Raw genomic sequence first — 576,716 nt, forward strand, 5'->3', positions numbered from 1 at the left:
CCAGACCAATCTCCATACTCCTAGACAAATCTCCATACGCCCAGGCCAATCTCCAAAACCCCAGAACAATCTCCATACCTCCAGACATATCTCCATACCCCTCGACCAATCTCCATACCCCCAGACCAAACTCCATACTCCCAGACCAATCTCCATACACCCAGAACAAATTCTATACCCCCAGACCAATGTCATTACCCCCAGGCCAATGACCATACCCCCAGACCAATCTCCATACCCCCAGACATATCTCCATACCCCCAACTGATCTCCCAACCCCCAGAACAATCTCTATACCCCCAAACCAATCTCCGTACCCCCAGACCAATCTCCTTACCCCAGACCAATCTCCATACCATCAGGCCAATCTCCATACACCCAGACCAATCTCCTTACCCCCAGACCATTCTCCATAACCCCAGACAAATCTCCATACCCCCAGAACAATCTCCATACCCCCAGACCAATCTCCATACCCCCAGACCAATGTCCATACCCCAGACCAACCTCCATACCCCCAGACAAATCTCCATAACCCCAGACGAATCACCATACTCCCAGACCAATCTCCATACCCCCAGACCAATCTCCATAACCCCAGACCAAATCCATACTCCCAGACCAATCTCCATACCCCCAGACCAAACTCCATAACCCCAGACCAACCTCCATATCCCAGACCAATCTCCATACCCTAGAACAATCTCCATACCCCCAGACCAATCTCCATACCTCCAGACCTATCTCCTTACCCCAGACCAATCTCCATACCCTCAGACCAATCTCCACACCCCCAGACCAATCTCCATACCCCCAGAAAATTCTCCATAACCCCAGACAAATCTCCATACCCGCAGACCAATGTCCATACCCCCAGACAAACCTGCATGCCCCCAGACAAATCTCCATAACCCCTGACCAATCTCCATACTCCCAGACCAATCTCCATACCCCTAGACCAATCTCCATACCCCCAGACCAATCTCCATACCCCCGACTGATCTCCATACCCCCAGAACAATCTCTATACCCTCAGACCAATCTCCGTACCCCCAGAACAATCTCCTTACCCCAGACCAATCTCCATACCCTCAGACCAATCTCCACACCCCCAGACCAATCTCCATACCCCCAGAAAATTCTCCATAACCCCAGACAAATCTCCATACCCCCAGAACAATCTCCATACCCCCAGACCAATCTCAATACCACCAGACCAATCTCCATACCCCCAGACCAGTCTCCATACCCCCAGACAAAACTCCTACACCCAGACCAATCTCCATACTCCCAGAGCAATCTCCATACCCCTAGACCAATCTCCATACCCCAGACCAATGTCCATACCCCAGACCAACCTCCATACCCCCAGACAAATCTCCACAACCCCAGACCAATCTCCATACTCCCAGACCAATCTCCATACCCCCAGACCAATCTCCATAACCCCAGACCAATGTCCATACCCGCGGACCAATGTCCATACCCCCAGAACAATCTCCATACCCCCAGACCAATCTACATACCCCCGGCCAATCTCCATACCCAGGACCAATCTCCATACCCTCAGACCAATCTCCATACCCCACACCAATCTCCATACACCCAGACCAATCTCCATACCTCCAGACCAATTGTCAAAACCCCTGACCTTTCTCCATAACCCCAGACAAATCTCCATACCCCAGAACAATCTCCATACACCCAGACCAATCTCCATACCCCCAGACCAATGTCCATGCTCGCAGACTAATGTTCATACCCCCAGACCAATGTCCGTATCCCCAGTCCAATCTCCATACTCCCAGACCAATCTCCATACCCCCAGACCAATCTCCATACCCCAGACCAATCTCCATACCACCAGACCAATCTCCATACCCCTAGACCAATCTCCATACCCGCAGACAAATCTCCATATCCCCAGACCAATCTCCATACTCCCAGACCAATCTCCATACTCCCAGACCAATCTCCACACTCCCAGACCAATCTCCATACCCCACACCAATCTCCATACACTCAGACCAATCTCCATACCTCCAGACCAATTTTCAAAACCCCTGACCTTTCTCCATACCCCCAGAACAATCTCCATACCCCCAGACCAATCTCCATACCCCCAGACCAATGTCCATACCCCAGACCAACCTCCATACCCCCAGACAAATCTCCATAACCCCAGACGAATCACCATACTCCCAGACCAATCTCCATACCCCCAGACCAATCTCCATAACCCCAGACCAAATCCATACTCCCAGACCAATCTCCATACCCCCAGACCAAACTCCATAAACCCAGACCAACCTCCATATCCCAGACCAATCTCCATACCCTAGAACAATCTCCATACCCCCAGACCAATCTCCATACCTCCAGACCTATCTCCTTACCCCAGACCAATCTCCATACCCTCAGACCAATCTCCACACCACCAGACCAATCTCCATACCCCCAGAAAATTCTCCATAACCCCAGACAAATCTCCATACCCGCAGACCAATGTCCATACCCCCAGACCAATCTCCAAACCCCCAGACCAATCTCCATACCCCCAGACCAATGTCCATGCTCGCAGACTAATGTTCATACCCCCAGACCAATGTCCATATCCCCAGTCCAATCTCCATACTCCCAGACCAATCTCCATACCCCCAGACCAATCTCCATACCCCAGACCAATCTCCATACCACCAGACCAATCTCCATACCCCTAGACCAATCTCCATACCCCCAGACAAATCTCCATATCCCCAGACCAATCTCCATACTCCCAGACCAATGTCCATACCCCCAGACAAACCTGCATGCCCCCAGACAAATCTCCATAACCCCTGACCAATCTCCATACTCCCAGACCAATCTCCATACCCCTAGACCAATCTCCATACCCCCAGACCAATCTCCATACCCCCGACTGATCTCCATACCCCCAGAACAATCTCTATACCCTCAGACCAATCTCCGTACCCCCAGAACAATCTCCTTACCCCAGACCAATCTCCATACCCTCAGACCAATCTCCACACCCCCAGACCAATCTCCATACCCCCAGAAAATTCTCCATAACCCCAGACAAATCTCCATACCCCCAGAACAATCTCCATACCCCCAGACCAATCTCAATACCACCAGACCAATCTCCATACCCCCAGACCAGTCTCCATACCCCCAGACAAAACTCCTACACCCAGACCAATCTCCATACTCCCAGAGCAATCTCCATACCCCTAGACCAATCTCCATACCCCAGACCAATGTCCATACCCCAGACCAACCTCCATACCCCCAGACAAATCTCCACAACCCCAGACCAATCTCCATACTCCCAGACCAATCTCCATACCCCCAGACCAATCTCCATAACCCCAGACCAATGTCCATACCCGCGGACCAATGTCCATACCCCCAGAACAATCTCCATACCCCCAGACCAATCTACATACCCCCGGCCAATCTCCATACCCAGGACCAATCTCCATACCCTCAGACCAATCTCCATACCCCACACCAATCTCCATACACCCAGACCAATCTCCATACCTCCAGACCAATTGTCAAAACCCCTGACCTTTCTCCATAACCCCAGACAAATCTCCATACCCCAGAACAATCTCCATACACCCAGACCAATCTCCATACCCCCAGACCAATGTCCATGCTCGCAGACTAATGTTCATACCCCCAGACCAATGTCCGTATCCCCAGTCCAATCTCCATACTCCCAGACCAATCTCCATACCCCCAGACCAATCTCCATACCCCAGACCAATCTCCATACCACCAGACCAATCTCCATACCCCTAGACCAATCTCCATACCCGCAGACAAATCTCCATATCCCCAGACCAATCGCCATACTCCCAGACCAATCTCCATACTCCCAGACCAATCTCCACACTCCCAGACCAATCTCCATACCCCACACCAATCTCCATACACTCAGACCAATCTCCATACCTCCAGACCAATTTTCAAAACCCCTGACCTTTCTCCATAACCCCAGACAAATCTCCATACCCCAGAACAATCTCCATACACCTAGATCAATCTCCATACCCCCAGACCAATGTCCATATCCCCAGCCAATCTCCATACTCCCAGATCAATCTCCATACTCCCAGACCAATCTCCATACCCCAGACCAATCTCCATACCCCCAGACCAACCTCCATACCCCTAGACCAATCTCCATACCCCCAGACAAATCTCCATATCCCCAGACCAATCTCCATATTCCCAGACCAATCTCCATACCCCCAGACCAATGTCCATACCCCCAGACCAACCTCCATACTCCCAGACCAATCTCCATACCCCCAGAAAAATCTCCATACTCCCACACCAATCTCCATACCCCCGACAATTCTCCATACTCCCAGACCAATCTCCATACCCCCAGACCAATCTCCATAAACCCAGACCAATCTCCATACCCCAGACCAATCTCCATACCCTAGACAAATCTCCATACCCCCAGACCAATCTCCATAACCCCAGACCAATCTCCATACCTCCAGACCTTTCTCCATACCCCCAGACCAATCTCCTTACCCCCAGAGATATCTCAATACTCCCAGATCAATCTCCATACACCCAGACCAATTTCAATACCCCCAGACCAATGTCCATACCCGTGGACCAATGTCCATACCCCCAGACCAATCTCCATACCCCCAGACCAATCTCCATACCCCCAGTCCTTTCTCCATAACCCCAGACAAATCTCCATACCCCAGAACAATCTCCATACCCCCAGACCAATCTCCATACTCCTAGACAAATCTCCATACGCCCAGGCCAATCTCCAAAACCCCAGAACAATCTCCATACCTCCAGACATATCTCCATACCCCTCGACCAATCTCCATACCCCCAGACCAAACTCCATACTCCCAGACCAATCTCCATACACCCAGAACAAATTCTATACCCCCAGACCAATGTCATTACCCCCAGGCCAATGACCATACCCCCAGACCAATCTCCATACCCCCAGACATATCTCCATACCCCCAACTGATCTCCCAACCCCCAGAACAATCTCTATACCCCCAAACCAATCTCCGTACCCCCAGACCAATCTCCTTACCCCAGACCAATCTCCATACTCCCAGACCAATCTCCATACCCCCAGACCAATCTCCATACCCCAGACCAATCTCCATACCACCAGACCAATCTCCATACCCCTAGACCAATCTCCATACCCCCAGACAAATCTCCATATCCCCAGACCAATCTCCATACTCCCAGACCAATGTCCATACCCTCAGACAAACCTGCATGCCCCCAGACAAATCTCCATAACCCCTGACCAATCTCCATACTCCCAGACCAATCTCCATACCCCTAGACCAATCTCCATACCCCCAGACCAATCTCCATACCCCCGACTGATCTCCATACCCCCAGAACAATCTCTATACCCTCAGACCAATCTCCGTACCCCCAGAACAATCTCCTTACCCCAGACCAATCTCCATACCCTCAGACCAATCTCCACACCCCCAGACCAATCTCCATACCCCCAGAAAATTCTCCATAACCCCAGACAAATCTCCATACCCCCAGAACAATCTCCATACCCCCAGACCAATCTCAATACCACCAGACCAATCTCCATACCCCCAGACCAGTCTCCATACCCCCAGACAAAACTCCTACACCCAGACCAATCTCCATACTCCCAGAGCAATCTCCATACCCCTAGACCAATCTCCATACCCCAGACCAATGTCCATACCCCAGACCAACCTCCATACCCCCAGACAAATCTCCACAACCCCAGACCAATCTCCATACTCCCAGACCAATCTCCATACCCCCAGACCAATCTCCATAACCCCAGACCAATGTCCATACCCGCGGACCAATGTCCATACCCCCAGAACAATCTCCATACCCCCAGACCAATCTACATACCCCCGGCCAATCTCCATACCCAGGACCAATCTCCATACCCTCAGACCAATCTCCATACCCCACACCAATCTCCATACACCCAGACCAATCTCCATACCTCCAGACCAATTGTCAAAACCCCTGACCTTTCTCCATAACCCCAGACAAATCTCCATACCCCAGAACAATCTCCATACACCCAGACCAATCTCCATACCCCCAGACCAATGTCCATGCTCGCAGACTAATGTTCATACCCCCAGACCAATGTCCGTATCCCCAGTCCAATCTCCATACTCCCAGACCAATCTCCATACCCCCAGACCAATCTCCATACCCCAGACCAATCTCCATACCACCAGACCAATCTCCATACCCCTAGACCAATCTCCATACCCGCAGACAAATCTCCATATCCCCAGACCAATCTCCATACTCCCAGACCAATCTCCATACTCCCAGACCAATCTCCACACTCCCAGACCAATCTCCATACCCCACACCAATCTCCATACACTCAGACCAATCTCCATACCTCCAGACCAATTTTCAAAACCCCTGACCTTTCTCCATAACCCCAGACAAATCTCCATACCCCAGAACAATCTCCATACACCTAGATCAATCTCCATACCCCCAGACCAATGTCCATATCCCCAGCCAATCTCCATACTCCCAGATCAATCTCCATACTCCCAGACCAATCTCCATACACCAGACCAATCTCCATACCCCCAGACCAACCTCCATACCCCTAGACCAATCTCCATACCCCCAGACAAATCTCCATATCCCCAGACCAATCTCCATACTCCCAGACCAATCTCCATACCCCCAGACCAATGTCCATACCCCCAGACCAACCTCCATACTCCCAGACCAATCTCCATACCCCCAGAAAAATCTCCATACTCCCACACCAATCTCCATAAACCCAGACCAATCTCCATACCCAAGACCAATCTCCATACCCTAGACAAATCTCCATACCCCCAGACCAATCTCCATAACCCCAGACCAATCTCCTTACCCCCAGAGATATCTCAATACTCCCAGATCAATCTCCATACACCCAGACCAATTTCAATACCCCCAGACCAATGTCCATACCCGTGGACCAATGTCCATACCCCCAGACCAATCTCCATACCCCCAGACCAATCTCCATACCTCCAGACCAATCTCCATACCCCCAGTCCTTTCTCCATAACCCCAGACAAATCTCCATACCCCAGAACAATCTCCATACCCCCAGACCAATCTCCATACTCCTAGACAAATCTCCATACGCCCAGGCCAATCTCCAAAACCCCAGAACAATCTCCATACCTCCAGACATATCTCCATACCCCTCGACCAATCTCCATACCCCCAGACCAAACTCCATACTCCCAGACCAATCTCCATACACCCAGAACAAATTCTATACCCCCAGACCAATGTCATTACCCCCAGGCCAATGACCATACCCCCAGACCAATCTCCATACCCCCAGACATATCTCCATACCCCCAACTGATCTCCCAACCCCCAGAACAATCTCTATACCCCCAAACCAATCTCCGTACCCCCAGACCAATCTCCTTACCCCAGACCAATCTCCATACCCTCAGGCCAATCTCCATACACCCAGACCAATCTCCTTACCCCCAGACCATTCTCCATAACCCCAGACAAATCTCCATACCCCCAGAACAATCTCCATACCCCCAGACCAATCTCCATACCCCCAGACCAATGTCCATACCCCAGACCAACCTCCATACCCCCAGACAAATCTCCATAACGCCAGACGAATCACCATACTCCCAGACCAATCTCCATACCCCCAGTCCAATCTCCATAACCCCAGACCAAATCCATACTCCCAGACCAATCTCCATACCCCCAGACCAAACTCCATAACCCCAGACCAACCTCCATATCCCAGACCAATCTCCATACCCTAGAACAATCTCCATACCCCCAGACCAATCTCCATACCTCCAGACCTATCTCCTTACCCCAGACCAATCTCCATACGCTCAGACCAATCTCCACACCCCCAGACCAATCTCCATACCCCCAGAAAATTCTCCATAACCCCAGACAAATCTCCATACCCGCAGACCAATGTCCATACCCCCAGACCAATCTCCAAACCCCCAGACCAATCTCCATACCCCCAGACCAATGTCCATGCTCGCAGACTAATGTTCATACCCCCAGACCAATCTCCATACCCCCAGACCAATCTCCATACCCCAGACCAATCTCCATACCACCAGACCAATCTCCATACCCCTAGACCAATCTCCATACCCCCAGACAAATCTCCATATCCCCAGACCAATCTCCATACTCCCAGACCAATCTCCATACCCCAGACCAATCTCCATACTCCCAGACCAATCTCCATACCCCACACCAATCTCCATACACCCAGACCAATCTCCATACCTCCAGACCAATTTTCAAAACCCCTGACCTTTCTCCATAACCCCAGACAAATCTCCACACCCCAGAACAATCTCCATACACCTAGATCAATCTCCATACCCCCAGACCAATGTCCATATCCCCAGCCAATCTCCATACTCCCAGATCAATCTCCATACTCCCAGAACAATCTCCATACCCCAGACCAATCTCCATACCCCCAGACCAATCTCCATACCCCCAGACCAATCTCCAAACCCCTAGACCAATCTCCATACCCCCAGACGAATCTCCACAACCCCAGACCAATCTCCATACTCCCAGACCAATCTCCATAACCCCAGACCAATGTCCATACCCGCGGACCAATGTCCATACCCCCAGAACAATCTCCATACCCCCAGACCAATCTACATACCCCCGGCCAATCTCCATACCCAGGACCAATCTCCATACCCTCAGACCAATCTCCATACCCCACACCAATCTCCATACACCCAGACCAATCTCCATACCTCCAGACCAATTTTCAAAACCCCTGACCTTTCTCCATAACCCCAGACAAATCTCCATACCCCAGAACAATCTCCATACACCCAGACCAATCTCCATACCCAAGACCAATCTCCATACCCCCAGACCAATCTCCATAACCCCAGACCTATTTCCATACTCCCAGACCAATCTCCATACCCCCAGACCAATTTCCATACCCCCAGACAAATGTCATTTCACCCAGACCAATGTCCATACCCCCAGACCAATCTCCATACCCCCAGACCAATCTCCATACCCCCGACTGATCTCCATACCCCTAGAAAAATCTCTATACCCCCAGACCAATCTCCATACCCCCAGAACAATCTCCTTACCCCAGACCAATCTCCATACGCTCAGACCAATCTCCATACCCTCAGACCAATCTCCATACCCCCAGACAATTCTCCATAACCCCAGACAAACATCCATACCCCCAGAACAATCTCCATACCCCCAGACCAATCTCCATACCCCCAGACCAATCTCCATACCCCCAGACAAAACTCCATACACCCAGACCAATCTCCATACTCCCAGAGCAATCTCCATACCCCTAGACTAATCTCCATACCCCAGACCAATGTCCATACCCCAGACCAACCTCCATACCCCCAGACAAATCTCCATAACCCCAGACCAATCTCCATACTCCCAGACCAATCTCCATACCCCCAGACCAATCTCCATACCCCAGACCAAATCCATACTCCCAGACCAATCTCCATATCCCCAGACCAATCTCCATAACCCCAGACCAACCTCCATGCCCCAGACCAATCTCCATACCCCCAGACCAACGTTCATACCCCCAGACCAATCTCCACACTGCCAGACCAATCTCCATACCCCCGGACCAATGTCCATGCCCGCAGGCCAATGTCCATACCCCCAGAACAATCTCTATACCCCCAGAACAATCTGCATACCCGCAGACTAATCTCCATACCCCCAGACCAATCTCCATACCCCCAGACTAACCTCCATACCCCCAGACCAATCTCCATACCCCCAGACCAACGTTCATACCCCCAGACCAATCTCCACACTGCCAGACCAATCTCCATACCCCCGGACCAATCTCCATACGCCCAGAGCAATCTTCATACACCCAGACAAATCTCCATACTCCCAGATCAATCTCCATAACCCCAGACAAATCTCGATACCCCCAGAACAATCTCCATACGCCCAGACCATTCTCCATACCCCCAGACCAAACTTCATACCCCCAGCCCAATCTCCTACCCCCAGACCAATCTCCATACCCCCAGACAAATCTCCATACACCCAGACCTTTTCCATACCCCCAGACAAACCTCCATACCCCAGACCAATCTCCATAACCCCAGACCAATCTCCATATACCTAGACCAATCTCCATACCCCCAGACCAATCTCCATATCCCCAGACCAATCTGCATACTCCCAGACCAATCTCCATACCCCCAGACCAATCTCCATACCCCAGACCAATCTCCATACCCCCAGACCAATCTCCATACCCCTAGAACAATCTCCATACCACCAGACAAATCTCCATATCCCCAGACCAATCTCCATACTCCCAGACCAATCTCCATACTCCCAGACCAATCTCCATACCCCCAGACCATTCGCCATAACCCCAGACAAATCTCCATACCCCCAGACCAATCTCCATACCCCCAGACCAATGTCCATAACACCATAGCAACCTCTATACCCCCAGACAAATCTCCATACTCCCAGACCAATCTCCATACCCCCAGACCAAATCCATACTCTCAGACCAATCTCCATACCCCCAGACCAAACTCCATAAACCCAGACCAATCTCCATACACCCAGACCAATCTCCATACCTCCAGACCAATTTTCAAACCCCCTGACATTTCTCCATAACCCCAGACAAAACTCCATACCCCAGAACAATCTCCATACACCCAGAACAATCTCCATACCCCCAGACCAATCTCCATACCCCCAGACCAATCTCCATGACCCCAGACCAATTTCCATACTCCCAGACCAATCTCCATACCCCCAGACCAATTTCCATACCCCCAGACAAATGTCATTACCCCCAGACCAATGTCCATACCCCCAGACCAATCTCCATACCCCCAGACCAATCTCCATAACCCTGACTGATCTCCATACCCCCAGAACAATCTCTATACCCCCAGGCCAATCTCCGTACCCCCAGAACAATCTCCTTACCCCAGACCAATCTCCATACCCTCAGACCAATCTCCATACCCTCAGACCAATCTCCATACCCCCAGACAATTCTCCATAACCCCAGACAAATCTCCATACCCCCAGAACAATCTCCATACCCCCAGAACAATCTCCATACCCCAGAATAATCCCCATACCCCCAGACAAAACTCCTACACCCAGACCAATCTCCATACTCCCAGAGCAATCTCCATACCCCTAGACCAATCTCCATACCCGAGACCAATGTCCATACCCCAGACCAACCTCCATACCCCCAGACAAATCTCCATAACCCCAGACCAATCTCCATACTCCCAGACCAATCTCCATACCCCAGACCAATCTCCATACCCCCAGACCAAATCCATACTCCCAGACCAATCTCCATACCCCCAGACCAATCTCCATAACCCCAGACCAATATCCATACCCGCGGACAAATGTCCATACCCCCAGAACAATCTCCTTACCCCCAGACCAATCTACATACCCCCGACCAATCTCCATACCCCAGACCAATCTCCATACCCTCAGACCAATCTCCATACCCCAGACCAATCTCCATACACCCAGACCAATCTCCATACCTCCAGACCAATTTTCAAAACCCCTGACCTTTCTCCATAACCCCAGACAAATCTCCATACCCTAGAACAATCTCCATACCCCCAGACCAATCTCCATACCCCAGACCAATCTCCATACCCCCAGACCAATCTCCATAACCCCAGAACAATTTCCATACTCCCAGACCAATCTCCATACCCCCAGACCAATTTCCATACCCCCAGACAAATGTCATTACCCCCAGACCAATGTCCATACCCCCAGACCAATCTCCATACCCCCAGACCAATCTCCATACCCGCGACTGATCTCCATACCCCTAGAACAATCTTGTGGTAAACCACGTTCACTATCGTATCACTGTTAGTAGTTAGCACTGTTCACCACTGTTCGTTATAACTGTATCACTGACCACTATTGTATCACGGTACGAGGTCGCCTCTTGCCACACTGCTATACCTGGGATGACCACTTCCGACTCCGCCTTGGCTCCACCCACCAGGCCAGGTATAAAGGTGAGCGACTGGCTGGTATTCCTCCTGCTTGGATCGGATCACCCACGAGAGTGGGCTCTGTTATTTAGTCAATAAAAACCTTTAGTCACCTTCGTAACTCTTCGCCTTTTATTGGAGGAATTGATAGGTATATCAATTTTATTGACTAAATTTAATGATGTCCGACAACGAGTCACAACCGGCGGAGGAGCCACCAGCGCAGCTCCCAGGAGCACAGCCACACCAGCCAGCTTGGCTGCGAGCCCTCAGACCGCCGTACCTGGACCTGAACCCACGAGCAGCAAACTCAGCCGCAGACTTTAAACACTGGCTGGTCTGCTTCGAATCATACCTGAGAGAATCCAGCGTCCCTCAGGCATCCAAACTAAGTGTCCTGCAGGCACAACTGAGCCCGAGAGTATACACTCTCATCGAGGACATGACTACCTACGAGACCGCCATCAACCTGCTGAAACAGAAGTACCGGACCCCGGTAAACTACATGTACGCTAGGCACCTCCTAAGATCACGGCCGCAACAGCCAGGAGAATCAGTAGCCGAATTCTCACAGGCGCTATATGCACTCGCCAGGAACTGTGACTTTAAATCGGTGTCGGCAGCCGAAAATACTGAAGATAATATCCGCGACGCATTCCTGAAAGGCCTACGGTCCGAGTACTCACGGCAAAGACTGCTGGAAGCTAAAGACCTCAGCATGGAAAAAGCTGAAGCCCTCGCTATCTCCCTGGAAGTGGCCCACCAAGATCAGGAAGCATTCACCAGGTACTGCTCGCGACCCTGGGACTCGGGCCCGACCCCTACCACAGCACCCTTCCCAGCGCCGCCCCCGGGACCTACCTCTGCGTCGGCGTCCCGGACCCGACCGGCCCCGCCACCCCCGGCACCGGCCCCGACATCGGGCATCCGCGATCGGGCCGCCGGCTGTTTTTTTTGTGGCCAGGAGAAGCACCCGAGGTCGCGCTGCCCAGCCAAGAACTTCATATGCAAAACCTGCCTGAAGAAAGGCCACTTCTCCAAGGCCTGCAGGAGCGGATCCTCAGAGGCCAGCAGTGCCGCATGCGAACTATGGGGGCGGCCATCTTCGTTTAGGGCAACTGAGGCCAGCATCCCCACACATGAGTCATGGGGGCGGCCATCTTTGTTCAGGGCAACTGAAGCCAGCATCCCCACACATGAGTCATGGGGGTGGCCATCTTTGATTAAGGCAACCGACCCCAATAGTGCCTCATGTGAGCTACGGGGGCAGCCATCTTCTCCGTCATTTTGCCCTACCTCGTGGGAGACGCCATTTTACTCACCACGCCCGACCGCCTCGCCCGCAGATGACAACGACTCGCTCAGCTACACACTAGCTTCCGTCACCCTGGACCAAGCCCGCCCGCACCATCTGTCCAAGTCAATGATGGACATCAAAGTGAACGGCCACGCCACGACCTGCCTGTTCGACAGCGGAAGCACGGAGAGCTTCATCCACCCAGACACGGTGAGCCACTACTCCCTCTCTGTCCTACCAACGCGCAGCCAAATCTCGATGGCATCGAGGTCCCACGCCACGGACATCAGCGGCTACTGTGTCGTGACCCTGTCGGTTAAGGGCACGGAGTATAAAAACTTTAAACTCCTCGTCCTCCCCCATCTCTGCGCTGCCGTCCTACTAGGGCTGGACTTCCAATCCCACCTCCAAAGCGTAACCCTAGCATACGGTGGACCCCTCCCCCCACTCACAGTCAACAACCAGCAAACGTTAAACCGCCCACCGCGTAACACCTGCAGCCTCTCCACCCTCAAGGTCCCGCCACCCTCTCTGTTTGCTAACCTTACCCCTGACTGCAAACCCGTCGCTACCAAGAGCAGGCGGTATAGCGCCGGGGACAGAGCCTTCATTAGCTCTGAGGTGCGGCGCCTCCTGAAAGAGGGCATTATCGAGGGGAGCAGCAGCCCCTGGCGTGCCCAGGTCGTAGTCGTAAAGACCGGCGATAAAAACCGCCTGGTCATCGACTACAGCCAGACCATAAACAGATATACCCAGCTGGACGCATACCCCCTCCCCCGCATATCTGACATGGTCAATCAGATTGCACAGTATAAAGTATTCTCGACCATCGACCTGAAGTCGGCCTACCACCAACTCCCTATCCACCCTGAGGACCGCCAGTATACCGCCTTCGAGGCGAATGGGCGCCTATATCACTTCCTTAGGGTCCCCTTCGGTGTCACTAATGGGGTCTCGGTCTTCCAAAGGGAGATGGACCAGATGGTTGACCAGAACGAACTGCAGGCTACATTCCCCTACCTAGATAACGTCACTATCTGCGGCCGCGACCGGCAGGAACATGACGCGAATCTGGAGAAATTCCTCCGTACGGCCCAACGGCTGAACCTCACCTACAATAAGGAGAAATGCGTGCTCGGCTGCGTAGTGGAGAACGGAATCATCGGCCCCGACCCAGAAAGAATGCGCCCCCTCATGGAGCTACCCCTCCCCCACTGCCCTAAAGCACTTAGGAGAACCCTGGGGCTTTTCGCCTACTATGCCCAATGGGTACCCAATTACGCGGACAAAGCCAGACCCCTCCTGAAAGCCACTTCCTTCCCCCTCACGGAGGAGGCGTGCGCGGCCTTCTCCCTCATTAAGGGAGACATAGCCAAGGCCACGATGCACGCAGTGGACGAGTCCATCCCCTTCCAGGTGGAGAGCGACGCATCCGACTTCGCCTTAGCCGCCACCCTAAACCAGGAGGGGAGGCCAGTGGCCTTCTTCTCAAGGACCCTACAGGGCCCCGAGATCCGACATTCGTCGGTCGAGAAAGAGGCCCAGGCGATCGTGGAGGCAGTACGGCACTGGAGGCACTACCTGGCAGGCAAACGATTTACCCTCCTCACCGACCAGCGTTCGGTGGCTTTCATGTTTAATAACAAGCTGAAGGGCAAAATCAAGAATGACAAGATTTTGAGATGGAGAATCGAGCTCTCCACCTACGATTATGAGATCTTGTACCGGCCAGGCAAGCTGAACGAATCCCCTGATGCCCTTTCACGAATGACATGCGCCAGCGCGCATATCGATAGGCTTCAGACCCTCCACGACCAGCTCTGCCACACCGGAGTCACCAGGCTCTACCATTTCATTAAGGCCCGCAACCTGACCTACTCCATCGAGGAGGTCAGGACCATGACCAGGAACTGCCAGACCTGTGCGGAGTGCAAACTGCACTTCTATAGGCCGGACCGAGCAAGCTTGATCAAGGCCACCTGCCCCTTCGAGCGCCTGAGCATCGACTTTAAGGGGCCCCTCCCGTCCTCTGACCGTAATGTGTACTCCCTCAACATCGTTGATGAGTACTCCTGTTTCTCCTTTGCCTTCCCCTGCCCCGACATGACCAGTAGCACGGTCATTAAGTGCCTGAATGCCCTCTTCGCCTTGTTCGGGTTCCCGAACTATATACACAGCGACCGGGGCTCCTCCTTCATGAGCGAGGAACTCCGGCAATACCTCCTAGAGAGAGGTATTGCAGCAAGCAGGACCACCAGCTACAACCCCAGAGGTAACGGTCAGGTGGAAAGAGAGAACGCGACGGTATGGAAGGCCGTCCTCTTAGCCTTAAAGTCTAAGGGCCTCCCAACCTCCCGCTGGCAAGAAGTCCTCCCGACAGCGCTGCACTCCATCCGGTCACTACTTTGCACGGCCACTAACACCACCCCCCATGAACGAATGTTCGTTTTCCCCAGGAAGTCGACTACGGGAACCACTCTACCAACCTGGCTGACCGCCCCGGGGCCGGTCTGGCTGCGGAAACACGTGAGGGCCCATAAAACGGACCCCCTGGTCGAGAGGGTGAACCTCCTGCACGCCAACCCCCAGTGCGCCTACGTGGTGTACCCAGACGGGCGGGAGGACACTGTCTCCCTACGAGACCTCGCACCCTCAGCCGATCCGGAAACACCGCCACCACCCCCCCCAACCCCAGCCCAGGTAGACGGCATGCCGGAACCCCACGAGCCCTCGCCGACCACGCAAACACCAGCATCAACACCGGATAAGGCACCAGCACCGGATAAGGCAACACCACCGCTGCGGCGATCGGAGAGGCTTACGAAGCCTCCGGACAGACTGACCTACCAGAATTGGTAGTACACTTCACCCCGCCGGACTTAATTCTAAACAAGGGGTGAATGTGGTAAACCACGTTCACTATCGTATCACTGTTAGTAGTTAGCACTGTTCACCACTGTTCGTTATAACTGTATCACTGACCACTATTGTATCACGGTACGAGGTCGCCTCTTGCCACACTGCTATACCTGGGATGACCACTTCCGACTCCGCCTTGGCTCCACCCACCAGGCCAGGTATAAAGGTGAGCGACTGGCTGGTATTCCTCCTGCTTGGATCGGATCACCCACGAGAGTGGGCTCTGTTATTTAGTCAATAAAAACCTTTAGTCACCTTCGTAACTCTTCGCCTTTTATTGGAGGAATTGATAGGTATATCAAATCTCTATACCCCCAGACCAATCTCCGTACCCCCAGAACAATCTCCTTACCCCAGACCAATCTCCATACACTCAGACCAATCTCCATACCCCCAGACCAATCTCCTTACCCCCAGACAATTCTCCATAACCCCAGACAAATATCCATACCCCCATATCAATCTCCATACCCCCAGACTATTCTCCATACCCCCAGACCAATCTCCATACCCCCAGACAAAACTCCATACACATCAGACCAATCTCCATACTCCCAGAGCAATCTCCATACCCCTAGACTAATCTCCATACCCCAGACCAATGTCCATACACCAGACCAACCTCCATACCCCCAGACAAATCTCCATAACCCCAGACCAAGCTCCATACTCCCAGACCAATCTCCATACCCCCAGACCAATCTCCATACCCCCAGACCAAATCCATACTCCCAGACCAATCTCCATACCCCCAGACCAAACTCCATAAGCCCAGACCAACATCCATACCCCAGACCAATCTCAATACCCTACACCAATCTCCATACCCCCAGATGAATCTCCATAACCCCAGACCAATCTCCATACCTCCAGATGTATCTCCATACGCCCAGACCAACCTCCATACCCACAGACCAATCTTCATACTTTCAGACCAATCTCCATACCCCCAGACCAATCTCCATACCCCCAGACCAATGACCATGCCTGCAGAGCAATGTCCATACCCCCAGACCAATGTCCATACCCCCAGACCAATCTCCATACCCCCAGACCAATGTCCATGCCCGCAGACCAATGTCCATACCCTCATAACAATCTCTATGCCCCCAGAACAATCTCCATACCCGCAGACTAACCTCCATACCCCCAGACCAATCTCCATACCGCCAGACTAATCTCCATACCCCCAGACCAATCTCCATACCCCCAGACCAACGTTCACACCCCCAGACCAATCTCCACACCGCCAGACCAATCTCCGTACCCCCGGACCAATCTCCATAACCCCAGACAAATCTCGATACCCCCAGAACAATCTCCAAACGCCCAGACCATTCTCCATACTCCCAGACCAAACTCCATTCCCCTAGACCAATCTCCTACCCCCAGACCAATCTCCATACCCCCAGACAAATCTCCATACCCCCAGACCTATTTCCATACCCCCAGACAAACCTCCATATACCTAGACCAATCTCCATACCCCCAGACCAATCTCCATACCCCCAGACCAATCTCCATACCCCCAGACCAAATCCATACTCCCAGACCAATCTCCATACCCCCAGACCAATCTACATAACCCCAGACCAACCTTCATACCCCAGACCAATCTCCATACCCTAGACCAATCTCCATACCCCCAGACCAATCTCCAAAGCCCCAGACCAATCTCCATACCTCCAGACCGATCTCCATACCCACAGACCAATCTCCATACCCACAGACCAATCTCCATACTCACAGACCAATCTCCATACCCCCAGACAAATCTCCTTACCCCCAGACCAATGTCCATGCCCGCAGACCAATGTCCATAACCCCAGACCAATCTCCATACCCCCAGACCAATCTCCATACCCCCGACTGATCTCCATACCCCTAGAACAATCTCTATAGCCCCAGAACAATCTCCTTACCCCAGACCAATCTCCATATGCTCAGACCAATCTCCATACCCCCAGACCAATCTCCATACCCCCAGACAATTCTCCATAACCCCAGACAAACATCCATACCCCCAGAACAATCTCCATACCCCCAGACCAATCTCCATACCCCCAGACCAATCTCCATACCCCCAGACCAAATCCATACTCCCAGACCAATCTCCATACCCCCAGACCAATCTCCATAACCCCAGACCAATCTCCATAACCCCAGACCAATCTCCATACCTCCAGACCTCTCTCCATACCCCCAGACCAATGACCATGCCCGCAGACCAATGTCCATACCCCCAGACCAATGTCCATACCCCCAGACCAATCTCCATACCCCCAGACCAATGTCCATGCCCGCAGGCCAATGTCCATACCCCCAGAACAATCTCTATACCCCCAGAACAATCTGCATACCCGCAGACTAATCTCCATACCCCCAGACCAATCTCCATACCCCCAGACTAATCTCCATACCCCCAGACCAATCTCCATACCCCCAGACCAATGTTCATACCCCCAGACCAATCTCCACACTGCCAGACCAATCTCCATACCCCCGGACCAATCTCCATACGCCCAGAGCAATCTTCATCCACCCAGACAAATCTCCATACTTCCAGATCAATCTCCATAACCCCAGACCAATCTCCATATAACTAGACCAATCTCCATACCCCCAGACCAATCTCCATATTCCCAGACCAATCTGCATACTCCCAGACCAATCTCCATGCCCCCAGACCAATCTCCATACCCCAGACCAATCTCCATACTCCCAGACCAATCTCCATACTCCCAGACCAATCTCCATACCCCCAGACCATTCACCATAACCCCAGACAAATCTCCATACCCCCAGACCAATCTCCATACCCCCAGACCAAATCCATACTCTCAGTCCAATCTCCATACCCCCAGACCAAACTCCATAAACCCAGACCAATCTCCATACACCCAGACCAATCTCCATACCTCCAGACCAATTTTCAAAACCCCTGACATTTCTCCATAACCCCAGACAAATCTCCATACCCCAGAACAATCTCCATACACCCAGACCAATCTCCATACCCCCAGACCAATCTCCATAACCCCAGACCAATTTCCATACTCCCAGACCAATCTCCATACCCCCAGACCAATTTCCATACCCCCAGACAAATGTCATTACCCCCAGACCAATGTCCATACCCCCAGACCAATCTCCATACCCCCAGGCCAATCTCCATAACCCTGACTGATCTCCATACCCCCAGAACAATCTCTATACCCCCAGGCCAATCTCCGTACCCCCAGAACAATCTCCTTACCCCAGACCAACCTCCACACCCTCAGACCAATCTCCATACCCTCAGACCATTCTCCATACCCCCAGACAATTCTCCATAACCCCAGACAAATCTCCATACCCCCAGAACAATCTCCATACCCCCAGAACAATCTCCATACCCCAGAATAATCCCCATACCCCCAGACAAAACTCCTACACCCAGACCAATCTCCATAGTCCCAGAGCAATCTCCATACCCCTAGACCAATCTCCATACCCGAGACCAATGTCCATACCCCAGACCAACATCCATACCCCCAGACAAATATCCATAACCCCAGACCAATCTCCATACTCCCAGACCAATCTCCATACCCCAGACCAATCTCCATACCCCCGACCAATCTCCATACCCCAGACCAATCTCCATACCCTCAGACCAAATCCATACTCCCAGACCAATCTCCATACACCCAGACCAATCTACATACCCCCGACCAATCTCCATACCCCAGACCAATCTCCATACCCTCAGACCAATCTCCATACCCCCAGACCAATCTCCATACACCCAGACCAATCTCCATACCCTCAGACCAATCTCCATACCCCCAGACCAATCTCCATACCCTCAGACCAATCTCCATACCCCAGACCAATCTCCATACACCCAGACCAATCTCCATACCCCAGACCAATCTCCATACCCCCAGACCAATCTCAATAACCCCAGACCAATTTCCATACTCCCAGACCAATCTCCATACCCCCAGACCAATTTCCATACCCCCAGACAAATGTCATTACCCCCAGACCAATGTCCATACTCCCAGACCAATCTACATACCCCCAGACCAATCTCCATACCATCGACTGATCTCCATACCCCTAGAACAATCTCTATACCCCCAGACCAATCTCCGTAACCCCAGAACAATCTCCTTACCCCAGACCAATCTCCATACACTCAGACCAATCTCCATACCCCCAGACCAATCTCCTTACCCCCAGACAATTCTCCATAAGCCCAGACAAATATCCATACCCCCATATCAATCTCCATACACCCAGACAAATCTCCATAACCCCAGACCAAGCTCCATACTCCCAGACCAATCTCCATACCCCCAGACCAATCTCCATACCCCCAGACCAATCTCCATACCCCCAGACCAAAATCCATAAGCCCAGACCAACATCCATACCCCAGGCCAATCTCCATACTCCCAGACCAATCTCCATACCCCCAGACCAATCTACATAACCCCAGACCAACCTCCATACCCCAGACCAATCTCCATACCCAAGACCAATCTCCATACCCCCAGACCAATCTCCAAAGCCCCAGACCAATCTCCATACCTCCAGACCGATCTCCATACCCACAGACCAATCTCCATACCCACAGACCAATCTCCATACTCACAGACCAATCTCCATACCCCCAGACAAATCTCCTTACCCCCAGACCAATGTCCATGCCCGCAGACCAATGTCCATAACCCCAGACCAATCTCCATACCCCCAGACCAATCTCCTACCCCCAGACCAATGTCCTTGCTCGCAGACTAATGTCCATACCCCCAGAACAATCTCTATACCCCCAGACCAATCTCCATACCCGTAGACTAATCTCCATATCCCCAGACCAAGCTCCATACCCCCGGACCAATCTCCATATGCCCAGAACAATCTTCATACACCCAGGCAATTCTCCATACTCCCAGACAAATCTCCTTAACCCCAGACAAATCTCGATACCCCAGAACAATCTCCATATGCCCAGGCCATTCTCCTTACCCCCAGACCAAACTCCATACCCCCAGACCAATCTCCTAACTCCAGACAAATCTCCATACCCCCAGACAAATCTCCATACCCCCAGTCCTATTTCCATACCCCCAGACAAATCTCCATACCCCAGATCAATCTCCATACCCCCAGACCAATCTCCATACACCTAGACCAACCTCCATACCCCCAGACCAATCTCCATACCACAGACCAATCTCCATACCCCCAGACCAATCTCCATACACCTAGACCAATCTCCATACCCCCAGACAAATCTCCATATCCCCAGACCAATCTCCATACTCCCAGACCAATGTCCATATCCCCAGTCCAATCTCCATACTCCCAGACCAATCTCCATACCCCCAGACCAATCTCCATACCCCAGACCAATCTCCATACCCACAGAAAAATCTCCATACCCCTAGACCAATCTCCATACCCCCAGACAAATCTCCATATCCCCAGACCAATCTCCATACTCCCAGACCAATCTCCATACTCCAGACCAATCTCCATACCCCCAGACCATTCTCCATAACCCCAGACAAATCTCCATACCCCCAGACCAATCTCCATACCCCCAGACCAATCTCCATACCTCCAGACCAATCTCCATACCACCAGACCAATGTCCATATCCCCAGTCCAATCTCCATACTCCCAGACCAATCTCCATACTCCCACACCAATCTCCATACCCCCAGACCAATCTCCATACCCCCAACAAATCTCCATACTCCCAGACCAATCTCCATACCCCCAGACCAAATCCATACTCGCAGACCAATCTCCATATCCCCAGACCAATCTCCATAAACCCAGACCAATCTCCATACCCCAGACCAATCTCCATACCCTAGACAAATCTCCATACCCCCAGACCAATCTCCATACCCCCAGACCAATCTCCATACCTCCAGACCAATCTCCATACCACCAGACCTTCCTCCATAACCCCAGACAAATCACCATACCCCAGAAATTCTCCATACCCCCAGACCAATCTCCATACCCCCAGACCAATCTCCATACCCACAGACCAATCTCCATACCTCCAGACATATCTCCATACCCCTAGACCAATCTCCATACCCCCAGACCAATCTCCATACTCCCAGACCAATCTCCATACCCCCAGACCAATTTCCATACCCCCAGACCAATGTCCTTATCCCCAGACCAATCTGCATACCCCCAGACCAATCTCCATACCCCCGACTGATCTCCATACCCCCAGACCAATCTCCTTACCCCAGACCAATCTACATACCCTCAGACCAATCTCCATACACCCAGACCAATCTCCATACCCCCAGACCATTCTCTATAACCCCAGAGAAACCTCCATACAATACTATACAATACAATACAAATCGCTTTATTGGCATGATAAGGTACATCTTATGTTGCCAAAGCATCAAAATACGTTTATGGTTGAACACATAAACGCGGTTCCATTCATACAGTGTATAAACAGGTATATCCCTGAGTTTATAAATATACATTCGCCTTGTTTATATATACTCTTGTCTTAGTTTACTGGTTGTCCCTCTGTTCATGGCAAGCTGTAACATAATGTGCCGCCAGTGTTGCACAGCTTCTCTCCTCCCCCAGTAGGAATGGGAGTTTTTGGTTGTCAGTCAGATTTCTGAATTCAGGGCATATTTGTGAGAATTTTTGGTAGAAATTCTCTCTGATGCCCTGGTATTTTCCACAGGCTGTGAGGAAGTGCATCTCTGTCTCAACTACTCCCTGACTGCAGTGAGAGCATATCCTGTCTTCTCTTGGCAGCCTGGTCTGCCTGTGTCTGCCTTTTTCGATCGCTAGGCTATGTTCGCTAAGTCTGTACCTTGTCAAGGTTCTTCTCAGTTTGTTATCCTTTACCATGGTCAGGTAATCAGCTATGTTGTATTGTCTGTTTAGGGCCAAGTAGCAATTGAGTTTGCTTTGGGTTTTTGTTGTTTCTGCCCAATATGACAGATATTTTTCCTTTTGCTTAGCGACGATTGTGTTGGGTCGAATTCTTTGTGTTACCCTGTCACTGTCCTGGGACTGGTTATTGTTAGTATTGTTATTAGTTACTTTATTGAGTCCCAGGACTAGTTGACTGAGGGTATTCTTCTTTATGGTCAGCTCTTGGCATTTCAGGGCATCGTAGTGATAGCATTGGGGGTTGCTCATTTGTAGGTCATTCCAAAATTTGGTGGCTCTTTTTTGGATAGTGATTATTAATGGGTATTGGCCTAGTTCCGCCCTGCATGCGTTGTTTACTGTTTTCCTTTGAGTCCGGAGGATACTTTTACAGAATTCCGCATGTAGGATCTCAATTGGGTGTTTGTCCCATTTTGCAAAATCTTGTTGTGTTAGTGGTCCCCAGACCTCACTGCCATAGAGTGCAATTGGTTCAATTACTGATTTGAAAATTTTGAGCCAAATGCTAATTGGGATTTCTATTTGGATTGATTTTTTGATGGCATAGAAAGCCCTTCTTGCTTTCTCTTTCAGTTCATTCACAGCCAGTTTGAAGTTCCCCGTAGAACTGATTTTTAAGCCCAAGTATGTGTAGTGAGTGGTTTGTTCAATTTTGGTTGTTCCTACTGTGAAATTTATTGTGGGTCCATGTTGTTTGGATCTTTGCTGGAACACAAGGACTTTGATTTTTTGGGGATTTATTGTCAGGGCCCAAGTCTGGCAGTACAACTCCAGCAGGTCCAGGTTCTGCTGTAGACCCTCCTTAGTTGGTGACAGCAGAACCAGGTCGTCGGCATAGAGGAGGAATTTAACCTTGGATTCATATAGGGTGAGGCCGGGTGCTGTAGATTGTTCAAGTAGTTTTGCCAATCCATTAATGTAAATATTAAAGAGTGTCGGTGAGATTGGCGAGCCCTGCGTCACCCCCCGCCCCTGTGGGAAGTATTTTGTTTGTTTGTCTCCAATTTTAACTGCACATTTATTGTTTGTATACATTGATTTAATTACATCATATGTTTTCCCTCCTACCCCGCTTTCGATAAGTTTCAGGAATAAACCGTCATGCCAGATGGAGTCGAAAGCCTTCTGGAAATCTACAAAGCATGCGTAGATTTTGCTTTTGTTATGGTGAACGTGTTTGTCAATTAGGGTCTGTAGGGTGAAGATATGATCGAATGTTCTATAGTTTGGCAGGAATCCAATTTGGCTTTTACTCAAGACATTGTGCTCTTCAAGGAAGTTTATAAGTCTTTTGTTTATGATGCTACAGAATACCTTCCCCAGGTTACTGTTTACACAGATGCCTCGATAGTTGTTTGGGTCGATTTTGTCCCCACTTTTGTATATGGGTGTTATGAGTCCTTTGTTCCAGATGTCAGGGAAATAACCGACACTCAGAACCAAGTTGAAGAGTTTTAGGATAGCCAGTTTCAGTTTGTCGTCTGCGTGTTTTATCATCTCGTTTAGTATGCCGTCTGTCCCGCAGGCTTTTCCTGGTCGCAGGTCCTTGAGTTTTTCAAGAAGTTCTTTTTCTGTTATTATGGCGTCTAGCGGGTTTTGGTTATCTCTTATGGCCATTTCAAGCTTTTCTAGTTTTTTGCATATTTGGTGTTGCTCTGGTCTTAGTGTGTTTTTCTGGTATAATTTTTCAAAGTGGTTTACCCATGTGTCCCCATTTTGAATGGACAAATCGTCGTGTTGTTTTTTGTGTAGTGTTTTCAAGTTGTCCCAGACCAATCTCCATACCCCCAGTCCAAACTCCATACCCCGAGACAAAACTCCATACACCCAGACCAATGTCCATATGCCCAGAGCAATCTCCATACCCCTAGACCAATCTCCATACCCCCAGACCAATCTCCATACCCCAGACCAGTCTCCATACCCTAGACCAATCACCATACCCTCAGACCAATCTCCATAACCCCAGTCCAAACTCTAACCTCCAGACCTATCTCCATACCCGCAGACTAATCTCCAAACCCAGACCAATCTCCATACCCCCAGACTAATCTCCATACCCCCAGACCAATCTCCATACCCCCAGACCAATCTCCACACTCCCAGACCAATCTCCATGCCTCTGGACCAATGTCCATATGCCCAGAACAATCTTCATACCCCCAGACAAATCTACATACTCCCAGACCAATCTCCATAAAACCAGACAAATCTCGATACCCCCAGAACAATCTCCATACTCCCAGACAAATCTCCATACACACAGAACAATCTCCATACACCCAGACCAATCTCCATACCCCCAGAACAATCTCCATACACCCAAACAATTCTCCTTACCCCCAGACCAAACTCCATACCCCCAGACCTATTTCCATACACCCAGAAAAATCTCCATACCACAGATCAATCTCCATACCCCCAGACCAATCTCCATACACCTAGACCAATCTCCATACCCCCAGACCAATGACCATATCCCCAGTCCAATCTCCATACTCCGAGACCAATCTCCATACCCCCAGACCAATCTCCATACCCCTAGACCAATCTCCATACCACCAGACAAATCACCATATCCACAGACCAATCTCCATACTCCCATACCAATCTCCGTACCCCAGACCAATCTCCATGCCCCCAGACCAAATCCATACTCCCAGACCAATCTCCATACCCCCAGACCAATCTCCATAAACCCAGATCAATCTCCATACCCCAGACCAATCTCCATACCCTAGACAAATCTCCATACCCCCAGACCAATCTACATAACCCCAGACCAATCTCCATACCTACAGACCTTTCTCCATACCCCCAGACCAATCTCCATACCAGCAGAGATATCGCAATACTCCCAGATCAATCTCCATACCCCCAGACTAATTTCAATACCCCCAGACGAATGTCCATACGCGCGGACCAATGTCCATACCCCCAGACCAATCTCCATAGCCCCAGACCAATCTCCATACCCCCGACCAATCTCCATACCCCAGACCAATCTCCATACCCTCAGACGAATCTCCATACCCCAGACGAATCTCCATACCCCCAGACAAATTTTCAAAACCCCTGAACTTTCTCCATAGCCCCAGACAAATCTCCATACCCCAGAACAATCTCCATACACCCAGACCAATCTCCATACCCCCAGACCAATCTTCATACCCCCAGACCAATCTCCACACTCCCAGACCAATCTCCATGCCCCTGGACGAATCTCCATACGCCCAGAACAATCTTCATACCCCCAGACAAATCTCCATACTCCCAGACCAATCTCCATAAAACCAGACAAATCTCGATACCCCCAGAACAATCTCCATACACCCAGAACAATCTCCATACCCCCAGACCAATCTCCATACCCCCAGACCAACCTCCATACCCCCAGACCAACCTGCATATCCCCAGACAAATCTCCATAACCCCAGACCAATCTCCATACTCCCAGACCAATCTCCATACCCCCAGATGAATCTCCATAACCCCAGACCAATCTCCATACCCCCGACAAATCTCCATACTCCCAGACCAATCTCCATACCCACAGACCAAATCCATACCCCTAGACCAATCTCCATAAACCCAGACCAATCTCCATACCCCAGACCAATCTCCATACCCTAGACCAATCTCCATACCCACAAACCAATCTCCATAACCCCAGACCAATCTCCATACCTCCAGACCCATCTCCATACCCCCAGACCAATGTCCATGCCCGCAGACCAATGTCCATACCCCCAGACCAATCTCCATACCCCGAGACCAATCTCCATACACCCAGACCAATATCCATGCTCGCAGAACAATGGCCATACCCCCAGAACAATCTCTATATCCCCAGACCAATCTCCATACCCGTAGACTAATCTCCATACCCCCAGACCAATCTCCATACCCCCAGACTAATCTCCATACCCCCAGACCAATCACCATACCCCCAGACCAACCTTCATACCCCCAGACCAAACTCCACACCCCCAGACCAATCTCCATACCCCCAGACCAATCTCCTTACGCCCAGGCCAATCTTCATACTCCCAGACAAATCTCCATACTCCCAGACCAATCTCCATAACCCCAGACAAATCTCGATACCCCCAGAACAATCTCCATACACCCAGACAATTCCCCTTACCCCCAGACCAAACTCCATACCCCCAGACCAATCTCCATACCCCCAGACAAATCTCCATACCCCCAGACCTATGTCCATACCCCCAGACAAATCTCCATACCCCAGATCAATCTCCATACCCCCAGACCAATCTCCATACACCTAGACCAATCTCCATACCCCCAGACCAATTTCCATATCCCCAGTCCAATCTCCATACTCCCAGACAAATCTCCATACCCCCAGAACAATCTCCATAACCCCAGACCAATCTCCATACACCCAGACCAATCTCCATATCCCTAGAACAATCTCCATACCCCCAGACAAATCTCCACATCCCCAGACCAATCTCCATACTCCCAGACCAATCTCCATACCCCCAGACCAATCTCCATACCCCCAGACCATTCACCATAACCCCAGACAAATCTCCATACCCCCAGACCAATGTCCATACACCCAGACCAACCTCCATACACCCAGACAAATCTCCATAACCCCAGACCAATCTCCATACTTCCAGACCAATCTCCATACCCCCAGACCAATCTCCATACCCCCAGTCCAATCTCTATACCCTGACAAATCTCCATACTCCCAAACCAATCTCCATACCCCCAGTCCAATCTCTATACCCCGACAAATCTCCATACTCCCAGACCAATCTCCATACCCCCAGACCAATTTCCATACCCCCAGACCAATGTCATTACACCCAGACCAATGTCCATACCCCCAGACCAATCTCCATAAACCCAGACAAATCCCCATACCCCCGACTGATCTCCATACCTCCAGAACAATCTCTATACCCCCAGACCAATCTCCATACCCCCAGGCCAATCTCCTTACCCCAGGCCAATCTCCATACCCTCAAACCAATCTCCGTACCCCAGACCAATCTCCATACCCCCAGACCATTCTCCATAACCCCAGACAAATCTCCATACCCCCAGAACAATCTCCATACCCCCAGACCAATCTCCATACCACCAGACAAATCTCCATACCCCCAGACAATACTCCATACACCCAGTCCAATCTGCATACTCCCAGAGCAATCTCCATACCCCTAGACCAATCTCCATACCCCCCGACCAATTTCCATACCCCCAGACCAATCTCCGTACCCCCAGACCAATCTCCATACCCCCAGTCCAATCTCTATACCCTGACAAATCTCCATACTCCCAAACCAATCTCCATACCCCCAGTCCAATCTCTATACCCCGACAAATCTCCATACTCCCAGACCAATCTCCATACCCACAGACCAATTTCCATACCCCCAGACCAATGTCATTACACCCAGACCAATGTCCATACCCCCAGACCAATCTCCATAAACCCAGACAAATCCCCATACCCCCGACTGATCTCCATACCTCCAGAACAATCTCTATACCCCCAGACCAATCTCCGTACCCCCAGGCCAATCTCCTTACCCCAGGCCAATCTCCATACCCTCAAACCAATCTCCATACCCCAGACCAATCTCCATACCCCCAGACCATTCTCCATAACCCCAGACAAATCTCCATACCCCCAGAACAATCTCCATACCCCCAGACCAATCTCCATACCACCAGACAAATCTCCATACCCCCAGACAATACTCCATACACCCAGTCCAATCTGCATACTCCCAGAGCAATCTCCATACCCCTAGACCAATCTCCATACCCCCCGACCAATTTCCATACCGCAGACCAACCTCCATACCCACAGACAAATCTCCATAACCCCAGACCAATCTCCATACTCCCAGACTAATCTCCATACCCCCAGACCAATCTCCGTACCCCCAGACCAATCTCCATACCCCCAGACCAAATCCATACTCCCAGACCAATCTCCATATCCTAGACCAATCTCCATACCTCCAGACCTATCTCCATAACCCCAGACCAATTTCCATACACACAGACCAATCTCCATACTCCCAGACCAATCTCCATACCCCCAGACCAATCTCCATACCCCCAGACCAATGTCCATGCCCGCAGACCAATGTCCATACGCCCAGAACAATCTCTATACCCCCAGACCAATCTCCATACCCCAGACTAATCTCCATAGCCCCAGACCAATCTCCATGCCCCCAGACCAACCTTCATACCCCCAGACCAATCTCCACACCCCTGACAAATCTCCATACGCCCAGACCAATCTCCATACCCCCAAACCAAATCCATGCCCCAAGACCAATCTCCATAAACCCAGACCAATCTCCATACCCCAGACCAATCTCCATACCCTAGACCAATCTCCATACCCCCAAACCAATCTCCATAACCCCAGACCAATCTCCATACCTCCAGACCTATCTCCATACCCCCAGACCAATGTACATGCCCGCAGACCAATATCCCTACCCCCAGACCAATCTCCATACCCCCAGACCAATCTCCATACCCCCAGACCAATGTCCATGCTTGCAGACCAATGTCCATTCCCCCAGAACAATCTCTACACCCACAGTCCAATCCCCAAACCCGTAGACTAATCTCCATACCCCCAGACCAGTCTACATACCCCCAGATTAATCTCCATACCCCGAGACCAATCTCCATACCACGAGACCAACCTTCATAACCCCAGACCAATCTCCACACCCCCAGACCAATCTCCATACCCCCGGACCAATCTCCATACGCCCAGACGAATCTTCATACCCCCAGACAAATGTCCATACTCCCAGACCAATTTCCATAACCCCAGACAAATCTCGATACCCCAGAACAATCTCCATACGCCCAGACAATTCTCCTTACCCCCAGACCAAACTCCATACCCCCAGACCAATCTCCTACCCCCAGACCAACCTCCATACACCCAGACAAATCTCCATACCCCCAGACCTATTTCCATACCCCCAGAAAAATCTCCAAACCCCAGATCAATCTCCATACCCCCAGACCAATCTCCATACACCTAGACCAATCTCCATACCCCCAGACCAATGACCACATCCCCAGTCCAATCTCCATACTCCCAGACCAATCTCCATACACCCAGACCAATCTCCATACCCCTAGACCAATCTCCATACCACCAGACAAATCTCCATATCCCCAGACCAATCTCCATACTCCCAGACCAATCTCCATTCCCCAGACCAATCTCGTTACCCCCAGACCAATCTCCATAACCCCAGACCAATCTCCTTACCTCCAGACATATCTCCATACCCCCAGACCAATCTCCATACCCCCAGACCAATCTCCATACTCCCAGAACAATCTCCATTCCCTCAGATGAATTTCCATACCCCCAGACCAATGTCATTAACCCCAGATCAATGTCAATACACCCAGAACAATCTCTATACCCTCAGACCAATCTCCATAGCCCCAGACCAAACTCCATACTCCCAGACCAATGTCCCTACCCCCAGACCAATCTCCATACCCCCGACAAATCTCCATACTCCCAGACCAATCTCCATACAATTCACAATTCACAATTCAAATCGCTTTATTGGCATGATAAGTTACATCTTATGTTGCCAAAGCATCAAAATACATTTATGGTTTAGCACATAAACGCAGTTCTATTCATACAGTGTATAAACAGGTATATCCCTGAGTGCATAAATATACATTCGCATTGTTTATATATATTCTTTTCTTAGTTTACTGGTTGTCCCTCTGTTCATGGCAAGCTGTAACATAGTGTGCCGCCAGTGTTATACAGTTTCTCTCCTCTCCCAGTAGGAATGGGAGTTTTTGGTTGTCACTCAGATTTCTGAAATCAGGGCATATTTGTGAGAATTTTTGGTAGAAATTCTCCCTGATGCCCTGATATTTTCCACAAGCTGTGAGGAAGTGCATCTCTGTCTCCACCACTCCCTGACTGCAGTGAGAGCATATCCTGTCCTCTCTTGGCAGCCCCATACCCCCAGACCAAATCCATACCCCCAGACCAATCTCCATAAACTCAGACCAATCTCCATACCCCAGACCAATCTCCATACCCCAGACCAATCTCCATACCCACAAACCAATCTCCATAACCCCAGAGCAATCTCCATACCCCCAGACCTATCTCCATACCCCAGACCAATGTCCATGACCGCAGACCAATGTCCATACCCCCAGAACAATCTCCATACCCCCAGACCAATCTCCATACCCCCAGACCAATGTCCATGCTCGCAGACCAATGTCCATACCCGCAGAACAATCTCTATACCCCCAGACTAATCTCCATACCCGTAGACTAATCCCGATACCCCCAGACCAATCTCCATACCCCCAGACTAATCTCCATACCCCCAGACCAAACTCCATACCCCCAGACCAACCTTCATGCCTCCAGACCAATCTCCATACACCCAGACAAATCTCCATAACCCCAGACAAATCTCGATACCCCCAGAAGAATCTCCATACGCCCAGACAATTCTCCTTACCCCCAGATGAAACTCCATACCCCCAGACCAATCTCATACCCCCAGGCCAATCTCCTTACCCACAGACAAATCTCCATACCCCCAGACATATTTCCATACACCCAGACAAATCTCCATACCCCAGATCAATCTCCATACCCCCAGACCAACCTCCGTACACCTAGAGCAATCTCCATACCCCCAGACCAATCTCCATATCCCCAGTCCAATCTCCATACTTCCAGACAGATCTCCATACCCCCAGACCAATCTCCATACCCCTAAACCAATCTCCACACCCCCAGACCAATCTCCATACCCCCGGACCAATCTCCATACTCCCAGACCAATCTCCATATCCCCAGATCAATCTCCATAACCCCAGAAAAATCTCCATACCCCAGATCAATCTCCATACCCCCAGACCAATCTCCATACACCTAGACCAATCTCCATACCCCCAGACCAATGACCATATCCCCAGTCCAATCTCCATACTCCCAGACCAAGCTCCGTACCCCAGAACAATCTCCATACCCCCAGACCATTCTCCATAACCCCAGACAAATCTCCATACCCTCAGACCAATCTCCATACCCCCAGACCAAATCCATACCCCCAGACCAATCTCCATACCCCCAGACCAATCTCCATAACCACAGACCAATCTCCATACCTCCAGACCTTTCTCCATACCCCCAGACCAATCGCCATACCCCCAGAGATATCTCAATACTCCCAGATCAATCTCCATACCCCCAGACCAATTTCAATACACCCAGACCAATGCCAATACCCGCCAACCAATGTCCATACCCCCAGACCAATCTCCATAGCCCCAGACCAATCTCCATACCCCCGACCAATCTCCATACCCCAGACCAATCTCCATACCCTCAGACGAATCTCCATACCCCAGACCAATCTCCATACCCCCAGACAAATTTTCAAAACCCCTGAACTTTCTCCATAACCCCAGAAAAACCTTAATACCCCAGAACAATCTCCATACACCCAGACCAATCTCAATACCCCCAGAACAATCTCCATACGCCCAGACAATTCTCCTTACCCCCAGACCAAACTCCATACCCCCAGACCAATCTCCTACCCCCAGACCAATCTCCATACCCCCAGACCATTCACCATAACCCCAGACAAATCTCCATACCCCCAGACAAATCTCCATACCACCACACCAATGTCCATACCCCCAGACCAACCTCCATACACGCAGACAAATCTCCATAACCCCAGACCAATCTCCATGCTCCCAGACCAATCTCCATACCCCCAGACAAATCTCCATACCCCCAGACCAATCTCCATACTCCCCACAAATCTCCATACCCCCAGACCATTCACCATAACCCCAGACAAATCACCATACCCCCAGACCAATCTCCATACCCCCAGACCAATGTCCATACACCCAGACCAACCTCCATACACCCAGACAAATCTCCATAACCCCAGACCAATCTACATACTTCCAGACCAATCTCCATACCCCCAGACCAATCTCCATACCCCCAGTCCAATCTCCATATCCCCGACAAATCTCCATACTCCCAGACCAATCGCCATACCCCCAGGCCAAATCCATACTCCCAGACCAATCTCCATACACCCAGACCAACCTCCATAAACCCAGACCAATCTCCATACACCAGACCAATCTCCATACCCTAGACAAATCTCCATATCCCCAGACCAATCTCCATAACCCCAGACCAATCTCCATACCCCCAGACCAATGACCACATCCCCAGTCCAATCTCCATACTCCCAGACCAATCTCCATACACCCAGACCAATCTCCATACCCCTAGACCAATCTCCATACCACCAGACAAATCTCCATATCCCCAGACCAATCTCCATACTCCCAGACCAATCTCCATTCCCCAGACCAATCTCGTTACCCCCAGACCAATCTCCATAACCCCAGACCAATCTCCATACCTCCAGACATATCTCCATACCCCCAGACCAATCTCCATACCCCCAGACCAATCTCCATACTCCCAGAACAATCTCCATTCCCTCAGATGAATTTCCATACCCCCAGACCAATGTCATTAACCCCAGATCAATGTCAATACACCCAGAACAATCTCTATACCCTCAGACCAATCTCCATAGCCCCAGACCAAACTCCATACTCCCAGACCAATGTCCCTACCCCCAGACCAATCTCCATACCCCCGACAAATCTCCATACTCCCAGACCAATCTCCATACCCCCAGACCAAATCCATACCCCCAGACCAATCTCCATAAACTCAGACCAATCTCCATACCCCAGACCAATCTCCATACCCCAGACCAATCTCCATACCCACAAACCAATCTCCATAACCCCAGAGCAATCTCCATACCCCCAGACCTATCTTCATACCCCAGACCAATGTCCATGACCGCAGACCAATGTCCATACCCCCAGAACAATCTCCATACCCCCAGACCAATCTCCATACCCCCAGACCAATGTCCATGCTCGCAGACCAATGTCCATACCCGCAGAACAATCTCTATACCCCCAGACTAATCTCCATACCCGTAGACTAATCCCGATACCCCCAGACCAATCTCCATACCCCCAGACTAATCTCCATACCCCCAGACCAAACTCCATACCCCCAGACCAACCTTCATGCCTCCAGACCAATCTCCATACACCCAGACAAATCTCCATAACCCCAGACAAATCTCGATACCCCCAGAAGAATCTCCATACGCCCAGACAATTCTCCTTACCCCCAGATGAAACTCCATACCCCCAGACCAATCTCATACCCCCAGGCCAATCTCCTTACCCACAGACAAATCTCCATACCCCCAGACATATTTCCATACACCCAGACAAATCTCCATACCCCAGATCAATCTCCATACCCCCAGACCAACCTCCGTACACCTAGAGCAATCTCCATACCCCCAGACCAATCTCCATATCCCCAGTCCAATCTCCATACTTCCAGACAGATCTCCATACCCCCAGACCAATCTCCATACCCCTAAACCAATCTCCACACCCCCAGACCAATCTCCATACCCCCGGACCAATCTCCATACTCCCAGACCAATCTCCATATCCCCAGATCAATCTCCATAACCCCAGAAAAATCTCCATACCCCAGATCAATCTCCATACCCCCAGACCAATCTCCATACACCTAGACCAATCTCCATACCCCCAGACCAATGACCATATCCCCAGTCCAATCTCCATACTCCCAGACCAAGCTCCGTACCCCAGAACAATCTCCATACCCCCAGACCATTCTCCATAACCCCAGACAAATCTCCATACCCTCAGACCAATCTCCATACCCCCAGACCAAATCCATACCCCCAGACCAATCTCCACACCCCCAGACCAATCTCCATAACCACAGACCAATCTCCATACCTCCAGACCTTTCTCCATACCCCCAGACCAATCGCCATACCCCCAGAGATATCTCAATACTCCCAGATCAATCTCCATACCCCCAGACCAATTTCAATACACCCAGACCAATGCCAATACCCGCCAACCAATGTCCATACCCCCAGACCAATCTCCATAGCCCCAGACCAATCTCCATACCCCCGACCAATCTCCATACCCCAGACCAATCTCCATACCCTCAGACGAATCTCCATACCCCAGACCAATCTCCATACCCCCAGACAAATTTTCAAAACCCCTGAACTTTCTCCATAACCCCAGAAAAACCTTAATACCCCAGAACAATCTCCATACACCCAGACCAATCTCAATACCCCCAGAACAATCTCCATACGCCCAGACAATTCTCCTTACCCCCAGACCAAACTCCATACCCCCAGACCAATCTCCTACCCCCAGACCAATCTCCATACCCCCAGACCATTCACCATAACCCCAGACAAATCTCCATACCCCCAGACAAATCTCCATACCACCACACCAATGTCCATACCCCCAGACCAACCTCCATACACGCAGACAAATCTCCATAACCCCAGACCAATCTCCATGCTCCCAGACCAATCTCCATACCCCCAGACAAATCTCCATACCCCCAGACCAATCTCCATACTCCCCACAAATCTCCATACCCCCAGACCATTCACCATAACCCCAGACAAATCACCATACCCCCAGACCAATCTCCATACCCCCAGACCAATGTCCATACACCCAGACCAACCTCCATACACCCAGACAAATCTCCATAACCCCAGACCAATCTACATACTTCCAGACCAATCTCCATACCCCCAGACCAATCTCCATACCCCCAGTCCAATCTCCATATCCCCGACAAATCTCCATACTCCCAGACCAATCGCCATACCCCCAGGCCAAATCCATACTCCCAGACCAATCTCCATACACCCAGACCAACCTCCATAAACCCAGACCAATCTCCATACACCAGACCAATCTCCATACCCTAGACAAATCTCCATATCCCCAGACCAATCTCCATAACCCCAGACCAATGTCCATACCCCCAGACCAATCTCCATACCCCCAGACCAATCTCCATAACCACAGACCAATCTCCATACCTCCAGACCTTTCTCCATACCCCCAGACCAATCGCCATACCCCCAGAGATATCTCAATACTCCCAGATCAATCTCCATAACCCAGACCAAATTCAATACCCCCAGACCAATGTCCATAGCCGCGGACCAATGTCCATACCCCCAGACCAATCTCCATACCCCCAGACCAATCTCCATACCCTCAGACCAATCTCCATACCCCAGACCAATCTCCATACCCCCAGAACAATCTCCATACCTCCAGACCAATCTCCATACCCCCAGACCTTTCTCCATTACCACAGACAAATCTCCATACCCCAGAACAATCTCCATACCCCCAGACCAATCTCCATACCCCCAGACCAATCTCCATAACCCCAGACCAATCTCCATAACCCCAGACCAATTTCCATACCTCCAGACATATCTCCATACCCCTAGACCAATCTCCATACCCACAGACCAATCTCCATACCCGCAGACCAATCTCCATACCCCCAGACCAATCTCCATAACCCCAGACCAATCTCCATACCTCCAGAAATATCTCCATACCCCTAGACCAATCTCCATACCCCCAGACCAATCTCCATACTCCCAGACCAATCTCCATATCCTAGACCAATCTCCATACCTCCAGACCTATCTCCATAACCCCAGACCAATCTCCATACCCACAGACCAATCTCCATACTCCCAGACCAATCTCCATACCCCCAGACCAATCTCCATACCCCCAGACCAATGTCCATGCCCGCAGACCAATGTCCATACGCCCAGAACAATCTCTATACCCCCAGACCAATCTCCATACCCGCAGACTAATCTCCATACCCCCAGAGCAATCTCCATACCCCAGACTAATCTCCATAGCCCCAGACCAATCTCCATACCCCCAGACCAACCTTCATACCCCCAGACCAATCTCCACACCCCCAGACCAATCTCCATACCCCCGGAGCAATCTCCATACGCCCAGAACAATTTTCATACCCACAGACAAATGTCCATACTCCCAGGCCAATCTCCATAACCCCAGACAAATCTCGATACCCCTAGAACAATCTCCATACGCCCAGACCATTCTCCTTACCCCCAGACCATATTCCATACCCTCAGACCAATCTCCTACCCCAGACAAATCTCCATACCCCCAGACAAATCTCCATACCCCCAGACAAATCTCCATACCCCAGAACAATCTCCATACCCCAGACCAATCTCCATACCTCCAGACCAATCTCCATACCCCCAGAACAATCTCCATACCCCAGACCAATCTCCATACCTCCAGACCAATCTCCATACCCCCAGAACAATCTCCATACCTCCAGACCAATCTCCATACCCCCAGACCTTTCTCCATTACCACAGACAAATCTCCATACCCCAGAACAATCTCCATACCCCCAGACCAATCTCCATACCCCCAGACCAATCTCCATAACCCCAGACCAATCTCCATAACCCCAGACCAATTTCCATACCTCCAGACATATCTCCATACCCCTAGACCAATCTCCATACCCACAGACCAATCTCCATACTCCCAGACAAATCTCCATAACCCCAGACCAATTTCCATACCCCCAGACCAATGTCATTACACCCAGACATATCTCCATACCCCCGACTGATCTCCATACCCCCAGAACAATCTCTAAAGCCCCAGACCAATCTCCGTACCCCCAGAGCAATCTCCTTACCCCAGACCAATCTCCATACCCTCAGACCAATCTCCATACCCCTAGACCAATCTCCATACCCCCAGACCATTCTCCATAACCCCAGACATATCTCAATACCCCCAGAACAATCTCCATACTCCCAGACCAATCTCCATACCCCCAGACCAATGTCCATACCCCAGACCAACCTCCATACCCCCAGACAAATCTCCATACCCACAGACCAATCTCCATACTCCCAGACCAATCTCCATACCCCAGACCAACCTCCATACCCCCAGACAAATCTCCATACCCACAGACCAATCTCCATACTCCCAGACCAATCTCCATACCCCCAGAACAATCTCCATACCCCCAGACCAATGTCCATGCCCGCAGACCAATGTCCATACCCCCAGAACAATCTCTATACCCCCAGACCTATCTCCATACCCGTAGACTAATCTCCATACCCCCAGACCAATGTCCATGCCCCCAGACTAATCTCCATACCCCAGACCAATCTCCATACCCCCAGACCAACCTTCATAACCCCACACCAATCTCCGCACACCCAGACCAATCTCCATACCCCCGGACGAATCTCCATACACCCAGAACAATCTTCATTCCCCCAGACAAATCTCCTTACTCCCAGACCAATCTCCATAACCCCAGAGAAATCTCAATACCCCCAGAACAATCTCCATATGCCCAGACCATTCTCCTTACCCCCAGACCAATACTCCATACCCACAGACCAATCTCCTACCACGAGACCAATCTCCATACCCCCAGACAAATCTCCATACCCCCAGACCTATTTCCATACCCCTAGACAAATCTCCATACCCCAGATCAATCTCCATACCCCCAGACCAATCTCCATACACCTAGACCAATCTCCATACCCCCAGACCAATGTCCATTTCCCTAGACCAATCTCCATACTCCCAGACCAATCTCCATAAGCCCAGACCAATCTCGATACCCCAGACCAATCTCCATACCCCCAGACCAACCTCCATATCCCCAGACCAATCTCCATACCCCCGACCAATCTCCATACCCCAGACCAATCTCCATACCCCCAGACCAATCTCCATACCCCCGACCAATCTCCATACCCCCGACCAATCTCCATACCCCAGACCAATCTCCATACCTCCAGAAATATCTCCATTCCCCTAGACCAATCTCCATACCCCCAGACCAATCTCCATACTCCCAGACCAATCTCCATACCCCCAGACCAATTTCCATACCCCCAGACCAATGTCATTACCCCCAGACCAATGTCCATACCCCAGACCAATCTCCATACCACCAGACCAATCTCCATACAATACAATACAATACAAATCGCTTTATTGGCATGATAAGGTACATCTTATGTTGCCAAAGCATCAAAATACATTTATGGTTGAACACATAAACGCAGTTCCATTCATACAGTGTATAAACAGGTATATCCCTGACTTTATAAATATACATTCGCCTTGTTTATATATACTCTTGTCTTAGTTTACTGGTTGTCCCTCTGTTACCAATCTCCGCACCCCCAGAACAATCTCGTTACCCAGAACAATCTCCATACCTTCAGACCAATCTCCATACCCCCAGGCCAATCTCCATACACCCAGACAAATCTCCATAACCCCAGACCAATCTCCATACGCCCAGACCAATCTCCATACCCCCAGACCAATCTCCATACCCCAGACCAATCTCCATACCCTAGACCAATCTCCACACCCCCAGACCAATCTCCTTAACCCCAGACCAACCTCCATACCCCAGACCAATCTCCATACCCTAGACCAATCTCCATACCCCCGCACCAAATCCATACTCCCAGACCAATCTCCTCACCCCCAGACCAATCTCCTTAACCCCAGACCAACCTCCATACCCCAGACCAATCTCCATACCCCCAGACCAATCTCCATAACCCCAGACCAATCTCCATACCTCCAGACCTGTCTCCATACCCCCAGACCAATCTCCATACCCAGAGACCAATCTCCATACATTCAGACCAATCTCCATACCTGCAGACCAATCTCCATACCCCCAGACCAATGTCCATGCCCGCAGACCAATGTCCATACCCCCAGACCAATCTCCATACCCGCAGACCGATCTCCACACCCCAGACCAATGTCCATACCCGCAGACTAATCTCCATACCCCCAGAACAATCTCCATACCCCAGACTAATCTCCATACCCCCAGACCAATCTCCATACCCCCAGACCAACCTTCATACCCCCAGACCAATCTCCACACCCCCAGACCAATCTCCATACCCCCGGACCAATCTCCATACGCCCAGAACAATCTTCATACCCACAGACAAATGTCCATACTCCCAGACCAATCTCCATAACCCCAGACAAATCTCGATACCCCTAGAACAATCTCCATACGTCCAGACCATTCTCCTTACCCCCAGACCATACTCCATACCCTCAGACCAATCTCCTACCCCAGACCAATCTCCATACCCCCAGACAAATCTCCATACCCCCAGACCTATTTCCATACCCTCAGACAAATCTCCATACCCCAGACCAATCTCCATATCCCCAGACCAATCTCCATACTCCCAGACAAATCTCCACATCCCCAGACAAATCTCCATACTCCCAGACCAATCTCCATACCCCCAGACAAATCTCCATACCCCCAGACCAATCTCCATACCCCCAGACCAATGCCCATACACCCAGACCAACCTCCATACACCCAGACAAATCTCCATAACCCCAGACCAATCTCCATACTTCCAGAGCAATCTCCATACCCCCAGACCAATCTCCATACCCCCAGTCCAATCTCTATACCCCAACAAATCTCCATACCCCCAGACCAAATCCATACTCACAGACCAATCTCCATACACCCAGACCAATCTCCATAAACCCAGACCAATCTCCATACCCCAGACCAATCTCCATACCCTAGACAAATCTCCATACGCCCAGACCAATCTCCATAACCCCAGACCAATCTCCATACCTCCAGACATTTCTCCATACCCCCAGACCAATCTCCATACCCCCAGAGATATCTCAATACTCCCAGATCAATCTCCATACCCCCAGACCAATTTCAATACCCCCAGACCAATGTCCATACCCGCGGACCAATCTCCATACCCCCAGACCAATCTCCATAACCCGGACCAATCTCCATACCCCCGAACAATCTCCATACCCCAGACCAATCTCCATACCCTCAGACCATTTTCCATACCCCCAGACCAATCTCCATACCTCCAGACGAATCTCCATACCCCCAGACTTTTCTCCATAATCCCAGACAAATCTCCATACCCCAGAACAATCTCCATACCCCCAGACCAAGCTCCATACCCCCAGACCAATCTCCATAACCCCAGACCAATCTCCATACCTCCAGACATATCTCCATACCCCTAGACCAATCTCCATTCTCCCAGACCAATTTCCATACCCCCAGACCAATTTCCATACCCCCAGACCAATGTCATTACACCCAGACCAATGTCCATACCCCCAGACCAATCTCCATAAACCCAGACCAATCACCATACCCCCGACTGATCTCCATACCTCCAGAACAATCTCTATACCCCCAGACCAATCTCCGTACCCCCAGGCCAATCTCCTTACCCCAGGCCAATCTCCATACCCTCAGACCAATCTCCATACCCCAGACCAATCTCCATACCCCCAGACCATTCTCCATAACCCCAGACAAATCTCCATACCCCCAGAACAATCTCCATACCCCCAGACCAATCTCCATACCCCCAGACAAATCTCCATACCTCCAGACAAAACTCCATACACCCAGTCCAATCTCCATACTCCCAGAGCAATCTCCACACCCCTAGACCAATCTCCATACCCCCAGACCAATTTCCATACCCCAGACCAACCTTCATACCCCCAGACCAATCTCCACACCCCCGGACCAAATTCCATACCCCCGAACCAATCTCCATACGCCCAGAACAATCTTCATACCCACAGACAAATGTCCATAATCCCAGACCAATCTCCACAACCCCAGACAAATCTCGATACCCCTAGAACAATCTCCATACGCCCAGACCATTCTCCTTACCCCCAGACCATACTCCATACCCTCAGACCAATCTCCTACCCCAGACCAATCTCCATACCCCCAGACAAATCTCCATACCCCCAGACCTATTTCCATACCCTCAGACAAATCTCCATACCCCAGACCAATCTCCATATCCCCAGACCAATCTCCATAATCCCAGACCAATCCCCATACCCCCAGACCAATCTTCATACCCCAGACCAATCTCCATACACCCAGACCAATCTCCATATCCCTAGAACAATCTCCATACCCCCAGACAAATCTCCACATCCCCAGACAAATCTCCATACTCCCAGACCAATCTCCATACCCCCAGACCAATCTCCATACCCCCAGACCATTCACCATAACCCCAGACAAATCTCCATACCCCCAGACCAATGTCCATACACCCAGACCAACCTCCATACACCCAGACAAATCTCCATAACCCCAGACCAATCTCCATACTTCCAGACCAATCTCCATACCCCGACAAATCTCCATACTCCCAGACCAATCTCCATACCCCCAGTCCAATCTCTATACACTGACAAATCTCCATACTCCCAAACCAATCTCCATACCCCCAGTCCAATCTCTATACCCCGACAAATCTCCATACTCCCAGACCAATCTCCATACCCCCAGACCAATTTCCATACCCCCAGACCAATGTCATTACACCCAGACCAAAGTCCATACCCCCAGACCAATCTCCATAAACCCAGACAAATCCCCATACCCCCGACTGATCTCCATACCTCCAGAACAATCTCTATACCCCCAGACCAATCTCCGTACCCCCAGGCCAATCTCCTTACCCCAGGCCAATCTCCATACCCTCAAACCAATCTCCATACCCCAGACCAATCTCCATACCCCCAGACCATTCTCCATAACCCCAGACAAATCTCCATACCCCCAGAACAATCTCCATACCCCCAGACCAATCTCCATACCACCAGACAAATCTCCATACCCCCAGACAATACTCCATACACCCAGTCCAATCTGCATACTCCCAGAGCAATCTCCATACCCCTAGACCAATCTCCATACCCCCAGACCAATTTCCATACCGCAGACCAACCTCCATACCCACAGACAAATCTCCATAACCCCAGACCAATCTCCATACTCCCAGACTAATCTCCATACCCCCAGACCAATCTCCATACCACCAGACCAATGTCCATACACCCAGACCAATCTCCATACTTCCAGACCAATCTCCATACCCCCAGACCAATCTCCATACCCCCAGACCTTTCTCCATACCCCCAGACAAATCTCCATAAACCCAGACCCATCTCCATACCCCAGACCAATCTCCATACCCTAGACAAATCTCCATATGCCCAGACCAATCTCCATAACCCCAGACCAATCTGAATACCTCCAGACCTTTCTCCATACCCCCAGACAAATCTCCATACCCCCAGAGATATCTCAATACTCCCAGATCAATCTCCATACCCCCAGACCAATTTCATTACCCCCAGACCAATGTCCATACCCGCGGACCAATGTCCATACCCCCAGACCAATCTCCATATGACAGACCAATCTCCATACCCCCGAACAATCTCCATACCCCAGACCAATCTCCATACCCTCAGACCAATCTCCATACCCCCAGACCAATCTCCATACCTCCAGACAAATCTCCATACCCCCAGACCTACTCCATAACCCCAGACAAATCTCCATACCCCAGAACAATCTCCATACCCCCAGACCAATCTCCATACCCCCAGACCAATCTCCATAACCCCAGACCAATCTCCATACCTCCAGACATATCTCCATACCCCTAGACCAATCTCTATACCCCCAGACCAACCTCCATTCTCCCAGACCAATCTCCATACCCCCAGACCAATTTCCATATCCCCAGACCAATGTCATTACACCCAGACCAATGTCCATAACCCCAGACCAATCTCCATAAACCCAGACCAATCTCCATACCCCCGACTGATCTCCATACCCCCAGAACAATCTCTATACCCCCAGCCCAATCTCCGTACCCCCAGGCCAATCTCCTTACCCCAGGCCAATTTCCATACCCTCAGACCAATCTCCATACCCCCAGACCAATCTCCATACCCCCAGACCATTCTCCATAACCCCAGACAAATCTCCATACCCCTAGAACAATCTCCATACCCCCAGACCAATCTCCATACCCCCAGACGAATCTCCATACCCCCAGACAAAACTCCATACACCCAGTCCAATCTCCATACTCCCAGAGCAATCTCCATACCCCTAGACCAATCTCCATACCCCCAGACCAATCTCCATACCCCCTGACCAATCTCCATACCCCCAGACCAAATCCATACTCCCAGACCAATCTCCATACCCCCAGACCAATCTCTATACCCCCAGACCAATCTCCATACCCGCAGACTAATCTCCATACCCCCAGAACAATCTCCATACCCCAGACTAATCTCCATACCCCCAGACCAATCTCCATACCCCCAGACCAACCTTCATACCCCCAGACCAATCTCCACACCCCCAGACCAATCTCCATACCCCCGGACCAATCTCCATACGCCCAGAACAATTTTCATACCCACAGACAAATGTCCATACTCCCAGACCAATCTCCATAACCCCAGACAAATCTTGATACCCCTAGAACAATCTCCATACGCCCAGACCATTCTCCTTACCCCCAGGCCATATTCCATACCCTCAGACCAATCTCCATGCTCCCAGACCAATCCCCATACCCCCAGACCAATCTCCATACCCCAGATCAATCTCCATACACCCAGACCAATCTCCATATCCCTAGAACAATCTCCATACCCGCAGACAAATCTCCACATCCCCAGACCAATCTCCATACTCCCAGACCAATCTCCATACCCACAGACCAATCTCCATACCCCCAGACCATTCACCATAACCCCAGACAAATCTCCATACCCCCAGACCAATCTCCATACCCCCAGACCAATGTCCATACACCCAGACAAATCTCCATACACCCAGACAAATCTCCATAACCCCAGACCAATCTCCATACTTCCAGACCAACCTCCATTCCCCCAGACCAATCTCCATACCCCCAGTCCAATCTCTATACCCCGACAAATCTCCATACTCCCAGACCAATCTCCATACCCCCAGACCAAATCCATACTCCCAGACCAATCTCCATACCCCCGGACCAATCTCCATAAACCCAGGCCAATCTCCATACCCCAGACCAATCTCCATACCCTAGACAAATCTCCATACCCCCAGACCAATCTCCATAACCCCAGACCAATCTCCATACCTTTCTCCATACCCCCAGACCAATCTCCATACCCCCAGAGATATCTCAATACTCCCAGATCAATCTCCATACCCCCAGACCAATTTCAATACCCCCAGACCAATGTCCATACCCGCGGACCAATGTCCATACCCCCAGACCAATCTCCATACCCCGGACCAATCTCCATACCCCCGAACAATCTCCATACCCCAGACCAATCTCCATACCCTCAGACCAATCTCCATACCCCCAGACCAATCTCCATACCTCCAGACCAATCTCCATACCCCCAGACCTTTCTCCATAACCCCAGACAAATCTCCATACCCCAGAACAATCTCCATACCCCCAGACCAATCTCCATACCCCCAGACCAATCTCCATACCCCCAGAACAATCTCCATACCCCCAGACCAATCTCCATAACCCCAGACCAATCTCCATACCTCCAGACATATCTCCATACCCCTAGACCAATCTCTATACCCCCAGACCAATCTCCATTCTCCCAGACCAATCTCCATACCCCCAGACCACTTTCCATACCCCCAGACCAATGTCATTACACCCAGACCAATGTCCATACCCCCAGACCAATCTCCATAACCCCAGACCAATCTCCATACCCCCGACTGATCTCCATACCCCCAGAACAATCTCTATACCCCTAGACCAATCTCCGTACCCCCAGACCATTCTCCATAACCCCAGACAAATCTCCATACCCCCAGAACAATCTCCATACCCCCAGACCAATCTCCATACCCCCAGACAAATCTCCATACCCCCAGACAAAACTCCATACACCCATTCCAATCTCCATACTCCCAGAGCAATCTCCATACCCCTAGACCAATCTCCATACCCCCAGACCAATTTCCATACCCCAGACCAACCTCCATACCCCCAGACAAATCTCCATAACCCCAGACCAATCTCCATACTCCCAGACCAATCTCCATACCCCCAGACCAATCTCCATACCCCCAGACCAAATCCACACTCCCAGACCAATCTCCATATCCCCAGACCAATCTCCATAAACCCAGACCAATCTCCATACCCCCGACTGATCTCCATACCCCCAGAACAATCTCTATACCCCCAGCCCAATCTCCGTACCCCCAGGCCAATCTCCTTACCCCAGGCCAATTTCCATACCCTCAGACCAATCTCCATACCCCCAGACCAATCTCCATACCCCCAGACCATTCTCCATAACCCCAGACAAATCTCCATACCCCTAGAACAATCTCCATACCCCCAGACCAATCTCCATACCCCCAGACGAATCTCCATACCCCCAGACAAAACTCCATACACCCAGTCCAATCTCCATACTCCCAGAGCAATCTCCATACCCCTAGACCAATCTCCATACCCCCAGACCAATCTCCATACCCCCTGACCAATCTCCATACCCCCAGACCAAATCCATACTCCCAGACCAATCTCCATACCCCCAGACCAATCTCTATACCCCCAGACCAATCTCCATACCCGCAGACTAATCTCCATACCCCCAGAACAATCTCCATACCCCAGACTAATCTCCATACCCCCAGACCAATCTCCATACCCCCAGACCAACCTTCATACCCCCAGACCAATCTCCACACCCCCAGACCAATCTCCATACCCCCGGACCAATCTCCATACGCCCAGAACAATTTTCATACCCACAGACAAATGTCCATACTCCCAGACCAATCTCCATAACCCCAGACAAATCTTGATACCCCTAGAACAATCTCCATACGCCCAGACCATTCTCCTTACCCCCAGGCCATATTCCATACCCTCAGACCAATCTCCATGCTCCCAGACCAATCCCCATACCCCCAGACCAATCTCCATACCCCAGATCAATCTCCATACACCCAGACCAATCTCCATATCCCTAGAACAATCTCCATACCCGCAGACAAATCTCCACATCCCCAGACCAATCTCCATACTCCCAGACCAATCTCCATACCCACAGACCAATCTCCATACCCCCAGACCATTCACCATAACCCCAGACAAATCTCCATACCCCCAGACCAATCTCCATACCCCCAGACCAATGTCCATACACCCAGACAAATCTCCATACACCCAGACAAATCTCCATAACCCCAGACCAATCTCCATACTTCCAGACCAACCTCCATTCCCCCAGACCAATCTCCATACCCCCAGTCCAATCTCTATACCCCGACAAATCTCCATACTCCCAGACCAATCTCCATACCCCCAGACCAAATCCATACTCCCAGACCAATCTCCATACCCCCGGACCAATCTCCATAAACCCAGGCCAATCTCCATACCCCAGACCAATCTCCATACCCTAGACAAATCTCCATACCCCCAGACCAATCTCCATAACCCCAGACCAATCTCCATACCTTTCTCCATACCCCCAGACCAATCTCCATACCCCCAGAGATATCTCAATACTCCCAGATCAATCTCCATACCCCCAGACCAATTTCAATACCCCCAGACCAATGTCCATACCCGCGGACCAATGTCCATACCCCCAGACCAATCTCCATACCCCGGACCAATCTCCATACCCCCGAACAATCTCCATACCCCAGACCAATCTCCATACCCTCAGACCAATCTCCATACCCCCAGACCAATCTCCATACCTCCAGACCAATCTCCATACCCCCAGACCTTTCTCCATAACCCCAGACAAATCTCCATACCCCAGAACAATCTCCATACCCCCAGACCAATCTCCATACCCCCAGACCAATCTCCATACCCCCAGAACAATCTCCATACCCCCAGACCAATCTCCATAACCCCAGACCAATCTCCATACCTCCAGACATATCTCCATACCCCTAGACCAATCTCTATACCCCCAGACCAATCTCCATTCTCCCAGACCAATCTCCATACCCCCAGACCACTTTCCATACCCCCAGACCAATGTCATTACACCCAGACCAATGTCCATACCCCCAGACCAATCTCCATAACCCCAGACCAATCTCCATACCCCCGACTGATCTCCATACCCCCAGAACAATCTCTATACCCCTAGACCAATCTCCGTACCCCCAGACCATTCTCCATAACCCCAGACAAATCTCCATACCCCCAGAACAATCTCCATACCCCCAGACCAATCTCCATACCCCCAGACAAATCTCCATACCCCCAGACAAAACTCCATACACCCATTCCAATCTCCATACTCCCAGAGCAATCTCCATACCCCTAGACCAATCTCCATACCCCCAGACCAATTTCCATACCCCAGACCAACCTCCATACCCCCAGACAAATCTCCATAACCCCAGACCAATCTCCATACTCCCAGACCAATCTCCATACCCCCAGACCAATCTCCATACCCCCAGACCAAATCCACACTCCCAGACCAATCTCCATATCCCCAGACCAATCTCCATAACCCCAGACCAACCTCCATACCCCAGACCAATCTGCATACCCTAGACCAATCTCCATACCTCCAGACCTATCTCCATAACCCCAGACCAATCTCCATACCCACAGACCAATCTCCATACTCCCAGACCAATCTCCATACCCCCAGACCAATCTCCATACCCCCAGACCAATGTCCATGCCCGCAGACCAATGTCCATACCCTCAGACCAATCTCCATACCCCCAGACCAATCTCCATACCCCCAGACCAATCTCCATACCCGTAGACTAATCTCCATACCCCCAGACCAATATCCATACCCCCAGACTAATCTCCATACCCCATACCAATCTCCATACCCCCAGACCAACCTTCATACCCGCAGACCATTCTCCTTACCCCAGACCAATCACCATACCCCCAGACCAATCTCCATACCCCAGACCAATCTCCATACCCCCAGACCAATCTCCATACTCCCAGACCAATCTCCATACCCCTAGACCAATCTCCACACCCCCAGACCAATCTCCATACCCCCGGACCAATCTCCATACTCCCAGACCAATCTCCATACCCCTAGACCAATCTCCACACCCCCAGACCAATCTCCATACCCCCGGACAATCTCCATACTCCCAGACCAATCTCCATACCCCTAGACGAATCTCCACACCCCCAGACAAATCTCCATACTCCCAGACCAATCTCCATAACCCCAGACAAATCTCGATACCCCCAGAACAATCTCCGTATGCCCAGACCAATCTCCTTAACCCCAGACCAAACTCCATACCCCCAGACCAGCTCCTACCCCCAGACCAATCTCCATACCCCCAGACAAATCTCCATACCCCCAGACCTATTTCCATACCCCCAGACAAATCACCATACCCAGACCAATCTCCATACCCCCAGACCAATCTCCATACCCCTAGACCAATCTCCATACCCCCAGACCAATCTCCATACCCCAGACCAATCTCCGTTCCCCCAGACCAATCTCCATACCCCTAGACCAATCTCCATACCCCCAGACAAATCTCCATATCCCCAGACCAATCTCCATACTCCCAGAGCAACCTCCATACACCCAGACCAATCTCCATACCCCTAGACCAATCTCCATACCCCCAGACCGATCTCCATATCCCTAGACCAATCTCCATACTCCCAGACCAATCTCCATTCCCCCAGACCAATCTCCATACCCCAGACCAATCTCCATACCCCCAGACCAATCTCCACACCCCTAGACCAATCTCCACACCCCCAGACAAATCTCCATATCCCCAGACCAATTTCCATACTCCCAGACCAATCTCCATACTCCCAGACCAATCTCCATACCCCCAGACCAATCTCCATACCCCCAGACAAATCTCCATACCCCCAAACCAATCTCCATACCCCCAGACCAATCTCCATACCCCCAGACCAATCTCCATACCCCCAGACCAATCTCCATACCCCCAGACCCATCTCCGTACTCCAGACCAATTTCACTGCTTAGCATTGCAGCCATTTCCAGCTGCCCTTAACTGCAGTTGCCGGTTGACACTTGCAATTTTGCTGGTGATCGTCAATTTTTCCCCGTCTGTTTTCTACCCCTCAGCCAATTTTGGATCCATGCTGCTACTGCTCCTTTTATCGGATGGGCTTTGATTTTGCGAACAAGCCTATGATATGGTACCTTATCAAACGTCTTTTGAAAGTCCATATACGCAACATCAACTGTACTGTCCTCATCCACCCTCTCTGTTACCTCATCAAAAAACTCAGTCAAGTTAGTCAAATACAATTTGCCCTTAACAAATCCAAGCTGGCTCTCCTTTATTAATCCATACTTGTGCAAGTGGCTGTTAATTTTCTCCCGAATTAATGGGCCAGAAATTAGGATCGGGGGCTTGCCGCGCGTGCAAGCCCCCGATGTGCACTCACCCTGCGCGCCGGCATCTGAAGCCCGGGCCTGCTTGCATTTCCTGTGACTGGCCCAGTTCAGATGTCGGCGCGATGTGCTTGCCTGATCTAGCGGCGTAGTTAGTGCGTTGTGCCGGCTGGGATCAGGTGAGCACTCTGCAGCCAATCAGGGGAGGGGAAACTCATTCATGAGTTTGATAGTAAAGACTGTCAAACTCATGAAAAGTACGGGCGCCCAAAAGACTAGTTTAACTTTAATTAAAATTTTAAAAAACATCCCAATAATTAAATAAACTATAAATAACTTTAAAAAAAACTATTTAAAACAATTAATAAAATTTTTGAAAAAAATAATTTTTTATGAAATCGGGTCTAAAAATAAACTTACCTTACTGTAAAGTCCTTAAAAACAATGAAGCTGTGGAAAAAATGTAATAATTTTAAATAATAGACCACTTACCTGCAAGAATCCACTCCTTACGCCTCCTTTTTTCATTTCTAAAAAGTTCAGTCCCTTGCAAACGCGCAAACCTGTAAAAAAGAAGGAAGTTCAACGCGTGCGCGCAGAGTCCTGCGCGCACGCGTTGGACCTCTTAACCCCTTGGTTCAGAGGAGAGGAAATGCCGGTTTCCCGCGCATGCGCTGTGCATGCTGAAATCCGACGCTTCCAACGGGCCCACGCGTGAGTACACCGTCCGTACTCACACGTTCGGACCGGAATTACTGGCCCATTGTTTCTAAAAACTTCCCCACCACTGACGTTAAACTGATTGGCCTGTAATTGCCAGGTTTATCCTTCTCCCCTTTCTAAACATTGTAATGCCCTCTTCTGCTATCACTAGTTGTCCAAACGGATGAAGATAAATTGATTGCTCTTGCAAATAATTCACCTGTGATTTGCTTGATGCATTTGAGCACAGTTGATTAATGTTAGTGATGCCTCCAGGGCAACCTCTAATGAGCTTGTTGAATAAAAGTTAAGCCGTTTGTGACCTTCACTGCTATTGGTAGTGCACTGCCTATGTTGAAGGATTGCTGTAGGTCTGTAATGTCCGTGTTGTAATTTCTGTGTGTCAGTGTATGAGTAGAGGGTAAATCTTGAGAAAGACAGGATGTTACCAGCCCTGAGCTTGGATGAAGCTTCCAGTTTCACCTTCCTCTACTCCCTTGATGCCCAACTATGTCTAGGGTGGCCGCCAAAGGAATTTAAGTGACATATAACCGCCCAACCCGTGTAACGGTAAATGAACATGCATCGTGCAGCTAGGCTGTCTCCCAAGGATTTACTGCATCAAGTCCCTTTAAGATGTCAGTGTGACAACAGTTGCAGTTCTAAGTTGCTGCTTGTATTTGTGCCAAGCTGCAGTACGGCCATGCATGGCGATCACTCGACAGGTTGGTTTTCACCTGGCAGACTCCATGAGATAAGATTGTATGAATGTTTTCAATGGGGGAAACAGTAAATGAATTACGGGTAAAGCAGAGACACTTTGCCCGGCATAGAAAGCTTTTATGTAGCCTTAACATGGAAGCTGTCTTCAAGTCCACCATCTTCTTTCATGATTTGGATCACACAGAAGCATTGATCCTGTATTACATCTCCTGTGTGAGTTATTTTTGTGAAGGGTGCCTTTTTGTCCCAAACCAGACAGTCCTCCTTTCCAGTATTTCCTGGTGCACAGACAAGATGCCACTGTTTTCAGCCCATTTCAAAGTGCAAACCCCTGCCCTGCGCTCCCAGGCAAAAATGCAGCTGTTTGAATGACAGTTGAAGCTTAACAAGTGTGACCAATCCACTGGCCAGTCAGCTCTGCATGAATGACATATTCCTGATTTGGAAATATCTGCAGTCAATAGCCAGACAACAGTTAGCCCTCGATCTACAAAGCTACATCAATTTCCACTCTTACATTGCTATCAATTCGAGCTCTTTTAATGAGAAAACATTTTGGTGAATACTAAATAAAACAAATATGGTAGATTTTCTGAGTCCTCGCCCGCTCACAGTGTGAATTGTAAAATCACAGCAGCACATACGTGGATTTTCACTATGAGCTGGCTACAAATGAGGACTTGAAAAGTCTCCTCGTACCTGAAGAGAGAGCTTTCTATTTTTTACCATTTAAAGTAATTCAGCAGGTTGCTCTGGCTCCCTAAACTTTCACATCAATTAGATCTAAGGCAACATCCTGGCTCGTACTAAATAAAGATAAAGGAACATGTTATTACCTTGTGCAGAGTTAGGATCAGTAATATATTTTTCTCTCTAACCATTACCTAAAAAGTGAGAGAAAATTAATTCCCTTTCATGTTGTTAAGATTAAAATTCTATCCAATATCATGCAGAGCAGCAAGAAACGCATATTGTTTCTATTCCTGTGTAGATTATAGTGAGCTGGGAAATTATAGAAACCAATAAGATTCATAAAACTCAATTGTCAATTAAACATAATTATCATTAAATGCTTTTGATATTTCATTACCAGTTTATATATAATCATAAAATATGCTTTTGTAATAGAGCAATTAAATTACATATTTGTAAAATCCCTTACAAATAAATCTAAAACTTTAGCTGAAGAACACATATTATAATCTTCTGCTGGTAACACACAAATAGTAACACCTCATTGAAAGCAGTTTCATCAACCCGATCCAGCTACTGACCACTATTAAAATAAAATGCCAACTCACTGGCATTTCCCATTTCACAATAGGTCAACAATGAAAAGCGAGACTTGCTCAGGAGAGTACTGCAGGGCTCCTCCTGAGTGGTCCATGTAGTGTATGTACCTTTAAGGGGAGAACTACTTTTTACAGCTCCTGTATACTGTAGTACCGGCAGTGACCACACCTGTATATAAACCCTGAGTAGGGATCTGTACGTTTAGTTTCAGAGAAACCCTCATCCAGTAAATACCTGTTGATTGTTCCCTGCAGTCTCGTGTCTAGTTATTGAAGGACACACAACATCAAAATACACGGATCTAACAGTCCAGACACCAGAACCATTGTTTCAAGACACCGATCATCTGCTCTATGAGGTTCCTGGTGGCGCTATGGCTCTCATTGTATAACAGCTCAGCAGGAGTGTTGGGGTTATGGAGCGGTGTCATCAGCCAGGTGCAGAGTGGATAACCCTTGTCCCCGAGGAGCCAGCCACGAGCTTGAGGCGGTGGTTGGAAGAGGTCTGCGACACCAGTCTGGCGCAGGATAAAAGCATCGTGGCTGCTGCCAGGATAGCAGGCATTGACGTTGTGGATGAGCTGTCTGTGGTCACAGACCAACTGTACATTCAGAGAGTGGAAATCCTTGCGGTTTTGGTACACCTCTGCATTCTCATGAAGTGCCCGCAATGCCACATGCACGCAGTTAATGGCGCCCTGAACCCATGGGGAAGCCCGCTATCCTAGCAAAGCCACATGCGTGTTCGCACTGTTTGTCCCGGGTCATGGGGAAAGAGATGTACTGGCGTCTCCTTTTATACAAAGCATTTGTCACCTTCCGGATGCAACAATGAACAGCAAACTAGGAGATATTCGCTATGTCACTAGTAGAAGCCTGAAAGGAGCTGCTGGCATAGAAATTCAGAGCCACAGTCATCTTCATTGCCACCGACAGAGACATCCTGGTCCTGAGCTGAGGCTGCAGATCTGGTTGCAGGAGATGGCAGAGCTCAGTGACCACCCCCTTGCTGAAGCGCAGCCTTCGGAAACACTGCTCCACAGACATATGGATATATGAGAATTGCTCCGGGAATACACTGGGAGGGTAAGGTCTCCTGTGCAGAGCCCTGTTGGCCCTCCTCCCTCTGGCCACATTTGCCACTCTCTCTCTGCGCCTCTGCTGCCTCCAAAGGTGAAGCTGGAGGATGACACCCAGAGTTAGTGCAGCCCCCATACAAGCTTCTAAATATGGTAAATATGAAGGTCAAATAAATATGAACCTCAAAACTAGTGCTCACAACCCAAAACTCCTTAGGACAGCGTTAAATCGCTCCAGACGTCTCTCTCCCTCTCAACCTGTGTGTACCAAAAATTCTGCCAACAAGAAAAGGCAGGAAGCGCCCGCCATTAAATAGCACTCCCTCAGCCCCTTCCCGACTTGAAAACGTTCCGCTCTACCTGTCGTTCCTAACGGCAGGTGCGAAGGCAGGGGGCGTGACTCAATTTCCGGTCCGGGGCGCGACCAGGGCATTGCACGCTCACATGACGTCACAATCTGCGGGCGCAGGAGATCGTGGCAGTAGTGTTTAGCATCAGTGCAAAATGACTGGTCAATTTCGTGGGCGGTGCTAAAATCACCGCGCTCGGGTGCTAAGTTCCTAACGCCCCGTTAGCGCCCGGAGGTGCAAACAGGAGGCGCTAGCCAACCGAATGTTTCCCCCTTCGCATCTTTGAAAGTAGATAAATCGCCAGGCTTGGATGAACTGTATCCCAGGCTGTTAAGAGAGGCAAGGGAGGAAATATCTAAGGCTCTGACCATCATTTTCCAATCCTCTCTGGCTACAGGTGTGGCGCCAGAGGACTGGAGGACTGCTAACTTTGTGCCGTTGTTTAAAAAGGGAGAAAGGGATAGACCAAATAATTACAGGCCAGTCAGCCTAACCTCGATGGTGGGAAAATTATTGGAAACAATTCTGAGGGACAGTAAAAATCGTCATTTAGAAAGTCATGGATTAATCAAAAACAGTCAGCATGGATTTAGAAGGGAACATCGTGTCTGACTAACTTGATTGAATTTTTTGAGGAGGTAACAAGGAGGATCAATGAAGGCAGTGTATTTGATGTAGTTTACATCGATTTTAGCAAGACCTTTGACAAGGTTCCACATGGCAGGTTGGTCAGAAAAGTAAAAGCCCATGGGCAAGTTGGATCCAAAATTGGCTCAGTGGCTGGAAGCAAAGGGTAATGGTCGACAGGTGTTTTTGTGACTGGAAGGCTGTTTCCAGTGGGGTTCCACAGGGCTCAGTACTAGGTCCCTGCTTTTTGTGGTATATATCATTTAGACTTTAATGTAGGTGACATGAATAAGAAGTTTGCAGATGATACAAAAATTGGCCGTGTGGTTGACAGTGAGGAAGAAAGCTGTAGACTGCAGGAAGATATCAATGGACTGGTCAGGTGGGCAGAAAAGTGACAAATGGAATTTAATCCGGAGAAGTGTGAGTTAATGAATTTGTGGAGGGCTAACAAGGCAAGGGAATACACAATAAATGGTAGGGGCCTGAGAAATGTACTGGAACAGAGAGACCTTGGAATGCATGTCCACAGATCTCTGAAGGTAACAGGACAGGTAGATAAGGTGGTTAAGAAGACATATGGGATACTTTACTTTATTAGCTGAGGCATAGAATATAAGAGCAGGGAGGTTATGCTAGAACTGTATAAAACACTAGTTAGGCCACAGTTGGAGTACTGTGTACAGTTCTGGTCAGTACATTACAGGAAAGATGTGATTGCACTAGAGAGGGTAGAGGAGATTTACGAGGGTGTTGCCAGGACTAGAGGATTTTAGCTATGAGGAATGATTGGATAGGCTGTGTTTATTTTCTTTAGAACGGAGGAGGCTGAGGGAAGACTTAATTGAGGTTTATAAAATAATGAGGGGCCTAGATAGAGTGGATAGGAAGTACCTATTTCCCTTAGCAGAGAGGTCAATAACCAGGGGGCATAGATTTGAAATAATTGGTAGAAGGATTAGAGGGGAGTTGAGAAGAACTTTTTCACCCAGAGGGTGGTGGGGTCTGGAATGCACTACCTGAAAGGGTGGTAGAGGCAGAAACCCTCATCACATTTTAAAAGTAGCTGGATATGCAGTTGAAGTGCCGTAACCTGCAAGGCTACGGGCCAAGAGCTGGGGTGTGGGATTAGACGGGATAGCTCTTTTTCGACCGGCGCAGACATGATGGGCCGAATGCTCTTCTTCTGTGCCTAAATTTTTATGATTCTATGATTCCATGATATCTCATTTCACCTGGATTTGTGGAATTAAAGTCTTTCCTATAATGCAAACATGTAACATTGGTAATAATAGATAGGTGAGTATGTGTGTAAAGAAGGGAAAGATGATAAATAATGTAAATGTTAAAATATGCATAATCACAATTAGCAATCCCAGATTGTCATTTAGATTAACTTAAAAAGAATTTTGCCCTGTTATTTGAGAAATGAATATATTAGTATCTGTAAAGGAAGATAAATAGGAAGATGCTGGGAACTAGAAGCTTAGAACTAGATTATGAAAGATCTCAGAGATAATATTCTTAGCTTCGACTCATGTCAATGATGTGAAATTTATATATGCAAGTTACTTCCGGAGTGCTTTATCTGTTGCAGAATCTGTATCCAGAATACCAACATTCCCATGACATAAAGGGGGAGAAATTGGGTATAGCCCCGCTTGGGGCGCTAGAATTGGCGATGCGCAAATTTTATCGCCAGGCGCAACTTATCGCCACCTCGAGCGATATTGGGTTGCTGCGCTCCTGAAGGTGATTGCGGCGTTGATTCAGGCGCTGCACAGGAGTCGTAAGGCGCTAACCCGGCGGCACTACTCAATATGGCGGTGTCCGGGCGCAGCGCAGGTGCTGTCAATATCGATTACCCCGAGACATGCTGGCGCTGGCCAGCTCTTAAAGGGGTGGGTCAATTAGGATCAGCAGACACACTCTGCGCCTTGTAGACCTCAAAATCGACGCTGTGCTTTCTGTGGCATTCCAAACTTTGAGGGTATGGAGAGGGTGAGGCAGAGAGTGGAGCGCTTTACCGATGGGGCATTGGATGCTTTGGTTGGCGAAGTGGAGCACTGGCGAGCTGTGCTGTACCCCGACAATGGCAGGAGGCCTCATCAGAGTGAGTACCACAGGGCTTGGAGGGAAGTTTGTCAAAGAGTCACCTCAAGCAGCGTGGTGGCCAGGACTCCTGTTATGGATAGTCTCCCGGGTGTGCGAGTCACCTGATCTGAATGTTAGCCCTGTTATGGATAGTCTCCCGGGTGTGCGAGTCATCTGGTCTGAATGTTAGTTCTGTTTTGGATAGTCTCCCAGGTGTGCAAGGTACTTATGTGTTAGTGTGTTACTTTTGCTTTCTGTAGCCATTGCTTTGTCATGTTGGAAGGAAGCACATTTTGCCAAATAAACAACTTTTTTTATTTACATTGCCCATGTCTGCTGTTTACATTCATACCACCCTTCATAGGCTTTGGGTTATCCGACCTATTCCATTCGTGCTCCTCAAATGGCACCAAGCATTCCGTCAGAGGGGCCTAGAAGCGGCCTGTTATCAGCCTCTGACGGATGGCCCTTCCAGTTTGTCCCTCCCTCCCGTCTTGCTCCTCCTCCTCCTCCTCCTCCTCCTCCTCCTCCTCCGCCTTCTCCTCCTCCTCCTCTGCTGGTGCTTCCAAGTCTGGTGGCATTGGCTGTGTGCGTAGGATGGCGAGGTTATGCAACATGCAGGAGACAACGACGAAGTGGGAGACTCACTCTGGTGAGTACTGCAAGGTGCCTCCGGAATGGTCCAGACAGCGGAACCGCTGCTTCAACACACCGAATGTGTGCTCCACAATGTTCCTCGTCGCCTGATGGCTCGCATTGAAGCGCTCTTCAGCAGGAGTGCTGGGCGAACGGAGCGGGGTCATCAGCCATGGGTACAGAGGATAGCCCTTGTCACCGAGAAGCCAGCCTGCTGGGTGAGCCGGGGCCTCGAAGAGGTCTGCAACTGAAGTCTGGCGCAGGATGAAGGCGTCGTGGCTGCTGCCAGGGAATTGTGCATTAACTGTGAGGATCAGCTGTCAGTGGTCACAGACCAGCTGAACATTCAAGGAATGGAACCCCTTGCGGTTGCGGAACTCCTCCGGATTCAAAACAGGCGCCCACAAAGCCACGTGCATGCAGTCAATGGTGCCCTGCACCATGGGGAAGTCCGCTATTGCTGTGAAGCCCTCTGCGTGCTCCCACTGCTTCTCCAGTGTCACAGGGAAGGAGATGTACTGCCACCTCCTTTTAAATAGGGCATCTGTTACTTGACGGATGCAGCAATGCACCGCAAACTGCGATATGTTCGCGATGTCCCCAGTTGAGGCCTGAAAGGAGCCGGTCGCATAGAAATTCAGGGCAACAGTCATCTTGACAGCCACCGACAGAGAGGTCCTGCACCTTATCTGAGGCTGCAGATCTGGCTGAAGCAGGTGGCACAGCTCAGTCACCACCTCCTTTCTGAAGCGCAGCCTTCAAAGACACTGCTCCTCTGACATGTTCAGGTAAGAGAACTGCTGTCTGAAAACCCTGGCAGCGTAAGGTCTGGTGTGGCGACATCTGTTGGCCCTCCTCCATCTGGCCATTCCTGCCCCTCTCTCCCTGCGTCTCTGTGCCCTTTCCAAATGGTTCAGCAGCAGGACGTTTCCCTCCAATGCAGCCCCCAAAATAGCGCACAAGGAATTGAAAGCATAGTAAATGCTCACCAGCAGCAAGGTGAAGGTCAGTGTGGTGTATGTAACCTGTTCCACCTTAAGAGAACTACCTTAAGAGATGTACTACTTTCGCTTGGCTGCTGTATACTGTAATACTGTAATACCGGTGGTGACCACACCGGTATCTAAGTGTTGTGCAAGGATCTGCTGGGCAGTTCAGCCCTGACCTTCGAATAGTAAAGACCTGTTAAAAGTTATTCTTGTTGTCTGTGTCCAGTGATTGATCCTAAACCTAACTGGGACATACAGACTCAACAGTGGCGACGAGTCCGATCTTACCCTGTGGCAAATTTACATCCAAGGCAGCTTCGTCCTCAAAACGGGCGTCGAGAAGAGGCATCCGCCCTCATCATCCTGCTGAGCACCATCGCACAGGAGGCATCGAGAACCCGGGTAAAAAAGACAAAGAATTCTGACCACGAAGCCCTCCATCAGCGACAGGCAGTGTTCATCCCTTCTACCACGGTGGTGGGTAAGCCGATCAGCGACACGAGCAGAAAGTCGGCCACGTTGACTGTGGAGTAGGGGAGGGAAAACGGAGGAATAAGGGCGGAGAGCTCGACCACGGCCGGTAGAAAGGGCCGGGCTGCAATCGAGGCCGAGAGGCGCAGCGACTGGGGCAGCTTAAGGCTCGAGAGCCGCGGAGAACTCAAACGCAGCCGGTGTACAGGACCGGGCTGCGAGCGGGGCTGCGAGGCAAAACAGCATCGGGGAGTTGAGAAGCTTAAGGCACGAGAGCCGCGGAGAATTCAAACGCAGCCGGTGTAAAGGACCGGGCTGCAAGCGGGGCTGCAAGGCAAAGCAGCGTCGGGGAGTGAGAACCGCTGGGGAGGCGAGAACGGCAGCAGCAAGGCAATTGCCATTGCAGCCAGCGGGGGAAGAAGGCAAATGCGGGAATCCGCCATTGTAGTCATGGGGGAAGAAGACGAGCGCGGGAAAGACCGCCAAGCGCGGGAAGCCGCCATTTTAGTAGGCGGGGGAAGAAGACAAGCGCGGGAAGCTGCCATTTAAAAAAAAAAAATTTTAAACTTGCAAGGATGCCTAAACATGGGAGCATTAATACCTTTGATAGTGATGTCGAAGATTGGACCACGTATGTAGAATGCATGGAAGTTTATTGTAAAGCAAATAAGGTACCAGATGATGAGAAAGCATTAACCTTATTAAGCTCAATGGGGGCGAAGACATATGGGCTATTGAAGCACCTTCTATCACCAATTAAACCGGCGGACCAGACCTTCGCGAATATTGTTACTGTCCTGAAAAATCATTTAAACCCCACGCCACTGATGATAGCGGAACGATTTAAATTTTACAGAAGAACGCAGTTGAAAGACGAAAGCAACGCTGAATTTTTAATTGAACTACGTAAGCTATCGAAGTACTGTCAGTTTGGGACAGGGCTAGCAGATGCGCTGAGAGATAAATTTGTGTGTAGATTGTTAAAAGAAGGAACACAAAAGCGACTGCTTGAAGAGAATGATCTTACGCTTGATAAAGCTGTCACTATTGCAGCATCGCAAGAAGCCGCAGCAAGAGGCACTGCGGAAATGCAGCTACGGTCACCGGAACTCTGTACCAATCAAATGGTCTTGAGTACAGTAAAATGTTATTATTGTGGAAAGACAACACACGATCAGAACCAGTGCTGGTTCAAAAATCAGGAATGCAGAAAATGTGGCAGGCTTGGTCACATAGCTAAAGTATGCCGGTCAGGAAAGAAGACCAGCAACAAAAAGTCACCGCAGGAAAAGTACAAAAAGGTACACAAGGTGACAGAGAACAGTTCGAACGAACAGAAGTCAGATTCAGACGCCAGCAGTAATGAACTGGGTAGTCTAAGAGTACACAATGTTGGTAAGGAAGCAGACCTCCAAACAATTTGGGTCACACTTCAGATAGCAGGAGTCCAAGTGAAAATGGAATTGGACACTGGATCGGCATTGACGGCCATGAATAAGAAAGATTACAAAAGGTTATTCCCACATATTCCCCTACGGGATACGGAGTTTGTATTGAAAACATACACGGGGCAAAGAGTATATCCCATCGGGAAGATAGAGGTAAAGGTGGTCCACAAGGGCAAAGAAAGCCGAGGAATGGACTTATATGTGCTACCTGAGGGAGGTCCACCACTACTGGGACGGGAGTGGATTAGGAAAATAAATATGGACTGGCATTCCTTAAAAGCACTAACGGTAGATTCCGGTACAAAAGATGTCAAACCTAAACGATTGTCCAGAATATTGGACGATGCTAAAGAGGTGTTCCAACAAGGACTGGGAACACTGAGAGGAATTACGGCAAACATCAAGATTGAAGAACATGCAAACCCGAAATTTTTCAAAGCCAGACCGGTACCTTATGCAATACGACCTGCTGTGGAAGCTGAGCTGGAAGGGCTAGAACATTCAGGAGTACTGTCTAAGGTAGACTGGAGTGAGTGGGCCACGCCCATTGTCCCAGTCATGAAGCGTTCATCGAGCAACAAGTCGGGGGAACCGGGGAAGGTTCGCATCTGTGGTGATTTCAAGATCACTGTTAATCCGGTGCTTCACACGGTGCAGTATCCGCTTCCACGGATTGAGGATATCTTCGCTTCATTGTCTGGCGGGAAACACTTCACCAAGATAGACCTGGCGCAGGCGTATTTACAGATGGAAGTTGAGGAAGAGTCACGCCAGTATCTCACGATCAACACGCATAGAGGCTTGTACCGGTATAATAGACTGGTTTTTGGAATGGCATCGGCTCCAGCAATTTGGCAGAGGGCCATGGAGCAGGTATTACAGGGAATTCCAGGTACACAATGTTACCTGGACAATATTCTGATTACAGGAGATGATGACGAGGAACACCTTGTAAACTTGGAACTGGTGCTCACCAGATTGAAAGAATATGGTCTTCGAGTTAATCGCCAGAAATGTGAATTCTTTCAGAAGCGGATCTCGTACTGTGGTCATGTCATTGACCAGGAGGGGCTTCATAAGTCTCCTGACAAGATCGAAGCTGTTGTGAAGGCTCCCGCTCCGGATAATGTATCCCAATTGAGGTCGTTTCTAGGGTTGATTAACTATTACCATAAGTTTCTGCCAAATTTATCCACGGTGCTGCACCCACTAAACGCTCTTTTGCAGAAGGGAGTACCATGGAAGTGGAGCGAGGACTGTAAGAGGGCCTTTCGCGAAAGCAAGGCATTGATCACCTTAGAGGAAGTGTTGGCTCACTTCAACCCAACGCTGCCTATTCGTTTGGCTTGTGATGCTTCTCCATATGGTATTGGGGCAGTACTTTCACACAAGTTGCCAAATGGCCAGGAGAGGCCAGTTGCGTTCGCATCCAGATCATTGACCTCCGCTGAGCGCAATTATGCTCAGATAGATAGGGAGGCTCTCAGCCTTGTGTGGGGAGTAAAGAAGTTTAATCATTACCTGCAGGGCCAAAAGTTTACGCTTCTGACAGACCACCAGCCGTTGGTATCCATTTTTAGCCCTAAGAAGGGTGTTTCAGTGATGACAGCACAGAGACTCCAGAGATGGTCCCTTTTCCTAGGGGCACATCAATATCAGATAGAATTCAAAAGTACAAAGCAGCATGGTAATGCTGATGGGCTGTCGCGCCTGCCACTACCTACAGAGGAGGAGGCACCGACGGTTGACCCTGTTGAGTTATTTCACTCGACCATCATCGAATGTTTACCAGTCACCAATGCAAGTATTGAAAGAGAAACCAGGAACGACCCGACACTGTCCAGGGTCTACGAAGTGACAGTGAAGGGATGGCCAGCACATGGTGATCCACTGTTACCGGCATTCTCAGCAAGACGAGAACAGCTGTCCGTCTGTCAAGGAACATTGATGTATGGAACAAGGGTGATTATTCCTCCTAAGTTAAGAGAGAGAGTTCTAAAGGAACTGCATGAAGGTCATCTGGGGGGAGTCAAGATGAAAAGCCTTGCTAGGGTTTATGTGTGGTGGCCGGGTATCGACCAACAGATAGAGGAGCTGACGAAAAGCTGCTCAGGGTGCCAAAAAGTGCAAAATGCACCTCCGATTGCACCGCTGCATCCATGGGAATGGCCTTCAACCCCATGGCAACGTGTACATATTGACTTTGCTGGTCCTTTCATGGACTCCATGTTTTTAATTGCGGTGGACGCACATTCTAAATGGCCAGAAGTGATGAAGATGACTACCACTACCTCGGAAAAGACGATTGCGGTGTTAAGAACGATATTTGCGAGAAATGGATTGCCAGAACAAATATGTTCAGACAACGGACCGCAGTTCGTGTCAGAAGAATTCCAGGGATTCATGAAGAAGAATGGGGTGAAACATTATACCTCTGCCCCATATCATCCGGCTACAAACGGGTTGGCCGAGAGATTTGTACAAACGTTTAAAAAAGCAATAAAGGCCATGAGCGAAGATCAGATTCCACTACAACACAAGGTGGACAAATTCCTACTGGCATATCGAAACGCCACTCATGCAGTGACAAACCAAAGTCCTGCCATGATGTTCTACAACAGGAGGTTGCGGTCCAGGTTGGACTTGTTAAAACCAAATGTGCGGAGGGAAGTTGAAAACAAACAGTTCCAGCATATAAATAACAAGACCACTCGGAGTTTTGAAATAGGACAACCAGTGTTAGCCCGGGACTATAAAAACGAGAAATGGAAATCTGGAACAATTCGGGCCAGACAAGGACCCCTGATGTACACGGTAGATATTGGTGAAAATGTAATACGGCGTCATGCTGACCAACTGGTAGAATCGAGAACAAGGGTCGAACCCATGGTTACGGCAGAGACAACCGTGAAAGAAGTTAGTGAACCTGAAGCATCTACCTCAGAAGTGAATGTACCTGATGATGATGTCCAATCCATAAGAGACCAACTAGATGAGTCACCCCAGCAACGAGAATCAGAGACCCCTGAAAGGCGTTATCCAACTCGAATCAGGAGGCCTCCTCAGAGACTGAATCTTTGAACTGTTTTGCATGAAGTTGTATATATATATGTTATTATGTTATGTTAAATGGGGATATAACTGTTAAGCTAAAAAGGGAGGATTGTGGTGTATGTAACCTGTTCCACCTTAAGAGAACTACCTTAAGAGATGTACTACTTTCTCTTGGCTGCTGTATACTGTAATACTGTAATACCGGTGGTGACCACACCGGTATCTAAGTGTTGTGCAAGGATCTGCTGGGCAGTTCAGCCCTGACCTTCGAATAGTAAAGACCTGTTAAAAGTTATTCTTGTTGTCTGTGTCCAGTGATTGATCCTAAACCTAACTGGGACATACAGACTCAACAGTCAGAAGGCTGAAGTTCCTCTGGCCAGCGCTGGCTCACTGGTGCAATGGCTCTCAGAGTGCAGCTCAGCAACTCTGTGAAAGTCTCGAGGAAGTTGTGCTCCCAAAATGGCTGCCGCTTTTATACCAGTGCAGTCCCCTTTAAAGAGCACCCCCCCAGCCCGAGAGCGACTGGGGAACGTTCCAGGTAAGCAGTTCTTATTAGCGCCAGGCGGAACGAAGGGGCGCACCACTGAATTTCCGGTCCGGGGCGCCAAAAAGGCGTTGCACACTGAAATGACGTTATGATCTGCCTGCGCCCGCGAGCGGGTGCTAAGATTTAGCGCCGGCGCTAAAACCCACTCAATATAGCAAGAGGCGCTGGGTTCACTGTGCCCGGGTGAAAATTGGCTAACGCCCCACTTCTCGGCCTCTTTAGGCGCTAATCGCTAGCGCAACCAACCGAATTTCTCCCCCAAATAGTTTTATTTAGAAAAATAATTATCATTGGCTTGTTTTTCCAAATTTGTGGACTCTTGTCTCAGCATGGATAGGAATTCCAAGATTCTAAAACCCAAACTTCTAAAATCAGTTCCCAGAGTAAAATCTGGCTTCCAACTGCCAGCACCAAAGGAAAAACACAAAATGAGTCATTAGACCTGCCAACCTGCCCTATTGTGCATTGGAGTGAGCAGTAACTGCCAGTAACTCACAGGCACTGGTGAAGTATTTGTTACAATACCAGCGTGTGCCATTGTGCCATGTGGAAAATGGGTGGAATCATTTTAGTCCTGAGTCAGATCTCCTGCAGTGATAAATTGATAAACAATGCAAAAATACAAAAAATGTCAAAAGCTGGGCATAATCACTAAGAACATTTTAGAGGCTTGAATGGGTACAGTTTGGATTATATTAATAATATACAAAAATACCTTGTGGGTAACCTTTATTTCAAACAAGTTATGTTAAACCTTTACAAAACACTAGTTGGGCCCCAGCTGGAGTCTTGTGGCCAATTCTGGGCACCGCACTTTAGGAAGGATATAAAGGCCTTTGAGAAGGTGTAGAGATTTACTAGAATGGTACCAGGGATGAAAGACTTCAGTTATATGGAGAGAGTAGAGAAACTGGGGTTATTCTCCTTAGAGTAGAGGTTTGATAGAGGTACTCAAAATCTTGAAGGGTTTTGATAGAGTAAATAAGGAGAAACTGTTTCCAGTGGTAGAAGGGTCAGTATCCAGGGGACACAGATTTAAGGTTTTCGCAAAAGAATCCAAGGCGACATGCGGAAATATTATTTATGCAGCAAGTTTTTAATCTGGAATGCACTACCTGAAAGGGTGGTCGACGCAGAGTCAATAATAACTTTCAAAAGGGAATTAAATAAATCCTTGAAAAGGAAAAAAAATGCAGGGTAATGGGGAAAGAGCTGGGGAGTGGGACTAATTGGATAGTGCTTTCAAAGAGCCGGCGCAGGCATGATGGGCCGAATGGCCTCTTTCTGTGCTGTATTATTCTATGAAAATAATCTTCTAAAATGCATAACAGAACCTTTCCTTTTATTATTGCTTGACTAGTTAAAGGACTATGCCTTGAAAACCTTCAGACAGCTAGAGAGAGAAGGTTACTCACTGGTTTTCTAGCTTCTTTAGATTAGGCTGGTATGTCACAAAGACTGACAGGTAATGGTGTCTTGGATCTCATTTCTGCCTGCCCTAATTACACTTTTTGTCAAAGACACTACAGCCTGTTTCTAAATGAAGAGTAGGAAGTTTAATGCACTGCCACTATCCCAAAACATGCCTCTGAAGTTCAGACAGGCTCGAATACATGACTAGTAAGGAAAACAATTCACCTGCAGATCTCACAAGCATGAAAGCTGTTTATCAATCAGGTCAGTTAACCATCCCAGTACATTACATGTGGCAATGAAGGTCAACACTGCTCTCACCTTTAATGCCATAGGGACCTTCCCATTGCCCACAGGGGACATCTCAGACACTTTATCATGTGCCACTCCATAGTCTTCTATTGCCACACAGCCTGCTAATTACAGCTCAGCAAGAAGCAGCAGTAAACCAGCCACTACAGTAGAGAGACTGGTGAATGAGGGTCTCAATGCCCAAAGCTTCCAGTAAATCCACATGTGTGATTATAGCTCTGAAGAGCTCAAAAATTACTTTAAATGAAGTATCATCTTTATCAGAGTAGGCTTTCAAAGAACTGCATTTCACTTAATAAGGATATTTTCTTCAATGGACAATTTTGTCTTTGATAAAGGGATAAGGGTAGCTGACCAGAAAATTCACGAAACATTTATTATGTTCTTCCACTGTGAAGTCCGTTGCTACGTCAATTCTGACCTATTGCTTTAATAACGTCATCTGTGATCTTGCTGGAGCAGCGACTAAACTGTGAATACCAAACTAAATGAGATAAATCATGACGTGGATACGATATAGAAATGGTTATAAAACTGCCCAAAGCACACAGTTCTCAAATTTGTGCCTGCTGATGTACTGTAAAGTGACAAAAGAAGAATATTGAAAGGGAAAGTATGATGGTACGGTAGTCCTGATCCTCAGTTGAACTGACACAATGTGCAGGCTCACTTGTACCTGCAGTGTAGATTGCTGGCCTAACCCAATTTACCAACAGGCATCTCTCTTCGTAATTTGGATAGACTGCAGATGTAGGGAGAGCTTGCCCGGAGAGCTTGGCTGTAGCACACTTGGTTGGGGAATGCAAAATCCAACAAGGGAGCAGTTCTCAAAGGGCTTCAGCTAACCATTAAAGGGCACATTGTGTGGTGGCAGAAAAATGAATCAATTGATTACAATGGCACAGTGAAGGCCTGGGACATTTGGGAAACCTTTTGACGCTGAAGAATTGGAGGTCCTGGTACAGAATATGCACCAAAGAAAGGTGAATCTATTTGGGGCTAAAGATCATCTTTCAGTAAATGTACAGGAAAAAGCTGCATGGAGAGAGGCTGCTGACCTGGTCCATGAAGTCGCCAGGGCTCCTTGCATTTGTTTCAAATAAAGAAAACTTTTGCTGGATTGTTACGAAGACGATGGTGAGTGTGTTACACACTGTTGTGCATGTTTTTGTGGGGCCCACAAGCATGGCACAAATTTAAGAAGTGAACTCCCACACTCTCCTTGGAGGCATTATTTAAAGCGTTGTACTGGATGGGCAGAAATATCCACCAACTAAATATTGGGAAGACCGAAGCCATTGTCTTCGGTCCACCCCACAGACATTTTTCCCTAGCCATCGACTCCATCCCTCTGCCTGGCAACTGTATGAGGCTGAACCAAACTGTTTGCGACCTTGGTGTCATATTTGACCCCGAGCTTCCAACATATCCACTCCCACAGTGATCATCCACTTGGCACTTCTGGCTGAAGATGGTTGCAAACGCTTCAGCCTTGTCTTTTGCACTTGCGTGCTGGGCTCCGCCATCATTGAGGATGGGGATATTCATGGAGCCTCCTCCTCCCATTTTTGCTGCATTCCTCAGAGAACCAGGGTTGGTCCCCTGGCTTGATGGTAATGGTAGACTGAGGGATATGCTGGGACATGAGGTTACAGATTGTGGTAGAATACAATTCTGCTGCTGCTGATGGCCCTCAGCGCTTCATGGATGCCCAGTTTTGAGCTGCTAGATCTGTTCTGAATCTATCCCATTTAACACGGTGGTAGTGCCACACAACACGATTGAGGGTGTCCTCAGTGTGAAGACGGGTCTTCATCTCCACAAGGACTGTACGGTGCTCACTGCTACCAATACTGTCATGGACAGATGCATCTGCGACAGGTAGATTGGTGAGGACAAGGTCAAGTAGGTTTTTCCCTCGTGTTGGTTCTCTCACCACCTGCCGCAGGCCCAGTCTGGCAGCTATGTCCTTCAGGACTCGGCCAGCTCGGTCAGTAGTGGTGCTACCGAGCTGCTCTTGGTGATGGGCATTGAAGTCCCCCACCCAGAGTACATTCTGTGCCCTTACTACCCTCAGTGCTTCTTTCAAGTGGTGTTCAACATGGAGGAGTACTGATTCATCAGCTGAGGGAGGGAGGTAGGTGGTAATCAGCAGGAGGTTTCCTTGCCTATGCTTGACCTGAAGCCATGATACTTCATGGGGTCCGGAGTCAATGTTGAGGACTCCCAGGGCCACTCCCTCCTGACTGTATACCACTGTACTGCCACCTCTGGTGGGTCTGTCCTGCCGGTGGGACAGAACATACCCAGGGATGGTGATAGTGCAGTCTGGGACATTGGCTGAAAGGTATGATTCTGTGAGTATGATTATATCAGGCCGTTGCTTGACTAGTCTGTGTGACAGCTCTCCCAATTTTGACAGATGTTAGTAAGGAGGACCTTGCAGGGTTGACTGGGCTGGGTGTGCTGCTGTCATGTCCGAACTCGGTGCTGAGGTTGATGCTGGGTTGTTTGTCCGGTTTTATTCTTGTTATTGTTTTCTGTAGCGGTTTGTTACAACTGAGTGGATTGCCAGGCCATTTCAGAGGGCAGTTAAGAGTCAACCACATTGCTGTGGGTCTGGAGTCATATATAGGCCAGACCAGGTAAGGACAGCAGATTTCCTTCCCTAAAGGACATTAGATGGTAAACCGAGGCTCTATCTGCCCTCTCAGGTGAATTGGAAAGATCCCATGGCGCTATTTCGAAGATGAGCAGAGGAGTTCTGGCCAATTATCCCTCAACCAACATCTGTAAAACAGATTTCAGGTCATTGTCACCATTGCTGTTTGTGGGACCCTGTTGTGTGCAAATTGGCTGCCCCGTTTCCTACATTACAACAATGACTACACTTCATAAGTATTTAATTGGCTGTAAGGTGCTTTGGGATGTCCCGAGGTCATAAAAGGTGCAATATAACATCATATGTAATGCCACAGTATCTAATTGCCTATTGAATGATTCCAGAGTATTTCCCTTCGCCACCCTACCTGAAAGACCATTCAGGGGTTGATCACTTTCTTTGAAGAAACGCTTCCCCACATCAGTCCTGAATGTGTCATTTACCAATTTATACCAATGTACATGTTACATTTTTGAGTTTTTATGCTATATATGCTTCTTGGGTTCAGTATCAGTGGCCACTCCAGTAAGCAGACCTTACATCCGCTCTGAACCCAAGTGTGTCTTTATCTGCTCATTATGTAGCTAAATATAGCAAAACCAGAGGCCAATGAAGGAACCCTTTATCACTGTATTCAAGCTTACTGGAATATATCACATGACCTTATCTTCAAAAAGCAGTAGAAATATATTCTATCAAACTGAGGCTCGGGCTATAAACCAAAAGACAGATTTACCATCTCATTGAAACATATAAGATTCTGAGGGGGATTGACAGGATAGATGCTGAGAGGTTGTTTCCCCTGGCTGGAGTGTCCAGAACTAGGGGGAATAGTCTCAGGATAAGGGGTTGGCCATTTAGGAAGAAAGAAACAATTACATTTATATAGCGCCTTTCACAACTTCAGGATGTCTCAAAGCGCTTTACAGCCAATGAAATACTTTTGAAGTGTCGTCACTGTAGTAATGTAGGAAATGCAACAGCCAATTGTGCACAGCAAGCTCCCACAAACAGCAATGTAATAATGACTAGATAATCTGTTTTTGTTATGTATATAGCATCATGTATAATGCCACAGCATCTAACTGCCTATTGAATGATTCCAGAGTCTTTCCTTTCGCCACCCTACCTGAAAAGACTGAGATGAGGAGAAATGTCTTCACTTAGAGGGTTGTGAATCTTTGGAATTCTCTACCACAGAGGGCTGTGGATGCTCAATCATATATTCAAGGCTGAGAGCAAAGGACTCTAAGGGAATCAAGGAATATGGGAATTGGGCAGGAAAGTGGAGTTGAGGTCAAAGATCAGCCATGATTTTATTGAATGGCGGAGCAGGCTCGAGGGGCTGTATGGTCTACTGCTGCTCCTAATTCTTATGTTCTTAAGTTCTTAAACAAATAAATGAATGCCACTCAGTACAAACAATATATTAGTAATAATTCACGAGTTTTACTATCTTCCTTGAAATAGCAAAGGAACTTCTCGTCACTATCTCTTAACACAAAATCGAACCTTGAAACGCACTCACTCATTTCTTTCATCTTGAAATGCTACTACTGAGCCAGCTCTGGATCAGTCTCCCTGACTGGCCTCCGAAGTAAAGTCAGCTGCAGATACATCATGCAACATCCTTTGAAGATAAGCTGAAACAAGAGCATTTGGCCAACTGTAGTCGGATGAGATCAACAGCCATTCAAAGGTATCAATTGCATTGAATGTTTGACCACACAATACATCTGTTATGACAGTAAAGCTCAAAAGACATCTCTCAGCCTATCTGCTTATACCTGAGCAAAGTGTCACATTGCCCATATCAAATGGAATGACATCCAAGCATCGAGGTGTCATAAAGTGGTTCTTTGGAACGAGACATCTGAAGTGACCCATTTTGTATTGCAGACTATAACATGCAGAAAGAACCAGCAGAAACCAATATTAATTTTGTGTATGTTTTGGTCAGAAATAAAGAAGCCAATAGACAATGGCCCGTATTTTCCGATCGGAGGCTTCCTGCGTGCGGAGGCCTCCGATCTGGAAAAAATCTACACCCTTACCTGAGGGCTCTGGAGGTCTGGACTCTTCCGCTCCTGGGCCTCTGCTCTATGAAATGCGCAGGGCCCACGTATCCCAGGGGCACATGAGTTTCGCAAGCATCCCTGGGATCACGTGGGCCATGGGGAACCAATGAAAGAAGGGAATCCCCCTTCATACTTTTGACAGCTTAGACCTGTCAAATGTATGAATGAGGATCACTCAAAAAGCACATCAAAACATGAAATACATTTTTTTAAATCACATTTTTTAAATTAGTTAAAATTACATTAAATTAAATATTTTAAACAAAAATTTAATTTTTTGAAAAAAATTAAAGTTTTTTATGGGGCTAAAATAAACTTACCTTTAAAAGTATTTTTAAATAATAAATGAGTGAAAACATTTTTTTTTAACTTTTTTAAACTCTTATGCTGGTAAACTCTTATGCTTTTACCAGGCGTAAGATTTTTAAGGGTTTTCAGCGGGCGGAGGTTCTGCAGAAAGCGGAACACTCCACCCACAGAGGCCCTTCTCCAGGGCAGGTGGAGGATCTGTCAAGAGGATTCTTGACAGATCGGAAGTGCCGGTTTTCAGCGCAAGCGCTGTGTATGCCTGAAACCAGCACTTGCGAGGTTCCTAAGGGTATGTACACAGCTTGTACACACCCGTAGGCATCGGAAAATACGGGCCAAAGTAACACAAACAAAAATGCTTAATTTATGTCACAATCCCTTGTTCTGCAGTTTTGATTTAGCTTAAATTAACATTCTGGTTCTATGTTTCCTATTCTATTGAGCAATATATAAGGTCCCCTATCATTCAACTCTGTTTAAGGCTGAAGTGAGTAAGTTTTTCTGGCTTATCCGCATTACTCTGACACCACAGAGCAGCCTTGGGTTCTTTCTCTGCATGGCCTACAGAGCTCGGATAGTTCCCTTCTGTCTTGGATAACAGAACTTTATTTAAGGCTATTAGAAGCATCCTAGTCGGAAAGACTAAAGAAATACTGAATATTGATAGAAATTACTGTAAGCGCTACCATAAGGCCCCAATCCACAGCTGTTCTGGTGGACTCCTGCCATAACTTTAGCAGGAACATCAGAGTTCCCTTGCCCCAGAACTTCTATGGGTCATGGCATATGGTTGGCTCAGGTATGCCTATTAACTAGCTGAACAAGGGGTGGATTTGGGGTCCAAGCTGCGATCATGGCCAGGACTTGCAAAGACCTGAGCAGCCGAAAATGACCCGCTTTGTAAGGGGGGTCCTGGGATCACTTGCATGTTTCTTTTAGGTGGGTGGAGGGGTGGGGTAGAGAGTGTTGCAGGTCCATACAAAAGTAGGGAGGTTATGCTTCAGTTATACAGGGCATTGGTGAGACCACATCTGGAGTGCTGTGTACAGTTTTACATAGAAACATAGAAACATAGAAGATAGGAGCAGGAGTAGGCCATTCGGCCCTTCGAGCCTGCTCCGCCATTCAATGTGATCATGGCTGATCATCCAAACTCAGTACCCTGTCCCCGCCTTTTCCCCATATCCCTTGATCCCTTCAGCCTCAAGAAACATATCCAACTCTTTCTTGAATATATTTAATGCACTGGCCTCCACCGCCCTCTGTGGCAGAGAATTCCACAGGTTCACCACTCTCTGGGTGAAGAAATTCCTCGTCATTTCAGTCCTAAATGGCTTACCCCTTATCCTTAGACTATGACCCCTGGTTCTGGACTCCCCGGCCATCAGAAATATCCTTCCTGCATCTAGTCTGTCCAGACCTGACAGAATTTTATAGGTTTCGATGAGATCCCCTCTCAATCTTCTAAACTCCAGTGAGTATAAGCCCAATCGACACAATCTCTCCTCATACGTCATTCCTGCCATCCCAGGTATCAGCCTGGTGAATCTTCGCTGCACTCCCTCCATGGCAAGAACGTCCTTCCTCAGGTATGGTGACCAAAACTGCACACAATACTCAAGGTGCGGTCTCACCAAGGCCCTGTACAACTGTAGCAAGACATCCTTGTTCCTGTACTCGAACCCTCTTGCTACGAAGGCCAACATACCATTTGCCTTCTTAACCGCCTGCTGCACCTGCATGCTTACCTTCAGCGACTGGTGCACAAGGACACCCAGGTCTCTTTGCACTTCCCCTTCTCCCAATCTATTGCCATTCAAATAATAATCTGCCTTCCTGTTTTTGCCACCAAAGTGGATAACCTCACATTTATCCACATTATAGTGCATTTGCCATGTTTCTGCCCAATTACCCAATCTGTCCAAATCGTACTGGAGTTTCCCGACATCCTCCTCGCAGCTTACCCTCCCGCCCAGCTTTGTGTCGTCTGCAAATTTGGAGATATTACATCCAATTCCCTCGTCCAGATCATTAATATATATTGTGAACAGCTGGGGTCCTAGGACCGATCCTTGCGGTACCCCACTAGTCACTGCCTGCCACTCAGAAAACGACCCGTTTATTCCAACTCTTTGCTTTCTGTCCGCCAACCAGTTCTCTATCCAAGTCAATACCTTGCCCCCAATCCCATGTGCCTTAATTTTGCACGCTAATCTCTTATGCGGGACCTTATCAAAAGCCTTCTGAAAGTCCAAATACACCACATCCACTGGTTCTCCCTTATCTATTTTACCAGTTACATCCTCAAAAAATTCCAGTAGATTAGTCAAGCTGACTTACCTTTTGTAAATCCATGTTGACTTTGTCCGATCCTGTCACTGCTTTCCAAGTGCTCTGCTATTACATCTTTTATAATAGACTCTAGCATTTTCCCCACTACCGATGTCAGGCTTACCGGTCTATAACCGGTTTTGTTCTCCTTATTTAAGGAAGGATGTAAATGCATTGGAAGCAGTTCAGAGACGGTTTACTAGGCTAATACCTTGAATGGGTGGGTTTTCTAGGCTTGCATCCGCTGGAGTTTTGAAGAATAAGAGGTGACTTGATTGTTGAAACATATAAGATCCTGAGGGGTCTGGACAGGGTGGATGTGGAGAGGATGTTTCCTCTTGTGGGAGAATCTAGAACTAGGGGTCACTGTTTAAGAATAAGGGGTCACCCATTTAAGACGGAGATGAGGAGAAATTTTTTCTCACAGAGGGTCGTGAGTCTTTGGAACTCTCTTCCTCAGAGGGTGGTGGAAGCAGAGTCTATGAATATTTTTAAGGCAGAGGTAGATAGATTCTTGATAAGCAAGGGGGTGAAAGGTTATCGGGGGTAGGCGGGAATGTGGAGTAATCAGATCAGCCATGATCTTATTGAATGGCGGAGCAGGCTGGAGGGGCTGAGTGGCCTACTCCTGCTCCTAATTCGTATGTTCGTATGTATGTCCACAAACCCCCCCCCGAGCCTGGGAAACTGGAACTTCTGGTCTCTTCGGCAGGTTGGGGGATGCGCCTTTATTCCACCAAATATGTGAAATCGCAGGACCCCTCCCTGATCCTGCGAACCTTGGTGTGGTCAATGGTATAGGTCCAGGGCAGGCGTATCTCAGCACTTACACCAAGATGCGCCATCTGTGCATTTTTGTGGCCCAAATGTTTAATGCACTTGCACCAAATTCCTCTGTCTGGTACTTTCAGCAGGCTCGTTTATTTTAAATAGCTTAACTGTTCTTTTTAAAATAGTGACCACAAGCCTGTTAAACATTCATACAGTAATGTAGCTGATGGTAATTTCTACCCTGATATGCAATGATTGCAGGGTTTCTTTTTCATATAAAATTAGAATTAAAAGTAAAAAGGTTACATCTGCAGGTTCTTGTGAACAATCTGAGAATTTTGTAATAATATCCCTGTGTTTTATTGCTAGCATACAGCTCGATTCTAAAGTTCAACTGGACAATGCCTCGAGGAAGCTCTGTACTGAAACAGTCTGCAATAAAGGACTTACGTCCAAGCTGATGCTGAATGTTCAAGGTATCCTGTAAGGGTCAAATCTGCTCCACTGAAATGTATAGAATATTAGGTGGTAATTCTCATATTCTCCCATTGGTTTATAAAAGTTTAATTTTACATAATACATTTTATAATTGCCTCATCAGTCTCTGAGTAGCGTTAATATATATATTTATGCAACAAAATGTATATGCACTTGTATTAAAATATATATGTTTGCATATATTAACATTCCAATCATACCGTTCTATGTAAAATTAGAGATTCTCTTCTTCACTGAGTATTTTGCTTTGTTTTTATTTCATAATAAAATCTTATTTCAAAGAGAGTTGATTAATCTTCAAGTTCAACCAATCACTCAGTTGCTACAATATTATTTAAGCCTATAATAAAATGGCAGCTAAGTTCAGTATTGCTAACTGTGGATATTTATTAATGCTCATTTTATGGAAGTTTATGTTATTTTCATGGCACAGGCATATAATGATAAACAATAATAAGTGCTAACGGACTACAGTTAGATATCACTGAATGGCCTGATCTCTGGATATGTTTCACTGAACACGCATGGAAGAAACTGATCATCGCACCACTGATGATGCATTGCATGTGCCAAGAACTATCATAAATCACTCATGCTTCAGTTGCCCATGACTTGTGGGTCATTCAGATTCATAAATGGAATAAGTTTTTTTTTAAAGACAATTGGGTTGATTTTATCTCCCCGAAATTGGTGTTATTGGGGCGGTAATGGCCTGAAAATGAGGTCGGTAGCCTTACCGTCCCTTAAGCTCGATGATGTCAACATTTTGAAAGGGGCCGACTGCCAGATGCCCAAAGCACCTGCCTATTTCAGGCGATGGGCCTTTTTTAATATGTAAATTGGGATCCTATGACCCCGATTGGCATTTTAGGATTGAACTGGTCGAACCTGCTCTGATTAGTTCCAAGGCCAATAGTGCCAAATAGGCTCTGAAAAGGTATGTCCGGGCCCCACACAAACAATGCGTGCAATATCCTAGCCGGCCGACATTCCCGTGGTCCAAAGCCGGCAAGCTGCCTTAGGATACCTGTTTGGCGTCCGGCAACTCGTCAGCCCAATTGAAATAAAGCCTGGGCCTCAGAATAGCAGGGGCGTCTTCGCTGTGTGTGAAAGCGTGGATTAAATAAGCTGACTCAGCGACAACGATACACATAAGAAGAGACATGAGTTGTGCAAAGTTTAGACCAGTTACCGATGCATTCTGATCTTAATAATTAAAGTCAACACATGAAATTGTTACTATTATCTTAATTAAGTAGAACTCTTTATTATCATGTCCTCCTCCCTCCACAAAGACAAGGTGACAATAAGTAAGAAGTGAAAATGCTGGAAATACTCAGCAGGTCAGGCAGCAACTGTAGAGAGAGGAACAGCGTTAACGTTTCAGGCCGATGACCCTTCGTTCTGATGAAAGGTCATCGACCTGAAACGTTAACTCTGTTTCTCTCTCCACAGATACTGCCTGACCTGCTGAGTACTTCCAGCATTTTCTGTTTTAATTTCAGATTTCCAGCACCTGCAATATTTTGCTTTTGAATAAGTAAGAAGTGTTGTCCTTCAGGGAAATATTCTAGATCAACCACTTTGTGGATTGCTGTTAATCATGCACTTTCGCTGTGACTGCTATTAAATGCCTGTAGAGGTTTTGAGAATAATATGGGGATGGGGGGGGGGTGTAAATTATGCTTTTATGAACTGGAGGTATTTAATGGCATTTTGTTCAATTGTGAAATAAGAGTGAAGAGTGCCAAATTTGATATCATTCTCAGCAAAATTAGATAGAAATTCTCTTCTTCCCCCCAATATCTTGCTTTACTTTAATTTCATGCATTGTCTTTTAAAAATCTATCTCAGTGTAAACAGTAAGGCTGCATTTAGAACATGACAGTCATTAGCTGAATGAAGGGCAGTGTGCTCCCTGACCTGTGATGCATTTGGGACCATCAATCAGCAGCAGCACTACAGATGTGACAAACAGGCTTTTGTTACCTTGACTTAAACAATCAACTTCAGTTGCAAAGCTGTATGGGGAAATCAAGTGCTTGAGACAGCTTGACAATGGCATTTCCACCTGGCTGGACCTACAGCCAGGTCTCTGCTCCACAATCTGTATGTGTAGGCCAGAAAGCATATGCACTTTACATAACTCAGGAACTGAAAAATCACAAAAGAGCTAGTTCCAGTACATTCCTAAATCACATCGATCAGTTCTGTATTCCCGACTTTAATATAACTATATTATCTCTCTGGTTGAAACTTTAAACCTTAGAGCAAGCTATTTTCAAAATTTGTCCATAATATATTTGTTTTTCTTTCTTAAGATTCCAGGGAAGTTATTAGATTGCTCTAGAACTAAACAACTACTGGTTTGGAGATGGAAAAAGCTTGAGAGCTGCAAAGTTACTGAAGTTGAAGAATGATATAAAAAATTGGATGTCAATAAAGCTTTATTTGTAGGTTTAGCTGCAAACCGTTTTTGCTGATAATAGTATTTCAAAGAGAGCATATTTGATTAACCGTGAAGTTCAACCAATCACTCAGTTGCTAAAATATTCATTAAACCTGTAGTTATGTTCAGTATTGCTAATTGTGGCTATTTATTAAAAGCGATAGCTAACTATAGTTAGATATTACTGAAAGGCCTGATCTCTGGAGTGTGTTCCAGGATATGTTTCAAAGAACACTCAGGGAAGAAACTGATCATCGCACCACTGATGATGCATTGCAAGTGTTCTCTAACATGCGCCAAGAACTGTCATAAATCACTCACGCTGCAGGTGCCTGTGACTTGTGGGTCATTCAGATTCCTAAATGGGGTAAAATTCTTTATTATTTTGGCTCAGAATTTTCTGGGAAAATAAGAGCGAGTTTAATGCACACGTCATTATTATCAGTGTGTAAGCAACTCAGTAATTTGTGCTGCTCCACCGTCAGCCTCGCGAAGGCAGGAGCTCACCGTCATCCTCCCCAAGAGTTTCAAGGAATTGCTTCATTTGCGCTGTTAAAACAAATTAAACTCTCCGCAGAAATTTAGCGATGGTACTTAACAATGTAAGGACACTTTTAATGAGGAGATTTATATTCCTGCCATGCCATTCAACCTCTCCAGCCCAGAAAGGGAACAATTGAAATTGTGGAGACTCATTCCTGCAGCTAGTAAATTGTTCCTAGAGGTTTTTAAAATGTAAAATATAATTTTTTAGATGTTTGTCTTACTTTTCCATTCTGTCCCTTTTTCTCTCTCTGAATCCAACCTTACTTTCCCTCTCTTTACTTTTCTTTCTGTACCTGATTTGACTCTAAGTCACCCTATTTCCTTTTCTGTCATTCCTCTTGCTCTATCCTTAAATCTTGTTCACCATGACCCGTCGTTCACCAAGGTCCCAGATGCTCCGTTGTCCCTTTGTGTGCTTTGTCACAATTAAAATCCCAGTGTTTTGCACCAACAATGCAAAATGACTCATTGTGCACCAGTTAGAATAGGTGCATAGCACCTCTCAGCAGCAACAGAGCATGGATTTTCATGATGTGTAGTGTTATATAATCTACTAGATATTTAAAATGTTGCATGGGACACAACGTTTGACCTCAAATTACATTGAAAACTCCTATGTCAGGCTTTTTCAATGGGGAACACATTTTATAAGAGAAAGCCATTTTAAAAGTATCAAAAATGATCTGCAGTACTCATTATTCCTGTAGGTGGCATGTGATAGGGCACATCAGTGTGAAATGTCACATAACATTGGCTGCTAAAGCAATAGCTGTTATAATATGCTGATAATTTATGGTTAAAAAAAACTGGTTGAGTCTGCTTGCAGTTGCAGGGTGTGGCCACTAAATGTCACTGTGGAGCATAACAACAGAAAATGCTGGAAAAACTCAGCAGGCCAGGCAACATCCGTGGAGAGAAATTGGAGTCGACGTTTCGGGTCTAACCCTTTTTCAAAACTGGAAAGGAAATGAAATAAATCGAAAGGCAGTCTGCGCCTCCCTGGAGTTCTCCAGCAGCAATGTTGGAGAAGGTAAGTGAAAGGCCCACTCATTATTTATTTAATTTCCCAATAGAGGCCCTTTCTATTTAGTTTCCTGATAAAGGCCTGCTCTTTTATTTATTCCATTTTGCCCATGGAAGCCTACTGTTTCATTATTTAGTTTCCCCAATGGAAGTCTCCCTTTTTTATGCAAAAATGAAATACTGCAGATGCTGGAATCTGAAATAAAAACAGAAAATGCTGGAAATTTTCCTTAGTGTTAGGGGGGATTAAATACGTGGGGTTACAGGGTTACGGGGATAGGGCTTGGGTGGGATGGATGTCGGTGTAGGGACCGGGTGCTAGGGTTTGGATGATCAGCCATGATCTCGTTGAATGGCGGAGCAGGCTCAGAGGGCCGAATGGCCTACTCCTGCTCCTATCTTCTATGTTTCTATGTTTCTATGTAAATACTCAGCAGGTCAGGCAGTATCTGTGGAGAGAGGAATAGAGTTAATGTTTCAGGTCAATGACCTTTCATCAGAACAGTTCTGCGAAAGGTCATCGATCTGAAACGTTAACCCGTTAGGTAGAGTATGGTAGCTTGGTATTTATGATACTAGACTAGTAACCCACAGGTTGTGACTTTGAATTGCGGCGTATCAAGTTATAAAATTTATTTCAATAAATGTAGTAGATTGTGGCCTGGTCCCAAAAAATGAGAGCTGTTTTGGTGACTTTCGATTCTCTCCCTCAACATTTTCCCACCCCAAAGGCCTATACCACTCCCCTTGCCTTTCACCTTCCTCCTCTCCTCACCTATCACTCTGCTCACTTTGCTCCTTGCCCATCCTGCTAGCCTCTTGCCCCCGTCAACCCCCTTATACCTTTTCCCCTATTCTAACCCAATCCTACCACAGCCTTGTTCAAATTTTCCACCATCTTCTAACCCCACTTGGCTTGAGATAGTGCGTCCCTGAGCGCACTGACACAGAGACCAACTAGCGTTTAAATATAATCTGTGGTAGATAAAGATACACATTAAAGTGGTAAAAGAAATTATGAATTTAATAATGCACTGCATTTCTTTATATTTTGGATACAGTTCAGCTGGAGGCTGTGTGAATGGTAATGAACCTATTGCTGGAAAATACATTTATTTGAGTGAATTTTCAAGGAAAAAATACTTCCGGCAATTAGAACACAATCTGATAATTTCACCTCCATAAATGCGAAAGTGACTTCATGGAATGGCATCATGCCACTTGGCATCTTATTGATGACATGGTTTTTCTAGTGTGACATTGCATGGACCTGAACATTTCTGAGGGATCAGTGGCCTTGGCGTTACATGTGGGGTAATAACGGAGAAAGGTTAATCAACAATCAAACTATCGCATTGAAACAGTCGGTAATTATTTCTTTATTTAGGGAGGAGAAATATTTAGATTTTAGACTCCATCCCTTTTCTCCAGGCTGCGGAGCCACATTTTATTTCTCACCTTGGAAAGCAGACAGCCTGGTGCCAATGCTCTTGAGTCAATGTTAATAGGAAATATGCCAGAGCAAGTTGGAATGATTTTCCCTCCCTTCCTATCAGGAAGGTCCTGGATTGCACTCACAGTGTAGCGTTCCAACCTGTGACCTCCTATTCTGTGGCACAGCAGATACTACCACGTCATAGTGCCAGTGTGCCACCATATCAGCCTTGTAGTCTATCTTTTAACACTTACATGAATGCAAAGTAACAATAATTTTTTCAGTTCAGCTTTAATGTTGCACTTTATTTACATATATTTTAAATAACTGCTACTTCAGAAGCCAGAACTTTTTTTTAGTTAGTAATGTACTTAACACAAAGTCGCCAACATGATGAGGTGACATCTGAATAACTTCTCAAACATGAACTGTAAGCAAACTATATTGGAGATAAACATTGATAAAATTGTGTAAGCTAAAAATTAAACATCAATAACAAATCTATGGATTTATAGATGTTCACAGGGTGTCTCATTGGTGAAATATTTACAGTAAGTTCTTTGTAACATTATCTACAGTGCACAGTGTAACAGAACACTACACATTACATTAAGCAACAAACAGTACATTAACTCCTTATATATAAAACTGTTTAAATGCCTTTTAGTACTAAAAGACACTGATAGTGATGAATGGAATATAAGAATATACTCATGCTCATGAAGGTATTATGATAATACAAATTTGGTTGCCTTTATTGGTTTTTGCGTATTATGGGTAAGAATTAGCTACTTCTTCCACCTGTAAACCTCAGGAACCAACTCAATCTGCCTAGCATGGAATCCAGATAACCCTCATTAATTATTTTGGAGCGTTTTGGTGGTTAAATGTTACGCAAATGAGAGATGGTGGGGTGGGGAATAGTCTGTTCCCAGCGAAGCCACCACTCTTTTCCCCGCTCTGGCTTCAGATTAAAATGGCAGATCAGGCCCCAGTGACGCAATTGGAACCTGATCTGCATATTTAAAGAGTACCCCGATGGCTTAGGGCAGGTGTCCTTGCTGCTTGCAATTTAAAATGACAGTCGATGAGATCGGGGTTGGAAAGAAGTGGGTGAGCCTGCTGCTCCATTTTAACTACACCCCCGTCTAGTTTCCGCCAAGGGGGGGAGGGGAGGGGGTGGAGTTAAAATTAAGCCAGTATGCTTGCATCAACGTTAAACTGTATTTGTGGCATATACAACAATGGAAATGCAATTCAACAGTGTTGCAAATAAAATTGGTGGGATCGATTTTAGCTGTGGCTGCCTGGCGCAAACAAAGCAGTAGTAGTCTGAAAATGGCGTCTGGTCATTTACAGCCTCTTTTACGCTGGCGCTGCAGCCGCCATTATCTTAGACGGCTGGCCAGAGTGCCTGCCTGTTTCAGGTGGAAGGGCCACTTTTAATATGCAAATCAGGGTGCTGTGACATACACAGGACTCCAGTTGCAACTTTGAGGTACAACCCTAACCCTAACCCTAACCCTAAGTGCATCCCTGTTGTACCAGATGTTCAGCGGCCTAACCTAAAGGGAACACTGGAGGCCAATGAAAAAGTGGCTCAAAACCTTTATCACCTTTTATGTTTGAAGTGTCAGAAGGAGCGGGCTGATTAACCGCCCTCCCCAACTGGCAAGCCTCATCAGAGCGCCGGTTCGGTGAAAATGAGGCCTGGGCTATAGGATGGCTTGGGCCTCACGGCAGCAACATAAAGCAGGAGGGGGGGGCACACATCAGCCGCCAACCGCCCACTTTGCAGCAAAAGTTAAAATTGACCACAGTGTCTTTTAAATAGATTTGTTGCTTATGGTCAAACATTTAAATGTGGGCCAGGTGGAGGGGCGTGTGCCAATGTTCCCTCTAATTATTTTTCATGTGCAGTCCGTTTAAATTTGCTGTGTGGTATCTCTTCCAGCCACAACAGCTTGTGAGTGGCCTGCGCGGGACACCCAGATTGATGTATGGCCATACAGCCACACGGTCGAGCACCTTAGGGGGAACGTTGGTGTGGGCCCATTTAATTGCAACACAAAAGTGATAATTAGATGTATCAGTGCTTTTGTCCAGTGAAGCTTTCTAGACCACAGTTTGGGTCTCATCACTGTACAATAACGCCAAGATACTTTTGTTAGTTAAAAAAGCCCTTCAGAAAAATAACTCTTTTATCGACGGGGTCTGGAGTCTGGGAAACCATCATGCTTGTTATATATCTCTGCTCATTTTCACAGGGAAGTGGGTTAAAACACTTTTTTAGCCTGGGAGGGCTGACTCCTTTGGCTGGGCCTGTGAAGTTTACAGCGATTAATATTCAGTAAAAATCATGGGCAAAGTTTTGAGTACAGTTATTAGCCTAGATAAGATTGCTCAATACTCACTGAGTTCGTTTTGGTTCTGAATAAACTAGTGGTCAACTGACATTTTCACTTACCTGTGCCTAGTCCAGTATACAGTATAATCCATAAGATTTTTAGTCATCAAATACCTCTTAAGTAACATGGGAGCAAGAATTCCTCTGATGGTTATATGCAACTGTATTGTAAATATGTGTGTAAAAGATCTTCTTTTTCAATATTTCTAGTCAGACTGTAAAAACATTCTGCAAGAATATGTTTATAATCTCAGTAAAAATATTGAACAGGGGAAACCTTCACAGATGTACTAATGGTGTAGCTATACATAGGCACCAGAGGAATTCTTAACCCGTGTTTTCTACTTTACCGTTGCCTTAGCATGGAGAAGCTTGGCATTATCTATTAATCAAGTGTTAGAAAGTTATATTAAAAAAAACAAATACAGTAATTAGAAAATACAGGATTTTAAATAGCTTGACGATATGTACACTAAAATTAATTTCATCCATCCCAAACTACTTTTGTGAAATAAGTATCTCATTCACATCTCATTACTAAAGATGCCATTTGGCATCACAACATGGAATGGCATCTTGCTACTTCAGACTTGGCGTCATGGTTTGTAGATTACATATACAAAAAGAAACCTAATTAAATTAAATTCACATGCAGGGACCGACGAAAGCTGCAAATGTCATGTGGACAAGTCACTGTGAAACAACCTATCAGTTTAAGAGAGCACAATCTATGAGCATTCAGCAATATGGCTCATCCTGTGCTAGCCTTAATATATTCTATGCATGGCAGAGGTAGACCATCTTCAAAACCCTGACTCTTGAGTACACACTGCTTGCCAACCCTTTGTTAAATGACCAACATAGAAGGAATTTCCCAGCCCTGCCAGTTTGTCTGGTTTGGCCTCTTCACCCCGCAATGCGAGGCCCAGTGTCGGGAGAAGCCGGTGAGTACTTATATTCAGTTTCGTGGGCTTTCTTTCAGAGGCCCAGTGTCGGGAGAAGCCGGTGAGTACTTATACTCACTTTCGTGGGCTTTTTGTCAGAGGCCCAGTGTCGGGAGAAGCCGGTGAGTAATTATACTCACTTTCGTGGGCTTTTTTCAGAGGCCCAGTGTCGGGAGAAGCCGGGAAGTAATTATACTCAGTTTCGTGGGCTTTTTGTCAGAGGCCCAGTGTCGGGAGAAGCCGGGGAGTAATTATACTCACTTTCGTGGGCTTTCTTTCAGAGGCCCAGTGTCGGGAGAAGCCGGTGAGTAATTATATTCACTTTCGTGGGTTTTTGTCAGAGGCCCAGTGTCGGGAGAAGCCGGTGAGTAATTATACTCAGTTTCGTGGGCTTTTTGTCAGAGGCCCAGTGTCGGGAGAAGCCGGTGAGTAATTATACTCACTTTCGTGGGCTTTTTGTCAGAAGCCCAGTGTTGGGAGAAGCCGGTGAGTAATTATACTCACTTTCGTGGGCTTTTTGTCAGAGGCCCAGTGTCGGGAGAAGCCGGGGAATAATTATACTCAGTTTCGCGGGCTTTTGTCAGAGGCCCAGTGTCGGGAGAAGCCGGGGAGTAATTATACTCAGTTTTGTGGGCTTTTTGTCAGAGGCCCAGTGTCGGGAGAAGCCGGTGAGTATTTAAACTCACTTACACGGGCTTTTTTCAGAGGCTTACCAATCTCACAGACCGGCGGCGGCATTCTAGGGCCAAGTCACGATTCAAAAAGTGACACGGGCAAGAGGAAGCAGCTGATTGGGTGAGTACGGCCAGGTGAGTATTTATACTGCTCTATAGTGTGACAGTTAAGGTTAATAGTTTATAAAGTTTAGCAGGTCTTAATTTTTGTGGTTATAGTTTGTAAGGTCTCTTGTGTAGTGGGGAGTGCTATTAAACAAGGGCCCTTGAGTATATCTTTTAATTGTAGTGTAATTGGTGGTATTGATTTGATTTAATTTAATTTGAATTAATTAAAGGGTAAGTCATGACAGCACAGCTTGGCCCCATGGCATGCTCCTCCTGCACTATGTGGGAAAGCAGGGACACTTCCTGTGTCCCTGACGACCATGTGTGCGGGAAGTGTATCCAGCTGCAGCTACTGGCAGATCACATTGCGGCGCTGGAGCTGCGAATGGATACATACTGGAGCATTTGCAATGCTGAGGACATCATGGATAGCACGTTTAATGAGTTGGTCACATCGCAGGTAAAGGCTGCACAGGCAGGAAGGGAATGGGTGACCGCCAGGCAGAGTAGTAGGCACAGGCAGGTAGTGCAGGGGTCCCCTGTGGCCATCCCCCTCTCAAACAGATATACCACTTTGGATATTGTTGAGGGAGATGGCTTATCGGGGGAAGGCAGCAGCAGCCAACTTCCTGGCACCATAGGTGGTCCTGCTGCACAGGACAGGAGGTAAAAGATGGGAGAGCTATAGTGATAGGGGATTCTATTGTAAGGGGAATAGATAGGTGTTTCTGCGGCCACAAACGAGACTCCAGGATGGTATGTTGTCTCCCTGGTGCAAGGGTCAAGGATGTCTCGGGGCGGCTGCAGGGCATTCTGGAGGGGGAGGGTGAACAGCCAGTTGTCGTGGTGCATATAGGTACCAACGATATAGGTATAAAATGGGATGAGGTCCTAAAAGCTGAATATAGGGAGTTAGGAAGTAAATTATAATATAGGACCTCAAAGGTAGTAATCTCAGGATTGCTACCAGTACCACGTGTTAGTCAGTGTAGAAATAGAAGGATATTTCAGATGAATATGTGGCTAGAGGAATGGTGCAAGGGGGAGGGATTCAAATTCCTGGGACATTGGAACTGGTTCTGGGGGAGATGGGACCAGTACAAACTGGACGGTTTGCACCTGGGCGGGACCGGGACCGATGTCCTAGGGGAAGTGTTTGCTAGTGCTGTTGGGGAGGGTTTAAACTAAAATGGCAAGGGGTTAAGAACCTGTGCAGGGAGACAGAGGAAAGGGAAGCAAGGATAGAAACAAAAGACAGGAAGGAGAAAAGCAAAGGTGGAAGGCAGAGAAATCAAGGGTGTAAATCAAACAGGGCTACAGTAAATAATAATTCTAAAAGGACTAAGGGGGAAAAATTCAGTTGTTTGCGCCTCCCGTTAGTGCCTTAAGAGGGTGCTAATGGGGCGCAAAGCAACTAGCGCCCGGACGCGGCAATGTTTGCACCGCTTGCAAAATTAACTAGACATTTTTCGGTGGCGCTAAACACTACCACCACAATGTCCTGCGCCGGCAGATCGTGACATCAGTCGAGTGCGCAACGCCCCGGTAGCGCCCCGGACCAGATATTGATTGGCGCCGCCTGCCGCTAGCAACGACAGGTTGAGGGGAGCATTTTGCAGTCAGGAAGGGACTGGGGAGCGCTATTTAAAGGCGACCGCTTTCTGCCTTTTTTTGTTGGTGACATTTTTGCACCACGCATTCTGAGAGAGAGAGAGAGAGAGACTTCTGAAGAGATTCAACGCCGTGTGAAAGAGTTTTGGGTACTGAGCAGCACTTTGCATGTTCATTTTGATTTGCCCTTGTATCGATTTAGAAGAGACTGTGGGGGCTGCACTCTGAGCTCTTTCCCTGGGCCTCTCCATTGTTCTTTCCAGCAGATTTGATGTACAGGTCTATCCAGGCCGAGATTCAAGGCTGCAATGAGCAGGATGTGGATGGAGAGCAAAATCAACCCTCCCCTTTAAGATAAAAACAGAAAATGCTGGAGAAACTCAGCAGGTCAAGCAGCATCTGTGAAGAGAGAAACAGAGTTAACATTTCAGGTCGATGACCTTTCATCAGAACTCCCCTTTAAGAACTGGCCGGCGCCAGTGTGTCTGTGTTCCATTGCTGACTGACATCACATGAGCTTCGCCAGTGCTCTGAGGTAGCGCCTCGCTCCTTGGCCTTTGCACCTTAAGACAGGGATTTAGCGCTCCAATCACCTCCAGGGGTGATAAAAGCCAAGTTTGCCGTCGGAGGCGATAATTAGCGCCAGGCGCTAAACTTTGTGCACAGCCGATAATGGCGCCCCAAATGGGGCGATACTGAATTTTTCCCCCTAAGAGTCTTAAAAAATCAAGCCTGAAGACTTGTGTCTTAATGCGAGGAGCATTTGTAATAAGGTGGATGTATTAGCTGCGCAAATAGATGTAAACAGATATGATATAATTGGGATTATGGAGACATGGCTCCAGGGTGACCAAGGCTGGGAATTCAACATCCAGGGGTATTCAATATTCAGGAAGGACAGGAAAAAAGGAAAAGGAGGTGGGGTAGCATTGCTGGTTAAAGAGGAGGTTAACACTATAGTAAGGAAAGATATTAGCTCTGATGATGTGAAATCTGTATGGGCAGAGCTGAGAAATACCAAGGGGCAGAAAATGTTAGTGGGAGTTGTATATAGACCCCCAAACAGTAATGCTGAGGTTGGGGATGGCATTAAATGGGAAATTAGAGATGCGTGCAATAAGGGCACAGCAGTTATCATGGGTGACTTTAATCTACATATAGATTGGGCTAACCAAATTAGTAATAATACTGTGGAGGAGGATTTCCTAGAGTGTAAACGGGATGGTTTCCTGGACAAATATGTCGAGGAACCAACTGGAGATCAGGCCATCTTAGACTGGGTATTATGTAATGAGAAAGGATTAATTAGCAATCTTGTTGTGCAAGGCCCCTTGGGGAGGAGCGATCATAATATGGTAGAATTATTCATTAAGATGGAGAGTGAAGTAGTTGACTCAGAGACTAGGGTCCTGAATTTAAATAAAGGAAACTATGATGGTATGAGGCACGAGTTGGCTAGGATGGATTGGGGAACGTTACTTAAAGGGTTGATGGTGGATAGGCAATGGCAAACATTTAAAGATCGCATGGATGAACTACAGAATTTGTTCATCCCTGTTTGGCATAAAAATAAAACAAAAAAGGTGACTCAATAGTGGCTAACAAGGGAAATTAGATCCAAGGAGAGGACATAAAGGGGGAGAAATTGGGTGAGTAGCGCCACCTGTTAGCGCCTAAAGAGGCAGTCAGTGGCTGTAGCGCCACTGGCTGCGCCTCCCACGATATTCAGCAGGGGCGCTAATGGTGGCATTAGGCATTTGCGCTGCGCCGCCACCGATGACATCATCGGTGTGCACAGTGCCCCATTCGCGCCCCGTTCGCGATATTTGGTAGCGAACGGCGCAGTTGCGCCGTTCGCTACCCGCGCCCGGATCACGGGGCCTTACTGTGCCGGCAGCGGCGCAAGTTAAGGTGGAGGTGCGGGGCGGCCGCCTGCCAGCACCTCCGTCCCCGGTCTCCTAACCCCACCCCCCGCGGCATTGCCGGCTGTTTCCCGAGAGCCCGGCACTTCTCCTTGGTGCCGGGCTCATTTGCCGGCACTCGTGAGCGGGGATCGCGCTGTTGCAGGCACCTCCCCCTTAACAGTGGGAGGAAGGCCTGCAGTACCGCAGCATGCCGTGCCGCAGCGTGTGGCGCTGTGGCACGTTGCGCTGCGATATTCAGTTTCAGCGCCCTAAGAGGGACGCGGAGCGCCTCGAACCTCGCCCTGTGTCCCTCGAGGGGCAATGAAACTGAATATCTGACGATCGCTAAAGCCTCGAACGCTGCACTAAATCCTGCGCTCAGGCGACTTTTGCGCCACTTTGGCGCCCCAACCCAATTTCTAGGCCATAATTTGGCCAGAAAAAGCAGCAAACCTGAGGATTGGGAGCAGTTTAAGATTCAGCAAAGGAGGACAAAAGGATTAATTAAGAGGGGGAAAATAGATTATGAGAGTAAGCGTGCAAGGAACATAAAAACTGACTGTAAAAGCTTCTATAGATATGTGAAGAGAAAAAGATTGGTAAAGTCAACTGTAGGTCCCTTGCAGTCAGAATCAGGGGAACAAAGAAATGGCAGACCAATTAAATACATACTTTGGTTCTGTCTTCAAAAAGGAGGACACAAATAACCTCCCAGAGATGTCGAGGAACATAGGGTCTAATGAAAGGGAGGAATTGAATGAAATCAGTATTCGTAGGGAAATGGTGTTAGGGAAATTGACGGGATTGAAGGCCAAAATAATCCCCAGGGTCTGATAATCTATATCCTAGGGTACTTAAGGAAGTGGCCCTAGAAATAGTAGATGCATTGCTGGTCATCTTCCAAAATTCTACAGACTCTGGAACAGTTCCCATGGATTGGAGGGTAGCTAATGTAACCCCACTATATAAAAAAGGTGGTAGAGAGAAAACAGGGAATTATAGACTGGTAAGCCTGACATTGGTAGTGGGGAAAATGCTAGAGTCCATTATAAAAGATGTAATAGCAGAGCACTTGGAAAACAGTGACAGGATCGGACAAAGTCAACATGGATTTACAAAAGGTAAATCATGCTTGACTAATCTACTGGAATTTTTTGAGGATGTAACTGGTAGAATAGATAAGGGAGAAGCAGTGGATGTGGTATATTTGGACTTTCAGAAGGCTTTCGATAAAGTCCCACATAAGAGATTAGTGTGCAAAGTTAAAGCACATGGGATTGGGGGTAAGGTACTGACTCGGATAGAGAACTGGTTGGCAGACAGGAAGCAAAGAGTTGGAATAAACGGGTCTTTTTCCGAGTGACAGGCAGTGACTAGTGGGGTACCGCAGGGATCGGTGCTAGGACCCCAGCTATTCACAATGTATATTAATGATCTAGACAAGGGAACTAGATGTAATATCTCCAAGTTTGCAGACGACACAAAACTGGGTGGGCGTGTGTGCTGTGAGGAGGATGCAGAGAAACTCCAGTATGATTTGGACATGTTGGATGATTGGACAGATGCATGGCAGATGCAGTATAATGTGAGGTTATCCACTTCGGTGGCAAAAACAGGAAGACAGATTATTATCTGAACGGCAATAGATTGGGAAAAGGGGAAGTGCAACGAGACCTGGGTGTCCTTGTGCACCAGTCACTGAAGGTAAGCATGCAGGTGCAGCAGGCGGTTAAGAAAGCAAATGGTATGTTGGCCTTCATAGCGAGAGGATTCGAGTACAGGAGCAAGGATGTCTTGCTGCAGTTGTACAGGGCCTTGGTGAGACCACACCTTGAGTATTGTGTGCAGTTTTGGTTGCCTAATCTGAGGAAGGATGTTCTTGCCATGGAGAGAGTGCAGTGAAGATTCACCAGACTGATACCTGGGATGGCAGGAATGACGTATGAGGAGAGATTGGGTCGATTAGGCTTATCTTCGCTAGAGTTTAGAAGAATGAGAGGGGATCTCATTGAAACTTATAAAATTCTAACAGGACTAGACAGACTAGATGCAGGAAGGATGTCCCCGATGGCGGGGGAGTCCAGAACCAGGGGTCACAGTATAAGAATAAGGGGTAAGCCATTTAGGACTGAGATGAGGAGGAATTTCTTCACCCAGAGAGTGGTGAACCTGTGGAATTCTCTACCACAGAAGGCAGTTGAGGCCAATTCATTAAATACATTCAGGAAGGAGTTCGATATATTTCTTAAGGCTAAAGGGATCAAGGGATATGGGGAGAAAGCAGGGACAGGGTACTGAGTTTGGATGATCAGCCATGATCTCATTAAATGGCGGAACAAGCTCGAGGGGCAATAGTGATGCTATTTTTTTATCTTGCTGGGATTGGAAACTGCAGTGCGATTGAAGTCAAATTACATCTTTATTAATGAACGAACAAGACATGACTGGCGAGTCTTGTGTGATACATTTTGAGAATATTACTTTTAGGCTGGCTATGGTTTTATTTCACAACATACGGCCATGCTTATCCCAGTAGGCTGTGTGTGACCCTGTCTTGTACATGCAGTTGGATTTCACAGTAAAAAGCCACAATATGAAGAAATAAGATATACCTTGTGAACTAAAAGCACCTGTAAACTTGGGAAGTAATAACGACTTGCTCTAATTCCAAACTAGCAGTAAAGCAAGAAATGGCTTTGGGGCCAAAAACTAAACCTTCAAGGCCTCTTAATTTTTATGAGGAGCATAACAAAGCCAACTAATAAAATTCAAAGCTATAAATCAACTGCTTGAGATCAGTAACGTGCTTGGCTCAGACTTACTACACACTGCCCCAGCGTGGTAAGTTGCACACCGCCTTGGCATTTGTTTGCAGTCCGTGATCCTGGTGCAAGCTCTTTGAATTATTCTCAACTAGACTTTTGTAGTGGCCCTTGTTTTTTAAAAGACTCGGAGCCATGGAAATGCCACACGTGTCAACCAACAGCTCCATTTTCCAGTCAGGTTTTTGAAAGCAGTACTGTATGAAATATTGAAACATCTGTCTCGACTGGCCCCATTCTTGACTGCCGCTGCCAGAAAAGGGTTTACTTTTTTTCCCTGCTGGGTTCAGTTGCTTATTTTAGAGACCGAAAGTTGATACTGGGGTCTATGTTTTAATGGGTAAAATGTTAATGACTTGGTTTTTTTTGTTGTTGATTATTTTCGATCAAGTCAGGCGTACGTCTCTTTTGATTTCAGGGCAGTAATTTCAGAATCCTCCACGTATTTGTCGTTTAAACGTTCACTATTGCTGTCCTGATGATACAGGTAAACAGGAACCTCTGTGATGGATGTCGCGGTGTACGAGGTCGAACGCATGGAGCAGTGCTCCCGGCGCCGCTGGCCCAGCTGTATTTTATATTGCATCCACTGCCTCTTCAGAGCTGCCTGCATCTAAAGGTTGACATAAACCATGGAAATTCATCATCAGTTTGACACTATTAGCTCCGTTTTATGTACGTTGTTGGGAACAGTATTAGTTTGGTGCTATTTCAAAAATATCCTGTCCCTGATATTCATCAGCCTAACACCTCAGGCAGAGGAAGTAACGGTGAAGACTCATTGGGCGGAATTTTTCGGGGGGTCAGCAGGCACAATCGGTGGCGGGTCGGGTGGCAATTTTCTTTTGACAGAGGGTAAGGAACCCGACACCAAGCGGCGGGGGAGGCAATTTACATCATTAAGAGATTGTTAAGTGGCACTTAAATACTATTTTAAGCTTACCTTTCAATTTTACAAGTTCCCCCACGGATTATACGCTGCTCAGGGATCATGTCAGCCCAGCAGGTCGTGAGTGGATTCAGCATTGAATTATCTGATTACTTGACAGCTGCAAAAGTGGTATAAAAGCCCGCATCTCACAGCTGTTCACTTGCCAAGCTCAGAAACTGTTGCATACTGCATTTGGAAGACAGAACGAGCTTTATGCAGCTTGCAAGTGTTTGGAGCAAACTCTCTATCCAGTGTCACCTCATTGGAACAACTTCTCTGACCACTGACAGATTTGCTTCTGCCATCTATTACATCAGCATCGGTGCCCTTGAAACTACCTCACCTTGGTCCTCAGAATCCCACCACGATCAGCCCCAATACCAGCAGCACCAGGCACACCAGTAGCACCAACAACAACACCAACCTTCTCCACAACCATTATGTCTGACCATTCACTGCAACTTAATAAGTCACTTCCAAAGGTGCACACAAATCTGCCCGAACACAAAGTGTTGAAAATAAAGGTTTCAATGTTTGACAGCACATTAACAGAAACTTCACGTGAATATTGGCTAAAACACCCAATGCCTACCCTTGTGTGCTGTTAGTTGGTATGATTGGACTAGGATGAGGGTGAGTGTGAGGGGTGGCTAGTGAGATGGGAACGTGATAATGTAGGTAGAGAGGGGTGGGTGGAAGTGCAAGGTAAATTGGTGTGAGTAATGATGTGCAGGAGTAGGGTAGGGAAGGCAGAGTGATGGGGATGTGATGAGTGGCACAGCAGGATGAGGTTGAGTGTGGCTTTGCAGTAACATTTCGTGATCTACTGAGATCATTGAAAGGTTTGCGCCACTGCAGCCTGGTCCTCCTGACGACATCACTGCTTGTGTCCTCCTGTGCAATGTGCAACCAGGCTGCGTTGACCTCCTGGGGAGGTCTCTTCTGTGATGTGACTCCCTCCATAAGCATATGGAGGGAGTCATGGGAGAGCCTGGGTGTAGCTGTGCACCTTTGTGCAGTGCTCGTCAGTGTTTGCAGCACCTCAATGCTGTGGAACATTGAGAGCACAACTGTAAAAATCCATTTGCGCATGGTCCCTTTAATGTAACTGGCTGATGACCTGTTATCAAATGACGTCATCAGACCCGCTTCCTTCAATTGGCCGGGAAACGCGCTGGGCGGGCTTAGCAAGCCCAATCAATGTAAGATCACTCTACAGAGCGGGCTGGAGCCAGCAGCAGGATCGCACCCCGCCACCGGCCCCGGCCGCACCAGACCCGCCTCGGTAGGCGAAATCGTGGCCGTTATGTCAGGTGTCAGCCCCCCTATGGTGTTTGTTTGCTTGACCTGCATTTCCTGGGTAACCTCTGGTATGGACAGGAAGCTCCCGCCCTGAAACAGGCAGCAGCATTTAGATTTGATGTAAGGGCACAGATGTGCCATCGTAATGTCGTGCACATCATTTTCCTGGGTTTCTGCCAGGCTTCCCCCAGCATAGAAAACTGCCCAGAGGAAGTGGGTGTTACAGGTTGCAGGGCTACCCCGTCAAATCAGATGAGTTTGGTATTTTCTTTACAGGATACAGCAGGGCTCCTCTATGAGATTTAAGGCTTATGTTTTTTGGCAGCAGCCAGCAAGGGTCCAAGAACCGCCAGTACTTTGTGTTTCTACAGGCCTGTGTGGGGGCAGAGGGGGCAGACAAAGGGTGGAAAATTGTACGTCACTATTTTATATATATATTTGTTTTGTTCTTTTTCTCCTCATTTGTTATATTGTTAAATTGCTTTACAGTGTTTTCAATTCTTCCTAAATCACCCATCATTTTCTTGCATTTGACTCAGCTGACATATTTCCCTCCAGCCCTTTAAACCAGGAGTTATTTACCTTCAAAAATGTTCAGAGAAGAGTAACAAAGATTTTCTGTGATTTTGGACAATAATTTATGAGCAGAGATGCAGAGCTGGATATCAGACCAGCTTTTTTAACTGCTGAGAGGCAGAGATGATATGAGCAGACTGTTTGACTTATACTGTGAATGCAGATTTAGAGGACATGGGTTTAAAATGAATAGACTGCAAGTGAGACTAGAGATGAAGAGAATTCTTTTGCCCAGAGTTTGGCTTTATGAAACAGACACTGGGCAAAAACTGTTTATAATGTCAATCAACTCCTTCCAAAAGAAGTTCGTTAAGTACCTGACTGAAACAGGGTTTTACATTATAGACATAGGGGCAGCCTGAAAGCATTAGATAATCCATGGGACATGGCGGTTGATCTAGTGCTGGGGTCGGGTGGCTGTGGAGAAAGGTATTCTCTGTGGAGTGTAGCAGGCCAGAGCTGAATAGTGGAGAAGATGAATTAATATTTTGGAGTTTTGCCTGATTATCAGGGACCATTTCGTAAAATATTTCCTCAGGAAATGAAATGGGAAGGGAGGATTCAGATAAGGTAGATTGTACATAGTTTCTGGAAAGAAGTTGGGCTGAATATCTTCTCCTTGAGGCATGGGGCCCAACATTTCTATTTTCACTAATTTTACAGAAAAAGCCGATGTGAAATACCATTTTCCACTTACTAGACTTTTTTTTGATTAAATTTGCAAAGACACAAATTTTGGACGACTGATTTATTTTTTCATTTGGTTGGGTAACATGCGAGATGAAAATACCACACTGGTGCCGAAGGATTGCCCGTGTAAGGCTGGGTTTATGTAAAAGTGACATTCCTTTTGTTGACAATTTTAGTGAATAAGTTCGTTGGAACCTCATTTTGAACTCACCTCTACCATTTTTTGGCTAAAATTATCAATAGGAGGATTTTCATCCCCACAGTTGGCACATCCCCTGCATATATGCTGTGCCACAACAGACAGGATAATGCTTGATGCTGACTGCCAATGTGTTCCATTCTCTATTAATGACATTCCCCAGTTTGATGAACATAAAACTTCACAATAAAGTGTTTTATCATTTAAGATGTGCGGGTTAGGTTGATTGGCTATGATAAATTGACCCTTAGTGTTAGGGGTTACGGGGATAGGGTGGGATATGTGTTGGTGTAGGGGTTACGGGGATCGGGTGGGATATGTGTCGGTGCAGGCTCGATGGGCCGAAATGGCATCTATCTGCACTGTGGGGTTTCTGTGATTCTGTGAAGTGCTCCTTATACATTATCAACTGCTTCTTTTTGATTTTTCCATCTGTTCCTCATTTTATGTTTTACAACTAGGCCACTTCAGAAGGTCTTAAGAATCAATCACATATTGTGGGACTGGAGTCATATGCAGGGGTGAGGGCTACCCATTAATGAACCAGTTGGATTTAATGATAATTCAGCAGCTTTTGTAGTCAATTTTTAGTGTTTGTCCACAGGTTACCAGATTTGTTGAAGTCAATTATCATAAATTACCATGGTGGGGTTTATACTCACATCTATCTAGCTTATTAGTCCAGTACTATAACCACAAGGCTATCATTCCCAAGTACACCTCATTTATTCTCCAAATGCTTTCCTCTTATTCTTTAAGTACTCCTCATTCATTTCCAAGTGCAACTCATTCATTCCTCAGACACTCATTTATTTTCCATAATATGCACATTAATGCATGCCCCAGTGCTCCTTATACATTCTCCTAGAGCCCCTCATTTATTCTTCAAGTTTATCTATGTATCTATTTTCCAAGTGCTGCTAATTCATTCTCCAAGCAGCCCCATAATGATTCTCTGTGAACCACTTATCTTTTATACACCTTGGCATCAATTGTCAATCAATGTCATATTGAACATGCATATAATTTTAAGCTCGCTGAATTTTTGGCGATTCGTTTGGTGTGAGAAAATAAATAATTTTGCATTTAAATGCCACTTTTAGGTCAAAACATTTTTGTGCTTCACACAATGAATTGCATTTTGATGCACAAGATATGTGCATTGTGCCTGGTTTAAAAGTAACACCCTTCATTATCATTTGGATATACCAAAATATATTTGTGAGACATCTATTTTTTACTCAGGGCCATTAACAAATGGGAAGCTACTTTTGGGAGAAAGGATAGTTTAATCACATGCAATGGTGTATTCCAAGCATCAGAAGCCAACAACACTTTTTTCCCTGTTTTTTTCAAGAGATTTCATTCCTATTCCTGCTCTGAATACGTGATGTGGAGATGCCGGTGTTGGACTGGGGTGGACAAATGTGAGAAGTCACACAACACCAGGTTATAGTCCAACAGCTTTATTTGAAAGCTTGTGATTTCAAATAAAGCTGTTGGACTATAACCTGGTGTTGTGTGACTTCTCACATTTGCTCTGAATACAATCTCCCACAATGATAACATGTTACGGTCCATTAATAGGCAGATCATTACAAGAAAATGATCAGATTTGTCAAGCAACAGAGCATTAATGTGGAATAAAGAAAGACAGAAAGAAAGAAAAGGAAAGAAAGACTTGCATTTTATATAGCACCTTTCACGACCTCAGAATGCCACAAAGCACTTTACAGCCAATGAAGTACTTTTTGAAGTGTAGTCACTGTTGTAATTTGAAAATGCGGCAGCCAATCTGCGCACAGCAAGGTCCCACAAACAGCAATGTGGTAATGACCAGATAATCTGTTTTTGTTATGTTAGTTGAGGGATAAATATTTGCCAGGACACCGGGGATAACTCCCCTGTTCTTCTTCGAAATACAGGAAACTTTCTGGTATCCGGCACTGACGGGACCGAGTTGGTGCCGTCCCATCAAAACTGCCGTATAAACCAGCGCTAATGTTAAATCATACGGAGCTTTTCAGCTCCGTGTGAATCAAAAAACCCTGTAACAGCTTCAAAACAGTCGGCCGCAGCTTAAAAGCATCTCAGTAGCTAAGCAACAGCTTCATCTAAACCTTGCAGAGCCTGACTGGGAAAAAAAAAGCAACGAGAAGTAAAAAAACTTATAGGAAATGGCTCCTGAATTTTGCCGGTAGATAGAGCTTTCCGGACTTTTAACCTCCGGTTAAACGAAAGTTTCCTGTAGTGCCATGGGATCTTTTACATACACCTGAGCGAGCAGACGGGACCTCGGTTTAACGTCTCATCCGAAAGACGAAGTACAGGAGGACAGAAGAAGTACCACAAAACTTTGTAAGTCTCCATTAATAGTTTAATCTTCTGTTTGTCTCACACATCTATAAGATGGAGATTACCATTGGTACTACTGGTCCAAAATTTGCGATCAGAGGCATCCCGCAGGCGGATGCCTCCAACCTGTAAAAAATCTACGCATTTACCTGGTGGCCCGGGAGGTATGGAGACTTGCGATCCTGGGCCTCTCCAGGTCTGCGCGGGCACAGCCCCATGTATCCCAGGGGTGCATGCGGCTCATAGGCACTCCTGGGATCATGTGGGCTGACCCAGCCAATAAAAGAAGGGAATCCCCATTCATATTTATGGGAGTTCTGTACGTATGGAACTGTCATAAGTATGAATGGGGATTACTTAAAAAATACACAAACACATGAAATAAAAAAAATTACACATTTAAAATTAATTAATATGCCATTTAATTAATATTTTAAACAAAATTTAATTTTTTGAAAAAAAAAATTATATGTTTTAATGGGGCTAAAAATAAACTTATCTTATTGGACAGGGTTTTTAAAGTATAAATGAGTGATAACATTTTATTTTTCTATTTTTTAATTCTCTTATGCTGATAAAAGCAGGCCTTATGCCTGCTTTTACCAGGTTTAAGAATTTCACAGGCATTCAGCGGGCGGAAGTTGGGCAAATAGCGTAACTCTCCACCCGCAGAGGCCCTTCTCCTGGGGATGTGGAGGATCTGTCAAGAGGATTCTTGACAGATCCCAAGTTCCAGGTTTTAGCGCGTGTACTTCGCATTCCAAAACTTGCGCGGCTCCTATAGGCACGTGCGCACCTCACACACACCCATAGAGGTCGCAAAATACGGCCCATTATTGGACGATGCATAACATGTTCATATAACATTCCCCTGGCTACTATTTTAAAGTTTAAATAGGTGACGGGGTATATCATACAATTGGCTGCTAATGTTATTGACAATAATTTCTAGCCTATAAATTGTTATTTATAAGGGCTAAAAGGTTTAAATTATGAGGACAGGTTGCATAGACTTGTATTCCCACAAATATAGAAGATTAAGGGGTGACCTAATTGAGGTGTTCTGATGATTAAAGGATTTGATAGGGTAGAGAGAGAGAAACTGTTTCTTCTAGTAGGTGAGTCCAAAACAAAGGGGCATAACCTTAAAATTAGAGCTAGGCTGTTCAGAGGTGATGTCAGAAAGCACTTCTTCACACAGAAGGTAGTGGAAATCTTCTGGAACTCTCTCAGCCAAAAAGTTGTTGAGGCTAGGCCAATTGAAAATGTCAAAACTGAGATTGATAAGATTTTTGTTAGGCAAGGGTATTAAGGGTTATGGAACCAAGGCGTGTAGATGGAGTTAAGATACAGATCAGCCGTGATCTAATTGAATGGTGGAACAGGCTGAAGGGGTCTACTCTTGTTCCTATTTTATGAGCATTTTACAACAACAACTTGTGTTTCTTTATCAACCCTCGTGCCGAGACACATCTCAATCCATTTTACAGAGCAATGGATACTGAACAGCAGGGAGAAAGAGATAAAGAGGAGTTTGGGTGGGGGTAGCATTGTTGACTTCTGAAGATGAGAGTGCAGTCACTAGGTAAAAAGTGTTGGGGACAGGGTGTGAAAGGATGTGGGGGCATAGTACCTGAAGTCATGGTCACCAATAGTGGAACAGATGGTTCAGGGAACAGAGAGTAAGTTGGTTTCAAAGGAGCACACGATTAATGTAGGGAAATACTTTATTATATTTTATGTTAGAATATATATGTGTGCATCTAAATATTTAACCAGCCGAATTAATTCTATTATCTAGTTTTGTCCCTTTATCTGTCACGTTACCATCGTTTGCCCAATATTATAATTTTCATTGTGAACTGACTTCAGTTGTGGTGCTCTAGCTTTTGTGCAGACTGAACAATATTTCATTTGTACTTCTTGGTATTGCTTGCAGATTTTCAGTTTATATTGTGGAATTGTGCTTTCTGTTTTAGGTCCCTGTTTCTCAGTTGTGCAACACTGTGTTTCTTTTGCCAACTCTCCTAATGGAGTTGATTTATGCTGATGTTCAGTCTCACGGGTGTCTTTGCTTCTGCTACCTTGCTGGAGAGGCAATTTTCACTTCGGAGCCTAGACTGTGTATTGGCAAGATATCCAACTGCGGGAACACCAGAGCTGAATACAATCCTGTCCTCTTATGATTTGCACTTTAAAACAGCAGTCACTGGATGACGATCAAGAGCGAAAACCATTAATGATTTTCTCCTCCTCAGCGTCAGAACATTGAGGCAATTTTTAGCATCCCTACTGCTACCCAGCTGAGATCAATTAACTCAGCACAGAGTGGAAAGTGAACTTGGAACCTTCTAGTTTGAATAACTTCGCTGCTTGTTTTTTTAACCTACAGCATTATGTTTAATGTAGTTTGTTTTTCTGCTTCAGATGTCATCTCCAACTGTGTCCAGAGGTGCGGAACCTTGAACTGCCTCACTACAAAGGCCACTTTCTTCTACCTCTGCATGACTACCTGCCTAAACTTCAGCTCTCCTGCTCTGTTGCTGAAACCCTTGACTTCTCCAATGCCCTTTTAGCTGGCCTCCTTGCTTAAGCCCTCCATCATGTTTGTCTTTCATAGAATCATAGAATAGTACAGCTCGGAAGGAGGCCAGTCAGCCCATCGAATCTGTGTCGGCTCTTTCGAAGAGCAATCCAGTTAGTCTCACTCCTCCGCTCTTTCCCCATATCCCTGCAATTTTTTCTCCTTCAAGTATTTATCCAATTCCCTTTTGAAGGCTACTATTGAATCTGTATCCTCCACCCTGTCAGGTAATGCATTCCAAATCCTAACCACTTGTTGCATAAAATTTTTTTCCTTACGTCGCCTCTGGTTCTTTTGCCAATCACCTTAAACCGGTGCCCTCTGGTTATCGATCCTTCAGCCATTGGAAACAGTTTCTCTTTATTTACTCTATCTAAACCCTTCATGATTTTGAACACCTCTATTAAATCTCCTCTTACCCTTCTCTGCTCCAAGGAGAACAACCCCAACTTCTCTAGTCTATCCACGTAACTGTAATCCCTCATCCCTGGAACCATCCTAGTAAATCTCTTCTGTACCCTCTCCAAAGCTTTAACATCCTTCCTAAAGTGTGGTGCCCAGAATTGGAATTATAAACACTTATTTTTATTTGCAGTTAAAATCCTTAGGGCAGAAGTGTGCTTCCCCTGTCCAGGCCTAGGAATGCTGGAATTTTCTGCCATTGCCCAGGGCATCCCCAGTGTAGATCTGCTCTGGCAGGGCCTTGCAACAGTGATAGGGGAGGGAAAGTCAGGTGCAGCTGCAGGTGTCTGACTTCTCTGATCAGAACCTTCTGGCTGCTGATTAAAATTGGAAGGCAGCCAGAAAGTCCCAATTAGGCTGAAACATCTGGGGTGGGATGGGGTGGGGTGGGGGAAATTGTAATGAAGAACTAAGACGGCCTACCTGAAATTGTTTGGTTTACCACCATGACTCCCACAAACCCTCCAGTCAGTGGGGGCCCAATGCCAGACTACAATGCCATATTTTCTGGGCATTGTCGTGATTCTTACAATGGCCCTTGCTTCACAGAAAAGCTCATAGTTCATCTTTAGTGTTTGGATGAACACATTACAGCCACCAAAAGCTTCAAATTGTATGAAATTCTACATATTTATAATATGTAAAATGTTGTAGCCTGCATGCTCAACTGAACAAAGTCCCACACTCTCATCACCTCCACACTCTCCAAGTTTCACTGTCACCCCAGGCTCCAGTGTGTTGATATCAAAATTCTCATCTTTGCATTCCAATCTCTCCCTGTCCTTGTCCTATGTTATCATTGTATTCCCCTCCTGCCTAAAGTTCCCACACACACCTTTGCTCCTCTAACACCAGGCTTCTACTCTACCCCGTGCTCCCTTAGCCCAGCATTGGCAACTGCTAATTCAGTCCCTTCAGTCCTCTGGAATTCTCTATTCAACCCCCTTCATCTTGACACCTCCGTCACTGCTTTCAAAACCTTCCTCTTCGACTGTGCCTTTGGTTCCCCATCCCTGTCTCTATTTGGTTTGCATTCCCCAGGCTCGGTGCTCACAACATTCTTTTCCTCTTTATTGGAAGTGCTCTGAGATGTCTTCTTGTATGCAAGGCGTGCTATATAAATGTAACTAATTGTTGTTGTTTGTCTCTTTTACTTGTATTTTAGTTATGATTTTTGTTTTTGTGTTCCACTTCCAGGTCACCATGACTAGAAGGCCAACACAAAGCACAACATATACCAGAGTACTGTACTGGGTACATCTGCCTGGGTGGGGTAAAATATTCAGGTTCTCCTGGTTATCCTGACCTACTCTATCTTTACATTAGCATACCTTCAATTTATTGCAGGAAGGCACTATTATAAATTAACCACATAATAACTGCACACTGAAATGGATGTGATTCCTGCTATCTAGTCTTTAGTTCCTCTTTTTGTACTTACCTCTCCATTAAAGTAGCAAAATATGGTGGCCACTAGCAAACCCTGTGGAGGAAAAAACTTGCATAAATTAAAATGCACAAGAAGATATTAGGATTAGAAGCAATGGAAATTAAAGTATCAACAACAACAACTTGAATTTATATAGCACCTTTAACGTAGTAAAACATCCCAAGGCGCTTCACAGGAGTATTATAAGACAAAAGAATTGACACCGATCCACATAAGGAAAAATTAGGACAGATGACCAAAAGCTTGGTCAAAGAGGTAGGTTTTAAGGAGCATCTTAAAGGAGGAAAGAGAGGGAGAGAGGCTGAGAGGTTTAGGGAGGGAATTCCAGAGCTTAGGGCCTCGGCACCAGAAGGCACGGCCACCAATGATTGAGCGAATATAATCAGGGATGCTCAAGAGGGCAGAATTAGAGGAGTGCAGATATCTCGAGGGGTTGTGGGGCTGAAGGAGATTACAGAGACAGGGAGGGGTGAGGCCATGGAGGGATTTGAAGGATAAGAATTTTGAAATCGAGACATTGCTTAACTGGGAGCCAATGTAGGTCAGCGAGCACAGGGGTGCTAGGTGAATGGAACTCGGTGCGAGTTAGGACATGGGCAGCTGAGTTTTGGATGACCTCAAGTTTACATAGGGTAGAACGTGGGAGGCTGGCCAGGAGTGCATTGGAATTGTCAAGTCTAGAGGTAACAAAGGCATGGATGAGGGTTGCAGCAGTGGATGAGCTGAGGCAAGGGTGGAGACGGGTGATGTTACGGAGGTGGAAATAGGCGGTCTTAGTTATGCCGTGGATATGTGGTCAGAAGCTCATTTCAGGGTCAAATATGACACCAAGGTGGCAAACTGTCTGGTTCAGCCTCAGACAGATGTTGGGGAGAGGGATGGAGTCAGTGGCGAGGGAACGGAGAATTGGAGAAAATTTCTGCTCATCCAGAACTGGATGTCGGACAAGCAGTCTGACAATTTAGAGACAGTGGAGGGGTCGAGAGAAGTGGTGGTGAGGTAGAGCTGGGTGTCGTTAGCGTACATGTGGAAACTAATGCTGTGTTTTTGAATTATGTCGCCAAGGGGCAGCATGTAGATGAGAAATAGGAGGGGGCCAAGGCTAGGTCCTTGAGGGACATCAGAGGTAACGATGCAGGAGCGGGAAAAGAAGCCATTGCAGATGGCTACGATTAGATAGATAAGAATGGAACCAGGCGAGTGCAGTCTTGCCAAGCTGGATGATGGTGGAGAGGCTTTGGAGAAGGATGGAGTGGTCAACCATGTCAAAGGCTGCAGACAAGTCAAGAAGGATGAGGAGGGATAATTTACCTTTATCACAGTCACAAAGGATGTCATTTGTGACTTTGATGAGAGCCATTTCGGTACTGTGACAAGGGCAGAAACCTGATTGGAGGGATTCAAACATGGAGTTGCAGGAAAGATGGGCACGGATTTGGAAGGCGACAACACATTCAAGGACTTTGGAGAGGAAAGGGAGGTTGGAGATGGGCCAGTAGTTTGCAAGGACGGAGGGGTCAAAAGTTGTTTTTTTTTTAGGAGAGGGACGATGATGGCAGATTTGAGGGAGAGGGGGATAGTACCTAAGGAGAGAGAACCATTAACAATGTCAGCTAACATGGGAGCCAGTAAAGGAAGTTGGGTGCTCAGCAGTTTGGTGGGGATAGGGTTGAGGGAGCAGGAAGTGGGTCTCATGGACAAGATGAGCACAGAGAGGTCATGAGGAGAGATTGGAGAGAAACTGGAGAAAGATGCGAGTTCAGGGCTAAGGCAGGGGGAACCTTAGAGAAAGTTTCGCCCGGTGGGCATGGGGAATGAAGGGAAGTGGCAGAGGCAGCTGAACGGATGATTTCAATCTTAGAAACAAAGAAGTCCCTGAGCTCCTCACGCTTGTTATCGGAGGTGAGGGTGGAGGAGGCAGGGGAGTGGGGTTTAAGAAGGTGGTTAGCAGTAGAGAATAGAAGCCGGAGGGTATCTTTGCATTCCAGAATGATTCTGCAATGTTGGCAGATGCTACGTTTCCAGCCTAAATACTGCCAACAAAACACTGAATATGTTAATCTGCTAGTCATTACCTGCAGTGGAAAGTAATCCCAGATGTTACTGGACAAATATACCATTGCCAATAATGTATTGCCTACCCAGTGCAAATTCTAGGCCAAGATGCTTTATTTCTCAATAGGAAAGACTTGTTAGAAAAAAAATGACCTCTACTAAGGGTCAAACCATATGTAGGGCCACTGGAAAATCATGGCCGCATTTTGTCAAAGAATCCATGAAAATCGTGCTACTCTGCAAAAAACACAGCCCTTCCCTTGTGAAAATCATCCATGCTAAGTTATTCAACTAACTCCTTAGTGCTGCTTCCAGTTCCTCCTTTCCCTGCAGATCTCGGTTCCTACTGCTGCTCTGGGGAATGGAGCTTTGCTGCATATTACAGGCAGGAATTCTTGTGATAGTTTTGCAAAATCAAGAATTTCTGCCGACAACATGCAGCAACATCATAAGGTAGGAGACTGGAGCAGCGGTGAAGGGCAAATTGGGAAAGACTGGCTCTGCAAACTGGGATGGGAACAGGGGAGGAGAGACAAGAAAGGGGAAAGAGTGGCATTATGAAGTTGGGTAGGGGCAAAAGTAGCAGTGTGGCCCAAACACACTGCAGGATTGTAATGAGGGGCTAACTTAACATAAATTACAAATTACTAAGGGTAACGAAATCGCATTCAACAAACTGAAAACATACATAGAGAAAACAGTCCACTGGCATACCTGGTAATGCACAAATATGTGCATAATATAGTCATAGATTTCTCCAGCAAGTCGGTTTTCTGGTCTCCAAGGAATAATGACAAACTGAATTCCCAGCAGTGGCACAAGTATTAAAGTTGCTCTGACAGCCTTCATGTACATATTGGATTCAGTGCGGTGAGTATCTCTCAGCTTAGTAACCAGGACACGCACAATGTTGAGCAAGAAGAACAAGTTCACCTGTGAATGACCCGGAAGCAATTCTCTATCAGTAAGACAATGTTGAGACATAAGACAATTCTAGATAGCATGCTTAGGTTTCAATTGAAAGAGTTTTACCGTTTGCAAGAAATAAACAGATCTGTTTTTATTAGGATGAGATTTTACAGAAGTATTGGGATCAGTGATATTGAACACATTGGGACAAATTTTGATGTTGCAGATGTGTGAAGCAAACTCCTGCGAACATAAGTACGATAATATGAAGAAGGGCAAGAAAAGACCACCAGACCCATCCATGCTCACCCTATCTGTTAGTACAATCTCATGTGCCACCCACCCTAAGCGCCCATAATGCCAGCTCCTGGGAAAAGGCAAAAGAAAAGAAGAAAAAAATATTTTTTTCCCCAACTCCCTAAGGCAATCAAGCAAGCTCTGGGGGACTATGATTATCTATAATGCACCTGTAGACATGCTCAACTAAATCACATATACACCCTTATCTAACCATACCACAGAAGGACATAAATTGCCCGTGGCTATTATTATTACAGCACTTTGTTTTTTTGCACAAGAAAGTAAAAATATTACTTGCTTTTTATGATAGAATAGAGATGCTAAGATTGTAAGAAAGGGTGTTGTTCAGAATGAAACCTTTACTGTGACAATTACAGTAGATAATATTGCACCTTTCTCAACGATATTTGGAGATGATGGAGAAATTTTGCAGAACTTTTCCTCAAGTGATTCAGTAAGTGGGGTGGAATCCATGATATCCACAATCTATGGTAGATTGTGGATAATCTGTTGAAGGAGTGAGCTTGATGGACTGAATGTACTTACCTTTTATTTATAGGAATGATTTCCAATTGAATAAGATCAACATCCTCGCCAAACATGTATTAATTGTTTCAAAGTTAATAATTAGCTGCTGCATTCAACTCGGACACGTGAGTAAAATTATAATTTTGTTCTAAGCACTTTATTACTTGGCAAATATGTGAAGCAAACTCATGTGAACATAATTATGAAAATATGAAAAGAAAGGCAAGAAAGGGCCACCAGGAGTCCCCACTTTCCCGCCAGGTCCTGATTGAGCTAGGAAAGTGGGATCTCCTGGCACAGGGAGTGCCGCTTGATGTGCCTCAATAAATCCGAGACTCGATGTTAGCGAAACAAAACAAGGCTTTTATTGACTTAGAAGGTAACACACAGAGGAGAATGTATCTTCCATCCAGAGGTCTGCCGTACTGGATGTGCTGCAGGCTGGGCCAGCTTACATAGGAGCCAGGTATGGGCGGAGCCCTACACACAGTACAATACAATGGAAATGAAACTGAAACCAACCATAGTCGCAGGCAGAGAAATACTGATGAGTGATGAATGGAATATTTCCCACAGTCACAGGCAGAGAAATACTGATGAGTGATGAATGGAATATTTCCCACAGTCACAGGCAGAGAAATACTGATGAGTGATGAATGGAATATTTCATCACATTCACCCCTTCTATAGATTTAGTCTGTTCGGGGGTTTGATAGTCCTCTGCGACCGACGTGGCTGTTGTGGTGCTGCGGGTGTCGGCTGGGTGTCCCCGGTGGCCTCCTGGGTCTCTGCCGGGGGTGCCGCCAGGGTTGTTGAAGGGGTAGTTGGTGGGGGTACCGTTGGTCGATGTTCTTCCGGGGGTGATGAAAGAGTAGTGGGTGGGTAAGAGTTGCTGTGGTCGTTGTTGCTGTTGTTGTCGTGGTTGTTGTCGTTACCAGCTGGGGCGATGTCTTTTATGGACATGGTGTCCTCCCTTCCGTCGGCGTGCCGGACATACGCGTATTGGGGGTTGGCGTGGAGTAGGTGCACTGACTCCACGAGAGGGTCCGTCTTGTGGCCCCTCACATGCCTTCGCACGAATACCGGACCTGGGGTGGAGAGCCATGACGGCATGGATATGCCTGAGGTGGATTTCCGCGGAAAGACAAACATTCACTCGTCAGGCGTGGCATTAGTGGCAGTACACAATAGCGACCGTATCGAATGGAGCACATCTGGGAGGACTTCCTGCCAGCGGGAGATAGGGAGGCCTTTGGTCCTTAGAGCTAGAGTGACTGCTTTCCATACTGTCCCGTTCTCTCGCTCCACTTGACCGTTACCCCGGGGGTTGTAGCTGGTGGTACAGCTCGTGGCGATCCCCCTGGACAGCATGTACTGGCGTAGCTCTTCACTCATGAAGGACGCCCCCCTATCCGTATGGATGTAGCTCGGCATACCGAACAGGCAGAACAGGCTGTTGAGGCATTTAATGACCGTGGCGCTGGTCATGCCTGGGCAGGGGAAGGCGAATGGGAAACGAGAGTATTCGTCCACAATGTTCAGGAAGTAAACATTGCGGTCGACGGACGGGAGGGGGCCCTTGAAATCTAAGCTGAGCCGCTCAAAGGGCCGTGTAGCTTTGATTAAGTGGGCTCTATCTGGGCGGTAGAACCGAGGCTTGCACTCAGCGCAAGTGCGACAGTTCCTGGTCAGGGACCGAACTTCCTCAATCGAGTAGGGTAAGTTGCGAGACTTTATGAAGTGGAACAGCCGCGTGACCCCTGGGTGGCAGAGGTCATTGTGGAGGGTCTGTAGCCGATTCCCAGTGGCGCTGGCACACATCCCTCGTGAGAGGGCGTCGGGGGATTCGTTAAGGGCCCCTGGCCGGTAAATGATGTCATAATCGAAGGTGGAGAGCTCGATCCGCCACCTAAGAATCTTATCATTTTTAATCTTCCCCCTCTGTTTATTATTGAACATAAACGCTACCGACCGCTGGTCAGTAAGTAGGGTGAAGCGTTTGCCGGCTAGGTAGTGGCGCCAGTGGCGCACTGCCTCCACGATGGCTTGGGCCTCCTTTTCTACGGAGGAGTGTCTGATCTCGGGCCCTTGGAGGGTCCTCGAGAAGAAAGCTACGGGCCGCCCCGCCTGGTTGAGGGTGGCCGCCAAGGCAAAGTCAGACGCATCACTTTCCACTTGAAAGGGGGGTGTTCTCGTCCACTGCCTGTAGCGTGGCCCGCTCAATATCCTGCTTAATGCTTTTGAAGGCGGCATGGGCCTCAGCAGAGAGCGGAAAAGAGGATGCTTTCAAGAGGGGGCGGGCTTTGTCGGAGTAGTTGGGGACCCATTGGGAATAATAAGAAAATAACCCCAGGCACCTTTTCAGGGCTTTGGGAGTGTTGGGCAGGGGCAGCTCCCGTAGGGGGCGCAATCGGTCGGGGTCTGGTCCGATTTTCCCATTCTCCACCACGCTGCCTAGTATGCAGAGGCGCGTGGTGTTGTAAACGCACTTGTCCTCGTTGTAGGTGAGGTTGAGTTTTTGTGCGGTTTTCAGGAACCTCTCGAGGTTCGAGTCGTGATCCTGCTGGTTGTGACCGCAGATGGTGACGTTGTCGAGGTAGGGGAAGGTTGCCTGCAAGTGGTGGTCATCGACCATGCGGTCCATCTCCCTCTGGAAGACCGAGACCCCATTCGTCACCCCAAAGGGGACTCTGAGGAATTGGTAGAGGCGTCCGTTCGCCTCGAAGGCGGTGTACGGGCGGTCCTCTGGTCTGATAGGGAGCTGGTGGTACGCTGACTTGAGGTCGATGGTGGAGAACACCCGGTATTGGGCGATTTGGTTCACCATTTCTGATATGCGGGGTAGCGGGTAGGTGTCTAGTTGGGTGTACCTGTTGATCGTTTGGCTATAGTCGATCACCATCCGTTTCTTCTCGCTACCCCTTACCACCACCACTTGGGCGTGCCACGGGCTATTGCTGCGTTCAATAATGCGCTCTTTCAGGAGCCTGTCTACCTCGGTCGCGATAAACCGCCTGTCCTCCCAGCTGTACCTCCTGCTTTTGGTCGCTATTGGCCGGCAGTTAGGGGTAAGGTTCGCGAATAGCGAAGGCGGCTTTACCTTCAGGGTAGCCAGACCGCACACTGTGAGGGGCGGCTGGGACCCACCGTAATTGAGCGTGATGCTTTGGTGGTAGCACTGGAAATCCAGGCCCAAGATCATGCTCGCACATAGATTCTTCATGATTAATACTTTAAAATTATCGTATACAGTTCTGTTAACGGACAATTGTACCGTGCAGTAACCCATAATGGTCGATGTCTGGGTTTTATCAGCCATAGAGATGGTACCCCGAGTAGGGACCACCTTTAGGGAGAGTTGTTGTACCAGTTCAGGGTGGATAAAACTCTCCGTGCTTCCACTGTCAATTAAACATTTAACCCTGCACCCGTTTATCTCGATGTCCACCATTGATTTGGATAGCGGGTGTGGCCTGGTCTGGTCCACTGTGACCGATGCCACTGTAGGGCCCTGATCGAGACAAGATGGCATCCACGCTGTCTGCTCACAAGATGGCGGACCCCACGAGGTCGGGCAAGATGGCGTCCAAGATGGCCGCTCCCACGGCGCACACGCGGCGGTGGCGGGTTTTCCGGCGGGGTTCCCTCTGCACACCTTCCCGAAGTGCCCCTTCTTACCGCACTTAAAGCAGGTGGTGCCTTTCGCCGGGCACAGGTTTCTGGTGTGCTTCGGCTGCCCGCAGAAGTAGCAGTTGGGTCCCCGACGCGTCGCGGCTGTCGTAGGGCTTCTGGGGGGAGAGCGGGGCCCCGACGGTGTCGGGCTGCCGGGCGGGGAAGATGCCTTCCAAGATGGCGGCGCCCTTGGTGCACACGTGGCGGCGTGGACGGCGCGGGCTGAAGAGTAGGCGTCCGAGTTTCTCTGGGCCACATCCAGGGATCGTGCTGTGTCCGCAGCCTGTTTCAGGTCCAATCCTGTTTTTTCCAGCAGTCTCTGCCGGATGTAAGTGGAGCTGAGGCCTGTGATAAAGGCATCGTGAACAAGCTCGTCAGTGTACACTGCGGCTTTTACATCTTGGCACTTGCAGTCTTTGCCAAGCGTTTTCAGGGTGCCTAGGAACTCCTCCACCGATTCCCCAGGTCGCTGTGCGCGAGTAGTGAGCAGATGCCTAGCATGCACCTCATTCATAGGCTGCTGGTAATGCGCCTTTAAGATGTCACAGGCGGCCGGGTACGTGTCGGCGTCTTGGATGAGGGGGTAAACCCGGTGGCTTACCCAATTCCGCAGAATTCCGAGTTTCATACTCGCAGCGTCCGTAGCGTCTTTGACGGCTGCGGAATTGTCCAGGAAGAATTGCATACACATAAACCAGTGTCCGAAGCGTGCTGATGCGTCCGAAGCATGCTGGTCCAAATCCAAACGTTCGGGTTTCAAGAGTTGATCCATTGTGTTGAAAATTAAGTCAATAAAATTGATGTGCCTCAATAAATCCGAGACTCGATGTTAGCGAAACAAAACAAGGCTTTTATTGACTTAGAAGGTAACACACAGAGGAGAATGTATCTTCCATCCAGAGGTCTGCCGTACTGGATGTGCTGCAGGCTGGACCAGCTTACATAGGAGCCAGGTGTGGGCGGAGCCCTACACACAGTACAATACAATGGAAATGAAACTGAAACCAACCACAGTCGCAGGCAGAGAAATACTGATGAGTGATGAATGGAATATTTCCCACAGTCACAGGCAGAGAAATACTGATGAGTGATGAATGGAATATTTCCCACAGTCACAGGCAGAGAAATACTGATGAGTGATGAATGGAATATTTCATCACACCGCTCACCCAACATCACCCCTCAGGCTGCCCTCTGACGTCACTCCCAATTTTGATTTCCTGATCCATACCTAATAACTGAATACAAAATCTTGACTCAAACATAACAGCTCCCAAATAATCTAATTTCTGATGGTCAGCAAACTAAATACACTCACTGCAAGCTTCATCAGGAGACAGCAGCCCATTTTAATAAATTGGGCAGTCCAGCAAGACTCATCTGAAAATAGCAGGGACCCAGTTGTGCAGAATTTCCACCAATTCTGGGATTTTTTTGGTCGAACTTGTAATGCCTCTACCCACCCTTTACAAGGCCAACAGTATCGGGTCCAGCCCCAGGGTTGTAGCTAGGGGTGGGCAGGCACATCCTACACTGGGAATTCCCACTTACTCAGCTCAGTTGGACCTAGTGTAGGACTGGAGGATGGTACAATGAGTGGGATGAGTTGTACCGACCTATAGATGGGTGTAAGGGGGCCACACCGGGGAAGGGAGTGGCCCAAACCCCTGATGTACCAACATTTTTTAATTAAAAATTTGGATTGCTCCCTTACAGGAGACCTGATGGGAAGATGGCTGGTGTTGGGTGGGCTTCCCGCTCACATTAGCCTCACTAGCCCCAGCAAGCGTTGATTCTGGCAAAAACCTCCAAAATAAGCCAGTTTCATCGGCATTGTATAGCTGTGCTGGCGACAAATCATGTTGCTGCACAATCCGATTGAAATAATCGCAGTATTCTTCTGCGGCGTCGTGATCAGCTGATTCCTTCTCCCCGGAAATATTGAGTCGTCCTATCCCGTGCCGTAACTTGAAGCACGTTAGCCATCCCTCAGAGAAAGCACACTTGTCAGTGAGCTCCATCTTTACGTAGAAATCCTTTGCTTTCTCGATTAGCATGGGTCCGGAAAGTGGAACACCCTCTGAACGCTTAAGAGAAAACCACTCATAAAGCAGGGTATCCAGCTCTTCAAGCTTAGGCTTACGAAGTGTACGCCATTTCTCTACACCCTTAGATGTCTCCGAGCTTGAATAAAACTTGAGCAGCTTATCCTTCTGTGATTTGATGTTGTAGATTGTTGACAAACCGATTTTGAATTCATTCATAATGTTGATACGCTTCTCTCCCCTTTCTAGTCATTGGCAAATGTCGATTTTCTGTTTTAAAGTTAACACCACTCTCTTCCTTTTGCTTGGACCAACTTTTGGGATTTCCATAATGCAATGCAATGACTACCAGCAGCGTGGGAGACACACAGTACCCCTGTAAAATGGCAGATCAGAAGAGACTACCGGCAGCGCGGGAGAGTCAGACTCCTAGGGGTTTTGAGGTGTTCCGACTCCCGACAGCGCCAAGAAGCCGAGTAGTGGCAGTTTGGAGAACTACCCCTACTGACTAACTCAGCCACCGCGGGAGACTCGGACTTGGACTTGGCAACATTGCCGGTTATTGAGGTGTTGCTTTCGGAGCGAGAATTTTGCCAGTTAGTAGAGAATTCCGGATATTTAGGTGCCGTTTAAACAAGAGTTTTCTGTATTGAGTAGCATCTATACATTCACTAGGTGGAACCTCTGAACACCTTTATAAATCATCATTTCATTCCTGACTAATTTTTAACAATGCCAGAAAATGGTCTAAAATAACCAAACTATTAGATATGAGATGAAGCTGCACTGCCAGCAGTAAAGGGAACAGAATTCTATTAAAGCAACAGCACAGTCTGTTGTAAAGGCACCGACAAACACAATCAGGCTGAAGCTTAGTAACAAGAGTGTATAACAGGATTGGAACATAATCCGGTGAATTATATTGATGGCCCTGTAATGAGTTGGAGCTGGCAGCAGATCCTCTTTTGAAACATTTGCAAAGATTACTGGGGTTGTTCAACAGTGTACAAAATGTCACATTTTATACTAAATGAGGATTAGCTGAGTTACAATACCACAAAGATGAGATTCTGGTTTTATTTTTATTTCTTCCCATTGTAGATTAATTGAGGAAAATTCTGGCTCCACCCAAAGTGGATTATGAACCAGAGAATGCGTGTATGTTGTCATTTGGAAATTAAACAGTACCAGAAAATGGGAAGCAGTGAGGGTAAAATTCCTTGACTGAAAACTGTAGAATAGCTGTTTTTCTCCGTAATTAAATTATAGGAATATGTGGTTTTGAAACACGCAATTCCTAATCATTTGATTTCACTAGTGAATCATTAATTGCGGGAAAAAAACAGCCATTCTCCTACATTTCATCAAAAAAGGAATTTTGCCCCTTGCCTAATGAAACTATAAAGATAAGTTCCCATGGAGCCTAAATCAGTTAAGCTGTTAAAAGTGCACTAACCAGAATTATCCATTAGTTCATTCCATTTGGTGTGTAAAAGTAATAGATTGTTACTGTGGCATCACCATTTCCTCCTATGTGACTTTACATTTCAATTTCTATTTTAAAATTAGAACACTTGACATCTATTATGTACTTTTTTTATCATCAAACTAAGAACACATTTCTTTAACCTCAATGAAATTTAAAAGCGGTATTTCTGTGAGACGCCACTATCAGTGCAGAACCCCACTAGAATAAAACAGGAGTTGGAAAATTGGGGTTGTGGTGGTGTAGCCCGATCGCTGACTCACATTTGTGTGTAGTGAGGTTCTGCACTGGCTGCGGAGCCTCACAAAATTACCTTTAAACTATACGACAAAAACCACGGGGATGCAGATTCTAGTCAGTGACAGTTCTGGTCACCATTATTTTAAAGACCGGTTTGTTTGTTTCCTTCTTTTTTAATGATAATTTTTTAAATATTGCTTTCTCAGCACAGTGCCATAAAAGTGCTCAGCATTGTTCTTTCCTCCCCTCCCCCCTCTCCCTGCCCCTACACTTGCTTAAAAACCTGTTACATCTCCAACTTTTTCCAGTTCTGACGAAGGGTCATCGACCTGAAACGTTAACTCTGTTTCTCTCTCTACAGATGCTGCCTGACCTGCTGAGTATTTCCAGCATTTTCTGTTTTTATTTCAGATTTCCAGCATCCGCAGTATTTTGCTTTTGCCATAAAATGTACTTCCTTCAAAATGTGCAAATTAGTAATGACTGGCTGTTTTGTACTGGGAAAGTAGAAATAGACAGCCTGCTTGAAGGTGAATTGGTGCCATTTTTCATTGAGCTACCTATCTCCAATTCTCTAGTGTATTATAGAAGGTGATTCTTTATCACTTAATAGCATAATGTTGGAATTAGCTCTATGTTGGGGGCGTATATTTGGCACCTATAATGAATGATCTTGGTAGATAGCTCTCAGTCCTATTGCATTCAAGAGATTGCATTCTTCACACAGAGAAAACTCCCTAGTGCTTAAGTGATAATTAATCACATGTACTGTACCAAAGAGTTGAGGATAGGGAAGCGTTTCTATCTCTTGCTCCCTGATACAGTATATGCATTCCCTTGTATAATTTGAATGACTTTATCTTCTCCATTTTAATCTGCTGTTAGTCATGTGCCCTAATTTTGCAAGGCTTCACACCATTAGTGAAGCTTCTTTCCCCATGCAGGTGGGTCATAAAATTGGGCCCACGAACTCATGAGACAGAATTTAAAGCAATTCTTGGGGGTTGGGGTTCAGGGGGGTAGATGAAATGAGGCCGTGCTACAAACACGCATGACCCTCATTAACACTGAATGATAATTCAGATGAGGGCCCACATCGTATTTCACAATTCTGGGTGAGGCTCTTTCCCCAGCATGCAGTTCACCCACATAAACTGGGTGCACAACGGCTAAACAGGGCTAACTTGCTTTGGATGATCTCCTCAAGCAGGTTTTACTGAATGGTGCATTTCTTAGTGCATTGAACATCTCGTACACTTTTGTTTCCTTGCCTAGTTTTGCCATTTTTCAAAAGTATTTACAACAACAAAAACAACAACAGCTTGCATTTTTATAGCACCTTTGCCATAGAAAAATGTCCCAAGGAGCTTTGCAGAAACGCAATCAGATAAAAATTGATGCCGAGCCAAAGAAGGAGACATTAGGAGGTAACTAAAAGCTTGAGGTTTTAAGTAGGTTCTTACAGGAGAGGGTGGTGGAGAGGTTTAGGGAGGGAGTACGAGAAGGTTGAAGGCACAACTGCCAATAGTGTAGCAAAACGAGTGGGGGATGCACAAGAGGTCATATTTGAAGGAATGCAGAGTTCTCGGAAGGTTGTAGGGCTGGAGAAGATTACAGAGATATAGAGGTGACAGCCATGAAGGGATTTAGACACAAGGATCTGAATTTTAAATTTCAGGCACTTGGGGACTGGGAGCCAATGTAGAACTATGAGAAAGGGGTGATGGGTGAGCGGGACCTGGTGCAGGTTAGGATATGGACAGCAGAATGTTTGATGAGCTGAAATTTACAGAGGGTGAAGAATGGGAGGCTGGCCAGGAGAAAATTGGAATGTTCAAGTCTGGAGGTGACAAAGGCATGGTTGAGGGTTTCGGCATCATATGGGTTGAGGGGCTGGAGACAGGCAATGTTGGGGAGGTGGAAGTATGTGGTCTTTGTGATGCTGAGGTAGTAATTAGTCTGGTTCAACTTGCGACAGTGCCCGGGGAGGGGGATGGAATCGATGGCGAGGGTACAAACTTTGTTGCAGGGCCCAAAGACAATTGGGCTGGGTTTTATCAATAGAGGCGAGTAGGAGGCGGGACTCCCACTTTTGGGGTTGCAGTCCCGCCTCCATCAAGTTGTGGCCAACCCACTCGATTTTCCCTTGATTGACCTTGTTGAGCCCACCCAGCAGGCTCAGCAGGCCAATTAAGGGCCACCCGGCAACAGGTGATGTCACAGATTGACATTTCATCTGTCAAGAGCTTTTGACAGATGAAATATCAGTGTTTGACAGCGCTTTGAAGCTGTCAAACACCGACAATCTGTACTCTTAGTTAATTCCTTCCTCTCAGGCTGATTTAGAGATCTCTCCAGAACAGAAAGCAGAATGCTGCAAATTTTGACAGCTCGCGGCCATTCTGCTTTCTGTGCCGGTGAGATGAGGGACTCCCGAGACCTGAAGGAAGGAAGCCTGTAAAGGTAAGTAAAGCTTATTTAAACACTTTACACACACCAAACACACTTACCTCTGCACTCATGCACCCATCACTCACCTGAACACCGGACATTTCGAACCCTCCAAGTCCTTCAGCCCGACGGTCCGCCTCGCTAACTTGGCGTGGTTTGGAGCCGTCAGGCAGCCCACACTTCAGGGATAAAAATAGGGATTAGGCTAAAAACTGCCTGTTAACAGGCAGTTAATTGGCACTAATCCCCTTCCCGCCTCGGGGAGTCGGCTCCCAGCACAGGTCGGGTCCCCGCCTCCTGGGAAACGGGCATGAAGGCAGGTTGAGGGCAGGATGGGTTCGTGCCCCCCGATTTCACGATTTTAACCCCCCACACGCCTCCAATCCCGCCTCAACGGACCGATGAAATTCGAGCCCAATGGCTTCAGTCTTCCCAAAGTTTAACTGGAGGAAATTGTGGCTCATCTAGGATTGGATGTTTGGACAAGCAGGCTGACAACTCAGGTAGTGGAGGGGTCAAAAGCGGTGGTGGAGAGATGCTGCTGGGCATAATTAGTGCACGTGTGGAATCTGACCTCATCTCAGCAGATGATGTCGTCACCGGGAAGATGAGTGGCCAAGGATAAATCTTTGGGGGATTCCAGTAATGGTGCGTGGGTGGGAAGAGAAGCCATTGTTGAAGCTGCTCTGGCTATGATTGGATAGGTAAGAGTGGAACCAGGCGAGGACAGACCCACTCAGCTGGACAATGGAGAAGAGGCATTGGAGTAGGATGAAATAAAAACAGAAAATGCTGGAGAAACGAAGGATCATCGACTTGAAATGTTAACCCTGTTTCTCTCTTCACAGATGCTGCCTGACCTGCTGAGTTTCTCCAGCATTTTCTGTTTTTATTTCAGATTTCCAGCATCTGCAGTATTTTCTTTTTGTATTGGAGTAGGATGGTCTGGCTGACCATGTCAAATGGTAAAGAGAGGTTGAGAAGGATGAGGAGGGATAGTACACCATTGTCACAGTCACAGAGGATGCTAGTGGTGACTTTCCTGAAGTCTGGGCAATTGCTGCAGCACAACAGTTTGCAGCTAACAAAGTTGGGAGAATGGGAATCTGACTGTTTCCACAGTGCTGCATAAATTGGATGAAGAGGAATAATTTATAAGGGGACAGCTGTAGGATTGATTCCTCCCCCCATCCCCCACGGTAAAAATACTGGACTATGAAATGTAAAAACCCAGAACTACAGAGCCCACAAAAAGGGCTCGGCAATAAAGGGTTAATTCAAACATTGCAGCCGAAACTACGACTGGATCACAGACAATCTAAAATCTGAACAAGAACATTTGCATATTCATATACCTTAAGGGGTTACATTGTTCACCTTAGACCATGGCTCCTGAATAACTAGTTTCAGTGCAGGCCTAGACAATGGGCCGGGCTTCGAACTTTTGAATACGAATGCTAACAGAAACCAACAACTTCGCATATGCAGTCACTTTGGGAAGGTTGCATTGTCAGAAAGGTATCGCTAATCAATGGACAATACCAGGGACAATTCACACATTTTGAAACAAATCGTATGCTCAGGAGGGGGCCAGGAAATGTGTGTCAAGATACTGCAAGTTGGTTTTGGTTTAAAGTAAGAGCACTTCGAAGACAGCGGTGTGGGAAGCCGATGGCAGAACAGCGAACAGAAAGATTCGGGCCTACAATCAACTCCAAGAGACAGCCGATCGGGAGTGGTGATTGTATGTTTCAGTCAAATCATAGAGGGGCTTTTATGATTGAGTCTGAGTAAGTTTGTGAGTTTCAGTCAGATCTCAATAAGGGCTTTGTGATTGAGTCTGGGTAACTTTATATGTAACAGTCAAATCGCAGATGGGTTTAACTGTGTCATATTGTGTCAATGCAAATGGCCCTTGCATTTTGGGGTTGTTAGCCTGATATAAATTGTAAGGATTTATACTGGGGAAGTAATTGTGTGTGTGTGTGTGTGTGTGCAAGAAACAAACGAATCAAAGATTGAGCCAAAACCCTGTGCCGTGTGTATTTTGTTCTTATAAATCCTGACGTCCAAGAACTGTGTGTAACAGGGGACCAGTATCGGAGAAAACCCCTTACACAACATTTTCAGTCTCAGTAACACTTCAGGCAGTATATCAAAAATGAAATCTCATGTTTACAGATCATGCTACTCCTACTTGGTTATATCAGAGGCATCTGTATTTGTTGCTTACACTACACTGCACAGGTAGTGGCCAAATTACGGGATCTGCTGCACCAGGATTATAGTCAACATGAAGGACTAGGATGAATCTTCCTCACAGTTGTCAAGGTCACATTGCTATTGAGCTTCTATGCCACAGGATCCTTGTCGGGGACATCTGAGGATAGGCTAGTTTGCAATGCATACCTATATAAAGCTAGTGACTGATGCCATATTTGCCAGAGGAAACACCTTTCTCACTTTCCCAGACCCCAACTGGCAGGCTTCCAAAGAGTCCCGGAAGTTATAGATTGAACACATGTGGCCATCGGGATTCCAACATCAACTTGAATGCATAAATGAATAGGAAAGGATACCACTGCATAAATGTACAGATGGTTTATGACCACAGAAATGTGATCCAGCACACTAATGCTCATTATCCAGGAAGCAGCCATGGTACTTCTATTATGCAGTAGCCTACAATGGCTGTATTATTTGTAAGTGCAGACAGAATGAACAGATGGCTGTTGGGAAATCAGAGGCAATCGTTTTAGCCATTGCAAATGAGTTTGATTTAAAAAAAACATACATTAGAACAAAAGTACAATGAAGCCCATGCAAGTTATTGCACCATGGGATGTTTATGCAACAGTTGTATTGTTTGGACTGCTGCTCTACAGCTGAACCACAATCTCCAGAGTCACTATCCGATGCATGCTATACATTTTGCCATCCAACGAGCAGTAGGCATGCAGCAGGACAATCAGGAGACCTATGGGTCCTCACGTTCATAGTAAGAAGATAAGGAAAAAGAGGAGACATGGAGGGATTTGTTGGAGCATGGAATGCTTTGTCACAGGAAGTAGTTGAGCTAGAGATCTTTGCATCTTTTAAGTAGTGGAAGGTACTGGTCTATCGGGAGAAAGCAGGCCACAGGGTTCGTTTTGGATTGCTTGAGCAAAAAGCCTGCACTGATATGATGGGCCAAATGGCCTCCTTCCATACTGTAAAGGTCTGTGGTTGTATGGCACTCTACATACCCACTTTCACCTTCCTCTGTAAAAACTGAGTTGAAACTTATAGGCCTAGAAATTCAGTATAGCCACGTTTGGGGCACTACAGCCGGGCATTCGCTAAATTGTGCGCCCGATGCAACTTAGCGCCACCTTCGCCGATATTCAGTTGCATTGCCCCAAGAGGTTGCTGCTGCGCTAAAGCAGGCGATGCACGACTATCATAAGGCGCTAAGCCGGCGAGCCGGGGCGCTACCACCAAGGGCGGGCGCAGCGCAGGAGCGGTGAGTTGCTGATTGAAGGCAGACACGCTGGCGCCAGTCAGCTCTTAAAGGGGGAGGGTGGATTTGTTTGGCTGCCACGCCCTGCACACTGCAGCCCTGAAGCAAGGCCTGCCCATTGCTGCTTGGACAGTTCAACGCCCAGGACAATGGAGAAGGCCAGGGAGAGAGCGCAGCGCTTCAGCGAGGGTGACCTGAAGGTACTGGTTGGCGCAGTGGAGCGCAGGCGCCTTGTCCTCTTCCCTGAAGGTGGCAGGAGGCCGCTGCCCAATGAGTATCGAAAAGCCTGGAGGGAGGTGGCAAACAGGGTGACCTCCAACAGCGTGGTTGGCAGGACTCCTGTGCAATGCAGAAAAAAGTTCAACGACCTCACTCGGGTTGTCAGGGTGAGTACCCTTTCCAGTATCCTCCTCATCCCTGCATGTGCACCTCACTTTATGGCCAAAGGGACCTGAAAGCCCTAGTGCCCAGCCCTCATCCAGCAGCTATGCGACTGTCATGAAAATCACTTGAACATTCAGGACTTTACACACTGTCAGGGCTATTCCACCATGGGAGGCAGTGCAGGCAAGATCAGGGCTTCAAACTGTCAGGGCTATTCCACCATGGGAGGCAGTGCAGACAAGATCAGGGCTTCACACTGTACTTAGAGGCTGTCCTTTCTCTTGCAGGGCAAGCTGGCCCACAACCGAAGGCAGCAGCGACAGACCGGGGGAGGCCGTCCTGACCTCAAACAGCTCAGCGACCTGGAGCAGCGTGTGGAGCGCATTATGTCAGGCCGGCTGATTGGCCCCGTCGCCAGTGGAGATGCCGACCCTGCTCTGGGCCCCAATGGTAAGGGCATCACCTTTTTGACCTCTCTCTTTCCATTTGCGCCTCACACCAGCATCCTTTGCCACTATCGAACCAATGCAGTGCATAGCAGCACTCATGCCTCCCTCGCTGCCGCCCTGTCCTCACTCTAAAGCAACTCTTGTGCCTGTCTGCTTTCAGATGGTGAATTGCCAGGTGAGGAGGCGGGCCCTCAAGCTGGCACTGTGTCTGAATCGGAAATGGAGGAGGAGGAAGAGGAAGCCGGCCCATCAGTGGCACCCTCAGCCGAGGCAGCCCATGGCCATGATGGGGACACGTCTTCCCTGGAGGGGAGCAGGGGGGAAGGGTCTGAGGAGAGTGAAGCTCCGGAGCCCAGCAGGCTGCAGCAACGCGGGAGGGGTGGGAAAGCTCAGCGGCCTTCTCCCCGGAGGGTGAGTCGGCCTCCAGTCCTGCTATGGCGAGCGCAGAGGAGGTGCGGCTCCTTGCTGAAATGGGCGCCCAGGCTGAGCACAGGCACACTGAGCTCATGGCTGCAGTGGCAAGGATGCCTGACTCCATAGAGTCACTGGCAAGGAGTGTACAGGAATTCGGGGCAACACAGGCCAGGAGTCTGCAAGAATTCAGTGCAGCACAGGCCAGGAGTTTGCAGGACTTCGCGGCAGTACAGGCTAGGAGTCAGCAGGACTTTGCTGCATCACAGGCGGCTTCCAGCCAAGTGCTCAGTCCTGCCGTGCATTCACTGGCTGGTGTGATGCAGACACAGACCAGGGCCACACGGGCACTAACTGCTGCCACCCTCACTGGATCGGCCAGGCATTGCCGGGGCACTCGCCGCGCTGCAGCAGCCCAGCAGTCTGTGCTTCAGCAGATTGCTGCGCATGCTGCAGTGCTGGCCCGTGCGAGTGCCAGTGTATCAGCCGACCAGGGAGTGCCTGTGCTCTGTCAGGTTGGCAGCATTCCTGCAGCCAACACTGTCACTCCTCCACTGCAGCTGCCACCACCCGTAGGACAGACTGCTGCCGCCCAAGCAGAGTTGGAGCAGTCAGCAGCCGGCCCCTCCAGGCCCAGAGCTGGTCCAGGCCGACCCCCAAGGGCATCTGCCGTCTCACCATCTGACCCTCAGCAGCCTTCCCCCAGCCTTGCTGCAGCCACTGGGGTCCCATTGAGGAGGAGCTGCAGGGCGGGAAGGGGCCACTCGCGGAAGCGAGATGGATCACCCTCGCAGGGGCAAAAGTAGAAGGTGTGGCCAAATGATTTTTTTATATATGAGGCCGAGAGGGTTTTTTTATATATGAAGGCCGAGACTGTTGTGTTCTTTATATATGAAGGCCGAGACTGTTGTGTTCTTTTATATATGAAGGCCAAGACTGTTGTGTTCTTTTATATATGAAGGCCGAGACTGTTGTGTTCTTTTATATATGAAGGCCGAGATTGTTGTGTTCTTTTATATATGAAGGCCGAGACTGTTGTGTTTGTTTTTTATAAAGGCCGAGGATCATGGTCATTTTTGTTTAACTGCTTTTTGCATTTTCTGAAGGTTGTGAGAGCCAGTTATGTCTCTGACTGTTTTTTGGTGGGTTTCTCTGAATTAGTTTGTCATGCGGGAAGGGCACAGAGTTTGCACAGTAAAAAAATTTCTTTAATTGCATTGTCCATGTTTGCTTTTGGAAGTATTTGTTGCCTTGACCAGCTGAGGGCTTGCGGAGCGGCTATATTCATCTTCTTTCATTGGCACAAGCCATTCCCTGAGAGGGGGCCTAGAACCGAGTTGCAATAAGCTGCCGACGGACGGCCCTTGCACTTTGTGCCTCCCTCCCGTGCTGGTGCGCCTCCTCCTCCTCCTCCTCTGGTGATCCTCCAATGTCTGCTGGCAGTGGCTGAGTCCTGCGGATAGCCAGGTTGTGCAGCATGCAGCACACTACAACGAAATGGGTGACTCGCTCAGGCGAGTACTGTAGGGCTTCCCCAGAATGATCCAGACAGCGGAACCATTGCTTGAGCACGCCGATTATGTGCTCAATGATGTTCCTGGTTGCTTGATGGCTGTCAGTGTATTGATCTTCAGCAGGTGTGCTGAGCCAGGTGCACAAAGGATAGCCTTTGTCCCCGAGAAGCCATCCTCGTGGGTGAAGCTGGGCTTCGAAAATGTCTGCCACAGAAGTCTGGCGCAGGATGAAGGCACCGTGGCTGCTGCCTGGAAAGCGGGCATTGACAGCTAGTATGAGCTGCCTGTGGTCACACACCAACTGGACATTGAGCGAATGGTAGCCCTTCTGGTTGCGGTAATCCTCGGCATTCTGTAGAGGTGCACGCAAAGCCACATGCGTGCAGCCAATGGCGCCCTGCACCATGGGGAAGCCCGCTAATGCTGCAAATCCCATTGCACGCTCTTGCTGCTTGTCCAGGGTCATGGGGAAGGAGATGAACTGACGTCTCCTTCTGAAAAGGGCATTGGTCACCTGGCGGATGCAGCAATGTACCGCGAACTGGGAGATGTTGGCAATGTCCCCAGTAGTGGATTTGAAGGTGCCGGTGGCATAGAAGTTGAGTGCCACCGTCACCTTCACTGCCACCGACAGAGACGTCCTGCTCCTTAGCTGTGGCTGCAGATCTCCGCGAAGCAGGTGGCAGATCTCAGTGACCACCTCCCTTCTGAATCGCAGCCTCCGAACACACTGCTCCTCAGACATGTTCAGATATGAGAACTGCTGGCGGTATACCCTGGGTGGGTAAGGCCTCCTGTGCCGACGCCTGTTGGCCCTTCTCCGTCTGGCCATGACTGGCACTCTCTCACGGCGTCTCTGAGCCCTTTGAATGCAATGCAGTAAGCCAACGTTTCCACCCATTGCAGCCCCCATTATATGTTTCCAATCAAGGCTATGGCACTGAAAGTTAAATCCAAGTGCATAGCTCTGGCCTGAAGCCAGAAGTACCTGTGCGAGCGTTGAGTCAAACCAGAAAGCTCTCTCCCTTTGTCTCTCTCCAAATATCCGTCTCTCACAAAGAAGGAGTGGAACAAAATGGCTGCCACTTATACTGCAGGAGGAGTCCCCTTTAAATAGCGCCCCTGCACCCCGCAGCGACTGGGAACCGTTCCCCTCTACCAGTCGCTGGGGGCGCCAGGCGCACGTAAGGGCGGCGCCACTGAAGTTCCGGTTCGGGGCGCACCAAGCGCGTTGCACCATGAAATGATGTCAGGATCTGCGCGCGCAGCTGAGCGGGCGCTGCGGTTTTGCGCCGCCGCTAAATCTTAAGTGAAGTTCGCGAGAGGCGCAGATTGCGCCGCGCCCGGGCTCTAGCCGCTTAGCGCCCCACTTCTCCTCCTCCTAAGGCACTAGCGGCTGGCGCTAACAACTGAATTTCTAGGCCATAACCTTTTCTGCCATTTCTTCACTCTCAAGTACAAGATTGGCTCTTTCTCTAAGTGGTTCAACCCCTTCTTTGATGATCCTTTCATTTCATATATGTTTATAAAAGCCCTTGCTATTTCCCTTTATGTAGACCACTGATATTTTTTCATACTCCCTCTTAACCTTCCTAGTTTTCTTCTTTTCTTTCCTTTACCGCATTGAATAAGCTGAAGGGTGCTAAGCACCATAGTCGAAACACACACTCGACACACGGTGACAGACTTATTCATCAATTGAATCTAGCAGACTATCTCTAGCAGTCTACTGGGGTTTAGAGACTGTGCATGAAGTCAAATGTTCTAGATGGATAGAACTATTTCACAGCTGCTCATTCTAGAATCCTCCATTTAATGCTACGACTGAGAGATTAAGGTAGGTATTCCAAAATATTCATGCTGTTTTTAAAATATTCATGTTATCCACTAGGAATTGGTTGTGACCATCCAAATTCATTTCACACAGAATCCCTGTAGTCAGCACAGCGATGCAAGGCTCTTGTAAGTTTAGGTTGAACTCCAACACATATTCCAAAGGGGAAAACGCAGTAGTAGTAATGTTACAAGTCTCAGCTTCTGGCAGGGAGCTTCATCTGCTGGCAGCTCACATTGCGTAATTCATGTGCACAATGTTCATGATTTTCCAAGTAAAGGTTGGAAAATCATAGGAAACAAATGCCTGAATTTCTGACAGGCGCTGCCGGTGAGCAAGGCTTCCTACTGGTAACATGAACTTGTAAATGATCCTTGGTATACAAACATGAACTAGGTGTACTTGCAGAAACTAGGCCGGGACCCGATAATCTGGGTCCCAACTTTGTCCCTAAGTACCCTGCATGACCCGTTGTGGGCGGAGCCTTTGCCCCTTCCAAACATGGCCACTGTCATAAGGGGGAGGTGGGGCAAGGGGTAGGGTCTCCCTAAATCAACAAAGGAGACCCCTGGCTAGGCCACCTTTGCCAGACTTTCTGGCCTAATGCCAATGGTAGGCACCGGAGATGCATTGCTTGTGGCACAGGCACCTGACATTGGCAGTTAAATGAAGAGAGATCTCCCTGACAATGGTAGAGTCAGCACCGGAGTATCTTGGCTGTACCACCCCATCGATTTTCAGGGCCAAAAACAATTTTAAAAATAAGTAACTCTGACTCAAGATCTATTTGTAGCTACTCTGGTGCTATTAGTACAGTCATTATTAAAGTGATTCTATAGCAATGGTCAATAACATATTAACGTGTTAGAAGATGAAGTGCTTCCTGTAAATTGTTCATAATAGTAGCTCACGACAGAACCAGTAATGTGGCCACACAACTGTATATTAGCTGTTAAGCTGAAATCCTTACCAACAGAGCTGCAACAATTGGAGCGTGTACTATGTAAAGCAGGTGTGTTTCAACACTTATCCAGCAACTGCAAGAAATGTAAATATACATATGAAACACATAAAAAAGTTATACAATTACATTCATATCTAAATATGTAGTGAAATTAGAAATAATATACTTTTGCAAAATTCTGACTGAAGTGATCTTGTGTAAGAGACAGTACCGATACAACACAGGAATATATGTTACATAAGAATATAAGAATTAGGAGCAGGAGTAGGCCATATGGCCCCTCGAGCCTGCTCCGCCATTCAATAAGATTATGGCTGATCTTCGACCTCAACTCCTTTCCCGCCCGATCTCCATATCCCTTGATTCCCCCTAGAGATCAAAAATCTATCTATCTCAGCTTTGAATATACTCAATGACTCAGCATTCACAACCCTCTGGGGCAGAGAATTCCAAAGATTCACAACCCTTTGAGTGAAGAAATTCCTCCTCATCTCAGTCTTAAATGGCCTACCCTTATCCTGAGTATAGGCCCAATCTACTCAATCTCTCCTCATAGGACAACCCTCTCGTCCCAGGGATCAATCTTGTGAACCTTTGTTGCACTGTCTCTAAGGCAAGTACGGGAAACTTTTTTTTATCCGGCACCGATGGGACCGGCGTGGTGCCGGTTGATCAAAAAGTCCGGATTACAGAGAGGTATACTTACTAAGGTACGAGAGCCCTGTACACGGCTACAGATCCACGCGTCCCTGTTGCATGGCAACAGGTGCAGGAACCCCAGTTACACGGCCACAGATCCAGGAACCCCGGTTACACGGCCACTAATATGAAGTAAAACTTACCTGAACCTACTCCTGAATTTTGCCGGTTAAGAGAGATTTCCGGTTATTTAGGTGCCGGTAAAAAGAAAGTTTCCTGTATGTCCTTCCTCAGATAAGGAGATCAAAACTGTGCACAGTACTGCAGGTGTGGTCTCACCAAAGCCCCATACAACTGTAACAAGATTTCCATACTCTTGTACTCCAACACCCCTTGCAATAAAGACCAACATGCCATTTGCCTTCCTAATTGCTTGCTGTACCTGCATGCTAACTTTCTGTGTTTCCTGTACAAGGACACCTAAAATTCTCTGAACACCAAAATATAATCGTTTCTCACCATTTAAAAAAGTTCTGTTTTTCTATTCTTCCTACCAAAGTGAATAACCTCACATTTCCTCACATTATACTCCACCTGCCAACTTATTGCCCATGCACTTAACCTGTCTATATCCCTTTGCAGGCTCTTTGTGTCCTCCTCACAGCTTACTTTCCCACCTAGCTTTGTATCGTCAGTCAACTTGGATACATTGCTCTCAGGTCCAGCAAAAAATTCACGACCGAAAGAACAGATGGTGGGTGGAGAAAGCGCAGGAGATCCAGCAGCTAGCTGACAACCATGACGTGCGTGGATTCTTTAGCACAGTCAAGGCCATCTATGGCCCAAGCACCCAAGGTCGTACCCCACTGCGGGCCAAGACCGGAGAGGTACTCATCAAGGACAGAAAAGCAGTCAGTGCCAACTGGAAGGAGCACATTGAAGATCTCCTTAACCGAGACTCTGGGCTCAAATTTCACAGGGCCGTGGAGGTGGGAATGGAGGCGTGTGGGGTGTTAAAATTGCAAAAAAAACCTGCCTCCATCCCGTCTCCAAGCAATTTTCAATAAATCGTGTTTACTGCTCCCGTCTCCGTCCCGCCTCCAAGAGGCAGGATAGGCCCTTACGGCCCTTAACAAGCACTAAATTGCCTCTATTATCCCATTTTGAAAGGCCTTTGTGATTTTAACCCTTTTCTGATGTGAAGCACTCCTGCTCTGAAACACGACGGTGAAACCTGGTGGGAGCACAATTGGATTGCTGACTATTAGCTGCAGCTCCAACAGTAGGATATTTGATCAGCCATCATTTGCAGGTGGCAGGACTTTGTTGTCTCAGGTCTGGGGGAACTTTTAGAAGGCATAACCACAGCTGTGGAAGTTTGAAGCCTGACACCCATCTCCAGTGTGACCTCCTGGGAAACCCCTCTTGCCACCTTGACTGAGCGCTTCCTCAACTGAGGCAAATACCAGAAGCATGGGAGCCATTTATTTCCTTCCCTTCTGGACATCAGATGAGGATGAAGACCAGCCGCGGCACCAGCAGAACCATGAACAACAGCAGCACCAACATCAGCAGCAACAACAGGAGCGCCAGGGTCTCCAGAATTGTCGTGGTTTGCTGTGCACTTCACAACATGGCACAGCGTCGTGGCTTGCAGATTCCTGAGGACCAAGTGGCTCCTCACATATCCTCCTCAGATGAGGAGGAGGAGGAGGAGGAGGAGGTGGAGGAGGAGGAGGAGGAGGAGGAGAGCGAAAATGAACATCTTGCAGAGGCCCATCAACCAGCGGCAGCAGTACGCGAGAACATTGCTGCCCGGGATGCAAGGAACGCACTCATCTTGGCGAGATTTGCTTAGCCTAGCCAATCAAGCACTTTTGCCTCGCCGCTTCTTACCAGAGCTTCGACAATGGTCAAAAACCAGCAGATTCCTAACAATTTGACCACCATACTGACAATTGCAAGTACTCCTAAGCCCTCAATGTGGAAGTCCCATTTGCGAAATGACACACGCCACAACTGTAGCAGTAGCCATCAGATTTTTTATTTACAGTAACCATCTGATGGCTTTTTAACATTAAACATCAAATTTCACCCAACTGCCTACCCTTGTGACTATTTGTGCAGTATCTTTCTCTTACGCATGCTCCTACGTGGTGCTTCCCCTGTGGCTTCAGCAGATGTGGAGGCCCCTTGCTCAGTTTCTTGCTGCTCCTGTCTCGACACCTTTGGCGGGAGTCCTCTGGGGTTGCGAACCTGTGAGGGCTCGCCAACAGTCTGCTGCTCCTGCGGTTGTGCAGGGATTGAGATGCCGATCTCAGATGGGTGTGGACTCTGGTGGGGCTCTGACCGAGAGCTCTGCAGTGGCATGGAAGTGTGAGCGCTTGGAGAGGAGCCCCCACTTCCTTGATGTCTGCCACCAACTTCCCTCTCATGGGTCAGGTCCCCCTCAGCGCTTGCAAGTGGCTTGAGAGCACCTTGCTGCACATCAGGGGGGCCATGGGGACCCGTATCTGCACTGGAAGTCCTACTCAGAAGGACTTCCATGAAGGTTTGGTTTCTCTGTTCAATAGATGACCATCGCTCCTTCAGAGATGTCATTCTATTCAGAACACTCACCATGTTTTCTGCACTCTGGCCACTTATCACCTCCATGGAGGTTGCCATCCTTTCCATGGTGATGCGTTCATGCGCCAATGACTCCATAAAGGCTCTGCTCATGTTCGCAATGGACTCCTCCATTAGCCCCACACTCGCAGCGACCCTGGAGACAACACCTGCCAGAGACTCCTGCATCTGCTCCTGGAGTTCCAGCACCGCTGATCTTGTGGATGGACCCAGAGGCAGAGGGTCCTGCGCCCTCCAACTAGGACTCTCCACTGCTGTCCCTGTCTGCACAATCTGCTGATGCTCACTTGTGAGCTATGATACACCAGGTGACAACACTGCACTATCTCGCGAAGGTACCACCGAGGTGTGAGTGTCTGTGCTGGTGCTGGGTGCGCTGAATTCTGCTGACGCTGCGCCCTCAGAGGTTGCAGCTTCCTCTGAGGTGTCTGGATGCTCAGGCTCTTCCTCCTGGCTAGTGGGGACAGGTGCTTGCGGTGGTCCTGTGGGGGAGTAAAGGAAAGAGTCAGAGATGTGATGCCAAGGTTACGTGCACATTGCATATTGCAGATGATCATAAGTCCATCTGTTAGAGCTTCAGAATCATTATCAGCAACTCATGCAGTGTCAATGAGAGAGATGGAAAACTATTCTGTCACCAGCTTGCTGTGATGCACCCATCTGTCCATCCCCCACTTGCGCATCATCCTCCACTCCCACGATCTCCAGGACCGCATCCTCCCAGGGGGTGAGCTGGGCTACTGAGGGTGGCCCTCCTCCTGTCCTCGCTCTTTCCCTCTTATTGTGAGCTCTCTTTTCCTGCAATGAGGGAGACAAGTGGAGTTTGAGTGAGAATGAAGGAGTGAGTGTAGAGAATCCATAGCATAGATGCTTAGAAGGAGACAAAGATGGAGTGAGGTGGCAAGACTAAGGGCCCTCCCTGTGTATTGTAAGTTGTTTTCATAGCATCACAGTGATAGGGAGTGTGAGGGCTGCATAGTCGAATAGTTTGGTGAATGTGACCATAGAGAGGGAATGGGTAAGGGTGCATGGATGTCAGTGTCAAGTGGGATGTGGAGGAAGAGATTGCTAAAGCAGAGTGCTGGTGAGGAGAGGCAATGGGAATCAGATTGAGGGTGATGGGAAAGTCATACTCTTCCAGTGCTCAGAAGGTCATGAAACCTCTTCCTGCGCTGAAGCCAGGTTCTGCGGGTTATCAACAAAGAGTTGACCTCCTGGGCCACCTGGACCCACACAGCCTTGATCTGCTGGGGAGGTTTCTTCCTCCCTGAAGAAGGGAAGAGCACCTCTTTATTGGCTCTTGCTCCCTCCACTAAAGCTTGCAGGGCAACGTCATCAAACCTGGGAGCAGACCTAGGTCTCTCGCTGGTCTTTCTGTCTCCAGGTCCCTCTAACATGAAAGGCCAAAAGGTTGGCAGTCTGCAGAAGAAGCAAGGCTTGTTGCAGATGTTAAATGCAGCAGCAATGATGACGTCATCGGAGGCGAGTTTCAGACTGAAAAAACTAATTGGGCCATGGGTTCCCACACGCAGGAACTCAATTGCCCACTTAAGTTAAAATCGCATAATTCTCCCACATCGATTTAGAATCGGTTGGCTAACACAAAAAGCGGATTACACGATCCCAGCCCGCCCCAGTAACAAAATCGAGCCCTCTGTCTTCGACGCGAGTGTCTTCAACTCCATCCCGCAGCATGCTACCCGCCACCATCTCAGCACAACCCCAGCCCGGCATGAGGTTGAAAAGGCCATCCGACAACTGAAGAACAACAAGGCCTCAGGAGCAGATGGAATCCTGCCGAGGAACTAAAGCATGGCGGAGAAGCACTACTGGCGCAAATTCATGAACTCATTTCTCTTATCTGGAAGGAGGGGAGCATGCCAGGGGATCTCAGAGACGCCGTAATTGTGACCATCTTCAAGAAAGGTGACAAGTCCGATTGCGATAATTACAGATGAGTTTCCCTGCTGTCTGTCACAGGGAAAGTCATCGCAAGAATCCTCCTCAATCGCCTTCTCCCAGTAGCCGAAGAGCTCCTCCCAGAGTCGCAATGCGGATTCCGCCCACTAAGGGGCACAATGGACATGATCTTCACCGCGCATCAATTACAAGAGAAATGCAGGGAACAGCACCAACCGCTGTACATGGCCTTCTTTGATCTCACAAAGACCTTCAACACTGTCAACCGTGAGGGATTATGGAGTGTCCTCCTCAAATTTGGCTGCCCTCAAAAGTTTGTCACTATCCTCCGCCTGCTTCACGACAACATGCAAGCCGTGATCCTGACCAACAGTTCCACCACAGACCCAATTCACGTACGGACCGGGGTCAAGCAATGTTGTATCATCGCACCAACACTCTTCTTGATCTTCCTTGCTGCACTGCTCCATCTCACCCTCAATAAGCTCCCTGCTGGAGTGGAGCTAATTTGCAGAACAAACAGGAAACTATTCCACCTCTGTCGCCTCCAGCCCAGATCCAAGTCGTCCCATCCTCTGTCGTCAAATTACAGTATGCGCTCACTCGGAGGTTGAACTCTAAACCATCGTCAACACCTTCACCGAAGCATACGAGAGCATGGGCCTTATACTAAACATCCGTAAGACAAAGGTCCTCTACCAACCTGCCCCTGCCACACAGTACTGCCCCCCGATTATCACGACAAGGCCTTGGACAACGTGGACCACTTTCCATACCTCGGGAGCCTACTGTCAACAAGGGCAGACGTTGACGACGAAGTCCAACGCTGCCTTCAGTGTGCCAGTGCAGCCTTCGGTCGCCTGAGGAAGAGAGTGTTTGAAGACCAGGACCTCAAACCCGGCACTAAGCTCATGGTCTACAGAGCAGCAGTGATACCCGCCCTGCTGTATGCCTCAGAGACATGGACCATGTACAGCAGGCACCTCAAAGCTAGAGAGGTACCACCAACGCTGCCTCTGCAAGATCCTGCAAATCCATTGGCAGGATAGGCGCACCAACGTCAGTGTTCTCGCTCAGGCCAATATCCCCAGCATTGAAGCTTTGACCACGCTTGATCAGCTTTGATGGACGGGTCACATCATCCGCATGCCCGATATGAGACTCCCAAAGCAAGTGCTGTACTCGGAGCTCCGACACGGCAAGAGAGCCCCAGGTGGGCAGAGGAAACGCTTCAAGGACACCCTCAAAGCCTCCTTGAAAAAGTGCAACATCCCCACCAACACCTGGGAATCCCTGGCCCAAGACCGCACAAAGTAGAAGAGAAGCATTCGGGAAGGTGCCGAACACCTCGAGTCACTTCGCCGGGAGCAAGCGGAAGCCAAGCACAAGCAGCACAAGGAGCGCACGTCAACCCAAGCACCCCACCCACCCGCCCCTTCAACCACCGTCTGCCCCACCTGTGACAGAGACTGTAGGTCCCGCATTGGACTTATCAGCCACCTGAGAACTCATTTTTAATGTGGAAGCAAGTCATCCTCAGTTCTGAGGGACTGCTTAAGAAGAAGAAGAAGAAGATTGCTCTCAGTCCCTTCATCTACGTCATTAATATAGATTGTAAATAGCTGAGGCCCAAGCACTGATCCTTGCAGTGGCCCGCTAGTTACAGCTTGCCAACTGGGAAATGATCTGTTTATCTCTACTCTCTGTTTCCTTTCCATTAACCAATCCTCTACCCATGCTAATATATTACCCCCAACCCCATGAGCCCTTGCGTAACAACCTTTTATGTGGCACCTTATCAAATGCCTTTTGGAAATCCAAGTATACTGTCCTATGAGGAGAGATTGAGTAGATTGAGCCTATTCTCTCCGGAGTTTAGAAGAACGAGAGGTGATTTCATTGAAACATGTAAGATTCTGAGGGGAATTTACAGGGTAGATGCTGAGAGGTTGTTTCCCCTGGCTGGAGTGTCTAGAACTGGGGGGCATAGTCTCAGGATAAAGAGTCGACCATTTAAGACTGAGATGAGGAGGAATTTCTTCACTCAGAGGGTTGTGAATCTTTGGAATTCTCTACCCCAAAGGGCTGTGAATGCTGAGTCATTGAATATATTCAAGGCTGAGATAGATAGATTTTTGGGCTTTAGGGGAATCAAGGGATATGGGGATCGGGCAAGAAAGTGGAGTTGAGGTCGAAGATCAGCCATGATCTTATTGAATGGCAGAGCAGGCTCGAAGGGCCGTATGACCTACTCCTGCTCCTAATTCTTATGTTCTTATGTACTACATCCACTGGTTCCTCTTTACCTACCCGGCTAGTTACATCCTTAAAAAAACTCTAATAAATTTGTTAAACACGATTTCCCTTTCACAAAACCACACCGGAAGCTTCCGATCGGAAAATCTGGCCTAATATCATATCATGATTACTCTGCCTGAGAGGATCCTTTCTTATGAGAGTACTAATTAACCATATCTCATTACACAATACAAGATCTAAAATAGCCTGTTCCCTGGTTGGTTCCATGATGTATTGTTCTTGGAAACTGTCTCGAATGCATTCCATTAACTCATCCTCCAGGTTACTTTTGCCAATTTTAGTTGCCCAGTTTATACGATGATTAAAGTCGCCCATGATTATTGTATTACCTTTGTTACAAGCTCCTATTACTTCTTGATTAATACTTTGTCCAACGGTATAGCTACTGTTAGGAGGCCTATAAACTACTCCCACCAAAGTTTTCTGCCCCTTGCTATTTCTTATCCCCACACATACTGATTCTACTTCCTGATCTTTTGAGCTAAGATCCTTTCTCACTACTGTTCTTATGTCATCCTTTATTATCAGGGCTAAGCCCCCTCTTCCATTCTGCCTGCCTTTTTGAAACGTCAAGTATCCTGGAATATTTAGTTCCCAACCTTGGTCACCTTGCAATCACGTCTCTATAATGGATATTAGATCAAAGCCATTTATCTCTATTTGTGCCATTAATTCATCTATCTTGTTACGAATGCTTCATGCATTCAGATAAAGAGCCTTTGGGGGAAAAATTCGGTTGATTAGCACCTCCTGTAACGGGGCGCAAAGCAACTAATGCCCGGGAGCGGCGATGTTTGCACCGCTCGCGAAATTTTGCGGTGGCGCTAAACACTACCACTACAATCTCCTGCACCCGCAGATCATGACGTCAGTCGAGCATGCAACTCCCCGGTAGCGCCCCGACCGGATATTGAGTCACGCCCCCTGCCTTTCTGCCTGCCGCTAGCAATGACAGGTAGAGGGTAACGTTTTGCAGTCGGGAAGGGACTGGTGGAGCGCTATTTAAAGGCGGCCACTTCCTGCCTTTTTTTGTCAGCAAAATTTTAGCACCACGCATACTGAGAGAGAGAGACTTCTGGAGAGATTCAATGCTGTGTGAAGGAGTTTTGGGTACTGAGCAACACTTTGCAGGTTCATTTTGATTTGACCTTCCTTGCATCGATTTAGAAGAGACTTTGGGCGTTGCACTCTGAGCTCTTCTCGTGTTTGATCAGGTATCTGCCAAGACTCGGTTTCACAGCCACATCATTTTCCTCAGCAACTGTCTCCGGTTCCGACTTATTCCACGTGGATTCCAACTAAACTTCCACCCTTCGTGCTTCGGATCCACCCAGGATTAGAAATATCTCCAAGATATCGTTCCTCGAACTACTGCTCTCGCCGCATCCTGAGATCCACGCTCAACGCCATGCGGCGCCACATGAACACTCTCGACTTCTCTCTTCAGCAACACCAGTGCACTCTATCTCAAAGCTGTCCGGGTCCACAGTTCCATTTCATCCTCCGACTCATCCGACGCTTCAACAAAAAACTTTTTTTCTTCCTTTCCGATGTCAAGGATCGCAAGCTTCATCAACTCTTGGACACCAACGCCCCTCCGGAACCTTCTTCCCCTTCACTTTCCTCTGACTCCCCTTCTCCCAATCTCACCCCCTGCCGCGTTTTCACTATCCCCTCTGACCTTCCACTCTCTGACCCTGAACGATCAGTCCTCAGCAAAAGCCTGAGCTTCATCCCCTTACGCCCCCACCTCAATGAATTTCGAGCTCGGCACGATGTTGCGCTCTTTTTCCGCCGCCTTCGTCTCTGTGCCCACTTCTCTGGCCAGGAGTCTTCCCCCCGCACAACTGACCCTTTCTCCCGCTTTCAGAATTCCCGTTCTACCTGGACCCCTCCCCCTGGCCTCTTACCCTCTCTAGATCTTTTCATCGCTAACTGCTGCCGTGACATCGGCCGTCTCCATTTCTCTGCTCCCCTCACTCACTCCAACCTACCTCCCTCTGAACTTGCAGCACTCCATTCTCTTAGATCCAACCCTGACATTGTCATTAAACCCGCTGACAAGGTTGGCGCTGTTGTTGTTTGGCGTACTGACCTCTACCTAGCGGAAGCTGAACGGCAACTCTCCGACACCGCCTCCTACCTCCACCTGGACCATGACCCCACTACCGAACATCAAACCACCGTTTCCAAGACTGTCACTGACCTCATCTCCTCTGGAGATCTTCCCCCTGCTGCCACCAACCTCATAGTTCCCCAACCCCGCACAGCCCGCTTCTACCTCCTTCCCAAGATCCATAAACAGGACTGCCCTGGTAGACGCATCGTTTCAGTCTGTTCTTGCCCCACGGAACTTATCTCTTCCTATCTTGACTCTATCTTTTCTCCCCTTGTCCAGTCTCTTCCCACCTACATCCGCGACTCTTCGGACGCCCTCCGCCACTTTAACAGTTTCCAGTTTCCTGGCCCCAACCGCTTCCTTTTCACCATGGACGTACAATCCCTCTACACCTCCATCACCCACCCGGATGGCCTGAGGGCACTCTGCTTCTTCCTCGAACAGAGGCCCGACCAGTCCCCATCCACCACGACCCTCCTCCACCTGGCTGAACTTGTTCTCACATTGAACAACTTCTCCTTTAACTCCACTCATTTCCTCCAAATCAAAGGTGTTGCCATGGGTACCCGCATGGGTCCTAGCTATGCCTGCCTTTTTGTGGGCTATGTGGAACAATCTTTGTTCCAGTCCTACTCGGGTCCCCTCCCTCACCTCTTTTTCCGATACATTGATGACTGTATCGGTGCCGTTTCCTGCTCTCGCCCCGAACTTGACAATTTCATTCACTTTGCCTCCAATTTCCACCCTTCCCTCACCTTCACATGGTCCATCTCTGACTCTTCCCTTCCCTTCCTCGACTTCTCCGTCTCCATCTCTGGGGATAGGTTATCGACCAATAGTCACTACAAGCCCACTGACTCCCACAGCTACCTGGACTACACTTCGTCCCACCCCGCTTCCTGTAAGGACTCTATTCCATTCTCCCAGTTTCTCCGTCTCCACCGTATCTGCTCCGACGATGCCACCTTCCACACCAGTGCTTCAGACATGTCTTCCTTTTTCTGCAACCGAGGATTCCCCTCTACCGTGGTTGACACTGCCCTCGACCGTGTCAGTTCTATCTCCCGCACTTCTGCCCTCACCCCTGCCCCTCCCTCCTGGAACCACGATAGAGTTCCCCTTGTGCTCACCTTTCACCCCACCAGCCTCCACATTCAACGGATTATCCTCCGGCATTTCCGCTACCTCCAAAGTGATCCCACCACCAAACGTATCTTCCTCTCCCCTCCCCTTTCAGCATTCCGCAGGGACCGCTCCCTCCGAGACACCCCAAACAGCCCTTCCCCTTCGCCTGGCACCTTCCCGTGCAAGCGGAGGAGATGTAACACCTGCCCCTATACCTCCCCCCTTCCCACTGTCCAGGGCCCCAAACACCCCTTCCAGGTGAAACAGCGATTTACTTGCACTACTTGCAATCTAGTATACTGTATTCACTGCTCACGATGCGGTCTCCTCTACATTGGGGAGACCAAACGCAGATTGGGTGACCACTTTGCGGAACACCTCCGTTCAGTCCGTAAGGGTGACCCCGAGCTTCTGGTCGCCTGTCATTTTAATTCACCGCTCCATTCCCACTCGGACCTCACCGTCCTTGGCCTCTTGTATTGTTCCACGGAAGCTCAACGTAAACTCGAGGAACAGCACCTCATCTTCCGATTAGGCACTCTGCAGCCTTCCGGACTCAATATCGAGTTCAACAATTTCAGATCATAACCTCGGCCCCTATTACACATTTTTTCTTGTAATTTTTCCACTCCTTTCCCCCCCCCCTTTCCTTTTGTTTCTCTCTCACACCTGGCAGCTATCTCTTGCCCTGCCAGTACACTTTACACCTAATCTCAGCCTATTACCATCTCGTCTAGCTCTTTTGTTTCTTTCACTTCTTTTGTCCGATCGCAGCCCTGCCTTCGATCCATTTTCTTTTCTTTCCAGTTTTGAAGAAGGGTTCGACCAAAACGTCAACTCAAATTTCTCTCCACGGATATTGCCTGACCTGCTGAGTTTTTCCAGCATTTTCTGTTGTTACTCTGAGCTCTTTCCCTGGGCCTATCCATTGTTCTTTCCAGCAGAATTGATGTGCAGGTCTCTCCAGGCCGAGATTCAAGGCTGCAATGAGCAGGATGTGGCTGGAGAGCAAGATCGACCCTCCCCTTTAAGAACTGGCCGGCGCCAGTCTGTCTGTGTTCTATTGCTGACTGACATCACATGAGCTTCGCCAGCGCTCTGAGGTAACACCTCGCTCCTCGGCGTTAGCGCCTTAAGAGAGGTGTGTAGCGTCTGATTTAGTGCTCAAATCACCTCCGGGGCGATAGAGGCCACATTTGCAGTTGGAGGTGATAATTAGCGGCAGGCGCTAAACTTTGCGCCCGGCCGATAATTGCGCCCCAAACGGGGCGATACCGAGTTTCTCCCCCTTTATTTTTAATGTTTTACCATTATTCCCTGCTTTCACTTTATTTGCTGATGCACTATTACCGTTAAACTGTCTGGGGGAAAAATTCAGTTGGTTTGTGCCTCCCGTTAGCGCCTTAAGAGGGCGCGAATGAGGCGCAAAGCAGCTAGCGCCCAGGCGAGGCGATATCTACGCCTATCGCAGAATTGACCGGACATTTTGCGGCGGCGCTAAACAATACCGCCTGATCTCCTGCGCACCCAGATCTTGACGGCATTCGAGCATGCAACACCCATGGGGCGCCCCGGAACAGAAATTGAGTGGCGCCCCCCTCCTTTCTGCCTGGCGCTACCAACGACAGGTAGACTGGAATGCTACCCAGTCGCTGTGGGGCTGGGGGGGGCGCTATTTAAAGGGGGCCTCTTCCTGGCTTTTTCTATGGTAGACATTTTTGCACCACTCGTTCTGAGAGAGAGAGAGAGAGATTCTGAGAGAGAGAAAGTGAGACTTCTGCATTGAGTCAACGCTGTCTGAAATAGTTTTGGCTTCTGACCATAACTTTGCAGGTACTTTGGCCTAGAAATTCACTTGGGCGCGGGCAGCTCGCTCGTGCCCAAAAGTTAGCGCCGGGCGGGGAGGCATTAGCGCACGCCGTATATTCGTCTTCTGCGCCCCAATTTGGAAGCGGGCGCTATACCAGGGTGTGCCCGCCTCCGTTTGGGGCGCTGCAACTGAATATCGGCGCGCTGGTTGCCGCAGTGCCACCCGATGCGGTGCGGCAGGCTGCGGTATTGCAGGCCTCCTCCTTCTCTTAAGGGGGAGGTGCCTGCAACGGACGGAGCCCCGATCGCGAGTGCCGGCAAAAGAGCCCGGCACAACGGAGAAGTGCCGGGCTCCACGGAAACCAGCCGGCAATGCCGCGGGGGGGGGGGTGGAGGAGGCCGGGGAAGGAGGTGCGGGCAGGCGGCCGCCGAAAAAGCGGCCGGCCGCACCTTCCGCTTTAAAGCGCCCCACTATGGCAGCAGGACGGCCCCGTTTTCTGGTCGCTGTTTGCGCCCGCTTCAGAGGAGGCGGCCGCAAATAAATATGGGGATCGGCGCGGTTTTGGGGCGTTACGGGCCACCGCGCACACCGATGACGTCACCGGTCCCGGCGCATCGCTAACGGCTACCGCCGCCAATACCGCTGCACTCAATTTCGGCGCTACCACCCCGCCGGCGCAAAAGACCTCTTTAGGCGCTAAGTGGGCGCAAGGCCCACTGAATTTCTAGGCCTTTGGTTTTTGACCTTCATTACTTTGATTGCCAAGATACTATGGGGGCTGCAATGAGTGGGGGCGTCGTCCTGCGCCATCAGATTCGGAGGGCACAGAGACACAGAGAGAGAGAGTGGCAAGCATGGCCAGACGGAGGAGGGCCAACAGGCCTCTGTACAGGAGACCTTACTCTCCCAGGGTATTTCGCCAACAATTCTCCTACATTAATATGTCTGAGGCGCAGTGTTTGCGAAGGCTGCACTTCAGCAAGGAGGTGGTCACTGAGCTCTGCCATCTGCTGCAGCCAGATCTGCAGCCTCAACTGAGGAGCAGGACATCTCTGTTGGCGGCAGTGAAGATAACAGTGGCTCTGAACTTTTATGCCACCAGCTCATTTCAATCAGCTACTGGGGACATCGCCAATATCTCCCAGTTCACGGTGTATTGCTGCATCCGTCAGGTCACAAATGCCCTCTATAAAAGGAGACAAGAGTACATCTCTTTCCCCATGACCCCGGACAAGCAGCAAGAATGCACAATGGGCTTTGCTAGGATAGTGGGCTTCCCCATGGTGCAGGGCATGCACACATGTGGCTTTCCGTGCTCCGCATGAGAGTGCCGAGGATTTCCGCAACCGAAAGGGGTTCCATTCCTTAAACGTTCAGATGGTCTGTGACCACAGACAGCTGATACTCGCTGTCAATGCCCACTATCCTGGCAGCAGCCACGATGCATTCATCCTGCGACAGACTACTGTGGCAGAACTTTTCCAGGCACCGCATCACCCAGGTGGTTGGCTTCTCGGGGACAAGGGATATCCACTGTACACCATGCTGATGACACCGCTCCGTACGCCCAACACCCCTGCCGAGCTGCGGTACAATGAGAGCCATCAAGCTACCAGGAACATCGTTGAGCACACAATCGGTGTGCTCAAGCAATGGTTCCACTGTCTGGACCATTCTGGAGGAGCCCTGCAGTACTCGCCTGAGTGAATCTCCCACTTCGTTGTTGTGTGCTGCATGCTGCATAACCTGGCAATACTCAGGACCCAGCCAATGCCACCAGGCCTTGGAGCACCACCAGAGGAGGAGGAGGAAGAGGAGGAGGATGATGATCAGCAGCACCAAGGCGGGTGAGAGGCCCACAATGTCGAAACTGGAAGGGCCGTCCGTCAACGGCTGATGGCAAGCTGCTCCTAGGCCCCTGCTGAGGAAATGGCTTCTGCCATTGAGAACAACATGAATTGTTGCTGGCCAAGGCAACAATGATTGCAAAGACCAAACATGTGCATTTTGAATACAAAAACTTTTTTATTTTACAAACTCTATGTGTGTCATTTCCGCATGACAAACTAATAGAAAGTAACACAGCGATAATGTCCAAAACACTAAAAAATATTTGACGAGCCTTGGCCTTTAATAAAAAAATGAACAACATTTTGTCACACCTCCTACTTTTTGCCCTTCGAGAGTGATCTCCTTCCCTTACGCACTTCCCCCCTTCCCACCCTACAGCTCCTCCGTAATGGGACCCCAGTGGCTGCAACAAGGCTGGAGGGCCCGGATGCAGACTGCACCAACTCTGCACGGGCGGCAGCAGTCTGTCCTACAGGCGGTGGCAAATGCAGTGGAGAAGTGATAGTGGTGGCAGCAGGAATGCTGTCATCTTGAGAGAGGACAGCAACTCCCTGCTCGACCGACACACTGGCACTCCCACGGGGCAGCACTTCAGCATCCGGAGCAATCTGCTGGAGCACAGATTGCTGGCCTGCTGCGGCGCAGTGAGAGCCCCGGGGAAATGTGTCCGAACCAGCGAGGATGGCAGCAGTCAGTGCTCGCGTGGCCTCAATCTGAGTCTGCATGGGAATAGTCAGAGATGGGCTCATGGCAGCCAGTGACTGAATTGCAGCACTAAGCATTTGAGTGGCATCCGCCTGTGCTACTGCGAAGTGCTCCACACTCCTTGCCTGTGATTCAATGGATTCGGGCACCCTTCCCACTGCACCCATGAGCTCAGTGTGCCTCTGCACTGCCTGGGTGTTCATTTCAGCGAGGAGCTGCTCCTCCTCTGCATCCATTGCAGTAGGACTCACTGGCATACTCTCCCTCCAGGGAGAAGGCCCCCGAACTTCCCTACCCCCATTGCTTTGCTGCAGCCCGCTGGGTCCTGGAGCTTCACCCTCATCAGACCCTTCCCCCCTGCTCCCCTCCAGGGAAGGTGTGTTCCCAGTGTGGGCATGGGCTTCCTCGGGTGAGGGTGGCGCTGATGCTCCGGCTTCCTCTTCCTCCTCGCCTGCAGCTTCACTCCCACTGGCAGATTGAGGGCCCGTCTCCTCAACTAGTGAATCACCATCTGAAAGCAGGGAGGTACAAGAGTGGCTTTAGCGTGAGGACAGGGTGGCAGCAAGGGAGGAATGAGTGCAGCAATTCAGTAAGTTGGATTGAAAGTGTCAAAGGCTGGTGTTGTGAGGAACAAGTGGAAGGAGAGAGGACAAAAAGGTGATGACCTCACCGTTGCTGTCCAGAACGGGGTCGGCGTCTCCAGTGGCGACGGGACCGATCACCCGGCTTGCCACAATCCTGTGGATGCGCACCTCAAGATCGCTGAGGGGTTGCAGCTGAGGCCGCCCTCCACCCGTCCATTGCTGCTGTCTCCTATTATGAGGTAGCTTGGCCTGCAAGAAAAAGGACGGCGTCTGAGTAAATATACAGCCATGGTCTTGCCTGATGTGCCTCCCATAGTTGAATAGCCCTTACTATATGCAGCCATGGTCTTGCCTGATGTGCATCCCATAGTTGAATAGCCCTTACTGTATGCAGCCATGGTCTTGCCTGATGTGCATCCCTTAGTTGAATAGCCCTTACTGTATGCAAAGTGTGGAATGTGTGTGTGTGTTTGATGAAAGGGCCATAGGTCTTGGATGAGTGTTGGGCATTGGGGCTTTTAAGACCCTCTGGCCATAGAGTGAGGTTGAGATGGAGAGATGGAGAGGTTTTGAAAAGAAGCCACTCACCCTGATGACCCGAGTGAGGTCGTTGAACTTTTTCCTACATTGGATATGGGTCCTGGTCACCATGCTCCTGGAGGAGATGCTCTGAGCCACCTCCCTCCACACTCTTCTGTACTCGCATGGCAAAGGCCTCCTGCCACTCTCTGGGTACAGTATAGATCTTCTGCGCTCCACCGCGCCAACCAGAGCCTCCAGGGCCTGCTCGCTGAAGCAATGTGCTCGCTCCCTGGTCCTCTCCATAGTCCTTGCCTGCAAGATTTAGCCACAGGTCTGTCTAGGCCGAGATTCAAGGCTCCAATGAGCAGGGTGTGGCTGGAGAGCAAGATCGACCCTCCCTTTTAAGAACTGACCGGCGCCAGTGTGTCTGTGTTCAATCGGTAACTGACAGCACCTGCACTGCGCCCGCGCTCTGAGGTAGCGCCTCGCACCTCGGCCTTAGCGCCTTAAGAGAGGTGTGTTGCGCCTGATTTAGCGCTCCAATCACCTCCAGGGGTGATAAAAGCCAAGTTTGCCGTCGGAGGCGATAATTAGCGCCAGGCGCTAAATTTTGTGCACGGCCGATAACGGCGCCCCAAACAGGGCGATACTGAATTTCTCCCCCTCTGTCCCTTCCTGTCACACTCTACTTATCTTTACCCAAATCGTTACACTGCTCGATTGCCTTGACTTTTCTCTTTAGATTTCTAAATTTCCCTTCACCTGACCCCTCCCCCCCCACCCCCCCATTTTTAGTTTAAAGCCCTATCTGCAGCCCTATTTATTCCATTTGCCAGGACACTGGTCCCAGCCCGATTTAAGTGGAGCCCATTCCAACAAAACAGCTCCCTCTTTCCCCAGTACTGGTGGCAGTGCCCCATGAATCGAAACCCCTTCCTCCCACACCACTCTTTGAGTCACGCATTTAACTCTCTGATCTGCTTGCCCCTATGACAATTTGCACGTGGCTCAGGTAACAAGCCAGAGATTATTACCTTTGAGGTTCTGCGTTTTAATTTGGACCCTAGCTCCTCAAACTCACTCAGCAGAACCTCATTCCTAGTTCTACCTATGTCGTTGGTTCCTATGTGGACTATGACAGCTGGATCCTCCCCCTCCCACTCCAAGTTCTTTTCCAGCCGTGAGGAGATATCCTCAACCCTGGCACTGGGCAGGCAACAAAGCCTTCAGAACCCCAGGCTGTGACTGCAGAGAACAGTATCTATCCCCCTGTCTATACTGTCCCTTACTAGTACAACATTCATCTTCATTCCCCCCACTTGAATGGCCATGGTCAGTTTACTCATCCTCCCTGCAGACTGTGCCCTCATCCACACAGGCAGCAAGAACCTCATACCTGTTGGATAAGGGCAAAGGCTGAGGCTCCTCCAGCACTACACCTGGACTCCCCTTACCTGCCTGAGTTGCAGTCACACCCTCCTGTCCCTGACCACTAACCAGACCTGTACCACGACCTAACCTAAGGGGTGTGACTGCCTCCTGGATCAAAGTGTCCAGATAACTCCCTCCCTGATGTCCTGCAATTCCCGCACCTTGGACTCCAACTCAACAACTCTGAGTTGAAGTTCTTCGAGATGCAGACACTTACTACAGATGTGGTCCTCCGGGGTCGTGATGCTCTCCACAAACTCCCACATGTTGCAGTTGCGGCACACCACCTGCACCGCCATCCCTATATAACCTTGTTTTAGTTATTTAATTAATTAGAGTTTATGGCCTAGAAATTGGGTATAGCCCCGCTTGAGGCGTTAGAACTGGTGCTGCGCAAAGTTTATAGCCAGACGAAACTTATCGCCGCCTGGTGCGATATTGGGTTGCATCGCCCCCAAAGGGGATTGAGGCGCGAATTCAGACATTGCACGGGCCTCCTAAGGTGCAAAACTTCCGGCGCTACCCAATATCGGTGCGGACGGGCGCAGTGCAGGTGATCTCAATTGCCGATAACCACGAGACTTCCAGGCGCTGGCCGGCTCTTAAAGGGGTGGGTCAGTCAGCCTCAGCTTCCACACTCAACGCCCTGTAGGCCTCAGAATTGGCGCTCGCCCTTCTCTGGCGCAAAAAACTTGCTCAGGTTGGAGAAGGTGAGAGAGAGAGCAGAGCGCTTCAGCACTGAGGCTCTGGACCAGTTGGTGTCCGCAGTGGAGCGCCGTCAAGATGTTCTGTATCCTGACAATGGCAGGAGGCCGAATCAAAAGGGGTACCACCGAGCTTGGAGGGATGTTTCTCAGAGGGTCAACTCCAGCAGCATGGCGACCAGGAGCCCTGTTCAGTGCAGGAAGAAATTCAACGACCTCACTCGGGTCGTTAGGGTGAGTGTTGTTTATGCAAACTTCTGATTCCCTCCATCTGCACCTGACTTTGCGCACCCTGTTGCCATGATGCCCCAATGGCCATCTGTCAGCAAGCACCCATGGCCCTTTTTGGGCACACACATGGACATTTGACTCAAGACATCATGTAAGGGCTTTTGCACCATGGGGGGCATGAGATGATCTCTCAAGGCATCATGTAAGGGCTCTTGCACCATGGGGGGCATGAGATGATCTCTCAAGGCATCATGTAAGGGCTCTTGCACCATGGGGGGCATGAGATGATCTCTCAAGGCATCATGTAAGGGCTCTTGCACCAGGGGGGCATGAGATGATCTCTCAAGGCATCATGTAAGGGCTCTTGCACCATGGGGGGCATGAGATGATCTCTCAAGGCATCATGTAACAGAACTTTCCCTTCTTTCCCCTGCAGTCCAAGCTGGTGACGATCCGCAAGGACCAGCGTCGAACCGGTGGCGGACCTCCACAAGTGGTCACTCTCACGGATCTCGAGGAGAGAGTGCACCAGATTCTTGGAGGACGTCTGAGTGGTCCTGTTACCACTGCAGCTGCCGACCCCATTGTCGACAGCGGGGGTAAGGCTCTCACCTTTTTCAGCTGTCTCCTTCCACTTGGTCCCCCCGCCAGCATGCTTTCTCAGTGTGCAGCCATGTCAGAGCCTTGCCGCAATCTGGCATGCCTTGCCGCCAACCTGTCCTTTTGCTAAAGCCACTCTTCCACCTCCCTGCTTTCAGATGCTGCATCACCAACTCGGGATCTGCGCCCTGAAGCTGCCAGTGCCAGTGCCTCCGGAGGCGAGGATCAGGAGGAAGCCGGAGCATCTGTTCCAACCTCAGGGGAGCCTACACATCTGCAGACTGGGGATAGTAGTTCCCTGGAGGGGAGGTGGGGGGGGGCTCTGATGATGAGCCAGTTGCCAGAACAAGCAGCCTGCAGCAACACGAGGGGGGTAGGCAAGTTCGGCCACCGGCTCCCCGGAGGGCAAGGCAGGGAGTGATGACTGCTGCACAGAGTGCAGAGGAGGTGTGTAGCCTGGCTGAAATGAGCACCCAGGCCTGGCTCAGGCACACTGAGCTGATGGCTGCAGTGGGTAGGATGCCTCAGTCGATAGAAACACTGGCAAAGAGTGTGTTGGACTTTGGAGCAGCAATGGAGAGGACTCTCCAGGGCTTCGGGGCAACAATGGAGAGGACTGTCCAGGGCTTCGGGGCAGCAATGGAGAGGACTGTCCAGGGCTTCGAGGCTGCTATGGAAAGGACTGTTCAGAGCTTCGGACAATCCCTGGAAAGGTCTGTCCAGGGCTTGTCTGAGGCAGTGGAACGGACTGCTCCGGCCTTGTCCGAAGCAATGGAAAGAACTGTCCAGGGCTTCTCCGAAGCACTGGCACCTGCCACACAGGTCCTCACTGCTGCCACGCAGTCACTTGCTGGCCTCGTCCACACCCAGATTGAGGCAACGCGAACTCTCACTGCAGCCACCCTATCTGCATCAGCTAGGATCACCCCGGGACCTTCCAGTACCATACAAGGCCAGGAATCAGTGGAGCAGTCGCTTGTGGCGGATGAGCCGAGCCGGTCCCCTCAGAGAGCCAGTGTGTCGTCCGACCATGGTGCAGGTGTCCTCTCTCGGCAGGTGACCATTGCTCATGCCACCGCTGGTACGTCTGCAGTGCAGCTGCCACCACCTGCAGGGCACACTGCTTCCAGCCATGCTCAAATCAAGCAGCCTGTGTCTGCACCCTCCAAGACCAGAGGTCGTCCAGGCCGTCCCTCAGGGGCTTCTGCGCTTCCACACAGTCAGCAGGCATCCCCCAGCCTTGACCCCGCCACTGGGGTTCAATTACGTAGGAGCAGCAGGGAGGGAAGGGGCCGACCGTGAAAGAGAAGTCGTTCTCCATCAAGGGGCCAGCAGTAGAGGGAGGTGCTGAGACGTTTCTTTGGCCAAATTCAAGGACTCCCTCACCTGTTGTGATTGTTGGAAATGGTTTGTTTAGTTTTGCGGCTTTGCAGAAGAGTTAACTGTTATTTTGTTAGTTATGGTTTCTGTTGACATGATGTTGTTATGCTGGAAGGAAGGGCTTGTTTGACAATAAAGAAAAGTTTTAATTTGCAATGTTACACGTTACTATTTACAGTCATGCTGGCCTTCAGAGGCATTGAAAGATTCGAAGTGCGCAGGATGAATGACACCCATCATTCCGCCAGAGGGGCCTCGAACCAAGTCCTGATGAGCCTCTGACGGATGGCCCTTCCACTTTCAGGAGCCCTCCCATCTTCCTCCTCCTCCTCCTCCTTCTCCTCGTCCGCATGCTCCTCCTCCTCCTTCTCGGCCGCCTGCTCGTCCTCCTCCTCCTTCTCCTCGTCCGCCTGCTCTGCTGGACCTTGAGGGACAGCTGGCATTAGCTGGGTGTGTCGAATCGTCAAGTTATGGAGCATGCAGCAGACGACGACGATGTGACCCACTTGCTCTGGCGAGGACTGCAGGGCTCCCCCCGAATGGTCTAGACAGCGGAAGCGCTGTTTGAGCACACCAATAATGTGCTCGACAATGTTCCTGGTCGCCTGATGGCTGCTGTTGTACAGCTCTTCTGCTGGGGTGGCGGCCAAACAGAGTGGTATCATGAGCCATGGGCAGAGAGGATAGCCCTTGTCCCCAAGAAGCCAGCCTCGTGGGCGAGCCAGCCCCTCAAAAAGGTCACAAACTGAGGTCTGCCGCAGGATGAAGGCATCGTGGCTGCTCCCTAGGAATTGGGCGTTGACTGCCATGATCATTTGGCGGTGGTCACAGACCAGCTGCACATTGAGGGAGTGGAACCCCTTGCGGTTGCGGAAGTCCTCAGCATTCAGTAATGGCGTCTGCAAAGCCACGTGTGTGCAATCAATCGCCCCCTGCACCATGGGGAAGTCCGCAATGGCAGAGAAGCCCTGCGTGTGCTCCGCCTGCTTCTCCAGGGTCAGAGGGAAGGTGATGAATTGACGCCTTCTTCTATAAAGGGCAACTGTCACTTGCCGGATGCAACAATGGACTGCAAACTGAGAGATATTCGCAATGTCCCTAGTGGCTGACTGAAAGGATCCGCTGGCATAGAAATTGAGGGCAACAGTCACTTTAACGGCCACCGACAGAGAGGTCCTGCACCGTAGACGATCCTCAGCAAGCAGGTGGCACAGCTCAGATACAACCTCCTTACTGAATCGGAGCCTTCGAACACACTGCTCCTCCAACATGTCAAGGTACCCTCGGATTGGCCGATCTCCATTGCCCCTCCTACTTCTGGCCAATCCCGGCCCTCTCTCCCGCCATCTCTCTGCCCCTTCACAGTGTCCGGCCATGAGGATGTGGCCCTCCAAAGCAGCTCCCATTCCGATGCCAGTCGGTCAAAAGGCTGTTAGGTGTAGCGCTCCAACTGCTCCAGACAGGTTTGAAGGTCCCAAGTATTCTAAGGCTAAATTCAAAAAAATCTGCTCCACAGTAGCTCACCAACTCTCTCCAGCAACGATCACAATGAACAGTCCAAGTGGCTGCAGCTTTTATACTAGAGCTGTCCCCTTTAAATAGCGCCCCCCAACTCCGAGAAGGGCCTGGTAACATTCCATCGAACTGTCACTAATAGCGCTAGGCGCAAAGGTTCCGGGCGCCACCGAATATCCGGTCAGGGGCACCTAAAAGGCGTTGCACACTGAAATGACGTCATGATCTGCCTGCGCACGCGGGCGCGCGCTAACACTTAGCGCAGGCGTTAAATGTATAGTCAATATGGGAGGTGTCGCTATCTTCATTGCGCCCGCCCGAACATTGGGTGACGCCCCAATTCTCGGGCTCTTTAGGTGCTAATCGCTGGCGCTACCAACCGAATTTCTAGGCCCATGTATTTAATTAACATAGCTTATGGTTTTGTTTTTTAACTAGTTTCTTGATCTAGTTTAATTTATAGGTAGATTAAATTAAATCATTTTCTGTAACACAAAGCGTTACAGGTATTGGAGGCAAAAAGCAGCACCTCCTTCCCCCTCTGTTCTGAATTCCCACTCTCTCCAAATTCCCAACTTTAATACTCTGTTTAGAAGCACTCCATTTAAGACCACTTTGTGCATCAGCAGATAGAATTTACTTGTATACCCTTGGAACCAAACCCAAGTTACAAGTGCTGACTCAGCTCCCTGCTCACTGTAATTAGCTCCTATTCAAGACAGACACTTACAACTGATTGACAGTTAACTGCCACTGACAGGGACTTTCTGCTAACTACAGTTTTTAAAGCTCTAATTTAAATGGTAAACTAAATTTCACTTTTTACAGCTAGTACTCACCCAGTACTTACCAGAGACTTCCACTCTCTCCAAATTCCCAACTTTAACACTCTGTATAGAAGCACTCTGTTTAAGATCACATTACGTTCAATGCTGTCGCTTTATATTAGTTCATCAGAAAATTTCATTTTTAAATAGGCCGATTCAAGCTTGGATACATTAATCCTCATTTTGATTTCATAAAACAACCAGATGTGTCAGCCTTGGCTCAGTGGTAATACTTATGCCTCTGAGTCAGAATATCATGGGATCAAGTCCTGCTCCAGGACTTGTGCACATTGGTTGTAACTTTCAACTTTGGCAGGAGTGTAAAATGGGTGATATTGAATCGGCCACCCATTAATACCCCACCCTATTTTGTTTTCCATTGAATTCACTGTTCAGTATTGCCTTTGCCCCTCCAGCACCAAAATAATAGTCCATGTTTTCATGTCAGGCAATGTGGCTTGAATGGTAGGGGCAGAGAAGTTAAGTTGAGAAAAAAAAGGCTCCATTCTAAACATAACAAAAAGAAAAAATGAAAGGTACAATCCCAAAAAATCAAACAAATAATCAATGCCAAAATGGGGAAAAAATTTTCACTGCAAACTCTCACCAGAAGGCCTGAGTGCACCTTTAAGACTACTTCCAGGGCTGTGCGTAGGCAGGACTAATCTTTAATCCAACTTTTAACCATGCACTGCATTGATATCATTTGGCACTGCAATTTGTGGGGCAGCAAGGACATGCTCCCAAATGCATGTGATAATGAGACTCATGCCGTTGAGCAGCTCAAGTTTCATGCGTCCCCAGCAAATCCCCATCGGAAAAACTGGAGCAAGCATAAATCTAATGCAATGACTGTGCCCAGTAAGAGTTTAATCCCAGCCCCTGAATAAAGAATTAAAATATGCCAGTTTGCTGATGTTAAATAGCATCAATGCTGTACAATTCCGTGCTAATGTTATTCACCAGTGCCACAGTTTGTGCCTTAAGACAGGTGTGAAGCGCCTGATTTAGCGCTCCAATCGCCTCCGACTGCAAACTTGGCTTTTATCGCCCCTGGAGGTGATTGGAGCGCTAAATCAGGCGCTTCACACCTGTCTTAAGGCACAAAGGCCGAGGAGTGAGGCGCTACCTCAGAGCGCTGGCGAAGCTCATGTGATGCCAGTCAGCATTGGAACACAGACACAATGGCGCCGGCCAGTTCTTAAAGGGGAGGATTGGTCTTGCTCTCCATCCACATCCTACTCATTGCAGCCTTGAATCCTGGCCTGGAGAGACCTGTACATCAAATCTGCTGGAAAGAACAATGGCGAGAACCAGGGAAAGAGCTCAGAGTGCAGCCCCCACAGTCTCTTCTAAATCGATACAAGGAAGGGCAAATCAAAATGAACCTGTAAAGTGCTGCTCAGTACCCAAAACTCCTTCACACAGCGTTGAACCTCTCCAGAAGTCTCTCTCTGTCTCTCTCTCTCTCTCAGAATGCGTGGTGCAAAAATGTCACCAACAAAAAAAGGCAGGAAGCGGTCACCTTTAACTAGCGCTCCCCTAGTCCTTTCCTGACTGCAAAACGCTCCCCTCAACCTGTCGTTGCTAGCAGCAGGCGGTAAGGCAGGGGGCGCCACTCAATATCCGGTCCGGGGCGCTATCGGGGCATTGCATACTCGACTGACGTCACGATCTGCCGGCGCAGGAGATCGTGGCGGTAGTGTTTAGCGTTGCCGCAATGTCTAGTTAATTTCGTGAGCAGCGCAAACATCGCCTCGCCTGGGCACTAGTTGCTTTGCGTCCCATTAGCACCCTCTTAAGGCGCTAACGGGAGGCACAAACCAACTGAATTTTTCCCCCCTTGTTTCCCATATGATAATGTGTCTCCAACTGTGTACAAAAGTATGCAACATAACTACTGTAATTAATAAGGCTTGTTACAGCAGGTTTGTGGATTGTCATTCCTGGGAATGTTCCTGACACATTCTAGAATGTGTAAGTTTATTTTCTCTGGAAGCAGCAGTTAGGGGTGTAAGTATTACGATGAAACTAGTAATGTTTGGTTAGGGAGGAAAGGCAATTAGTTCAATAATTCTATGGTTTAGTAAAAAAGCTGAAGTTATTTAATAAGCTGAGTATGTGAACAAATGAACATTTCTAAAAAAAATCGATGTTAATTGCACAGAAAACAGCCCAGAAATTGCTGGAGTTCCAGGAGTGCCATTTGGTTGAGTTGGGAGGGGGAGCGTAATTCGAGACGGAACTTGATCAACCGGGTTTCTGCCTCATTGATAAACCTAAAGGGAATTGTGTTCCAATGAGCTGCCGCTTCTTTTTCCTGCCCTTGTTACATCGCACCAACATGTTGCAGGTTTCATGGGGCATTCCCAATCTTCCCCAGGAAATCTGCCTGAACCATCCCTATTAATTCCAGAAAGACATGCACTTGCTGAGAGCAGTACCTGCTGAGAGCAGGTAAATGTCCAATGGTGGGCCTATAGTGGGACTTGAAGTTCCAAAGGTGAATGGTAATTTGATCCCAGGAGGATTAATTTCTAATTCCGAGTATTCCCTGTGTTACCTGGAGGCAAATGGAAAATAATTTTACCAACTTTAGCCAAATCTGGGCCCCAGACTTCCCCTCTCCCCATACTCTGAATTCCACAACCACTGTGGCCATCCCAATTATTTAAATGACCCTGTTCCTGGGATTTGGGACGGGGTCAGTAATAGGTCAAAGCAGTGGGCTGAAGTTCCACCTCACTGTACTTCAACAAACACAAAGAGACCATGGAATTTCTATATTGGTATATATTTATATAAGTAGGGTGATACGGTAATTCAGTGTTGTACAAATTAAGTGTAATATAATCCTGGGTTATAACAAACCATCTTAAATTCTAGAGGTATCTTTACTGGTTCTTATTGTACCAGATAAGAAATCAGGTAAACTCCCTGGTGAGTAACTACACTATAATTAAAATGCTCCTAAAGGATAACCCTCTATACCACAAGTGTAGCTAAACAAACTGTGGATTAAATTAATGTTTATTCACACTCCAGTGATCATTTACATACTACAGGGACTGCTTTCCTAACAGTCCCTTAGTCCCCAAAATACTATGTTTTAATAATTTGTCACAGTGCTCATTTCAACTTCTAATTCTGTGACTCATTGGGATCCTAAACAGATATATATTTTAATCAGTATATTTTATTAATGACATTAGAATCCATTTAGGTTCTGCATTCATCAGGTCAGAGGAGACCACTGTGCACCAGTACATTGCGCCAGAGAAACTGCTATAATTAGCAACAATGCATCATTGTGACTAGCACTTAACTGTAGCTGTGAGTTCATTAAAAAAAATATATTTAATGTCCTATATATTAATATTAACATTTACAGTACCAATAAGTCATGGTGTTACAAATGTAAACTATATTCATGACAAATTACTTAATATAAAGATCAAAATTACGGAAGGCCTGTTCTGCCACCAGAGGTGCAATGGGGCAGAACTCTCTGACTATCCATTTGATCTCGCCTTGACCCCAACCCAAATCTCAGGGGCAAGTCTATTTGAATATTAGGGGGAGGCATCGCTCTACTAATGGCGCAACTGAGGCTCTGGTCCTGTACTACCAAAGGGATTTTGAAGCAGCACCATGCCATTCCATCATGGAGCGGTGCTGCCCTAAGATTATAACGTCCAAATGTTCTTGCGTGCTGCTCCCTCGCTGGTCTGCCGAGAGCTGAACAACAAACAGTCTCTTTTAAATGGATTGCCATTTAAAATTGGAATATTTCATGTAGCACTATAATATAAACAGAACACAGAGGCCATAATTGCTCAACCGTTCCAACAGACTCCCGCTGTAACTCCAGGGGAGTACACTGGAGTGGCTGCAAATTCTGCTGGGAACCAGAGATGTATATAGTCAGATACAAAAAATATAATTATTTCTCTATTTGGAGCATTACATAAAATTTACAGCACAGAAACATGCCATTCAGCCCAACTAGTCCATGCTGCTGTTTATGCTCCACACGAGCCTTCTCCCACCCCTCTTCATCTCACCCTATCAACATCATCTTCTATTCCGTTCTCCTTCATGTGTTTATCTCGCTTCCCCTTAAATGCATCTATGTTATTTGCCTCAACTACTCCTTATGGTAGCGAGTTCCACATTCTAACCACGCTCAGGGTAAAGAAGTTTCTCACAAATTCCTTATTGGATTTATTAGTGACTAGCAAAATACAGTAGTGCTGTCTGAAGGCATCATACCAAAGGCATTCTGTGGTGAGGGTATGCTATAGAAAGGATGCTTTATATGATTTTGCTAATGGTAAGTGACCTATAAAATGTATATTATATTACACTTTGTAATATATTAGCGAGCAGTATAGTGAAGGCCAGTGTATTTGCAGCTATTTAACAATGGGTCCGATCAGTATGTAGGGATGTAGCTAATCTTCCTGTTCCATGTCAGTACTGTGGTGGACACATGTCTTGTGCATAACATAGCACATGACAGCAGGGGGAGTTTAGAAGATGTATAAAGTGTGGTTGATTGTTGAACCCTGCTAAACTCTATCCATCTTTGGGCTTGATCCATTGAGAGCTACAGTAGCACTTATACTGGGTTTCAAATGTTGGCAATTATTCAAAGAAAATAATAGCAAATAATATTTTCCTTTTATGTTATTCAGCAATTTTAGCAAAGAACAATTTTTCTTTTTTTATTCGCATATGTTTGATTTTATGATGCAATTCAGTCAAAGCACATTATCCACAAAATGAATCAAAGAGGAATTGACTCATAGCTGGACAGATGGTGAATTATATAATATTCACAACAACTAGGAGCTCTACAACTGGTGAATGCAACTAAGACATGAATGGAAACCTTTTCCTCTTAGGAATCTGAGTGTAAGTAATGGCTTGAGTGCAGCCCATAAAGAACAATTGAGTGTGAAGAGCTGCCCACCCTGATTTTCTGTCTGTTTAAATTAATGGCCCTAAAATTGGATGTGCTCCATTATGGGCTTGAGAGCCTCCTGCCCGATTTTCCTCTATGAGCTCCACACAGGCAATTATTTACGCCCAAGTGCAAAAGAGATTAAATTTGCACTGAACAATTTGTTTTCTGTAATTAACTTGCATATATTGGTCTATCATTTGCTCAATTCAATCCACTGCAGTCAAATTGCTTCTTCTTGCGGTATCTCCTTTGCAATGCATGATTAACCCGTGCCCGTTGATTGCAATGCAGGCAGGAGGTCAAATTTGTGCTGCCTGCTCATTTTCACGATTGCTGCATGCAGCCAGCACTAACCGCGCTGTTCGTTAGCTGCATGCATCAGCAGGGGGCGCAATATCATGAGAGTCTAGCATTACTTAAAGGCAGCCTGCACCTTTTAAAGGGGAAGTCAATGCCAGGAGTATAACTGCAAGAACCTGGATGCAGTGCAGAAAGAAGTTTAATGATCTCACATGAGTTGTCATGGTCAGTGAGTTTATCTTCAAATGGCACATCCTACCAACTGCACCACTAGCCTCATCCATGGCTCAATTCACCACACTCCCATCACCACCTACCAACAATCTCTATCAATCAAGACTCAACCTTACCATTCTTATACTTTACCTCATCCTCACACATTTAGCACTGTTGCAAGCCTCACACCTACATCTCACAGTTCACACACAATGGCAGCAATTCCGCCATGACAGCCACATCACCCAAACTTATTGCACGATACTCACTGATACACTTCCCTCTTTCTTGCAGGAGAAGGTGGTGCATAAGAGGAGGCAGTAGGAAAGAACAGGAGGGTGAGAGGCACGTCTGCATGTTTTAACCCCCATGGAGGAGACAATGCTGGCCATCATGGGAAGGGCCATCCCTAAGGCTGTGCCCACCGGCAGGGCTGAAGTAATTGATGAAGAGGGTATCTGCATACCTAATCCTCATTCTCTCATCCCACTTCTCCCTCATCCCTCAATCTCTTCTGACTGAGAAGCTGCAGAGGGTGTAAGCACGCACTTCTTACTTTCTCCTCTCCCCTCACCACAACCCAACCCTTGTCCCTTTTTAATTTCAGATACCCAAGAACTGAAACCTGCCAAGGCAGTAGAGGAAGTGAAGATGAAGATGAAAAGACACCGTCACTCGATCTCACAGTCGGAGCCACCAGCTCAGAGACTGACACAACTCATTTTTTAGAGGCTAGGATAGAGGAAGAATATGCACATGGTGAGACACCAGGCACAAGTGCGCAGGATCCAGGGCTGGGGGAAAAGATAGGGCAGGTGCCAGCTTGCCAGTGGGTGAGGTCGCACACTAGTTCTGCTGCAGAGGACTCAGATGAGGACTTCAATGGGCCAGGCTACAGAAGAAGGCTATGGGTGTACACACCCAATTCCTTGGTGCACTGGGAACGCTGCCGGAAAGCCTGCGCTCAATGTCAAGGAGCATGGAGAAGTCCAGCACCTACTTGGCACAGGGCTTTGCGCAAAGCTTGGAGCCCAATCTTTCCAACATGGACCGGGTAGGCACCTCCATCAGCACACCTGTGGAACCAACAACGATGTAAAATTTCATAGCTGATGTCTCAGCTTCCATTGCAACACAAGCAGCTTCCACCAAATGTCTGAGTGCTACAGTCATGCAAGGTCAGCTTGTTGTGGTTGAGGTTACTGGTATCGCTCATGAATTATTTGATCACGTAGAGCCCCGGCAGAAAGGGTTGCCTTTGTTGCAGCCTCCTTTCCTCTTGCTGTTCCTCCTCTTCCTGTTCCTTCACTTCCTCCTCCTCCTCCTCATGCTGCAGCTCCTCAGCTTCTCGCCTGAGAGGTGGTGGCAAGGACTGTTCCCTCTTAATGGCAAGGTTGTGCAGCATGCAGCATACTACCACAAATCTCGATACCTGCCCAGCTGAGTACTGCAGGGCTCCTCCAGAGCAGTCCAGGCAGCAGAAGCATTGCTTGAGGATGCTGATGGCGTGCTCCACAATATTCCTTGTGGCAGCATGGCTCTCGTTGAATGCCTGCTCTGCACGTGTGTGTGTGTTCCAGAGCCATGTCATGAGTGGAGAATGCTTGTCGCCCAGTAGCGCCCTTTTGCCTTGGTGGTTCAAATACAACTGGCTCAGTGAACTGCTGCAGAATGAATGAATTGTGACTACCTCCAGGATAACAGGCATTGACCTGCATGATGCGCTGCCTGTGATTGCACACTAGCTGCACATTCAGGGAGTGGAATCCCTATCGGTTCAGGACAATGGCAGAGTTGCCATGAAAAAAAAGAAAGACTTGCATTTATATAGCGCCTTTGACGTTTCAAAGCGCTTTACAGTCAATTAAGTACTTTTGGAGTGTAGTCACTGTTGTAATGTAGGAAATGCGGTAGCCAATTGGTACACAGCAAGGTCCCACAAAACAGCAATGTGATAATGACCAGATAATCTGTTTTGTTATGTTGATTGAGGGATAAATATTGGCCAGGACACCAGGGATAACGCCCCTGCTCTTCTTCGAAATAGTGCCATGGGATCTTTTACGTCTGTTTTGATTTCTTTTTGGGTTCAATAAAGACTTATTTCTGAAAGAGAATGTTGTTTAATCTAAAGTCTTGTTCAAGACTTTCTACAGCTTTTTACAGAACACACTATGCTGTGATGCATCTAGAATGAAACTGAAAGTAAAACTCCTCTGGACTGCTTGTGTCTCACATGACCTCTGCTGGTCAGGCACAAGTAATCAAAAACACAGACAAATATGCTGTAAGGCATAAGTAATCAAACACAGACAAATATCATCACTATTTGCTGATATCATTACATCTCCCTTTCTTAAAACAAAAGTATTTTACTTTTAACTAACAACATTTAATGAACTTACATTATCATTATCATGATCAAGGTTTTTTACGCTTGCTTTGCGTGTTCACATGAAATATGTCAATACACTAGAACTTGAAGAAAGAATAAGATAACATTACTTCCTTCTTTAACAATAGTCCTTAAATTTGCTCAATGAGTCTCTCAGGAGGCTTCACATGTCTTGAGGATTTTCTGATTGATTGTCCTTGAATCTGAGTTGTTGCCTCAGATGATTGGTTCTCAGCTGTGTGATCAGGTTGTTCACCAGTATCAGTCTCTTGACCTGCTGTGGCTGGTCCCATGAGAAGATCTCGACGATTTCTTCTCAGAACAGCACCCTCATCTGTCTGAATGGTGTATGATCTTGGTTGAACTTCACTCAGGACAGTTCCCTTCTGAGTCCATGTGTTTGTTTTGTCTTTCAACCTTACTTGGTCACCAGTGTGGAGTTCAGGTAGGTTTTGTGTTCCTCTGTCATAGTAGTACTTTTGCTTTTCTTTCTGTTGCTCTTTGAACTTCCTCACTTTCTCCCCCTCTTTTGTTTTCAGGAGGTTCTCCGGGATGGGTAGGTTTGACCTTAGCCGACGTCCCATCAGGAGTTGGGCTGGTGACATACCACACTCGAGCGGCGTTGTGCGGTATACAAGCATGCTTTGGTAGAAGTCAGTTCCACTGTCTTTTGCCTTGTACATCAGTCTTTTCACTGTCTGGACCGATTTTTCCACTAGTCCATTGGACTGTGGATAGTGAGGACTTGACGTTGTGTGGACAAAGTCCCACTCTTTGGCAAAGTGTCGGAAATTTGCATTGTTAAACTGGGGTCCGTTGTCTGTGAAGACCTCGCTTGCCACGCCATGTCTGGAGAATATGGCTTTCATACTTCTTATCACAGCTTCTGCAGTGGTGGTGTACAGTCTACAAACCTCTGGATACAGGGAGTAATAGTCTGTGATGACAAGATAGTCCTTCCCTTGACATACGAATAGGTCAGCGCCTACCTTCTGGTAAGGTCTGTCTGGTGCTGGGTGTGGCTTTAGTGGTTCTACCGGATTGCTTGCTCGATATTTCAGGCATATTGTGCAGTTTGACACCTCATTTGTCACATCTTGGTTGATTCGTGGCCAGTACATCACCTCTCGTGCTCTTTTCTTACACTTTTCGATTCCCAGATGTCCTCCATGGATCTTTTTTAGCATCTCTCTTCTCAGACTCTTTGGGATAACTATTTTACTTCCTTTGTAGATGATGTCTTCGACCACTGATAGTTCCGCCCTGCAGTTCCAGTACTCTGCTATATCAGGTGAGCAGTCTTGCTTCATGTTGGGCCATCCATCCAAGATGCTTTTTCTCAGTCGTCTCATTGTTTCATCTTTGTTTGTCTCAGTCTTTATGAGCTCCATTTTTGCATCTGCTATGGGCAGTGCACTTGTGATCATGTCCACGTAGGCGTTCACTTTTTCATCCATTGTGGTGTTTGCGGGCTCACTTGGGTCAACAGCTCTGGACAACGTGTCTGCTGTATACATCAGCTTACCCGGTGTGTACGCAACATTCAGTGTATAGCGTTGCAGCCTGATCATCATTCTTTGTATTCTAAGCGGACAGCTATTCAGTGGCTTTTGGAACAATGCAATCAAGGGCTTATGGTCAGTTTCTACACTGATTGCTTGTCCTGCCACAAACTGGTGAAATCTTTCACAGGCGTATGTGATGCTGAGCAGCTCCTTTTCTATTTGAGCATATCGCGTCTCCGCGTCTGTCATTGAGCGCGATGCATATGCAATAGGTTGCCAGTAGTCATATTGTTGCAGAAGAACGGCACCGAGCCCACTCTGTGATGCATCTGATGATATCTTGATGGGTCTCGCTGGGTCATAAAACCTCAGAACTGGTTCCTCTGTAAGCAGTTTCTTTAGATCGCTCCATGACTTCTCATGCTCATGATTCCATTCCCATTCTATGTTCTTTTCAGTTAGTCTTCTCAGTGGCGCTGTTTTTTCTGAGAGTTTGGATATGAATTTACCCATGTAGTTGATCATTCCATTAAACCTCTGCACGTCCTTTTTGCATTGTGGCCTTGGCATATTCTCAATGGCGGACACCTTTCTGGGATCTGGTCTGATGCCCTCACTGCTAAGGATATCTCCCACGAATGTCAGTTCTGTCACCCCGAGCTGGCATTTCTCTCTATTCAGCTTCAGGTTTGTTTTCCTTGTTGCTTCCAGCACTTTTTTCAGTCTCTCGTCATGCTCAGTTCTCGTGGTTCCCCATACTATGATGTCATCCATTGATGTATCAACTCCCTCCAGGTGCTCATAGATCATATGGATAGTCTTGTGATACACTTCAGGAGCTGAGGCAATGCCAAATGGTAACCTTAGGAATCTGTATCTGCCAAATGGAGTGTTGAACGTGCACAGTCTTGAACTTGCTTCGTCCAGCTTCATCTGCCAAAATCCTGAGGACGCATCTAACTTGCTGAAATATTTTGCATTTGCAAACTGTGCCATGATTTCCTCACGTGTAGGAAGCTTGAAGTGCTCTCTCTTTATTGCTCTGTTTAGATCTCTTGGATCCAGGCAAATTCTGAGCTTTCCATTCTTTTTGTCCACTACGACGAGGGAACTCACCCACTCAGTTGGCTCATCTATCTTCTGAATCACGGTCAGGCTTTCCATCCTGTCCAACTCTGCCTTCAGTTGCTTTTGAAGAGCAAACGGAACTTTTCTGCATGGGTGTATGACCGGTGTCATACTTTTATCTACTCTGATCGTGTGTTCTCCTGGAATGCAGCCTAGACCCTTAAATAGGTCTTTGTACTCTTTCATGAGTTCATCATAGACTGTCTCTCCTTCGCTTTCCACAACGAGGACTCTCTTTACCAGGTTCAGTCTCTCACAGGCTTTTAACCCGAGTATGGCTTGCACATCCTTTGGCACCACGATTAATGCTAGCGTGTGCTCTCTGTCCTTGTGTGTTACTTTGACAATGCATTTTCCTTTCACTGGTATATCAGTACCTGAGTATCCGGTCACTTTCACTTGTATTCCATGTAACTTTGGTCTGGGTCTAATTCTCTTAAAATCGGTCTCTGATATCACATTAACTTGTGCTCCAGTATCCAATTTAAATGGAATGTGTATGTCATTCACTTTTAGTGTCAACATCCAGTCTCTTTCTTTTTTGTTTTCAGACACAACATCTACATTGAATTCCTCTATCTCGCTTTCATCTACTGTATGGACCTTGCTTTGTTGCGCTTGGTTCTTACAGCAACGGGCATAATGGTTGTTTTTGTTGCATCTATTGCATGTTTTACCATATGCTGGACACTTTCTTGGTGGATGCTGTGTACCGCACCGACTACATGACTTCCGATTGTCTCTTTCATTTTCGTTTGCTGGCCACGTCTCTTTTTTCACATTGGCGCTCTCTTTGTTAAACGGTTTGTATCCGTTCTTTCTCACTGCATCCACGTTGCAGCTACTGTCACTGAACAGCTCCTTTGCCTGCAACTTCACAGTCTCTGTAACCCTACACAGTGCTATGGCTTTTCCCAGGTCTAGATCTTGCTCTCTTAGCAGTCTTTCCCTTAGACCATTATCTCGAATACCACACACCAGTCTGTCTTTTATCAGCGAGTCTGTGAGTCCCCCAAATTCACACGATTTGCTCCGGTTTCTCAGTTCAGTCACATACTGATCAATAGTCTCACCGATTTTCTGTACACGTGAAAAATTTGTGCCTCTCAAAGGTCACGTTGCGTTTAGGTATGCAGTAGGCCTCAAACTGTTCCATTATTTTATCTAGCTTCATTTTGTCTCCATCAGCAGCGAATGTGAAGTTATTATACACCTCCAGCGCTTCATCACCCACGACATGCAAGAACAGTGACGATTTCTGTTTATTACTTTTCTTGTCAGCTCCGATTGCCGCTAAATACAACTCTAAACGTTGTTTGAACCTTCTCCAATTTTCAGCCACATTACCTGTTAATTGAAGTGTCGCCGGTGGGAGGAAACCTTCCATTTTTTCACTTCGTTAGCTATTCTCTAATGGTAAGCAACGATGTTCTCTTCTGGCTTGCTAATATGTGGAGAGCTGATTTCGCTTACTTGCCACAACTGCTTTCACTGTCCCATCAAGTTGCTAACTTCAGATTTTTTCTCTTTCAGCCACTTCTGACATCATGTTTTGATTTCTTTTTGGGTTCAATAAAGACTCATTTCTGAAAGAGAATGTTGTTTAATCTAAAGTCTTGTTCAAGACTTTCTACAGTTTTTTACAGAACACACTATGCTGTGATGCATCTAGAATGAAACTGAAAGTAAAACTCCTTTGGACTGCTTGTCTCTCACATGACCTCTGCTGGTCAGGCACAAGTAATCAAAAACACAGACAAATATGCTGTAAGGCATAAGTAATCAAACACAGACAAATATCATCACTATTTGCTGATATCATTACAACGTCCACCTGAGAGAGCAGACGGGGCCTCGGTTTAACGTCTATCCGAAAGACATTACATCTGACAGTGTAGCACTCCCTCAGCACTGCACTAGAGTGTCAGCCTAGATTTATGTGCTCAAGTCCCTGAAGTGGGGCTTGAATCCACAACCTTCTGACTCAGAGGCGAATGTGCTACCCACTTTTTTTAAAATTATATTATTTATTGAACATTAAGAACATTTACAACATCGTGATCATTCCATTGTATCATTCAAATCCATTCCGCCGCTCTGCACAGCCATTCCTCCGCCACATATTAACATCAAAACCTAAAGTTTAATTTGTCTCCCGTAACATATATTAATCGATTGTACTTTAAAAATTGATTGTAAAATACTATCTTTAAATTGCATTCTGAATAAAACATCCACAGAGCTTTATAATGATCTTTTAGCTTATATTTGAAATACTCTTTTAGATTTATTCCCCTCCCCTTAAAAAACAGATCATTCCTTCTTTGCACAATCATGAATCTAGCCAAACTGAACATTAAATTAATTGCTGCTCCGCTAGACTCGGGCAGACTCCCCTGCAATCCCCATCTCAAAATTGAGTCCCACGGGATTCCCATTCTCTCTCTTCGGTCCCCACCCAGCAAAAAACCTCACACAACTGTCGAACATAGTACTTAAAATCATTTAACTGCAGACATAACACCAGTAAATGGGACAGAGTCTCATCCCGTGTCCCACACACTGGGCCAGTTGCTCCCTCCACTCGCCCAATCTTACACAAGACCGTCATAGTAAAAATCCGGTTATGAGCCAATTTGAAATCCAGTTCAATCGACTCTGGATATTTAAAATTCGCCCACACTCCCTTCCAAATCCTGTTGAAGTCCAGCTGTGGGTATATACTCTGCCAAAACTCCTGACCAGCAGGTGTCTTGAATCTCCATTCTCTAAATACCTCATAGAAATCTCGAGTATTACAGTTGCCAAATTGGACCAACTCTTCTCCTTTCTACAGCAGAAAGCTTGGAAAAGCAGGACGCATTTTTCTTCCTTTGAAGATTTCCGCATTTATTTCTTCCATCCAATCATGTGGCATTGCCCTCACAATCTTCTCATGCATGATCATAATTGCTTTTTCTCTACCACCTGATCCTCTTCCCACACCATGTCCCTCACTATCGCTTCTGGCAACCAACCTGGAATTACCTCGTATAATACATCTTTCGCACATTTAATACCAGCTTTTATAAAAGCTTGATTAAATAATACCTTTCCTTCAATGTTGACCCACCTGTTCAAAAATAAGGGCTGTTCTAAAAATCCCTCAGCACCCTTGGGCATAAACTGCACACTTTTTAAAAATTGGGCCCAAGTCTCTACAACCCCCTTATAAAATCTAGGGAGAGGTTTAATCAATTTCAATAAAATATTATTGTATTCCATATAAAATATCCCCTGCCCTCCTATCCCACTTTGTTTTATAAAATGCTCAAAGCAACTCTTCCAAAAACTTGTATTTGACTTCTGAAGAAATCTCTTCACGCATTTGATTCTAAAGGATTTTTTCTTCAAATCAATATCTGGGAAATTGAGTCCTCCCTGATTTCTGTCCAATGATGGTATTATAAGCAGCCAAGGTTCCCTTCCCATAAAAACCTCACACAAGCCTCTCGGATGGACTTTTGCGCCCACTCTGAAATATCCTCCACCGTCAATAAGTACCATAGCTTAGAGATAGCAGGAGAGCGGACAGCACTGTCGCTCTTCCTTACACTTTCAACCACCTTCTTTCCCATCTTCCCAAAATCTTTTTAATTTTCATAATCTTCGGTTCCCAATTTCATTGATCCACTTCATCCCTGTCTTTCTTGCACCTCATATGCACCCCCAGAACTTCCAAAACCTCCACCAACTTAAAGGGACTTTCCTCCAACCATTCCCCCCTACCCCTTCCTGCAATCAGGCATTGGGACTTAGTATAATTCACTCTGGTTCCTGAAGCTCTACAATACTCCTCCACTGCATCCATAGCTTTCCTCACTGACTCCCCATTTCTCAATGTTAAGGTTCTGTCATCTGCATATTGGTGTATCACCGACACCAGCCCGAAACTGGGAATTGCAATCCCAACTACACCTTGTTCCTTTTGCATCATGTAACCTAATGGTTCTGCTACCAATGTGTACAACAATGGGGACAGGGGACAACCCTGTCTCACTGACCTCTATATCAGAAAATATTTGGATAAAAAAAACATTCAATTTATGTTTGAATAAAAAATCCTTATCCACTCAATGAAATTTTCCCCGAAACCAAATGCTTCCAAAACCATCAATAAAAACTCATGAGAGACCCTATCAAAGGCTTTCTCTTGATTTATCTTTAATACATAAGCCTCCCTTCCCACTCTCTTCCATGAGCTCTATCGCATCTTGGATTGAGACCACAGAGTCTGCAATGTCCTGGCCTATGACTCCATAGGATTGAGAAGGCAAAACTATCTACGGTATCACCTCCTTCATACGATTTGCCATAACCCTCGCCAAGATCTTATAATCTACATTTAATAACGTGATGAGCCTGCAATTCTTTAGATCCTTTCTATCCCCTTTATTATTTTTATAAGCTAAGCTTATGACACCTCTCCTCATAGATGGGGCCAGGCTTCCCTCAATTTTAATCTCCTTAAAAACCTCTAAGAACAATGGACTTAAAGGGGAAGAAATTCAGTATAGCCCCGTTTGGGGCGCTAACTTCGCCGGGGCGCTAAAAGTAGCGCCCCCACGCCGGAAATTGGTTGGTTGCACCTCACAGGGAAGCGGGGCACTACTGGAGGCGCCCAGCCTCCCTCTTGAGGCGCTGCGAGTGAATATCGTGGCGCTATGTGCCGCAGCGCCACATGCTGCGGCACATCACGCTGCAGTATTGCAGGCCTTCCACCCCTTCTTAAAGGGGAGGGGCCTTTGCAGCGCAATCTGGGGCCCAGCTGGGCCCCCGGGGATCGGGAGTGCAGGCAAAAGAGCCTGGCACCCAAGAGAAGTGCCGGGCACTTGGAGCGCAGCTGGCACTCCGTAGGGGGGGTTCCGGAGGCCGGGGACGGGAGCGCAGGCAGGTGCTGGCAGGCGGCCAACAACAAAAATGGCCGCCCCGCTCCTCGCCTTTAATTTGCGCCTCCCCGGCCGCAGGTACGCCACCCTGACCCTGTCGGACATAGTGTCCAGCGGTAAATCAGGGGGCGCACCCGATGACATCATCGCCAGCAGCGCAGCGCTAATGGTTAGCACCACCACTAACCTCCCGCTGAATTTTGCGGGAGGCGTGGGCAGTGCCGCGCCCGAGCGCCAGTTGGTTTGCGCCCCACTTAGCGCCCTCTTAAGGCGCTAACGGGTGGTGCAACCAACTGAATTTTTCCCCCCAAATCTCTAAAAATTCTTTATAAAATTCTGCACTTAGTTCATCGGACCCTGGGCTTCCCCCCCCACCCTTTTGCTACTTTTATTTCCGCTAATCCTACTTCATTGTCTCACATGCTTCTCTCATCCTCCTTTAAACCCGCCTCAATAAAAGCACTAACCTTCTCCATCGCCAATTTGGAAATGTCTTCTTTTGTATATAACTCCTGATAAAAGCTGCTAGCCGCCTCCAAAATCTCTCCACTTTCATTAATGATCTTCTCCCCAACCTTCAACTCTCCAATTAATGATAATCTCTGTCGCAGTTTCTCATGCTCTAGAAAATACCTAGTGCATCTTTTGCCCTCCAATGCATCTTTAGCCTTTGCACGGAGAATGGCCCCCTTGCATTTTTCAGCTTGCAATAACTCCCATTCTTCCTTTAAAACCAGGAAATTAGTCTCAGCTCCCTTATCCCCTCCCTCAACTGCTTTACAGACATTCGTAAACCTTCTGTTTATATTCTCTTCTCGACGCCGGTTAGCTGCCGCTTTCTCTTTCCCATAACATACCGAAAAAACCTTTACCTCATATTTGAAATTGTCCCACCAAACTCTTCTTTCTTTCAAGAGCAAAGGTTCCTTCTGAGCATTCTTTATTATATTTAAAATCCCTTCTTTATAAGCAATTTATTTCAGGTATTGATTGTTTAAAATCCACACCCCTGGACTGATCTTAACTCTGCTGTTTCTAATTCTAAGAACCAAAGCCGAGTGGTCACTAAAAAATACTTTTTTGTAATAAATCTCCATCACCTCAGAACTTAACCCTTCCTGTATTAACACAAAATCTATTTGGCTCTGTTTTAAAACATCACCCACCCAACCCATTCTGGAGAACTCCCTTTTTATGGGGTTCCCATCCCTCCATAAGTCTCTCAAATTTAAATTTGCCATCATTTTTACAATCATCCCTCTGGAGTTATCATCCTTAAAGGTCATCTGGGCTGAAATGTCCATCCGAGATAAAAATACATTAAAATCCCCCACTATACAAGGGTTTTCCGCCTCTGTCACTTCAGTGAATAACCACCAAAAAAACTCGCGACGCTTGCAATGGTCGTTCGGTGCATAGATATTAAAGAGATCGCAATTAAATTCCTCCATTTTTACCTTTAGCCATAAAAATCTCCCCTCAGTGTCCTTGTCCACCAAGGCAATGTTCTCTTTTATGGATGGACTCACCAAAATCTTGTTTTGGTCCCTTTATGATTATTGTTTGCCCAACTTGCAAACACCTCTCCCTTCCAAACCTTCCGAACTCTTTCTAGGATATCCTCATCCCAAAATGTTTCTTGCAGACACAAGTCAGTGACCTAGAAATTGGGTATAGCCTCGCTTGGGGCGTTAGAATTGGCGGAGCGCAAATTTTATAGCCAGACGCAATTTATCGACACCTCGTGCGATATTGGGTTGCAGCACCCCAAAGGTGATTGAGGCGCGAGTTCAGGCGTTACACGGGGCACCTAAGGTGCTAACATGCCAGCGCAACCCAATATCAGGGCGTCCAGCCGCAGCGCAGGTGCTCTCAATTACCCATGACCACGAGACTTCCAGGCGCCGGCCAGCTCTTAAAGGGGTGGGTCAGGCAGCTCCAGCATCCACAGTCTGCGCCTTGTAGGCCTGCAAATCGGCGCAGGCCCTTCTCTGGCGCAAAAAACTTGGAGCATATGGAGAGGGTGAGGCAGAGAGCAGAGCGCTTCACCAATGAGTCTCTGGAGGAATTGGTGGCCGCAGTGGAGCACCGGCGAGATGTCCTCTACCCCGACAATGGCAGGAGGCCTAATCATAAGGACTACCGACGAGCTTGGAGGGATGTTTCTCAGAGGGTCAACTCCAGCAGCACGGCGACCAGGAGCCCTGTGCAGCGCAGGAAGAAATTCAACGACCTCACTCGGGTCGTGAGGGTGAGTGGAGTTAATGTAAACTTATGCATCCCTCCATTAGCACCTGACTTTATGGCTACAGGGTGCGCTATGCCCCACTGGCCATCTGTCAGCAAGCACCCATGGCCCTTTCTGGTCACACACATGCACATTTGACTCAGGGCATCATGTAAGGGCTGTTCCACCATGGGGGGCATGAGATGATAACCCAGGGCATCATGTAAGGGCTGTTCCACCATGGGGGGCATGAGATCATAATTCAGGGCATCATGTAACATCACTTCCCGTCCTTTGCCCTGCAGGCCAAGCTGGCGAGAAACCACAAGGAGCAGCTTCGCACCGGAGGAGGCTGTCCTCAACTGGAGCCTCTGACGGATCTCGAGGAGAGAGTCCACCAGATTGTGGGAGGAAGCCTGAGTGGTCCTGTCACCACTGCAGCTGCCGACCCCATTGTCCACAGCGATGGTAAGGTTCTCTACTATTACAGCTGTCATCTTCCAGTTGTTTCCCCCGCCAGCATACTTTCTCAATGTGGAGCCATGTCATAGCATTGCCGCACTGTTGCATCCCTTGCTGCCAAACTGTCCTTTTGCTAAAGCCGCTCTTCAACCTCCCTGCTTTCAGATGCTGCATCACCAGCTCAGGAGCCGGCCCCTCAAGCTGCCAGTGCCAGTGCCTCCGGAGGCGACGACCAGGAGGAAGCCGGACCATCCGTGCCAGCCTCAGGGGAGCCACCGCATCTGGAGACTGGGGATAGTAGTTCCCTTGAGGGGAGGGGGGGAGCTCTGATGAGGAGCCAGTTGCAAGAACCAGCAGCCTGCAGCAACGCGCGGGGGGTAGGGATGCTCGGGGGCCGTCTCCCCGGAGGGCGAGACAGGCCACCATGACTGCTGCACAGAGTGCAGAGGAGGTGCGTAGCCTTGCCGAGATGAGCGCCCAGGCCCGGCTCAGTCACACTGAGCTGATGGCTGCAGTGGGGAGGATGCCTGAGTCGATCGACACACTGGCAAAGAGTGTGCTGGACTTTGGGGCAGCAATGGAAAGGACTGTCCAGGGCTTCGGCCCAGCAATGGAAAGGTCTGTCCAGGGCTTCGGCCCAGCAATGGAAAGGTCTGTCCAGGGCTTGTCCGAGGCAGTGGAAAGGTCTGTCCAGGGCTTGTCCGAGGCAGTGGAAAGGTCTGTCCAGGCCTTGTCCGAAGCAGTGGAAAGGACTGTCCATGGCTTTTCCCAATCACTGGCACCTGCCACGCAGGTCCTCACTGCTGCCACGCAGTCACTTGCTGGCCTCGTCCACACGCAAATTGAGGCCACGTGAACACTCTCTGCTGCCACCCTAGCTGCATCAGGCAGGATCACCGCAGGCCCTTGCAGCACCACAGCAGGCCATGAACCTGTGGAGCAGTTGATTGTGGCGAATGATCCTGTGCGGCCCCGTCAGAGTGCTAGTGTTTCAGCCGACCACGGTGCAGGTGTCCTCTCTCTGCATGTGAGCAGTCCTGATGCCACCGCTGGCACGTCAGCAGAGCAGCTGCCACCACCTGCGCGGCAGACTGCTAGCAGACATGCCCAGTTGGAGCAGCCTGCTTGCGGGACCTCCAAGCCCAGAGGTCGTCCAGGCCGTCCCTCAGGGGCTTCAGCGCTTCCAGACACTCAGCAGGCATCCCCCAGCCTTGACGCAGCCACTGGGGTCCAATTACGGAGGAGCTGCAGGGAGGGAAGGGGCCGACCTCGTAAGAGGAGTCGGTCTCCATCAAGGGGTCACCAGTAGAGGGAGGTGCTCAAACGTCTCTTTTTCCGGATTTAAGGCCGTCCACACTGATACGCTTATCAATTACTTCATAAAAGGTGATGAGTCGAAGAAGAGATGATGAGTCGAAAGAAGAGATGAATAAGGCTTTTATTAGCTAAGAAGAGACCATGCTTCTTCGTGAGTGACTGAACAAGTCTGAACGAAACCCACACAGTGGTGGGTGGAGTCAGCTGAGGCATGCCTCCATACACAGCGCCACCCAGAGGTGGCAATATACAATACAGTGGTTTACCACATTCACCCCTTGTTTAATGTGAAGTCCGGCGGGGTGAAGGGTACTACAAGTTAAGTCTATCAGGAGGCCTTGTCTGACGTCCTGATCGTCGTGGTGGCGGCGGTGGTGTTGCAGCATCCGACGTCGGGTCTGGTGTCTGGGTGGTTGGCGAAGATTCCTGGGGCTTTGGCATGCCGTCTGCAGGGGTTGGGTTGGGAGGGGTGGTGGGGGATAACAGTGGTAAGGGGGATAACGGTGGTAAGGGGGATAACGGTGGTAATTCAGGGGTACCCGAGGGTGCGAGATCTCGTATGGAGACCGTGTCCTCCCGCCCGTCTGGGTATGTCACCCAGGCATACTGGGGGTTGGCGTGTAGGAGGTGCACCCGCTCGACCAGGGGGTCCGTTTTATGCGTCCTCACGTGCCTCCGCAGTAGGACGGGCCCAGGAGAAGTCAACCATGCCGGTAGCGAGGTTCCCGATGTAGACTTCCGGGGGAAAACGAACATTTTCTCATGAGGGGTCGCATTAGTGGCAGTACAAAGCAGTGACCGAATGGAGTGAAGCGCTGCAGGGAGGACCTCCTGCCAGCGGGAGGTCGGAAGGCCCTTAGATTTTAGTGCTAAGAGGACTGCCTTCCAAACCGTCGCGTTCTCCCTTTCCACCTGGCCGTTCCCCCGGGGGTTGTAACTGGTGGTCCTGCTCGTGGCGATACCTCTTGTTAGCAGGTACTGCCGAAGTTCGTCGCTCATGAACGATGAGCCCCTGTCGCTATGTATATAGCTGGGGAACCCGAACAGAGCGAAGATGTTATTCAGACACTTGATGACCGTGGTACTGGTCATGTCTGGGCAAGGGATGGCAAAGGGGAAACGGGAGTACTCATCAACTATGTTGAGGAAGTACACATTGCGGTCAGCGGAGGGGAGGGGCCCTTTAAAATCGACGCTCAGGCGTTCGAAGGGGCGGGTGGCCTTGATCAGGCTTGCTCTGTCCGGCCTATAGAAGTGCGGTTTGCACTTGGCGCAGATTTGGCAGCTCTTGGTCATGGTCCTGACCTCCTCGATGGAGTAGGGCAGGTTACGGGATTTGATAAAATGGAAAAACCTGGTGACCCCCGGGTGGCAGAGGTCATTGTGGAGGGACTGCAGCCTATCACTCTGCGCGTTGGCGCATGTACCACGTGATAGGGCATCTGGGGGCTCATTGAGTTTCCCTGGCTGATACAAGATATCATAATTGTAGGTGGAGAGTTCGATTCTCCACCTCAAGATCTTGTCGTTCTTGATTTTACCCCTCTGCTTATTATTAAACATAAAAGCTACTGAACGCTGGTCAGTGAGCAGGGTAAATCGTTTCCCGGCCAGGTAATGCCTCCAGTGACGCACCGCTTCTACAATAGCCTGGGCCTCCTTTTCGACGGAGGAGTGTCTCGTCTCGGGGCCCTGGAGGGTCCTTGAGAAAAAGGCCACGGGTCTGCCCGCCTGGTTAAGGGTCGCGGCTAGGGCGAAGTCGGAGGCATCGCTCTCCACTTGGAAGGGGATGGACTCATCCACCGCGTGCATTGCGGCCTTCGTGATATCGTTCTTGATAAGAGTGAAGGCTGCACACGCCTCTGGTGTCAGGGGGAAGGAGGTGGCTTTGATGAGGGGCCTGGCTTTGTCTGCATAGAGGGGCACCCACTGGGCGTAGTAGGAGAAAAACCCCAGGCATCTCTTCAGTGCTTTTTGGCAGTGGGGAAGGGGTAGCTCCATTAGGGGGCGCATTCTGTCGGGGTCGGGCCCGATGACTCCGTTCTCCACCACGCAGCCGAGGATGGCCAGGCGCTTGGTGTGAAACATACATTTTTCCTTATTGTACGTTAGGTTCAGCCGTTGGGCCGTACGGAGGAAATTTGCTAGATTAACGTCGTGGTCCTGCTGGTCGTGGCCGCAGATGGTGACGTTATCCAAATAGGGGAAGGTTGCCCGCAGCGCGTTCTGGTCAACCATTCGGTCCATCTCCCTTTGGAAGACCGAAACCCCGTTGGTGACGCCGAAGGGGACCCTAAGGAAGTGGTAGAGGCGGCCGTTTGCCTCAAAGGCAGTATACTGGCGGTCCTCATGGCGGATGGGCAGCTGGTGGTACGCTGACTTAAGGTCGATGGTGGAGAATACTTTGTATTGCGCAATCTGATTGACCATATCAGATATGCGAGGGAGGGGGTACGCGTCCAGCTGGGTGTACCGGTTTATGGTTTGGCTGTAGTCGATTACCATGCGGCGTTTTGCAGTGGTTTTAACGACTACAACCTGGGCTCGCCAGGGGCTAGTGCTACCTTCGATAATGCCCTCCTTCAAGAGCCGCTCCACCTCAGAGCTGATAAAAGCTCTGTCCCCGGCACTGTACCGCCTGCTTTTGGTAGCGATGGGTTTACAGTCGCGGGTGAGGTTAGCGAACAGGGGAGGGGGGGGACTTTTAATGTGGAAAGGCTGCAGGTGGTTTGCAGCGGGCGATTTAAAAGTTGTTGGTTGCAGACTGTGAGTGGGGGGAGGGGTCCACCGTATGCTAGTGTGACACTCTTAAGGTGGCACTGAAAATCCAACCCTAGCAGGACGGCAGCGCAAAGACGGGGCAGGACTAGCAGTTTAAATTTTTGATATTCAGTGCCCCCTACTGACAGGGTCACCACACAGTAGCCGCTGATGTCCATTGACTGGGACTTGGACGCCATAGAAATGCGATGGTGCGTTGGCAGAATCGTGAGGGAGTGGCTACGTACCGTGTCGGGGTGGACGAAACTCTCTGTGCTCCCGCTGTCGATCAGGCAACTGGTGGCGCGGCCGTTTACCGCGATATCCATCATGGAGCTGGATAGATGGTGAGGGTGGCCTTGATCCAGCGTCACGGAGGCCAGTATGTGGCTTAGTGAGTCACTATAGTCATCCGCCGAGACGGTGGTCGGTTCCGGTGACGAAATGGCGGTTGAGTGCGTTGGATACGATGGCGGCGGATGCCATGCGGCCGGGGGTACACAAAATGGCGGATAAGATGGCTGCTCCCACGGCCCGCACGCTGCGCTGCTGGCTGGCTTCCCCTTGCAGGCGTTAGCGTAATGGCCTTTCTTCCCGCAGCCCGAGCAGGTAGCTGTCTTAGCTGGGCAGTGTGCTCTGGGATGTTTTAACTGGCCACAGAAATAGCATTTTTGGGCCTGGTTACTGGGCATCGAAGCAGTTCTTACCGGAGGCTGCTGTCTCGGTTGGGTCGCTGCAGCGGTTGGTGCCGGGGGCGGCGGTCCCGTGTCCCACGGTTTCGATTGCCATGTCTCGGCGCCGTTACGGGGGTATGCCTCGAGGTTTCGGTGGGCCTCCTCTAACGAGAGCGCAAGGGCAATGGCCGTCTTCAGGTCGGGTTCCTTGCTTTCTAGCAGTCTCTGCCGGGTGTGGTCTGACTGGAGGCCCCTGACGAAGGCATCACAGGCGAGTCCCTGCGCGTGCTCCACAGCCGTTACCGCTTTACAATCGCAGTCTCTGCAGAGTGCCAGTAGCGCCCGTGCAAATGCCCCTACCGATTCTCCCGGTTGCTGCCTGCGGGATCCCAAGAGGTGTCGGGCGTAAATTGTGTTCACTGGGCGCGTATATTGCCCTTTTAGTAGCTCGAGGGCCGCCACGTACGTATTAGAGTCCCGGATTAGCATATATACTTGATGGCTCACCTGGGCGGTCAAAATTTTCAGTTTGTGATCCTCCTCTGTAACCTGTGAGATTGCGAGGAAGGATTCAAAGCAGCTCAGCCAGTGTTCAAACTTGGCTGATGCACCCACATCTTGAGGGTCGAGGTCCAGGCGTGGTGGTCTGAGGGCTCTCAGCAATGTCTGCTGTATCCGTTGCTGTTGTTGCTCCTCAGGTGTCGCCATTTAACTTTTAGCTAATAAAATTGATACGCTTATCAATTACTTCATAAAAGGTGATGAGTCGAAGAAGAGATGATGAGTCGAAAGAAGAGATGAATAAGGCTTTTATTAGCTAAGAAGAGACCATGCTTCTTCGTGAGTGACTGAACAAGTCTGAACGAAACCCACACAGTGGTGGGTGGAGTCAGCTGAGGCATGCCTCCATACACAGCGCCACCCAGAGGTGGCAATATACAATACAGTGGTTTACCACACACACCTGCTGTGTTTGTTACGGTTTGGTTAGTTTCGCCGGGTTGCCAGACAGTTATCTGTTAGTTTGTTAGTTATGATTTCTGTTACCATTACGTTGGAATGCTGGAAGGAAGCACTTGTTTGAAAATAAAGAAAACTTTTTATTTACAATCGAGCTGTACACTATTTACAATCATCGAGGCCTTCATAGGCTTACAGCGAACCGAAGGGCGCTGTTCGAATCACAGCCACCATTCCGTCCGAGGGGCTTAGAACTGAGTCCTTATGAGCCTCTGACGAATGGCCCTTCCAGTTTCTGGAGCCCTCCCATCTTCCTCCTCCTCCTCCTCCTCCTGATCCTCCTCGCCCGTAAGCTCCACCTCCTCCTCCTCCTCCTCCTCCTCGTCTGCCTGCTCTGCTGGACCTTGAGGGTCGGCTGGCATTGGCTGGGTGCGTCGAATGGCCAGTTTGTGCAGCATGCAGCAGACAACAACGATGCGCGCCACATGCTCCGGCGAGTACTGTAGGGCGCCCCCCGAATGGTCTAGACAACGGAAACGCTGCTTCAGCACACCAATTGTGTGCTCCACAATGTTCCTGGATGGCTGTTGTTGTAATGCTTTTCTGCCAGGGTGCTAGGCAAACGGAGCGGGGTCCTGAGCCATGGGCAGAGAGGATAGCCCTTGTCGCCCAGAAGCCAGCCTCGTGGGTGAGCCGTGGCCTCAAAAAGGTCAGCCACTGAGGTCTGCCACAGGATGAACGCTTCATGGCTGCTGCCAGGGAATTGTGCGTTCACCGCCATGATCATCTGCCGGTGATCACAGACCAACTGCACATTAAGGGAGTGGAACCCCTTTCGGTTACGGAACTCCTCCGGATTCTGTAATGGCGCCCGCAAAGCCACGTGTGTGCAATCAATGGCCCACTGCACCATGGGGAAGTCCGCAATAGCCGCGAAGCCCTGTGCGCACTCCCCCTGCTTCTCCAGGGTCACAGGGAAGGTGATTAATTCGCGCCTCCTTTTGTAGAGGGCAGCTGTCACTTGCCGGATGCAGCAATGCACCGCAAATTGAGAGATATTTGATATGTCCCCAGCTGCTGCCTGAAATGATCCGCTGGCGTAAAAGTTGAGCGCAACAGTGACTTTCACGGCCACCGACAGAGAGGTCCTGCACCGTATCCGCGGCTGCAGATCCCCAGCAAGCAGGTGGCACAGCTCAGTGACAACATCCTTACCAAATCTGAGCCTTCGCAGACACTGCTCCTCCGACATGGTAAGGTAGGAGACCTGCTGCCTGAAAACCCTGGCAGTGTATGGTCGGATTTGGTGACGTCCATTGGCCCTCCTCCCTCTGACCAATCCCAGCCCTCTCTCCCTCCGTCTCTGTGCCCTTGCCAGTTGTTCAGCCAGGATGACGTTTCCCTCCAAAGCAGCTCCCATTATTCTGGCCGACGAGTAAGACGCAGTCAGCTTTCTGGATCCAACTGTTCTGGACAGGGCTGAAGGTCCCAAGGCTCCTCTGGCTCAATAAGAACAAGTCTGTGTAACTGAAGGTCTGCAACTCTCTCCAACAGTGAGCAGTATGGCCAGGCCAAATGGCTGCCAGTTTTATACTAGTGCTGTCCCCTTTAAAGAGCGCCCCCCGAGTCCGAGAAGGACCTGGTAACGTTCCATCCAACTGTCACTAATAGCGCCAGGCGGAACGGAGGGGGGGCGCCACTGAATTTCCGGTACGGGGCGCCAAAAAGGCGTTGCACAATGAAATGACGTCATTATCTGGCTGCGCCCGCGAGCGGGCGCAAAGACTTAGCACCGGCGCTAACAGGCTACTCAATATGGCAGGATGCGCTAGGATCACTGCGCACGTCCAAAAATTGGGTAACGCCCCAAATCTCGGGCTCTTTAGGCGCTAATCACTGGCGCAACCAACCGAATTTCTAGGCCAGTGCCTTTAAAACCCTGCAACAACTGCTGCAATTTCTTCTCACCCCTCAGTCTGTTCACATTAATTGAGACCAATGTAATCATGGTTCCGATTAAGGGAAGTATGCCTGATAATTTCCCATCATTTAATCTCTGGCCCTTCCCTCCTCTCATGTTCCTTCCCAACTTTTCAGGCAGCTGTTGCTTTTTCCTGCAGCCTCCGGCTCTTTTTCACCTCCTGTTTGAACCTTCCCCGCTGTTTCAGCCTCTTCCTTGCATTAGGTTTGGGCCGAGGAGCTGCCCATTTTCCCTCCTTCTGCCCCTCACTAACCTTTCGCTTTCCACACGATGCCACCCCACACCCCACTTCCATGTCTCTGTCCCCCTCTGATTCCTCACTCTCACGCTCTTCTGTAACCTCCCGTTCCTGCTCCCCGTCAGATACATAATCTCCCTTAGAGAGTCTTCCTGCTATTGCGGTTTCTCCAACATTGCCACTCCCGTCGGCCACATCTCCACCGCTGACCCTTGCTCCCCGTTTCTTCTCTCTCTGGGACAATGGCAATAGATTGGGAGAAGGGGAAGTGCAAAGAGACCTGGGTGTTCTTGTGCACCAGTCGCTGAAGGTAAGCATGCAGGTGCAGCAGGCGGTTAAGAAGACAAATGGTATGTTGGCCTTCGTAGCAAGAGGGTTCGAGTACAAGAACAAGGATGTCTTGCTGCAGTTGTACAGGGCCTTGGTGAGACCGCACCTTGAGTATTGTGTGCAGTTTTGGTCACCTTACCTGAGGAAGGACGTTCTTGCCATGGAGGGAGTGCAGCGAAGATTCACCAGGCTGATACCTGGGATGGCAGGAATGACGTACGAGGAGAGATTGTGTCAATTGGGCTTATACTCACTGGAGTTTAGAAGATTGAGAGGGGATCTCATCGAAACCTATAAAATTCTGTCAGGTCTGGACAGACTAGATGCAGAAAGGATGTTTCTGATGGCAGGGGAGTCCAGAACCAGGGGTCATAGTCTAAGGATAAGGGGTAAGCCATTTAGGACTGAAATGAGGAGGAATTTCTTCACCCAGAGAGTGGTGAACCTGTGGAATTCTCTGCCACAGAGGGCGGTGGAGGCCAGTTCATTAAATATATTCAAGAAAGAGTTGGATATATTTCTTGAGGCTAAAGGGATCAAGGGATATGGGGAGAAGGCAGGGACAGGGTACTGAATTTGGATGATCAGCCATGATCTCATTGAATGGCGGAGCAGGCTCGAAGGGCCGAATGGCCTACTCCTGCTCCTATCTTCTATGTTTCTATGTTTCTATGTTTCTATGCATCTGCGCCTATATTGCTCCCTTCTGGTGTCTTTATCTCCCCGCTCCCGTCCTGCTGCCCCTTTATGGCTCCTGCCTCTTGCACCCTCTCCTTGTCTTGCCTCCTCCTGCTCTCCGGGATGTCCGACTCCTCGTCTTTCTTTGGAGTACTTACATTTACCACGCATCCCACTCCTGCCTCCTCCCCCCCCCCCGCAGACACCAGATTCTTTAGGGAGAGCTGAACCGTATTATGGCTCAACTCTGCCCTCGACCAGTGCTGCCCGCTGCTGTCTTTGTCCTTTTCCACTGTACTTGGTGTGTTTTCCACCATCTCCATCCTGTTCTCTGCTCCGCAATTGTCTGACTCTTCCTGTGCTCTTTTCTCCTTCCATTCACCAGCTGTGTCCTCCGCCTGCTCCGCTCCTCCGGCCGTTCCACTCACACCTCCTGCTCCTTCTCCCATCTCCTCATCACTCAAGGGGCTTCCTTCTGCCTCACACTCACAGTGGGTGGGGCCTTTGTGACACACCCCACAGCTCGCCGCCTTGCAGCTCTGAGCAATGTGTCCAGACTCACTGCAATTATAACAGTACAATTCTGGACAGCTTCTTACAAGATGGTTGTGTCCAAGACAATAATAACAAACCTTCACCTGGTTATCATGCAGTACCCAGAAGTACTGCACTCTTTCCATTGTCTCAAATTTCATGATGTACGGCAATGACTTCGCCCTCTCTGGGAATCGCACCTTTAAGTAATGGGTTCCATCTGCTACCCGTGTTCCTGGATAGTATCTCCTCTTTATTACCAAGCAAATTTTAATACCCCCCGACTCCAACTTTTTGGTTAGCACATCGTCCTCAATATAAACCGGCAAGTTTAAGAATGAGACCGCCACCTCTTCAGAATATAGCTGAGATACCTCCAAGAACTTATCACCAACCTTCAAACTGAGTAAAAGTCTTTCCACCTCCTCTCGGCCACTGACCATCACCTTGAACTCAACATTTGGCTTTGGTCGGCAGGCAGCAGTGTACTGCAATGTACTGCAAACTGCGAGATGTTGCTAATATCTCCAGTAGCAGCCTGGAAGGAGCCAGACGCATCAAAGTTCAGAGCCACAGTCACCTTGACAGCTACTGGCAATGCAGTTCTTGCCCTGCTCTGAGGTTGCAGTTGTGGCTGCAGCAGTTGGCAGATTTCAGTCACAACCTCTTTATAGTGAAATTCAGATTTCTCACGCATTCGTCGTTGCTGAAATTCAGGTAAGAGAATTGCTCCCTAAACACCCTCTGTGGATATGGCTTCCTGCTGAAAGCCCTTCTCCCCCTCCTCATCCTCCCTCTTCTAGCAGCTTGTCCTGTTCTGCATGGCCCCTGCTCATTTTCCCAGTCAGGCTCAAGGCCAGGAGGAAGCCCTACTAGACCACCCATGTCTGGAAGCAACTGGTTTCACCACAAGCATTTACGTCACCAAAAAAGTATTCAGCACCAGCCAGACCCCTCCCTGTAGACTACTGAAACTTTAAACAAGTATAGAAAAACATCAAAACGTGTAGAATTGCACCAACAACCAGAAGAAATAATCCAGCAACTAACCTGTAAGAAGTTCATGTTCCCTTTAAAAAGCAATGGTGGGGGGTCCTTCAGGTTGCTTAAAGTCGTGTTCAGCTATGCAATGTTAAGACAGGGCGTAGGCTGCAGTGTGAAGCTCAAAAATGGCAGCGCTGGGGCCAAATTAGCATTGCACACTGATAGGCATCATGATCTGCCGACAGCCATTAGGTTCGCACGCGCAAACCCCCTTACAAATATGGCGTCCGGCGCACTCCCATCAGAAAAGTATGCGCGCATCGCAGATGCCATTTTCAAACTTTAAGAGGCCTGCTGGTAGCACCGAAAAAATAGGCGCTACAGAGCCCAATTTCTCCCCCGTTATGTTTTATTTTTATATTTTTAAGCCCACAGTTTATTGTGGCTTTACCATGTAACATGTCATCCTTGGCAATAAATTTAAGAAAAATAATCAAAACCTTTTACAAATGGTTAAGACCACCATAAACTCACAGCCCCTCTCTACCAAAGAGCACTGCTGGATCTGAAGAAAGTACCTCTCGCCCTTCACTATCCTTTCTATGTCTCTCTCCCTTTACTTCATGCTCGCCTCCTCTTCTTACTCTGTGCTCTCTTTCCCTTCATTCCCTTCTCTTGCTCTCTCTTTCTCTTTCTTACCTCTCTCCTTCCCTTGTTTCTGTCTTCATTCACTTCTTTACTTCTCTTTCTTCATCTTCCTTTCACTCTCTTCTCCTCCCCTTTCTCACTCTCTCATCTTCCTCTTTAGCTCTCTCTCTTCCTTACCTCGGATCTTTCCTCTTCTCAAGACTGATTTTCCCCTTTCCCTTCTCTCTCCCCTTCCCCTCTTTTATTTTTTCTCTCACCTTACCTTTCGACTCTCCCTCCCTCCCTTCCTTCCTTTCTATCTCCTTTTTACCCTATCTTTTACTCCTCCTTCCTTTCTCTCCCTCCTCCTTCCTCTTTCTTCCCTTCCTCCTTCCTTCCCTTCAACCTCCCATCTGTTCTCTATCCTTCTCCCCTTCTCTTCCTTCCCTTCTGACTCTCACTGCTCTTCCCCTTCTCTCCATGGGTAATTCACAGAGTCCTGTGTTTGTAGAACCAAATATCATTGACATTTATCTCTGAGGTTTAAATTTACCTTCATCTGTGACTAGTTTATAAGTTTGCATGAATTTTTTTATTTCATTTTTTAAAGCGTTAATGTTATATGCACCCTAGGCTGTTGAAAGAAGTCACAGAGAAGATAACAGAGGTTTTCAGTCCTCTTCAGGTATGAAAATTGTGCAGGGATGCTGGTGGGTAGCCAATGTAACAATTTTGCTCAAGAAGGGAGTGAAAGGTAAACAAGATAACTATAGATCAGTTAGTCTAAGATCAATTGTAGATACATTCCGAGAATTCATTATTAAAGATCGAATTAGTGAGCATTTATGCTCGTATGTTCCAAGTATATATAATATATGTATACACATACAGATAATTTGGACTTGTACATAGGAATCACAATATCAAAATATATTAATTACATAAGGGTAGGGAGCTTGGAATACAATGTGGAGGACTGTAAAAGATTTCAGGAGGACATAAACCAGTTAGCAAATTGGACAGACAGGTGGCAGATACAGTTTAATCCTGAGAAATGTGAGAATGCCTTTTGGGAGGAAAAACAAGGAATGTGAGATACACTTAGTGGAAAGATGCTGAAGAGAATGGATGAATAGAGACATCTAAGGATTGAAATGAATAATTGCTTGAAAGTGCACATGTAGGTAGATAAAACCATAACAAATGGCCCAAGATAAGGCCTCAGTTGTTTTGGGTGCATTATTTTACAACAACAACAACTTGTATTTATATAGCACCTTTAACGTAGCAAAACATCCCAAGGTGCTTCACAGGAGTATTATAAGACAAAAAATTTGATGCCGAACCACATAAGGAGAAATTAGGGCAGATGACCAAAAGCTTGGTCAAAGAGATAGGTTTTAAGGAGCATCTTAATAATAAAATTATAGAGAACATACATTGTGGAAAGACCTGGGAGCAGAAAAAGCCAAAAGGAGATTTTATAGAGCTTTTTGAAATTATAAAGTGTTTTGATAGGACAGATGCTTGGGGACTCAGTGACAAGGTACCATTACTTTTAAATTTCTACTGAAATTAAGGGTAGAGTGCAGCAGACATTTCTTTATACAGAGCTGGTGGAGCATGGAATGCTTTGCTACTAGGGATGGTTGAGGCAGAGACCATGGGCCTGAAATTGTGGTCGGAGGCTTCTCGCGGGCGGATGCCTTCGACCTGCAAAATATCTACGAACCTACCTGATGGTCCTTGAGTTTCGAACACTTGTGCTCCTGGGCCTCTACATGTAGGCCTGCACGGAGGCCCACGTATCCCATGGGCGCATGCAGTTCGCAAGCACCCCTGGGATCACGTGGGACAGCCCAACCAATGTACAAAGCCTCCAAAAGTATGAATGGAAATACCCCCAAAAATGCACGTACACTTAAAATAATTTTTTTTTAAAACACATACTTAAAATTAATCAAAATTGCATTTAATTATTTAAAACAAAAATTTAATTATTTGAAAAATAAATTTACTTATTTTAAATGGTCTAAAAATAAACTTACCTTATTTTACATGTGTTATAATGTTTAAATGAATGAAAAAATTTATTTTTATGTCATTTAAAAATCTTACGCTGGTAAAAGCAGGCCTTACGCCAGCTTTTACCAGGCGTAAGAATTTCACGGGCATTCGCTGGGCAGAAGTTGAGCAAATAGCCCAAATCTCCGCCCGCGGATGCTCTTTTCCTGGGGATGCATGTGATCTGTCAAGATGATTCTTGACAGATCGCAAGTTCCGGGTTTTAGTGCATGCGCTTCGCATACCTAAACCCGAACTTGCGCGGCTCCTACGGGCGCATATGCACCAATAGGGGCCGCAAAATACGGCCCCATTGCATATTTTAAGGGAAACATGGATCAATATTTGAAGCAGAGGAGGCTACAGGGCCAGGGAAGAGAGCGGAGCAGTACCATTAGTTTTGGATTGCTTTAGTAAGGAGACAGCACAGATACAATGGGTTGAATTATCTCCATCTGTGCTGTAAATTTCTGTAGTTCCTCTCTTCTATTTCACACACACTCTCTCTTCCCTTTTCTGTTCATATTTCCTCTTTCCCCTTTTCTGCTTCTCTCTCCTATGTTCTTTTCACACTTTCCCAAACTTTCCTGTATGTCTTCTCTCTCTTTTCTTCCTCCCTTCCTTTGTTTTTGTACACATCTCAATCCTATTTAGCACTGCATGGAGAGACTGTGGGATACGAATATAGGCAGGTCACAAAGTCAACAGGGCACCTGACCAAGAAAGCCAAGAAGCAGCCTAGAGAGCCAATGAGAGCAGTCCAGTGAAGCAAGGTGGAGAAAGGGAAAGAGTGAAGAAAGTTACTACAACAATGGAAGCGGGAACGATCTGGCCAAAAGCAGTACAGCAGCATGGGGAGTACAGCCTCAGCTCACATTGGTGAGCTTGGAATTAGTGGGCAAAATTTAGAAGAAAAATCTCAAACGACCATGGCTGTGCTGCGAGGAATGACTGACACAAACTGCTCCAATCATAAAGAACCCAAACAGTCCCATCCCCATCACCATCAGCATATTTCAAGTTCAGTTGTTTATTTGTAGAGCACTTGCAACTTTGCAATAAGTGACAACTTGCAATAGGATTGTGGGTGTTTGTGGAGCTGAACATTAGCATCAATCAGCACCTTCAAGAGAGGAGAGAGAAAACTGGACGAAAAGAGTTTAAAAAACCTTACTTGTCATTAAAGTATTTTGTTCTGGCGACTGCATGAATGGCGGCTGGTATTAACGGAAATCCTGAAAGAGAACAATTTCTAGATGTTAGAGTCTGCACTCATTGCATTTCAGAAGGCTTAAGTTTATACAGAATACACCTTCAAGTGATGAACCTTGCAACAACCCCGCACCACACCCCTCCTCCCCGCCAAGGCGCTTTGGAAAATGACAGGTGCGTTCCTTGCCATCTGCGAGTACTTGCAAAATTCAGGCTATAAGGCCATGTCATAATTTTAGCAGAACTTCACCTTCTAAGTAAATGATTTGATTTGAATGGATAATTTTTAATCAAACATCACAGCAGATCATAATACATATAGAATACCCACACACTAAGGACAACAGTCACTGCACTTTGCGACATTTCAACATGCTAAAGGCAAGTATGGTTTATTATGAAGAACAGTATAAAAAACATTAAACCTTAGGAAAATTTTGATCCAAGTTATGTGTATGAAATTCAAACAAAATGCAAGAATACGTAACATGAATGAAAACTAAATTGTAATATATAATCAGTTTAGGTTTTGCTTTTCTTTCTTTCATGGAGTATTTTTTCTTTTTGTGCTTGTTTTTATGGAATTTGTTTTGTTTTTCCTTTCCTGGTGTGTTGGCTGGTTGTACACTGGATTTTAACTGTTTTCATTTTCTGTCTTTTGGCTGTTTTCTCTCTCTGCAGCCTTTTCTTTAACTTTTTTCTGTTCTCTCTGTTGCTTTCTTGCTCTTTGTCCTGTATATTTCTCTATTTCCTGCTGTAATGCTGGATACCTCAGAGGATTCTACCTTTGCTGCCATTAATAGTTGAGCAAGAAAAACAGCCCAGCAACCCCCTGATCTCACTGTCTGCCCAATAGCCATCTATATATTAGGGTTGCCATAAAAATATGAGAATCCCAGTGTGGATGGTATCACTGCTTTCATTCAAACTGGTCTCCCCCAAATTTTACATATTGGGTCAGACATCTGGGAACATAGGCATGGTGGGACCAATAATTTATCTCCTTTACCTATGAGATTTAAGAATTGAGAAAGAAACAGAGTAATGATAGAGAAGTAGGGTGAATTAGAGTTAAATCAGATACAGAAAAGGAAATAGAGAGGGAAAGAAAGATTGGACTAAGAGAGAGAAAAAAGAGACAGAAAGGAAAAGTAATAAAACTTTTAAAACTGACATTTTTTAAATATCTAACAACAATTGACTACATGCAGGAATGAGATTGAACAGCTTAAATTGTTCCCTTTTTGGGCCACAAAGGTTGATGAGCATTGCATTAACAATTATCACATTGTTAAAAGGGTATTATGCTGTTAAATTCCAGCCCTAACTTTCTGCGGCAAGTTTAATGGGCAATTAATGTGCAAATCTAGCAAGTTCTTAAAAATAATAGGGAGGCTAAGGGTAAGATGTCATTTGTGCAAAGCAACCAGCGGAGCAGCATAAATTGACCAGCAAGTTCTGGAAATTTGCAACAATTAATCCCCTGAACCCGCTGGCCCATTTGCGCATTAGTAATGGTGTGCATTGTTAACACACAGTTATTATTCCATTATGTTGCCTTGTGTTTCAAAAAGTCAAACCATAACTTCGCCATGACTTTTCAAGCCAATACTATTCTTTAAATCATTTCCTAGGTCAGTACTGTTTCCCAAGTCTACCAGAGCTGAAGGACTTCTTCCATATTTAAACACAGGCACAATTCTAACCTGCCCCACTCAGGATCCCTCAGTGGTCTCCGCGGTTGCCAACAAGAGGTGAATTTTTTTTAATTGAATTTTCTGCAGAGCCAGGAGGAGTAGGAGTGCTGTCCTCAGCGCCACTCTCCCAACTATTGGTCCCCACGTTGCCTGATTAAACTATCCTCCCTGGCACATACCTGAGGGTTGCTGTCAGAAACCCAAATTCATGTTTCTCGTGGGGCGAACTGCCTGTGGAGGTGTAGCAGGCACAGCAGCTCGCCCTGAATATGTAGATGAGGCCCAAGGCCCAATTTCGGGCTGGTCTTGGGCCTCCCTGTTTGGGCACTCGCTGCATGCATATCACCGAGTCTCAGCCCAAAAACAGGCCCTGACTAATTTCTACCTCTAGGGGGGATCTCATTATCTTTGCAATGAATCCTAGACACAGAAAGTAAGTGATTTAAAGAGATGGGGGGTGGGGGGAGAAATTCCCCGTTTGGGGCGCTAACTTTTGAAAGCTGGAAAAATTAGTGCCAGGCACTAATGATTCTCAGCTTCCTCTAAATTCAGTGTTAGCACTGTAGGAAGGAAGTGGAGTGCTAAATCAAGCGCTCCACTTCCTTCCTGGAGCGCTAAAGTACGCAGGAGGGGCGGTAATGGTGCAGCGCTGCCGAGGTCCGAGGCTCCTTCCCTCCCTTAAAGGGAAAGGCCATCGTTGCAGGCTCTGCATTGGGACCAGTTAGCTGGTCCCCGGCGGCAGCCGCAATCCAGCCCGATCAGCCCCTTGCACTCCAGCAGAGTGCCGGACTGATCAATCGCGGCCGAAGAAAAATGGAAAAAATTGAAATAATGTATTTCAACAATTTTTATACTTACCGTGCCAACATCCCCTTTAACTTGCACCCCCGAAGCGCCCGGCCTCCTGAACAACGCCTCCTGTAGCTGTGGGTGTTGTCGCCTGGCAATGCTGCAGGGGGCGGAACTGAAGTTCGGGTCCGGGGCAATGCACAGGACAATGACGTCACGATCTCCGGGTGCAGGAGATCATGATACAATGTGTTACCGCTGCCGCAAACCTCTCGGCCAATTTAGCGGGATTCGTTCATTTCACCGCAGCCGGTCGATAAGCCGTTAGGCCTCATTATCGCCTCCTGGAGGTGATAACGGGAGGCGCTAAGGAGACCAATTTCTAGGCCACACTCTTTTCATGTTTACGAACATAGATGGCATAAGGCACATCAAAATCTCTCCGTGCATCACTTGCTAATGATGTCATCTTCATGAAAGTAGTGGTTCTGCTGCCTCTTTGATCTCCAAAATAAGAAAAATGAAGTTCCCTGAACACTTTTCTTTGAAGAGTGGTCCAAATTCTTTTTTGTCTGATGTAATACATACCCCAGCCCAGAAGATAATACCAGTGCAGGTGTTGTTCCTCAGCAAATACTGCCACCACGATGAGTGTGTGTAGGTAGATCCCTTCACAAAGCATCCAAAAGTAATTGCAACCCAGCATGTACTGGAGGAAGAAGTGCAGCACTTTACATCCCACCTGTGAAGACAGTCACAACCTTGTCTTTAACATCAGTCCATTCGAACACATGACATTTTCCATTTAGTGCACAGAGTAAGACTAAGAATGAATCTGTGAGGGCCATTTATTGCAGCAATTATCTGGAAAAGAATTGAAAAAAAAACATTTTTTATAACTTAAAAATTATTTCTAAGGGAAGGTATATTATAGACATCTAATCATATTAATTGCGCAAAGAAAATTCAGCGCTCACAATGTTGCAAATCCATAAGCAAAATATTACTTCAGTGTTATTAATTATTATGTTTATGTAGAATAAATGTTGATGTATCTTCACTTCATAATGAAACCATTAGTAAAAAGGCCCAACTCAGGACACAGTTAAGTCAGCTGACATCAACAGATCCTCCAGCCTGGTGCTTGTACATAAGAACATAAGAACATAAGAAGTAGGAGCAGGAGTAGGCCATACGGCCCCTCGGGCCTGCTTCGCCATTCAATAGGATCATGGCTGATCCGAACCTAGACTCACGTCCACTTCCCTGCTCTCTCCCCGTAACCCCTAATTCCCTTATCTGCTAGGAAACTGTCTATCTCTGTTTTAAATCTATTTAATGTTGCAGCTTCCACAGCTCTCTGGGGAAGCAAATTCCATAGATTTACTACCCTCTGAGTAAAGAAGTTTCTCCTCATCTCAGTTTTGAAAGGGCAGCCCCTTATTCTAAGATTATGCCCCCTAGTTCTAGTCTCACCCATCAGTGGAAACATCCTCACCGCATCCACCCGATCAATCCCCCTCACAATCTTATATGTTTCGATAAGATCGCCTCTCATTCTTCTGAACTCCAATGAGTATGCAAACAACAGTTGTAACAGTCCACCAAAACATTCACATCTGCTAAAAATGAAGTGAATTATTGCTTGTCAACTTGTATTATGAACTCACCAAAAAAAGCTTAAGTGCAGCATGAGAAAGGTATTGATGGTGGAACAAATCATTTTTTTAAAGACAGCAGTAAAATAGCCTGTTTTTCTTTTTAAAAAAACCAGAACAGATTAGAGCTCAAGCAATGTGGAACAGATGGTGGTAACATTACTCATGTTACATAGCAGGAGCCAGAGTTTGAAGTGTAAATGAAAAGTGCCCATATATGTGCGTTCTGACTGCGGGTCCATCTTCACTTAGGATTCAATTCATAATGGCCCAGAAATTCGGGTCCCAACGCGTGAGTACGCACGGGGTACTCACGTGTAGGCCCAACGAAAGTGGCGGTTTCATGCATGCACTGTGCATATGCGGGAAACCGGCACTTCCGTTCCCCTGAAAGAAAGGGTTCAGAAGTCGAACGCGTGCACCGGAGAGGCAGCGCGTGCGCATTGAACTTACGTTTTTTTTGCAGGTTTCTCCGGGAGGGTAAGTCTCCAGCAGTTACACTTTTAAAAAGCAGGTGTAAGGCCTGCTTTTAACAAGGTAAGTGGTGAATTAATTAAAATTAAAACATTTTTTCCACAGGTTTATTATTTTTAAATACTTTAAAGAAAGGTAAGTTTATTTTTAGCCCCGTTAGAGAATGTAATTAATTTTTTCAAAAATTAAAATTATTGTTTAAAATAGTTATTTCATGTAATTTATAGTTTATTTTAAAAATGTGATTTAAAAAAAAAATGTATATGAAGTTTTAGTGATGTTTTGGGGCTTATAGTATTTATAGGTTTGACAGCTCTTCCTGTCAAACTTATGAATGAAGCACTCCCTGCTACCATTGGTTCTCCATGGCCCACGTGATCCCAGGGGACACATCGAACTAACTGCGCCCCTGGGATACGCAAGCACTGCGCGCCGGCAGTTGGAGGAGGCCCAGGATTGGAATCCCACGCAGGCCCACAGCTCAACGGCCGGCGCGCTAGGTAAGTGCAGGTTGGGGTCTTGCACCCGCGCTTGCACCTGCACTTACCTTGCGTGCTGGCCGTTGAGCTGTGGGCCCCTGTGGAATTGCGATCCTGGGTCTCCTCCAACTGCCGGCGCGCAGTGCTTGTGTATCCCAGGGGCGCAGTTAGTTCGATGGGATCACATGGGCCATGGAGAGCCAATGGTAGCAGGGAATGCTTCATTCATAAGTTTAACAGGAAGCCCCAAAACATCACTAAATCTTCAAATAAATTTTTTTTTAAATCACATTTTTTAAATAAAGTATAAATTACATGAAATAACTATTTTAAACAATAATTTAAATTTTTGAAAAGAAGAATTTTATTTTCTAATGGGGCTAAAAATAAACTTACCTTTCTTTAAAGTATTTAAAAATAATAAACCTGTGGAAAAAATGTTTTAATTTTAATTAATTCACCACTTACCTTGTAAAAAGCAGGCCTTGCGACTGCTTTTTACATGTCTAACTTCTGCAGACTTACCCTCCCGGGAAAACCTGCACGCGTTCGACCTCTGAACCCCTTCTTTCAGGGGAACGGAAGTGCCGGTTTCCCGCGCATGCGCAGTGCATGCAGGAAACCAGCACTTCCATTGGGCTTACGGGTGAGTACCCCGTGCGTACTCACCCGTGGAGACCTGAATATCTGGGCCAATAATGTACTTCCACATATATAGAAAACACGAGTTGATCGTCTGTGGCATCGCTCTTGGGGAATCGTGATCAAGTGTAGTCTTCGGGTGAGTTGGGGTTGGACAGCGGGGGCATAACTGGACCAGGCCATGCAGACATAATTAACTTCCCATTTTAAAGTCATACATTCTGTCCTTATTTTATATAAAGCTGATTTGATATTATTTATTGTTAAGTAGCAAAAGTTGAGAAGCTGAGAAGTAGAGTTGTTTGAAGCGGACAAGTTCCCCTGTAGTACAGGCTAATGAACTGGGAGATGTTAAACCAAGTTGCTACAGCACTACCACTGGGGGGAGAGTGTAATTACAGTGTGACAAGTTTACATATGAGGTTTTCAAATTTATTAAGGAAAAGTCGAGAAGAAATGTATGCAGACATAAGATTGTTAATATACTATATAAACAATCTATATTTAAAAGAGCATTACCCACTAAGAAATGATATTGAAGATCATATCCAGTAGGATTTTTGTTCTGGCATAACACTATTAGGTTCAAAAGCCAAGTGCTTAGGCAATCAATACAACTTTATTGATGAACACAGAATCTTTGGAAAAATGTTAGTTGCTAGTTCAAGTTCCCAGATTGTATTTCTAATCATTTCAGGCTTCAAACAAATCTTCATTTTGCAGGAGTTCATCAGTCTTGGTTGGCCTTCTAATGTTTTTTTCTGTTTCAGAATACGTGTGTTCCTATGAGTCAAACTGTTATCACGTATCAGATAATTATATTATAATTACATTGCACTTTAATCAGATTCAGTACTGAATTAAGTTATTATATCAGTATCTTACTCAATTATTATATAATCATGTTCCTTTAACTGCTACCAATTAAAGTAAAAGCTTTGAATTAGTGAGTTAATACGATTTAATACATTTCCAAACTGAATTACCTGAAAGCAGTAAAATTTTACAGTTCAAAATTACTGACAGCAGTATTTGTGAAAAGAAATGATACAGCAAACAAGCATAAAGGCAACATGACTCCAGGCCACCAACCCTGTTGTCGAATCTTATCCTCCTGACAATATACAATTTAGTTTCAATAGATTGTTTTTGGACTGCTGCATCCTGCCTGACTTTGCTTTTTTTAACAATAGATTAATGACAATAATTGAGATTAAAGACCCTGGAATTTTAATTTTAAGTGATGCAGTTACGTTCTGTTTTGTACCAATTTTCTCAGCTTCTCCTCGGATGAAGCTGTTGATTACTCGGCGTGGACTTGTTTCATGGGCATTAGTTGCCTGCAGTACGTTGGGTGCCAGGCAATCTCTGTTGTCTTGCTTAAGTGCACATTTTGTATGTCTGAGCCTGACTAGTGAGTGGCAGCAGGGTCTGATTCTGGTGTCTTCTGATATCTGCATGCAGACACCTCCAACAAGGGTCACTAAATAGAGTAGAACAATGGTCGCCCTGGGTTGATTCTTGCCTCTAGAACAGAGGTGCTGAGATCAATTTTGGTGCTCAACCACCAAGCTGACAGAGACCAGTTAAAGAAGAAACAACCAGGAATTAAATCTCCTATCTTCCCAGCCTATATGGCTGAGCTATTCATGACTTAACTATTAAGATAGACCAAAGATCTGAAATACATCATCTTTCCCATTTTTTTTCAATGTTAAACAAAATAAAATTAAGAAAACAGGCTAATTATTTTTCCCTATTCATATATATGTTTCTGCATAATAAGCCCATAATGCATGATTTTAACCAGAGTGAAATGCTAACCTGATCTAGAGGGAGAAGCAATCACAAGATAATTCCTTTTATTCAGAAATACTGCAAAAAACTCCAAAGAAGTAGCAGTCTCGACATAATCACAGAAGCAAACTCCAGTACCGTACCATGGGGACATACATCAAGGGGAAAATGCCTGTTCAGGTCAACAAAGTAGTGCTGCCAATTTATGCACAGTGCAAAATATTTGAAAGCTGTCTGCCCCAGCACAGAATAAAGTGTCTGTTTACAGAACACATGATAGAACAGGCAGATTTTCAAAGCATAACCAAATAAACTGTGTACTCAGTGTGTGTAAAGCTCTGTGTTCAGTCTGCATAAAACCCTGTGATCAGTGTGAACAAATTTAGAGTTTTACAAATTACACCATCACCCTATTTCCTGGCATTTTTAATGCTGATGGTAACAATACAAGATTAAAATTTTAAATAACAAACTATTCCTGAAGGACAGTGAGCCTTATGTTAATGGTTAATGGAACAGTTTTAGGGGGCAAATTTCGGTTGATTTGCCCCTCTAAGAGGGCGCTAACTGGGTAAATCAACTAGTGCCTTGGCGCGGTGCTGCTAATGCCTCCCACAAAATTCAGCGGGAGGTTAGTGACGGTGCTAATCATTAGCGCCGTGCGGTGCTGCGCAGCATGCCGATGACATCATCGCCGTGCGCATCGCCCCGCTCACGCCCCGGCTGTAACATTGAGTGGCGCCCCCCAACTTACCGCCGGACACTATGTCCGCCGGGGTTGGGGGGCCTACCTGCGGCCTGGGCAGCGCTAGTTAAAGGGGAGGTGGTGGGTGGCCATTTTTGTTGCTGGCCGCCTGCCAGCACCTGCCCCCGTTGCTGACCCCGGCCCCCGTGAAGACCCCCCCGCGGGTGCTGGCTGCTCTCCGTGAGCCCGGCACTTTTCTTGAGTTTATTTGAAGATTTAGTGATGTTTTGGGGCCGTAGTATTTATAAGTTTTGACAGCTCTTCCTGTCAATCTTATGAATGGAGCATTCCCTGCTCCGATTGGCTCCCCATGGCCCATGTGATCCCAGGGGCTGCATCAAACTAACTGCGCCCCTGTGATACGCAAGCACTGCGCGCCGGCAGCTGGAGCAGGCCCAGGATCGGAATTCCACGGGGGCCCACAGCACAATGGCCGGCGCGCTAGGTAAGTGCAGGTCGGGAGCTTACACCCGCAGGATGCCTCCAACCCGAATTTCTGGGCCAATGTATGTCTATTATTATGTGGGAAATTAAGAAAGGAACATGTGGCCCAGAGTTGTTGGCATTTTACATAAGGAATAGAGGCACAGAACTCACAGAACAAACTATATCAGTGACACAGCTCTTTGAAGGATGGATGGCTTGTTCCTGGGAGATATAGGCAAACTGTGGCTGATGACATCTCTGCATAATTGTTGTACACCAGCGGAGAACAGACATTAAGGCCGTGATTTCACCTTCCGAGGCGGGTTCAGCACGCCCGGGGCCGGTGGCGTGTCCCGATCCCGCTGCTGGCTCTATTGGCTCTGTGAAATTATTTTACGCTGATTGGGCTTGTTAAACTCGCCCAGTGCATTTGCCGGCCAATTGAAGGAAGCAGGTCTGATGACGTCTCTTGATGATGCGCCATCAGCTGGTTTCCTTAAAGGGACCATGCGCAAATTGTTTTTGACAGTTGTGCTGTCAGTGTTCTACAGCATTGAGGTGCTGCAAACACTGCACAGAGGTGCATAGCTGCACCCAGGCTCTCCCATGACTCCTCCCATATGCTTATGGAGGGAGTCACAGCATGCAGGGTGGTTCTCTTCCCATCCCATGGGCGAAAGAGACCTCCCCAGGAGAACAATGCAGCCTGGTTGCACATTGCACAGGAGGGCACAAGCAGGGATGTCATCAGGAGGGCCAGGCTGCAGTGGCGCAAACCTTTTAACGATCTCAGTAGATCATGAAATGTTGCTGCAAAGCCACACTCAACCTCATCCTGCTGTGCCGCTCATCACATCCACATCACTCTACTCCTGCACACCTTTACTTACACCAACTTACCTTGCACCTCCACCCACCCCTCTCTATCTACACTATCACTTCCCCATCTCACTAGCCACCCCTCACACTCACCCTCATCCTACTGCAAGGGTAGGCACTTGTGTGTTTTAGTCAATGTTCATGTGAAGTTTCTGTTAATGTGCTGTCAAACATTGAAATCTTTATTTTCAACACTTTGCATTCTTGGACAGATTTGTGTGTACCTTTGGAAGTGGCTTAATGAGTTGCAGTGAATGGTGAGACATAACAGTACCCCCCGCAATGCTGATGCATGTGAAAGGAATGGCTTGGGCATCGTAGGGATGCTTTATGGTGTTGGTGTGGGGTGGTGCCAACCTGGCACATCATGTGGCAGCCAGGGTGTACAGGGACAAGTGAAGTAAATCTGGCCATGGTCAGGCCATCCCTGGCATACCAGGCAGCAATGTGCATGGGTGATGATGCCCTATGTCCTATGCAGTGCCAGTTGATTGCAGAGAAGTTTGGTGTTGTTGTTCGTGCTGCTGGTGTGCCCCCCGGTGCTGCTGGTGTGGGGGCTGATCGTGGTGGGATTCTGAGGACCAAGGTGAAATTTTTTCAAGGGCAATGATGCTGATGGAATAGATGGCAGGTGAGGTTGAGATGACAGAAGCGATCTGTCAATGGTGAGAAAGGTTGTTCCAATGAAATGATACTGGATAGAGAGTTTGCTCCAAACACTTGCAAGCTGCATAAAGCTCAATCTGTCTTCCAAATGCAGTAAGCTACAGCTTCTAACCTTGGAAAGTGAACACCTATGAAATGGGAGTTTTTATAGACCATTTGCAGCATGTTGACACAACACCCAACCTCCTTACCAGACGTGATCCCCGAGCAGCGGGGAAGCCGTTGGCGAACTCTAAAAATCTAAAGGTGAGCTTAAAATACTAGTTCATTGCCTCTTAACAATCTCTCTAATGATGTAAATTGCCTCTACCGCAGTTTGGTGTCGGGTCTGTTCAATGATGACAGACCCGACATCTGGAAGACTAGTGTGGAGGCGGGTTGACAGCGGGTTCCCTACCCACTGTCAAAAAAATCTTTTCCCAGCCAACCCACCTCCAAATGCCCCCGCTGATGCCCTGAAAAATTCTCCCCTAACAATGCAGAAGGGAAAGCCAGGGCCCTCACTGAGCAGTTATTTGGAGTGCTGAAGATTCTTGAACTGGTCAGGAAGGACTTACAATATGCCTCAGAGTAGGTTTGGCTCTCTGAGCTCATTTTTCACAATAGTTTGGTAGGTTTAATTGATTCTTCAGTGGATTTGTAGTAGTTTCTGACCGGTTTTGATGAAGGGCAACACCTGAAACATTAACCTGTTCTTTCTTTTACACCTACTGATGAATCTCCAACATTTTATATTATATTGCAGATTTCCAGCATTTGCAGTTTTTTCTTTTTATTTGCACTGTTTGACTCACTTCCACTTCTCTTCCAGGAATATCAGCTTGAAGAAGTTCTGTTCTTCTCATCACTGTGATTTTCATTTGTCTCTTTTACCCTAGCCATCATCATCGTTGTCCCTTTCCCTTCTTTGGGACTGTGTATTTGCCCAAGTGTGATGAAGAACCTACATCTGAAACATTCATCTCTCTTTTCCCTTTCCAGCTGCCGACTACTTCCAGCACTTTCTGATTGTGTTGGTTCACAGTAGACTGCAAGGTTGAGTAAGTCAATGTTGTGTTTTAGTCTGTTGAGTATTGTTTGTAAGCCAGATTAAGCCTGAGGTGTCTTCTTCTCAAAATGGTTTAATTCCACTTTCCCTTGGCTTGCATCAACTTTCCCTTGTATTCCAGTAGTGATTTGTATCTGATCCTGGCAGTCCAATGTGTTTCAAGGGGATATATTTGTTCTCTGATGATTATAATGCTAGTTGTGTATTGAATCCAAACTAGTTGTGTGTGCATGTGTGTGTGTGTTGGGGTGGAGGAATACATCCAATCTGAAGTGACTCATATGCCATGCAGCCTCTGGCGGTTTTGTGCCAGTTTGCATCCCTGATCCAAATATTTCAGGCAAATCTCATTTCACGTAAATCAAATACATCTGTTTCCAAAACCAATATAAAAGTTTCTTAAAATAAATGTTCCTTTACATTGTTTATTCTTTTTTAGGCACTTGCAACTTTTGTTATTCAAAAAGCAATAAGTCTAATTATACTCAAAATCTGAGGTGAGATTTTATTGCTTCATTAAAGTAAATATCAGGAAGAAGTATGTTTTGTTGGAACGTTTATAATCAAAAACAAAAACATTTCTATTTGTAGCTGGTGAAATGTCATCCTCTGAAAAAACTGTCTTGGTTCCAGATCTGATCCATTGGGTTTGTCTGCAAGGTTAGTTTTGGGCTGGATTTAATTAGTAGCTGACATTTAAGACAAATGATTTCAATTGAACTGACAGATAACTATGCTGTGAATGTCCTTCTATCATTAACAGTATGGCAAGGATTGTATGCTTCCAAAGTTAATTTAACTTGCAGCCAGAGTTCAAGAAAGTGTCGTAAATTTTCAATGCACATATTTAGAAGCTCGGAGAATATCACTGGGAGCACAACATAATTATTTCAGTTGAGGGCAATTTGAACCCTATTGCATAATTTTCCAATCTGGTAGCGAAGTTATGAATTCTGAAATTGGAGTTACCTAGTCCAAGTTGTCAGATTGATATGTGCTTTAAAATGTAAATTCTGCATGTTAACACTAGCAGATTGAAATGATGATGAGCAATATAATATGTTAATGCATTCATTACTAATACTGCAGAATGCCGTTCCAGCCAACATAAGACTAATTTGCTTTTTAAGTAAATGTTTTTAAAAAAGATTTCTAGAAGAGTAATTTATATTGTATTTTTCCCAAGTTCCTGCTCTCCCACCCAGATTTACTGTTTTCCTTTATCCACCTATTTGGTTTGAGAAGCAGCCAACGGGCCTGTCCGACATGTGGCATGCTCCATGACCAATGTTGCTTCATGATCAGCCAACAGGAGACACCTGTTGTGGAACAAAGTGCTCTCAGTTTTTCTTCTCTAAGTTAGAACACTGTCAGAAAACATTAAATCCAATGTTCTAGATGACAACTCAATGATTTGTTGAGGTGTATAGAGAACACGTTGACCTGTAACTCTAAGAGGATAACTTGTTGAACAAAATATACTTCATTTTGCAGCACTTTTAAGGAATGTATACTTTCTCCTCACTTTCCCATCCAATTTTCAGTCCTGCCTTATGTTGGAGCACCTGGCCTCAGTTCAGCATCGCTTATACCACAACTGAGAACAGGAAGTCACCAGGTGCCAGGAGCTCCAATATATGTTTCCATTCTTCTGCCCTTAAATCTATGGGGTATTCATTATTGAATGTTATTTACTGGAGATTTTTACTCATGTTGAAATGAATGGAACATTTTCTATTTTGAGAAACCGAGTTCAGCATAAAGTACTCTTAGGTTGGTCACAGGCATGAAAAAAATGCAAAATGAAAACCCTCTCTACTTAGTCTTAATGGGAAACTAGGCAAGTACTGTACTGAAAAAGACTCTGCAGTCCACCTAGCCTGTCCCAGAAACTAGTAGGTGCCAATTGCCTACTAGTAAAGGTAGGCAAGGTCGTGGTCGGGGGCGCCAAGGTCACGATGGGGGGGGGAGTCAGGTTTACGATCAGGAGGGGAGTCGAGGTCGTGACCTGCGTAGTTTGAGTGTGGAGCCAAGAGGATCACTCCTGCTCCTCCTGACTCCACATTCAGTTTAAGTATTTTGAACAAACTTACCTTTTTGTTGGTGGCCTGCAATGGTCACTTTAAGGAACGTTTGTTAGGCCTCATCTAGTCCATGTTTTCCTGAATGCAGTCAGCCCAGTGCTGACTGCCTCAGGACAAACCAATATTGCAAAGGGGGCCTCAAACAGGCATTAGGCCTCTTATTTGCATATGGGCTTCTATTTGTTTGCCGATACCAATATGGCAAGTGGTGCAGTTTCAGCTTGTAATGAGCTATTGGAGGCATAGGTGCCCATTTAATGCCAGAAAATCAGGCGTGACTCCATTGAATTTCTAAACCCATCTTCCCTGTTCTGGGCTTGATCTGTGTCCCCTGTTTCTAGAGTTTGTGACAATCTCGAACTTATTATTGGCTTGAATTTATCTATTCCCTTAAGAATTTTGAATAATATCTCTCCATAGTCTTTCTTCTCCAGGTAAACAATCCTAGGCTCTTCAACCAGTCATCATAGCTCAGATGTTTTAAGTTAGATATTAGTTTGGTTGCCCTTTTCTGTACTGCCATCAATGCCTGGGTACCCTTGCTATAGTAGGTAATCAGAACTGTACACAGGGTTTGAGCTCCGGCTCAATCATTATCACCTCCTGGGATTTGTGCTTAATCCCTCTGGTTGTACATCCCAAAGCAAGTCAGTTTTTCTGACTGCTGCTGCAAATGGCCCTATTATTCACTCCCATATAATACTAAGGGAATAGATAAATTCAAGCCCAATAATAAGTTCACACTATTCTGGATATTTTGAGTGAAGTTTGATCATTTAACCCCCTCTTTCCTAGGACTGAATAATGATATTTCACTATATGGCAGCAGCAATCGGAAACAGGAGAGGGTTAATTGTGCAGTCACTTCCTACAGACGACAGTATATCATGTGAAGTCAGCACGGGAAGATCTGTGATATTCAGACTATTTGAGCTGACAGCTAGTTTGGTGCGTTGCAAGAGGAGATAGAGGACCAAATTTGGAACAGTGAATGGTGGGATAATTGGAAGTTGACCATGCTGTAATACTGTCGCCAGTGATTATCTTACTGCTTGTAGACATGTCACTTATATAAAAATTACTTTGCTCTGTGATGTTTAGTTTGCATCTTTTCTCTACCTGGTATATATTTGCATTTGAATGGTACAGAAGCTTGTTATAACTGCTTTAGAAAAGAAGGATTTGTGTCTTTAGCACATTTTATTATTTTTTCAAGCCTGTATTGATAATTATATCACTTGACTTAAAGCACAGTGCAATAAAACTATGTTATTCTGCATTGAATTATTTAAAAGTGATGGCAATACCTAAGATAAATAAAAATGAGATGCTGAACCAAGTATATTGTACAATAACATGCCCTTTCAACTTTTTTTGATCTAGCAAATTCTACTATAGTCAACTTTGACCTTTCAGAGTTGCAGCTGCCAAATTTGCCATTCGTTAAGATTCTTGTTCCTAAAAACAAAGGTTAATAATGTATTTCATATGCCCACAATAATCAAAACAATTTGGTCAGTTATCACCAGAAATATAACTTCCTTCCAATAAAATCTAATTTATTTTCTAACGTGAAAAAGATGGCAGTAAAATCCAAAATAGTTGACACCAGAGTATAGTCATACCCTGACATCTGGTTTGGAAAATTCCAATATTATATTCAAGAATCAAAGTTGAGAAAAGGTTAGTGCAGCAATAATTGTTTTTAGCGTTTTCTGAAGTGAAAGCTGGTGCAATATTTACCAAGCAGCTGGTAAAAACCAGCAGTGCACATGAATACTGCCCCAATCTTCATTTCTATCACATTAGCAAGCTATCCAATTTGTGCAGCTTGGATGTTTTGTTACTCGTTTTCTGGATTAGGGCAACACTGACAAGGCTACATTTATTGAACCATCCCTAGTTGCCCTAAGAAAGTGCTGGTAGGCTGTTTACTTGTTGGGCCACTTCAGATGCATTAAGACTCAGCCACGATTTTGCCGGTGCTCAGTATATGGGTTCGGAGGCGGGTCTGCTGTCAAAATCAAAATGATTGGCAGCGGGCTGGGAACCCGCTCCGAACCCATCTTCATGTAAGTTTATGAAAAGAAAATACTGCAGATGCTGGAAATCTGAAATAAAAACAGAAAATGCTAGAGATACGCAGCAGGTCAGGCAGCATCTGTGAAGAGAGAAACAGAGTTAACGTTTCAGGTCATTGACCCTTTGTCAAAACTGGAAAAAAGCAGAAAATGGAACAGATTTTTAAGTAAGTGTAGGAGCTGGGAAAGGGGGGAGGGGATAAAGGAACAACAGGGGATAGGATAGAAGGCAGGAGAGGTTAAGAGACATTAAGAGATATTCATAGCAAAAGGAGATGGTAATGGGACAGGTTAAGAAACAAAAGACGGCTCTAGATGAAGTGTAAATTGCACTGGCAGAATGAAAGACAGTGCCATGTAAGTTTCCTAAGTGTCGTGTTCGCGATTTCAGAACAGATCCGACACCAAGCAGTGGGGGAGGCATTTAAGACAGTTAAATACTTGTTAAACACTTATTAACTACTATTTTGCCAGCCTGTTTCTATTTCCCACTTTTTTTAACGGGGTTCATGTCGTTCGGCGAACACATCAGGTAAGTAGGTCAGGATCTCTGTGTATCCCCATTGCTGTGAATAGGTGACAGCTGCAAAAGTGGTGTGAAAGCTACCATTTCACAGCTGTTCACTTTCCAATGTCAGAAGTTTGAGCCTTCAGGACTTGAGCTTTATGCAGTTTGGAAGTGTTTGGAATAAACTCTCTATCCACTGCCACGTCCTTGGAGAAAGCTCTCTCACCATTGGCTTCTGTCATCTCAACTTTAGCTGCCATCTATTCCAGCAAATTCGGTGCCCTTGAAAAAATCTCACCTTGGTCCTCTGAATCCCTCCACAATCAGCCCCAACACCGACATCACCAGGCACACCAACATCACTGATAACGATTTCAACCTTCTCCGCAATCGCCTGATGCTGCTCAGGACAAATGGGATCAGCACCCGACAACATTGCTGCCCAGGAGGCCAGCAATTACATCACCATGGCCAGATTTACTTCACTTGATGCTTGTCACCCTGGCTGGCACATGATGCACCAGGTTGACACCACCCCACACCAGCACCATAAAGCATCCCTACAATGTCCAAACCATTCCTTTCACACTCATCACAATTGGGGGGCGGGGGGGGGGGAAGTTATGTCTCAACATTCACTGGAACTCACTAAGGGGGAAAAATTCGTTTGATTTGAGCCTCCTGTTAGAGAGGACGCCAATGGGGCGCAAAGCAACTAGCGCCCAGGCGTGGCGTCCCTAACGCCTCCCGCGAAATTCAGCAGGAAGTTAGCAGTGGCGGTAACTGTTAGCGCCCCATGGTGCGGCGTCTCCGACCACGACATCATCGCCATGCACAGTGCCCCGGCCGCGATCTTCGGTAACGCCCCCTGACTTACCGCCGGACGTTATGTCTGACAGGGTCAAGGGGACCTACCTGTGGCTGGGGCGGGGCAAATTAAAGGGAAGGTGCCGGCAGCCATTTTTGTTGCTGGCCACCTGCCAGCACCTGCCCCCGTTGCTGTCCCCGGCCTCTTGTGAAGCCCCCCGCGGGGTGCTGGCTGCGGGCCGTGAGCCTGGCACTCCTCTTGAGTGCCGGGCTCTTATGCTGGCACTCCGATTCCTGGTGGCCCAGCTGGGCCCTGGGTCGCGCTGCGCTAGGCCCCTCCCCTTTAATGAGAGGAGGAAGGCCTGCAGCACCGCGGCGCGACGTCGCGCCACGATATTCACACGCAGCACCCCAAGAGGGAGGCGGGTGCTTCCAGTAGCACCCCGCCTCCCTCTTGCGGCACTACCAGTGAATTTCAGGTGTGGGGGTGCTAATTTTTTTGGGGCGCTAAAAGTGGGGGTGACCCAATTTTTCCCCCTAAGACTCTTACAAAGATAAATGTAAGAAGTCACACAACACCAGGTTATAGTCCAACAGCTTTATTTGAAATCACAAGCTTTCGGAGCGCTGCTCCTTCTTCAGGTGAAGTGGAGAAATGCATAAAGACACAGCTTATATAGTCAGAGAATCGTGTCAGATGTTTACAGGTAACCTTTCCAACTGCCATTTATCACACCTCAGCAGAGAGATAATCACAGCAGTCAAAGGTATGAATGGTGTCCAAACAGGTCAGTCAGGGAAACATTACATCAAAGAACAATGAGGTGGGGTCACAAGGGGTCAAATATTGCAGATGCTGGGGTCTGTATGAAAAACAAAAAAACAGACAAAAAACATTTTTTTTGGCTGGAAATCACAGCAGGTCCGGCCGCATCTGTGTAGAGGGAACAAGCCAATGTCGACTCGAGTCAGATGACCCTGCATCAGGCGGGGTTACATGTAGCGTGACATGAACCCAAGATCTCGGTTGAGGCCGTCCTCATGGGTGCGGAACTTGGCTATCAGTTTCTGCTCGACGATTTTGCGTTGTCGTGTGTCTCGAAGGCCACCTTGGAGAATGCTTACCCGAAGATCGGAGGCTGAATGTCCTTGACTGCTGAAGTGTTCCCCGACTGGGAGGGAACACTCCTGCCTGGTGATTGTTGCGTGGTGTCCGTTCATCCGTTGTCGCAGTGTCTGCATGGTCTCGCCGATGTACCATGCTCCGGGGCATCCTTTCCTGCAACGTATGAGGTAGACAACGTTGGCCGAGTCACATGAGTATGTACCATGTACCTGGTGGGTGGTGTCCTCACGTGTGATGATGGTATCTGTGTTGATGATCTGGCATGTCTTGCAGAGGTTGCTGTGGCAGGGTTGTGTGGTGTCGTGGTCGCTGTTCTCCTGAAAGCTGGGTAATTTGCTGCGAACGATGGTCTGTTTGAGGTTAGGCGGCTGTTTGAAAGCGAGTAGTGGAGGCGTGGGGATGGCCTTAGCGAGGTGTCCGTCGTCATCGATGACATGTTGAAGGCTGCGAAGAACATGGCGTAGTTTCTCCGCTCCAGGGAAGTACTGGACGATGAAGGGTACTCTGTTGGTTGTGTCCCGTGTTTGTCTTCTGAGGAGGTCTATGCGATTTTTCGCTGTGGCCCGTCGGAACTGTCGATCGACGAGTCGAGCGTCATATCCCGTTCTTACAAGGGCGTCTTTCAGTGTCTGTAGGTGTCCATCGCGTTCCTCCTCGTCTGAGCAGATCCTGTGTATTCGCAGGGCTTGTCCATAGGGGATGGCTTCTTTAACGTGGTTAAGGTGGAAGCTGGAGAAGTGAAGCATCGTGAGGTTGTCCGTGGGCTTGCGGTAGAGTGAAGTGCTGAGGTGTCCGTCTTTGATGGAGATTCGTGTGTCCAGGAATGAGACTGATTCTGAGGAGTAGTCCATGGTGAGTTTGATGGTGGGATGGAGCTTGTTGATGTTATCGTGTAGTCTTTTCAGTGATTCTTCGCCGTGGGTCCATAGGAAGAAAATGTCGTCGATGTATCTGGTGTATAGCGTTGGTTGGAGATCCTGTGCAGCGAAGAAGTCTTGCTCGAACTTGTGCATGAAGATGTTTGCATATTGGGGTGCGAATTTGGTCCCCATGGCTGTTCCGTGTGTTTGGGTAAAGAACTGGTTGTCGAAGGTGAAGACATTGTGGTCAAGGATGAAGCGGATGAGTTGTAGGATGGCGTCTGGAGATTGGCTGTTGTTGGTGTTGAGTACTGAGGCTGTCGCAGCGATGCCGTCATCGTGGGGGATACTGGTGTAGAGTGCCGAGGCGTCCATCGTGGCGAGGAGTGTTCCTGGTTCAACTGGTCCGTGGGTGCTGAGCTTCTGTAAGAAGCCTGTAGTGTCGCGACAGAAGCTGGGGGTTCCCTGTACGATGGGTTTCAGGATGCCCTCGACATATCCAGAGAGGTTCTCACACAGGGTTCCGTTGCCTGATGCGATAGGACGTCCAGGTGTGTTGGCTTTGTGTATCTTTGGGAGGCAGTAGAAGTCTCCCACGCGGGGAGTACGTGGGATGAGAGCATGTAGGATGCTTTGAAGGTCTGGATCGAAGGTTTTGATCAGTCTGTTGAGTTGGCGGGTGTGTTCTTTGGTCGGATCTGCGGGTAACTGTCTGTAGTGTTCCTGGTTGTCCAGTTGTCGGTATACTTCTTTGCAATAGTCCGTTCTGTTCTGTATGACAATGGCACCTCCTTTGTCTGCTGGTTTGATGACGATGTTGCGGTTGGTCTTGAGAGCGTGGATGGCGTTGCGTTGTGCTCGGGTGACATTCTGGACTGTCTTGTGAGTGCGGCTGATGAATCTGGCGTTGATGCATCTCCTGACAGCTTGAGCATACATGTCAAGCTTAGGGCAGCGACCTTCCGGAGGGGTCCAATTTGACTCTTTCTTCTTCGGTTGCTGCACTGCGGATCCCTCTGTCTGCTGTTCTGGATCATTGATTGTCTCATTGGGTTCGCTGCTGACATCTTGGGATTTGTGGAAGAATTCCCGGAGCCTCATTCTCCTGATGAATTCCTCTGTGTCTGCCGCGAGACCGATGGGGTCCATTTTGGTGGTGGGGCAGAAATTGAGCCCTTGGCGCAAAGATAGGCACATATCTGTCCAATAAGATAAAGTGTTGAAAATATAGATTTCAATGTTTGACAACACATTAACAGAAACTTCACATGAACATTGGCCAAACCACCCAGGTGCCTACCCTTGTGTGTTGTTAGTTGGTATGCTTGCAGTAGGTTGAGGGTGAGTGTGAGGGTTGGCTAGTGAAATGGGGAAGTGGTAATGTAGATAGAGAGGGGTGGGTGGAGGTGCAAGGCAAGTTGGTGTGAGTAAAGATGTGGAGGAATAGGGTAGGGAAAGCAGAGTGATGTGGATGTGATGAGTGGCACAGCAGGATGAGGTCTAGTGTGGCTTGGCAGTAATGTTTAGTCATCTGCCCAGATCATTGAAAGGCTCACGCCATAGCAGCCTAGTCCTCCTGACGACATCCCGGCCAATTTTCTGACGTCGGAGGAGGCGGGTTTGGAGGCGGGAAAGGCGGGAAAATCAGATTCAAAGAGGTCGGGTTCGGAACCCGCCTCCAACCCGCTTCCGCGGGATTTTGCAGGTGCCGGTTTTGGAGGTCGGGAAACGCTCCCGCCTCCAGCTGTCCATTGCGCTGTTTAACATTCTTAAATGCTCATTAAGGGCCTCTCTAAGCCTATTTTGAGAGGCCCTCATGAATTTCCCAGCATTTCGGCGTCATCCACGTACCTCCTGAACCATGCCAGGTAAACCTGATGGGTTGACTCGTGGATGGCCTCCTCACTGCTGCAGGTCTAACAAGACATCGTTTATTGCAGCAAGGATTACTTGCAGGTGCCAGACCTTGGCTTTAAAAGGTCTCTGAGCACTTTTAGAAGGCCTTCCGAAGTCGGAGGTGCTACAGCTTGACTCCATCCACTGTCAGACCTCCTTGGAAGACCCTCTCCCCACTTGCAATGAGCGCTTCCCCAAAGGAGGCATCTACAAGCAGAATGGGAACCATTCGTTTTCTTTCTGCATGGACCTCAGATGAGGATATTGATGAGGAGGAGGAGGATCTGGAGGAGGAGGAGGAGGAGGAGGTCAGAGCGCTGGTGTATGCACCAGCGGCAGCAGCAGCACATGAGCACATGGCTGCCCAGGATGCAAGGGATGAACTTATCATGGCCAGATTTGCATAGGTTGCCCATGTTGGCGCATGTCCTCCATCCTAGGACATCATTATAGACCAGTAAGCCTGACATTGGTAGTGGGGAAAATGCTAGAGTCCATTATAAAAGATGTAACAGCAGAGCACTTGGAAAACAGTGACAGGATCCGACAAAGTCAACTTGGATTTACAAAAGGTAAGTCGTGCTTGACTAACCTACTGGAATTTTTTGAGGATGTAACTGGTAGAATAGATAAGGGAGAACCAGTGGATGTGGTGTATTTGGACTTTCAGAAGGCTTTCGATAAGGTCCCGCATAAGAGATTAGTGTGTAAAGTTAAGACACATGGGATTGGGGGCAAGGTACTGACTTGGATAGAGAACTGGTTGGCAGTCAGGAAGCAAAGAGTTGGAATAAACGGGTCTTTTTCCGAGTGGCAGGCAGTGACTAGTGGGGTACCGCAGGGATCGGTCCTAGGACCCCAGCTATTCACAATATATATTAATGATCTAGGCGAGGGAACTAGATGTAATATCTCCAAGTTTGCAGATGACACAAAGCTGGGTGGGCGTGTGTGCTGTGAGGAGGATGCCGAAAAACTCCAGTATGATTTGGACAGGTTGGGTGATTGGGCAGATACATGGCAGGTTCAGTATTATGTGGATAAATGCGAGGTTATCCACTTTGGTGGCAAAAACAGGAAGGCAGATTATTATCTGAACGGCAATAGATTGGGAGAAGAGGAAGTGCAACGAGACCTGGGTGTCCTTGTGCACCAGTCGCTGAAGGTAAGCATGCAGGTGCAGCAGGCGGTTACGAAGGCAAATGGTATGTTGGCCTTCGTAGCGAGAGGGTTTGAGTACAGGAACAAGGTTGTCTTGCTGCAGTTGTACAGGGCCTTGGTAAGACCACACCTTGAGTATTGTGTGCAGTTTTGGTCACCTTATCTGAGGAAGGATGTTCTTGCCATGGAGGGAGTGCAGCGAAGATTCACCAGACTGATACCTGGGATGGAAGGAATGACCAATGAGGAGAGATTGGGTCGATTGGGCTTATACTCGCTGGAGTCTAGAAGAATGAGAGGGGATCTCATTGAAACTTATAAAATTCTAACAGGACTAGACAGGCTAGATGCAGGAAGGATGTTCCCGATGGCGGGGTGTCCAGAACCAGGGGTCACAGTCTAAAGATAAGGGGTAAGCCATTTAGGACAGAGATGAGGAGGAATTTCTTCACCCAGCGAGTGGTGAACCTGTGGAATTATCTACCACAGAAGGCAGTTGAGGCCAATTCATTAAATATATTCAAGAAGGAGTTTGATATATTTCTTTATGCTAAAGGGATCAAGGGATATGGGGAGAAGGCAGGGACAGGGTACTGAGTTTGGATGATCAGCCATGATCTCATTGAATGGCGGAGCAGGCTCGAGGTACCGAATGGCCTACTCCTGCTCGATCTTCACTTGTTTCTATGTTTCTGTAGTAACCTGGGAGGTTATGAGTAACCTGATCCACCAGGTGGTGCTGTGGCAATTGGTCTCCTGAGTTAAGTCTGGTCTGTACTGGTTGTACTCTTTGTTTTTGCTGCCTCATGGCAGAAGCTTTTATGTGCAAGTATTGATTAAACCATGTTACGGAGTTAACCTGTGTCCGTCTCCATCTATGGCCACCTCAAGATACCACATATGGCGACGAGAATAAAGGACGGAAAAGTTTTGGTGGATCAGTCATAGTTATGGAGTATTCAGAAGAGGTGCTCGGGTTGGTTAGCAAACTAGTCGGAAAAGCACGAGGCTAGGCCGCGGGAGTCGAAACGGAGTTTGATTTTTTGGCTGAAGTGACTGGACTCCAAGGATGGCAGGAACGGTAGGCTCCATGGCACCTTTTGACAGCAAGTCGCAGTCTTGGGAGGAGTATTGTGAAATACTGAGCCATTTCTTTATGGTAAACGAGGTGGACAGTGCTGAAAAGAAAAGGGCCATTTTCCCGAGTTGTGTGGGAGCGCAAACCTATACATGGATGAGGAATCTGCTGAGCCCGGAGCGGCCAGGAGAAAAATCTTTTGACGAGTTGGTGAGTCTACTAAAGTGAAATAGTACAGAGATGGAAATTCAATTCGAGGATTAGGAGGCCGGAAGAAAGCATTACTGAGTATGTGGAGGAGCTTCGGAAGCTCGCACAGGACTGTAATTTTGGAAATATGCTCACAGTCATGATAAGGGACAGACTAGTATGCGGAGTTCACGACGACAGTATACAGCAAAGGTTGCTGTCAGAAGAAGGCTTAACGTTTGAGACGGCACTTAAAAAAGCACAAGCCATGGAGACGGCTAACAAGGACATTAAGGACTTAAACAGTATGAGCAAGGAGGAATGGAGTAAACCAGTGTGAGGAGCTGTTTTCAAGATGGAAGCTGGCGCGAAAAGTCCACCAGTCGGGGTTGGGGATTGCTACCGATGTGGCGGGACGAGCCATTATGCAAAGTACTGCAGGTTTGCAAATGCAAAGTGCCACAACTGTGGAAAAATAGGGCACTTAAAGAAAGTCTGTAAAAGAATAGTGAGTGAGAGAAGCAGTGCTAAAGGGGCAAAGCATGCTAAAGGGGGGAGGGAGAAGTACACAAAGCGAGCAAATTACATACAAGAGGAGGAAGAGTCTAGTGAGGAGGTTTTCACTATATACAGTATAGACACTTCAAGGCCCAACGTACCCCCTCTCACTCAGTATTTGATAGTGAACGGAGATCAAGTAAAGTTTGAGATTGACACCGGATGTAGTGTAACCATAATGTCGCACACTGAGTATGCCAAGCTATGGGGGGAAGCAAAAGTACCAGAGCTAGGTACATGCCCCATTAGTCTCAAAACCTACACAGGACAGGTGGACATTTTGGGGGCGGCCGAAGTACAAGTGGAACACAAAGGAGTCACCAAAGAGCTTACGGTGGTAGTGGTAGCAGGGTCAGGGCCAAACCTGTTAGGGCGAGGGTGGATCAGTGAGTTGAGTGTGGACTGGCAGGCAATGAATAAAATGGAGGACAGTACAGAGGCACTGCAAGAAGTGCTGATGAAGCATGAGTTAGAGTTCAAGGACGAACTGGGCACCTTAAGGGGAGCCACAGCCAAGATTCATGTAACCAATGATGCCACGCCTCGTTTCTTTAAACCAAGGTCGGTACCTTTTGCAATGAAAACCAAGGTTGAGGCGGAACTAGATCGCCTGCTAAAGGACAAAGTAATAGAACCAGTGAAATTTTCAGACTGGGCGGCACCAATAGTCCCGGTATTGAAGCCCGACGGTGTGTGGTGACTATAAGTTAACAGTGAACAGAGTATCATCACTGGAACAGTACCCCATTCCGAGAATGGAGGACATGTTAACATCGCTCGCTGGGGGAGAAAGATTCAGCAAACTGGACATGAGTCATGCGTATCAGCAGATATTGCTAGATGAAGAATCAAAAAAGTTTGTCACGGTGAACACGCACAAGGGGCTGTTCACATATGCCAGGTTACCATTTGGTGTCAGTTCTAGCCCAGCAATATTCCAATGGACTATGGAGGGCATTCTGCAGGGCATGCCAAAGGTGGCCGTGTACTTAGATGATATTCTGCTAACAGGAAGTGACGATCAGGATCACGTAAAAACACTGGACAAAGTGCTACAGCGGCTGGAAGAGGCGGGGCTATGCCTGAAATGGAGTAAGTGTCGTTTCATGGAGAAGGAAGTTACATTCCTGGGACATCGGGTGGATGCCACAGGCCTCCATCCATTACCAGGGAAAGTGCGGGCAGTGCAGGATGCACCTGCACCCACCTCAGTGACTGAACTGAAAGCCTATCTAGGGCTCCTGAATTATTATAACCGGTTTCTTCCAAACTTATCGATGCTGCTGGCACCCCTGCACAAACTGCTGAGAAAGGAGGAGCCATGGCGTTGGGGGCCAGAGCAAGCGAAAGCGTTTCAGCAGTCAAAGGAGCTACTTCAGTCCAGCAGGGTGTTAGTGCATTACGATGAGAAGAAGGAGCTGATAATGTCCTGCGACGCATCACCCTATGGAGTGGGGGCAGTGTTGGCCCACCGCATGCCAGATGGAGCGGAAAGGCCCATCGGGTTTGTTTCATGCATGCTCACAGCTGCGGAAAAGAACTATTCACAGCTTGATAAAGAGGGGTTAGCCATTATATTTGGAGTAAAGAAATTCCATAAGTACATATATGGGAGGAAGTTTGTAATCAGTACTGACCACAAGCCTCTTATTAGCTTACTGAATGAGATGAAAGCGGTGCCTCAAATGGCATCACAGAGAATAATGAGATGGGCAGTAATGCTAAGAGCCTATGAATATGTGATCACGTACAGAGCCGGCAAGGAAAACGGGAACGCTGATGCTCTCAGCCGCCTGCCCCTCTCAAAATCTCCTCGCAGTACTTCCCCTGAGGAGCATGTCCTGATGCTGGATCAGGAGATCAGTCCCCTGATGACTTCAGCACAAATCCAGGGCTGGACAGCCAAGGACCCCGTTCTGTCAAGGGTCCGTGAGTATGTGTTGAAAGGCTGGCCAGATCACTGTGAGGGACTGGAGTTCGCGCCGTACAGATAGAGACAGCACGAGCTCAGTGTCCAAGATGGATGTGTGCTATGGGGAGCACGCACCATAGTCCCAGAGCGGGGACGCTCTACTTTGATGGAACAGTTGCATCAATCGCACCCAGGAATGACTAGAATGAAAGGACTGGCTAGGAGCTACCTGTAGTGGCCTAACTTGGATGCTGAAATTGAGTCAAAGGTAAAGTCATGCACTGTATGTCAGGAACAGAGGAAAGCACCTGCCGGGGCACCACTCCATCCCTGGGAGTGGCCCAGCAAACCCTGGAGGAGAATTATCATAGACTATGCGGGACCTTTTATGGGCAAAATGTTTTTGGTGCTGGTAGACGCTCACTCAAAGTGGATCGACGTTTATCCAGTGAGCTCTGCAACGACTGATGCCACACTGGATTGTCTCAGGAACAGCTTCAGCACGCATGGTATTCCAGAAATGATTGTATCCGACAATGCACAGTGTTTTGTTAGTGAAGGGAGCAAAGAATTCATGGTAAGGAATGGAATCACACATGTCACCTCGGCTCCATATCACCCAGCCTCAAATGGGTTAGCCGAGCGAGCCATGCAGACTTTTAAGGAGCTCATGAGGAAGAGCTCAGGTGACAGCCTGGAGACCAAGCTCAATAGAGCCTTGTTTAGTTATCGTATAACACCCCAAGCTACCACAGGGCTTTCTCCGGCTGAGTTGATGATGGGGAGAAAGTTGCGGTGCACGTTAGACCTGATACACCCAGATCTCAAAAGCAAGGTTGAGACAAACAAACAAACCAAAAAGTGTACCATGACAAACATACTAAAGCTCACCATTTCGCCATAGGGGACTCTGTGTACACCCGGAACTTCGGCTATGGACCTAAATGGATACCAGGACTAATCCAGAACATTACAGGACCTGTGTCGTACTCCGTGTTACTAGGGGATGGTCGAGGGGTTTGTCGGCATGTGGATCAGCTTTTCAGCCGGCAGCAGGGGGAACTACCTCAGATGGAACAAAGGGCAGTAGAGGAGGCTGTTCCAGGACCCAGCACGGCTTATAAGGTGCCAGTGGACACTGGTACTGCCAGGCCACAGCGGGACAGAGTAAAACCAACATCAGAGACTACTCCAATCTCAAGTGCGAGTGAATTTGAGAATCCACCACAAGTGGAATTAAGACGTTCACAAAGGATTTGCAAGCAACCAGAAAGACTTATACAAACCTGTTAAATTAGTCAGGGGTTAACCATAGTTAGAGCATACGGGTTAATTAAAACGTAGTACCTAGTAAGGGTTATTGTTTAAGAATTGCATACGGCAATCTTAAGGGGGGAGGAGTGTAGTAACCTGGGAGGTTATGAGTAACTTGATCCACCAGGTGGTGCTGTGGCAATTGGTCTCCTGAGTTAAGTCTGGTCTGTACTGGTTGTACTCTTTGTTTTTGCTGCCTCATGGCAGAAGCTTTTATGTGCAAGTGTTGATTAAACCATGTTATGAGTTAACCTGTGTCCGTCTCCATCTATGGCCACCTCAAGATACCACAGTTTCTATGTATTATTGACAATGGACATGACTCTCTGGCCTCCTTTCACTCAGGCCACCAACCTGACAATGCAAGTGTGGCAGTGCCCGCAATGTGGAGCTGCCTAAGGCGAAAAATCAGATGGCATAACGTCAACATTTTGGCTTCAAATCATTTTAATGCTTTCCAGCAGGGATGGCATTTCATCAATACACAGAAACAGTCTCCCAATCTGCATACAGATCTGGAGGTTATATCCCTTGCCAGCTGTACCCACACAGCCTTGGTTTCTTTGGCAGGTCTCTTCCTCTGAGATGAGTGGAAGAGCACCTCCATGCTAGCTGTCACCCCCTCAAACAACATTTGTAGCGCCTCATCTGAGAGCCTCGGGTAGGCCCTTGCCTTGGAATTGGACATAGTGGTTTCTCAAAAGATGTTGGAGGTGGTGCAGGAGACGCAGAAATGCTGTGGAATGAGCCAAGGGAACAAGAAGCCATAAAATCAGACTGGAAAAGTGCTGTCAACAGAGGCGAGTTTCAGTCCCAAAACACTAATTGAGCAAGGACATCTCACACCTTTGAAATCAAGTGGCCAATCATGGGAAAGTCACAAATTTTTGAAACCTGTCAGTGGAGGCGAGTTTCAAACCCACCCAAATTGAAACCCACCTCCATCTCACCCCCAGTGGGAAAATCGTCCCCGTAGAACATAGAAAAATAGGAGCAGGAGTAGGCCATTCGGCCCTTTGAGCCTGCTCCGCCATTCAATATGATCATGGCTGATCCTCTATCTCAATACCATATTCCTGCTCTCTCCCCATACCCCTTGATGCCTTTTGTGTCTAGAAATCTAGCTATCTCCTTCTTAAATATATTCAGTGACTTGGCCTCCACAGCCTTCTGTGGTAGAGAATTCCACAGGTTCACCACCCTCTGAGTGAAGAAATTTCTCCTTATCTCAGTCCTAAATGTCCTACCCCGTATCCTGAGACTGTGACCCCTCGTTCTAGAACCCCCAGCCAGGGGAAACCTCCACCCTGCATCCAGTCTGTCTAGCCCTGTCAGAATTTTATACGTTTCAATGAGATCCCCTCTCATTCTTCTAAACTCTAGTGAATACAGGCCTAGTCGACCCAATCTCTCCTCATACGACAGTCCTGCCATCCCAGGAATCAGTCTGGTGAACCTTCGCTGCACTCCCTCTATGGCAAGTATATCCTTTCTTAGGTAAGGAGACCAAAACTGCACACAGTACTCCAGGTGTGGTCTCACCAAGGCCCTGTATAACAGTAGTAAGACATCCTTGTTCCGGTACTCAAATCCTCTTGCAATGAAGGCCATCATACCATTTGCCTTCCCAACTGCTTGCTGCACCTGCATGTTTGCTTTCAGTGACTGGTGTAGAAGGACACCCAGGTCCCTCTGGACCTCCCTGCGTGCTGTGACTCCCCCATAAGCATATGGAGGGAGTCATGGGAGGGCCTGGATGCAGCCGTGCACCTCTGTGTAGTGATTGTCAGTGTTTGCAGCACCTCAATGCTGCAGAACACTGACAGCACAACTGTCAAAATCAATTTGGACATGGGCTCTTTAAGGAAACCGGCTGATGACGCGTCATCAAATGACGTCACCAGACCTGCTTCCAATTAATTGGCCGGGAACCTCGCAGGGCGGGCTTAACAAGCCCAATCAACGGAAAATCGCTTGGAGAGTGTGGGCTGGAGCAGGCAGTGGGTTGGGATTGTGACACCGACCCCGGCCGCCCCGGACCCACCTCGGTCAGCAAAATTGCGGCTGTAGTGTGGGCTTGGAGTCACGTGTAAGCCAGACGAGACAGGTGTGGCAAATTCCCTTTCCTGAAGGATAATAGTGAGCCAAATGGGTTGCTACAACAAGTTTTCATTTTTTCTGGTGCCAGCCCACAAACTACCAGATTTATTGAATTCAGTTCCACAGTTTGCTGTGGTCGGATTTGAACTCATGACCTCTGGGTTGCTAGTCAATTATCATAACCATTAAATGACTGCACATAACATGGGCGCTCGTCGGGCAGAGCTCACGCAAAGTATTCTGCGCCTGCTCTGATTTGAACCTACCCGGATTAGGTTTGGATATTGAAAAAGCTCTAACACTTCTCCAGCCTATACCCTGGCAGGGGACTGTGCCCGGAACTAGGGGAAGAAAGCCTGAAAGGCCTGCAGCAGCTCCCGCTCCAGCACAACATTGCGATCATTCATCAAACTTTAAACTACTTTTAAAATAGGACATAAACTGGTCAATGTTGTGATGTTTTATAAAATAAAACTGACTAATATACAAATTTGTTTGGGGAGAATTTCTGCGATATTAAAATTATTAGTCTAGTAAAATCTAAAACTAAAGACTGATCTCAAGAATTCAGCCTCTTTTTGTTGCCTGGCACACAGATGCTCCCCGCAAATAGACGACCAGGAAATATGGATATGTACTCGCCATTAGACTGGCAGAGCTCAAAACAGATTCCTTCACAAAACCACCAAAGATAAAAAAAATAAATAAGTCATCAGATACACAAGTTTGCTTTCAGCCAGCAAGGACTTAGAAGCTCTCTCTGGACTGGACTGGCAGGAGTCCAACAACCTTCTGGACTGCCACAAATCAAAGCCCCAACTAGGCTGTCAGGAGTTGGATGCCTCCACTAGACCTTAGCGCACCTCATCCCTGCATTACTAGCTAAAATATTTTGTAACAACAAATACCCTTTGTTGCTGTAGCTCCAGCCGAGGACAATATGCCTTCACAGAGAAAAGACATCTGAAGTGGTCTGAATTGAGTAACATGTTGGTATTCGTGAATGAACTCAAACAATCTTATTCAGATCATAAATTCAGATCTCTGCTTTATATATTAATAAAAATGTTCCGCATAGCATTCTTGTAAATACATCAGCCCCGAGTCTGTGCGGAGCCAGCAGCCTGCTCCAAGTATAAGGCAGCCAGCAGCTCTGTCTGCCCCAAACACAGCCAATGATGTTGGAGTGGGCGGGACGAGGGGGGACAGAATTCCCATGCCAGAATTCCTACTGCCCCAGCCTCCCTTCTGCTGAGCAACCTGGAAATGGGCTTAATCCATTTATCTAAGGGGTGGAAGTGTGCACACCCACCGCCCCACCCCCCCTCCCCACCCCGTCTGTCCACAGGGTTTCAAAGCCAGAGTCCTGGTCTGGAGGACCAGAGAAACTGTTCTCTGCACTTTCCTTGATCAGCCCTTTTATTGCATCTTGACCGAACAGTAATGAATAGAGGAGACGGAATGTACCTTTTACTATTTACTGAGTAAATGGGTGGACATTACAGCACATTGTCTGCATGGCAGAACCCGAAACCAAAAGTGAAAGACAAAGTAAAACCGAGCCCCCCAGCACCCCCTTCAGGTAACACCCGGGAACTGGGACAAACTTAATTGAAGCAAAACTCAAAACACAACACTCCTTTCCCCCAGGTAAAACCCCTTAGTCCTCCAGGCGTCTGGGACAGAATCTAACCCGACTTGAGCGCCGCTGGACAGGCATAGTCGGGGTGCCACTGCTAGCCGCAGGAAAACCTTCCTCCGTGGCTGATGACTCCGTGACACCTTCTGTCGATGTGGCTTCCGTCGTTGTTGCAGGAAGCAGGCCGTCACTGCCTGGCAGAGGTGGCGGAGACAATGGCCTAGCCTGTGACGTCTCTGTTACTCTCACCGGAGTACGACCCCGTAGCTGGTCTACGTGGCGTCTGTGTAGCTGGCCATCAGGTGTACGGACGCTGTACGACAGGGGGCCCGTGGCCTGCTCCACCACGGCAGGCATCCATTTGTCTCCTCCTGCATAGCAACGGGCAAACACAGTCTCTGACGGCTCGAACTGCCTGGCGGTGCCCTGGTGCTTCTTAGCCAGCTCTTCTTGCTTTGTGTGCATCTCATCCCTGTAGTCCGGGTGTAGCCGGTCCAGTGCAGTTGCCAGCCGGCGACCCATCAGCATCTCGGCAGGACTCTTCCCCGTTGCTGAGTTTGGTGTGGTATGCTGTGATAACAGGAACCTGGCCAATCTGGTTTGCCAGTCCCCCACCGATATCCTCACCAGTGCCTCTTTTGTGGTTTGCACCATCCTCTCTGCCTGCCCGTTAGAGGAGGGGTGATAGGGCGCTGTGGTCGCGTGGCGGATCCAATTTCTGCCTGCAAAAGCCTTGAACTGCGCTGACGTGAAGGCTGCTCCATTGTCCGAAACCAGCACGTCGGGGACCCCATGTGTGGCAAACGGCAAACGCAACGCGTTGATCACTGCACTGGATGTCATGGAGCTCATGATAGCCACCTCCAGCCATTTCGAATGAGAATCCACCACTATCAAAAAGACCTTCCCCTGAAATGGCCCTGCAAAGTCAATGTGGAGTCTTGACCATTTACGAGTGGTCCACTCCCAGGGGTGAAGGGGAGCCTTGGATGGGCTATGGCGAGTCAGCTGACATGTCCCACAGCTCTTTACCACCTCCTCCACGTCTCGGTCCAACCCCGGCCACCAGACGTAGCTTCTCGCCAACGCTTTCATGTGCACAATCCCAGGGTGTGAGTCATGCAGCATTTTCAGCACCTCCTCTCTTGCGGTGGCAGGAACCACCACACGGCTTCCCCAGAGCACGCAGTTCTTGTGTGCAGACATTTCATGGCGCCTCTGAACGAAGGGCTTGAAATGCTCCTCCTGGACCTCGGAGGGCCAGCCATGCAGCAGCCAGTGTAGCACCCATGATAAGACTGGATCTTTCTGTGTGAGGCTGCCAATCTGCTGGGCATGGAGTGGGGCCTCCGGAACCTCCTCCAGTAGCAGCACCTCCAGGGGTGGTGGCGTCTTAGCCATCGGCCGGTTCAAAGGCAAGTGACTCAGAGCATCAGCATTAGCCAGCATCTTCCCAGGCCTGTAGCAAAGTTCATAACTGTAGGCCCCCAACATCAGACTCCACCGAAGCATACGCGGTGATATGATCTGGGGCATAGGCTTGGAGTGATGCAGGAGCCCCAAGAGTGGCTTGTGGTCTGTGTAGATGACGAACTGTCTCCCTAACAGGTACTGGCTGAACTTCTTTACCCCAAATATGATGGCTAGGGCCTCCTTGTCAATCTGGGCGTAATTACGTTCTGTTGTTGAGAGTGTTCTTGAGGCAAAACTGATAGGCGCTTCCCGGCCATCTGGTTCTATGTGACCCAACAGTGCTCCCAGCCCGTATGGTGAGGCATCACACACCAACACCAATGGCTTGTTTTCATCATAGTGTGTCAGAACCTTATCTGCTTGTAGCAGTTCCTTTGCCTGTCTGTAGGCTGTTTCATGAGCTGAGGTCCAGTTCCACACTGTTGCTTGGTCTAACAACCTGTGCAGTGGCTCTAAGATTGTGGCTTTGCCCTTGAGAAAACAACTGTAGAAGTTTAACAGTCCGAGGAATGCCTGCAGTTCGGTCTTGTTCTTGGGGGTGGGAGCGCTCCTGATAGCCTCCACCTTCTCCGTAGTCGGATGCACACCGTCTTTGTCCACTCGGAATCCCAAGAACTCCACCCCATTGGCAGCGAACACACATTTCTCCTTCTGAAGGCGTAGTCCTACCTCAGCCAGCCGGCGTAGTACTTCCTGCAGCCGCTCATCATGGGCTTCCTGTGTCTTGCCTGTAATCAGTATGTCATCCAAGTAAGGCTGAACTCCCGGAACACCAGCCAACAGGGTGTCCATGAACCTCTGAAAGATTGCCACAGCCGTAGACACCCCAAACTGCAGCCTTGTGGCTCGGAAAAGTCCTCTGTGGGTGTTGATTGTCAACAGTTCGGCTGACTCTTCATCCAGGACCAGTTGCTGGTATGCTTGCTTGAGATCCAGCTTGGTGAACAGAGTGCCTCCAGCCAGTGTTGAAAACAGCTCTGTAACTGTTGGTAAGGGATACACATCTGGTAACACAGCAGTATTAACCGTACATCTGTAATCTCCACAGATTCGCAGGCCCCCATCCTTCTTTGCAATGGGCACGATAGGGGTGGCTCAACGGGAGTTCTTCACTGGCAAGAGAACCCCTTGGTTCACCAGCTTATCCAGGGCCTCATCCACCTTCTTGCGCAATGCAAAAGGAACTGGTCGCGCCTTGAAGAACTTAGGCGCTACCCCTGGGTCCACTTCGATTGAGACTGGCGGTCCCCGACAGGCCCCAAACTCACTAAAAACCTCTTCATAGTTCTCCAACATAGGCATTATGGGCTGTCGCTGTACCGTGTGTACTTCTGTCACTTCAATACCGAGGGGCTCAAACCAATCTCTGCCCAGCAGGCTTGTGCCCTGCCCCGCCATCACATAAAGTGGAAGTGTGTCTTTGACTGTCTGATACTTAACTTCCACATGAATCATACCCAGCACCTGGAGTTGAGCTTGGGACCATTGCCGTAGCACGCCACTGACCTGAGCCATCGCCGGGGGTTCACTTGGCCACAGCCTATTGTAAGTCTCTTCACTTATCAACGAACACGCTGAGCCTGAATCCACCTCCATGCAGAGTGGTGCCCCATTCATGATCACATTTGCCGTGTATCCCCACCGTCTGTGGGGTAACTGCTCAGCTTCCGTGGTATGCACTGTGTACTCATCGTTGTCCTCCAGTGTCAGGGTGTGTGTCTGCGATGCTTGTGTTGGCTCTGCTGCAGCAGCCTGAGCTTTTTTCATGCAGACACGAGCTATGTGTCCTCTTTTCTTACAGAAATGACATACCGCTGACACAAATTTGCATGTAGTGGAATCATGGAGGGCCCCACAGCGGAAACATTTTCTTCCTGTCTCTTTAGTTGCCTCCATGTCTCTCGCAGCAGCAGCTGCGTGTGTGGTCTTGTGCACCTCCTCAGCGGCCTGAGATGGTGCTGCCTTTGTACGGAGCATACGTGTGTTCATCGATGCAGCCTCTGCTGCTAAAGCCTTCTCCTCGGCCAGTCGGAACGTCAGGGCCTTCTCCGCTAACAGCTGTCTCTGCAATGCCGAGTCCAGCACTCCACACACAATCCGATCACGGAGCATATTGTTTAACTGGTCACCAAAATTACAATGTAATGAGCGTTTCCTCAACTCAGCAATGTAACTTGAAATAGATTGTCCAGGCTGTTGTTTACAATTGTGAAAATGGAAACGCTGCACAATCTCTGAGGGTTTTGGGTTAAAATGTTTCTGCAGCTTCTCAATCAAATCAGCATAATCCACCTCACTAGGTTTACGAGGAGCCACCAATGAACGCAGGACGGAGTAAGTAGCAGCTCCGCATACACTTAGCAACACTGAGCGCTTCTTCTCTTCTTTGTCAATATTATTGGCCTCAAAGAAACACCCCAGTCTTTCTGCGTATTCCTCCCATGAACTGTCCTTATCCCCAGAGAACTCTTCAATACGTCCCAAGGTCGTCATAGTTTTAATGTGCACTGTCCCTTTAAGATCCACGGACTTTTTTCTTTTAAAAAAAAAAAATATTTTTCTCCTCCGGCCAGAGTTACGGTAGCTACACTCACGGTAGTTGCCTGGCCCACACAATACTCTGTCCGCCGTCTACGTCGCAGCTAGCCAACTATCAAAATGCTGTTGATGTTGCTAGCTGAGTGGCCTGCTCGTCGCAATTTCCAACATCACGGCTGTAGGTTCGCATGTCTATCTCCGTCCTTCTAGAGAGTTCAACAGCCGCATCTTGACCGAACAGTAATGAATAGAGGAGACGGAATGTACCTTTTACTATTTACTGAGTAAATGGGTGGACATTGCAGCACATTGTCTGCATGGCAGAACCCAAAACTGAAAGTGAAAGACAAAGTAAAACCGAGCCCCCCAGCACCCCCTTCAGGTAACACCCGGGAATTGGAACAAACTTAATTGAAGCAAAACTCAAAACACAACGGCCTAGAAATTGAGTTTGCGCTGCGCCAGGGCTTTAGCGCCGGAAGTTAGCACCAGCGCTAAGTCCCTTTGCGCGCGCCAAAAATTCAGTAGCGCCGCGCCCAAACGGCTGCCGGCGCTACTGAAGGGTTTTAGCGCCTGAAAACTGGCGCAACGCGCCGCATTGCGGCGCTATTCCGGCGCTGCGGCACCCGCTGCGGTGCGGCAGGCTCGGGAAGTGCAGGCCTCCTCCTTCCGTTAAGGAGGAGCTGCCTGCACCCGGCCGCGGCCCGCGCAAATCTCCTCAAAAATGAGCCCGGCACCTCGGACAAGTGCCGGGCTTGCATCTGCTCGGGGGGGGGGGGGGGAGAAGTCCGGGGAGGGAGCTGCGGGCAGGCGGCCGGCGGGAAAGCGGCCGGCCGCCGCGCCTCCTTAAAGCGCCGGCGCAGACTCCGGCAACACTCGTTTGCCGGAGTCTTAGTTGCGGCTGCCACTGGCGAGGCGGCCGCAACTGAATTTCGGCTTGGGGCCGGGTTACCACGGCAACCGGGACGCTGCGCACACCGATGACGTCATCGGTGCCGGCGCAGCGCTACCGGTCTACCGCCGCGGAAGGGCCCCAGGCAATTTAGGAACTGACGCCAATTGCAGCGCTAGGCCCTCTAGCGCCGCAAAATCGGTGCTAAGGGCACTGAATTTCTAGGCCAACACCTTTAATAACAGGGGAAATCATTTTTGCTGTAACAGCTTCTGGGGGGGGGCCTACCAGCAAACCTGCACCCCTCCCCCAAATGGCCATCCTGCACCACTTACCCCAATTTTCCTCCCCTGGTGGGTAAACAAGATGCATGCATTGTGGCACAGGAAGCAGCCCATGCCATGAAGTGATCTCCCCCTGACCCTGGCTACTCGGCAGGGTTAGGAGCGAAGGTCACCAGCATCCAATCCACCAGACTTCCACCAGTAACATTCGTGCCACACAAGTGCCAGGTAATGACTATCTCCAACAGGAGAGCATCTAACCTTGACATTCAATGGCATTACCATCATCGAGTCCCCCACCATCAACATCCTGGGGGGTCACCAGTGACCAGAAACGTAACTGGACCAGCCATATAAATACTGTGGCTACAAGACCAGGCCAGAGGCTGGGTATTTTGCAGCGAGTGTCTCACCTCCTAACTCCCCAAAGCCTTTCCACCATCTACAAGGCACAAGTCAGGAGTGTGATGGAATACACGCCACTTGCCTGGATGAGTGCAGCTCCAACAACACTCAAGAAGCTTGGCCCCATCCAGGACAAAGCAGCCCGCTTGATTGGCACCCCATCCACCACCTTGAACATTCACTCCCTCCACCACTGGCGCACCATGGCTGCAGTGTGTACCATCTACAAGATGCACTGCAGCAACTCACCAAGGCTTCTTCGACAGCACCTCCCAAACCCGTGACCTCTACCACATAGAAGGACAAAGGCAGCAGGCACAGGGGAACACCATCACCTCCCAGTACCCCTCCAAGTCACACACCATCCTGACTTGGAAATATATCGCTGTTCCTTCATTGTCGCTGGATCAAAATCCTGGAATTCCCTCCCTAACAGTACTATGGGAGCACTTTCACCACATGGATTGAAGCGGTTCATGAAGGCGGCTCACCACCATCTTCTCAAGGGCAATTAGGGATGGGCAATAAATGCTGGTCTTGACAACGACAACCACATCCCATGAACAAATAAATAAAAAGTTCAGTGGGCCCGTGAATCATGGAAAACAAATGTCTCCCCATCCACCAGGATATCAATAACGTCCCACACCATTGCTTGAAGTCGTGCAAGCCCTTTTGGGCCCACGCACTTAACCTTCGACGATGCGAGTTCAGCCGTGATGTTGCTTGGCAAGCCGAATGGAGGTCACAAGAGCTCACAAACAAACACCTTGTGAAAGACCTGACACCGAAGATCCTTGGCTTCGATCTTCTGTGAAGCTTATGGGCAACCCTAAACTACATCCGCACAAACCACGGCAGATGCAGATACTTGATGCACAAATGGAGAATTCAAAACTCTCCAGTGTGCAACTGTGGTCACCCAGAACAGACCATGGTACAAATAATGACTCAATGCCTGATTCACAAATACAAAGGAGGCATCACGGCAATACACTCCGCTACTCCTGACATAATTATCTGGTTTAAGCAGCTAAATGTAAAATTATAGCTGTTGCTCTACATCTACATCAACCATATGAAGTAGTAGTGGTGAGCCCTCATATTTCCAGAGTCATAGATCTCAGTCCATCTTGTGATACCCTCTGACACAGCAAATGAAAACACAGCTTATTCGGTACTGAACATCCTTAATTGCAAAATTTTTAATTTTTCCTTTTTTTAATATGGCTACGTGTAAAAATGCTGTACTTACAGATTTGTTTAATAGAGAATCTCTAATTTACATTTTATTCTTCTGAAAATCTTTTTATACAAAAACGAGGACTTTCAGCTCTTTATGAATTTGACTGTTAAGAACATAAAAACATAAGAAATAGGAGCAGGAGTAGGCCATTTGGCACTTCGAGCCTGCTCCGCCATTCAACAAGATCATGGCTGATCTTCTACCTCAACTCCATCTTCCCGCATTATCCCCATATCCTTAATTCCAGTAGTTCCCAAAGATTTATTGAACTCTGTCTTGAATATACTCAACGACTGAACACCCACAGCTCTCTGGGTTAGAGAATTCCAAAGATTCACAACCCTTTGATTGAAGAAATTTCTCCTCATCTCAGTCCTAAATGGCCGGCCCCTTATTCTGAGACTGTGACCCCATGTTCTAGATTCCCCAGCCAGGGGAAACAATTTCTCAGCATTAACCCTGTCAAGCCCCTTAAAAAAAATTTTCTCTTCCTCCTTTCTTAAATAGCAGGGTTATGTTTGCTACCTTCCAAGCCTTGGGGACCGTTCTAGAATCTAGGGAATTCTGGAAGATTAATACCAGTGTATCCACTATCTCTGCAGCTACCTCTTTTAAAACCCTAGGATGCAGGTCATCAGGTTCAGGGGATTTGTCATCACTTAGTCCCATTAATTTCTCCAGCACTACATCTTTACTTATCCTGATTTCTTTAAGTTCCTTATTCTCTCTAGACCCTTGGTTCCCCATTATTTCCCGAATGTTTTGTGTCTTCTACCATAAAAACAGATACAAAGGGCTAGAAATTAGGTATAGCCCCGCCAGCTCGCTTGCGCCCAGAATTTACCGCTGGGCGCGGAGCCACTCGCGCCCATCGGATATTCAGTTTCATCGCCCCAAGTCGAGGACAGCCGCTGTTCAAGGGTGTGGCCGCCCCCGCTTGGGGTGCTGAAACTGAATATCGGCGCGCTAGTTGCCGCAGCACCACCCGCAGCGGAGCGGCAGACTGCGGTACTGCAGGCCTTCCTCCCTCTCTTAAGGGGGAGGTGCCTGCAACAGCCGGAGCCCCGATCGCGAGTGCCGGCAAAAGAGCCCGGCACAACGGAGAAGTGGGGGTGGAGGAAGCCGGGAAGGAGGTGCGGGCAGGCGGCCACCGAAAAAGCGGCCGGCCGCACCTCCACCTTAAAGCGCCCCACTAAGGCTGCAGTACGGACCCGGTCTCTGAATGTTATTAGCGGCCGCCACGGAAGAGGCGGCCACTACTGAAGATGGGGGTCGGGCCGGTGTCGGGGCGGAACCGGGGCACTGCGCACACCGATGACGTCATCGGTGGCGGCGCAGCGCTACCGGCTACTGCTGCAATTAGCACGTCACTGAATTTAGCCCGAAGTTTCCAGACTGGCACAGAAGCCCTCTTTGGGCGGTAACCGGGCGCAAAGCCCACTGAATTTCTCGGCCAAAGTATTTGTTTAATGTCTCTGCTATTTCCTTATTGCCCATTATAATTTCTCCTGTCTCTGCCTTTAATGGCCCGTGTTTACTTTCACTAATCTCTTCCTATTTACATAAATATAGAAACATTTACAATCTGTTTTTACGTCTCTTGCTAATTTACCCACATTCTTTTTTCTCATTCCTTATCAATTTCTTGGTCCTCCTTTGCTGAATTCTAAAATCTTCACAATCCTCAGGCTTACTACTCTTTTTGGCAGCATTATAAGCCTCTTCCTTTGATCTAATACTATCTTTAACTTCTCTTGATAGCCACGGTTGGACCACTTTTCCTGAGGGGTTTTTGTGCCTTAAAGGAATTTGTTGTAAATTATGTATTAATTCTTTAAATGCTAGCCATTGCTTGTCTATCATCATACCTTTTAATGTAGTTTCCCAATCTACCTTAGCCAACTTGCCCCACATACCTACATAGTTTGCGTTGTTTAGATTTAAGACCCTAGTTCCAGCAATCTGTCCTCCAACAGATGGCTAGGAATGCTGAGCCACTGTCCTGGGGGAGTGGCAGTTGCTCCATGGAGCAAGAACCTGCTGTCCTCTCTCAGGATGACAGCATTGTACTTCCACCACTGCCACTCCTCCAGTGCCATTGCATTTGCCTGTCAGCCAGCCAGCCCAGTCTGCTGCCGCCCATGCCAAGGCTACAGCTGATGCAGTCTACAGCCGGGCCTTCTAGGCCCAGAGCTGCTCAAGGTTGTCCTGCAAGACCATCTGCAGTGTCCCCCCTGGAAAGTCAGCAGCCTTCCACCAGCCATGCTGCAACCACTAAGGGAGCACTTGAGAGGAGCGCTAGAGTAGGAAAAAGAACACGAAAAACAGACACTAAGGGAATGCACAAGGGTGGTTAGTTGACTTTGTTATGTAATAGTAGATTGTATAATTTATAAATTATGTTTTTAATGCTTGTTTTGTGGTGTCTTTCATTACAGCATGTGCCCAAGAAGACGCTTGATGTTCTGTGACAGAGGGATGGTAAGGTGGAGATGTTTGGAGCAACGGGGATCTGGGGAACAAGGGTCTGATGATAAGCTCATGGACATCCCATCTGGAATGGGGATTTGCAGGGTTCCTCCTCCTCCTTTTCTTCCTCTTCCTATTCTTCTTCTTCCTCTTCCTCCTCCTCCTCCTGAGGTGGTCATGGAACCCGTGGTTGCAAGGGCTGCATGATGGCCAATTTGTGGAGGATGCAGCAGACCACCACGAATTGGGACACCCGCTCCGGTGACTATTGGAGAGCTCCTTCCGAGCGGTTAAGGCAATGGAACCGTTGCTTTAGCACCCTGATGGTCTGCTCGATGAGGTTCCTCGTGGCAGCATGGCTCTCATTATATGAGTGCTGGCCACAAGTGGTGGTGTTGTGGAGGAGAGTCATCAGTCAGGTGTAGTGCAGATAGCCCCTGTCTCCGAGTAGCCACCCTCGGGTTCGACGTGTTAGCTGGAAGATTGCTGGCACAGCGGACTGGTGCAGGATGAAGGCATCATGACTGCTGCCAGGATAGTGGGCGTTCACCATCATGAAGTGCTGGGCGTAGATGCACATTAACTGCTCATTAAGTGCCTTTGCGGTTATGGTACATCTCAGCATTGATATGCGGCGCCCACAAAGCCACATGTGTGCAGTTGATGGTGCCCTGCACCTTGGGGAAGCCTGATATCCTGGCAAAGTCACATGTGCACGCCTCCTGCTTCTCTCTGTTTAGAGAGAAGACAATGACGTCCCCTCTCCTAGTGTACAGAGCCTCTGTGACCTCCCAGATGCAGCGATGGACGGCAAACTGCGAGATGTTTGCTATAAGAACATAAGAACATAAGAAATAGGAGCAGCAGTAGGCCATTCGGCCCATTGAGTCTGCTCCGCCATTCAATGAGATCATGGCTGATCTTCTGCCTCAACTCCATTCACCAGCCCTATCGCCATATCCCTTGATGCCCTTACTAGTCAGAAATCTATCGACTTCTGTTTTGAATATACCCAATGACTGAGCCTCCACAGCCCTCTGGGGTAGAGAATTACAAAGATTCACCACCCTCTGTGTGAAGAAATTTCTTCTCATCTCAGTCCTGAATGGCCTACCCTTTATCTTGAGGCTGTGGCCCCTGGTTCTAGACTCCCCAGCCAAGGGAAACATTCTCCCAGCATCCATCCTATCAAGCCCTATAATAATTTTGTATGCTTCAATGAGATCCCTTCTCATTCTTCTGAATTTAAGAGAATACAGGCCTAGTTTACCTAATCTCTTCTCATATGACAGTCCCGCCATCCCAGGAATCAATCTCATTAACCTTTGTTGCACTCCCTCTATGGCAAGTATATCCTTCATTAGGTAAGGAGACCAAAATTGTACACAGTACTCCAGGTGTGGTCTCAGCAAGGCCCTATATAATTGGAGTAAGACTTCTTTACTCCTGTACTCAAATCCACTTGTAATGTAGGCCAGCATACCATTTGTCTTCCTAATGGCTTGCTGCACCTGCACATTCACTTTCAGCGACTCATGTACAAGGACACCCAGGTCCCTTTGAGCATGTACATTCCCCAATCTTTCACCATTTAGGAAATACTCTGCCTTTCTGTTTTTTCTACCAAAGTGGATAACTTCACATTTACCCACATTATATTCCATCTGCCATGTTCTCGCCCACTCAGTGAGGCTGTCGAGATCCCCTTGAAGCCTCTTTACATCCTCTTCGCAACTGACACTGCCACCTAGCTTTGTATCATCAGCAAATTTGGAAATGTTACATTTAGTTCCCTCATCCAAATCATTGATATAGATTGTGAATAGCTGGGGCCCAAGCACTGATCCTTGCGGTACCCCACTAGTCACAGCCTGCCATCCTGAAAAAGACCCGTTTATCCTTACTTTTTGTTTTCTGTCTGTTAACCAAATCTCAATCCATGCTAGTATATTACTCCCAATTCCATGTGCCCTTATTTTGTTCAGCAACCTCTTGTGTGGGACCTTATCGAAGGCCTTCTGAAAATCCAGATACACCACATCTACTGGTTCCCCTTTATCTACTCCACTAGTTACATCCTCAAAGAACTCCAATAGGTTTGTCAAACAGGATTTCCCTTTCATAAATCCATGTTAACTGCCCAATCTTACTATTAGTTTCTAAGTGCCCAGTTATTGCATCCTTTATAATAGATTCCAGCATTTTCCCAACTACTGATGTGAGGCTAACAGGTCTGTAGTTCCCCGTTTTCTCTCTCCCTCCTTTCTTAAATAGCAGGGTTACATTTGCTATCCTCCAATCTGCAGGAACCATTCCAGAATCTATAGAATTTTGGAAGATGACAACTAATGCGGCAACTATTCCAATGGCCACCTCTTTCAAAACCCTACAAGGTAGGTCATCCGGTCCTTGGGATTTATCGACTTTTAGTCCCATTAATTTTGCTAGTACTGTTTTTTTACTAATAATAATTTCTTTATGTTCCTCATTCTCACCACACCCTTGGTTTTCTCGTATTTCTGGGAGGTTTTTTGTGTCTTCCTCCGTGAAGACAGAAACAAAGTATTTATTTAATTTGATAGCAAAATACTGCGGATGCTGGAAATCTGAAATAACAACAGAAGACGCTGGAAAAACTCAGTAGGCCAGGCAACATCCATGGGGAGAGAAATAGAGTCAACGTTTTAGGTCGAAACCCTTTTAATTTAATGTCTCTGCCATTTCCTCTTTCCCCATTATAAATTCTCCCGTCTCTGACTGTAAAGGACCTACATTTACCTTCGCCAGTCTTTTCCTTTTCACATACCTATAGAAGTGTAATACCCACTGGAAATGTTATGTACGCTAAGTATGGTTATCAATCTTTAACTTAGACACTGTATTATCATTGTTATAAATCCCTGGGTTAAAGTTGCCCATGTGAAGGTACGGCAAGAACTTTTAAGGACACAATGTGACTAAGAGCAGACTTTCCATAATTCTGCACCAGTATCAACTGTTGCAGACAGTGAGGCTGCGCAGTCTCCAGGCAGAAACCCCAGGAGGAAGGGGTGGAGTCGGGTTTTTTCGAGCGGGAAACAGGAGCGACTGGAAGAAAAGAGGGCAGGAGCTATGAAAAGAGGGCTCAGGAGGCAAATGGCTGCCGCATCCCGTCCCGGGCTTCCAAACTCGGCCGCCGCCCTTCGTATTAGTAGCTCTGCATCCAGAACTCAAAGTGGGATTCAGTGATCATGAAGAGAATTCAACGAAGGGGTTCAGAGTCGTAAGTCTTGCAGACATTATACATACCATGAGCTCCAACTTAAGTGCGCCAACGAAAGAGTGCACTCGAATTTGGACACAGGGACAGATTCTCCATTGAATCCATATAAATGGAGAATGTATGTTTATTATGTCTAGATTCATTCTAATGTATGCAAATGTCTAATTTAGGTCATTGACCCGTAATCTTCTTATACTGTCTGACGTTAAAACTATAAAGTAAGATAATTAGAATTAAGCCATTGTAGTAGTGATCTCTTTACTGGACTATAGAGTACTGTCTACAACAGAAACCACATCTCACATATATCTAGAGAACCGTGAAGGGGTTACAGAAGCTTTTACAATCCGTTTTTATATTTTTCGCTAGTTTGTGCTCATATTCCATTTTCCCTTTCTTTATCAATTTCTTTGTCCCCCTTTGCTGATTTCTAAAAAGATCCCAATCCTCAGGCTGACTGCTTTTTCTGGCAATTTTATAAACTTCCTCCTTTGACTTAATACTAGCTTTAATTTCTTTTGTTAACCATGGTTGGATCACTTTTCCTTTTGGGTTTTTATGCCCTAGAGAAATATATGTTTGTTGCAAATTATGCATTATTTCCTTGAATGTTAGCCATTGTATGTCCACCTTCATACCTTTTAGTGTAGTCTCCCAATCTACCATGGCCAACTTGTCCCTCATACCCTTGTAGTTTCCTCTGTTTAGATTGAAGACCTTAGTTTCAGATTGGACTACATCACTCACAAACTTAATGTAAATTTCAATCATATTATGGTCACTTGTCCCTAAAAGCCCCTTTACCACAAGATTATTGATTAGCCCTTTCTCATTACACAGTACCAGATCCAGAATAGCCTGTTCCCTGGTTGGTTCCTCCACATGCTGATCCAGGAAACCATCTCACATTCTAAGAATTCATCCTCCGTACCATTAGTGGTCATTTGATTTGCCCAGTCAATATGTAGATTAAAGTCCCCCATGATTACCGTATTGCCCTTGTTACATGCACTTCTAATCTCTTGATTGATACTGTGCCCTACATTACCATTACTGTTTGGTGGCCTATACACAAATTCCACCAATGTTTTCCGCCCTTTGCTGTTTCTTAGCTCCACCCAAACTGATTCCAGTTCTACATCACGATCTGCCAAGCCAAGATCTTTAATCTCTACCGTACCAATCTCGTCCCTATTAACAGCACTACGCCACCTCCTTTTCCTTTTTGTCTGTCCTTCCTAAATGTTGAGTACCCTGGAACATTCAGTTCCCAGCTTTGGTTACCCTGCAACCATGTCTCTGTAATGGCAATTACATCATACCCATTTACTTCTATTCGTGCCATTAATTCATCCACCTTGTTGCAAACGCTACGTGCATTTAGATAAAGTGCCTTCAACTTGCCTGTTTAATATTTTTCTGCACTTTGACCCTCTTTACTGTTGGCCTTTGTTTCTTACTAGTTTTGCTGACTACTTTTCTAACTTGCACTTCCAGCTTTGTTTCTCTCCATTCTGGGCCCACACTTAGGTTCCCAGCCCCCTGACAAACTAGTTTAAATCCTTCCCAACAGCACTAGCAAACCGCCCTGCAAGGATGTTGGTCCCGTTTCTGCCGAGGTGTAAACCGTCCAACTTGTACAGGTCCCACCTTCCCCAGAATTGGTCCCAATGCCTCAGGAATTTAAATCCCTCCCTCCTACACCATCTCTCCAGCCACGCATTCATCTGGTCTATTCTCCTATTTCTGCTCTCACTAGCATGTGGCCCTGGGAGTAATCATGAGATTACTACATTTGAGGTCCTGCATTTTAATTTATTTTCTAGCTCCCTATATTCTGCTTGCAGGAACTCGTCCCTCTTTCTACCTATGTCGTTGGTACCAATATGGACCACAACCTCTGGCTGTTCACCCTCCCCCTTCAGAATGTCCTGCAGCCGCTCAGTGACATCCTTGACCCTGGCACCAGGGAGGCAACATGCCATCCTGGAATCACGTCTGCGGCCACAGAAACGTCTATCTGTTCCCCTTATGATAGAATCCCCTGTCACTATTGCTCTCCCACTCTTTTTCCTCCTCTCCTGTGTAGCTGAGCCACTCGTAGTGCCACGGACTTGGCTCTTGCTGCATTCCCCTGAGAAACCATCTCCCCCAGCAGTATCCAAAACGGAAAATCTATTGGAGAGGGAGATGGACCAGGGGACTCCTGCACTACCTTCCTATTTCTTTTACTCTGTCTGGCGGAAGTGGCCCTAGAAATAGTAGATGCATTGCTGGTCATCTTCCAGAACTCGATAGACTCTGGAATAGTACCCATGGATTGGAGGGTAGCTAATGTTACCCCACTATTCAAAAAAGGTGGTAGAGAAAAAGCGGGGAATTATAGACCGGTAAGCCTGACATCGGTAGTGGGGAAAATGCTAGAGTCCATTATAAAAGATGTAATAGCAGAGCACTTGGAAAGCAGTGACAGGATCGGACAAAGTCAACATGGATTTACAAAAGGTAAATCATGCTTGACTAATCTACTGGAATTTTTTGAGGATGTAACTGGTAAAATAGATAAGGGAGAACCAGTGTATGTGGTGTATTTGGACTTTCAGAAGGCTTTCGATAAGGTCCCACATAAGAGATTAGCGTGCAAAATTAAGGCACATGGGATTGGGGGCAAGGTATTGACTTGGATAGAGAACTGGTTGGCGGACAGAAAGCAAAGAGTTGGAATAAACGGGTCGTTTTCCAAGTGGCAGGCAGTGACTAGTGGGGTACCGCAAGGATCGGTCCTACGGCCCCAGCTGTTCACAATATATATTAATGATCTGGACGAGGGAATTGGATGTAATATCTCCAAATTTGCAGACAACACAAAGCTGGGTGGGAGGGTATGCTGTGAGGAGGATGTCGTGAAACTCCAGTACGATTTGGACAGGTTGGGTGATTGGGCAGAAACATGGCAAATGCACTATAATGTGGATAAATGTGAGGTTATCCACTTTGGTGGCAAAAACAGGAAGGCAGATTATTATTTGAATGGGAATAGATTGGGAGAAGGGGAAGTGCAAAGAGACCTGGGTGTTCTTGTGCACCAGTCGCTGAAGGTAAGCATGCAGGTGCAGCAGGCGGTTAAGAAGACAAATGGTATGTTGGCCTTTGTAGCAAGAGGGTTCGAGTACAGGAACAAGGATGTCTTGCTACAGTTGTACAAGGCCTTGGTGAGACCGCACCTTGAGTATTGTGTGCCATTTTGGTCGCCTTACCTGAGGAAGGACGTTCTTGCCATGGAAGGAGTGCAGCGATGATTCACCAGGCTGATACTTGGGATGGCAGGAATGACGTATGAGGAGAGATTGTGTCGATTGGGCTTATGCTCACTGGAGTTTAGAAGATTGAGAGGGGATCTCATCGAAACCTATAAAATTCTGTCAGGCCTGGACAGACTAGATGCAGGAAGGATGTTTCTGATGGCCGGTGAGTCCAGAACCAGGGGTCATAGTCTAAGGATAAGGGGTAAGCCATTTAGGACTGAAATGAGGAGGAATTTCTTCACCCAGAGAGTGGTGAACCTGTGGAATTCTCTGCCACAGAGGGCGGTGGAAGCCAGTTCATTAAATATATTCAAGAAAGAGTTGGATATATTTCTTAAGGCTAAAAGGATCAAGGGATATGGAGAGAAGGCGGGGACAGGGTACTGAATTTGGATGATCAGCCATGATCTCATTGAATGGCGGAGCAGGCTCGAAGGGCCGAATGGCCTACTCCTGCTCCTATCTTCTATGTTTCTATGTTTCACCCATTCCCTGTCTGCCTGTGCACTCTTTACCTGCGGTGTGACCACCTCATTAAACGTGCTATCCACGAAGACCTCAGCCTCTCGGATGCTCCACAGTGACTCCAGCCGCAGCTTCAGCTCTGAAACGCAGATTTTGAGTAGCTGCAGCTGGAGGCACTTCCTGCACACATATTCGCCCTGGACACCGAAAGTGTCCCTGACTTCCCACATAGCATAGGAGGTGCACTCCACACTACCGAGCTGCCCTGCCATGTCCTACCCTTAATTTACTCCCTTTACTTCCTTTAAATTAAAGAATATTAAATATACTCGGGACCTTACTTCACTTTAAACACTGCTTACTCTAAACTAGAGACCTTACTTTTACTTTAATGATTGGACTGTAGAAATACTCACCAGGTCCTACTCACCAATCAGCTCCTTCCCTTGTGCCGACGTCACTTTTAATCTCTGACGTCACGTTCGAATGTTGCCTGTTGAGGTCTGCTCTCGCTGCTGCTCCCAATAGCTCGGTCTGGGCCTCGACCCTCGGGCTTTATTTCCTCGCTCCTCCTTCACCTGTTCCCTCACAGGTCGGTCCACTCTCACTGCTGCTCCCAATAGCTCGATCTGGGCCTCGAGCCTCGGGCTTTATTTCCTCGCTCCTCCTTTGCTTGTTCCCTCACAGGTCGGTCCGCTCTCGCTGCTGCTCCCAATAGCTCGGTCTGGGCCTCGAGCCTCGGGCTTTATTTCCTCGCTCCTCCTTCGCCTGTTCCCTCACAGATCGGTCCGCTCTCGCTGCTGCTATATCGCCTGTTCCAGCCTGGAAGAATCTGTTGGTGAAAATATTCAGGGCCACGGTCACTTGAGGGCCACTGGCAGAGCTGTCATTGCCCTGCTCTGAGGTTGCAGGTCTGGTGCCAAGAGGTGGCAGAGTTCTGTGACCACTTCCTTGGTGAAGCGGAGCCAATGAATAAACTGCTCATGGCTTAGGTGCAGGTAGGACTATTGCTCCCTGAAGACCCTAGGTGGGTAAAGCCTCCTGCTCAGAGCCCTCCCCCTCCTCCCTTTGTGAGCAGCTTGTCTTGTCTTTGCTGCCTCTGTTCCATCTCCCTGTATATGGAGTTAGGTCGTAGATCAGCCATGATCTCATTGAATGGTGGAACAGGTTCGAGGGGCTAAATGGCCTACTCCTGTTCCTATGTTCCTGTCATGCTGCAGCATAAGGGGGACTGCAAGTAAAGCCCCCATGACTGGGAGCAAGTGGTGTAGTCGGAGGCCTTCTAGTTGCAGCCAATGCCTTCCCAACATCCAGCAGCACTCCCTGCCCACTTTAACAGCGTTATAAATGTCTTCTAGCAAGCCAGTATAGATATAAACTCTGCAAGAGCCAGTACAAGAAAAATAATCAACTTACCTGCAAGTTGGATGTATCCCTTTAAAAAGTGCTGGTGAGGGGTTCCTCATGCAGTTGAACGCATGTTCAGCTGTGCGTGTTCAGGAGAGGGCGTTGTTTGGCATGGCGACGTTGAAAATGGCAGGTCGTGCTTCAAATCAGTGTTACATGCTGACTAATGTCACAATCTCCCTACTCTGCATACTTCCAGCACACCCACGTCCCACCCACGCTATTGCCCTCACCAAGATGGTGACCAGTGCAGGCCGTGCCGGAAGTGGCCGGAAGCGAGGCGGCCATCATTTTGTTCCCGAAACATGTCTTAACTGCTGGCACTTAGATGCCAAATTTCGCAGCCCTGCTCTTTCATTTTGAATGAGTTTTTGGCTCATTGACTACAGAAGGATTTCTGACTCATCTCTGCTTCAGACTGACTGTGAAATTGTCTGGCTTGCCCACCTATAACCATGCCTTCCCATTCCTTTGGAAATACATCTGACATTCAATGCTAGTCGCTAATGTTTACAGTCTACAAACACAAGACAAAGTGCAATTCATGTGCTGTAACATTCCAGGGTGCAATGATACGTTTTTGATTCAAACACTTATTGGCATATATATTTAATATAAGATTGAAAATTCCCTGAGGTTTTGCTCCACCGCTATATTAAAAGAACTTAAATACATCCCCTCCCTTTCCCATGACACCTTCCTTCACTGCACACATTTCTTTCTACCTCCTTCTGCTCCAAGACATGGCTGCAATGCAGGCTGTCACCACTGGAAGAGCGGGTGATGGACTTCGACGACAGGGGCGTATCAGGAGACTATGGGCTCGATTTTGTCAATGGGGAGCTTCTGGAGGTGGGACTCCCACTTTTTGGATTGTAGTCCCACCTCCATCGACTTGTGGCCAACCCACGCTACTTTCCCTTGATTGACCTTGTTAAGCTTGCCCAGCAGGCTCAACAGGCCAATTAAGGGACACCTGGTTACTGGTGATGTCAGCGATTGACATTTCATCTGTCAAGAGCTTTTGACAGATGAAAAATCAGTGTTTGACAGCTCTGTGAAGCTGTCAAACACTGACAATCTGTCTTCTAACTTGAGTCCTTCTACTCAGACTCAGTTAGAGAACTCTCCAGACCAGAAAGCAGAAGCTGCAGCTTTTGACAGTTCAGCGGCCATTCTGCTTTCTGTGCCGATGAGCTGAGGGACTCCCGAGACCTGAAGGAAGGAAGCCTGCAGGAAGAAGTAAAGGTAAGTGAAACTTATTGGCCCTGAAATTAGGATCGGAAGCTTGCCGCGCGTGCAAGCCCCCAATGTGCACTTACCCGGTGCGCTGACATTTGAATCGTGGCCCGCATTGCATTTCCTCTCACTGGCTCGCTTGAGGTCCTGCCGCGCTGTGCGTGCGTGACCCAGTGGCGTAACCCAGTGGCGTACTTAGTGCGATGAGCCGGCTGGGATCACGTGAGCACAGGGCAACCAATGGGAGGTTGCAAAAGTTCATTCATGAGTTTGACTGTAAGAGCTGTCAAACTCATGAAAATTCCTGGCCCCAAAACACTACTTAAACTTGAAAGAAAATTTAAAAAAACATTGCACTACTTAAATGAACCATAAATAACTGTAAAAAACTATTTTAAACAATAATTTTAAAATTTGAAAAAAATTATTATATAAAAAATCAGGGCTAAAATTAAACTTACCTTACTGTAAATTCTTTAAAAATAATAAACCTGTGGAAAAGAAATTTATAAATTGTATTAATAGACCACTTACCTGTAAAACTAAGTACTTACGTGTGGTTTTTCAATACGTAAAAGCCGGAGGCCTTTACACATGCGCAACTCTCTAAAAATAAAGGAAATCCAAGTCGCACGCGCAGACTCCTGCGCGCACGCGTTCAGCCTCTTAACCCCTTGGGTCAGAGGAGAGGAAATGCCAGTTTTCCCCGCATGCGCTGTGCATGCTGAAAACCGGCAATTCCTCTGGGCACACGCGTGAGTACCCCATCCGTACTCACGCATTGGGAGAGGAATTACTGGCCCAATAAAACACTTTACACTTACCTCACACACTTACCTCTGCATACATGCACCCATCACTCACCTGCACAATGGACATCTTGACCCCTCCAACCCCTGCAGATCGACGGTCCGCCTTGCTAACTTGGCATGGTTCAGAGCCGTCGGACAGCCCACACTTCAGGGCTAAAAATAGGGATTTGGCAAAAAACTGCCTGTTAACTACCTGTTAACAGACAGTTAATTGGCACTAATCCTCTTCCCACCTTGGGGAGGCGGCTCCCAGCACAGGTCGGGTACCCGCCTCCTGGGACATTGGCACGGAGGCGGGTTGGGGGCAGGATGGGTTCCTGCCCCCCGATTCTGCAATTTTCCCACCACTCCCGCCTCCAAACCCATCTCCTCGGGGCTTGGAAAATTGAGCCCATGTGTCTGGTGAGCCTGGAGGACAAGTCCTGTAGAGTTTTAAACCATCTGTTCCCTCATTCCCTTCTCATTTAAATGTCATCCTTACTCATGGTGCATGACAAATTGCTGCTGCTTTCAGAAGCCACTCATCTGTCTCTGATTACCCATTCCACTAAATGCTAACTCCTGTCCCTTTCTCCCAATTCAGGTCCAGAGGTCAAAACAGCCCTCAGGGAGCAGAAGAAGAATTGTCACTCAACCTAACATTTGCAGACACCAGCTCAGAGACTGGCACCCCGCATAGTTCAGAGACTAGGCTAGAGGAGATGCACCCAACACCAGTGCGCAGGAGCAAGGGCAGGGGGAGCGGATGGCCCAGGAAGCAGCTTGCCAGATGGAGAGCTCACATCTGAACTCTGCTGCAAAGGGTACAGATGAAGACATTGAGGGCCCACCATACATAAGACTGATGGCAATCCATACAGAGCCTCTAAGTGTATTAGTCAACCTGCCAGCGAGCATGTGCACAATGTCAGAGGGCATAGAGGAGTCCAGATCCACGTTGTATGCTGTCTTTGTGTGTGGCATTGAGACCCTGCAGTGAACCATGAAGCAACTGGTCAGCTCTATGAGCACTGCACAGGGCGCCAGAGTGATGGAGCATCTGAAGACTGTGTTGCTGAAAGCTCAGACTTCTGTCATCGTGGCTCTGGGGTAAAGCATCTCCTCTGACTTACAAAGCCTGAAGGAAAGTGTGGACAAGGGCATCGAGAGCTTCCCAATTCATCTGCACTCTGTTCTTGCGCAGAGTAGTGAGAGTTCTGAAGCTCAGCCCTGAGAGTAGCATTGGCTCCATGGGAGAGGCACCTGTTGCCCTGTCTCAGGATGACAGCATGCCTGCTCCCTCGCCAGTCTCTCAGCCAGTGCCCTTGGTGGTGCCAGATAGCCAGCTGGCTAGACTGCCTCAGCCAACACCGAATTCCAGCAATGTGCAGTCAGGTCCTTAACAGCCAGAGCTGTTTGAGGTCAACTACCATGGTCATCTCAAGTGCCCTCCAGCTGTTGGTCTTCATAATCTTAGTGATGTAACAGGGCATTGATATGGTGGGTGTCAGGACTGGATCAAATGGAAGGAGGGAGTGTTGGTGCTCAGGGGAGGGGAGGGACAATTCAGGAGAATCTCTCCTCAATAATTTGCTGCCTTACAACTCTGGCGCTGTACTCTTCCTCTGCATTCTCTGGTAACTCATCCCCTTGTTCAACTTCTTCCTCTACCTCTTCCTGCTCTGGATGCTCCTAGGCACCTCCTCTTTGTATTGCACGACTGCGGAGCATGCAGCAAAGGATTATGAATATTGACACACGCTCCTCCCGAGCCGTACAGACAGCAGACTGTTATTTCAGGATGGCAATAGTTTTCACAATCAGAACACTTGATGCTGCGTGGCTCTCGTATATATTGATGCTGGTTCCTGATGGGGAGCACGCAGGGCTATGTGCATGCAGTCTATGGTGCCCTTGTACCCGTAGAAGCAATGCGGGCAAATCCCAGTGCTCTCTCTTCCTGCTTGTCAGCCTCCATAGGTAAGGCAATGAGCTGTTGAAACCTCGCAAACAGAGCATCGGTAACCTGATGGATGGTTGTGTGCACAAAAACTAACTGATGCTGCTGATGCCACCAGAAGCATTTGGAAAAAGCCAGAGGCATAAAAATTTAGAGCAACAGAGATCTTCACTGCCACAGGCAGTGCAGTGCATGCCCTGGTGTTGGGCCCTAATTCTAGCCGCAACAGGTGGCACAAGAGTTAAATAGACAAACAGTCGCCAAAACAGCAAAAATCATGGCTAAAAAGCACCCTAGACTAAAATGACTAACCTTGATGGAAGTGAGGATCCCTTTAAATATTGCTTGTGAAAGCTGCTTACCACCTGTTCCCGCCATGATTTGCTGAGCAGGTCAAGGAAGTGACATTTCAGGTGTGTATGGACACCAATTTAACAAAGGGCCTGATTCAGGCATAGGACCCTTACTATCATATTTAAATCATATTTACTATCATTTGTATCAGGTGGCCGCCAGGGATGCCCATTAAAAGCCCGAACCAATGTGCCAGTCCGGGACAACGAGCTGCAAAATTCCACCTCTTGGAATTCAATTTGGACCCAGATAAAGTTCAAAACACAGAACAATTTTTACCCCCACTAGTCCGATACAGCCGCTGTTTATGGGAAAGATATATTTCTGTTTATTTATTCCAGGGTTATCTGTTAATCCTCAATATTAAAGTGTTTCATATCAAGAAAGATTGTTGTTTATATTTTAATAGAATAAGTTTCAAACAATGCTCGAACCTTGTGTATTATTGTACACTAGCTGAAGTGCCCGGCGGTGCCGAGGCTTTTTCGAGGGCATGTTGTTGTTGGAAGAGAGAGAGAGAGCGACTGGGGGGAAGAGAGAGAGCGACTGGGGGGAAGAGAGAGAGCGACTGGGGGGAAGAGAGAGAGCGACTGGGGGAAGAGAGGGAGGGGGGAGGGAGGGGAGGGGGAGGGGGAGGGGAAGGGAGGGCGGGGGGGGAGGGGAGGGAGGGGGAGGGGGAGGGGGAGGGCGGGGAAGGGAGGGAGGGGGAGGGGGAGGGCGGGGAAGGGAGGGCGGGGGGAGGGGAGGGGGGAAGGAAGGGAGGGAGGGGGGAAGGGAGGGCAGGGGAGGGGAAGGGAGGGCAGGGGAGGGGAAGGGAGGGCGGGGGGGAGGGGAGGGAGGGGAAGGGAGGGCGGGGGGAGGGGAGGGAGGGGAAGGGAGGGCGGGGGGGAGGGGGAGGGCGGGGAAGGGAGGGCGGGGGGGAGGAAGGGAGGGAGGAAGGGAGGGCGGGGGGGGGAAGGGCGGGGGGAGGGGAGGGGGGATGGAGGGCGGGGGGCGCCCCCCCCGAGGGTCGCGGCCCCCCCCCCGAGGGTCGCGCCCCCCCCCCCTCGAGGTGAAGACCGCCGATTGCGCGCGCAGCAGGAGCTGAGACGCGGCGTCTCTCTCGGCCGGCGGGCCCGGTTGCCAGGGCAACCGTGACGCTGACCAAGCCAGAGAGAGAGACGCCGCGTCTCAGCTGCTCCTGCTGCGCGTGCGGCCCCCCCCGAGGGTCGCAGCCCCCCCCGAGGGTCGCGCCCCCCCCCGAGGGTCGCGGCCGCCTCCCCCTCCCCCCGAGGTGAAGACCGCCGATTGCGGCTGTGCGAGACGTCCGGCGGGCCCGTTTGCCAGGGTAACGCTGGACGCTCAGCAAGCCCCGGCAGAGAGAGACGTCTCAGCTCCTGCTGCGCGCGCACCCTAGCGGCGCTGGGCTGAGGCTCGGCCCTCCAGCCTTCGAGTGGGGCCGGGAGGTGCCTAGCTCGGGCGTGGGTGCGGAGGAGACGCCGAGGCTTCTAGGCCTACCTGGAAAAATGGGGAAAGGTAGGAAAATTAATGAGATTAGATAAGTTAATTACTTTCTAAATCATTTTTTAAAAAAACAATATGTGTTTTAAAAGCAACGTTTTTTTTTTAAGACGCAGAAAGCGGGACAAAGAAAGGAAAAGTTTGGAATCAAGATGGCGGCAACTCACCTCGGTTCAGAACGATAAAGCCCGGCCACACGCGCACCGATTGGCCCGGCGGCACACGCCAGCAACCCGGCGTACGATTGGTCGAGCTCGAGGTCACTCTGTCGCTAATGAGCGGATAATGAGATGCTAATGAGCGGAATGTTGAAGGTTTTTGGGATACCGCGGGCGCAATTTTAGCCCGGCCGAAACGTAAATACGCTTAAAACCGTCTCGGAAGCGTAAGCTTTCTTTGGAGGTAATGCGCGCATAGGTACGCCCTGTAACTTTCGAGTGCATACCCACAACGCACACGCGATGACAGACAGATAGACAGATAGACAGATAGAATGACAGAAGTACCGATTTATATATATAGATATAGGGGTGTTTGAGTTTTATTTGTACATAATTTATGACCAAACAGTACAGTTCTTAAGGTTTTTTCCCCAAAGGGGAGATAACTGACATTATAGGCTGAATTTATTCCCCAACAGGGAGTTGAATGCTTCAGCCTTTATAAAAATGTCATAACAGTAGAAAGCAAAGATTAACAACGAGCAACAGAGCCTGAAACAATCCAGTTCTGCTGAAGTGAATCACTATTTGTCAGCAGGCAGTGTGAGAGAACATCAGCCATAGCAGCCCATGAAATTCCAGCACAGTGAGATGGTTCCACATTAGCTTTCATTTCCCAAACAGATCGCTCACTTCCAAGCTCATCTGTTTCAGTCTCGATGACCGAGGCGTGGGCGCCGTTCTTGATCAGCGTGGCTGCAAGTGACCAGGAAACTAGAGCGAATCAAGGAAATTTGCCACCGCTGCTGCTTTGCAAGGGAACGGGTCTATTATAATTAACTTTTATCTGTTTCGGCAAACGTCTCGGCGGAGCGACACAAATGGCCAAGAAAATTTGGCTTTTAATAATAACCTGAAACTCCTGCATTAGAAAAATGCTGTCGCCATAGAAGGATTATTACTGTGGCGCACGTTTTCAGGAATTCCGGGCGATCTTGTCATCCATTTTACAATCCCAGGTTTAACAGATGTAGCCAAAAAAAACTTATGGCACTGATGACATGATAAATTTACGAATTCACTTTCAGGAGCTTTTGTTGGATCGGGGTGTTATTTTTAGTAAACTAGTTAATGCATTCATTTTAAATTCCTGTCTTTGCTATTTTAATTCAACACAAATCATAGAATCATAGAAAGTTACAGCACAGAAGGAGGCCATTTCGGCCCATCATGTCCGCATTGGCCAACAAAGGGCTATCCAGCCTAATCCCACTTCCCAGCTCTTGGTCCGTAGCCCTGCAGGTTACAGCTTCCCAAGTGCACATCCAAGTACTTTTTAAATGTGGTTAGGGTTTCTGCCTCTACCACCCTTTCAGGCAGTGAGTTCCAGACCCCCACAACCCTCTGGGTGAAGAAATTTCCCCTCAAATCCCCTCTAAACCTTCCACCAATTACTTTAAATCTGTGCCCCCTGGTTTTTGATCCCTCTGCTAAGGGAAATAGGTCCTTTCTATCCATTTTATCTAGGCCCCTCATAATTTTATACACCTCAATAAGGTCTCCCCTCAGCCTCCTCTGTTCCAAGGAAAACAAACCCAGCCTATCCAGTCTTTCCTCATAGCTAAGATTCTGTACTCCCGGCAACATCTTTGTAAATCTGCTCTGTACCCTCTCTAGTGCAATCACATCTTTCCTGTAATGTGGTGACCAGAACTGCACGCAGCACTCTAGCTGAGGCCTAACTAGTGTTTTATAATATACACTACATCAAATGCACTACCCTCATCTACCCATATAACAACAGAAAATGCTGGAAAAACTCAGCAGGCCAGGCAACATCCGTGGAGAGAGAAATAGAGTCAACGTTTCAGATTGAAACCCTTCGTCAGGGCTGAGAAAACACAGGAAATGAAACAGATTAAAAGGCCAGTTTGGGGGCTGGGAAATGGGGATGAAAGAACAAAAGAGAAGTGAAGAGACATTAAGAGGTATTCAAAACGAGACGAGATGGTGATGGGACTAGTAAAGAGACAAAAGACGGCTCTAGAGGAGGTGTGAAATGCACTGGCAGAATGAGAGACAGCTGCCATGTGGGAGAGAAAAAAAAGGGGGAAGGGCACATCTCAGATCCATCCAGGATTACAAATATCTCCAAGATATTCATCGTTCCTCGAACTACTGCTCTCGCCGCATCTTGAGATGACTGTATCGGTGCCGTTTCCTGCTCTCACCCCGAACTAGACAATTTCATTTGCTTTGCCTCCAATTTCCACCCATCCCTCACCTTCACATGGTCCATCTCCGACTCTTCCCTTCACTTCCTCGACTTCTCTGTCTCCATCTCTGGGGATAGGTTATTGTCCAACATTCACTACAAGCCCACTGACTCCCACAGCTACCTGGACTACACTTCCTCCCACCCTGCCTCCTGTAAGGACTCTATTCCATTCTCCCAGTTTCTCCATCTCCGCCGCATCTGCTCCGACGATGCCACCTTCCACACCAGTGCTTCCGACATGCCTTCCTTTTTCCTCAACCGCGGATTCCCCTCTACCGTGGTTGACACGGCCCTCGACCATGTCCGTTCTATCTCCCGCACTTCTGCCCTCACCCCTGCCCCTCCCTCCCGGAACCACGATAGGGCTCTCCTTGTCCTCACCTTTCACCCCACCAGCCTCCACATTCAACGGATCATCCTCCGCTATTTCCGCCACCTCCAACGTGATCCCACCACCAAATGCATCTTCCCCTCCCCTCCCCTTTCAGCATTCTATAGGGACCGCTCCCTCCGAGACACCCTAGTCCACTCCTCTATCACCCCCAGCACCCCTTCCCCTTCGCTCGGCACCTTCCCGTGCAAGCGCAGGAGATGCAACACCTGCCCTTATACCTCCCGCCTTCCCACTGTCCAGGGCCCCAAACACCCCTTCCAGGTGAATCAGTGATTTAGTTGTACTTCTTGCAATCTAGTATGCTGTATTCGCTGCTCACGATGTGGTTTCCTCTACATTGGGAGACCAAACGCAGATTGGGTGACCGCTTTGCGGAACACCTCCATTCAGTCCGTAAGGGTGACCCTGAGCTTCCAGTCGTCTGTCATTTTAATTCACTGCCCCATTCCCACTCAGACCTTGTTGTATCCGTGTGTTAATGGGGACATGGAATGCAGGAGTTGGTTTAACAGGTGTTTACTGAACAAAGTCTGGAGGCGAACTAAAAGATACAAGACACTATACAGGCTTATATAGCCCGAGTGGCCACTACCGGCATTACAGTACACAGTGGCTCTTAAAGGCCCATACACCACAATTCCTCCCCTTTTAGACAACCAGTACATAACATTTTAAGTGATCATTAATAAGCATGTTTACAAGAACAATAATCTGCACGTTTGCTGCAGTTAATCAATTATAAGTCAGTCTCTCTGGAGGCTTCCTGACTCGGTCCGGATAACGCCTCGGTGGTGTAGTAGTTTTCGGTGGTGTAGTAGGTTCTTTTGGCAAGGTCGCTTCGGCTTGAATGCCAGTGTCGGGTTCATCTGGTTCCAGTATCACCGGATCGGAGGTAGATACTACGGGTATCTCTGCTTCATCATTAGGCGTATAGAGTTGTGGTGTAGGTTGTCCCTTTTCGGATGACTCTATGATCTGGTCAGCATGGCGCCTTATTATGCTTGCTCCAATGTCCACGGTATACATCAGCGGTCCTAGTCGTGTGCAAATAGTTCCAGGCTGCCATTTCTCGGTACGGTAGTCCCGGGCCAAAACTTGTTGACCTATCTGGAAGGTTCTAGTTGGCCTTTCATTCATGCCTTGAAATTGCCGGTTCTCTACGTCCCTTCTGATGTTTGGCTTGATCAAATCCAGCCGGCATCTTAGTCTTCTATTGAAAAACATCATGGCGGGAGTTTGGTTTGTAACCACATGTGTTGCATTCCTGTATGCAAACAAGAAGTTATCTATCTTATGCTGTAGATTTATGTCTTCATTACCCATGGCCTTTATGGCCTTCTTGAAGGTCTGGACAAACCTTTCAGCCAATCCATTGGTGGCGGGATGGTATGGGGCGGACGTGTAGTGCTTAACCCCATTGTTTTTGAAGAACTTCCTGAATTCTTCGGACACAAATTGCGGTCCATTATCAGAACAGATCTGTTCAGGCAGCCCATTCCTGGCAAATATGGTCCTTAATACTGTGATGGTTTTTTCCGTGGTGGTGGAGGACATCTTTATTACCTCCGGCCACTTGGAGTGTGCATCAACCACAATTAAGAACATTGAGTCCATAAATGGACCAGCAAAGTCGATGTGTACCCTTTGCCATGGAGATGAGGGCCACTCCCATGGATGTAGAGGGGCTTGTGGTGGGGCGTTTTGGACCTTCTGGCATCCTAGACAGCCCTTGGTCATTTCTTCGATGTCTCCATCGATACCTGGCCACCACACAAACGCTCTGGCTAGGTTCTTCATTTTCACTCCACCCAGATGCCCCTCGTGAAGCTCCTTTAGCACTTTATCCTGGAGTTTGGGTGGAATCACCACTCTGGATCCACACATCAAGGTTCCTCGGCACACTGACAGCTGTTCTCTTCTTTGCGAGAATGCTGGCAACAGTGGTTCACCATGTGCTGGCCATCCCTTCACCGTTAAATCGTAGACTCGTGAGAGAGTCGGGTCATTTCTCGTTTCCTTTTCAATGGTAGAATTTGTTACTGGTAGACATTCCACTGTGGTTGAGTGGAACATCTCCACTGGGTCCACTGTAGGTGCCTCTTCTACCATTGGCAACGGTAGGCGTGATAAACCGTCAGCATTTCCATGCTGTTTTGATCCTTTGTATTCTATGTCATATTGGTGTGCCCCTAGAAAAAGGAACCACCTCTGTAGCCTTTGCGCTGTCATAATGGGAACACCCTTTTTAGGGTTGAATATGGAGACGAGGGGTTGATGGTCAGTCAACAAGGTAAATTTTTGTCCGTGTAGGTAATGGTTGAATTTCTTCACTCCCCATACCAGGCTGAGTGCTTCCCTGTCGATCTGGGCATAGTTACGCTTAGCTGAGTTCAATGAGCGTGACACAAAAGCTATCGGCCGCTCCGAGCCATCAGGGAATCTATGCGATAATACCGCTCCTACGCCGTAAGGGGATGCATCGCACGCCAGTCTGATTGGTAGTGATGGGTTGTAATGAGCCAAAACTTCCTTGGACGTGATCAAGCCTTTGCATTTATGGAAGGCACGTTTACAGTCTTCGCTCCATTTCCAAATTACTCCTGTTTGTGGCAGTTCATTAAGAGGGTGTAGAAGAGTTGATAAGTTCGGTAAAAATTTCTGATAGTAATTTATCAATCCCAGGAACGACCTTAATTGTGAGACATTTTCAGGTGCTGGGGCTTTTATGACCGCTTCAATTTTTTCAGGTGACTTATGCAACCCTTCCTGGTTAATTATATGGCCACAATATGATATTTGTTTCTGGAAAAATTCGCACTTGGGGCGGTTTGCTCGTAGGCCCCATTCTCTCAGCCTAGTGAGCACCTGCTCCAAATTGGCAAGGTGCTCGTTGTCGTTTTCTCCTATTACAAGGATGTCGTCTAGGTAGCATTGAGTCCTCAGAATCCCTTGCAGGACTTGCTCCATAGCTCTTTGCCAGATAGCTGGAGCTGATGCTACTCCGAAAACCAGTTGATTGTACTGGTACAGGCCTTTGTGTGTGTTTATCGTGAGATACTTTTTAGAGGCCTCCTCAACCTCCATCTGTAGATATGCCTGTGCCAAGTCAATTTTGGTGAAACGTTTCCCTCCGGATAGTGAGGCGAAAATATCTTCTATCCTCGGAAGAGGATACTGTACCGTGTGAAGGACCGGGTTTACAGTCACCTTGAAGTCCCCACAGATGCGAATTTTTCTCTGTTCTTCAGATTTATCATTATTCAACGTTTTCTTCATGACCGGGACGATGGGTGTTGCCCACTCGCTCCAATCTATCTTGGATAACACGTCTGCCTTTTCCAAATTCGCCAGCTCTGCCTCGACTGCTGGACGAATTGCGTATGGCACCGGCCTCGCCTTAAAAAACTTGGGAATTGCCGCATCTTCCACTTTTATTGAGGCGGTGACGCCTTTCAAGGTTCCTAGTTCCTGTTGAAACACTTCTTTGGCGTTGTCCAAGATGTCTTTTAATCATTCAGGTATGACGTCATCATCATTTTTTTTCTTACTGGTCACCGTCAGTGCCTGAATGGAGTGCCAGTCTAAACGTATCTTCCTGATCCATTCACGTCCCAACAGCGGTGGACCACCATCTTGCAGAATGTATAAATACAACTTCTGTATTTCCTTGCCGTTGTATACAACAGGCACCCTTATTTTCCCTCTGGGGTATACTTTCTGCCCCGTATATGTTTTCAAGATAATGGATGTGTCTTTCAAAGGTATATGCGGAAATAGCCGCTCGTAATCCCGTCGACTTATGACGGTCAGAGCTGATCCTGTATCCAGCTCAATTTTAACTGGGGACCCCGCTATCGTGAGGGTAACCCAAATGGTCTGGTAATCTTCTTTGGCAATTACATTATGTAATTTGAGACAGCTTAGTCTCTTGTTTCTGGAGTTGCTATCGCTCTTCTGGTCTTCGGAGCTACTGTCCGTCATCATTTGTACCTTTTTGTACTGTTCTTTATTGATTTTTTTTTCTGTCAGTGGATTTTTTGTTTCCAGATCGGCATACACGTGCAATGAGTCCCATCTTTTCGCATTGTCTGCATGCTTTGTCCTTGAATCAGCAGTCCCTCTGGTCATGGGTGGATCTGCCGCAGCGCTAACATCTCTCGAAACCCTGTGTCATTTCATGGGTGCCGAAGTCCTGTGGCTTTTGCTGTATCTCTGCAGCTCCTCTTGCTGCTGCTTCGTATGATACAGTCACACTGAAAGCCTTGTCCAGTGTTAAATCTTTCTCAGAAAGTAGCCTTTTCTGTGTTCCTTCACTTAGGAGACCGCAGACGAATTTGTCTCGAAGAGAATCTGCCAGTCCTGCCCCGAATTGGCAGTGCTTTAACAGTTTCCTTAATTCGGTGAGGTAATCAGCGTTACTTTCATTCTTGTGCTGATTCCTCCTGAAGAATTTGAATCGTTCTGCTATCAGCAGCGGTGTTGGGTTTAAGTGCTCCTGTAGGGTATCAACAATCTCCTTAAAATTCTTGTCCATCGGTTTGGCTGGAGTGATTAAGTTTCATAACAGCCCGTTTGTCCTTGCGCCCATTAGATTTAGAAGTACCGATGCCTTTTTATCATCCTCTATTTCATTCGCTGTGCAATATACCTCCACTCTTTCCACATATGTGGTCCAATCCTCTCTATCACTATCGAAAGCAGTAATATTGCCAGTCTTAGGCATCCTGGAAAAAAAATGGCACCTCCCACGCTTTCCTTTCTTCCCTGCCGAGAAAAAACGGCGCCTCCCGCGCTTTCCCGCCGCTGCCGCTGCTGACAACGCTATTCTCCGTGGTTTTTATTTATACAGCTATTTTTAATAGTTGGAGACTCGTTCCCGCCGGACTCTCTGGGAGTTTTCCCTCCCTCTGCTTGGTCCGAGCACCGACCTGCTTTGCAGCGCCGGCCGTCTCCCGAGTGCTCCACCCTCCGCCTCTGTTTGCCTCTGCCTTCACTGCTCGGCCCTGCTGCAGAGCCAGCCGATCGAGCCCCAGCCCGCCGCCCAGGAAGGATTATTGCAGTACCTGCCACCAGCCCGGCTAGCTGGTGAAACCACAGTTTTTTCTTTTTTTTTTTCTTCGACCTTCGCCTGAGGAATCGATCTCCTTGAGGTGCTGCCGAATTGCAGGTAAGTCCGTTTCCAACTCGTCGCCACTGTTGTATCCGTGTGTTAATGGAGACACGGAATGCAGGAGTTGGTTTAACAGGTGTTTACTGAACAAAGTCTGGAGGTGAACTAAAAGGTACAAGACACTATACAGGCTTATATAGCCCGAGTGGCCACTACCGGCATTACAGTACACAGGGGCTCTTAAAGGCACATACACCACAGACCTCACCGTCCTCGGGCTCTTGCATTGTTCCACGGAAACCCAGCATAAGCTCAAGGAACAGCACCTCATCTTCCGTTTAGGTACTTTACAGCCTTCCGGACTCAATATCGAGTTCAACAATTTCAGATCATAACCTCGGCCCCTATTACATTTTTATATATATTTTTTCTCCACACCCTTTGTTTTGTGCCCTTCCCCCTTTTTTTTCTCTCCCACATGGCAGCTGCCTCTCATTCTGCCAGCGCATTTCACACCTCATCTAAAGCCGTCTTTTGTCTCTTTACTAGTCCTATCACCATCTCGTCTCATTTTGAATACCTCTTAATGTCTCTTCACTTCTCTTTTGTTCTTTCACCCCCATTTCCCAGCCCCCAAACTGGCCTTTTAATCTGTTTCATTTCCTGTGTTTTCTCAGCCCTGACGAAGGGTTTCGACCTGAAACGTTGACTCTATTTCTCTCTCCATGGCCTGCTGAGTTTTTCCAGCATTTTCTGTTGCTATTTCAGATTTCCAGCATCCGCAGTATTTTGCTATCACCCTCATCTACCCTCCTTGTTACCTCCTCAAAAAATTAAATCAAGTTTATCAGACACGACCTTCCCTTAACAAATCCATGCTGACTATCCTTGATTAATCCGTGTCTTTCTAAATGAAGATTTATCCTGTCCTTCAGAATTCTTTCCAATAATTTTCCCACCACCGAGGTTAGGCTGACTGGCCTGTAATTACTTGGTCTATCCTTTTCTCCCTTTTTAAATAAGTGTACCACATTAGCAGTCCTCCGGCACCACACCTGAAGCCAGAGAGGATTGAAAAATGATTGTCAGGGCCTCTGCTATTTCATCTTTTGCTTCGCTTAACAGCCTGGGATATATTTCATCCGGGTCTGGGGATTTATCCACTTTCAAAGCTGCTAAACCCTTTAATACTTCCTCTCTCACTATGTTTATTTCATCTAATATTTCACACTCCTCCTCCCTGATAGCAATGTCTGCTTCGCCCCTCTCCTTTGTGAAAACAGATGCACAAGAACCCTACTGACGTCTCCCACCTCCACACAAAGATCACCCTCATGATCTCAAATAGGCCCTACCCTTTCTTTAGTTATCCTCTTAATCTTAATATATTTATAAAACATTTTTGGGTTTTCCTTGATTTTACTTGCCAAGAATTTTTCATGCTCTCTCTTTGCTTTCCAAATATAATTTTTAATTGCACCCCTGCACTTTCTGTACTCATAGAAACATAGAAACATAGAAGATAGGAGCAGGAGTAGGCCATTCGGCCCCTCGAGCCTGCTCCGCCATTTAATGCAATCATGGCTGATCATCCAAATTCAGTACCCTGTCCCTGCTTTCTCCCCATACCCCTTGATCCCTTTAGCCTTAAGAAATATATCCAACTCCTTCTTGAATATATTTAATGTATTGGCCTCTACTGCCTTCTGTGGTAGAGAATTCCACAGGTTCACCACTCTCTGGGTGAAGAAATTCCTCCTCATTTCTGTCCTAAATGGCCTACCCCTTATCCTTAGACTGTGACCCCTGGTTCTGGACTCCCCAACCATCAGGAACATCCTTCCTGCATCTAGTCTGTCCAGTCCTGTCAGAATTTTATAAGGTTCAATGAGATCCTGTCTCATTCTTCTAAACTCCAGCGAGTACAAGCCCAATCGACCCAATCTCTCCTCATACGTCATTCCTGCCATCCCAGGTATCAGCCTGGTGAATCTTCGCTGAACTCCTTCCATGGCAAGAACATCCTTCCTCAGATAAGGCAACCAAAACTGCACACAATACTCAAGATGTGGTCTCACCAAGGCCCTGTATAACTGCAGCAAGACATCCTTGTTCCTGTACTCAAACCCTCTCGCTATGAAGGCCAACATGCCATTTGCCTTCTTAACCGCCTGCTGCACCTGCATGCTTACCTTCAGTGACTGGTGCACAAGGACACCCAGGTCTCGTTGCACTTCCCCTTCTCCCAATCTATTGCCATTCAGATAATAATCTGCCTTCCTGTTTTTGCCAGCAAAGTGGATAACCTCACATTTATCCACATTATATTGCATCTGCCATGCTTCTACCCAATCACCCAACCTGTCCAAATCATCCTGGAGTTTCTCGGCATCCTCCTCACAGCACACACGCCTACTCAGCTTTGTGTCATCTGCAAATTTGGAGATATTACATCTAGTTCCCTTGTCTAGATCATTAATATACATTGTCAATAGCTGGAGTCCAAGGACCGATCTCTGCGGCACCCCACTAGTCACTGCCTGCCACTCGGAAAAAGACCCTTTTATTCCAACTCTTTGCTTTCTGTCTGCCAACCAGTTCTCTATCCAAGCCAATACCTTGCACCCAATCCCATATGCCTTAACCTTACACGCTAATCTCTTATGCGGGACCTTATCGAAAGCCTTCTGAAAGTCCAAATACACCACATACACTGGTTCTCCCTTATCTATTTTACCAGTTACATCCTCAAAAAATTCCAGTAGATTAGTCAAGCACAATTTACCTTTTGTAAATCCATGTTGACTTTGTCCGATCCTGTCACTGTTTTCCAAGTGCTCTGCTATTACATCTTTTATAATGGACTCTAGCATTTTCCCCACTACCGATGTCAGGCTTGCCGCTCTGTAATTCCCCGTTTTCTCTCTACCACCTTTTTTGAATAGTGGGGTAACATTAGCTACACTCCAATCCATTGGTACTCTTCCAGATTCCATCGAATGCTGGAAGATGATCAGCAAAGCATCAACTATTTCTAGGGACACTTCCTTAAGTACCCTAGGATGTAGATTATCAGGCCCTAGGGATTTATCGGCCTTCAATCCCATCAATTTCCCTAACACTATTTCCCTACAAATACTGATTTCATTCAGTTCCTCCCTTTCATCAGACCCTATGTTCCCCGACATCTCTGGGAGGTTATTTGTGCCCTCCTTTGTGAAGACAGAACCAAAATATGTATTTAATTGGTCTGCCATTTCTTTGTTCCCCATTATAAATACCCCTGCTTCTGACTGCAAGGGACCTACGCTTGACTTCACCAATCTTTTTCTCTTCACATATTTATAAAAGCTCTTACAGTCAGTTTTTATGTTCGCTGCAAGCTTACTCTTATATTCTATTTCCCCTTTCTTAATTAATCCCTTTGTCCTCCTTTGTTGAATCCTAAACTGCTCCCAATCGTCAGGTTTACTGCTTTTTCTGGCCAATTTATATGTCCTCTCCTTGGATCTTATGCTATCCCTAATTTGCCTTGTTAGCCACGGTGGAGTCACCTTTTTTGTTTTATTTTTATGCCAAACTGGGATGAACAAATTCTGTAGCTCATCCATGCGGTCTTTGAATGTTTGCCATTACCTATCCACCGTCAACCCTTTGAGTGACACCCTCGCGCCTCAGACCATCGTAGTTTCCTTTATTTAAATTTAGGAGCCTAGTCTCTGAGTCGACTACTTCATTCTCCATCTTAATGTAGAATTCGATCATATTATGATCGCTCCGACCCAAGGGGCCTCGTACAACAAGATTGCTACTTAATCCTTTCTCGTTACATATTACCCAGTCTAAGATGGCCTGATCTCTGGTTGGTTCCTCGACATATTGGTCTAGGAAACCATCCCTTAAACACTCCAGGAATTCCTTCTCCACAGTATTGTTACTAATTTGGTTAGCCCAATCTATATGTAGATTAAAGTCACCCATGGTGACTGCTGTGCCCTTATTGCACGCTTCTCTAATTTCCCTTTTAATGCCATCCCCAACCTCCGCATTACTGTTTGGAGGTCTATATACCACTCCCACTAATGTTTTCTGCCCCTTGGTATTTCTCAGTTCTACCCATACAGATTCCACATCATCAAAGCTAATATCCTTCATTACAATTGTGTTAATCCCTTCTTTAACCAGCAATGCCACCCCACCTCTCTTTCATTTTTGCCTATCTTTCCTGAATATTGAATACCCCTGGATGTTGAGTTCCCAGCCTTGGCCACCCTGGAGCCATGTTTCCATAATCCCAATCAAATCATATCCGTTTACCTCTATTTGCGCAGCTAATTCATCCACCTTATTATGAATGCTCCTCGCATTAAGACACAAAGCCTTCAGGCTTGTTTTTTTAACGCTCTTAGACCTATTAGAATTATTATTTACTGTGGCCATGTTTGATTTAAACCCTTGATTTCTCTGACTGCCACTTTTGTTTTTCTCCTTCCTATCTTTTGCTTTTATCCTTGTTTCCCTTTCCTCTGTCCCCCTGCTCAGGTTCCCAACCCCCTGCCATTTTAGTTTAAACCCTCCCCCAGAGCACTAGCAAACACTCCCCCTAGGACATCGGTCCTGGCCCTGCCCAGGTGCAAACCATCCGGTTTGAACTGGTCCCACCTCCCCCAGAACCAGTTCCAATGTCCCAGTAATTTGAATCCCTCCCCCTTGCACCATTCCTCTAGCCACGTATTCATCTGAAGTATCCTTCTATTTCTACTCTGACTAGCACGTGGCACTGGTAGCAATCCTGAGATTATGACCTTTGAGGTCCTATTTTTTAATTTACCTCCTAACTCCCTATATTCCACTTTTAGGACCTCATCCCGCTTTTTACCTATATCGTTGGTACCTATATGCACCATGACAACTGGCTGTTCACCCTCCCCTTCCAAGACATTCTGCAGCCACTCTGAGACATCCTTGACCCTTGCATCAGGGAGGCAACACACCATCCTGGAGTCTCGCTTGCGGCCGCAGAAATGCCTATCTATTCCCCTTACAATAGAATCCCCTATTACTATAGCTCTACCCCTCTTTTTCCTCCCGTCCTGTGCAGCAGAACCACCCCTGGTGCCAGGAAGTTGGCTGCTGTTGCCTTCCACTGATAAGCCATCCCCCCCAACAGTACTCAAAGTGGTGTATATGTTTGAGAGGGGGATGTCCACAGGGGACCCCTACACTACCTGCCTATGCCTAGTACTCTGTCTGTTGGTCACCCATTCCCTTTCTGCCTGTCCAACCTTTGCCTGCGGTGTGACCAACTGATTAAATGTGCTATTCACGACATCCTCAGCTTCGCGAATGGTCCATTATGAATCCAATTGCAGCTCCAGCGCCGCAATGTGGCCTGCCAGTAGCTGCAACTGGACACACTTCCCGCACACATAGTTGTCAGGGACACAGGAAGTGTCCCTGAGTTCCCACATAGCGCAAGAGGAGCATACGATGGCACTGGGCTGTCCTGCCATGACTTACCCTTTAATTAATTGCAATTAAATTAAATCAAATCAATCCCACCAATTACACTACCGTTAAATAGTATATTTAAGGGCCCTGGTTTATAAACAGTCCCCGCTACACCACAGAGACTTTAGAAACTATAAACCACAGAGTTAAAGTTTATAAAGAGAGAAATACTCACCAACCAATCACTTACCTGCTTTCTGGCGACATCACACTTCGATTACTTTTTACTTCTCTCCCTCTGAGATTGGAGATTAGTAAACCTACCTGAGCCTCTGGGGCCTTTTTATAGTCGCTGCGATTCCCGCCGAGATTTCTCCCGCCGCCGCTGCTGACGCACTAAAGATTCTGGAGTATTTAGCCCTCAGTATCTGTCATACGCCTCCCTTTTTTTCTTTATCCTACCCTGTATGTCCCTAGACATCCAGGGGGCTCTAGATTTGTTAGTCCCACCTTTTTTCTTTAAGGGCACATATTTGGTCTGAACCCTCCGGATTTCCTCCTTGAATATCTCCTACTGCTCTGACACTGATTTACCTTCAAGTAGCTGTTTCCAGTCCACTATGGCTAAATCCCCTCTGAGCTTAGCAAAATTTGCTTTTCCCCAATTTAGAATTTTTATTCCTGGTCTATCCTTGTCCTTTTCCATAACTACCTTAAATCTAACTGAATTAGGGTTACTAGCACCAAAATGCTCCCCCACTGATATGCCTTTTATCTGCCCAGCTTCATTCCCTAAAACTAAGTCCAGAGCCGCCCCCTCCCTTGTTGGGCTTGCTACATACTGGCTAAAAAAGTTCTTCTGGATGCATTTTAGGAATTCCGTACCCTTTATACCATTCTCACAAATGTGTTCATCAGTTTACAAAAAAAAAGTGCCCAGAGCAAAATCAACATTTGGCTGAAAAAATGGATTTGAATCAAAGACAGAATTTAGATAAGGTGATTTCTGCTCAAAAAGGAATTCTGGGTCCAGGGAAAGACAGATCAGTAAGTATGAACCAGATGAGAAGTAATACAGTAAAAAGTAATGGAAATAAAATCTGAAAAAGGGATTAGAGAAGAAGAGAAAACAGACAGAGCAGTAGTGATCATTTCAGAACTATCACATTTTATTTAGGATTCTGTAAAATATATTTTATTGATAAATGGTAATGCTCCAGTAATAAAGTAAATCCTAACTGTTCAATAGGGTGTAAGGTGAAATATTTTTTTTAAATGGCCATCCCAGGAGTAGATACCTTGGAGCTGTTGATAATGTAATTTTAAATAATGTTGGGAGGAAGATTTCCTTTGTTTGCTATTTGTGGTGAAATTGTAAGCACTTTCAGGGTAGTTCTTGACTTTGTGCAATGGTGTAAAACAGGTAATAGTGAGTCAGCAGCCCGTTTTACATCACTCCCCATTTGTAATTCTGTTGATGTAAATCAGACTGCCGACTTGTGATCACCCATTTTACACTATTGCGCAAAGTCAAAATCTACCCCTTACTTTGTAAACACATTTATGATTTTATTAAAGAGAGGAAATCTTTCTCTATTTTTCTTTAATTTAGTTTATCTTCTGACACAGTGTAAGTAAGGATGAATAGAAAATAATAAAACAGGTGGAGGTAGCCCACAAACATGCTTATATACAAAGATGGATTATTACTTTCAATCGTAACCTTTAAAGGTTATTAGATCCCTTAAGCTCCAAAATCAGAATTTTTTTCTGAGACTGTCCATAAATAAATAAGCAGTACTAACCAGGAATAATACAGAGCACAGCTTCTTCTCTTAAGGGCTCCCAACCATACCTTTTCGATTAGTACTTTACATCTCTTCCTTGGAATGATGAATTTAACAAGTCCTCCTGCAGCCAGGTTGGTGGGACAATCTACCACAGACTTTTACACATCATCCTCTAACCAGGAGGGTTGGATGGTCCAGGTGGGATGGTCCGATACTGATTTTTCTACAGATAATTGTATGAAACTGATAAAACTCAACCAACTGAAGTGGGTGCAAATGAATGACAAGCTGCCCCGGGCTTGAATTTGATCTATTGGTTGCACTACCATGCCTGTCACTGTGATTATGAAAGGTGGAACCTATTTTGAAGGCAAGGGGTTTTATCCTATAGCCCACCTATATTGTGACCTGCAACGCACTGAATCCTGGCCAACATTTATCCCTTAAATAACACCAAAAACAGATGATTTGTTGCCATGGGACCTTGCTGTGCACAAATTGCTTGCCATGTTTCCTACATTACAACAGTGACTACATTTCAAAAAGTACCATCGGCTGTAAAGCACTTTGGGACATCCTGTGGTCGTGAAAGGTGCTATATAAATGCAACTCTTTCTGTCTTTTATTACTGCAGCTATAAGTAGGAATAACTATAACCCAATTGAATGCAAAAGCACAAAACAGTTGATTACACTGAAGTACATCAACACTTGTGAGTGGTCAATATGACACACACTCTTCTGGATTTTTTCTCCACTCTAAGCAAACAAAAAGAAAGGTTTTCCAAACAATTTTTATGATACTTTAATACACTCCATTTAGACTTCAATATGTTAACAAGATGGCTAGCAAAGTAATTCCTGATCATAGTTCATTTAGAAACATTGTAAAAATGAGCCTTATGGCATTAAGTATAAATACTGTAATGATATAAAACATGCTAATGCACTGTGGGGTATTTATACTGTCCCAGGCCACTTGTTGATTTACATGAGGGTGACTTTTTAATATAACATTTGCATCAGTATAATTTAAACACTTGTAAAAGTTGGATTTATACCAGTGTAATTTCCAGCGTTAAACAAAACACTCTCATTCAGGAACTAGTGTGTTGTGGGTTATAAAACCACTAATTTACCATAAAGGAGTGGATTGAACAGCCTGATAATGGGCAACCTCCACATGAACCTTTCCAAGTTAAACACTAAGTTGAAGGATAGGCCACGTTGTTCTTTTGGCTGCCACGCAACGCTCTCAGATTTTATCAATACTTACAGGATTTTTGGAGACTACTTCCTTGTCACTGGCCACCACCATAAGCTGGATAAGTGTAAAAACTGAGTTAAACACGTAGGAGAAAAATAAATTCTTATGGAGTGTTATCCTCTGACAGCTGAGGCTCCTAGAAAAAATCAGAGCAGAAGGTTAAAGTTAGTAGCGCACAGTCAGTTCAGGCTCTGTGAGAGGATTTCAGTTATTCACAAAGTGAGTATAGCTTATAAAAATGACAAACACAGTGCTCTGTATTATTCATGGTTTATAATAGTACTCACAATTAAACCCTTAACCACTCCAGACACAGAATAGCCCCTTTTATCTTTGTCCAGACAATAGGTTTGTTCCATTGCCACTAAGGAAATGATAAAGCACATCACACACTGATTATGACGGGTAGACTTTCATCATTGTCACCTGGGTGGAGCAGAGAGGAAAATCGGGCAGGAGTTTCCTCCCTGTGCTCAACACCCAAGACAATAAAGATGAAAGTCACACCTGAGGGACCTCGCTGAGGCTGACTGCCATATGCCAGTGAGTGCCAGAGACTATGACTGCATATGCTGGGTTAGCAGGCCAGCTTCGCAGCTGATTTACATTGTGTACTAATATAGTATTACAGGAGACTCAGTAATTTATGACCGTCTCCCAGTTCTCATCATGCCATAAAGTACTCCCAATCATTTACCAACTGTTTTATGCACCCAAAAACATCAGCCCACAGTTGTAATGTAGAGCTTCTGCACCCCTGGCTCTACATTCAGTTAAGTATAACATTTTTCACTTACTTTTTTGGTAGCAGTTATTAACAGAAGTGATCCCTTTAAAGACCATTGGTTTGGCTACTGTGAGCTTCAGAAAGCTGATGGCAGTTCGCAAGGTGCATGCTGCAATCAGTCGTGAAACAATTTCAGAAAGAGGCCTGAAAACAGGTGTTAGAGCTGCAATTTATGTAGGCAATGGGATGAATGTCAGTTAACGCTGAGGGCCCTGGATGACTATAGAGTGCCCTGACCAGTATAGCGTGTGGCACACTTCTGGCATGGAATGAGCGCGTGCACGTTGCATGCCATATTGGACCCGCAATATCTGTTATTTGCCTGAAAAATCGGCGCTCCATAAAAGAATTTGTAGGCCATTCTTTCTTCCACCCAGGTTATGCTCTTCACCATTTCCCCGTTGTTTTTCGCTGTTTGAGCAAGTAATGAGTCTCCTTCTTGGTGCTTCGATCATCAGTTTCCTCAATGGCATCTTTCTCAGAGGCCAAAATATAGTGGTATAGCTTTAGCCCTAATCCAGCTGTCTTTTCCTCCCCTCACACCTTCATCCCTTACCTCAGCTGGGTGACCCCCTACCCTTGTCTTTTCAACCCTCTTCATCCTTTGTGTTGATGGTTATCATGAAGTTGTTCTCCTCAACCTTGAATTTAATAAGAATTCAGCAACCCAATTGTCCCACCGTGGAGGAATATATAACAACCTTGTTGTTTTGGACTCTTCCTGACATGCAACCTCATCACCCGGTTAATTTGGGGTGATAAATTTCCCACAAGAATAGAATGTAGAGATAGTAATCTGTGCTTACGGCAGTCTACCAAATGAACTTGTGCTTTAAATCTCTTTTTACATAGCATTCTTACATAAATACTTTGAACTAATATTAATCCATGCTTACAGCAGTCTACAAAGTTAACTTGCACCAAATCTCTTTTAATAGCAACTCCCATTGTGGCAAGAGTTGGAGTGTAAACCCCTCACACAGCACATTTACTGACTAATTAAAGGGCTTGAACTGGACCATGGTGTTTAGAGCCATTATAGAGCATGAGGTGGCCACTACTAGGCCACCTCCCTCCACCAAACGGAATATTGGGCCTTTCACTGCTGCCTCAGGCCATATCGCCATCCCTCTCCTGATGGGGTTGGCAGCAGTTCCCAGACGCTACCTCCCTGCTGCCGTTACATGCAGGGGGGCAGTCAAGGGGTGGCTGGCTGCCTTTTGTGCTTCAGTGGAGGAAAGAAAACCCATGGCAGTGTTGGTAGGGGTTGGGATGTGGCAGCAAGCAACCCCACACAACTTGCGATCCTTGATTGGGTGACCGCTTTGCGGAACACCTCTGTACAGTCCGTAATGGTGATCCCGAGCTTCCGGTCGCCTGTCACTTTAATTCTCCGCTCCACTCCCACTCTGACCTCTCTGTCCTCGGTCTCTTATACTGTTCCAATGAAGCTCAACGTAAGCTCGAGGAACAGCACTTCATCTTTCAATTAGGCACTTTACAGCCTTCTGGGCTCAACACTGAGTTCAACTATTTCAGACCATAAACTCTGTCCCTATTTTTTCACATGGCAGCTGTTGATGATTCTACCATTCTTCTAGACTTATCTTTTGTTTCTTTACTTGTCCCATTACCATGCCCTTTTGCTTTGTACTATCATGCCTTTTGTAATTTAATTACTCTTGCCTTCTACCCTATCACAGACCTTCCTTTTTGTTCTCTCTTCCCCCTCCCCCCTTTCCCTGCCCCTGCACTTGCTTAAAATCTGTTATATCTCTTAACTTTTCTCAGTTCTGATGAAGGGTGTAGATTTTTTTAAAAACCTGTAAAACGCTGAAAGCCTGTTTGGCCCAGTGGTAAGGGCATGAAACGGTTAAACTTCGAGGCACAGAAAAGGTGCCAGTCATCAAAGTCTGCAGTTCTTGGAGAACACATTGATACTGGACAATGAAAGCTTTGACTCATGATTAACTCTGAAAAGGACATTGACATTGAACTGTGAGGCCTTGAATCATGATTGGTTTCGATGGGAAAAATGAACATCTAGACAATGCTCTGAGTTTAACTGAAACAATGGGGTCACGATCGACTTCCTGACACGAATGGAAGATACACAAGTCCCGAACGGACAATCAGCCAACCGCCCATCAACAGTAATAGAAATCACATTGAATATGCATTACAGAAAGCGGGAAAGGAAATAAGGAGTTATCTTCGATCTCACAACTCTGTATACCTCCGGTGATTGATGAGGTGTGAATGTTGGACAGTTCAGCAAACCGACAACCGAAACTGGTTGGGGGAGGCCCAGCATGGGGCCAGGTGACTAAAAGAGCTGTAAAAACGAACCACACCACAGCTCTCTCTCTCTTTTGCTTGGAAGCTCTCTCGGAAGCTCTCTCTCTCTCGGAAGCTAGCTCTGACTACAGCAACTGTCAGGTGTAAGAAGGATGGGAAGACGATCATCTCCAGCTCCCAGCCTGCAATCGACGTTGGCCACGACCAGCTGGACGGGTGATTGTAAGTATCAGTTGACTCTACAGGGGGTTTGCGCTGTGTAGGCAGCTGCAGTCAGATAAAGGAGGACGGGGACAGGTCATCTCCAATCCAGTAACGACCGGCCATATGGGTGATTGTAACTTTCAGCCAAATCTCAACCGGGTTTTGTCTGTGTTTTGTTGGTTTTAATAAACTAACAGTTTTGGGTTGAACCTAAACCTTTGTGTCGTCTACCATTTTGTTCCTGTAAAACCCAGAGTCAAAGAACCCTTGTAAGGAGGAGGAAACCAAACACCTTACAAGGGTCATCAACCTGAAACGTTAACTCTGTTTCTGTCTCTCCACAGATGCTGCCTGACCTGCTGAGTATTTCCAGCATTTTCTGTTTTTATCCCACACAACTTGCTTTGATTTTCCGTTGATTTCAGGTGGTAAAGTGGAGGAAAATCTAATAACCTTCTGTGTGGCAAGCATTCTTCTAACTCCCACCTTTGTTGCCTGAGTGATAATTCTGAATTCATGGCCTCTTACTGATTTTCCAATTTGCAGAAATAATCTTGCAGTATTCCCACTCTCAAAACCTTTCATAATTTTGGAAATTGCTATTAGATCCCCTTAATCATGTCTGTTTCACTGAAAAAAACATGCAATTTTTAAACTGTAATCTCTTATCTCTGGTATTGTTCTAGCGAATCTTTATCTACCTTTCCATAGCTCTGATATCCTTCCTATAATGAGGTGCTCAGATCTGCATGAAACATTTCGACTGTGGCTGAACCAATGTCTGGTATAACTTGAGTGAATTGCAAAATGGATGCAATTCATGCTTTAACAGCAGTGTTTCAGAAGCACAGGAACTTTACAAGTGTCTGATCTCTTGTATCATAACAATACACATTTTAAAGCTTGCTGCTGATCATCAGCTGGCAGAAATAAGCTCAATTCTCTTCTGACTAACATTTTACTGAAAATCTTTTGAAAATCTTAACATCAATTTAAAAGAATTGTGACTTTTATACTCTGAGAACATGAACAAAGACCAAGATAATGCACTTGTGACGGTTGACTTGTACTTTCAATAAATTGTGTTTATTTTCTTTGTTTACTATACCGGTCTGTTTTTAACACAGGGGCATCTCCATAAAGTTGTCCTTAAACACAGTCAGGTTGTTTGGAGCATTGTAACCTTATGTAAATAATTTAAAAATAAATAGACCATTCGCTGGGTTTGTATGCTTATCTAATTCCAAATTAGACTAATCCTGTCTTTCAAGTGAGACGTAAAACCAAGTTCCCACCTGTCCTCTCAGGTGGACATAAAAGATCCCATTGCATTATTTGAAGAAGAGCAGGGGAGTTCTCCCCGGTGTCCTGGCCAATATTTATCCCTCAACTAACATCACTGCAACAGATTATCTGGTCATTATCTCATTGCTGTTTGTGGCACCTTGCTGTGCACAAATTGGCTACCGTGTTTCCTACATTGCAGCAGTGACTACAATTCAAAAAATACTTTATTGGCTGTAAAGCGCTTTAGGACGTCCTGAGGTCATGAAAGGCACTACAGAATTGCAAGTCCTTTCTTTTTCTTTCTTTAATTGAAAAGCATTTTTTGCTGTAAAGTGTTTTGGAAGATGTAGTTACTAAATTTTTATTCACTTGTTAATGCTGGTAAAGAAAACTTAGGCTATTTCACTGCTTAGCAGGTAGTTTTCTTTAGACACTGTTATCACTCTTGGTATCCCATGGCTGACTGAGAACTGGTCCACTCCTGCACACCGACTAGTTTTCAGCTCAAGAGAGCTATTAGCAGAGTCAAGCCATCCATTTCCTGTTGTGGCACTTCACCTGCCCTAGCCCTGAACCCTGAGAATCTCTCTCCAGTTTTGATCTTACCACCCCCATACCCTCTCCAAGCTCACCTTGTCCCTGTGATCCATCTCCTACTCCCTTGACCCCAAACCACTAAGTGCTGACCATTCACTCTCCCTTCCTAGCCCCCAATCTAGCTGACATTATAAATGGTTCCTTCTCCTCAAGACTATTCCCCTTTCAAAACCATCGCCATCAGCCCCTCCTAACAAATAAACACCACTAAATTACCACCCTACTTTCAACCTCTTTTTCCTCTTCAAAGACCTTGAACGTGTTGTCACCTCCCAAATCTGTGTCCATCTTTTCCAAAACTCCATGTTTGAATCTCTCCAATCAAGTTTCTGCCCTGTGGCTATTAGAGAACGTCAGAGTCTGAGTATTTGGCAGCGAGTGGCTCACCTCCTGACTCCCCAAAGCCTCTCCACCACCTATAAGTCAGGAGTGTTATGGCATTCTAATCGAACCCGAGCTAAGCTTTTGATCCCATATACACTCTATCACAGAGACTAATTTCTTCCAACTTGGGTATATCACTCACTTCCAGCCCATCTGCTGCTAAAACCCTCATCCATGCCTTTGTTACCTTCAGACTCAAATATTTCAATGCTGTCATGGACAGCTTCACAATCTCCAACCTCTGTAAGACTCAGCTCATCTAATGCTCTGTAATCCACACCAAGTCCCACTCACCCAGCACCCTTATTGTCACAGACCGACACTGGCTCCTGGTTGCCCAACATTCCAATTAATAATACTCATCCTTGTGTTTAAATCCCTTCATGGCCTCATCTCTTCCTATCTTTTTTTAAAGTTTATTCATTCATGGGATGTGAGTGCCACTGGCAAGGCCAGCATTTATTGTCCATACCTAATTGCCCTTGAATCTGTGTGATGAAGGTACTCCGACTTTTCTGTTAGGGAGGGGTTTTGACCCAACAATGATGAAGGAGCAGTGATATATTTCCAAGTCAGGGTGGTGTGTGATTTGGAGGGGAACTTGGAAGTGTTGGTGTTCCCATGTACCTGCTGCCTTTGTCCTTCTAGGTAGTAGAGGTCGCAGATTTGGGAGGTGCTGTCGAAGAAGTCTTGGCGAGTTGCTGCAGTGCATCTTGCAGATAGTACACACTGCAACCACATTGTACCAGTAGAGGAGGGAGTGAATGTTTTAGATGGTTGATGGCATGCCAATCAAGAGAGCTGAATTGTTCTAGATGGAGTCGAGCTTCTTGAGTGTTGATGGAGCTGCACTCATCCAGGCAAGAGGAGATTATTCCATCATACTCCTGACTTATGCCTTGTAGGTGGTGGAAAGGCTTTCGGGAGGCAGGAGGTCAGTCATTCTCCACACTATACCCAGCCTCTGACCTGTTTTTGTAGCAACAGTATTTATGTGGCTGGTCCAGTTAAGTTTCTGGCCAATGGTGACCCACAGCATGTTGATGGTGCAGAATTTGCTGATGGTTATACCATTGAATGTCAAGGGGAGGTGGTTAGACTCTCTTTTGTTGGAGATAGTCATTGCCTGGCACTTGTGTTTGTTTTTTGTTCACTCCGGGATGTGGGCATCGCTGGCAAGGCCAGCATTTACTGCTCATCCCTAAAGCCCTTGAGAAGGTGGTGGTGTGCTGCCTTCTTGAACCGCTACAGTCCGTGCGGTGAAGGTACTCCCACAGTGCTGTTAGGGAGGGAGTTCCAGGATTTTGACCCAGCGACGATGAAGGAATGGCGATATATTTCCAAGTCAGGATGGTGTGTAACTTGGAGGGGAACTTGCAGGTGATGGTGTTCCCATGCACCTGCTGCCCTTGTCCTTCTAGGTGGTAGAAGTCGCAGTTTTGGGAGGTGCTGCCAAAGAAGCCTTAGCAAGCTGCTGCAGTGCATCTTGTAGACGGTACGCTGGTGGTGGAGGGAGTGAATGTTTAAGGTGGGGCAAATGTTACTTGCCACTTATCAGCCCAAGCCTGGATGTTGTCCAGGTCTTGCTGTATGCGGGCATTGTCTGCTGCATTATCGGAGGAATTGCAAATGGAACTAAACACTGTGCAATCATCAACGAACACCCCCACTTCTGACCTTATGATGGAGGGAAGGTCATTGATAAAGCAACTGAAGATGGTTGGGCCTAGGACACTGCCCTGAGGAACTCTTACAGCGATGTCATGGGGCTGAGATTATTGGCCTCCAAAAACCACAAATATTTTCCTTTGTGCTAGGCATGACTCCAGCCAGTGGAGAGTTGTCTCCCTGATCCCCATTGACTTCAATTTTACTAGGGCTCCTTGGTGCCAGACTCGGTCAAATGCTGCCTTGGTATCAAGGGCAGTCACTCTCACCTCACCTCTGGAATTCAGCTCTTTTGTCCATGTTTGGACCAAGGCCTGGAGCCAAGTGGTCCTCGTACAACCCAAACTGAGCATCGGTGAGCAGATTATCGGTGAGTAAGTGCCTCTTGATAGCACTGTCAATGACACCTTCCATCACTTTGTTGATGATTGAGTGTAGGCTGATAGGGTAGTAGCTGACTGGATTTGATTTGCCCTGCTTTTTATGGACAGGATATACCTGGAAAATTTTCACAGTGGGCCAAAGGCTAGATAGTTGGCACTTCTGGCTGAAGATGGTTGCGAATGCTTCAGCCTTATCTCTTGCACTCACGTGCTGGGCTCCGCCATCATTGAGGATGGGGACGTTCATGGAGCCTCCTTCTTCTGTTAGTTATTAAATTGTCCACCACCATTCATGACTAGATGTGGGAAGACTGCAGAGCTTTGATCTGAACCGTTGGTTGTGAGATGGCTTAGCTTTGTCTATAACATGCTGCTTCCGCTGCTTAGCATGTATGTTGTCCTGTCTTTTAGCTCCACCAGATTGGCACCTCATTTTCAGGTATGCCTGGTGCTGCTCCTAGCATGCTCTTCTACACTCCTCATTGAACCAGCCTGGCTTGATGGGAGAGTGAGGTATATGCCGGGTCATGAGGTTATAGGTTGTGGTGGATTACAATTCTGCAATTGCTGATGGCCCACAGCACCACAGCTGCTAGATCTGTTCTGAATCTATTCCACTTAGCATGGTGGTAGTGCTACACAACATGATGGAGGGTGTCCTCAGTGTGAAGACGGGACATTGTCTCCACAAGGACAGTGCGGTAGTCACTCCTACCAACACTGTCATGGGCAGATGCATCTGCGACAGGTAGATTGGTGAGGACGAGTTTAAGTAGGTTTTTCCCTCATATTTGTTCTCTCACCACCTGCCGCAGGCCCAGTCTGGCAGCTATGTCCTTTAGGAGCCTGCCAGCTTGGTCAGTAGTGGTGCTACCAAGTCACTCTTGGTGATGGACACTGAAATCCCCCACCCAGAGTACATTCTGTGCCCTTGCTACCCTCAGTGCTTCTTCTAAGTGGTGTTCAACATGGAAGAGAACTGATTCATCCGTTGAGTTAGGGTGTGTAGTGTATGTACCTTTAAGGGGAGAACTACTTTTTACACCTCCTGTATACTGTAGTACCGGCAGTGACCACACCTGTATATAAACCCTGAGTAGGGATCTGTACGTTAGTTTTAGAGTAACCCTCATCCAGTAAATACCTGTTGATTGTTCCTGCAGTCTCGTGTCTAGTTATTGAAGGACACACTACATCAAAAATACATGGATCTAACAGTGGCGATGAGGCAGATTCGAACCTACCTGCAACTCTGCATTACCTCCCAGGGATTCGCTCCTGGAGAACAGTGGAAGAAAGTTGAGGCCAGAAGCATGGGCGTCGACCACGAGCAACCGCCCAGTCATCCAGCAGAGATTGAGCATCGCAGGGGAGGCTGTTGAGAGCTGGGCTTGGTTCTCCAGTCACGGTGGTCCAGCGAAACGGGCTGGCAACAGGTACGGCGCAGACCCTTCCCGGACAGCGGTGGCTAGAGCCGACCGACAGCACAGAAAAGGCCGAGCAGCGTCGACGGGAGAAGAGAGAGGGTAGAGCACACAGGGCGCAGCCGGTGTTCAGGACCGAACGGCGTCGACGGGAGAAGAGAGAGGGTAGAGCGCACAGGGTGCTGCCAATGTTCAGGACCGAACGGCGTCGACGGGAGAAGAGAGAGGGTAGAGCGCACAGGGTGCTGCCAATGTTCAGGACCGAACGGCGTCGACGGGAGAAGAGAGAGGCGCGAAAGAAAATGCGCAGAGCGCAGCTGGTGTTCAAGGGACGAGCAGCGTCAGCGGGGAAGAAAGGGAAATGCGCAGAGCGCAGCCGGTGTTCAAGGGCCGAGCAGCCGCCGCAGAGAAGAAGGGAGAGCACGGGAAACGCCATTTTGAGCCGCAGCGGAGAAGAAGGGAGAGCGTGGGAAAACGCCATTTTGAGCCGCAGTGGAGAAGAAGGGAACCGCGGGAAAACGCCATTTTGAGCCAGTCTAACCACACACAGGGATGCCGAAGAGTGGCAGTATCACAGCGTTCGACAACGAAGTCGAAGATTGGACGACATATGTCGAACGCATAGAAGTGTACTGCAAGGCGAATGAAGTGCCAGATGAGAGGAAAGCGCTGGTATTGTTGAATTCCATGGGTGCAAAAACGTATGGCTTACTGCGAAACCTAGTAACCCCAGAGAAGCCAGTGGACAAGGATTTTGGAAACAAAGTGTCAACCCTACAGAACCACTTAAACCCCACACCGCTGCTGATAGCAGAATGATTTAAGTTTCACAAAAGGAACCAGCATAAAGATGAAAGTAATGCTGAGTATTTAACGGAACTGCATAAGCTATCGAAACACTGCCAGTTTGGAGCGGGACTGGCAGATACCTTAAGGGACAAGTTTGTGTATGGGCTTCAAAGTGAAGGAACCCAGAAACGGCTTTTATCTGAAAAGGACCTTAAGCTGGAAAAGGCTTTCAGCATGGCAGTATCACACGAAGCAGCCGCACGGGGCGCTGCAGAGATACAATGGAGACCACAAGAATATGGCACAAATGAAATGTCATACGGAACAGTGAAGTGTTATCGCTGCGGCAGAACAACACACGACCATAATGATTGCTGGTTTAAGGACAAAGTGTGCAGACAGTGTGGAAAAGTAGGACACATAGCAAGAGTCTGCAGGTCGGGAAAGAAAACCAGCAGCAAGAAATCTCCACAGGAGAAGTACAAGAAGGTACAGAAGGTGACGGAGAGTAGTTCAGACGAACAGAAAAGTAATACAGATTCCGGAAGCAAGGAGCTGGGTTGTCTGAAACTACATAAGGTGATCCAAACGGAGGATCATCAAACTATCTGGGCCACGCTCAAGATAGCTGGAGTCCAAGTGAAAATGGAATTGGACACAGGATCAGCCCTAACAGTCATAAACTGAAGGGACTACAAGCGGCTATTCTTGAGAGATACAGAGATTGTCTTGAAGACGTACACGGGGCAAAAAGTCTACCCCAAAGGAAAAATAAGGGTGAACGTTGTATATAACGGTAAGGAAACACCAAAAATGGACCTATATGTATTGCCAGATGGAGGGCCACCACTACTAGGACGTGAATGGATCCGGAAGATACAGCTAGATTGGCATTCCATACAAGCACTGACTGTAGATGCCAAAAAGGATGACGACGCCACACCTGGACAACTGTCAAAAATGCTAACTGATGCACAAGAAGTGTTCCAGGAGGGACTTGGAACACTAAAAGGCATAACAGCGACGATCAAAATAGAAGAAAATGCAAGCCCAAAGTTTTTTAAGGCCAGACCGGTGCCTTATGCGATCCGCCCAGCCGTCGAAGCAGAGCTGGAAGGTTTGGAACGTTCAGGAGTACTGTCCAAAGTGGACTGGAGTGAGTGGGCCACACCCATCGTTCCTGTAATGAAGAGGTCGTTGAGTAATACGCCTGGGGAACCAAAGAAAGTTCGCATCTGTGGGGACTTTAAGGTGACAGTGAACCCAGTCCTTCACATGGTACAATATCCGCTTCCGCGGATTGAAGATATTTTCGCCTCGCTATCTGGAGGGAAACGCTTCACTAAGATTGATCTGGCCCAGGCGTACCTGCAAGTGGAGGTAGAAGAAGCCTCGAAACAGTATCTCACGATCAACACTCATAAAGGTCTCTACCAATACAACCGGCTTGTGTTCGGGGTAGCATCAGCTCCGGCTATTTGGCAAAGGGCAATGGATCAAGTCCTGCAAGGGATTCCAGGGACCCAGTGTTATTTGGACGACATCCTGGTCACGGGCGAAAATGACAGTGCTCACCTTGCCAACCTGGAGCAGGTGCTCACGAGATTGAAGGAATATGGGCTCCGAGCAAATCGCCACAAATGTGAGTTTTTCCAGAAGCAGATCTCGTATTGTGGCCACGTTATTGATGAAGAGGGGTTACATAAGTCCCCTGAAAAGATTGAGGCAGTAGTCAAGGCTCCAGCACCGGAAAATGTGTCACAACTGAGGTCGTTCCTCGGGCTGGTGAACTACTACCATAAGTTCTTGCCGAATTTGTCTACAGTACTACACCCACTGAACACCCTACTGCAAACGGGGGTACCATGGAAGTGGAATGACGAATGTAAACGAGCTTTCCAGAAGTGCAAAGAATTGATCACATCAAAAGAGGTGTTGGCTCATTTCAACCCAGCACTACCAATTCGGTTGGCGTGTGATGCATCACCCTATGGCATTGGAGCGGTGCTGTCGCACAAGTTCCCGGACGGCTCGGAGAGGCCGGTAGCCTTTGCATCTCGGTCACTAACCTCAGCCGAGTGTAACTACGCCCAGATTGACAGGGAGGCCCTCAGCCTAGTGTGGGGAGTGAAAAAGTTCAACCACTATCTGCACGGGCAGAAGTTCACCTTGCTGATGGACCACCAACCACTTGTCTCCATTAAAAATCCAAAGAAGGGCGTGCCGGTAATGACTGCGCAACGGCTACAAAGATGGTCGCTTTTTCTAGGGGCGAACCAATATGAAATCGAGTATAAGGGCATGAAACAGCATGGAAACGCTGATGGGCTATCACGCCTGCCACTGCCTACTGCGGAGGAAGCACCAGCAGTGGACCCTGTCGAAATATTTCATTCGACTATAATTGAACGCTTGCCAGTAACTAACGCTGATATAGAGAAGGAGATCCGAAATGACCCGACACTGTCTCGGGTATATGACTTGACGGTGAAGGGATGGCCAACACATGGCGACTCATTGTTGCCAGCATTCTCATCCAGAAGAGAACTGCTGTCAGTATGCCAGGGGACATTGATGTGTGGATCCCAAGTGGTAATTCCACCCAAGTTAAGGGAGAGAGTGCTCAATGAGCTTCACGAAGGCCATCTGGGAGGGGTGAAAATGAAAAGCCTTGCTAGGGCTTATGTGTGGTGGCCGGGGATCGATCAGCAAATCGAGGACCTGACAAAGAGCTGCTCAGGATGCCAGAAGGTCCAAAATGCACCACCACATGCCCCTCTACACCCATGGGAGTGGCCCTCATCTACATGGCAATGGGTGCATATTGATTTTGCTGGTCCATTCATGGACTCAATGTTTCTAATAGCCGTGGATGCGCACTCGAAATGGCCTGAGGTGATCAAAATGTCGTCCACCACCACGGAGAAAACTATTGCAGTCCTACGGACCATATTTGCCAGGAACGGCTTGCCAGAGCAGATTTGCTCTGATAACGGACCACAGTTTGTGTCCGAAGAGTTTCGAAGATTCATGAAAAGGAATGGGGTAAGGCATTATACATCCGCCCCGTATCATCCAGCCACAAATGGATTGGCTGAGAGGTTCGTACAAACCTTTAAGAAAGCAGTAAGGGCCATGTGTGATGACGACATTCCACTGCAGCATAAGGTGGACAATTTCCTGTTAGCCTACAGAAATGTGACACATGCAGTCACCAACCAGCCCCCGGCCATGATGTTCTTTAACCGAAGGTTGAGATCTCGTCTGGATTTGCTCAGACCAAATGTACGAAGAGATGTTGAGAATAAGCAATTCCAGCACATCAATGAGAAGCTGACAAGGAGCTTCAATGTAGGGCAACCAGTCTTGGCCCGCGACTACCGAACAGGGAAATGGCAACCAGGAACGATATGCACACGGCAGGGGCCACTAATGTACACAGTGGATGTTGGGGAGAACATTGTGAGACGCCATGTCGACCAGATCCTAGAGTCACAGGAACGAGTCAACCCCATGGCTCGCGCACCTGGTGATGAACCCGACATACCGGTAGCATCTACCCCAGAAACAGTAGCATCGGAAGCTGATGAACCAACTGACGACAGGGGGCCTCCGCACCAAGAACAAGACACTCAGGAAAGGCGCTATCCAGAAAGGATTAGGAAGCCGCCCCAAAGACTGAATTTATAAATGGACTATTTTCAGTTAATGTGCATGTTAAAAGTGTTAATTGTTAAATGAATGTTATGGTACTGTCAATCTAAAAGGGGAGGAATTGTAGTGTATGTACCTTTAAGGGGCGAACTACTTTTTACAGCTCCTGTATACTGTAAGTACCGGCAGTGACCACACCTGTATATAAACCCTGAGTAGGGATCTGTACGTTAGTTTTAGAGTAACCCTCATCCAGTAAATACCTGTTGATTGTTCCTGCAGTCTCGTGTCTAGTTATTGAAGGACACACTACATCAAAAATACACGGATCTAACAGGGTGGTAGGTGGTAATCAGCAGGAGCTTTCTTGCCCATGCTTGACCTGAAGCCATGAGATTTCATGGGGTCCGGAGTCAATGTTGAAGACTCCCAGGGCCACTCCCTCCCGACTGTATACCACTGTGCCACCACCTCTGGTGGGCCTGGCCTGCCGGTGGGATAGGAGGAACAGGACAGGACAATGTGGGACATTGGCTTAAACTTACAATTCTGTGCGTATTGCTAATCTGTGGGATAGCTCTCCCAACTTTGGCACAAGTCCTCAGATGTTAGTGAGGAGGACTTTGCAGGGTCAACTGGGCTGGGTGTGCCTGTCATGTCCGAATACAATGCCGGGTGTTCCATCCAGTTTTATTCTTATTATTCTTTTTTGTAGTGGTTTGATACAACTGAGTGGCGTGCTAGGCCATTTCAGAGGGCTGTTAAGAATCACATATTGGCCAGACCGGGTAAAGATGGCAGGTCTCCTTCCCGAAAGGCCCAGTTGGGTTTAGCTTTTTATTCCCAATTTATTTAATTAACTGACTTCAAATTCACAAACTGCCATGGTGGGATTTGAACTCGTGGGCTGGAATTTTTCCACTGCAGTGCATGTGGGATTGGAGGTGGGTCGGCAGTAAAAGTCGGAAAAAATGGAGCGCGTCGGGAACCCGCCATCTTCCCGCCTCCTCGGCCTTTACCTCAGGCACATTTGCCAGTGCAGCATGGACTGGACTGGCACAGGCGGGCAACCTAATTTAGCTTATTAAATCCTTGTTGTCATACCCTTAACAGTGCTTTTTACCAGACCTTTTGAATTTCACAGGATGACCATGGCAATCATGCAGCTCGGAACCATGTCTGTCAACTTGAGGTGGAAGTTCAGTGGCCATTGTGCGAGGTGATTAATGCAGAGCATGGAAATCCCAATAAGTACTCCCAATGACACCTGCTTACTTGCCTATGGGAAAGGCTCTTGCTGAATACATTTTGAGCACAGATTTAGGTGTGTAGAGTGTAATGATCAATAACATGTCATTCTATAGTGGACACTAGGTGGAGCCGTAGAGCTGTATATAGCTGTATGTATAAGACTACACTACCCAGCTGTATGTATATTAAGACTACCTTACCCATGAGGCACTAGGCTATCCACAAGGCAGCAGTCAAGATGGAAGCCTCTACAGATAATGTACCTAGTCCACATGTGCTCAATAAAAGTGTCTAGCAAAAGCTAGCTGTGTTCATAATAAGAATGTCTATTTATTAATGAACATAAGATGGTACCAGGATGGTGAAGATCTGCTGAAAATTGTGAAAAGCGACATGGAGAATTTGAAGCCACCAGAACGTTTGAAACTCACAGGAAACATCGACTACAATTGGCAGACTCTTAAACAACAATTCGAACTCTACATTGCAGCCATCAGAATCGGTACGAAGCCAGACGCAAGGAAGATAGCGTTGCTGCTTACGGTTGCAGGCCCACAGGCGATAGAGGTATTTAATACATTTGTATTTAATCCAGAGGAGAACAGAGAAAAATTAGAAAATGTGCTAAAAAAATTTGATGCACATTGCTCTCCCAAAAAGAATGAGACCTATGAAAGATATATCTTCTGTTCTCGGACACAGCAGCAAAATGAGACTTTTGATAGCTTTATAACTGATCTGAAACTGAAAGCACAGACATGTAATTTCTCTGAGCTCAAAGCATCCATGATTCGTGACCAGATTGTGTTTGGTATTCATGATAAAAAAGTCAGGGAACGTCTGTTGAGAGAAACCGAACTAAATTTGGAAAATGCGGTGAAAATATGCCAAGCCAGCGAGCTAGCTCGAAAGCACGCGAAGACTTTCAGTGAAATCAATAATGATGCAATTGTAATGAGTGATAATGCTGCTGTCGGTGCTGTGTCCTACAAGGGGAAGAAACGTGGGCAGAACAGAAATGAAAAGCAATCGGAGGATGAAATTTTTAATTGTAAACGCTGTGGTTACAAACACCAGTTAAGACAATGCCCAGCGCTTGGAAAAATGTGCACAAAGTGTAATGGAAAGAATCACTTTGCCAAACAATGCTTTTCAAAAGTAAAAACTAAGAAAGGGCAACGAGTCAATGTAATTGAAGGCACTGATTTAAGTGAGACATTTTTTGTATGAATGGTGTCATGTGACAATATCAAAAAGGATACAGAAAATGTGCAGCCCTCAGAAATGGACAATGCTGAACATAAAGTTAATGCAGTAAAAGAGGACAAATGGATGATCCCACTGCAGGCAAATGGAGCATTAGTTACCTTGAAACTAGACACTGGGGCAAAAGCAAACTTAATCAGTATGAGTGACATTAACAATATGAAAGAAAACACCAAAATACAGAAAAAGTCAATACTACTGAAGGACTATAATGGACAGAAAATAGATAGCTTAGGTGTATGCAGACTCAAAGTGACAGTCAAAGACAAAGTGCATCATCTCATGTTTTCTGTTGTGGCTGAAAGACTTGATTCACTACTGGGTGACAAAGCTTGTGAGGACTTAGAACTGGTCAAGAGAGTCTACCGTATAAACTGTGCCATAAGCAGACCAGATGACTCGGTGGATTCTGTAGTGAATAATTTCCAGGATGTGTTCAAAGGATTTGGAGTTCTACCATTCACTTACAAGATCCAGCTAAAGGAGGATGCTCAGTCAGTGGTACATGCTCCATGAAGGTTTCCAGCACCCCTGCTTGACCGGCTCAAGAATGAACTGGACAGAATGACCACACTAGGAGTCATCAGGAAAGTCGAAGAGCCAACAGACTGGGTTAACTCCATGGTATGTGTAAAGAAAAAGAACAATGATCTAAGAATATGCATGGATCCAAAGGACTTAAATGCAAACATAAAACGTGAACACTACCAGATTCCCAAGCGAGAAGAAATCACCAGTGAAATGTCAGGTGCCAGATACTTTACAAAGCTCGATGCCTCACAAGGATTTTGGCAACTAAAACTGGATGAAGAGAGCACAAAATACTGTACCTTCAACACACCATTTGGCAGGCATTGTTTCCTCAGAATGCCTTTCGGGATAATATCTGCATCTGAAATCTTTCATAGAGCGATGGAACACATAATTGAAGGTCTGGAAGGAGTTCGGGTCTATGTTGATGGCATCATCATCTGGGGCTCCACACTGAAAGAACACAATGAGAGGCTGACTAAAGTGCTACAGAGCATACGCCGGAATGGACTGAAGCTCAACAAAGCCAAGTGTCAGTTTGGCGTCCAGGAAGCCACTTTCCTAGGAGATAATCTATCTGGTAAAGAAATAGAGCTAGATATGGAAAAAGTAAACGCCATACTCAAAATGCCCTGACCCACTGACAAAAAAGGAGTGCTACGCATCATGGGGATGATAAACTTCATTGGAAAGTTCATTCCTAACTTGTCAGCCAAGACAGCCTGTCTGCGAGACCTGCTACATAAAACAAATGAGTTCGCATGGACAGAAAGACATGAACAAGAGTGGATAAACCTCAAAACAGTGCTGACAACCACACCTGTACTCACCTTCTTTGACCCAACAAAAAGAATCAAAGTGTCAACGGATGCATCAAAAGATGGCCTAGGTGCGGTCTTGCTACAAGCAGAGGGTGAAGATTGGAAGCCTGTTGCCTATGCCTCCAGGTCTATGACTGATACTGAGTGTCGATACGCCCAGATTGAAAAGGAGTGTCTAGGCTTGGTAGTTGGACTAGAAAAGTTTCATGGCTACATATATGGACTTCCCACCTTCACAGTTGAGACAGACCACAGCCCTCTGGTTGCCATCATAAAAAAAAACCTGAATGAGATGTCTCCAAGGATTCAACGACTCATGATGAAGCTGCAAAGACATGACTTTGAACTGATCTACACACCAGGCAAATACATAGTGTTAGCAGATGCACTATCCCGAGCACCCACAATGAGTCATGTGAGCTCTACTGAAGAAGACGTGGATGTTCATGTGAGTATGGTCACTGCTGCGCTGCCCGTGTCAGACACAAAATCAAAGCAAATAGCAGAAGAAACAGTAAAAGATACAGTATTACAAACAGTAATAGAGAACATTCATCATGGTTGGCCAAAAGGCTCCTGTCCAAAATATTTTCACATAAGGTCAGAATTGAGTGTCGCAAGTGGACTATTACTAAAACAGAACAGAATAGTCATTCCACAGGCTCTACGTCAAGACATGCTCAAAAGGATTCATGAGGGACACCTCGGAATTGAAAAATGCAAAAGGAGAGCAAGAGACACTGTTTATTGGCCTGGCATAAATAAGGACATTGAGAACATGATAGGCAAATGTGAGACATGTCAGAAACACCAAAACAAACAAACAAAGGAACCAATGATAGTAGCTGACATACCAACAGCACCATGGCAAAAGGTTGGTATGGACCTTTTTCATTTAAATGGTAAAGACTATCTAATAGTGATTGACTACTATTCTAACTATCCTGAGATGGTGCTGCTCTCAAGCACCACAGCAAGCAGTGTCATAATACATGTGAAATCCATCTTCGCCAGACATGGAATTCCCAGGATTACCGTTAGCGACAATGGTCCGTGCTTCAACTGTAAGGAGTGGCAACAGTTTGCAGCACATTATGACTTTCAGCACATCACATCCAGTCCTTTGTATGCTCAGTCAAATGGTAAGGCAGAGAAAAGTGTTCAAGTTCTCAAGCAGCTACTGAAGAAAGCGACAGAAAGCAAGTCTGATCCTTATCTCGCCCTGCTGAGCTACCGAGCCTCACCTTTAGACTGTGGTTCTTCACCTGCTGAACTACTAATGGGTCACAAGTTGCGCACCACGCTACCCTGCTGTGCAAAAGAACAGCAAAGTGAGGAACTGAGACAGAGACTTCAACTGTTAAAGCTGAAACAGAAATCATACTATGACAAGTCATCCAAAACTCTAAAACCATTGACAAGGGATGATGTTGTCAGGATTGAGGATCCAGATGCATGGAGCAGGAAAGCTACAGTTCTTGAGGAAGTAGGACCAAGGTCATACACTGTTAGAACTGAGGAAGGACAGATTCTCAGGAGGAACCGCCGTTCCCTCCTAAAAACACAAGAGACTATTCAAGAGCAGATTGATGACAATGCCGCAACTGCATCTTGTCATTCACCGCCAGAACAATCTCATGAAGACACATCAGACTTACCCGTGTTGAGAAGATCCACACATGAAGTAAAAAAGCTGATAGACTTAATCTTTGAGTACAAGGTAAAGCTTTGAAAATGTGTTGACTGTTTTGAAAATGTTTATGTTTATAGAGCACTAACAAAAGTGTTACTGATATTATCTTTATTGTTTTCTTGAAAGTTGATTGATATTGATTTCGTTAAACCTCAAAGAAAGGGGGATGTAATGATCAATAACATGTCATTCTATAGTGGACACTAGGTGGAGTCGTAGAGCTGTATATAGCTGTATGTATAAGACTACACTACCCAGCTGTATGTATATTAAGACTACATTACCCATGAGGCACTGGGCTACCCACAAGGCAGCAGTCAAGATGGAAGCCTCTACAGATACTGTACCTAGTCCACATGTGCCCAATAAAAGTATCTAGCAAAAGCTAGCTGTGTTCATAATAAGAATGTCTATTTATTAATGAACATAAGAAGTTTGCAAGTATTTCTGCAACTTCGGAAGCCACTTTCATCTCATTGTTACTAACTATCACACCATTGACAGATTGCTTCTCTGATCTCTACTTGGCCTGCCATCTATTACATCAGCATGGGTGCCGTTTATACTGTCTCTTGGTCCTCAGGATCGGACAGGGATGAGCCCCAACACCAGCACCAACAACAACGCCACAAACAACCTTCTCCTCAATGACCTGATACTCCACAGGACAGAGGGCATCAGCGCAGGGCTGCACCGCACCACAGGCGATACCCCCAACACAGGGTATAGAGGCAGAGGATGAGCTTCCTCAACATGACTGAGCAGCAGTGCCAAAGGAGGCTCAGGCTATCGTGCCAGGTCATTGCAGACATTTGCAGCTTGCTGGAGCAAGACATGCAGCCCAGACGGTCTGCTGGACACTCCTTTCCAGTGACTGTCAAAATCACCAGTGCCCTGAACTTCTTCACCTCAAACTCCTTCCAGCAGATATTTGCGGCATCTTGCAGTCGGCCCCCCGCAGATGCATCACACAGGTCACCGATGCCATGTTTGAGAAGTCAGCCAATTATACCAACTTTACCACTGATGATGCCAGTGTTACTGAGCAGGCGCTCAGCTTTCCCACTCTGGCTGGCTTTCCACGGGTGCATGGCATCATCGACTGTACACATGAGGCCATCAGGGCACCCCCACATCACCCAGGAATGTTTGTGAACCATAAGGGCTTCCACTCCCTCAATGTGCAGCTCATCTGCAACCATAAAAAGATCATCATGCACGTGTATACCTGATTCCCTGACAGCTGTCATGACTCTTTTGTCCTGCACCAGTCCACCCTCCCTCAGCTAGAGGGTGACTATGAGGGAGTGTGGTGCCATTAGCCAAAGTGCCAATGCTAAATGGCCTCCCTGTGTGGTGTTAGTTGGTATGATTGCATTAGGATGAGGGTGAGTATGAGGGGTGGTTAGTCAGAGGGGGATGTGAGTATGTACATAGAGAGAGATGGAGGGTGGACGGCTAGGTATGTTGGTGTGAGTAATGATGTGCAGGAGCAGCCTTGGGAAGGCAGAGTGATGGGGATGTGGTGACAGGCACAGCAGGATGAAGGTGAGTGTGGCTTTGCACTCACCTTTCCTGATCTCATGAGATCACTGAAGCGCTTCCGGCACTGCACCCAGGTCCTCTTCACCACATCCCTGCTGTTCACCTCCTCTGCAATTTGGAGTCAGGCTCTTTTAGTCTCCTGGGGAGGTCTCTTCCGCCCATCAGCAGAGAAGAGGACCACCCTGTGTGCTCTGACTCCCTCCACAAAAATATGTAGGGAGTCATCGGAAAACCTGGGTGCAGCCCTCAGTCTTTCTGAAGCCACCTTTGCAAGTCTTTGCAAATAACCAGATCGTAATATATCCTCACTGCACACTCCTACATGAACCCTCAAATGCGATGTGGCCAAGACTGCTTTAAATATCCCCGCTGGAAATTAGTCATCGATGACGTCATCAGATGCGCACCATTTAATAGGGCCAGGAAAGACGCAGGCCTGCCTTAATAGGCTCCATTAACTGAAAGTCGCTCTGAGGAGTGGGATGATAAGAACAATGGGGTTCTGACCCATCACGTGGCCCATACACACCCAATCTGCCTAGGTAAGGAAAATTCTAGCCACTATCTCTGGATTACTAGTCCAGGCTTCGAGATTATTAGTCCAGTAACATAACCACTGTGCTACCGTACCATAAGGGTATCTCTATAACCTTTTTGAACTTTGATTTCTTGTGTACCCCCCTCCCTTTGCCCCACCTTTGGTGGTCATGCCTTCAGCAGTCTAGCCCCATGCCATGGAATTCCCTCCTTAAACCACTTAGGGGGAAAAATTGAGTCGCGATGGGATGGCAGGAATGACGTATGAGGAGAGATTGTGTCGATTGGTCTTATACTCACTGGAGTTTAGAAGGTTGAGAGGGGATCTCATCGAAACCTATAAAATTCTGTCAGGCCTGGACAGACTGGATGCAGGAAGGATGTTTCTGATGGCCGGGGAGTCCAGAACCAGGGGTCATAGTCGAAGGATAAGGGGTAAGCCATTTAGGACTGAAATGAGGAGGAATTTCTTCACCCAGAGAGTGGTGATCCTGTGGAATTCTCTAACACAGAGGGCGGTGGAGGCCAGTTCATTAAATATATTCAAGAAAGAGTTGGATATATTTCTTAAGGCTAAAGGGATCAAGGGATATGGGGAGAAAGCAGGGATCGGGTACTGAATTTGGATGATCAGCCATGATCTCATTGAATGGCGGAGCAGGCTCGAAGGGCTGAATGGCCTACTCCTGCTCCTATCTTCTATGTTTCTATGCTTTGGGGCACTAACTTTGCCGGGGCGCTACTTTTAGCGCCCCAAAAAAATTAGCACCCCCGTGGCCAAAATTCATCGGTAGCGCCCCAAGAGGGAAGCAGGGCGCTACAGGAAGCACCCCGCCTCCCTCTTGGGGCGCTGCGAGGGAATATATGTTCTTAAAGGGGAGGGGCCTTGCTCAGCACGACCCGGGGCCCAGCTGGGCCATCGGGGTCGGAGTGCCGGCAAAAGAGCCCAGCACTCAAGAGAAGTGCCGTGCTCATGGAGAGCAGCCGGCACTCCACGGGGGGTGGGGGGTTGTTGCTCAGGGGGCCAGGGATGGCAATGGAGGCAGGTGCTGGCAGGCGGCTGGCAACAAAAATGGCTGCCCGGCGCCTTTCCTTTAATTAGCACCGTCCAGGCCGCAGGTAGGCCCCCCTGACCCCATCGGACATAGTGTCCAGTGGTAAGTCAGGGGGTACTACCAAAGATCGCGCCGGGGTGCGAGCGGGGCGCTGTGCACGGCGATGACATCATCTCCGGCGGCGCAGCGCTGCGGGATGCTAACGGTTACCGCCGCCACTAACCTCCCATTGAATCTCGTGGGAGGTACTGGCGGCGCCACACTCGGGCGCTAGTTGCTTTGCGCCCCGTTAGCGCCCTAAGAGGGAGGCGCAAAGCAACTGAATTTCTCTCCCTTAGTTTCTTCATCTCACTCTCCCCGCTTAAAGCCCACCTCTTTGACCACGCTTTTTGTGTCCTCTCCTAATATATCCTTCTTTGACTCGGTGTTCATGACTTTGATTACACCTCTGTGAAGCGCCTTAGGACAATTTTCTACATTAAAGGTGCTATATAATGCAAGTTGTTGTACCTTGGCTGTCAAGAAAGTAACATGCCAAGAAGCAGCTACCAGGTCAGTCTCGCTGTTAGATTCTCTTTTTGTGCCTTGTTCAGAATTATGATTACTAAATTGATGTAAATCATTCACTCATATTTACAGTATTGAAGCAGTGGATTGACATAGATGTGAACAGCTTTAAATATAGGCTCCAGGGCCTCCATAATAAACTGGATATGCCCCTAAGTATTCAACTTCAATATTTCAGTTTCCCTATTCCAAGCAATGTGACACCAGAGTGATTAATCTCATTACACAGTAAGACACATTTCTAAGATATACCATGCTTCCCTATATAGTGCATTTATCACTGGATAGATTATATACATTGCCATATCTTGTTGGAACATGTAAGATAGCCTTTTCCCTCTGAGAATTTACCAGCATGAGGAAGATTGTTCACTTTCTTTACATTGCTTTCCAATCCAACATAACTGATTTCAGACACTTGAATTTGAAAGCTTCTTTGAGGTGACTTGCTTGAAGTATTCAAGATTATGAAGGGAATTTATATGGCCAAATGATTTTTTTAATCCATTTTGATAACATCATTCTATTTTTGATGCCTTGCACACTGCATCTCTTGCATCTGCATTTAGCTGCTGCCAATTTTATAAGTGTTTAAAACATTTTTAAAAAATCATTCTGCCCAAAGCTAATCACCAGTCATTCCTGCAAATGTTCTCCTGATATTCCACCATCATTTCAGCAGAAACCCTGGTAGAAACAGTGTAATTGGTCATTTACACTGTTTCTCCAAGGATTCCCCAATCTTGGGCTGACTTTATGGCAGGAGATCGAGGAATTCTCCCCCACAGAAATTCTACACCAATAACTTCTGTTAACTGCTGTAGAAGCAGGAAACACAGCAGAAACCCATGGATACATCCACCAATCTCATTCCCGTCAATATTTATCCAGCTCTTTTTTGAAGGAGGTAATCGGTATAGGAGCAATTGCTTTTGCATATATCCACAACTCTGAGAGGACAGATATTCTTCTGATCACTGGTCTCATTTGAGGCTTGGAATTTATGGGCCTCTGTCCTCTAGTCCTACACTCAGTCACATTCAGATGACGAGCTAGCATACTTATCATCTATGTTGCTCTGCTCTGAACTCTCTCCAACACATTAACAACAACAGAAATGTGCATTTATATAGCACCTTTAACATAGAGAAACATTCCAAATGTTTCACAGAAGCATAATCAGACAAAAAAAATTAGCACCGAGCCACAGAAAGGGGGGTGGGGGGAGGAGGGGGGGTGGTGGTGGGGGTGCATCCAAAAGCTTGGTCAAAGAGGTAGGTTTTAAGGAGGGTTTTATAGAAGGAGAGGTAGGTGGAGAGGCAGAGATGTTTAGGGATGGAATTCCCGAGCTTGCGGCCTAGACAGCACAGCTGCCAGTCGTGGGGCAAAGTGAGTGGAGGATGCACAAGACGCCAGATTTGGAGAAAAGCTGAATTGTTTGAGGGTTGTAGGGACTTATGGAGGCTGCAGAGACAAGGAGAGGGAGGCCATGGAGGGATTTGAACACAAGGATGAGAATTTTAATTTTGATGCACTGGGGGACCGGGAGCCAATATGTGGGTGAATGGGACTTCGTGTAGCGTTTTGTCTGAGCTGAAGTTTGTGGAGGATGGGAGGTCGGCCAGGAGAGCATTGGAATAGTCGAGTCTGGAGGTAACAAAAGCTTGGATAAGGGTTTCAGCAGCAGGTGGACTGAGTTAGGCTTAGAGACAAATGATGTTACAGAAGTGATGGAGAGCATATAGGGGGAAAAATTCGGTATCACCCCATATGGGGCGCCATTATTGGAGGAGCGCAAAGTTTAGCGCCTGGCGTTACTTATCGCCTCCGACAGCAAACTTGGCTGTTATCGCCCCTGGAGGTGATTGGAGCGCTAAATCAGGTGCTACACACCTCTCTTAAGGCGCTAAGGCCGAGGAGCGAGGCGCTACCTCAGAGGGCGGGCCCAGCGCAGGTGCTGTCAGTTAGCGATTGAACACAGACACACTGGCGCCAGTCAGTTCTTAAAGGGGAGTGTCGATCTTGCTCTGCGGCCACACCCTGCTCATTGGAGCCTTGAATCTCGGCCTGGGCAGATCTGTGGCTAAATCTAGCAGCCAAACACTATGGAGAGGGCCAGGGAGCGAGCACAGCGCTTCTGCGAGCGGGCCTTGAATGCTCTGGTTGGCGCGGTGGAGCACAGAAGATCCATTCTGTACCCAGAGAGTGGCAGGAGGCCTTTGCCACACGAGTACAGAAGAGTGTGGAGGGAGGTGGCTCAGAGCGTCTCCTCAAGCAGCATGGTGCCTAGGACCCATATCCAATGTAGGAAAAAGTTCAACGACCTCACTCGGGTCGTCAGGGTGAGTGCCTTTTTTTTCAAAACCTCTCCATCCCTCCATCTCAACCTCACTTTATGGCCAGAGGGTGTTAAAAGCCCCAATGCCCAACACCTATGGCCCTTTCATCAAACACACATGCACATTCCACACTTTGCATACAGTAAGGGCTATTCAACTATGGGAGGCATTTCAGGCAAGACCGTGGCGGCATACAGTAAGGGCTATTCAACCATGGGAGGTGTTAAGTCTGTGTGTTATATTGAGAATTAATACACAGACCACAAGAGTAAAATTTAACAGGTCTTTACTAGTCGAAGGTCAGGGCGGAACTGCCCAATAAATCATTACACAGCACTTATATACCGGTGTGGTCACCACCGGTATTACAGTATACAGCAGCCAAGATAAAGTAGTGCAACCCTTAAAATAGTTCTCTTAAAGGTGGAACGGTTACATACACTACAATCCTCCCTTTTTAGCTTAACAGTATATATTCCCCATTAAACATAACATCATAACATATATATACAACTTCATGTAAAAACAGTTTACAGATTCAGTCTCTCTGGAGGCTTCCTGACTCGGTCCGGATAACGCCTCGGTGGTGTAGTAGTTTTCGGTGGTGTAGTAGGTTCTTTTGGCAAGGTCGATTCGGCTTGAATGCCAGTGTCAGGTTCATCTGATTCCAGTATTACCGGATCGGAGGTAGATACTACGGGTATCTCTGCTTCATCATTAGGCGTATAGAGTTGTGGAGTAGGTTGGCTCCTTTCGGATGACTCTATGATCTGGTCAACATGACGCTTTATTATGCTTTCACCAATGTCCACGGTATACATCAGCGGTCCTAGTCGTGTACAAATAGTTCCCGGCTGCCATTTCTCGGTACGGTAGTCCCGGGCCAAAACTTGTTGACCTATCTGGAAGGTTCTAGTTGGCCTTTCATTCATGCCTTGAAATTGCCGGTTCTCTACGTCCCTTCTGATGTTTGGCTTGATCAAATCCAGCCGGCATCTTAGACTTCTATTGAAAAACATCATGGCGGGAGTTTGGTTTGTGACCGCATGTGTTGCATTCCTGTACGCCAACAAGAAGTTATCTACCTTATGTTGTAGATTTATGTCTTCATTACCCATGGCCTTTATGGCCTTCTTGAAGGTCTGGACAAACCTTTCAGCTAATCCATTGGTGGCGGGATGGTATGGGGCGGACGTGTAGTGTTTAACCCCATTGTTTTTTAAGAACTTCCTGAATTCTTCGGACACAAATTGCGGTCCATTATCAGAACAGATCTGTTCCGGCAGCCCATTCCTGGCAAATATGGTCCTTAATACTGTGATGGTTTTTTCCGTGGTGGTGGAGGACATCTTTATTACCTCCGGCCACTTGGAGTGTGCATCCACCGCGATTAAGAACATTGAGTCCATAAATGGACCAGCAAAGTCGATATGTACCCTTTGCCATGGAGATGAGGGCCACTCCCATGGATGTAGAGGAGCTTGTGGTGGGGCGTTTTGGACCTTCTGGCATCCTAGACAGCTCTTGGTCATTTCTTCGATGTCTCCATCGATACCTGGCCACCACACAAACGCTCTGGCTAGGTTCTTCATTTTCACTCCACCCAGATGCCCCTCGTGAAGCTCCTTTAGCACTTTATGCTGGAGTTTGGGTGGAATCACCACTCTGGATCCACACATCAAAGTTCCTCGGCACACTGACAGCTGTTCGCTTCTTTGCGAAAATGCTGGCAACAGCGGTTCGCCATGTGCTGGCCATCCCTTCACCGTTAAATCGTAGACTCGCGAGAGAGTCGGGTCATTTCTTGTTTCCTTTTCGATCGTAGAATTTGTTACTGGTAGACATTCCACTATGGTTGAGTGGAACATCTCCACTGGGTCCACTGTAGGCGCCTCTTCTACCGTTGGCAACGGTAGGCGCGATAAACCGTCAGCATTCCCATGCTGTTTTGATCCTTTGTATTCTATGTCATATTGGTGTGCCCCTAGGAAAAGGGACCACCTCTGTAGCCTTTGCGCTGTCATAATGGAAACGCCCTTTTTAGGGTTGAATATGGATACCAACGGCTGGTGGTCTGTCAGCAGTGTAAACTTCTTGCCCTGCAGGTAATGATTGAATTTCTTTACTCCCCACACAAGGCTGAGAGCCTCCCTATCTATCTGAGCATAGTTGCGCTCAGCGGAGGTCAATGATCTGGATGCAAATGCGACTGGCCTTTCCGAGCCATTTGGCAACTTGTGTGAGAGTACTGCTCCAATACCATAAGGGGAAGCATCACAAGCTAGACGAATAGGTAGCGTTGGGTTGAAGTGAGCCAACACTTCCTCTGAGGTGATCAATGCCTTGCTTTTGCGAAAGGCCTTCTTACAGTCCTCGCTCCACTTCCATGGTACTTCTTTCTGTAACAGAGCATTCAGCGGGTGCAGCACCGTGGATAGATTTGGCAGAAACTTATGGTAATAGTTAATCAACCCTAGGAACGACCTCAACTGGGATACATTTTCCGGAGCGTGGGCCTTCACAACAGCTTCGATCTTGTCAGGTGACTTGTGCAGCCCCTCCTGGTCAATGACATGACCACAGTACGAGATCCGTTTCTGAAAGAACTCACATTTCTGGCGATTAACTCGAAGGCCATATTCCTTCAACCTGGTGAGCACCAGTTTCAAATTTGCGAGGTGTTCCTCCTCGTCCTCTCCTGTAATCAGGATATCGTCCAAGTAACATTGAGTGCTTGGAATTCCCTGTAAGACCTGCTCCATGGCCCTCTGCCAAATTGCTGGAGCCGAAGCCACTCCAAAAACCAGTCTATTATATCGATACAAGCCTCTGTGCGTGTTGATTGTGAGATACTGGCGCGACTCTTCCTCAACTTCCATCTGTAAGTACGCTTGCGCCAGGTCTATCTTGGTGAAGTGTTTCCCGCCAGACAATGAAGCAAAGATATCCTCAATCCGCGGAAGCGGATATTGCACCGTGTGAAGCACCGGATTAACTGTGATCTTGAAGTCTCCACAGATGCGGACCTTCCCCGGTTCCCCTGGCTTGTTACTCGATGAACGCTTCATGACGGGAACAATGGGCGTGGCCCACTCACTCCAGTCCACCTTAGACAGTACTCCTGAATGTTCAAGCCCTTCCAGTTCAGCTTCCACAGCAGGTCGTATCGCATAAGGTACCGGTCTGGCTTTGAAAAATTTTGGGTTTGCATGTTCTGCAATCTTGATTTTTGCCTTAATTCCTCTCAGTGTTCCCAGTCCCTGTTGGAACACCTCTTTAGCCTCATCCAATATTCTGGACAATCGTTCAGGTTTGACATCTTTCTTTCCGGAATCTACCGTTATTGCGTTTAGGGAGTGCCAGTCCATATTTATTTTCCTGATCCACTCCCGTCTCAGAAGTGGTGGACCTCCCTCAGGTAGTACATATAAGTCCATTCCTTGGTGTTCTTTGCCCTTGTGTATCACCTTGACTTTTATCTTTCTGATGGGGTATACTTTTTGCCCCGTGTATGTCTGCAATACTATCTCCGTATCCCGTAGGGGAATATGTTTGAATAACTTTTTGTAATCTTGCTTATTCATGACCGTCAACGCCGATCCGGTGTCCAATTCCATCTTCACTTGGGCTTCTGCAATCTGCAGTGTGACCCAGATAATTTGTCGGTCAGCTTCCTTACTCATATTGTGAATTCTCAGACTACCCAGTTCCTTGCTGTTGGAGTCTGAATCCGAATTCTGTTCATCCGAACTCTTCTCAGCCACCTTATGTACCTTTCTGCACTTTTTCTGCGGTGACTTTTTGTTGCTGGTCTTCTTTCCTGACTGGCATACTTTAGCTATGTGACCAAGCTTGCCACATTTTCTACATTCCTGGTTTTTAAACCAGCATTGGTTCTGATCGTGTGTTGTCTTCCCACAACGATAACATTTCATTGTACCCGAAGCCATTTGATCTACGCTGAGTACCGCTGCCTTCAGCTGCATTTCCGCAGTGCCTCTCACTGCGGCTTCGTGCGATGCTGCAATAGTGACAGCCTTATCAAGTGTAAAATCATTCTCTTCAAGTAGCCGCTTTTGTGTTTCTTCTTTCGATGACCCACACACGAATTTGTCTCTCAGTGCCTCTGTCAGATTTTCCCCAAACTGACAGTATTTCGCTAGCTTACGCAGTTCAATTAAGTACTCCGCGTTGCTTTCCTCTTTCAGTTGCGTTCTCGCATAAAATTTAAATCATTCCGCTAACATCAGCGGTGTGGGGTTCAAATGATCCTTCAGGACAGCAACAATATTAGCGAAAGTCTGATCCGCCGGTTCAGCTGGTGATAGAAGATGCTTCAATAGCCCGTATGTCTTTGCACCCATTGAGTTTAGTAAGGTTAGTGCTTTATCTTCATTTGATATTTTATTTGCCTTACAATATATCTCTATGCGTTCTACATACGTGGCCCAATCTTCAACATCGGGGTCGAAATCATTGATGTTACCACGCTTAGGCATCTTCGCAATCTTCTTGAGAAAACAAAAAGAAATTTTTCTTTAACTTTTTTTTTCAAAACGGCGGTTTCCCACGCTTGTCTTCTTCCCCGCCTACTTTCAAAATGGCGGTTTCCCGCACTTGTCTTCTTCCCCGCCTCCGAAAATGGCGGCTTCCTGCGTTTGCCTTTCTCCCCCGCTGGCTGTCTCTTGTCACTACCGCTCGCTGGGTCTCGGGCTCCCTCGCTCGGTCTCCCTCGCTCGGTCTCGTTCTCCCTCGCTCGGGCTCTGTCTCTCCCGCTCGCTCGGGCTCTGTCTCTCCCGCTCGCTCGGGCTCTGTCTCTCCCGCTGGCTGTAACGGCGATTGCCGTATTGCTGCGTTCGCCCTCCCCAGCAGTTTTCAATCGTGCCTCCCAGCCCCTCTTGCAGTCCGGTCCTTTCCCCCCGGCTGCGGCTGAGTTCTCCGCGGTTTTTTCCTATTTTTTTTATTTTCCCCCGCGCAAGCGGTTCTCGATCGCTGCGCCTCGTGGCCTCGGTAGCTGCCCAGCCTTTTTTTTACCGGTCGCGGTCGAGCTTGCTGTCGATGCTGTTGCGTCTCCCAGCCCGCTTGCAGCCCGGTCTCTCACACCGGTTTCCGTGCCTTACGCTGCCCCAGTCTCAGCGCCTCTGGCCCCGACTTCTGTCCGGCTCTTTTCCCCGGCCGTGGTCGAGTTCTCCGCCCTTATATCCTCCGTTTTTCCCTCCCCTACTTCACAGTCAACATGGCCGACTCGCTGTTCGTCGCTGATTGGCTTACCCACCACCGTGATAGAAGGGATGATCCTGCCTGTTGCTGATGGAAGGCTTCGTGTTAGAATTCTTCCGTTGCTCTGCAGACCCGAGTCTTCTCTTAGCAGAATGATGAGGGTGGATGTCTCCTCTCGACGCCCGTTAAACTGCCTTGGATAGTCTCTGCCGCAGGGTAAGATCGTACTCGTCGCCACTGTTAAGTCTGTGTGTTATATTGAGAATTAATACACAGACCACAAGAGTAAAATTTAACAGGTCTTTACTAGTCGAAGGTCAGGGCGGAACTGCCCAATAAATCATTACACAGCACTTATATACCGGTGTGGTCACCACTGGTATTACAGTATACAGCAGCCAAGATAAAGTAGTGCAACCCTTAAAATAGTTCTCTTAAAGGTGGAACGGTTCCATGCACTACAGGAAGCATTTCAGGCAAGACCATGGCTGCATATTTACTCAGACGCCTTCCTTTTTCTTGCAGGTCAAGCTGTCTCATAACAGAAGATAGCAGCAACGGACCGGTGGAGGGCTGCCTCAGCTGCAACCCCTCAGCGAAATTGAGGAGCGCGTCCACAGGATTGTGGCAAGCCGGGTGATTGGTCCCATCGCCACTGGAGACGCCGACCCCGTTCTTGACAGCAATGGTAAGGTCATCACCTTTTTGTCCTCTCTCCTTCCACTTGTTCCTCACAACACCAGCCTTTGACACTTTCAATCCAAATCACTAAATCGCTGCACTCATGCCTCCCTTGCTGCCACCCTGTCCTCACGCTAAAGCCACTCTTTTACCTCCCTGCTTTCAGATGGTGATTCACCAGGTGAGGAGACGGGCCCTCAAGCTGCCAGTGGGAGTGAAGCTGAAGGCGAGGAGGAAGAGGAAGCCGGAGCATCAGCACCACCCTCTCCTGAGGTAGCCCATGCCCACACTGGGAACATGCCTTCCCTGGAGGGGAGCAGGGGGGAATGGTCTGATGAGGCTGAAGCTCCAAGACCCAGCGGGCTGCAGCAACGCGATGGGGGTAGGGAAGCTCGGGGGCCTTCTCCCCGGAGGGAGAGTATGGCTTCGAGTCCTGCTGCACTAGACGCAGAGGAGGAGCGGGTCCTCGCTGGAATGAGCGCCCAGGCGGAGCACAGGCACACTGAGCTCATGGCTGCAGTGGCAAGGGTGCCTGAATCAATTGAATCACTGGCAAGGAGTGTGGAGCACTTCGGTGTAGCACAGGCGGCTGCCACGCAAATGCTAAGTGCTCCAATGCAGTCAGTGGCTGGTCTCATGCAGACGCAGATTGAGGCCACACGAGCACTGACTGCTGCCACCCTCGCTGGATCGGGCACATTTCCCCGGGGCTCTCACCGCGCCGCAGCAGGCCAGCAATCTGTGCTCCATCAGATTGCTCCAGATGCTGAAGTGCTGCCCCGTGGGAGTGCCAGTGTGTCGGTCGAGCAGGGAGTTGCTGTCCTCTCTCAAGATGACAGCATTCCTGCTGCCACCACTGGCACTTCTCCACTGCAGTTGCCACCACCTGTAGGACAGACTGCTGCCACCCATGCAGAGTTGGTGCAGTCAGCAGCCAGAGCTGGTCGAGGCCGTCCTTCAAGGGCATCTGCAGTCTCAGTTTGCGACAATCAGCAGCATTCCCCCAGCCTTGCTCCAGCCACTGGGGTCCCATTATGGAGGAGCTGCAGGGTGGGAAGGGGGGAATATCGCAAGGGAAGGGGATCACCCTCGAAGGGCAAAAAGTAGGAGGTGTGACAAAATGCTTTTCATTGTTTTATTAACGGCCGAGGTTCTTGGTCAAATTTTTGTAAATGTTTTGGACATTGTCTCCAGGTTGTGAGAGCCAGTTACGTTAATAACTGTTTTTTTTCGTGTTTCTTTCTATTAGCTTGTCATGCAGAAATGAGACACACAGAGTTTGTGAAATAAAGAAGTGTCTGTATTCAAAATGTACATGTTTGGTCTTTGCAATCATTGTTGCCTTGACCGGCTTAGGGGTTGCGGGATGGTTTCATTCAGTTTGTTTGAATGGCAGAAGCCATTTCCTCAGAGGGATCCTAGAAGCGACTTGCTATGAGCCTTTGATGGACGGCTGATGCGCTATCAATTACTCATAAAAGACTGAGAGTTAAGAGAGTAACTAAAGGCTTTTATTAACAAAAGAATGAAGGTCTGCCTCGAGTGGTCGACCGGTCCAGAAATACAAAGGGCTGGGGAGCAGTCACCTTTATACTAGGACTTGTGGGAGGAGTCAGCCGAGGCATGTCCAGGCATGTACACAGTGGAATACAAACAGTGGTTTACCACATTCACCCCTTGTTTAAAATTGAGTCCGGCGGGGTGAAGTGTATTAAAAGTTAGTGTATTGGAGTCTCTCCGGAGGTCTTGTCTGCCGCTGTGATCGGCGTGGCGATGGCAGGGGTAGTGGAGCTTCCGGCGTCGAGTCCTGCGTAGGCTGTGGCACAGGCGTGTCGTCCTCGTAGATGTCGAGCGGGTCGCGGGGCCCAGGCCTGCCGTCTGCTGGGGTTGGATATCGGATCGTGGGGGGGGGGTGGTAGTGAGTAGTGGGTTACTGCGGCCCCCGAGGGTGCAAGGTCTCTTATGGAGACTGTGTCCTCCCGCCCGTCCGGGTATGCAATGTAAGCATACTGGGGGTTGGCGTGGAGGAGGTCGACCCTCTCGACCAGGGGGTCCGTTTTATGGCTCCTCACGTGTCTTCTCAGTAGGACCGGCCCTGGGGACGTCAGCCATGGCGGTAGCGATGTCCCCGATGTGGACTTCCTTGGGAAGACAAACATTTTCTCATGAGGGGTGGCATTTGTGGCAGTGCAGAGCAGTGACCGGATAGAGTGGAGCGCATCGGGGAGCACATCCTGCCAGCGGGAGGTTGGAAGGCCCCTAGACTTTAAGGCTAGCAGGGCGGCCTTCCAAACTGTCGCATTTTCTCTTTCCACCTGTCTGTTCCCCCGGGGGTTGTAACTGGTGGTCCTGCTTGTGGCAATACCCCTAGTTAGCAGGTACTGACGGAGTTCGTCGCTCATAAACGATGAGCCCCGGTCGCTATGGATATAGCTGGGGAAACTGAACAGGGTGAAGAGGTCGTTCAGACATTTAATGACCGTGGCACTGGTCATGTCCAGGCAGGGGATGGCGAACGGGAAACGGGAGTACTCATCAATAATATTGAGGAAGTACACATTGCGGTCGGAGGAGGGGAGAGGCCCTTTAAAATCAACGCTCAGGCGCTCGAAGGGGCGAGTGGCTTTTATCAGGTGGGCCCTGTCTGGTCTATAAAAGTGCGGTTTGCACTCAGCGCAGACTTGGCAGTTCCTGGTCATGGTCCTGACCTCCTCAATAGAGTAAGGCAGGTTGCGGGCCTTGATGAAGTGGAAGAACCTGGTGACCCCCGGGTGGCAGAGGTCATTGTGGAGGGCCCGCAGTCTATCGATCTGCGTGCTGGCGCAGGTGCCACGCGATAGCGCATCCGGGGGTTCATTGAGCTTCCCGGGCCGGTACAAGATCTCATAATTGTAGGTGGAAAGTTCGATTCTCCACCTCAAGATCTTGTCATTTTTGATTTTGCCCCTCTGCTTGTTGTTAAACATGAAAGCAACTGAACGCTGGTCAGTGAGCAGGGTAAATCGTTTTCCGGCCAGGTAGTGCCTCCAATGACGCACAGCCTCCACAATCGCCTGGGCCTCCTTCTCAACAGCGGAGTGTCTGGTCTCCGGGCCTTGGAGGGTTCGTGAAAAGAAGGCCACGGGTCTCCCCGCCTGATTGAGGGTAGCGGCCAGGGCAAAGTCGGACGCGTCGCTTTCCACCTGGAAGGGGATGGATTCGTCCACTGCGTGCATGGTGGCTTTGGCAATGTCCTCCTTGATACGGTGGAAGGCTAAGCGGGCCTCTGCCATCAAGGGAAAAGAGGTGGACTTGATCAGCGGACGGGCCTTGTCCGCATAGTAGGGGACCCACTGGGCGTAATAGGAGAAAAACCCTAGGCACCTCTTCAGGGCCTTGAGGCAGTGGGGCAGTGGAAGTTCCATAAGGGGACGCATCCGGTCGGGGTCGGGGCTGATGACTCCGTGTTCCACAACACAGCCAAGGATGGCGAGGCGGTTTGTGCGGAATATGCACTTCTCCTTGTTATATGTCAGGTTCAGGAGTTGGGCGGTGCGGAGGAATTTTTCGAGGTTTGCGTCATGGTCCTGCAAGTCACGGCCGCAGATGGTCACATTGTCCAGATATGGGAAAGCGGCCTGCAACGCATTTTGATCTACCATCCGGTCCATCTCCCTTTGGAAGACGGAGACCCCGTTGGTGACGCCAAAGGGAACCCTAAGGAAGTGATAGAGGCGGCCGTTTGCCTCAAAGGCGGTATACTGGCGGTCCTCAGGGCGGATAGGGAGCTGGTGGTACGCTGATTTCAGGTCAATGGTCGAGAAGACGCGGTACTGCGCGATCTGGTTGACCATATCAGCTATGCGGGGGAGTGGGTAGGCGTCCAGCAGGGTGTAGCAATTTATTGTCTGGCTGTAGTCGATGACCAGGCGCTGCTTCTCGCCAGTCTTAACGACCACAACCTGGGCTCGCCAGGGGCTGGTGCTGCCCTCAATAATCCCTTCCTTCAGGAGCCGCTCCACTTCAGTTTTAATGAAAACCCTGTCCCCGGCACTGTATCGCCTGCTCTTTGTGGCGATGGGCTTACAGTCGGGGGTGAGGTTAGCAAACAGTGGGGGGGGGGTGACTCTGAGTGTGGAGAGGTTGCACCTGGTGCGCGGCGGGCAATTTGGAAGCTGCTGGCTGCGGACTGTGAGTGGGGGTAGGGGTCCACCGTACGCCATCGTAACACTTTTAAGGTGGCACTGAAAATCTAACCCCAGCAGGACGGCAGCGCAGAGGTCGGGCAGGACCAGAAGTTTAAAATGATTGTACACAGTCCCGTCTACTACGAGTGTCACCACGCAGTAGCCGCCGATGTCCGCCGACTGGGACTCGGAGGCCATAGAAATCCGCTGGTGCGCAGGCAGGACTGGGAGAGAGCAACGCCGCACCGTGTCGGGGTGGATGAAGCTCTCCGTGCTCCCAGAGTCAAAAAGGCAGATTGTATCGTGACCATTTACCTTAATGTCCATTGTGGAACTGGCCAGCTGGTGCGGTCTCGCTTGGTCCAGTGTAACGGATGCCAGCGTAGGGGTCGGTGTGTCGCTGCGGGTATCAGATGAGGCGGTGTTGGGGGCCTGCTGCGTTCCGGCTGTCGTCCAAGATGGCGGCGTCCATGATCCCCATGTGGCTGGAGGCGTCCAAAATGGCTGCTGTACCGGTGGTTCGCACATGGCCGGGGAGGCCCAAGATGGCGGCCCGCATGGCCCACACGCGGCGCTGCTGGGGTTCGGGGTGGCTTTGGCCCTGCAGACGCTAGCGTAGTGTCCCTTCTTCCCGCAGCCCGAGCAGATCGCGTTTTTCGCCGGGCAGCGCGCTCTGGGGTGTTTTGCCTGGCCACAGAAGTAGCATTTCTGGCCTTGGGGCACTGCTGTCTGGCCTTGGGACACTGCTGCGGTAGTTGGGCCATTGCTGGGGTGTGGCTGGGGTGGCACGGCGCTATGAGGCGGTCCTACCGTGTCCCAGGCTGTCATTCCCCGCGGCGTCCACGGTGCAGAGGAGTAGGCATCCATGCCCCGGTAGGCTGCATCCAATGATAGTGCGAGTTCAGAGGCCTTGTTGAGGTCGAGGTCACTCTGCTCCAACAGTCGCTGTCGGGTGTAATTGGATCTGTGGCCCGCTACAAAAGCGTCCCGGATAAGTTCCTCTGTGTACACGGCGGCCTTTACATCCTTACAACCACAGGCCCGGCCAAGCACAGACAGTGCCTGAAGGTATTCCACGGTCGATTCCCCAGGTTGTTGTTTACGACTCCCCAGAAGGTGCCTGGCGTACACTTCATTCACTGGGCACGTGTACTGGTCCTTGAGGAGCTTGATAGCGTCCGCATACGAGGTCGCGTCTTGGATGACCGAGTACACTCGGTGGTTCACTTTGGAGGTCAGGACATCCAGTTTGTCCTCGTCCGATTTGATTGCTGCGGAGGCGGTCAGGAATTTTTCGAAACACTTAAGCCAGTGAGTAAACTTGGTGGATGAGTCCGCCTCCCGATGATCTAAGTCCAGGCATGCTGGTGTGAGGATCTTCTCTATTATAAAAATTTTGTTAATAAAATTGATGCGCTATCAATTACTCATAAAAGACTGAGAGTTAAGAGAGTAACTAAAGGCTTTTATTAACAAAAGAATGAAGGTCTGCCTCGAGTGGTCGACCGGTCCAGAAATACAAAGGGCTGGGGAGCAGTCACCTTTATACTAGGACTTGTGGGAGGAGTCAGCCGAGGCATGTCCAGGCATGTACACAGTGGAATACAAACAGTGGTTTACCACAACGGCCCTTCCACTTTGTACATTGTGTGCCTCCCTCCCACCTTGGTGCTGCTGATGATCATCCTCCTCATCTTCCTCCTCCTCTTCCTCCTCCTCCTCTGCTGGTGCTCCAATGCCTGGTGGCATTGGCTGGGTCCTGAGGATTGCAAGGTTATGCAGCATGCAGCACACAACAATGAAGTGAGAGACTCGCTCAGGCAAGTACTGCAGGGCTCCTCCAGAATGGTCCAGACAGCGGAACCGTTGCTTGAGCACGCCGATTGTGTGCTCAACGATGTTCCTGGTAGCTTGATGGCTCTCGTTGTATCATAGCTCAGCAGGGGTGCTGGGCGTACGGAGCGGTGTCATCAGCCAGGTGCACAGAGGATATCCCTTGTCCCCAAGAAGCCAACTTCCTGGGTGATGCGGTGCCTGGAAAAGGTCTGCCACAGAAGTCTGGTGCAGGATGAAGGCATCGTGGCTGCTGCCAGGAAAGTGGGCATTGACAGCGAGTATCAGCTGTCTGTGGTCACAGACCAACTGGACGTTTAAGGAATGGAAGCTGTTTCGGCTGGGGAAATCCTCGGCATTCTCTTGCAGCGCATGCAAAGCCACATGCGTGCAGTCAATGGCGCCCTGCACCATGGGGAAGCCCGCTATCATCGCAAAACCCGTTGCGCGTTCTTGCTGCTTGTCCGGGGTCATGGGGAAAGAGATGTACTCTCATCTCCTTTTAAAGAGGGCATTTGTTACCTGACGGATGCAGCAATGCACCGCGAACTGGGAGATATTGGCGATGTCCCCAGTAGCTGATTGAAATGAGCCGGTGGCATAAAATTTGGGAGCCACTGTTATCTTCACTGCCACCGACAGAGATGTCCTGCTCCTCAGTTGAGGCTACAGATCTGGCTGAAGCAGATGGCAGAGCTCAGTGACCACCTCCTTGCTGAAGCGCAGCCTTTGCAAACACTGCTCCTCAGACATATTAATGTAGGAGAACTGTTGGCGAAAAACCCTGGGAGGGTAAGGTCTCCTGTACAGAGGCCTGTTGACCCTCCTCCATCTGGCCATGATTGCCACTCTTTCTCTGCATCTCTGTGCCCTCCGAATGTGATGGAGAAAGACGACATTCCCATCCATTGCAGTCCCCATAGTATCTAGGCAATCAAAGTTATGAAGGTCAAAAACCAAAGTACCTGCAAAGTTATGGTCAGAAGCCAAAACTACCTGAGGCAGCGTTGACTCAATGCAGAAGTCTCTCTTTCTCTCTTTGTCTCTCTCAAAATCTCTCTCTCTCTCTCAGAACGAGTGGTGCAAAAATGGCTACCACACAAAAGCCAGGAAGAGGCCCCCTTTAAATAGCACCCCCCCCAGCCCCACAGTGACTGGGAAGTGTTCCAGTCAACCTGTCGTTGGTTGCGCCAGGCGGAAAGGAGGGGGGCGCCACTCAATTTCTGGTCCGGGGCATCACAAGGGCGTTGCACTGTCGAATGACGTCAAGAGCTGCGAGCGCAGGAGATCGGGCGGTATTGTTTAGCGCCAGCGCAAAATGTCCAGTCAATTTCACGAGAGGCGCAGATATCGCCGCGCCCAGTCGCTAGTTGCTTTGTGCCCCACTTGGCGCTCTCTTAAGGCGCTAACGCGAGGCGCTACCAACCGAATTTTTCCCCCCAAGGGTCTAAAACCCAGCTCAGAATCGAATAGGACGCTGAGGTTGCTAACTGTCTAGTTTAACCTCAGACAGTAGCCAGGGAATGGGATGGAATCAATAGCATTGTGGTAGGGGCTGAAGACCAAGGCTTTGGTCTTCCCAATGTTCAACTGGAAGAAATTGCAGCTCATTCAAGAGTGAATGCTGGACAAGCAGTCTGACAACACAGAGGCAGTAGTGGATTCAAGTGAGGTGGTGGAAAGATAAAATTAAATGTCGTCAGCATATATGTAGAACCTGATCCCATTCTTCAGATAATGTCACCAAGGAGCTGCATGTAGATGAAAAATAGGAGGGGGCCAAGGATAGGTCCTTGGGGTCTCCAGAGTTAACAGTGTAGGGTGGGCAGAGAAAGAGAAGCCGTTGCTGGAGATGCTCTGACTGCGATTGGATAGGTAAGAGAGGAACAAAGTGAGGGCTGTCCCACCGAGCTGGCCAACAGAGGAGAGGCATTGGAGGACAATGATGTTGTTGACTGTGTCAAAGGCTAAAGAGCGATTATAGAGGACGAGGAGAACTTGTGTATCAACCGCACAGATTTGGGAGTCAACAAAACATTCAAACAAAGGAAGGTTGGAGATGGGGCGGAAGTTTGCAAGGACAAAGGGAACGAGGTCTTTTTTAAGGAAAGGGGCGGTGACGGCATTTTTGAAAGGAAGTGGAACAGTACCTGATGAGGTAAAATTGTTTACAATGCCAGCTAACTTGGGGGCCAGGAATGGAAGTTGGGTGGTCAGCAGTTTAGTGGGAATGAGGTCACAGGAGCATAGGTAGATTGCAAAGTAAGATGAGCTCAGAGATGAGATGGGAGAAGTACTAGAGAAAGTTGTGGGTTTGGGAGTACGACAGGGAGATCCTTGGGTAAGAATTGGCTTGGTGGGCTAGGGAAAGTGAGGGATGCAGCAGAGGCAGCTGAACATATGGTCTTAATATTAGTGACAAACAAGTCCAGGAGTTGTTCTCACTTTTTGTTAGAGGGAGGATGGAGAGGGCAGGGGATAGGGGTTTAAGGTGATGGTTGGTAGCAAAGAAAAGAAAAAAGAAGCCATGGATTGGCTTTGCTTTCCAGTCTTGGAGTAGTGAGAAGTTTTGAAAGAGGGGCGCACCAGATACAATCAAGTTTGCGTCCCTTGTACTTAAGGGAGCAAAAATGGCGATGTACCAGGAGTGGGGGCGAACAACCAGGGTGGGAGACAGTAAGGGTTTTACTGGGGACAAGGGCATCAAAGGTGGAAGCAAGGGAGCGGATGGGCAGATTGACAGTTGCAGAATTATTGTAGCGAAAGGAGTGCCAAAGTACCATTGTAAGTGATTTAAGAACATAACAAATAGGAGCAGGAGTAGGACATTCGGCCCCTCGAGCCTGCTATGCCATTCAATAAGATCATGGCTGATCTGATCTTGGTCTCAACTCCACTTTCCTGCCCGTTCCCCATAACCCTTGGCTCCCCTGTTTTTCAAAAATCTATCTATCTCCGCCTTGAATATATTCAATGATTCCGCCTCCACAGTTCTCTGGGGTAGAGAATTCCAAGGATTCACGACCCTCTGAGAGAAGAAATCCTCCTCATCTCCATTTTAAATGGGCGGCCCATTATTCTGAAACTATGCCCCCTAGTTCTAGATTCCCCCACGAGGGGAAACATCCTCTCTGCCTCTACCCTGTCAAGCCCCCTCAGTATCTTATATATTTCAATAAGATCACCCCTCATTCTTCTAAACTCCAATGAGTAGGCCCAACCTGCTCAATCTTTCCTCATAAGACAACCCCTTCAACTCAGGAATTAACCTAGTGAACCTTCTCTGAGCTGCCTCCAATGCAAGTATATCCCTCCTTTAAATAAGGAGACCAAAACTGTACGCAGTATTCCAGGTGTGGTCTCACCAACACCCTGTACAGTTGTAGCAAGACTTCCCTACTTTTATATTCCATCTCCCTTGCAATTAAGGCCAACATTCCATTTGCCTTCCTAATTACTTGCTGTACCTGCATGCTAACTTTTTGTGTTTCATGTACGAGGACACCCAGATCACTCTGTATCGCATCATTCTGTAGTCTCTTTCCATTTAAATAATATTTTGCTTTTTATTCTTCCTACCCAAGTGGATAACTTCACATTATACTCCATCTGCCAAATTTTTGCCCACTCACTTAACCTATCTATATCCCTTTGCAGACAATGGCCTAGAAATTCAGTGGCCTGCGCCACCAGTTTGCGCCCAAAGAGGGCACTCAGTGGCTTTTGCGCCACTGGCCACACCTATCGCGATATTTAGCGGGGCGCTAATGGCGGCGTTAGCCTGTAGCGCTGCACCGCCACCAATGACGTCATCGGTGTGCGCAGCGCCCCGCTATCGCCCCGATGGCCATATTTGGTTGCGCCCGCCTCCTCAGCGCCGGCCACAAATAGCGACCGGTACACAGGGGCCTACCTGTGGCGGTAGTGGCGCTAGTTAAGGTGGAGGTGCGGCCGGCCGCTTTTTCGGCGCCTGCCTGCCCGCACCTCCGTCCCCGGCCTCCTACACCGCCCCCCCCCCACGGCATTGCCGGCTGTTTCCCAAGAGCCCGGCACTTCTCCTTGGTGCCGGGCTCATTTGCCGGCACTCGCGATCGGGGATCGCGCTGTTGCAGGCACCTCCCCCTTAACAGTGGGAGGAAGGCCTGCAGTACCGCAGCGGGCCGTGCCGCAGCGTGTGGCGCTGCGGCCCTTAGCGCGCCGATATTCAGTTTCAGTGCCCCAAGCGGGGCACGGGAAGCCTCGTTTAGCGGCCCGCTTCCATTTGGGGCGCAGAAACTGAATATCCGGATGGCGCAAGTGGCTCCGCACGCAGCGGTAATTCCGGCGCCCAGGCGAGCTTGGCGCCCCAAACTGAATTTCTAGGCCACTGTGTCCTCCTCACAAATTGTTTTCCCACCTATCTTTGTATCCTCAGCAAATTGGGCAACAGTACACTCGCTCCCTTCATCCAAGTCATTAATATAGATTGTAAATAGTTGAGGCTCCAGTACTGATCCCTGTGGCACCCCACTAGTTACAGTTTGCCAACCTGAAAATGACCCATTTATCCCGACTCTCTGTTTTCTGTTAGTTAGCCAATCCTCTATCCATGCTAATATATTACTCCCAATACCGTGAACTCTTTTCTTGTGCCGCAACCTTTTATGTGACACCTTATCGAATGCCTTCTGGAAATCCAAATACACTACATCTACTGGTTCCCCTTTATCCACCCTGCTTGTTACATCCTCAAAGAACTCTAGTAAATTTGTCAAACATGATTTCCCTTTCATAAAACCATTTGGAGGAGAATTTTTCCAAGGGTGGACACTGAAGGAAGTGGGCTTAAAAGTGAATAGGACAATGAATGTGAGTGGTGAGAGATACAAGGAAGTGGTCGGAGATGGCCTTGTTTATGATTGAGCTGATGGGAGTAGACACGCCACGTGATATGGCAAGGTCGAGGGGCTGGTTGTGAATATAGGTGGGAGAGTTTATATGGAGGGAGAGGTTAAGGGAGGATAGGCGGGCAGTTAAATCAGAGGTAAGAGGGCAAGGTGAGTTGAGACAGAGGCTGAAATTGCCAAGAATAGAGAACCCTTTTGAAGGTACATTGCCCAAAATTCTACAGAATATTCAAAATGTTGCCTCAGCAATGATTTATACAAAGTTAGAATTAATGGGCCAAAACTTCAGGTCCCCATGGGTGAGTATGCGCTGGGTACTCATGTGTAGGCCCAACGAAAGTGCCGGTTTCGTGCATGCACTGCGCATGCAGGGGAAACCGGAACTTCCGTTCCCTTAAAGGAAGGGGTTCACAGATCGAACACGTGCGCCAGAGAGGCAGCACGTACGCCTGGAACTTCCTTTTTCTTTGCAGTTTTTTCCGGGAGGGTAAGTCTCCAGCAGCTACGCTTCTAAAAAGCAGTCGCAAGACCTGCTTTTAACAAGGTAAGTGGTGAATTAAGTAAAATAAAAACATTTTTTCCACAGGTTTATTATTTTTAAATACTTTAAAGAAAGGTAAGTTTATTTTTAGCCCCGTTAGAAAATGTAATTAATTTTTTCAAAAATTTAAATTATTGTTTAAAATAGTTATTTTATGTAATTTATAGTTATTTTAAAAATGTGATTTAAAAAAAAAATCTATTTGAAGTTTTAGTTATGTTTTGGGGCTGAATTGTAGTCATAGATTTGACATCCCCACCGACACCTGGGAATCCCTGGCCCAAGACCGCACAAAGTGGAGGAGAAGCATCCGGGAAGGTGCCGAACACTTCGAGTCTCTTCGCCGGGAGCAAGCGGAAGCCAAGTGCAGGCAGCGCAAGGAGCGCCAGTCAAATCTATGAATACAGATTCCCTGCTACCATTGGCTCTCCATGGCCCACGTGATCCCAGGGGATGCTTCGAACTAACTGCGCCCCTGGGATACGCAAGTACTGCATGCCGGCAGTTGGAGCAGGCCCAGGATCGGAATCCCACACGGGCCCACAGCACAACAGCCGGCGCGCTAGGTAAGTGCAGGTCGGAGGCTTGCACCTGCCGGAAGCCTCTGACCTGAATTTCTGGGCCGATTTGTTTCAACTGATGTCCAAGTGCCCTTGGCATAAATCCTAAAATGTATTTAGTTTTGCTGGTAGTAGATTTATGTAAATAACCATCTTTGCTGATGAACACACTTCCATTATGTATAATGGGGTAAACTATCCCTCCTCGTCCTTCTCAAACTGTCTGCAGTCTTTGACACACTCCATCCTCCTCCAACGCCGCTCCACCATCATCCAGCTGGGTGGGACTGCACTCGTCTGGTTCCATTCTTATCTATCTAATCATAGCCAGAGAATCAACTGCAATGGCTTCTCTTCCTGCTCCCATATCGTTACCTCTGGTGTCCCCAAAGGATCTATCCTTAGCCCCTCCTATTTCTCATCTACATGCTGCCCCTTGGCGACATCATCCAAAAACACAGCGTTAATTTCCACATGCACGCTGATGACACCCAGCTCTACCTCACCAACACTCCTCTCGACCCCTCCACTGTCTCTAAATTGTCAGGCTGCTTGAGTACTGGATGAGCAGAAATTTCCTCCAACTAAATATTGGGAAGACTGAAGCTATTGCCTTCAGTCGCCACCACAAATTCTGTTCCATAGCCACCAACTCCATCCCTCTCCCTAGCTTCTTTCTAAGACTGAACCGCACTGTTCGCAAACTTGATTTCATATGTGACCTTGAAATGAGCTTCCGACCACATATCTGCGTCATAACTAAGACCACCTATTTCCACCTTTGTAACACTGCCCGACTCTGTCCCTGCCTCAGCTCATCTGCCACTGAAACCCTCATCCATGCCTTTGTTACCTCTAGACTTGACTATTTCAGCGCACTCCTGGCTGGCCTCCTACTTTCTACCCTATGTAAACTTGAGGTCATCCAAAACTCAGCTGTCCATGTCCTAACTTGCATCAAGTCCCGTTCACCCATCACCCCTGTGCTCGCTGACCTACATTTAAAATTCTCATCATTGTTTTCAAATCCCTCCATGTCCTCGCCCCTCCCTATCTCTGTAATCTCCTCCAGCCCCACTGTTGTGTCTGTGTGTAATAAGACACAGACTGCAGGAGAACGGTACAACAGGTGTTTACTCAACGTGGCTCACACTGGAACTGATCTGTACAGATTACTACTCAGTGCTATATACAGGTGTGGTCACTGCCGGTACTGCAGTATACATGAGCTGTAAAAGATAGTTCCCCCCTTAAAGGTATATACATGGGTGTAGGGGGGCCTGTGGTGATGCATTTTGGACTTTCTGGCATCCTGAGCAGCTCTTGGTCAGGTCCTTGATTTGTTTATCGATTCCTGGCCACCACACATAAGCCCTGGCTAGGCTTTCCATTTTTACCCCTCCCAGATGACCCTCATGAAGCACATTGAGCAATCTATCCCTTAACTTGGGTGGAATTACCACTCGGGATCCACACAGCAAGGTCCCCCGGCACACTGACAGCTGTTCTCTCCTTGTCGAGAATGCTGGCAACAGTGAGTCGCCATGTGCTGGCCATCCCTTCACCGTCAAATCATATACCTGAGACAGTGTCGGGTCATTTCGGGTTTCCTTTTCGATACAAGCGTTAGTTACCGGTAGGTATTCAACTATAGTCGAATGGAATATTTCGACAGGATTCCACTGCTGGTGCTTCCTCCGCAGTAGGCAGTGGCAGGCGTGATAGCCCATCAGCATTCCCATGCTGTTTCGTGCCCTTATATTCAATCTCATAGTGGTGCGCCCCTAGAAAAAGTGACCATCTTTGTAGTCGTTGCGCAGTCATCACCGGAACGCCCTTCTTCGGATTAAAAATGGAGACAAGAGGCTGGTGATCAGTCAGCAAGGTGAATTTCTGCCCGTGCAGATAGTGATTGAACTTTTTCACTCCCCACACTAGGCTGAGGGCCTCCCTGTCAATCTGGGCATAGTTACGCTCGGCTGAGGTTAGTGATCGTGATGCAAAGGCTATTGGCCTCTCTGAGCCGTCCGAGAATTTGTGCCACAGCACCGCTCCAATGCCGTAGAGTGACGCATCACATGCCAACCGAATTGGTAATGCCGGGTTGTAATGGGCCAATACCTCTTTCGATGTGATTAGTGTTTTGCTCTTCTGGAAAGCTCATCTACATTCGTCACTCCACTTCCATGGCACCCCAGTTTGCAGTAGGGTGTTCAGTGGGTGTAGTATTGTAGACAAATTTGGCAAGAACTTATGGTAGTAGTTTACCAGCCCGAGGAATGACCTCAGTTGTGACACATTTTCCGGTGCTGGAGCCTTGACTACTGCCTCAATCTTCTCTGGGGACTTATGTAACCCCTCTTTATCGATAACGTGGCCACAATACGAGATCTGTTTTCTAAAAAACTCGCATTTGGGGCGGTTAGCTCGGAGCCCATATTCCTGCAACCTAGTGAGCACCTGCTCCAGGTTGGCAAGGTGATCACTGTCATTTTTGCCCGTGACCAGGGTGTCGTCCAAATAACACTGGGTCCCTGGGATCCCTTGCAGGACTTGTTCCATTGCCCTCTGCCAAATAGCCGGAGCTGATGCTACCCCGAATACCAGCCGGTTGTATTGGTAGAGACCTTTATGGGTGTTGATTGTGAGGTATTTTTTTGATGCTTCTTCTACCTCCATTTGCAGATACGCCTGGGCCAGATCAATCTTAGTGAAGCGTTTCCCTCCAGATAGCGAGGCAAAAATATCTTCAATCCGCGGAAGTGGATATTGTACGGTGTGAAGGACCGGGTTCACTGTCACCTTAAAGTCCCCATGGATGCGAACCTTCCTTGGTTCCCCAGGCGTGCTGCTCAACGACTTTTTCATCACAGGGACGATGGGTGTAGCCCACTCGCTCCAGTCTACCTTGGACAGTGCACCTGGATGTTCCAGACTCTCCAGCTCTGCTTCGACGGCTGGGCGGATCGCATAAGGAACTGGTCTGGCCCTAAAAAATTTTGGGCTTGCGTTTTCTTCAATTTTAATCGTCGCTGTCATGCCTTTTAGTGTTTCGAGTCCTTGCTAGAACATTTCTTTCGTGTCAGTTAGGATCTTTGACAGTCGCCCAGGTGTGACGTCGTCATCCTTTTTGTCAGCCACAGTCAGTGCCTGTATGGAATGCCAATCCAGTTGTATTTTCCGGATCCATTCACGTCCCATTAATGGTGGTCCTCCATCTTGCAATACATACAGGTCTAGTTTTGGTGTTTCCTTACCGTTATATATAACGGTCACCCTTATTTTTCCTTTGGGGTAGACTTTTTGCCCCGTGTACGTCTTCAAAATAATTTTTGTGTCTCTCAAGGGTATGTGTGAGAATAGCCGCTCGTAGTCCCGTCGGTTTATGACTGTTAGGGCTGATCCTGTGTCCAATTCCATCTTTACCTGGACTCCTGCTATCTTGAGAGTGACCCAAATGGTTCGGTGATCCTCCGTTGTGATCACATTATGTAGTTTCAGACAACTCAGTTCCCTGCTTTCGGAGTTGTTATCACTCTTTTGTTCATCTAAACTATTCTTCGTCATCTTATGTACCTTCTTGTACTTTTCTTTGGTAGGTTTCTTATTGCTGGTTTTCTTTCCCGACCTGCAGACTCGCGCTATGTGTCCTACTTTTGCACACTGTCTGCACACTTTGTCTTTGAACCAGCAATCATTCTGGTCGTGTGTTGTTCTGCCGCAGTGATAGCACTTCTCTGTTCTATATGACATTTCGTTTGTGCCATATTCTTGCGGTCTCTGTTGTATCTCTGCAGTGCCCCGTGCTGCTGCTTCATATGATACCGCAATGCTGAAAGCCTTTTCCAGCATAAGGTCCTTTTCAGATAAAAGCCGTTTCTGGGTTCCTTCACTTTGAAGCCCACACACAAACTTGTCCCTTAAGGTATCTGCCAGTCCCGCTCCAAACTGGCAGTGTTTTGATAGCTTGCGCAGTTCTGTTAAATAATCAGCATTGCTTTCATCCTTATGCTGGTTCCATTTGTGAAAGTTGAATCTTTCTGCTATCAGCAGCGGTGTGGGGTTTAAATGTTCCTGTAGTATCGTTACTATGTCTTCAAAACTCTTTTCCATTGGCTTCGTTGGGGTTACTAGATTTCGTAATAAACCATACGTCTTTGCACCCATTAAATTTAACAATACCGACGCTTTCTAGTCATCTGACACCTCATTTGCCTTGCAGTACACCTCTATTCGTTCGACATATGTAGTCCAATCTTCGACTTCATTGTCAAATGCGGTGATACTGCCACTCTTCGGCATATTGGGTGTGGTTTAAAACGGCGTCTCCCAATGGCTTAAAATGGCGTCTCCCGCGCTTTCCTTCCTCCCCCGCTGCTGCCAACGCCGCTCCCGGCGGTCCTCGTGGCAATGGCGGTGCCTCGCGGGTTTCTGCGCATCTCTCTCTCCCTCTCTTCGACGCTGCTCGGCCCCTGAACACCGGCTGCACCCTGTGCGCTCTGCCCTCTCTTTCTCTCCCCCGTCGACGCTGCTCGGCTCTTTGCTGTGCCGCTCGGTCGGGCTCTAGCCCGCCGCTATCCGGGAAGGGTCTGCGCACTATCTGTTGCCAGCCCGTTTCGCTGGACCACCTCGACTGGAAAGCCAAGCCTGGCTCTCGACAGCCTCCCCCGCAATTCTCGAGTCTCTGCGGGATGACTGGGCAGTTGCCCGTGGTCGACGCCCGAGTCTCAGGCCTTAACCTCCAATCCACTGATCTCCAGGAACGAATCCCCGGGAGGTGATGCAGAGTTGCAGGTAGGTTCGAACTTGCCTTGTCGCCAATGTTGTGTCTGTGTGTAATAAGACACAGACTGCAGGAGAACGGTGCAACAGGTGTTTACTCAACGTGGCTCACACTGGAACTGATCTGTACAGATTACTACTCAGTGCTATATACAGGTGTGGTCACTGCCGGTACTGCAGTATACATGAGCTGTAAAAGATAGTTCCCCCCTTAAAGGTATATACATTACACCCACCACCCTTAGAGTTATCTGTGCTCCTCTAATTCTGCCCTCTTGAGCATCCCTGATTATAATCACTCAACCATTGGCGGCCATGCCTTCAGCTGTCAAGGCTCTGGAATTCCCTCCCTAAACCCCTCTGCCTCTCTATCTCTCTTTCCTCCTTTAAGACGCTCTTTGTCTGTCCTAATATCTCCTTATGTGGCTCGGTGTTAAATTTTGTCTTATAATACTCCTGTGAAGCGCCTTGGGATGTTTTGCTACGTTAAAGGCGCTATATAAATACAAGTTGTTGCTGTTGTTATATGCTTCCTGATCCAATATCTATGTTTTGTCTACATTAAAACTCATCTACAATTTCTTAATCTATCTGCTTGATTGTTCCAGATCTGTTCGAATACTGTTTATCTCCTTAATATTTATCACCATGCCACACAGTTTGGTGTCATCAGCAAATTTTATGTTATTAAAAACTATTTACTCTCCTCCATGCCATTTATGCATAATGTAAACCACAGGAGACCTTAGAACAGACCCCTGCTGTTCTACAGTAGTTACTGGCCCACAGCCAGAGCCGTTTCCATTCATTATCAGCTTCTGCTTCCTATTGCCAAGCCCATTTTAATCCAGCCAGCATAATTATCAGAGCCATCATACTCAGGCTAAAGTGTTATTTTTAACTCACACACTGGTGATTAGACCTCAATTACAAGTTCAGAAAATATTGGAAACATGAACTCGGAGCTGAAATACAAATTAAAATCATCAAAAATTTCCTTTTATAAGTATTCACATTCTGTCATTTGTGTCAGCATTTTGTATGTGTTACATTGTTACAAACCAATGGATCGTATTCCTTTAGGAGTGATAAAAAGAACTGGCCTCGGATTAATTAAAAACTGACTCCACGGGCCATTAAATCCTAGGATCTGTACATTGTCAAAGTCATGGGCTGGATGTGACCAGGCTAATCTCTGATGCGATGTTGAGCAGGGACTTGCTACTGCAGGATGAGTTATGTCACCCATGGTGCCAGTGGTGAGATGGTGCCCCGAGGCGATAACTCACTCACAGAGTTAAAAGCTGCAAATGTAAAACTTTATTGAATATTCTTTTAGAATCCAAGTAAATTACATCCACTAAACAGCGCAGCCTAGGCTGTCGTGTCCACCAATTTGGCTCCTCAACAATTCTGATAGATTTGTGAAGCATGGCCTATTGCTTCTAAATTGATGATGCCTTTGCATTCATTCTATAAATATTGAAAGCATCTTATAAAATGCTCCCCACTATTTTCTCACTATTAAGATCAAACTAACAGTTTTGTAATTCCCCAATTCACGTCTCACTCCTTTCTTAACGATATAGATTGTCCTTCTTATCCTCAGACACTGAGGTCGAGTTTCCGCTTTCGGCGCAATCAGCAAAACGGGTGCAAATTGCGCTTGAAATTGCGCTGGTTTTCTGAAGTGAAGTTATGGTTCAAGTTTCCAATCAAACTCATTTGCATAATCACAAACATAAAATCTTCCATGAACCAATGCATGGGGCAATGTAATAGAATGGAATTGTTTATTTTTTTCTTGCTATATTTCCTTGATATATTTAAGAGTGGTTTTATTAATACAGCTGAAAATGGGTTTATCACAAAAAATAAGCTTTTTTAATAAGAGTGTCTACTCCACCACCTGTGAGTAACCCCATTTCAAATCACTGAAAATGACTTAAAAAAATTATATTTACTAGTTTCATTGGTGTACACTAGTGAGTTTTTTAGTAAAATAAATATTTTTTAATTTTTAAAAACTTTAAAAACGTGCCTACTAGTGCCTTTGCACCTAAAAAAACGAGCTTAATTTGAAGACCCTTCTCGAACAATTGCAAGCAGGCACGATCGACGGAACCTCGCCATGTTCATTAATTCAATCCAAGGGCATGCCCAGTTTTGTGGGTGGGGCCAGCTTCCAGTGCGATGATTTTTAAACTAGTGTTAAAGATCGCAGAAACTCTACCCTCAATGAAGCTTGCGCTTAAAATTCCTCAATTTTTTATGCTGGTTTGGCCGATTTCAGGCACAACTAGCGGAAAATTTCTTGGCCACTGTTTATGAAGCTTCTAAAAGAACTAGCCACCCATTTCATCTCCTGTTTAATTATAGGATTTATCTCATCTGATCCATTGGACAGGTAATTTTCAATTAACTTTCGTTCATTGTGTTGAAGTGCCCCGGCCCTCTTCAACAATTGTCTATGGAGCTATCCCAGCTCAATAATTTTAAACCAATAACAGCTGGTATGAAACCGATAGCTGGAAATGTCTTTGTGTGTTTTCTTTTGATTTTGAGAATATTCCTCTGGGTTAGCTAATTCTGCAGCTTATCCTTATTCACGGGGAAGAATGTCTTATTGGAATTTGGAAGGTAAGTTACATTTCTTTATTCTATATTGACAGCTTTTTGTGTATTTAAAATTGATGTAAGTATCTTTGTACGCAAGTGATCAAATAAACAAAGAATTTAGAAAAGGTCATGTTGGGTTTGAAAGCTTGAAGACTGCCTGCCATGGAACATTAAACACCCAGCAAACCGTAACTTGCACTTTGATTGTTTAACAAAGAATCCCAGCATGAAACAGTACATACTTTTTCAGATGTGTAATTTTTTTTTCGTCTTCCAGCATATCTACAAAGTTCATATTTCACTTAAGAGTTTCTGTTCACTTTGTTGGCCAATGTAGGTGTTTATTGGACAAATAAAAAGGGTAACCTTCACAGAATCCTTTAACTATACATCACCCTGCTCAATGTGAAGCTGGTGGATTATCTTGGCAGTGTTCTATGTTGTCTTTGATCAAATGTTAAAAGCAATACTCTTGACACTTTGAGAAAGGCAAAAATATGTGCAAGAGGACCCTGTGGAGATATAATTTGTCATTGCTGCAGATTAAAGTCTCCATCAGGCCACAGAAAGAATTAAACAGCATATTTGTCTTTCAATGTATCATGCCAAATTAATTCAATAATTTATACTGAGACAAGTAAAAAAGGTACAAATCATTGTGTTAAGCATTAAAATATAGCACCATCTGAAAATGTTTATCTCCTCTACGGTGCACAATGCCTGATTACTCTACATGTTAAACTTTGTCCATTTCCATGTGTAAAGTTAGATTTGACTGCATGCTGCTGCTGGTACCTGCAGGTAAAACCTTCTTTTTTCTACCCATAAAGCTCAAAGTTGGAATCATTCGTAGAAGTTAATAGAGTCAAAATTAGAAGAGGTAAAAATTTACCTTCAGAATGTTGAATGTGGTGAATCTTTAACTGGGATTTTAAACAAGAAGTACCAAACCGCAAGAAAGCTTGGTGCTTCAGTCAAACTATGAATGTTCGACAGTCATGATCACTGACTTTTTTTCACTCCTAATTGTTAATACACAGCAGAGGGGAATGGGAATCCAGGTCATCATCATAACCCATAACAAGAAAAGAAAACAATATTTAACAAAATCCCCCACATAACTTTATTTGGCCAGTGTAGCAAACTTGTGGGCTTGTTCTTAGCTTATGGTTTCTGTGCGGCTGGAGTGTGAAGGCAATAATGTCTATGGAGACCAGCAGCCAAGGATGACTAATAGTAATTTGGGGGTTGGAGAGAAATTCCAGTGTTTTGCTTGATAATCTTTGAGAATCAGGGGTTATTTATGCAGAATGTTCCCGCTGGATATTAAATGGATGGGGTAGAATTGATGACAGAGTGACTGAACACAGTCTGTGGTCAGAGTGGGCTTGATGGGCTGATTCATCTTTTCAATGTTAGTTTGACTCACTCACATTTCTGACACTTAGGGGATAATTCTGAATTTGTGCGATAGTGTAAACCGGGTGAAAGCGAATCAGCAGCCCAATTTACATCTCTCCCGATTTTTATTTCCATCAACTTCAATAAAAATCGGGAGCATGGTAAAATGGGCTGCCGATTCGCAATCACCCATTTTATACAATAGCACAAAGTCAAAACTACCATCAGAAGGTTAGGGGGAAAAATTAATTAGTGACCATTTTGGGGCACTAACATCGCCCGGGCGCGAAATTTGGCGCCCTGCGAAAAATATTGCCGGCAATCGCTAACTTCAGTTTTAGCGCCCCAAGAGGGAGTTGGAGCGCGAATTCAAGCACTCCACTTCCTTCTTAGAGCGCTAACCCCAAATATCGGGGCGGTGCATTCTGCAGCGCTACACACTGGGCCACTTAGCAGGGCTCTTCCCCTTATTAAAGGGGAGGGACAAGCCCACAACTCAAGAGGAGTGCTGGGCTGCCAGATCGCGGCACAGACCCCACATTCAGAGACGCAATGGGCCGCGACAAGTAAGTTGGCCGATTTTTTTTCCCCCGTCCGCCACCTCCCCTTTAGTTAGTGCCCCGCGAGCCTCCAGCTGCTCCGTTCCCACCCCCTGAATCGGTCTCTGTCATCGCCCGGCGCAGATTCAGAGGGAGCGGGCCAATTTTGCAGGCGGGGCGAAAACAGGGCACTGGGCACGGTGATGGCATCATCATCGCCTGCGCAGCGGAGCGGGGAGTTACCAGTTTCCGCCGCCGCTAAACTCCTGCTGAATTTAGCGGGAATCCTTAGCGGCGCCACAGCTGGGCAAAATGTTGTTTGTGCCCCGTTAGTGCCCCTGGGGGCACAAACAAGAGGCGCAAACACACCGAATTTCTAGCCCCAAGGTTCTAAACTCCACTACAGACTTGAGCATATGATGTAGGCTGATACTTCAGTGCAGAACTGAGGGGGTGATGCACTGTCAGAGGTACTGGCCTCGATTTTAATTCTGCAATGCGCTGGGAGTGGGGAGAGGTGGGGCAGGGGGGCTAATAGTGTGCGGGAAACCCAGAAGTAAATGCAGCACCTCTCTCAGTGGCTTTTTAACTCAGCCACCTCATTATAATTTTACTTCTGGGTTTCCTGTCTAATCAGCGGCTGGGGGCATGATGTGGACCCACATGACACCATCTCAACTCCAGTATTTAAAGGGACACTCCAAACATGCAAGTTGAAGGAGTTTGGAGTTGGGAAGAAAAATGAAGCAAGTGGCAGAATGGAGTTCAGATGGGCAAAGGTTGCACCTTGTTTCAGCGATGCATCCCTGGATGTGCTGCTGGGGTCTGTGAGGAGTAAGAGAGATATACGGCTGAAAATTCAGTAGCCTTAGCGCCTCATTTGAGGCGCTAGAGGGCCTTGCGCCGGAGTTATGGCCAGTAGTGAAATTCCCTGGGGCCCTAAATCGGCGTTGCTCCGGTAGCGCTGCGCCGGCACCGATGACGTCATCGGTGTGCGCAGCGTCCCGGTTGCCGTGGTAACCCGCCCGAACTCCGAAATTGAGTTGCGGCCGCCTCGCCCGTGGCAGCCGCAACCAGCGTTTTGTCAGAGGTGCCTTACTGCAGTTAGCGCCGGCGCATTAAAGGCCCCGCGGCGGCCGGCCGCTTTCCCGCCGGCCGCCTGCCCGCAGCTCCCTCCCCGGACTTCTCTCCCACCCCCCCCCCCCGGAACAGATGCAAGCCCGGCACTTGTCCGAGGTGCCGGGCTCATTTTCAAGCAGATTTGCGCGGGCCGCGGCCGGGTGCAGGCAGCTCCTCCTTAACGGAAGGAGGAGGCCTGCACTTCCCCAGCCTGCCGCACCGCATCGGGTGCCGCAGCGCCGGAATTGCGGCGCGAAACGGCAGTTAGCGCCCTTTTCCAGGCGCTAAGACCCTTCAGTAGCGCCGGCAGCCGTTTGGGCGCGGCGCCACTGAATTTTTGGCGCGCGCAGGGGACTTAGCGCCGGCACTAATTTCCGGCGCTAAAGCCCTGGCTAAGCCAAAACCCAATTTCTAGGCCATACTCTTCCCTACCAACGGGAAGAAGACACCTGCAGCTGAGACCAAGACAGTGTGGTTGGAGGTTACGGAGGAGGTCAGCAGCAGGAGCTTGGGGCCACGGTCCTGATTCAGTGCAGAAAGCACTTTAATGACCTAAGCAGATCAGGTAAGGTGAGTACAGTTGCACATTCACCTACATCCTGCTCTGTGCATGACCCCATCCCCTCACTCTGCCTTGTCAAGCCTATTCCATCATAACAGTCCTCATACCCGCTTACCTTGCAGGTGCACCCATCCTTCTCTTTCTATGCACTTCCTCACATTTCCATCTATCCATCCACCATGCCCACTCACCCTCATCCTTGTAATGTTATGCCTCTCCCTCATAGTCACCCTCACCAAATGCACTCCATCCATTGGATGAGCACATGTTATTACACTCACTCAAAGGTCCGTTCTTTCCCTCCTTGTAGTACAAGTGAGCCCAGAACACCATGAAGAGGGAGAGAACCAGAACAGGCCCTCCGCAGATAACGCAGCTCACAACAGCAAAGGAGGAGGCACTGGAAATAAGTGGAGTTTCAGCATCCTTGGTTGTCGGAGATGGGGAGTTGGGGAGTTCCCAACTATCTGGTGACACAATTAAATAAAAGCCACCCACAAGTGATATGGCACTCAGTCGTGTTGACTTGGTTTCAACAGTGAATGAAATATGATCATGTTCATAATGATACGTTGCAACATTCCTACCTTGCCAGGACTAATTCATGTCTTTTATCTCCCACAGAGCCTTCACACGTGCAGCACAAGTCAGTGGGCGTGGCGGGAGCTGAGTCCTTCTGAGGGTGCACCGTCACAGGACTCATGCAGACCATGCACCAGCACAGATACTCACACTTCAGTGGGATTATTAAGGCAGATAGTTGAGTTTTCACCTGTTGACTCACACTTTACAAGTGAGCAAGAGCAGATGTTGGAGACAGGGACAGCGGTGGAGAGTCTTCGTCGGAGGGTGCAGCCCTCTCCAAGCTCTGGTCAGCGGGACACAGATGCTGTACCCTAGGGGTTGTCGATGAAGAGGAGAATCATTGAGTAGCAGTAGACAATGTGCTATGCGCTGATAGACCTTCAAAGTGGACGCACCACGATTTCAGACAGATTGGAGCAGTCCACCTCAAGCATGAGGGGGGTGATGTCACAGGCCACTGAGATGATGTCTTCTTCCATGGATAGAGTGCCAACGCCACGGACCATCATACGCTCCAATCAAATGAGTCCATGCACGCCTTCAACACCACCGTGCAGACTCTGGATGCCAGCATGTCGGCCTCTTTAAATAGGTTGACATATACCTTAGCCTTGGCATTACAGGGCACACTGATCTGCACTAAAGTGTTCTCCAGCACAGTGGTAGCAGTGAAGTGCAGCTGGTCCATGGGAGGGATGTTGGCGAAAGGAGTCATGGAAGTGGGGAACTCCACTCAAAGTGCTTTGACTTCTCACCCACAGTCCACCGCTCAGTCAATAGCCCACATGCTGGCTTGTCTCACAATGGCCAAGTCTGCCCCTGCGCGGGTGCAGATAGAGCGGTCTTTGACAGGGCCCTCACAGGCTCCAAAACACAGAGGACATCGGCCAAGAGCATCTCAGCAGTCAGGGCAGGGATCTGAGCAGCCTGCCTCTACCTATGCTGAAGCCACAAATGATGCACCATGTAGGAGTAGCAGAAAAAGGAAGAGTAAGGCTTTCTAATTACACAATAGGTGTATGAGAAAATGTTGTTTTGATAAGTTTTTGTTCTTTATTGAGCTCACATAAAGTTTATTCTTTTTCATCACTTTCCTGTCTTGTCCATTCTTGCGTGCTGGGTGGTAAGTGGCCATCTAACTTGTTTGATGATGAATGTGAAGATATGAATTGATGGGGACCAATGAGGGTTGTTCAAAGGGTGGTTGGTTGTTTGCAGGATTGCTTTGTGTCAGTGGCATTGGGGGTTGGGGGTGGCGAGGGGAAAGAGTGACAGTTGCATTTTCTGGTGACATGGGTGCACTCGTGCAACCTAAGTGAACCTTGCATTAATAATGCCATCCCTGGCTGCAATGTGAGCAGCTGTGGATGCATTGCCCTAATCACCCTCCTCCTCTTCTTCTTCCTCCTCCCCCTCTGAATCATCCGAGGAGGATTTGAGCTCTTCGCCTTGTTCCCCCTGCAGGTCCAAGCCTCGCTGTTGCGCAATGTTGTGCACAGCGCAGCAAACCACGACCGTTCTGGAGACCCTGGCTGGTGCATACTGAAGGGCGCCTCCAGATCTGTCCAGGCATCTTCAGCATGCCAATAACCTGTTCAGTCACACACCTGGTGGTAATATGGCATTCATTGTAGCGCTGTTGGGCTTCAGTGGTCTGGTTTCTGATGGTTGCCATGAGCCAAGTTTAAAGTGGGTATCCTTTGTCGCCTAGCAGACACCCCTTAACTCTGCTTCCAGGTGCGAAGAGATCAGGGAGCTTGGGCTGCCACAGGACGAAAGCATCATGGCAGCTGCCCGGGAATCTTGCGCATAAACATCTTTTTGTGGTTGCACACCAACTGCACATTGATGGAGTGGAAGGCCGTATGGTTAACGAATATTCCTGGTTGTTCTGGGGTTCCCGGATTTCCACATGTGTGCAGGCGATGGTGTCCTGCACCTGTGGGAAGCCAGCTGGAGCTGCAAAGCCAAGCACCCGCTTGTTCTGACTGGCATCATCGGTGGCAAAGTTAATGTAATTGCTGACACTGGCAAACAACTCATCAGTGACCTGTCGTATGCATTTGTGGACAGCCGACTGGGCGATCCTGGCTATGTCTGTGGTAGAGCCCTGGAAGGATCCAGAGGCAAAAAGTTGAGGGTGGTGGTGATTTGACAGCCACTGGTAACACGTGGCCACCAGGTCCAGCAGGCAGCAGGTGTTCTTCTAGGAGGCTGCAGATGTCTGCCACCACCTGACCTGGCAACCTGAGCCTCGGAGACACTGGTGTTCAGACATGCCAAGGAAACTGAGCCTCCTTCTGTAGACCCTATTTCGTGGGTAGTGCCTCCTTTGAGCTGCACCTCTCCGCTGGTTCCCTGTCTGCTGGTCTCCTCCCTGCTGGTCCCCTTTCTGCTGGTCCCCTCTCTACTGGTCCCCTCTCTGCTGTGCAGTTACAGGTTTGTGACCAGCAGGCTGCAGGTGCTGTTGCTGGTGCTGTTCATCTTGACCCACATCTGAGGTCCAATCAAAGGCAGCATAAGCGGCCCCCATCCTGATGCGATAGAGCAAACCTCCAAAGTGTGGAAAGTAACCTCTCAGGACAAGTGCTGTGAACAAACCCTTTCCCACTAACAGGTAAGAAAGCCGCTGTGAGTACTGAGTATTTATTGGTATATTTCCCTGAGATTGCTTCAACGCCCCCCCCGCCCCCCAATTGCCGCTGTGTACTCGCCTTGGTTTCACTGGCGAGTTTCAAGAAGACCGGGAAACCCATGGACCCGATGTTAAACTCAAAGAGTGTGTCAATATCACTCTAATTGAGCGATTGCCATATGGAAATTGACAACCCGCCTCTCGAGGGAGTTGCACGCACGCAGACTAACGCATTCCTGTCAAATGCGGAAGTTGGTGGGCTGGAGCCGGCTTCCTGATGCGCTGTCAATTTCGCTGGTTTTATCCCCCTACGCACACCCAAAGCCTCGCGCTCCAACAGATTAAAATTTAGCATACTGTCTTCCACAGGAGATGTTGGTCCTGTCTGCCTGCTCAGATGTAAAACCCCCCACAGTACTATTTGAAGGAGAGCAGGGGAGTTCCCCTGATATGGTCAACATTTATCCCACAATCACCACCAGAAAAAACAGAATAACTGGTTATTTATCTCATTTGATGTTTGTGGGACCTTGTTGGGTCCAAATTGGTTGCCATGTTTGCCAACATAACAACAATGACTGCACTTCAAAAGTACTTCATTGCCTGTGAAGCGCTTTGAGATATCCTGAGGATGTAATAGCTGTTCATTTATTTCTCAATCCATGTTTTATGTTTTTAAGAATACCTTAAATCAGTCACTGTTTTATATGTCAAAATGTGATTGTCCCCTCTTTCCATTTGTAACTCTTACAATGTTAGCCCCCAAGACACTTATGTGAGCATTTGTGCTGGCCAACTTTCTAGTTCATATTACACTTTGGGGTAGAAATTAGACCTCGATGCACCCATTTTATGTGTGTAAAATGCCACAAGAAGAGCCAGTTTCAGGAACCAACATTCTGGGCCCCAAGGATACCTGAAAGACATCCGTCCTGATAGTAGGATGTCTGGGATGGCCACTTAAAACAGGCTTTAGGCCCTTTCCATATACTAATGAGGGGCCCAATGCCTGTTTTAGAACCCCTCTGGGAAATAGAGCGGTCCCGAGTGCAGCAGGAGCTGGGACTGCTCTGCTCAGATTTTACTGGAATGGATGTGGCCTAGCAGCTAGGTAGAGTGCCCAAATGATTGAACTGAATGCCTGAGGCCTAATTTCTGGTGAGCCTCGGCCCTCACATTGTCTGCGCCCCATTGGATATGCGCCCATATATGGGCCATAACCAATTTATAACCTTTTACCTTTTATTTAAAGTATATCAGCACAAGTTGGTAATACACTTCTTCCTGTTTGGGTTAAAAAAGTACTAACTACAAGTTGATATACTTACTTGAAATAGAAGAATATAGCCAGAGAAATCAATAACGATATAATTGATAGTGTGTGACCCACAACAGCCATGTAGTAAAGGATGCGTGCCATCTAGTAAGAGCAAAAGATAACATTACTTACAAAGGAACGGTCATGTAACTGCATAACCAATGTCTTTTTTAAAGTTTTTATTATTAATTCTGTAAGTATCATTCCTGAATTTTAGTTGGAAATGAACTTAATTTGAAGATGACGAACATGCAGCTGAAATGATTATAAAAATTGCACTGGTGTTATAATTTTCAAAAAATTTAGATTTCCGAGAATCTTTATCTATATTTTATAAGTGACTGGGTCAAAATGTTTGTGCACATAAATAACTATAATATTTACATGTTCCTTGTGGTGCTCTTCACATATGAGCATTTCTTCAAGTTAACCTGTTTTTCTCTTGATATTGCATTTGAATTTTGTTAAAGAGACAACTTTGCTTCAGCTCTAACTATGAATCACATGAAAGGAGACATACCTTATACTGTGTCTTTGTTTCAAATAAACTGAACAAAGTTGTTGGTGCCAAAGGATGAAGGGACCCCAACTAAGATTCTGAGATAATAATGAGGCTGATTTAAATAGCCTCCCACATGATTGTAGAAATAGGCCTAGAAATTTGGGGGTTTAGCGCCAACGGTTACCACCAGATTCAGGCAAAAAAATGGCAGCCGCTGCTCTTTAGCCCGCTGCTGGTGGGTCCCGTGGCGGCTGCCATTTTCAGATGGCCAGCAGCGCTGCCGATGTCCGTGCATGCTAGATGTAGATTATGCAGATTGTGATATCAGTGAGTGTGCAATGCTCACTTGACGCCCGATCTGCGAGTTTCGAGTGCGCAGCTCCACTTCTCAGCATGCCTCAAGTACGATGACCTGAGCAATCATTGACACGCAGGAAGGAGACTCCAGCAATGGTATTTAAAGGAATCATCAGCAACAACTTGCACCTGATATGTTTCTGCAGTTTGACTGGCTCTGTGCAACTTTCTGCAACTCCAGCAGCTTTATTAACTTGTTTCAAGGTTCTAAGGTAACAGCGAGTGCTGTTGCAAGTGGAGAATGCCTTCATTATTATTCTGCTCACAACACTGCCTCACAGTCATGGGGGCTCTACTGGCAGTCCTCTTCGCGCTTGAGTATCTTCGGGAGAGGGAGCGGAGGCAGCTAAGAGGACAAGAAGATGCGTGCAGAGGGAGGAGGAGGAGGGCCAGGAGGGCTCAACAAAAGGCCTTACCCACCTAGGGTCTTCCGAGAGCACTTCTCTTACCTCCACTTAAGCGAGGAGCAGTGTATTAGGAGGCTACGCTTCACCAAGGAGGTGGTCACTGAACTCTGCCAGCTCCTGCAACCAGACCTACAGCCTCCAAGCAGGACAACCATGGGTCTCCCAGTGGCAGTCAAGGTCAACGTGGCCCTCAACTTCTTTGCCAGCAGATCCTTCCAGTCTACACCAGGAAACATAGCTAACATCTCACATTTCGCCATCCATTGCTGCATCCGGGAGGTTACTGAGGCTCTCTACACCGGGAGAAGGGACTACATTTTCTTCTCTCTGAGCAGAGAGAAGCTGAATGAGCGCATATGTGGCTCTGCCAGGATAGCGGGCTTCCCCATGGTGCAGGGTGCCATCGACTGCACACACGTGGCTTTGCGGGCGCCGTATAACAATCCTGAAATTTTCCATAACCACAAAGGCTATCACACAGTTAATGTGCTGTTGGTGTGTGACCATACCCAGCAATTACTGATGGTCAATGCCCACTATCTTGGCAGCAGCCATGATGCCATCATCCTGCTTCAGTCCAGTGTACCAGCAATCTTCCAGTCACCACACCAAACTCGAGGGTGGCTGCTCAGAGACAAGGCTGCTCTCCAGTTGGCTCATGACTCCCCTCCACAATCCACCACTCGTGCCCAGCACTCATATAATGAGGTCCATGCTTCCACCAGGAACATCATCGAGCAGACCATCAGGCTACTGAAGCAATAGTTCTGCTGCCTTGACCACTCGGGAGGAGCCCTGCAGTACTCGGCTGAGCGGGTGTCCCATTTCATGGTGGTCTGCCGCAGGCTCCACAACTTAGCCATCATGAGGGCGCAGCCCTTGCCACCAGGGATTGTGGAACCACCTCAGGAGTAGGAGGAAGGCGAGGAGGAGGAAGAGGAAGAGGAAGAGGAAGAGGAGCAAGAGGAAGAGGAAGAGGAGCAAGAGGAAGAGGAAGAGGACAAGGAGGGAGCGAGGAGGCAGGTAGCCAATCCCCCTTCTGGAGGCATTTGCGGACAGTCTGTCATCAGACTCCGATTCCAATGAATGAAACCCCAGATCCCCGTTGCTCCCCACATCCTCATCATACCTTCCCTCTGTCACAGAATATCACAGCGTCTTCCTGGGCTCAAAGCTGAAATGAGAGACATCACAAAAGATTCCAAACAAAATTAATACATTTATCCAAAATCATTTGACACATATTTACACTTACGATATGAACTAATCACCCTTGTTCAATCTCTTAGAGCCTGTCGTTCGGTGCCCTTTCCTGTCCTAGTGCTCCTATGAAGTGCTCCCCCAGTGGCTGCAGCTTGGCTGGTGGAAGGCTGCTGAGTTTCCATGGGGGAGACTTCAGATGGCCTTGCAGGATGACCTCCAGCAGCTCTGGCCCCAGAAGGCCCGGCTGTAGGCTGCACCACCTTGGCATGGGTGGCAGCAGTCTGAGCTGGCTGGCTGACAGACAGTGGCAAGGGCAATGGCGGAGTGGCAGTGGTGGGAGCAGGAATGCTGTCATCCTGAGAGAGGACAGCAGGGTCCTGCTCCACTGACCCACTGCCACTCCCCCAGGGCAGCGCCTCAGCATTCCTAGCAATCTGTTAGAGCACAGACTGCTGGGCTGCTGCGACATCCTGTAAGCTCCAGTCGACACTCGTAAACACAGCCACAATCGCAGCAGTCTGTGCTTGGGTGGCATCAAGCTGAGACTTCATGAGAACGGTCTGCACTTACGCTGCATCACTAAGACGTTGGGTCAATTCTGCCTGTGCTGCAATGACAGCCGTGACATTGCCCATCACACGCAGCATCATGTCTGGGTCAACATAGTCTCTCCGGGAATTCTGCATCATTTCCAGCCTGGAAATCCTGGGCTCCAGCTCTGCGCAGAGCCCTATGCAATGTTGGAGGCAGACTCCTCCAGGCTCCTTGATATTGCCAAGAGGCTCTCTGGTTGGCTTGCCATTGCACCTAGCAATTTGGTGGGCCTGCCCATCACCCTTCTTCTGAAGACCGCCCCTTCGAGGTTTTCATCTGAGTCCTGTGCAGCAGAACTCACGCGTGTACTCGCCCTCCGGGGAGTTGGCCCCCAAGCTATCCATTCCTCCTGGCCTTGCTACAGCCCACTCCTGCCTGGTGCCTCACCCTGTGCAGATCCAGCTCCTTCACTAGCATCTAAAATACGCGCAGAGCCAGTTTCTGAGCTGGTGTCTGTGAGTGACAGATGCAGTGATGCTGTGTCTTCTTCTTCTTCTCCCTCGCTCTTCTGCATCGCCTCAGGGACAGGCTGCTTGGGTGCTTGATCTTGATTAGCTGAAAGCAGAAAGGCACAAGAGTTGGGTTATGATGAGGGGGGACAAGGAAGCAAGATATGCACGCATACAGCATCAGCAGCTTGAAAGTGAGAAGTGATTGTGGGATGAAGGGGAAGTGGGATGTGAGAAAAAGGATTAGGAATGAGAATACTGTTGTTGTCCCCAAGGGGTTCAACCTCACCCATTGCCACAGCCTCCATTATCTTCTGCCCAATGATCTCCAGAACTCTCTCCTCCAGCTGGCTGAGGTCCTGGATGGCAGCTTGCCCACCCCCCCTCCCCCCACCAGTTATCTGCCGCTGCTCTCACCGCTAATGCGCCATCTTAGCCTGTAAGAGAAAGAGAAGTGTGTGACTGAGTGTGGTGCAATGTGTTTGGTTGATGTGCCTGCCATGGTTGAATAGCTGTCAGTGTGTGCAAGGTGTGAGATGTGGGTGTGAGTGTTGCAACAGTGGTAAGGTTGGAATGCTGTACTGAAGCTATGATTGTGAGGTCTGAGTGGTGATGGGTAAAGATTGTTGGTAGGTGCGTGCTGGGGATGTGATGTATTGAGCAGTGTATGAGGCTTGTGGTGCAGATGGTGGGATATGGCACTTGCTGAAGCCTTCACTCACCTTGACGTGCCGTATGAGGTCAGTAAACTTCTTTCGGCACTGGATGGCCGATCTGGGGACCACAGTGCTGATCGTCACATAGACGGATTTCTCCTGCCAGAGCCTTTGAGATGTGTGTGGTGAAGGCTTCCTGCCAGTGTACGGGAAGAGGGCAGCCTGCCTCCTCTCCACAGCCACGAACAGTGCCTCAAGAACCCGTCTGAGAATCTGCGGGCTCTCTCCCTGTGCTGAGGCTCCGCCATGTGTCTTCTTCCAGCTGAAGTTGTAAGTGGATTGACCATGAGGTACTGTAGCATCAATGCACCGCCCCTTTAAGTACGGAATTAAGCCTGTGCCAAACATGACTGGGAATTAGACTGGACCCGATATTGGCCCACCTGCTGAGCGGTAAGCCAATGAGCAGCGGTTTTAGTGCTGAGATCAAGACTACAATCATGTTAATGAGGACTGAGCACAAAGTTTTTGTGCTACCGAGACCATTTTGACCTGGCGCAGCTTAACATCATTGGACCTTAACACTACCCGTTTCGTGGCCATATCCAATTTCTAGGCCATAAAGTATTAAAGAAATAGGAAAAAGAGAAATCAAAAGGAACTTGCTGAGCCGAACTTTGACAAAAGGTAAATGACCACCATTTCAAAAATGAACAAAGGATAGCTTATAAGGGCCAATTTTCCATTCCTCCCCTTCCCCTCCCCTCATTCAAGCTCTAGACTGGCGCAGAGCTCCTGACGTGCACTACACCTACCAGCGCCTCTCTGTGCCTGATTTTGCTGTTCTGGACAAATGTGTCCAGGAAACCACCCCACCCCCTACCAACCCCCACCCACCCCTCTCCCCACCCCTAGGAAAACTGCATTAACACTATCTGTGTGAGTTAATTTACATATAACAATTAACATGCAAATCCAAGACAAGTTGCTTTACACCAAACATTTCCGATGTGTGGAGGCTGAGTTAAGAGTGGGTGAGACCTACCTTTATTTTATAATCTGTGAATTTATTACAAAATGTATAGTTGGACCAAGTTCGATTGGTTTCCGGATGTTTAAACCAGTTCCCGTTTTCATCACAGTATTTTGTAGCTTTTTCTTGAAAAAAGATAGAAAATATATTTAAGCAATTGCTCCATTTTATAAACAAACAGGAGCTGAGGCAATCTAGACCGCACAGTCCGCTCCTGATAATTCAAAATTGTTTTTACATAAAGAAAATAACATTGCCCAATGGTTTGAATTAAGCAATGCAAATAATACACCAAATTGGGAATTTGGTGCCAAAACCTGATTTATTAGAAAAGTTAAATGAAGCAACTTTGAATTAAGGGGAGTAGACTATTTGAACTGGCTTGCTGCTTTACAATTATAGAGTTGAAATATGTATTTTTTAACTCAGACCAATGTTTAGTTAGTATGAGAAGGGATTATTTGAACCATGCCAAATTTTACACTTTGCAAGATTAGCTCAATTTAATTACTTTTGGGGATTGTCATTGAGCGAAAATAGCCTGATCTCTATATATTTAAATAGGATTCTACTCTGTCTCATACTTACATTTCTAATTGCCACTGTTGGTAGTTTACTGACATTGCCATTGGTACAGAACACAATGGGCTATTCTTTCCACTGTTTTATAGCAATGAATACAATTGCACTGTTTTCAGATCCTAATATAAATAAGTTAATTGATTAATAATTGTCTGTAGTTTCATTTAGAGTTGGGAACAGGCCAATAAAAATACTTTCAGGTAAGCTTTGCTTATTTTGGGCTTTGCTTAAGAAATTGTGGTAGCAAATACCTGCTTACTGCAGCTCTGGGGGTTGAGTTTTGAGTCACATATCAAAAAGAGCAGTGGTCCTAATACCGACCTCTGGGGAACACCATTGTATACTTCCAACTAGTCTGGAAAACAACCGTTCACCACTACTCTCTGCTTTCTGTCCCTTAGCTAATTTTGTATCCATGCTGCCATTGTACGTTTAATTGCATGGGCTTTAATTTTGCTAACAGGTCTATTATGTGGTACTTTGTCAAACCCCTTTTGGAAATCCATAGACACAACATTAACCACACTACCCTCATCAACCCTTTCCGTTACTTCATCAAAGAACTCAATCAAGTTAGTCAAACACGATTTGCCTTTAACAAATCCATGCTGACTTTCATTTATTAGCCCATATTTTCCCAACGGCCAATTCATTTTGTCCCGGATTATTGTCTCTAAAAGTTTCCCCACCACTAATGTTAAAATGACTGGCCTGTAGTTGCTGAGTTTATCCCTCTCCCCTTTTTTAAACAGGGGTGTAACATTTGCAATCCTCCAGCCCTCTGGAATCACCCCCATTTCTAAGGAGGATTGGAAAATTGTGGTCAGATCCTCCAAAATTTCCATCCTTACTTCCCTCAGTAACCTAGGATGCATCCCATCTGGACCGGGTGACTTTGAACACTGCCAACCTTTTAAGTACTTCTTCTTTATCTATTTTTATCCTACCCAATATCGCTACTACCTCCTCCTTTACTGCTACATTTCCAGCACCATCTTCTCAAGTGAAGACAGATGCAGAGTACTTATTTAGTACCTCAGCCATGCCCTCTGCCTCCACAAGAAGATCTCCTTTTTGGTCCCTAATCAACCCACCCTTCCTTTGACTCCCCTTTTACAACTTACAGAGTGTTCTCTCTTCTTTTGGTAAAACTTCCCTGTTTATACTGCAAGGTAGTTTCAAAAGGAAAAAGAAAACGATGGGAAAAAAAAGAAAGCTATGCTAATTCGCTACCACTAATTTGCTAATGGAGCCTGCCAGCATTTATAGCATCAGGAAATCAAAGGACATCTGACTTTACAAACTGTGATGGAGGATGCTGAGCAGTGGGACATTGTGCTCCTTAGGGTATCACCAAAAGGATGAGTTTCATTTGTCTCAGTTTTTCTATATTTTTGATATGGCCATTTGTACAGTAATAAACAGCAATTAAATCATCTGTGTTTTCAGGGCAATTCAGGTCCCATTTGCCATGATAAATAAAGTAATAGATACTGACACAACTTTATCAGTTGCTCTGCAGCAGTCGCAAAGGGAGCCAAGTGCATTAACTGCAATATCATGCACAGCCAGACGAGGCAAGATAGAGATACTTCGTCGGTCTAATTAGCATATACATAATAGTCTCTTTCTGGAAGTGTGAATTATTCATACACTCAGTCTACCAGCTAACTATAACTCCCTGAAGAGCTAATTGGAATATTATGCAATACCAGTTTTCTGCTGTAGTTTAGCTCCTGGGTCAAATGCACTCCAATGCTAACTGAACCATTCATTGATTCAAGAAAAAGTTTGTGATTTCATACAGTTGGATCCAACTCTCTATCCCAAGAGCTCTCTCCAATCACAACAGTTGTACATGCACTGGAAATCTCACACTGGAGAGGGGGGAATTTTTCTGGTTGCATCAGCAAATCTCCAACAACAACCTGCATTTATACAGCAAGTTTAACATAGAAAGAAGTCCCAAGATGCTTCACAGAAGTGTTATCAAACAAGAATCAACATTGAGCCAAAGAAGGAGTTATTAGGAAGAGTGACTAAAAGCTTGGTCAAAGAGATGGGTTTTAAGGAGGGTCTTAAAGGAGGAGACGGAATTGGAGAGGCTAAGAGGTTTAGCAAGGGAATTCCAAAGTGTGGGACTTAAACTTCTGTAGCCATAGCTGCCAATGGTGGGGTGAAGTGAATGGGGGATGCACAATAGGCCAGAGTTGGAGGAACAGAGAGTTCTTGGATTGCTGTAGGGCATTACAAAGATAGGAAGAGGCGAGGCCATGGAGGGATTTGAACACAAGATTGAGAAGTTTGAATTTGAGGCATTGGGTGACCAGGAGCCAAAGTAGATCAGTGAACACAGGAGTGATGGCTGACCAGGACTTGGGGGCAGAGAGATTGATATAGTGATGGTAATTATTTAGCGTGAATTTGAGGCAAAATGGAAATGAATGTTTTATATTAAATCGTGTTTTCTGGTCAATTTTAAATACTTTTTTAGCTAGCACTTCCCCAAAAGCTACCACAACAGCTATTTTTTCTCCTCCCTTCATACAGGCGTTCTGTCCTTGTAGCCCCTTCCTCACAATTCATGGAAGCTCTCTGAAGCTTCTGGCAGTTCACAGAGACACTCTCCCCTGCCATATCCTCTCGCTCACAGAGGTACTGCTTCCTCGAAACCCCTCCCCTCAGCTCATAGAGGCACTGTGCCCCTCCAACTATCCCCTCCAAGTCACAGAGACATTCTCCAACTCTATCATCCCCAAATCACAGAGACACCCTCCACTCTAAATCTCTCTTCAGTTCACAGAGACACTGGAAATAGATATGAAAATCAGGAGAGATGTATAACAGGTGGCTGGATTGATATTGCCCATTTTACCCTATCATCCAAAGTCAAAATTACCTCAAGGGAGTTGTCACCACCCTTACACTGATGGGCAGGTCTAAGCTCCACCTGCACAAGGCCAATCAGGAATTCTCACCTTAGACTGGGACTCAATGGGGATAATTTTAACCCCAAGAATGGGTGAGATTAGGTCGGGTGAGAAGTTAAAATTTGAAAAATTTCAAACCTGACCCCAAACCGCCTTCAAACTTCTGGTTTTAATGGAGGCAGGTCGGGTGGAAGGGGGGAGGGACTAATCCGCTTTCAGGAGGCGGGTTGGTCAGTGAAAGCATTTAAGGAGGTTACATGCCTCCATTTTTACATGTGTTTTATTTTTTATCCATTTCAGCTTGGTTTCCCGAGCCTCGGGAAACCTGGCAGGTAGCAGATGGCAAGAAGGGCTGGATTGATAACGTAAGTGCATTTACAGTACTGCTTGTGGGCCAAGAGGAGCAGGAGTGTTTCTTCCAGGTCCAACAAGTGTGCCTGCTTCCTTCCCAGTGAGAGGTTGATCCCCACCTCCACGATCTCCGACTGCCTGCGATCTCCGACCTCCCCCCCGATCTAACCACGCGATTTCCGCCCATCTCAATGCTCCCCCCCGTGATCTCTCCCCTGACCACTATCTGCCCCCCCGACTATGATCTGTTCCCCCCTCAACAATCTCTCCTCCCCTGACCATCATCGCCTCCCTCCTCACCATGATCTCTCCCTCCCTCCCTCCCAGCTCTCTGCTCCTTGGCTGCAGCTTTCACGGCCGACAGGCAGGCAGCCTGTCAATCAGGTTGGCTTTCGGGCAGGAAATCTGATGAAAAAAATTAAAATACGCCCTACAGTTAATTTCTGCAGACCTCCGGTAATCCCGTACTTCCTGGTTTCCCATCCTTCGCCCCCCTACCCCCCACCCTCGCCTCCGCTCCCTCCCCATAAATATCAGGAACAATGTATCCAGGTCTCAGTCTAAATTGTGGCCCAGTCTGTGAATTCCTACCAAAATTATCTCTGTGTGCAGATTTTAGTACAATGTTTGATGTTTGTGTCATTGTGCCGTGTGCATCAATAAAATGCAGACACAGGAATTTAACACAAACGTGTTAACCAGTGCCCTCGAGATAGACCACTGAGGAACTTCAACCTGCTTAATGGAAAACAAGAGCTGGTCCAATTCATACTTTATAATAAAAATAGCATATTTTGTTTTCTTTTACATTTGGATAAGTGACGACCTATGTCTCAGCGACTGGTGTCTATGCTCGTAATTTGTTCTTCCATTTTTATGTCATAGAGATTGGAGACTTGAGATTATGATTGTGACAATAAATACTTCTGTAATAAATATGAAGTTGCTTTATGAGAACAGAAGTGCAGTAGAATTCTCACGAGTTATAAAGGGAGCGCAAAGATACAAGTCTCTTACCAGTTTCATCAAAATCGGTAAAATGGTTTGGGCAGTTCTGCATGTTTAGTGTTCCAGCTGGTGTATCATCCCAGCATAACCATCCGTCCCAGGTTCTGTTACAGTATGGGCCTGTGATGTCAGAAAGCACGGCTGATTATCTAATATTATTTAAGCAACAATGTTACCAGAGAACCAGAGTTATACCAACTTGTTGTCACTTACCTGGTTTATTGTATGAAGAATCCCTGATCATTTTCTCATAACACTTAAACTGTGCATCCATTATCTTTTGCCTTATTAGGTTTTGTGCAGTCTCAACAGATGGAGGCTCGGTTGTACTTACATCATAATTTTCAGTCGATGCAAGGCTTGACATAATTCTCTGTGAGGTAAAGAGAAGTTGCTTATTTTAGTGTTTAAATTTATCTGCCAAAAATGCATTGCCTGTTCAATCCTCAAACTAGTCACTGAATCAAATCTCACTCAAAACTGTGCAAGCTGCTTGTCAAAATGAATTGTCTATTCAACGTCAACCACAATGACTCTTAGCACGGCAGTGATAACACTCTCTGACACTGTGGAGTATATTTTACAACCAGCGCTATTGGACACTTAAATGCACTTGTACTAAATTCCTCCCTGTGCTTTGAAATACTGGTGTTAACCCACTTACTTTAAACAGATAAACGGTGCATTAAAAAAGTGCCAAAATAAATTTATTACAAATGTGTTAAGAGTTCATATGGGAGCAGAGTTGTTTGGAAATTTACCCTAAGGTAATGCTATAAAAGGTAGTTTCCCTCCGAAAATCTTGGGAAATTTTAATAAATTTAATAAACCTCTCTGAATTAAATATTAATCTACATTAAATACATTTGTTGAAGTTTTATTTCTTGTGCAGTTGTATATAACAAACTATATAATGCTTGGCTCTCATATAGTTGGTATGACTGCCAAAATTGCCTTTGTAAGAAATTTATGACTTGTTAGAGGCTGAGAACTTTACGTGATCCAGTTGCAATATCTGGTTATCTGCAGCTGTTTTTTATTAATGGGAAAATGCAAACTATTCATGTTTCCTGCCCCACCCCCACAGTTTCAGGTTTTAGGCAGAGTCTAACACCTCAGAACATGAGCACATTGAAGATCTTTGATACTCAATTAGAGAGAAGCAAGGATTCTTTTCGGGGGGGGGGGCGGTACTTTGAATCTAAAATGTTCCTTTCAGAAATATGGTCAAGCTCTGGTGGCTACCATTCAGCTGATCATCATTGACATTATCCTTGGTTTTAAATTTCAATCCTAACACTCAAGCTCAAAATTTGGTACAATGTTGAATTGCCGATTTTCCTCCCCCTGCTCCCCCCCCACCCGCCCCACCCGCCCCACCCCGCCCCACCCCGTCCTTTGATCGCCCCAGAATTTTGCAAGCATACAACTTGCGCTCCACTCAACTCGGCTGTACCCCTACTCATTTGAATCTACAGGTCAAATGCTGGGTATGAATACTGCCTCACCTTTGGTGCTTGCTCCAAATGCGGGCAGGAATTTCAAAGTTCAATAGTGGCTGCTGTTTTGGACAGCATCAAAATCCCATAGACTCACAAAGTGAAGCAAACTGTCTCATAGAATTTGTAAAATTGTTACATTAAAATCACAGATTCTGCCTGCCCTTTAATGATCTTTGGAACTCAAAGAATAGCCTAGCAGTGTCTAAAAACCACTGGGGCTGGATTTTGTCAATGGAGACATGCTGGAGGTGGGACAACTGGTTTCCGGATTTCAGTCCCGCCCCAGTGACGTCTGACCAACCCACGCTGTTTTCACCGGCCAATTAAGGGAAAGCCGGTGACAGATGACGTCAGCGTATGATGCTTCATCTGTCGAAAAAATTTTGACAGATGAATTATCAGCATTTGACAGCTTTGAGAAGCTGTCAAACACTGACAATCTCTGTTCTAAGGTGAGCCCCTGCACAGAAGGCTCACCAAGACCTCTCTCAGCAGAAAGCAGATGGCTGCTGCATCTGAGATGAGGCACCTCCGGATCCTCAAAGGTTGAAGCCTGCAGAAAGAAGCAAAGGTAAGGAAACATTTTCCAACACTTTACACTCACCTCTCATACTTACCTATCCACACTTGCACCCATCACTCACCTCTGCAGCTGACTTGCCAATCACTCTCAACCCAACAGACCCACTGCTCGCCTCGCTGACCCTGGCGAGGTTTGCAGCCATCGGGAAGCCCGCAATTGCAGGCGTAAAATGGGGAAAAGCCTCAAAACTGCCTGTTAACTACCTGTTAACAGGCAGTTAATTGGCTCTAATCCTTTTCCCACCTCGAGGAGTCGGATCCCTGTGCGACTCGGGGACCTGCCTCCCGGGAAGATGGCACGGAGGCAGGTTGGGAGCGGAGTCAGTACCCGCTTCCAGTTTCTGCCATTTTCCCAGCAGTCCAGCCTCCATACCTGCCTCCCCACGGCTGGGAAAATCTCCCCCCCCCCCCGGGTTTCTTTGGGCGTTCTTCAATCCAGGGATCCATCCAATGTTAGGGCTGGAAAATTACGTGAAAAGTGTCAAGATATGGGAGTAATTTCCAAGTTCACTGCATTGACGGTAACCTGACGAAGTGAATTGCCCGCCCTTTGTAGAACCTGCCCGATTTTCATCGCATTGAAATCAATGGTTGTAAACCAGGCGGGATCTACAATGGGCAGGCAATCTGCTCTGCCAGGTCATTGTGAAGGCGGTGAAATTGAAAATGACCCCTGTCAATTCGGCATCATTTAAATAGTCCTGCCTATTTCAGATGGGAACTTCCTATGGCCAACTGCTTGGACCCTGGAATTACAAGCCTTGTGCAAAATGGACAGGGAGCCAGAATTATGGGTCTATGCTCCAGTTCCTGTCCATAATTGCCAGAGAATTGGCACACACGGGGGGTGTTACAGACAGAAATATCGTTCCCGGTAGGTCTGCAGTCGTCCTCTTTTACACAGACAGAGAATATCTGTTCTCAAATGGCAGATGTTTAAATCAAGTCTGTCTTTCACAGTCTTTCTGGGAGCATACTTAAGATCCAAAGTGCATACTTTAAAAGTACTATTTTATACATATATTTTGGAACAGTTAGGTTGCTAATTGTACTGCTAAAGTTGGGCCTTTAGATTAACGGAAAGTTAACTATTTTAACAGTCTCTGTGAACATTAAATAGCTTTATAAATTCCAGTAAGTAAATCACCCCAGATGTATGTTGTTTTGAATTAATCATTTCTGATGAACTTATGTAAATTGTTGATATTTATGACGACATTAATTTCATTATAAGCATTTCACATACCCAATAATAAGACACTGGGTTTAAGATGGAAATTGTGAGTTTACCATCTAGTTTATAGAGTTCTTAGCTGTGCACCAGCTGTGCATCAGTAAATTGTCCTTCCTTTTTAATAAAAGTCTGTGGATTATTGCTTCTTAAGTACTCAGCCTTAATCAGCACTCTGCATGTGTATGTTGTAAATCAAAGTTTACAGTAGATGCTGGATGAGACGAGAACCAGGATATTTATTCATAAGTTAATGAAAGTGCAATATAAATATACCATAAGAGGTCCCTACTTCACATGTGGAGAGCTGTTGATCTATGGATTAAACTGCCACCTAGCATGATGAATATGAACTCTGTCCTTAAAAATGTAATGGGTAGATTTGTAATTCATTGTAAAGAAGAGGGTATGGGCTTGGCTGGTAGATAGAAGGGCAATGAAAATGATTGTAATCTGTCCCTTATTTATGAAAGGTAAGCCCAATGAACAATCTGTGGTTCCTATTTCAATTTGTTCTTATCTACAAAGTCTGTAAATTATAGCATTTATTTATTTCTATTTATATGTATTTCTCCTCTGTCAAGGAGCTTTCCTGTTTCCATTGCAAGTCCACAATAAAATGTTCACCATTGTCAAACAGCGGCAAGGAAACCTCCTGCTGATTACCACCTACCGCCCCCATCCCCCCCCCCCCTCAGCTGATGAATCAGTACTCCTCCATGTTGAACACCACTTGGAAGAAACGCTGAGGGTAACAAGGGTACAGGACATACTCTGGGTGCGGGAACTTCAATGTCCTTCACCAAGATTGGCTCGGTAGCACCACTACTGACTGAGCTGGCCGAATCCTGAAAGACATAGTTGTCAAACTGGGCCTGCGACAGGTGGTGAGAGAACCAATACGTGGGAAAACCTACCTGACCTCGTCCTCCCCAATCTACCTGTCGCAGATGCATCAGTCCATGACAGTATTGGTAGCAGTGACCACCGCACAGTCCTTCTTGAGATGAAGTCCCGTCTTCACACTGAGAACACCCTCCATCATGTTGTGTGACACTACCACCGTGCTAAATGGGATAGATTCAGAACAGATCTAGCAGCTCAAAACTGGGCATCCATGAGGCACTGTGGGCCCTCAGCAACAGCAGAATTGTATTCCACCACAATCTGTAACCTCATGGCCTGGCATATCACTCACTCTACCATTATCATCAAGCCAGGGGACCAACCCTGGTTTATTAAGAAGTGTAGAAGAACAGGACCAGGACCAGGCATACCTAAAAATGAAGTGCCAACCTGGTGAAGCTACAATACAGGACTACATACAGGCTAAGCAGCAGAAGCAACATGCTATAGACAGAGCTAAGTGATCCCACAACCAAGAGATCAGATCAAAGCTCTGCAGTCCTGCCACATCCAGTCATGAATGGTGGTGGACAATAAAACAACTAACAGGAGGAGGAGGCTCCATGAACATCTCCATCCTCAATGATGGCAGAACCCAGCACGAGAGCAAAATACAAGACTGAGGCATTCGCAACTGTGGTGTATGTACCTTTAAGACAGAACTACTTTTACAGCTCCTGTAGTACCGGCAGTGACCACACCTGTATATAAGCCTTGCGCATGCCTCTGTACCCCCAGTCTTGAGACTACACTCCTCCAGTAAATACCTGTTTATTGTTAAGTTACAGCATCCGTGTGGTTATTGAAAAACATCATACTCTCAGAATCACGGATCTAACAGTGGCGACGAGTGTCGATTCGAATCTACCTGCAACTCTGCATTTCCCTTCGAGGATTCGCTCCGGGAGGGCGGTGTAAGAAAGTCGAGGCCAGGAACACGGGCGTCGACCACGAGCAACCGCCCAGTCGTCCGGCAGAGAGTGAACATCGCAGGGGAGGCTGTGGAGAGCCGGGCTTGGTTCCCCAGCCACGACGATCAGCAAGAGACTGACGACAGGTCCAGTGCAGACCCTTCCCGGACAGCGGCGGCTGGAGCCGACCGACGGCGGAGAGAAAGCCGAGCAGCGTCGACGGGGTAAGACAGAGGGTGAAGTGCACAGGGCGCAGCCGGGGGTTGAAAACCAAGCGGCGTCGAGAGAGAAAAAAAAAACGGAGAGAGAGAGTGTAAAGCAACAGCCGGGTTCAGGACCGAGCGGCATCGAAAAAAAAAAAAAAAACCGCGCAGAGCACAGCCAGGGCTCAAGGGCTGAACAGTGTCCGCGGGGAGAAGAAGGGAGAGCGCGGGAGATGCCATTGAGCCACGGAGAAGAAAGAAGAGCGCGGGAGATGCCATTTTTAGAAGCCGCAGCGGAGAAGAAGGGCGAGCGCGGGAAGGAAGGAAAGCGCGGGAGACGCCATTTTGTGCCAGCGGAGAAGAAGGGAAAGCACGGGAGATGCCATTTTTGACAGTAAATCACACCCAGGGATGCCGAAGAGTGGCAGTATCTCTACGTTCGACAATGAAGTTGAAGATTGGGCGACATATGTGGAACATATTGAGGTGTACTGCAGGGCGAATGAAGTGCCAGATGCTAGGAAAGCACTGGTTTTGTTAAATTCCATGGGTGCAAAAACTTATGGGTTACTGCGGAATCTAATAACCCCAGAGAAGCCGGTGAACAAGAATTTCGAAAGCATAGTAGAAATCCTACAGGACCACTTAAACCCCACACCGCTGCTGACAGCAGAACGATTTAAGTTCCATAAAAGGAACCAACACAAAGATGAAAGCAATGCTGAGTACCTAACGGAACTGCGCAAGCTATCAAAACACTGCCAGTTTGGAGCGGGACTAGCAGATACGTTAAGGGACAAGTTTGTGTGTGGGCTACAAAGTGAAGGAACCCAGAAACGGCTTCTATCAGAAAAGGATCTTACGCTGGACAAGGCTTTCAGTATGGCAGTATCACACGAAGCAGCCGCAAGGGGCGCTGCAGAGATACAACGGAGACCGCAAGAATATGGCACCAATGAAATGTCCTATGGAACAGGGAAGTGCTATCGCTGCGGCAGAACAACACATGACTAGAAGGATTGTTGGTTCAAGGACCAAGTGTGCAGACAGTGTGGAAAAGCAGGACACATAGCAAGAGTCTGCAGGTCTGGGAAGAAAACCAACAGTAAGGAATCTCCACAGGAGAAGTACAAAAAGGTACACCAGGTGATGGACAGTGGTTCAGATGAACAGAAAAGTGACACAGACTCCGAAAGCAAGGAGCTGGGTTGTCTGAAACTACATAAGGTAACCAAAATGGAGGATCACCAGACTATCTGGGTTACACTCAAGATAGACGGAGTCCAAGTGAAAATGGAATTGGACACAGGATCAGCCCTAACAGTCATAAACCAAAGGGACTACAAGCGGCTATTTTCACATATACCCTTGAAAGCTACAGAGATTGTCTTGAAGACGTACACGGGGCAAAAAGTCTACCCCAAAGGAAAAATAAGGGTGAAAGTGATAAATAAAGGCCAGGAAATACCTAAAATGGATATATATGTATTGCCAGATGGAGGACCACCACTGCTAGGACGTGAATGGATCCGGAAGATACAATTAGATTGGCATTCCATACAGGCACTGAAAGTTGAGGCCAAAAAGGATTATGACGTCACACCTGGACTGTAGTGTATGTACCCGTCTACCTTTAAGGGAACTATTGAATGTAACCGTTCACCTTTAAGAGGACTACTTTCGGGTGGCACTATTTGTTTGGCTTCTGTATACTGTAATACCGATAGTGACCACACCAGTATATAAATGTTGTGGCATGATTGCTGGGGCAGATTCGCCCGGACCTTCGAATAGTAAAGACCTGTTTGTTTGTTACTTCTGAAGTCTGTGTATTTATTAACTGCACAACCCACAGACTTTACATGGACGACTGTCAAAAATGCTAACTGACGCAAAAGAAGTGTTCCAGGAGGGACTCGGAACACTAAAAGGCATAACAGCAACGATTAAAATAGAGGAAAATGCAAGCCCAAAGTTTCTTAAGGCCAGACCAGTGCCTTATGCGATCAGACCAGTTGTCGAAGCAGAGCTGGAAGGGTTGGAACGCTCAGGAGTGTTATGTATTTTGTGTTCTCCTCCCACCTGTGGTGGCGCTGTCACAGGAGATAAATGGTTCGGTGTTCTCTGTTAAGTTTAGCTCTCTTTGTTCGGAACTTGCCAGAACTTCCTTTCCTTCCAATAAAGCACTTCATGTTTGAATCTCTGAGTTCTGAGTCCTAAATTGTGTCTAGATAGAAAGGTACCGACACAACAAGTGGCAACGAGGAGCGGATGCATCTGTGTACATTACGGGTGCAGTGAGTAAACAGAAATTTTAATTTGAAACGTGAGATGGCTACTATATTAGGAAACATCGGTGATTTTGATTAAAATGTGGAGCAATGGAGCGCATATACGGAACGTTTTGACTATTTTGTATTGGCGAATGCGGTGGCAAATGAAAAGGTCGTGCCTACCTTTTTGAGTGTAATCGGGCCGAAGACATTCAATTTACTTCACAGCCTCGTGCAGCCAGATAAGCCAGGAACTAAAACATATAAGCAACTAGTGGAAATTCTTGGAGCACATTTTTCACCGAAATCTCTGGTTATTGCTGAGAGATTTAGATTTCACAAACGGAATCAAGAGGAGGGGGAATCAGTGACAATGTTTATTGCTGCTTTAAAAAGGTTATCAGAACACTGCGAGTTCAAGGAGGTGCTGAAGGACACCATTAGAGACAGACTCGTGTGTGGTCTGCAAAATGCAGCCACACAGAAGCGCCTTCTTACTGAGGACAACCTTACTCTTGAAAAGGCCATTAAAGTTAGTGTCTCCATGGAGATGGCGGAAAAGGAGGCTCACCAGTTGAGTTCAACAGGGAGAGTTCACAAGGTGTCGTCTGAGCCTAAAGGTGCGCAGAACGGCACATGTTACCGTTGTGGGAAAACGGGCCATCACGCTAATGACTGCTGGTGTACGGAGCTGGAATGCCGAAATTGTGGCAAAAAGGGTCACATTGAACGCGCCTGTAGAGGTAAAAAAAGAACAGACAGAGCTGGGAAGCATGGAAGCAAAATGTCTGTATTTGGACAAGAGAGAAAAAAGAGTGTTCATTCAGTGCAGTATGATGGAACAAGCAAAACAGAGGGGAGCGACACCTCTGAGGAGGAAGAGGTGCACATACTGACGGTTGCAGGTGATTCAAATGGCTGCTGGGTGTCACCACTGGTGGAGGGACAATCAGTGCGGATGGAGGTGGACACAGGCGCGGCTGTGTCCCTTGTTTCAGACACTGTCTACAACAAAATGCTAAAGCATCTTACCCTTCAGCCAACAAACATTGTGCTAAAGACGTATACCGGCGAACCTGTGGCCATGAGAGACGTCATTGAGGTGACAGTTAAATTGAACGGACAGACTGCAAAGCTGCCGCTATATGTGGTAAAGGGAAATTACCCATCGCTACTGGGACATGCGTGGCTAGAGAAAATCACGCTGGACTGGCCTGCAGTCCGCATGATGTCAAAAGGGGAGTCAGGTCTGACTGCAGTGTTAAACAAACATGCAGAACTCTTCGGGGAACTTGGGAGCATGAAAAAGATCAGCGTGAGACTGGACATTAAATGTTAAGTCTGTGTGTTCCAGTTATATTTAAGGTCAATTACTGACACAGACTACAAGAATAACTTTTCAATAGGTCTTTACTATTCGGAGGTTAGGGCTGTACTACCCAGCAAATTACTACACAGCACTTATATACCGGTGTGGTCACCACCGGTATTACCGTATACAGCAGCCAGAGAAAGTAGTACATCTCTTAAGGTGGAACAGGTTTAAGTTCTCTTAAGGTGGAACAAGTTACATACACCACAATCCTCCCTTTTTAGCTTAACAGTTATATCCCCATTTAACATAACATAATAACATATATACATATACAACTTCATGTAGAAACAGTTCAAAGGTTCAGTCTCTCAGGAGGCCTCCTGATTCGAGTTGGATAATGCCTTTCAGGGGTCTCTGATTCTTGTTGCTGAGGTGACTCCTCTAGTTGGTCTCTTATGTCTTGGACATCATCATCAGGTACATTCACTGCTGAGGTAGATGCTTCAGGTTCACTAACTTCTTCCAGGGTTGTCTCTGTCGTAACCATGGGTTCGACCCTTGTTCTCGATTCTACCAGTTGGTCAGCATGACGCCATATTACATTTTTACCAACATCTACCGTGTACATCAGGGGTCCTTGTCTGGCCCGAATTGTTCCGGATTGCCGTTTCTCGTTTCCATAGTCCCTGGCCAAAACTGGTTGTCCTACCTCGAAACTCCGAGTGGTCTTGTTATTTATATGCTGGAACTGTTTGTTTTCAACTTCCCTCCGCACATTTGGTTTTAACAAGTCCAACCTGGACCGCAACCTCCTGTTATAAAACATCATGGCAGGACTTTGGTTTGTCACTGCATGAGCGGCGTTTCGATATGCCAGTAGAAACTTGTCCACCTTATGTTGTAGTGGAATCTGATCTTCGCTCATGGCCTTTATTGCCTTTTTGAATGTTTGTACAAATCTCTCAGCCAACCCATTTGTAGCCAGATGATATGGGGCAGAGGTATAATGTTTCACCCCATTCTTCTTTAAGAATTTTTGGAATTCTTCTGACATGAACTGTGGTCCGTTGTCGGAACATATTTGTTCTGGCAATCCGTTCCTTGCGAATATCGTTCTTAACACCACAATTGTCTTTTCTGAAGTAGTGGTAGTCATCTTGATCACTTCTGGCCATTTAGAATGTGCGTCCACCGCAATTAGAAACATGGAGTCCATGAATGGACCAGCAAAGTCAATATGTACGCGTTGCCATGGGGCTGAAGGCCATTCCCATGGATGCAATGGTGCAATCGGAAGTGCATTTTGCACTTTTTGGCACCCTGAGCAGCTTTTCGTCAGCTCCTCTATCTGTTGGTCGATACCCGGCCACCACACATAAGCCCGAGCAAGGCTTTTCATCTTGACTCCCCCCAGATGACCTTCATGCAGTTCCTTTAGAACTCTTTCCCTTAACTTAGGAGGAATAATCACTCTCGTTCCATACATCAATGTTCCTTGACAGACGGACAGCTGGTCTCGTCTTGCCGAGAATGCCGGTAACACAGAATCACCATGTGCTGGCCATCCCTTCACTGTCACCTCGTAGACTCGGGACAGTGTCGGGTCGTTCCTGGTTTCTCTTTCAATACTTGCATTGGTGACTGGTAAACACTCGATGATGGTCGAGTGAAATAACTCAACAGGGTCAACCTTCGTTGTCTCCTCTTCTTCAGGTAGTGGCAGGCGCGACAGCCCATCAGCATTACCATGCTGCTTTGTACCTTTGAATTCTATCTGATATTGATGTGCCCCTAGGAAAAGGGACCACCTCTGGAGTCTCTGTGCTGTCATCACCGACACACCCTTCTTAGGGTTAAAAATGGATACCAACGGCTGATGGTCTGTCAGAAGCGTAAACTTTTGGCCCTGCAGGTAATGATTAAACTTCTTTACTCCCCACTCAAGGCTGAGAGCCTCCCTATCTGTCTGAGCATAGTTGCGCTCAGCGGAGGTCAATGATCTGGATGCAAACGCGACTGGCCTCTCCGTGCCATTTGGCAACTTGTGTGAGAGTACTGCCCCAATACCATATGGAGAAGCATCACAAGCCAAACGAATAGGCAGTGTTGGGTTGAAGTGAGCCAACACTTCCTCTGAGGTTATCAATTCCTTGCTTTTGCGAAAGGCCTTCTTACAGTCCTCGCTCCACTCCCATGGTACTCCCTTCTGCAAAAGAGTGTTCAGCGGGTGCAGTACCGTGGATAAATTTGGCAGAAACTTATGGTAATAGTTAATCAATCCTAGGAACGACCTCAACTGAGATACATTAACCGGAGCGGGAGCCTTCACAACCGCTTCGATCTTGTCAGGAGACTTATGAAGTCCCTCCTGGTCAATGACATGGCCACAGTACGAGATCCGCTTCTGAAAGAACTCACATTTCTGCCGATTAACTCGAAGTCCATATTCTTTCAATCTGATGAGCACCAGTTCCAAATTTGCGAGGTGTTCCTCGTCACCATCTCCTGTAATCAGAATATCGTCCAGGTAACATTGTGTGCCTGGAATTCCCTGTAATACCTGCTCCATGGCCCTCTGCCAAATTGCTGGAGCCGATGCCACTCCAAAAACCAGTCTATTATACCGGTACAAGCCTCTATGCGTGTTGATCGTGAGGTACTGGCGTGACTCTTCCTCAACTTCCATCTGTAAGTACGCCTGCGTCAGGTCTATCTTGGTGAAGTGTTTCCCGCCCGACAATGAAGCGAAGATATCCTCAATCCGCGGAAGCGGATACTGCACCGTGTGAAGCACCGGATTAACAGTGATCTTGAAATCTCCACAAATGCGAACCTTCCCTGGTTCTCCCGGCTTGTTGCTCGAAGGACGTTTCATCACGGGAACAATGGGCGTAGCCCACTCACTCCAGCCTACCTTAGGCAGTACTCCTGAACGTTCTAGCGCTTCCAGCTCCGCTTCCACAGCAGGTCGTATCGCATAGGGTACCGGTCTGGCTTTGAAAAATTTTGGTTGTGCATGTTCTTCAATCTTGATGTTTGCCGTAATTCCTCTGTGTTCCCAGTCCTTGCTGGAACACCTCTTTAGCATCGTCCAATATTCTGGACAATCGTTTAGGTTTGACATCTGTTTCCCTGGCATCTACCGTTGGTGCTTTTAAGGAATGCCAGTCCATATTCATTTTTCTAATCCACTCCCGTCCCAGTAGTGGTGGACCTCCTTCAGGTAGCACATATAAGTCCATTCCTTGGCTTTCTTTGCCCTTGTGGACCACCTTTACCTCTATCTTTCCGATGGGGTATACTCTTTGCCCTGTGTATGTTTTCAATACAATCTCCGTATCCCGTAGGGGAATATGTTGGAATAACCTTTTGTAATCTTTCTTATTCATGACCGTCAATGCCGATCCAGTGTCCAATTCCATCTTCACTTGGACTCCTGCTATCTGAAGTGTGACCCAAATTGCCTGGAGGTCTGCTTCCTTACCAACGTTGTGTACTCTTAAGCTACCCAGTTCATTACTGCTGGCGTCTGAATCTGACTTCTGTTCGTTCGAACTGTTCTCTGTCACCTTGTGTACCTTTCTGTACTTTCCCTGCGGTGACTTTTTGTTGCTGGTCTTCTCTCCTGACCGGCATACTTTAGCTATGTGACCAAGCCTGCCACATTTTCTGCATTCCTTATTTTTGAACCAGCACTGGTTCTGATCATGCGTTGTCTATCCACAACAATAACATTTTACTGTACCCAAGACCATTTGATTTGTGCTGAGTTCCGGTGACCGTAGCTGCATTACCGCCGTGCCTCTCGCTGCGGCTTCGTGCGATGCTGCCATAGCGACAGCTTTATCAAGCGTCAGCTCATTCTCCTCAAGCAGTCGCTTTTGTGTCTCTTTTAACAATCCACACACAAATTTATCTCTTAGCGCATCTGTTAGTCCTGTTCCAAACTGACAGTACTTTGCTAGCTTACGCAATTCAATTAAAAATTCAGCATTGCTTTCATCTTTCAGCTGCTTTCTGCTGCAAAATTTAAATCGTTCTGCTAGCATCAGCGGCGTGGGGCTTAAATGATTTTTCAGGACGGTAACAATATCCGCGCAAGTCTTATCCGCCGGTTTCTCTGGTGATAGAAGGTGTTTCAATTGCCCGTATGTCTTCGCACCCATTAAGTTTAATAAGGTTAGTGCTTTCTCCCCATCTGGTATCTAATTTGCTCTACAATAAACTTCTATGCGTTCTACATACGTGGTCCAATCTTTGATGTCGCTATCAAAAGTATTAATGTTCCCATGTTTAGGCATCTTTGCAATTTTTTTTTTTCCAAAATGGCGGCTTCCCGCGCTTGGCGGTCTTTCCCGCGCTCGTCTTCTTCACCCGCTGGCTGCAATGGCGATTGCTGTGCTGCTGCCGGTCTCGCCTCCCCAGTGGTTAACAACTCCCCCGACGCTGCTTCTACTCCACCGCGGTTCCCGTGGGCATTCGTGCTTCCATGCCGTCGCGCCTCGCAGCCCTTCTTGCAGCCCGGTTATGTGCACCCGCTGCGTTCGAATTCACCGCGGCTCTCGCGCCTTCAGCTGCCCCAGTCGCTGCGCCTTTCGGCCCGAATGCGGCCCGGCCCTTTTCACCGGCCGCGGTCGATTTCACCGCCCTCTTTCCTCTGTCTTCCCTCCCCTTTGCTACAGCCAACGCGGCCGACTTTCGCTGATTGGCTTACCCACCACCGTGGTAGAAGGAAGATAGCTGTCTGCCGCTGATGGGGGCTTCGAGTTCAGAATTTCTCTTCTTCACTCCGGGTCCTCGATGCCTCCCGCGCGACGTGCTGTTCAGCAGGATGATGAGGGTGGATGCCTCTTCTCGATGCCCGTTCTGAGGACGAAGCTGCCGTGGATGTAAACTGCCGCAGGGTAAGGTCGGACTCGTCGCCACTGTTAAGTCTGTGTGTTCCAGTTATATTTAAGGTCAATTACTGACACAGACTACAAGAATAACTTTTCAATAGGTCTTTACTATTCGGAGGTTAGAGCTGTACTACCCAGCAAATTACTACACAGCACTTACATACTGGTGTGGTCACCACCGGTATTACCGTATACAGCAGCCAGAGAAAGTAGTACATCTCTTAAGGTGGAACAGGTTTAAGTTCTCTTAAGGTGGAACAAGTTACATACACCACATTAAACCTGACAGCAAGCCGAAGTTTCACAAAGCCCGACCTGTACCCTATGCAATTAGGCCAAAAGTTGAGGCTAACTTGGAGGCCTTAGTCGAGAATGGAGTCCTGGAGCCGGTGAGCGTGAGCAAATGGCCACACCCATTGTTCCTGTCCTGAAAAAGGATGGATCTGTTCGAATCTGCGGGGATTTTAAAGTGACTATTAACCCGGTGCTGTCTGCGGATCAGTACCCTCTTCCCCTCATTGATGATCTTTTTACGGGCCTGGCCAGAGGGCAAAAGTTCAGCAAAATAGACTTATGCCAGGCTTATCTACAAATGCATGTCGATGACAAATCAAAGGAGCTGCTGACAATTGTGACACACAAGGGGCTATACAGGTACTGCTGCCTTCCGTTTGGAATTACGTCGGCCCCTGCTCTATTCCAAAGGGCAATGGATCAGATTTTGAGTGGACTGGACCTGGACGACATCCTTGTCACTGGGACAAATGAGGAGGATCATCTTCTGAACTTGGATGGGACACTACAACAACTGAAAGAGTACGGACTCAGAGTTCGTAAAGACAAATGTGAATTCTTTCAGTCTTCAGTTGAGTACCTGGGGCATGTGATTGACGCTACTGGCCTGCATAAGGCGCCATCAAAGATCAAGGTGATCGTGGAGGCCCCAGCACCCCAGAATATGAGCCAGTTATGTTCATTTCTGGGGCTACTTAACTACTATGGGAAGTTTATTCCAGACTTAGCAACATTGCTGAAGCCGTTACATCAGCTGCTATGTCAAGGCAAAACATGGAAATGGACTGAACTATGTAACGAAGCTTTCGCCCAAGCAAAGAAAGCATTGCTGAAATCGGAGGTCCTGACACACTTCGACGCAAAGCTACCCGTGCAGCTAGCATGTGATGCATCACCATATGGTGTGGGAGCAGTCATATCCCACATCATGCCTTCGGGTGAAGAGAAACCTATCGCCTTCGCATCACGCACCTTGAACAAGGCCGAGAGTAACTATGCGCAGATCGAGCGCGAGGCCTTGGGAATCGTTTTTGGAATTCGAAAATTTCATCAGTACCTGTTTGGGAGAAGGTTCACACTCCTGACGGACCACTGTCCATTGACTTCAATCTTCGGGCCCCACACCGGAATTCCGTCTCTCGCTGCAAGCAGGATGCAAAGGTGGGCTTTACTGTTGTAAGGACACACATACGACATCAAATATCGCAAATCAGGCTTGCACGGCAACACAGACGGTCTCTCTCGAGGCTACCCTTGCCTGTACTCCCCCAGAGCCTCGTCAGATAGACATCTTCTACTTTAGACAAGTGGAGGGAGCACCTGTCACTGCAGTTCAGGTGCGAAGGTACACCCGCAACGATCCAGTCCTGTCTGAGGTAATGGACGATGTCATTCGAGGGAGAGCTATAGGAGATTCTCCTAGTTTGAAACCTTACGTTTCAAAAAGAAATGAGCTCTCCATCCAGGCAGGTTGTCTTCTTTGGGGACGCCGTGTCATCATTCCGCCACCTATGAGGGAACCTATACTGCAACAACTTCATACAGGCCACAGTGGGATGGTTCGGATGAAGGAAATGGCAAGAAGCTACTTCTGGTGGCCAGGTCTCGATGGGAATATTGAGGAGAAAGCCAAAACATGTTCCCCATGTCAAAGGGTCCGGAATGTTCCACAGCTGGCAACCCTACACCCCTGGGATTGGTCTGCAGAAGTGTGGCAGCGAGTACATGTGGACTTCGCCGGTCCTTTCGAAGAGAAGATGTTTATGGTGGTTGTAGACGCTCGTAGCAAGTGGCCGGAGGTCGCTGTGATGAGGTCTACCACGGCAGAGAAAACAATTGAGAAACTTGGTGAGATGTTCAGCCGTTATGACTCACCAGAACAAATCGTAAGTGACAACGGTCCACAATTTGTATCACAGGAGTTTGCAACCTTCCTGCATGTGAATGGTGTCCAACACATCAGGTCTGCGCCCTATCATCCCTCTACTAATGGCCAGGCAGAAAGGTTCGTGCAAACTTTGAAGCATGCCTTGAAGGCATCGCAAGGTCAGGGCTCAATCCACCAACGTCTGAACAGCTTCCTGTTGTCCTACAGGAACGAGCCGCATGCCACAACCAAAACTTCCCCCGCTTCGCTCATGATGAAGAGGCAGTTGCGGACAAGTTTTGACTTACTCAAACCTCCAAGGGCAGAGCAGTTTGTCCATGGTCAACAACAAGCTCAAGTTGAAAAGAGAGAGAAAAGAGCCAAGGAGAGACGGTTTCATCCGGGAGAGCACGTCCTAGCTCGAAACTACAACACTGGACCGAAATGGGTTCCTGCTACGGTGATCGCGCAGACGGGCCCTGTGTCTTACACGGTTGAGACTGCTGAGGACGTCGTCTGGAGAAGACACACAGATCAACTGTTGCTATGAGCAGAGACCGCCACAGAGGCTCCAGCGGCTGGTTGGCCTGAACTGTTTCCGGATGATACCACAAACCAGCATCCTTTGCCACAGTGCTCTTCTCCAACACAGGAAGTCAAAGAGACTGTTCCACCTGTGCAAACTCCTGACTTTCGACTGACACAGGCACCTTCTCCATCCAGGCCTGTGTCAATGCCTACTGCTGTGGAGGCCAGCGATGACCACCGGTATCCTGTCAGAGAGCGGCGGCCTCCAAGACGCTTGGATCTGTAGGCTTAGTGACTTACCCGCAAGACTGGGGCAGAATAAACCCCAGGGTAAAGTCAGGGGTTGAGGCAGTCTACCTCTACCCTAGGTTCGTTGAGTGCATTGAAAGTAACTTACCTGTTGAGGACTAATGTGGACCTTCCATTTAAGAGGGGAGGAAATGTTATGTATTTTGTGTTCTCCTCCTACCTGTGGTGGCGCTGTCACAGGAGATAAATGGTTGGGTGTTCTCTGTTAAGTTTAGCTCTCTTTGTTCAGAACTTGCCAGAACTTCCTTTCCTTCCAATAAAGCACTTCATGTTGGAATCTCTGAGTTCTGAGTCCTAAATTGTGTCTAGGTAGAAAGGTACTGACACAACAAGGAGTACTGTCCAAAGTGGACTGGAGCGAGTGGGCTACAACCATCGTTCCTGTAATGAAGAGGTCGTTGAGTAATACGCCTGGGGAACCAAAGAAGGTCCGCATCTGTGGGGATTTTAAGGTGACAATGAACCCAGTCCTTCACACGGTACAATATCCGCTTCCACGAATTGAGGATATTTTCGCCTCGCTATCTGGAGGTAAACGCTTCACCAAAATTGATCTAGCCCAGGCGTACTTGCAAATGGAGGTAGAAGAAGCTTCGAAACAATACCTTACGATTAACACTCATAAAGGTCTCTATCAATACAACCGGCTGGTGTTCGGGGTAGCCTCGGCTCCGGCTATCTGGCAAAGGGCAATGGATCAAGTCCTGCAAGGGATTCCAGGGACCCAGTGTTATTTGGACGACATCCTGGTCACGGGCGAAAATGACAGTGATCACCTCGCCAACTTGGAGAAGGTGCTCACCAGATTAAAGGAGTATGGGCTACGAGCTAATCGCCACAAGTGCGAGTTTTTCCAGAAACAGATCTCGTATTGTGGCCACGTCATCGATGAAGAGGGGTTACATAAGTCCCCTGAAAAGATTGAGGCAGTAGTCAAGGCTCCAGCACCGGAAAATGTTTCACAACTGAGGTCGTTCCTCGGGCTGGTAAACTACTACCACAAGTTCTTACCAAATTTGTCCACGGTATTAAACCCACTGAACACCCTACTGCAAACAGGGGTACCATGGAAGTGGAATGACGAACGTAGACGAGCTTTCCAGAAGTGTAAAGAATTGATCACATCAAAAGAGGTGTTGGCCCATTTCAACCCAGCACTACCAATTCGTTTGGCATGTGATGCATCACCCTATGGTATTGGAGCGGTGCTGTCGCACAAATTCCCAGACGGGTTGGAGAGGCCAGTAGCCTTTGCGTCTCGGTCACTAACCTCAGCCGAGAGCAACTACGCCCAGATTGACAGGGAGGCCCTCAGCCTAGTATGGGGAGTAAAAAAATTCAACCACTATCTGCATGGGCAGAAGTTCACCTTGCTGACTGACCACCAACCACTTGTCTCCATCTTTAATCCTAAGAAGAGCGTTCCAGTGATGACTGCACAACGGTTACAAAGATGGTCCCTGTTTCTAGGGGCGAATCAATATGAAATAGAATATAAAGGCACGAAACAGCATGGGAACGCTGATGGGCTATCGCGCCTGCCACTGCCTATTGTGGAGGAAGCACCAGCAGTGGACCCTATCGAGATATTTTATTCGTCAATAATTGAACGATTGCCAGTAACGAACGCGGATATAGAGGAGACCCGCAATGATCCGACGCTGTCTCGGGTATATGATTTGACGGTGAGGGGATGGCCAACACATGGCGACTCACTGTTGCCAGCATTCTCATCCAGAAGAGAACAGCTGTCAGTATGCCAGGAGACAGTGATGTGTGGATCCAGAGTGGTGATTCCACCCAAGTTAAGGGAGAGAGTGCTAAATGAGCTACATGAAGGTCATCTGGGGGGAGTAAAAATGAAAAGCCTTGCTAGGGCTTATGTGTGGTGGCCAGGAATCGATCAACAAATCGAAGACCTAACTAAGAGCTGCTCAGGATGCCAGAAGGTCCAAAATGCACCACCACATGCCCCTCTACACCCATGGGAGTGGCCCTCCTCCCCATGGCAACGGGTGCATATTGATTTCGCTGGTCCATTCATGGACTCAATGTTCTTAATAGCAGTGGATGCTCATTCGAAGTGGCCTGAGGTGACAAAAATGTCCTCAACCACTGCAGAGAAAACGATTGCAGTCCTACGGACCATATTTGCCAGAAACGATTTGCCAGAGCAGATTTGCTCTGATAATGGACCACAGTTTGTGTCCGAAGAGTTTCGAAAATTTATGAGAAGGAATGGGGTAAGGCATTACACATCCGCCCCGTATCATCCAGCCACAAATGGATTGGCTGAGAGGTTCGTACAAACCTTTAAGAAGGCGATAAAGGCCATGTGTGATGATGAAATTCCACTACAGCATAAGGTGGACAATTTCTTATTAGCCTACCGAAACGCGACACATGCAGTTACCAACCAGACCCCGGCCATGATGTTCTTTAACTGAAGGTTGAGATCTCGTCTGGACTTGTGGAACCCGATGAACTACCCGATGAAAAGGGGCCAGAATCGCCTCTGCACCAAGAACAAGAACCTCAGGAAAGGCGCTATCCCGAAAGGGTCAGGAAGCTGCCCCAAAGACTGAATCTAGAAAAGGACTATTGTTGTTTAATGTACATGTTAAAGTGTTAATTGTTATTTGAATAGTAGGGGTACTACTAATCTAAAAGGGGAGGAATTGTGGTGTATGTACCTTTAAGACAGAACTACTTTTACAGCTCCTGTATACTGTAGTACCGGCAGTGACCACACCTGTATATAAGCCTTGCGCATGCCTCTGTACCCCCAGTCTTGAGACTACCCTCCTCCAGTAAATACCTGTTTATTGTTAAGTTACAGCATCCGTGTGGTTATTGAAAAACATCATACTCTCAGAATCACGGATCTAACAGCAACCACCTTTAGCCAGAAATGCTGAGTGGGTGATCCATCTTGGCCTCCTTCTGAGGTCCCCACCATCACAGAAGCCAGTCTTCAGCCAATTCGATTCACTCCATGGGATATCAAGAAATCATTGAGCACACTGGATCCTGGCTGTCGTGCTGAAGACTTGTGCTCCAGAACTAGCTGCACCTCTAGCCAAGCTGTTCCAGTACAGCTACAACACTGGCATCTATCCGACATTTTGGAAAATTGCCCAAGTGTGTCCTGCCCACAAAAAACAGGATAAATCCAATCTGGCCAATTACCGCCCAATCAGTCTAAGTGATGGAAGGTGTCATCGACAGTGCTATCAAGCGACACTTACTCACCAATAACCTGCTCACTGATGCTCAGCTTAGGTTCCGCCAGGACCACTTGGCTCCAGACCTCATTACAGCCTCAGTTCAAACATGGACAAAAGAGCTGAATTCCAGAGGTGAGGTGAGAGTGACTGCCATTAACATCAAGGCAGCATTTGATCGAGTCTGGCATCAAGGAGCCCTAGTAAAATTGGAGTCAATGGGAATCAGGGGAAAAACTCTCCACTGGCTGGAGTCATATCTAGCACAAAGGAAAATGTTTGTTGTTGTTGGAGGCCAATCATCTCAGCCCCAGGACATTGCTGCAGGAGTTCCAAAGGGCAGTGTCCTAGGCGCAACCATCTTCAGCTGCTTCATCAGTGACCTTTCCTCCATCATAAGGTCAGAAGTGGAGATGTTCGCTGATGATTGCACAGTGTTCAGTTCCATTCGCAACTCCTCAGATAATGAAGCAGTCCATGCCCGCATGCAGCAAGACCTGGACGACATTCAGGCTTGGGCTAATAACTGACAAGTAACATTCGCGCCACATTCAATGGCATTGTCATCACCGAATCCCCCAACATCAACATCCTGGGGGTCACTATTGACCAGAAACTTAAATGGACCAGCCACATAGATACTGTGGTTACAAGCGCAGGTCAGAGGCTAGGTATTCTGCGGTGAGTGTCTCGCCTCCTGTCTCCCCAAAGTCTTTCCATCATCTACAAGGCACAAGTCAGGAGTGTGATGAAATACTCTCCATGTGCCTGGATGAGTGCAGCTCCAACAACACTCTAAAAGCTCAACACCATCCAGGACAAAGCAGCACGCTTGATTAGGACCCCATCCACCACCTTAAACATTCACTCCCTCCACCAACATCACACCGTGGCTGCAGCGTGTACCATCTACAAGATGCACTGCAGCAACTTGCCAAGGCTTCTTCGACAGCATCTCCCAAACCCGCGACCTCTACCACCTAGAAGGACAAGGGCAGCAGGCACATGGGAACACCAGCACCTCCAAGTTCCCCTCCAAGTTTCACACCATCCTGTCTTGGAAATATATCGCCGTTCCTTCATCATCACTCAGTCAATATCCTGGAACTCTCTCCTTTACAGCACTGTGAGAGTACCTTCACCACGGAGTGCAGCAGATCAAGAAGGTGGCTCACCACCACCTTCTCAAGGGCAATTAGGTATGGTAATAAATGCTGTCCTTGCCAGCGACACCCACATCCTGTGAACGAATTTTAAAAAAGTACAACAACTTGTTTCCATTGAAATTGAGGGTTTTGAATATGACATCCTAGTCCATATTGATCTCAGCCTGGACATGCGTCAAATGGTACATTTAGCATCTATGACCCTGGGTTAGGGAAGAAGGCTTCTGTGATGAAATATATGCCTTCATCAGCCCCTGTGTTTTACCTGCTTTGTATTGTGTGTACCGTCCCCTTTTTCTTATTGTGTGTATTGGCTACGCCCCTGTCTTTTGTCATATAAAGGTCTCAAGAGCTGTATGAGTCATTCTATCAGACGAACCCGATGTGGAAAGACCTGCAATGTTCTTAGTGATTAAAAGCCTTCAGTTGAATCCTTTAAACTCCTTGTCTTTGAGTTATTGATGGCACATCAATTTTAATCACTAAAACACCAAGATGGATCGACTCCTGAAACCAGAGCGCTTGGATCTGGACCCCCATGCCTCAGACGCAGCCACACAGTTCGGACACTGGTTCCAATGCTTCGAATTTTTCATCGCAAACTCATCCACCGCCATAGCAGCCGCAACCGCCACCGGAGACGTGAAACTGGGAATCCTGCGAAACTGGGTGAGCCATCGGGTCTCCCCTCTCATCCAAGATGCCACCAGCTACGGGGATGCCTGCACCATTCTGAAGGCCCACTACGTGCGGCCAATAAACGAGGTGTACGCCAGGCATCTTCTGACTACTCGCACGCAGCGGCATGGTGAGTCACTAGAGGACTTCATGCTAAGCCTAAAAGTACTGGGCAGAGACTGTAACTGTAAGGCCGTGTCTGCCATCGTGTACACGGAGGAGCTGATCCGAGACTCCTTTATTGCGGGCCTCAGTTCAAATTACATTCGGCAGAAACTGTTTGAAAAGGAGGGACTGGACTTAAAACAGGCTATGGGTATAGCGCGATCGCTGGATATGGCCCAGAGGAACTCTGAATCCTGTTCCTCAGGCCACGCGGCCCACTCAGCCTCGTGCGCACCGTGGGAGCCGCCATCTTGGAAGCCATCTTCACCTCCCAGGTCTCAGGCCAGCCCAGCACCATCGGAGCCCCAGCCCCCACCCAGGAGCCCCACTACTGCCGCGATGCATCGGGGCCCGAAATGCTACTTCTGCGGCCAGGACAAACACTCCAGGTATCTGTGCCCAGCGAAGGGCACCACCTGTTTTAAATGTGGGAAGAAAGGACATTTCAGCAAAGTCTGCAGAGGGAACCCCGCCTCCAACTCCACCACCGCCACGTGCGCGCCGTGGGGGCGGCCATCTTGGACGCCATCTTGTCCACCCTCATGGAGTCCACCATCTTGCCCCGACTACATGGACCTCCAGGACCCACTGGTGGCCTCGATCACAGTGGATCAATCCAGGCCGCATCCATTGTCTAAATCGATGATGGACATAGAGGTAAACGGGAACAAGGCTAAATGCTTGATTGACTGTGGGAGCACCGAAAGCTTTATTCATCCTAGCCTGGTAAAACGACTTTCACTAACGATAGTCCCCACACAGGGCAAAATCGCCATGGCTGATAAGACTCATACCTCAAAAATTACAGGTTTCTGTGCGGTTATGTTGTCGGTAAAAGGCACTGATTACAGAGATTTTAAACTATTGATAATGCCAGATCTCTGTGTGAGCGTGATCTTGGGTCTGGACTTCCAGTGCCACCACCAAAGTATCACGCTTACCTACGGTGGGTCCCAGCCGCTCCTCACAGTGTGCGGTCTGGCTACCCTGAAGGTCAAGCCGCCCTCTCTGTTCGCCAACCTCGCACCCAACTGTCGACCCATAGCGACCAAGAGTAGGCGGTACAGCTGGGAGAATAGATGGTTCATTGCGTCGGAAGTAGAAAGACTCAAGCGGGAGGGTATCATGGAATGCAGTACCAGCCCGTGGCGTGCCCAGGTAGTAGTAGTTAAGGGTAGCGAAAAGAAGCGGATGGTGATAGATTATAGCCAGACGGTTAATCTATACACCCAGCTAGACCGGGTGTTTTCCACCATCGACCTAAAATCGGCATACCACCAGCTCCCCATTAGGCCGGAGGACCGTCCATACACCGCCTTCGAGGCGAACGGACGCCTCTACCACTTCCTCAGAGTCCCCTTTGGGGTAACGAATGGGGTCTCGGTCTTCCAGCGGGAGATGGACCGCATGGTCGATGAGAACCAGTTAACAGCCACCTACCCATACCTAGACAACGTCACCATCTGCGGCCACGACCAGCAAGACCACGACTCGAACCTCGCGAGATTTCTGAACACCGCCCTCAGACTCAATCTCACCTACAACGAGGATAAGTGTGTCTTTAGCACCACGCGCCTCTGTATCCTGGGCTGCGTGGTGGAAAATGGGGAAATCGGCCCGGACCCCGACCGATTGCGCCCCCTACGGGAGCTACCCCTACCAAACACTCCCAAGGCCCTGAAAAGGTGCCTGGGGTTCTTCTCCTATTACGCCCAATGGGTCCCCAATTATTCCGACAAGGCCCGTCCCCTCCTGAAATCAACGTCCTTCTCGCTCACGGCCGAGGCCCACGCCACCTTCAACAGCATTAAACACGACATTGAGAAGGCCGCGCTGCAGGCAGTGGACGAAAACATCCCTTTCCAGGTCGAAAGCGATGCGTCCGACTTCGCTTTAGCAGCCACCCTCAACCAGGATGGGCGGCCCATAGCCTTTTTCTCAAGAACCCTCCAAGGGCCCGAGATCAGGCACTCCTCGGTAGAGAAGGAGGCCCAGGCCATAGTGGAGGCAGTGCGGCACTGGAGGCACTACCTAGCCGGCAAACACTTCACCCTGCTTACCGACCAGCGGTCGGTAGCCTTCATGTTTAACAACAAACAGAGGGGGAAGATCAAGAACGACAAAATTCTCAGGTGGCGGATCGAACTCTCCACGTTTGAGTACGACATAATATATAGGCCAGGGGCCCTCAACGAATACCCCGACGCCCTATCACGAGGGATGTGTGCCAGCATCCAGGGGGACAGGCTACAAGGCCTCCACAATGGCCTCTGCCACCCGGGGGTCACCCAGCTATTTCACTTTATAAAATCCCGTAACCTCCCCTATTCCATCGAGGAGGTCCGGTCGATGACCAGGGACTGCCGCACCTGTGCGGAATGCAAGCCCCGTTTTTTCAGGCCCGACCGAGCCCACCTGATAAAGCTACACGGCCATTCGAGCGCCTGAGCTTAGATTTCAAGGGACCACTCCCCTCCACCGACTGCAATGTGTACTTTCTCAACATTGTGGACGAGTACTCCCGCTTCCCATTCGCCTACCCCTGCCCAGACATGACCAGTGCCACGGTCATCAAGTGCCTCAGCAACCTGTTTTGCACATTCGGCATGCCTAACTACATCTACACTGACAGGGGGGCGTCGTTCATGAGCGACAAACTGCGCCAATACCTGCTGTCGAAGGGGATAGCCACGAGTCGGACCACTCGTTATAACCCCCGGGGTAATGGGCAAGTGGAGAGGGAGAACGCGACAGTGTGGAAGGCGGTCACCTTAGCACTAAAGTCTAAAGGCCTCCCCACCTCCCGCTGGCAAGAGGTCCTCCCAGACGTACTCCACTCGATAAGGTCGCTACTGTGTACTGCTACTAACGCCACTCCTCATGAGAAGATGTTTGTTTTTCCCCGCAAATCAACCTCAGGAGTGTCCCTACCCTCGTGGCTCTCCACCCCAGGGACAGTCCTATTACGGAAGCATGTGAGGGGCCACAAAACGGATACCCTCGTGGAGGCAGTACACCTACTCCACGCAAACCCACAGTACGCGTACGTCAAGCACGCCGACGGGCGTGAGGACACCGTGTCCATAAAGGACCTCGCCTCGGCAGGAAGCGACGACGACCCTTCACCACCCCCAGAAGAACCTCCACCATCCCCAGGCTCACCACCCCCAGAAGTACCTGCAACACCCCCAACACATGGGTATGCCCAGGAGGGCACCACGGACTCCCGGTCGGAACCCGAGGTACTGTTGCGACGTTCAGGAAGGACTATCACACCCCCGGACAGACTAAATCTGTAGAAGAGGTGAATGTGATGAAATGTATGCCTTCACCAGCCCCTGTGTTTTACCTGCTTTGTATTGTGTGTACCGCCCCCTTTTTCCTATTGTGTGTATTGGCTACGCCCCTGTCTTTTGTCATATAAAGGTCTCAAGAGCTGTATGAGTCATTCTATCAGACGAACCCGATGTGGAAAGACCTGCAATGTTCTTAGTGATTAAAAGCCTTCAGTTGAATCCTTTAAACTCCTTGGCCTAGAAATTGGGTTTTGGCTTAGCCAGGGCTTTAGCGCCGGAAGTTAGTGCCGGCGCTAAGTCCCCCTGTGCGCGCAAAAAATTCAGTAGCGCCGCGCCCAAACGGCTGCCGGCGCTACTGAAGGGTCTTAGCGCCTGGAAAAGGGCGCTAACTGCCGTTTAGCGCCGCAATTCCGGCGCTGCGGCACCCGATGCGGTGCGGCAGGCTGGGGAAGTGCAGGCCTCCTCCTTCCGTTAAGGAGGAGCTGCCTGCACCCGGCCGCGGCCCGCGCAAATCTGTTTAAAAATGAGCCCGGCACCTCGGACAAGTGCCGGGCTTGCATCTGTTCCGGGGGGGGGGGAGAAGTCCGGGGTGGGAGCTGCGGGCAGGCGGCCGGCGGGAAAGCGGCCGGCCGCCGCGGGGCCTTTAATGCGCCGGCGCAAACACATGTTGGACTCTGTTGCCAGAGTCTTAGTTGCGGCTGCCACGGGCGAGGCGGCCGCAACTGAATGTCGGCGCTGGGGCCCGTCGGCATGGCAACCGGGGCGCTGCGCACACCGATGACGTCATCGGTGCCGGCGCAGCGCTACCGGTGCAACGCCGCTTTAGGGCCCCAGGGAATTTTTCAACTGGCCATAACTCTGACGCTAGTCCCTCTAGCGCCTCAAAAGCGGCGCTAAGGCTAGTGAATTTCTAGGCCCATGTCTTTGAGTTATTGATGGCACATCAGCTTCTACGCCTGATTCCATCCCAATGGTTCCTCTAGAATGTATACATGTGTGAACATCAGGTGAAGACAAGATTTGGCTTGGCTGTGATGCAAGATTCACATGCATAAAATGACCACTTGGTCAAAATACTAGAGAAAACCTGTACCCACCGACCAGTACACCACTAGGAGTTAGTGCCTCCAGGAGACAAGGGACAGAAGAAACGGAAAGAACATTGGCAAAAGAGGGCATTTGACCAAGTTGACAAGCACTGAAGGGTATGAGATTTGGGGAATTGTTTCTCAAATGGGTCCACTTCTTTTATTCTAGTTCTGGATCTTCATTCTTACAAACAACACAGTATTACCATTTTCGTCCTGTCCAAAGGTCAAACCGTCTTATTTTATATTGTAATTGAATCTCTGGCCATTGATGTTCATATCTTCCAAGATATTGAAGAGATAAAAGTGAGAGCACAAAATGCTCTGTCTGCCTTGGTGTAGCTTCCTCATGACCAGAATAAAGCAGTAATCAGCATTTCTATCCCATCCAGCACTTCTAAAATTAGCCTCTATGACAAAACCTTGCTGTTATCCCATCAGCAGAGGGAAAGAGACTTGGGTCAAAACACAATAGAGACAGTAAGTATCTTTATCAGTTGACCGGTAATAGTAATCTCAATCACTAAGAAGTACTGCCAATCAAAAATCAAAAACATACTTCTAACTCGAAAGGACACTTTTCTCCAATACCTCAAATTCAAAACTTTTGAGGTAAATTTCTACTGTGTGTTAAAGGTCAATGTTAGTAATTTTGTGTGGTAATGTAAGTGACTATCATTCACTTTGAAATTATTCATGTGCCTGGTTGTTACACATGTTAATCCACAAATTTTATTTTTACAAAAATGGAATGACATTTATCCATAATTTATGGTGCCTCTTTTTGAACTCTGCTCTTCATCTTAATGGATTCGCTTAAGGAATATATCACTCTCAAAAAGACTTCTGCAACTGTTTTATGGGAAATTGGCTCATATTGCTTTGATTTTGCTTGAAATCTATCAGAAAGAAACCAGTCAAGCCAAAATTGTTGACAACAGACATTTACAAATCACCCAACTGTAAAACAATGAACATATCATTGTCACAGATATTACACTCTAGAGTGCTGACTCTGTGCTTTTAGTTGAACTTTTATGACAGGAGTATGAATGTGTCTGTGTTTCCAGTAAAGGAAAATTTTCATAAATAAAAGCTTTAAAAAGGCACAAAGACCCTCACATTTTCATACTAGACAGATATCTGAGGACGATTGAAGTGGCTGAATATCCACAGAGGTAGAAATTATGAGATGGGAGCTGGGTACTGCAGTTGAATAAAAACTAACCTTTTACCTCCAAGACTTGGGTTCAGACATTTGAATTTCAATTCCCCTCTGTTTGCAATGTGGCGTATGTTTGGCAATCTCTAGATCCTTGTGGGCATGGGTCTACATCACAAAATTATCCCTAATGTGGTCACATAATTGATGTTGGAAACTGAAAACATCACATGGTGCAGTTGTTGTGTCTGTACCTTTCTACCTAGACACAATGGCCCTGAAATTAGGATCGGGAGCTTGCCGCGCGTGCAAGCCCCCGATGTTCACTTACCCGGCGCGCTGACATTTTAATTCTGGCCCGCATTGCATTTCCTCTCACTGGCCCGCTTGAGGTCCTGCCGCGCTGTGCGTGCGTGACCCAGCGGCGTACTTAGTGCGATGAGCCGGCTGGGATCACGTGAGCACAGGGCAACCAATGGGAGGTTGCAAAAGTTCATTCATGAGTTTGACAGTAAGAGCTGTCAAACTCATGAAAACTCCTGGCCCCAAAACACTACTTAACCCTGAAAGAAAATTAAAAAAAACATTGCACTACTTAAATGAACCATAAAGAACTCTGAAAAACTATTTTAAACAATAATTTTAAAATTTGAAAAAAAAATTTATGTAAAAAATCAGGGCTAAAACTAAACTTACCTTACTGTAAATTCTTTAAAAATAACAAACCTGTGGAAAAAAAATTTCTCAATTGTATTAATAGACCACTTACCTGTAAAACTAAGTACTTACGTGTGGTTTTTCAATGCCTAAATACCGGAGGCCTTTACACACGCGCAACTCTCTAAAAATAGAGGAAATCCAAGTCGCACGCGCTGCCCGATACCGCGCACGCGTTCAGCCTCTTAACCTCTTGGGTCAGAGAACAGGAAATGCCGGTTTTCAGCGCATGCGCTGTGCATGCTGAAAACCGGCAATTCCTCCGGGCACACGCGTGAGTACCCCTTCCTTACTCACGCATTGGGCCTGGAATTACTGGGCCATTGAGAACTCAGAACTCAGAGATTCAAACATGAAGTGCTTTATTCAAAAAGAAGGTTCCGGGGAGTACCGAACAAAGAGAACTAAAACTTAACCAAGAGAACAACCCCAACCATTTATCTGCTGTGACAGCGCCACCGCAGGTGGGAGGAGAACACACAATACATAACAGCAGTAACCGGTGTACTTCCATGGTTGACACCGAGGCACATTATCGGGGCAATGTAAAGAGAGCTGTCCTTTGCACCTAACCATTCTATTCCCGACCCGAAAGTGCCTGATGCTATAAATGGATAACTGAAATGAAAAGTGCTCTATTCCCCAACATAAATATCCCTCATCTTGATGAGCATAAAATTCAAACAAAAGAATTGTAGCGGAGTAATCTGCATGTTAACAGATAAGAGCGTGTAGATTGAAAGAACAGAACTTTCTGGAAACAAAGTATAATAAAGTAATGAGGGCTATTTGTGTTTAATCCCCAATCTATGCATAATTCTGTTGTATGCAGTTACCCCCATATCTGGATTCCACTAAATAATATCTATTCAGCCTTCTTGTGCCCAAATATGTTGTCTTTCCTAACATTTATAATAGGGCTCTGCTGTTAGATTTAATTACTCATATACTTTATCTTTTTGAACTGTAAATACGAAATTTCAAATGAAGAATTTATCAGCAGTTGCATTTTGAAAGACCCTTAGGTATTGTAGTAATACCACAGAAACTGAAGGAACCATCATTCACTTTCAAATGATTTAACAAAGAAACCAATCTTACAAAGTAACAACAAAAACCAGCCGCATGTCAGTCAGAATTCTTAATTATTGTTGGCACTGTGATAAAATGGTAGCCTAGGCCTCAATTTCCTGTTCTCTATTTATTGATTAACTGGAAAGCGTGTCACCTACACCCTGAAAGATTGTCAGAAGACGTTACCAGCCTAATGAGTGAGTGCGCTGAATGAGTCAGTTCATTTTATTTGGCTGTAAATGTAATCTAACACAGGAGTTCTGTATGATATCGCTTTTGCTAACAATGAAATGCTACATGATTCCATTACTTGGTCCGATGCTGCCTGTGGTTATTTGTGTCATTCATGAAATCCATGTATCACCACGACATTGTCCTCATGTTGTTTAAAGAAGATTATAGGTCTGATAATTGTTCTCTTCATAACAAAACCGCACCTTCGTTTCAGTTCAACAAAGTAATATTCTTATAGCAATTCATCCTGCACAGTTACAAAGACCAAAGTTTTGAGATACATTGGTTGACTTGGAACTACTTCAGACTAATTCCATACATTTTGAGCTGTGCTAAAGGACTTATCTCGTACCCCTTAGCTAGTTAGGCCATTTCTATCACTAATCCAGTAGCCTGAAAAAGCTCCAGCTGTTCCTGATAATATTGGGGGAATTTTAACACTCCCCAATTGGTGAGAAAGGATTCCTGTCAATTCCCCATTTTAACTCTGCTTGCATTGGCGGTGGATGAGGTTCTCTCCCTTCCCTGCCACACCACCCTCACAGTACTTCCCGCCACCAGACTCACCTTGCTGCCATCAACCTTTCCCCCCCACCATCCCCGCTGGCCAGCTGCCAGTAAATGGGCGAGCAGCTGACTGGCAGCATTGAAATGAAGCCCAGCAGTTAAAATCTGCCGGGCCTCAACCAATTAGTCCTGCACGGGATTGCCGTTCACTCCTGCCAGCTTCCGGCCAGGAGTTAAAATTGGTCGTTATATGTCTTATTACATCATATGTAGCAGTGCCCGTGTGCTGAATAATGTGTTGACATTGTTGTTGTTTTTGTATCTTCACACTTTGCCTTGGACAATAGCGTGAAGTAATGAAAGGATTCACAGGCTGTTTAACAGTCTGACAGGCCGCTACGTCGGCATTCCTTTCAAGGCCGTAACCATCTGTATACGAGCCAATAGAGTGTTTAGTCCTATACATTGGGAGCGTTTTATAGGTTCCTACAACCCACACGGACTCGCTGAGTGTCAACCCAGAATTCCGAGCCAGAGCTCTGGTCTCCTGGCCTGGAGTGTCTGGAGCAGGGTTCAAACCCTGTACCTTCTGACTCAGAAGCGGGAATCCTACCGTTAAGTCAAAGGCTCGCTCCCATGTTGATGTTGAAATATAATATTAGCCTAGAAGTTGCTGCCAGCAGAAATATTTTGCTTGTTCTCAGGATTTGGACAATACTGGCAAGGTTGCATTTATTGCCCACCCCTAGTTGCCCCAGCAATTGTTTTTTTACAACTGAGTGGCTGGTCACGCTACAGGTAAGGGTGACAGGATCTCCTCCATAAAGGTCATTAGTGAACTAGTTAAGATATTACAACAATCTGGTAACATTCATGGTCATTTTTTCTGTGTATCAGCATGCAAATTACTAGATTCATTAAGTTCAATTTCCTAACTTGGGTCTGGGTCATTAGTCCATTACCATAACCATTATACCACTACATGTACAATAGTGCTCACACTGGCAGCAAAAGTGCAATAGAGGCCAGCGATGGCAGGAGTCATTATGTGGATTTGCACACCTTTCCCACCTGCTTTTTGCTTGTTCTGCAATTGCTGTGCAGGTGCTGAGGATGGTGTGTGCTACTGCATTTAAAAGGTGTGCTAGCTTTGTTGTAGTTAGCAGTTGTCAGGATAATTGCTATTTAAGGGAACAGTGTGCCAAATTACAGTATTCGGGTCATACCTCTAACACCTGAATCGCCTGTTGAGGTTGAACCAGGTTCTCATTTATGAAGATTCTGAAGGGACAAAAAGTCTACTACAGTGGGGAGGGACGGGGGGGGGGGCGGCGGGTGGGGGAGTGTTGCTTTTAGCGCTGCCTAACACATGACTTAGCTGAGGAAGACTAGCAGAAACAGAGAAGAGCTATCACATGTAGATATGCCACCCATCACAAGGCTACCTATCAATAATTTAAGAGCACTACCTCAGGAGACTGAGGTTTAGTAGGAAGGCACTTAGAGAACTGTGCCATCTGCTTCAGGAAACTATTCCGAAACCATTATAGCGCTGGAGAGGGATGATGTAGTTGATGGGTCAATGACAGGATTTATTTGGTTAGAATTAAGGAACAATAGAGGAGCTATTACACTACTGGGTGTATACTATAGGCTACCAAATAGTGGGAAGGAGATAGAGGAGCAAATTTCAAGGCAAATTACAGAAAGATGCAAGAACTACAGAGTAGAAATAATGAGGGACTTCAATGATCCTAATATAGACTGGGATAGTTACAGTGTAAAGGGCAAAGAGTGGGGGAATTCTTGAAATGTGTATAAGAGCAGTGTGTTTCCAGTCCAACGAGGAAGGAGCAGTGCTGGATCTAGTTCTAGGGAATGAAATGGAGCAAGTGGAGCATGTTTCAGTGGAAGAGCATTTGGGGAACAGTGATCATAATATCATCAGGTTTAGAATAGTTATGGAAAAGGACAAGAAACAATTAAGTATAAAAATACTTAACTGGAGGAAGGCTAACTTCAGTGAGTTGAACAGGGTTCTGGCCCAGGTGGATTGGGATCAAAAATTGGTAGGCAAAATAGTAATTGAACAATGGGAGGCCTTCAAAGAGGAGATGGTTCAGATATAGAGCAGACACATTTCCACGAGGGGAAATGAAGGGCATCCAAAGCTAGAGCTCCCAGAATGACGAAAGATATAGAGGTTAAAATGAGACCGAAAAAGGAGGCTTATGACAAATGTATGGTTCATAATACAGTAGAGAACCAAGCTGAATATAAAAAGTACAGAGGAGATCTAAAAAAGGGAATAGGAGGGGCAAAGAGAGTGTTCCAGTTTGATAAGAAAACAATGGATAAATGTAAGCTTTTTCCTTTGTTCAAGGGCAAGAAAAGACCAATGCTTAGGTTTGCATGTTTTATCTGTGACTATACTCTGCTTGTAAATTGCTTTCTATGCTGAAGTTAAAGAATAAAATGATTATAACCAGAAGACTGAACTCGTTACTACTCAAGTGAACAAACAGAACATTGTTTAAGACAACACCGAGGTACTAAAAAAGTACTTTGCATCTGTCTTCACTAGGGAAGAGGATGCTGCCAATGTAGCAGTAAAGGAAGAGGCAGTAGTGATATTGGATAGGATAAAAATAGATAAAGAGGAGGTACTTAACAGGTTGGCAATTCTCAAAGTAGAAAAGTCTCCCAGTCCGGATGGGATGCATCCTAGGTTGCTGAAGTAAGTAAAGGTAGAAATTGAGTAGGCTCTGGCCATAACTTTCCAATCAATGTTCCCTTTAAGCAGCACTCCAGGGATCCTGCACAGCCAGCTTGCAGGCTTTTCAATGCAAAAACTGCGCCTGCGCGGTATTTTGGATGGGCCGTGCCAAAAAAATTACAGGGAACATTGCTTCAAATCCTCCTCGGATATGTGGGTGGTGCCAGAGGACTGGAGGATTTGCAAATGTTACACCCCTGTTTAAAAAAACGGGAGAGGGATAAACCCGGCAACCACAGGCCAGTCAGCCGAACATCAGTGGTGGGGAAACTTTTAGAGATAATAATCCGGGACAAAATTAATTCGCATTTGGAAAAGTATGGGCTAATAAATGAAAGTCAGCAAGGATTTGTTAAAAGCAAATCCTGTTTAACTGACTGAATTGATTTATTTCATGAAGTAATGGAAAGGGTTGAAGAGGGTAGTACGGTTGATGTGTGTATGAATTTCCGAAAGACGCTTGACAAAGTACCACATAATAAACCTGCTAGCAAAATTAAAGCCCATGGGTTTAAAGGGACAGTGGCAGCATGGATACACAATTGGCTAAGGGACGGAAAGCAGATAGTGGTGAACAGTTGTTTTTCAGACTGGAGGAAGTATATAGTGGTGTTCCCCAGGGGTCGGTATCAGGACCACTGCTCTTTTGATATATATTAATGACCTGGACTTAGGCATACAGAGCATAATTTCAAAGTTTGCAGATGACACAAAATGAGGAAATGTAGTAAACAATGAAGAGAAGAACTTGGAGAAGGAGGGGAGGGTCCAGTTGTTGTGGTCCACGTAGGAACCAACGACATAGGTAAAAGTAGGAATGAGGTTTTGCTGAGGGAATTTGAGGAGCTTGGGTACAACTGAAAAAGCAGGATCTCAAAGGTAATAATCTATGGATTACTACCTGAGCCACGAGCAAATTGGCATAGGGACAAACAGATTAGAGGTTTAAATGGGTGGCTGAAAGAGTGGTGTGGGAGGCAGGGGTTACCATTCATGGGGCACTGGCAGCAGCACTGGGGAAGGAAGGAGCTGTTCCGTTTGGGACTGGCTCCACTTAAATTGGGCTGGACCCGTGTCCTGGTGAATCGAATAACTAGGGCAATAGAGAGGGCTTTAAACTAATAAGGGCAGGGAGGGGTCAGGTAAGGATAACATTATAAGTCCGAAGAGAAAAGTCAAGGCTGTAGAGCTGAGTAGCGATTTGGGTAAAATCAAGCAGATTGTGTTAGTTAGGGGACGATTTTCCCAGTGGAGGCGGGTTGGAGGCAAGTTTCGGTTTGGGTGGGTTCCAAACTTGCCTCCACTGAGAGGTGGAAAAAATTTGCGATTTTCACCTAATTGGCCAGTTGATTTCAGAGGTGTAGTTTCCCCTGGGCCAATTAGTGTTTTGGGACTGAAACTCGCCTCTGCCGACGTCACTTGTCCAGCTTCATTTAAGGGCTGCTTGTTGCCTTGGCTCATTCCACTGGTATTTGGTCAATGCTGCACCACCTCCAAGCTGTTATCTCCTTGAAGAATGGCCAGCTCCAAGGCAAGGGCCTCCCCGAGGTTCTCGGATGAGGCAATGGGTATGCTGGTTGAGGGGGCGAGAGCTAGCAGGGAGGTGCTCTTCCCCTCATCTGGGAGGAAGAGGCCTCCCAAAGAAACCAAGGCTATGTGGGTCCAGCTGGCAAGGGATATAACCTCCAGATCTGTGTGCAGATTGGGTGATTGTTTCTGTTTATTGATGAATTACCATCCCTATGGGAATATATTAAAATTAGGTGATGGCAAACTGTTGGCGTGATGGCATCTGTTATTTCAGCTTAGGCAGCTCCACATTGCGGGCTCCGCGACACTTGTGTGGTCAGGTTGGTGGTCAGAGTGAAAGGAGGCCAGAGAGTCATGTCCATTGTCTATCATGTGTTAAGAAGGAGCCAAGCACATGTGCCACAATGGGCAACCTATGCAAATCTGGCCAGGATGAGTGCATTTCTTGCACAATGTGCTTCCATGCGCTGGCACCTTCTGCCCTGTGCAACATCAGGTGGGTGAGCAGGAGGTTGGCGCTCCTGCTGCTGTTGCTGCTGAGCTGCCTGGTTCTGCTGCTGCCATGACTGCTCCACATCTGAATCTGAGATTCATGGTGGAAGGAAATAAATGGTTCCCATGCTGCTGGCAGATACCTCCATTGGGGAAGTGCTCAGTCCAAGCAAGGAGAGGGTCTTCTAAGGAGATCCTTCAGTTGAGAGATAGAAGCTGCAGCAGCTCTGACTTCGGTAGGCCTGCTAAAAGTGCTGAAAGACCTTTGGATAAAAGTTCTGCCACCTGCAACTGATCCCTGATGAAAGCTCTGTTTTAATGGTGGAGCTGCAGCTGTGAGGAGGCCACCCACTTGTCAACCCACCAGGATTAGCTGGCGTGGTTTAGGAGGGTCCTGCAACACGCTGAAAATTTGGTAAAATAACGAAGGCCTGTCAAAATAGGATTATAAAGGCCTTTAACTACTATTTAAGGGTGTTAACTACCTCTCCCGACTGAGGGAGGCGGGATCGAATTCGTACCCATCAAACCCGCCTCCGGCAAAATTGCGCGAAGGTGGGTTGAAGGCGGGTTCCGAACCCGCCCTCAGTTTTTGCCATTTTGTCAACTGTCCCACTTCCAAACGCACCTCCTCGGGGCTGGGAAAATCGCCCCCTAAGGGACAGAGGCAGTGAAATTCAGCACCTTAGCTCCAGCTGATGAGGCCAGTTTCTGAGAAAAAAAGGCGACTGCCTCACTTTTGCCTACTTCCGCTGCGGAAGGCAGCGGCTGCTACTTTGGGCAGGTCGGCAACACTGCCATTGCCTGCGTTCGCTGGAAAAATGGTAATTAGTCAGATTGTAATGTCAAGCAGCGTGTAACGCTGAATTGACGCATAACCTGCTATTTTGGATGTTGCCGCTGTTGGATGTTTGCAAGGCTTTTGTCTTAAAGGAAGGTCTCTGAGAACACCACTTAGTTGCTCCAGTTGCAGTCCCCCTTGAGCTGCAGTATGGAGATGGAGCAGAGGCAGCAAAGGGGACAAGCAGCTCGCAGAGGAAGGAGGAGGAGGAAGAGGAAGAGGATGATGATGAGGAAGAGGAAGAAGCAGAAAAGGAGGAAGCCAAAGAGGAGGAAGCAGAAGAGGAGGATGTGGAAGGAAGGAGGCAACCCAGATAGTGCCTTTCTGGCTGGGATCTCCAGGACCAAATCATCTGCCTGTGGTACCTGTGAAAACAACCCCAATTCACCTTTCAACATTTGCCCCACACCTTACTTTCATTCTGTTACTGACCATCACAATGTCCTCTTGGCCAAAATGCTGAAGTAAAAGCCACCACAAAGCAAACTTTCCAATTCAACTTTATCTATATATGCATCCAATATTACATCAAAAAATCAGCTAATCACCCTGGTGCATTCCCTTACTAAGTGTCTTGCGTATGCCTTTGCCTATCCTAGTGCTCCTATGCAGTGCCACCCCAGTGGCTGCAGCATGGCTGGTGGAATGCTTCTGACTTTCAGTGGGGGAGACTGCAGATGGCCTTGCAGGATGACCTCGAGGAGCTGGTGGCTGGGAGTGTGGAATCTTCACTCTCCTCTCCCTCTTCTTGTTCAACCACTGGCTGGGCAGGCTGGATGTCTTGGGTGTCTGAAATGATGAAGGCACAAGGGTAGGGTTGTGGTGAGAGGGGAGGGGGGTAAAGCAAGAGGTGTATGCTTATGCCATGTGCAGCTTGTAAAACAGAAGATAATGTGGAAGTGGGATGTGTGAAGGAGGATAGCCACTGGCCAAAGACTCAGCCATGCCCCTGCCAAGAATGGCCAGCATCGTCTCCTTCAAGGGGATGAGGTGAAGCTAGGAATGTGAGTTGTGCCTCATGTTTGGTGGAGATTATTGGTAGGTGAGTGATGGGGTGGGTTGTGCATTGAGCAGTGTGTGAGGCTAATGGTGCAGTTGGTAGGAGATAGCTTTTGAAGATGCATTCACTCACCTTGACCATTTGTCTGAGGTCATGAAACTTCTTTGGGCACTGGAGCCACAACCTGGGGTGGGGGGGGGGGGGGGGAGAGAGGGGGCATCACTACTGGCAGTGACTGCCTCGGCGATCTAATGTCACATCCTTCTTTCTGGAGGGCTTCCTGACCTCCTGTGGGTAGAGGACCTCTCTTCCAGTGTTCACCCCCTGCAGAATGGCCTCGAATGCAAGTCCAAGACCCTGGGGGTCCTTTCACTGGCCTGTTGAGCCATTTGGGTTAGTGCTGAAGCACTTATAACATCTTTCATTACCCGAAGGCAGCTCACCTTTAAGAGGTGCAGACTGCCTTTAGGAGATGCACGGTAGCTTTAAGTAAAGCTAGCCTCACACTAACATTGAGAACTTCGGCCCTCTGCTGAGTGCACAGCCTGTCAACAGTGCATTCAGTGCTGGGCTGTGCGTTACAATCATTATAATTAGCAGGCAGCATGATAATACAGTTTTATCCAATTTCACTCCCAACGAGTTCAATAATGGCAATAGGGCATTAACAGCCAAGGCCACATCAGGGGAAAATAATAAAATTGATGGCATTGTATTTGAATGCACAAAGCATTCATAACAAGATACATGAATTCATTGCACAAATAGAGATAAATGGGTTTGATCAAATAGCCATTACTGAGATGTGATTGCAGGGCGACCAAGGTTGAGAACTAAATATTCCAGGATACTTGACATTCAGAAAAGATTGGCAAAATGGAAAAGGAGTTGGGAGTACTCTGATCATAAAGGATGAGATAAAGGCAGCAGGGAGCAAGGATCTTAGCCCAGAAAATCTGGATGTAGAATCAGTATGGGTGGAGCTAAGAAATAACAAAGGGCAGAAAAAACTTTATAGCCCCCTAACAGCAATCATAGTGTTGGACAAAGTATAAATTATGAAATTAAAGCAGCATTTAACAAGGGGAATGCATTAATCGTGGAAGACTTTAATCTTCATATAGACTGGGCAAACCAAATTGGCAAAAGTAGCTTGGAGGATGAGTTCGAGATAATTTTCTAGAACAATATGTTGAGGAACCAACTAGGCAATGGGCTATTTTATATCTAATATTGTGCAGTGAGACAGGGTTAATTAGTAATCTTATAGTACAGGAATCTCTGGGGAAGAGTGATCATAATATTATAGAATTTCATATTAATTTTGAGAGTGATGTGGTTAAGTCCAAAACTAGGGTCTTAAATTTAAATAAAGCTAATTATGGAGGTATGAGGGGCAAGTTGGCTGAGGTAGATTGAGAAATTAAATTAAAAGATATAACTGTAGATAAGCCATGACAAACATTTAAGGAAATAATTCATAATTCTAAACGAATATACATTTCCCTGAGGAATAAAAACTCCACAACCATGGCTAACTAGAGAAGTTAAGCATTAAAAGAGGCTTACAATGCTGCCAAAAAGCATAGTAAGCCTAAGGATTGGGAGGGTTTTCAAAATCAACAAAAGATGACCAAAAAATTGATGAGGGGGAAAATAGAATGAGTGTAAACCAGCAAGGAATATAAAAACAGATTGAAAGAGATTTTACAAGTATGTAAAAAGGAAGAGAGTAGCAAAAGTAAACGTGGGTCCCTTACAGGCAGAGAAAGGAGAAATTATAATGGGGAATAAGGAACTAACAGAGACGTTAAACAAATATTTTGTATCTGTCTTCACAGTAGAAGACACAAAGAACATACTAGAAATTGTGGGAGCGACTGACACCATTAAACTTGAAAATGTATCTACGGCATACCGTATTTGTGATAATCATTCTTCTGTTTCTATAGGTGTCACAGAAGAAGAAGCTACAGGCTCGAGTGGCAGCCCTGAAGCCAACAACTCACAATACTCAACATCACTCATTCTACCCATAGCAAACACCAGCACAGGTACATCCACCTTATGGATTTAAGTTGGCAGCATGAGCTGGCTACACCAGGTGAAGCACAGAGTGCAAGTGAGTAGGAGTGGGAGCAGAACCGATTGACTGAAAAGGCAGCTTGTGTCCATCCTGAGCTGATAATCACTGGGATCCTAACCTCATGGAGCTGGCACTTAAAGCATATATTACCTGAGCACTAACATTTACAATCATTAGTACGTGTGCCAAGAATACTACAAGGTCTGATATGTCTGTGGAGAAATCCACTACCCATATCTGTGTGGTCAGTCATGACTGTTTATCTGAACAAGTCAATGTGGAAACAGTGAGCAAGGCTTATAATAGGCAGCCAATTCAATATCGCCCATCTTACAGTATAGCCCAAAGTTAAAATTACTCCCCATGCATTTAAAGGACTCCCAGGGGGAGAAATTCAGTATCACCACATTTGGGGCGTTATACTCGAACGGACACGAAATTTAGCGCCCAGCGCAAATTATCACCACCTACTGCTAAATTGACCCGCTTCGCCCCAGGAGGTGCTTGGAGAGCTAAAACAGGCGCTAAGCCGGAGAAGCGAGGCGCTACCACCGAGGGCGGGTGCAGCACAGGTGCGGCCAGTTAGCGATTGCACACAGACACGCTGGCGCCGGTCAGCTCTTAAAGGGAAAGTTTGATCTTGGATTGCAGCCACACCCTGCGCATCGGAGCCCTGATTCTCGGCCTGGACAGACCTGCTGCCACATTCTAACGCCTAGGACCATGGAGAGGGCCAGGGAGTGAGCGCAACGGTTCAGTGAGGGGGCCCTGCAGGTTCTGGTTGGCGCAGTGGAGCGCAGGTGATCTATCCTGTTTCCAGACAGTGGCAGGAGGCCGCTGCCCAACGACTATTGCAAAGCTTGGAGGGAGGTGGCTCACAGAGTGACCTCCAGCAGCATGGTGCCTAGGACCCCTGTGCAATGCAGGAAGAAGTTCAACGACCTCACTCGGGTCGTCAGGGTGAGTACCCTTTTCAGTATCCTCTTCATCCCTGCATGTCCACCTCACTTTATGGCCAAAGGGTCCTGAAAGCCCCAATGCCCAGCCCTCCTCCAACACCTATGGGCCTTTCATGAAACTCACATGCACATTCAGCACTTTACACACTGTAAGGGCTAATCGACCATGGGAGGCAGTGCAACCAAGATCAGGGCTTCACACTGTAAGGGCTATTCGATCATGGGAGGCAGTGCAGCCAAGATCAGGGCTTCACACTGTACTCAGAGCCCATCTTTTCTCTTGCAGGGCAAGCTGGCCCATAACAGGAGGCAGCAGCAACAGACCGGGGGAGGCCGGCCTCACCTTCAAGACCTCAGTGATCTGGAGCAGCGAGTCCAGCGGATTATGGCAGGCCGGATGATTGGCCCCGTCACCACTGGAGATGCCGACCCCGTTCTGGACAGGTCATCACCTTTTTGACCTCTCTCCTTCCACTTGTGCCTTACACCAGCATCCTTTGCCACTATCGAACCAATACAGTGCATTGCAGCAGTCATGCCTCCCTCGCTGCCGCCCTGTCCTCACGCTAAAGCAACTCTTGTACCTCCCTGCTTTCAGATGCTGATTCACCAGGTGAGGAGGCGGGCCCTCAAGCTGCCACTGTGAGTGATTCTGAAGGCGAGGAGGAAGAGGAAGCCGGACCATCAGTGCCACCCTCAGCCAAGGCAGCCCATGACCATAATGGGGGCACGTCTTCCCTGGAGGGGAGCAGGGGGGAATGGTCTGAGGAGGGCGAAGCTCCGGGGCCCAGCGGGCTGCAGCAACGCGGGGCGGGTAGGGAAGCTCGGTGGCCTTCTCCCCGGAGGGAGAGTCTGGCCTCGAGCCCTGCTACAGTGAGCGCAGAAGAGGTGTGGCTCCTCGCTGAAATGGGCGCCCAGGCGGAGCACAGGCACACTGAGCTCATGGCTGCAGTGGCAAGGATGCCCGAATCCATTGAGTCACTGGCAAGGAGTGTCCAGGACTTCGGCGCAGCACTGGCAAGGTGTCTGCAGGACTTCAGCGCAGCACAGGCAAGGAGTCTCCAGGGCTTCAGTGCAGCACAGGCGGCTTCCACGCAAGTGCTTAGTGGTGCAATGCAGTCAGTTTCTGGTCTGATGCAGATGCAGATTGAGGCCACACGAACACTGACTGCTGCCACCCTCGCTGGATCGGGCACGAATCACCGGGGCCCTCACCGCGCCGCAGCAAGCCAGCAGTCTGTGCTTCAGCAGATTGCTCCACATGCTGCAGTGCTGCCCCATGGGAGTGCCAGTGTGTCGTCTGACCAGGGAGTGGCTGTCCTCTGTCAGGATGGCAGCATTCCTGCTGCCAGCACTGTCACTTCTCCACTGCAGCTGCCACCACCTGTAGGACAGACTGCTGCTGCCTATGCAGAGTTGGAGCAGTCAGCAGCCGGGCCCTCCAGGCCCAGAGCTGGTCCAGGCCGTACCTCAAGGGCATCTGCCGACTCAGTTTCTGACACTCAGCAGCCTTCCCCCAGCCTTGCTGCAGCCACTGGGGTCCCATTGTGGAGGAGCTGCAGGGTGGGAAGGGGCCAATCTCGCAAGCGAAGCAGATCACCCTCGAAGGGCAAAAAGCAGGAGGTGTGGCAAAATGCTGTAAATTTTTTTACTGAAGGCCGAGGGTCGTGGTCATTTTTTGGTTACGCTTTTGTTCATTGTCTCCAGGTTGTGAGAGCCAGTTATGTGTCTGACTGCTTTTTTGGGGGTTTCTCTTGATTACTTTGTCATGCGGGAAGGGCACACAGTTTGTTAAATAAAGAAGTGTCTTTATTCAGATTGTGCATTGAGAAATACTGAGGGGAAAAAAACATTAGTGGGAGTGGTATATAGACCTCCCAACAGTAAGGCAGAGGTTGGGGATGGCATTAATAGGGAAATTAAAGAAGCGTGCAATAAGGGCACAGTAGTCATCATGGGTGACTTTAATCTACATATAGATTGGGCCAACCAAATTAGTAACAATACTGTGGAGGAGGAATTCCTGGAGTGTTTACGGGATGGTTTCCTGGACCAATATGTCGAGGAACCAACCAGAGATCAGGCCATCTTAGACTGGGTATTATGTAACGAGAAAGGATTAATTAGCAATCTTGTTGTACGAGGCCCCTTGGGTCGGAGCGATCATAATATGATCGAATTCTTCATTAAGATGCAGAATGAAGTAGTTGACTCAGAGACTAGGGTCCTCAATTTAAATAAAGGAAACTACGATGGTCTGAGGAGCGAGTTGGGTAGGATTGATTGGGGAATGGCACTCAAAGGGTTGACGGTGGATAGGCAATGGCAAACATTCAAAGACCGAATGGATGAGCTACAGAATTTGTTCATCCCAGTTTGGCATAAAAATAAAACAAAAAAGGTGACTCAACCGTGGCTAACAAGGGAAATTAGGGATAGCATAAGATCCAAGGAGAGGACATATAAATTGGCCAGAAAAAGCAATAATCCTGAGGATTGGGAGCAGTTTAGGATTCAACAAAGGAGGACAAAGGGATTAATTAAGAAAGGGGAAATAGAATATGAGAGTAAGCTTGCAGGGAACATAAAAACTGACTGTAAAACCTTTTATAGATATGTGAAGAGAAAAAGATTGGTGAAGTCAAGCGTAGGTCCCTTGCAGTCAGAATCAGGGGAATTTATAATGGGAAAGAAAGAAATGGCAGACCAACTAAATTCATATTTTGGTTCTGTCTTCACAAAGGAGGACACAAATAACCTCCCAGAGATGCCAGGGAACATAGGGTCTGATGAAAGGGTGGAACTGAAAGAAATCAGTATTTGTAGGAAATGGTGTTAGGAAAATTGATGGGACTGAAGGCCAATAAATCCCCAGGGCCTGATAATCTACATCCCAGGGTACTTAAGGAAGTGGCCCTAGAAATAGTAAATGCATTGCTGGTCATCTTCCAGAACTCGATAGACTCTGGAACAGTACCCATGGATTGGAGGGTAGCTAATGTTACCCCACTATTCAAAAAAGGTGGTAGAGAAAAAGCGGGGAATTATAGACCAGTAAGCCTGACATCGGTAGTGGGGAAAATGCTAGAGTCTATTATAAAAGATGTAATAGCAGAGCACTTGGAAAGCAGTGACAGGATCGGACAAAGTCAACATGGATTTACAAAAGGTAAATCATGCTTGACTAATCTACTGGAATTTTTTGAGGACGTAACTGGTAAAATAGGTAAGGGAGAACCAGTGGATGTGGTGTATTTGGACTTTCAGAAGGCTTTTGATAAGGTCCCACATAAGAGATTAGCGTGCAAAATTAAGGCACATGGGATTGGGGGCAAGGTATTGACTTGGATAGAGAACTGGTTGGTGGACAGAAAGCAAAGAGTTGGAATAAACGGGTCGTTTTCCGAGTGGCAGGCAGTGACTAGTGGGGTACCGCAAGGATCGGTCCTAGGACCCCAGCTGTTCACAATATATATTAATGATCTGGAGGAGGGAATTGGATGTAATATCTCCAAATTTGCAGATGACACAAAGCTGGGTGGGAGGGCAAGCTGTGAGGAGGATGTCGTGAAACTCCAATACGATTTGGACAGGTTGGGTGATTGGGCAGAAACATGGCAAATGCACTATAATGTGGATAAATGTGAGGTTATCCACTTTGGTGGCAAAAACAGGAAGGCAGATTATTATTTGAATGGCAATAGATTGGGAGAAGGGGAAGTGCAAAGAGACCTGGGTGTTCTTGTGCACCAGTCGCTGAAGGTAAGCATGCAGGTGCAGCAGGTGGTTAAGAAGGCAAATGGTATGTTGGCCTTCGTAGCAAGAGGGTTCGAGTACAGGAACAAGGATGTCTTGCTACAGTTGTACAGGGCCTTGGTGAGACCGCACCTTGAGTATTGTGTGCAGTTTTGCTCGCCTTACCTGAGGAAGGACGTTCTTGCCATGGAAGGAGTGCAGCGAAGATTCACCAGGCTGATACCTGGGATGGCAGGAATGACGTATGAGGAGAGATTGTGTTGATTGGGCTTATACTCACTGGAGTTTAGAAGATTGAGAGGGGATCTCATCGAAACCTATAAAATTCTGTCAGGCTTGGACAGACTAGATGCAGGAAGGATGTTTCTGATGGCCGGGGAGTCCAGAACCAGGGGTCATAGTCTAAGGATAAGGTGCAAGCCATTTAGGACTGAAATGAGGAGGAATTTCTTCACCCAGAGAGTGGTGAACCTGTGGAATTCTCTGCCACAGAGGGCGGTGGAGGCCAGTTCATTAAATATATTCAAGAAAGAGCTGGATATATTTCTTAAGGCTAAAGGGATCAAGGGATATGGGGAGAAGGCAGGGACAAGGTGTTGCATTTGCAAAGATAATCCAGAGACCATCAGTGAGTTCAGTTCATGCTGCTTTTAATATGGTTGCCACCCACACACACTTCCAGGCACAAGCAATCGAATTCCTATACACAATACAATGATCACAGCACTATCAAACTCCATGTGCTCAGGCCAAGGCAATCGAGTACCTATCATGAAATGTCAGACATAACATTTCCTCCCCCCTCACAGAATTTCAAACATGAAATGTAGTGACAAAGTCCTGTAGGTGGCCAGGGCGAGAACGTGTATGAACAGGCCGAGGTGTGGACTGGTGAGGAGCAGGCTGAGGCACAATATCTGCTTGAGGGTTGGCTGGCTGAGCCACATGTGCATCCCGCCACTCTGGGGGTAAGGCTTGGGGTTTAGGTCCGTATAATCCCGCATCAGGGGGTGCTGGCACCTTCCGAAGGCGGCTGGCATTCCACCGAGAGCCGTCAGTGAGCAGAAAGTGGCTGGTCCAAATTGGCGGCTGATTTGGAGAGAGGAGGACCAGAGTTGTTGTGTATGTACCTTTAAGGGAATAACTGGTCTCAGACTGCAGTACCGGCAGTGACCACCCCTGTATAAAAGGCCCGAGCAGGCTTCTGTATTTTCAGTTTCTAGGTTGTTTCCATTCAGTAAAGACTTGTTATAATCAACTCCTGCAGTCCGTGTCTCAATTATACACGGACATAATACTGGCGACGAGTAAGAAACGAACTTACCTGCAACTCAGCAGCACCTCAGACGACGCTATTGAAGGTCAAAGCAAGAAGAAAAAAAAAAAAAATTAATCCAAAGAAACTCGAGAAACGGGCGTCAACCGTGGGCAACCGCCCTCCAAATCATCGAACTGAAAAGTGCAGGAGAGACTGTCGAGAGCCAGGCTTGGTCTCCAGTCTGTGGTTTCCCAGCTAATCGGGCTGGTGGCAGGTAGTGCACTGATCCTTCCTGGGCTGCGGCGGGCTAGAGCTCGATCGGGTGGCTCTGCAATGGGGCCAGGCAGCGAGTCGGGAAGCAAAGAGAGAGAGAGAGGGTGGAGCATACAGGGCGCGGCCGGTGCTTCGCATCCGGGCAGCGTTCGGACCTAAGAAGAGGGAGGGAAGTGTCTCAGAGGGTCCGCTCCACGGCGGGAGCGGTTCTTCAATTAACGGAGCAAATATTGAAGCGCGATAGAAAAATAAAAATACCGCAGAGAGCGGCGTTGGCAGCAGCGATCGGGGAGGCGCGAAGACCATAGGGCGTCGCCATTACAGGATAGTAAAATAAATATAATCGCCAGCAACAGCGTTGGCAGCAGCGGCAGCGGCGGGAAAGCGCGGGAGGCGCCATCTTAACTCGGCGGGGAAGAAGGAAAAGCGTGGGAGGCGCCATTTTGATCCATCGGGGACGAAGGCAAAGCGCGGGAGGCGCCATCTTAGATTTTCAAGATGCCAAAGACTGGCGATATCACTGCCTTCGATAATGCAATAGAAGACTGGACCACGTATGTGGAAAGAGTCGAGGTATATTGCGAGGCAAACGAAATAGCCGATGAGAAAAAGGCATCGGTATTGCTAAATTTAATGGGCGCAAGAACGTACGGCCTATTGCGGGACCTGATTGCTCCAGCCAAACCGAAGGCGAAGAGTTTTAACGAAATTGTTGCTATCCTACAGGAACACCTAAATCCTACACCGCTGCTGATAGCAGAAAGATTTAAATTCCACAGGAGAAATCAGCATAAAAATGAGAGCAATGCTGATTACCTTACGGAACTACACAAGCTATCAAAGCACTGCTAGTTCGGAGCAGGACTGGCAGATACCTTACGGGACAAATTTGTCTGTGGACTCCTGAGTGAAGGAACCCAGAAGAGGTTACTCTCAGAGAAAGAGCTGACGCTAGATAAGGCTTTCAGCGTGGCAGTATCGTACGAAGCAGCAGCAAGGGGAGCTGCGGAAATACAACAAAAGCCACAGGAATACGGCACCCACGAAATGACATGGGGATTTGCAAAATGTTATCGCTGCGGCAGAACAAACCATGACCAGAAGGACTGCTGTTCGAAGGACAAAATATGCAGGCAATGCGGAAAGATGGGACACATTGCATGTGTTTGCAGGTCTGGGAAGAAGACCAACGACAACAAAAAGGCTACTAAGGAACCGTACAGGAAAGTACAAAAGATGACGGACAGTAGTTCCGAAGACCAGATGAGCAATAGTGAATCCGGGAACAAGAGACTAAGCTGTCTCAAACTTCACAACGTAATCACAAAAGAGGATCACCGAACCATTTGGGTCACCCTCACGATAGCAGGGTCCCAAGTCAAAATGGAATTGGATACAGGATCAGCTCTAACCGTCATGAATCGACGAGACTATGAGCGGCTATTCTCACACATACGCTTGAGAGAGACATCCATTGTCTTGAGGACGTATACGGGGCTAAAAGTGTACCCCAGAGGAAAAATAAGGGTGCCTGTCGAATACAACGGCAAGAAAATACGGAAATTGTATCTCTACATTCTGCAAGATGGTGGACCACCGTTATTGGGACGTGAATGGATCAGAAAGATAAGTTTAGACTGGCACTCCATTCAGGCACTGACGGTGGCTGGTAAAAAGGATGACGACGTCACTCCTGGACGATTGTCAACAATCTTAGCTGACGCCAAAGAGATATTTCAACAAGAACTGGGCATTCTTAAAGGCGTAACCGCCTCGATAAAAATAGAGGAGAATGCAATTCCCAAGTTTTTCAAAGCAAGACCGGTACCATATGCAATTTGCCCAGCCGTCGAGGCAGAGCTGGAGAATCTGGAGAATGCAGGCGTGCTATCTAAGGTAGACTGGAGCGAGTGGGTGACACCCATCGTTCCTGTCATGAAGAAAACGTTAAACAATAAGTCTGAGGAGCCAAGGAAGGTTCGCATCTGTGGGGACTTCAAGGTGACGGTGAACCCAGTCCTTCACACAGTACAATATCCTCTTCCAAGGATAGAAGATATCTTCGCCTCACTATCTGGAGGGAAGCGTTTTACAAAAATTGACCTAGCACAAGCATATTTGCAGATGGAGGTTGAAGAATCCTCTAGGAAGTATCTCACGATAAACACTCACAAAGGTCTTTACCAGTATAATCGACTGGTATTCGGAGTAGCATCAGCTCCGGCTATATGGCAAAGAGCGATGGAACAAGTCCTGCAAGGGATTCCAGGGACTCAGTGTTACTTGGACGACATCCTAGTGCCAGGTGAAGATGACAGTGAGCACCTTGCCAACCTAGAGCAGGTGCTCACTAGACTACGTGAACATGGGCTACGAGCCAATCGCCCTAAGTGCGAGTGTTTTAAGAAACAGATATCGTATTGTGGCCACGTGATTGATGAAGAGGGGTTGCATAAGTCCCCTAACAAAATTGAAGCGGTAGTTAAGGCTCCAGTGCCTGAAAATGTGTCGCAACTGAGGTCATTCCTCGGATTGGTGAATTGCCCCACCACAAGCCCCTCTACATCCATGGGAGTGGCCCTCATCTCCATGGCAAAGGGTGCACATTGATTTAGCTGGTCCCTTTATGGACTCGATGTTTTTAATTGCGGTGGATGCACATTCAAAGTGGCCAGAGGTAATAAAAATGTCCTCAACCACCACAGAAAAAACTATCACAGTCTTACGAACCATATTCGCCAGGAATGGGTTGCCTGAACAGATTTGCTCTGACAATGGACCACAGTTTGTGTCTGAAGAGCTCCGGAGGTTCTTAAAGAACAATGGTGTTAAGCATTACACATCCGCCCCATATCATCCAGCCACTAATGGATTGACCGAGAGGTTTGTTCAAACATTCAAGAAGGCTATCAAGGCAATGTGTAATGAAGATATACCCCTACAACACAAGGTGGATAAATTCTTGCTTGCCTACCGGAATGCGACACATGCGGTTACCAACCAAACTCCAGCCATGATGTTCTTCAATCGAAGACTAAGATGCCGCTTGGATTTGGTTAAGCCAAACATCAGAAGAGATGTGGAGAACAGGCAGTTTCAGAATATGAATGAAAGGCCAACCAGGAGTTTTAAGATAGGTCAACCAGTTTTGGCCCGGGACTACCGCACAGAGAAATGGCAGCCAGGAACGATTTGCATACGATAAGGACCTCTAATGTATACCGTGGACGTTGGAGAGAGCATTGTAAGACGCCATGCTGACCAGATTCTAGAGTCACTGGAAAACGTCAACTCCACACCACGATCTGATACACCTGGCGATGAAACCGAAGTACCAATTGCATCTACCGCAGAATTGGTGATATTGGAAGCAGACGAACCAAACAACGACATTGATCCCGACTCAACCTTGCCAGAAGAACCTGATATCCCAAAGAGGCGTTATCCAGATGAATCAGGAAGCCTCCTCAAAGACTGAACTTACAATTGCTTAACTTCAACCAATGTATCTCGCAACCGTAATTGTAATTAGCTATTATTTAGTTGTTAAATGAATGTTATGTACTGTTTATCTAAAAGGGGAGGAATTGTTGTGTATGTACCTTTAAGGGAATAACTGGTCTCAGACTGCAATAACGGCAGTGACCACCCCTGTATAAAAGGCCCTAGCAGGCTTCTGTAGTTTCAGTATCCAGGTTGTCTCCATTCAGTAAAGACTTGTTATAATCAACTCCTGCAGTCCGTGTCTCAATTATACATGGAATAATAAAAATGACGCCATCTTATTATTGCGGTGAGGCCTGCGGACTCTGACCCAATCAGAGACTGAGATGTTGGGCGCCTTGGCCCTCTTCGACTGGTCGAAGCGGAGTTTCATCTTCTCCTGCTGTCTAGCGACTGTGGCTTGAGCTGGTGGAGCAGGGCTCTGAGCTAGCGAGGGGCGGAGCCTGCCAAGGGGCAGTGTGAGCTCACGGCCTAGCATGAGGGATGCGGGTGAGACCCCTGTAGTGGAATGCTGGGAGGCTCTGTAGTGCAGCAGTGTGTGGAGGAGGGCCTTGTCAAACGCACACCCCTGGGGTAGGTGTGCTCTGAGGCCATTTTTCAGAGTCTGGTTAAAACGCTCCACCCCCCCATTTGACTCGGGGTGGTAGTACGCTGTGCGAATGTGACGGATGCCCTTGCTCTCAAGGTAAGAGGAGAGTTCCGAAGAGACCATTTGGGGGCCATTGTCTGTGGTGATGGCCTTTGGATGCCCCCAGCGGGAGAAGAGGGACTCAAGGATATCAATGATGACCCGAGAGGTGACAGAGCCCACGGCAGTGACCTCTGGCCATTTTGAGTGCAGGTCATAGGTCACCACTAGGAACCATTGATGGTGGGGGACACCATGGATCTCCCCGCCGACGTCCAGCTGCAGGTGCTCCCAGGGCTGAGAGGGCCAGGCAAGGGGTTGCAGGGGTGGGGGAGCTTGGTGGCCAGCCTTGCCACTTACAAGGCAGGCTGCACAGTCCTTGACCAGGGCCTCGATTTCCCTGTCGATACCCGGCCACCACACTAGGTCTCAGCATTGTTGTTTGAGCTTCACTATGCCCAAGTGGCCCTCATGCGCCATGGATAAAACACGCGCACGAAGGGCACTTGGGACCACAGTGCAGAGCCCACGTGCAACGCAGGAGTCATTCCAGCAGGAGAGCTCCTCTTTAACTCTGGAGTAGGCAGACAGTTCCTCAGGCACCTTGCGAGGCCCGCCATCTCTGATGAAGGTGCACAGCTGGGAGAGGCCTCTTTGAGCACCTGGAGAGAGACTGGTTTGGAGAGGCGTGTGCAGCATCTGGACGATATCCTGTTCCACTTGTTCAGACCCGACGAGTGGGGCTGGGGCAGAGACAGTGCGGGAGAGCAGATCTGCAACAACATTGTCACGTCCTGGTGTGAACTGGAGACTGAAATTGTATTGGCGGAGGTGGTCAGACCAGCGGTGTAGACACAGTGGTCTGTGGCCCGTGCCGGATGTCGACAGCAGGGCAGTGAGAGCCTGGTGACCGGTTCGCAGGGTGAAGGCACGGCCATACGTATACAGGTGCCACCGCGCACATGCCCAGACGCACGCCAGCGCCTCACACTCGCCTACTGAGTACTTCTGTTTGGTGGGGCTAAGGGCTCGGGAGGCAAAGGCGATTGGTTTCTGCACTCCATTCTGTATCTGCGATAACACCGCCCCCACAGCTGCAGCGGACGTGTCGCAGGTGATGAGGGTGGGGCTGGCGACGTCAAAGTGAGCCAACACTGGAGGCGGCGTGAGCTGCGATTTGAGGAGGCGAACAGCTTCCATACAGGCTTGTGACCACACCCAGGGCTCATCCTTTCGCAGGAGCTGGCGCAGTGGGGCTGTGGTGGCTGAGTACTGGGGCAAAAACTTCAGGTAGTACCCAGTCATGCCAAGGAAGGAGGCAACCTGTGCTGCAGAGCTGGGTTCTGGGATGCTGTGAATGGCATCCACGTTTGACTGGAGTGGGGATATACCGTCAGCCGACAACCGAAACCCCACAAATTAGATCTCTGAAACAGCAAAGGCACACTTTTCGTCATTCAGTGTGAGCTTGTGTTTTGCTAGAGCTGTGAAAACTCTGTGAAGGCGTTCGTCGTGAGTGGAGGTCGAGGGCCCATGCTCGACGATGTCATCCAGGTAGATGGGCACCCCAGGAATGCCCGCGAGCACAGAGGCCATCACCTTTTGGAAGCAGCTGGGTGCAGAGCTAAGTCCAAATGGCATCCTGGTGCACCGAAAGACGCCAGCATGTGTCACAAAAGCAGTGAGGTCGCTGCTGCTGGGGTGGAGGGGAACCTGTAGATAGCCCTGTCGAAGGTCCAGTTTCGAGAACAGGATGGAACCATAGAACCGCGCTGTGAGTTCCTCTGACGTGGGCAGTGGATACTTGTCAGGGATTACGGCCTTATTCACTGCTCGAAGATCGACACAGACGCGTAGACCACCTGACTTTTTCGTTGCGACCACCAGGTTGGAGACCCATGGGGAGGCATCAACTGGTTCGATGATGCCAGCTTCCAGTAGCTGCTTTAGTTCAGCTGTGACCCCGTCATGGAGAGCAAGCGGGATGCGGCGCAGTGGCTGAATGACAGGGGTAACGGTGGAGTCAACCATGGGCTGGTGGGTGAAGGCAGTCAGGCAGCCCAGACCCTCGAAGAGTGCTGGCCATGTTTGGCGCCACGGTGAGGCGACGTGCAGAATCGCAGACCCGCCGGTGTCCAAGAGAGAAAAACTCAGGTCAGTGAAAAGATCCAGTCCCATCAGGTTAGCTCCTTGGTGTGCCACATGAAAACAAAAATCTGGCAAAACTTTTGTTCCATAGCGTACTGTGAGGTTGACTGAGCCCACTAGTCTAATTTTCGAATTACCATACCCGCAAAGGGTAGTGGAGAGCGCAGAGAGTGGCAGGGAGCTGAAAAAGCGTTTGAATGTGTCCACATTCAGCAGTGAGACGCTGGCACCGGTATCCAACAACAGCGGGATGCACACATCATTCAGGTTAATTGTGCATGATTTGAAAGCCACTACTTGCCCAGAGCTCACGTTGTGAATTGTAGGCCAACTGCTTGAGGACTGAGAGTGTTTATCTGTAGCAACAGGGGCAGAGCGGCAGACCTTGGCAAAGTGATTTTGTTTTCCACAATTGTGACAGGCTTGGCCGCGCGCGGGGCAATTCTGCGCTCTGGTAGCTGTGAGCTCACAGTTTCTAGTCCAAGAGCAATGAGGTAGGTTTCAAAGGACTGTAACCAGCGAACCCATGGGATCGGGGGCTCACCGGGTAGTGCATGGAAGGGAGGAGGTGGTGGAAAAGAGATTTCAGCCATCCTTGTCGCCAAATGTTGCATTTGCAAAGATAATCCAGAGACCGTCAGTGAGTTCAGTTCATGCTGCTTTTAATATGGCTGCCACCCACACACACTTCCAGGCACAAGCAATCGAATACCTATACACAATACAATGATCACAGCACTATCAAACTCCATGTGCTCAGGCCAAGGCAATCGAGTACCTATCACCAAATGTCAGACATAACACAGGGTACTGAATTTGGATGATCAGCCATGATCTCATTGAATGGCGGAGCAGGCGCGAAGGGCCGAATGGCCTACTCCTGCTCCTATCTTCTATGCTTCTATGTTTCTATGTTGTTCTTTGAACTATTTGTTGCCTTGACTGGCTCAGGGGTTGCGGAACGGTTCCATTCATGTTCTTTCAATGGCACAAGCCATTCCCTCAGAGGGGGCCTAGAACCGACTTGCAATAAGCCGCTGACGGACAGCCCTTGCACTTTGTGCCTCCCTCCCATCTTGGTGCTCCTCCTCCTCCTCTGCTGGTGCTCCAATGTCTGGTGGCAGTGGCTGAGTCCTGAGGATTGCCAGGTTATGCAGCATGCAGCACACTACAACGAAATGGGAGACTCGCTCAGATGAGTACTGAAGGGCTCCCCCGGAATGGTCCAGACAGCGGAACCGTTGCTTTAGCACGCCGATTGTGTGCTCAATGATGTTCCTGGTCGCTTGATGGCTCTCATTGTATCGTTCTTCAGCAGGGGTGCTAGGCGCACGGAGCGGGGTCATCAGCCAGGTGCACAGAGGATAGCCCTTGTCCCCGAGAAGCCAGCCTCCTGGGTGAGCCTGGGCTTCGAAAAGGTCTGCCACAGAAGTCTGGCGCAGGATGAGGGCGTCGTGGCTGCTGCCTGGAAAGCGGGCATTGACAGCGAGTATCAGCTGTCTGTGGTCACACACCAACTGGACGTTCAACGAATGGAACCCCTTCCGGTTGCGGTAATCCTCGGCATTCTCTTGCGGCGCCCGCAAAGCCACATGCGTGCAGTCAATGGCGCCCTGGACCATGGGGAAGCCCGCTATTCTTGCAAATCCCATTGCGCGCTCTTGCTGCTTGTCCAGGGTCATGGGGAAGGAAATGTACTGATGTCTCCTTTTAAAGAGGGCATTCATGACTTGACGGATGCAGCAATGCACCGCAAACTGGGAGATATTGGCAATGTCCCCAGTAGCGGATTGGAAGGAGCCAGTGGCATAGAAGTTGAGAGCCACTGTCACCTTCACTGCCACCGACAGAAACGTCCTGCTCCTCAGTTGAGGCTACTGAAGCAGGTGGCAGAGGTCAGTGACCACCTCCCTGCTGAATTGAAGCCTCCGAAAACACTGCTCCTCAGACATGCTGAGGTATGAGAACTGTTGGCGGAATACCCTGGGAGGGCAAGGTCTCGTGTGCTGACGGCTGTTGGCCCTCCTCCATCTGGCCATGATTGGCATTCTCTCTCGGCATCTCTGAACCCTCTCAATGTAATGGAGAAACCCAACGTTTCCACCCATTGCAGCCCCCATAGTATGTGGCCACTCAAGGTTATGCCAGTGAAAAAGCAAACCAACTACAAAGCTCTGGGCTGAAGCCAGAAGTACCTGTGCGAGCGCTGAGTCAATGCAGAAAGCTCTCTCCCTTTGTCTCTCTGCAAATCTCTCTCTCTCTCACAGAAGGAGTGGTCCAAAAATGGCTACCACAAAGAAGCCAGGAAGAGCCCCCTTTAAATAGCGCCCCCCCAGCCCCACAGTGACTGGGAACCGTTCCAGTCAACCAGTCGCTGGGAGCGCCAGGTGAAAAGGAGGGGGGCGCCACTGAATTTACGGTTCGGGGCGCCCCAAGGGCGTTGCACCATGAAATGACGTCAGGATCTGCGCGCGCAGCTGAGCGGGCATTGCGGATTTGTGCCGCCGCTAAATGTCTGCTCAATTTTGCGAGAGGCGCAGGTCTCGCCGTGCCCGGGCGCTAGCCGCATCGCGCCCCACTTATCGCCCTCTTAAGGCGCTAACGGGTGGCGCAAACAACTGAATTTCTCGCCCCCAATGTTTCAGATTAGGGCTAGATGTACCAAATTTGTGTTTCTGATGGAAAGACAAATAATTCCATGATTATGCCCATGATGCATTATTTAAATTAACAGTTTTTAAATATGGCTTCCCAGAATACATTGTGAGATCAGTGCAGCTCAAACATTATTGCCAACATCCAGCTTATCGAGCCTCCCGAATTCTTTTATTTTAATTAGCAATAACCATGATATACTAGCAATGTTATGCCATTAAAATTCATATGTAATTGGTTATATTAATTTTTCAAATTAAATATTTATTAATGTTGGAACTCAGCTGGTGTGGGAAACTGTGACTGATATTTGCGACGATTCCCAGAGAGAAGTGGCGAAGCCAACAGAGCTTTTGGACAACTTATTCCTTGACAGAACACGTGCTGACTTAACAAAATTTCTCTCAGATGTAGTTCCAATTTTGTTTGCAATGTCCTTTTTTTGACTCAGAACATTGTTCGCAGTTCTCCTAATGACAAGTGCTATATACAAGTAATTGCTCAGCCTGTACACCAGATGGTGCTGTTCGATGAATTTTTATATATATGCTACCTATTAGCCACTTCAGCATAGCAATTTACCTTGCTGCACTGTTTTTCTCTGGCTTTTTTAATTAACCATTGTCAATCAAACATTCAGCACAATGAGATCAAACTAGAAGGTCACTGGAGAAGAAAACATGAATATGTTTACTGGCCAAGAATGAACGCAGAACTGAAAAATTACATTTAGAATTGTGGGCCTCGAAATTCGTTAGCCCCTAAAAACGGGCATGGGGATTGCGATGCGTGATCAGCCCACGCCCGTTCAAAGGAATGCAGGCAGCGAACTTCATGTTACCTGCTGATTAGCATGATTGCATTGTTCAGCTAACTCAAGGAGATGGGTGCTGTTTCCACAGGGGTCCAGGAGGCCCTCCAGGGAACAGTGTAAAGTCCAATGGGAGCAGATAGTCGCTGTGGTGAATGCCAGAACTTTAGCCCTGAGGACCTGGATGCCGTGCAAGAAGAAGTTTAATGACCTCACATGACTGATCAAGCTCAGTGAATGCAACTTCAAATGCCATATCCCACCATTTGCACCACTAGCCTCACCCACTGCTGAATGCACCATGACCCCATCACTCACCGACCAACAATCTCTACCAAACACGACTCAAACCTCACATTCATAGCTTCACCTCAACCTTATACACTTACGACTGCTGCAAGCCTCACACCTACATCTCACAGCTTGCACACACTGTCAGCTGTTCAACCATTACAGGCATATCACCCAAACACATCATACCACACTCATTGACACACTTCCCTTTCTCTTGCAGGAAAAGGGAGCTCACAACTGGCGCCAATAGGACCTAACACCAGGGCGACAGGTGCGACTGCATAACCTAACCTCCATGGAGGAGACGGTGCTGGCCATTATTGGTAGGGGCATTGCTCAGTCCGTGGTCAACGGCGGGGCTGAAAGAATACAAGATGCTGCTATCCTCATTCTTAATCCTCCTTCTCACATCCCACTTCCCCCTCATCCCACATCTCTTTTGAGTTACAAGCTGCACATGGTATAAGCATGCACCTCTTGCTTTTCCCTCCTCCCCTCACCACAACCTTAGCCTTGTGCCTTTCTCCTTTCAGATAGCCAAGAACTGCCACCTGGCCAGGCACTGGTGGAGGAGCAGAAAATGCAAGAGGAAGAAGGCAGTGATGCAGAAGACACAGCACCGTCACTCGATTTCACACTCGCAGCCACCAGCTCAGATACTGACACTCCGCATAGTTCAGAGGATGCGTTAGAGGTGGGATCTGCACGTGGTGAGACACTGGGCATGAATGGCCTGCAGCCAGGGCAGGAGGAAAGGGTAGCGCAGGTGCCAGCTCCCAAAGGGCGAGGTCGCACATGAGTTCTGCTGCACAGGACTCAGGTGAGGACTTCGATAGGGCGACCTACAGAAGAAGATTGATGGGTTTGCACAATAAAATGCTTGGTTCATTGGCAGTCCTGCCAGTAAACCTGAGTGCAATGTCAAGGAGCATGGAGGAGTCCAGCACCAACCTTGTACAGGGCATTGCGCAGAGCTTAGAGCCCATGATTTCCAGAATGGCAGTGATGGCCAACTTCTTTAGTGCACTTGTGGACCCAACCATGATGCAGTGTCTGATGGCTGATGTCTCCGCTTCCATTGCAGCACAAGCAGAAGCCACCCAATGTCTGTGTACTGCAGTGGAAGCTCAGACTTCTGACATGCAGTGTGGAAAGGGGCTTGCAGGGTATCACAGCAGTCCAGCAATCTGTCCTCCAACAGATTACTAGGAATGCTGATGTGCTACTCCGGGGGAGTGGAAGTGGCTCCGTGGAGCACGAGCCTGCTGTCCTCTCAGGATGACAGCATTCGTCCTCCCACCACTGCCACTCCACCAGTGTCCTGGCTGTTGCCTGTCAGCTAGCTAGCCCAGACTGCTGCCGCCCATGCCGAGGTGGTGCAGTCCGAAGTCGGGCCTTCTAGGCCTAGAGCTGCTCAAGGTTATCCTACAATGCAACCTGCAGTGTCCCCCACTGAAAGTCAGCAGCCTTCCACCAGCCCTGCTGCAGCCACTGGGGTAGCACTTCGTAGGAGCACTAGGACAGACAAAGCATGCAGAAGATAGGCACTAAGGGAATGCACAAGGGTGATTAGTTGACTTTGTTATGTAATATTAGATGGATAGATGTATAAACTTGGATTGGAATGTTTCTTTTGTGGTGGCTTTTATTTCAGCATTGTGGCCAAAAGGCTGCTATGATGCTCAGTAACAGAGGGAAGGTAAGGTGTGGGACTTTTGTTGAATGGGGAATTGGGGTTGCGTTCACTGAACCCACAGTCAGACGAGTCAATCACAGACAGCCCGGGCAGAAAGTAGCTGTCTGGGTTGCCTCCTCCCTTCCGCTTCCTCCTCTTCCTCCTCCTCCGCCTCCCCTTCAGCTGATTGCCGTATGCCTGGTGGCAAGGGCTGTGCGCTCATGATGGCAAGGTTGTTGAGTATGCAGCAGACCACAATGAATCTTGAGACATGCTCTAGTGAGTACTGCAGGGCTCCTCCAGAGCGGTCCAGGCAGTGGAAGCATTGTTTAAGGATGCCAATGAGCTGCTTTATCAGATTCCATGTGGTAGCATGGCTTTCGTTACATGCATGCTGCCAACGTGTGCGTCATGAGCCAGGTGGTCAGCGGATAGCCCTTGTCGCCCAGTAGCCATCCTCTGTTGTAGTGGCTCAAAGACTGAGGGAACAGCGGACTGGTGCAGAATAAAAGCATCATGACTGCTGCCAGGATACTGGGCATTCGCCATCATGATGTGCTGAGCATGGTATATCTCAGCATTTAGATGCGGCACCCGCAAAGCCACGTGCGTGCAGTTGATGGCGCCCTGCACCATGGGGAAGCCCGCTCTCCTGGCAAAGCCATGCGCACACTCTGCCTGCTTTTCTCTGATCAGAGAGAAGACAACAAAGTCCCCTCTCCTGGTATAAAGAGCACCTGTCACCTCTCTTATGCAGCAGTGGATGCCTAACTGTGAGATGTTGCAAATGTTGCCTGCTCCAGCCTGGAAGGAACCCAACACAAGGAAATTCAGGGTCACGGTCACCTTCACAGCCACTGGCAGCGCTGTCCTTGCCCTGGTGTGAGGCTGCAGGTTTGGTTGCAAGAGGTGGCAGAGTTCTGTGAGCACCTCCATCGCAAAGTGCAGACGCCTCGCACACTGCTTCTGACTCAGTAGAGGTACTTCAGAGGCAGGAGAATTGCACTTGGAAGACCCTAGATGGGTAAGACCTCCTGCTGAGAGCCCTTCTCCCCTCCTCCTCCTCCCTCTGTGAGCAGCTTGTCCTCTTCTTCGCTGCCTCTGCTCCATCTCCCTGACATGCTGCAGGCCAAGGGGGATGACAACTAGAGCACCCATGACTGGGAGCAAGTGGTCTGACCAGAACCCTTAAAGTCAGAACCAAGCACTTCTCCACTTGCAGCACCACTCCCTGTCACCTCACCAACTTTAAACAACTCTGGAATGCCCCAAATAATTCCACAAACTTACACATAGCCAGTAGAAATTAATCAACAACTCACCTGAGAGTGGTTGCTGATCCCTTTATATATCGCTGGTAGGAGGTTCTTGCTGCTGCTGAACGCATGTTCAGCTGTGCGAGGTTAAGACAGGGTGTTAACTCCAGCATTGAGGATGAAAATGGCAGCGACTAAGGTCGATAGATTTTTGGGCACTCAGTGAATCAAGGGATATAGAGGGCGGGAAAGTTGAGTTGATGTAGAAGTTCAGCCATGACCTTATTGAATGGCGGACCTGGCTCGATGGGCTGTATGGCCTACACCTGGTCCTAATTCTTATGTTCTTATGATCTTATGATAGTAACAGACTTCAGGAGGACATAGGCAGATGCATGGCAGATGAAATTTAAAACAGAGAAGTGTGAAGTGATACATTTTGGTAGGAAGACTGAGGAGAGGCAATATAAAGTAAATGATACAATTTTAAAGGGGGTGCAGGAACAGAGAGATCTGGGGGTGAATGTACACAAATCTTTGAAGGTGGCAGGACAAGTTGAGGAGGCTGTTTAAAAAGGCTTACGGGATCCTTGGCTTTATTAATAGTGAAATAGAGAGCAAAAGCAAGGATGTTATGCTAAACCTGTATTAAACACTGGTTTGGCCTCAGCTGGAGTATTGTATTCAATTCTGGCCACCACACTTGAGGAAGGATGTCAAGGCCTTAGTGAGGGTGCAGAAGAGATTTACTAGAATGGTACGAGGGATGAGGGACTTCAGTTAATGGAGAGACTGGAGAAGCTGGGGTTGTTCTCCTTAGAACAGAGAAGGTTAAGAGGAAATTTGCTCGAGGTGTTCAAAATCATGAACAGTTTGAGAGAGTAAATAGGAGAAATTGTTTCCAGTGGCAGAAGAGTCGATAACCAGAGGACACAGATTGCAGGTGTTTGGCAAAAAAAACAAAGGCGACATGAGGAAACTTTTTTTTTACACAGCAAGTTGTTGTGATCTGGAATACTCTGCCTGAAAGTGTGGTGGAAGCAGATTCAATAGTAACTTTCAAAAGAGAATTGGATAAATACTGGAAGGGAAAAAAAATTGCTGGGCTATGGGGAAAGAGCAGGGGATTGGGACTAATTGGATAGCTCTACCAAAGAGCCGGCATAGGCACGATGGGCCGAATGGACTTCTTCTGTGCTGCATCATTCCATGATTCTGGGAAGACCTGCAGAAAGTCACACATAATATTGCTGGTGGCCTTCAAGGTAATCGGACTCCTCAATGTTTATGCCTCTAGTTTCTTCACAGGCTAGCACAGGGGTCAGCAGCAGTATCAGTCAATTTGCTGTCCATAGATTCATCAAATAAGCTCCATTTAAGAAAGCCAACACCTTCACTCGCTTTCCCAATGACTAGCAGTAATAACATGACAGGACTGCCCAATTCCACTGGACTGCTGGATTTCCTAAAGTACAGGGGTGACTGAAAGCACACATGTGGACATAATGCAATGGCCTATGTGAACACAAAAGAGTGTTATCCTGTCAATATGCAGCTAGTCTTTGACCAACTGTCTCATTTTGTGCAAGTCAATACCTGCTTTCCAGGAAGTACCATGGTGCATTCATTTTGTGTCTGTCATCTGTACCAGGTTTATCTGAAGGAAAATAAAGACTTCAATGAAGGCCCCATAGAAATCAATGCCACCCTAAACAACCCTGGCTAATGACATCCTTACAGCAGCCACAGACAGAAGCAGAGCAGCAGTACAATGAGGCCCATGTGACCACCAGGATCATCACTAAATACAACACTGACATTGACGTAAGAAAACTACTAGGCACTTGGTCAGAGTATTAAACAACTGTTTCACAACATGGAAGTCTAGTTATCCTTCGCTAGTTCCTATTTACAAAATGTCCCTGAGCAAGCTGGGCCTGTGCCCTAGTATTTATACTCTCCCTGGACAGCGCCACCAGCAGGCCGCCCAGTATATTTCATAAGTAATTTCTACATGAATGGTACGATTTATGACAGACATCTTGAAGTAGTGGGCCGGATTGTAATTTGCAGACACGCTGGAACCAGGGGCCCTGATAGTGCGTGGAAAACCTGGAAATATGTGAAGCACATCGGTCAGGAGATTTTAACGCAGCCATTTCATTAACATCTTATTTCCAGGTTTCCCATCCAATTAGCATCAGCGGCCGTGATGACGACATGCATGACACAATCTCAACTCTATTATTTAAAGGTACCCTCCAAACATGCAAGTTGAAGCAGTTGGAGTTGGGAAGGATGGAGAAAGAAATGTTGCCATAGAGGTAGACGGACAAAAGCTGTGCTCCGCTTCACCGACGCCTCCCTGGATGCGCTGCTGGGAGGCTGTGAGGACCCGGAGGGAGATACTGTTCCCCAGCAACAGGAGGAAGACGCCAGCTGGGGAAATCAAGAAGGCGTGATTGGAGGTGGCACAAGAGGTCAGCAGCAGGAGTGTGGTGCCACGCTCCTGGATCCAGTGCAGGAAGCGGTTCAATGACCTAAGAAGGGCAGGAAAGGTAAGAGCAATGGTACATTCATCTACATCATGGTGTGCATATCACCCCAACCCCCTCACTCTGCCTTCTCAAGCCTACTCTAGCACATCTCTCCTTACACCAACTTACCTTGCAGGTGCACCTAAACCTCTCTGTCTATACACTTCTTCACATCCCCATCTATCCATCCACCACTGACATTCACCCTCAACCTAATGCAATATCATGCTTCTCCCTCATAGTCACCCTCAACAAATGCTCTCCATCCATCGGGTGATGACATGCCATTACTCTCACGCATAGGTCTCTTCTTTCCACCCTTGCAGGAGAAGAGAGCACAGAACACCAGGGAGAGGCAGAGAACCGAAGGTGGCCCTTCAGCCAACTCGCAACTAACATCTGCAGAGGAGGAGGTGCTGGAGATCAGCAGAGTCTTGGCATGCCTGGCCATCAGAGATGGGGAAATGGGGGCCTCCCAGGTACCTGGTGATATAATTAAATATCAGACAGCCACATCGCATAGACCACTTATCATGTTGATTTGATGTGAACAGCGAGTGAAATATGATCATGTGTATAATGATAACTTCAAACATTCTTGCCTTGACAGTACTCATTCATGTCTTTTATCTCCCACAGGACCTTCACACATCCAGCAGGAGGTGGTCCAGATCGCCGATGATGACGATGTTGACAACGACCCCTCTGAGGGTGCACCATCACATGACTTATGTAGACCATGCACCAGCTCAGATACTCGTACCTTGGTGGGACTAGTGAGAGAGATAGTTGGGTTTTCACATGGTGACTTGCACTTCACAAGTGAGCAAGAGCAGTTAGTGGAGTCAAGGACAGCAGTGGAGAGTCCAGGTCGGAGGGCGCAGGACTCTCCAAGCTCTGCTCAGCTGGACACAGATGCTGTATCCCGGGGGCCATCGATGAAGTGGATAATCATTGAGCAGCAGCAGAGATTGTGCGATGCACTGACAGGCGTTCCAATCGCACGATTGCAGAGAGATTGGAGGAGTCCACCTCAGGCATGAGTGGGATGCTGTAGCAGGCCATTGCGATGATGTCTCCTTCCATGTATAGAGTGGCCAACTGCATGGAGCATCAAATGCAGCAATCAAACGAGTGCATGTAGGCCTTCAACAAGGGCTTGCACACTCTGGATGCCACCTTAAATACGATGCATGATACCCTAGCCTTGGCCTTTCCGGGTCCCACTGAGCTGCAGCAAAGTGTTCTCCAGCACAGTGGTAGCAGGGAAGCGCAGCTGGGCCATGAGAGGGATAATGGCGAAAGGAGACATGGAAGTGGGGACTCTGCTCAAAGTGCTTCCACTTCTCAACCGTTACAGCCCTTCCCTGTTCAGTAACCCACATGCTGCCTCATGTTTTGATGGCCGAGCCTGCCCCTGCACAGGTGCAGGTGGAGCAGTCTTTGGTGGGGCCCTCACGGGCTCCAAAGCCCACAGGATGTCAGCCAAGAGCAATTCAACAGTCAGAGCAGGGATGTGAGCAGCCTGCCTCTACCTCTGCTGAAGCCACAGGGGTTGCACCACGTAAAAGCAATAGGAAAAGGAAGAGTAAAGATTTGTAGTTGCACAAGGGTATGCACATGGGTGTGTTACACATTTTCTACTGATAAGTCTCACTTGTTCATTTGATGCACATAAATATTATTATATGTACTACTTTCCCATGTTGTCCACTCTTGGTTTCTGGTGGGCAAGAGATTGGAGGAGTCCACCTTAGGCATGAGTAGGATGCTGTAGAAGGCCATTGCGATGATGTCACCTTCCATGTATAGAGTGGCAACTGCATGGAGCATCAAACGCAGCAGTCGAACGAGTGCATGCAGGCTTTTCACAAGGGCTTGCACACTCTGGATGCCACCTTGAATATGATGAATGATACCCTAGCCCACTGAGCTGCAGCAAAGTGTTCTCCAGCACAGTTATTTGATGATGAATGGGAAGACCTGAATTGACAGCGAACAATGAGGGGCTGTGAAAGGGATGCTTGGTGGTTAGCAGGACTGCTTTGTGTTAGTGGCATTGGAGATGGGGGGAGGGGTGTGCAAAAGTGGCTTTTGCATGAGGTTGTGAGATGGGTGCACTGTTGGAACCTAACTGAACCTCACAATAATCAGGGCACCTGGGCAGCAATATGCGCGCTGGCAATGCATTGCCCTTATCACCTTCCGCCACCTCGTCTACCTCCTCCTCCTCCTTGTGCTCCTCCTCCTCCTCCGAAGAGGCTCTGTGCTGTGCACCTTGGTCCTGCTGCAGGTCCAAACCTCGCTGCTGGGCAATGTTGTGCAGAGCGCAGCACACCATGAACATTCTGGAGACTCTGGCTGGTGCATACTGAAGGGCACCTCTAAATCTGTCTAGGCACCTGAAGTGCATCTTCAGCATGCCGATGGCTTGTTCAATGACACATCTGGTGGTGATATGGCATTCATTGTATCACTCCTCAGCCTCATTCCTCGGGTTTCTGAGAAGTGTCATCAGCCACGTTTTAAGTGGGTGTCCCTTGTCTTCGAGCAGCCAGCCGGTAACTTTGCTTCCAGGTGCATCGAGATCAGGGAGCTTGGACTGCTGCAGGTCGAAAGCTTCATGGCAGCTGCCCAGGAATCTTGCACACACCTGCATAAAGATCTTTTTATGGTTGCACACCAGCTGCACATTGATGGCGTGGAAGCCCTTGCAGTTGAAGAACACTCCTGGACGATCTATGGGCGCCTTAACTGCCATATGTGTGTAGTCGATGATGCCCTGCACCTGTGGGAAGCCAACCAGAGCCACAAACCCGAGTGCCTGCTCATTCTGACTGGTGTCTTTGCAGGAAAAGTTGACATAATTGGCGACCCTGGCAAAGAAGCCATCAATCACCTGCCTTATGCATTTGTCCGCCGCCGACTGCAAGATCTTGCAAGTGTCTCCAGCACAGCCCTGGAAGGATCCAGAGACAAAAGCTTTGAGGGAAGTGGTGACTTTGACAGCCACTGGTAAAGCGTGGCCACCAGGTCCAGCTGGCAGCAGGTCTTGTTCCAGCAGGCTGCAAATATCTGCCACCACATGACGCGACACCCTGAGCCTCCTGATATACTGGTGTTCAGACATGTCGAGGAAACTTATCCTCTGCCTGTAGACCCAGGTATAGCCTCCTGCTAGCTGCACCTCTCTGCTGCTCCCCTCTCAACTGTGGAGCTACAGGTCTGTAACCAGCAAGCTGTTGCTGGTCATCTTGGTCCTTATCTGACGTCCAATCTAAGGCAGCATAAGCGGCACTCTTGCTGACCTGATAGACCAGAGCTCCAAAGTGCAGATTAAACCTCCAAACCTCCACAAAGTGTAGATGACACCCCCAAAGTGTTGAAGAAACTTCCAAAGTGCGCAAAGTAACCTCTCAGCACAGGTATTGTGAACAAACCCTTTCACACAAGCAGATAAGAAAGCAGCTGTGAGTACTGAGTAGTTTTCGGCATATTTCCCTGACATGGCTTCAGCCCCCTCAATTGCCGCTGTGTTCTCACCTTCCTTTCAATGGCGAGTTCCAGGAAGCCTGAGAAACCTGAGGGGATTGCTAACACAAACCGAACGCGCTGCAGTGAAACCCGGAAGTCGGTGGGTTGGAGCCGGCTTCCCGGCGCGCTGTTAATTTCGCTGGTTTTAACCCGGTCCCAAACCCACGTGCTCCTGCATATTAAAATCCAGCTCAGAGTGTTAGATGTTTGGATAGATCAAAGGTGCAATAAAGTACAGCCAACAACAGGGAGACTGGTGTCAACTGCTCATGAAAGGTACATTTAGCTGAAAGCTGAGGAACCCTTTTATCTACATTACAAAATAAAGTGTCCCAAAGTACTTTCTGCGACACTGCCCTCTATACTTCCTACCATTAATGCCCAACCTTTCCTCTACTGCTACTTTATTCTGTAGAATCATAGTCATTTTCAGCATAAAGCATAAATCGAGTACAACCAATTTATTTTCCTATTTCTATGATATATGGGTGATGTCCGAATGTGTTATCCTGCTGCTTCCTCTATTAATAAGAACATAAGAAATAGGAGCAGGAGTAGGCCAATTGGCCCCTCGAGCCTGCTCCGCCAATCAGTAAGATCATGGCTGATCTTGTACCTCAACTCCACTTTCCTGCACTATCCCCATATCCAGTGATTCCCTTAATATCCAAAAATCTATCGATCTCTGTCTTGAATATACTCAACGACTGAGCCTCCACAGCCCTCTGGGGTAGAGAATTCCAAAGATTCACCACCCTCTGAGAGAAGAAATTTCTCCTCACCCCAGTCCTAAATGGCCGACCCCTTATTCTGAGACTGTGACCCCTGGTTGTAGACTCCCCAACCAGGGGAAACATCCTCCCTGCATCTACCCTGTCAAGCCCTGTAAGAATTTTGTATGTTTCAATGAGATCACCTCTCATTCTTCTAAACTCTAGAGAATATAGGCTTAGTCAACTCAATCTCTCCTCATAGGACAATTCCCCCATCCTAGGAACCAGTCTGGTGAACCTTTGTTGCACTTCCCCTATGGCAAGAATATCCTTCCTTAGGTAAGGAGACCAAAACTGTACACACGACTCCAGGTGTGGTCTCACCAGGGCCCTATATAATTGCAGTAAGACATCTTGGCCTAGAAATTCATTATAGCCACTTTTGGGGCGGTAAAGTCGGGCGGCCGCTAAAGTTTGCGCCCGGCGCAAAGTCGAGGCCACTTCGTCGATATTCAGTTGCATCGCCCTAAGAGGTTGCTGCTGCGCTAAAACAGGCGACGCACGACTATCATTAGGTGCTAAGCCGGCAGCCCGGGGCGCTAACACCAGAAGTTGGGCGCAGGGCAGGTGCGGCGAGCTGCTGATTGCCGGCAGACACTCTGGCTCCGGTGAGCTCTTAAAGGGGGAGGGTGGATTTGTTTTTTTGACAGGCCGAGACTAGTGTATTTGTGTTTTTGGGGAGGGCTTCTCTCCATCACTTTGTTGTTGTTTCTCCTCCTCCTCCTCCTCCTCCTCCTCCAGAAGGAGTGTTGCAAAACGGCTGCCTTTTCTACTGCAGGAGTGCCCTTTAATTTGCGCTCCCCGCGGCCCGCCTCGGCTGTGTACCGTTCCACTTCACAGTTGTTCGGGCCGCCAGGCGCACAATGGGGCGGCGCGAGTGAAGTTCCGGTTCCGGGCGCACAAAGGGCGTTGCACGACGAAATGACGTCATGATCTGCGCGCGCAGATGAGCGCGCGCAATGACTTTGCGCCGGCGCTAAATGTCTACTGAAGTTGGGGCGAGGCGCAGATCGCGCTGCGCCTGGGCGCTAAGCGCCTAGCGCTCGAGATCTACTCCTAAGGCGCTAACGGCTGGCGCAGCCAACTGAATTTCTAGGCCCTTTACTCTTATACTCAAATCCTCTTGTAATAAAGGCCAACATACCATTTACTTTCCTAATTGCTTGCTGTACCTGCATGTTAACTTTCAGTGATTCGTGTACAAGGACACCCAGGTCCCGCTGAACACCAACATTTCCCAATCTCTCACCATTTAAAAAATACTTTGCTTTTCTATTTTTCCTACCAAAGTGGATAACTTCACATTTCTCCACATTATATTCCATTTGCCATGTTCTTGCCCACTCACTGAGTCTGTCTATATCCTCTTCAAGCCTCCATGCATCCTCCTCACAATTTACATTCCCACCTAGCTTTGTATCATCAGCAAACTTGGATATATTACATTTGGTCCCCTCATCCAAATCATTGATGTAGATTGTGAATAGCTGAGGCCCAAGCACTGATCCTTGCAGGACCCCACTAGTTACAGCCTGCCAACCCTAAAATGATCTGGTTATTCCCACTCTCTGTTTTCTGTCTGTTAACCAATCCTCAATCCATGCTAGTACATTACCCCCAATCCCATTGAGTGGCACCTTATCGAATGCCTTCTGAAAATCCAAATACACCACATCCACTGGTTCCCCCTTATCTATTCTGTTAGTTACAACCTCAAAAAACTCTAATAGATTTGTCAAACACAATTTCCCTTTCAAAATCCGAGTTGACTCTGCTCAATCCTATTATTATTTTCTAAGTGCCCTGTTACCACGTCCTTAATAATAGATTCTGGCATTTTCCCTACTATTGATGTCAGGTTAACTGGTCTGTAGTTCCCCATTTTCTCTCTCCCTCCTTTCTTAAATAGTGGGGTTACATTTGCTACCTTCCAATCCGCGGGAACCGTTCTAGAATCTATGGAATTTTAGAAAATGATAACCAATGCAGCCACTATCTCTATAGCCACCTCTTTCAAAACCCTAGGATGTAGGCCATCAGGTCCAGGGGAATTATCACTTTTCAGTTCCATTAATTTCTCCAGTACTACGTTTTTTCTAATACTAATATGTTTCAGTTCCTCATTCTCGCTAGACCCTTGGTTGCCCACTATTACTGGGAAATTTTTTGCGTCTTCTTCTGTGAAGACAGACACAAAGGGGGTGATTTTCTCAGCCCCGAGGAGGCGGGTTTGGAGGCGGGAAAGGCGGGAAAATTGGAAAAAATGAGTGCTGTTTCGGAACCCTTCCTCCAACCCACCTCTGCGGGATTTTGCCAGTGCCGGTTTTGCAGGGTGGGAAACGATCCTGCCTCCAGCAGGCCAGAGAGGTAGTTAAGAGCCTTAAATGGTCATTAAGGGCCTCTCTAATCCTATTTTGAGAGGCCCTCGTTATTTTTTGACATTTTTAGCATGTTTCACGCCCCTCCTAAACCACGCCAGCTAAACCTGGTGGGTTGACAAGTGGGTGGCCTCCTCACAGCTGCAGCTCTGCCATTAAAACGGAGCTTTCATCGGGGATTAGTTGCAGGTGGCAGAACTTTGCTTTAAATTGTCTTTCAGCACTTTTAGCAGGCCTTCCAAAGTCAGAGGTGCTGTAGCTTCTATCTATCAACTGTGGGACCTTCTTGTAAGACCCTCTCCCCACTTGCAATGAGCGCTTCCCCAACGGAGCCATCTGCAAGCAGCATGGGAACCATTTATTTCCTTTCACCATGGATCTCAGATTCGGATGAGGAGCATCCAGGGCAGCAGCAGAATCAGGCAGCTCAGCAGCAACAGCAGCAGGAGCCCCAACCTCCTGCTCACCCACCTGATGCTGCATAGGGCAGAAGGTGCCAGCGCATCGAGGCACCTTGCCGCAGGAGATACCCCCAACAGAGGGTTTACAGACAGAGGATGAACTACCTCAACATGAGTGAGCAGCAGTGCTAAAGGAGGGTGAGACTTTCGCGACAGCTTGTCTGAGAAATCTGCAGACTGCTACAGCAAGACCTGGTGTCCAGAGGATCCGGTGGACACCCCTTACCAGTGGCTGTCAAAGTCACCACCACACTCAACTTTTTTGCCTCAGGCTCCCTCCAGGGATCATCAGCAGACATCAGCGGCATCTCCCAGTTGGCTGCCCACAGTTGCATCACGCAGGTTACCGATGCCCTTTTTGCAAAGGCCCACAATTACATACACTTCTCAAGGGATCAGTTGACTTTGCAAATATGGCAGGCTTGCCAATGGTGCAGGGCGTCATAGACTGCACACATGTGGCCCTTAGGGCACCCCATCAAAACCCAGCTATCTTTGTCAACCGCAAGGGCTTCCACTCCCTCAACGTACAGCTGGTGTGTAACCACAAGAAGGAGTTTTTCATGTTTGCACCAAGTTCTTTGGTAGTTGCCATGACTCTTTCATCCTGCGGCACTCTAGTGTTCCTCCGCGTTTCAATCCACCAAACCAACTTAACGGATGGCTCCTTTGTGACAAAGGCTATCCCCTGAAGAAGTGGCTAATTACGCCGATCAGGAGGCCAGCTAACAAGGCTGAAGGGCGCTACAATGCCAGCCACACTTCGACCAGGTCCATCATCGAGCAAACCATTGGGTTGTTGAAGATGCGCTTCTGATGCCTTGATCAATCAGCTGGAGTCCTGCAGTATACACCATACAGGGTCTCCAGAATGGTCATGGTCTGCTGTGCACTGCACAACATGGCACAGCGTCGTGGCTTGCAGCTTCCTGATGAGCAAGTGGCTCAGTTCCAGGCCTCCTCAGATGAGGAGGAGGATGAGGAGAAGGAGGAGGATGATGAGGATGCTGAGGAGGTGGAGTAGCAGGAGGAGGAACGAGCGCCAGTCTATCGACCAGCAGCAGCGGCAGCACGCGAGCACATAGCTGCCCGAGATACAAGGGATGCACTTATCCTGGCCAGATTTGCATAGGTCCTCGGCTCCATCTTAAGACATCATAGACAATGGGCATGACTCTCTGGCCTCCTTTCACTCTGGCCACCAACCTCACAATGCAAGTGTCGCGGAGTCCGCATTGTGGAGCTGCCTAAGGCGAAAGAACAGATGCCATCATGCCAACATTTTGCCATCAAATCATTTTAATGCTTTCCAACATGGATACACATAAACATTCACCCAATCTGCTCACAGTTATATCCCTTGCCAGCTGGACCCACATAGTCTTGGTTTCTTTGGGAGGCCTCTTCCTCCCAGATGAGGGGAAGAGCACCTCCCTGCTAGCTCTCACCCCCTCGACCAACATTTGCAATGCTTCATCCGAGAACCTCGGGCAGGCCCTTGGAATTGGACATGTGGTTTCTCAAAAGATGTTGCAGGTGGTGCAGCATCGACAGAAATCCAGTGGAATGATCCAAGGCAGCAATCAGCCCTTAAAAGGGGCTGGAAAAGTGACATCAGCAGAGGCGAGTTTCAGTCCCAAAACACGAATTGACCATGGGCTACCCACACCTCTGAAATCAACTGGCCAATTAGGGGAAAATCGCAATTTTTTCAAACCTATCAGTGGAGGCGGGTTTGGAACCCGCCCCACCGAAACCTGCCTATAACCTGCCTCCAGTGGGAAAATCGTCCCCAAAGTATTTGTTTAATTTCTCTGCCATTTTCTTATTCCCCATTATAATTTTGCCTGTCTCAGTCTGTAAGGGACCCACATTTACTTTCGCTAATCTTTTCCTTTTTACATACCTATAGAAGCTTTTACAGTCTGTTTTTATGTCTCTCGCTAGTTTACTCTCATATTCTATTTTCCCTTTCTTTATCAATTTCTTGGTCCTCCTTTGCTGAATTCTAAAATCCTCCCAATCCTCAGGCTTACTACTCTTTTTGGCAGCATTATAAGCCTCTTTCTTTGATCTAATACTATCTTTAACTTCTCTTGTTAGCCACTTTTCCTGTGGGGTTTTTGTGCCTTAAAGGAATGTATATTTGTTGTAAATTATGTATTAATTCTTTAAATGCTAGCAATTGCTCGTCCACTGTCATACCTTTTAACGTAGTTTCTCAATCTACCTTAGCTAACTCACCCCTCATACCTACATAGTTTGCTTTGTTTAGGATTTAACTAAGTCACTTTCAAACTCAATATAAAATTCTATCATATTATGGTCACTCTTCCCTAAAGGCCCCTTACTACAAGGTTATTAATTAACCCTTTCTCATTGCACAATACTAGATCTAAATTAGCCTGTTCCCTAGTTGGTTCCTCAACATACTGATCTAGAAAACTATCTTGCATACATTCCATGAATTCATCCTCCACACTATTACTGCACATTTGGTTTGCCCAGTCTATATGTAGATTAAAGTCCCCCGTGATTACTGTATTACTATTGTCACATGCACCTCTAATTTCCTGATTTATACTCTGCCCTACATTACAACTACTTTTTGGGGGCTTATAAACAACTCCCACCAATGTTTTCTGCCCCTTGCTGTTTCCTAGCCCCACCCAAACTGATTCTACTTCTTGATTTTCAGAGCTAAGATCCTTTCTCTCGACTGTCTTTATCCCATCCTTTATTATCAGGGCTACCCTTCCTCCTTTTCCATTTTGCTTATCCCTTCTAAAGTTATGTATCCTGAAATATTTAGTTTCCAACCTTGGCCACTTTGCAACCATGTCTCCATTACGGCTATTAGATCAAACCTTTTACTTTCTATCTGCGCTATTAATTCATTAATTTTGTTGTGAATGCTTCATGCATTCAGATATACCTTTAGCTTTGACTTAGTTCTCTTTTTCCCTGATGTCACCTTAGTCACTGATGCCTTATTACCTTTGTTACTCTCTCTGTCCCTTCCTGACCCACTTTGCTTATTTTTACCCAAAACTCTACTCTGCTCTACAGCCTTGACATTTATCTCGTTGTTGTTAAATTTATTCTTTCCTGAACCCTCCCACCCCCCTTTCATTAGTTTAAAGCCCTGTCTACTGCTCTAGTTGTTCGGTTCACCAGGACACTGGTCCCAGCCTGGTTTAAGTGGAGCCAATGTAGGGGTTCGCAAAATCCCCTCAGCCCCGAAGATCGGGAAATATTAATCCACATCGTGGACGAAGACTTGTGGAATTTTAATTGTCTCTGGGTTGGACAATGTTTTTAAAATGTGCCCAGAACCACAAAAGGCTGCGTTAAGGAGCCTGTGAGCTAAGCAGCACTTGGACACCGGAATCAAAGGACTTTGTGAAAATCGCACGCTTTAAAGATAGTACATTTTATTAAAAAAATAAAGATGTACTCTTGAGTTTTGAAACAGAATTTTCAGCAGGAAAAAAGACAGACAGGCCATTAGCATTTGAATGGGGCCCGAGCTGTCAATCACCCTGTGGTATTTGGGAGGGTCAGGTAGCCTACAGCTGCTTGTTTACACTGGGGAGTAGCCCGTTTGAATCTGCCAATCAAAGGCAGTTCGGGAAGCCCCTCCCAGCAGAGACAATCGATGTTTGTTTACAGGAAACTACTACAAGGATGTTTGCATAAGGGATTAAACCACTTGAGACTGCAGTTTCAGTGACCACAATGGGTTTCTGTTTACTTAGTGATACAACCCCATTCAAACCCATCAAGATGAATGAAGACACATTCAAAACCCCTGCAGTTTTATCGACAGCCATCACAGACAATGGCAACTTTATTCAAACCCATCCCAGACAATGGGGACGGTTCGGATCCCTTTGTTTTAGTCCAGAAAACTCCGGATGTGGGCGGGAACATTTCGGCCCCAGAATGAAGACACATTCAAAACCCCTGCAGTTTTATCGACAGCCATCACAGACAAAGACAACTTTATTCAAACCCATCCCAGACAAGGGGATGGTTTGGATCCCTTTGTTTTAGCCCAGAAAACTCCAGATGTGGGCGGGAACATTTCGGCCCCAAAATTGGGGTATATAGAGATAGCTTCTCGGAGGCCTCTCTCTGGCTTGCCTCTGTGTGTCTTCTACAGTGTGGAGTCTGTCTGTGGAAGTTAAACACCAGCAGTTTACTTTTAAACACTGGGGTGTTTTCACTTCTGGGCAGTGAAGATCTAAGATCGCAGGGCACGGAGCTAGCATTGCAAGTGGTGAGCATATATTTTTCTGGCCTTCCACAAGGCAACTTAGGGTAGGCTTAGTGGTGGGGGTAAAGTGGGGATTTCGTTAAGAATTGTTATTTTAGTCGTTTTTCCCTCGTTGTGTCCGTTTCTTTCCCTCCCCTATTTAAGCAATTTTACAGTGATTACTTTGATCATGTGGTGTAGTTTATTTAGTTAATAAAGTTTGACTTTCTTACATCCAGATCATTTGTCCGTTTTTAATATATCATTAATTATAAGTTCCTCCAGTCAGAACTGGAAGGGTGGGTTTAGCGATTCGAAACCACTGATTGGTATTGGTCTCAGTCTGTGAAACAAAAGCTGCCTGACCAGGTAAATTACCGTAAACCAGGTGAAGGAAGGTAAATTACCGTAAACCTGGTAAAAGATGTCCCCCTACACCCGTCCCAACGGAACAGCTTCCTCTTTCCCCAGGACTGGTGCCAGTGCCCCATGAACCAAAACCCCTTCCTCCCACACCACTCTTTGAGCCACGCATTTAAACCTCTAATCTGTTTGTTCCTATGCCAATTTCTGCATGGCTCAGGTAACAATCCAGAGATTATTACCTTTGAGGTTTTGCTTTTTAATTTGTATCCTAGCTCCTCAAACTCCCTCAGCAGAACCTCATTCCTAATTCTTCCTATGTCGTTGGTTCCTACGTGGACCACGACAACTGGATCTTCCCCTTCCACGCCAATTTCTTCTCCAGCAGCAAGGAGATGTCTTTAACCCTGGCACCGGGCAGGCAACACAACCTTTGGAACTCTCGGTCGTGGCTGCAGAGAACAGTATCTATCCCCCTGACGATACTGTCCCCTACTAGAACTACATTCCCTTTCACTCCCCCCACTTGAATGGCCTCCTGCAATATGGTGCCATGGTCAGCCTGCTCATCCATCCTACAGGCTTTTCCCTCATCCACACAAGCAGCAAGAACCTCATACCTGTTGGACAAGGGCAAAGGCTGAGTCTCCTCCAGCACTGCACCTGGGGTTCCCCTTACCTGCCTGAGTTACAGTCCTACCCTCCTGTCCCTGAGTACTAACCAGACCTGTACCACTACCGAACCTAAGGGGTGTGACTGCCTCCTGGCTCAAAGTGTCCAGGTAACTCTCCCCATCCCTGATGCCCCCCAATGTCTGCACCTCAGACTCCAGCTCAAAAACTCTGAGCTGAAGTTCCTCAAGATGCAGGCACTTACTGCAAATGTGGTTGTCCAGGATCACAGTGCTCTCCACAAACTCCCACATGCTGCAGTTGCGGCACACCACCTGCACTGCCATCCCGATATGACCTTGATTTATTTAATTAAATTGAATTAAATTTGTAATTAGGTCACTTAGTTTACAGTGTAGTTTCCTGACTACTTACTTGATCTAGATTAAGTTATGCGTGCTGAAATTAAATATCTAACTATAACACAAAGCACTACAAGCAGTGTAGGCAAAAAGCAACAACACCTTCCCCCTCTTCTCCAAATTCCCACTCTTTCCAAATTCCCAACCAAAGCACTCTGTTCAAGTCCACTCCGTTTACTCCCGCTCTGTGCAGACCGCTCAGATTGTTGGTGCATCGTGTACAATGCCTACTCACCTAATCTACTACTTCTGAGAATGCTGAACCCAGATCAGAAAGGCTCTCTTAGATTTGAGCCCAGTGGTCTGTGCATTCATGAGAGATACTCCCATTGTGCTTAGACCCTGTGCTGCTGAGGATTCCTCTGCAGATACCTCAGGAGCTGCCATGTGCTCAATGGCAGAGCGAAGTGCAGACAATGACTGATCCATTACTGCATAGATCGAGCACCTTCGTAGTCCTCGCCAGATCTTGCAGGGTATTTTACTCAGATGACAGTTAACTCAAGTAGGTGATTCTGCCCAGGCAGAAGTCTCTCTTTATAGAGAGTGGTGTTCTGGATGAGACATTTAACCAAAGCTCCATCTGCCGGTTTAAAGATCCCATTGCGTTATTCGAAAAGGAGCATAGAGTTCTCCCGGTGTCCTAGCTAACATTCATCACTCAACCAACACTACCAATAACACAGGATTTGATCATTTTATCTCATTTCTGTTTATGGGACCTTGCTGGCTGCTGCGTTGACCACAAAACAACAGTGACTACCCTTCAAAAGTGATTCATTGACTGTGAAGTGTTTTGGAATTGCCCTGAGTATATGAAAGGTGCTACATAAATGCAAGTTCTTTCTTCCAAAAGGAGGTCCTGTAAGCTCAGAATCCTTATGTGCTGCAGTGGAGGCAGGAATTGTGGTGGCACTCCAGGCAGCAGATGCCTGTTCTTCAGCTGCAACCACCCATGTCCTCACCATGGCCTGCAACTCACTCGATGCTATCTACTCAAGCTCACTAACTACAGCTGTTGGTGTGTGAGCAGCAGTGCTCATGGTTGAGAAAGGTGGTGAAAGTGATGAGGGTGCTGACTTCCTTGGAGTGGCTATAGTGTCACTCCGCTCTTCTAGATCACCAAAAACAGAAGGGGAACATATATCAAAAAGTTGCATTAAAGAAGCCCTTCCAAATCTTGTGTTGCAATATGCTATGTGTGCTTTTATTGAAGTTGATTGTATGCCTGTGTGTTAGTGACAGAGCAGGACAAGACAGAACAAGAACATAATGTTACTAGGCCTGAGCTTTGGAGAGGCCTCTGGCTCCACCCTCCCATACTTTCCTTGACACTAGTGCTCTATGACGTTCATATGAAGTGGCCTTCTCAACAAGAGTCAAGGGCTTGTAATACCTGTGCCCTCCTTCAGTTCTATTATGTACCATCTTGTCATGCAAACAGATAAGTAGTCTTGAGATTTTGCAGTTTAGATATCACAGTGACATACAACTGGCCACATAACAGCCCATACTGTCCAACACTAAATGAATAATGAGAAGCAGCAGATTCAACCAGAAACTTTGATTGACCCTCCAGTAGTGCACTAGTAGTGGTTTTTAGGCCATCATCACATCAGGTTGTTTACTTTATTCCTTTATTATATTGCTAGGTTGTCATACAAGGATTTCTTGTGTGAAGGCTCTTTAAAATTGTTATAGTTAGTCAGTTTGATTTGTAAAGTTACTCGATGTATTTCTCCCTTGCTGCTGAATGGTCATGCATGGTAAGGATTCAGCGTCCTGTTTCTCTCATGGCAGTGGTACATAGGATAAGCTTCTATTAATAGTTATCAAGGTTCAGTATAAAATTAAATACAGTCTAATGGCATGCATGGCAGGTAATGTTCATTCAAAATGACTTCATCCTTAACTTAGCTGCTTTTTTGATGTCGACTATCTTGTTCCTAATATCTCTCTAGATCTGCCAGGTTCTGGAGTCCGAATTTACCCCTTTTGTTATTTTCTCTCAAGCCTGCTCCATAGGCATTTCTGTGAAAGGTCCCTATCAGCTCCATACAGTATAGCCTTCTCTTCCTTTTTTCCTGGATCAACAATTTTAGCATCGAATTGGCAAAATGACTCTTGTGAGCCTTAGCTGCATGCATCACTGAGTAAATCCCAAGCCTGCTCTCCCCTCTACAAATGAAGGGGTATAAATGCCTCCTTAATGAAGATAATAGTGGTTCTACCTTATTATTTCTGCTGTTTCATTGCTCAGCTCAGTGTGTGGGCATTATGGCGCACAATTTACTTCTGATACTGAAATCAGTAATATTGAGGTTAATGAGAAGCAGCAGACTCAACCAGAAACTTTTATTAACCCTCGAGTCGTGCACCAGTAGTGATTTTTAGGCCATCATTACATCAGGTTGTTTACTTGATTCACCCTGGAAGCAAGAAAACAGATAATACCAGACATTAACCGATAAGCACGTTTGTTGTGTACATTGCTGGCTCACACACAGAGCCCTTAGGAAATAATTTAAATGTCGATTGTATCTTAATGAGAAAGCCTGAAAAGAGGATAATGATAATGAATCGCAATTTACAAAACAGGCAAAATACCACTGTGTTCCCATACCATTGTTTTTTCTGGGGGAAAGGAGAATGTATTTCATTTTCTCCTCTTTTTGCTTCATACAGTCCCCTAATCGTCTACATTTTCCTGATTGAGAGGCAGGAGAGCAACCTGCTCCTACAGACTTCTTTAAAAGCAGTGGCCAGCCTGTATACCTGGCCTTCCAATTTTCCACCCCAGTGGGGAAGTGCTTAGCCTGGGCATGGTTTTGATTTGGAGCTGTGTCACCACATCTAGCACAGGCCTCTTAGAAAAGCAGGAAATGATTTCTACAGTGAGTTTTATTCTTCTTCTAAACTCATGCTTCCCCTACAGAAAAGGTATGATCCAAAACTGAAAGTAGTGAGAAAATGTTCTACTAAAAATCCTTAGCACCAATTTGAGGAGTCTGTGAATGAAACATTTGTTGAGATCTTTTCTGAAACCTGTTACCATTTTTATTCCTGTAAGTTATTATCTCCTGTCTACTTACAATCCTCTGGATCATACACCCTTCACTGAGAGGCCTGTGCACAGGCTGCGAGGAGGTTCAAACACAATGTGGGCTTGCTGATCACTGATCTTTCCATTCCTGTGAACTCATTCCATGTGCTCTAGGGCAAGGCAACCCACATCTTGCCCAAATGTAGCTCAGCACCAAAATAAACTGGGCTTCCTGAGTTTTTTATCGATATATTTTCACTGTTTATTTATTCCCCACAACACTCCATTTCCTTCAACCAAGAAGCACAGGACGCTTTAGTTTGGGATTACATAAAATCCTTTACTGCCATATACGGACCTTATTCTAGACTATCCCACCTATTTAACCTCCTGAGGGAAAGATCTGCATAAATGGTTATAAAGAAAAGTTCCAAACCATTCATTTGTCCTCACATTTCCACTATTCAACCCTAACTTACTGCCCTTTGTAGATTATAGTTGGGGTTGCTGGTTGGATTATGGTGAGCTAACAGGCAATACATCTTCGTGCCTATTTTCATTGTCTTTAAAATGAAGTACTTCACTATAATGAAGTGTTCGATCATCCGGTGCCCTATTCCATAATCTATCCACAAAAGCCTGTATGCTTGAACGTCAGCCATTATTGCAATTGAACTCTTGTAGGAGTCTCTGCACTCCTAGCAAAGAATCTATAAACTCACTGGAAGTTAACAGAGTTTAATGTATTAAAATTTTACAAAACAAGAAAATGCAGGAGAAGCTCTAAACAGGTCTTTACTCTATATCTTCACACGAGGACTGGCTGGCCACGCCCTCTACCTCTGACGTCATGACGTCATCACGTTTCCTGCCATTGGGGAGTCACATGACCCACGTGATGACATCATCGCGTCAGATCGCGATTTTGTCGATCTAGCTGTTTAACCAGAGCTAACATTGAAAGGTAATAAACATGATTAAAGGCAATTATACAAATCACTGTGAGTCTCTTAGTGGCTTTGCCACATACGCCCCCCCAGAATTATCTTTAACGAAAAGAGTCAATCGCTGAGGAGGTCGGACGAGTCTGTTGGACCGACTCCTAACTTCCCGGAGGCGCCGATCGCCATCGTGGCCACGGGGGGAGTATCGGGACCGGCGTGGTTGACTCGTGGCGGTCTATTCGACGGTCTGGTAACGAAACTGCACAGTGGGCGGAAGCAGCGGGCCTACGGTCCGAAACGAGCATGGTAGTAGCAGTAACCGGTCATTGGAGGCGCCGTGGTCGGAGCCGGGGCCGGGCTCCTCGTGGCGGGGCATTGTGCGAGGGCGCGGTACTGTTGCCGGACCGCGTAAATCTTATCCGCCTCTTCGGCGAGCGCGACGCAGTCTGCGGTTTCTGCTCGGGCAAGGGCCACCTGGACTTGCTCGGGGAGTTGAGTAAGGAACAGCTCGCGAAACAGAAAGCACTGGGGCTCGGACCCCAGGAGAGTCAGCATATGACTCATAAGCTCTGAGGGTTTGGAGTCACCTAACCCTGGTAGCGTCAGTAAACAGCGAGTGCGCTCTGCTTTGGTAAGACCAAATACCTGCAGCAATCGTGTCTTGATGGCGACATACTTGTCAGCATTCGGGGGACTCTCCAGAAGGCTGATGATTCTCGACGCCATCAAGCTCTCGAGGGCGGAGACAACGTGGAGATATCTGGTCTGGTCCTGTACGATGTTGCGGAGCTCAAATTGCGCCTCGGCTTGCACAAACCAAGAGGCTGCCTGTTGTTCCCAGAATTGGGGGAGCTTCAAGGCCACTGCATTGGCCTCCATTACTGGCCCGTTCTCTGCGTTCACCGTGAAAAACGATCGCGAGGATTAGGGGTCACCAATGTAGGAGTCTCTGCACTCCTAGCAAAGAATCTATAAACTCACTGGAAGTTAACAAACTGAGTTTAATGTATTAAAACTTTACAAAACAAGAAAATGCAGGAGAAGCTCTAAACAGGTCTTTACTCTATATCTCCACACGAGGACTGGCTGGCCACGCCCTCTACCTCTGACGTCATGACGTCATCACGTTTCCCACCATTGGGGACGTCACATAACCCACGTGATGACGTCATCACGTCAGATCGCGATTTTGTCAATCTAGCTCTGTTTAACCAGAGCTAACATTGAAAGGTAATAAACATGATTAAAGGCAATTATACAAATCACTGTGAGTCTCTTTGTGGCTTTGCCACACTCTGCTCTTATGAGTGAGGGAGTTCAACACTCTCCCAAAGCAGCCAACAAATACAGCCACAAGAATAAACATAGCCTAACTTAATTCAAGACACTCTTAAGACCCTTATCATTGGACTGGAGTGACTAATCTAACTCTAAAGCCTGCACATCTGCCAATGCACTTTATTATGGTTATGTTTATGTTAATGTATTACAAGCCAAATGTATGTTGAATGTTTAAATGTCTTAATCTAAATGTACACTCTCGGGAGCCGCAAGCCTACATTTCGTTGTACTGCACTTGTGCACTAACAATGACAATAAAGCTGATTATTATTATTATTATTATATATTGTTACAATAAATAATAATCAAGAACAGAGTGAATTGTTGGGCACACCACGTTAACACATGGATAACTCTGGGCTTTTAATTATTTTCATAGGGAACCTATAAACATTTATTTGCTTAGTTTGTTTGACACTTCAGGTGAGAAAGGGTTGAGGTTGCATATTTATGAGATATGTCTAACAGTAAGGATTTGATACAAAAATAAGAAGCAAAGATAAACACTCTTCTGTAATGGAGGATAATGTTTCAGTGTAAACATGCTGTAATAACAACAGAAAATGCTGGAAAAACTCAGCAGGCCAGGCAACATCCGTGGAGAGAAAATAGAGTCAATGTTTCGAGTCAAACCCTTTGTCAAGACTGGAAAGGCACAGGAAATGAAATAGATTGAAAGGCCAGGCTGGGAGAGAACAAAAGAGAAGTGAAGAGACATTAAGAGGTATTCAAAATGAGACAAGATGGCGGTAGGACTAGTGGAGACAAAAGACGGCTGTGTCTTGTTGATAACATGGTGCCTTTATAGTTTGGCATTGTTTACTTACCAAAGTAAACGCCATTGATAACAGGAAACTGCGCACAAGTTGTTTTGCCATAGTTGATTCTACAGCCTTGGTGCCAATCACCGGAAAAATCTGCAAATGGAATAAAACTAAAGATGAATATATAGAATTACATAGAATATACAGCACAGAAACAGACCATTTGGCCAAACCAGTCCCTGCTGGCGTTTATGCTCTACTCGAGCCTCCTCCCATCCTTCCTCATCTAACTCCATCAGCCTAATCCTCTATTCCCTTCTCACACATATGCTTATCTAGCTTCCCCTTAAATGCATCTATACTATTCGCGTCAACTAATCCCTATGGTAGCGAGTTCCACATTCGCACCACTCTCTGGGTAAAGAAATGTCTTCTCAATTCCCTATTTGATTTTTTGGTGACTATCTTATGTTGATGGACTCTAGTTTTGCTCTTCCCCACAAGTGGAAACATTCTCTCTGTGTCTACTCTATCAAAACCTTCCATAGTTTTAAAGACCTCTATTAGGTCACCCCTCAGCCTTCTCTTTTCAAGATAAAAGAGACCCAGCCTGTTCACCATTTCCTGCTAGGTATAACCTTGCAGTTCTGGTATCATCATGTAAATCTTTTAATTACCCTCTCCAGTGCCTCTAAATCTTTTTTATAATATGGTGACCAGAACTGCACACAGTACTCCAAGTGTTGTTGAACCAAGGTTCAATACAAACTTAGCATAACTTCTCTACTTTTCAATTCTATCCCTCTAGAAATAAACCCTAGTGCTTGGTTTGCTTTTGTTATGGCCTTACTGACCTGTATCACAACTTTTAGTGATTTGTGTGTTTGTACTCCCAGATCCCTTTGCTCCTCTACCCCATTTAGATTCTTATTTTCCAAGTAATATGCGACCTCCCTATTTTTCTTACCAAAATGTAATATCTCACAGTTATCTATGTTGAAATTAATTTGCCAATTATTGCCCATTCTTCATGTTTATTAATAAATTCTAAATGTTTAGCTATAATCTAAGATCTTTAGTTCCCTTGAGATGTTCTATCTCCCTTCTTAAATATAGGTATGGTGTTAGCTATCCACCAGTTATCTGGCACTACACCTTTTTCTAATGAATTATTAAATATGTGTAATAGTGCCTTTGCTATCTCTACCTTAGAATATTTTAAAATGCACGGATACAATCTGATCGGACCAGGGTTTTATCCTCTTTGCGTTTGATTAGTTTCTTTAATATTTCTCCTCCTTTTATTTAAATGTGGTTATATAATTTCTGATCTCATCATCCAATGTCATGTCCAGCTGATCTGTCTCCTTGGTAAATACTAAAGCAATTACTTAATACTTCTGCCATTTTGCGATCGCTGCCTGTGATTTTATTGTGATCCTCCCTCAGTGGCTCTATCCCCATCCTGACTTTCCCTTTTTTATTTATGTGCCTGTAGAAGGTGTTACTATTTTGTTTTATGTTCCTGGATAATTTAATTTTATAGTCATTGAGTTTATAGTCGTTGAGTATATTCAAGACTGAGATCGATAGATTTTGGACACTAAGGGAATCAAGGGATATGGGGATAGGGCGGGAAAGTGGAGTTGAGGTCGATGATCAGCCATGATCTTATTGAATGGCGGAGCAGGCTCGAGGGGCCGTATGGCCTGTTCCTGCTCCTATTGCTTATGTTCTTATATATGGCCCCTAGTTTTGGTTTGTCCCACAAATTAAACCATCTTCACTATGTCTACCCTATCAAACCCTTTCATTATCTTAAAGACCTCTTCAGGTCACCCTTCAGCCTTCTCTTTTCTAGAGAAAAGAGCCCTAGCCTGTTCAATCTATCCTGATACATACAACCTCTCAATTCTGGTATGATCCTGGTAAATCTTTTTTTCACCTCCTCCAGTGCCGAGGTGGGTAGGATTGATTGGGGAATGTCACTCAAAGGATTGACGGTAGATAGGCAATGGCAAACATTCAAAGACCGCATGGATGAACTACAGAATTTGTTCATCCCAGTTTGGCATAAAAATAAAACAAAAAAGTTGACTCAACCATGGCTAACAAGGGAAATTAGGGATAGCATAAGATCCAAGGAGAGGACATATAAATTGGCCAGAAAAAGCAGTAAACCTGAGGATTGGGAGCAGTTTAGGATTCAACAAAGGAGGACAAAGGGATTAATTAAGAAGGGGTAAATAGAGTATGAGAGTAAGCTTGCAGGGAACATAAAAACTGACTGTAAAAGCTTTTATAGATATGTGAAGAGAAAAAGATTGGTGAAGTCAAGCCTAGGTCCCTTGCAGTCAGAATCAGGGGAATTTATAATGGGGAACAAAGAAATGGCAGACCAATTAAATACATATTTTGGTTCTGTCCTCACAAAGGAGGACACAAATAACCTCCCAGAGATGTCAGGGAACATAGGGTCTGATGAAAGGGAGGAACTGAAAGAAATCAGTATTTGTAGGGAAATGGTGTTCGGGAAATTGACGGGATTGAAGGCCGATAAATCCCCAGGGCCTGATAATCTACATCCAAGGGTACTTAAGGAAGTGGCTCTAGAAATAGTAGATGCAGTAGAATCTGGAAGAGTACCCATGGATGGGAGGGTAGCTAATGTTACCCCACTATTCAAAAAAGGTGGTAGAGAGAAAATGGGGAATTACAGACCGGTAAGCCTGGCATCGGTAGTGGGGAAAATGCTAGAGTCCATTTTAAAAGATGTAATAGCAGAGCACTTGGAAAACAGTGACAGGATCGGACAAAGTCAACATGGATTTACAAAAGGTAAATTGTGCTTGACTAATCTACTGGAATTTTTTGAAGATGTAACTGGTAAAATAGATAAGAGAGAACCAGTGGATGTGGTGTATTTGGACTTTCAAAAGGCTTTCGATAAGGTCCCACATAAGAGATTAGCATGTAAAGTTAAGGCACATGGGATTGGGGGCAAGGTATTGACTTGGATAGAGAACTGGTTGGCAGACAGAAAGCAGAGTTGGAATAAATGGGTCTTTTTCCGAGTGGCAGGCAGTTACTAGTGGGGTACCGCAGGGATCGCTCCTTGGATCCCAGCTATTCACAATATATATTAATGATCTAGATGAGGGAACTAGATGTAATATCTCCAAGTTTGCAGATGACACAAAGCTGGGTGGGCATGTGTGCTGTGAGGAGGATGCTGAGAAACTCCAGTATGAGTTGGACAGGTTGGGTGATTGGGCAGAAGCATGGCTGATGCAATATAATGTGGATAAACGCGAGGTTATCCACTTTGGTGTCAAAAACAGGAAGGCAGATTATTATCTGAATGGCAATAGATTGGGAGAAGGGGAAGTGCAACGAGACCTGGGTGTCCTTGTGCACCAGTCGCTGAAGGTAAGCATGCAGGTGCAGCAGGCGGTTAAGAAGGCAAATGGTATGTTGGCCTTCGTAGCGAGAGAGTTTGAGTACAGGAACAAGGATGTCTTGCTGCAGTTGTACAGGGCCTTGGTGAGACCACATCTTGAGTATTGTGTGCAGTTTTGGTCGCCTTATCTGAGGAAGGATGTTCTTGCCATGGAAGAAGTGCAGCGAAGATTCACCAGGCTGATACCTGGGATGGCAGGAATGACGTATGAGGAGAGATTGGGTCGATTGGGCTTATACTCGTTGGAGTTTAGAAGAATGAGAGGGGATCTCATTGAAACTTATAAAATTCTGACAGGACTGGACAGACTAGATGCAGGAAGGATGTTCCCGATGGTCGGGGAGTCCAGAACCAGGGGTCGCAGTCTAAGGATAAGGGGTAGGCCATTTAGGACAGAGATGAGGAGGAATTTCTTCACCCAGAGAGTGGTGAACCTGTGGAATTCTCTACCACAGAAGGCAGTGGAGGCCAATTCATTAAATATATTCAAGAAGGAGTTGGATGTATTTCTTAAAGCTAAAGGAATCAAGTGATATGGGGAGAAAGCAGGGACAAGGTACTGAATTTGGATGATCAGCCATGATCTCATTGAATGGCGGAGCAGGCTCGAGGGGCCGAATGACCGACTCCTGCTCCTCTCTTCTATAGTTCTATGTTTCTATATCATTTTTATAATATGGAGACCACAACTGTCCACACTACCCTTGCACTCTCACCAAGGTTCTATACAAGTTTAACATAACTTCTCTGCTTTTTAATTAATTGGGTGCACAAGGCACAATTTCAAAATTTGCAGATGACACAAAACTTGGAAGTATAGTGAACAGTGAGGAGGATAGTGATAGATTTCAAGAGCACATAGACAGGCTGGTGGAATGGGCAGACACATGGCAGATGAAATTCAATGCAGAAAAGTGCGAAGTGATACATTTTCGTAGGAAGAACAAGGAGAGGCAATTAAACTAAAGGGTACCATTCTAAAGGGGGTGCATGAACAGAGAGAGCTGGGGGTATATGTGCACACATGGTTGAAGGTGGCAGGGCAGGTTGAAAAAGCAGTTAAAAAAGCCTATGGGATCCTGGGCTTCATAAATAGAGGCATAGAGCTGGATTTTCATTGAGGAGGCGAGTAGGAGGCGGGACTACAACTTTTGGGGTTGTAGTCCTGCCTCCACCGAGTTCTAGCCAACCCACGCGATTTTGACTTGATTGACCTTGTTGAGCCCACCCAGCGGGCTCAGCAGGCCAATTAAGGGCCACCCGGCAACAGGTGACGGCACAGATTGAAATTTCATCTGTCAAGACCTTTTGACAGATGAAATATAAGCGTTTCACAGCTGTTTGAAGCTGTCAAACACTGACAATCTGTATTCCTGGTAAATTCCTTCCTCTCAGGATGATTTAGAGATCTCCCCGGAACAGAAAGCAGAGGCTGCAGATTTTGACAGCTGGTGGCCATTCTGCTTTCTGTGCCGGTGAGATGAGGGACTCCCGAGACCTGAAGGAAGGCTGTAAAGGTAAGTAAAGGTTAGTAGAACTTCTTTAAACACTTTACACAGACCAAACACACTTACCTCTGCACTCATGCTCCCATCACTCACCTGAACACCGGACATCTCGACCCCTCCAAGCCCTTCATCCCGACGGCTCGCCTCGCTAACTTGGCGTGGTTTGGAGCCGTCGGGAATCTAACATTTCAACAATGAAAATAGGGATTAGGCTAAAAACTGCCTGTTAACTACCTGTTAACAGGCAGTTAATTGGCACCAATCCCCTTCCCGCCTCGGGGAGGTGGGTCCCAGTGCAGGGCGGGTACCCGCCTCCTTTGAAACTGGCATGGAGGCGGGTTGGGGGCGGGATGGGGCCGGCACCCCCAATTTCGGGATTTTAAACCCCCACATGCCTCCAATCCCAACTCCACGGCCCAATGAAAACCCAGCCCTATATAGAGTACAAAAGCAAGGAAGTTATGATGAACCTTTATTAAACACTGGTTCAGCCTCAACTGGAGTATTGTGTCCAATTCTGGGCACCACAATTTAGGAAGGATGCAAAGGCCTTAGAGAGGGTGCAGAAAAGATTTACGAGAATGGTTCCAGGGATGAGGGACTTCAGTTACGTGGATAGACTAGAGAAGCTGGGGTTGTTCTCCTTGGAGCAGAGAAGGTTGAGGGGAGATTTGATAGAGGTGTTCAAAATCATGAGGGGTCCAGACAGAGTAGATAGAGAGAAACTGTTCCCATTGGCGGAAGGGTCGAGAACCAGAGGACACAAATTTAAGGTAATTGGCAAAGGCGACATGAGGAAAACTTTTTTACGCAGCGAGTGGTTATGATCTGGAATGCACTGCCTGAAAGGGCGGTGGAGGCAGATTCAACCGTGGCTTTCAAAAGGGAATTGGATAAGTACCTGAAGGAAAACAATTTGCAGGGCTACGGGGAAAGGGCAGGGGAGTGGGACTAGCTGATGTGCTCTTGCAGAGAGCCTGTACGGGCTCGACGGGCCGAATGGCCTCCCTCTGTGCTGTAACCATTCTATGATTCTATATCCCATCAGAAATGAACTCCAGTGTATAGTTTGTTTCTTTTTATGGCCTTATTAAACTGTGTCGCTACTTTTAGTGATTTGTGTATCTGTATCTGTAGATCCCTTTGCTCTTCTACCCCATTTACACTCTTATTTTCCTTATTTTTTCCTACCAAAATGCATCACCTTACATTTATCTATATTGAAATTCATTTGCCAATTACACACCTATTCTGCAAGTTTATTAATGTCTTCTTGTAGGAACGTGGGTTCCTAACTAAAAGACAGTTCTACTCAGGCGATCAAACAAAACGAACTTTAATGAAACAAACAGGCTTTAACAAGAACCTGCAGGATAGCATCGAATGTAGGTCTGCTCTCTCTGGAGGCTCCACGAGGACTGCCCCTGCAGTCCTGTGGCTGACGTCATGACGTTTTCCCGCCAGTGGGGGATCACGTGATGAACGTCGTGACGTCATCACGTTTTAGCCGCGCTGTTAAAGCAACCACACTCTGTACAGTTAAACGGCATAAATAAAGATACATGTGATGAAATATTCCATTCACCACTGCCTGTGACTGAGATCGGTTTCAGTGTCATTTCCCTTCCCCCAGACCTCATTGTATTGTGTACTGGAATGTGCTGTATTGTATACTGGAATGTGCTGGAATGTGCTGTGTGTAGGGCTCCGCCCATACCTGGCCCCGTTTGTAAGCTAGCTTCAGTCTGGCCTCAGTCTCCAGAAGGAAGACATCTCTCTCTCTTACGTGTTACTTTCTAAGTTAATAAAAGCCTTGTTTTTGTTCTGCTAACTTCGAGTCTCGGAATTATTGAGGCACATCAATTTTATTAACTTATTTTTCAACACTATGGATCAACTCCTGAAACCCGAACGTTTGGATTTGGATCAACATGCTCCGGACGCATCAGCACGCTTCGGACACTGGTTTGAGTGTATGGAATTCTTCCTGGACAATTCCGCAGCCGTCAAAGACGCTACGGATGCTGCGAGGATGAGACTCGGAATTCTGCGGAATTGGGTAAGCCACCGGGTTTACCCCCTCATCCAAGACGCCGAGACGTACCTGGCCACCTGCGACATCTTAAAGGCGCATTACCAGCAGCCTACGAATGAGGTGTATGCTAGGCACCTGCTCGCTACCCGCGCACAGCGACCTGGGGAATCGGTGGAGGAGTTCCTAAGCACCCTGAAAATGCTTGGCAAAGACTGCAAGTGCCGAGATGTAAAAGCCGCAGTGTACACTGACGAGCTTGTTCACGATGCCTTCATCACAGGCCTCAGCTCCACTTACATCCGGCAAAGACTGCTGGAAAAAATGGGGTTGGACCTGAAACAGGCTGCGGACACCGCGCGATCCCTGGATGTGGCCCAGAGAAACTCGGACGCCTACTCTTCAGCCCGCGCCATCCACGCCGCCACGTGTGCACCGAGGGCGCCGCCATCTTGGAAGGCATCTTCCCCGCCCGACAGCCCGACACCGGCTGGGCCCCGCTCTCCCCCCAGAAGCCCTACGACAGCCGCGACGCGTCAGGGACCCAACTGCTACTTCTGCGGGCAGCCAAAGCACACCAGAAACCTGTGCCCGGCGAAAGGCACCACCTGCTTTAAGTGCGGTAAGAAGGGGCACTTCGGGAAGGTGTGCAGAGGGAACCCCGACAGAAAACCAACCGCCGGAAAACCCGCCACCGCCGCGTGTGCGCCGTGGGAGCGGCCATCTTAGACGCCATCTTGCCCGACCTTGTGGGGTCCGCCATCTTGTGAGCAGACAGCGTGGACGCCATCTTGTATCGATCAGGGCCCTACAGTGGCATCGGTCACAGTGGACCAGACCAGGCCGCACCCGCTATCCAGATCAATGGTGGACATCGAGGTAAACGGGTGCCGGGTTAAATGCTTAATTGACAGTGGAAGCACGGAGAGCTTTATCCACCCAGAACTGGCACAACAACTCTCCCTAAAGGTGGTCCCTACTCAGGGTACCATCTCTATGGCTGATAAAACCCAGACATCGACCATTCTGGGTTACTGCACGGTACAATTGTGCGTTAACGGAACTGTATATGATAATTTTAAAGTATTAATCATGAAGAACCTATGTGCGAGCGTGATCTTGGGCCTGGATTTCCAGTGCAACCACCAAAGCATCACGCTCAAGTACGGTGGGTCCCAGCCGCCCCTCACAGTGTGCGGTCTGGCTACCCTGAAGGTAAAGCCGCCTTCGCTATTCGCGAACCTTACCCCTAACTGCTGGCCAATAGCGACCAAAAGCAGGAGGTACAGCTGGGAGGACAGGCGGTTTATCGCGACCGAGGTAGACAGGCTCCTGAAAGAGTGCATTATTGAACGCAGCAACAGTCCATGGCGCACCCAAGTGGTAGTGGTAAGGGGTAGCGAGAAGAAACGGATGGTGATCGACTATAGTCAAACGATCAACAGGTACACCCAACTAGACGCCTACCCGCTACCCCGCATATCAGAAATGGTGAACCAAATCGCCCAATACCGGGTGTTCTCCACCATCGACCTCAAGTCAGCGTACCACCAGCTCCCTATCAGACCAGAGGACCGCCCGTACACCGCCTTCGAGGCGAACGGACGCCTCTACCAATTCCTCAGAGTCCCCTTTGGGGTGGCGAATGGGGTCTCGGTCTTCCAGAGGGAGATGGACCGCATGGTCGATGACCACCACTTGCAGGCAACCTTCCCCTACCTCGACAACGTCACCATCTGCGGTCACAACCAGCAGGATCACGACTCGAACCTCGAGAGGTTCCTGAAAACCGCACAAAAACTCAACCTCACCTACAACGAGGACAAGTGCGTTTACAACACCACGCGCCTCTGCATACTAGGCAGCGTGGTGGAGAATGGGGAAATCGGGCCAGACCCCGACCGACTGCGCCCCCTACGGGAGCTGCCCCTGCCCAACACTCCCAAAGCCCTGAAAAGGTGCCTGGGGTTATTTTCTTATTATTCCCAATGGGTCCCCAACTACTCCGACAAAGCCCGCCCCCTCTTGAAAGCATCCTCTTTCCCGCTCTCTGCTGAGGCCCACGCCGCCTTCAAAAGCATTAAGCAGGATATTGAGCGGGCCACGCTACAGGCAGTGGACGAGAACACTCCATTTCAAGTGGAAAGTGATGCGTCTGACTTCGCCTTGGCGGCCACCCTCAACCAGGCGGGGCGGCCCGTAGCTTTCTTCTCGAGGACCCTCCAAGGGCCCGAGATCAGACACTCCTCCGTGGAAAAGGAGGCCCAAGCCATCGTGGAGGCAGTGCGCCACTGGCGCCACTACCTAGCCGGCAAACGCTTCACCCTACTTACCGACCAGCGGTCGGTAGCGTTTATGTTCAATAATAAACAGAGGGGGAAGATTAAAAATGATAAGATTCTTAGGTGGCGGATCGAGCTCTCCACCTTCGAGTACGACATCATTTACCGGCCAGGGGCCCTTAACGAATCCCCTGACGCCCTCTCACGAGGGATGTGTGCCAGCGCCACCGGGGATCGGCTACAGACCCTCCACAACGACCTCTGCCACCCAGGGGTCACGCGGCTGTTCCACTTCATAAAGTCCCGTAACTTACCCTACTCGATTGAGGAAGTTCGGTCCCTGACCAGGAACTGCCGCACTTGCGCTGAGTGCAAGCCTCGGTTCTACCGCCCAGATAGAGCCCACTTAATCAAAGCTACACGGCCCTTTGAGCGGCTCAGCTTAGATTTCAAGGGCCCCCTCCCGTCCGTCGACCGCAATGTTTACTTCCTGAACATTGTGGACGAATACTCCCGGTTCCCATTCGCCTTCCCCTGCCCAGACATGACCAGCGCCACGGTCATTAAATGCCTCAACAGCCTGTTCTGCCTGTTCGGTATGCCGAGCTACATCCATACGGATAGGGGGGCGTCCTTCATGAGTGAAGAGCTACGCCAGTACATGCTGTCCAAGGGGATCGCCACGAGCCGTACCACCAGCTACAACCCCCGGGGTAACGGCCAAGTGGAGCGAGAGAACGGGACAGTATGGAAAGCAGTCACTCTAGGTCTAAGGACCAAGGGCCTCCCTATCTCCCGCTGGCAGGAAGGCCTCTCGGATGTGCTCCATTCGATACGGTCGCTTTTGTGTACGGCCACTAATACCACACCTCATGAACGAATGTTTGTCTTTCCCCGGAAATCCACCTCAGGCGTATCCATGCCGTCATGGCTCTCCACCCCAGGTCCGGTACTCGTGCGAAGGCATGTGAGGGGCCACAAGACGGACCCTCTCGTGGAGCCAGTACACCTACTCCACGCCAACCCCCAATACGCATATGTCTGGCACGCCGACGGAAGGGAGGACACCGTGTCCATAAAAGACATCGCCCCAGCCGGCATCGACAACAACCACGGCAATAGCGGCAACGACGATCACAGCAACTCTTACCCACCCACTACTCTTTCATCACCCCCGGAAGAACACCGACCAACGGCACCCCCACCAACTACCCCTCCAACAACCCTGGCGGCACCCCCGGCAGAGACCCAGGAGGCTACCGGGGACACCCAGCCGACACCCGCGGCACCGCAACAGCCACGTCGGTCGCAGAGGACTATCAAACCCCCGAACAGACTAAATCTATAGAAGGGGTGAATGTGATGAAATATTCCATTCACCACTGCCTGTGACTGAGATCGGTTTCAGTGTCATTTCCCTTCCCCCAGACCTCATTGTATTGTGTACTGGAATGTGCTGTATTGTATACTGGAATGTGCTGGAATGTGCTGTGTGTAGGGCTCCGCCCATACCTGGCCCCGTTTGTAAGCTAGCTTCAGTCTGGCCTCAGTCTCCAGAAGGAAGACATCTCTCTCTCTTACGTGTTACTTTCTAAGTTAATAAAAGCCTTGTTTTTGTTCTGCTAACTTCGAGTCTCGGAATTATTGAGGCACATCAATTTTATTAACTTATTTTTCAACACTATGGATCAACTCCTGAAACCCGAACGTTTGGATTTGGATCAACATGCTCCGGACGCATCAGCACGCTTCGGACACTGGTTTGAGTGTATGGAATTTGAGTGTAGGCGCATTACCAGCAGCCTACGAATGAGGTGTATGCTAGGCACCTGCTCGCTACCCGCGCACAGCGACCTGGGGAATCGGTGGAGGAGTTCCTAAGCACCCTGAAAATGCTTGGCAAAGACTGCAAGTGCCGAGATGTAAAAGCCGCAGTGTACACTGACGAGCTTGTTCACGATGCCTTCATCACAGGCCTCAGCTCCACTTACATCCGGCAAAGACTGCTGGAAAAAATGGGGTTGGACCTGAAACAGGCTGCGGACACCGCGCGATCCCTGGATGTGGCCCAGAGAAACTCGGACGCCTACTCTTCAGCCCGCGCCATCCACGCCGCCACGTGTGCACCGAGGGCGCCGCCATCTTGGAAGGCATCTTCCCCGCCCGACAGCCCGACACCGGCTGGGCCCCGCTCTCCCCCCAGAAGCCCTACGACAGCCGCGACACGTCAGGGACCCAACTGCTACTTCTGCGGGCAGCCAAAGCACACCAGAAACCTGTGCCCGGCGAAAGGCACCACCTGCTTTAAGTGCGGTAAGAAGGGGCACTTCGGGAAGGTGTGCAGAGGGAACCCCGACAGAAAACCAACCGCCGGAAAACCCGCCACCGCCGCGTGTGCGCCGTGGGAGCGGCCATCTTAGACGCCATCTTGCCCGACCTTGTGGGGTCCGCCATCTTGTGAGCAGACAGCGTGGACGCCATCTTGTATCGATCAGGGCCCTACAGTGGCATCGGTCACAGTGGACCAGACCAGGCCGCACCCGCTATCCAGATCAATGGTGGACATCGAGGTAAACGGGTGCCGGGTTAAATGCTTAATTGACAGTGGAAGCACGGAGAGCTTTATCCACCCAGAACTGGCACAACAACTCTCCCTAAAGGTGGTCCCTACTCAGGGTACCATCTCTATGGCTGATAAAACCCAGACATCGACCATTCTGGGTTACTGCACGGTACAATTGTGCGTTAACGGAACTGTATATGATAATTTTAAAGTATTAATCATGAAGAACCTATGTGCGAGCGTGATCTTGGGCCTGGATTTCCAGTGCAACCACCAAAGCATCACGCTCAAGTACGGTGGGTCCCAGCCGCCCCTCACAGTGTGCGGTCTGGCTACCCTGAAGGTAAAGCCGCCTTCGCTATTCGCGAACCTTACCCCTAACTGCCGGCCAATAGCGACCAAAAGCAGGAGGTACAGCTGGGAGGACAGGCGGTTTATCGCGACCGAGGTAGACAGGCTCCTGAAAGAGTGCATTATTGAACGCAGCAACAGTCCATGGCGCACCCAAGTGGTAGTGGTAAGGGGTAGCGAGAAGAAACGGATGGTGATCGACTATAGTCAAACGATCAACAGGTACACCCAACTAGACGCCTACCCGCTACCCCGCATATCAGAAATGGTGAACCAAATCGCCCAATACCGGGTGTTCTCCACCATCGACCTCAAGTCAGCGTACCACCAGCTCCCTATCAGACCAGAGGACCGCCCGTACACCGCCTTCGAGGCGAACGGACGCCTCTACCAATTCCTCAGAGTCCCCTTTGGGGTGGCGAATGGGGTCTCGGTCTTCCAGAGGGAGATGGACCGCATGGTCGATGACCACCACTTGCAGGCAACCTTCCCCTACCTCGACAACGTCACCATCTGCGGTCACAACCAGCAGGATCACGACTCGAACCTCGAGAGGTTCCTGAAAACCGCACAAAAACTCAACCTCACCTACAACGAGGACAAGTGCGTTTACAACACCACGCGCCTCTGCATACTAGGCAGCGTGGTGGAGAATGGGGAAATCGGGCCAGACCCCGACCGACTGCGCCCCCTACGGGAGCTGCCCCTGCCCAACACTCCCAAAGCCCTGAAAAGGTGCCTGGGGTTATTTTCTTATTATTCCCAATGGGTCCCCAACTACTCCGACAAAGCCCGCCCCCTCTTGAAAGCATCCTCTTTCCCGCTCTCTGCTGAGGCCCACGCCGCCTTCAAAAGCATTAAGCAGGATATTGAGCGGGCCACGCTACAGGCAGTGGACGAGAACACTCCATTTCAAGTGGAAAGTGATGCGTCTGACTTCGCCTTGGCGGCCACCCTCAACCAGGCGGGGCGGCCCGTAGCTTTCTTCTCGAGGACCCTCCAAGGGCCCGAGATCAGACACTCCTCCGTGGAAAAGGAGGCCCAAGCCATCGTGGAGGCAGTGCGCCACTGGCGCCACTACCTAGCCGGCAAACGCTTCACCCTACTTACCGACCAGCGGTCGGTAGCGTTTATGTTCAATAATAAACAGAGGGGGAAGATTAAAAATGATAAGATTCTTAGGTGGCGGATCGAGCTCTCCACCTTCGAGTACGACATCATTTACCGGCCAGGGGCCCTTAACGAATCCCCTGACGCCCTCTCACGAGGGATGTGTGCCAGCGCCACCGGGGATCGGCTACAGACCCTCCACAACGACCTCTGCCACCCAGGGGTCACGCGGCTGTTCCACTTCATAAAGTCCCGTAACTTACCCTACTCGATTGAGGAAGTTCGGTCCCTGACCAGGAACTGCCGCACTTGCGCTGAGTGCAAGCCTCGGTTCTACCGCCCAGATAGAGCCCACTTAATCAAAGCTACACGGCCCTTTGAGCGGCTCAGCTTAGATTTCAAGGGCCCCCTCCCGTCCGTCGACCGCAATGTTTACTTCCTGAACATTGTGGACGAATACTCCCGGTTCCCATTCGCCTTCCCCTGCCCAGACATGACCAGCGCCACGGTCATTAAATGCCTCAACAGCCTGTTCTGCCTGTTCGGTATGCCGAGCTACATCCATACGGATAGGGGGGCGTCCTTCATGAGTGAAGAGCTACGCCAGTACATGCTGTCCAAGGGGATCGCCACGAGCCGTACCACCAGCTACAACCCCCGGGGTAACGGCCAAGTGGAGCGAGAGAACGGGACAGTATGGAAAGCAGTCACTCTAGGTCTAAGGACCAAGGGCCTCCCTATCTCCCGCTGGCAGGAAGGCCTCTCGGATGTGCTCCATTCGATACGGTCGCTTTTGTGTACGGCCACTAATACCACACCTCATGAACGAATGTTTGTCTTTCCCCGGAAATCCACCTCAGGCGTATCCATGCCGTCATGGCTCTCCACCCCAGGTCCGGTACTCGTGCGAAGGCATGTGAGGGGCCACAAGACGGACCCTCTCGTGGAGCCAGTACACCTACTCCACGCCAACCCCCAATACGCATATGTCTGGCACGCCGACGGAAGGGAGGACACCGTGTCCATAAAAGACGTCGCCCCAGCCGGCATCGACAACAACCACGGCAATAGCGGCAACGACGATCACAGCAACTCTTACCCACCCACTACTCTTTCATCACCCCCGGAAGAACACCGACCAACGGCACCCCCACCAACTACCCCTCCAACAACCCTGGCGGCACCCCCGGCAGAGACCCAGGAGGCTACCGGGGACACCCAGCCGACACCCGCGGCACCGCAACAGCCACGTCGGTCGCAGAGGACTATCAAACCCCCGAACAGACTAAATCTATAGAAGGGGTGAATGTGATGAAATATTCCATTCACCACTGCCTGTGACTGAGATCGGTTTCAGTGTCATTTCCCTTCCCCCAGACCTCATTGTATTGTGTACTGGAATGTGCTGGAATGTGCTGTGTGTAGGGCTCCGCCCATACCTGGCCCCGTTTGTAAGCTAGCTTCAGTCTGGCCTCAGTCTCCAGAAGGAAGACATCTCTCTCTCTTACGTGTTACTTTCTAAGTTAATAAAAGCCTTGTTTTTGTTCTGCTAACTTCGAGTCTCGGAATTATTGAGGCACATCAATACAGACTCAGACTGCAGCTAACATGTTGTTAAAGGAATTATGTACAAACGATCTGAGTCCTTTGGTGGCTCCGCCACATGCGCCCCCCCCAGAATTATCTTTAACAGCAAAAGTGAGACGTCGAGGAGGCCTGACAAGTCTGTCCGAGCGACTTCGGTAACCCTGTAGAGGAAGTTGATGGACGGTGGTCAAGCTGGCAGGCGGTTATGGTTGAGCTGGCGCGGTGAGTGTGGTCGAGCTGGCGGGCGGCTGTGGTTGATCTGGCACGGTGGCTGCGGGCGGTCGGCCACGTTTCGGCGGTTGAGCGATGACGACTGGGTGGTCCAGGTCCAGGTGAGCCAACTTCAACCGGTCCACCGATATGTGATCCGGCTTTCCTCCGATGTCGGCCGAAAAGGATTTGTCTCCTGATTCGATGACGCGGAAAGGACCAGTGTAGGGGGGCTTGAGCAGATCCCGGTGAGCGTCGTGGCGGATAAATACGTACTCGGCATTCTTCAGCTCCGCTGGCATGTGGGAGCTCTGTAAGCCGTGATTTGATGTAGGCACCGGAGCGAAGCATCTGGCCGCTTCCTGGTGGCTGACGAGTTGCTGGGAGGCGGACCATGGCTTTGTGGGAGATGGGAGGAAATCCCCTGGTACTCGGAGCGGCTGGCCATAAACGAGTTCGGCTGAGGACGATTGCAGGTCTTCTTTGGGTGCCGTACAAAGACCCAAAAGGACCCATGGGAGTCTGTCCACCCATCCTGCACCTTGAAGACTGGCCCGTAGGGCGGCTTTAAGCGACCTGTGGAATCGCTCGCAAAGGCCGTTCGCCTGTGGATGATAGGCGGTGGTGCGAGGAAGTTTGGTGCTGAGCCCCTGAGCTACAGCGTTCCAGAGCTCCGAGGAAAATTGTGGCCCACGATCGGAAGAGATGTCCGCCGGTACCCCAAAACGAGCAACCCAACAGGAGATGAAAGCTCTAGCGACATCTGCCGAAGTGGTGGAAACCAAAGGAATTGCCTCTGGCCACCTAGTGGTGTGGTCCACCATGGTGAGGAGATGCGTATAACCATGAGAAGGCGGAAGTGGCCCCACAAGGTCCACATGCACGTGGTCGAAACGACACTCCAGAACAGTGAACGTAGCCACTGGAGCTTTAACATGACGCTGGACCTTGGCCTTCTGGCAGACCACGCAGGTGTTGGCCCAGTCACGGACATCGAGGTGCATACCCTTCCAGACGAACTTCGCCGACATTAGCCATTGTGAAGCCTTCATACCAGGGTGCGACAACCCGTGTATGGCGTCAAACACCTTCCGGCGCCATGCGACTGGCACGATAGGTCGGGGGACGCCCATGGAGACGTTGCAAAGGAGCGTGGTGCCTGCGGCCTGCAAACTGACATCGGTCGCTTGGAAACTAGAGGGGACGGTTCTGTATGATTGGACCTCTGGGTCCGAGGCCTGGTCCGCAGCCATGAGGGCGTAGTCAATCCCCAGGTGAACCGCATGGACCGTCGCGTGGGAAAGGCAATCCGCCACCAGGTTGTCTTTACCAGACACATGTTGAATGTCCGTGGTAAATTCAGAAATAAACGTCAGGTGACGTTATTGACGAGCGGACCACGGTTCGACGGTCTTGGCCATGGCGAACGTTAGAGGCTTGTGGTCGACAAAAGCCGTGAAGGGACGTCCTTCTAATAAGAAGTGGAAATGGCGAATGGCTAGGAAAAGGGCCAGTAACTCTTGATCGAAGGTGCTGTACTTTTTTTCATTTTTCCGTAGTTGACGGCTGAAAAACACCAGTGGTTGCCACGTGCCATTCACCCACTGCTCCTGCACTGCGCCGATGGCGTGGTCTGACGCGTCTGTGGTAAGGGCGATGGTGGCACCAGGAAGTGGGTGCACCAGCATGGTTGTGTTGGCCAACGCGCTCTTGGTGTTGAGGAACGCCTGGTCCATCTCGGCCGTCCAGCTGAGTAGATCCTTACCCTTGCCCTTGAGGGCTACATACAAAGCTGAGCCGCCTTAGGGACGAATCGGTGATAGAAATTGACCATCCCCAGGACCTCTTGCAGGGCCTTGACGGTTGGCGGGCGTGGGAAAGAGGCAACCGCTTCCACCTTCATCAGTAAGGAGACGGCGCTAAGTCCGTGGCTAAGTAAAGAAATTAAGGATAGTATTCGACTAAAAACAAGGGCATATAAGGTAGCCAAATCTAGTGGGAGGATAGAGGATTGGGAAAACTATAAAAGACAGCAAAAAATAACAAAAAGATTGATTATGAAAGGGAAGATAGATTATGAAAGTAAATTAGCAAAAAATATAAAAACAGATAGTAAGAGTTTTTATAGTTATATAAAAAGAAAAAGGGTGGCTAAAGTAAATGTTGGTCCCTTAGAGGATGCGACCGGGAAATTAATGGTGGGAAATATGGAGATGGCAAAAACACTGAATGAATATTTTATATCAGTCTTTACAGTAGAAGACACTAAGAATATCCCAACACTGGACAAACAGGGGGCTAAAGGGGGAGAGGAGCTAAACACGGTCAAAATCACTAAGGAAGTGGTACTCGGTAAAATAATGGGACTCAAGGCGGATAAATCACCTGGACCTGATGGCTTACATCCTAGGGTCTTGAGGGAAGTGGCGGTAGGGATTGTGGATGCATTGGTAATCATTTTCCAAAACTCCCTGGACTCGGCAAAGGTCCCGGCAGACCGGAAAACTGCTAATGTAACACCCTTATTTAAAAAGGGCAGTAGACAGAAGGCTGGAAACTATAGACCGGTTAGCCTAACACCTGTGGTAGGTAAAATTTTGGAGTCCATTATTAAGGAGACAGTAACAGGACATTTGGATAATCATAATTTAATAGGACAAAGTCAGCATGGTTTTATGAAGGGGAAGTCATGTTTGATAAATTTGCTGGAGTTCTTTGAGGAAGTAACATATAGGGTGGATAAAGGGGAACCAGTGGACATAGTGTATTTAAACTTCCAAAAGGCATTTGACAAGGTACCACACAAAAGATTATTGCTTAAGATAAAAAAAATCACAGGATTGGGAGTAATATTCTGGCATGGATAGAGGATTGGCTATCTAACAGAAGGCAGAGAGTTGGGATAAATGGTTAATTCTCAGACTGGCAATCAGTAACTAGTGGTGTTCCGCAGGGGTCAGTGCTGGGTCCCCAACTCTTTACAATCTATATTAACGATTTGGAGGAGGGGACCGAGTATAACATATCAAAGTTTGCAGATGATACTGTTGTGTCTGTGTGTTGATAGAGACACTGAAGACAGGAGTTGGTTTCATAGGTGTTTACTAAATAAAGTCTGGAGGGGAACTAACTGATACAACACAATATAGAGGCTTATATAGCCCGAGTGGCCATTACCGGCATTACAGTACACATGGGGCTCTTAAAGGCACATACACTACAATTCCTCCCCTTTTAGCCAACCAGTACATAATATTTTAAGTAATTATTAATTACATGTTACAAGAAAAATAATCTACACATTGCTGCAGTTAATTAATTATAAGTCAGTCTCTCTGGAGGCTTCCTGACTCGGTCCAGATAACGCCTCGGTGGTGCAGTAGTTTCTGGTGGTGTAGTAGGTTCTTTTGGCAAGGCTGATTTGGCTTGAATGCCAGTGTCGGGTTCATCGGGTTCCAGTATCACCGGATTGGAGGTAGATATGGGTATCTCTACTTCATCGTTAGGCGTATAGAGTTGTGGTGTAGGTTGTCCCTTTTCGGATGACTCTATGATTTGGTCAGCATGGCGCCTTATTATGCTTTCTCCGATGTCCACGGTATACATCAGCGGTCCGAGTCGTGTGCAGATAGTTCCAGGCTGCCATTTCTCGGTACGGTAGTCCCGGGCCAAAACTTGTTGACCTATCTGGAAGGTTCTAGTTGGCCTTTCATTCATGCCTTGAAATTGCCGATTCTCCACGTCCCTTCTGATGTTGGGCTTGATCAAATCCAGCCGGCAACTTAGGCTTCTATTGAAGAACATCATGGCGGGAGTTTGGTTTGTAACCATATGTGTTGCATTCCTGTATGCGAACAAAAAGTTATCCACCTTGTGCTGAAGTTTTATGTCTTCATTACCCATGGCCTTTATGGCCTTCTTGAAGGTCTGGACAAACCTTTCAGCCAATCCATTGGTGGCGGGATGGTATGGGGCGGACATGTAGTGCTTAACCCCATTGTTTTTTAAGTACTTCCTGAATTCTTCAGACACAAATTGCAGTCCATTACCAGAACAGATCTGTTCCGGCAGCCCATTCCTGGCAAATATGGTCCTTAATACTGTGATGGTTTTTTCCGTGGTGAAGGAGGACATCTTTATTACCTCCGGCCACTTGGAGTGTGCATCAACCGCGATTAAGAACATTGAGTCCATAAATGGACCAGCAAAGTCGATGTGTACCCTTTGCCAGGGAGATGAGGGCCACTCCCATGTATGTAGAGGGGCTTGGGGTGGAGCGTTTTGGACCTTCTGGCATCCTAGGCAGCTCTTGGTCATTTCTTCGATGTCTCCATCGATACCTGGCCACCATACAAACGCCCTGGCTAGGTTCTTCATTTTCACTCCACCCAGATGCCCCTCGTGAAGCTCCTTTAGAACTTTATCCTGGAGTTTGGGTGGAATCACCACTCTGGATACACACATCAAGGTTCCTCGGCACACTGACAGCTGTTCTCTTCTTTGCGAGAATGCTGGCAACAGTGGTTCGCCATGTGCTGGCCATCCCTTCACTGTTAAATTGTAGATTCGTGAGAGAGTCGGGTCATTTCTAGTTTCCCTTTCAATGGCAGAATTTGTTACTGGTAGACATTCGACTATGGTAGAGTGGAAAATCTCCATTGGGTCTACGGTAGGTGCTTCTTCTACCGTTGGCAACGGTAGGCGCGATAACCTGTCAGCATTCCCATGCTGTTTTGATCCTTTGTATTCTATGTTGTATTGGTGTGCCCCTAGGAAAAGGGACCACCTCTGTAGCCTTTGCGCTGTCATAATGGGAACACCCTTTTTAGGGTTGAATATGGAGATGAGGGGTTGATGGTCAGTCAACAAGGTAAGTTTTTGTCCGTGTAGGTAATGGTTGAATTTCTTCACTCCCCATACCAGGCTGAGTGCTTCCCTGTCGATTTGGGCATAGTTACGCTCAGCTGAGTTCAATGAGCGTGATGCAAAAGCTATCGGCCGTTCCGAGCCATCAGGGAATTTATGCGATAATACTGCTCCTACGCCGTAAGGGGATGCATCGCACGCCAGTCTGATTGACAGTGATGGGTTGTAATGAGCCAAAACTTCATTGGACGTGATTAAGTCTTTTCACTTATGGAAGGCACGTTTACAGTTTTCGGTCCATTTCCAAATTACTCCTGTTTGTAGCAGTTCATTAAGAGGGTGTAGAAGAGTTGATAAGTTCGGTAAAAATTTATGATAGTAATTTATTAATCCCAGGAACGACCTTAATTGTGAAACATTTTCAGGTGATGGGGCTTTTATGACCGCTTCAATTTTTTCAGGTGACTTATGCAACCCTTCCTTATTAATTATGTGGCCACAATATGATATTTGATTTTGGAAAAATTCGCACTTGGGGCGATTTGCTCGTAGGCCCCGTTCTCTCAGCCTAGTGAGCACCTGCTCCAAATTGGCAAGGTGCTCGTTGTCGTTTTCTCCTGTTACAAGGATGTCGTCTAGGTAGCATTGAGTCCCTGGAATCCCTTGGAGGACTTGCTCCATAGCTCTTTGCCAGATAGCTGGAGCGGATGCTACTCCGAAAACCAGTCGATTGTACTGGTACAGACCTTTGTGTGTATTTATCGTGAGATATTTTTTAGAGGCCTCTTCAACCTCCATCTGTAGATATGCCTGTGCCAAGTCAATTTTGGTGAAACGTTTCCCTCCGGATAGTGAGGCGAAAATATCTTCTATCCTCGGAAGAGGATACTGTACCGTGTGAAGGACCGGGTTTACAGTCACCTTGAAGTCTCCACAGATGCGAATTTTTCTCTGTTCTTCAGATTTATCATTATTCAATGCTTTCTTCATAACTGGAACGATGGGTGTTGCCCACTCGCTCCAATCTATTTTGGATAATACGCCTGCCTTTTCCAAATTCTCCAGCTCTGCCTCGACTGCTGGATAAATTGCGTATGGCACCGGTCTTGCCTTAAAAAACTTGGGAATTGCTGCATCTTCCACTTTTATTGAGGCGGTGATGCCTTTCAAGGTTCCTAGTTTCTCTTGAAACACTTCTTTGGCGTTGGCCAAGATGTCTTTTAATCGTTCAGGTATGACGTCATCATCGTTTTTTTTCTTACTGGTCACCGTCAGTGCCTGAATGGAGTGCCAGTCTAAACGTATTTTCCTGATCCATTCACGTCCCAACAGCGGTGGACCACCATCTTGTAGAATGTATAAATACAACTTTTGTATTTCCTTGCCATTGTATACAACAGGCACCCTTATTTTTCCTTTGGGGTATACTTTCTGCCCCGTATATGTTTTCAAGATAATGGATGTGTCTTTTAAAGGTATATGCGGAAATAGCCGCTCGTAATCCCGTCGATTTATGACGGTCAGAGCTGATCCTGTATCTAGCTCCATTTTAACTGGGGACCCTGCTATCGTGAGGGTAACCCAAATGGTCTGGTAATCATCTTTGGCAATTACATTATGTAATTTGAGACAGCTTAGTCTCTTGTTTTCAGAGCCGCTATCGCTCTTCTGGTCTTCGGAGCTACTGTCCGTCATCATTTGTACCTTTCTGTACTTTTCTTTATTGATTTTTTTTTTCCTGTCTGTGGCTTTTTTTTGTCCAGATCGGCATACCCGTGCAATGTGTCCAATCTTTCCGTATTGACTGCATGCTTTGTCCTTGAACCAGCAGTCCCTCTGGTCATGGGTGGATCTGCCGCAGCGATAACATCTCTCGAAACCCTGTGTCATTTCATGGGTGCCGAAGTCCTGTGTCTTTTGTTGTATCTCTGCAGCTCCTCTTGCGGCTGCTTCGTATGATACAGCCATACTGAAAGCCTTGTCCAGTGTTAAATCTTTTTCAGAAAGCAGCCTTTTCTGTGTTCCTTCACTTAAGAGACCGCAGACGAATTTGTCTCGAAGATAATCTGCTAGTCCTGCCCCGAATTGGCAGTGTTTTGATAGCTTTCTTAATTCGGTGAGGTAATCAGCGTTACTTTCATTCTTGTGTTGATTTCTCATGAAGAATTTGAATCGTTCCGCTATCAGCAGCGGTGTTGGGTTTAAGTGATCCTGTAGGGTATCAACAATTTCTTTAAAATTCTTGTCCTTTGGTTTGGCTGGAGTGATTAAATTTCGTAACAGCCCGTATGTCTTTGCGCCCATTAGATTTAGCAGTACTGAAGCTTTTTTTCATCTTCTATTCCATTTGTGGTGCAATATACCTCCACTCTTTCCACATATGTGGTCCAATCCTCTATCTCGTTATCAAAAGCATCAATATTGCCAGACTTAGGCATCCTAGAAATAAAATGGCGCTTCCCATGCTTTTCTTTCTTTTCTGCAGAAAAGATATGGCGCTTCCCCGCCGCTGCTGCCGATGACAACACTGTTTCCCACGGTTTCCGTTCTTTTTATTTATTTATTTACAGTTGGAGACTCGTTCCCGCCGGACTCTCTCTCTAGGTCTGAACGCCGACCTGCTTGCAGCGCCGGCCATCTCCCGAGTGCTCCCTCCCCGTCTGTTACTGCTTGCCTCCGATTTCGCGGCTTGGCCCAGCTGTAGAGACAGCTGCTGGAGCCCCAGCCCAACGCCCAGGAAGAATTATTGCAGTACCTGCCACCAGCTTGGCTAGCTGGTGAAACCACAGCTTTTTCTTTTTCTTGCTTTTTCTTCAAATTTGGATGCCAGAGGAATCGATGTCCTTGAGGTGCTGCCGAATTGCAGGTAATTCCGTTTCCAATTCATCGCCACTGTTGTGTCTGTGTGTTGATAGAGACACTGAAGACAGGAGTTGGTTTCATAGGTGTTTACTAAACAAAGTCTGGAGGGGAACTAACTGATACAACACAATATACAGGCTTATATAGCCCGAGTAGCCATTACCGGCATTACAGTACACATGGGGCTCTTAAAGGCACATACACTACAATAAGATGGGAGGGAAAGTAGAGAGTGAGGAGGACATAAAAAACCTGCAAGGGGACATCGACAGGCTAAGTAAGTGGGCAGAGATTTGTCAGATGGAATACAATACTGGAAAGTGTGAGGTTATGCACTTTGGCAGGAAAAATCGTAGAGCAAGTTATTATCTTAATGGCAAGAAACTGGAAAGTACTGAAGTACAAAGGGATCTGGGGGTTCTGGTGCACGAAACTCAAAAGGTTAGTATGCAGGTGCAGCAAGTGATTAAGAAGGCCAATGGGATGTTGGCTTTCATTGCTAGGGGGATAGAATATAAAAATAGGGAGGTATTGCTTCAGTTGTACAAGATATTGGTGAGACCGCACCTGGAATACTGCGTACAGTTTTGGTGTCCATACTTAAGAAAGGACATACTTGCTCTCGAGTCAGTACAAAGAAGGTTCACTCGGTTAATCCCGGGGATGAGGGGATGGACATATGAGGAGAGGTTGAGTAGATTGGGACTCTACTCATTGGAGTTCAGAAGAATGAGAGGCGATCTTATTGAAACATATAAGATCGTGAAGGGGTTGGATCGGGTGGATGCGGGGAAGATGTTCCTGATGATGGGTGAAACTAGAACTAGGGGGCATAGTCTTAGAATAAGGGGCTGCTCTTTCAAAACTGAGATGAGGAGGAACTACTTCACTCAGAGGGTAGTAGGTCCATGGAATATGCTGCCCCAAAAAGCTGTAGAAGCTACATCATTACATAAATTTAAAACAGAAATAGACAGTTTCCTAGAAGTAAAGGGAATTAAGGGTTACGGGGAGCGGGCAGGAGTTTGGACATGAGTCTAGGTTCGGATCGGTCATGGCCCTGTGGGTAGCGGAACGGGCCCAGGGGCCGTGTAGCCTGATCCTGCTCCTATTTCGTGTGTCTAATTCTGTTAGATTCAGGAGATGGTTCTGTGATAGTGGATTGGCAGTTAGGATCAGATCAGCCATGATCTTATTGAATGGCGGAGCAGGCTCGAGGGGCCGATTGGTCTACTCCTGCTCCTATTCCTTACGTTCTTATGTTCTTATGATGTTATGCGGTGTCCCAAGAAATCGATCCGCTGCAGGCTGAACTGGCACTTGGCCGGGTTGATGATTAAACCGTACTGGCTGAGGCGTGTAAAGAGGGTACGCAAATGGGAGATGTGCTCTTCCTTGCTAGCGCTGGCGATGAGAATGTCGTCAAGGTAGACGAAGATGAAGTTTAGGTCTCGGAGCACGGAGTCCATTAAGCGCTGGAAAGCCTGTGCCGCGTTCTTCAAGCCAAATGGCATCCGCAGGAACTCAAAAAGGCCGAAAGGGGTGATGACTGTGGTTTTCGGGACATCTTGCGGGTGCACGGGAACCTGGTGATACCCCCGGATGAGGTCGACTTTAGAAAAGATAGAATTTCCCGCCAAATGGGCTGAGAAATCCTGAATATGCGGGATCGGGTACCGATCACGAGTAGTGGCGTCGTTCAGGCATCAGTAGTCACCGCATGGCCGCCAGCCGCCGCCTGGTTTCGGAACAATGTGGAGAGGCAAAGACCAGGGACTATTCGACCGGCGAATAATCTCGAGCCGCTCCATCGTGTCGAACTCCGCTTTCGCAGCCGCGAGCTTGCCGGGTTCGAGCCTTGTAGCCCGTGCATAAACCGGGGAGCCAGTAGTGGTGATATGATGTTCAACACCATGCTTCGTGGCTCCGTGTCAGCTCCGGGAACTCTCCGAGGAGCCGGGTGAAGTCATCCGGAGAAGGGAAAGCGCAGGCGATAGAACGCGCCACGGTGGTACCGTGGTGGCATGGAATCGAGTGGAAGGTGGCCACGTTGATCAACCGACGGTGCCAGACATCGACGAGGAGGCCGTTAGCACACAGAAAATCTGCCCCTAGGATGGCCTGCGAGACTGTGGCCGTGACGAATTCCCAATGGAAGCGCTGACCGCTGAAACAGACTTGCACCCGCCGCTTTCTGAAAGTTCGAATAGCTGTGCCATTAGCCGCCACGAGGGAAAAACCGTGGTTCCCAGCTTGCATATCGAGATTCGACGCAGGTAGGATGCTACACTGCGCCCCGGTGTCACAAAAGAAACGTCGACCCGATAGAGAATCGGTGATGTAAAGAAGTTTCCCCGTGGATCCGATGGCCATCGCAGCCGCGGAGCACCCCTTAGACCCGGTCCTCCTTCGCCAGGAACGCTGCAGGAGCTTTGTTTTTTTTTGGGGGCTTAAAACTGCAGGGAGAGCGGCAGTGTCGTGCTTTCGCACCAAAACGGGCGTGGTAGGAGCACCAGCCCGCTGCAAGAGGAGCTGGAACTATGTCTGTGGGGGATGGGCGCCTCGTGGCCGCGCAGCACTGCTGGGTTACTGTGAAAATCTTATCTGCTTCAGCAGCAAGCTCGGCGCAGTCTGTAATCTCGGATCTGGCTAGGGCAGCCTGCACCTGCTCCGGCAGTTGGCAGAGGACTAGCTCCCGGAAGAGGAAGCATTACGGTTCGGCACCCAAGAGCATGAGCATTTGGCTCATGAGCTCGGACGGTTTGGAGTCCCCGAGGCCAGGCATAGCGAGGAGCCGGCGAGCGCGTTCTGACTTTGAGAGCCCGAAGACCTGTAGCAACCGCGCCTTTAACGTATCATACTTGCTGTCAGTAGGAGGACTACCGAGGAGGCTGACGATCCGCGAGGCGGTTGCGCTATTGAGGGCGGAGACCACGTAGTAATAACGGGTCTGATCCGCGACAATGATCCTGATGGCGAACTGGGCTTCAGCCTGGATAAACCACATGGCTGGTTGTTGCTCCCAGAACTGTGGCAGTTTCAGAGTCACGGCGTTCGTGTCCATGCTGAAGATCTTCCGCGAAAACTGTTCACGAAAGTCGGGGTCACCAAAGTAGGAACGTGGGTTCCTAACTAAAAGACTGAGTTCTACTCAGGCGATCAAACAAAACGAACTTTAATGAAACAAACAGGCTTTAACAAGAAACTGCAGGATAACATCGAATGTAGGTCTGCTCTCTCTGGAGGCTCCATGAGGACTGCCCCTGCAGTCCTGTGGCTGACGTCATGACGTCATCACGTTTTCCCGCCAGTGGGGGATCACGTGATGAACGTCGTGACATCATCATGTTTTAGCCGCGCTGTTAAAGCAACCACACTCTGTACAGTTAAACAGCATAAATAAAGATACAGACTCAGACTGTAGCTAACATGTTGTTAAAGGAATTATGTACAAACGATCTGAGTCCTTTGGAGGCTCCGCCACATTCTTCTATTTTGTCACAGTCCTCCTCAGTATTAACTATACCCCCCAATTTGGTGTCGTCTTCAAATTTTGAAATTGCAACTCCGATTCCGAGTCCAAATCATTTATGTAAATGGTGAACAACAGTGGTCCCAGAACCAATCCTTTTAGAATACTACTTCCCACCTTTTGCCAGTCTGAATAACTACCCTTAACCCCTACTCTCTGGTTTCTGTTTTGTAGCCAACTTGCTACCCATTCTCCTACTTGTCCCCTGACTCGACATGTTCTAACCTATAAATTCTACAACTGAATGTGAATCAAAGCACTTTTCCATTTTATTGATCTAGTTTGGGCCAACTGTGTTGCTTATGCCATTGTTCAGCAAAAAATTCATGAAAAGTAAATGCTTTTATCGAGAGAGATTCCAAAAGCATGACCATATTCAATCAATTTAAAAATCTACATTACTTCAATGAAGAAACTTAGATCACATTAAGCAAATGGGAGTAGGGGGAAAGATTTCATCCTTTATAAACAGGTTTGCAATTTCATAACACAAAACACACAGAGGAAACCGTCCCCCTCCCCGTAGAGTACAGGATGGTCTAACACCCTCATCTGTCCTCAACTTGTTTTTGGGCCAGATATCATTATATACAATGGAGACTTTATAATACTGTCCAGGGGTTTTCAACATTCTGCCGCTCAGTCCTGGCAATCTGGCTGTTGAATCCCAGGCAACTCAGCCCTATCTGTATTTTTATTTCATAGTTGCTGATTTGTGGGCTTGCAGTTTTGCAAATTGCTGTTTTTAGTATTATTGCCCGATTGATAGGCAAATGTTAAACTAGAACATCAAAATCTGTTAGTATCATATATTTGAGATATATGCAAATGAATAGGAACATGGATTTGACCATTATACTGGCCAGCTCCATGGTATGCTTCAATGCTAAAGGCTAAGCTGCCTGATAGCTCAGTGAATTTACCCCTTGAGTAGCTGAGCTGTCCAGACAATGAAGGTGCGAGGTTTGATCCCTCGTCTGTGGTGAGTTAGCTAGTCTCAGCAGAGTAGCAGTCGGATGGTACAATTGGCAGCAGATTCTATAGGTTAGGGAGGCAAAAATCAGCTAGCTTTCCTGCTCCTGATCACTATTCAGTGATATTTGTGTGGATGTCAGGAGAGGGAATATAATTTACTGACACGAGAGCTGGATTTTACCAACCTCAGCGGGTCCATGGCGGGCAACGTCAGTGACGGGTCCCGGCTCCAGCCCGGCCAATTGAAGGAAGCGGGTCTGATAACATCATTTAATGGCGCGTCATCAGCCAGCTTCCTTAAACGGACCGTGAGCAAATTTATTTTGACATTTATGCTGTCAATGTTCTATAGCATTGAGGTGCTGCAAATATTGACAAACACTGCACAGAGGTGTAGGGCTGCACCCAGGCTCTCCCATGACTCCCTCCATAAGCATATGGAGGGAGTCACAGCACACAGGGATGTTCTCTTCCCTTCCAGTGGGTGGAAGAGACCTCCCCAGGAGATCAACGTGGCCTGGTTGCACATTGCACAGGAGGGCACAAGCAGGGATGTCGTCAGGAGGACCAGGCTGCAGTGGGGCAAACCTTTCAATGATCTCAGTAGCCACACTCAACCTCATCCTGCTGTGCCACTCATCACATCCCCATCACTCTATCTTCCCTGCCCTACTCCTGCACATCCTTACTCACACCAACTTACCTTGCACCTCCACCCATCCCTCTCTATCTACATTATTACTTCCCCATCTCACTAGACACCCCTCACACTCACCCTCATCCCAGTGCAATCATACCAACTAACAACAGACAAGGGTAGGCACTTGTTTATGCAATGTTCATGTAAAGTTTCTGTTAATGTGGTGTCAAACTTTGAAACCTTTATTTTGAACACTTTGTGTTATTGGGCAGATTTGTGTGCAGCTTTGGAAGTGGCTTAGTGAGTTGCAGTGAACGGTGAGATATAACTGTACCCCTGCAAGGCTGATGAGTGTGAAATGAATGGCTTGGTCATTGTAGGGATGCTTTATAGTGTTGGTGTGGCGTGGTGCCAACCTGGCACATCATGTGGCAGCCAGGGTGTACAGTGACAAGTGAAGTAAATCTGGCCATGGTGAGGCCATCCCTGGCCTCCCGGGCAGCAATCTGCTCAGGTGCTGATGCCCTTTTTTCTGTAATAACAACAGAAAGTCCTGCAAACACTCAGCAGGTCAGGCAGCATCGAGGAGAGAGAAACAGAGTCAACATTTTGGGTCGAACCTCATAACAAAAACTGATCTCCTAACCATACATTATTTTGCTTTTTGTTATTCTTTCTTGAGATGTGGACCTTCTTCTTGAACTGTTGCAGTCTATGTGGTGAAGGTACTCCCACGGTGCTTTTAGGTAGGGAGTTCCAGGATTTTGACCCAGTGTCGGTGAGGGAACAGAAATATATGTCCAAGTTATTGTGTGACTTGGAGGGGAACCTGAAGGTAATGAAGTTCCCATGCACCTACTGCCCTTATCCTTCTAGGTAGTGGAGGTTGCATATTTGGATGATACTCCCAAAGAAGCTTTGATGACACGCTGCCATGAATCCTGTGGATAGTATGCACTCCAGCCATCTAGAGTAAAAATACTTCATTGGAGGAAGGCCAATTTCAGTGGGATGAGAATGGATCTGGCCCGGGTAAATTGGAATCAAAGATAGGCAGACAAAACTGTAGTGGAACAATGGGCTGCCTTTAAAGAGGAAATAGTTCAGTACAGTCGTGGTACATACCCAATAGGGGGAAAGGTAGGGCAACTAAAGTCAGAGCTCCCTGGGTGATGAAAGAGATAGAGAGTAAGATGAAGCAGAAAAAGAGCGCGTATGACAGACGTCAGGTCAAGAATACATCTGCGAATCAAGCTAAATATAGAAAGTTCAGAGGAGAAGTGAAAAAGAAAATAAGAGGGGCAAAGAGAATGGCAGCTAACATAAAAGGTAATCCAAAAGTCTTCTATAGGCATATAAATAGTAAACGGGTAGTAGAGGAGGGGTGGGGCCGATTAGGGACCAAAAAGGAGACCTACGCATGGAGGCAGAGGGTATGGCTGAGGTACTAAATGAGTACTTTGCATCTGTCTTCACCAAGGAAGAAGATGCTGCCATAGACATAGTGAAGGAGGAGGTAGAGGAGATAGTGGATGGGATAAAAATTGATAATGACGAGGTACTAGAAAGGCTGGCTGTACTGGAAGGGATGCAGCCTAGGATGCTGAGGGAAGTGAAGGAAGAAATCGCGGAGGTACTTGTAATGTCCATGTGTAATTGAGACACGGACTGCAGGAGTTGGTTATAACAGGTGTTTACTGAATGGAGACAAAACTGGAACTACTATACAAAGTTACTACACAGGCTTATATACCGGGGTGGTCACTACTGGTACTGCAGTATACAGGGGCTGCAGAATATAGTTCCTTCTTCAAAGTACATACACTATAATTCCTCCCCTTTTAGCTAAACAGTACATAACATTCGATTAATAATTAAATAACATATTTACAATTACGGTTGCTATATACATTAGCTGAAGTTAAGCAATTATAAATTCAGTCTTTGAGGAGGCTTCCTGATTCTGTCCAGATAACGCCTCTTTGGGGTATCAGGTTCTTCTGGCAAAGTTGATTCGGGATCAACGTCGTTGTTTGGTTCGTCTTCTTCCAATATCACCGATTCTGAGGTAGATGCAATTGGTACTTCGGTTTCATCACCAGGTGTATCGGATCGTGGTGTGGATTTGACATTTTCCAGTGACTCTAGAATCTGGTCAGCATGGTGTCTTACAATGCTCTCTCCAACGTCCACGGTATACATTAGAGGTCCTTATCGTATGCAAATCGTTCCTGGCTGCCATTTCTCTGTGCGGTAGTCCCGGGCCAAAACTGGTTGACCTATCTTAAAACTCCTGGTTGGCCTTTCATTCATATTCTGAAACTGCCTGTTCTCCACATCTCTTCTGATGTTTGGCTTAACCAAATCCAAGCGGCATCTTAGTCTTCGATTGAAGAACATCATGGCTGGAGTTTGGTTGGTAACAGCATGTGTCGCATTCCGGTAGGCAAACAAGAAGTTATCCACCTTGTGTTGTAGGGGTATGTCTTCATTACACATTGCCTTGATAGCCTTCTTGAATGTTTGAACGAACCTCTCAGCCAATCCATTGGTGGCTGGATGATATGGGGCGGATGTGTAATGCTTAACACCATTGTTCTTTAAGAACCTCCGGAACTCTTCAGACACAAACTGTGGTCCATTGTCGGAGCAAATCTGTTCAGGCAGCCCATTTCTGGCGAATATGGTTCGTAAGACTGTGATGGTTTTTTCTGTGGTGGTTGAGGACATTTTTATTACCTCTGGCCACTTTGAATGTGCATCCACCACAATTAAAAACATCGAGGCCATTACTGGACCAGCAAAATCAATGTGTACCCTTTGCCATGGAGATGAGGGCCACTCCCATGGATGTAGAGGGGCTTGTGGTGGGGCGTTTTGGACCTTCTGGCATCCTGTACAGCTCTTGGTCATCTCTTCGATTTCTCTATCGATTCCCAGCCACCACACAAACGCTCTGGCTAAGTTCTTCATTTTTACCCCTCCCAGATGGCCCTCATGAAGCTCATTGAGCACTCTATCCTTCAATTTGGGTGGAATTACTACTCTGGATCCACACATCAAGGTTCCTCGGCACACTGACAGCTGTTCTCTTCTCGGCGAGAATGCTGGCAACAGTGGTTCGCCATGTGCTGGCCATCCCTTCACCGTTAAATCAGAGACCCTGGAGAGTGTCGGGTTATTTCGTGTTTCCTTTTCTATGTTTGCATTCGTCACAGGTAGACATTCGACTATGGCCGAGTGGAATATCTCCACAGGATCCACTGCAGGTGCTTCTTCCACCGTCGGCAACGGTAGGCGCGACAATCCATCAGCATTCCCATGCTGTTTAGTTCCTTTGTACTCGATGTCATATTGGTGTGCCCCTAGGAAAAGGGACCACCTCTGTAGCCGTTGTGCTGTCATTATCGGGACGCGCTTCTTAGGATTGAAAATGGAGACAAGAGGTTGATGATCAGTTAGTAGAGTAAATTTCTGTCCGTGCAGGTGATGATTGAACTTCTTCACCCCCCACACCAGGCTGAGGGCCTCTCTGTCAATCTGGGCATAGTTACGCTTGGCTGCAGTTAACGAGCGTGACGCAAAAGCTATCGGCCTCTCTGAACCATCAAGGGATTTATGTGACAGTACCGACCCAACGACGTAGGGAGACGCATCACACGCCAGTCTTATCGGTAGTGATGGGTTGTAGTGAGCCAATACTTCTCTTGAAGTGATCAGGCCTTTACACTTCTGAAAGGCCCGCTTACATTCATCGCTCCATTTCCATGCTACTCCAGTTTGTAGCAGGGCATTCAGTGGGTGCAGAATTGTGGACAAATTCGGCAAAAACTTATGGTAGTAATTCACCAATCTGAGGAATGACCTCAGTTGCGACACATTTTCAGGCGCTGGAGCCTTAACTACTGCTTCAATTTTGTCTGGGGACTTATGTAACCCCTCTTCATCAATCACGTGGCCACAATACGATATTTGTTTCTTAAAACACTCGCACTTGGGGCGATTGGCTCGTAGCCCATGTTCTCTTAGTCTAGTGAGCACCTGCTCTAGGTTGGCAAGGTGTTCACTGTCATTTTCACCTGTCACTAGGATGTCGTCCAAGTAACACTGAGTCCCCGGAATCCCTTGCAGGACTTGTTCCATCGCTCTTTGCCATATAGCCGGAGCTGATGCAACTCCGAATACCAGTCGATTATACTGGTAAAGACCTTTGTGAGTGTTTATCGTGAGATATTTCCTAGAGGATTCTTCAACCTCCATCTGCAAATATGCTTGCGCGAGGTCAATTTTTGTAAAACGTTTCCCTCCAGATAGTGAGGTGAAAATATCTTCTATCCTCGGAAGAGGATACTGTACTGTGTGAAGGACTGGGTTCACAGTCAGCTTGAAGTCCCCACAGATGCGAACCTTCCTTGGCTCCTCAGACTTATTGTTTAACGTTTTCTTCATGACAGGAACGATGGGTGTCGCCCACTCGCTCCAGTCTACCTTAGTTAGCATGCCTGCATTCTCCAGATTCTCCAGCTCTGCCTCGACGGCTGGGCGAATTGCATACGGTACCGGTCTTGCTTTGAAAAATTTGGGAATTGCATTCTCTTCTATTTTTATCGAGGCGGTTACGCCTTTAAGAGTTCCCAGTTCTTGTTGAAATACCTCTTTAGCGTTAGCCAAGATTTTTGACAATCGTCCAGGTGTGACGTCGTCATCCTTTTTACCAGCCACCGTCAGTGCCTGAATGGAGTGCCAGTCTAAACTTATCTTTCTGATGCATTCACGTCCCAATAACGGTGGTCCACCATCTTGCAGTATGTACAGATACAATTTCTGTATTTCCTTGCCGTTGTATTCGACAGGCACCCTTATTTTCCCTCTGGGGTATACTTTCTGCCCCGTATATGCCTTCAAGACAATGGATGTGTCTTTCAAGGGTATGTGTGAGAATAGCCGCTCATAGTCTCGTCGATTCATGACGGTCAGGGCTGATCCTGTATCCAATTCCATCTTGACTTGGGACCCCGCTATCGTGAGGGTGACCCAAATGGTTCAGTGATCCTCTTTTGTGATTACGTTGTGTAGTTTGAGACAGCTTAGTCTATTGTTCCCGGATTCACTATCGCTCTTCTGGTCTTCGGAACTACTGTCCGTCATCTTTTGTACTTTCCTGTACTTCTCCTTAATAGTCTTTTTGTTGTCGTTAGTCTGCTTCCCGGACCTGTAAACTCATGCAATGTGTCCCATCTTTCCGCATTGCCTGCATGTTTTGTCCTTGGACCAGCAGTCCCTCTGGTCATGGGCTGTTCTGCCGCAGCGATAACATTTTTCAAATCCCCGTGTCATTTCTTGGGTGCCGTATTCCTGTGGCTTTTGCTGTATTTCCACAGCTCCCCTTGCTGCTGCTTCATATGATACTGCCACGCTGAAAGCCCTATCCAGCGTCAGCTCTTTCTCTGAGAGTAACCTCTTCTGGGTTCCTTCACTCAGGAGTCCACAGACAAATTTGTCCTGTAGGGTATCTGCCAGTCCTGCTCCGAACTGGCAGTGCCTCGATAGCTTGCACAGTTCTGCAAGGTAATCAGCATCACTCTCATCATTATGCTGATTTCTCCTGTGGAATTTAAATCTTTCTGCTATCAGCAGCGATGTAGGATTTAGGTGTTCCTGTAGGATATCAACAATTTTGTTAAAACTCTTCGCCATCGGTTTGACTGGAGTGATCAGGTTCCGCAATAGGCCGTACGTTCTTGCGGCCATTAAGTTTAGTAGTACCGATGCCTTTTTCTCATCGGCTACTTCATTTGCCTTGCAATATACTTCGACTCTTTCCACATACGTGGTCCAGTCTTCTATTGCATTATCGAAGGCAGTGATATTGCCAGTCTTCGGCATCTTGAAGATCTAAGATGGCGCCTCCGCGCTTTGCCTTCTTCCCTGATTGAACAAAATGGCGCCTCCCGCGCTTTGCCTTCTTCCCCGTTGGATTAAGATGGCGCCTCCCGCGTTTTCTGTCTTTTCCGCTGCTGCTAGCGCTGTTGCTGGCATTTTTATGCCTTGATGGCGACGCCCTATGGTCTTCGTGCACTTCCCCCCCGCGCGGCTGCCAACGCCGCTCTCCGCGGTCCCCGTGGCAAACTGCAGCTCCTCGCGGCTTTCTGCGCTTCTAATTTATTTTATTTTAATTACTGTTCCCGTCGTCAGAGCAGACCCTATGGGACACTTTCCTCCCTCTTCTCGGGTCTGTACTCTGCCCGGCTTCGTAGCACCGGCCGCGCCCTGTGTGCTCCACCCTCTCTCTCTCTCTCCTCTTCCCGACAATGCTGCTCGGCCCCGTTGAAAAGCCACCCGATCGAGCTCTAGCCCGCCGCAGCCCAGGAAGGATCAGTGTACTACCTGCCACCAGCCCGATTAGCTGGAACACCATAGACTGGATAACCAAGCCCAGCTCTCGACAGCCTTTCCTGCAAATCTTTGAATTCGATGAATCAGAGGGCGGTGGCCCACGGTCGACACCCGTTTCTTCTGTCTGGTTTTTTTTTTCTTTTTGGATTTCTTCCTTCTGGCCTCGACCTCTAACAACTTCGCTTCAGGGATGGATCCCCGTGAGGTGCTGCAGAACTGTAGGTAAGTTCGGATCTGTTCGTCGCCAGTGTAATGTCCGTGTGTAATTGAGACACGGACTGCAGGAGTTGGTTATAACAGGTGTTTACTGAATGGAGACAAAACTGAAACTACTATACAAAGTTACTACACAGGCTTATATACTGGGGTGGTCACTACTGGTACTGCAGCATACAGGGGCTGCAGAATATAGTTCCTTCTTCAAAGTACATACACTACAGTACTGACCATGATATTCCAATCCTCCTTAGAAATGGGGGTGGTGCCAGAGGACTGGAGAATTGCAAATGTTACACCATTGTTCAAAAAAGGGTGTAAAGATAAACCCAGCAACTATAGGCCAGTCAGTCTAACCTCGGTAGTGGGGAAGCTTTCAGAAACAATAATCAGGGACAAAATTAACAGTCACTTGGACAAGTGTGGATTAATTAAGGAAAGCCAGCACGGATTTGTTAAAGGCAAATTGTGTTAGCCAACTTGATTGACTTTTTTGATGAGGTAACAGAAAGGATTGAAGAGGGCAATGCGGTTGATGTGGTGTACATGGACTTCCAAGAGGCGTTCGACAAAGTGCCACATAATAGGCTTGCCAGCAAAGTTGAAGCCCATGAAATAAATGCGACAGTGGCTGCATGGATACGAAATTGGCTAAGTGACAGGAAACAGAGAGTAGTGGTGAACAGTTGTTTATTGGACTGGAGGAAGGTACACAGTGGTGTTCCCCAGAGGTTGGTACGAGGACCACTGCTTCTTTTGATATATATTAATGACTTGCATGTGGGTGTAAGGGCACAAATTTCAAAATTTGCAGATGACACAAAACTTGGAAGTATAGTGAACAGTGAGGAGGATAGTGATAGACTTCAAGAGGACATAGACAGGCAGTTGGAATGGGCGGACATGTGGCAGATGAAATTTAACGCAGAAAAATGCAAAGTGATACATTTTGGTAGAAAGAATGAGGAGAGGAAATATAAACTAAAGGGGACAATCCTAAAGCGGGTGCATGAACAGAGAGACCTAGAGGTATATGTGCACAAATTGTTCAAGGAGGCAGGGCAGGTTGAGAAAGCAGTTAAAAAAGCTTACGGGACCCTGGGCTTCATAAATAGAGGTATAGAGTGCAAAAGCAAGGAAGTTATGATGAACCTTTATAAAATACTGGTTCGGCCTCAACTGGAGTACTGTGTCCAATTCTGGGCACCGCACTTTAGGAAGGATGTGAAGGCCTTAGAGAGGGTGCAGAAAAGATTTATGAGAATGGTTCCAGGGATGAGGAACTTCAGTTATGTGGATAGACTGGAGAAGCTGGGGTTGTTCTCCTTAGAGCAGCGAAAATTGAGAGAAGATTTGATCGAGGTGTTTAAAATTATGAGGGATCTGGATAGGGTAGAGAGAAACTGATCCCATTGGTGGAAGGGTCGAGAACCAGAGGACACAGATTTAAGGTGATTGGCAAAAAAAACAAAGGCGACATAAGAAAAACCTTTTTTACGCAGCGAGTGGTTAGGATCTGGAATGCGCTGCTTGAAAGGATGGTGGAGGCAGACTCAATTATGGCTTTCAAAAGGGAATTGGATAAGTACATGAAAGAAAAAAATTTGCAAGTCTACAGGGAATGGGCGGGGGAGTGGGACTAGCTGAGGTGCTCTTGTAGAGAGCCGGCACGGGCTCAACGGTCCAAATGGCCTTCTTCTGTGCTGTAACCGTTCTATGATTGTATGATTCTATGCCAGTTGTAGAGGGATGTTTAGGCTACTGGATGAGGTGCCAATCAAGTAAAATGCTTTGTCTTAATGATGTTGAGCTTCTTGGGTGTTGTTGCAGCTGCACCCATCCAGGCAAGTGTAGGGTATTCTATTACACTCCTGATTTGTGCTTATAGGTGGAAGAGAGGCTTTGGGGAGTCAGGAGGTATGTCACTCACCACAGAATTCCCAGTCTCTCACCTGCTCTAATATCCACGGCATTGATGTGGCTGGTCCAGTTCGGTTTCTGGTAGGTCAGTGGTAGCACTCTCGCTTCTGAGTTGGAAGGTCGTGTGTTCAAGTTCCACTCCAGAGACTTTAGCACAAAATCTAGACTGACACTTCAGTGCAGCACTGAGGGAATGCTGCACTGCCGAAGGTGCCATCTTTTGGATGAGACTTTAAATGAGGCTCCGTCTGCCCTCTCAGGTGCACGTAAAAGATCCCATAGCACTATTCGAAGAAGAACAGGAGAGTTCTTCTGGTGTCCTGGCCAATATTTATCCCTCAACCAAGATCACTAAAATAGATTATCTGGTCATTATCTCATTGCTGTTTGTGGGATCTTGCTGTGCGCATATTGGCTGCTGTGTTTCCGACATTAAAACAGCAACTATACTATGGGGGTCTCAGTGATGGTAATTCCAGTGAATGTCAAGGAGAGGTGGTTAGACTCTCTCTTGTTGGAGATATTCATAAAAGGTTCTAAAAGGTTATTACACAAGATTAGGGCTCATGAGGTTGGGGGTAATATAGTAGCATGGATTGAGGATTGGTTAACGAACAGAAAACAGAGAGTAGGGATAAACGGATCTTTTTCAGGTTGGCAGGCTGTAACAAGTGGGGTGCCGCAAGGATCAGTGTTGGGGTCTCAGCTATTTACAATCTATATTAATGACCTAGATGAAGGGACCGAGCGTAATGTAACCAAGTTTACTGATGATACAAACTTAGATGGGACAGTAAGCTGTGAGGAGAACACGTTTGGCTGAAAATTCAGTAGCCTTAGCGCCTCATTTGAGGCGCTAGAGGGCCTTGCGCCGGAGTTATGGCCAGTAGTGAAATTCCCTGGGGCCCTAAATCGGCATTGCTCCGGTAGCGCTGCGCCGGCACCGATGACGTCATCGGTGTGCGCAGCATCCCGGTTGCCGTGGTAACCCGCCCGAACTCCGAAATTGAGTTGCGGCCGCCTCGCCCGTGGCAGCCGCAACCAGCGTTTTGTCAGGGGTGCCTTACTGCAGTTAGCGCCGGCGCATTAAAGGCCCCGCGGCGGCCGGCCACTTTCCCGCCGGCCGCCTGCCCGCAGCTCCCTCCCCGGACTTCTCCCCCCCCCCCCCGGAACAGATGCAAGCCCGGCACTTGTCCGAGGTGCCGGGCTCATTTTTAAGCAGATTTGCGCGGGCCGCGGCCGGGTGCAGGCAGCTCCTCCTTAATGGAAGGAGGAGGCCTGCACTTCCCCAGCCTGCCGCACCGCATCGGGTGCCGCAGCGCCGGAATTGCGGCGCGAAACGGCAGTTAGCGCCCTTTTCCAGGCGCTAAGACCCTTCAGTAGCGCCGGCAGCCGTTTGGGCGCGGCGCCACTGAATTTTTGGCGCGCGCAGGGGACTTAGCGCCGGCACTAATTTCCGGCGCTAAAGCCCTGGCTAAGCCAAAACCCAATTTCTAGGCCAAAGAGTCTGCAAAGGGATATAGATAGACTAAGTGCGTGGGCAGTAAGGTGACAGATGGAGTATAATGTAGGGAAATGTGAGGTTATTCACTTTGGTAGGAAGAATAGAAAAACAGAATATTTTTTAAATAGTGAGAAACTTTCAAATGTTGGTGTTCATAGAGATTTGTGTGTCCTCGTGCAAGAAACACAAAGCTAGCATGCAGGTACAGTCAGCAATAAGGAAGGCAAATGGCATGTTGGCCTTTATTGCAAGGGGGTTGGAGTATAAGAGTAAGGAAGTCTTGTTACAATTGTACAGGGCCTTGGTGAGACCACACCTGGAGTACTGTGCACAGTTTTGGTCTCCTTATCTAAGGAAGGATATACCTGCCTTGGAGGCGGTGCAACGAAGGTTCACTAGATTGATTCCTGGGATGAGAGGGCTGTCCTATGAGGAGAGATTGTATAGAATGGGCCTATACTCTCTGGAGTTTAGAAGAATGAGTGGTGATCTAATTGAAACATACAAGGATTGACAGGGTAGATGCTGAGAGGTTGTTTCCCCTGGCTGGAGTGTCCAGGACTAGTGGGCATAGTCTCTGGATAAGACATAGGCCATTTCAGACAGAGATGAGGAGCAATTTCTTCACTCAGATGGTTGTGAATCTTTGGAATTCTCTGCCCTAGAGGGCTGTGAATGCTGAGTCTTTGAGTATATTCAAGGCTGAGATAGATAGATATTTGGACTCTAGGGGAATCAAGGGATATGGAGATCGAGTTGAGGTTGATGATCAGCCGTGATCTTATTGAATGTCGGAGCAGGTTCGGGGGGCCGTATGGCCTACTCCTGCTCTTATTTCTTATGTTCTTATGTTCTTATGTCATTGCCTGGCACTTGTGTGGCATGAATATTACTTGCCACTTATCAGCCCAAGCCTAGATGCTGTCCAGGTCTTGCTGCATGTGGGCATGGAGTACTGTGCAATCATCAGCAAACAGCCCAATTGCTATCTTGGCTGAGATCATAGTAATTGGTGTTGGAAGATGCCAAGACCATTCCAAATTAGTTCATTTATCTGAAGGACTTCAATTTTATAGCAATTCAGTTCAGTTTAGGTGCATCCTAATTTTTAAAAGTTCAATTCCAGTTCAATTTGATTTTAATCTATTTTCTTGCACAGATCCAAACATTACTAATGCTAGTGAATGAGCTGTTGCCTACTCCCCCAGACTACAAGATGTGATAATATATACAGAAACAGAAACAGTAAATGGAAGACTGGAAAGAAAGGGCTCGATTTTGCCATTGGGGCCGGGCTGGGGCGTGTCAGGTGGTTTTCGCGTCAGGACCCCGACTCCGATGTGTAGTGGGAAAAAAGTGCGATTTTCCCCTAACTGGGCACTTGATTTCCAGCATGTGGGAACCCCTGGCCCAATTCGTCTATCCATCCTGAAAGTCGGCTCCAATGACATCATCAATGCTGCTGGATTTAAGGCCTGCAAGCAGCCTTGCTTCTTCTGGAGACTGGAAATGCTTTGGACATTGCATGAAGGACTGACCATGTCCACCAGCAAGCAAAAGTGTGCACCTCGCTTTGATGAGCCCTCCCTCCAAGCTCTGGTGCAGGGAGCAAGATCTAATAAGGAGGTGCTCTTCCCTTCCTCAGGGAGAAAAAAGCCACCACAACAGACTAAAGCTGTGTGGCTGCAAGTGGTCCAGGAGGTCAATGCCATCTCTATGTGCCGCAGAACCAGGCTGCAGTGCAGGAAGAGGTTTCATGACCTTCTCCGCACAGGTAAAGTGAGTACGACTTTCTCATCACCCTCAATTTCATCCCCATCGCCTCTCCTCACCAGCACCCTGCTTTGCCAATTTTTCCTCCACATCCCACTTGACACTGACATCCCTGCACCCTTACCCATTCCCTCTCTCACTATGGTCCCATTCACTTAACTATTCGACCATGCAGCCTTCACACTCCCTATCACTGTGACGCAATGACAACAGCTTACTACATACAGGGAGGGCCCTTTGTCTCCTTCTAAGCATCTGTGCTATGGATTCTCTACACTCACTCCTTCATTCTCACAAACTCCACTGTGTCCCTCATTGCAGGAAAAGAGAGCCCGCAATAAGAGGGAAAAAGCGAGGACAGGAGGAGGGCCACCCTCAGTAGCCCAGCTCACCACCTCGGAGGAGGCGGCCCTGGAAATTGCCGGGATCGAGGAGGATTCCCAAGTGGGGGACGGACAGGCGGGCGCATCACAGCAAGCTGGTGACAGAATAGTTTGGCATCTCTCTCATTGACATTGCATGAGTCACTGATAATGATTCTGATGCTCTAACAGATTGACTTATGATCATCTGCACAATTCAATGTGCATGCAACCTTGACCTCACATCTCTAACTCTTTCCTTTACTCCCCCACAGGACCATCGAGAGCCCCCGCCCCCACTGTCCAGGAGGAAGAGCCTGAGCTTCCAGACTCCTCAGAGGAAGCTGCAACCTCTGAGGGCGCTCTGTCAGCAGAATTAAGCGCACCCTGCACCAGCGCAGACACTCACACCTTGGTGGGACTTTCGGGACATAGAGTAGAGTTTCACCTGGTGTATCACAGCTCACAAGTGAGCATCAGCAGATGGTGGAGACAGGGACAGCAGTTGAGAGTCCTCATCACAGTGGAGAGGCTGCTCCCAGCTCGGCTCCGCTGTATGTCGACCCTGTGAGTCCGGGTCCATCCAGAAGGAGAGCGGTGCTGGAACTCCAGGAACAGGTGCAGGAGTCTCTGGCAGGTTTTGTCTCCAGGGTCGCTGCGAGTGTGGAGCGAATGGAGGAGTCCATCGCTAACATGAGCAGAGCCTTTGTGGAGGCGTTGGCGCATGAACGCATCACCACGGAAAGGATGGCAACCTCCTTGGAAAGGATAACTACCTCCATGGCAAGGCTGGCTACCGTAGAGGAGAGGATGGCTATGGTAGAGGAGAGGATGGCTACGTCCATGGAGGAGCTTAGTCGCCAGGGTATGGAAAACATGGTAATTATTCAGAATAGACTGACATCTCTTGAGGAGCGATGGTCAGCTATTGAGCAAACAAACCAGACCTTCATGCAAGTCCTCTGGAGTAGGATTTCCAGTGCAGAAATGGGTCCTCATGGCCCCGCTGCAGTGCAGCAAGATGCTGTCCAGCCACTTACTAGCTCTGAAGTGGGACTGACCCATGAGAGGGATGTTGGTGGCATACAACAAGGAAGTGGGGGCTCCTCTCCGAGCGCTCACACGACCATGCCACTGCAGAGCCCTCGGTCAGAACCCCACCAGAGTCCCCACCCAACTGAGATCGGCGTCTCAACCCCTGCACAGCCGCAGGAGCAGCAGTCTGTTGCCGAGCCCTCACAAGTTCGCAACCCCAGAGGACACCCGCCAAAGGTGTTTGAGACAGGAGCAGCAAGAAAGTGAGCAAGGGGCCGCCACATCTACTGAAGCCACAGGAGAAGCACCATGTAGGAGCACGCATAAGAGGAAGATAATGCACAAGCAGTCACAAGGGTAGTCCCTTGGGTGTAATGTTGTGTTTAATTTTGAAAAGCCATCAGTTGCTTATTGTCATAAAAAATTTTGATGGCAATCTGTTGCAGTTGTGGCATGTGTCATTTCGCTAATGGGACTTCCACATTGAGGGCTTAGGGCGACTTGCAATTGTCAGTATGGTGGTCAGAGTGATAGGAATCCGCAGGTTCTTGGCCATTGTCGATGATCTGATAAGAAGGTGCGAGGCAAAAGTGTTTAATTGTGCAGGCTAAGCAAATCTGGCTAAGCTGAGTGCGTCCCTTGCATCTCCGACAGCAATGTGGTCGCACGCTGGCGCCTTCTGGCCTGTGCAGTTTCAGGTGGGTGAGCAGCAGCTTGGCGCTCCTATTGTTGCTGCTGCTGTTGGTGGTGCTGTTGTTCATGGTTCTGCTGCTGCCACGTCTGGTCTTCGTCCGAATCTGATGTCCAGGAGAAAAGGAAATAAATGGATCCCATGCTTCTGGTATATGCCTCAGTTGAGGAAGCGCTCAGTCAAGGTGGCGAGAGGGGTTTCCCAGGAGGTCACACTGGAGATGGCTGTCAGAAACATAGAAACATAGAAGATAGGAGCAGGAGTAGGCCATTCGGCCCCTTGAGCCTGCTCCGCCATTCAATGCGATCATGGCTGATCATCCAAGTTCAGTACCTGGTCCCTGCTTTCTCCCCATACCCCTTGATTCTTTTAGCCTTAAGAAATATATCCAACTCCTTCTTGAATATATTTAATGAATTGGCCTCTACTGCCTTCTGTGGTAGAGAATTCCACAGGTTCACCACTCTCTGGGTGAAGAGATTCCTCCTCATTTCTGTCCTAAAAGGCCTACCCCTTATCCTTAGACAGTGACCCCTGGTTCTGGATTCCCCGACCATCAGGAACATCCTCCCTGCATCTAGTCTGTCCAGTCCTGCCAGAATTTTATAAGTTTTCAGGCTCCAAACTTCCACAATAATGGGTATGCCTGCTAAAAGTTCCCCCAGGCCTGAGACAACAAAGTTCTGCCACCTGCAAATAATGATTGCTGAAAACTTTTTAATGGTGGAGCTGCAGCTGTTAATAAGCAGTCCACTTGTGAGGCCACCAGGATTCACTGGAGTGTTCCAGAGGAGACGAGCAGGATGTGGGAAAAGTGGTAAAATCAGAAAGGCCTCTCAAAATGGGATTATAGAGGCACTTAACTGGTTGTTAAGGCCCTTAAGGGCCTATCCCGCCTCTTGGAGGCGGGATGGAAACGGGGTCAGAAAACACGCATTTGGGAAAATTGCTCGGAGGCGGGATGGAAGTGGGATCGGGCCCGCCCGCCATTTTTTGCGATTTTACCACCTCACACACCTCCAATCCCGCCTCCTCGGGCCTGGCAAAATCGAGCCCAATGTGTCTATTCATGTCTTATATTTATCAAGGCTGAACAAAATGGTTTAACCCTTACAATGATGTGAGAGTTTGTGAAGTTTCAGCTACAGCGTATTTATATCAATCGTCCTCTCTTTCCCACTCACCAGCTCAGAGGTATTCACCCAGGGGGGTCAGGTAGTGGAAATGAGAAATTAGCAAAGGGACATTTACAGAGGACAAGGGAGCGAGAGGAAAATGGAGTCAGAACTCATAGGTCCTGCTATGAACAGAAGGGTGTTTGATAAATATCATGCATATGTATAGGCACTAAGGTTGCTCTCCCTGGATGTGCATTAGATAGCAGGGGTCATGGTGCAGTCCATTGCCTTCATACGTGGCAATATTAGGGAAACATTTTCTTCTTTGCTGACATCAATGGAGTCTCAGGCAGCTTCACTGCAGTCTGTTACTGAACACCTTTTCCCCATGGGAAATTGGTGCTTTCTCTTCAAAAGCAAGGACTGCAGCCCTGGAGGCCCTGGGAGACAACAACAGCAACAACTTGCATTTATGTAGCACTTTTAATGTACCTGTAATAAAGTGTCTCAAGTAGCTTCACAGAAGCGTTATAAAACAAAATTTGATACCGAGCCCCATAAGGAGATATTAAGACAGGTGACCAAAAGTTGGTCAAAGATGTTAAAGGAGCAAAGAGATGTAGAGAGGCTGAGAGGTTTAGGGGGGGAATTCCAGAGCTTAGGTACTAGGCAGCTGAAAGCATGGCAGCCAATGGTGGAGCGATGAAAATTGGAGGAGTGCAGACATCTCGGAGAGTTATAGGGCTGGAGGAGTTTACAGAGATAGGGAGGGGCAAGGCCATGGAGGGATTTGATGACAACGATGAGAATTTTAAAATCGAGTTGCGCCAGACCAGGAGCCAATGTAGGTCAATGAGCACAGGGGTGATGGGGCACTGCATTTTGGCCTGCAGACATTTGGGGCTTGGTTACAGGAGACACAATCTCAGGACTATCAGGATCTGCTGAAAACCATTGGATCTACCATCTGGCTGATCAGTGGTCACCCAGAATCCACGGTTCGCCTGCAGTCCACCAACGTGATATAGCTATCTCTCGGGATAAGAGCATATGATTGGCTCTGGAATTCCCTCTCGAAACCTCTCTGCCTCGCTACCTCTCTCTCCTCCTTTCAGATGCTCCTTAAAACCTACCCCTTCACCTGTCCTAATATGTGGCTCGGTGTCAAATCTTTTTTGATAATGCTCCTTTGAAGAGCCATGGGACAATGGCCTAGAAATTGGGTATAGCCTCGCTTGAGGCGTTAGAACTGGCAGAGCGCTAAGTTTATAGCCAGACAAAAGTTATCGCTGCCTGGCAAGATATTGGGTTGCATCGCCCCCAAAGGGGATTGAGGCGCTAATTCAGCCGTTGCACAGTGCTCTTAAGGCGCAAAAGTTCAGGCGCTACTCAATATCGACGCGGACGGGCGCAGCGCAGCTGATCTCAATTACAGGAAACCACGAGACCTCCAGGCGCCGGCCGGCTCTTAAAGGGGTGGGTCAGTCAGCCTGAGCTTCAACACCCAACGCCCTGTAGGCCTCAGAATCGGCGCTCGCCCTTGTCTGGCATTAGAAACTTGTTCAGCATGGAGAAGGTTAGACAGAGAGCAGAGTGCTTCAGCACTGAGGCTCTGGACCACTTGGTGGCTGCAGTTGAACGCCGTCGAGAGGTCCTGTATCTGGATAATGGCAAGAGGCCGAATCAGAAGGCTTACCGATGATCTTGGAGGGAGGTTGCTGTGAGGGTCAACTCCAGCAGCATGGCGACCAGGACCCCTGTTCAGTGCAGGAAGAAATTCAACGACCTCACACGGATCATTAGGGTGAGTGATGGTTTAGCAAACTTCTGATTCCCTCCATCTGCAGCTGACTTCGGGCACCCTGCTGCAATGATGCCCCAAAGGCCATCTGTCAGCATGCACCCATGGCCCTTTCTGGGCACACACATGGACAGATGTCTCAAGGCCTCATGTAAGGGCTCTTGCACCATGGGGGGCATGCGATGATGTCTCAAGGCCTCATGTAAGGGCTCTTGCACCATGGGGGGCATGCGATGATGTCTCAAGGCCTCATGTAAGGGCTCTTGCACCATGGGGGGCATGCGATGAGATCTCAAGGCCTCATGTAAGGGCTCTTGCACCATGGGGGGCATGCGATGAGATCTCAAGGCCTCATGTAAGGGCTCTTGCACCATGGGGGGCATGCGATGATCTCTCAAGGCATCATGTTACAGAACTTCCCCTTCTTTCCCCTGCAGTCCAAGCTGGTGATGATCCGAAAGGAGCAGCGTCAAACCGGTGGCGGACCTCCACAAGTGGTCACTCTCACGGATCTGGAGGAGAGAGTGCACCAGATACTTGGAGGACGTCGGTCTGGTCCTGTGACCACTGCATCTGCCGACCCCATTACCGACAGCGAGGGTAAGACTCTCACCTTTTTCACCTGTTGCCTTCCACTTGCTCCCCCCGCCAGCATGCATCCTCAGTGTGCAGCCATGTCAGAGCCTTGCCGCAATCTGGCATGCCTTTCAGCAAAGCTGTCCTTTTGCTAAAGTCACTCTTCCACCTCCCACTTTCAGATGAAGCAGCACCAACTCGGGCTCAACGCGCTGAAGCTGCCAGTGCCAGTGCCACCGGAGGCGAGGACCAGGAGGAATCCGGACCAGCCGTTGCAGAATCCGGGGAGCTGACACATCTACAGACTGGGGATAGTAGTCCCCTGGAGGGGAGGGGGGGGGGCTCTGAGGATGAACCAGTTGCCGGACCAAGCGGCATGCAGCAACGCACGGGGGATAGGCAAGTTCGGCCGCTGTCTCCCCGGAGGGCAAGGCAGGTCATGATGACTGCTGCACAGAGTGCAGATGAGGTGCGTCGCCTGGCTGAGATGAGCAAACAGGCCCGGGTCAGAGGCACGGAGCTGATGGCTGCAGTCGAGAAGATGCCTGAGTCAATAGATTCATGGGCTAAGAGTATGTTGGATTTCGGGGCAACAATGGAGAGGACTCTCCAGGGCTTTGGGGCAACAATGGACAGGACTCTCCAGGTGTTCGGGGCAACAATGGACAGGTCTATCCAGGGCTTTGGGGCAACAATGGACAGGACTATCCAGGGCTTCGGCCCAACAATGGAGAGGACTGTCCACGGCTTTGAGTCGGCTATGGAAAGGACTGTTCAGGGCTTCGGACAATCCCTGGAAAGGTCTGTGCAGGGCTTGTCCGAGGCAGTGAAGCGGTCGGCACATGCCTTGTCCGAAGCAATGGGAAGAACTGTCCAGGCCTTCTCCGAAGCACTGGCACCTGGCACACAGTTCCTCACTGTTGCCACGCAGTCACTTGCTGGGCTCCTCCACAGCCAGATTGACGCAACACGATCTCTCACTGTAGCCACCCTCTCTGCATCAGTTAGGATCACCCCGGGCCCTTCCAGTCCCATACAAGGCCAGGAATCAGTGGAGCATGCGATTGTGGCAGATGAGCCGAGCCACTCCCCTCAGATAGCCAGTGTGTCGTCCGACCATGGTGCAGGTGTCCTCTCTCGGCAGGAGACCATTGCACATGCCAGCGCTGGGACGCCTGCATTGCAGCTGCCACCACCTGCAGGCCACACTGCTTCCAGCCATGGTCACATCAAGCATCCTGCGTCCGCCCCCTCCAAGCCCAGAGGTCGGCCAGGCCGTCCCTCAGGGGCTTCTGTGCTTCCAGACAGTCAGCAGGTGTCCCCCAGCCTTGAGGCCGCCACTGGGGTCCAATTACGTAGGAGCAGCAGGGAGGGAAGGGGCCGGGCGCGAAAGAGAAGTCATTCTCCCTCAAGGGGCCAGTTGTAGAGGGAGGTGCTGAGACGTTTGTTTGTCCAAATTCAAGGACACCCTCACCTGTTGTTATATTTGCAGAAGGTTTGTTGAGTTTTGCGGCTTTGCCGAACAGTTCACAGTTATTTTGAAAGTTATGGTTTCTGTTGACATTACATTGTGTAGCTGTAATGAAAGACTTTTGTGCCAATAAACAGAAGTTTCAATGTGGCATGGTGCATGTGACTAGTTTCAGTGATGCTGGCATTCAGAGGCCCTCAAACATCCAAAGTGTGCATGAGTTAAGACTCTCATCATTCCGCCACAGGGGTCTCGACACGAGTCCAGATGAGCCTCTGACGTATGGCCCTTCCACTTTCAGCAGCCCTTCCATCTTCCTCCTCCTCCTCCTCCTCCTCCGCCTGCTCTTCCTCCTCCTCCTCCTCCTCCTCATACTCCTGCTCCTCCGCCTGCTCTGCTGGTCGTTGAGGGACAGCTGGAATTGGCTCGGTGCGTCGATTCGCCAAGTTGTGGAGCATGCAGCAGACGACGACGATGTGTCCCACTTGCTGCGGCGAGTACTGCAGGGATCCCCCCGAATGTTCCAGACATTGGAAACGCTTTTTGACAACACCAATAGTGTGCTGTTTACTGTGCCTGGTCTCCTGATGGCCGCTGCTGATCAGCTCTTCTGCTGGGGTGTCGGCCACACGGAGTGTTGTCATCAGCCATGGCCAGAGAGGATAGCCCTTGTCCCCAGTAAGCCAGCCTCGTCTTCGAGGCAGCCCCTCAAAAAGGTAACAATCTGAGGTCAACTGCAGGATAAAGGCATCGTGGCTGCACCCTGGGAAATGCGCGGTGACTGCCATGATGATTTGGCGGTGGTCACAGACCAGCTGCATGTTGAGGGAGTGGAACCCCTTGCGGTTGCGGAAGTCCTAAGGATCATGGCATGGCGCCCTCAAAGCCACGTGTGTGCTGTCACTCGCCCCCTGCACCATGGGGAAGTCCGCAATAGAACCGACACCCTGCGCGCCCTCCGCCTGCTTGTGCAGGGTCCGAGGGAAGGTAATGAATTGACGCCTTCGCCTATAAAGGGCATCTGTAACTTGCCGGATGCAACAGTGGACTGCAACCTGAGCGACAGTCGCAATGTCCCCAATGGCTGACTGAAAGGATCCATTGGCATAAAAATGGAGGCCATCAGTCAGTTTAGCCATTACGGACAGAGAGGTTCTGCAGCGTTCACGCGGCTGCAGATCCTGACCAAGCAGGTGGCACAGATCAGTAACAGTGTCCCTCCAGAATCGGAGCCTTCCCAAACACTGCTCCTCCGACATGTCAAGGCTTGTCACCTGATGCCTAAAGACCCTCGCAGCTTCCCGGCGGATTGGCCAACCTCCATTGCCCCTCCTCCTTCTGGCCAATCCCGGCCCTCTCTCCTGCCGTCTCTCTGCCCCTTCACAGTGTTGGCCGATGAGGCCGTCGCCCTCCAAACAAGCTCTCATTCCGATGCCAGTTGGTCAAAAGGCTTTTAGGTGTAGTGCTGCAAGTGCTTCGGACAGGTTTGAAGGTCCCAAGTACTGTAAAGCTAAATTCCCAGAACTCCGCTCCACATTAGCTCGCCAACTCTCTCTAGCAACGATCGCAATGAGCAGGCCAAGTGGCAGAAAATTCTGCACTAGAGCTGTCCCCTTTAAATAGCGCCCCCCTACTCCAAGAAGGGCCTGTTAGCCCTCCCTCGAACTGTCACTAATAGCGCTGGGCGCTAAGGCTCCGGGCACCACCCAATATGCGCTCAGACGCTCCTAGAAGGCGTTGCACACTGAAATGACATCATGAACTGCTTGCGCTCGCGGGCGCGCGCAAACACTTAGTGCAGGCGCTAAATGTATAGTCAATATCTGAGTTGTCGCTATCTTCATAGCGTCCGCCCCAACATAGGTCATCGCCCCAATTCTAGGTCTCTTTAGGCGCTCAGCGCCGGCGCTACCAACCCAATTTCTAGGCCATTGTACTATGTTAAAGGTGCTATGTAAATACAAGTTGCTGTTGTTTTGTCACAGAAGAGTAAATGTTGGCATGAGGGAGAGAAAGGGATGGCACCTTCATCAGAGAAGTGCTTTAAACATAGAAGAATATATTACAAAAATGCTGGAAATACACAGCAGGTCTTTTATCATCTGAAGGGAAATCGAATGGGTTAACGTTGCAGGTGCTAACTGAAAGGGTAACTTTTATCAGATGCTGAAAGACCTGCTGTGTTTTTTCAGCATTTTCTATAGCATGTAAGCCATTTACTTACCTTCAAATAAACTCCACCTTTTCAGGCTTTTCTCCTTAGCAGATGTATGTCTTCCATTAAGACCAAAGAAAAATCAACCCTCACCTTCACGTCTGTTAGACCCCATAAAACTATAGTAATATATTTTTGAATTGACCTGAAGTGGTGGATGTTGTAGAAGATCAGAGAATATTACAAATTAAGGCTGTATTTAAAGAAGTCACTTTTAGGAATCTTTTGACAAGTTGCAAATAATCTTTGACTATTGAACTAAGACCTTTAAATATATTGAGATTTGTGTCAACATGGCTCAGTTAGTAGCACTCTTAGAATCATAGAAATCTACAGCAAAGAAGGAGGCCATTCTGCAAGGGGAAATTGGTCCTTCTTATCCATTCAATCTCGGCCCCTCATAATTTTATACACCTAAATTACGTTTCCCCTCAGCCTCCTCTGTTCCAAAGAAAACAACCCCAGCCTATCCAATCTTTCCTCACAGTTAAAATTCTCCAGTCCTAATAAATCTCCTCTGTACCCTCTCTAGTGCAATCACATCTTTCCTGTAATGTGGTGAGCAGAACTGCACGCAGTACTCTAGCTGTGGCCTACCTAGTTTTATGCAGTTCAGCTAATAAAGGAAAGTATCCTGTATGCCTTCTTTACCACCTTATCTACCTGTCCTACTACCTTCAGGGATCTGTGGACATGCACTCCAAGGTCCCTCTGTTCCTCTACACTTCTCAGTATCCTACCATTTATTGTGTATTCCCTTGCCTTGTTAGCTCTCCCCAAATGCATTACCTCACACTTCTCTGTTTTGAATCCCATTTACCACTTATCTGCCCACCTGACCAGTCCATTAATATAATCCTGCAGTCTACAGCTTTCTTCCTCACTATCAAATGGTGATGAGTGCAAAAGGGCAATTAGGGATGGGCAATAAATACTGGCCTTGCCAGCGACGTCCACATCCCATAAACAAATAAAAAAAAGGAATGGCTTGGGCATTGTAGGGATGCTTTATGGTGTTGGTGTGGGGTGGTGCCAACCTGGCGCATTATGTGGCAGGCAGGGTGTACAGCATTAAGGGAAGTAAATCTGGCCATGGTAAGTCCATCCCAGGCCTCTCGGGCAGCAATGTGGTCGGGTGCTGATGCCCTATGTCCTGTGCAGCATCAGTTGATTGCGAAGAAGGTTGGTGTTGTTGTTGGTGCTGCTGGTGTGCCTGGTGCTGCTGGTGTTGGGGCTGATCGTGGTGGGATTCTGAGGACCAAGGTGAGATAGTTTCAAGGACACCGATGCTGATGTAATAGATGACAGGTGAACTTGAGATGACAGAAGCGATCTGTCAATGCTGAGAGAGGTTGTTCCAATGAGGTGACTGGTAGGATACTGAGAAGTGTACTGTGCTTGGAAAGTGAACAGCTGTGAGGTGGGAGCTTTTATAGCACATTTGCAGCTGTCAAGTAATGAGATGATCCCATGGTCATACAACTCCCGACCTCCTTACCTGACGTGGTCCCGAACAACGTGGACCCCGTGGGCGACCTCGGAAAATAGTAAGGTGAGCTCAAAATACTTTTTAATGGGCTGTTAACAAGGTCATAATGACTTGAATTGCCTCCCCCGTCACTGCGTGTCGGGTCTGTTCAGGCCTGACAGACCCGACATCTGGGAAAGTCGCATAGCAGCAGGTTGACAGCGGGTTCCCAACCCGATGTCAAAAAAAATGTCCTACCCGATGCTGACCCCCCGAAAAATTCCCCCCTTAGATCTACATTGGTTCTCTGGATTGTTTACACTAATATAACATCTATTTTCAGGTGCTATTTATTTTCAACCAATAATATAATTTCGCTTCAGAAATATTTCAGAATGTTACTGAGATATATGTCCTAGATTAAGGATAGAAAAACATGTGGGTGTTCTGCAGACAGTTATACAAAGTGACCTGTAGTTTCTCTCCAATGACTCTTAGGTATTGATTGTCTTCTCACAGTGCTGAATTGTAAAGGATGAAGGATGACTGCTCTTGTAGTGTATGTAACCGTTCTACCTTTAAGAGAACTATTGTATGTAACCGTCCACCTTTAAGAGAACTATTTTAGGTGTTGCACTACTTTATCTTGGCTGCTGTATACTGTAATACCGGGAGTGACCACACCGGTATATAAGTGCTGTGTAAGGATTTATTGGGCAGATTCGCCCTGACCTTCGAATAGTAAAGTCCTGTTAAAGTTACTCTTGTAGTCTGTGTATTCATTCACCATATAACCCACAGACTTTACAGTGGCGACGGGTTCGATCTTACCCTGCGGCAGCGACACACCCGAAGCAGTTAACGAGCGTCGAGAAGAGGCACCCGCCCTCGTCGTTCGGCTGAGAGAAGACTTGAGTCTGCAGAGCAAGGAAGAAGGAAGGATTCAGACACGAAGCCTTCCATCAGCAACAGGCTGTTATTGTCCCTTCTGCCACGGCGGTGAGTGAGCCGATCAGCCAAGAGAAGCAAGTCGGCCACGTTGACTGTGAGTAGGGGGAAAATAAAAAGAAACGGAGGCTAAGGGCGGTGAACTCGACCACGGTCGGGGGAAAGGAGCCGGACAGAAGTCGGGCCCAGAGGCGCTGAGACTGGGGCAGTGTAGGGCACGGAAGCCGCAGTACAAGCGGGAACGCAGCCGGTGTGAGAGACCGGGCTACAAGCGGGAACGCAGCCGATGTGAGAGACTGGGCTACAAGCGGGCTGGGAGATGCAACAACGTCGTGAGACAGCTAGACCGCGACCGGCGAAAAAGGCCGGGCAGCTACCGAGGCCACGAGGAACTGCGACCGGGATCGTAAGGCGCGGGAAGATATAAAAATAAATAAAACCGCGGAGAACTCAGCCGCAGCCGGGGGAGGAAAGGACCGGACTGCGAGAGGGCTGGGAGGCGCGATTGGAAGCCGCTGAGGGAGAGACAGAGCCCGAGTGAAGGGGGAACGGGACCGAGCGAGGGAGACCGAGCGAGATTCCGCCCAGCGGCTGGAACTGTTCGCCGCCAACGGGTTGTCCCCAGCGCCGGTTGCCAGCCGAGAAAAGGGAACAAGGAACGCACTGAAGCCGGCGCACAGGCTGCGAACTCCGAAAGCCAGCGGTCGTCGCCCGAAGGAAAGCTTACCCCTCCCGCCAGGGGAAGAAACGCGGGAAGCCGCCAGTAGGCGGGGAAGAAGACAGAAGCGGGAAACCGCCATTTTGAAAGTGGGCGGGGAAGAAGGCAAGCGCGGGAAACCGCCATTTTTGGAAAAAAAAAGTAACGAACAAATTCGTTGTGGTTTCTCAAAAAGTTAGTGAAGATGCCTAAGCATGGTAACATCAACAACTTCGATTCCAAGGTGGAAGATTGGGCCACGTACGTAGAACGCATCGAGATATATTGTGAGGCCAATAAAATAGCAGATGATGATAAAGCTCTCACCTTATTAAACGCAATGGGGGCGAAGACATACGGGCTATTGAAGCATCTTCTATCACCAGCTAAACCGGCGGATCAGACTTTCGCTGATATTGTTGCTGTCCTGAAGGATCATTTGAACCCCACACCGCTGATGTTGGCGGAACGATTCAAATTTTATGCGAGAACGCAACGGAAAGAGGAAAGCAACGCGGAATACTTGGTCGAACTGCGTAGACTAGCGAAATACTGCCAGTTTGGGGAAAATCTGACAGAGGCATTGAGAGACAAGTTCGTGTGCGGGTTGTCGAAGGAAGGAACACAAAAGCGACTGCTCGAAGAGAACGATCTTACACTTGACAAGGCTGTCCTTATTGCAGCATCACATGAAGCAGCCACGAGAGGCACTGCGGAAATGCAGCTGAAGGCAGCGGTACTCAGCGTGGATCAAATGACTTCGGGTACAACAAAATGTTATCGTTGTGGGAAGACAACACACGACCAGAACCAATGCTGGTTTAAAAACCAGGAATGTAGAAAATGTGGCAAGCTTGGTCACATAGCTAAAGTATGCCGGTCAGGAAAGAAGACCAACAACAAAAAAAAGTCACTGCAGGAAAAGTACAGCAAGGTACACAAGGTGGCTGAGAAGAGTTCAGATGACAGAATTCAGATTCAGACCCGAACGGCCAGGAACTGGGTAGTCTGAGAATTTACAATGTGAGTAAGGAAGCTGACCTACAAACTATCTGGGTCACACTAAAAGTAGCCGGAGTCCAAGTGAAAATGGAATTGGACACAGGATCAGCCCTATCAGTCATAAATCGAAGGGATTACAACCGGCTATTCTCACATATACCCTTGAGAGATACCAAGATCGTATTGCAGACATACACGGGGCATAAAGTATACCCCATGGGAAAGATACAAGTCAAGGTGAGAGACAGGGGCAAAGAACACCAAGGAATGGACTTATATGTACTACCTGAGGGAGGTCCACCACTTCTGGGACGGGAGTGGATCAGGGAAATAAACATGGAATGGCACTACCTAAAAGCAATAACGAGTGAGAACTCGGTGAAGACAATCAGCTCAGACTCTGAAACGGATGACGACAAGACCAGCCCAGGTGCGAAAGACAAGTCTAAAATGGACTTGCTGACTAAGGTTGGAAAAACGAAGGAGTGCATAAATACTGATGCTTCAAAGGAGAACAAAGTTTCAGAACAGAATTCCACTGAACAACAACAACATAGTTTGGCAGAGAATTCTGAGTCTGTCCAGTTTACAGACATGCACAAGTCTGAGGAACACCGGGCTCGAACTCAACTCCATTTCAAATTACAACAGCAATTAGAACAATTGAGTTGCCGTCTCGAGCAAGAGATAAAAGCAATGAAAACGTTCTTTGACACAGAGTGGGAGAATCTGGAAAGACAACAGAAACAGCTGAGGGAGAAAAGGGAGCAGGAGCACACAAACCGTCTGCGCAAGGAGGCCAAACGAATCAAAGCTGATTCGGTTTCTGAAGGTGCGTGCTCTAATCTGGTGGAGCAAGATGTTCAGCAACTGAAGGCGCTTGTTAGCAGATTGCAGGCAGAAAAGGCTGAGTTGGTCGCCATGAATTCCGAGCTCCTACTGAAGTTGGGTGCAGCATCACCGGACGATTCATTTGTGGAAATTCGAATGGTGGAGGCTGCGGATGATGGCGAAGTAGAAACAGCAAAGGAGCCCCAGGGCAAGGTTATAAACAGCCCTGCAGCTACTGGGAAACGGATGAGGTCAGAAGAGTCAAGTCAGCCAACTCCTTCATATGCTGAGGGACAAGACTCTGAAATGGGAACAATTTGGACATGAGTCTAAATCTTCAAAGGAGAGGGGTTTGGAGCTCCCAAAAGTTATTGGAATAGCTGAGGTTGCAACACAGACTGAGAAGATGGCAGCAGAGCAAACCTTGGATGCCAAAAGTACGCTGATTCACGTCAATGTTGAACAACAGAATGCTGAAACAGCTGCTCCAGTAGAGGGATTGAATAATACAATCAATCAATCTCCCAATGAAGTTGAAGTATTGAAATCACGAATGAGGTCAGTAGTAAAAGACTTGCAGGAAGCCCAGAAAAAGCTGGATGAAACTGAACGCATGAAGAAGTCTCTTCAGGAAAGATGTCTGGATTTGGAACAAAAGCTGGCTAACGTCCAGCTGGGTATGGAGGAAATAGAAGACCCTCTCGCTGGCCTAGCTCAGGACGACACCGAATATTACCATGACCTGTTGGACGACACCGAATATTACGATGACCTGCTCTGCCCAGCTTGTGATGAAAACTCCCGAAGTGCAGAAACCATGAAGAATCACCTAAAGTCTAAGGAACATCGGGAGATGGTGGCGCTACTACGGAAAAAGGAGGACGAGAAGGAGGAACGGTGCATGCAGCTGGCAGCTGACAGTGGAGCCCAGAGAGTCTCCAAGAAGCAGAAAAGGAAAAGACGAAGCAGAAGATGATGACCATCTGAACCATTATCACCTCTACCAGGTCACGCACGTGATCTCTCCGTACGGAGCCAAATCAGTTTGGAAGTAGAAAAACTTCCCAAGGTACTCAAGCTTTTAGAAGTCAACAATGCTGGTTCAGAAGTGACGGAAGTTCAAGCTGTTAAGTCCCGTGAAGGACTATTGGATGAGTCACTCCAGCAACGTGAACCGACTACACCGAGACTGAATCTGTGAACTGTTTTCCGCAGAGACTGAATCTGTGAACTGTTTCCCGCAGAGACTGAATCTGTGAACTGTTTCCGCAGAGACTACATCTGTGAACTGTTTTTACATGAAGTTGGATATATGTTATGTTTAATGGGGAATAAGTATGTTGTAAGCTAAAAAGGGAGGATTGTAGTGTATGTAACCGTTCTACCTTTAAGAGAACTATTGTATGTAACCGTCCACCTTTAAGAGAACTATTTTAGGTGTTGCACTACTTTATCTTGGCTGCTGTACACTGTAATACCGGGAGTGACCACACCGGTATATAAGTGCTGTGTAAGGATTTATTGGGCAGATTCGCCCTGACCTTCGAATAGTAAAGTCCTGTTAAAGTTACTCTTGTAGTCTGTGTATTAATTCACCATATAACCCACAGACTTTACAGCTCTCACAAGACAGCTGGCAGTACATTAATTTAAAAGATGTGAAAAGATAGCAGGATCTTGTGACTTTAATTTGCTTTAACATGTGCGTGAGGCAGAATTCCAAACAACTGACTGCAGAGACTAACTTTGAGAGTTAACGTCAAAAGGTCAAATAGCCTTTTCTCAACCTTGACTTTTCTTATGTACTTACGCAAAATACAATACTCAAAGGTACAAATTCTGTTCTTCTTGCAGAAGAATGTAAAAATGATTTACAATCTAATTTAACAAGGTGTTCTTCAGACTTGTGTTGCAATCCTGCTATTTTGCTGAATATCCTGTCCACTAGGATATAACTGCCACTTCCACCGTGACATTTCCCCCATATTTAATTCCTTTGTTTCCTCCTCTTTTAAAGACACTGAGGATAATTTTCAATTTATGTATGGTGGAGGGTGGGGGAAGGGGAAGGGGCACTGACCAGTTGTCCATTACACACCCTGCCCAATTTTCCTTTCCATTGAAGTCAATGCCTGCGCTCAAACTGAAAATTATACCCATTCATTCTACCTGGGGTTGGATGCTACATGCTCCAGTGCTTTGCCCAAGTGATGATTCTTCATTGTATGAGTCCAACTAATGAAAGCCAGAAGGTTATTAGACCCTAGAGGCATCACAGCTAAGCTCAACCTGACATCCACATGTACATTTTGCAGCAGGGGTCATCCAGGCTAAGTTGTCCCCTGCCTAGTCCAAGAGCCTCTAACACTACCCTAGCTGAGATCAATTAAAACAGCACAGACTGGGGATCAAACCTACGACTTTCCTGGTTTGTACGACTTGCTCTGAGCCATCTGCAAGTTCCACACTATCGATTCAAATTAAAGAAATGTAAAATGAGCTTGTAAATGTCAAAGATAAAAATAACTTTATATTTCATGGCGATTATCGTGGAAAGTCTAACTTTTATTATTTTAATCAGAGCTGCTTGCCTAGCATGTGGTATGAACAAAATACCTAAGACAGATATAACAATAACAATCACTTACTTCAGAATGTTGTGGGTTCAGATCCCACTCCAGGGACTCGAGCACAAAAATCCAGGCTGACACTCCAGTGCAGTGCTGAGGGAGTGCTGCACTGTCAAAGGTGCCGTCTTTCAGATGAGACGTTAAACCAAGGCCCCATCTGCTCTCTCAAGTGGACGTAACAAATCCCATGGCACTATTTCGAAGAGGAGCAGGGGAGTTATCCCCAGTGTCCTGGCCAAGGTTTAGCCCTCAATCAACATAACAAAAACAGATTGTCTGGTCATTATCACATTGCTGGTTGTGGGAGCTTGCTGTGTGCAAATTGGCTGCCGCATTTCCTACATTACAACAATGACTATACTTCAAAAGCACTTCATGGGCTGTAAAGTGCTTTGGGATGTCCGATGGTTGTGAAAGGTGCTATATAAATGCAAGTCTTTCTTTTTTAAGTCACAGAAGTCATTGTCCTTTAGACACACGTTTGGTTTGTTTGTGCAGTTTAGGTTTATTAGAGTACATTTAAAAATTCACACTTCTGGTGCAGAACTTCACTGTGAGAGAGTGCATAATGGGAATTTGGGCGCAGAGGTCAGGAATCCGATGGGGCCCAATAACCTTTGCTCCCAAATTCCTCATATGTGTTTTTAGTGCAAGAAACTACACTGGGAACACAAATTCATGAAATTCATCTTATTGCATTCTTTCTCTAATGAATTTTGGGATCCTTGAGATGCTCATGGCCAGTGACTCCTGGGTGCTCGAGCCTGTGAGCGCCCAGCTGCAGATTCCAACCGGGACAGTCAGCCCCAGCTGACTAGCTGGCACCATGGTGGGTACTGGGTAAAAGGATGGCGAAGGAGAGCAACATGAACCGCTCCCATTGCACCACCCCCGTGAGGCTGGGGCTCATCACTTCCCCTGATCTGTGGAAGAGCAGACTGTAGAAGATGAGTGATTTCTTGAAAGCCCCTATTAGGTCAACCAATCTCTGCAAGCTGAACACTTGTCTCTCCAAGGTAGAGCCCAGAGTCTAATTGCAGTCATTTGAGCTTCCACCAAAGCTGCAAAGGTGGTGACACTGACTTTCTTTGTGTGGGTCTGGGTGCAGCATCGCTAGAGATGAACCAGGGTAGGTCGCGGAGTGGTGATGTCATTAGGGGTGACACCACAGAGACTGGATGCGGACTTCTCCACACTTTCAGCCATAATGCTGAAACTCCTTGGCAGGCCTTCCAATACCTGGTACAACTGCTTGTGTGAGGCAAGCAGTTTTCTTTTCATGGCTGGGCCCCTGAAGTCCTCATTTCTGTCCTGCTCAGCAAAGCTGGGAGAGGACCTTACCCTCCATAAACTGTCTCCTCGAGTGTCCTCGTCACAAGTACTTGCTGCTGCACATGTGTTCACTATATGCAAAGAGGAAAATGAAAGGGCTTGCATTTATATAGTGCCTTTCACGACCTCAGAACAACCCAAAGTGATTTACAACCAATGAAGTACTTTTGAAGCGTAGTCAATGTTGTAATGTAGGAAACGCGGCACACACCAAGGTCCCACACACAGCAATGTGATAATGACCAGATCATTTGCTTTTTAGAGATGTTCGTTGAAGGATAAATTTTGGCCAGGACACTGGGGAGAACTCCTCAGCTCTTCTTCAAAATAGTGCCATGAGATCTGTTACATCCAACTGAGAGAGCAGACGGGGCCTCGGGTTAATGGGCCAGAAATTCGGGAGGCTTCCCGCGGGTGCAAGCCCCCGACCTGCACTTACCTAGCGCGCCTGCTGTTGTGCTGTTGGCCCACGTGGAATTGCAATCCTGGGCCTCCTCCAGCTGCCGACGCGCAGTGCTTGCGTATCCCAGGGACGCAGTTAGTTCGAAGCGTCCCCTGGGATCACGTGGGCCATGGAGAGCCAATCGTAGCAGGGAATCTCTATTCATAAATTTGACAGGGAGACTTGTCAAATCTATGATTAGAGATCGGCCCCAAAACCTAACTAAAACTTCAAATAATTTTTTTTTTTAATCACATTTTTAAAATAACTATAAATTACATAAAATAACTATTTTAAACAATAATTTAAATTTTTGAAAAACTAATTACAGTTTTTAACAGGGCTAAAAATAAACTTATCTTTCGTTAAAGTATTTAAAAATAATAAAGCTGTAGAAAAAATGTTTTAATTTTACTTAATTCACCTCTTACCTTGTTAAAAGCAGGCCTTGCGACTGCTTTTTAAATGCGCAGCTGCTAGAGACTTACCCTCCCGGAGAAACCTGTAAAAAAAATGGAAGTTCCAGGCGTACGCGCTGCCTCTCCGGTGCATGCATTCGACCTGTGAACCCCTTCCTTCAAGGGAACGGAAGTTCCGGTTTCCAGCGCATGCGCAGTGCATGCAGGAAACCGGCACTTTTGTTGGCCCTACACGTGAGTACCCAGCGCGTACTCACCCGTGGGGACCCGAATTTCTGGCCCAATTAATGTCTCATCCGAAAGACAGCACCTCTGACAGTGCAGCACTCCCTCAGTACTGCACTGGAGTGTCAGCTCAAGTCTTTGGAGTGATCCTTGAACCCACAACCTTCTGACTCAGAGGTGAGAGTGCTACCACTGAGCCATGGCTGACACCAGAGGGAGAGATAGTGAGTGGCTGTTGAAAAGGTCAGTGGTTGTGTAGGGCTTGTGCATATAGTGCACATGTTGATAGGTGGAGAAGAAGCAAGATGGAATGTGGAAATGGAGGTGATGAATTTAAAGCCAAGTGTATGTAATGTGAAGTGAGGAAGGAGTCCTGGGAGAAGTTGGTGGTTGTGTAAGTTGTAGGAAGTGACGGAGGGGAGGGAATTGTGGAAAGTGGAGTGTTGAAAGAAGTGTTGTGAAGTGTTGTTGACAGAGGTAGAGAGAATGAAGAGGTGTACGCACCCTTGCTGCTCGTGTGAGGTCATTGAACCTCTTCCTATATTGAACCCAGGTCCATGAGGTGATGCTGCTGTCACGGACCCTCTCAGCCACTTCTATCCAGGACTGCACAAGTCTGGCCCTGGGGATGCTCCTGCAGGTGCTGGGGAACCTCCATACCCTGACCTCCTCCACAAGGACCTCCAGGGAGGCATCCGAAAACCAGAGGGCGAATCATTGCTGGTGCTACAACTGTGCCCAGAGTTGTTGCATAAAAATTCAAAAAGGGAATGCAACTTCACTTTAGAGGTACATTCCAGCTTTAAATGGAACTCAGGGGTCCTGCCAGAAATTGCGCACTTAAAGTGGGGCACTGCCCGATCCCTAACGTAGTCAGATGGGCAACCAATCAATCATATTGAAACGAGATCCGGGACTTAAAATCACCAGGCCTCATGCTGACGACTTTATGGGGGGTTCCCACTCGTCTTGTCTCCCACCCACCCGATTTGCGCCCCAGGTTGAAATCGGGGCTTAAGAATCTGAGTTATATTTGGCAGGGTCAGGCAGTATTGAGGCACTGATTGTGTTTGAGCCCCAACATGCCATGCATAAATTAAATTCTTAACATGTGAGCTTGATAATCCATTTTGTAAATAGTGCTGTTTTATTTCATGCAACAAGAATGAATGCCGCCTTAGCAAAGGCAGCATTGTCCCAAATTTAACAACAGAATCCTCGACTCAAAACGTTGACTCTATTTCTCTCTCCTCGATGCTGCCTGACCTGCTGAGTGTTTCCAGCATTTTCTGTTGTTATTTCAGATTTCCAGCATCTGCAGTATTTTGCTATTGTCCCATATTTATTGTGCTTTGGATTTTTTATACTTCTATTGTGGTTGTTATAAATCTCATCATCATAAAGAAACTACTCATGAAATAACACTGGATGGCCAGCTGGTGGCGCCGTCCAAGGAATATAAATACTCGGGCGTGGGCCCAGCTTGCCCAGGGACATTTTGTAAGACAGGAACTAGTGAAGTACAACTAGACCTCCATGTTTTGAAACAAGTTGATTAAAGCCTTGCTTTATATTCAAACCAAGTGCGTAGTGAGTTTTATTACGTCAATTTAATCAACTTGATATCAACTCCATGCTCTGAGTGATTTCAGGAACAGTCAGCTACGACTTCAACTGCAGAAGGGAACTCTGGCGTAGAAATCAATCCATCATGGACAAACTACTCAGACCCACCCATCTTGACCTGGACCCGAATTCACCTACAACTGCTAAAGTATGGAAACACTGGTATCGTACCTTCAGCAACTTCCTCAGGGTGTGTGGTGAGAATGTTCCTGATAAATTAGAGATACTTGCCAATTATGTATCTCCTCATGTGTTTTGACTATATCGAAGACTGTGTAGACTATGACTCCGCTATCCTAATATTACAGCAACTATACGTTAAGGCCCCAAACGAAATTTTTGCTCGGCATCTACTGGCCACAACTCGACAACAACCCGAGGAATCACTTGACGAATTCCTTCAGAAACTTCGCAGGCTCAGCAAGGATTGTAATCCTAAAGCTGTCACAGCTGAGCAGTACCAGGAGGAGTTAATTTGTGATTCCTTTATTAATGGGATTCCATCTCCCTTCATACGCCAGTGTCTGTTGGAGAATAAAGCCCTCGAGTTACAGGCTGCCTATGACCAGGCATGTTCCCTGGACTTAGCAAAGAGGAATGCAGATACCTATCTTTTACCTCATGCACGGGCTGCTGCTATCACTTTTAATGACTCCTTCGATAGGTCTCGGGCGGAAGCCCTCACTGATGATGACTCTAACCTAGCGGATGACAACCCTACCCTAGAAGCCTTCACTGATGATGACCTCGCCCTAGCGGCATCTTGGCAATCTGGAAGGAAGTGTTTCTTCTGTGGAGGTGCGTTCCATTATAGAAAATTTTGTCCTGCTCATAACGCAACCTGCAATCATTGCAGCAGGAAAGGTCATTTTTCTAAGGTATGCCAGTCAAGAGCCTCTGTTAGTAAGAAAGGCCACTTTTCTAAGGTATACCGATCGAGAGCTCCTGTTCGTTTTGCAGCTACTATCTATAAAACTGCTCCTCCCCCAAGAGCCACTACTAAGGTTACAGCTGCTATTTATGAAACTGCTCTTCCCCCAAGAACCACTACTAAGGTTACAGGTGTCAAGGGTAAAACTGCTCCTCCTCCCATCACAGCTGTTTTTCCCCAAAGTCTGTCCCATGCAGCCATGAAGGTTTCGGTAAATGGACACATTTTGAGTGCACTAATCGACTCATGCAGCTCTGACAGCTTCATTAGTGAGCGGGCTGTCAGTAAGTTCAAACTGCATATTTACCCCTCGGGCAGGGAAATTGCAATGGCTCTGACGACACTGACCACCAATTCTTCCGGCTTTTGTCTTGTCGACCTTATTCTCAATGGCCGCACTTATTTCTCCACCTGGCTCAGGGTGCTCAAAAACCTATGCAGTGATGTGCTCCTGGGACAGGATTTCCAGAAACAACACAAAAGATTTACTTTCGAGTTTGCAGGGTCAAAGCCGGAGCTTACTATTTCCAAAGTACTGTTTTGTGCACTTTCGGCGGCTTTGCTCAACGAGCCCTACTTGTTTTCCAATCTTTCCCCTCGATGTAAGCCCATAGTCACTAAATCACGATGTTTCAGCCAAGATGTTCAATCCTTTAACGAGGCAGAAATCTCTCGCGTTCTAGCTGACGGTATCATTGAACCATGTTCATCTTCCTGGCGGGCTCAAGCCGTCATTGTTAAAAATCCTCTGAAGCAACACAAGAAACGTCTTTGCATCGATTACTCGCAAACTATTAACCAGTATACCGATCTGGATGCCTACCCACTACCACGCATCGATGACATGCTCAATAACCTTGCCAATTACAAGGTATTTTCAACTTTTGATTTAAAGAGCGCATATCATCAAGTACCGTTAAAGGACTCTGACAAAAAATATGCGGCCTTTGTGGCCAATGGTCGGCTTTATCAGTTTTGTCGCCTTCCATTTGGGGTCACCAATGGGGTAGCTGTCTTTCAACAGGCAATGGATAGCCTAGTCAAATAGGAGAACTTAACAGACACTTTTCCATATCTAGATAATATCACCATTGCAGGTCATGACCAGAAGGAGCATGATGCCAATCTCCAGGAATTTTTTGACGTTCTCCGTCGTCGCAACTTAACCTTAAATGAGTCCAAATCTGTGAAATCAGTACCATCAGTCAACATCCTTGGCTACTGGGTGGGCAACGGTGTCATCAAACCGGATCTGGAGCGACTTCGTCCGCTTCAGGAGCTCCCTCCCCCTACGAATCTCGGTTCTCTTCGTTGGGCACTCGGCATGTTCACCTATTATGCGAAATGGATACCCCGCTTCTCCGACAAGATCCAGCCCCTGCTTCACGCAAAGTCATTTCCATTAGAGGCAATGGCTATTTCAGCTTTCAACCTCCTCAAGCGACAACTGGAAAAAGCCACGCTTCGTTCCATTGATGAAAATCTTCCTTTCGTGGTCAAGTGCGATGCATCGGATGTGGCGATCTCTGCTACCTTGAATCAAGGTGGTTGACCCATTGCATTTCTGTCCAGAACGTTGCAGGGTAGCGAGCTCCATTATCCTCCTGTCGAGAAGGAGGCTACGGCCATCATCGAAGCTGTACGTAAATGGAGTCATTTTCTCGCTCGTCGCCATTTCACACTTATAACTGGTCAGTGCTCCGTGGCATTTTATGCTGGATATCCGGAAACGCACTAAGATCAAGAATAACAAAATACAGCTCTGGAGGATGGAATTGGCCTCCTTTGGCTACACCATACATTATCGACCCGGCAAAGAGAATGTAGTCCCAGATACCCTCACGCGGACATTCTGCTCTTCTATGTCAACTTCGACTCTTGCGGATCTTCATACTGACTTATGCCATCCTGGTGTTACCCGTATGTTGCACTTTGTGCGATCTAAAAATCTCCCATTTTCTACGGAAGACGTCAAAAGAACATCCTCCTCCTGTAGAATTTGTGCGGAATTAAAACCGGAATTCTTCCGTCCATTGGATGGCTCGCTCATACACGCTATGCAGCCTATGCAGCGACTCAGTATTGACTTTAAAGGGCCATTGCCTTCCTCAACGCGAAACACCTACTTACTTACTATGGTGGACGAATATTCACGCTTTCCCTTTACTTTCCCCTGTCCCAATATGCTTACTCCCACAGTGATCAAATGCCTTGATCAAGTCTTTTCCCTTTGCGGTACTGCCAATTTCATCCAATCTGGTCGGGGTCCCTCCTTCATGTCAAGCGAACTCAAAAGTTATCCTTCCCAATAGGGAATCGCTACAAGTAAAATGACACTGTACCATCCCATCGGTAACGGACAGGTTGAGAGATACAACGCTATCATTTGGAACGCTGTTCATCTTGCACTAAGGTCACGCAACCTACCAGACCAGCAGAGGGAAACTATGCTCCCTGACGTGTTGCATTCCATCAGGTCTCTTCTTTCTACGTCCACCAATGTCACGCCTCACGAGTGATTCTTCAGGTTCCAGCGTCGCTCCACTCATGGGACGTCCCTACCATCATGGTTGGCAGCTCTCAGCCCCGTGCTGCTCCGAAGAGTCGTCCGACCTTCTAAAAATGATCCCCTCGTCGACGAGGTAGAACTCACGGACGTTAATCCCACGTACGCGCACGTGCGCTACCCTGATGGCCGGGAGTCCACCCTTTCGCTCCGGGACCTGGCTCCCTGTCCAGCCGGTCCCACGGACCCAACTGATAGAGGGTCCCACGGGGATGATGCCGACACTCTGCGCTCCTTCGAAGATGACACTCTACCTGGGACATTGAGAGATCTGCCAGCTGCCCCACCGGATCCACTCGGGTGCTGAGCGCTCCCCATGGGATGGCCACCCGAGGCCAGGACGCTGGTCAATCTCCGGCTATCAAACAGGATGAAGCCAGCTTTGCGCCTGTGGGGACCCGCACCCAGAGTCACGATCTCCACCGGTACGGATCAAGCGGCCCAGGGACCAAGACACGGCCCGGGGAGACGTGCCTTCCAGCATAAACAAAGATCTAAAAGACTGCGGCTATTCGTGGTCTGCCTAATCCGTTAGGAGGAAGTCGTCGTACGTCCAAATCTTTTAGGCAGGAAGAATGTTATAAATCTCATCATCATAAAGAAACTACTCATGAAATAACACTGGACGGCCAGCTGGTGGCGCCATCCAAGGAGTATAAATACTCGAGCTCGGGCCCAGCTTGCCCAGAGACATTTTGTAAGACAGGAACTAGTGAAGTACAACTAGACCTCCATGTACTGAAACAAGTTGATTAAAGCCTTGCTTTATACTCAAACCAAGTGCGAAGTGAGTTTTATTATGTCAGTGGTTAAATATAGTTGGAATCTTATTCCTTTGGAAAAGTAATTTTTTTTCAAAGAATGCCATTACATCGTGGCTGCATCACCACAGGCCTGACATTAATGGGCAATAATAATACTTGCATTTATGCAGCATCTTTCATGTCAATAAGTTTCAGAGCACATTGCACAGTGATTTTTTTAAAAATGTTCAATGGTTGTTATTATGTCGACAAACAATCTTTCTGTGTGTATGTGCACCTGCCAATATACCCTCTATATGTGAGAAATAATGGCCCAGATATTTCTGTATGTATGTGCACCTGCCAATATACCCTCTATATGTGAGAAATAATGGCCCAGATATTTCTGTGTGTATGTGCACCTGCCAATATACCCGCTATATGTGAGAAATAATGGCCCAGATATTTCTGTGTGTATGTGCACCTGCCAATATACCCTCGATATGTGAGAAATAATGGCCCAGATATTTCTGTGTGTATGTGCACCTGCCAATATACCCTCTATATGTGAGGAATAATGGCCCAGATATTTCTGTGTGTATGTGCACCTGCCAATATACCCTCGATATGTGAGAAATAATGGCCCAGATCTTTCTGTATGTATGTGCACCTGCCAATATACCCTCGATGTGTGAGAAATAATGGCCCAGATATTTCTGTGTGTATGTGCACCTGCCAATATACCCGCTATATGTGAGGAGTAATGGCCCAGATATTTCTGTGTGTATGTGCACCTGCCAATATACCCTCTATATGTGAGAAATAATGGCCCAGATATTTCTGTGTGTATGTGCACCTGCCAATATACCCGCTATATGTGAGAAATAATGGCCCAGATCTTTCTGTATGTATGTGCACCTGCCAATATACCCGCTATATGTGAGAAATAATGGCTCAGATATTTCTGTATGTATGTGCACCTGCCAATATACCCGCTATATGTGAGAAATAATGGCCCAGATATTTCTGTGTGTATGTGCACCTGCCAATATACCCTCTATATGTGAGAAATAATGGCCCAGATCTTTCTGTGTGTATGTGCACCTGCCAATATACCCGCTATATGTGAGAAATAATGGCCCAGATCTTTCTGTATGTATGTGCACCTGCCAATATACCCTCTATATGTGAGAAATAATGGCCCAGATATTTCTGTGTGTATGTGCACCTGCCAATATACCCTCGATATGTGAGAAATAATGGCCCAGATATTTCTGTGTGTATGTGCACCTGCCAATATACCCTCTATATGTGAGAAATAATGGCCCAGATCTTTCTGTATGTATGTGCACCTGCCAATATACCCGCTATATGTGAGAAATAATGGCCCAGATATTTCTGTATGTATGTGCACCTGCCAATATACCCGCTATATGTGAGAAATAATGGCCCAGATATTCCGACACCTACGGGTGTGTACACGCTGTGGGACATTGAAAATGCCGGTTTCAGGCATGCACAGCGCATGCGCCGAAAACCGACATTTCCGATCTGTCAAGAATTCTCTTCACAGATCGGATACCTGCCCCAGAGAAGGGCCTCCGCAGGCAGAAAATTCCACTTTTGGAGACCCTCCACCCGCAGAAAACCCTTACAATTCTTACGCCTGGTAAAAGAGTTGAAAAACATTTTTTTTAATGTTCACTGATTTATCATTTACAAACGCTTTTAAAAAAGGTAAGTTTATTTTTAGTCCCGTAAAAAACTTTAATTCTTTTTTTCAAAATTTGTTATTTTTGTTTAAAATATTTAATTTATTGTAATTTCAACTCATTTAAAAAATGTGATTTAAAAAAAAATTATTTAAAGTTTTACGATATTTTTGGGTGATCTCCATTCCTATATTTAACAGGTCTATCTGTCAAGTGTATGAAGGGAGGTTCCCTTCTTTGATTGGCTCCCCATGGCCCACGTGATCCCAGGGACACTGCGAACTACCAGTGCCTCTGGGATACGTGGGCCCTGTGCACTTGGAGTTTGGAGAGGCCCAGGATCGGAAGTGTGTGCATCCCGGGAGCCCTCAGGTAAGGGCGTAGATTTTTCCACATCGCAGCCCTCCGCCCGCGGGAGGCCTGCGATTGCAAAATACGGGCCAATGAACCTGGGGCTTGTGTTTCTTGTGAAGCCTTCACCAATGTGTTCACAGCATGGATTAGTATTGGTTTTCGACAAATTTGCTTATTCTCGAGGGCTGGATTTCATTATTGGCAGATGGTGGGAGGTGCCGCGTGCTTGATGCGCTCAGCGAGGAGACCGAAAGCCATTTTGACAATCAGGCTTTATTTGCTGCAAGCGGCAAACCAGCGATCACAGGCAGCTGGCTGATCGGGGACAGGAAGGAAGTCCAGGGCTCCTCTTCCAAAGCAGCCTGCAGTGGTCCCTTTAAGGACCACTGGCTTGGCCACTCTACACCCAGTACCAATGGGTGGAGCATATGGGGTGCACACTCCATCCATTGGTAACTGAAGGTTGCATCAGAGTCCAAAGTACATCATATGACTTCGATTTGCATGTTTTAATAAGGCACCCATCTCAAACAGGAAGGTGCTCTGACCATTCATTTCCAAAACCAGTTGAAATTGCCAGCAGGCGGATCGGGAGCCAGAACAGGGTGGTAAGGTCAGCGCCACAATTTTTGGAGCACTTCTAATTCCATTCCCGCCTGGCAGAAACAGTGAAAATTGGCTGTTGATATTTTGAATAAAGGTTACGATGAAAGAGAAATCCCCAATGGACTGCTTGGTGTGCTACAGAGACATACAGGATCGGGAAGTCCCAGGGCTGTGTTGATTTAGCTGATCTCATGTCGGGTGGCCAAAAAGGAACTATAATTGGCTTAAGTGTTTCCAGGCTAAGAAGTGGCGAAGTCAGCCAGGGTTTCTGCTCCTGACTGCTATTCAGCGACATCTACTGATACCACATGTGTGTAAATATCAGGTGAAGAGAAGAAGAGAACTTGACTGTGAAGTCTCTGTGCTCAAACAGACTGTCAATAGCCAATATACAGGATCACACATGAAAAATGTGGAGAATAGTCAGCGCCACCCCCATAAAAGTACCTCCGGAGTCCCCCAAGGATCTATCCTTGGCTCGCTCGTATTCCTCATCTGCATGCTGCCCCTCAGCAGCAGCATCCAAAGATATGGTGACAAGTTCTACATATATGCTGACAGCACTCAACTCCACCTCACCACCACCTAGCTTGACCACTCCACTGCCTCTGTGTTGTCAGCCTGTTTCTCATGCATACAGTGCTGGATGAGCCACAATTTCCTCCAATTTATTATATAGAATTACATAGGATATTGTGATATCCGAGTGGTAAGGTCAGAAACTGAGATAAGCGAGATCTTAAGGAACAAAACCCAACTGTTTATTACACGGTGTAGCAGAGAGACATAGCTCTTACAGGCTGCAAGCAAAACACAGTATTTCTAACTGCACGATGCCAAGATGGAGGATTCACCTCTGAGTCATACCCATAATGCAATGCCACATTACCTTAATAACTGGTGTACCAGGACATTGACTACATGACCCATTACCTTAAACACTGGTGAATGTGATACCTTAATCTTTGGCTCCATCTGGTGGATAACTTAAACATTACATCCCAGATTACTATATCCCCCCCTCTTAAGTTTACATTAATTTCTTAACAACATTCTTAAAAAGTCCCATAAGGAAACTCCTTTAACGATAGTCCATACTGAACGAATCTAGCAGGTCGTTATCAATCTCTCTGGTGGCTTGCAAGTCCTTGGTGAACATCTTACAGTCAAGTCCATGCTTGGTTGTGGCAGAGCTACCTGCTGCTCCTGAGCAGTACTCAGAGTATCTGACTCTGCTACGATGGTTTCCTCTTGACTAAGGGGTCCAGGTGGAACTGGCTCTGTTCGTGGTGTTGGTACCACCGATGCATTTGGATAACTGGGGGCCAACTTGTCCTCCGACATCTCCTCTGGAACCTCCAGTTCGATTTCCCCTTGTCTGGTCAGTATCTCATCTACATGTCTGCGTACTACCTGACCAGTTCCCACCATGACCGTATATGATACTGGACCGGTCATTGAGTCTATGACGCCAGGAATCCATTTTGGACCATAACTGAAATTCCTGGTAAGGACCGCATCTCCTTCTCCAAAACTGCGGCTCTTTGTCCTTCTGTCATGGTTCTCCTTTTGTTTGATTTGTCGGTTTTCCACCTTCCTTTTTAGATCTGTGTGAACCAGGTCAAGAGTGGAGCGTAGTCGACGTCCTAACAACAGCTCAGCAGGAGAGAGTCCTGTGGTAGATTGAGGTGTTATTCTGTAGCTGAACAGAACTCGTGACACCTTGGCTGCCAAACTCCGCAAGTCCATTTGAAGATGGATGATATGGAGCTGAGGTCCCGTGCACTATGCCATTGTTTCTCATGAACTCTTTTGTTTCTGTACTCACAAAACACGTGGCATTGTCACTTACTACGATCTCCGGTAGCCTTTGATTACTAAAACTCCTACGCAGGCAGTCTATAGTAACAGTAGATGAAGCAGAATTTACAGGATACACATCCATCCATTTGGAATGTGCATCAATGATTATGAGGAACATCTTTCCCATGAATGGACCCGCATACTCTACATGTAATCTTCTCCATGGTTTATCCGGCCATGCCCAAGGGTGGAGAGGAGCCGCTGCTGGTGCCTTCCTGTGTACTTGACAAGTGCTGCATGTCTTGACTAGATTTTCTATCTCCTCATCTAGCTTTGGCCACCACAAGTAACTCCTTGCCAAGGCTTTCATACGCGAAACTCCAGGATGACACTGATGTAGTTGCCCTAGGATAGACTGTCGTGCTGGCTGTGGAATAATCACTCGTGCTCCCCACAACACGCAACCATCCTGCACACTCAGCTCTGTCTTCCTGACACTGTAAGGTGTGAAATCAATCCCTTCCGGATGCTGTGGCCAACCCCTCATCACATATTCTCGGACTCTAGACAGTACTGGATCTTTACCGGTCCAGGTCCTTACTTGTTCTGCGGTCACAATTGCTGTTTCCGTGTCCTCCAACATCAAAACTCTGTCCTCTGGAGCTGCACGGATAGGTGTACCTGGCAGTGGAAGACGGCTCAAGGCATCTGCGTTCCCATGGTACTTGCCCGCCTTGTAAACGATGACATACTCATATGCCCTTAACGTCACTGCCCATCTCTGGATCCGGGGTGACACCATCTGTGGTACTGCTTTCATTTCATTAAAAAGAGATAGAAGAGGTTTATGATCGGTGCATATGGTGAATTTCCTGCCATATATGTACTTGTGAAACCTCTGTAACCCAAACATTACTGCTAATCCCTCTTTATCTAACTGGGAATAGTTTTTTTCCGCTGGTGTCAGAGTTCGAGACATAAACCCTATTGGTCTTTCTGTTCCATCTTCCAAGTTGTGTGAAAGAACCGCCCCCACCCCATAAGGTGAAGCATCACAAGAGAGAATGATGTCTTTCTCTGCATTGTAGTGAACCAGCACATCCGAGGACAGCATCAGTTTCTTGGACTGTTCAAATGAATCCCTCTGTTCCTCTCCCCACTGCCACTGTGTCTCCTTACACAGAAGTTTGTGAAGAGGTGCTAACACTGTTGACAAGTTTGGTAAAAACCTGTAATAATAGTTTAGCAGTCCCAGGTAAGCTTTTAACTCAGTCACATTGGTAGGAGCTGGGGCCTCCTGCAGTGCTTGTACCTTCTCCATGATTGGATGGAGCCCGGTGGCGTCCACTCTGTGTCCCAGGAACACGGCCTCATTCCCCAGGAAAGTGCACTTACTCCTCTTGAGCCATAACCCAGCCTTATCCAATCTTTGTAGTACCTCTCTCAGAGTGCTCAGATGCTCCTGGTCTGTTCTTCCCATCACCAGAATGTCATCCAGATAGACTGAAACATGTGGGGTCCCTTGCAGTACACCCTCGATAGTCCTCTGGAAAATAGCTGGACTAGATGAGACACCGAATGGTAAGCGGTTATAGGTAAACAAACTCTTGTGTGTATTTATGGTTACATACTTCTTGGATTCCTCATCTAGTGTAATCTGCAAGTATGCATGACTCATATCCAGCTTCATAATTTCTTCCCTCTAGCCAGGTTTGCAAAGAGATCCTCTGTTTTGGGTATAGGATACTGTTCTAGTTTAGGCACCCTATTTACTGTCAATTTGTAATCTCCACAGAGTCTTACCAAATTGTCCGGTTTTAAAACAGGTACAATGGGAGCTGCCCATTCTGAACATTTCACGGGTTCCAGATTGTTCTCTCTCAAAAGACGGTCAAGCTCAGCCTCTACCTTCGGTTTCATGGCATACGGCACAGGTCGTTGTTTAAAAAACCTTGACAGTGCCTCCTTGTCTACACAAATCTTAGCTGGGGGGCCATTAAATGTGCCAAGTTCTTCCTTGAACACGTTCTCATGTTCAATCAACACTTCTTGCAAAGACAACTGTTTGCCTCCCTCTATTTGATTTATTGCTCCCCAATCTAATTTAAGTTCTTGTATCCAGCCCTGACCTAACAAGTTTGGTCCAGAACCCGATACTATAACTACAGGTAGCTGTTCCACGGTGTCCCTGTGTTGCACAGTTACAGTAGCTGTACCCAATGTTGCCACTCGTTCACCGGTATATGTTTTAAGCTGCATAGAGCAAGACTTTAATTCTGGAACTTTTGCACGGTTCCACAATTTTGAGTACTCCTCCCTGTTCATTATGGTCACCCTGCATCCTGTATCCACTTCAAAGTTGACCTTAAAGTCATTTATTGTCAGTTGCAAAGTGATAGGATCCACTTTTGGAATGTTCTCTACCATACTATGCTTTATGAACATGTCGTCTTCTTTCTCAGCTTCTCCGCTGATGTGATGTGCTCCCTGTTTTTTCACTTCTCTTCCTAGGTTTTGCTTTTCTCCCCCTTTTGGTTTGTATTCCTCCACGGTTGCTTTTGCCCTGCATGCACGTTTTATATGTCCTTTTTTCCCACACTTGTGGCACTTTTCCTCCAGGAATCTGCATTCCCTCACCAGGTGATCGCCATTGCATCTATAACATGCCATCACATGATCACATTGTGGTTTCTGACGCAACTTTAACTTGTGCACCTTAACCTGACCTCCAACTTGCGTTGTAGTAGACCAGCCGGAACCTTCTATTTCTTTTACATCTCGGTTCACTGTCTCTATGGCTTGAGCAAGTTCCAATGCTTTTTCATACGTAAGCCCAGTCTCGGACAATAATCTCCTCTGCATTCGATCATCCATTATCCCGCAAACAAGCCTATCTCTCAGCATGTCTTTCAGGTTGTTCCCGTAATTGCAATCATGTGCCAATTTTCTCAACACCGCTACATAGTCCAATACAGTCTCTCCCGGTTTTCTGTTCCGTGAATTAAATTTGAAACGCTGTACAATCTCACTCGGTCTGGGATTGAAATGTTCCTTCAGCAAGGCCACTAATTCAGCAAATGTACTGTCTCCCGGCTTTGCAGGACTGCATAAGTTTCTCATTCAACTATACGTCTGACTTCCCACAGAAGTGAGCAACATAGCTCTCCTTTTTCCGACATCATCTATATCATTTGCTTCAAAGAAATGCATCAGCACCTCGCAGTACTCATCCCAGGTCTGAACATCAAAAGCAGAGATCTTTCCTACCATAACCATGATCTGTTATTCAGTGCTCTTTTTTTTTCTTCTTCAAGCTGTGATCTGTTTATTCTCGTCGCCAATATGTGATATCCGAGTGGTAAGGTCAGAAACTGAGATAAGCGAGATCTTAAGGAACAAAACCCAACTGTTTATTACACGGTGTAGCAGAGAGACATAGCTCTTACAGGCTGCAAGCAAAACACAGTATTTCTAACTGCACGATGCCAAGATGGAGGATTCACCTCTGAGTCATACCCATAATGCAATGCCACATTACCTTAATAACTGGTGTACCAGGACATTGACTACATGACCCATTACCTTAAACACTGGTGAATGTGATACCTTAATCTTTGGCTCCATCTGGTGGATAACTTAAACATTACATCCCAGATTACTATAGATATACAGCAAAGAAACAGGCTATAGGGCCCAACCAGTCCATGCCGGCATTTATGCTCCACTCGAGCCACCTCCCGTCTTTCTTCATCTAACTCTATCAGCATAATCCTCTATTCCATTCTCCCTCATATGCTTATCTAGCTTCCCCTTAAATGCATCTATACTATTTGCTTTAAGCACTCCCTGTGGTAGCAAGTTCCACATTCTCACCATTCCCTGGGTAAAGTTCCTTCTGAATTCCCTATTGGATTTCTTGGTGATTATCTTATATTGATGGCTTCTAGTTTTGCTCTTCCCCACAAGTGGAAACCCTCTCTCTGTATCTATTCTATCAAAACCTTTCATAAATTTAAAGATGTCTATTAGGTCACCCCTCAGCCTTCTCTTTTCTACCCAGCCTGTTCATCCTTTCCTGATAGGTATACCCTCGTATTTATGGTATCATCCTTGTAAATCTTTTTTACACCCTCTCCAGTACCTCTATATCTTTTTTATAATATGGTGACCAGAATTGTATGCAGTACCCCAAGTGTGGTCTAACCAAGGTTCGATACAAGTTTAGCAAACTTCTCTACTTTTCAATTCAAACACTCTAGAAATATACCCTAGCACTTGGTTTGGTTTTTTAATGGCCTTGTTTACCTGTGTCACTACTTTCAGTGGTTTGTGTATTTGTACTCCCAGAGCCCTTTGCTCTTCTACCCCACTTAGATTCTTATTTTCCAAATAATATGTGACCTCCCTATTTTTCTTACCAAAATGTAATACCCTCACATTTATCTGTGTTGAATTTCACTTGTTAATTATATGCCAATTCTTCAAGTTTATTAATGTGTAGGATTCTCAAAATTCCCACATTCCCCAAAGTTATTAATAAAGGGACCCTGAAGGATGAAGTTATAAGGGAACCCTAAACAAAATGTCTTCTGGACCTCGTGGCAGAAGCCTGCAAGAGCAGGGCCCTGCAAAAACGGCAGGTCAAATTCAAAGGGGCTTTTGAAAACCCCGACATGCCTGGGCCTTTGAAAGACTTGTTGTTTCTGAAAGCCAGACAAGTAGACAATGCAGAATATGCATTCTTAATCAACTCAGGAAAGACTTAATCTTGAACCCATCAAACCTTTGCATAAATAATTGCTTACAGTTTAAACTGGCTACCGAGCCAGGAAGATGCCGATTCACTTTATGAATAACAAACACCAGGACATTAAAGAGCATTTAGCAAAGGGGCAACCACCCAAAAAAAAGCAGTTAAAGTGAATGGCTATAATCACTTTAATGAGCCCGCCAAAAATCGGACAAAGAACTAACCCTGATTTGGGGCGCAAATAACAACCTCCGAAGTAGTATAATTGTAGGCCCACCGGTAACCAAAAAAAAACAAATGAAGCTAAGGAACAAAGCAGGGGTAGAAGAAGAAGAAGCAGATGAAGGCAGGCCAACAAAAGGCAGAGAAGGGCAGTGTGGAGAAGCGTTGGGGGATGAGCAGGCACACGCTCAGGTCCAGAGATACTCGAAACTCGAAGAAGCAGACGACCATGAGCACCACGGTAACAAAGGGCCGGGTAAACCATACCTTCAGATCATTACCACTGCACAGGTAATGATCCAGGCCACCGCAACCAAGCCAACACCGAAGACCACCAACCGAACCCCAACCGCAACAAAAACTTCGACGACCAGACCACCACCAGAAGAACAAAACCCGAAGTTTCCATTCTGCAAGGTAAAGTACCCAACAAAGACTTTACTCCCTATCTCTAACGGAGGAAAAGAGGGTACTTACATAAGAACATAAGAACATAAGAAGTAGGAGCAGGAGTAGGCCATACGGCCCCTCGGGCCTGCTCCGCCATTCAATAGGATCATGGCTGCTCCGAACCTAGACTCACGTCCACTTCCCTGCCTGCTCCCCGTAACCCCTAATTCCCTTATCAGCTAGGAAACTGTCTATCTCCGTTTTAAATTTATTTAATGTCGCAGCTTCCACAACTCTCTGAGGTAGCAAATTCCATAGATTTACTACCCTCTGAGTGAAGAAGTTTCTCCTCATCTCAGTTTTGAAACGGCAGCCCCTTATTCTAAGATTATGCCCCCTAGTTCTAGTCTCACCCATCAGTGGAAACATCCTCCCCACATCCACCCAATCAAGCCCCCTCACAATCTTATATGTTTCGATAAGATCGCCTCTCATTCTTCTGAATTCCAATGAGTAGAGGCCCAACCTACTCAACCTTTCCTCATAAGTCAACTCCCTCATCCCTGGAATCAATCGAGTGAACCTTCTCTGAACTGCCTCGAGAGCAACTTTATCTTTTCTTAAATATGGAAACCAAAACTGTACGCAATATTCCAGGTGTAGCCTCACCAGTACCCTGTATAACTGAAGCAAGACTTCCCTGCTTTTATACTCCATCCCCTTTGCAATAAAAGCCAAGATTCCATTGGCCTTCCTGATCACCTGCTGTACCTGCATACTAACCTTCTGTGTTTCATGCACCAGGACCCCCAGATCCCTTTGTACTGTAGCACTTTGCAGTTTCTCTCCATTTAGATAATAACTTGCTCTTTGATTTTTTTCTGCCAAAGTGCATAACCTCACACTTTCCAACATTATATTCCATCTGCCAAACTTCTGCCCACTCACCTAGCCTGTCTATGTCCTTTTGCAGGTTTTTTATGTCCTCCTCACTCACTGCTTTCCCTCCCATCTTTGTATCATCAGCAAACTTGGATACGTTGCACTTGATCCCCTCCTCAAAATCGTTAATATAAATTGTAAAGAGTTGGGGTCCCAGCACTGACCCCTGCGGAACACCACTAGTCACTGATTGCCAACCTGAGAATGAACCATTTATCCCAACGCTCTGTTTTCTGTTAGATAGCCAATCTTCCACCCATGCCAGTATATTACCCCCAATCCTGTGATTTTTTATCTTGTGCAGTAATCTTTTGTGTGGCACCTTGTCAAATGCCTTTTGGAAGTCCAAATACACCACATCCACTGGTTCCCCTTTATCCACCCTGTTTGTTACATCCTCAAAGAATTTGAGCAAATTTGTCAAACATGACTTCCCCTTCATAAAACCATGCTGACTCTGTCCGATTAAATTATGCTTATCCAAATGTCCTGTTACTGCTTCCTTAATAATGGACTCCAACATTTTACCAACCACAGATGTTAGGCTAACTGGCCTATAGTTTCCAGCCTTTTGTCTACCTACCTTTTTAAATAAGGGCGTTACATTAGCAGTTTTCCAATCTGCTGGGACCTTTCCTGAATCCAGGGAGTTTGGGAAAATTACCACCAATGCATCCGCAATCCCTACCGCTACTTCTCTCAAGACCCTAGGATGTAAGCCATCAGGTCCAGGGAATTTATCCGCCTTAAGTCCCATTATCTTACCGAGTACCATCTCCTTAGTGATTTTAATCGTGTTTAGCTCCTCCCCCCGTATAGCCCCCTGTTTGTCCAGTGTTGGGATATTTTTAGTGTCCTCTACTGTAAAGACCGATACAAAATATTTGTTCAGCGTTTCTGCCAACTCCATGTTCCCCACCAATAATTTCCCGGTCTCGTCCTCTAAGGGACCAACATTCACTTTAGCCACCCTTTTTCTTTTTATATAACTGTAGAAACTTTTGCTATCTGTTTTTATATTTTTTGCTAGTTTACTTTCATAATCTATCTTCCCTTTCTTAATTAATCTTTTAGTTATTCTTTGCTGGCTTTTAAATGCTTCCCAATCTTCTATCCTCCCACTAGATTTGGCTACTTTATATGCCCTTGTTTTCAGTCGGATACTATCCTTTATTACTTTACTTAGCCACGGATGGCTGTCTTTTCTTTTACATCCCTTTTTCCTCAGTGGAATATATTTTTCTTGAAAGTTGTGAAATATCTCCTTGAATGTACACCACTGCTCATGTACCGTCTTACACTTTAATCTATTTTCCCAGTCCACTTTAGTCAACTCTGCTCTCATACCTTCATAGTCTCCTTTATTTAAGCTTAGTACGCTGGTTTGAGATCCAACTCTCTCACCCTCCAACTGAGTTTGGAATTCAACCATGTTATGGTCACTCATTCCAAGGGGATCCTTTACTAGGACATTTTTTAATTAATCCTGTCTCATTACACAGGACCAGACCTAAGATTGCCTGCCCCCTGGTTGGTTCATTAACATACTGCTCAAGGAACCCATCCCTAATGCACTCTATGAACTCTTCCTCAAGGCTGCCCTACCCAATTTGAATTGTCCAGTCAGTATGAAAGTTAAAATCTCCCATGATTATAGCTGTTCCCTATTACAAGCCCCAACTATTTCTTGATTTATACTCTGACCAATAGAGTTGCAACTGTTAGGAGGCCTATAGACTATGCCCACTAGTGACTTTTTCTCCTTATTATTCCTTATCTCCACCCAAACTGTTTCACTATCCTGATCCTTTGACCCAATATAATTTCTCATTACTTTACTCAGACGATTCCACCGCCGTGCCCTGGGACCACGTGACAATGGCAGGCCACAAAGGACACAAAGAGCGAACCCCAAAAAACCTCAACCGGCTCACTCGACAGGATCTGACCTGTCCAGAAACCCTTATTGGTGAGCATAATCCCTGGCCCCTCACAGCACAATTAGTTAGATATTGGGGGTAGGACAAGGGTAAGGGGATTAATACTGTGATTTTTCCCTCGATGTGCCGTGTGTTCCCCATTCCTAATTAAGTGTACTCTTGTAAGCCTGTAACTATTCCAGTAATTTTCAGTGTTGTAACTTTTATTGTGTCTTTTAATAAAAATACAGTTTTCTTGCACCAAACCAGTTGTCTACTCCAATTCTGTATTGCCGCCTGTACCTAAATCTGGTGTCTAGAACCCAGGGGTGTGGGAGCGATTCGAACCACCCAAAAGCCCATCAGGGGTGAAGCTGACTGCACACATGCCACCCCCTACAGAAATGGTGACTGCGGCAGGACTCCGACAACAGGGGTGCGATACAGTAGACACTGATTCGGGAGAGCAAACCGTAATGGAAGAGAGGATTTCTGACTATGTATTCAGTAAAGTGAATATCACTAAGAAGTGGATCACTAATCTGTTAAAGGCTGGGTGTCCGGTAGATGCCGCAGCTAAATGGACAGAAGGGAAGGACCATAGGAAATCCATAGAAAAGGCAGTCTGGCTGATATGCTTCAAGAAACAGATCCAGCTTCTGGACAGGCTCGTTGAAGCACAGGCAGCTGAGATACGGGAGTCAGCCCTGGAAGTCCAAGACAGGACTCTAGCAGGGGAGAAGTTACTGGTAGCATTGCAGGCCCTGAATCAGGAAAGGGTACAGTTAATGGGGGAGCATAAGGCCAGGCTGGAATATCTACAGTGCCAGGTCACCAAAGCCTAGAGCAATGAGCTGAGGTTGCGGGAAAAGAATGCCCGCCTAGCAAGACAAGTAAGAGAGCAGGAGGAGAAAGTAAGAGACATAAAGGCAGCCTATAAGATTGCGAGCGCACAGGGGTTTGAAGATGCAGATCATGGCCCCTGCCAGGAACAGATAGAGAATCTGAGCCTTGCCCTAAGGAAGGCAAAGGGCATGGTGTGCCTCATAAGCCCGAAGGCAGCCCAGGTCGACTTTACAGGGAACCTGGGGAGAACGGTTCAAACACCACTGGTAGTGCCAAGGGACGACCCGGTTGAGGAGCAGGAGGTCCCACGACCACCAGCCATAGTGCCAAGTTTCAGCGAGGTCTGGCAGCAAGGGGGGGTGGAGCTAGTGGTAGAAGCTGAGGTGAAAAAACCCCTGCGAGAGAAGCCGGGACCGGGGCCGATGTGCCCGGCCTGGCAGCGAAGGTTTGGCCCACCCGCTAATGACGGGGAGGAGGGACCCCTCCAAAACCAGTTCGTAGTTCCCTACGGCACCCAACAGCTTAGGGCCATGGTAAGCCATATACCAAAGCTTGCAGAGAATGGGGACCCCCTCGGTCCACTTCAGGGAAGTGGAGCAGGCAGCCAGCATCAACGAGTGCGATGATGCTGAACAGGCCAAAATGCTGCTATTTTCCCTGGAAAGTAAGCTCCTCCAGTCCCTCTCTGACAAGTGTAAGAAGGGACAGTGCGAGTATGGGGAACTCAAGGAGGAAGTTCTTGAGGCCATGGGGATGAATCAGGGAAGTCCTTTCTCCCGAGTGGAGAAGACATGCAGCTCGCAAGGGAAACCCCGCAGGCTTTCGCAGACAGGCTGTGGCCGGTATATTGGAGTGCCTGTACAGGGGCACCTAACCGGGCATTCCTGGATCGGGATCAGCTGGCCCACTGGCTCCATTGCCTGGTGGCAAACAGCTTGCCACAGGCCAGGGCCAAGGCGGAAGTCTGGTTCGACCCCAAGAACCCTCTGACCACCGAACTCACGGTGATCAGACAGCTGACCGTAGTTTATAGGAATGGTAGGGGTACCGAAGCACACCCACCTAAGGGGAAGGTGCATGAAGTAAAACCCGGACAGGGTCGGAAGGAGTGGCATCAGGAAGGGAATAACCCTTCCAGCATGAAGCTTAACTGCTACGGGTGTGGGAAGGATGGACACTGGAGGAAGGAGTGTAGAAATCCTTGGAAGGATAACAAGGGAAAGAATTCCTCAGCCCCAGCCCAAAAGACAGAGATAGGAATCCCTCCCGCCACGGTCGAGTCATTTTTGAACGCGATGAGGTCCCTATTGACTGGCCAAGGGAAGGTAGCAGCTACTACCGGTGCCCTGACCCCATCCGCCCCATCCAACCCACAGCTCTGACTAGAACCAGCGCAGCCTGTCGACCTGTGTCCCCTTGAAAACGATGAGGGGAGCAGGCCCTGTGTTAACATGCGGGTGAAGACGGTGCAGGGGAGATATTCGGTGGACACTGGAGCTTCCAGCACAGTGGTCCATTCACCCAGGTCTAACAAGGTCCCATTTAGCCTAATGGGATTCACAGGGAACGAGCAGGCTGGGGAAAGGTCCAAACCTTTGGCCATAGATTTAGGATCCCTCCATACCACCACGTGGGAGGGTAACCAAAAGACCAACAAGGTGGCCAAGCAGAGGGCTAGGGAAGGAGAGCCTTGGGACCCCTATCGGACTGGTTCGGTGGTCGCAATCCAGGACAAGGGAGGCACACAGGGGGTAGCTTTGGCCCCAGACCTAAAGCAGGTCCAAGCCCACGATCCCGTCCTTAAGGCCGTCCTGGTAAGGAGAAAGAATGGGGAGTCCATAGAAGGCCCGTTCAGGTCAGCGGATGAGACTTTAAGGCAGGCTGCTAGTTACATTGACCAATGCAGGTTGTCTGAGCCCGAGAAGAGGGAATAGCCAGTTGGGGCAGGGTCTGAGGATAGAAATCCTCAGTCTGCAGGAGGAGCAAGTTCACAGACTTCACAGGCAGGTGCAGTGGCTTGTGTTAAGGGAGGGGCCATCCCACCCACTGTTTGGGACACTCCCCCACTCATCTGGGACTTAGATGAGGTGGGATGTAGGGGCAAAGACCCTGCTGGACCCAGATTTAGACGAGGTGGGACCTGAGGGCAAGGACCCTCAGCCTGCAGCACTGTAAGGGGTCGTTTTAACGAGCTTATGGTGTGCTAGATCGGTTATGATTTCGCACTGCTCGTGAGCGGTTCCGAAGCGCTCCCCCCTCACCGGTTCTAGACACTGGGCTTATTGCCAGATAACCTTGATGTGTGGCCCAACTTGTGACTCGGAAGACAAATGGATCAGGTGAGACAAGGTGAGTTTTAAATCAGAAATAACTTTATTTTCAAGGAGAATAAACACAGAGAATGCAAGAATCAATTTAGACAAAAATCATTAACACGTCTCCCAATGGGAACTAAAATTTATCACACAAGGAATAACTTTGACTATCTTAAATCATACAACAATTCTTAATCAGCGGTATACTAAAACGGGGGTGGGAAAAGCGCACGGACACATCGAGGGATAAATCACACTCCTTAATTACAAAACCCTTAATGTTACAAACCCTCCCGTTGCTAAAATATACCTCAACTATGTCAGTTAGGTAGAGTTGGGCCTTTATGCTCACCAGAATTTTAAAACCCTCCTGGACCTTGATACTCCTTATCTGGACTTGGACTTCACTGCTTCTGGTGAATCTTGCGGATCTGTCTGAGTCTGGCTGACTCTCTCTCCTGCACAATCTTGAAAGTCCTCCGAACTCCTCGAACCATCTCCTCTCCACTCGGCCTTCGAACTCCTGATGGTCCTGGATCTGGACTGAACTTCTGAATCTGCTCTCCTGCACAATCTTGTGGGTCCTCCTCGCTCTGTCCTTGACCTTGTGTCTGTGTGAACCTGTGATGGATCTGTCTGAATCTCACTGAACGAAAAAGAAGTCTTGCTGTCGATTCTCCCTCCACAGTTATACTGTTTCCTTGTCCTTATCTCGGCGCCAAATCAGGGGTTTTCTTTTGTCAAGGTAATGGGCAGGCTACTTTGACAAAAGCAAGTACTTTATTTTAATGTCTTGTAAATTAAACTGATGGGATCTGTCCTATGTCCCTCTGAGTTTGGTACAGATAATGGTTTTTTTTCTGTGCTCAGCGATTTCAGAGATGGGTTTGCATTTTGCTAGCAATTAACACACCTTGAGGTGTAAATACTTTTGTTTTGACTTCGTTACTACTGTAACCATATTATCATATCAATAGCAGTAAGTTCTGGAATCTTCTAATCGGTGATGACTCAGGCTGCTGTAAGATACTGCTGGTGTGTCATTTTGAACTGAGCCATGAGAACTGCCAACTCCATCTTGTGTTCTCACAAATGTGGCCATTTCAGGGGTTTTACCAATCTAGACTGTATTTTCTGGATTTTGCGAATCCTACAGCACCAGGCTGTGAAGAGCTACCTGCCCCTAGCACAGGTTTAGGAGAGGTAAAGCCTGAGGACGAAAATCCCCAGCCAGCAGCAGTGGAGAGCCCACAGACCGCACCAGAGGGGCCAGTGGCTCGGGTTAAAGAACCACCAGCCAGAAAAAACCCACCCGCCAAAGTCCCCAGAAGGTCCCCACGAACGCCACAGCCAAGGAAACCGTGGTCACCGGCTCCCCAGTTTAGAAGGGCAGCCTCTCGAGTCAGAGATCAGTCTGAGGGCAGAGGTTGCCAGCCAGCAGCTGCAGGCTGCGAGGGACCAAAGGAACAGGACAGAGCAGCCACACCGAAGGGAGTAGTGTGCTGCAGCTCGAACAGGGATTAGGCTGGCCGCCCGGAGACGGGCGGCGGATGTACATAGTTTCTGTAATGTAATTTTGTTGTTGTTAAGTTTGGGTGTTTTAGTTTAATTTTAAATAAGGTGATTGGTAGTTTAAGTATTATTTGTTGAAGAATGTTTGTGTTGAGTCGAGGTCGCAAAACTCGACTATGCTTTACCCAAGCCAAAGAATCTTCTCGGGACCTGGCTATATGCTCTTGTGTCTCTTTACAGAAGGGATTTCGAGATGAAGGGGGGGCGTACTCCTACTCGCCCTGATAGGAGTGAGCACTAGGAAGCGAGGTGGCATGGAGGACTCCCACATCTACGGGTGCTCAGGAGAGAGAGCATCGGTTGTGACTGCTGGTGCAGCGAATGAGGCGTGGAGGAGCTCGCTATCTATTCCCATGAGGGAAGATGGCCAGGGTGGCTGGGATCCAACTCCACCCGGTACTCCAGTCAGACCGGGTTCACCTACGGGGAGGCCTCCCTCCCCTGCCCCAGCATACAGGTGGTGGCCACACGGGTTGGGGTCATTGAGAGGAAACGCGTGTGCCTGACTTGCAGAGGACAGGTTCCCCTGGGAAGGTGGTGGTGGCTCAGAAAGCTGAGCAGAGACATGGGGGACCGTACAGCTGACTGGGAACAAATGGGGAATGACACCTACCGGATGGTCACAGGGACCCGAGCGGGGACTAGAGTGTGCTGGGATAAGTGGTGGGAGTCGGAACAAGAAATTTATGTCTGCATGTGGGGGTCACAAAGGGCCTGCCCCACAGGCATATCCATCATCTTCTCCGCATCATGGCAGGATAAGGGGGAGAGGGTGGAATGGGATTCCCACCTACACACTTGCATTGTCCCACGCTACCCAGCCCCAGTCAAAGCCACTGAACTAGTGGCACGCGCCCAAAAGCCCCTGCCCACGACCCAGGCAGCAAGGACACACAGAGAGGGGTGCCCTGCCACCACCAAGGGACCAGGGAATGGGCTGGTACTAGTGCCAACGGAACAGGTGCTATACCAGGGGGTACACTACGCGGTAGCTTCCGTGATTTTAAACCTTACCAAGGTACACTTACCTGAATGGTGCCCCACAGAGACAGACCAGCTATACCAGGCACTGTTAAGAGAAATGTTCAGGAAATTCTACGAGTTCGATTTTGTCAATGTAGACAAGACAGAACTGTACACTACACACACGGAGTATTTTGGTAATGCAGGGAGACAAAGAAGGGGAACCTGGAATGATGTTTTCACAGCGTTTAACACAGGATCCTCTGTCATCAACAGCCTGGATGACATAGAATTACAGACACAGATAAACGGTTTGCAAACACAATTGCGAAAAATCCTAATGGATGAAAATACAGTGGTAGGCTCAGAGTTACACGAGGACCAGGCTATGACGGTCCATTTAAAAGAGATCATTGTTGAGCTGGAGAGACACGCCAAGACTGTAAATGCCCTTATAAGAGAGGCCAGAAATGCTTCAGATCAGGCTGCACAGAACGAGGTGTGCGTACTGTATGGGGCATGGTTGCTAGGCGAGGGCCGCAGTAGCTTGGAGGATTTAAAACCCTCCTGGATCAGCAACAAGCACCTCGCAGCCCTCCACCCATTTGAGAATGCATTAAGCCTGTGTCAACTCCGGCTAGATTCTGAGGCCTACCCTGTCCCAGTAGATTGTGGGCGCTCTAACCACACTATCATGGGGATAGTAGTGAGGATGCCGGTCATGGGTGGGACAGCCCAACCCGCGCCGGTATACAGGGTAGAGAACATTGCAGTCATTCAAGGGGGTGCACACATCCGTTCCACAGCGGTCCCACCTTCTGTCATAAAGTAGAAGCACGCTATGACAGGTACTGACCTCTCGGGGTGCCGGAGCTGGGGAGCACACATAATACTGTGTCCCCAGCACTTGAACGCCTATTCAAAACCACAGTGCGGGTTCAGAGCTGTTGGTGTGAAACCTATAAACTGTACCATGGAGGTAATGGCACAAGACCATGTTCCCCCACGGGTAGCATATATAGGAGGTAGGACATATTTTGTCACCACCAGTGCGCCCCACTACCAGCATGGACAGCATAGCTGGTGTCCGGTAAGTGACAGCAGTTTCTGCTTTAAACCCGAGGCAGAAGTTCAAGTGGCCCAGGAACGAATTGTCCCCATTCCTGAACCCTCCAGTGTTCACCTCACTGTAAAGGAGAATTTCACCAACCTGCAAAAATATGTAGCACATTTCGGCTACGAATTCCCCCCTCTACCAGAACATCTGACCAAGATACTAAAAGCAGTAATCGTCTCACAGAAACATTTCTACACATTACAGCAGAAGACAGTAGAGATAGAGGCCAAGATATTGGACATTGTAGTTCCACCCTGGTGGGACATTTTTGAAAATATAGAGGTCCGTTCATGGGTTAGAATGGCTTCCCACATCCTCGTGGTTTGCCAGCTGGGAATAATATTGTACCTAGTGTGCACTCAGTGCAAGGGAAAAGGCCATATACTAGAATTCTGACACCAAAGGACGTGGAAAGAGCATTATGTTAAGCTGGAGGGAGATACACCTGTTTGAATCTTTTATTTTGTATTTTGAATAAAGATTGTTGTTTTTTTGTGTTTTTTGTTATTTTTAATAAAGACTTTGACGTGTTATATTTTAATAAAGATGTGTATATACCAAGTGGTGCAGGGGTGTTGGACCCCCTCCATGCTTGGATGTGTGTAAACAATTGTATTTTGCCTATGTATGCTTATGTACACTACATTTTCAAAGAATGGAAAATGCGTGTGTCATGGGATTTTAGATAGGTAATTACGGGGAAGATTGGCTGTGGTGGGTTGGAATTTTGCTCACCTTCGTAAGTATGATACTTAAAGCGAGTTTAGTATCAACAGGGGGGTTCTCAAAATTCCCACATTCCCCAAAGTTATTAATAAAGGGACCCTGAAGCACAAAGTCATAAGGGAACCCTAAACAAAATGGCTTCTGGACCTCGTGGCAGAAGCCTGCAAGAGCAGGGCCCTGCAAAAACGGCAGGTCAAATACAAAGGGGCTTTTAAAAACCCCGACATGCCTGGGCCTGTGAAAGACTTGTTGTTTCTGAAAGTCAGACAAGTAGACAATGCAGAATATGCATTCTTAATCAACTCAGGAAAGACTTAATCTTGAACCCATCAAACCTTTGCATAAATAATCGCTTACAGTTTAAACTGGCTACCGAGCCAGGAAGATGCCGATTCACTTTATGAATAACAAACACCAGGACATTAAAGAGCATTTAGCAAGGGGCAACCATCCAAAAAACAGCAGTTAAAGTGAACGGCTATAATCACTTTAACGAGCCCACCAAAAATCAGACAAAGAACTAACGCTGATTTGGCACGCAGATAACAACCTCCGAAGTAGTATAATTGTAGGCCCACCGGTAACCAAAAAAAGAATGAACGAAGCTGACGAACGAAGCAGGGGTAGAAGAAGAAGAAGCAGATGAAGGCGGGCCAATGAAAGGCAGAGATGGGCAGTGTGGAGAAGCGTTGAGGGACGAGCAGGCACACGCTCAGGTCCAGAGATACTCGAAACTCGAAGAAGCAGATGACCACGAGCACCGCGGTAACAAAGGGCTGGGTAAACCATACCTTTGGATCATTACCACTGCACAGGTAATGATCTAGGCCACCGTGACCAAGCCAACACCGAAGACCGCCAACTGAACCCCAACAGCAACAAAAACTTCGACGACCAGACCACCACCAGAAGAACAAAACTCGAAGTTTCCATTCTGCAAGGTAAAGTACCCAACAAAGACTTTACTCCCTATCTCTAAGGGAGGAAAAGAGGGTACTTTACTCAGATGACTCCACCGCCATGCCCTGGGACCACGTGATGATGGCAGGCCCCAAAGGACACAAAGAGTGAACCCCAAAAAACCACAACCGGCTCAATCGACAGGATCTTACCTGTCCAGAAACCCTTATTGGCGAGCATAATCCCTGGCTCCTCACAGCATAATTAGTTAGATATTGGGCTGGGACAAGGGTAAGGGGATTAATACTGTGATTTTTCCCTCGATGTGCCGTGTGTTCCCCATTCCTAATTAAGTGTACTCTTGTAAGCCTGTAACTATTCCAGTAATTTTCAGTGTTGTAACTTTTATTGTGCCTTTTAATAAAAATACAGTTTTCTTGCACCAAACCAGTTGTCTACTCCAATTCTGTATCGCCGCCTGTACCTAAGTCCGGTGTCTAGAACCCAGGGGTGTGGGAGCGATTCGAACCTCTCAAAAGCCAGTCAGGGGCGAAGCTGACTGTGCACACGCCACCCCCTACAAATGTCTTCTTGTAATTTGTTGCAGTCCTCCTCAGTATTGACTATCCCCCCCTATTTGGTGTCATCTGCAAATTTAGAAATTGTGTTTTTGATTCCAAAGTCTAAATTGTGAACAACAGTGGTCCCAGTACTGATCCTTGTGGAACACCACTTCCCACCTTCTGCCACACTGAATAGCTACCCTTTACCCCTACTCTCTGCTTTCTGTCTTGAAGCCAGCTAGTTATCCATTCCGCTACTTGTCCCCTGACTCTGCATGCTTTGACCTTATTCATTAGTCTATTATGTGGTACCTTACCGAAGTCCTTTTGAAAATCTAGATAAATTACACCTACTACATTACCCTTGTCTACTCTCTCGGTTACCTCTTCAAAAAATTCAATGAGGTTGGTTAAGCAAGACTTTCCCTTTTGAAATAAGAACATAAGAAATAGGAACAGGAGCAGGCCATTCAGCCCCTCGAGCCTGCTCCAACATTTAATGAGATCATGGCTGATCCGATTTTAGCCTCAACTCCAATTTCCTGCTTGTTCCCCATAACCCTTGACTCCCCTGTTGCTCAAAGATCTGTCTATTTCAACCTTGAATATAATCCATGCTGATTATTCATTATTGTATTTTTGTTTTCTAGATGTTCTTCTATTTTCTCCTTTAGTAGGGGTTCCATTATCTAACCTACCACCAATGTTAAGCTGACAGATCTTTTGTTCCTTGGGCATGTTCTACCTCCCTTCTTAAATATAGGTATTACGTTCCCTATCAGGCAGTCCTCTGGCACTACACCTTGTTCTAACAAATGATTAAATATGTGTAGTAATGCCTCTGCTATCTCTTCCCTAGATTCTTTTAAAATGTGCGGATGTAATCCATCTGGACATGGGGTTTTATCCTCTTTGAGATTGATTAGTTTATTTAATATTTCTCCTCTTTTTATTTTTAATGCTGTTATTTCATTTCTAATCTCATCATCCGAGGCCATGTCCACCTGTTCTGGCTCCCTGTTAAACATTGAAGCAAAGTAATTATTTAATATTTTGGCCATCTCTCTATAGCTGCCTGTGATATTATCCTATCCATCCCTTAGTGGTCCTATTACCTTCCTGACTTTTCCTTTTTTATTTATGTGCCTGTAAAATATTTTACTATTTTGTTTTATGTTCCTTGATAATTTAATTTCATAGTTCCTCTTTGCCTTTGATTTTTTTTTTACTTCTCTCCTAATCTCTTCATATTCTCTCTTGTCATGCTCTCCCCTGCTGTCCATGTACTTAGTGTATGCCTCTTTCCTTACCCTCAATTTTTCCCTTATGTCTTTATTCATCCATGGTGTCTCATTAATGTTTAGCTTGTTCTTGATTTTAGTGGAATATATTTTACCTGGACTCTGTTGAACAACATTTTAAATGTTTCCCACAGCTGTTCTACATCAATGTTTGCCAATATTGTTGTCCATTTTATTTTCCCAAGTTCTATTCTCAGCCCCATAAAATCGGCTTTTCTCTAATCTATTACCCTGGTCTTCATCATACCTATGTCCTTCTCAATTATTGTCTTAAAGCATATTATATGATGGCCACTATTGCCTAGATGTTCCCCTACTTTTACTTCTCTTATCTGCTCTGGTTCATTCCCCATTACTAGAACCGATAGCGAATCTTCCCTTGTTGGGCTTCTTACATATTGGGTTAGAAAGGATTCCTGTACATATTCCCTTATCCCCTTTACCTACCTCTTATGTCCAATTAATATCAGGGTAGTTGAAATCCCCCATGATTATTATTCTATGATTTTTACTAATTCCCCCAATTTGTTTGCATATTTCTTCCTCCACCTCCCTTTTAGGTGGTCTGTAGACTAGTGTGATTGATTCTTTATTATCTTTTATCTCTATCCACATGGATTCTATTTTTGTCTTGCTGATAGCTGCATCACTTTTTTCTACTGCCATTATGTTATCCCTAATAAGTACAGCTACTCCACCACCCCTTTTTCCCTCTCTATCTATTCTAAATATGTTATACCCTGCAATATTTAATTCCTAGTCCTGATTTTTCTGTAGCCCTGTCTCAATAATCCTTACTATGTCTGGTTCCTCGCAACGTATTATTGCCTCCAGTTCCCCAGTTTTATTTCTGGACACTGTGTGCATTGCTGTACAGGCAGTTTAACTCATTTTTAATAGCAGTTCCTCTCACTTTATTGTTAACCATCTTTTTACACTCCTGTTCTATAACTCTATTTATTTCCTGGCCATCAATGTCCTCCCTTACGTTAATCTTTCCTATGCTCTCCTTTCCTGTTTTGTTTATATTTAAGCTGGTTTCATTTCTTGTAGATCCCTCCCCGTGTCTTACTAGTTTAAAGCCTTTACCACCTCCCTATTTACCCTTTCCACTAAGACACGGGTCCCATCCTGGTTCAAGTGGAGCCCGTTCCAATGGTACAGCTCCTTCCTGTCCCAGTACTGGTGCCAGTGATCCATAAAAAGCAACCCCTCTTTCCCATACCAGCCTTTTAGCCACGTGTTAATTCTCCTGATCTGACTGTTTCTATGCAAATTTGCACGTGGATCAGGCAATAATCCAGAGATTATTACCCTCAAGGATCTGCTTTTTAATTTTGCTCCTAACTCTTGATACTCCGTCAGCAGGACCTCCTCCCTGTTCCTACCTATGTCATTTGTTCCGACAGTGACCACAACTGGATTTAACCCCTCCCTTTCAAAATTCCTCTCCAGCCGTCTCAAGATATACCTTACCTTTCAGGATTCTCGTTCGTAGCTGCAGAGGATGCTATCTCTCCCCCTAATTATAGAATTATTGAACATTGAGAACACCAAAGCCATCATCTTCGGCCCCCACTGCAAACTCCATACCAGCGATTCCGCCTCCCTCCTCAGCCACTGTCTCAGGTTGAAGCCAACTGTTTGCAACCTCGGCAATCTATTTGATCCCAAATTTCCTACATCCTCTCTATCACAAAGACTGCCTAATTTCACCTCTTCAACATCGCCCATCTCTGCCCCTGCCTCAGCCCATTTGCTGCCGAAACCCTCATCCATGCTTTTGTCACCTCCAGACTCGACTATTGCAATGCTCTCCCATCCTCCATAATCATCAGCTCATACAATACTCTGTTGCTTATAACCTAACCCGCACCAATTCCCACTCATCCATCACCCCGATGCTCACTGACCTACATTAGATCCAGGTTCCACAAGGACTCCAATTTAAAATTCTCATTCTTGTGTTCAAATCCCTCCATGGGCTTGCCCCTCTCTATCTCTGTAACCTCCTCAAGCTCTACAACCCTCCTGGAATTCCGTGTTCCTTCAGCTCTGGCCTCTTACACATCACCCACTTTCTTTGGCTCACCATTGGCAGATGTGCCTTCAGCCATTTAGGCCCTAAACTCTGGAACTCCCTCCCTAAACTTTTCCCCCTCACCATCTCTCTCTCCACCTTTAAGACCTTCCTTCAAATCTATCTCTTTGACCAAACTTTTACTCACCCCTCCTAATACCTCTTCCTTTGGCTCAGTGTCAATTTTTGTCTAATTACGATTCTGTGAAGCACCTTGGAATATATTTCTACATTAAAGATGCTATATAAATGTAAGTTGTTATTATCGAACATACATTAAGCCTTTTACACTAATAGACTCAATCCCTGTGTAATTCTCTGATCAGTGGCTCATTTTCATAGCCTAAACTGTAGTCAATATTTCCATATGCTTTGTATGATGATTATGATGCGGACAGCTGATTATTCCAGATGTAACATTGATAAAGTACACAATAATACTGAGGTTTCATTTTCACTAATCTTCACCTAAATTTAAAGGGGGAAAAATTCGGTAGGTTAGAGCCTCCCGTTAGCGTCTGCAGAGGACAGTAATGGGGCACTGCTGCAGTAGCGCTGGGGCGAGGCGAATCCAGCGCCACACGGCAAATCTGCTCCCCCCCCCACCACGTTGCGCCACCGGTACAAGGTACCGCCGGGGCCTTCAATGCCAGGCAAATTGTGACATCAGTGAGCGGGCGCTCAATCTGCAAAATTCATTGTTGTCACTTACCTTTGCACCTCGTACAGCAGCATGAAGCCGGCTCCAGCGATGTTATTTAAAGGCAAAAGCATTAATCACTTGCAGTTGTCATGGCAGGTTAGTTTCAGTGGTTTCTTGTCAGTTTCAGCCAGTGGATCACTTTGTATGAGTAATTTCAAGCTTTTTTATCAGCAGTCTTCTGGCAAATGCAAAGTGGCTACATCTATTGTTCAAAGATTCAAACTGCTACACTTGGCTTACATTAATGGGGGCTGTACTGGCATGCCACCTCGCCCTCCAGGATCTACGGCGGAGGGAGCATAGGCAGCCAGAAATACGGGAACATGTGCGCAGAGGGATGCTGCCTCAGCAAGAAGAAGCACAACAAGGAGAAAGAGCCGGAGGACTAAAGCAGGTGTGCTCATGGCAGATCCACCTCAGTCAGGTGGTCAGGGTGATTGAATGCTTCAACAAATGCTACATACCACTATCTGTACCACAAGCTTCACACACTGCCCAAAGCACCAGGAGGCCTTACCCTCCAAGGGTATTCTGACAGCACTTCTCCTACCTTCAATTAAGCGAGGAGCAGTGTATTAGATGGCTCCACATCACCAAAGTGGTGGTCACAGAACTCTGCCATCTACTCCAAACAGACCTCCAGCCTCACAGCAGGATGACTTAAACCCCAGATCACTTTTGCTCACTACATGCTCATCATACCATCCCTGTGTCATGCCATATCACAGCGTCCTCTTGGTTGCAAAGATGAAATGAGAGAGACCACAAAATATTACAAACTCCATTAACGAATTTATGCATAAACATATCACACATATCACATTCATTCTAATAACTAATGACCCTTGTGCCTGCCATAGTTGAATAGCTGTCATTGTGTGTAAGGTGTGAGATGTGGGTGTGAGTGTTGGTAGGTAGAGATTGTTAATGGGTGAGCGCTGGCGGTGTGATACTTTGGGTAGTGTGTGAAGCTTGTGGTACAGATAGTGGTATGTAGCATTTGTTGAAGCATTCAATCACCCTGACCACCCGACTGAGGTGGATCTGCCATGAGCACACCTGCTTTAGTTTTCCGGCTCTTTCTCCTTGTTGTGCTTCTCCTTGCTGAGGCAGCTGCATGGCCAGCAATGTTGAGAATGAGGTGCTGCAGTATCAATGAACCTCCCCTTTAAGTGCTGGGAAAAGCCTGTGGCAATGGTGGGCTGGATTTTACTTGCCAAGATGAGTTGGGGGCGGGACTGCTGCCTTCTGGGTTCTAGTCCCACCCGCAGTGACGCACAGACACTATTTTCCCCTGAATGGCCTTGTTAAGCCTGCCCTGTGGGCTTGCCAGCCAATTAAGGGAAAGCTGGTGTCAGATGACATCAGTTGATGACGCTTCATCTGCCAGTTTTCTTAAAGGGACATGTAGCATTTATTTTTGACATGATTTGTCAGTGTTTGACAGCATTGAGGTGCTGTCAAACACTGACAATCAGTGTACAAAGGTGAGCCCTTGAACCCAGGCTCTCCAATGGCTCCCTCCTTAGGATAAAACAAATGGCAGCTGCAGGTGAGGTTACAGAAGCGATCTGTCACTTCTCCCAATGAGGCGAGGCAACACAAACACTTCAAAGCTTGTCACTTACAGAAAAAATCTAAACACATTGGCCTAGAAATTCATTTTGGGGCGCCCAGCTCGCCTGGGCGCCGGAATTACCGCTGCGCGCGGATCCACTTGCGCAAGCGGGATATTCAGTGTCAGCGCACCAAGTGGAAGGCGGCCGCTAAACAGGGGTTTCGGCGCCCCGCTTGGGCGCTGAAACTGATTATCGGCGCGCTAGAGGCTGCAGCGCCACCCGCAGCAGAGTGGCAGGCTGCGGTACTGCAGGCCTTCCTCCCTCTCTTAAGGGGGAGGTGCCTGCAGCAGCCGGAGCCCCGATCGCGAGTGCCGGCAAAAGAGCCCGGCAGAACGGAGAAGTGCCGGGCTCCCGGAAACCAGCTGGCAATGCCGCGGGGGGGGGGTGGAGGAGGCCGGGGAAGGAGGTGCGGGCAGGCAGCCGCCAAAAAAGCGGCCGGCCGCACCTCCACTTTAATTACCGCCACTACCGCCACAGGTAGGCCCTGTGCACCGGTCGCTGTTTGCGGCCGGCGCTGAAGAGGCGGGCGCGACTTAATATGGCGTTCTTCGCGGAAATGGGGCGCTGCGCACACCGATGACATCATCGGTGGTGGCGCAGCGCTACAGCCTAACGCCGCCATTAGTGCACCGCTGAATTTCACCTGAAGTTTGCAGACTGGCGCAAAAGCCCTCTTTGGGTGCAAACTGGTGGCGCAGGCCACTGAATTTCTAGGCCATTGGCCCAGAAATTCCAATCGCAGGCCTCCCGCGGGCAGAGAGCTGTGATCTGGAAAAATCTGCGGCAAGACCGGAGGTGCTCCCGGGAGGTGCAGAGTTCCACTGCTGGGCCTCTCCAAACTGCCAGTGTGCAGGGCCCATGTATCCCAGAGGCGCAGGCAGTTCGCAGCGTCTCTGGGATCACGTGGGCCATGGGGAGGCAATTAGAGAAGGGAATCTCCCTTCATACATTTGACAGGAAGACCTGTCAAATATATGAATAGAGATCACCACCAAAACATAGTAAAACTTTAAATACATTTTTTTTTTAAATCACATTTTTTAAATGACTTTAAACTACAATAAATTAAGGGCTAGATTTTCAGTTGCTTGCGCCAGCAGTTAGCGCCTTAAGAGAAGTGATTTTCGGGCGCTATGCGTGTAGCGCCTGGGCGCAGCGCAGTTTGCGCCCCGCCCCAAATTAAGTTGCCCGTTAGCGCCGGCGCAAAGTTTAGCGGCCGCCCGGATGCGCGCGCAGAAAATGACGTCACATCCTCGTGCAATGCCCTTTGGCCGCCCCGAATCCAAACTTCAGTCGGACCGCCCCATTGTGCGGCTGGCGTCCAGAGCGTTTGTAAAATGGAACGCAACACACCCTGGGGAGCGCAAATTAAAGGGCACTCCTCCTGCACTATACAAGGCAGTCTGCATGTGTTGTGTGGAAGGATCCAGTGTGTTGTTGTGAACGGTGTATTTTCCTCCTCCTCCTCCTCCTCCTCCTCCTCCTCCTGTTTTCCCCCCCAGACTCTGCCTTTGAAAAAAGCACATGCACCCTTCCCCTTTAAGAGCTCACTGGCACCAGAGTGTCTGCCGTGCGCTGCGCCCGAGCTCGGGTGTTGCGCTCTGCACCGCCGGCTTAGCGCCTAAAGATAGTAGTGGAACGCCTCTTTTAGCGCTCCACCAACCTCTTAGGGCGAAGCCACTGAATTTCCGGCAACGGGGCGCTACTTTGGGGCGGGCGCTAACTTCGGGCGGGCGCTAAGGTTAGCGCCCCAAAACTGTCTATACTGAAAATCTAGCCCTAAGTATTTTAAACAAAAATTTTATTTTTTGAAAAAAATAATTAAAGTTTTTAACGGGGCTAAAAATAAACTTACCTTTCTTTAAAGTATTTTTAAATGATAAATCTGTGGAATTTTTTTTAAACTTTTTTCAACTCTTAGCCTAGTAAAAGCAGGCGCAAGAATTGTAAGTGTTTTTTGCGGGCAGAGGGTCTCCCAAAAACGGAACTATCCACCCGCAGAGGCCCTTTTCCTGAGTAGCCGGAGGATCTGTCAAGAGCTTTCTTGACAGATTGGAAATGCCGGTTTCCAGCGCATGTGCAGTGCATGCCTGAAACCGGCATTCCCGATGTCCCTACGGGTGAGTACACAGCGCGTACACACCCGTAGGGAACGGAATTTCTGCACCATTAGAAATGACTTTCCCAGCATCTCCTTACCTCTGATACTCACCAGTATCGCATTGGATCCTTCACACCACTTCTGCAGCTGTCATCTATACACAAACAGTACAACAGATCCACAGCATGCCTCACTTACCCTGGCGGGGTTCATCGACGTTGGGAAGCCCGCAGCAGAAGTCTCAAAATGGGAAAAAGCCTCTTAACTGCCTGTTAACAGGCAGTTAAGTGGCTATAATCCTCTTCCCGCCGCTAGGAGTCGGGTCCCTGCGCAAATTGGGGACCTGACTCCCGGGAAGATTGTTTGGAGGTGGGTTGGGAGTGGGTTCGAGACCCGCTCCGATTCTTTTTGATTTTGCCAGCAGTCCCACCTCTAAACCCACCTTCTCATGGCTGGTAAATCCAGCCCGGTGAGTTGAGATTAGACTGCACCCTATATTGGTCCACCCTTTGAGTGTAACACCACTGAGCTAGGCCTTTAAGACTTGATTTAGTGCCCCAATCATTTCTTTGAGCAGTGAGAATGAATTTTGCGTGCAGCCTAAAGCATTAGCGCCTGACACTAATTCTCAAACTTTTCTAAAGAAACCGCCCATTTCTGGGCTACAATGAATTTCTAGCCCAAAATGTTTTAATCTTTCATATTTTGTGAAATGTCATTATCACTTAATTACTTCCTTAGAGTAGTTTCTTTATTTTCATTAAACATAGATTACATCTAAGACTAAATTTGATTACATTTTATTAATAAGAATTTAGAATAGTAATTTAGTTGAATGAGATTTTTCCGCAGAGTGACAAGTTCCTGCCTTCAGCCTGTCGTCAATCCACATGAGAGCAGGAGTTACAGCTTCCAAATGTCACTAGCTGAGCCTGAATACACACAATGTGATATCACAAGGGTAAAACTGGGGTATTAGGACCTCATACATCCTAGCTGGTTCATAGTAAATGATTATTTCTCTTTGGAACAAAATCTTTCCTCCCTTTTTTCCACCCTAATGAAAGAATCCTGCCTCTGCTTCTGGTTGAAACTCAGGCTGTAAAAAGTGCCTTATATGCCTAATATATTCATAAAATCAGATAAACGTAAGCACAAAAGGAGGCCATACTGGCCTGAGTGCCTGTGCCACTGCTAGTTCCATACCAGCACTGTTTGCTGTCGTCCTATTGTTCTGCCCTTTCCCTGTACTTTTTATTATTCTTTTCTGCAATGGCTTATACAATTCCTTAAATTAATTGACTTGGCTGCAATAGCTACCTGTGGCAAAGCTTTCCATATTCTTCTAACCCTTTGGGTGGAAACATTTCCTTTAACTCCCGCTCCCACCACTCCACTCCCCCACAGAACCTCGAGTATTAATCTTAAATTTATGCTACCTTGTTACCAATTATCCTAATAATATTGGACTTTTTCATGGTTCAATATTCCTGTGACAAAGTTACAATCAGTATTTGACAACTGTAACCTAACCAGTGTCTTGCATTGTCAGGACGTCAATGAAATACTTTTGAAATGTAGTCACTGTTGTTATGTAAAAAAATGTGGTAGAAACACACAAGGCCCCACAAACAGCAATGCGATAATGACCAGATAAGCTGTTTTTTTTTTAGTGGTATTAGTTGAGGGATAAGTATTGCCCTGGACACTGGGAAGAACTCCCCTGCACTTCTTAAAAATTGTGCCATGGAATCTTTTACGTCCACCTGGAAAGGCAGACGGGGCCTCGGTTTAGCATCTCATTGGAAAGCCTGCACCTCCGGCCACACAGCATTCCTTCAGTACTGCGCTGAATTGCTCAAGTCTCTGGGGTTGGGCTTGAACGCACAACCTTCTGACTCAGAGGTGAGAATGCTACCATTGCCAAGGCTGACATCTTGTACAGATTTATCATCACCTCTTTGCTAATTTACATTTACACAATATTTAATTTACATATTGAGATTGAATCACACCATGGTACAAAATCTGACTTTTGGCATGTTCAAATGCAGTGCCATTTTATTAGTAGAGTTTCTTCAAGCCAGATTGCTGCTCCTGCAAGCTGCTTCTACCTCACTAAATCTATCCCACAGTTTTCTATGTCTCTAAATAAGCTGGAAAAAAACATCAGTTGTAAGTGGAACTATTATACGATCACATTGGTTTCTCCAGACACTCTGTATTCTGCAGATTTATAGCTTGCTCTGTATTTAACATGGTTCATGTTAGCTTTGTTTAATGATGGGCAGTTTAAAAGAAGAATCTTCATCTAAAATCGATAAACTAATCAACAATGTTTAATGATTTTCTATGGTTTATAAGGAGACCTTGTAGCCCTGGGGATGTTTTTTTTAATTTTCACTGTAATGGATCTTCGTTCTAAAATGAAATTGTTACAGTAAATCCTCACCTCTTTATTACATTTGTATCTTTCGCTCCTGTAATCAGTGAGGGTATCTATAGTATTGCTTAGAAGATGCCATTGTGAACCCCCTCAATCAGCTTATCTATAGGGTTGCTCTGAAATCAGTAGAAGTCTGCAAGTAATCAGTTAGATATGCCCAGTACTTACTTACTACAAACCACAAGCTTATCATAGCCCGAGCTTGTTATGGAACTGTGCGGTGTTATTGTGCAACACCTTATGACCTTCACTTTTCTCCTCTAAATCTAATCGCACTGACCTTGGTAAAGAACATACGATAATTTATTTGATTCTCTCTTGTGATTGACATTAGGAGGAAACTGGGCAAGTTTGCAGTTAAAATCGGCCATGTTACTTACCCACCCAGGAGCTGTCAGAGCTGACCGGTTGTGAGTTTAACCTGCTCCACTGAGCTGGTGTCAAAGACACACATCCAAAGTCGATGGGGTCCTTTTTAACATATGCATATTGGGTCCAGATGATATCATCGGGTTCCAACTGCAATTTTTACTTGGCGGCCTGAGCAGGAAGCAGCACTGAGTTTCCCACCAGGCCAACCCTAAGAAGCTCAAGGCCAGGAGAGGACCAAAAAGGTAAAATTTGAGTTTAATTTTTATACTCCATGTTCCTAGCCATACAGCCTAAACCCTTTCTTGTCTTTACTATAACTACCTCACACTACTTATGCACCTTTAACGAGTTATCTACTATGTCCTCCGGATCTCCTTCTTGATTTAACAGGTAGTGTTAACATGCCTGCAGTTCCTAACCGCAAATACATTACACAGCACTTGTCCACATTGAAGGGCTTCTGCCACACTTATTTTCCGAACTTATATAAATCAGTCTGCAACCTATTGATTAGGTCTACAGTACTAATCCCTGTGCACATTTTTGTGCCATTTGTAAACTCATGAATGGTGCCATTAATGCAATGATGCCAACGTAGTGGGAGATTAGAGGAGCCTCTGCAGTAATTCCAGTTGAGAGTCTGTTAAAAGTCCAGGATCCATTCTAATGCAAGTAAAAACCTTGAAGCAGATATTGAAATAGTTTTCATGTTAGACGGTGGTGAAACTTAAATTGTCATCTGTCTGAGATTTCTGACAGAAAAAGTTAAGAGACTGAGGTAAAAATACCTGCAGAAGAGGAAGCAGACAGAGAGGGAAAAAAATAGAGCACAGCAGGACAAACATTAAGACAATTGGAATTCTGCTGCAAGAAGATCACTGCAATTAAACACAAAGAGACATTTCTGATTTTGACAGGACTGGGAGAGTGAAACAGTGGTAAAGAAACACAAGAAAAGGGTGAACCAAGGGGGGTGAAATTCTCTCTTAACAAAACACAAGGGACTGCTTGTTTTTTCCCCATAATTAACGACCCACTAACGATATTCACATTCTCAGAAATCACATGTTTCAAAAGTTATACTTTCCCACGATTTTGTTCGGAGGTTGTTAATCTCAGAAAAACAGACATTCTCCAGTCTTTCATTAAAAGAGAATTTCATCCACCCCAAAAGGAACAGAAAACAGAATAAAACCAAATTGGTAAATTTAAGCAAATAAAAACATCTTAAATTAACATTCTTTCTCTTCCCTTTTTTCGAGTTGAATTCAAATTTCCAAATCCAAGTTACCAAAAAGGCATGTTACCATCTTTTGTTTGAAAATGGCTTTGGACAGCTGAGTTTTTAAACTGGACACCAATTACATATTGTCATGAATAAAATGGGGGAAAAGTACAAATGCTGGAAATCTGAAAATAAATTAAAAATGCTGCAAATACAAAGCAGATCCACCAATATCTGAAAAGAGAAAAGACAGGTTAGCTTTTTGAAGGGTTTACACCCAAGCATTATTTTGTCTTTACACAATACAATATGATCAGTTAATCAATATCCTTGTGACAGCTTAATATGTGCCTTAAATTAGATCATAAGAATCTCTATGGGCTGGATTTTACCAACCCTGGAGGGACCATGGCGGGTAATGTCGGTGGTGAGTCCTGACCTCGCTGCCGGCTCCAGCCTGCTCTGTGAAATGATTTTCCCCTGATTGGGCTTGTTAAGCCCGCCAAGCGTGTTTGCTGGCCAATAGAAGGAAGCGGATCTGATTATGTCATTTGATGATGCATCATCAGCTTGTTCCTTAAAGGGACCATGCACAAATTGATTTTGACATTTGTGCTGTCAGTGTTCTACAGCATTGAGGTGCTGCAAACAATGACAAGCACTGCACAAAGGTGCACGGCTGCACCCAGGCTCTCCCATGACTGTTACAGCACGCAGGGAGGTTCTCTTCCCTTCCAATGGACGGAAGAGATCTCCCCAGGACACAAACACAGCCTGGTTGCACATTGCACAGAAGGATGCAAGCAGGTATGTCGTCAGGAGGACCAGGTTGCAGTGGCGCAAACCTTGCAATGATCTCAGTAGATCACAAAATGTTAGTACAAAGCCACACTCATCTTCATCCTGTCATGCCTCTCATCACATCCCCATCAATCTGCCTTCCCTATCCTACTCCTGCACATCCTTACACCAACTTACCATGCACCTCCACCTATCCATCTCTATCTACATTATCACTTCCCCATCTCACTAGCCACCCCTCACTCACCCTCATCTGACTGCAATCATACTGACTAACAGCACATAAGGGTAGGCACTTGGGTATTTTATGCAATGTTCCTGTAAAGTTTCTGTTAATGTGGTGTCAAACATTGAAACCTTTATTTTGAACACTTTGGGGGGAATTCTGCCTGCGCTCAGTGGGCGGGTTTGGAGGCGGGACTGCTGGCAAAATTGCAAAGATTGACAGCGGTCCCGAACCCGCTGACAACCCGCCACCATACAATCTTCTGAAGTGTCGGGTCCCCGATTTGCGCAGGGTCCCAACACCTAACGGCGGGAAGAGGATTATAGGCACTTAACTGCTTGTTAACAGATAGTTAACAGGCAGTTAAGAGGCTTTTTACAATTTTGACAGGTTGACTGCAGGCTTCCCGAACTCCGGACACCATGCCAGGGTAAGTGTGGTGTGCTGTGGGTCTACTGTAGGGTTTGTGCATTGATGACAGCTGCAGAAGTGGTGTGAAGGATCCAATGGTACACTGGTTTCAGAGTTTCCGGGGTAAGAAAATGTTGGGAAAATCATTTTTAATGTATTTAGACTTTTCTGTAGGTAACAAGGTTTGAAGTGTTTGTGTAGTCCCACCTCATTGGGAGAACCTCTCTCACCAGTGACAGATCGCTTCTGTAACCTCACCTGCAGCTGTCATCTTTTTTATCCTAAGGAGAGTCACTGGAGAGCCTGGGTGCAAGGGCTCACCTTTGTACAGTGATTGGCAGTGTTTACAGCACCTCAATGCTGTCAAACACTGAAAAATTATCTGTCAAAAAAAAATGTGCAACTGACATCATCTGACACCGGCTTTCTCTTAATTGGATGGCAAGCCTGCAGGGCAGGCTTAACAAGGCCAATTGATGTAAAATTACGTCTGTGCATCGGGCGTCATTGGGGGCGGGATCATAACCTGCAAGTCAGCTGACCCACTCCCAACTTGCACCTGGCATTCTTGGACAGATTTGTGTGCACCTTCGGAAGTGGCTGAGTGCATTGCAGTGAATGGTGAGACATAATAGTAGCCCCCCCCCACCACCACAATGGTGATGAGTATGAAAGGAATGGCTTGGACATTGCAGGGATGCTTTATGGTGTCGGTGTGGGCTGGTGCCAACCTGGCACATCATGTGGCAGCCAGGGTGCACAGTGTCAAATGAAGTAAATTTGGCCATGGTGAGGCCATCCCTGGCCTCCTGGGCAGCAATGTGGTCGGGTGTCAATTTATTTGTCTTGTAACATTCCTGTGAAGTGCCTTGGGACATTTTACTATGTTAAAGATGCTATATAAATACAAGTTGTTGTTGTTGATGCCCTCTGTCCTGTGCAGCATCACATGATTGCAGAGAAGGTTAGTGTTGTTGTTGGTACTGCTAGTGTGCCTGGTGCTGCTGGTATTGGGGCTGCCCGTGGTGGGATTCTGAGGACCAAGGTGAGAGAGTTTCACGGGCACCGATGCTGATGGAATAGATGGCAGGTGAAGTAGAGATGACAGAAGCGATCTGTCAATGGTGGGAGAGGTAATGAGGTCAGACTGGATGGATACTTGTGTAAAGACTTGCAGCATCCTGAATCTGTAGTGGAAATGCTGTTTAGAGAAGCTAGTGGCTAAGGGAATGGTGATTCAGCTGGGAGCTTTGACTTGACATTTGAAGCTGTCAACTGATCAGTTGAAAGAATGGCAAGTCACCTCCCATCTCAGCTTCACTGACGAGGTCTAGGCACAGCAGGAAACTGGTGGGCGATGTTGAGTCTGTATGTTCCAGTTATGTTTAGGATCAATCACTGGACACAGACAACAAGAATAACTTTTAACAGGTCTTTACTATTCGAAGGTCAGGGCTGAACTGCCCAGCAAATCCTTGCACAACACTTATATACCGGTGTGGTCACCACCGATATTACAGTATTACAGTATACAGCAGCCAAGAGAAAGTAGTACGGCCTAGAAATTCATTATAGCCACTTTTGGGGCGGTAAAGTCGGGCGGCCGCTAAAGTTTGCGCCCGGCGCAAATTCGAGGCCACTTCCCCGATATTCATTAGCTTCGCCCTAAGAGTTTGCTCGAGCGCTAAAACTGGCGATGCACGGCTCTCTTTAGGCGCTAAGCCGGCGGCCCGGGCACTAACACCGGAAGGTGGGCGCAGGGCAGGTGCGGCGAGCTGCTGATTGACGGCAGACACTCTGGCTCCGGTGAGCTCTTAAAGGGGGAGGGTGGATTTGGTTTTTTCAAAGGCCGAGACTGCTCGATTTGTGTTGTTGGGGAGGGCTTCTCTCCATCAGTTTGTTATGTGGTACCACCACCACCACCTCCTCCTCCTCCTCCTCCTCCTCCTCCTCCATCATCATCTTTGTCTCTCACAAAGTGTTGCAAAACGGCTGCCTTTTCTACTGCAGGAGTGCCCTTTAATTTGCGCTCCCCGCGGCCCGCCTCGGCTGTGTACCGTTCCACTTCACAGTCGTTAGGGCCGCCCGGCGCACAATGGGGCGGCGCGAGTGAAGTTCCGGTTCCGGGCGCACAAAGGGCGTTGCACAACGAAATGACGTCATGATCTGCGCGCGCAGCAGGGCACGCGCTAAGACTTTGCGCCAGCGCTAAATGTCTACTGAAGTTGGGGCGAGGCGCAGATCGCGCTGCGCCCGGGCGCTAAGCGCCTAGCGCTCGAGATCTACTCCTCCTAAGGCGCTAACCTGGCGCGCCCAACTGAATTTCTAGGCCTACATCTCTTAAGGTAGTTCTCTTAAGGTGGAACAGGTTACATACACCACAATCCTCCCTTTTTAGCTTAACAGTTATATCCCCATTTAACATAACATAATAACATATATATATACAACTTCATGCAAAACAGTTCAAAGATTCAGTCTCTGAGGAGGCCTCCTGATTCGAGTTGGATAACGCCTTTCAGGGGTCTCTGATTCTCGTTGCTGGGGTGACTCATCTAGTTGGTCTCTTATGGATTGGACATCATCATCAGGTACATTCACTTCTGAGGTAGATGCTTCAGGTTCACTAACTTCTTTCACCGTAACCATGGGTTCGACCCTTGTTCTCGATTCTACCAGTTGGTCAACATGACGCCGTATTACATTTTCACCAATATCTACCGTGTACATCAGGGGTCCTTGTCTGGCCCGAATTGTTCCAGATTGCCATTTCTCGTTTTTATAGTCCCGGGCTAACACTGGTTGTCCTATTTCGAAACTCCGAGTGGTCTTGTTATTTATATGCTGGAACTGTTTGTTTTCAACTTCCCTCCGCACATTTGGTTTTAACAAGTCCAACCTGGACCGCAGCCTCCTGTTGTAGAACATCATGGCAGGACTTTGGTTTGTCACTGCATGAGTGGCGTTTCGATATGCCAGTAGGAATTTGTCCACCTTGTGTTGTAGTGGAATCTGATCTTCGCTCATGGCCTTTATTGCTTTTTTAAACGTTTGTACAAATCTCTCGGCCAACCCGTTTGTAGCCGGATGATATGGGGCAGAGGTATAATGTTTCACCCCATTCTTCTTCATGAATCCCTGGAATTCTTTGACACGAACTGCGGTCCGTTGTCTGAACATATTTGTTCTGGCAATCCATTTCTCGCAAATATTGTTCTTAACACCGCGATCGTCTTTTCCGAGGTAGTGGTAGTCATCTTAATCACTTCTGGCCATTTAGAATGTGCGTCCACCGCAATTAAAAACATGGAGTCCATGAAAGGACCAGCAAAGTCAATATGTACACGTTGCCATGGGGTTGAAGGCCATTCCCATGGATGCAGCGGTGCAATCGGAGGTGCATTTTGCACTTTTTGGCACCCTGAGCAACTTTTCGTCAGCTCCTCTATCTGTTGGTCGATACCTGGCCACCACACATAAGCCCTAGCAAGGCTTTTCATCTTGACTCCCCCCAGATGACCTTCATGCAGTTCCTTTAGAACTCTCTCTCTTAACTTAGGAGGAATAATCACCCTTGTTCCATACATCAATGTTCCTTGACAGATGGACAGCTGTTCTCGTCTTGCTGAGAATGCCGGTAACAGTGGATCACCATGTGCTGGCCATCCCTTCACTGTCACTTCGTAGACCCTGGACAGTGTCGGGTCGTTCCTGGTTTCTCTTTCAATACTTGCATTGGTGACTGGTAAACATTCGATGATGGTCGAGTGAAATAACTCAACAGGGTCAACCGTCGGTGCCTCCTCCTCTGTAGGTAGTGGCAGGCGCGACAGCCCATCAGCATTACCATGCTGCTTTGTACCTTTGAATTCTATCTGATATTGATGTGCCCCTAGGAAAAGGGACCATCTCTGGAGTCTCTGTGCTGTCATCACCGAAATACCCTTCTTAGGGTTAAAAATGGATACCAATGGCTGGTGGTCTGTCAGAAGCGTAAACTTTTGGCCCTGCAGGTAATGATTAAACTTCTTTACTCCCCACACAAGGCTGAGAGCCTCCCTATCTATCTGAGCATAATTGCGCTCAGCGGAGGTCAATGATCTGGATGCGAACGCAACTGGCCTCTCCTGGCCATTTGGCAACTTGTGTGAGAGTACTGCCCCAATACCATATGGAGAAGCATCACAAGCCAAACGAATAGGCAGCGTTGGGTTGAAGTGAGCCAACACTTCCTCTGAGGTGATCAATGCCTTGCTTTCGCGAAAGGCCCTCTTACAGTCCTCGCTCCACTTCCATGGTACTCCCTTCTGCAAAAGAGCGTTCAGCGGGTGCAGCACCGTGGATAAATTTGGCAGAAACTTATGGTAATAGTTAATCAACCCTAGAAACGACCTCAATTGGGATACATTATCCGGAGCGGGAGCCTTCACAACAGCTTCAATCTTGTCAGGAGACTTATGAAGCCCCTCCTGGTCAATGACATGACCACAGTACGAGATCCTCTTCTGAAAGAATTCACATTTCTGGCGATTAACTCGAAGACCATATTTTTCCAATCTGGTGAGCACCAGTTCCAAGTTTGCAAGGTGTTCCTCGTCATCATCTCCTGTAATCAGAATATCATCCAGGTAACATTGTGTACCTGGAATTCCCTGTAATACCTGCTCCATGGCCCTCTGCCAAATTGCTGGAGCCGATGCCACTCCAAAAACCAGTCTATTATACCGGTACAAGCCTCTATGTGCGTTGATCGTGAGATACTGGCGTGACTCTTCCTCAACTTCCATCTGTAAGTACGCCTGCGCCAGGTCTATCTTGGTGAAGTGTTTCCCACCAGACAATGAAGCGAAGATATCCTCAATCCGTGGAAGCGGATACTGCACCGTGTGAAGCACCGGATTAACAGTGATCTTGAAATCACCACAGATGCGAACCTTCCCTGGTTCCCCCGGCTTGTTGCTCGATGAACGCTTCATGACTGGGACAATGGGCGTGGCCCACTCACTCCAGTCTACCTTAGACAGTACTCCTGAACGTTCTAGCCCTTCCAGCTCAGCTTCCACAGCAGGTCGTATTGCATAAGGTACCGGTCTGGCTTTGAAAAATTTCGGGTTTGCATGTTCTTCAATCTTGATGTTTGCCGTAATTCCTCTCAGTGTTCCAGTCCTTGTTGGAACACCTCTTTTGCATCGTCCAATATTCTGGACAATCGTTTAGGTTTGACATCTTTTGTACCGGAATCTGCCGTTAGTGCTTTTAAGGAATGCCAGTCCATATTTATTTTACTAATCCACTCCCGTCCCAGTAGTGGTGGACCTCCCTCAGGTAGCACATATAAGTCCATTCCTCGGCTTTCTTTGCCCTTGTGGACCACCTTTACCTCTATCTTCCCGATGGGGTATACTCTTTGCCCCGTGTATGTTTTCAATACAATCTCCGTATCCCGTAGGGGAATATGTGGGAATAACCTTTTGTAATCTTTCTTATTCATGACCGTCAATGCCGATCCAGTGTCCAATTCCATCTTCACTTGGACTCCTGCTTTCTGATGTGTGACCCAAATTGTTTGGAGGTCTGCTTCCTTACCAACATTGTGTACTCTTAGACTACCCAGTTCATTACTGCTGGCATCTGAATCTGACTTCTGTTCGTTCAAACTGTTCTCTGTCACCTTGTGTACCTTTTTGTACTTTTCCTGCAGTGACTTTTTGTTGCTGGTCTTCTTTCCTGACCGGCATACTTTAGCTATGTGACCAAGCCTGCCACATTTTCTGCATTCCTGATTTTTGAACCAGCACTGGTTCTGATCGTGTGTTGTCTTTCCACAACGATAACATTTTACTGTACTCAAGACCGTTTGATTGGTACAGAGTTCCGGTGACCGTAGCTGCATTTCCGCAGTGCCTCTTGCTGCGGCTTCTTGCGATGCTGCAATAGTGACAGCTTTATCAAGCGTAAGATCATTCTCTTCAAGCAGTCGCTTTTGTGTTCCTTCTTTTAACAATCCACACACAAATTTATCTCTCAGCGCATCTGCTAGCCCTGTCCCAAACTGACAGTACTTCGATAGCTTACGTAGTTCAATTAAAAATTCAGCGTTGCTTTCGTCTTTCAACTGCGTTCTTCTGTAAAATTTAAATCGTTCCGCTATCATCAGCGGCGTGGGGTTTAAATGATTTTTCAGGACAGTAACAATATTCGCGAAGGTCTGATCCGCCGGTTTATTTGGTGATAGCAGGTGCTTCAATAGCCCGTATGTCTTCGCCCCCATTGAGCTTAATAAAGTTAATGCTTTCTCATCATCTGGTACCTTATTTGCTTTACAATAAACTTCCAGGCGTTCTACATACGTGGTCCAATCTTCAACATCACTATCAAAGGCATTAATGCTCCCATGTTTAGGCATCCTTGCAAGTTTTTAAAATTAAAAATTTTTTTTTTTTAAATGGCGGCTTCCCGCGCTTGTCTTCTTCCCCCGCCTACTAAAATGGCGGCTTCCCACGCTTGGCGGTCTTTCCCGCGCTCGTCTTCTTCCCCGCCGACTACAATGGCAGATTCCCGCGTTTGCCTTCTTCCCCCGCTGGCTGCAATGGCGATTGCCTTGCTGCTGCCGTTCTCGCCTCCCCAGCGGTTCTCACTCCCCGACGCTGCTTTGCCTTGCAGCCCCGCTTGCAGCCCGGTCCTTTACACCGGCTGCGTTTGAATTCTCCGCGGCTCTCGTGCCTTAAGCTTCTCAACTCCCCGACGCTGCTTTGCCTCGCAGCCCCGCTCGCAGCCCGGTCCTGTACACCAGCTGTGTTTGAGTTCTCCGCGGCTCTCGAGCCTTAAGCTGCCCCAGTCGCTGCGCCTCTCGGCCTCGATTGCAGCCCGGCCCTTTCTACCGGCCGTGGTCGAGCTCTCCGCCCTTATTCCTCCATTTTCCCTCCCCTACTCCACAGTCAACGCGGCCGACTTTCTGCTCGTGTCGCTGATCGGCTTACCCACCACCGTGGTAGAAGGGATGGTCACTGCCTGTCGCTGATGGAGGGCTTCGTGGTCAGAATTCTTTTTCTTTTTAACCCGGGTTCTCGATGCCTCCCGTGCGATGGTGCTCAGCAGGATGATGAGGGCGGATGCCTCTTCTCGACGCCCGTTTTGAGGACGAAGCTGCCTTGGATGTAAATTTGCCGCAGAGTAAGATCGGACTCGTCGCCACTGTTGAGTCTGTATGCTCCAGTTATGTTTAGGATCAATCACTGGACACAGACAACAAGAATAACTTTTAACAGGTCTTTACTATTCGAAGGTCAGGGCTGAACTGCCCAGCAAATCCTTGCACAACACTTATATACCGGTGTGGTCACCACCGGTATTACAGTATTACAGTATACAGCAGCCAAGAGAAAGTAGTACATCTCTTAAGGTAGTTCTCTTAAGGTGGAACAGGTTACATACACCACAGGCGACATGTCAAATCCAAAAAGCTGGGAAAAAAAGCATTGTTAAATGGTTGTAAACAAGCCACTAATGATTTCAATTGCCTGGCTCGCCACTGCCTTTCAGGTCTGCTCAGCCCTGGCAGACTCGACATTTGGGAAAGGCACGTGGTGGCGGGTTGAGAGCGGGGTCCTGACCCGCTGTCAAAAAGAAACATTTTCCCAGTCGACCCACCAACGATCGCGCCTGCTGACCCCCCACAATATTCTGCCCTATATATTTGTTGAAGGAACTTTAGCTACGCTTTCTATTGTAACAGTTTAAAAATGGCTTCTGTGAAAAATTCTGTTATCTTTGTGAAGGATGGAATAGAAAGAAATAACTTGCATTTATATAGCGCCGGTGATGACCTCAGGATGTCCTAAAGCAATTTACAGCCAATTAAGTATTTTTGAAGTGCAGTCACTGTTGTAGTGTAGGAAACACGGCACCCAATGTGCACACAGCATGGTCCCAAAAACAGCAATGAGATAATTGACCAATGAGATAAGTGATGTTGGTTAAAGGATCAATATTGGCCAGGACACCAGGGAGAACTTCCCTGCTCTTCTTCGAAATAGTACCCTCGGATCTTTTATGTTCACCTGCGAGCTGCAAGGTTAAACCTGGAAGATAGGTTAAATATGAGGCCCTCATAATAACATTTAAATTTTAACATCCTATCCAACCCAAACCCATCCATTTTTAGGGGTTAAAATTACCCCCAAACTGTCTGACATTGGCTGTGAAGTATAGGAAGAGTCAGTCTGCTTTTTGTTTACATCTGTGCCTGTAAGCACTCTCTTATCAAGTCTAGATTGGGACATCAGGCACCTCAAGCTTGAAATATATCAATGTATCTAAGATGCTCCTGTGAGAGAAGATGCTATCATTATCCCTAAAGGCTGAACAGTCAAAAATAAGTTTTGTTTTTCTAAAGCTATCTACCAGTCTCCCTTTATATCTCTGGTAGGAGACTGGTAGATCCTTCATGGAATTTCAAGTCCATATTGTAAATGTATGCTACATGATATTAAGAAATCATGAAAGCCATTTGCTAAACTAATCATGAGGTCAAGTCTTTGTTAGATATTAGACATTAAGTCTGCCTCACTCCATGTATTCACCAGATATCAGGAAATTCCAGAACTATTTGAAGATATGAAAGTTATTTGACACTGTTATGGGGCCCAGAATAGACTGCCACATGGACAAGGGCAGCTCACCACTAAGTCATTCCAAAAAGTAGCAGAATTTTCAGAATAAAATCTACAAGTTTTGATCAAAATAAAGAGAAAGCATTAAACAGAAATGAGTACGTGCTTCAGGAGCAATGCAGACAATTATCTTAAACTGTGTTGATTTACAAGGGACAACAGATAGCTGAAGTTTACATTAATATTGGCCCAGAAATTCGGGTCTCCATGGGTGAGTACACGCTGGGTACTCACGCGTAGGCCCAACGAAAGTGTTGGTTTCGTGCATGCACTGCGCATGCGCGGGAAACCGGAACTTCCGTTCCCTTAAAGGAAGGGTTCACAGGTCAAACGCGTGCACCGGAGAGGCAGCGCCTGCACCTGGAACTTACGTTTTTTTTGCCGATTTCTCCGGGAGGGTAAGTCTCCAGGAGTTACACTTTTAAAAAGCAGTCGCAAGGCCTGCTTTTAACAAGGTAAGTGGTGAATTAAGTAAAATTAAAACATTTTTTCCACAGGTTTATTATTTTTAAATACTTTAAAGAAAGGTAAGTTTATTTTTAACCCCGTTAGAAACTGTAATTAATTTTTTCAAAAATTTAAATTATTGTTTAAAATAGTTATTTTATGTAATTTATAGTTATTTTAAAAATGTGATTTGTTTTTTTAAATTTATTTGAAGTTTTAGTTATGTTTTGGGGCTGATTTGTATTTATAGTTTTGACAGCTCTTCCTATCAAATTTATGAATGGGCATTCCCTGCTACCATTGGCTCTCCATGGCCCACATGATCCCAGGGGACACTTCAAACTAACTGCGCCCCTGGGATACGCAAGCACTGCACGCCGGCAGTTGGAGGAGGCCCAGGATCGGAATCCCACGCGGGCCCACAGCACAACGGCCGGCGCGCTAGGTAAGTGCAGGTTGGAGGCTTGCACCCGCGGGAGGCCTCCGACCCAAATTTCTGGGCCAATAAGTCATTGCCGAACAGTATATCGGCTAGTAACTGTTGACTAGTTTTCCTGTTTAATGATGACTTTACTGGATAATACAAAATGTGGCAGTTTGTTCTCGATTTTTCATTGAGAATGGAAACTTTTAACTTCAAGAAAATAGTTGATCTTCTTGTTATAACCAGTAAAAAACAAAAGTCTGCCAGCACCTAAGGGTGCATTTACTCTGAAGCTACTGGTCAGAGAATGGGAACTGCAGTTTGGTTCTAGCCAGACAGAACCATGTTAGTTATTTGCTACCTGGCTGGAACTCTAGCCTGCCCAGGAGAAAGCTCTGTACATTTCTGCATACATTCATGGGCAGGACTCTCTCACAACAAGTAGAAACTGAACTTTATAAATGTTTAAATTAAGGCCAGGCTGGTTTAAAACTGCCCAGAAAAGCCAGCACTCCACTTACTTTCCATTCAATGTCATGCCAAAGTCATGTGAGACTATCGCCAGCGGAGAGACTCTTCCTATGGAGTCTGACCAGGCCTTCACTTTAGATTAACACTACAAATTCAGCATTGGTGCAAAGCAGAAATCACTTTGCACTGATACTGAACTTGCAGCGTATATGCATGCTAAATTATGTTATGAAATCATGAACGGAATTCTGCAGCTGGGAGGTTACAATCACATAACAACCTAATTTTATTTCCTCTGTTCCACCTCAAGCATGAACTGTGGAGTAGGCAGGCAAAAAAAACCATCACCATTTGTATTTTAGCACTTTATCACTAAGTTTCACAGTTATTGTCTCAGCTCCAGTTCTTTATACTGCTCGTTCCTTGAGAAGCACAGACCACCGTGCAACCAATCCCTCAAACAGGACTTCTATCCATTTACAACACAAATTCAGATCCATTGAAACTTCAATGATCTAACTATGTTAAAATGCAATGGAAAACTGCAATGTGGGGGTTTCAGATTGCAGATTGTTTATTAATACAATGAGGGAAAACAAAGCAATAACATTTTTGACGTTGTCAGCATCATTCAGGCACTTTGAGAGTGATGTGGGCATTGCATTTCAATTTATGCTACAGTGTGCATTATTCAGACATTGTGTTGTACTTTCACATCTGTTATGGTTCAGAGTTCTTGACTTATAATGTGGCTGGTCCCTGTAGACATTTTCACCATCTGTCATCACAGTATGCATGATTCAGCTCATAACCAATTCATCTACCTGTGGGTTTATTTCCCTCTGCGCTATTTTGAGAGCACATTAATAAGTTTGCTTAAGCTTCTATTTTGATGTAGATGTTGACATTTAAAATAAGTGGATTAATGTCTGCATTAAATGGCACAGACGTGCATTTATGCAAGGACCTTATCAACTGCACTAGAAATCAAGGTAATTAAATTCTATTGTCTTAAATCTTTAATTATATCCCACTGAGCAGAAGGCTCTTGGCATAAGTTTATGTTACCCCACAGCTATCCTGGAGCTTAAGCTGAGTTGCATTATAGCAGAAAAACAAGTCTACACATTACAACAGGGGATGCTTCTGATTTTTTACGGCAAAAGTGTAATTATTCCATATAATTAAATTTTGCATCTAGCATCCATGGATAAGGTGCAACATGTGCCCGTTGGTTGTGATTAATGCCTACAGGGTGTGGGAAATAACCATAAAGCATGCAGCATGCTGATTAGCTCAAAAGTCAGAAGTCAATAGATTTCTGACTAGTAAGGGCATCAAGGGATATGGCGATAGGACCGGTGAATGGAATTGAGGCAGTAGATCAGCCATGATCTAATTGAATGGCGGAGCAGGCTCAAAGGGCCGAATGGCCTACTCCTGCTCCTATTTCTAAAAAAAAGTCATATTAAATGGAAACCAAATGAATCACAAATCATTATCTGTTACCTGAAGTATCTTGATTGGCTGAAGTCTTTGTTACTATTTAGGCTTTCTTTCAACATCCTTTGCTCAGGTTCACAACAAAAACACAGCTTTGATAAGCAGACCATTATGCAATTCATATCTGGATTAATGTAACACAGGACAAATAAAAATCCTTTCAGCACAGTACTAAACATCAGAGACCTATTTGAATTGTTAATATGCACTCCTGTCCATTCTGAAAATAGCACAGTCAGACCAAATCTAGCAGGCTAAAGCAGGCAGTTGACTTTATTTACAAGAATTTATAATTACTCAGAAGCAGAGCAACACAACAAATTCGATGCTTGACTTACACAACTCTTTACACTGTCCTGAAAGTAAAAGTCCAAAATTCTAGCATCATTTTCAGAATCATAGAGTGAGATTTTAACTGTTGGATGGGCGACCAGTGGCATACGCTTGCCGGCTGCCTGTATCGGGAGTGAAGAGGCTGTTGCCATTTAAATAGATTCAGCGAGCTGCAGAACCAAATGGCGAATTGATGCAGCTCGCCGGCCTAATATTTTAAGTGGAGTAGAGGAGCTGAGGGACCTTGTCCCTTTGTTGCCTTTTTGTTTCTCTGCCTTGCCCAGTTTCTGCCCCTGCTGGTCCTGCCAACTTCATGCCAGTTCTGGTTGATCTCCTACTTCCAATTTCTTGAAACTCAGATCTCCAGCCCCTCCTCTGCTCCAGCTGCCGTATATAACTCAGATCTCCAGCCCCTCCTCTGCTCCAGCTGCCGTATATAACTCAGATCTCCAGCCCCTCCTCTGCTCCAGCTGCCATATATAACTCAGATCTCCAGCCCCTCCTCTGCTCCAGCTGCCGTATATAACTCAGATCTCCAACCCCTCCTCTGCTCCAGCTGCCAGATATAACTCAGATCTCCAGCCCCTCCTCTGCTCCAGCTGCCAGATATAACTCAGATCTCCAACCCCTCCTCTGCTCCAGCTGCCAGATATAACTCAGATCTCCAACCCCTCCTCTGCTCCAGCTGCCGTATATAACTCAGATCTCCAACCCCTCCTCTGCTCCAGCTGCCAGATATAACTCAGATCTCCAGCCGCTCCTCTGCTCCAGCTGCTGTATATAACTCAGATCTCTAGCCCCTCCTCTGCTCCAGCTGCCAGATATAACTCAGATCTCCAGCCCCTCCTCTGCTCCAGCTGCCAGATATAACTCAGATCTCCAGCCCTTCCTCTGCTCCAGCTGCCATATATGACTTTAGTACTTCCTTCTAATGAGCTCAAAGTTTTCTCACTTTTTCTTTGATAAGGTTCCCTGATCTGACCTGTAATATATCCATTGTCATTCTTCCTGGACAAGATGAACAGATAAACCAGTGGTTCAATGAGTTGATTCAGCGACCAGTGAGTAGCTAAGCTATACATACCACAGATGTTCCAGGTTCAATCCTTGGTTAACTGATGCCAGAAAGGTGGCATAGGGCTACTACAGTTGGTGTCAGCACCCTTTCCTTCAGGAAGGGAAAGCTGCTCAGAGTTCCCACTCCTGGTTGTTTATCGAACTACATGGGCTGGATTTTCCCAGTGGAGGCGGGTTTGCGGCGGGAGAGCTGGTTGTCGAGTTCCTGTCCCACTCCCGGCTGCAGCCGCTCCGTCAAAAGGATTTTCTGTTAATAGGGCTTGTTAAGCCCACCCTGTGGGGTTGCCATCCAATTAAAGGAAGCGGATCTGATGATGTCATTTGGTGACGCGTCATCAGCCAGTTTCCTTAAAGGGACCATGTCCAAATTGATTTTGACAGTTATTCTGTCAGTGTTCTACAGCATTGAGGTGCTGCAAACACTGACAAGCACTGCACAAAGGTGCATGGCTGCACCTAGACTCTTGCATGACTCCCTCCATATACTATGGAGAAAGTCACAGCATGCAGAGAGGTTCTCTTCCCTTCCAATGGGCGGAAGACTCCTCCCCAGGAGACCAACGCAGCCTGGTTGCAATTTGCACAGAGGACACAAGCAGTGATGTCGTCAGGAGGACCAGGCTGCAGTGACACAAACCTTTCAATGATCTCAGTGGATCATGAAATGTTACTGCCAAGCCACACTCAACCTCATCCTGCTGTGCCACTCATCGCATCCCCATCACTCTGCCTTTCCTACCCTACTCCTGCACATCCTTACTCACACCAACTTACCTTACACCTCCACCCATCCCTCTCTAGCTACATTATCACTTCCCCATCTCACTAGCCACCCCTCACACATACCCTCATCTTACTGCAAGCAGACAAACTAAGAACACACAAGGGTAGGCACTTGGGTGGTTTATCCAATGGTCATGTGAAGTTTCTGGTAATGTGCTGTCAAACATTGAAATCTTTATTTTGAACACTTTGCATTCTTGGACAGATTTGTGTGCACCTTTGGAAGTGGCTTAGTGAGTTGCAGTGAATGGTGAGACATAATGCCGCCCCCCCGCCTCCCCCCCACTCCCAATGGTGATGAGTGTGAAAGGAATGGCTTGGACATTATAGGGATGCTTTATGGTGCTGGCGTGGGATGCTGCCAACCTGGTACATCATGTGGCAGCCAGGGTGTGCAATGTTAAGTGAAGTAAATCTGGCCATGGTGAGGCCACCCTTGGCCTCCCGGGCAGCAATATGCATGGGTGATGATGCCCTGTGTCCTGTGCAGCACCAGTTGATTGCGGAGAAGGTTGGTGTGGATGTTGGTGATGTTGGAGTGGCCAGTGATGTTGGTGTTGGGGCTGATTGTGTTGGGATTCTGAGGACCAAGGTGAGATTTTTTTCAAGGGCACCAATGTTGCTGGAGTACAGAGCAGCTAAAGTTGAGATGACAGAAGTGATCTGTCAATGGTAAGAGAGCTTGCTCCAAGGAGGTGACAGTGGATAGAGAGTTTACTCAAACACTTCCAAACTGTATACAGCTCAGAAGTTTCTTCCAAGTCATGAAGGCTCAAGCTTCTGATGTTGGAAAGTGACCAGCTGCAAAATGGAAGCTTTCATACCACTTTTGCAGCTGTCACCTATTCACAGCAATGGGGAGACATTGGGGGTGATTTTGCCAATGGGGGCTCATTGGAGGCGGAACTGCTGCTTGTCGGGTTTTAGTCCCGCCTCCATCGACATCCGGCCAACCCAACGCTATTTTCCCTTAATTGACCTTGTTAAGCCCACCCAGCGGGCTTAGCAGGCCAAGTAAGGGAAAGCCGGTGACAGAGAACGTCAGCGTATGATGTTTCATCTGTCCAAAATTTTGGACAGATGAATTGTCATCGTTTGACAGCTTTGAGAAGCTGTCAAACACTGACATTCTCTGTTGTTTGGTGAGTTCTTGTACTCGAGGCTCACCAAACCTATTTCCTGAGCAGAAAGCAGATGGCTGTTGCATCGGAGAATGCAGCAGCCATTCTGTCATCTCTGCCGTGGAGAAGCCGGAGCCTCCGCATCCCCAACAATTGAAGCCTGCAGGAAAAAACAAAGGTAAGGAAACGTTTTCTAAGACTTTTCACTCACCTCACATACTTATATCTCCACACTTGCGCCCATCACTCACCTCCGCAACGCATTTTCGGCCCCTCAGACCCCCGCAGACTCACTGCTCACCTCACTGACCCTGGCGAGGTTTCCCCAACATCGGGAAGCCTGCATTTGTGTTGGAAAAATGGGGATAATCCTCTTAACTGCCTGTTAACTACCTGTTAACAGGCAGTTTAGTGGCTGTAATCCCCTTCCCGCCTTGAGGAGACGGGACCTGGCACGGGTCGGGTACCCGCCTCCTGAGAAGATGGCATGGAGGCGGGTTGGAGGCGGGATGGGTACCCGCCCCCAGATTCTGCCATTTTCCCGGCAATCCCGCCTCCAAACCTGCCTTCCCCAGGGCTGGCAAAATCACCCCCATAAAGAAACCAACCTACTGATGTGATCTCCGAACGACGTGAGCCCTGTTAAAAATGTGGTAAAATAGAAAAAGTCTGGCAAAATAGTAAACAAGCACTTAAGTATCTTAAATGCCTCCCCCGCCGTTTGGTGTCGAGCCTGTTCCGAAATCGCAGACCTGACACTCTGGAAACTTACGTGGAGGCAAGTTCGCAGCGGGTTCCCAACCCACATTCAATCATTTTGATTTTGACAGCGGACCCGCCTCCAAACCCGCACTCTGAGTGCCAGCAAAATTCTGCCCCATGTGTGTGAATGTCACTGATTCTGCTTCTGGTCTCATACCAACTGCAGATAAGCTTGATCATTCCTGTCCCTGAAAGTTCAATAGTTGACAGAAGTTGAAAACTACTGAATTCTATTTACAGCACTTTTTATGTAGCCTGAAAATTGTAATGCTGTTTAACTTTTGTATTCCTTTGGTGAAACATGTCGTTGTAACTCTCAACAACCAAATGATAGCCAATGCTATAATTTCTAAACAGATGCAGATATCTGATGCGTGTTCCCTTTCCACAAAGACATTGTTCATTTTAGTGGATGTAACATTGCAAAGACACCTCATTGATCAGACTTCAAATTCAATTCTAGTGAGATGAGCTCATCAATAAAAACCAATGTTCCTCCTCCAGCTTCAGTAATGGTTAGTAAGTCTCGACTTTAATATGAAAACCAACAGTTTGCAGTCTTCCAAATGCGAACTGAAGAAAATGTTTGCATACTGCAGTGAGCCATTAAATAGACACAAGTATAATGTGGAATGTTTCCCTGAATTGATATATTTTATAATACAATCAAAATGCAGTCATAAGAACATAAGAAACAGGAGTAGGGGTCGGCCAATCGGCCCCTCGAGCCTGCTCCGCCATTCAATAAAATCATGGCTGATCCAATCTTGTCCTCAACACCACTTTCCCGCTTTCTCCCCATACCCCTTGACTCCCTTGTAGTTCAAATGTCTGTCTATCTCCGCCTTTAATATATTCAATGACTTCGTCTCCACAGCTCTCTGGGGTAGAGAATTCCAACGATTCTCCACCCTCTGAGAGAAGAGATTCCTTCTCATCTCCATCTTAAAGTCTAAGGTAATTTATTATTTTAACATAGCTGTTTATCTTAGATGCTGCTAAATTTTTGCTCTCAAGTAACATGTGGCCTGAATTTTCTGCAGGTAGGTGGGTTGGGGGCAGGGGGGCCTCCGAGGAGGGTGGGAAACCCGGGGATCCCGGGGGTTGGCGTCGGGGATCAGTTGTGGCTCGGTCGAGGATCGCGGGGGTGGGGTCGGGAATCGGCTGGCTCAGTTGGGGATCGCGGGGGCATATCGGAGATCGGCGGTGTGGGGGCTTGTTGGCTGGGGTTCGGAATTGGCAGTGGTGGGGTCGGGCATCGCAGTGGTGGGATCGGGGATTGCGGGGGTGGGGTCGGGGATCGGCATGGGGGGTTGGCTGGGGTTCAGGATCGGCAGTGGTGGGATCAGGGATCGCAGGGGTGGGATCGGGGATCATGGGAGTGGGGTTCAGGATCGGCAGTGGTGGGGTCGGGGATCGCAGGGGTGGGATCAGGGATCGCGGGGGTGGGATCTGGATCGGTAGTGGAGTGGTCATGGATCAGCAGTGGCTCGGTTAGGGATCACGGGGGTGGGGTCAGGGGTTGGCGGGCGGGTGGTTGGCTGCGGTTCGGGATCGGCAGTGGCAGGGTCGGGGATCGCGGGGGTGGGTCGGAGATTGGTGGGGGGCGGGGATTAGCTGGGGTTCAGGATCGGCAGTGGTGGGATCAGGGATCGCAGGGGTGGGATCGGGGATCATGGGAGTGGGGTTCAGGATCGGCAGTGGTGGGGTCGGGGATCGCAGGGGTGGGATCAGGGATCGCGGGGGTGGGATCTGGATCGGTAGTGGAGTGGTCATGGATCAGCAGTGGCTCGGTTAGGGATCACGGGGGTGGGGTCAGGGGTTGGCGGGGGGGTGGTTGGCTGGGGTTGGGGATCAGCAATGGTGGGGTCGGGGATCGCGGGGGTGGGTTGGAGATCGGCGGGGAGGGATGGGGGTTAGCTGGGGTTCAGGATCGGCAGTGGCGGGGTTGGGGATCGCGGGGGTGGGTCAGAGATTGTGGGGGGGCGGTGGTTGGCTGGGGTTGGGGATCGGCAGTGGTGGAGTCGGGGATCGTGGGTGTGGGTCGGAGATCGGCGGGGGGGCTGGGGTTGGCTGAGTTCGGGATCGGCAGTGGCGGGGTCAGGGATCGTGGGGGTGGGTCGGAGATCGTTGGGGGAGGGCGGGGGTTGGCTGGGGTTCGGGATCAGAAGTGGCGGGGTCGGGGATCGCGGGGGTGGGTCGGAGATCGGTGGGTGGGCTGGGGTTGGCTGAGTTCGGGATCGGCAGTGGCGGGGTCAGGGATCGTGGGGGTGGGTCGGAGATCGTGGGGGGGCGGGGGTTGGCTGGTGTTCGGGATCAGAAGTGGCGGGGTCGGGGATCGTGGGGGTGGGTCGGAGATCGGCGGGGGGGCTGGGGTTGGCTGAGTTCGGGATCGGCAGTGGCGGGGTCAGGGATCGTGGGGGTGGGTCGGAGATCGTGGGGGGGGCGGGGGTTGGCTGGGGTTCGGGATCGGAAGTGGCGGGGTCGGGGATCGCGGGGTGGGTCGGAGATCGTTGAGGGGGGGCGGGGGTTGGCTGGGGTTCGGGATCGGCAGTGGCTCGGTCGGCCGGAGCATCGGTAGTAGTGAGAGAGGATCAGAGCTGGCTACTGGAGAATTGTGGCCGGCCTCAGCATCATCGGTGGGGTTGAGGGGGGAGACCTCACGGTGGGGATCGGAAGCCTGGGGAGGCAATCGGAGGCCTTGTGAGGGGGTCTCCGATCGCAGGATGTGGGTTAGGCAGGGTCCCTGGATCCGGGAGGTAGGTATAAATTTACTTACCTCCTGGATGCAGCAGTCCCCGCCTCGGTTTAACTGCCGGGTTTTACGAAATGTGTGAAACACGTCCACAGGCAGTTAAATTGAAAATAGAGGTTAAAAAAGAGGCTTTCAGCTTCATTATAATATTTAATATGCCCTTCCGCCCCCTGGGTTGGTCGCCCGCCTCCTGTCCCACCCCCATTGCGTCTCCATTAAAACCGGAAGTGGAGATTGGAGGTGGGATTAGGTCGGGAATCCCACCTGTTTTTTAGGGGAAAATTCCAGCCACAGAGTATTAGCTTGACTGAGTTAGCAGGTGTAGATTCAAATCCCACACTAGGACTTAAGTATATAATGTAAGATCTCACACCTGTGCCATACTGAATCTGGGACTGGTATTCTGTTACTCTGAACATAAACTTGTTTTTAATGTCATCTCAGCAGCATCTACTTTCTATAACATAGAAAAGAATCAGCACTAAATTAATAAAGTGTCCAAGAGGCCCAGCAGACTGCCCAAGCACCTCTTTGATCCCACTCCATGCTGGAGTTATACTCCACCTCCAGCTCAATGGTGTGAGACAGCCTCCCGGTGAAGATCACTCGGGAGACAATTTGAGACCTGACTCCCGAGTTGCAGTGTCACTTTTTTCACCACCACAATCTGAACTCATTTTGCACAGACAGTAAAATGGCAACATAGCTGCAGGCTTCCAGATCAACATTAAATCTTATCTGAGAGGTGTAATGATATCAGCAAATAGTGATGGTATTTGCCTGTTTGATTATTTATGCCTTACCAGCATATTTGCCTGATTGATTATTTATGCCTGACCAGCAGAGGGCATGTGAGAGACAAGCAGTTTAGTTTAGTTTTAGTTTCGTTTTAGATGGATCTCTAAGATGGTGTCTCCTGTAATGCTGTTAACTGAGTTGAACATACTTTAGATAAAAAGTCATTCTCGTACATGAATGTGTCGTCATTGAACCCACAATACAAATCAATACATGGTGTCAGAAGTGATTGAAAGAGATGAAGAGGAAAAATCTGAAGTTAAATCAGCTCTCCACATATTAGCAAGCCAAAAGAGAACATCGTTACTTACCATTGGAGAATAGCTAACGAAGTGAAAAAATGGAAGGTTTACACCCACTGGCGAAGCTTCAGTTGACAGGTAATGTGGCTGAAAATTGGAGGAGGTTCAAACAACGTTTGGAGTTATATTTAGCGGCAATCGGAGCTGACGAGAAAAGTGATAAAATGAAAATGTCAGTGTTCTTACATGTCGTGGGTGATGAAGCGCTGGAGGTGTATAATAACTTCACATTCGCTGCTGATGGAGACAAAATGAAGCTGGATAAAATAATGGAACAGTTTGAGGCCTACTGCATACCTAAACGTAACGTGACGTTTGAGAGGCACAGATTTTTCACATGTGTACAGAAAACGGGAGAGACTATTGATCAGTATGTGACTGAACTGAGAAACCAAAGCAAAACATGTGAATTTGGGGGACTGACAGACTCGCTGATAAAAGACAGACTGGTGTGTGGTATTCCAGATAATGGTCTAAGGGAAAGACTGCTAAGAGAGCAAGATCTAGACCTGGGAAAAGCCATAGCACTGTGTAGGGCTACAGAGACTGTGAAGTCGCAGGCAAAGGAGCTGTTCAGTGACAGTAGCTGCAACGTGGATGCAGTGAGAAAGAACGGACACAAACCGTTTAACAAAAAGAGCGCAAATGTGAAAAAAGAGGCGTGGCCAGCGAACAAAAATGAAAGGGGCAATCGAAAGTAATGTAGTCGATGCGATACACAGTATACACCAAAAAAGTGTCCAGCATATGGTAAAAAATGCAATAGTTGCAACAAAAACAACCATTATGCCTGTTGCTGCAAGAACCAAGCGCAACAAAGCAAGGTCCATGCAGTAGATGAAAGCGAGATAGAGGAGTTCTATGTAGATGTTGTGTCTGAAAACAAAAAAGAAAAAAGAGACTGGATGTTGACACTAAAAGTGAATGACATACACATTCCATTTAAATTGGATACTGGAGCACAAGTTAATGTGATATCAGAGAGTGATTTTAAGAAAAATAGACCCAGACCAAAGATACATGGAATAAAAGTGAAAGTGACAGGATACTCAGGTACTGATATACCAGTGAAAGGAAGATGCATTGTCAAAGTGACACACAAGGACAGAGAGCACACGCTAGCATTAATCGTGGTGCCAAAGGATGTGCAGGCCATACTAGGTTTAATAGACTGTGAGAGACTGAACCTGGTAAAGAGAGTCCTCGTTGTGGAAAGCGAAGGAGAAACAGTCTATGATGAACTCATGAAAGAGTACAACGACCTATTTAAGGGTCTAGGCTGCCTTCCAGGTGAACACACGATCAGAGTAGATAAAAGTATGCCAACGGTCATACATCCATGCAGAAAAGTTCTGTTTGCTCTTCAAAAGCAACTGAAGGCAGAGTTGGACAGAATGGAAAGCCTGAACGTGATTCAGAAGATAGATGAGCCAACTGAGTGGGTGAGTTCCCTCGTCGTTGTGGACAAAAAGAATGGAAAGCTCAGAATTTGCCTGGATCCACGAGATCTAAACAGAGCAATAAAGAGAGAGCACTTCAAGCTTCCTACACGTGAGGAAATCATGTCAGTTTGCAAATGCAAAGTATTTCAGCAAGTTAGATGCATCATCAGGATTTTGGCAGATGAAACTGGACGAGGCAAGTTCAAGACTGTGCACGTTCAACAGTCCATTTGGCAGATACAGATTCCTAAGGTTACCATTTGGAATTGCCTCAGCTCCTGAAGTGTATCACAAAACTATCCATATGATCTATGAGCACCTGGAGGGAGTTGATATATCAATGGATGACATCATAGTATGGGGAACCACGAGAACTGAGCATGACGAGAGACTGAAAAAAGTGCTAGAAGCAACAAGGAAAACAAACCTGAAGCTGAATAGAGAGAAATGCCAGCTCGGGGTGACAGAACTGACATTCGTGGGAGATATCCTTAGCAGTGAGGGCATCAGACCAGATCCCAGAAAGGTGTCCGCCATTGAGAATATGCCAAAGCCACAATGCAAAAAGGACGTGCAGAGGTTTAATGGAATGATCAACTACATGGGTAAATTCATATCCAACCTCTCAGAAAAGATGGCGCCACTGAGAAGACTAACTGAAAAGAACATAGAATGGGAATGGAATCATGAGCATGAGAAGTCATGGAGCGATCTAAAGAAACTGCTCACAGAGGAACCAGTTCTGAGGTTTTATGACCCAGCGAGACCCATCAAGATATCATCAGATGCATCACAGAGTGGGCTCGGTGCTGTTCTTCTGCAAAAATATGACTACTGGCAACCTATTGCATATGCATCGCGCTCAATGACAGACGCAGAGACGCGATATGCTCAAATAGAAAAGGAGCTGCTCAGCATCACATACGCCTGTGAAAGATTTCACCAGTTTGTGGCAGGACAAGCAATCAGTGTAGAAACTGACCATAAGCCCTTGATTGCATGGTTCCAAAAGCCACTAAATAGCTGTCCGCTTAGAATACAAAGAATGATGATCAGGCTGCAACGCTATACACTGAATGTTGCGTACACACCGGGTAAGCTAATGTATACAGCAGACACGTTGTCCAGAGCTGTTGACCCAAGTGAGCCCGCAAACACCAAAATGGATGAAAAAGTGAACGCCTACGTGGACATGATCACAAGTGCACTGCCCATAGCAGATGCGAAAATGGAGCTCATAAAGACTGAGACAAACAAAGATGAAACAATGAGACGACTGAGAAAAAGCATCTTGGGTGGATGGCCCAACATGAAGCAAGACTGCTCACCTGACATGGCAGAGTACTGGAACTGCAGGGCGGAACTATCAGTGGTCGAAGACATCATCTACAAAGGAAGTAAAATAGTTATCCCAAAGAGTCTGAGAAAAGAAATGCTAAAAAGGATCCATGGAGGACATCTGGGAATCGAAAAGTGTAAGAAAAGAGCATGAGAGGTGATGTACTGGCCACGAATCAACCAAGATGTGACAAATGAGGTGTCAAACTGCACAATATGCCTGAAATATCGAGCAAGCAATCTGGTAGAACCACTAAAGCCACACCCAGCGCCAGACAGACCTTACCAGAAGGTAGGCGCTGACCTATTCGTATGTCAAGGGAAGGACTATCTTGTAGTCACAGACTATTACTCCCTGTATCCAGAGGTTTGTAGACTGTACACCACCACTGCAGATGCTGTGATAACATGTATGAAAGCCATATTCTCCAGACATGGCGTGGCAAGCGAGGTCTTCACAGACAACGGACCCCAGTTTTACAATGCAAGTTTCCGACACTTTGCCAAAGAGTGGGGCTTTGTCCACACAACGTCAAGCCCTCACTTTCCACAGTCCAATGGACTAGTGGAAAAATCGGTCCAGACAGTGAAAAGACTGATGTACAAGGCAAAAGACAGTGGAACTGACTTCTACCAGAGCATGCTTGTATACCGCACAATGCCGCTCGAGTGTGGTATGTCACCAGCCCAACTCCTTATGGGACGTCTGCTAAGGTCAAACCTACCCATCCCGGAGAACCTCCTGAAAACATAAGAGGGGGAGAAAGTGAGGAAGTTCAAAGAACAACAGAAAGAAAAGCAAAAGTACTACTATGACAGAGGAACACAAAACCTACCTGAACTCCACACTGGTGACCAAGTAAGGTTCAAAGACAAAACAAACATATGGACTCAGAAGGGAACTGTCCTGAGTGAAGTTCAACCAAGATCATACACCATTCAGACAGATGAGGGTGCTGTTCTGAGAAGAAATCGTCGGGATCTTCTCATGGGACCAGCCACAGCAGGTCAAAAGACTGATACTGTTGAACAACCTGATCACACAGCAAGTCAAAAGACTGATACTGTTGAACAACCTGATCACACAGCTGAGAAACCATCATCTGAGGCAACAACTCAGATTCAAGGACAATCAATCAGAAAATCCTCAAGACACGTGAAGCCTCCTGAGAGACTCATTGAGCAAGTTTAAGGACTATTGTTATAGAAGGAAGTAATGTTATCTTATTCTTTCTTCAAGTTCTAGTGTATTTACATATTTCATGTGAACACACAAAACAAGGTTAAAAAACTTTGATAATGATAATGATAATGTAAGTTCATTAAGTGTTACAGTTAAAATGCAGAGTAATACAAAGAAAACATGTTGTTAGATAAAAGTAAAATACTTTTGTTTTAAGAAAGGGAGATGTAATGATATCAGCAAATAGTGATGGTATTTGCCTGTTTGATTATTTATGCCTTACCAGCATATTTGCCTGGTTGATTATTTATGCCTGACCAGCAGAGGGCATGTGAGAGACAAGCAGTTTAGTTTAGTTTTAGTTTCGTTTTAGATGGATCTCTAAGATGGTGTCTCCTGTAATGCTGTTAACTGAGTTGAACATACTTTAGATAAAAAGTCATTCTTGTTCATGAATGTGTCGTCATTGAACCCACAATAAAAATCAATACAAGAGGTGAACTGTAAAGAGCTTACCTGAGGAAAGCTGCTGAAATATAATGCTGACCAATCTACAACCTCACCTAAAATATGCCACATGAGTGAAGATGGTTTTTGCTGTCCATTTCATAATTCATCCTATTTACTGCAACACACATTAGGGAAAACAAGATTGATAAATACAACATCTCCAGTAGAAGATCTTTCCAGCTGTATGTAATCAATACTGTCAGGGTCGTTTAACAAAATCACACCCCTCGCCTTGCATGCTGGAATTTAGGTGTGGCAGCAGTGGGATTGGGCATCCGTCACCCAGGAATGCACTGACTGAGGCTGCATGCTAAGCCCTCAGAAAGCTGCTCTTCCTATGATTCATATGCACAGCCATACTGCCCAGTGCACATGTTATTACTGTCACGTGACTCCACAGAGCACGCTTAACGTGTCATTAACCTGTTGATGCATTTAAGGGGAAGCTAGATAAACACATGAGGGAGAAAGGAAAAAAAGGTTATACTGATAGAGTTAGATGAAAAGGGGTGGGAGGAGGCTCGAGTGGAGCATAAACACTGGCAGAGACCAGTTGGGCCAAATGGCCTGTTTCTGTGCTGTAGACTCTATCTTCTATCTTCTTCTTCTCTTCTTAGGCAGTCTCTCGGAACCGAGCATGACTTGCTTCCACATTAAAAATGAGTTCTCAGGTGACTGATGAGTCCAATGCGGAATCTACAGTCTCCGTCACAGGTGGGGCAGACGGTAGTTAAAGGGGCGGGTGGGTGGGGTGCTTGGGTTGACGTGCGCTCCTTGCGCTGCCTGCACTTGGCTTCCGCTTGCTCCCGGCGAAGAGACTCGAGGTGTTCGGCGCCTTCCCGGATGCTTCTCCTCCACTTTGTACAGTCCTGGGCCAGGGATTCCCAGGTGTCGGTGGGGATGTTGCACTTTTTCAAGGAGGCTTTGAGGGTGTCCTTGAAGCGTTTCCTCTGCCCACCTGGGGCTCTCTTGCCGTGTCGGAGCTCAGAGTAGAGCGCTTGTTTTGGGAGTCTCGTATTGGGCATGCTGATTGAGCGTGGTCAAAGCTTCGATGTTGGGGATGTTGGCCTGAGCGAGAACACTGACGTTGGTGCATCTATCCTGCCAATAGATTTGCAGGATCTTGCGGAGGCAGTGTTGGTGGTACCTCTCCAGTGCTTTGAAGTGCCTGCTGTACATGGTCCATGTCTCTGAAGCATACAGAAGGGCGGGTATCACTTCTGCTCTGTAGACCATGAGCTTGGTGCTGGTTTTGAGGTCCTGGTCTTCAAAACACTCTCTTCCTCAGGCAACCGAAGGCTGCACTGGCACACTGAAGGCGGTGTTGGACTTCGTCATCAACGTCTGCCCTTGTTGACAGTAGGCTCCCGAGGTATGGAAAGTGGTCCACGTTGTCCAAGGCCTCGTCATGGATTTTGATAATTGGGGAGCAGTACTGTGTGGCGGGGGCAGGTTGGTAGAGAACCTTTGTCTTACGGATGTTTAGTGTAAGGCCCATGCTCTCGTATGCTTCGGTGAAGGTGTTGATGATGGTTTGGAGTTCGGCCTCAGAGTGTGCACAGACACAAGCGTCATCTGCATACTGTAATTCGATGACAGGATGGGACGACCTTGGATCTGGACTGGAGGCGACAGAGGTTGAACAGTTTCCCATTTGTCCTGTAGATTAGCTCCACTCCAGCGGGGTGCTTACTGAGGGTGAGATGGAACATTGCAACCAGGAAGATCGAGAAGAGCGTTGGTGCGATGACACAGCCTTGCTTGACCCCGGTTCGTATGTGAATTGGGTCTGTGGTGGATCCGTTGGTCAGGATCATGGCTTGCATGTCGTCGTGAAGCAGGCGAAGGATGGTGACAAACTTTTGAGGGCAGCCGAATTTGAGGAGGACACTCCATAATCCCTCATGGTTGACAATGTCGAAGGCCTTTGTGAGGTCAAAGAAGGCCATGTACAGCGGTTGGTGCTGTTCCCTACATTTCTCTTGTAATTGATGCGCGGTGAAGATTATGTCCATTGTGCCCCTTAGTTGGCAGAATCTGCATTGCGACTCTGGGCGGTGCTCTTCAGCTACTGGGAGAAGGCAATTGAGGAGGATTCTTGCGATGACTTTCCCTGTGGCAGACAGCAGGGAGACTCCTCTGCAATTACCACAATCAGACTTGTCACCTTTCTTGAAGATGGCCACGATTACGGCATCTCTGAGATCCCCTGGCATGCTCTCCTCCTTCCAAATAAGAGAAATTAGTTCATGTATTCGCGCCAATAGTGCTTCTCCGCCATGTTTTAGCGCCTAGGCGGGGATTCCATCTGCTCCTGAGGCCTTGTTGTTCTTCAGTTGTCAGATGGCCTTTTCAACCTCATGCCAGGCTGGGGTTGTGCTGAGGTGGTGGCAGGTAGCATGCTGCAGGATGGAGTTGAGGACACTCGCGTCGAAGACAGAGTCTCGGTTAAGGAAATCTTCGAAGTGCTCCTCCCAGCGGGCAGTGACTGCCTCTCTGTCCTTGATGAGTACCTCTCTGTTCTTGGCCCGCAGTGGGGTAGGACCTTGGGTGCTTGGGCCGTAGGTGGTCTTGACTGTGCTAAAGAATCCATGCCCATCATGGTTGTCGGCTAGCTACTGGATCTACGGCGCTTTCTCCACCCACCTTCTGTTCTTTAGGTCACGAGTTTTTTGTTGGACCTCAGCCTTCAGGCATCTGCAAAGCTGCTTTCTTGCTCTCGAGTTCTGTTGCTGTTTCCAGATCAGGAATGCCTTGCGCTTGCGGCTTATTAGCTCCTGGATCTCCTGGTCATTCTTGTCGAACCAGTATTGGTGTTTCCTGGTCGAGTGACCGAGCGTCTCTTCACAGGTGCTGATTATGGAGGCCTTGAGTGCAGACCAGGTGCTGTGGGCACTCTGTGTCTCTGAATCACTGGGAGTTGTCAGGTTGTTTGTGAGTCGCAGGCTGAATAGGGCTTTCTTAGCAGGGTCTTTGAGTGCTCCAGCATTGATTTTCCAGTGGCATTGCTTCTGTTGCTGCCACTGTTTTGGGGCTACGTTGATGGAGATGACAGCGGATTAGGCGGTGGTCTGTCCAGCAGTCAGCAGCTCCTGTCATGGCGCGTGTGATGCTGACGCCCTTGCGGTCCCTCGCTCGGACGATGATGTAGCTCAGCAGGTGCCAGTGCTTGGAGCGAGGGTGTTGCCATGAAGCCTTCTACTTTTCTCTCTGATGGAACAAGGTGTTGGTTATGACAACGCCATGTTCCAAGCGTTTCATCAGGAGGAGGGTACCGTTGGAGTTGGCTTTCCCGACCCCTTCTCTGCCGATCACACCTCCCCAGAGGACTGTGTCCTTTCCAACTCTGGCATTGAAGTCGCCAAGGAGGATCAACTTGTCGCCCGTTGGGACTCGGGACAGGGATTGTTCGAGGCTGGAGTCGAATTCCTCTTTGGTCTCGTCTGTGGCTTCCAGTGTTGGGGCATACACACTGATGACCGTAGCGCACTGGTTCCGGGCTAGGGTGAGCCATAGAGTCATGAGGCGTTCGTTTATTCCACAACGGGAATATGATTGAGGGTGCCACTTGTTTCTCAGTAGTCTATGCATTCTTTGAACATCTCACTAATTCTCCATTGCAGAATAAAGCTGCTTATAACAGAAGGAACAGAGCCAAACCTGCAGAGGATACCCTCGTCTGGGAATTTCCACTGGGTTTCTCCTGATCCAGTGCTGTAACGTTGGCAGAAGATCACTGGAACACCTGGAAAAATAGCATAAACATCTAAAAACAGGGGTTTCTGGGATTTTTCCCAGGTTTCCACCAAAGTTATGGTGGGAGATCGGGAGAACTCGCGTAGAAATTCTGGGTAGAAATTCTATCCCCACTTAGTTCACACCCCTCACACAGTATTATGAGCTGATAATCACTGGGATCCTAGTCCTAACCTCATGGAGCTGGCATTTAAAGCAGATACTACCTGAGCACTAACATTTACAATCATTAGTACGTGTGCCAAGAATACTACAAGGTTTGACATATCTATGGAGAAATCCACTACCCATTTCTGTGTAGTCAGTCATGACTGTTTATCTGAACAAGTCAATGGAAGGAAACATTTAGCGCGGCGCATAATGGGTGGCCAATTCAATATCACCCAAAGTTAAAATTACTCCCCATACATTTAAAGGACTCCCAATGTTTCAGATTCGGGCTAGATGTACCAAGTTTGTGTTTCTGATGAAAAGACAAATAATTCCATGATTATGCCCATGATGCATTATTTAAATTAACAGTTTTTCAATATGGCTTCCCAGAATACATTGTGAGATCAGTGCAGCGCAAACATTATTGCCAACATCCAGCTTATCGAGCCTCCTGAATTCTTTTATTTTAATTAGCAATAACCAGGATGCACTAGCAATGTTTTTTTTATTTGATTGAAATGTTCAGATATAATAATTTCAGCTATATGTAATTAATGCTAAGCATATCTAATTTAAAAAATCAGCTATGTGTTGAAAGTAGGAAGGATCTCATCATTTTCTGATGGTGAATTGAATTCAGTTTCAGCAGGCTCCACAAGCAATGTCAGTCTGACAAAATGCAGTGCATGGCTATTAGACTGCATGCATCTTAAACACTGCACATTTCACAGGAGTTAATTTTTGATAATTGTCAAAAGTGAGGAGGGCATTTGCAACTGCTCTGGAAATAGCGCTGTGGTTGAATATCAATTGAAGGTAAACTTGGTTAATTCAGAGTGTCATATTTCTTGAGTTAAATAAATGGTGTTAATTACTCAGAAATATTTAGTGAAGTTTATTATCAAAAGGACAGAGCCTGATCTCAAATCACTTCAAACCCATGAAATGTTGTTTCAAAGTGAAATATAAGAAGTCTTTTTATTCGTTCCAGGATGTGGGCTTTGCAGGCAAGGCCAGCATTTATTACCCATCCCTAATTACCCTTGAGAAGGTGGTGGTGAGCCGCCTTCTTGAACCGCTGCAGTTCGTGTGGTGAAGGTACTCCCACAGTGCTGTTAGGTAGGGAGTTCCAGGATTTTGACCCAGCGATGATGAAGGATCGGCGATATACTTCCAAGTTAGGATGGTGTGTGACTTGGAGAGGAACTTGGAGGTGGTGGTGTTCCCATGTGCCTGCTGCCCTTGTCCTTCTAGGTGGAAGATGTCGCAGGTTTGGGAAGTGCTGCCGAAGAAGCCTTGGCGAGTTGCTGCAGTGCACCTTGTAGATGGTACACACCAACCACGGTGCGCCGGTAGTGGAGGGAGTGAATGTTTAAGGTGGTGGATGGGGTGCCAATCAAGCGGGCTGCTTTGTCCTGGATGATGTTGAGCTTCTTGAGTATTGCTGGAGCTGCACTTGTCCAGGCAAGTGGAGAGTATTCCTTACTTGTGCCTTGTAGATGGTGGAAAGGCTTTGGGGAATCAGGAGGTGAGACACTCACCGCAGAATACCTAGCCTCTAACCTGCTCTTATTGCCACAGTATTTATGTGGCTGGTCCAGTTAAGTTTCTGGTCACTGGTGACCCCCCCAGGATGTTGATGGTGGAAGATTCGGCGATGGTAATGCCGTTGAATGTCAAGGGGTGGTGGTTAATCTCTCAGTTGTTGGAGATAGTCATTGCCTGGCACTTCTGTGGTGCGAATGTTACCTGCCACTTATCAGCCCAAGCCTGAACGTCATCCAGATCTTGTTGCGTCCGGGCATGGACTGCTTCATTATCTGATGAGTTGTGAATGGCACTGAACACTGTGCAGTCATCAGCGAACATCGTCATTTCTGACCTTATGTTGGAGGGAAGGTCATTGATGAAGCAGCAGCTGAATGAAGCTGCCATTAAAATTCATATGTAATTGGTTATATTAAATTTTCAAATCAAATATTTATTAATGTTGGAACTCAGCTGGTGTGGGAAATTGCGTGACAGATATTTGTGACGATTCCCAGAGAAAAGTGGCAAAGCCAACATAGCTTTTGGACACCTTATTCCTTGATAAAACACATATGCTGACTTAACAAAATTTCTCTCAGGTGCAGTTCCAATACTGTTCCACACTATACTTGTAGAATTAATTAAATCTTATATCTGAATTGAGCTAATCCTTTAGTAGAATACTTTGTTTACAATGTCCTTTTCTGGCTCAGAATAATGGCCTGTAATTTGAAGTCAGCAGAAAAACAAAGATGCTCGATGCTGACCTCAAAGAAAGCTGCCCTTGCGATCTCTGTCATGAACACATGAGGTTTCTCGACATGTAATTGATTGTAGCGCTATGAATAGGGGATTCCTGTGGTGATGCTGCAGTGACATCAACAAGCTGTCTAAGCAGCCAATCATATTGAAGAATTCTCACAGACGGCAAACCAGGAAATAAAAAAGCAGCTTTTATCCTCACTTTTTAAGAATATTATAGAGAGCGAAAAAAAGATTGGGACTTACACATGGGGATAAGGTACAAGCTGAAATATCATGAACAAACTTTAATTAAAAAAAATTAATTTAATTTTTATCATAATGGAGAAATTTCACATTCCACAAATATAAAAATTAGTTTTTCAGGGCCAGAATAGTTGTTTAGCAGCCAATACACTGTTGAATCCCCAGTTACACCTATTCCAACAAGGCTTAACATTTAATGGGGTATTTAACAGCGATATTTGTGCAGGAAAGCTTATGTTTTCATCAGTTCCACTAATTTCAATGATTGCACTGATTTCCGACTATGGGGGGGAGTGGCAGTGGGGGAGGTGTCTACAGCGCAGCCAGTGTCGGAGCAGTGAATGACAGACCGCAACTTCAGGATTTCCGTGTTTAGATGCGCATGGGTTAATCCTGAAGTTACAGTCAGTTTCAGAGGGGTAATGAGCGAACGCTGACAGTTCACCGTCATTACCGACCACAAGTTCCGGGCCATTGTTCCCAGTTCTCCCAATGACAACTGCTATATCGAAATAATTGTTCAGCCTGTACACCAGATGGTGCTGTTTCAGTACTTTATTATATATATATATACTTCAGCATAACAATTTACCTTGCTGCACTGTTTTTCTATGGCTTTTTAAATTATTGTCAATCAAAAGTTCAGCACAACAAGCTCAAAATAGAAGGACACTGGAGAAGCAAACATGAATGTGTTTACTGGCCAAGGATGAATGTGGAACTGAAAATTTACATTTAGAAACGGCCGGAATTTTGCCTACCTGGGTGGGTCCGGTGCGGCTGGTGACCATGGTGGGTCGCGACCCCACTGCTGGCTCCATCCCACTGTTGAAAATGACCTTATCTTAATGGGGCCTATTAAGCCCGCCCAGCGCGTTACCCAGCCCAATGAGATGGAGCGGGTCCAGTGACGTCATTCTTGACATGTTTTCAGCCGGGATCTTTAAAGGGACCATGGTCACATTAGATTTGAAGTTTAATCTAACATAGTGCTGTCAGTGCACTACAGCATTGGAGTGCTGCAAACACTGACAATGACTGCACAGTGGCAGAGGGCTGCACCCAGGTTCTCTGATGACTCCCTCTATAAGTATACATTGAGGTCCTCTTCCCTTTTGATGGGCGGAAGAGACCTCCCCAGGAGACCAAGACAGCCTGGTTGCAGATTGCAAGGAGGTCACAAGCAGTGATGTGGTCAGGAGGACCTGAGTGCAGTGCCACAAACATTTCAATGATCTCAGTAGATCCGAAACATCAGTACAAAGCCTCACTCAACTGCATCCTGCTGTGCCTCTCACCATATCCCCATCAATCTGCCTTCTCAACCCTACTCCTGCACATCCTTACTCACACCAACATACCTTGCACGTCCACCCATCCCTCTCTCTCTATCTACGTTATCACATCCCCATCTCACTAGCCACCCTTCACACTCAACCTCATCCGAGTCCAATCATGCCAACTAACAACACACAAGGGTAGCCATTTGGTGTTTTATCCAATATTTATGTAAAATTTCTGTTAATGTGGTGTCAAACATAAAAATCTTTGGCCTAGAAATTGAGTTTGCGCTGCGCCAGGGCTTTAGCGCCGGAAGTTAGCGCCGGCGCTAAGTCCCTTTGCGCGCGCCAAAAATTCAGTAGCGCCGCGCCCAAACGGCTGCCGGCGCTACTGAAGGGTTTTAGCGCCTGAAAACTGGCGCAACGCGCCGCATTGCGGCGCTATTCCGGCGCTGCGGCGCCCGCTGCGGTGCGGCAGGCTCGGGAAGTGCAGGCCTCCTCCTTCCGTTAAGGAGGAGCTACCTGCACCCGGCCGCGGCCCGCGCAAATCTCTGCAAAAATGAGCCCGGCACCTCGGACAAGTGCCGGGCTTGCATCTGTTCCGGGGGGGGGGGGGGGGGAGAAGTCTGGGGAGGGAGCTGCTGGCAGGCGGCCGGCGGGAAAGCGGCCGGCCGCCGCGCCTCCTTAAAGCGCCGGCGCAGACTACGGCAACACTCGTTTGCCGGAGTCTTAGTTGCGGCTGCCACTGGCGAGGCGGCCGCAACTGAATTTCGGCTTGGGGCCGGGTTACCACGGCAACCGGGACGCTGCGCACACCGATGACGTCATCGGTGCCGGCGCAGCGCTACCGGTCTACCGCCGCGGAAGGGCCCCAGGCAATTTAGGAACCGGCGCCAATTGCAGCGCTAGGCCCTCTAGCGCCGCAAAATCGGTGCTAAGGGCACTGAATTTCTAGGCCTTTATTTTCAACACTTTGCATTCTTCGACAGATTTGTGTGCACCTTTGGAAGTGGCTTAGTGAGTAGTGAATGGTGAGACATAATGATACCCCCGCAATGGTGATGAGCGTGAAAGGAATGGCTTGGTCATTGTAGGGATGCTTTATGGTGTTGCTGTGGGGTGGTGCCAACCTGGTGCATCATGTGGCAGCCATATGGGTGTACATGTAAAGTTAACTAAATCTGGCCATGATGAGGCCATCTCTGGCCTCACGGGCAGCAATGTGGTCGGGTGCTGATGCCCTCTGTCCTGTGCAGCATTAGGTGATTGTGGAGAAGTTTAGTGTTGTGGTTGCTTGTGCTGCTGGTGTGCTTGACGCTGCTGGTATTGGGGCTCATCGTGGTGCAATTCTGAGGACCAAGGTGAGAGAGTATAACTGGTGCCCATGTTGATGGAATAGATGACAGGTGAGGTACAGATGACAAAAGCATTCTGTCAATGGTGAGAGAGTTTTTCCAATGAGGTGACACTGGATGGAGACTTTGCTGGAAACACTTGCAGCCTGCAGAATCTGTGCTAGAAATGGACTGAGCTACAGCTTCTGCCTGAGGAAAGTGATCATCTGTCAGGTGGGAGCTTTTACTGTACATTTGATGCTGTCAAGTAATCAGCTGGAGCAATGGCCACATTGACAGACGTGCTTCCTGAGCTGCATGAATCCCATTGCCATGCAGGGAAATTTAAAAAGTAAGTGAAAAAGGCTCTTAAGTGCCTATAAACTACCTGATAATGATTTCAATTGGGTCGCCCGCTGCTGCCGGTTGGGTCGGCTCCGAGATGACAGAAGCACCTGGGGGAAAGGTGCATGGGGGCGAGATGACAGCGGGTTCCCGACCTGCTGTCAAAAATAACAACTTTCCCACCCGACCCACCACCAATCGCGCCCGCTACCACCCCGGAAAATTCCAGCTGTGCTCTTTGTGCGACAATGGACAGCAGAATCAGGTACAAATATTTCACAAATATGGGATGAGAGGGCTGTGCTATGATGAGAGATTGTGTAGAATGGGCCTATACTCTCTGGAGTTTAGAGGAATGAGAGGTGATCTCATTGAAACATACAAGATTCTGAAGGGGATTGACAGGGTAGATGCTGAGAGATTGTTTCCCCTGGCTGGAGTGTCTAGAACTGGGGGGCATAGTCTCAGGATAAGGGGTTGGCCATTTAAGATTGAGATGAGGAGGAATTTCTTCACTCAGAGGGTGAAGATTTTTGGACTCTAGGGGAATCAAGGGATACAGAGATGGGGCGGGAAAGTGGGGTTGAGGTGGAGATCAGTCATGATCTTATTGAATGGCGGAGCAGGCTCGAGGGGCCAAGTGGCCTACTCCTGCTCCTAATTCTTATGTTCTTATACGTTCTTATAAATTACCCGATTGCCTATGATCAATGATTGGAGAAAAATGATCTCTTGTTGATACCATTTGAATTACTGGGAAATTGGCAACTTAGACAATAAAGGGATGTAATTGTTGTCTGTAATGACTACATATTTTGTGCATTTTTTAAAAACATTTTTTGAGTTCACCGCATTCACTTTGCAGCAACCCAGAAGGCTCAGGATTGTCTTATCATGCATTGAAACTGGGTATGTTTCCTCAATTTAATACTTGCTCCAATCCCAACTACTTAGCTGTGATCATGTGGCAGCTTATATGGCCATCTAACAATTTTTTATGGTTTGTTGTTAATATTAATATAGCTGGGATAGCTCCAGCACTAATAGCTTTTATCTGCTTTGCTTCTGGCAACTGGCTTACTGACATGCTCTAAACCCCATTAATTGTAATGTGCAGTCATTTTCTTTTAAGTACTTTTTAAAATGAATCCTTCCAAGGATTACACTTGCATTATGACTATTATAAAAACAGTTTGTTGCTGATTGAATTCATTGCCTTCAAATACCTTTTACTGAAAGACATTTTAGTGCAAAATACAATTATCTCAAATAACGTCGACTTCTGAAACAAAACCAGAAAATGCTGGAAATACAGAGGTTAGCCAGCATCTGTAAAGAGAAAAGATAAGTTATGATTGGCACACACATGAAATGTCCTATCCTTTCTTTGCTACTGATTGGCCTGCTGTGTATTTCCAGCTTTTTCTGGTTTTATTTCAAACTTCCAGCATTTGCAGTCTCCCTTTATATTTTGAAGCTGACTTCGCAAAGCTTCTATTTGTTTATTCAGAAGCACCAAATGTGGAAATGAGGTGTTTCATTATGGAGTTTAGAAAGTTTCATGAAAATTATTTGTTTCTCTTTTGACGAAAACCCCCTCCTAAATAGGCAGCAAATCCAAGCTATAGCGTATACTGCAATCACTTAACTCAGGCTGTGTATCAGGTAGTTAGAATGCCCCTCTGAAATGAGAGTAACTGCGATATCAGCATCATATGTAATGTTCCAGGCCATATCAGTCCTGTTTATGTCCTTACTTCTTTCAGTCTTATACTGTAGCTTCAAGTTTATTACTGGTTATTAGTACTTCAAATTGCATTTCTACATTAGCAAAAAAATCCTTTTTGAAGTGATTCTACATTGCCTTAAACAACAGTCTGAAAGCCTGCAGAAGCTGCTCCCTTATTCTATGTCTTAGCGATGTTCTTTTTCTCTAGGCAGATACTTGGAACAGCAAATGCACCAGCGAAACACTCAAAGGTGAGCGACATATTGAGGAGTCTTGCAGGTCAATACACAAAGGGTGCAGTGATGTGATATATGAAACCATTTAAGAAACAAACAGGTATAACTATGAAGTTAACACTGAAATTTCATTCTGAACACCAGCTGCATTATCTTCTGTAATGTGATCTAACCGTAATACTGAGCATTGCTGCTCTCCTGCAGTGTTTTCCGAGTAGGCTGTTCTGAGTACCTGAGTCAGTTTTGAAAACTTGTCAAACAATAATATCTTCCCTTAAAAAATGATTCCAATCCAACAGTAAAATAGGATCAAAAACTTTGCATCTGCTTGGTACCTGCAAGAATATATGACAGGTTCCAGCGTTTTATGGGAGATAAACAACTATTGAACAGCGTAATCTGTGATCGCTACTGGCCCTGCTGGGATATTAACTCCACTAATGGCAGAGGCTTTATTTTTCATGAACTGTAGCCTCCTACCAGATATCGCCGTAGACTTCATAATGGCCATTTTACATAAAGTACCATTTTACTGCAGAATGAACTCCCAAAGATACTGTCATTTCTAGGAGATGAATCTTTCCCCATCATATATTTTTCTAAAACAATTCTTTTCATAAGCACATGAAAGGCAAATGGCGGGATGAGTTAGTGGTTCGCCCATATATGTATGATTGCCAAATTTGTAATACACTGAGAATTATACAGAATGATCTGGGTTAATGACTTATTCCCTTCTTCAATACCAAGTGGAAATAATTCTAAGAGATTTTAACTCACTGGCATAAGTTGTCCTTCGCCTTTGGCTGTGTTTTATTATTAACTCTTAGGTTCAAGTGTTAAAAAGTCTCACTCACATCAGCATTACTCTGGGATGTAGTGTTCAATTCTGATATGTGTTATACAGGTCCTTTTTGAGTGATGAAAGGTTTTTTGTACTGGCTGTCTGAAATTATTGGCCCTGAAATTGTGGTGTCTTTGATGGCATACTCTCAGTATGTGGTCATTTTCTCTTTGAAAGGCCCCGGAATTTCCAGATTTCTGCATGTGCAAAATCTGGAACTTACGATCTGTTAAGGTACGCCTTGACAGATCATCCAAACCGACTGAAAAATTAGTATTGCTGGCACAGAGTTGGGCTATTTGCTATTTGCCCAACTGCCTAGCAACTGTCCATGTAACTCTTATGGCTGGTAAAAGCAGGCATAGGGCCTGCTTTCATCAGCGTAAGGGTGTATATAAGGCTTAAATACAACATTCAAAAATCCAAAATTATGCACATACACTTTAAATGAGTTTATGCAAATATTGGTCCACATTAAGATGTTTAAAATTATTTATCAAAACATTAAATTTGTATTGAGATTGGTGCAATGAAAAAACTTATGAATAAAATTGCAATTCAGTACATTTATAATCATTAGAATTTTGTAAGTTGTATAATTATTTGGGGATTCCATTGCATATCATTAGGAGATTCCCTTTGTAAATGATTGCAATGGAATCCTCCTTTCTCATTGGAGGACCGGGCCCACGTGATCCCAGGAACGCTTCCGAACCACCTGCGTCCCTGGGGTCCATGGGCCTTTACGCTGCCATATTCCTGGAGGCCCGAGACCACAACTCTTCGCAGCCTGGGCGCCTGGAGGTAAATTCGTAAATGTTTCGCGGGTCGGAGCCGTACTCCAGAGGTTCGCCTCTGACCACAATTTCTAGGCCCTTATCTATGGTTACTGGTTTTCAAATGAGGTGTTTTACATTTATAATATATTTAACTGTCCAGTTTCAGCATTTCTTTAGCTCCACTTTTGGTAGGGCAGATAATGAAAGAGTCCTTTGTTCTTACAGTTTTGCTGAATTGACTGCTGTTTGTGAGATAGATAACATTGCACAAAGACAGGGAAGTATCATCCATCTGTGTCTTAGTAACTGCAATTAGTGATTACTAAGAAAGAAAGAACTTGCATTTATATAGCGCCTTTCATGACCTCGAAACATCCCAAAGTGCTTTACAACCAAGTAAATACTTTAACTGTAGTTCCTGTTGTAATGTAAGAATCGAAACTACATCTACTCAGTCTACAACTGGACACTAGTAATGTAGAAAATTGTAAATGAGTAAGAGAATATATCACAATATTTTGATACATCTGTAGTATGTATATGTATTAATTTTATTTTGTATTTTATTAAAAGTAATGCACTTTGATCTATGGGATTGATTTCCTCTGGTAGTGCATTGCTTATCGTATTTTCAAAGAACTCTTTTGTGTGCTATTTTAACACAACATAACAACAACAACTTGCATTTATATAGCACCTTTAACGTAGCAAAACATCCCAAGGCGCTTAAAAAGAGCGATATCAATGAAAACATTTATGACACTGAGCCACAGAGGAGATATCAGGACCGCTTGGTCAAAGAGGTCGGTTTTAAGGAGCATCTTAAAGGAGAAGAGAGAGGTAGAGAGGCAGAGAGGTTTAGGGAGGGAATTCCAGAGCTTAGGACCAGGGCAGCTGAAAGCACAGCCACCAATGGAGGAGTGATTAAAATCGGGAATGTGGAAAAGGCCAGAATTGGTGGAGTGCAGAAACCGCAAAGGCTTGTAGGGCTGCAGAAGGTTACAGAGATAGAGAGCGGCGAGGCCATGGAGAGATTTGAAAAGAAGGTTGAGGATTTTAAAATTGAGGCACTTTCAGACTGGGAGCCAGTGTAGATCAACAATCACAAGGGTGATGGGTGAACAAGACTTAGAGCGAGTTAAGATATGGGCAGCAGAGTTTTGGATGAGCACAAGTTTATGTAGGTTGGAAGATGGGTGGCCGTACAGGAGAGCATTGGAATAGTCAAGTCTAGAGGTAACAAAGAAAAAGAAAGATTTGCATTTATAAAGCACTTTTCATGACCACCGTATGTCCCAAAGCACTTTACAACTAATGAAGTACTTTTTGAAGTGTAGTCACTGTTGTAATGTAGGAAAGCGGCAGTCAATTAGCGCACAGCAAGCTCCCACAAACAGCAATGTGATAATGACCAGATAATTTTTTTTTAACGATGTTGATTGAAGGGTAAATATTGGCCAGGGCATCAGGGATAACTCCCCTGCTCTTCTTTGAAATAGTGCCATGGGATCTTTTATGTCCACCTGAGAGAACAGATGAAGCCTCGGTTTAATGTCTCATCCAAAAGACATGAATGAGGGTTTCATCCAAAAGACATGAATGAGGGTTTCAGCAACTGATGAGCTGAGGCAGGGCTGAGTCGGGCAATGTTACGGAGGTGGAAGTAGGCAGTTTTGGTGATTGAGCAGATATTACATATTTTACATACATGCCAGCGTTTATGCTCCACTCGAGCCTCACCCCCCCCGTCTTTCCTCATCTAACTCTATCAGCATAACCCTCTATTCCCTTCTCCCTCATATGCTTATCTAGCCTCCCCTTAAATGAATCTATACTATTCGCTTCAACCACTCCCTGTGGTGGCGATTTCCACATTCTCACCACTCTCTGGGTAAAGAAGTTTCTTCTGAATTCCCTATTTGATTTCTTGGTGTGTGATATGTGGTCAGAAGCTCATCTCGGGGTCGAACACAACACCAAAGTTGTGGACGGTCTGGCTCAGCTGCAGAGAGTTGCCAGGGATGGAAACGGTGCCCAGTGAATAGAGTTTGTGGTGGGGAACAAAGACAATGGCATCTGTCTTCCCAATATTTAGTTGGAGGAAATTTCTGCTCATCCAATATTGGATGTCGGACAAGCAGTGTGACATATCAGAGACAGTGGAGGGATCCAGAGAGGTGGTGGTGAGGTAGACCTGAATGTCGTCAGCGTACCTGTGGAACCTGATGTGTTTTCGGGTGATATTGCTGAGGGGTAGCATGTGGATGAGAAATAGAAAGGGGCCAAGGATAGATCCTTGGGGGATTCCAGAGGTAATGGTGTGGGAGTGGGAAGAGAAGCCATTGCAGGTGATTCTCTGGCTGCGATTCAATAGTTAAGAATGGAACCAAACAAGGTATTTCCACCCAGCTGGACGACGGATGAGAGACGTTGGAGGAGGATGGTGTGGTCAACTGTGTCGAAGGCTGCAGATCAGTCAAGAAGGATGAGGAGGGATAGTTTATCGTGATCACAGTCACAAAAAATGTCATTTGTGACTTTGATAAGAGCCATTTCAGTACAGTGGCAGGGCAGGAAAGCTGATTGGAGGGATTCAAATATGGAATTGTGGGAAAGATAGCCATGGATTTGGGAGGTGACAACATGTTCAAGGACTTTGGAGAGGAAAGGGAGGTTGGAGATGAGGCGGTAGTTTGCAAGTCAGAGAGGTCAAGGGTAGGTTCTTTGAGGAGAGGGGTGATGATGGAATATTTCGGAGCGGACAGTACCCGAGGAGAAAGAACCGTTAACAATATCAGCTAACACACATATTTTAATGGATTCAACTACTGAGTTAAGATAACACACAAAGGAACTTTAAACAAATGTGTTAACCAGTGCGCTACCAGAGGAAATTGAAGCCCCTTATCATACTTGGCACAGCTTGATTTGTTTTTGTATAATATATGGCATAATAACAGAGTGCAACCGAAACTGCAACAAGTACAGATGTCTCAGGATTAATCACAGTAGATGTTGAGAAGCACAAAACAATCTTGGAAGAATGATTCTGGAGTACAAACCAAAGGCATACTTCCCACAGCCTAATGTAGTCTCTAGTAACCCCCGTTCAGTAAATGATAATTTACTCTGTATTTAAACTATAAGTACAATCTAATTAATATCTCTGGAACTCAATTAGAGAAACACTCTAAGTAATGGAGGCCGCAGTAGGAGGACTATAATTGGCTGCAGCACCAAGGGTTAGGTAGAAAATAATCAGCCAGAGTTCCTGTTCCTGATCACTATGTAATGATCCATGTTGGAAACTCATGTGTGTGGCCACCGGGTGAGACTAGAACCAGACTCAGCTGTGATACCCCTTACAGTTGAATATCCTGCTGACACTCAGTGAATAATAGTTAATCGCACAAGGTTGGGAAGGTGACTGATGCCCATAGTGCCTTAGTCCAGCAAGGAGTCAATGACTTCACGAGAGGAGTAGAGATTGATTTAGCTAGAACAAAGACATTTTAAACCCATTATAAATCAGTTGTGTTCACCTGGCTTTTGTTAACCCATTTTACCCACATTTTTAAAGCTATATTTATTTGTTTGCAATGAAATGTGCTTAACAACCCATAACTAATGTGCTTATAATTTTAAGTTTTTACTTCATTTCCTTCATCTCTAGTAAGAAAGAGATATTTTTTACATCAATAATGAACTAAATCTTGATAATAAACATTCAAATTGTACAATGATGAATAATTTTAAATAATTTATATTCTCTTTCTCTTCCACCAATCTATTTTTCAATTAATTCTAGACACTAGCCTATAGCATTGCTTGGCTGTCAACTGAGAGGTGGCTTTATATCAAGATATAAACTATTAAATAATACAGAAAAAAGTAAATCCAGAGCATAACTCCAAGGTGAGCCATAACATCAAGACACAGGCCATAGTTTCAAAGTGGTAAATTCAGGACTGGCACCAGGGAGAATTTTTTCACACTCAGAGGAACCAATCCTTGGAACAGACTTCCAGGTAAGTCAGTGGCAGTGAAAATCTTTGAATGATTCAAGAGCTATTGAGGTACTGCAAAGTGGGTACTGTAGGTTTTTATGTCTAGATGGAACACCTAACATGGTCTTCATCATCCGTATTTATCTTGAGATCACTGGGGTGGTGTACACCACAGAGTCCCCCATACCTTCAACCCATGCGGGCAATAAGAATTGTTCCTCTAGCAGAGTGAACTGACTAAGACTAAAGTTTTCTTATTTGTCAACTATACTCTAATTTTGCGTTGCACCCCGGCCACTCATCCATGCATTTGTTACCTCCTGACTCGACTATTCCAATGCTTTCCTGGCCAGCCTCTCACCTTCCGCCCTCAGTAAACTCTGCTGCCCCTATCCTGACTCGCAATGGCAGTGCTGGAGGAAGCAGGCAACCTGAGTGACAAGGACGGCTGCAAGATCAAAGAAACGAATGGTAAACTTCAGAGAGACAGACCTGCATGTCCTCATAATGGAGCTATGGAGAAGATCTGTTTGGAATCAGGGCTGCAGACACGCCAAGAATGTGCTGTGCACTTTGTTCAGGGAGACGGCTATGGTGTGACCTCCAGGACTCCTCTGCAGTGCAGGAGAAGTTTAATGTTCTCACCAGAGCAGCCAAGGTGAGCTCCCTGCTCCCTAAACATTCTTTACAATCTTTTTTTGTGTAGCACTCCTTCATTACCATCATGGTACCAGAGAAGTCAGACAGTGTGGTGCACAAGTCAGACCTTGGCTCTGGAGTTTGTGGCATCAGATCTCTGGGGCCTTGCTCTAAAAAGGTTGCTGGATGAACATCACACTAACGTGGAGGCACTGAGGACCACCTCAGAGAGATGGCAAAGGTCATGGTAGATTCCATTGCTACCTCAATGCTAATATCTGAGAAGGATTTGACACATCTTCTGCCAGCAGCCAATTCTACTGGAATTTTGTGTGCATTTTGGACACATGTGTAACTCTGGTGTATCTGTCCACCACTCCAACCCCTGCAAATTCCAGCCCCCTACATTAGAGCTATATCACATTTGCACCAAAGAAAAATTGAATTTCAGTCCCATCCTGCTTAAATTGACAAACTTGCAGAATAATTTTAACATGGAGCGATTGAGATATCAAAATTGTGAGAATAATAAGAGTAATTTTACAAAGCTGCTCTGCCAACAGGGAGCCTCACCCGCTGGCAGCAGAGACTCATAAAATTACTCCTTGTTTCTAATTTGATGTTATTATAAGTTAAAAAATGCAGGCCTTGAAACAAATGAATATATGATGTGTTTATTAACTGATCCAGATTAATATTGTTACCATCCAGACTCCCCAAGCCTCAGCTAAGCCTAATATTGAGTTCATGTGTCATTGACAATAGGTGGCCAAGACACAACTAAGAAGCTCAGAGGGTTAGTATTTAATCCTTCTGCTCTTAGACTTCTGTTTGTATCCAATAGCAACTAATAGGACAAATATCTCTCCTCGTGGATGGTTGTAAAGTTCTAACTTGAAATGAGTTGAGACAATCTAACCCCAGTTCCATGTAGCCATAGGTGCACAGCCCAAAACTGCTGAGAATCAGCATTAACTGGCACTAAACTGGCAAAGTACAACAGTAGCTGCACACTAACATCACTTTCAGAAACGCTATTGTAACATAAATGGGGCAGAACATACATTGTTAGGCCAAAGTAATGGAAGCTTCATTCTGCATCTACTTACATAATACTGTACTGGGAATGCTTGATGTTGAGACTGGTGTCCCCCCCTTGACAAACCAAAATCAAAAGCATAAATGTAAATAGTAAGTCATTCAGTCAACACACTAGTGGACTATGCATTCTGTTTACTAATTTTAGTGAAAAAGTACATCGCTGGAGCAGATTGCTAGGAAAGGTGGTTGAGGTGGGGAAGGGGAATTATTTAAGAAAAAGTTAAGTGTGGTATGGGATGATGGGAAGGTTGATATTCTGGAAAGATGAGATGAAATGGGATGAAATCTTCTTCATCCAAACCAATCTCATGACCATAATTGGTATTCCCCACTTTATGTTTTAGAATTAATTTTCCTTATACAGGTATATGCTTCACTTGAAATTTAATATATGCAATAAATCTCAGCAAACCTTATTTGTATTGCAGTCACTATAAATATTTGTAGAAAAGGAGCAATAAAGGAATTCTATAAGGGAGTTAACTGGAAACTATATTAAAAATGAAACCAAATCTTCCTTTAAATAATTAAACAACAAACATTTATGTCATGTGGCAGATCTAATCCCATGGATCCATGCATCCGCTAATAATTTAATCTTTTATAAAGTACTAGCTGGGGGAGCCCGGCGGTGCCGAGGCTTTCTCGAGGGCATGTTGTTGTTGGAAGAGAGAGAGGGAGCGACTGGGGGGAAGAGAGAGAGGGAAGGAGAGAGAGAGAGAGGGAATGAGAGAGAGGGAAGGAGAGAGAGAGAGAGAGAGGGAAGGAGAGAGAGAGGGAAGGAGAGAGAGAGAAAGAGGGGGAAGGAGAGAGAGAGAGATGGAAGGAAAGAGAGAGAGAGAATGAAGGAGAGAGAGAGAGGGAAGGAGAGAGAGGGAAGGAGAGAGAAAGAGAGGGAAGGAGAGAGAGAGAGGGAAGGAGAGAGAGAGAGGGAAGGAGAGAGAGAGAGATTGGGAGTGTGAGAGAGAGAGAGATTGGGAGTGTGAGAGAGAGAGAGATTGGGAATGTGAGAGAGAGAGAGAGACTGGGAGTGTGTGAGAAAGAGAGACTGGGAGTGTGAGAGAGAGAGAGACTGGGAGTGTGAGAGAGAGATTGGGAGTGTGAGAGAGAGAGAGATTGGGAGTGTGAGAGAGAGAGAGATTGGGAGTGTGAGAGAGAGATTGGGAGTGTGAGAGAGAGAGAGATTGGGAGTGTGAGAGAGAGAGAGATTGGGAGTGTGAGAGAGAGAGAGATTGGGAGTGAGAGAGAGAGAGATTGGGATTGTGAGAGAGATTCGGAGTGTGAGAGAGAAAGAGATTGGGAGTGTGAGAGAGAGAGAGATTGGGAGTGTGAGAGAGAGAGAGAGAGAGAGAGATTGGGAGTGAGAGAGAGAGAGAGATTGGGAGTGAGAGAGAGAGAGAGATTGGGAGTGTGAGAGACAGATTGGAAGTGTGAGAGAGAGAGATTGGGAGTGTGAGAGAGAGAGATTGGGAGTGTGAGAGAGAGAGACTGGGAGTGTGAGAGAGAGACTGGGAGTGTGAGAGAGAGACTGGGAGTGTGTGAGAGAGAGACTGGGAGTGTGAGAGAGAGAGAGATTGGGAGTGTGAGAGAGAGAGAGACTGGGAGTGTGAAAGAGAGAGAGAGAAATTGGGACTGTGAGAGAGAGAGACTGGGAGTGAGAGAGAGAGAGATTGGGAGAGAGAGAGAGAGAGATTGGGAGTGTGAGAGAGAGAGAGAGATTGCGAGTGTGAGAGAGAGAGAGATTGGGAGTGTGAGAGAGAGACTGGGAGTGTGAGAGAGAGAGAGATTGGGAGCGTGAGAGAGAGAGAGATTGGGAGTGAGAGAGAGAGAGAGTTTGGGAGTGTGAGAGAGAGATTGGGAGTGTGAGAGAGAGATTGGGAGTGTGAGAGAGATTGGGAGTGTGAGAGAGAGAGATTGGGAGTGTGAGAGAGAGAGAGATTGGGAGTGTGAGAGAGAGAGATTGGGAGTGTGAGAGAGAGAGAGATTGGGAGTGTGAGAGAGAGAGACTGGGAGTGTGAGAGAGAGACTGGGAGTGTGAGAGAGAGAGAGATTGGGAGTGTGAGAGAGAGAGATTGGGAGTGTGAGAGAGAGAGATTGGGAGCGTGAGAGAGAGAGAGATTGGGAGTGAGAGAGAGAGAGTTTGGGAGTGTGAGAGAGAGATTGGGATTGTGAGAGAGAGATTGGGAGTGTGAGAGAGAGAGATTGGGAGTGTGAGAGAGAGAGGGGGAAGAGAGAGCGACTGGGGGGGAAGAGAGAGCGACTGGGGGGGAAGAGAGAGCGACTGGGGAGGAAGAGAGAGCGACTGGAGGGAAGAGAGTGCGACTGAGGGGGGAGAGAGACGGGGGAAGAGAGAGCGACTGGGGGGGAAGAGAGAGCGACTGGGGGGGAAGAGAGAGCGACTGGGGGGGAAGAGAGAGCGACTGGGGGGGAAGAGAGAGCGACTGAGGGGGGAGAGAGAGAGACGGGGGGTAAGAGAGAGTGACGGGGGGAAGAGAGAGCGACTGGGGGGGAAGAGAGAGCGACTGGGGGGGAAGAGAGAGCGACTGGGGGGGAAGAGAGAGAGCGACTGGGGGGAAGGGAGAGAGCGACTGGGGGGGAATAGAGAGCGCGACTGGGGGGGAGAGAGAGCGACTGGGGGGGAGGAGAGAGAGCGACGGGGGGGAGGAGAGAGAGCGACTGGGGGGGAAGAGAGAGAGCGACTGGGGGGAAGAGAGAGAGCGACTGGGGGGGAGAGAGAGCGACGGGGGGGAGAGAGAGCGACTGGGGGGAGAGAGAGACTGGGGGGGAGAGAGAGAGACTGGGGGGGAGAGAGAGAGACTGGGAGAGAGAGAGAGTGCGACTGAGGGGAGAGAGAGAGACGGGGGAAGAGAGAGCGACTGGGGGGGAAGAGAGTGCGACTGAGGGGGAGAGAGAGAGACGGGGGGAAGAGAGAGCGACTGGGGGGGAAGAGAGAGCGACTGGGGCGGAAGAGAGAGCGACTGGGGGGGAAGAGAGCGACTGGGGGGAAGAGAGAGTGACTGGGGGGGAAGAGAGAGCGACTGGGGGGGAAGAGAGAGCGACTGGGGGGGAAGAGAGAGCGACTGGGGGGGAAGAGAGAGCGACTGGGGGGGAAGAGAGAGCGACTGGGGGGGAAGAGAGAGCGACTGGGGGGGAAGAGAGAGAGACTGGGAGTGTGAGAGAGAGAGAGATTGGGAGTGTGAGAGAGAGAGATTGGGAGTGTGAGAGAGAGAGAAAGATTGGGAGTGTAAGAGAGAGAGAGAGATTGGGAGTGAGAGAGAGAGAGATTGGGAGTGAGAGAGAGATTGGGAGTGTGAGAGAGAGAGAGATTGGGAGTGTGAGAGAGAGAGAGATTGGGAGTGTGAGAGAGAGAGATTGGGAGTGTGAGAGAGAGAGATTGGGAGTGTGAGAGAGAGAGAGATTGGGAGTGAGGGAGAGAGAGAGATTGGGAGTGTGAGAGAGAGAGATTGGGAGTGTGAGAGAGAGATTGGGAGGGGAGGGGAGGAAAGGGAGGGGGGAGGGGGAGGGAGGGGAGGGGGAGGAGGGGGAAGGGGAGGGGGGAGGGGAGGGGGAGGGAGGGGAGGGAAGGGGGAGAGTCCCTGAGCCCCGCCCCCCGAATCACCCGAGCCCCGCCCCCCCCATATCCCGAGCCCCGCCCCCCCCGATCTCGCGAGCCCCGCCCCCCCATCTCAGGAGCACGGCCCCCCCCCGATCTCCGGAGCCCTGCCCCCCCCCGGAGACCCGATCTCCCGAGCCCCGCCCCCCCCGATCTCCGGAGCCCCGCCCCCCGAGCCCCGCCCCCCCCCGCTCTCCCGAGCCCCGCCCCCCCCGATCTGTAGTCCGGGCCCGCGAACTCCGGATGTCCCGCCCCGCGATCTCCTGATGTCCCGCCCCCGATGTCCCGCCTCCCCCCCGATGTCCCGAGCCCCGCCCCCCGCCCTCCCGAGCAGCGGCGTCCCACTCTCCGGAGCCCCGCCCTCCCGCTCTCTGGAGCCCCGCCCTCCAGATCGCCGATTGCGGCTGAGAGCCCCGCCCCCCCCCCCGGCCGAGCCGGCTTGAAGTTTGCCGGTTGCCGGGGTAACCCTTCCCGCTCACCAAGGCCGAGATCCCACCCCCCGATGTCCCGATCCCCGCCCCCCGCCCTCCCGAGCAGCGGCGTCCCACTCTCCGGAGCCCCGCTCTCCGGAGCCCCTCCCTCCAGATCGCCGATTGCGGATGAGAGCCCCGCCCCCCCGCACTCCGAGCCCCACCCCCCCCCCGCCGAGCCGGCTTTAAGTTTGCCGGTTGCCGGGGTAACCCTTCCCGCTCACCAAGGCCGAGATCCGACGCCGCGTCTCACCTGCTCCTGCTGCGCGCGCACCCTGACCCTCGTGGCTGACGCCGTTGCCCCGGGTAACGTGACGCGGGGGGGTGGGTGAGGAGCTTAGCAGAAGCCCTAGCTCGGGCCTGGCTGGGCAAGAAAGTCCCAGGCTTTCAGGCCTAATAAAAAAACGGGAAAAGGTAGGAAAAAGAATGTTCAGTTTAGAAAAAATATTGACAAATGAATGAAGTTTTTTTTAAAACAATTTAATAAATTCAATTTTATTTTGCTGGAAATGTATATTTGAAAAGAAAGACGCAGAAAGCAGGAAAAAGAATGGAAGCAAGATGGCGGCCACTCACCTCGGTTCAGAAGGATAAGGCCCGCCCACACACGCACTGATTGGTCGACCGGTCAGGTCACCGAAGCGTAGGATTGGTCAATCGTCGAGTCACTCGACACTCAACTGTAGGACGGCACGCGCCAGGAACCCGCCGTACGATTGGTCGACCTCGACGTCACACGGTCGCTAATGAGATGCTAATGAGCGGAACGCTGAACGTTTTTCGGATACCGCGGGCGCGGTTGTTGTCCGGCTGAAACGTAAATACGCCTATGACCGGTCCGGAATCGCAAGCTTTCTTTTGAGGCAATGCGCGTGTCGGTACGCTCTGTAACTTTCAAACGTATAGAACACGGACAGACAGACAGACAGACATCGGGACAGACAGAAGAGCCGCTTTATATATATAGATTTGTTCTTTGAAGTAAATCAGATTGCCAAAGTAATTTATGTCTCATTAAACATTAATTAGAGGTTTTATGATGGGAGAAAGCATCACCAATCAGGTTGTAGTGGCGCTTCTTAATTTCCAAACATGCAGCCACTGAGCTTTGAGGCTTTTAACAACGAGTAGACGCGTGTCGAAATAAAACGTTCCCAAATGTAGCTTTGTCTTTTAAACTGTTTACTATAACACCTTACAAACAGAATTACAAAGCAAACACGTATAAACGAATACGGTCAAAAACTGTATTGCTCCAGCCCTCAAAAGCTTCTACCTTCTGCCTCGTGGAGTTTAAACTGTAAAATGGCTACATACCATGTGACAATCTTAAGGACTGTACCATTGTAGCAAGAATGAAGGGGGTATCTCAGACTATACTACTGGAGCAAGAAAATAGGGGGTTTCTCAATACAATAAGTCAGTCAGGTAAATTGACTGTATTATACTATTTAACCAATATTTTAAAGTATTTTCTTTCTTAAACTTTCATGGCTCTTACATTCCGGCCCCTAATTGACTAGGCACATGGAGCATATCAATTACTCAAACATTCTTAAGAGTCATAAACTAATGAGTTCAACATATTTACAATATAAGTGTCCACTTTTTTCATTCAGGAACTTTTCATGCTGCTTCTTGTAGCAGGCAGAGCTTTGTGATCGGTCTTTCCAGGGTACTGGTCTTGGTTTGCAAACAAGCGTGACGAACAACGCCTCTGGAGTCTGGCATGGTCTTAATTATTTTTCCCATCAACCAAGAATTTCTAGGGGCTGAATCATCCACGATTAAGACGATGTCTCCGACAATGAAGTTCCTCTTTATTTTGGACCATTTTTGACGCTCCTGTAGCAGAGGTAAGTATTCTCTTGTCCATCTGGTCCAAAAAAGGTCTGACATATACTGAACTTGCCTCCACTTCCGGCGGGCATACAGATCTTCCTTTTTGAAGACTCCCGGGGGCATGACTGGCTGTGTTTTCAACAACAACAGGTGGTTCGGAGTCAGGGCTTCGAGGTCATTGGGATCATCTGATGTCTTAGTTATCGGTCGGTCATTAATGATGGCTTCGACCTCACACAGAACGGTTTGGAGTCCCTCGTCGTCAAGCACTTGCTGCTTCAGTACAGAACTGAGTAGTTTTCTTACGGTGCGTATCTGTCTTTCCCAGACACCTCCATGGTGGGATGCAGCCGGAGGATTGAAGATCCACTTAATTCCTGTTTGCATCATGGCTTCCTGTATTTTAAGCTGATTCCAACCTTCAATAGCTTCCCGTAGTTCTCTCTCCGCTCCGACAAAATTAGTGCCATTATCAGAACGCATAATGGACACCTGTCCTCTTCTACAGACAAAGCGCCGCAGGGCGTTAATACAGGAATCAGTGTCAAGCGTGTGTGCCACCTCAATATGAACTGCTCTGATGGTCAAACAAGTGAAGAGCACACCATATCTCTTGACAAGGCTCCGTCCTCGCTTTACCTCGAAAGGCCCGAAATAGTCCACCCCTACGTTTGTAAATGGGGGCTTGTCTGGTAACAAACGGTCTTCAGGCAGGTCTGCCATTTTCTGCTCCCCAGCTCTAGCATGTAACCGTCTGCAAACAATACATTCAGAGAGTATTTTTCTTATTACGGAATTAGCTCCTGGAATCCAGTATCTTTGTCTTAGCTTTGCAAGCACGTGATTCCTCCCACTGTGTCCAATACTCTGGTGTATATGCTGAAGAATGAGAGTAGCAACCCGGAGGTCCTTAGAAAGGATAGCAGGATGCTTGGCCTCCTCTGGCATAGCAGATTTGTTTAGTCTCCCTCCCACCCTCAGTACTCCATCTTGCAGTGTAAGGTCCAGCTTGTAGATATGACTACCTTTCTTGATTGGAGTATTTCGCTGTAAAGCTTCGATTTCTTCTGGGTATCTTTGTCTTTGACTGAAGCAAACTATCTCCATCTCAGCCTTGGCCAAATCCTCCACGGTCAATGAATTCTTACCCAATGTGGTCTTGTGCTGATGCATATACTGCTGTAGAAGCATTCTCTGCTTATCAGGGTTACTTTCAGACTGACTGATAGTGGCTCGGTACTCTTTTCTCTTACCGCTCAGGTGTAGCAGCAACTCTTTCAACCTTAGAAACCATGCAACTGCTTTCCTCAACTGGTGCCATCCTGAGAAATGGTTAACAAGCTTGTTCACTGTGTCAAAGTTCTCTTTCGTAGTTATGAGATTTACTGTGACTGATCTCTTGACTTCGACGTCATCTTCAGCAATCTGACTTGGCATATCTGGTCTTTCTGGCCATGATCTCTCTGTTTCCAGCAGATAACTTGGGCCTTGTATCCAAGTTTCACTCCTCATGAAGTTTTCAGCCTTCAATCCCCGTGAGGCTTGATCTGCTGGGTTTAATGAGGTGTTTACATACCTCCATTGAGATGGTTGTGTAGCTTCTCTAATGGATGAGATTCTGTTTGCTACGAAGGTCTTGAAGCGTATCTTCTCGTTCTCTATATACTTCAGCACCGTCGTGCTATCCGTCCAGAAGACAGATTCTTCTAATGGGAGCTGTAACTCTTTCCACATCACCTGGTCAACTTTAACTGCAACAACCGCTGCCATCAATTCCAGTCTCGGGATGGTGACCTGCTTCAGCGGAGCCACCCTGGATTTCCCCATGAGGAAGGCACAATGTTTCTGGCCCTGTTGATTTGTCAGCAAGAGGTAAGTAGCCGTGCCATAGCCGTCCTCGCTGGCGTCCGAGAAATGATGTAGTTGAGCCGTCTTTGTAACTCCAAAACTCACAGGCTTGATGCATCTACTGACGTTGAAGCTAGAAAGTTGTTGCAAATCTGTCAACCATCTGAGCCATCTCTGAGCTTGACCTTCTGGGATATCTTCATCCCATCCTCTCTTGTCTCTACACAGCTCTCGTAGGATCAGCTTCACCGGCAGAATGAGTGGTGCCAGGAATCCAAGAGGGTCGTAGATGGAACTGACCACGGAGAGAATCCCTCGTCTTGTGGATGGTCTTTCGTTCACCATTATTCTGAAGTTGAACGTGTCTGACTTAATGCACCATTGTACACCAAGAGCTCTCTCAATAGGAAGGACATCGTGGCTCAGGTCCAGGTCTTTGACTTCAGTGGCTCTTTCCTTTTCTGGGATAGAAGCTAGAACTGCTCTGCTGTTGCTTATCCACTTAGTCAGATGAAATCCTCCATTCGAACACAGAGTCCTAAGGTCTCTTGACAGTGTGATGGCATCGTCTTCTGTTGACACGGGCTTCAGACAGTCATCGACATAAAAGTTTCTGAAGATTGTCTCCACAGCCTCTGATGGTGCTTTGCCTTTGCCATCTTCTGCAGTTTTTCTGAGAGCGTAGCTTGCACAGCTGGGAGATGATGTGGCTCCGAACAAGTGTACAGCCATTCTACATTCCACCATCGCTTGACTAACGTCGCCATCTGGCCACCAAAGGAAACGCAGAAGATCAGCATCTTCATCAGGGATTCTGACTTGGTAGAACATTGATTCTATGTCTGCCATCATGGCAACGAGCTCTTGTCTAAACCTAGTCAAGACGCCAATGAGGGTATTAGTAAGATCAGGACCTTGAAGCAGCTGGTCATTCAGTGAAGTTCCTCTGAATGAGGCGGCGCAGTCAAACACTACACGGATCTTTTTCTTCTTTGGGTGATACACACCGTGATGAGGAATGTACCAGACCCTTCCATCGTCTCTGTTCAACTGTTCCTCGGGCACTTTTACAGCATAGCCTTTCGCTATGATGTTTCTCATGAAGCCTTTGTAGTCTTCGTGAAAGTCGGGGTTCTTGTTCAGCTTTCTCTTTAGACTGATGGCACGTTGCTCTGCTATGCAGCGATGGTTCGGCATCTTCGTGGTCTGTCTTCTCAGTGGCAAACCAATGTGATAGTGGCCATCAATGAACTGTGTAGACCTTGTCATCAAATCCATGAACTGATGGTCTTCTTGTGACATCTCTGTCTTTTCCTCACAGCTGCGTTCTGAAAAGTCTGCGTTGAACTGCTGTATCAACAGCTCTTCAATGCTTGCGATAGAGATGCGATTAACTGTGACATTTTGTCGTTCCTCCTTGTTCGACTTGTTGCCATCATCTCTCCTTACCGGTCCATTGACTACCCATCCAAGGGCTGTCCTGACGGCGTAGGGTCCATCATCCTTGCTGTTTATCACCTGCCATGGCTCCATAGTTTTGTAGGCATTGGTTCCAATTAATAGGCCAATTTCTGCTTCAATGTATGGGAGACGCACCTTTTCCAGGTAAGGCCATCTCTCCACATCCTTCTGCAGGGCTAAGTTTCCTATTTTAACAGGAATCTCCCTCTGTGTGAAAACATTAGGCAGTTCTATGAAGTCCTTCTCTTCAAGTCCACACACTTCTAAGTCTGACAGGATATAACTTTGCATTGACTTCTCATGACCCATGGTGCGTAATAGGATTTCTGTTCTTCTGCCTCTAACGTTCAGCTGTCGCATGAGTGATTCTGTGCAGAACGTTGCTGAACTACCTGGATCCATGAAGGCGTAAGTCTCCACAAACTTCTCACTCCTCTTAGACTTGATCTTTACTGGTACGATGGCAAGAATACAATCACTGTCACCGGCCCCAGTGAATCCACAAGTCTCTGGTTCTAGTGACACCAGAGCACTTGAAACAACCTTCTCGTCGGTATTGTTTTCTTCACTCTTCTTAGAGACTTGTTCTTCTTTGTGGATATGCAGCAGACTGGGATGTTTCCGAGTGCACTCTCTGCATGTTGTTCTTTGCTTACAGTTTCTACTCAGGTGCCCCTGAGAGAGACATCCAAAACATAGGCCATTGTACTTCAGGAATTCGATTCTGTCCTTATGTGGCTGTGCTTTGATGTCACTGCAGAAATCCAATGTATGATTCTTCTGGCAGAATAAACATGGCTTCTGAAAGGCATTAGCAGGCGTCACTGTGCTGCTCTTTTTGGGAGATGAGTTCTGAGACCTTTCTTCCCCAGCCTGAGTGACGATAGTTGCGAAGCTGCTTCCCCTGGAACCACCTTTCCTGAGAGTCTTTGATTCAGCAGGCTTGGCTTTCACTCTTCCATCAGTAGTCGGGCTGATATCCTGGATGTTTCCAAACAATGGGTCCCTAGCAATTTTAGCCTGTTTGTCTATGAAATTCACTAAGTCTGCAAACCTGGCTCTACTTTTCCGTCTCTCCATTATCTCAAAGGCTGTTCTTCTCCATTGTTCTCTCATCCTGTAAGGAAGCTTAGAGATGATGATTCTCATAGTCGTAGGATTATCCATCTCTTCCATGAATTCAACATCCTCCATGGTGTTGCGACATCCTATGAGGAAAAGAACATATGCGTTCAATGCCTCTCCGTCCTCCGATCTGATCTGTGGCCACTTGGTAGCCTTTTCAATATATGCAGTGGCTATCTTCAGCTCGTTACCATAGTGCTCCTGCAGCAACTTCCTGGCTTCTATGTATCCCCGGTCCGGTCTCATGTGTTCACAGCTTCTGACCAGGTCTTGTGGTTTACCACTGGTGTACTGTCCCAGGTAGTCCAACTTATCACTGCTGCTCTCTGTTTTGGAGTCAATGGCTTGTTCGAAGGATCTGATGAAGGGCTTATACTTGAGTGGGTCGCCTTGGAACACTGGTATGTCTCTTTGAGGGAGTCAAAACAGATTCTGTTGTTTTACAAGCATCTCTGTAATTTCGTTCTGACGTTGCATCACTCAGTATAGGCTTCTCCCTGTGTCTTCAGGCCTCTGGTGGTCATCAGCAGGGTCTAGTCTAGACCGTCTGACGTCTGGGGTAGCATCACGTGCTCCTGTTAGTGGAGAGGCCACTCTTCCACGCTGTAATGCCAGGAGATGGCCTTCGGACTCTCTTGTAACTCTTGAAGGTGCCCTGGATCCAACTCTATGTGACAACATTGACTGGCAGTATTCGCTCACGCCATCCTGTGAGCCTTCATAATCTGCATACACACCCAACTTGGCATCTGTGACCGCAATAGCTGTTTTTATCTCCAGCTGTTCTTTCTTTGCCTGCACTTGGGCCTGTTGGGCCTGCAGTTGGGCCTCTTCCCGTTCAAGGGCTTGCTTCTCCACTAAAGATGCTGCGCGCGCCATCAACATTGCCCGTTCAACCTCCTCTCTCACGCGTTGCGACGAGCATGTGGTAGAAGCGACTGACCTGTGTCCAGAAACAGAGCTACCTTCTTTTCGATTTTTGCTCAGTCTGGCTGAAGTCTCTGAAATGCTATCATCTGGTCCGACTTCATCGTCAACTTTATCTTTCTCTGCTGTATCAGCATCTTGACGAATCCTTAACATCCACTGTTCTGTGGCCTTGGCATAGTCCTTAATGCTGGATGATTTAAGATCAAACCAGTTGTGCTGATCAGCTTTTCCCTCTTCTTCAGACAGAAGTGCTAATACATCTTCATTGAGCACATTAAATTCTTCATGCAGCTTGGAGAAATCGTAATGCATTATGTCTTCAGCTTTCTTAATATTAGCATTATCTTCCATGAGACAATCAATTATCTTCATTTTTTCAGTTATCTGAGCTAATTTAGCCTTCCTTGCACCTATGCTTCTATGTAACTTCTCTTCCATTGCCTTTGGGGTGAGCTTTATTTCCCTCTTTTGGCCAACAATCCTTCTGGCTGGGGGAAGCTCCTCACGGCTCCGTAAGGCCTCGGCCATTTTACCCACAGCTCTTATTTAGCTTCTCAATAGAATGAACAAAGCAAGTCACAGTCACTGTACCTTCGCTTTCTTATATTGTCGTCTGGCTCCGTGACCATTCATGTATACGTTCACCGACAATTCCGTCCTTTCCTTCTTAGGGAGCAAGTTTTTGACTAATGTAGTGGCGCTTCTTAATTTCCAAACATGCAGCCACTGAGCTTTGAGGCTTTTAACAACGAGTAGACGCGTGTCGAAATAAAACGTTCCCAAACGTAGCTTTGTCTTTTAAACTGTTTACTATAACACCTTACAAACAGAATTACAAAGCAAACACGTATAAACGAACACGGTCAAAAACTGTATTGCTCCAGCCCTCAAAAGCTTCTACCTTCTGCCTCGTGGAGTTTAAACTGTAAAATGGCTGCATACCATGTGACAATCTTAAGGACTGTACCATTGTAGCAAGAATGAAGGGGGTATTTCAGACTATACTACTGGAGCAAGAAAATAGGGGGTTTCTCAATACAATAAGTCAGTCAGGTAAATTGACTGTATTATACTATTTAACCAATATTTTAAAGTATTTTCTTTCTTAAACTTTCATGGCTCTTACACAGGTTTTACTATGAATATTTCTGTGTATTGAACCAAGTACCAACCTATTGCATTTCCCTGTGATTTACTTCATTAGAAATCTGTTTAAGTATACTTATTTGATTAGATCACGAGAAGTTGCTTTCTTATTTATTCTTCCCTGCCAGCTGTCCTATTTCTCTTTTTTCTGTAAAATTGCAGTTTCCTATCATTCTTGGCTTTTTCTAATGTGCTTTTTTTCTCCTCAACTTCTCCCAATTTTGTCTTCTCCTCCCATGAAGTCATCTTCTCTTGCTACGATTGGTTCCATGGGGCCCAGCAGTCCCCAAGTACATCTTCATGTGACAGCAAATATTAGCAGACTATTCAACAATAGAGTATATCACTGGATCTTTGCCTGGAATTCCATGGGGTATCTCCCGATCTCCTACCGTAACTTCAGCGGAAGATCAGGGGAAAGCCCGGAGAAATGGCTAAAACAGCTGTTCCACCTGTTTCTCTGGGGTTTCTGCCAATCTTCCCCTGAAATTATGGTGGACAATTAGGAAATTCCAAGCAGAATTTTTAACCCACTGTCTTCAACTGACACACACTTTCCAGCAGAATCACTGGATAGCAATCAAAACCAAGAAGCTTGACTGACTCTTTCCCCTCCATAGCTTGGGAGTTTGTAAATAATTGTAACACCTCAAATCTGCCTGGGCTGAAACCTTATCATTCTTCATAAAAAAAAACCCTAGCCCTGAAATTCTGCCATAGCTTTTGGGTGAAAACAGTTATTCCTCCAGTCTCTTGCCAAAGTTACAGTGGGAGACTGGGAGAACTCTTGTGGAATTTTAGGGTCCCTTCCTACTTTTCAAGTCATTTTTCTCTCCATTCTTTAGAACCCTCTCCTTTTGCCAAACACCACCAACCAGAAATATTGTTCTCAGAGACCTTCCGATGCTCCTCTGAAAATTACTATTATGTTGTTGCTGAGAATAATACAGACCAACTTCTCCTGATTTTCCCCCATTTGTCTCCCAGGAAGTTTGCTTCCAAATAGCTCAACTATGATGGAAACTCAAGATGTGGGATATTACAGGAAAGAACCCTAATATGATGAAAGGAATTAATGCACCAGCATTTTGTGTTACCAGGCAAAATTGTTTCAACACTCTTATTTTTTCCTAAATGCTAATATCCAAATTTTAACTGCCCAAAATCATCCCTTCTTTCAGTAGTTCTTAAAAGTAACATGCAAAGTATCATTTTTTTTACTTGTAATATAGCTAGAACTTCTAAACCCAAGATGTATGATGAAAATCTTTTTTTATGGGGTTGGATTTTCATAGGGGAGGCGGGTTGAGGGCAGTTGGGCTCCGATGCGGGTGGGAAACTCGGGAGAGCGGATATTCCTGCAGGCCCTGCTGACTTTAATGGCAGGGCCTGATTTGCAAAGAAAGCCTCAGTTTCCCACCCCAGCCAGCCAGATGGAGAGGTTGGCTGGCTGCGGGCTGGTAGGCCTGTGGCACTAGGCTGCACAGAGGATGGAGGGAGGGATCGGGTGGGAACTGGTGCCGGCCTCCGGAAGATCGGGAAGGGAGGGAAGATTGGGACCGGCCACCAGAAGATTGTGGCCGGCCTCCGGAAGATCAGGGTGGGGGAGATCAGAGCCGGCCACTGGAGGATCGTTGGGGGGGGGGCGGTGGGAGGAGGATCGGTGGGGAAGGGAAGATCAATATAATGACACATGCCTCCTGGATGCAGTAGTCCTTGCCTTGCTGTAACTGCCGGGTTTTACGAAGTGTGCAAAACCTGACCATCTGTAGTTTAAAATAAAATGGAGGTTACAGAGGCTTCCAGCCTCATTATAATATTTAAATTGATGTCCCACCTCCAGGCAGCAGGTTGGCTGCCCACTCCCATCCCAGCTCCGTTAAAACCGAAAGTGGGCGGGATTCAGATTTTTAACACTTTAACTTCCCACATATTCCCAACCCACCCATTTTTTTAGGTTAAAATTCTATGCCTAATATGTCTGCAATTTATGAGGTGGTAAAATGGATATACACTTTGGAGACTGGAGTATCTACAACATAGGTGAAGGAAGAGATAAAATGGATAATTAAAATGGAAATGTGAATCTGAACCAGAGGCAGACAGCAGAGAAAAGGCAATGGTTTATGCATTTGATTCTGTCAGTTAGTGTTTGGCTTAAAGTACATTCAGATCGATTTTTTCTTAATATTTTTGTGAATTTTGTGTTTATCAAGCTGATTTGTATCAATGGCGTGGAATGGGCTATTTTCTACTTTTGGCTCCCAGGATCAATAACAAGCAGTTTCCAGATCACATTCAACGCAGGTTAGACGCAAAGCAAAATTTACTCTGCCCCAGCAAGGTAAATAGCACCCCCTAATGTACCAGTGTGGCATTTCTGTTTTTTGAAGTGGACATACATCTACCTTGTTTGAGTGAGTTTGACAACTTATTGTCAATTAAATAAGTAGTTTTGTGCTGTGGAGTCATGGCGGGTGAAATTGGTCTTCAGCAATAGCGCAAAATGGGAAATAGTGGGCCAGAAATTGCTGAACGGGGCTTGCAGCCCCGTTTTTGCACTTACCCCGCGCTACTGCCGATCAGCTCCAGGGACGCCTGCAATTGCTGAAACAGAAAGAAGAATCCCGGGCAGCGTATGACGTCACGCCGCCCAGGAGTGCAGCCAGCGCGAAGCCAGGAGCGTGCAGTGCAAGTGAGACACGCCCCTTGAGGTCTCAGTTTCACTGGACACGCCCCCAATGTTTCTGTCAAGCTGCTAAGCATTTTTACATGCAAAGCAGCAGTTTAAATAGGTTTTTGGAAGTTTTTTGAAGATTTTGGTAACTTTTATAAACTTTTTTAAATGTTTACATTATTTTGAGTAATCTCAAGTAGTTTTAAAGAGAATTAAAGCAATTTAAAGACTTTTAAAAGCCCTAAAAGAATTTTTTAAATTCCATTTATTTATTTAGCAATGTCATCGTCATACGTGTCTTCACACTGTTCCCTTTGGGGAACTGTATGAAGTGGTGGAAGGATTTATGGCCATGATTAACGCTCATTCCGTGACCGTAACCATCTTTGAACCAGCCATTAGGGCGGTTAGTCCTATGGCGGGAGGGTTTTACGGGCTCCCACAAGCTATACAAGGAGGGGGGGCCACCCACACCCACGGACGCAAATATCCCACTGGATGTCAACCCAGAATTTAGAGCCGGAGCTCCGACTCCACTTGCCGGGACTGTCTGGAGCAGGGTTCGAAACCCTACCCTAATCTGGCCCAGCGGCGGGGATCCTACCGCTATGACAAAGGCCCAATCCGATTAGCAACGTGAAATGGCAGCATAGGGCTCCAGTCACGGGGAGGGAAAAGGCGCAGGAAACGTATGGGTGTCACCTTTTGTGCGGAGTGGGCCTTTTGCGTAGCAGTAAGCATCCCCGCCGCTGGGCCAGAAGGAGTAGGGTTTTGAACCCCACTCCAGACAGTCCCGGCAAGTGGAGTCGGAGCTCCAACTTTAAATTCTGGGTGGACATCCAGCGGGATACTTGCGTCCGTGGGTGTTGGTGGCCCCCCCCCCTCAGATGGGTTGTGGGAGCCCGTAAAACCCTCCCGCCATAGGACTAACCACCCTAATGGCTGGTTCAAAGATGGTTACGGTCATGGAATGAGCGTTAATCACGGCCATAAATCCTTCCACCACTTCATACAGTTCCCCAAAGGGAACAGTGTGAGGATACGTACGATGATGACCTCTTGCGCAATGCACCTCCTTGGACCCTCAGTCGCAAATGCGAGGGGGCAAGTCGTGCAATTGTTAAATTTTTCATTTTATTGACATGTAAAATGTTGGCCCAGTAATTCCCTTCCAAATGCGCGAGTACGGTCGGGGTACTTACACATCTGGCTGGATGAAATGCCGGTTTTCAGCATGCACAGTGCATGTGGGGAAAACCGGCATTTCCTGTCCTCTGAACGAAGGGGTTCAGAGGCAGAACGCGTGCGACTGCACAGGCAGCGCGGGCGCAGTATAATTCGCCGCTTTCATTAATGCTTTCAGTGAGGTCAAGTCATTACAACTTACACATGAAAAAAGCATGGGTACAGTTGCTCCAGAGGCTGCGGAGGAAGATATTTATTATCGTGGAGCTTCTGAAAGTATGTATGTCTGTATATATTCCTTTGCGTGTTATGTATATATTCCTTTACTTATGTGTATGAATGTATTATTTAATTATGACTTTCAGAGAAAGTAACTTATTGGAAAATCATAATTAAAAACATACATTCATACACATTAGTAAAGGAATATAAAACGTACATACATATACGTAAAGGAATATATGTGGACATACATACATAACTCATTCTCACATTCCATTCACACAGCCACAATTGCTCCTTCTACCTACCGTTCTGAAAACCCTTTTAAAAAAAAAAAAATTTAAACTTTAAAACTTACTTAAAATTTCTTAAAATAACTTCCCTCCCTTTCCCAAACAAAAATATTGCATTTCAGAAGCTCCACGATAAAATATATCTTCCTCCGCAGCCAATGAACAACTTTACACTTGCTTTTTTCAAGTGTAACTTCTAAGGACTTACCCTCACTGAATCCATCATTGAAATCCACAAAGTTCACTGCGCAAGCGCTGCCTGTGCAGTCGCACGCGCTGTGAATAGACCTCGGGTCTGGAAATGCCGGCGTTCCCCACATGCGCTGTTCCTGCTGAACGCCGGCATTTCCAACGGCCAGATGCGTGAGTACCCCGACCGTACTCACGATTCTGGCCACGAATTTCTGGCCCACTTGGGCCAGAAATTCCTAAACGGGGCTTGCAGCGCGTGCAAGCCCCGTATTTGCACTTACCCCGCGCTACTGCAGATCAGCTCCAGGGACGCCTGGACTTGGTGTTTGAAAAAGAAGATTCCCGGGCAGCGTGTGATGTCACGCCGCCCAGGAGTGCAGCCAGCGCGAAGCCAGGAGCGTGCAGTGCAAGTGAGACACGCCCCTTGAGGTCTCAGTTTCACTGGACACGCCCCCAATGTATCTGTCAAGCTGCTAAGCATTTTTACATGCAAAGCAGCAGTTTAAATAGGTTTTTGGAAGTTTTTTGAAGATTTTGGTAACTTTTATAAACTTTTTAAAACGTTTACATTATTTTGAGTAATCTGAAGTAGTTTTAAAGAGAATTAAAGCAATTTAAAGACTTTTAAAAGCCCTAAAAGAATTTTTTTAATTCCATTTATTTATTTAGCAATGTCGCCGTCATACGTGTCTTCACACTGTTCCCTTTGGGGAACTGTATGAAGTGGTGGAAGGATTTATGGCCATGATTAACGCTCATTCCGTGACCGTAACCATCTTTGAACCAGCCATTAGGGCGGTTAGTCCTATGGCAGGAGGGTTTTACGGGCTCCCACAAGCTATACAAGGAGGGGGGGCCATGCACACCCACAGACGCAAATATCCCACTGGATGTCAACCCAGAATTTAGAGCCGGAGCTCCAACTCCACTTGCCGGGACTGTCTGGAGCGGGGTTCGAAACCCTACCCTGACCTGGCCCAGCGGCGGGGATCCTACCGCTATGACAAAGGCCCAATCCGATTAGCAACTTAAAATGGCAGCATAGGGCTCCAGTCACGGGGAGGGAAAAGGCGCAGGAAACGTATGGGTGTCACCTTTTGTGCGGAGTGGGCCTTTTGCGTAGCAGTAAGCATCCCTGCCGCTGGGCCAGAAGAAGTAGGGTTTTGAACCCCACTCCAGACAGTCCCGGCAAGTGGAGTCGGAGCTCCAACTTTAAATTCTGGGTGGACATCCAGTGGGATACTTGCGTCCGTGGGTGTTGGTGGCCCCCCCTCCCCCCCCCCTCCTCAGATGGGTTGTGGGAGCCCGTAAAACCCTCCCGCCATAGGACGAACCACCCTAATGGCTGGTTCAAAGATGGTTACGGTCACGGAATGAGCGTTAATCACGGCCATAAATCCTTCCACCACTTCAAACAGTTCCCCAAAGGGAACAGTGTGAGGATACGTACGATGATGACCTATTAGCAATGCACCTCCTTGGACCCTCAGTCGCAGATGCGAGGGGGCAAGTCGTGCAATTGTTAAATTTTTAATTTTATTGACATGTAATATGTTGGCCCAGTAATTCCCTTCCAAATGCGCTAGTACGGTCGGGGTACTTACGCATCTGGCCGGATGAAATGCTGGTTTTCAGCATGCACAGTGCATGTGGGGAAAACCGGCATTTCCTGTCCTCTGAACGAAGGTGTTCAGAGGCAGAACGCGTGCGACTGCACAGGCAGCGCGTGCGCAGTATAATTCGCCGCTTTCATTAATTCTTTCAGTGAGGTCAAGTCATTACAACTTACACATGAAAAAATCATGGGTACAGTTGCTGCAGAGGCTGCGGAGGAAGATATTTCTTATCGTGGAGCTTCTGAAAGTGTGTATGTCTGTATATATTCCTTTGCGTGTTATGTATATTTTCCTTTACTTATGTGTATGAATGTATTATTTAATTATGACTTTCAGAGAAAGTAACTTATTGGAAAATCATAATTAAAAACATACATTCATACACATTAGTAAAGGAATATAAAACATACATACATAAACGTAAAGGAATATATGTGGACATACATACATAACTCATTCTCACATTCCATTCACACAGCCACAATTGCTCCTTCTACCTACCGTTCTGAAAACCCTTTAAAAAAAAAAAATTTAAACTTTAAAACGTACTTAAAATTTCTTAAAATAACTTCCCTCCCTTTCCCAAACAAAAATATTGCATTTCAAAAGCTCCACGATAAAATATATCTTCCTCCGCAGCCAATGAACAACTTTACACTTGCTTTTTTCAAGTGTAACTTCTAAGGACTTACCCTCACTGAATCCATCATTGAAATCCACAAAGTTCACTGCACAAGCGCTGCCTGTGCAGTCGCACGCGCTGTGAATGGACCTCGGGTCTGGAAATGCCGGCGTTCCCCGTATGCGCTGTTCCTGCTGAACGCCGGCATTTCCAACGGCCAGATGCGTGAGTAACCCGAACGTACTCACGCTTCTGGCCGCGAATTTCTGGCCCAATTTGTATTGATGGAAATAAATGAATTCAATCATAATCATTGTTCTGTAGATCAGTTCAATGAGAAGTAAACCTTTCATACTAAGTCTCATCATATCAAGTGTTTGCTCAGTTTGCTTTCGGAGAGACTGAAGAAATACATATGCAAAAGATACTGATATCTGGTTCAGATCACGAGGGGGTTCCATTGCTACAGTCCCCTTGGTTATGCTATCATACAAGTAGATGTAGGGCAGTGTAAGTCAACTCCCTTAAAGGTATGGCACACAAATCTCTTAAAGAACCAACTGCTGCCACTGAACCCAAGACGGTATCTACAACAGACCCAAATTAATTATGGCTTTCAATACAAGTTACTGAATGGTAAATTGTGGAATTCTGAATTTATCCCAGGAGTAAGAAATACCTGATAGCCAATGTATGATTACATGATTAGGTTATTAAGGCTATCTTCACAATTGAAATAAATCCAGTGATTCCATTGAACATATATTGTTTATATAACACCTATTATGTGTCTTACATAATAAAGCACCAAAAACAATGGGCGGAACTTTCCACTTTGGCAGGGTTGTAAAAGGAAATTGAGCGGGTGTGTAATGAGCAGTCCATGCGATAGCCCACGCTTTATGCCCCCGCTGAAATTGAAAGTCCTGGTGAAGATGTTGACTAAATTAAGCAAAAATATAATCCATGTGACTGCACATTTTATATAATCAAATATATCAAAATCAATCAAGATCTACCCTCAGTACATCATTAACTGTTAACAATAATATTGCCAGCTATATTTATCATTTTATAAAGACAGTATACTCAAACTCGCTAACATGTATGCTCATGGTGAACAGAGCTGTAGGCTGGCAGCATTTCCCATACTGTTTTGTGAAACAGTGCAAAGTGATTATACTTATTAGCAACACTGCAGTTAGAGTGTATATACAGCCTAAATCTGAAGTCAGGGCCCTAACAAAATAAAAAGAGACTTCCTGGACAAAGGAGTCTCACTCTGCTTCACTTTGATCCAAAGTTAGTTCAGGGCTTAACACCAAATGCGCACGACACAAGTTTAGATTTGGTGCAAAGCCAAAATTGCTTCATACCGACACTAAACCTGTAGTGTAAATGCACCCTAATACTCAATCATGCTCAAACAGTGTGAGGCCACCTCCTCCATGGGGTCTCATGTTGCATCTTTAACATTGCTGCAAAGTTGTAATATAACTGCACTCTTGTTAACTATACAGAAAGTGGAACTTGCCTTCTCCAAAAATGTCACATAATCCCTGTAGGTGTAATGCAGATCACTTAAAGTTCCCTGGTTTTGCCAATGGTTCAGTTGGTACATTCAATACCTAGTATGGAACTAAGCCATTAGAACCAGGAACTGTATTTATCTGTACTTGTTTAGATGATCTGAGCCACCTTATCAATAGGGGAACTGTCATTGGCCTCAGCGTCCTTGGGTTAGGGGAGGACAAATCAGCCACAGTTCTCACTCTTGACTGCTATCTAGTGACCCCTTGCTGTAAAGAACATAAGAACATAAGAAATGGGAGCAGGAGTAGGCCATATGGCCCCTCGAGCCTGTTTCGCCATTCAACAAGATCATGGCTGATCATCGACCTCAACTCCACTTTCCCGCCTGATCTCCATATCCCTTGATTCCCCTAGAGTCCAAAAATCTATCTCTCAGCCTTGAATATACTCAAAGACTCAGCATTCACAGCCCTCTGGGGTAGAGAATTCCAAAGATTCACAACCCTCTGAGTGAAGAAATTCTTCCTCACCTCGGTCTTAAATGGCCTACCCCTTATCCTGAGACTATGCCCCCTAGTTCTAGAGACTCCAGCCAGGGGAAACAACCTCTCGGCATCTACCCTGTCAATCCCCCTCAGAATCTTGTATGTTTCAATGAGATCACCTCTCATTCTTCAAACTCCAGAGTATAGGCCCATTCTACACAATCTCTCATCATAGGACAGCCCTCTCATCCCAGGAATCAATCTAGTGTTAACGGGCAGTTAATTGGCACTAATCCCTTCCCACTTCGGATAGGCGGGTCCCAGTGCGGGGCGGGTACCCGCCTCCTTTGAAACTTACCTTTGCACTCATGCACCCATCACTCACCTGAACACCAACATCTCGACCCCTCCAAGTCCTTCAACACGACGGCCCGACTCCTCTAACTTGGTGTGGTTTGGAGCCGTCGGGAATCCCACACTTCAAGCTTTAAAATAGGGATTAGACTAAAAACTACCTGTTAACTACCTGTTAACCTTTGTTGCACCGCCTCCAAGGTAAGTATATCCTTCCTTAGATAAGGAGACCAAAACTGTGCACAGTACTCCAGGTGTGGTCTCACCAAGGCCTTTGTGGAGGCAATGGCGCATGAACGCAACAACTATGGAACTGTGGATATGATGGCAACCTCTGTGGAAAGGATAACTATGGTCATGGAGGAAATAAGTCGCCAGAGTCAGGAAAACATGGTGAATGTTCAGAATAGATTGACATCTCTGGAGGAGCGATGGGCAGCTATTGAGCAGAGAAACCAAAGCTTCATGGAAGTCCTTTTGAGTAGGACTGCCAGTGCAGATACAGGTCCTCATGGCCCCCCTGATGTGCAGCAAGGCGCTCTCAAGCCACTTGCTAGAACTGAAGTGGGGCTGACCCATGAGAGGAATGTTGGTGGCAGGCAACAAGGAAGTGGGAGCTCCTCTCCAAGTGCTCACATTCCCATGCCACTGAGTAGCCCTCGGTCAGAGCCCCACCAGAGTCCTCACCCAACTGAGATGCGCGTCTCAGCCCCTGCACAAATGCAGGAAGAGCAGACTGTTGCCGAGCCCTCACAGGCTCCCAAACCCAGAGGACGCCTGCCAAAGGTGTCGAAGCAGGAGCAGCATGAAAGTGAGCAAGGTGCCTCCACATCTGCTGAAGCCACAAGGAGGCACCACGTAGAAGCACGCGTAAGAGGAAGATAAAGCACAATTAGTCACAAGTGTAGTCACTTGGGTGTTCTGTTATGTTGTCTTTTGTTTTCTTTAATATTTGACATTGTCATCCTTTTGTGAATGGATTAAACAGAAGTGATGGCAAACAGTTGATGTTCTGGCCTATGTGATCTGGAAAATGGAAGTTGCACATTGAGGGCTCAGGGTGACTTGCATTTGTAATGATGGTGGTGAGAGTGATAGGAACCCACCTGTTCTTGTACATTGTGTATGGTGTGTTAAGAAGATGCCAGCCACATGTGTTTGATTCGGCTATTTAAGCAAATCTGGCAAAGATTAGTGCACCCCTTGCATCACGAGCAGCAATGTGCTCGCGTGCTGCTGGAACTGGCACATCCGCCTCCACAAGGTCCTCCTCCTCCTCATCCTCCGCCTCATCTGAGGAGGCTATGCACTGAGCCACTTGTTCCTCAGGCAGCTGCCAGCCATGATGCTATACAATGTTGTGCAGTGCACAGCAAACCATGATGATTCTGGAGACCCTGGCTGCTGAATAATGTAGGGCTCCACCTGATCTATCAAGGCATCTGAATCGCACCTTCAGCAAGCCGATGGTTTGCTCAATAATGGATCTGGTCAAAATGTGGCTGGCATTGTAGCGCTCCTCAGCTTCGTTCGATGGCCTCCTCAACGGCGTCATCAGCCACATCTTGGAGCCCTTGTCTCCAAGTAGCCACCCGGAAAGTTGGTTTGGCAGATTGAAGAGTGGAGGCACAGTAGACTGGCGCAGGATGAACGAGTCATGACAACTGCCAGGGTACTTCGTGCAAACATGCAAAATATCCTTCCTGTGGTTACACACCAGCTGCACGTTGAGGGAGTGGAAGCCCTTGCGGTTGACAAATATAGCTGGGTTGTGATGGGGTGCCCTAAGGGCCACATGTGTGCAGTCTACGATGCCCTGCACCCTTGGCAAGCCTGCCATATTTGCAAAGCCAACCACACGCGTGGTTACACTTGCTTGATCCGTGGAGAAGGGTATGCAATTGTGCGCCTTGGCAAAGAGGGCATCGGTTACCTGCATGATGCAAGTGTGGGCAGCCGACTGGAAGATGCTGCTGATGTCTGCTGATGAGCCCTGGAAGGATCCTGAAGCATAGAAATTGAGGGCGGTGGTGACTTTGACAGCCACTGGTAAGGGGTGTCCACCCGCTCCTCTGGGCTCCAAGTGTTGATGCAGCATTGCGCAGATGTCACCGACTACCGCTCGCGAAAGTTTCAGCCTCCTTTGGCACTGCTGCTCAGTCATGTTGAGGAAGGTCATCCTCGGCCTGTAAACCCTGTGTTGGGGGTATCTCCTGCGGCGACGTGCATCCCTGCGCTAATGCCTTCTGCCCTGTGCAGCATCAGGTGGCTGAGCAGGAGGTTGGCGCTCCTGCTGTTGCTGCTGCTGTTCCTGGTTCTGCTGCTGCCGCGGCTGCTCTTCCTCCGAATCTGAGGACCAGGATGAAAGGAAATAAATGGTTCCCATGCTGCTGGTAGATATCTCAGTTGAGGAAGCGCTCAGTCAATGTGGGGAGAGGGTTTTTCCAGGAGGTCACAGTGGAGATGGTTCTCAGCTTCACCACTTCCAAGATCAGCAGACCTGCAAAAAGTTTTCCAAGACCTGAAAAAACAAAGTTCTGCCACCTGCAAATGAGCCTTGTTGAGAGCTCCATTTTTATGCTGGAGCTGCAGCTGTCAAGAAGGCAGCCACTTGTGAACCCGACACAATTAGCTGGCGTGGTTTGGGAACGGCATGGAACATGCAGAAAAAGCGGTAAAATGTAAAACGACTGTCAAAATGGCATTATCCAGGCAGTTAACAAGCAGTTAACTGCCTTTACGGCCTATCCTGCCGCTTGGTGGCAGGACTGAACGGGAGTCTGTGAGCCCGCCTTTGGCAAAGTTGAGCGAAGGCGGGTTGACGGCAGGATCAGAACTCCCCATTATTTTTTTCAATTTTACCACCTGACCCGCCTCCAGACCCGCCCCCTGAGCTCCAGCAAAATCGCAGCCTTTGTGTCCTCCTCACAGCTTACTGTCCCACCTAGCTTTGTATCATCAGCAAACTTGGATACATTACACTCGGTCCCTTCATCTAGGTCATTAATGTATGTATGTAAAGTGCATGTATGTATGTAAAGTGTATCTCTTAGGCAATCCCTCGGAACCGAGGATGACTTACTTCCACATTAAAAATGAGTTCGCAGGTGACTGATGAGTCCAATGCGGGACCTACAGTCTGTCACAGGTGGGGCAGACGGTGGTTGAAGGGGTGGGTGGGTGGGGTGCTTGCGCTGCCTGCGCTTGGCTTCCGCTTGCTCCCGGCGAAGAGACTCGAGGTGTTCGGCGCCTTCCCGGATGCTTCTCCTCCAATTTGTGCAGTCTTGGGCCAGGGATTCCCAGGTGTCGGTGGGGATGTTACACTTTTTTCAAGGAGGCTTTGAGGGTGTCCTTGAAGCGTTTCCTCTGCCCACCTGGGGCTCTCTTGCCGTGCCGGAGCTCCGAGTAGAGCGCTTGTTTTGGGAGTCTCGTATCGGGCATGCGGACAATGTGACCCATCCATCGGAGCTGATTGAGCGTGGTCAGAGCTTCGATGCTGGGGATGTTGGACTGAGCAAGAACACTGTCGTTGGTGCGCCTATCCTGCCAATAGATTTGCAGGATCTTGCGGAGGCAGCATTGGTGGTACCTCTCCAGTGCTTTGAGGTGCCTGCTGTACATGGTCCATGTCTCTGAGGCATACAGCAGGGTGGGTATCACTGTTGCTCTGTAGACCATGAGCTTAGTGCAGGGTTTGAGGTCCTGGTCTTCAAACACTCTCTTCCTCAGGCGACCGAAGGCTGCACTGGCACACTGAAGGCGGTGTTAGACTAAGTGTATGTATGTAAAGTGTATGTATGTATGTGGGCAATAGGCTAGGCCAGGATCAATCACAGTTGTGATGCAATCCAGGGTAAATTGACCTTCCAACATTTATTGGCCTATAAATTGGGTGGTTTATCGCTATGTTCGGGCAAAAAAGTGGCGGCCACTGCTCTTCCGCCAGCTGGCAACAGGTCCCATAGCGGCTGCCATATTCGGATGGCCGGCAGCTCTGCCAATAGCAGCAATCATGAAAATCATTGAAATGAATCAGATCGTGACATCAGTAAGTGTGCAACGCTCACTTGACGCCCGATCTGTGAGTCTGGACTTCGTTGCTCCACTTATCGGCATGCCTTAAGTAAAATGAGCTGAGCAAGGGTTGACAAGTAGGAAGGAGGCTCTAGCAGCGGTATTTAAAAGGATCCTGAGCAATCACTTACACCTCACGTGTTTCTGCAGTTTGACTGGCTCTGTGCAACTTTCTGCAACTTCAGCAGCTTTATTAACTTCTTTCAAGGTTCTAAGGTAACAGGGAATGTTGTTGCAAGTGGAGAACATCTTCATTATTATTTAAAGGCTTCTGCTCACAGCACTGGCTCACAGTCATGGGGGCTGTACTGGCAGTCACCCTTGCACTTGAGTATCTTCAGTAGAGGGAGCGGAGGCAGCGAAGAGGCCGAGAAGATGCGCACAGAGGGAGGAGGAGGAGGGCCAGGAGAGCTCTCAACAGGGGGCCTTACCCACCTAGCATCTTCGGAGAGCACTTCTCTTACCTCCACTTAAGCAAGGAGCAGTGTGTTAGGAGGCTACACTTCACCAAGGAGGTGGTCACAGAACTCTGCCACCTCCTGCAACCAGCTTTGCAGCCTGAGAGCAGGGCGACCACAGCACTCCCAGTGGCAGTCAAGGTCGCAGTGGCCCTCAATTACTTCACCAGCGGATCCTTCCAGTCTACAGCAGGAGACATAGCTAATATCTCACAGTTCACCATCCATCACTGCATCCAGGAGGTCACTGAGGCTCGCTACACCAGGAGAAGGGACTACGTTGTCTTCTGTCTGAGCAGAGAGAAGCAGGATGAGCGCGCATGTGGCTTTGCCAGGATAGCGGGCTTCCCCATGGTGCAGGATGCCATCGACTGCACACATGTGGTTTTGCAGGCGCCGTATAACAATCCTGAGATCTTCTGTAACTGCAAAGGCTACCACTCACTTAATGTGCAATGGGTGTGCAGCCATGCCCAGCAATTCCTAATGGTCAATGCCCACTATCTTGGCAGCAGCCATGATAACTTCATCCTGCATCAGTCCAGTGTGCCACCAATCTTCCAGCCACCACAGCAAACTCAAGGGTGACTGCTCGGAGACAAGGGCTGTCCGCTCTCCACCTGGCTCATGACACTCCTCCGGAACCCCACCAATTGTGCCCAGCACTCATATAATGAGAGCCACGCTTCCACCAGGAACATCATCGAGCAGACCATTGGGCTACTGAAGCAATGGTTCTACTGCCTTGACCGCTCGGGAGGAGCCCTTCAGTACATGCCGGAGCGGGTGTCCCATTTCGTGGTGGTCTGCTGCATGCTTCACAAATAGGCCACCAGGGATTGCAGAAACACCTCAGGAGGAGGACGAGGGAGAGGAGGAGGAGGAGGAGGAAGAGGAAGAGGAGCAAGACGAAAAGGACGAGGAGGAAGGGAGGAGGAAGGCAGCCAATCCCCATTCCGGACAGGCTATCTATGAAGGCCTCATCAGACTCCGATTCCAATGAATGTCTCGGTCGACACTCGTAAACACAGCCATGATGGCAACAGTCTGAGCATGGGTGGCAGCAAGCTGGAACTTCATGACAGCGGTCTGAACTTGGGTGGCATCAAGGTGAGACTTTATGAGAACATTTCTGCATTTCCGCTGTAGCACTAAGATGGGGGGTCACTTCCGCCTGTGCTGCAATGGCAGCCATGACATCGCCCATCACATGCACCATCATGTCTGGTTTGACATGGTCTCTTCAGGAGTCTTCCATCATTTCCAGCCTGGAAATCCTGGGCTCCAAACTCTGCGCAGAGTCCCGTACAATGTTGGAGGTGGACTCCTCCACGCTCCTTGACGTTGCCAAGAGGTTCTCTGGCAGGCTTGTCATTGCATCAGGAAAAGGCGGCTCCAGTGCATGTTGTTGATTATCTGAAAGCAGAAAGGCTCAAGAGTCGAGTTATGATGGGGGGAGGTGGGGGGAAGCAAGATATTCATGCATACAGTATCAGTAGCTTGAAAGTGAGAAGAGATTGTGGGATGAGGGGGAAGTGGGATGAGGGGGAAGTGGGATGTGCGAAGAAGGATTGGGAATGACCATACTGTTGTTGTCCCCAAGTGGTTCAACCTCGCTGCCTGCCATGGCCTCTAAGATCTGCCACCCAATTATCTCCAGAACTCTCTCCTCCAGCTGACCGAGGTCCGAGGTCCTGGATGTCAGCTTGCACCCCCCCCCACCCCACCTGTCTGCCACAGCTCCCGGCGGTTATGTGCAACCTTGGCCTGCAAGAGAAAGAGAAGTGTGTGTGTGAGTGTGGTGCAATGTGTTTGGTTGATGTACCTGCCATAGTTGAATAGCTGTCAGCGTGTGCAAGATGTGAGATGTGGGTGTGAGTGTTGCAGCAGTGGTAAGGTTGTGAGGGTGAAGTGAAGCTCTGATTGTGAGGTGTGAGTAGTGATAGGTAGAGATTGTAGGTGAGTGCTGGGGGTGTGGTGCATTGAGCAATGTGTGAGGCATGTGGTACAGATGGTGGGATGTGGCATTTGCTGAAACCTTCACTCACCTTGACCACTTGTATGAGGTCATTAAACTTGTTTCGGCACTGGATCGCCGACCTTGGCACCACGGTGCTGGCTATCACATGGGCGGCTATCTCCTGCCACATCCTACGGGAGGTGTGTGGTGAAGGCTTCCTTTCAGTCTGTGGGAAGAGGACAGCCCACCTCCTCACCACGACCACAACCAGTGCCTCCAGAGCTACATCAGAAAATCTCTGGGCTCTCTCCCTTTGAGGACACTCCACCATGGCTTTGCAGTTCCTTCTTCTTCTTTTGGCAGTTGCAGTTTGAACTGGCTTGACAATGAGATGTTGTAGCATCAATACACCTCCTCTTTAAGTGCTGAACAAAAGCCTGTGCCACACATGACTGTGAATTAGACTGGCCCCGATATTGGCTCACCTGCTGAGCGTTAAGCCAATGAGCAGCAGTTTTAACACTGAAATCATGACTATAATCATGTTAATGAGAAGTGAGCACAAATTTTGCGTACTACCTAGACCATTTTGAGGTGGTGCAACTTAACATCGTTAGGCCTTAACACTGCCCGTTTCATGGCTATAGCCAATTTCTAGGCCATTATCTTGGTTTACACATGCAGAATGACTGCTTGGATAGGATATCAGAGGGTAGGCAATGCCCATAGAACCATACCTAAGCAAGAATCAATGCCTTCAGGAGAGAAGGGGCGAAAATTGGATGGACAGAAAAAAAATTGATGATACCTATCTTCAAGAGAGCAGTTCTACAAAATACATTTTGTAGGTTATTTCTGTGACAGTGTAGCAATTATTCTTCAAGTGACTCCATGGCACATTTGTGCTCACAGCTTTCAGATTGACAATTCTCACGACAACTGTGAAAGGTCAAATGTAAACTGAATATTGAACAGTTAGTGTAATCTTCATTGGGCAAGAGATCATAGCACAACCCTGTTTGAAATACAATGTTAAACAACACACAGTGAAAATGATTTCAAAAGAAGATGGGCACCCGGAGGTCGGGGTCAACATGATACAGCATTTCCAGAGAGTATCAAAGGATCTTGTCACTGGTATTGGTCCTGCAGATCTTGGCAGTAGCTAAGCCAGAATAAATAGTCCATGATGTACAAATAAACATTTTAAATGCTTGGTTTCTAATGAGTTTTAATGTTGTACCCCTCCTCCAACATAATTAAAATTAAATCACAGAAACCCACACAGTGCAGATAGAGGCCATTTCAGCCCATCGAGCCTGCACCGACACATATCCCACCCGATCCCCGTAACCCCTACACCAACACATATCCCACCATATCCCCGTAACCCCACGTATTTAATCCCCCTAACACTAAGGGTCAATTTATCATAGCCAATCAACCTAACCCGCACATCTTTGGACTGTGGGAGGAAACCGGAGCACCCGGAGGAAACCCACGCAAACACGGGGAGAATGTGCAAACTCCACACAGACAGTCACCCGAGGCTGGATTTGAACCCAGGTCCCATGGTGCTGTGAGGCAACAGTGCTAACCACTATGCCACCGTGCTAAATGTCTACTTCAGTGCACATTTCACTGTTTCCACTCAATTAATCTAATGTGAAGGTTATTACTGTTGATGCCCTAATGCATAGTGACATATACAGTTCAATTTTTCAGAACTCCCTTGTTACTTACATGCAGTTTGATACACTCAATAATGAGTGAGTTCTAATTGACATGGTTCAGTGACAAGTAACATTTGCATCAGACAAGTGCTAGGCAATGGCCATCTCCAACAAGAGAGAGCCTAACCACCTCCCCATGACATTCAATGACATTACCATTGCTGCGTCCCCCGCCATCAATATCTGGGGTCACCTTTGACCAGAAACTCAACAAGACAAGCCACATAAATGCTGTAGCAACTAGAGCAGGTCAGAGGCTGGGTATTCTATAGCAAATGACTCACCCATTGACTCCCCAAAGCCTCTCTCCACATAAAAGGCACAAGTCAGGAATGTGGTGGAATACTCTCCACTTGCCTGGATGGGTACAGTTGCAACAACACTCAAGAAGCATAATAATTTGCTTGATCAGTGCCTAATCATTCACCCCCTCCACTTTCGGTTTTCCATGGCTGCAGTGTATACTATCTAAAGGATGCACAGCAGCAACTCGCCAAGGCGTCTTCGGCAGCACCTCCCAAACCTGCAACCTCCACCATCTAGAAGGACAAGGGCAGCCAATGCATGGGAACACCATCACCTCCAAATTGCCCTCCAAGTCGCATATCATCCCGACTTGGACATATATATCTGTTCCATCATTATCGTTTGGTCAAATTCCTGTTACTCCCTACCTAACAGCACTGTGGGAGTGCTTTCACCACACAGATTGTTACGGTTCAAGAACAAGGGAGCCCATCACCACCTTCTCAAGGGATGGGCAATAAATGCCAGCCCAAAACTGCAAAATGAATTTAAAAATCAAGATTATAACATCAAAGGTAATGAAATTGGTCTAAGATTCAAGTGGAAGACAATCACACAACGTTATTGCTAAAACATATAATGCAAAATATTTTGTTAAATCCTAATAACTACTTCTAACTTTCTGACCAATTCGAGTGATTGATCAGCAGTAAAAGCAAACCTCGTTCACTCATTTAATGGATAATATTCTTAATAGTTCTCCCTCTCGCGTCCTTGCAGTAGAAGAATCGTCAGTTTTAATGTCGAGCTCTCCATAAATCCTTTCAGTTTTATCTTGGTTAACGTAAGTGCCGTAACGGGTGGACTCGTGGCAGTGCATGAAATGTACTACATAGACATCGCGCTTAAAGAGCTGGATATTCAGACCGATCTCACCAATCCCACTCTCTGCAACAATTCCCTCGGATCAGACAGTGAAACAAGCCCACAGCGCCCCCTTTTGGTTCACGGTGGTGTCCTGGTCAAGTTCCACGTCAATAACAATCCACTGTTGCTTTAATCAGCTCCAAATTTGCTTTCAAAAATGGCCTCAGGCATGCTGCTCTTTACGATTATTTATGACTCATTTCACTGTTAAACTTTTATTATGGTATCAAATGAAAGAGTAATGCAGAGGTCGGAATGATTCATTCTTTCTCCGTGTTTTTAAACTTAAATTTGGAATTTAAACCAACACATTTTCTGGAACTATATCAGGACTTGCACGCATCAGCGGAGAGCACTTTTATTACCAATACAATACAAATACACCATTAAAGAGGGATGGACTACTTGTGCTTCAAAATCACTGAAACAAGTCTTTAACATATCTGCTTCACATCGAGATTTCTTTTGTTTGTAATTGAGTACAAATTGCTTAGTTTATTTTAAAAGGGGCATACGAAATGTATACTTGTCAACTCTAACCCAATATCAAGAAATGTTAAATTATTTCCCATTAACTAGGTCAGAATCGTTTATAACCACTAAACATTGATTGGTGCAATGCACCATACCTCTTTCAGCTTTAGAATCATACAATCATAAAACAGTACAGCACAGAAGGAGGCCATTTGGCCCATCGAGTCTGCAGGGTTAATCCAGTCAGTCCCACTCCTCCGCTCTTTCCCCATATCCCTGCAATTTTTTTCTCCTTCAAGTATTTATCCAATTCCCTTTTGAAGGCTATTATTGAATTTGCATCCACCACCCTATCAGGCAGTGCATTCCAAATCCTAACCACAGATTGTGTAAAAAAGGTTTTCCTCATGCCACCTCTGGTTCTTTTGCCAATCACCTTAAATCTGTGCCTTCTCATTATCAACCCTTCAGCCATTGGAAACAGTTTCTCTTTATTTACTCTATCTAAACCTTTAATGATTTTAAGCACCTCTATCATATCTCCTCTTAGCCTTCGCTGCTCCAAGGAGAACAACCCCAGCTTCTCTAGTCTATCCACGTAACTGTAATCCCTCATCCCTGGAACCTTTCTAGTGAACCTCTCCTGTACCCTCTCCAAAGTCTCCATGTCCTTCCTAAAGTGTGGTGCCCAGAATTGGACACAATATTCTAGCTGGGGCCGAACTAGTGTTTTATACAGGTTTAGCACAACTTCCTTACCTTTGTACTCTATGCCTCTATTTATAAAGCCCAGGATCCCATATGCTTTATTAGCTGCTTTACAATATCTTCTCACTCAAACAGCATAATTGTCCTTTGCTCTTGACATGGGCAGAAACCCATCACCATGGGGGAAAGTACACATGAGCTATGCAGTGGGTGGAGTAATCGCATCGCCTCCCCACTGGCACTATCGAGAGGCCCGAGGCATTTTTGTGACTGCCTCATTTGGATTTGATCGGCAAGCTGCCAGTCCTCAATAACACTGACATGCAGCTTGCCGATCCTAGGTTGGGGTGGAATATCCAGTAACTCCTCTGCGGAGCCAAGTGAGCAGTTCAATTTTAAGGGGGGAAGCTGATCCGGGGGTCACTGAGTGGCCGGCAGTGTGGCCGGCAGTGAGTAAGAAAATTCATGCGCCTCCTGGCCCCACAAACATCAGTTACACTGCAGTTTCTGTGGCATTTTCACAGCAGCCTGCAGTGATCCCTTTAAGGACCACTCATTAGGCCCCTCTACATCCAGTATCACTAATCAAAGTGTCTGCGGCTCATACCCCACACATTGGTACCTGAAAATTGCTGTTTCAGGCGGGAGTGCTGGCCTCCTATTTCTAGAAAAATCAATTCACACTGGCTCAGGCAGCCAGTTGTCAGTAGGTTTCAAAAAAAAATTGGCTGCTTACCAACCTGTTTTTCAACCTGAATGAGACAGTAGGCAGACAAAAATCCCCCCCCCCCCGCCCCCCATCTCTCCAAACCAAACAACTGCGAAACCCCTAAGCAGGATCAAAAAGCAAAACATTGAAGATGCTGGAAACCTGAAACAAAAATAAAAAATAGTGGAAACAGGTCAGTCAGCATCTGTGGAACAGATGTGTTAATCTTTGGGGTGCAGATCTGTCATCAAACAGAAGTCCGTAAGTCGTATTTCCCTTTGCCTGATAGAAGTGCATACGCCCTCTCTTTGTGGAGGCAAACTGCACTTCTATAAGCTTTGACAGTTTCGGTGCAAGCTGGAAAGAGTCCAGGTTTGGTGACCCCCAGGTGTGGCCAGATGGAGGTTAACTGACTCAAATTGTTAAGCTAATCAGCCACTATTTTAGTCCTAGAAATAAGTTTAATTTAACTATAGTCTGGTCTCTGGACTCAGATTCCAGCCTATTTTATTGATAGTCTTCAGAAGAACTTTAATTCTAGCTTAAGTGTAATCTTTTGTTTCCAAATTTTAGTCATAAAGTACTTTAGATTTGGTCTTGAAAAAAAATACTCAAAATTTAGTTTCTGCTTCTCATATTTTTGTAATGTAGCATTTCTGGATTTTTTTAACATTTATGTTTAAAAAAATGTCAGAATTGTTACATAGAATTGCATAGAATTTACACCACAGAAACAGGCCATTTGGTCTATGCTGGTGTTTATGCTCCACACGAGCCTCATCCCACCCTATTTCATTCAACCCTATCAGCATATCTTTTTATTCCTTTCTCCATCATGTATTTATCTAGCTTCTCCTTAACTGCATCTATGCTATCTGCCTCAACTACTCCATGTGGTAAAAAGTTTCACATTCTAACCACTCTCTGGGTAAAGAAGTTTTTCCTGAATTCCTTATTGGATTTACTAATGACTACCTTATATTTATGACCCCGAGTTTTAAATTTCCCCACAAGTGGAAACATCTTCATAATTTTAAAGAACTCTATTTGTTTTGCTTTGTAAACAACTCAGAAGGCCAGAAGAAATGTTGAGAAATAATATATTAGTACTGGAATGATAACTTAGGTTGCATTCACATATCATCCCCAATTCACAATGACATTAAAGATGGGTGTGCAAACAGGGTAAAGGACAGCTGGCAAATCCTCAGACCCAATTGTCTAACCTGACACCTGGAGATTTCAAACTTAAACTGCAGGTCACAATATAAATGCACTCTCCAACAGTTCAGATCCCAAAACTAAAGTTTAGTGGCACCAAGAAAAGAAATGTGAAACTTTAAAAATCATTCCCTACTCACTTCGCATTCATTTATTCTGAACATGAAGTTTGAACCCATTGTAAAAGTAAAAAACACAATTAAACTCTTCTGTGTGGCAGGCATTGTGAAGTTCAGATCGGGTTTTGAAGGTGGCTGTGTGAATAGAACTTCCAAACCTAAAGCGAATCACTTCCCCGAGTTCCATGATGCAGTGTGAACACTTAAGTCTTAATTTATTCATTTTAATTTAATGGCCAATGTTGCTTTAGTTCTAGAAATAATTTTAATTTGAATGTTATAAAAAATTATTCTAATTTTCATTTAATTGATGAAAGTAGAGTTAATTTAATCAATGACTATTTCCTCCTTATTTTAATGAACCAAAGCACTGTTACCAACTCCAATCATTGCTAAGTTTCCTACAGCTTGTCCTGCTATGACCACTCTACCCATTATGGCTTTGAGTTATCCTGAGCTGAGTGGAAATGCCAGATTGGAGTAGGGAAGATTTTAAAAAGATGAAGAGTGAGCTAGCTGAGGTGAGGTGGAAGGAGAAATTGACACACAAGAACAGTGGGATTTTTTTAAGAGATTGCAAAGGTACCAAATAAGTAAATTCCATTCAAATGAAGGAATCTACTAGTGTTTTAGGATGTCATGGATGTATAAAGAGGTTAGAAGCCAATTAAAACTGAAGAAGCGGGCCTATGACGACTAGAAGAATAATAATGAAAATACTGAAAGAAAATAGGAGAAAATAAGAGTGGTTAAGTACAGGATAAGGAAAGCTAAGAGGAAAGTGAGGGAAAACATTCAAAAAACATTATATGAACAGTTAAATATTTTACAAGTACATCAGTAAAAGAAAGAATTAAAATGAGATGGGACCCCTGAGAGGACTGTCAATTTGCAGATGATAATCAAAGAATGGTGGAAGTTTTTAGTAAGTACTTTGCTAAAGAGAAGGATATCAGAGAGGAAGTGAATCTGGAGTGGTTGAGAGTGAGATGAGTGATATTATGATGGATAAAAGGAAATTTTAGATAAGTTAGTTAAGTTAAAGGAAAATAAAGTGCCATGGGCCGACAGAATACATCCTAGGGAAATGAGGAAGGACATTGCAGAGCTGCAGAAATTATAGTTCAGGGTTCTATTGAGTGTGAATGTATGCTGGAGGACTGGAGAGTGGCCAAAGTCGTACCCAATTTTAAAAAGAGAGACAGTGCTAATCTGGATACCTACGGGCCAGTTAGCTTAATATCTGTGGTAGGGAGAATTTTAGGGCTAGATTTTCAGTTGCTTGCGCCAGCAGTTAGCGCCTTAAGAGAAGTGATTTTCGGGCGCTATTCGTGTAGCGCCCGGGCGCAGTGCAGTTTGCGCCCCGCCCCAAATTAAGTTGCCCGTTAGCGCCGGCGCAAAGTTTAGCGCCCGCCCGGATGCGCGCGCAGAAAATGACGTCACATCCTCGTGCAACGCCCTTTGGCCGCCCCGAATCCAAAC

General features: G+C 47.5%; 1 protein-coding gene across 1 annotated transcript; it reads right to left on the reverse strand.

The window, feature by feature from the left end:
- Positions 1–90,563: 90,563 nt before the first annotated feature.
- calcr (calcitonin receptor) lies at positions 90,564–398,596 on the reverse strand. The gene is made up of 12 exons (XM_085988285.1): positions 398,492–398,596; positions 319,140–319,299; positions 318,936–319,046; positions 314,068–314,180; positions 308,865–308,956; positions 250,337–250,463; positions 182,749–182,902; positions 179,637–179,697; positions 124,282–124,348; positions 104,304–104,522; positions 101,526–101,567; positions 90,564–91,598 (listed from the first exon to the last, which is right to left on the reverse strand). Exons 1-12 carry the CDS (start codon positions 398,540–398,542, stop codon positions 91,377–91,379), a joined length of 1,419 nt encoding a protein of 472 aa, XP_085844411.1. The 5' UTR covers positions 398,543–398,596; the 3' UTR covers positions 90,564–91,376.
- Between the last annotated feature and the right edge of the window lie 178,120 nt (positions 398,597–576,716).

The sequence above is a fragment of the Somniosus microcephalus genome, chromosome 5, assembly GCF_052327205.1.
Source record: "Somniosus microcephalus isolate GS21.2 chromosome 5, FLI_Smic_1.0, whole genome shotgun sequence".
Lineage (NCBI taxonomy): Eukaryota > Metazoa > Chordata > Chondrichthyes > Squaliformes > Somniosidae > Somniosus > Somniosus microcephalus.

Bases quoted from the DNA above. Each gene is read 5' to 3' on its own strand.
- calcr (XM_085988285.1), bottom strand. From the start codon at position 398,542: ATGGCAAAACAACTTGTGCGCAGTTTCCTGTTATCAATGGCGTTTACT. The intron at 308,957-314,067 runs GTAGGTCTCACC...TGCTCTTACTAG, and splicing joins TCACAGATTATAAAATAAAG to ATGGCACGCATCCTTTACTA. The intron at 101,568-104,303 runs GTATGCCAGTGG...TTTCCTCCACAG, and splicing joins ACATATTTGTGCATTACCAG to GGTTTGCTAGTGGCCACCAT.